The sequence below is a fragment of the Chlorocebus sabaeus genome, chromosome 6 (genome assembly GCF_047675955.1).
Source record: "Chlorocebus sabaeus isolate Y175 chromosome 6, mChlSab1.0.hap1, whole genome shotgun sequence".
NCBI classification, from domain to species: Eukaryota; Metazoa; Chordata; class Mammalia; order Primates; family Cercopithecidae; genus Chlorocebus; species Chlorocebus sabaeus.
In genome coordinates this window covers 12,730,699-13,234,593 of record NC_132909.1, presented here as the reverse complement: position 1 = coordinate 13,234,593, position 503,895 = coordinate 12,730,699, and the positions used below count along the sequence as shown (strand labels likewise).

Sequence of the window (503,895 nt, the reverse complement as noted above, 5' to 3'; positions counted from 1 at the left end):
AGATTTCCAAGAGACCAGCGTCCATGTTTCCATTTAGAAATTCACCTACATACATCCAAGGTGAGAGACCCCAAGCATCAGATGTGTCATACACAAGCATCAGATCCAAGTTAGAGAGGGCACCCGGGGAAAGAAAGCTTCAAGCCAGCCAAAAGCCAAAGGAGAGATTTTACAAAAAGATACAGGAATGTGGGACCGGGCACAGTGGCTTATGCCTGTAATCCCAGCACTTTGGGAGGCCAAGGTGGGACGACCGCTTGAGGCCAGGAATTCAAGATGAGCCTGAGCAACATAGCAAGACCCTGTCTTTACAACAAATTTAAAAACTAGCTGGGCGTGATCGCATATGCCCATGGTCCCAACTACCCAGGAGGCTGAGGGAATTGAGCCCAGGAGGTGGAGGCCGCAATGAGCAATGATGGCGCCACTGCACTCCAGCCTCAGTGAAATAGTGAGACCCTGTCTAAAAAAAAATAAAAATAAAAAGGATGTAAGGATGTCAGAGAACAGGGACAAGAGCTGTTAGTCAGCCTCATGGAGACCCTGGCCAGGTCAGACACCTCTGGGGACCAGGAAGTCTCTTGGGTTCTCTCTCTTAGGGTTTGACTTTCTGAGTCTCTCTGTCACCTCTCATTTCAATCTCATCTCGCTCTGTCTATGCTGTGTCTCTATCTCTTTCAATCTTTCTCTGTCTCTGTCTCCCAGCCCTTATCTCTGAGTGTGTCTCTCTGTTTCTATTTCTCTCTCTCTCTCCCCCTCCCTTCCTCCCACCCTCCTCCCCTCTCCCTACTGCAGGTTGGTCTATAACTCTTATCTCCCCCAGACCTGCTGGAGTTCTGGTATTAATCTGTTTATGGTCTGTTTCCCTCCACCAGAACACGGTCTTCATTAAAGGCAGAGATTTTTGTCTGTCTTATTTTCTGCTGTATCCCCAGCACCTGGGATACTGACTGGCTCAATAAATATATGTTGAGTGAAGAATGAATGAATTACCATTCTCATGAACATTATTATTTGATGGCAACTGTAAAGCAACAATAACAATAATTGTCACTGCCACTGCTGCTATTGTTGGTATATCTGCTTTTTATTTAGTATACACTATATCCCCGAAATTGAGCTAAGCAGTTCCTTGTTTAAGCTTTACAGACCATGCTGTATGCCCTTTTTTCTTTCTTTCTTTCTTTCTTTTTTTTTTTTTTTTTTTTTTTTTTTTTGACAGAGTCTCGCTCTGTCACCCAGGCTGGAGTGCAGAGGCCTGATCTTGGCTCATTGCAACCTCCACCTCCCAGGTTCAAGTGATTTTCCTGTCTCAGCCTCCCTAGTAGCTGGGATTACAGGCATGTGCCACCATGCCAGCTAATTTTTGTATTTTTAGTAAAGATGGGTTTGTGTCATGTTGGCCAGGCTGGCCTTGAACTCCTGACCTCAGCTGATCCTCCTGCCTCGGCCTCCCAAAGTGCTGGGATTAAAGGGGTCAGCCACTGCGCCTGCGCCCCAGCCCTCAACTTTTTTTTTTTTTTTTTTTTTTTGAGACAGGTCTGGCTCTGTCACCCAAGCTGTAGTGCGGTGGCGCGAGGGTGGCTCACCGCAGCCTCTAACTCCTGGGCTCACACAGTCCTTCTGCCTCAGCCTCCCAAATTGCTGAGCCACCGCGCCCTACTATGCCCATTTTTCAGATAAAGAATCTGAGGGCCCTCGAGGAGAAACCACTTCCTTAACATGAGCCCAGGTCTTGTCTGACCCCAAAGCCCATGGGTTTAGGCTGAGGGGAAGGATAGCCTGGCGGGCTCAGGATCTGTCCCATCACGAGTTGAAACCTCAGCTCTGCCACTCGGCAACCGCGAGCCGTTAGTAAGTTGCTGAATCTCTCCGCGTGCCTCCGTTTCCTCACCTGGGATGTGGGCGTCCTCACACGGGAAGCCGCCTCTTCTAGAGCGCACTGAGGGAGCTCGCGCGCGTCTGTAGCGGGACTGAGAGCCGGGAGAGACCTGCGCAGGCGCAGGCGCGCCGGGGCGTAGGGGGGGCGAAGCCTGGGTGACGCCCCCGTGCCTGAGGGGACTGGCCGCCAACTCCCCTCGGCTCACTGGTCTGGAATTTGAAGAAGTGGGTATTCCCCTTCCCACCCCAGGCACTGACGGAGCGGCCCCCCGGGGATTCCAGGACCCGAGCTCCGGGAGCTGGACTCGCAGCGGCCGCGGCAGAGCGAGCTGGCGCCGGGAAGCGAGAAGGAGGCGCCCGCCTGAGGCCCAGCTGTCCGGAGCAACTGGCATGGCCCGAACCATGGCCGCCGCATGGCCTCCGCTGCTACTGACGCTACTGGAGCTGTCTTGGCCACCCCCAGGAACCGGTGAGTGACCTCCGCGCAGTCCGGCGGCCCCTCTCTCTCTCCCAGCTCCGCATCCAAGCCGGGTACTTGGCCCCCTGGGTCCCCGAAGATGACGGCGCCGCCCGGCGCCACCCACCCCCCATCTCTGCCCCGGGGTTTTGAAGGAACACGGGGCGAGGGCAGGACCCTCCTCGTAGCCATCCGGAGAGCGGTCGGAGTTGGGTTTAGAACTTCCTCGAAATTGGCAGCAACATGGGGTAGGCACAAGACCCTCCTCTGGGCCCCTCGGAAAGGGGATGGAGTTGGGTGCGGACATTTCCCAAAAAGGCAAGAGAATCTCGGAAAATCAGCAGATGGTGACTCATGCGGGATTACCTTACCCAGGTCCCTGCTCAGCACACCCAGGCCATAACGGCCGACTGGGTCTGGACGGAGAGGATGGTTCAAGTTGGGGAGGCGGACAGTGGGTGACACTTGACACCATTACCCCTCTGACCCCCAATGTCTGACTCCAAGGGAACTGGCCATTCATTCATTTTTTTTTTTTTTTTTTTTTTTAAATTTTGAAACAGTCTCACTCCATCACCCAGGCTGGAGGGCAGTGTCCTGATCTTGGCTCACTGCAGCCTCCTCCTCCCGGGTTCAAGCGATTCTCCTGCTTCAGCCTCCCGAGTAGCTCGGATTACAGACATGTGCCACCATGCCTGGCTAATATTTTTGTGTTTTTAGCAGAGACAGGATTTCACCATGTTGGCCAGGCTGGTCTCAAACTCCTGATAAATATATATATTATATATTATGTATTATATAAATAATAATATATTACATCATAATGTACAATATATTTCTTTTTTTTTTTTTTTTTTTTTTTGCGACGGAGTCTCGTTCTGTCCTGGCTGGAGGGCAGTGGAGCGATCTCGGCTCACTGCAAGCTCCGCCTCCCGGGTTCCCGCCATTCTCCTGCCTCAGCCTCCCGAGTAGCTGGGACTACAGGCGCCCGCAACCACGCCCAGCTAATTTTTTGTATTTTTAGTACAGACGGAGTTTCACCGTGGTCTGGATCTCCTGACCTTGTGATCCGCCCGCCTCGGCCTCCCAAAGTGCTGGGATTACAGGCGTGAGCCACCGCGCCCGGCCCAATATATTTCTTAGTAAATATTAAATATATTATATTTATAACATACATGTTATCTATATAATAAATAATATATATTTTATTATTCATTTAATGAGTAAATAAATAATATATATTTTATTTTTATATTTTGTGTGTGTATATATATATTTATTGTGTGTGTGCGTGTATGTGTGTGTGTATGAGAGAGGATCCACCCAGAGTAATAATACAGCCTTTCATGAATTTGAAGATCCAGGATTTCTCCCCATTTTCTACATTGGGGGTATTCTAACCCCTAATGGCAATTGTGCTGTAAATAACGACAGTCATGGTATGTGAAAGCTAAGATACCAGTGTGATGAAAAAGTTCTGGACCAGGTGCGGTGGCTCACACCTGTAATCCCAACACTTTGGGAGGCCGAGGCAGGAGGATCACTTGAGGCCAGGAGTTCAAGACCAGCCTGGCCAACATGGGGAAACCCCATCTCTGCTAAAAAAAAAATTTAAAAATTAGCCGGGTGTGGTGGTGGGAGTCTGTCATCCAGCTACGCAGAAAGCTGAGGCAGGAGAACCGCTTGAGCCCCGGAGGCAGAGCTTGCAATGAGCAGAGATCGGGCCACTGCACTCCACCTGGGTGACAGAGCGAGACTCCGTCTCAAAAAAAAGAAAAGAAAAAGTTCTGGAGCTGTATAATGGTGACGGTTGCACAACATCGTGAAATGTACGTAGTGCCACTGAACTGTATGCTTTAAATGGCTTAAATGGTAAATTTAGTTTTTTAACCACAATATTTACCACAATTTTTTAAATCAGTGATATTGAGATTGAGGGAAATACGGTAATAATAGAAGAAATATAGTAATAAATAGCCAAAGTGAAGGAACACGGCCAAGTTGCAGACCATCCCGGATGCCCTTACCCTCCTCACCTGCCTTGACCCCAACTAGTGCCCCAGTCCCCCCTCCCCCCACACCCCACCATCCACCAGGGCTCCAGGGCCCCAGCATGCAATTGCACGCTCAGGTGCCCGGGCTCCCGGACCCCTCACTATCTAGCCCAGGAACACCCCAGGTCTGACACCTTCTCTTCGGTTCTCCGCAGGGGACATCATCGTGCAGGCGCCCACCCAGGTGCCCGGCTTCTTGGGCGACTCCGTGACGCTGCCCTGCTACCTACAGGTGCCCGGCATGGAGGAGACACACGTGTCACAGCTGACTTGGTCACGGCATGGTGAATCCGGCAGCATGGCCGTCTTCCACCAAACGCAGGGCCCCAACTATTCGGAGCCCAAACGGCTGGAATTCGTGGCCGCCAGACTGGGCACGGAGCTGCGGGATGCCTCACTGAGGATGTTCGGGTTGCGCGTCGAGGATGAAGGCAACTACACCTGCCTGTTCGTCACGTTCCCACAGGGCAGCAGGAGCGTGGATATCTGGCTCCGAGTGCTTGGTGAGCAGGGGTTTTGGGGAGGCTGAATGAAAGGTGGAGACTTGGTGGGAGGATCAGGGAAGTCAGCAAAGAAGGGGGAGGCCTGAGAGGGAGGGGGATTCCCTCCACAGCAGATTCCCTGGGGACAAAAGGAGGGGCAGCGCAATGATGGGGGTGGGGTGGGGGGAGGCACATGGGGGGAGGGGCTGCAGGGCAGGAAGGGAACAGAGATCTCCTGGAGTAACGACCCCCAATCTTGGGGTCAGAACGCCCTGAGGGAGAGGGAGGGGTATATTGGAAAGGGAGCTGGGAGGGGACCCAAAAGGAAGGGAGGAGGCCTGGGTGGCCTCTTCTCGGCCCCTCCTTTCCTCATCTGTAAAAGGGTTGGTGACAATAGTATCACCCTTGGAAAGCTGTCCTGAGTGTCCCGGTGCAGACTTAGAGCTTCACCGCTGGCCCATGTGAGCCCCTTAGAGCTATCAGTTACTGTTACTTTATTTGGTGAAAAAGGAGAAAGTTGAAACAGACAGACAGGAAAGCAAGGATCCTGATACCCAAAAGAGGAGAGGATCTGCTTTCATTTTCATGAGCTCCATGAGGCCCTCCTCTTGGAACTTGAGCAAGAAGTCTCTGTGCCTCAGTTTCCTCATCTGTGGGATGGGGATCACCATGAGGATTCAAAAAAACTGACCCTGTTTTTTTTGAGCCAGAGTTTAGCTCTGTCGCCCAGGCTGGAGTGCAGTGGTGTGGTCACAGTAGGTCCTCACTGCAGCCTGGAACTCCTGCGCTCAAGGGATGTTCCTGCCCTCCCTGTGGCTGGAATTACAGGAATGTGCCACCACGCCCAACTTGTTTTTGTTTTGTTTGGTTTGGTTTGGTTTGGTTTTTTTAAGCTTATGTGCCAAGAACTATTCCAGGCCTGTGCATGAGAAATTCATGAAATGTCAAGGGCTTGGAACTGCGCCTGGCACACAACACCCAACCACAGGCAGCTCTTGTCGCTCCAGCAAGCCTGGGATTCCAGGTATCATGGTTTAGGATGAGGGTAAAACAGAAACAGCAAGTCAAGTTAAGGAGAAATCTTCGGTAAATAATACAGGTAATGATGGGGAAGCAAGTTCCAGGTTTGGGAATCACCAGGATGATGATTAAGAGATGGTCAAGGTGGTTTTGAGTCAGACAGACCTTATGTGAAAGCCTAGCTCTGCTGCTTACAGCTGTGTCACCGTGGGCAAGTTACTTCCCTTCTCAACTTCAGGGCTCAGGCTTCCTCTCCTCCACTGAGCCCCAGACTAGGATAACCCCCTTTGGGTTTCCCCTTCCCAGCCTTGCCCTCTCTGAGTCATCACTGCCTAGGAAAGAGTCTGTCTGCCCCCTTGGACTGTACCCATGAGGGCAGAACCAGGGCTATTTTGGTCACTGCTGGGCCCCAGCACTTTCCAGCAAACAGTATTTATGGTGCCATTCTGAGAGCTTCACCTGCATATTCTCATTGCCTATGGTGCCATCACTACCCCTGTCGACAGACAAGGAAACTGAGGCACAGACTTGCCCAAGACCACCCAGCTGCTCAGGGACACAGCAGGGGTTTAAACCATGCCATCCTGTATCCTTTTTTTTTTTTTCTTTTTCTTTTTTTGAGACAGATTCTCGCTCTGTTGCCCAGGCTGGAGAGCAGTGACAATCTCAGCTCACCGCAACCTCCACCTCTCAAGTTCAAGCAGTTCTCCGGCCTCAGCCTCCCAAGTAACTGGGATTACTGGTGTGTGCCACCACACCCTGGCTCATTTTTAGTAGAGACAGTTTCCCCGTGTTGGCCAGGCTGGTCTCGAACTCCTGACCTCAAGTGATCCACCAACCTCAGCCTCCCAAAGTTCTGGGATTATAGGCATGAGCCACCCCGCCCAGCCACCATGCCATCCTGTACCCTTAATGAATGCCTCCTTCTACCACGGAGGGGTTCATTGAATGACCTGTTGCTTTTGTTCCTCTTCCCAGCGAAGCCCCAGAACACAGCTGAGGTTCAGAAGGTCCAGCTCACTGGAAAGCCGGTGCCCGTGGCCCGCTGCGTCTCCACAGGCGGTCGCCCGCCGGCCCACATCACCTGGCACTCAGACCTGGGCGGGATGCCCAATACCAGCCAGGCGCCAGGGTTCCTGTCTGGCACAGTCACTGTCACCAGCCTCTGGATTTTGGTGCCCTCAAGCCAGGTGGACGGCAAGAGTGTGACCTGCAAGGTGGAGCACGAGAGCTTTGAGAAGCCTCAGCTGCTGACTGTGAACCTCACCGTCTACTGTGAGTGTGCCCGAGTCAGTGACGGCAAGATCCCCTGCCAGGCTGCCCCCACCACTGTCTACACTGACTCCCCAAAGCACTGTAGGCATTGCTTCCTTCATCTGCACTGGCTCCCCTGACTCCTGTCTACACGACCCACCCCCATTATCTGCACCAGCTCCCCTGGGCCATAAACAGCACTGTCCCTATTGCCTACACCAGTTTACTCGGGCCATAGTCAATGCTGGTACCCAGATTTTCTGCCCTGGCTCTTCTAGCCACTGTCTGCATGGATACCCCACACTCTTGACTCCCTTGAGCACAGTCTACACTGCCCCCAAACTGCCTACACCTGCTTCCCCAGGCAACTATCCACAATGACTTTCCCCACATTGCTACACTGGTTCTCCTGGCCATGATCAGCACTGCCTCCCTTCTTGTCTACACACCCACTCCCTTGTCCATTTCTTTCTTTCTTTCTTTCTTTCTTTTTTGAAATAAAGTCTCACTCTGTCACCCAGGCTGGAGTACAGTGGCACAGTCTCGGCTCATTGTAACCTCTGCCTCCCAAGTTCAGGTGGTTCTCCTACCTCAGCTTCCCAAATAGCTGGGATTACAGTGCATGCCACCACACCTGTCTAATTTTTGTATTTCTAATACAGACAAGGTTTCACCATGTTGGCCAGGCTGTTCTCAAACTCCTGACCTCAGGTCATCTGCCTGCCTTGGCCTCCCAAAGTGTGCTGGAATTACAGGCATGAGCCACCATGCCCGGCCTTTTTTTTTTTTTTTTTTTTGGACAGGGTCTCACTCTATCACCCAGGCTGGAGTGTAGGGGCATGATCATGGCTCCTACAGCCTCAACCTTCCAGGCTCAAGCGATCCTCCCCCCTCAGTCTCCCAAGTAACTTGGACTAGAGGTACAGCAACCATGCCCAGCTAATTTTACAATTTTTTGTAGAGAGAGTTTTGCTACGTTGCCCAGGCTGGTCTCAAACTCCTAGGCTCAAGTGATCCTCCCACCCCAGTCTCCCGAAGTGCTGAGATTACAGGCGTGAGCCACTGCACCTGGCCTCTTGTCTATTTTCTACACTGCCTTACCATTGTCTACACTGGCTCTTCTGGGCCACAGACAGCGCTATCCCCATTGTCTACACCAGCTATTTCGGCCATCAGCTGTGGGGTGTTTTCACTGTCTCACATGGTGTCTACACTGGCTCCTGTGACCACTGTCTACATAAACACCCCACTTTTTCTACACTGGTTCTCCTGGGCACTCTCTAAAGTGCCCCTCGACACTGTCTACACTGACTCCCTGGAGAACTGTCTGCATTCACCTCCCACATTGTATCGACCAGTTCCCCTGAGCCACGATCGACCATCTCTGCCGGGTGCTGGCTGCATTGATCTTCCCACATTGTTTGTGCTGGCTCCCCTCAGCAGTGTCTGCAGAGTCCTCCAGAGTAGTCTCCATGCTCCTCTGCCCAATGTTGTCTACACTGGCTCACTTACAGGCTATGGAGTCTCGCCCCACATCACCACACTGGCCTCCTTGTGTTCTGTCTGCACGGCCCCTGACAGCATCTGTCCTGGTTCTCCTGCACAGCATTACCTCCAGCAGCTCCCTCACAGCGTCATCAACATTGACACCCACACGTTTATCTCCACTGACAGCCCCAGGGACTCTCTAACCAGTGCTGTCTAACAGAAATAGCACGCAAGCTGCATATAGGATTTTAAATTCTCCAGCAGCCACCCCATTAAAAAAATTAAAAGAAAGAGGCCAGGCACATGGCTCACGCCAGCACTTTGGGAGGCTGAGGCAGGTGGCTCACCTGAGGTCAGGCATTCCAGACCAGCCTGACCTCAAGTGAGCCACCTGCCTCAGCTGATTTTTGTATTTGTAGCAGAGACGGGGTTTCACCATGTTGGCCAGGCTGGTCTCAAAAAATGCAAAAATTAGCCAGGCATGGTGACAGGTGCCTATAACCCCAGCTACTCAGGAGGCTGAGGCAGGAGAATTGCTAGAACCTGGGAGGCTGAGGTTGCAGTGAGCAAGATCGCGCCATTGCACTCCAGCCTGGGCAACAGAGCAAGACTCTGTCTCAAAATCAAAAAAAGAAAAGAAAGAGATGAAATGTATTTGTTTATTTATTTATCTATTTATTTATTTGAGGCGGGGTCTTACTATGTCACACAGACTGTAGTGCGGTGGCACAGCTCACTGCAGCCTCAACCTCTTGGTCTTAATTGATCCTCCCACCTCAACCTCAGTCTCCTGAGTAACTGGGACTACAGGCATGTGACACCATGCCCAGCTAATTTGTGTGTGTGTGTGTGTGTGTGTGTGTGTGTGTGTGTGTGTGACGGAGTCTTCCTCTGTCACCCAGGCTAGAGTGCAGTGGTGCGATCTCGGCTCACTGCAGCCTCCGCCTCTCGGGTTCAAGCGATTCTCCTGCCTCGGCCTCCTGAGTAGCTGAGATTACAAGACCTGGCTACAGTGCCTAGCTAATTCTTGTATTTGTAGCAGAGATGGGGTTTCACCATGTTGGCCAGGCTGGTCTTAAACTCCTGACCTCATGATCCACCCACCTTGGCCTCCCAAAATGCTGGGATTACAGACATGAGTCACCACACCCAGCCTATTTTTATTTTTTATAGAGACAGGATCTCCCTATGTTGCCCAGGTTGGTCTCAAACTCCTAGGCTCAAGCAATCCTCCTGCCTCAACCTCCCAAGGTACTGGGATTATAGGCATGAGCCTGGCCAAAGTTAATTTTAATAATTGCCCAATATACCCAAAATATTATTTCAACTTGTAATTGTTTTTTTTTAATTATTCTTGAGATCTTTCCCATTTATTTTGCCCTAGTAAAGCCTTTGAAATCTGGTGTGTATTTCAGCCTGGTTATATTTCGCATGCTCAATGGTCACATGTGGCCAGTAAGTGCCACATTGGACAGCACAGATCTAGACTAAGCTCCCACATTGTCTACACTGGCTCATCCAAATACTGTCTACACACACACACACACAGGGCTTGTCTTAATTTCACCAGCTCCTGGGGTCACAGTCTATATGTGGGAGTGATCTCACCCCCACCACAACATTTTCAACACTGGCCTGACAATATAGCATCTACTGTAATATTCCAATATCCTGTCTACACTGAGCCCATCAGTAATATCCACACAAGCTCTTCTAGGCATCATTCATACTGTTCCTCCCATCATTGTCTATACTGCCTACTCCCCTGCCAGGCAAGTGGTACACAGATTCCCTCAGGTACTGTCTATCCTGGAGTCCCTCAACACTGTCACTGGGTCTGAGCTAGGAGGAAATCTACACTGACTCCTACCCCTCGCCCCCAAAAAACCCTGTCCCATTGGCCTGCCCCCTGAGGACATTGAAATCACATCTGGGATGGCTGAGCAGCAGCCTAGAGCAGGGTTATCCAGGACTCTTTCCCGCAGGACTTGTCGGAGCCTTGAATACACTGCCGTGTGTTATGAGTGGTCATTGCCTATGAGTGAGAAAAGGAGGAGGCCTTTTCCTGCAGGACACCCAAGACATGCCTGGTCCGGGCTACCCAGGAAAGCTAGTGGAGAAAAGCAGGTCCTCAGAAGCCCTCTCCATGTGCCCATTGACCACAGACTCCCAGGCTTCTGCTCTCTGCGGCACCCCATCTCCCTAGAGTCCTCCTAGGCCTCTCCAGCTCCTGCTGTTTTCCAAATATCCCCAGGCCTTTTCCTGCAGTGACGTGAATCCCACGTAGCCCTTGGCTCCCCAAAGTCTCCCTGTCTCTGAACCTCTGTGTCCATTTCCTGCAGATCCCCCAGAGGTATCCATCTCTGGCTATGATAACAACTGGTACCTCAGCCAGAATGAGGCCACCCTGACCTGCGACGCTCGCAGCAACCCAGAGCCCACAGGCTACAACTGGAGCACGTGAGTCCTGGGTCTCAGGGAGGAGGGGCTGGGGGTGTGGATTTGTGGGTTTGAGGGAGGAGGGGCTGGAGGCCTGGACTCCTGGGACTGAGGGAGGAGGGCTGGGCCTGGACCCCTGGGTCTGAGGGAGGAGAGGCTGGGGGCCTGGAACCCTGGTCTAAGAGAGCAAGGGGACTCAGAAAAGAAAAAAAGAGGAGGTTGACTTCAGGGTCCCCCAATGGGGGGGCATCTCTGTTTCGACATCTCTGTTTTCCAGTTGAGGCGTTTAGCAGGTGGTTTAATCCTGGCTGGTGGATGCACCTGCTCTTGGGGTATGCCTGCTCTGTGCCCTGTACTTCCCCCGAATCCCACGTGACCACATGCTGTGCAGAGTCAGCAGCTGTTGTCATGCCCAGGTTAAAGACCAGCCACAAGAGGGCAGAAGCGGCCCTTGAATCAGCCCTGGCTCCAAAGCTGGTCCTCCGCCTCTTGGCCAAGCTTGTCTAACCTGCAGGCCGCATAATTTGTGAACTTTCTTAAAACATTATGAGATTTCTTTTTTGCAATTTTTTTTTAGCTCATCAGCTATCATTAGTGTTAGTGTATTTTATGTATGGCCCAAGAGAGTTCTTCTTCTTCCAGTGTGGCCCAGGGAAGCCAAAAGATTGGACACCCCAACTCTCGACTGTAACCACCTCACCGTCACCTTATATAACCTACTTGGTTATCTCTGGATGGAGCAAGTACTATCCCCATTGTCTAGATGAGAAAGTTGAGGCTCACAGCAATAAGATTTCTCCAGATTCATACTGAAACTGGGGTCAAGAGCAGGATGAGAAAAAGGCAAAGGGGTAATACAAAATTTTATAATACATAATTTTACTGAACCACCTTTTTTTCTTTTTTTTAAGAAGGGGCTCTGTCACCCAGGCTGGAGTGCAGCAGTGTGATCATAGCTCACTGCAGCCTGGACCTCCCTGGGCTCAGGTGATCCTCCTGGCTCAGCCTCCTGAGTAGCTGGGACTACAGGCACACGCCACCATACTCAGCTAATTTCATTGTATTTTTTTGCAGAGACAGGGTTTCACCACATTACCCAGGCTGGTCTCCAACCCCTGGGCTCAAGCAGTCAACCCACCTCAGCCTCCCAAAGTGCTGGGATTGCAGGTGTGAGCCACCTTGCCCAGCCTTACGTCTTTTTCCTTATTACAAAAGTAACTTGTATCCACTGTAGAAATATCAACCAAATTGTTATGAGAAAAAAGAATAAAGAAGCACCTATAGTCAAGTGTACCCAGCCCCTTCCAGAAATACCCAGTGACCACTTATTATACATCCTTCTGTCTTTCTTCTCTGTTTCTAACAAAGACTGGAATTATGCTATACATATAATTTTGAAACTTTTCCTGTATCTTGTGAATACGTTTCCATGTCAAAGCACAGAGATCCACACTCCATTTTCCCCCACGTTGTATTAGGGAGACTGTCAAACATACAGAAAAATCGTAGGAATTTTCCAGTGAACACTTAAGATACCACCACGTGAATTCCCCCACTAACATTTTACAGTGCTTGCTTTATCATGTTTCTGTGATTCCTTCGGTCCCTCTATTCATCCATCAATCATATTATGCACTTCAGAGTACCCCCAGATCCCCTGTTTTTTGTTTGTTTGTTTTTTGACACAGGGCCTCACTCTGTTGCTCAGGATGGAATGCAGTGGCACAATCATAGCTCACTGCAGCCTTGAACTCCTGGGCTCAAGTGATCCTCCAGCTTCAGCCTCCCAGATAGCTGGGACTATAGGCACACACCACCACGCCTGGCTAACCTGGCCCCTTTTTCAGTGTTGCTGGGATTCCATCACTTTAATAAAAAAAAAAAAAAAAAAAAAAAAAAATTTAAGAATAGAGACAGGATCTCACTCTGTTGCCCAGGCTGGTCTTGAACTCCTGTACTCAGGCAGTCCTCTCGCCTGGGCCTCCCAAAGGGCAGGGAAGGGATTCCAACATATGTGGATGACATCAGTTATTTAACCAGTCCCCAGTAGAGGACACAGATGTCATTTTCCATTTTCAACTCTGCATATGCCATGGTGGTGACCATCCCCAGTGGTCACTTGTCAGCAGTTGTCAGTGGAAGGAATTGCTGGTCAAAGGTTTTCGATTGGTATGACGGTGCCTTTACTGTCCTGCCTCAAAGTGCCACAATTCAGGCTCTTGATCCGGTTGGCTGCGTTTGCATCCCAGCTCTGCAGATGCCCAAAGCCCGATGCTTCCATCTCCTCCACCTCTGTTCATTAAACCAGTGTTCCTTGACTACTTACTGTAGTAAGTAAGCCAGGTGCAACTAACCGACATATGCGAGTCAATAAAACAGACCAAATTTCCTCCCCATATGGAGCTTCCATTCTAATGGTGAAAGAAACAAGAAGCAAGATAAAGTCATAAAGTGTGTAGTGTGTGTGCAATGGTGATAAATGCCATGGAGAAGATAAAGCAGAGAAGGGAATGAGACTGGGTGTCGTGGCTCATGCCTGTAATCCCAGCACCTTGGGAGGCAGAGATGGGAGGATCACTTGAGGCTAGGAGTTCGAGACCAGCCTGGCCAACATGGCACAACCCCATCTCTACCAAAAAACATACAAAAATTGGCCGGGTGTGGTGGCACACACCTGTAGTCCCAGCTACTCAGGAGGCTGAGGTGGGGAGATTCTGTACACCCAGGAGGTGGAGGTTGCAGTGAGCCAAGATGGTGCCACTGCACTCCAGCCTGGGTGACAGAGTGAGACCCTGTCTCAAAAAAATAATAATTAAATAAAAGAGAGAAGGGAATGGGAAGGGTGATTGTCGCAGTTGAAATAGGGTGGCCAAGTGAGGTGTTACTAAGGTGACGTCCCAGCAGAGGCCTGAAGGAGATGAGGGTGAGCTCTGCGGGTACCTGGGGGGAAAGCATTCGGGCAGAGGGAACAGCATGGGCAAACCCATTTCTATCCATCAGTCCCTGCATAAGCAAACACACTGGACACCTAACTGGAGAGTTTGAGGACCAACAAGGAGGCCACTGTGGATGCAGAGGCTGAAGCAAAGGGGAGAGTAATGGAAAACGTGGGCAGAGGTAGCAGGGACCAGATCATGTAGGGCCTGTGACAGGAGAAGACTTCTGTTTAACTCTGAGCCAGGCTGAGCCGCCACAGGGTACTGAGCTAAGGGATGGGAACTGACTTAGGGTTCACAGGCGACCTCTGGTGGCCATGTGGGGAAAAGACGAGGGGGCGAGGGCAGAAACAGAGCCCAGTGTGGAGGCGGCTGCTGGGGGCCCGGATGCACCACGCCAGAGCAGGGAGGTGGCCCTGGAAGCCCTGAGGAGCGGTGGGATTCTGGGTAGATCTTAAGGCGGGGCCGACAGGATTGGCTAATGGGTTGGGTGTGGGCGTGAGAGGGAGGGAAGAGTTGGGGGCCTCCAGAGTTGCTCTCCGCTTATGCCATAGAGGGCGTGAGGGTTTCTGGCACGCAGTGAGTCCTCAATCACTGTCACTCCGGACCTGCAGCAGAGGCCACCTCCTCACCTTTCTGTCGCTCCCAGGACCATGGGTCCCCTGCCACCCTTCGCTGTGGCCCAGGGCGCCCAGCTCCTGATCCGTCCTGTGGATAAACCAATCAACACAACTTTCATCTGCAATGTCACCAATGCCCTAGGAGCTCGCCAGGCAGAACTGACCGTCCAGGTCAAAGGTGAGGAACTCCCTGGGTCGGGAGAACAGGGACCAAAGGAAGAGGTCGAGGCAGGGTTCCCTCTCCAGTGCTCTCTGGCTCCCATCCTTCTCCTAAGCCTTCTCACAAAAGGACCAGTGGGGCCAGTTGTACTCCCCTGTTAACTCCATACCTATACCACTGGTACCGTTGTTCAACTGCCTGTATACACTCCCTCCACACACACAGGTTGGGATAGATGTGGAATCCCTCTCTCTCAGAGACGCAGGCCTTTCCAAATGTATTAGGCAGACCTCTATCAATTGCAATTGACAGAAACACAAAGTAGTCTAAACAAAAAAACAAACAAAACAAGACTGTATTGAAAAATCACCTTCAGGTATGGTTAGATCCAGGGGCTCCAACCATGTAACCCAGAAACTTTTATTTTGTACATCTCTTGTCTCTTTTTGTTATACTGGCTTTATTCCCAGGCAGGCTTTGAAGCAAGATGGCCCTCAGCAGCGACAGGCTTACATCCTACCACAATAGCAACAACAGGAGAAAAAAACACACCACTTTCAATAACTGTAGCCAAAGTCCCAGGGCTGGCTCTCATTGGCCCAGCTTAGGCCACAGCCCACCTATGAACCAATCATAGCAGCCAGGGAGAATGGAATATTCTGATTGGCCAGGCCTGTGTCAAAGTCCCATTCTAGGAACCAGAGGGTGGGATCCAGTCCACCTAAATTAACTAGACTGAGGCAGGTGAAGTGGCGGCTCCCCAAGGAAATTCGAGATGCCATTTCAAGAATGAGGGATAAACCCCAAGAGTTTTCTTACCTAAATACCTGTTTCCTTGTCTTTCAGAGGGACCTCCCAGTGAGCCCTCAGGCATGTCCAGTAACATCATCATCTTCCTGATTCTGGGAATCGTGATTCTTCTGACCCTCCTGGGTATCGGGGTTTATTTCTATCGGTCCAGATGTTCCCGTGAGTTCCTTTGGTGCCATCATCTGTCTCCCTCGAGTGAGCATCACCAGAGCTGCCATAATTGAGCACCTACTATGTGCTGGGCTCTGTGCTGAGTCCTTCCCATGTGCTTCTCACTGAATCATCACCCCACTGCCATGAGGTTTCCCCCATTTGACCAATGACGGTGCAGAGCCAGGGAGTCTCGGAGCCAGGGAGTCTCGTTCACTGGTTCATTTACAAATCTTATTTACAGAGTGGAAGAAGAGCATATAGGGCCTTAAGGCTGTGGTCGGGACTTTGGAATTTAATTCAGGTGATGTGGGAGTCCCTGCCAGATGGATAGAGGGTGAAATAATGCCTAACCCCTCAGCCTTACTCCATCTGCCTTGTTCAGGAGTGACTCCTAGGAGAAGTTGGCAGGAACTGGCACCTCTGATCCTCAGCTCTAAAAGGGTCTGATGCTGTCACACCTCAGGAGATTTGCACAGGCCGTTCCCCTGCCTGGAGCACCCTCCCATGGCTCCTTCTGGAGAAGTGCACCAGCTAATTCTGTAATCAAAGGAGCGATACTTTGCTGAGCACCATCTATGTGCCACTTTGTATGTATAACCCCCTCGATTTTAATTTCTAATTTTTTAAATTATTTATATGTTTGTTTATTTTTGAGATAGGCTCTCTGTCGCCCAGGCTGGAGTGCAGTGGCGTGATCTCGGCTCACTGTAGCCTCCACCTCCCAGGTTCAAGCGATTCTCGTGCCTCAGCCTCCCGAGTAGCTGGGATTACAGGCACACACCACCGTGCCCAGCTAATTTTTGTATTTTTAGGAGAGACAGGGTTTTGCCATGTTGGCCAGGCTGGTCTCGAACTCCTGGCCTCATGTGATCCACCCACCTCAGCCTCCCAAAGTACTGGGATTACAGGCGTGAGCCACCACACCTGGCCTGTACAATCTCATCAGGGAGCACCCAGCAAAGTGGTTCTCCCCATTTTACAGAGGAGGAAATATTTGTTTGACAGATGAAGTTACCTGCTAATGGTCAAACAACTGGGAAGTGGTTGATGGAGAGAAGAAGCCGGATCTTTGACTACCAAGCTTTTCCCTCAACCACTAAACAAAGCTGCTGCCTCACATCCCGGACAGATGCTGCCTCTTCCAGGAAGCCCTCCCTGACCCCCAAGCATGGGCCAAGCATCCACTAGGCTCTCCCACCCCAGCCTTGCCCATTCTGGGTCATCACTGTGGGGGACTTGTTTGTCTTCCCCAGTGGACTGTGAGCCCCAAGAGAGCAGACCTGAGGCTGTCACTGTCATGACTGTGTCCCCAGGACCACCTACCACTGGGCTGGGCATAAAAGAGGCACTCGAGGAAGTGTTTACTGAGTGATTCAATGTGTCAACTCCAGAGCCAGACTGCCTGTATCTGGGCGCTCAAGCTACTGCTTGATTAGTGATGTCACTGTAAGCAAATAGCTTAATCTGTATGACTGAGTTTCCTCATCTGTAAAATGGGGTGACGGTACCTCATAATACAGTAAAACACTTAACACAGCAGGTGGCACATTGTAAGCCACATACCGGGTATGGATTAGCTATGATTGTTATTGTTATTATTACTATTATTGTCACTATTATTATCTTTTTTTTTTTTTTTTTTTTTTTTGAGACAGAGTCTCACTCTGTCCCCTGGGCTAGAGTGCAGTGTCACAATCTCGGCTCACTGCAAGCTCCGCCTCCCGAGTTCACGCCACTCTCCTGCCTCAGCCTCCTGAGTAGCTGGGACTACAGGCGCCCGCCACCGTGCCCGGCTAATTTTTTGTATTTTTAGTAGAGACGGGGTTTCACCGTGGTCTCGATCTCCAGACCTTGTGATCCGCCCGCCTCGGCCTCCCAAAGTGCTGGGATTACAGGCGTGAGCCACTGCGCCCACCCTATTATTGTTTTTATTAACATAAACTGCACAAGAGCAGGTTTTTGTTTTTGGTTTTTGGTTTTTTTTCTTTTTGAGACAAGGTCTCACTCTGTTGCCCGGACTGGAGTAGTGTAGTTGTGTGATCTTGGCTCACTGCAGCCTCAACCTCCCAGGCTCAGGTGATTCTCCCACCTCAGCCTCTCGAGTAGCTGGGATTACAGGCATGCGCTCCCATGCCTGGCTAATTTTTTATATTTTTAGTAGAGATGGAGTTTCACTGTGTTGCCCAAGCTGGTCTCAAACTCCTAGACTCCAGCAGTCTGCCCACCTCAGCCTCCCAGAGTGCTGGAATTACAGGCGTGAGCCACCACGCCTGCCCAAGAACAGGCATTTTTATCTCTTTTGTTCACAGCTATGTCCCCAGCACTTAGAATGTACCTGGCACAAAATAGACATTTACCATTTGCTGAATAATAACTACTATTTGCTAAATACACTCCTGTTGAATAGTCCAGGAAACTGAAACACAGAGAGGTTAAGTCACTTGTCCAAGTTCACACAGCTCCTAAAGGACAGAGATGGAATTTGAACCCATCCGTCTGGTTCTAGAGCCCAGGCTCGATATTTATGGATATTTAATAACCAAGTGAATAACTGGATGACCAGATCCTTACAGAGCACCCCCGCCATCCCTGTCTCACACGTGTATACCATTAAGGGAAATGGCGCCCCCATGTAATAGCAGAGGCAGAACTTGACATTTTCAGGGCCCTGACACGCAGGCATGTCTTCTTCCCATGCTTCCCAGCATTATGCCTTCCTGACGACTTCCCCTCCTATTTCCCCAGGTGAGGAGCATGCCAGCGCCTCGGCTAATGGGGTAAGTGCAGTGTTGGAGCTAAGGAGGGTGTGGGGTCTGTACAGACTACAGACCAGACGTCTCCAGATGCCCGCAGGAGCCTGGGTCTTTTCTCCTGGTGCCCCAAGCAGCATTTCCCAACCCTTCCTGCTGGGCAGAATCCACTGTAGATTTTGCTAAGACGCAGTCCCAGACAGTCTGGTCTGTGATAGGGCCAGGGAATCTGCATTTTAATACCCACCCTCCCCCAACCCCGCCTCAATTCCACCCGTGGCCACACCTTGAGAAGCACCGCCCTGGCTTCCAGGGAGAGGGGAGGGGATGGGCCTGCCGTTCTTTGCACATTGGGCTTCGGTGGGAAGGTGTTTGATTTTGTTCAAAAGAGCCCCGAGGCTAAAGTATGAAAACCCTCTTCTAGTATATCTCCTATTCAGATGTGAGCAGAGAGGCCAGCTCTTCCAAGGATCCACAGACAGAGGGCACAAGGTGACACCGTCGGGACTGAGCAGGGAGAGAGACTGGAGCTGGCAAGGACATGGGCCTCCGGAGTTGGACCCCACCCCAATGGATGAAGACCCCCTCCAAAGAGACCAGCCTCCCTCCCTGTGTCAGACCTCAAAACGAGGCGGGCAGGTGCAAGTTCAGAGGTCTCCAAGACCACCCTCTGTTCATTTGCTAGAAGGACTCACTAGACTCAGGAAAGCTGTTAGGCTCACAGTTACAGCTTGTTACAGTAAAAAGATAGGGATTAAGATGAGCACAGGGAGGAGGTGCACAGCCCATGTTCCAAGAGAGATGAGGCGCCAGCTACCAGCTGCCCTCTCCCAGTGGAGCCATAGAGGCAGCACCTGATTCTCACAGCAACGACATGTGACGACATGCAAGTACTGCCAACCAGAGCAGCTCACTCGAGATCTTCATGTCCAGAGTTTGTTGTTTGTCTTGAGACAGGGTCTGGCTCTGTTGGCACACTGGAGTGCAGCGGTGAGATCACAGCTCATTGCAGCCTTGACTTCTCAACTCCAAGTCATCCTCCCACCTCAGCCTCCTGAGTAGCTACGACTACAGGTATGTGCCACCATGTCTGGCCAATCTTTTTATTATTTGTAGAGATGAGGTCTCCCTGTGTTGCCCAGGCTGGTCTTGAACTCTTGGCTTCAAGTGATACTTCTGCCTTGGCCTCCCAAAGTGCTGAATTAAGCAGCTCACCACCCACATGACTGACCTCATACATCAAGCCAGTACCGTGTGGCCCAAGACCCCCACCATAAATCACATCATTTATGATGTGGCCCAGAGTGGCCCAAGACTCTCAGATCAGCTACCAGCAGGATATTCCAAGGGCTTGGAGATGAATGCCCAGGAGCTGAGGATAAAGGGCCTCATCTTTGTTTGGGCAAGGTTAAGCCTCTACTGCATAGCAGACCACACAGAAGGGTGTAGACCACCAGAGAATTCTGGTAAAAATTTGGCCTCTGGCCTTGAGCTTCCAATTCTCTGTATCCGTCAGACTTCTGTGGTTATAAGAAATAGCCGCTGACCCTGGTCACCAGAGGCTGCAACACAGGCCGCAAGCAGCTGCCTGGGGTGTGTCCAAGGAGCAGAGACAACTACTGGACGTGAACTTGAAGAAGGTAGTCAGCTGCAGCCACTTTCAGCCAGCATCTGCAGCCACTTTCAGCCAGCATCTGCAGCCAGCAAGCTGGGACTGGCAGGAAATAACCCACAAAAGAAGCAAACGCTATTTCCAGCTCCAGGGGGAGGGGATGCAGGGGGAGGCGGCACTGCAGTTGCTCAGGACACGCTCCTGTAGGACCAAGATGGATGCGACCCAAGACCCAGGAGGCCGAGCTGCTCAGATGCAACTGACAAGTTTACTTTAAAAAGGTCTGTGATCTTGAGGGCAGACACCAGAATTCCTCTTATAAAGAAAACTGTTTGGGAAAATACCTTGAGGGAGAAAAGATCTTGGGCCAAGATGCTAAATGAGAATACAAAGCCTGAGCTGCTCTGCAAGAGAAAATAAGCAGGACGGAGGATCTGCTGTGGACAGAGATGGAAGAGTGGGGAACAGAGAAGTGTGGGGAAGAGATAACGAACCAGCAGGATGGCAGTGGCAAAGGGTTCAAGGGGTGATGAGGCCAGTGGGACCCCACAGAGTTGAGGAGACAAAGGAACATTGGTTGCTTTGGTGGCACATAAGCTCCTTGTCTTTCTCCAGCGCCCAAAATATCATTAAAGCTTATTTATTGTACCTCCAGTAGCTGTGTGCAATGGGGTCTCTTGTGGAAATGAAGGAGGAGACGGGTTTCGTGTGTAGCATCACCACATGGGATGGAACCAGAGACATGGAAGCAAGACGCTAAATGAAGAAGGCTGTGAGGGCTGGGGTTCCCAGGCACCTTAGGAACAGCTTGTCTTTTTTTGCTTTTTTTTTTCCTCTCCAAAAAAATTTTTTAAGAGACAGTGTCTACTGTCACCCAGGCTGGAGTGCAGTGGCATGATCATAGCTCATTGTAGCCTCTAACTCCGGGGATCAAGCAATCCTCCCACCTCAGCCTCCCAAGTAGCTGGGACCACAGGTGCCCCTCACCATGCGAAGCTAATTTTTAAAAATTAGATAGTACAGAAACTTCCCAAAACTGGAAGTTATAAAAAGACATGAGGGATCCATTCTAATTTGTGTTTAGAGTGTAATGGCCCAGCTCCATTCTTTTACACGTGGATATCCAGTTTTACACAACACTATGAATGTAATGAATGCCACTGAGTCATACACTCAAAAATAGCTAAAATGGCAAATTTTCTGTTATCTCTTTTTAACCACAAGTTTAGAAAATTAATTGCAAAACCATTGAATAGTACATTTTATTTATTTATTATTTGTTTATTTTAGAAACAGAGTCTCACTTTGTTGCCCAGACTGGAGTGCAGTGGCGTGATCATGGCTCATTTCAGCCTAGACCTGCTGGGCTCACACGATCCTTCCGTCTCAGCCTCCAGAAAGCTGGGACTATAGGTGGGCGCCACCCCACCTGGCTAAATTTTTAAAAAATTTTTGTAGAGATGGGCATCTTACTATGTTGCCTAGGCTGGTCTGGAACTCCCGGGCTCAAGTGCGTCTCATGCCTCGGCCTCCCAAATTGCGGGGATTACAGATGTGAGCCACCGTGCCCGCCCTGGACCTTACTTTTGTTGCTCAGTTTCTGGTAATTCAGAGTTGTTGTTCTTACAACCTTAGTTGTTCTATAGCCACTTCATATTCCATGGGAGGGATTTACAGGGCTTTTTTAACGAGGCCCCTAAGGACAGGCGTTTGTATCATTTCCAGCCTTTTACTGTTACAATGTTGTAGTAAATAACTTTAGACACTGTCATTTATTTTATTTATTTATTTATTTATTTATTTATTTTAGAGACAGGAATCTTGCCATCTTGCCCAGGCTGGTCTCAAACTCCTGGGCTCAAACAGTCCTCCCGCCTCGGCCTCCTAAAATACTGGGATTTATAGGCATAAGCCCCCATGCCTGGCCAATGCACGCTGTCATTTAGCTCATGTCGACACCTGAGTGTAGGACACACTCCTGGAGGTGGAATTGCTGGGCCAAAGAGTTTGTTTCTTGTCATTGTGATAGATATTGACAAATGAACCCTCCCAGAAGTTGTGCTGAGTTCTGTTCCCACCAGCGACGTAGATGATGACCTCTTTCTGGAGGAAGGGGGCATCCTTGGGGTCCACAGAGCCAGGAATGGAGAGTGGGCCCAGAATTTTGGTATAGATATTCTATAAACTTATAGTAAGGTTAAGAAAACCGCAACTATCCGTATCAGAGTCTTGGTGGGGGGCGGGGTATAACGGAGATCATAAAGGGGCTAAAACACTGGACATCCTCCCTCCGCATTGCTCCTGCATGGGAGTCGGGAATCTTTTCAGGTCGATATGATCTCATCTTGAGGAGCTGTGAGGTCCCAGAAGCCTCTGGGTTACTGATTGCTTGTGGTGAAAATGCCTATGCTACTGAAATCTAACTTTTTTAAAAAAATTATGGGCTGGGCGCAGTGTCTCACGCCTGTAATGGGAGGCTGCAGCGGGTGGATCACTTGAGGTAAGGAGTTCAAGACTAGCCCATAGTGAAACCCTGTCTCTCCAAAAAAAATTAGCCAGACGTGGTCATGCATGCTTGTAATCTCAGCTACTCAAGAGGCTGAGGTGGGAGAATCCCTTGAACCCGGGAGGTGGAGGGTGCAGTAAGCCATGATCGAGTCACTGCACTCCAACCTGGGTGACAAGAGTGAGACTCCGTCTTCAAAAAAAAAAAAAAAAAAAAAAAGAACTGGATTGTCTGGCTCAACTCCGGGCACGGCATGCAGGGCTCAGTTCTGCTGTTCTGCTGTTTGTTCTGCTTTCCTCCACATATTGGCATCACCTCTGGTGCCAAGATGGCTGCTGCATTCCAGGCATCACATCCAGACTCAGACCCAGAGAAGCTGCGCATCCCTACCTGGGTGAGCCTTTGTAGGAACGAGAAACCTCACCCAGCAGCAGAAACCTCACCCAGCAGCGTCTCTTCTGGTCTCATTCACCAGCGCTGCCCACCGCTTAACCAATCCCTGGCCAAAAGAATAGGCCCGCCTGGATGGCTGGACCAATCGCGACCTGCCCTCTGGGCCTGGGGAGAGGCCCGGATGAAGGCTCAGGACAGGATGGAAGTCTAGACCTCTGTTACCAGCAGTGACTACTTCTGTCTGGGTTGCTGTAACATGTTTGAATTGTATTCTCTTTTAAGTACTGCCTAAAAGTTCTGCATCAAACCTTGACTCTTCTTTTAATAATACAAAAGGAATCGAAGTCCTTGTTTGAAAGGGTGAAGAAAGAAAGAGAGAGGGAGGGAGGGAGGGAGGGAGGGAGGCAGGGAAGTAGACAGAGGGGGAGTAGAATCCAGCCACCGGAAAATCCAGAATAGCTGGCTTTGCTTAATCCATGCCTGGAAATAACTGCTGGGTTTGCAACAACCTCTCTCCAGGAGACAGACCAAGGAAACTACAAAACTGCAGGAAGGATTGAATGGCCGGGCACGGTGGCTCATGCCTGTTACCGCAACACTTTGGGAGGCCAAGGTGGGTGGATCACCTGAGGTCAGGAGTTCCAGACCAGCCTGGCCAGCATGGTGAAACCTCGTCTCTACTAGAAATACAAAAATAAGCCGGTCGTGGTGGTGCGCGCCTATAGTCCCAGCTATTAGGGAGGCTGAGGCAGGAGAATTGCTTGAACCCGGGAGGCGGAGGTTGCAGTGAGCTGAGATCGTGCCACTGCACTACAGCCTGGGGGAGAGAGTGAGAATTTGTCTCAAAAAAAAAAAAAAAGGATTGAAGGTGGATTCTGAGGGTACTCTGACCCCATGAACCCAGCATGAAATCTTCCTGGCATTAAGGAACATTGAGGCTGTGGAGGATTGGAAATCCCTCCAGGGAAAACACACTTCTCTTGAGCAGGGTCACAAGGGGTGGGGGCAATGTGGGAGATGGGGCAAGTCCAAAGACAAGGTCAACAGCAATAATAATAATAACAATGACAGGCATCTGTTGCTTGTTTGCCGGGCCTCTTGCATCCACTTCTCCCAACATCCCTGTGAGGTGGTGATGCTTATCCCCATTCTCCAGCGGAGGAAGCTGAGGCCCAGAGAGGTGAAGTCATTTGCCACAAAATCCCCCAGCCAAATGCGGGTAGAACCAGGTTTTCAGCCAGACTCACCAGCTCATGGCAGAGCTGCCCTGGAGTCTGCAGCCATTCAGTCTATAGCCGGGCCGCTCCATCCTTCAAGGCAGTTCAACATCAAGATTCCTGATCTGCCTCAACCTGAGGCCTCTAGAAGATACCATCACCCCTGACAAGCTGAAGACGTGTGTCCGGAACACTCAGACACACACAAAGTGCTATGGGTACGCCACACCCCGACCTAGCTGTCTCTTCCTGATGGGCCTCACCGGGTAGAAATGCCTGGCACCGCCTGCCTCGGCTCCCAAGGTCAGCTGTCGCTCCCGAACAGAACTTTCTGAGATGATGATGAAAACGTTCTCCATCTGTGCAGTTCAATGGAGTAGCCACTGATCACATGAGGCTAGTGAGCACTTGAAAGTGGCTAGTTTTAGGAACTGCATTTTTTAATGCAGTTAATTTTAATTACTTTGAATATATAGACACATGTATATACATTTATATATACATATTTATACACATATATACACTTTTACATGTATATTTTTTTTCAATTTTTTTTTTTTTTTGGAGATGGATTCTTGCTCTGTTGCCCAGGCTGGAGTGCAGTGGCACAATCTCAGCTCACTATAACCTCCACCTGTCAGGTTCAAGCGATTCTCTTGCCTCAGCCTCCCAAGTAGCTGGGATTACAGGTGTGCGCCACCACGGCCAGCTAATGTTGGTATTTTTAGTGGAGACAGCGTTTCATCCTGTTGCCCAGACTGGTCTCGAACTCCTGACCTCAAGTGATCTGCCTGCCTCTGCCTCCCAAAGTGCTAGGATTACAGGCATGAGCCACCACACCTGGCCTATTCAGTAATTTTTTTTTGAGACAGGGTCTCACTCTGTCACCCAGGCTGAAGTGCAGTGTCATGATCAAAGTTCACTGCAGCCTCGACCTCCCAGGCTCAGCAATCCTCCTGCCTCAGCCTTCTGAGTAACTGGAACTCAGTTGAAAGCCACCAAGCCTACCTAATTTTTTAAATTATTTTGTCTGTAAAGATGGGGTCCTACTATGTTGCCCAGCCTGGTCTCAAATTCCTGGGCTCAAGCAATCTTCCCACCTCAGCCTCTCAGAGGGGTAGGATTACAAGTGTGAGTCACCTGTGCCTGGCCTAAATTTATATTTAAATATGACTAATAGCTATGATATTAAACAGCATAACACTAGACCCTCCATCACCCAAGCTCTGTTGATCCAACCAACAGAACATAGTTGATCTCTCCCACCTCCCAGCCTTACACACACATGCCCCACGCCCTCCTTCCTGCCTCCACTCACCCAAGATATTGCAACCTCCTCAATATGCCTTGATGACTATCTCAGCCTCCACATCTTTGCATTGCTGTTTATGCTGCCTGGTGCACCTCACGCTGCCTCACCCCATCATCTGCCTCATTTCTACTCTCACTCCAGGTCTCAGCTCAGATGCCCCCTCCCGCAGGAAGCCCTCCCTAGCCCTCAGGTTGAATGAGGTGTGTCTCCTTGGGTTCTCCCAGACTTCTGGGCTCCTCCATCTCAGCCCTGATCACCCTGGATCATAATTGTGTGAGAGGGGTCTGCCCACCACACCCTACAGGACTGTGTGCCCTACTGTGGACGGAGGGCAGAGCAGAGATGGTCTCAATCATCACTGTGTCACCAACATCACCCAGCACCCACGACTGGGCACTGGGAGTGTATGCTGGAATGAACGGAGAATGCTTTTTATAAACTAGGCTAAGCCAGGTGTGGTGGGTCACATCTGTAATCCCAGTACTTTGGGAAGCCAAGGTAGGAGGTTCACTTGAGCCCAGGAGTTCAACACCAGCCTGGGGCAACATAGTGAGATCCCATCTCTACAAAACATAAAAAAATTAGCCAGGGATGTTAGTGTACAACTGTGGTCCCAGCTACTCAGGAGGCTGAGATAGAAGGATTGCTTGAGCCCAGGAGTTGGAGGCTGCAGTGAGCAATGATCATGCCACTATACTCCAGCCTGGGCAACAGAGTGAGACCCTGTCTTAAAAAAACAAAAAACAAAAAAAACAAGAGTAACACACTTGGAATAAACATGATCCAGAAAAGTACAAAACATACACTCTGGGGCTGGGTGAGGTGGCTCATGCCTATACTCCTAGCACTTTGGGAGGCTGAGGCAGGAGGATCATCTGAGATCAGGAGTTTGAGACCAGCCTGGCCAACATGGCAAAACCCTATCTCTATTAAAGATACAAAAATTAGCCGGGCATAGTAACACATGCCTGTAATCCCAGCTACTCAGAAGGCTGAGGCAGAAGAATCACTTGAACCTGGGAAGGTTGCAGTAAACTGAGACTGTGCCACTGTACTCCAGGCTGGGCGACAGAGCGTCTCAAATAAAAAAACACACACTCTTAAAAACTACAAAATAATGTTCATGAATGGAAAGACAGAGCAAGACCCTGACTCAAGAAAAAAAAAAACAGACCGAGCACGGTGGCTCATGCCTGTAATCCCAGCACTTTGGAAGGCCGAGGTGGGCAGATCACCTGAGGTCAGGAGTTCAAGACCAGCCTGACCAACATGGAGAAACCCCGTCTCTACTAAAAATACAAAATTAGCTGGGCGTGGTGGCGCATGCCTGTAATCCCAGGTACTCGGGAGGCTGAGTGGGAGGATCACTTGAACCCTGATGGCAGAGGTTGCGGTGAACCGAGATTACGCCATTGCACTCCAGTCTGGGCAACAAGATGAAACTCCATCTCAAAAAAAAATTAAATTAAATTTAAAAACCACTAGGCTAACAGCTTTTTTTTTTTCTTTTCTTTTTTTTTTTTTTTTTGAGACAATGTCTCGCTCTGTCACCCAGGCTGGTGTGCAGTGGCGCGATCTCGGCTCCCTGCAACCCCTTGCCTCCCAGATTCAAGTGATTCTCCTGCCTCAGCCTACACAGTTGCTGGGATTACAAGCGCCCACCACCAAGCCTGACTAATTTTTGTATTTTTAGTAGAGACAGGGTTTCACCATGTTGGCCAGGCTGGTCTCAAACTCCTCACTTCATGATCTACCCACCTTGGCCTCCCAAAGTGCTGGGATTACAGACGTGAGCCACCATACCCGGCCTGTCTCAGAGCCTTCAAGTGAGTCAGTCACAGTTGAAATCCCACCTCTGTCTATTGGCAGACTTGCTTCTTTTCCTGGGCCTCTGTTTCCACATCTATGCAGTGGGAACAGTTATTTATGGTGGCTGCTGAATGAGGTAGTGTGTGTTTGAACAAACTCAGGGGAATTGTTCAAACAGCAGCTGCTATGACTATTGCTATAGTGACTGCTGTTGTAGTCATGCTGAGTGAGAAAAAGAGGTTGAAGAGGGTCAGGGGAGGAGTCCTGGGAAGTTCCCCAGTCACCCTGAAAAACTGGTTCAACCTCTGTCTGTGCTCCCATCCCAGGGAGTATAGGTGGAGCCTCCAGAGCCCATGGACAGGGCATGCTGGGGCTGGGCCAGCCTCAGCGGTGTCTCTAAGGCACCCCTGGGATCCCCACTGAGCTGGCCTACTTCAGATAGCCAGGGCCCACCACTCTGGCCCCCATAGTGTCCAGCTCGTGGCCCCTTGGCATTTCCACAAGACGCCAAGATGGAGATTCCCATGGGGACCCAGGGCTGCTTCTCAAAGAGCCTCCTGCTCTCAGGTAAGGAGGAAATAGACCCTAAAGGCCGAGGGGAGAAATGGGGACTCAGCCCAGAGACTGAAGTTTCCTCTTAGAAGTAGGGAAAGATTACCTGAGAGGATGAACTGAGAGTACGATGGGGGAGGGGCAAAAGAATCACAGCCTCATTGCCATTTTATCTATGGAATTTTCTATAATGTTAGGACCATGAAGTCAGGAAGTTATTTATGTTTGGTTCCCTGCTATATCTCCAGTGTCTAGAAATTGAAGGAAGTTTAGATGTATTACATATAGTTGGTATTATGGTTTATATATTACATATGCCTATAAGTATTGGTTGAATAAATGAATGAATGAATTCAGAGAGTCCATGTGTTTAGAAGCAGGCCACACAGCATCTCAAGGTAGAAAAACCTCTGGATCAATAGGATGGCAAATCTGTGGTTTCTATGCCTATGATCCCACGCCTGCACCCAGGGCAGACGTCACTAATCAATCCCAGCATTGTTTCCAATGAGCAGCACTCAAAGTCCTTGCTCCCCGCTGAAGATCTCTATCTAGAGAGGAGCATGCCATGGTCCCTGGCAACACCCCTGATCTCAGCCCTTTCCTATAACTTCCCACAGCCTCAATCCTGGTCCTCTGGATGCTCCAAGGCTCCCAGGCAGCCCTCCACATCCAGAAGATTCCAGAACAGCCTCAAAAGAATCAGGACCTTCTCCTGTCAGTCCAGGGTATCCCAGACACCTTCCAGGACTTCAACTGGTACCTGGGTGAGGAGATGTATGGAGGCACCAGGCTATTTACCTACATCCCTGGGATACAACGGCCCCAGAGGGATGGCAGTGCCATGGGACAGCGAGACATCGTGGGCTTCCCCAATGGTTCTATGCTGCTGCGCCGCGCCCAGCCTACAGACAGTGGCACCTACCAAGTAGCCGTTACGATCAACTCTGAATGGACTATGAAGGCCAAGACTGAGGTCCAGGTAGCTGGTAAGTGTTAGGGTCTGGGGATGAGGTGAGGAAGCTAATGAGCCCTGAGCAGCTACCATGCACCAGGTGCTGTGCAAACACCATTTCATTTGGTCCTCTCATTCATTCACTGGACACATATTGAGCGTCTACTGTGTACCAGTCCCCAGAGATAGTCTTTAACCCTCACATGCATTAACTAATAAAATATCTATGAAATGCCTGCCTTGTGCCTGACACTGGAGAATGTACCATCTCGTTTACCTTTCACATGCACGGACATTAACCACATTTTAATTGAGCACTTACTGTATGCCTGGTTGTGAGGAATGCATCCCTCAATCTTTATGTTCATAAGGCGAGTATTTACTGATGAATCCACTCGGGGCAAAGTGTGAGGGACAGGGTGGTGGACAATAATGACAGCTGGCAGTTCTTGGGTGCTTGTGAAGAGTCAGGCACCATCTTAAACCTTTTCTCTAAAGCATAGTTTCTCAGCTTCAGCACTACTGATGTTTTGTATTGGCCAGTTCTTCCCACTAGAGGGTTTGTGCGTTGCAGAGATTTCAGCAGCACCCCTGGCCTCTACTCACTGGGTACCAGTAGCACCTTCCTAGTCATGACAACCAAAAATATCTTCAGATATTACCAAATGTCTCCAGCCTGGGATAAGAATCACCCCTGGTTGAGAACCACTACCCTATATTTACTCATTTTTACCTTAAAACAACTCCATGAGGTGGGTGCCATTATTGTCTCCATTTTACAGATTAAAAAATAGAGGCACACAGTGGTTATGACTTGCTGAGTAAAGAACATGAACCAGAATGATGTGACATGGGAAGGGGGGTCATCAGGAAGACCTCACTCAAGAAGTGACCTTAGAGGAGAGACAAGAGAAGGTGATTGAGGGATGGAGGTGCTGTGGCCCCTTCTCATTTCCACAGGACGCAGATCACCCCAGAATTTGTATGTTGAAATCCTAACCTCCAAGATGATGGTATTAAAAGGTGGGACTTGGGTCCAGCACAGTGGCTCATACCTGCAATCCCAGCATTTTGAAAGGCTGAAGTGGGTGGATCACCTGAGGTCAGGAGTTCGAGATCAGCCTGGCCAACATGGTGAAACCCTGGCTCTACTAAAAAATACAAAGATTAGCTGGGCATGGTGGCAAGTGCCTCTAATGCCAGCCACATGGGAGGCTGAGGCAGGAGAATCACTTGAACCCGGGAGGCAGAGGTTGCAGTGAACCAAGATCATGCCACTGCACTCCAGCCTAGGCAACAGAGCAAGACTCCATCTCAAAAAAAAAAAAAAAAAAAGTGGGGCTTGTGGGAGGTGATTAGATCATGAGGGTAGAGCACTTGTAAACAGATTGTGTGCTTCTTTTAAAAAAATAAATAAATAAATAAGATTGTGGAGACAGGGTCTTACTGGTATTGCTCAGGCTGGTCTCAAACTCCTGGCCTCAAGCAATCCTTCCACCTTGGCCTCCCAGTCCTGGGATTACAAGAGTAAGCCATCATGCCCAGTCTCTGCTCACTGTGACCTCTACCTCCCGGGCTCAGGCAATCCTCCCACCTCAGCTTCCCATGTTTCTGGGACTATAGGCGCGTGCCATCACACATGGCTAATTTTTTTTTATTTATTGGTAGAGACTGGGTTTTGCCATGTTGCCCAGGCTGGTCTCCAACTCCTGAGCTCAGGTGATCCACCCACCTCAGCCTCCCAAAGTGCTGGGATTACAGGCATGAGCCACCACTCCTGGTCCCTAGTTAAATTTTAAAATGGATTTTGGACAGTGGATAGAAAAAATTTTAGAGAAACGGATGAAATAGGCAAAAGTTAATTCAACACAGGCATTCATTTGATTACACAAATCTGCATAAAATGACCCTCTAGTCCGGTTGGAGACAACAGTCCTTACTTCACTCATGGAGCCTGAGGTGGCTTCTCCTCACGTTTCCGGGGCTCCCTGATCACAGGTGCCCCTTTTGGAAGCTGCACAGCATGGTCATTAGGGAGTTCAGGTGGCCTGGGTATGATCCCAGCACTGCACTTATCGTGAGCCATCAGGCAAGGCAATTTACTGTTCCATGCCTCAGTTTCCTTATCTGTAAAATGGCATAGAGTTTCTTTGTTGGATCATTGAGAGAACAGTGTGTGTGTGTGTGTGTGTGTGTGTGTGTGTGTGTGTGTGTATTTCAAGCTTCATAACAACCCTAAGAGCTAGGTATTCGTATTATTCTCATTTCACAGACGAACCAAGTCACAGAGAGATGGAGTAATTTGCCCAAGGTCACACAGCCAGTAGACAGCATTAGGATCTCGTAGTCTATGAGCTTAGCTGCCAAGAAGGGTTGGGATAGAACAGATGTCCAGTTTGAGAGTAAAGCGGGGAGGTCAGAGGGTAAGAGCCAGTTAGGCGTGGTCTTAATTCTGGCAAGTCCAATTTAAGAATCCTCCGAGTCCCCTACATCTCCTGCAAAACACAGCCCAGAACCTCATCCTTCTGCTAAAAGGATTCAGGTATCATCAACTGAGGTGAGAAAAAGCAAAGCAGATTGGCTCTGGGCTCGATGACTCACGTCTGTAATTCCAACACTTTGGGAGGCCAAGGCAGGAGAACTGCTTGAGTCCAGGAATTTGAGACCAGCCTGAGTAATTTACTGACACCTCTTCTTTACAAAAAATTTTAAAATTAGCCAGGAGTGGTGGTGTGTGCCTGTAGTCCCAGCTACTTGGGAGACTGAGGTGGGAGGATGGCTTAAAGCCCAGGAATTCGAGGCTGCAGTGAACCACGATCATGACATTGCACTCCAGTCTGGGCAACAGAGTGAGATGCTGTTTCAAAAAAGAAAAAAAAAATCAGTTTGATGGGGTAGAGTTGGGGAGCTTGTCAGCAAACAGATTTTGGATGTGCTGAGGATCATATGAAACCCTAGGGAACTGGTGACATTGAGATAGGGGAGAGCTGAGGAGTTCCATCTGGGACATGTTGAAAAATTTTTTAATAGAGATAGGGTCTCACTATGTTGCCCAGGCTGGTCTCGAACTCCTGGGCTCAAGTGATCCTCCCACCTCAGCCTCCCAAATTGCTGAGATTATAAGCGTGAGCAACGCGCCCGGCCCACTGGGACATGTTGGATTTTATGTGCCACCCAGATGGTTGGATACTCAAATCTGAAAAGCAGGAGAAAGCTCTGGGCTAGAAATAGGAAACTGCACCTCAGTTCTCCAGGCAGTCACTAATACAGTCGGTGGGGGATTGGGGGAGCCCTCAGGAGACATCGCACAGTCCCCCCTCTCTTTCTTTCTCTCATCCCTCAGAAAAGAATAAGGAACTGCCCAGTACACACCTGCCCACCAACGCTGGGATCCTGGCAGCCACCATCATTGGATCTCTTGCTGCTGGGGCCCTTCTCATCAGCTGCATTGCCTATCTCCTGGTGACAAGGAACTGGAAGGGCCAGAGCCACAGGTACAGGGTCCCCAGGCATCCCTCTCCTGTCTCCTCCCACGGTCTTCTCAAGCCCCGTGGATTCTTCCACAAGTCACATCATCCGGCTCATACACAATCTCATCAAATCTTGGAACTCCTGGGGTGAAAAGGATCTTTCTATCCTGTGTAAAACAGAATTCTGCATTGCAAGGGACAGGAAACCTATTCTTAAACTGACTTACCAAAAACAAGGAATTTTAGACAGGGTCTCGCTCTGTCACCCAGGCTGGAGTGCAGTGGTGCAATCACGACTCACTGCAGCCTCGACCTCCCTGGGCTCAGGTGATTCTTTCACCTCAGCCTCCCAGGTAGCTGAGACTACAGGTGTGCATCACCAGGCCTGGCTAATTTTTTTTTTTTTTTTTTTTTTTTTTTTTTTTTTTTTTTAGAGATGAGGTTTTGCCCAGGCAGGTCTTGAACTCCTGGGCTCAAGTGATCTTCCAGCCTTGGCCTCCCAAAGTGCTGAGAATACAGGCATGTGCCACTGTTCCCTGCCCAAAAACAAGGAATTATTTAATACTACATAACTTATTAACTTCAGGTAGGGCTGCATCCAGGGGCTCAGTGTTCTCAAGTGACTCCTTTATATACTCCTCAACTCTGTATTTTTCTTCGGTGGCTTCATTCTTAGGCAGGCTCTCCCCTGTTGCGACAAGATCACTCCCAAGGGGCAGGCTCATACTCCACCGGTTCAGCCATTCCTAGCAAGGAGATGTTCCTGGTAGTTCCAGCAAAAGCCCCAAGTCTACCTCTCATTGGCTTAACTCAGATCACATGACTTTTCATGACCCAATCACTGTGGCCAGGGGTTGGTGGCCAGGGAAAGCCCTGATTGGCCAAACTTGGGCTATTTGTGCAGCCCCAGAGCCTGGGATAGATCCAACTCCGTTTAATCAAATGAATTGAGAGTGTAGACCAGCCCTCCAAAGGAAAACTGGATGCTATTGTCAAAGAAGGGGAGTGGCCAGCGGCAGGCAAAGCTATCAGATGCCACCTACCTCTTTGTGGGGAGAGAGAGAGAGTTGGGGTCCTGTTTCCCCCGGGGAGAGTCTATTCGTGAAAAATTCCTTTCTTATGACATCAGCGTCTTCAGAACTTTGTCTCTTGAAATTGATTCTGAACTGATTGTAGATAAGATGTCTAATTTTTCTGCCACTCACCAGTTCCCAGAATTTGAAAGCAGCAATTTTGTCTCCTTTCTTAACTCTTCCTTATGTGCCATGGATTCTTTCTTCTTCTTCTTCTTCTTCTTTTTTTTTTTTTTTTTTTTGAGAGAGTCTTGCCGCAGTGCAGTGGAGCAATCTTGGCTCACTGCAATCTCTGCCTCCGGGGCTCAAGCAATTTCGTGCCTCAGCCTCCCAAGTAGCTGGGACTACAGGCATGCACCACAACACCCGGCTAATTTTTTTGTATTTTAGTAGAGATGGGGTTTCACCATGTTGCCCTGAGTGGTCTCAAACTCCTAATCTCAGGCAATCTGCCGGCCTCGGCCTCCCAAAGTACTGGAATTACAGGCGTGAGCCACTGTGCCTGGTCTATTTCTTTTTTCTTTTTTAGAGAGACAGGGTCTTGCTCTATCACCCAGGCTGGAGTGCAGTGGCGTGATCATAGTTTACTACAGCCTCAGACACCTGGGCTCAAGTGATTCTCCCACATCAGCCTCCTGGGTAACTGGGACCACAGGCCTGTGCTACCACACCTGGCTAATTATCTGTATTATTATTTTTTGTAGAGATAGAGTCTTGCTGTGTTGCCCAAGCTGACCTCAAACTCCTGGCCTTAAGCGATCCTTCCACCTCAGCCTCCCAAAATGCTCGAATTACAGGCATGCACCACCATGCCTAGCTTATTTTTTACTTTTTGTAAAAATAAGGTCTTCCTGTGTTGCCCTGGCTGGTCTTGAATTGCTAGGCTCAAGCCATCCTCCCATCTTAGCCCCTGAAGTAGCTGGGACTACAGGAATGCACCATTTCCAAGCTTGCTTGCTTCTTGTTTTGCTCTTGTCGCCCAGGCTGGAATCCAGTGGTGCGATCTCAACTCACTGCAACCTCCCCTTCATGGGTTCAAGCGATTATGCTGCCTCAGCTTCCTGAGTAGCTGGAATTACAGGCACCCACCACATCGCCTGGCTGATTTTTGTATTTTTAGTAGGGACAGGGTTTCACTATGTTGGCCAGGATGGTCTCAAATCCTGACCTCAGGTGATCTGCCCACCTTGGCCTCCCGAAGTGCTGGGATTACAGGTGTGAGCCCCTGCGCCCAGTCAGTTATTATTTTTTGTACTCAAAACCGCACGCACACCTTCCACCCCCTCCCCCCTCTCCATTTTCCTTCATAGGGAAGGAATGTTGCTCTCTGATATTCTACTGTCAATGCTTTACTCCAATTTTCTTCCCCTCTCTTTCCCCCCTAGACTGCCTGCTCCAAGGAGCCAGGGATCTCTGTCCATCTTGTGCTCTGCTGTGTCCCCAGTGCCTTCAGTGATGCCCAGCACATGGTTGGTGCTTGTAAATACTTATTTGGTGAATTAACAAACTCGCTATAGTGGTGTCAAGAGTACTTTTGTTTCAGACTCAAAGTCTCACTCTATTGCCCAGGTTGGGGTGCAGTGGTGCAATCATAGCTCACTGTAGCCTCGACCTCCCTGGTTCAAACTATCCTCCCACCCCGAGTCTCCCAAGTAGCTGGGACCCCAGGTGTGCACCACCACGCCTGGTTAATTTTTGTAGAGACGGAATCTCACTTTGTGGGTCAGGCAGGTCTCAAACTCCTGGCCTCAAAAAATTCTCCTGCCTTGGTCTCCCAGTGTGCTGGGAGTATAGTCATGAGCCACTTCACTTGGTTCCAGTGTACTTTTTAAATTAAGGGTATTCAGGACGGGTGAGTGACTCACACCTGTAATCCCAGTATTTTGGGAGGCCAAGGCGGGTGGATCACTTGAGGTCAGGAGTTCGAGACCAACCTGACGAACATGGTGAAAACCTGTCTCTACTAACAATACAAAATTATCCAAGCATGGGCCGGGTGTGGTGCCTCACGCCTGTAATCCCAGCACTTTGGGAGGCCAAGGCGAGCTGATCACGAGGTCAGGAGATCGAGACCATCCTGGCTAACACGGTGAAACCCCATCTCTACTAAAAATACAAAAAATTAGCTGGGCGTGGTGGCGGGTGCCTGTAGTCCCAGCTACTAGGGAGGCTGAGGCAGGAGAATGTCGTGAACCTGGGAGGCAGAGCTTGCAGTGAGCTGAGATTGCACCACTACACTCCAGCCTGGGCAACAGAGCGAGACTCCGTCTCAAAAAAAAAAAAAAAAAAAATTAGCCGAGCATGGTGGCACACACCTGTAATCCCAGCTACTTGGAAGGCAGAGGCAAGAGAATCCCTTGAACCTAGGAGGTGGAGGTTGCAGTGAGCTGACATCACGCCATTGCACTCCAGCCTGGGTAACAGAGCGAGACTCTGTCTCAAAAAAAAATAAAAATAAAAATAAAAAATAAATAAGGATATTCAAATGAATCAATATAAAGAGAAACATTAAGGAAATCTAAGACAGATGGATGGAGCAGGACCATGTGGGTGATCTCTGTAAATGGTGATGTCTGTGATGTCTGGGGAACGTTGCTCATTGGCATGAGGTGGTGGCTAGGGAAACTGAGGGACTGCGGATGGGGATTATGGAATAAGAGTCTGGGATAGTTCAGGCCTCATCCTAGCTCACTCTGAAGGAGAGACCATGTGGCTTTCAGGGGCCTAGTGGGATTTCCAGCCTCTCTAAGTCTCTCTCCACCCACCCAAGTGTCTCTCTATCCTAATATCAGTTCCCTCCATGTGTCCCCAGGATGGCGACCACAGAGAAGCCAGAATTGGGCCCTGCTCATGATACTGGTAAGGCAAGAGCCCCAGATCTCACTACCTAGCCCTCCTCTCAGCTCCTCCCTTCTCCCCCATAGCCACAAGCCCCCTTATTCTCCCTCACTCAGGGGCCTCCCAGTGCACCTGCCCGAGACCTCCCTGGGACCCCCTGAACTCCACCCACATAATCTGAGCACATCGGCACCACCCCAAACCTGCTTTCTCTCTTCTTCTCAGTGGCTGGCACCCCCATCCCATCATGTGAGTGGATCCTATCCACCCCCACAGGCCACTACCAGCCTCCTAGACCCCCCCACACCCAGCTCCTCACTGGTCTCCCAGCCTCCAGACACCTCCAACCCATCCCGAGACAAGATCTTTCTAAAATTCTGATCCTGTTACTCCTCTGCTCAAAGGCCCTCCATGGCTCCCCTGTGCCCTTGGGAAAAAGTTTAGTCTCCTTAACATGGTTCTCAAGGCCCTTCATAAGACAGATCAAACATCGTTTCTGAAACACAGCTGGCTCTCTCACCAGACCTCTGCATTCACCTTCTCCTGCCTTAGCTTCACTCTTACTTCTCTCTACTCTCTCAGATGCCCCCTCCAGGAAGCCCTCACTGGGTGCTAGGCTGCTTAGGCACCCCCTCTTGGGTTCCCACCCACCCCTAGTCCCCCCACTCCAGCCCTAAACACTCCAGGTTGTCACTCTGGAGATTGGTCTGTGTCCCCCACTGGACTGTGAGTCCCGGAAGGGCAGGCCCGGGATTGACATGGTCGCCACTGTGTCCCCAGCACTGGGTTTGGCTAGAAGAAGAATTTTCACAAATGTTCGTTGAATAAATAAATAAATAAATGAATGTCAACAGGCAGCCAGAGTGGCCTGTGGGACCTATCTGTCAGCTGGTACCTCCCCTGTCCCCTGTTTCAGGTGACAACATCTATGAAGTGATGCCCTCTCCAGTCCTCCTGGTGTCCCCCATCAGTGACACGAGGTCCATAAACCCAGCCCAGGTGAGTCCTATCCCCACCCTCTCCCCTGAAGCCAGTGCTAACAGGCGCCTTCCCTCTGAGCTGGCCATGGTCCTCTGGGCCACCTTGACACCAAGTCTGGGAATCTCAACTCTCTATATATTGTTCCCTGTTTTTAAAAATCCTAAGGAAAAGAGACTGGAAGGAAACAGCACAACAGAAGCAGCATTTGTCTCTGGGGTGTGGAGGCTGGTGGGTGGGTTTTATCTTCTTTTCTTTTATACTTGTCTGTGTTTTCTGCACTGAGCAGCTACTCCCTTTATAATGGGGAGGTTTTATATATATATAACGAAAAGTTTATAAAAATGAGTTACTTAGGCTGTGCGCGGTGGCTCACGCCTATAATTCTAGCACTTTGGGAGGCTGAGGTGGGTGGATCATCTGAGGTCAGGAGTTTGAGACCAGCCTGGCCAACATGGCAAAACCCCATCTCTACTAAAAATGCAAAACTTAGCCAGGTGTGATGGCGCATGCCTGTAATCGCAGCTACTTGAGAGGCTAAGGAAGGAGAATCGCTTGAACCCAGGAGGTGGAGGTTGCAGTGAGCCGAGATCATGCCACTGCACTCCAGCCTACGTGACAGGAGCGAGACTTTGTCCCAAAAAAAAAAAAGAGGTTATTTAGATTAAATAAAAAGAAAAACTTGGCATGACGACTCACGCCTGTAAATCCCAACACTTTGGGAGACCAAGGTGGGAGAATCACTTGAGGCCGGGAATTTGAGACCAGCCTGGGGAACATAGCGAGACCTCATCTCTACAAATATTAGCTAGGCATGGTGGTGTGCACCTATAGTCCCAGCTACCAGGGAGGCTGAGGAGGGAGGATCCCTTGAGCCCAGGAGTTTGAGGCTGCAGTGAGCCATGATTGCACCACTGCACTCTGGCTTGGGTGACAGAGCAAGATCCTGTCTTTTTCTAAAAAAGCGAAAAATAAGAGAAACTTAAAACACTAAGGCTAAGAGCTTAGAACCAGAGGTGTTGACAGGGGTAGACTGAGAGTTAACGGAGTGGTTGACGGGATACCACACAAAGCTGGGGCCCAGTGCCCATTTGTCAGAGGAGAACGCTGAGGTGCAAGGAAGCTAATCCCCTCTGCCCAGGGGCCTCGCGGTCTGGGAGGGATGATGGGGACTTGGAATCTAAGAGTGTCCCAGAACCAAAGGTCAAAGATTAGAGGGTGGGGGTGCCGAACGCCCGCTCACCTGTGGCCTTTCCTTGCAGCCTCTGCCCACGCTCCCACCCCTACAGATGGGGCCAGAGAACCACCAGTACCAGGTATGGAGCTGGGAGCTGGGAGGGGTGGTGGGGATCCCATGGATCCAGGAGCCCCAAAGCCTGGGTGGGGAGGGGTCAAGAAAACTGAACCTGGGGGCTCTCCTCCCCTCGTCCCCACAAGCCTCATGGTCTCAGCTCTCGGAGAAGCCCAAACCGCCTCCCTGAGAGACCCTGGCAAGTCCCTTTTCCTCCCAAGGCTGCGATTTCCTTCTTTGCAAAAGGGATCCAAAACCTTGAATTTGCACAGGAGGAACAAGGCCCAGAGAGGGACAGGGGATTGCCTGGGGTCACACAGCCAGTCGGGTCCCCAGTGAAACCCCACCGCAGGGCTCAGTCCCTCTCCATCCCCTCCTGTCTGCTGTCTGTCCCTGTGGCTCTGTCTCTCTCTGAGTGGCCTACATATGTCTGTGTGTCTGTCTTCCCCTTTCTTAGACTCTCTCTCTCTCTCTCTCTCTCTCTCTCTCATTTTCTCTGGCTGTGTCCTTTTTAATCTCTCTTTCTCTGTTTCCAGTTTGTTCATGCTGCCTTGTCTAAGATGCATCTCTTTACACATCTTTGTTTCTCTGCATCTCTGTCTCTCTCTCCATTCTCTGTCTCTCCTGCCTCTTCGTCTCTGTCACTGTGTCCACCTCATTTCCTGGTTCTTCCAGGACCTCTTTTCTCTGCGTCTCACTCTCTTTCCACCTTTCTCTTCCATTCTTTCTGTGGGTTTCTCCCCATCTCACTCTCTCTCATCCTCTGTCCCTCTCTGTCTCCCCAAGACTCTCACCCTCCACCCAGTCATAATTCTGTTCTCTCTCCCCCCAAAGCAGGACCTGCTAAACCCCGACCCTGCCCCCTACTGCCAGCTGGTGCCAACCTCCTGATGAGTCCTGGCCCAGGCCAGCTGGGGAGAAGACAAGGCCCTAGCCCTCCCTTGGGAGCCTCACACCTGAGACCAGCAGCACAAGGCCATGGGGAGCTGTGGGGCCGATGAGGTGGACTCGGCCAAGGACTCAGCAGCACATGGGGCAGGTGTCCTGGCAGGGGGACAGGAGACTAACAGGCCTGGGTCCCTGTACAGCCCCTGAATGCATGCCCACCTTCGGTCTGTTCCTTCAAGCAAGCTGGCCTGGGCCATGTGCCTGTGAAAATCAGGCTCTGGCCCCTTTCCCTGCCAAAGTCCCCCAAGATCTGGATATCTGGGGACAAGGGGGTGGCCTCAGGCCTGCCTCCCAGGCAGTTGGCTGGGCTCCCAATTGTCTGTCCTCAATGCCCTACCCCAAGTGACCCTTGAGTCACCAGTGACCCTGAGTCTTTTCAGGGTCCACCAGTGACCACCAGTGACCTGAGTCTTTTCCCCTGGGGACAAGGCAGACACCAGTCTCCACCAGTGACCCTGAGTCTTTTCCCCTGGGGACAAGGCAGACACCTCGCCATGCAGGCCTCAGGTGGCAGAGAGGCCCAGCCTCACAGGCCTGTGGCCCCACACACCAGTCCCAGCAAGGTGACCATGGTTGCCGGACCCCTTCCCTGTTCAGGCAGGCCCAGCCCCTCTCAGAAACCGCTGCCAGCTGCTGGCCTTGGCCCCCACCCTGAATCTCACCGAGTCCCTCTGGGCAGCAGCTCCCTTCTCCACCCCACCCCAGCCCCGGTCCCAAATGTGGCCTCACCTTGTCCGCCCCTCCCCCAATCTACGCATTCATTCAGCAATAAATGAGCCTTTGCTGTATGCCAGACCCAGTTCTAGACTCTTGCAGCCTTGATAGAAAGTAAAACAAAAACTCCTGCTTTCCCAGAGGGTCGCTCTGGCAGGGGAGAGACTCAGGAAATAAAATAATGAACATGCGCCGTCTGTCAGATGGGGATAAGTGTATTGGGGAAATGGAGGGGAGTCGAGAGTATCGGGGGACTGATATTTTTAATTAGAGAGGGCAGAGAGGTCCTTGCTGAGAAGGTGACAAATGAGCAAAGACTTGAAGGAGGGGAAGAAGGGAGCCTTGTGGGACTCTGGAGGAAGAGCATTCCAGGCAGAGAGAATAGCAAGTGCAAAGGCCCTGGGGCAGGAGCATGCCTGGCACATTCAAGGAGCAGCAAGGCGGCTGGGCATGGTGGCTCACGCCTGTAATCCCAGCACTTTGGGAAGCCAAGGCAGGCAGATCACTTGAGGTCAAGGGTTCAAGACCAGCCTGGCCAACATGGTGAAATCCCATCTCTATTAAAAATACAAAAATTAGCTGGGCATGGTGGTGGGCGCCTGTAAATAAAGAGAGACTCAGGAAATAAAATAATGAACATGCGCTGTCTGTCAGATGGGGATAAGTGTATTGGGGAAATGGAGCAACTGGGGAGGCTGAGGCAGGAAAATTGCTTAAACTGGAAGGCAGAGTTTGCAGTGGGCCAAGATCACACCATTATACTCCAATCTGGGTGACAGAGCAAGACTCCGCCTCAAGAAAAAAAAAGAGCAGCAAGGAGGCCAGTGTGGTGGAGAGAGTGGGGAAGCAGGAAAGGGTGGGTGGGTGTTGATGTCAGGAGATGGACAGAGGGGCACGTGGCGCAGGGCCAGGTAAGGCACTGCCGAGACTGTGGCTCTGGGAGGCAGGGTGCTGTGAAAGGCTGAATAACGGGCCCCCAGTGACGTCTACATCCTAACCCCTATGAATGTTACGTTATATGACAAAAGAATGCAGCTGTGATTAAGTTCAGCATCCTGCTTTTGGGAGATTATCCTGGATTGCCCAGGCAGGCTCTTCGTGTAATCATACAGGTCCTTATAATCAAGAAGGACACAGGAAGCGTGAGTCAGAGGGGCTATGACAACAAAGGAAGCAAAACCCTTTGAAGATGGGAAAAGGAGCCGAAAGTCAAGGCAGCACTTCAGAGTCAGAACAATTCAGTGTGAGAAAGATTCCGTGGGCCATTGTGAGTGTCAGAGACAGAAGGGGGCCATGAGCTAAGGAATGCAAGAAACTTCTAGAAGCTGGAAGAGGGCCAACCTCGGTGGCTCACGCCTGCAGTCCCAGCACTTTGGGAGGCCAAGGTGGGAGGATCACTTGAGGCCAGGAGTTGGAGACCAGCCTGGGCAACATAACAAGACCCCGTCTCTAAAAAAAAAAAAAAAAAAAAAAAAAAATCAGAGCCAAGGGTGGTGGCTCACGCCTGTAATCACAGCACTTTGGGAGGCCGAGACAGGGGGATCACTTGAGGTCAGGAGTTCAAGAACCAGCCTGGCCAGCAAGGGGAAACCCCGTCTCTACCAAACATACAAAAATTAGCCAGGCATGGTAGCAGGCACCTGTAATCCCAGCTACTGGGGAGGCTGAGGCCGGAGAATCGCTTGAACCCAGGAGGCGGAGGTTGCAGTGAGCCAAGGTCACGCCATTGCACTCCAGCCTGGGTGACAGAGCGAGACTCTGTCTCAAAAAAAAAAAAAAAAAATCAGAATTGGGGAAAGGCAAGAAAATGGATTCTCTTCCTAGAACCTCCAGAAAGCAACAGTCCCACTGAAACCTTGGCTTTAGTACAGCAAGGCCCCTTTTGGATTCTTGACCTCCAGAACTGTAAGATAAAAAAAACTTGTGTTGTTTTAAGCCACTGAACTTGTGGCAATTTTTTACAAGAAACGGGAAACTAATACAGAGGATGAGGAAGAAATCACAGAAGGAGAAGTTGCGTCTCATGCTGACTCAGTATGCAAATACTCCCCGGAAGACTTCTCCATCCCCAGACCACTCCAGACACCCAATGCCTGGGCCTTTGACCGCCTTGCTAAGATGGTCAGCCAGGTCAGCCAGGTAGCCAGGGCCCAGGGCTAGAAGTGTGAGGGACTCCACCTTTTCTCTCTCTCCTTTTTTTTCTTTTTTGAGACAGAGTCTTGCTCTTTCGCCGAGGCTGGAGTGCAGTGGCGCGATCTCAGTTCACTGCAACCTGCGCCTCCCAGGCTCAAGCAATTCTCTTGCCTCAGCCTACCACGTAGCTGAACTGCAGGTGCACACCACCTCACCCAGCTACTTTGTGTGTGTGTGTGTGTTTTCAGTAGAGACGAATTTCACCATGCTGGCCAGGCTGGTCTCGAACTCCTGGCTCTGCAGGCAGGAGGACTGAAATCCATGGTGGCAAATGCCTGTAATCCTAGCACTTTGGGAGACCACGGCCGGCAGATTACTTGAGGTCAAGAGTTCAAGGCCAGCCTGGCCAACATGCTGAAACACTGTCTCTACTAAAAATACAAAAATTAGCCAGGCATGGTGGTAGGTTGAGACAGGAGAATCGCTTGAATCCGGGAGGCAGAGGTTGCATTGAGCCGAGGTCATGCCACTGCACTCCAGCCTGGGCAACAGAGCAACACTCTAGAACAAAACATTGACAGAATTCGGTTCTGGTTTGGATACAGGGGATTGGAGAGAAGAGTGTGCCAATAATTGGTTTGTTCATCATTTCAATGAACATTTATTGAGCATCTGCTGTGGACAGCCCTATTCTAGGCTCTGGGGAGACAGCCATGAACCAGACAGTGATGCCTGCTTTTGGAGAGCTGACCTGCTAGTGGGAGAAAGGCCACAGACAAAGCGCATGGAACACAATGTCAGGGGTGATGAAGCTGTGAAGGAATGGAGCAGATGCTGGAACTGGCATGCTGAAGAGGTGCTGGAAAGGGTCAACTCCTGGGGGACTGCTTCGAGCAATGGGAGGGTGTGGAGCAGGAGTGTTGCACACACTGCGACTGGGCCAGGTTTGCAAGAGAAATCAAAACATGGCCACACAAACACTTCTGTGTAAATGTTCACAGCAGCACTATTCACAATAGCCAGAAAGTAGAAATAACCCAAATGTCCATGAGCAGATGAATGGGTTTTTTGTTTGTTTTGTTTATGTTTTTGTTTTTGTTTTGAGACAGTCTCACTCTGCTGCCCAGACTGGAGTGCAAAGGTGCAATCTTGGCTCACTGCAACCTCCACCTCCTGGGTTCAAGCCATTCTCCTGCTTCAGCCTCCCGAGTAGCTGGGACTTCAGGCGTGCACCACCATGCCCGGGTAATTTTTGTATTTTTAGTGTAGACGCGACTTCATCATGTTGGCCAGGCTGGTCTCAAACTCCTGACCTCAAGTGATCCACCCGCCTCGGCCTCCCAAAGTGCTGATTATAGGCATGAGCCACTGCACTCAGCTGGATATGTATTTTTTTTTTTTTTTTTGAGACGGAGTCTTGCTCTGTCGCCCGGGCTGGAGTGCAGTGGCCGGATCTCAGCTCACTGCAAGCTCCGCCTCCCGGGTTCACGCCATTCTCCTGCCTCAGCCTCCCGAGTAGCCGGGACTACAGGCGCCCGCCACCTCGCCCGGCTAGTTTTTTGTGTTTTTAGTAGAGACGGGGTTTCACCGTGTTAGCCAGGATGGTCTCGATCTCCTGACCTCGTGATCCGCCCGTCTCGGCCTCCCAAAGTGCTGGGATTACAGGCTTGAGCCACCGCGCCTGGCCATGGATATGTATTTTTTAAAAGAGAGATGGGGTCTCACTATATTGCCCAGGCTGGTCTTAAATTTCTGGGTCAAGCAATCCTCCTGCCTCAGCTTCCCAAAGTGCTGGGATTATAAGCATGAGCCATCACTTCCAGTCAGGATAAATGAATAAACATATATGGTACAGTCAGCCTGGCACAGTGGCTCATGCCTATAATGCCAGCACTTTGGGAGGCTGAGGTGGACCGGATCACCTGAGGTCAGGAGTTTGAGACCAGCCTGGCCAACATGGAGAAACCCTGTCTCTACAAAAATGTAAAAATTAGCCGGGTGTGGTGGCAGGTGCCTGTAATCTCAGCTACTCGGGAGGGTGAGGCAGGACAATTGCTTGAACCTGGGAGGTGGAGGTTGCAGTGAGCCAAGATCATGCCACTGCACTCCAGCCTGGGCGAAAAGAGTGAGACTCTGTGAGACTCTGTCAAAAAATATATATATATGGTACAGTCATGCACCACGTAACAGTTCCATCAACCACTGACCACATGTATGACAGTGGTCCCATAAGATTATAATACCGTTTTTTGTTTGTTTGTTGTTTTGTTTTGTTTGTTTGTTTGTTTTAGAGAAGGTCTCACTCTGTTGCCCAGGCTGGGGTGCACTGGCACAATCTCAGCTCGCTGCACCCTCCACCTCCTGGGTTCAAGTGATTTTCCTGCCTCAACTTCCTGAATAGCTGGGATTACAGGTGTGCACCACCATGTCCAGCTAATTTTTGTATTTTTAGTAAAGTCAGGATTTCATCATGTTGGCCAGGTTGGTCTCGAACTCCTGACCTCAAGTGATCCACGTGCCTTGGCCTCCCAAAGTGCTGGGATTACAGGCAGGAGCCAGGACACCTGACTGTCATACCGTATTTTTACTGTATCTTTTCTATGTTTAGATACACGAATATTTATCATTGTGCTACAATTGCCTACAGTTTTCAGCAGACTGTGCAAGTTTGTAACCTAGGAGCAATAGCCTGTACCCTATACCCTAGGTGTGTAGTAGACTCTACCATCTAGGTTTGTATAAACACATTCTATGATGTTCACACAACAATGAAATCGCCTAAGGACTCGTTTCTCAGAACATATCCTCGTCATGAAGCGATGCATGGTTGTATTATCCAGTGGAACATTATTCATTGAATGAAGCCCTGATATATACTGCAGCAAAGAAGACCCAGAAACGCTGTGCTAAGTGCAAGAAGCCAGACGCAAAGGACTCCATATGGTAGGATCCCATTTCTATGAAATGCCCAGGTAATTCATCAAGACAAAAAGTGGATGTAGTAGTTGTTAGGGTTGGGAGGGAGGGCGGAATGAGGAAGTGACTGCTCGTGGATACAAGCTTTCTCTTAGGGGTGATAGGATGTTCTCAATTTTTTTTGTTGTTTGTTTTATTTTGTTTTGTTTTTTGAGATGGAGTCTTGCTCGTTCACCCAGGCTGGCATGATCTCAGCTCACTGCAACCTCCGCCTCCCGGGTTCAAGCGATTCTCCTGCCTCAGCCTCCCGAGTAACTGGGATTACAGGTGTATACCACCATACCTGGCTAATTTTTGTATTTTTAATAGAGACAGGGTTTGTTGGCCAGGCTGATCTCGAACTCCTGAACTCAGGCAATCCACCCACCTCAGTCTCCCAAAATGCTGGGATTACAGGCATGAGCCACTGCATCCAGCCATGTTCTCAAATTGATTGTAACTATGGCTGCACAACTCTGTGAATATACTAAAAGCTGTTGAAGTATACCCTTTATTTTGGTTTTGTTTTCGTTTTAAGAGAGAGGGTCTTGCTCTTTCACCCAGGCTGGAGTGCAGTGGTTGCGATCTGGGCTCATTGCAGCCTCAACCTCCTGGGCTTAAGCAGTCCTCCTTCCTCAGACTCCTGAGTAGCTAGGATTACAGGCATGCGCCACCATGCCCAGCTAATTTTTGTATTTTTAGTAGAGATGGAATTTCGCCACATTGCCCAGGCTGGTCTCGAACTCCTGACCTCAAGTTATCTGCTTGCCTTGGCCTCCCAAAGTGCTGGGATTACAGGTGTGAGCCATGGCACTCAGCCAACATTGTATGCTTTACATGGATGAATTGTGTGGTATATGAATTACACCTCAAAACTGTTTAAAAGAGAAGAAAGGATGGAGACTTTCTGAACCTAATCTGGTTCAGAGGCTGCCAGATTCGCAAAATACTTTTAAAAAGAAAGAAATAAATGGGGTGGGGGAGGGAGGAGGAGTGGGGGGTGGGAAGAGGTGGAGAAAGAAAAGAAAGAGAAAGAAAAAAGAAAGAGAAAGAAAGCGAGGAGGGAAAGAGGGAGGAAGAGTGGAGAGAGAAAGCAGGCGGGTTTGAGAATTCAGTCCTGAGTCTGCAGGAGGGGACAGCTGGAGACCGGGGTCGGGGTGTGGGAGTGGAGACAGTCAACACGAGTGCTCCTTGTAGCACCTGACTCATTGTCGCTCCAGAAATGTCACCTTCTTTCACTGTTTGGGGTTTGTGCTTATTGAGTCGTCACTATTGCCAGACTTGCTGCAAGACAGGGTCAGCCCTGAGCCAGCAGGGGGCAGCAGAGGACCACACAGACCCAAGCACAAGCGCGACAGCTACCTGGAGCCCCCCAGTGCACCCACCCTGTCTCTGCCCTTCTTTATCCCTCTGGGAACCCAGAGAGTCTATCCAGCTGCCCAAGCCCAAACCTGGACACCTCCCTCCCCGCTCTCACTGCAGGCACCAGGCCCTGCCCTCCAGGCCTCTTGAACTTGGCCTTCCCCTGTCCCTGCAGCCCAGCCCTGGGCCAGGCAGCTTCTCTCCTCTCCCTGCCCCAGCCTCCCACCCGGACTCTTCCCCACTCCCATTCTCCTACCACAGAGCAGCCCAAAGGATCTTTCTAAAGCCCAAACTCAACCTAGCCCCTTCCTGCTCAAAACCATCCGTGGCTCCCCAGTGCCCTTAGAGTCCAAGCTCCTCACCACAGCCTCTAACACCTGCAAAGTCCAGGGGACGCTCAGTCTCACCTCTCAGCACCCACCGCCCTCTCACCCTTGCCCGTGGTCTACAGTCCACCGGATTTAACTTCTTTCTGTTTCCCCACACACTGTGTTCCATCTCACTTCCAGGCCCTTGCACACCCCCAGGCACACAGTTCCACTCTTCCTGCCCACCCCATTCACCCTCCAAGTCTCAACTCATCTCCTCCTCCAGGAAGCCCTCCTTGACTTCCAAGCTGGGTCACATCCCTCCTGTGAGCTCACTCACCCCAGCCCTGCCCACTCTGGGCCATCACTGCCTGGGGACGGGTCTGTCCCACTGGACTATGAGCCCTATAAGCACAAGTGCTGTCTCCATCACTGAAGGGCTCCAGCACTGACCAGCACAGGGCAGAGGCCCAAGGAGTGTGGATGCTCGTTAAACACATCCTTCCCTTTCCCAACCTAGCAGTCCCCATTCATTCATTGACAAACATTTATTGAGCAATTACTATCACCAAACTCTGTTACATGAACTTGACTGGCATGAGAGAGGTGAAGATGAACCAGCCCAGCTCCTACCCTCAGGAAGCTTGAGGTCTAGTAGGGGAGATGACCTGGAACTAATGTAATAATAATAATTAACAATAAACATTATTGAGCACTTATTATACGCCATGCACTGTGCTAAGGGCTTTACATTTATTCACTGATACCCTCACAACTGTTCTGGAAGGAAGCTTTGCCATTAAAAGTAATGGCAAGCCAGGTGCAGTGGTTCACGCCTGTAATCCCAGCACTTTGGGACGCCGAGGCGGGCAGATCACCTGTGGTCGGGAGTTGGAGACCAGCCTGACCAACATGGAGAAAACCCATCTCTACTAAAAATTAGCTGGGCATGGTGATGCATGCCTGTAATCCCAGCTACCTGGGAGACTGAGGCAAGAAAATCACTTGAACCCAGGAGGCAGAGGTTGCGGTGAGCTGAGATCATGCCATTACACTCCAGCCTGGGCAACAAGAGTGAAACTCCATCTCAAAAAAAAAAAAAAAAAAGGAATGGCAAATTGGCGGGGTGCAATGGCTCATGCCTGTAATCTCAGCACTTTGGGAGGCTGAGGCAGGCAAATCACAAGGTCAGAAGTTCAAGACCAGCCTGGTCAACATGGTAAAACCCGGTCTCTACTAAAAATACAAAAATTAGCTGGGCGTGGTGGCAGGTGCCTGTAATCCCAGCTACTTGGGAGTCTGAGGCAGAAGAATCGCTTGAACCCGGGAGGTGGAGGTTGCAGTCAGCCAAGATGGTGCCACTGCACTCCAGCCCAGGCGACAGTGCAAGACTCTGTCTCAAAAAAAAAAAAAAAAAAAAAAAAAAAAAACAACTCACACCTATAATCCCAGCACTTTGGGAAGCTGAGGCGAGTGGATCATGAGATCAGGAGATTGAGACCATCCTGGTTAACACAGTGAAACTCCATCTCTACTAAAAATACAAAACTTAGCTGGGTGTGGCAGTGGGCACCTATAGTCTCAGTTACTCGGGAGGCTGAGGCAGGAGAATCGCTTGAACCTGGGAGGTGGAGGTTGCAGTGAGCTGAGATGGTGCCACTGCATTCCAACCTGGGTGACAGAGCAAGACTTTGTCTCAAAAAAAAAAAAAAAAGTAATGGCAAAACCGCAATTACTTTTGCACCAACCTAGCACTATGATTATTCCCATTTTACAGATGAGGAAATTGAGGTTAAGTAAGTGAAGCTGGCCAGGCACAGCGGCTCATGCCTTTAATCCCCTGACTTTAAAAGGCAAAGGCAGAAGGACCTCTTGAGCTCAGGAGTCCAAGATGAACCTGGGTAACATAGTAAGACCCAGTCTGTACACATAAAAAAATTATTTATTTACTTTTATTTATTTATTTATTTTGAGATGGAGCCTCTCTCTGTCACCCTGGCTAGAGTGCAGTGGCATGATCTCGGCTTACTGCAACCTCTGCCTCCTGGGTTCAAATGATTTCCGGCTTATTTTTGTATTTTTAGTAGAGACGGGGGTTTTACCATGTTGGCCCCGCTGGTCTTGAACTCCTGACCTCAAATGATCCACTCACCTCAGTCTCTCAAAGTGCTGGGATTACAGGTGTGAATCACCACACTGGGCCAAAAAAATTTAAAAATTAACCAGACGTGGTGGTGTATGCCTGTGGTCCCAGCTACTTGGGGGACTGAAGTGGAAGGACTACTTAACCCCAGGAGGTCAAGGCTGCGGTGAGCCGTGATTGTGCCACCACACTCCAGCCTGGGCGACAGAGCGAGACCCTGTCTCAAAAAAAAAAAAAAAAAAAAGGTGAGGTCACACAGGGTATCAGTGGACAAGCTGAGAACGAAACCAAAGTCTTTCTAACACCGAAACTTTGTCTTCTGCTCATTCCAACCTGAAAGGAAGGTGAACCAAGATGAAACCAGTGCCCATTCAAGCGGGGTCTGTGTGTCCAAGGAGAGCTGTCTGCCCTCTACAAAGGGCACAGAGGAGAGAATGATGCTTAACCCAAAGGAGGTCTCGCTGATGGTGGAATTTCAGGCACTGTGTGTACGTTTGGCCTAATTAGGTTGAGACCAATGTCCTTGACTGGAACTAAGATGCTCCTCTATGCCCATCCTCAGCTCCCAGGCTCTCCACCCAAGTTCTGCCCACCAGGGGACACTGCTTCCCTCTGCCACCTCTTCTTCCCACGAGCCCTGGTACACCCTACATTCTCAGGGCTGTGGCTCCTTGCTTTACAAATGAGTAAGTTGGTGGCAGGGAAGGAAGTGGGCTGGGCCATGACCAAGAGTCATTATGATTCACGGGGAAAACCCTGCCCTCCCGATTCAATTCTGTGTGCAAAAAGGCTTTGTGCGGGTTCCCAGGGTCACACAGTCAATGTATGTAGATAGACCACTAGAGGTATACACAGCCCCCTCACCACCGTCCACCAACTCCCCCACCCCCGGGTCTGCCTACAGCCCTGGATGGGGATCCTGTACCTGGGGGAGGTGTGGACAGGTATGGGTTGAGGTTTTGTTTATATGTTGAACACACGGGTTCCAGGTAAGTTTCTGTCAGCAAAAAGCACTTCACTACTGAGGCAGAAATTTCAAAATATTGAACCACTTTTGGATCCTGGCAGAAGGGAATTTTCCCAGGGTGATAAAAGTGTTCTAAAATTAGATTTGAGTGATGGCTGCCCAAAAGGAATTATGATATTATTAAAGAAATCATGGCTTTTCTGAACAACTGAAAACTCGAACACTGAGCATTTGAAGACATTAAGGAATTGTTGATTTTTACGTTCACTGTTTTGGTGAAATGATGGCATTGTGAGTGTGTTTTCAAAATGAGTCCTTATCTTTTAAAGATACAGGCGGAAATAGCTATAAAATGATCTGATGGCTGGGATTTGCTTTCAAATAATACAGGAGAGGGCCGTGGGTGAGGAGAGGGAACCAGATTGCTCATGAGCTGAGTGACGGGAATGTGGTTGCTAGAGACACTTCTCTCTGCTTTCAATGGGTGTGTAAAATTTCCCATAATAAAAAAGTGGTTTTTAAATTGTTTTAACCATTGGCCTGGCGGAGTGGCTCAGGCCTGTAATCCCAGCCAGCACTTTGGGAGGCAGAGGTGGGCAGATCACTTGAGGTCAGGAGTTCGAGACCAGCCTGGGCAACCTGGTGAAACCCCATCTCTATTGAAAAAATATAAAAATTACCTGAGTATGGTGGCATGCACCTGTAATCCCAGCTACTCGAGAAGCTGAGGCAGGAGAATCGCTTGAACACGGGAGGCAGAGGTTGCAGTGATCTGAGGTTGTGCCACTGCACTCCAGCCTGGGAGACAGAGTGAAACTCCATCTCAAAAAAAAAAAAAGAAAAAATTATTTTAACCATTCTAATGGAATGAGAAAATAATTCCAAAAAATTCTTTTTTTTTTTTTTTTTTTTTTTGAGACAGAGTCTCACTCTGTCCCCCAGGCTGGAGTGCAGTAGCGCGATCACAACTTACTGCAGCTTCCGTCTCCTGGGTTCAAGTGATCCTCCTGCCTCAGCCTCCAGAGTAGCTGGAATTACAGGTATGTGCCACCACACCTGGCTAATTTTTTTTTTTTTTTTTTTGAGACAGAGTTTCACTCTTGTTGCCCAGGCTGGAGTGCAATGGTGCGATCTCGGCTCACTGCAACCTCCACCTCCTGGGTTCAAGCAACTCTCCTGCCTCAGCCTCCCCAGTCACTGGGATTACAGGCGCACACCACCACGCCCCGCTAATTTTGTATTTTTAGTAGAGACGGGATTTCTCCATGTTGGTCAGGCTGGTCTCAAACTCCTGATCTCAGGTGATCTGCCCGCCTTGGCCTCCCAAAGTGCTGGGATTATAGGTGTGAACCACTGTGCCTGGCCTTTCTTTTTATTTTATTTTTGGTAGAGATGGTACTCACTGTGTTGCCCCAGCTGGTCTGAAACTCCTGAGCTCAAGCAATCCTCACACCTCAGCCTCCCAAAATGCTGGGGTTATAGGAGTGAGGCACCATGCCTGACCCAGGCCTAACCATCATTCTAAATCAAGTCCAACCCCTTCCCACTTTCCTGAAGGGAAAAATGAGGTGGAGAGAGAGGAAGGAACCCCTAACCAGGTCCCTTTAGGGTTCCCAGAGAACCCTGGCACTCTCTGCTGGCCTCTATCCCCCTAACTCTGACCTTCACTCCCTCCCCTCCAGCACCTTCCAGAAAAGCTCTAGGTGGCTGGTCCCCCTCTGACCACCTTCTCCCACTTTCCCCTGCCCCTCACTCAGCTCCGGCCACACCAGGCTCCCTGATGTCCTTATGCTTATCAAAGCCCCTCCTGCCCCAGGGCCCTGAATTCACTTGTACCTTCTACCAAAAACACCGTCCTCCCACACACCCACAGGCTCCTCCTCTGTCACCTCCTTCAGGCCAGAAAGCGCCACCACCACCACCTCCCAAACTAAAACAGCAACCCCCGCTCCTCTCTACCCACTTGCCCTATTTTATTTGATTGTATTTATTTTGAGACACGATCTCGCTCTGTTGCCCAGGCTGGAGTGCAGTGGTGCAATCTCAGTTCACTACAATCTCTGCCCCTTGGGCTCAAGCGATTCTCCCACCTCAGACTCCCAAGTAGCTGGAATTAGTGGTGCACACCACCACGCCTGGCTAATTATTATGTTTTTTGTAGAGATAGGATATCACCATGGTGCCCAGGTTGGTCTCAAACTCCTGGCCTCAAGCGATCCGCCCACCTTGGCCTCCCAAAGTGCTGGGATTACAGGCGTGAGCCACTGCACCTGACCTATTTTACTTTTTATAGCTTTTATCTCTGCCTGGCATTAAATGCCATATCAGGGTTTTTTTTTTTAATTATTATTGCCCATCTCCCTCCAATAGGATTTAGCCCAACAAAGGAAAGGATATGCCTTTGCAAACAGCCTGGTACATAGTCCATGCTTGATAAATATTTGTTAAATGATTGAATGGCTTGGAAAAACCCAAATGAATGAGGTGAGGAGGATGGGGACGGGTATCCAGGCACAGGGAACAGCCTATGGAAAGGTCCGGGGCTTCTCCAATCCACCTGCCTCCTCTCCTGCATGGAAGCCTGGGTGCTCTTTTTTTTTTTTTTTTTTTTGAGACGGCGTCTCACTCTGTCACCCAGGCTGGAGCGCAGTGGTGCGATCTCAGCTCACAGCAACCTCTGACTCCCGGGCTTAAGTGATTCTCCTGCCTCAGCCTCCTGAGTGTCTGAGATTACAGGTGCCAGCCACCATGCCTGCTAATTTTGTATTTTTTTTTTTGGTAGAGATGGGGCTTCTCCATGTTGGTCAGGCTGCTCTCAAACTCCTGACCTCAGGTGATCCACCCGCCTCAGCCTCTCAAAGTGCTAGGATTACAGGTGTGAGCCACCGCACCTGGCCGCCTGGGTGCTCTTTCTAGGGTCAGGAATTAAGGGGACATTTGGTCCTTTCGTCCCAAGAACAACCTCTCCAGGCCCAGACAGAGTCAATTTCAGGCCTTGCCAGGCTGGCACAGGAAGCCACACCCTGAGGTCAGATCCCTGAGCAAATATTATGGCCCCCGCTGCCCCGCCCAAGATAAGGGGAGGCTGAAAGGGGTTCGGAAACCTGCTTCAGCCTAAGAAATTAGCTCCAGCCAAATCCTCCGACTCGAGGCCTCCCCATTCCTGCCTAGGGAGAACGGGACACAGATTGTGCTATGGAGGCCCAAGTCCACCGTTTTCATCTAATACATATTGATGATGTCAATGGTGGGCAGGGTCTTGAAGAGGAGATAAAGGAGTTCCCAGCCTCCCTCCCACTCCCGAGGGAACTAAGTGACTGGTGAGATAGGAGGGCTGGGCGGGCAAGGGGCAACCCTGACCAAACAAGGTCATAGACCGTGTCCCCAGATGACTGTGCAGAGAAGTTAAGACTCACCTGCTCCAACCTCATGAGGCAATGGCCTGGGGCCTCAGTTTACTTCTCTGCAAAATGGGTTTTCTTGGGGGTGGGCAGCAGGGAGCTGGATGAGATAACAGGAAAAGCTGAAACTGTCAAAAAGAATAATGGACCAGGCACAGTGGCTCACACCTGTAATCCCAGCACTTTGAGAGGCCAAGGCAGGTGGATTACTTGAGGGCAGGAGTTTGAGACCAGCTTGGCCAACATGGAGAACCCCATCTCTACTAAAATTACTAAAATTAGCCTGGCATTGTGGCACATGTTTGTAATCCCAGCTACTCGGGAGGCTGAGGTGGGAGAATCGCTTGAACCCGGGAGGTGGAGGTTGCAGTGAGCCGAGATCGCGCCACTGCACTCCAGCCTGGATGACAGATCAAGACTCCATTCCAAAAAAAAAAAGAAGAATGGTATCAGCAGAATACATCTAGAAGCTGACCACTTCTCCCATCCCTGGTTCAGCCACCACTACCTCCTGCCTGGTCCAGCACTGCCCAACAGGAACAAGACTGGTGCCACGAACACAGTTCGACCTTTCCCAGCCTCATCTCATGAAGAAAGGCAAAATGAATGTATTTAACACAACATATGCAAAATGTCATTTCAGCACAGAATCAATGTAAAAAAAACTGATTATCTGTTTTACGTTACTGTGGGTGTGTGCTTTTTTTCCTTAATGAGACAAGGTCTTGCTCTGTCACCCAGGCTGGAGTGCAGTGGGGAGATCACAGTTCACTGCAGCCTCAATCTCCTGGGCTCAAGCAATCCTCCTACCTCAGCCTGCCAAATAGCTGGGACTACAGGCGTGCAACACCACTCCTGGCTAATTTTTAAATGTTTTGTAGATAGGTGTTGCTAAGTTGCCCAGGCTGGTCTCGAACTCCTGGGCTCAAGTCATCCTCCCGCCTCAGCCTCTCAAAGTGCTGGGATTACAGGTGTGAGCCACTGCGCCCGGCCCCTCTTATTGAACCTCTACTCCAATGTCACTCTGACAATGTCACCTTGCTGCCTTGCATAAACCAGTGCCCCGACCACCTCCATCCCTTCCCCTGCTTTATTTTTCTCCATAGCATTGTCCCCACCTGTTCTAATACTGCTGATGTTTGTATCCGTCTATTAACTGTCTCCCCAATCAGCAGGTCAGCTCTATGTCTATTTTATTCATGGTTGTAACCCCACAGCGCCTAGCGCAGTGCCCGGCACATAGTAGGTGCTCCATAAACATTTGCCAAATGGTGGAGGAACAATGGCCGCAGTGCCCCCAGTACGCGCTCTGAGGCAGGCCCAGCACCGAGCGCCCCATGTGCCTATTTTAATCCTCAGAAGAGTCCCAGGGAAGTCGGTGTCATGACCGCCCCCCACCCACTGCACAAGCAGGCAAAAGCCCCTGCCCATGAGAACCCTGTCTGCTTTCTGCCCAGCCGGGCGGCGCACAGCAGGTGCTAAAGAGCCTGCAGCTCTTGCTTGAACCAAGGATCTGGGCTCACAGCCGGAAGCACCAGAGGAAGGGCCGGGGGGTGGAGGATGGGGGCAGACTGGGAAGGGTGGGTGTGACGCTGCAGTGCCTCTAGAGCCCAGCCTGGTCACACTCTGCAGGCAGACAGCAGATCACAAGGAACCTGAGCCTCTCTGAAGACTTCTCTCTCTGTGTCATCCACACCTGGTGTCCAGTTCCACAAACACGCTCAGAGCCCCTGCGCTTGCCAGGCGATTTGCTGGGCAGTGCTGAGGACACGGTGACAGCCCAGCCCTGCCCAGCTGAGGCTCCTAGGCCAGTGGGGGGAAAAGACCCAGCCTCAGACAGCGAGAACCCAAGGCAGTCAGGGCTGGGACAGAGAATTCCAGGCCTTGGAGTCCAGGAGGGCTTCCTGGAGGAGGGGGTTTGGGGAAGGCAGTGGAATACAGCAGAGGGAAGCAGGGATATTCTGGGTAGAGTGCAAGTGAGACAGAAGAACTGAAGCAGAGGGTTCCCAGAAGCAAGAGGTGTTCCATGTAGCTGGTCAGGTGGGCAGGAGTCAGGCTGGGCAGGACCTCCTGGGCCACAGCGAGGAACCTGGGCTTCCTCCCAAGGGCACTGGGGAGCCACAGCAGGTTCTGAGCAGGGAGGGGCAGAGGCAGGTTTTTGTTTTAGAAAGAGCCTCTGTCTGCCATGTGGAGGGGCAATGGGAGAGGGGGAGACCAGGGCCAGAGACTAGGGAGGAGGCTGGTGGGGAGACAGGAGGACCCACGCAAGGTGGGCTGGTGGGGTGGTCACCTAGACCAGGGCGGGGGCTTCAGGGACGGAGAGAAGATATACTTAGAGTCAGCTACCAGAAGGGGTGGCATGTTCGGGGAGTAGGGAGAGGCATCAGGGAGGAGGCCCCAGGTCTCTTTTCCCAGTGATGAGGTGGGTAGTGGCGCCTTCCCTGATAGCGAAACCAGGAGAAGAAACACTTCTGGGGGAAGACTCACAGGTCAATTTGGGACAAGGTGAGTGAGAGGTGCCCAGGGACATCGGGGAGGCATCCTGGTTGATACTGGGATGAGGTCCCAGGGCTCTGGGCCAGGATGGAGAAGGGTGAGGTGAGGTCACAGGTGGGGAGGGGGGAGCAGGAGGTGCCAGGACGCTCTCTGTGCCTCTCACCTGGACTCACCCATGACTCCTCAGGGCCTCCTCCCGCTTGTCAGTACCCTACCCCGTGAGGGCAGCCCAGGACACAGTGCTGGAGGCAAACCAGGACAGGTGAGCACAGATGTGGCCCCCTGCCCAGAAGCAGGCTGTGGAGGCCTCAGAGGAACCAGGACTCAGAAGCCATCAGGATGTGGGTGATAAGAACACAGCTATCAGCAGCTCCAGCACCACAACCCCCTCGGCTCCTGCCCAGCATCATCTCAGAGACACCTTCCCTGGTACCCTCCCTCCACCCCAGTTTAAAGTAGCAAACCAGGCCAGGGGCAGTGGCTCACGCCTGTAATCCCAGCACTCTGGGAGGCCAAGGCAGGAAGATCACTTGAGGCCAAGAGTTTGAGACCAGCCAGGGCAACATAGCGAGACCCCATCTCTACAGAAAATAAAATGGTAAATCCCCTTTCTGACTTTATTTTTCAATCTGGCATGGAAGAAATTTACCTTTCTTTTATTTACTCCCCAAATGTCGGCCCCCCAAGGACACGGATTTCATCTGTCTTGTGCACGGCTACATCCTCAGCACTTAGAACAGCACCTGGCAAACAATAGGTGCTCATTCAATGTTTGTCCAATAAATGAATGAGTGATTTACTGAGCATTTACTCTGTGCCAGTCGTGGCAAGTACCATACTTCACACGTGTATCTACTTAATCCTTACAACAGCCCTGTGATATGAGTACTATTGTTTTCCCCATTTTACAAATAAGGAAACTGAGGCCTGGCAGATTCCATAAATTGCCCAGGGTCCTGGAGGTAGGAAACAGTGGAACTATGTCCAGAGCCTATACTTTTTTTTGATGGAGTTTCACTCTTTTGCCCAGAGTTCAAGCAATTCTCCTGCCTCAGCCTCCCAAGTAGCTGGGATTACAGGTGCTCACCACCACACCCAGCTAATTTATATATTTTTAGTAGAGACAGGGTTTCACCATGTTGGCCAGGCTGGTCTCGAACTCACGCCCAGCCAGAGCCTATACTTTTAATAACAGTTACACCAATCAGATCCACGTCCACCAGGTCCTGGCTTAAATCGCTGACTTGTAGCATCTCACTAACTGCTGTCAACAACCCTGAAGTAAGGTCCATATCATCTCTATTTTTTTGTTTGCTTTTGAAATGGAATCTTGCTCTGTCGACCAGCCTGGAGGGCAGTGGTACGATCTTGGCTCACGGCAACCTCTGCCTCCTGGATTCAAGTGATTCTCCTACTTCAGCCTCCCTAGTAGCTGGGATTACAGGCATGTGCCACCAAGACCAGTTAACTTTTATTTTTTTGTTTTTGTTTTTGTTTTTTGAGATGGAGTCTCACTCTGTTGCCTAGGCTGGAGTGCAGTGGTGAGATCTCAACTCACTGCAACCTCTGCCTCCCAGGTTCAAGAGATTCTCCTGTCTCAGCCTCCTGAGTAGCTGGGACTACAGGCGCATACCACCACGCCCAACTAATTTTTTATATTTTTAGTAGAGACAAGGTTTCACCATATTGGCCAGGCTGATCTCGAACTTCCGACCTCGTGATCCTCCTGCCTCTGCCGCCCAAAGTGCTGGAATTATAGGCATGGGTCACCACACCCTGCTAACTTTTGTATTTTTAATAGATATGGGGTTTTGCCATGTTGGTCAGGCTGGTTGCGAACTCCTCACCTCAGGTGATCTGTCCGTCTCGGCCTCCCAAAGTGCTGGGACTACAGGCACCTGCCACCACGCCTGGCTATTTTTATTATTATTATTTTTAGTAGAGACAGGGTTTTGCCATGTTGGCCAGGCTGGTCTTGAACTCCTGACCTCAAATGATCCGCCCGCCTCGGCCTCCCAAAGTGCTGGGATGACAGGCGTGAGCCACCACACCCGGCCATCATCTCTATTTTTCAGAATAATAAATGGAGTCTCAACAAGGGACTGTCCCCAGCCCCACTTTGGGTAAGTGCAAAGCCGGTGTCAAAACTCAGCTCTCCTAGGCCCCAAAGCCTCCGAATATGCCCATTTGACAGAGAGGGGAAAATAAGGCCTATGAAGAGGGAGAAAGAGAACGTGAATTTCTGAGCACTTTGCAGGAAGCCAACAAGACAGACAGCCCCAAAGAAAACATGTAGCCATACAGCCTCCTGCCCTTCTATCTGGGTCTGCACACAGAACAGGGCTCAAATCCCCTCTCCCTGTGGGAACCTGGACAAGTGGGAGTCCCCACCTGGCACATCTCAGTCTGCAAAGGGGGGAGTCCGAAAAGTGCCCACTTTACAGGGTTGTTTCGCCATCCACTGATATAACACCTACAGGTCCCCTGCACCGAGTGGGGCTGGGAAAGGTGCAGTGACTTTTTACTGATTTTATTCCTTGGTGACTCCCAAGCTCTCTGAGGAGGCCATGGGCCTGGGTGGTCGGTAAGAACTACCAGAAAATCTTCCCCTACTTTTCCTCTCTTCTCGGCGACCTGGTTCCTCTCCCAGTACCAAATCCGGGCCCTCGGCACAAAGAGGGTTAGGCGGCTGCCCCAGGAGGCCTGCCCAGGTCACGGCCTCTGGCCGGTGCCCGCCACACCCACCCTGGTACCCAAACTGGGCCCCAGATCCTTGGTGACTCGATCCCTCCAAATTCAGGTGATCTCCCCTGGCTCCAAATCACCAAACCTTCCCAGGTCCTGCGGCAGACGGAGCCGAGCCCCAACCAGGAAGGGAGTCCGAGCACTGGGACTTCAACGCCACCATCTCCAAGACTCGGTTTGGGGTGAAAGATGGCGCTGACTGGGTACAGCTGGCTGCTCCTCAGTGGTGAGCGAGAATGGCACCCCCCAGCACCTCAGTCCCTTGAGGACCCCAGGGAGGGGAGGGGATCCCCAGTCTGAAAGAGGGAAGGTGTGAGCAGAAGTCCAGCGTGAGAGGGAGGGAGGGCAGCCCTGCTTCACACCGGCACAGTTCACCCTTCCAAGAGGCACCTGCATTGGGCAGGCTGGGGACAGCCACCCAGAGAGGTTTCCAGGGTGGGCTTTGGAGATTTCTAAGCCCAGGGCATGAGCCAGGACAAGGGAGCCGCTGTTGCTCCTTCATTCCTGCGGGTTTCTGTTTTATCAGCTATGGAAGCCTTGACGAGGCTAAACTCTTCCCAGAAGCTGTTTCTCCTGGAAGATGCAGCTTGGGGCAGTTACCTTTCCCTTCTCAGCCTCTGTGTGCCTGTGAAATAGGCCTCACTGACAGAGTCATGTAAAGATCATTATAAGCAGCACAGTACCTGCTGTGTGCCCGGAGCTGTTCTGAGAGCTTCTCATGTGTTTAAAAGCACCTATGAGGGGCCAGGCACGGTGGCTCACGCCAGTAATCTCAGCACTTTGGGAGGCCGAGGTGGGTGGATCACCTGAGGTCAGGAGTTCAAGACCAGCCTGGGGAACATAGTAAAACCCCATCTCTCCTAAAATACAAAAAATTAGCCAGGTGTGGTGGCACATGCCCGTAGTCCCAGCTGCTCGGGAAGCTGAGGCAGGAGAATCACTTGAACCCAGGAGGTGGAGATTGCAGTCAGCCAAGATTACACCACCGCACTCCAGCCTGGGCAACAGAACAAGACTCCATTTCTAAAAAATACCCCAAATCACCTATGAGGGAGGCCCACACATGAACCCCCACTTCATAGGGAGAAAACGAGGCTCAGAAAGGTGAAATCATTGGCTGCTGTCACACAGCCAAAAAGTGGCAGGACTGAGGGCTAGCCCCTCACTCCTAGCCACACTCTAACAGCCTGGAAAGTACCAGAAAGCTGGCCAGGCATGTAAGTCCTTTTTACGTGAGCACTGTCATAGCCGCCAGTTCCAGGCAACCACACGTCATTCAAACCCAAGCAGCCCTGACCATCTCATCAGGCTTGGGGCTGATCTGCTTGGTTGAGAAGGAAAGGGATGGAGTGTGTTCATCTTACCCCTGCTTTCCACTGTAGGCGAGCTTGGAGAGGCAGAGGAAGAGCCCCCGACAGGGAGTCAGGACCCAAGGGGCAGGCCTTGACGTCCTACGTGGGGCCATACAATTAGCTGGGCTGGATATGCAGCCGAATCTCGTGAGACTTGGTTTGGTGACTGTCACGATGGGAAAACCCTTTGGGTCCTGCTTAAAGCCACAGGTCCTGTGGGCTGAGCACTTGCTTTGCACTTGCTGTATGCAAGATGTGATGCTAGATCCTTGGCACAGTCCGTCAAACCCAATCCTCACAACACATCCCTCCCTCCCTGGGACTGAGTCCCTCCCTGGGACTGAGCTCCTGCATCTGACTAACATGTATTGGGCATTTACTGTATACCAGGCGTTGTAAATGTGTTATGTGTACAGGATCCTTACACCCTTGTAAGGCAGGTAGACCTGTCATCCCCATGTGAGAGTTGGAAGAACAGAAACACAGAGAAAGACAGTGTATTCAAAGCCACTCAGGTAAACTCCCAGAAAGATTAGGTGGCTGAGATGTTGAGAGTCAGGGAGTTGCAGGTTCAAATCCTGGTTTTGCCTGTCCTCGTTTACACAGAATTGGGCCGGGGACGTGCCCCGAGCCTGAGTCTCTTCTTCTGTCAAATGGGGCAATTGATCAAACCTGCCTCATCCAACCCCTCTGACTCCTCTTCCTCAGCCACATTCCTGAATGTGGGGGCTGAGATCTCTATCACCCTGGAGCCTGCCCAGCCGACCGAAGGGGACAACGTCACGCTGGTCGTCCATGGGCTTTCGGGGGAACTGCTCGCCTACAACTGGTACGCGGGGCCCACGCTCAGCGTGTCGTACCTGGTGGCCAGCTACATCGTGAGCACAGGCGATGAGACTCCTGGCCCGGCCCACACGGGGCGGGAGGCTGTGCGCCCCGATGGCAGCCTGGACATCCAGGGCGTCCTGCCCCGGCACTCAGGCACCTACATCCTGCAGACGTACAACAGGCAGTTTCAGACTGAGGTGGGCTACGGACACATGCAGGTCTATGGTGAGACACCCCCCAACACCCGCCTCTGCCCCAGCCGGGCCTTCCAACCTTCTTCTCAATCCTTCTTAAAAAAAAAAAAAAAAAAAATTAAAAAAAAAAATCCAACAAATGTTTAAATCATCAGGGAAAAAGTTTCTAAAATAACCTCAAAATGCTCATCTCCTTCAGGATGGCCTCCAGGATTAGACCTGCCTCCTAAACCCATTCTTTGTCCCTCCGGCTGAGGGTGTAGGGGCACAGCCACAATCCGGCCATGCCCCTTGTCTGGGGAAGGGAAGGCCCTCGAAGCAGGCGGTGCCCGGCCCCCTCCCCCTCTGTCTCTTGCCTCCACAGAGATCCTGGCCCAGCCCACAGTCTTGGCCAACAGCACGGCACTGGTGGAGCGTCGAGACACCCTACGCCTTATGTGCAGCAGCCCCAGCACCACAGCTGAGGTCCGCTGGTTCTTCAACGGTGGGGCCCTGCCCGTCGCTCTCCGCCTGGGCCTGTCCCCCGATGGCCGGGTGCTGGCCAGGCATGGCATCCGCCGGGAGGAGGCCGGTGCCTATCAATGTGAGGTGTGGAACCCGGTCAGTGTCAGCCGCAGTGAGCCCATCAACCTGACCGTGTACTGTGAGTCCTCCTGGCCCCACCAGTGATACCCAGTGTCCAAACCTCATGGATGGGGAAACCGAGGCCAGGAGAGGGGACCCAAGGGCACACAGTGAGTCAGCAGGCAAGCTGGGGTTGGGGACCAGGGGCCCCTCTTAAAGTGCACTTGCCCTGGCCAGGCACAGTGGCTCATGCCTGTAATCCCAGCACTCTGGGAGGCCTAGGTAGGAGGATCACTTGAACCCAGAAGTTTGAGACCACCCTGGGCAATATAGCAAGACCCCATCTCTACCAAAAACATAAAAATTAGCCAGGCATGGTGGCACATGCCTGTAGTCCCAGCCACTCAGGAGGCTTGAGCCCCAGAGGCCGAAGTTGCAGGTGCAGTGAGCTATGATTACACCACTGCACTCCAGCCTGGGCGACAGAGCAAGATGCTGTCTCAAAAAAAAAAAAAAAGAAAGAAAGAAAACAAAAAAGAAAGGAAGAAAAAAACATACACTTGCCCCATATCTTAAAGGACTTCTACAGACCACCTTTACTATTGAATAATCCTTCAGTTAGGAGCAATATCTGCAGAGAAACGAAACAGGGCTAGTTGGTTTGAAAAGGGAGCGGGGGAGGAAATAGTGTCATGGGAGGGGACACAAAATTTAACAACATAACCAAAGCACGCAGTCATTCCCAGGGCCAGCAGATGTGCAGTGTGGAATCCTGGGAAAATAAATCACCGAGGTACATGAGGACCCGTGATGTAGAAAAACTTAATGCCTAGAATCCTACAACCAGAGAATTCTGGACTTCAGAAGCACTGAATTCCAGACTCTGAGAATCTTAGAACCTCTAGATGCAGAGTTTCTTAGAATCTTAGAATCTAATCCTGAAATCTTAGAGTCTAGAATCTTGGAAACATAGATTTCTAGAACCTTAGAACCTTACAACCTAGAAGCACCAATTCTTAAAGCCCTAGAATTCTACACTCTTAGAACGGCTTTGTCAGAAAAAAACAAAAAATCATTTAGGCTTTTTTTATTTGTCAATGGAGCCATAGATTTCAAAAATACCTTGAAATGTTATCTGGCCCAACACATTCTTTTTACAGAACAGAAAGCTGAGATCCTCTGAGAGGGAGTGATTCTCAAGATCCCAGAACAAGTTAGAGTTAAGGCCAGAGCTTTTTTCCCCCTCCACTAGGCCAAGATATTCCCAGGGACCTAGCCTGGTGGAGAGAAAACCAGGGGTTCCCACCTCCACTCCTCCTTCCCTATACTGCCCCATCTCTCCCTCCTGCCCTCACAGTTGGCCCAGAACGTGTGGCCATCCTCCAGGATTCCACCACCCGCACAGGCTGCACCATCAAAGTTGACTTCAACACGTCCCTCACCCTGTGGTGTGTGTCCAGGTCCTGCCCAGAGCCCGAGTATGTGTGGGCCTTCAATGGGCAGGCCCTAAAGAACGGTCAAGACCACGTCAACATCAGCAGCATGACAGCTGCCCAGGAGGGGACGTACACATGTATTGCAAAGAACACCAAGACCCTGCTATCTGGATCTGCCTCAGTCGTGGTCAAGCTCTCTGGTGAGTCACCCCCAGCCTGACCACCCCCCAATCCCCATGGAGGCCTCATCAGGCTGTGAGGGTTAAGCCACCATTTGCCCAAAAGAGAATCGGAACATGGTAGATTCACAGTTCATTGATGAGCTGTGACAAAGTGGCATATCAAGTGGATCCCTTTGCATCTGGGTCTAAAGGGAGACAGCCCATGTCCTGTTCACCTGGAGAACAAATGGCAAACCATTGTGGGTTGACAGAGTGGAAAATCACTCAGATGTCACTTCAGGTGGGTGCCACTGTTCTAAATTCAGTCACCAGCTGCTTATGGGCTTGACCCACCCCCACCCACCACACAGACAGCTGAAATTCTGTGCAGCCAACTAGACTACCCAGTTATCTGACCCAGATGACGGGCATACACACACACACACACACACACACACACACACACACACACACACAATTGAAGAATCACAGCCAATTGCTGGCAAATGGAGAAACAGCTGGGGAGGCATTGTCATCTTGCTTCTGTCCTAAAATGACCTGAGGGCTGGGGCAGTGCAGGTGGTTGTCATTTCAGAGCCATTGCGATCCTCAGGCAACATTTTCTCATCTTCCGGGGATGGCAGCTTTGAATATTAAGGCCTCATTAATTCCACCTCGGTTCCTTCCCAAGTGGCCATCATCCCCGGGGGACAGTGGGAAATGGTCCTTCCCTCCCTCCCACTAACAGGCTGGGTCTCATCCAAGGGGTGGATTTTCACCCAAAGCTGAAATGGCATCCCCAGAGGTAAGTGTGCCTCCCACTCCACTCACCTGGGGCTTTGGCAGCTGGTCTTGACGGGAGACAGGGGGATGGACCAGATGACCTCAGGCACTACCCCAAGCCCTGCCTGTGCAGGCCAAGATGGGGGGTGTCCAAGGTATGCAGGTATGTTTAGGGAGTGGATACACTGCTCCCAAGGGCTTCTAGTACTGTCAGCAACTCTGTGGCAGGTGCTGGGAGAGAGACAGAAGAAAAGGAGACTAATCCGATGGAGGAGACATGGCCTCTGTCCTTGGAGAGACGGTCCTGGGACAGGGAAACATGGCTCCCTTATTCAAGGAATTGCTGCTCAAAGAGAACAGGCAATGTCTTATCCTCCATGAGCTTCCAACCAGTAATGAGGGAGATATGACAACTCACCCTCAGTGGGCTCCTAGTCAGATGGAGGAGACACAGTCTGCACTTGGGGAGAATTTTCCTTCTGATGGGGAGACGTGGTCTCCAGGAGACATGGCCCTGTTTTTTTAGCGTTCCTAGTCTGATGGGGTATCCACCTTTGGGGTACTCCTAATCTGATGGAGGAGTACAGGTCCCCACTTTCTAGGAATTTCCAGTCTGATAGAATAGACATTTCCCTCTAATTTCTAAGGTCCCCAACTTGATTGGAAAAACCCAGCAACAATTTAGAATTTCTCAATCTGATGGAGGAAACAGGGCTGCCACCTTGTAGGAATTTTCAATATGATGGAGGAGACATGGCCTCCCACCCTCTAGAGTCTTTCAATCTGATGGAGGAGCTATGGTTTACACATTCTGGGGTCTCTCGGTCTGACAGACGCAAGTCCCAACCATCTCATGGGGAAGACATGGTCCCCATTTTCTGGGATTTCCTCTCTGATAGGGGAGACATGGCCCCTATATTTCGGGAATTTCCATTCTGATGGAGGAGACATGACCTAACCTTCCAGGGTCTTCCAGTTTGTTGGGAGAGACACCTCTCAAAGGCTGGGAATTTGTAGTCTGATAGGGGAGACACAGTCCCCTAGCAGACACTATTGGGACCCAGAATCCACCTCCACCACGACACAAGTCACCTCCTTCCTCAGTCTCCTTCCCAGCACCCTACAAGGGGAGTGCCAACCAGCTGGGGGAGGCCAGCAGGGGATGGGAGGGGGACACGATGCCAGATGCAGGTCAAGCTGACCCAGCCCCTTCGCTCTCTCCCCAGCTGCAGCAGTTGCCATGATGATCGTGCCCGTGCCCACCAAGCCAATGGAGGGCCAGGACGTGACGCTGACCGTGCAGGGCTACCCCAAGGACCTGCTGGTCTACGCCTGGTACCGCGGGCCTGCCTCCGAGCCCAACCGGCTGCTCAGCCAGCTGCCGTCAGGAACCTGGATTGCAGGCCCCGCGCACACAGGCCGGGAGGTGGGCTTCCCCAACTGCTCACTGTTGGTGCAAAAGCTGAACCTCACAGACACTGGCCGCTACACACTCAAGACGGTCACACTGCAGGGCAAGACCGAGACACTGGAAGTGGAGCTGCAGGTGGCCCGTGAGTGTGTGGGAAAGGGCAAGGCATGCCCCTTTTTAGACAAGGGCTCCCAAAAGGAGCCTTTGCTTCCTCCATCAGGCTGGGGGACAGAGACCAAAGATGGATATCCCTCCCCCATCAGACTGAAGGAAGAGGCCTTGTCTCCTCTGTCTAACTTGAGAGTCCCCAAATAGGGCTCTGCCTCTTCTATCAAACTAGTGACCTACACTGTGGGTAGACTGGCCTCCTCCATCAGACTGAGGGTTGATAAAGGGGACCCCCATGCCTTCTTTCTCAAATAAGAGGTACAGCAGATCGAAGGTTTTAAAAGAGAAGGCATAGTCTGACGGTGGAGCATCCTTTTTCCTGCAGACAGGTGGACCCTAAAACATAGGGTCCATATTGGGGAAATGGGTTAATGATGGGAGTTTACCTCTCCTATCAGACTGCAGGCATAGAGTAAGGATGAATCAGACTGGGAGATCCTATGCAATGGGGATCATGTCTCCTCCTTTCTATTATCGTGAGGGCAAAGTTTCTATCATCAGATGGTGGAGTTTCTCTTTCAAACTGAAATAAGGATGATCGACTCCATTAGGATGGAGGCTTCTATGTGTGGAAGTTATGTCTCCTCCATCAGAATGGAAGTTCCCAGATGTTGGGCACTATGTCTCCCCATTGAACTGGGAGCTCTTAGAAGTCAGGAGCAATGTCTCCTCCATCAGACTGGGAGCTCTTAGAAGTCAGGAACAATGTCTCCTCCACTGGATTGGGAATTCCCAAATGTTGAAGACCATGTCACCTCCCTCAGACTGGGAGCTCTCAGATGTTGGGAACCGTGTCTCCCCATCAACTGGGAGCTTCTAAAGTCAGAAACTATGTCTCCTCCATCAGACTAGGAGCTCCCAGAGTCAAGATCCATGTCTCCTCCATCAGACTGGGAGCTCCCAGAATCAGGATCTATGTCTCCTCCATCAGACTGGGAGCTCCCAGAGTTATAGACTATGTCTCCTCCATCAGACTGGGAGCTCCAGGAGTGAGGGTCCCTGTCTCCTCCATCAGACTGGGAGCTCCCAGAGGCAGGGTCCATGTCTCCTCCATCAGACCGGGAGCTCCCAGAGGCAGGGTCCATGTCTCCTCCATCAGACCGGGAGCTCCCAGAGGCAGGGACCATGTCTCCTCCATCAGACTGGGAGCTCCCAGAATCAGGGACCATGTCTCCTCCATCAGACTGGGAGTGCCCAGAGGCAGGGACCATGTCTTCTCCATCAGACTGGGAGCTCCCAGAGTCAGGGACCATGTCTCCTCCATCAGACTGGGAGCTCCCAGAGGCAAGAACTATGTCTCCTCCTTCAGACCGGGAGCTTTCAGAGTCGGGGTCCATGTCTCCTCCATCAGACTGGGAGCTCCCAGAGGCACAGTTCATGTCTCCCCCATCAGACTGGGAGCTCCCAGAGGCACAGTCCATGTCTCCTCCATCAGACTGGGAGCTCCCAGAGGCAAGAACCATGTCTCCTCCATCAGACTGGGAGCTCCCAGAGTCAGGGACCATGTCTCCTCCATCAGACTGGGAGCTTCCAGAGCCAGGGACCATGTCTCCTCCATCAGACTGGGAGCTTCCAGAGCCAGGGACCATGTCTCCTCCATCAGACTGGGAGCTTCCAGAGCCAGGGACCATGTCTCCTCCATCAGACTGGGAGCTTCCAGAGCCAGGGTCCATGTCTCCTCCATCAGACTGAGCATCCCCAGAGGTCTATGAGTCCATGTCCCTACAGTAGGGCCAGGTTTCCCCCATTAGCTCTCAGACACTGGGGATGAGATCATTCCCCAAGTCTGGAATCTTGCCTCCCCCAGCAGCCAGAGCACTCTCAGAAGCCATGTCCCTGAGTTCGGGATGGTGCCTCCCCTATCACTGGAAATTTCCAGGATCAAGGACTCAACCACTGCCAGTCACCCACTTTCATCCATTCACTGATCAAACCCTGGTTTTCTGGGTCAGTGTTAGGGGAGAATGCTGTTCAGTGGCAGCAGGCCACCCCAACAAAGCCTCGGGATTCCTTTTCACCCATTCTTTCTTCTCACAGTCAACCTCCCTCCCTCGCACAAGGACCAACGCTACCTTCCTGAACCTGAACCTGGCACAGGCTGAGCGTGGGGTGGATTGGGTCACCGGGTGACCCGGGCTGGGCAGGGGAGCAGAAGGGGTGGGGGCACTGGGGACCTGGTCCTCCATCTCTCTGACAGCCTCCTTCGTCCCCTCGCCCCATCTGCCCCCACAGCCCTGGGGTAGCAGCGTGACCCTGGAGACGTCCAGAGAGAAGAGCTCTTCGCACCATCCTCTGGTCCTCGCCCTCTGAGTGAGAACCGCTCCCCCCACAGCAAGGATGCCAGGCTGTGGTCCTGCTGTTCTCCTGCCTCCACCCTAGAGCTAGAGCCACAGGCCCCTCTCCCTCGCTGAGCTGTTGGGGAGCCACCGAGGCCATAAAAGTCCTGGTTAATGCACATGTGTGTCAGCCTCTCCTTCCACCACCGCTAGCCCCGCCATTTCCTGGCGGCCACACTCATTTCCTTTCCCGCCCAAGACTTTTCTCAGTCTGGGTGTGCACATGCAGGAGGATGGGCCCAGATCACCGTGCTCCACACCCCACTGCTGGATGCCAGGGCCTTGTGCCCCTCCTGCAGTGCCCCAGGTTTTATGTGAGAGTCCTGCTCCCCAGCTGGCCAAGGACTGCCCCTCTTGAGGCACCAGCATTCTGTGGGACATGGCTCTCCCCTACACTGCACCTCACTTTGTCACCTGGGCCCCAAAACAGGGCTGCTTGTGCTTAGGAAATGACTATATTTCACAAGAAGACTTCCAGCACCTTCTGGTAGTCCTCACCCATTTAATCAAAGACACAACTTTGTCCTGGGATTCCCCGCACGTCTCTCAAACATTACCTGCACAACCCTGAAGATATCTCCATCCTTCTCTAGCCACAGAAAAGACCCTGTGGGTGGATGAATACAAGCGGGGAAGAGGTAGAGGCCAGGAGTGAAGAGCTGGGAAGTGGGAGCCAGAATGAGTGTGTTTTCTAACTCTTCTCATTAATGGGAGCCACAGGCCCCACCCAGCCGCAATGCCCCACTGGAAAGAGGCTCTTGGCATTGGTCAGGAGTGGTGATGGCCGAATCCAGGCTTAGAATAGAAAGACAGGTTTGGGCAGGGACGAGAAAGGCCCTTTTGGGGATGATTGTGTTGAGTTGGGGTGATGGGTGGTGAAAGACCTCCAGAATGTGGGTTACAAAATCTGGATCATAATCCTGCATTTGCCACGGATTCACTGGAGCCTCAGTTTGCCCATCAGTATAAAGGTGTGGACTTGAGGTAGACCAGATTTTTCCGAACCATTTTTAAAAGACTCAGAGCCCTTTCTTCAAATGCAAGTTTACACAGCAGGTCAATTTATTATTAATATTTAAAATAGCAATGCAACAAATACAGCCCCAGCACAGTGGCCCATGCCTGTAATCCTAACACTTTAGGAGGCTAAGGTGAGAGAATCGCTTGAGCCCGGAAAGTTGAGACCAGCCTGGGCAACATGGCAAAATCCTGTCTCTGTTTTTAAAAATAAATAAATAAATGAAACCAACTATAGATACCAATTCAATAGCTACACTCATCTCCCCCAAAGTTTCTATAGAGTTGAAAAAGAATTCCTTAAATTTAAATAACATTGGGATTAGCCAGACATGGTGGTGCATGCCTATAGATCACTGGAGCACAGGAATTCGAGGCTGCAGTGAGCCATGACCGCGCCACTGCACTCCAGCCTGAGCAACAGAGTGAGACTACGTCTCATACAAAATGTTACATTTTACAAATAAAAGGTAGCACTTGAGGCCGGGCACAGTGGCTCAACCCTGTAATCCCAGCACTTTGGGAGGCTGAGGTGGGCTGATCATCTGAGGTCAGGAGTTCGAGACCAGCCTGGCCAATATGGTGAAGCCCCATCTCTACTAAAAATACAAAAAAATTAGCCAGGTGTGATATGATCAAGAAAAACAAAAACAAACAAGCAAACAAAAAAAACAGAAGTATAAATAAGGAACACAAATAATAAAGAGCCAAGGAGATTAACATATAAGATAAAAGGGTGGCCTGTAATCCCAGCTACTTGGGAGGCTAAGGCAGGAGAATTGCTTGAACCCAGAGGGCAGTGAGCCGAGATCACACCATTGCACTCCAGCCTGGTAACAAGAGTGAAACTCCATCCCAAAAAGAAAAGAAAAGAAAAGAAATTCTTTTCAGTGGCTAGTAAGAGATATTGGAACTAACATAAACAATTAGACGAAATAGATATACAGGGATTCGTTTATATGGCTAGAAGATTATTTTTCTCACACGTAAAAAATCTCCAGAAGCAGATTGTTCAGAGCTGGAATGGAGGCCCTGTAGTGTCATCAGGGACACAGCTCTTTCTATTTTTCTGTTCCATTTTCCTTACCTTGGGGCTTCCCTCCTCTCCATCACCTCATGGCCCAAGATGGCTGCTGGAGTCACAGCTGCCTTATCCATATTCCAGGCAAGAAGCAGAAAGAAGGGGACAAAGGGAAACAAACAAACAAAAATTCCTCCTAGCCAGTTTATGAACTGTGCTCCTTTTAAGGGAACTTTACTTAAGGCCCGTCCAACAACCCCTGCTTAGATCTGATTGGCCAGCTCATAGTACCATGGCCACCCTAGCTGCAAGGGAGGCAGGGAATTTCAGTCACTGCCTTGGGTATGTTGCTGCCCCAATTAACATCAAGGTTCTTGTATTAAGAAAGACTGAGAGAATGTCCCGGGTGGGCAGCTGGCAGGCTTGGCCACTCCAAGCCTTGGAACTTCTACCTCCCTAGCTAGGCAAAATGGCCTTCCTCACCTGAGCCCAAGGAGTAAGAGTCACAGCCCCAGTAGCAGGGGTTTGGGAAAGATGGGAGCTGCTTCTCTGAGCTGTAATTGTGTGCAGTTGATGCAGAATGAGGCCAGCAGGAGGGGTAGAGGGAGGGAAGGAGAAGCAGCTCAGGTTTCTAGGTCAAGCCAGATCCCATAGCCTCAGGGTGTGGTGGAGGCTCAGATGTCCCCAAGTCCAGGTCCTCTGTCCCTCTGGGCATCTCTGTGCTCTTTTACTGAATTATCCCAAGTAGTACAATCCCCTTCATCAAGAGTCTAGGAAAGAATAATAACAATAACCACAAAATAATAATCACTCCTATATCTCCAGCATCAGTGTATTAGTCCATTCTCACATTGCTATAAAGACATACCTGAGACTGGGTAATTTATAAAGAAAAGAGGTTTAATCAGCTCATGATTCTGTGGGTTATACAGGCTTCTGCTTCTGGGGAGACCTCAGGAAACTTACAATCATGGCAGAAGGTGAAAGAGAAGCAAGCACGTCTTCACATGGCCAGCAGGAGAAGGTGGGGTGCCACACACTTTTAAACAAGCAGCACTAGGGGAATGGTGCTAAAACATTAGAAACTGCCCCCATGGTCCAATCACCTCCCACGAGGTCCCTCCTCCTACACTGAGGATCATAACTGGACATGAGATTTGGGTGGGAACGAACAGCTAAACCATATCAACTGGTTTTGTCCTTTTTCATGCAAGATCTCAATTCCTACAGCAGCTCTTAAGAGAAGTTACTATCATTCCCCCAACTTACAGGTGAGGAAACTAAGGCACAGAGACTTGAAAACTTTGCTCCAAGTCCCACAGTTCCATGGGTCCTAGGTGGAGGTGCTGGTGGGGGAGTCCTCTCCATTGTTCAGCAGAGCAGGGGGTTTCAGGGCACAGCTCTGAGTTCAGACAGAACTCTTTTTAGCTGTGGGATCTTGGGTACATTGCTTGATTTTCCCCCTTGTAAAATGGAGATGATAATACTGCCCCTGCCTCCTAGGATTGTTGAAAAGATTACATTAGTTAATACAAGTAAAGAGCCTGGAACATGGATGCTCAATAAGTGCCTATGACCCGGACTAAGGTGTTAGCTTTTAACAACAGGCAGATGGAAAAACCAAAGATAACATTTTTCTTTTTCTTTTTCTTTTTCTTTTTTTTCAGATGGAGTTTTGCTCTTGTTGCCCAGGCTGGAGTGCAGTGCACAATCTTGGCTCACTGCAACCTCTGCCTCCTGGGTTCAAGCAATTCTCCTGCCTCAGCCTCCCCAGTAGCTGGGACTACAGACATGCACCACCACGCCCAGCTAATTTTTTTTTTTTTTTTTTGGCATTTTTAGTAGAGGCCGGGTTTCTCCATTTTGGTCAGGCTGGTCTAGAACTCCTGACCCCAGGTGATCCGCCTGCCTTGGCCTCCCAAAGTGCTGGGATTACAGGCGTGAGTCATGGTGCCCAGCCTCTTTTTTTTCTGTTTTTGTTTTTTTTTTTCAGACAGGGTCTCAGTATTATCCACACTGGAGTACAGTGATGTGATCATGGCTCACTGCAGCCTCTCAAGCAGCTGGAACTACAGGCATGAGCCACCATGCCTGGCAATTTTTGTATTTTTTGTGGAGTCAGGGTCTTGCTATGTTGTCCAGTCTGGTCTCAAACTCCTGGGCTCAAGCAATCCTTTCACCTCAGCCTCCTAAAGTGCTGGGATTACAGGTGTGAGCCACCACACCCCGCCTCAAAGATAACATTTGTCCTGGCAAACTTAATCCTACTAAGCAGGTTTGCCTCGATTTATGTAATATATGATGTTCTTTACATTGTAATCACTGAGATTTGCTTACAAAAAGTAATAATAGGCCGGAAGCGGTGCCTCATGCCTGTAATCCCAGCTACTTGAGAGGCTGAGGCATGAAAATCACTTGAACCCAGGAGACAGAGTTTGCTGTGAGTGGAGATCGCACTGCTGTACTCCAGCCTGGACAACAAAGTGAGACTCCATCTCAAAAAAAAAAAAAAATGCCGGGCGCGGTGGCTCAAGCCTGTAATCCCAGCACTTTGGGAGGCCGAGACGGGCAGATCACGAGGTCAGGAGATCGAGACCATCCTGGCTAACATGGTGAAACCCTGTCGCTACTAAAAAATACAAAAATCTAGCCAGGCGAGGTGGTGGGCGCCTGTAGTCCCAGCTACTCGGCAGGCTGTGGCAGGAGAATGGCGTAAACCCGGGAGGTGGAGCTTACAGTGAGCTGAGATCCGGCCACTGCGCTCCAGCCTGGGCGACAGAGCGAGACTCCATCTCAAAAAAAACAAAACAAAACAAAAAAAAAGTAGTAGGTGGATCATGAGGTCAAGAGATTGAGACAATCCTGGCCAACATGGTGAAACCCCATCTCTACTAAAAAATACAAACATTAGTTGGTTGTGGTGGCGCACACCTGTAGTCCCAGCTACTTGGGAGGCTGAGGCAGGAGAATTCACTCGAACCCAGGAGGCGGAGGTTGCAGTGAGCCAAGATTGCGCCACTGCACTCCAGCCAGCCTGGAGACAGAGTGAGACTCTGTCTCAAAAAAAAAAAAGTAATAAAAGTAATAATAATAAATGCATATGAGGTTTTAGAAACACAATGCTCATCATCACAGGTTCCAGGGTTAGGTGCCATCAGCACAGATTCTCTGACTTGCTCCTCAAAGCTTCCTTTGATATGGAACTATCAATACATTTCCCAAATCTCCTAGATGTTTATTAACATAAACGTCCTTGTGAGGAACACTGGCTAACGCCTATTATCCCAGCACTTTGGGAAGCTGAGGCAGGAGGATCACTTGAGGCCAGGAGTTCAAGAACAGCCTGGGAAACATTGCAAGATCCTGTCTCTACAAAAACAAAAAACAAACAACAGAATGAGCCGGACATGGCAGCACTTGTCTGTCGTCCTAGCTACCTGGGAGGCTGAGATGGGAGCGTTGCTTTCACCTAGGATTTTGAGGCTGTAGTGAGCTGCGAATGGTGCCATTGCACTCCAGCCTGTTAGACAGAACAAGACCCTGTCTCAAAAAATAAAATACAATAAAATAAAATAAAATAAAAAATTATATATCCCAGGCCCCTGCCTTGGCCCAGAAAACCTGTTTCTCCAGGGCGGGGACTTAAAAGCGGAATTTGTTTTGTTTTATTTTGTTTTGTTTTGAGACGGAGTCTTGCTCTGTCGCCCAGGCTGGAGTGCAGTGACGCAGTCTCAGCTCACTTCAACTTCTGCCTTCCAGGTTCAAGCTATTCTTGTGCCTCAGCCTCCCGAGTAGCTGAGATTACAGGTGCTGGCCACCATGCCCAGAAAGCAGAATTTTTAACAAAGGGTCTAGGGAATTTTTGTCAGCTGGAAAGTTGGGGGACTCAGATGCAGAGACTGCTTGACAATAAAAAAAAGGAAAGTGAGATACCACAAAGAAAAGGAGGTGACTTGCCCAAAGTTACTCAACCAGAAAGGAGCGGGGGCCAGGATTTGGCCCAGAGAGGAGCAGGAACTAGTCCAGGGTCACACAGCAGATTTCAGACAAGGGCTGAGACTGGCGCCCTTCACTGTCCTGAGCAGGTCCACAGTGGCTCCTCACCTCCCCCATAAAGCCACGAAGCTCTGGTGGCACCGGGGACCCTCAGATTCCACCAGACAAGGGCGGGGAGGCAGATCACACCCCTCTCAGCCCCAATCCCTTCCCCCTTACCCAAGCTGCCTTTTCTCAAATAACCGCACTGGGGAGGGCAGGGAGTCGGGGTGACCTTGAGGCCAGAATACACAATGGCCCAGTCCCTCTCTGGAGCCCTGCCAGGGAGAGGAAGGAAGCCTGCCCTGTTTTTTTCCACGGACTGGAATGTTGATTCAGGATGGAGAGCAGGGAGGAGGGAAGGGGGAGGAGGGAGAGAGAGAAAAAAAGGAGGAAAGAGAAGGGAGTAGGAAGAGGGTGGAAGAGGGAGAAAAGGGGAACAGGGAAAAAGGGAGAAGAAGGAGGTGGAGGAGGTGGAGGAGGAGGAGGGATGGGGGAGGAAGAGGAGAAGAAAGAGGAAGGAGACAGACAAGGAGGACAGAGGAGGGGGTGCCAAGGCAGGCCAGAATTTGGGAACCAAGGAGTGAACCCCATCAGCTTCAGCCCATCCTGACACACAGTGTGGAGAATGCCGAGTCCAGAGAGGGCACCCCAAATCTGCAAGGTTGCACAGGACCAGTGCAGCCAAAGGGCCTCACCTGTGCGGCTGTCTCTTGCCGGTGGAGGCAGGAGCTCCCTGAGTCCCCACGTGACCTTCAGACGCAGGTGTCATGTTGCACGTTTCTCAGAAGAGAAGACTGAGGTGCCCAGAGGTAGAGTCACATTTCCTGGAGCATCTCCCCTTTGGATCGGACTCCAGGGCCCTTACAACGGTCTGCAGGCCTGCCCGCCCCTCATTCCCTTCATCCTCTCCTCTCTTTCACTCACTACAGCCACCCTGGCCTCCTGGCTATTGTTTGAACAAATCAAGCAACTCCTTCCTCAGGGCCTTTGCACTGGCTGTTCCCGCTGCCAGGAATGTCCTTCCCTCAGACACCTGCATCACTCCAGTCAGGTCTCTGCTCAAATGTCACCTCCTCAGAGGGGTCCCCTGTACACCCAAAGTTGTCTGGCTTTATTCTTCACAGTGTTTATCGCTTACACAACGAACCTAACTTTACATTTTATATTTCTTCTTTTTCTTCTTTTCTGAGACAGAGTCTTGCTCTGTTGCCCAGGCTGGAGTACCATGGCACAATCACAGCCCACTGCAGCCTCAAACTCCTGGGCTCAAGTAATCCTCCTGCCTCAGTCTCCTAAGTAGCTGGGACTACAAGTGCTCACCACCATGACCATGATCTGCTAATTATGTGTGTGTGTGTGTATATATATATGCGTGTGTGTGTGTGTATGTGTGTGTGTGTGTGTGTGTGTATATATATATATACATATATATATTTTTTTTCTTCCTGAGATGGAGTCTTACACTCTCATCCAGGCTACTAGAGTGCAGTGGTGCAATCTTGGCTCACTGCAACCTCCACCTCCCAGGTCCAAGTGATTCTCCAGCCTCAGCCTCCTGAGTAACCAGGATTACAGGTGCCTGTCACCACGCCTAACTAATGTTTGTATTTGTGTAGAGACGGGTTTCACCATGTTGGCCAAGCTGGTCTTGAACTCTATCTAGAATATACAATATATCAAACATTTCAACAGAAAAAAAAAATCTGACTTTTTTTTGGGTGAGTTGGGGGGAGATGGAATCTCAATCCGTCACCCAGGCTAGAGTGCAGTGGCATGATCTCAGCTCACTCCAACCTCTGCCTTCCAGGTTCAAGTGATTCTTCTGCCTCAGCCTCCTGAGAAGTTGGAACTACAGGCTTGCACTGCCTTGCCCAGCTAATTTTTGTATTTTTAGTGGAGTTGGGGTTTCACCGTATTGGCCAGGCTGGTTTCAAATTCCTGACCTCAAGTGATCAGCCTGCATCGGTCTCCCAAAGTGCTGGGATTATAGGATTGAGCCATCACGACTGGCCATTTTTTTGTCTTTTTGATGACAGCATCTTGCTCTGTCATCCAGGCTGGAGTGCAGTGGCACAACTACAGCTCACTGCAGCCTCCAATTCCCGGGTTCAAGCAATCCTCCCACATCAGCCTCCCAAGTGAGTAGCTGGGACCACCCTGTGCACCATCACACCTGGCTATTTTTAACTTTTTGTGCAGACAAGGTCTCACTGTGTTACTCAGGCTGGTCTCGAACTCACGGCTTCAAGCTGCCCTCCTACCTCTGCCTCCTAAAGTGCTAGGATTATGGGCGTAAGCCGCCATGGCTGGCCAACAATATAATTTTTTAAATGGGCAAATTATTTTAACAGACATTTCTCAAAAGAAGACATACAATGGCCAATAAATATATGAAAACATACTTAACATCATACTCATCAGTGAAACACAAATCAAAATCACAATGAGGTATTATTTCACCTGAGTTAGGATGGCTGTCATCAAAAAGACAAAAAATGGCCTGTTGTGATGGCTCACGCCTGTAATCCCAGCACTTAGGGAGGCCGCTGTGGGCGGATCACTTGAGGTCAGGAATTCGAAACCAGCCTGGCCAATATGGTGAAACCTCGACTCTATTTTTGTAAAAATACAAAAATTAGCCAGGTGTAGTGTTGCAAGCCTGTAATCCCAGCTACTTGGGAGCCTGAGGCAGGAGAACCACTTGAACCTAGGAGGCAGAGGATGCAGCGAGCTGAGATGGCGCCATTGCACTCCAGCCTGGGCAACAGAGAGAGGTTGGTTCCCTCTCAAGAAAAAAAAAAAAAAAAAAGGAACAAGGATTCAACAGCTTTGAGGGCCATGGTGAGGATTTTGGCCATCATCCCGAGTGAGGTAGGAGCCACAGAGGCTGGATGGGTTCAGATTCAGGTTCTTCGGATTCAGGTTCTTTTTTTTTTTTTTTTTAAGATGGAGCCTTGCTCTGTCACCCAGGCTGCAGTGCAGTGGCTCACTACAACACCCTGCCTCCGGGGTTTAAGTGATTCTCCTGCCTCAGCCTCCCCAGTAGCTGGGATTATAGGCATGTGCCAACACACCCAGCTAATTTTGTGGTTGTTTTGTTTTGTTTTTTGAGACAGAGTTTCGCTCTTGTCTCCCAGGCTGGAGTGCAATGGCACCATCTTAGCTCGCTGCAACCTCTGCCTCCTGGGTTCAAGTGATTCTCCGGCCTCAGGCTCCTGAGTAGCTGGAATTGTAGGTGCACACTACCACGCCAAGCTAATTTTTGTATTTTTAGTAGAGACGGGGTTTTGCCGTGTTGGCCAGGCTGGTCTCGAACTCCTGACCTCAGGTGATCCACTCGCCTCGGCCTCCCAGAGTGCTAGGATTACAGGTGTGAGCCATCATACCTGGCCCTGATTCAGATTCTAACAGGATCCCTCTGGCCATCAGGTAGAAAGAGACTGTTGGGGGCAGAATTGTGCTGCAAGGGATGAGAAGAGTTAGGGGTCTCCAGGCTTTGAGCCTGAGCCACTGCAAAGATGAAGCTGCCATTTCTGAGGCCAGAGCCTGCAGGCAGGGCTGGGTTGGAGGTCGGAATGAAGATATGCCTTGTTTAAGGCCAATGAGCAGGGAGCCTCACCCGAGGCACACAGGCTCCAGGCGGGAAGTTGGCGACAAGTTGTGGACTGTGGTTTTCACCCGCCTCGTGGGGCCCCCTCATCCTCTCCCCGAACTTCCCCTCACGCCCTGGTGGAGCCAGCTTTGTTTGTTTCCCTCCCATCATCCGTTTCATGATGGGGAAGGCTGGTTTTCCCCTAACCCAGCAGACACCTCTTCCCTCAGCCTGTCCCTGACCCTCCCACCTCGGGAAGCCCCAGGCGGGCCTCCCAGAATGTCCCGGCAGGATGGGGCTACTGCTACCATTCATCCAGCCAGATGAACCCCAAAAGGGGAAGTGGGTCACCCATAGTCACCCGGCCATGGTCAGCTGGGGACTTCAGGATCTCATCTCTTCACTGCCCCACCGCAGCGCTGGGAGGCTTTCCATGCACGCTTCTCATCCTCCCCACATTTCACACGAGAAAACAGGGGCTCCAAGAGAAGCCCACACTCACCTAAGGAGCTCCAAAGATGGGGGCGTCTGGATCTGAACTTAGGTCCTGGCAGATGTTGTAAGCTCAGAGGAGAAGGCAGAGAGGGTGAACAGAACCCAGCCCTGCCCTCCCAGATCCAGTGGGAAGGCAGATTTGTCCCCAGGTAATAATGACCCAGTAGAATTCACAGCTTGGGATGGAGGAGCCCAGGAGGCTGCAGGAGCTCAGAGCGGGTGCCTGACCCAGACTGGGGTCAAGGAGGGCTTCCTGGAGGAAGGGACAGCTCATCTGATACCTAGAGGATGAATGGGGGTTACTAGGTGTAAATAGTGCAGGGAGAGGGAAGAGTATGTGCAAAAGTCCAGGGTTGAGAGGGAACCTAGGGGCTTCCAGCAAGGCGCAGCGGCTCACGCCTGTAATCCCAGCACTCTGGGAGGCTGAGGTGGGCGAATCATCTGAGGTCAGGAGTTCAAGGCCAGCCTGGCCAACATGGTGAAACCCTGTCTCTACTAAAATACAAAAATTAGCCAGGCGTGGTGGCCTGCACCCACAATCCCAGCTACTCGGGAGGCTGAGGCACGAGAATTGCCTGAACTTGGGAGGTGGAGGTTGCAGTGAGCCGAGATCACACCACTGCACTCCAGCCTGGGCAATGAAGTGAGATTCCATCTTTCTCTCAAAAAAAAAAAAAAGTGGGAACCCAGGGGCTTCTAAATCCAACCATGTCCTGGCCCTGATTAAAATCTCCTACGACTGCCCTGGCAAACTCTTTAGTTTGGCATTCATTCATTCATTCAATAAACATTCCCTGGAGTGCATTGTCAGTGTCAGGCCCCAGGGGAACACAGCAGTGACCACGACAGCCCCACCAGACCGTGACCCTGACCAGGGAGCTCACGAGTGCAGAGACATCTACTCCAAGACCTGAAGGAGGAGTAGGAGAGATGCTGGGGAAGAGGCAGGGAAGGGTGTTCCTGGCAGAGGGAACAGCCTGTGCGAAGGCCTGAAGGTAAGTTTTGCATATGACACCTTTGAGAAACTACTCATTGTTCAACTGAAGCAAAGGCTTGTTCAGAAGAAGTCAGCCTTGTGGCCAGGTGTAGACTTCCAGGGCACCGCGGAGCCACTGTGGAGTTGTGAGCAAGGGAGAGACAGGGGTAGGCTTGTACTTCGCAGAGACTCCCCCAGCTGCCATGTGCAGGGTGAATGGAGTGACGCATAGAACCCAGTTTCAGGGGTTAGTTTGGGACTTGGACTCAGGTCCCAGGGAGAGAGTCCAAGGAGCCCGTCTCTGGTCTTCCAAGACGCCGCTCTCCCCAAGTTCCAGATGGAAGGCGTGCCCATGGCAACCGCTAGGTGGTGCCCGTACGCCACCAGCCAGGTCTTTGTTTGCCAAAAGTAGAACAGGCCCAGAGCTGGACAGAACTGCCCCTAGGTCAGGAGAGCAAATCCTCTCTGTCTTTAGGTCCTGGCTCCCTGGCCAGGCATCCTGGGCCCATTTGACTCCCAGGCTCAGGAAGGAGCTGGCTGAGCTGCAGCGAGTATGTTCTTTGTCTCTTTCCTTACCTTGGAATCTCAGACGGAAGCCAGGTCTCTTTCCTCACTTTGGAATCTCAGACTGGAGCACCCTGGCTCCCACTTCAGACAGGGGGATTCTTACCTCCTTCACTAGACTAGCAGGCTCCTTGTCTCCCCACCAGTTTGAGGAGTTCCCCATTTCTATCATTCATTTGGAAGCTCATCAGCTCTTCCAGAAGGCATGGGAGCCCTTCAACACCCCCATCAGACTAGGACTACCCGTCTCCCCCATCAGATTAGAAATGCATTGTCTCACACATCATAATGTTGCTCCTTACCTTCCCTGACAGACTGGAAATACAGACTGGACACTCGTTCTTGCTGCAGGGGGCTGGAGCTTCTTATCTTCTTCACTGGATTTGGACAATCCTGTCTCCCTCATGGGATTTGGTGAGAGCTCCTTAGTTTCCTTATTTTTCTCACTGTGCTGGGCCACCTTGTCCCCCATCATCAGATTGGGGAACACCTTGTCTCCCAGTCAGACCAGAGGGTTGGACTCCTCCGCCCTTGCAAAGGTTCCTGAGTCCGTCTTACATCCATAGAAGGAACCATGCCTATTTTACCAAGAGGGAAACTGAGGCACAGAGAAGCAAATACCACTTCTCTGTTGAGCCACAGATGCCACCCCCTCCTCCTCCGCCCGCTGCTCTGCCCCCACCCTCTCCCGCCCCCACCCCTGCCCTGGGTAACTCCCCTGGCACCGGGAGTAGGGGAATTTTGCCCTGCTGGCCTCTGCACCAACCACCTCCCCTTATCGGCAGCGTTGCCAGCCACCGGTGGCAGCCCAGGGTTAAAGTCCGGAGACAGCTCGGGCGCAAAGCGGATAGGGAGGGAGGAGTGGCGCCCAACCCAGAACGGGGACTCCCCGGAGGTCGAGCTCTCACGCTGCTGGGAGCACAGGGGATGGGCAGGGCCGTGTCCCATGGTAAGGTGTGGGTTCAATTCTTCTTTTCTAGTGTGGTCTTGAACGTGGAACTTCACCCCCACTGGGAGCCTCAGCTTCTCCAGCTTTAAGGAGTCAGGGGTGTGAAAACGCCCCAGCTCTGGAGTCAGACTCCAGGCGTTTGAATGCTGGCTCCTATAACCTGCTGTGTGAGATCTGGGGCCATCGAGCGCGTCTCTCTCAGCCTCAGTTTCCCCAGTTGTGCAATGAGGATCCCTACTGGGTGGTGGTGAAGGCTCCATGAGTTCACGCACAAGAAAACCTTGGGACAGTGGCTGATAGTGGCGTCAGCAAGCCAGCATGCACCCCACCCTTTCCTTCCAAGAAAATTGCCTCCTAAATCTATGGTTGGTAACCTTCACCCCTCCCTCTTTGACCCACCTCCTAACCCAGGCCACCTGGTGTCTTGCCACACAGCTGGTCTCCCTGCCCGCACCACAGTCAGAGGCATCTTTGGAAACCCAATCCTGACCCCTGCTCAGAATCTGCCATGGCTCTCCAGTGCCCCCAGGAGAAAAGCAAGTGCTGTACCACAGCCACAGCCTGACCACTCGCTGCCTGTATTTTCTTTCTTTTTCTTTCTCTCTTTTTTTTTTTTTAAAGACAGGGTCTTGCTCTGGCCCCAGGCTGGAGTGCAGTGGCGCCATCATAGCTCACTGCAGCCTCGACCTCCTGGGCTCAAGTGATCCTCCCACCTCAGCCTCCTGAGTAGCTGAGACTACAGGCACAGGCCACCACACCTGGGTAAATTTTTAAATTTTTTTTTTAGAGATAGGGTCTCACTCATTGCCCAGGCTGGTCTTAAACTCCTGGGCTCAAGCGATCCTCTCACCTCAGCTTCCCGAAATGCTGGGACTACAGGTATGCACCACCGCACCCAGCCTCCTTTCTGGTTTCCTAATAAAGCCTTTTGTTCGCCTCCTTCAAACACTTCCCCACACTCTTCAGGTCTCAGCTCAAACAGGCCAGGCCCAGTCCCCTTGGTCCTCTCTGTCCTCCCTCTCCTGGTTCCCTGTACCTCTCCAAAACCCCCCATCACCGAAAGAAGTAAAGATGTGGGGCCGGGCGTGGTGGCCCACACCTGTAATTCCCAGGACTCTGGGAGGCTGAGGTAAGTGGATCACCTGAGGTCACAAGAATTGATTGAACCCCAGAGGCAGACGTTGCAGTGAGCTGAGATTGCGCCACTGTACTCCAGCCTGGGCGACGGACAGACTCTACCTCAAAAAACAAAAAAAAATTGGCCGGGAAAGGTGGCTTATGCTTGTAATCCCAGCACTCTGGGAGGCCAAGGCAGGCAGATCGCTTGAGCCCAGGAGTTCGACACAGCCTGGGCAACATGGTGAAAACCCCATCTCTGCAAAAAATACACAAATTAGCTGGGCATGGTGGTGTCTCTACTAAAGAATACAAAAATTAGCTGGGTGTGGTGGAATGCACCTGTAATCCCAGCTACTCAGGAGGCTGAGGCATGAGAATCGCTTGAATCCAGGAGGTGGAGGCTGCAGTGAGTCTAGATCATTCGACTACACTCCAGCCTGTGTGACAATGCAAGATTCTCTCCCCCCAAAAAAAAAAAAAAAAAAAAGTCCCCACTCTGGTCCAGCCACCATCACAGACGGCCTGGACCATGCAGTCACCTCCTCACGGGTCTCCCTGCCTGGGTCCTTGCCGCGTGCCCGAAAGGACCTGTCTTTCCCCTACATGCAGCCACAGGGATCCTGTTAACACCTAAGTCATCAGGAGGCTGAGGCGGGAGGATTGCTTGAGCCCAGGAGGTCGAGGCTGCAGTGAGCCAAGATGGCACCACTGTACTCCAGGCTGGGCAACAGAGTAAGACCCTGTCTCTAAACAATAATAATAATAACAAATTAAATTAAATTGAAACCTGGCCTGGGCGTGGTGGCTCATGCCTGTAATTCCAGCACTTTGGGAGGCCGACGCAGGTAGATCACCTGAGGTCAGGAGTTGGCCAACATGGTACGTGGCCAACATGGCGAAACCCTGTCTCTACTTTAAAAATATAAAAATTAGCTGGGCGTGGTGGTGCATGCCTGTAATTCCAGCTACTCAGGAGGCTGAGGCAGGAGAATTGCTTGAACCTGGGAGGCGGAGGTTGCAGTGAACCGAGATGGCGTCACTGCACTCCAGTCTGGGCAACAGAGTGAGACTCCATCTTAACAACAAAAAAAAAAAGTCAGATTATCCCCTGCCCAGAACCCTCCATGGCTCCCATCTCCCTCTGAGTAAAAGCCTGCGTCCCTACAGTGGCTCATAAGATGCTGATCCATCTCCTTGCCACCATCCCCCCGTCCCCATCCTCCCTTCCACTCTCCCCCAGCTCATTCTGCTCCAGCTACACTGGCCTCAAAGAGCCGTTCCGACCCACCTCTGGGCCTTGGCACTTGCTGTTCCCTCTGCCTAGAACGCTCTTCCCCCAGATGTCCACATGGTTCATTCCCTCCCCTCCCTCAAGTCTTAGCCCCAAACATCATTCCTTGGAGGGCCTCCCTTGGCCGCTAGATTTAAATAACAGCTTCGACTTCCTACCCTCCATCTCCCTCATTCCCTCACCAGCTTTATTTTTCTCCATACCAAATACCTGCCATTGGCTGTATTTTCCTTGTCTTGTTGACTGTCTCCTGGATGGATGGAAGAGTCTGTGACTCCCCAAGGGCAGGAATCTTATTTGGTCAACACCGGGGCATGGCCTGAAAAACCTGTTAGCAGAGTGAATGAATCGTATGTGTTTGTTTTGAAAAGGTAAGGCGTTCACAAGTTCCAAAATTCAAAAAGGACCAAACGGCAGTAAGCAGTCGCTTCCCTACCACGACTCTGCCCGTCCCCTCCCCAGTCCTGTTCTCACCTCCCAGTTTCCGTTCTTTTTCTTTTTCTTTCTTTCTTTTTCTTTTTTTTTTTTCTTTTTTTTTTTTTTTGAGACAGGGTCTCACTCTGTCACCCAGGCTGGAGTGCAGTGGTGCCAGCATAGCTCACTGCAGCCTCAACCTTCTGGACTCAAATGACCCTCCCACCTCAGCGGCCCTAGTAGCTGGGACCACAAGCACGCACCACCATGCCCAACTAATTTTTGTATTTTTGGTAGAGATGGGGTTTCACCATGTTGCCCTGGCTGATCTTGAACTCCTGGGCTCAAGTGATCCATCCATCTTGCCCTCGCAAAGTGCTGGGATTACAGGTGGGAGCCACTTCGCCTGTAATCCATGTGTCTTTCCCTCTTTATGCAAATTGTGCACGGTTTTGCTGTGGCCTGCATCTTCCCCTAGCAATACAGCAATACATCTGGAAGATTACACCACATCAGCACCAGAAAAGCTTCCTCCTTTTTTTTTTAATAGTTGCATGCACAGTGTCGACTGGTGGACAGAAGAGAGCTCTTGCTGCAATTGTTATTATATTTCGGGACTGGTGTGGCTTGATGCCTAGGAGCTCAGCATCATCTCTCAGACCCGGACTCACGTCGTCACTCTACAGCCAGAACTCCCACAGGCTGCTGGTGGCATGCAAGCCCCAAGCAGCCACTTTGGAAAATGGTTTGCCAACTTCCCGCAAGATTAAATATACACTTCCCATAGGACCCAACAATTTTATTCCTTGGTATTGACCCGAGATAAATGAAAACTTATTTTCACACACACAAAAAACTGTATGCACACACTCACAGCAGCTCTGTTCATAATTGCCAACAACTGTAAACAACCCAAATGTCCTTCAGCTTGTACGTGCGTAAGTGAGCTGTGGTCCATCCACAGAGGGGAATATCACTCGGCAATGAAGAGGAACTGCTATCGATACACACAACATGGATGAACCTCAACTGCGTTATGCTGAGTGAAAGAAGCTAGGCTCAAAAATTACAGTATTTAACCGGGTGCGGTGGTTCACGCCTGTAATCCCAGCACTTTGGGAGGCCGAGGTGGGAGAATTGCTTGAGCCCAGGAGTTTGAGACCAGCCTGGGCAACATGGTGAGACCTCATCTTTATAAAAATAATGATGATGATGATGATGATGACGAAGATTATAATGATAATAACTACATTACTCCATTTACAAGACATTCTGGAAAAAGCAAAACTATAGGGACAGAAAACAGACCTGTGGTTGCCAGGGGTGGGGTGGGGAATGGGCATGACCCCAAAAGGGCAGATGAGGAGTTTTAGGAGTGGTTGGACATATCCATATTTTGATTCTGTTGGTGACTACACAACCACATGAGCCTGTCAAAGCTTAAATAACTGCATGCCCCACAGGCACTTCGGGAGGCCAAAGCAAGAGGCCAGGAGTTGAAGACCAGCCTGGACAACACAGTGAGACCCCATCTCCACCAAAAATACAAAAATTAGCTGGGCGTGGTGGCATGCACTTGTAGTTCCAGCTAATGAGGAAACTGAGGCAGGAGAATCGCTAGAGCCTGAGAGGTCGAGGCTGCAGTGAGTGGTGATAGCACCACTGCACTCCAGCCTGGGTGACAGAGTGAGACCCTTCTTCAAAAAAAAAAAAAAAAAAAAAAAATGCACATTGAAAAGAGCGAATTTTACTGTAGGTAAATTTGTTAATGATTTTTTATTTTTAAAGGACTACGTATTCTGTAATCCCATTTACATGTCATCCTGGAAAAGCAAAGTTATAGGGATAAAAAGCAGCCAGGTGTGGCGGCTCATGCCTGTAATCCCAGTACTTTGGGAGGCTAAGGCAGGATCACTTGAGGTCAGGAGTTCGAGACCAGCCTGGTCAACATGGTGAAACCCCATCTCTACCAAAAATACAAAAATTAGCCGGGCGTGGTGGCCGGCACCTGTAATACCAACTACTCAGGAGGCTGAGGCAGGAGAATCGCTGGAACCCAGGAGGTGGAGGTTGCATTAAGCCGAGATCGTGCCATTGCACTCCAGCCTGGGTGACAGAGCAAGACTCCATCACAAAAAAACAAAAAAGGCAGATGTAGCTGGGCATGGTGGCTCATGCCTATAATCCCAGAACTTTGGGAGGCTCAGGCAGGTAGATCACTTAAGGTCAGGAATTCGAGACTAGCCTGGCCAACATGGTGAAACCCCGTCTCTACTAAAAATACAAAAATTAACCAGACATGGTGGCGTCCGCCTGTAATCCCAGCTACTGGGTAGGCTGAGGCAGGAAAATCACTTGAACCTGGGAGGCAGAGGCTGCAGCAAGCCAAGATTGCGCCCCTGCACTCCAGCCTGGGTGACAGAGCAAAACTCTGTCTCAAAAAAAAAAAAAAGAAAAAAGAAAAAGAAAAAGAAAAAAGAAAAGAAAAGAGGCCGGGCGCAGTGGCTCATGCCTGTAATCCCAGCACTTTGGGAGGCCGAGGGGGGCAGATCACAAGGTCAAGAGACTGATACCATCCTGGCTAACACGGTGAAACCCCATCTCTACAAAAAATTCAAAAATTATCCAGGCATGGTGGTGGGCACCTGTAGTCCCAGCTACTTGGGAGGCTGAGGCAGGAGAATCGCTTGAACCCAGGAGGCAGAGGTTGCAGTGAGCAGAGATCACGCCACTGCCCTCCAGCCTGGCAATAGAGGGAGACTCCATCTCAAAAAAAAAAGGAAGAAAAGAAAAGAAAAAAAAGGAAAAGCAGATTGGTGGCTGCCAGGGTCTGGGGACAACGGGAGGAGATGACTGCAGGGACGGCACAAGGGACCTTTTCTGGGCGCTAGAAGTGTTCTACATCTTGATCAGCATATGATTAAATGATTGTACATGTTTATCAGAACTCATCTAACATACTTCTTCTTTAATTTGATTTTAATTAATTTAATTGATTTATTTTTGAGAGAGTCTCACTCTGTCACCCAGGCTGGAGTGCAGTGGCAAGATCACAGCTCACTACGATCTCCACCTCCTGGGTTCAAGAGATTCTTGTGCCTCAGCCTCCCAAGCAGCTGGGATTATAGGCATGCGCCACCACGCCCAGCTAATTTTTTTATTTTTTGTAGAGATGGGGTCTCGCCACGTTGCCCAGGCTGGTCTCAAACTCTTGGGCTCAAGTGATCTTGGCCTCCAAAGTGCTGGGATTACAGGCATGAGCCACCACGCCCAGCCAAACACACACAGTTGAAACAGGTGTATTTTATTGTATGTAAATTATACCTCAATACAGTTGATTTTCAAAATCTAAATTACTGCCCAGGTGCAGTGGCTCAGGACCGTAATCCCAGCACTTTGGGAGGCTGAGGCAGGAGGATCACTGGAGCCCAGGAGTTCAAGACCAGTATGGGCTGCCTGGCAAGGCCCTGTCTCTACAAAGAAAAAAAAGCAAAAACTAGCAGGGCATGGTGGCACATGCCTATAGTCCCAGCCACTCAGGAGACTGAAGTGGAAGGATCACCTGATCCCCAGGAAGTGGAGGCTGCAGTGAGTCGTGATTGCACCAGTGCACTCCAGCTTGGGTGACAGAGTGAGACCCTGTCTCAAAAAACAAACAAACGCCGGGCGCGGTGGCTCACGCCTGTAATCCCAGGACTTTGGGAGGCCGAGGCGCGCGGATCACGAGGTCAGGAGATCGAGACCATCCTGGTTAACATGGTGAAACCCCGTCTCTACTAAAAATATAAAAAATTAGCCGGGTGTGGTGGCAGGCGCTTGTAGTCCCAGCTACTCGGGAGGCTGAGGCAGGAGAATGGTCTGAACCCAGGAAGCGGAGCTTGCAGTGAGCCGAGATCGCGCCACTGCACTCCAGCCTGGGGGACAGAGCCAGACACTGTCTCAAAAAACACACACACACACTTAGCTCCTCTTCCCCCCTAAGGCTGTGTGACCTTAGACAAAGCTCCTAACTTCTCTGTGCCTGGGTAAAGGATGAGGGAGTTGGGGAGGAGGGAATGATCACTGAGGGCAGGTGCTGAGGTCTCAGGTCTCACTGTGGATTCACGATGCAAGAAACGTTTGCAGTTGAAACAGAGGGGCTTTATGAGCTTTTAGAGTGGAACTAGAGACAAAGACCTGAGCAGCTGACAATGGCTTCTGTGTCTCAGGAGGGCAGGCGATGGGCTGAGCACTGTCAGGACCTCACCTGCATCCCTTTGAACCATCGGGCACTCCTTTGCTGACCTGGAAAAGTGAGTAGAGCCATCCTGGGGTCCCAGAGGAATGGCATCGAGGGCACACAATTAACAGTAGCCTTGTGAACAGTCAGACAGGCTTCACAGCCCGTGCCCAGAGGCCTCTGCTGTTTGGGGCAGTGCTGGATACACACAGCAGTGACAGCCCCAGGCCTGCCCTCACAGGCTCACACATGGGGAAGACTGGTCCGTCCCTCCGCAGACAGTCGCATCCCAGAATGTTGGGGCTGGCAGGGTCAGGGGGCTCCTGACTCAGACTGGAAAGAAAAATCAGGGAGGGCTTCCTGGAGGAAAGGCTGTCAGAGCTGGAGCCTGATGTGTTTATTGAGCACTTACCGTGTGACCTGGTTTGGATCTCCAAGAAAGAGGCATAGTTTTGAGGTTGAAGTGAAAGGGGTATGTATGGAAGGAGGATGGCGGGGGAGAGGCCTTGGCTAAGAGGCAGAAAGGGCTGTGAGTGGGACAGAGCCAGAGGGATAAGGCTGAAGGGACACGGTACCTGGCGTGGGTCCTCTGCGGCAGGATCTTGGACTTTCTCCCAATGATGGGGCTCAGGAAGGAGCAGTTTCCTCAAGTTTCATCCTGTGCAAAGGGAGGACCAGACAGGAGGAGGTGGGGAGGCCAAGGAAAGGCCATGGAAATGAGAAGGGGCTCTAAGAGACACCTGGGGTAGGGGACACAGGGAGGGTGAGAAGATCTGGGCCTGCACTCCTTTCTCTTCTCTGTTCTCACTCTGAGCCAGACGGCATTGGCCGGACAGCTTCCTCATTTCTAAAAGTTTAAGATAGAGGGCTGGCGAGGTGGTGTATGCCTGTAGTGCCGGTGCTTTGGGAGGCCCAGGCAGGTGGATCACTTGAGCCTCCTGTTTGGAGCTGTAGTGAGCTATGATCACATCACTGCGCTCCAGCCTGGGTGACAGAGCAAGACCCCATATCTAAAACTAATAATAATAATGAATAATAAATATAAATTTAAGATCGTGAATCTGGCCATGCGCAGTGGCTCATGCCTGTAATCCCAGCACTTTGGGAGGCTGAGGTGGGCAGATCACCTGAGGTCAAGAGTTCGAGAGCAGCCTGACCCACATGACAAAACCCTGTCTCTACTAAAAAACACAAAAAAATTAGCCGGGCGTGCTAGCGCGCACCTGCAGTCCCAGCTACTCAGGAGGCTGAGGCATGAGAAGCACTTGAACCTGGGGGACAGAGGTTGGCATGAGCCAAGACCACACCACTGCACTCCAGCCTGGGTGACAGAGTGAGACTCCATCTCAATAAAAATAAATAAATAAATAAATAAATAAATAAATAAATAAATAAATAGTGAATCTTAAGTTTGCCAAGGATGCATTACCTTTCTTTAGTTCTTAAGACTCTGATCATTCTTTTTTTTTTTTTTTTTTAAGTTCCAGGGTATATGTGCAGGATGTGCGGGTTTGTTACACAGGTAAAGGTGTGCCACGGTGGTCTGCTGCACCTATCAACCCATCACCTAGGTATGAAGCCCGGCATGCATTAGCTATTCTTCCTGATATTCTCCCTCCCCCCTCTCCGTCCCAACAGGCCTCAGTGTGTGTTGTTCCCCTCCCTGTGTCCATGTGTTCTCATCATTCAGCTCCCACTTACAAGTGAGAACATGTGGTGTTTGGTTTTCTATTCCTGAATTAGTTTGCTGAGGATAAATGGCTTCCAGCTCCATCTGTATCCCTGCAAAGCACATGATCTCATTCCTTTTTATGGCTGCATAGTATTCCATGGTGTATACGTACCACATTTTTCTTTATCCAATACTCTGATCATTCTTAATTTTTATTTTTATTTTATTTATTTATTTATTTATTTTGAGACAGAATTTAGCTCTTGTTGCCCACGCTGGAGTGCAATGGTGCAATCTCAGCCCACTGCAACCTCCTCCTCCTGGGTTCAAGTGATTCTCCTGCCTCAGCCTCCTGAGTAGCTAGGATCACAGGCATGTACCACCACACCCGGCTAATGTTGTATTTTTAGTAGAGATGGAGTTTCTCCACTTTGGTCAGGCTGGTCTCGAACTCCTGACCTCAGGTGATCTGCCTGCCTCAGCCTCCCAAAGTGCTGGGATTATAGGTGTGAGCCACCGCGCCTGGCCTAATTTCTTAAATCCTACTCATTTTTGCTCCTAAAGTTCTGTAATTGCAGGTTTATTTGATCCTTTGATACTAAGATTCATTCAGTAAATACTTACTGGGCCTCTATTCTGCCCTAGGTCCCAAGGATTCAAGGGAGAACAAAATGTATAAAATTCTTGCCATGACAGAAATCACATTTACTGAGCACTCACTATGGGCCAAGTTTCATGCCAGGTGTACACATATAACATTACCTACATGATGAGTTAGAGACTTCTATTATCCCCATTATCCAAATGGGGAAACTGAGGCATAGGGTTCTGGAATCCCTTGTTCCTAAAAGTCTAGGATTCTAGAATTCTTCCTTTTCCTCTTCTTCTTCTTCTTCTTTTTGAGACAGGGGCTCACTATGTTGCCCAGGCTAGAGTGCAGTGGCATGATCATAGCTCACTACAGCCTCAATCTCCCAAGCTCAAGAGATTCTCCCACCTCAGCCTCCTAAGTAGCTGGGACCACAGGTAGGGTCTCACTTTGTTGCCCAGGCTGGTCCCAAACTCCTGGGCTCAAGTGATCCTCCTGTTTCAGCCTCCCAAAGTGCTGGGATTACAGGCATGAGTCACTGTGCCCAGCCTAGAATTCTTTGCCCCTAAGATTGTAGGGGTCTAGAATTCTTTGTCCTTAAGATTCACTTATGCTTGAATTCAGCTGAACAGTGGATATAGGAAAAAGTGCTGAATCTCATTATTGATCCAGGAAATGCAAATTAGAACCACCCTGAGATTCCAATCCACACATACACATACCAGGATGACTCATATTTTTAAATCTGGTAGATCCAGTACTGGAAAAGATGTGGGGCAAGGATAACTCACAACAGACATTGAAGATAGGAGTGAGAATTGGCATGACCATGTGGGAAAAGCGTCTGGCCATGTCTTCTACATGGGGAAATCCTGTAGCCTAACAATTCTAGTGCTGGAGAATGCAGAAAAACACACACTCACGAGCATGAGCAATGTCGGTCAAAACAGTCAGAAAGTGGAAACCAACCTTCTGCCCATCAACAAATTCATAAATTGTGCTATATAGGCGGGCGCAGTGGCTCAAGCCTGTAATCCCAAAACTTTGGGAGGCTGAGGCAGGTGGATCACTTGAGGCCAGGAGTTCAGGACCAGCCTGGCCAACATGGAGAAAGAAGCCCCTGCCTCTACTAAAAATACAAAATTAGCCTGGTGTGGTGGCGCATGCCTATAGTCCCAGCTACTCAGGAGGCTGAGGCAAGAGAATCACTTGAACCCAGGAGGCAGAGGTTGTGGTGAGCTGAGATCGTGTCATTGCACTCCAGCCTGAGCAGCAAGAGTAAAACTGTGTCTCAAAAAAAAAAAAAAAGAGGTTCCCTTTATTGGCCTGACATGGTGGCTCACACCTGTAATCCCAGCACTGTGGGAAGCCAAGGCAGGAGGATCGCTTGAGGCCAGGACTTAGAGACCAGACTGGGCAACTAGCGAGAATCCATCTCTATAAAAAGTTTCGTTAAAAATTAGCCAAGCAGCCCGGTACGTTGGCTCCTGCCTGTAATCCCAGCACTTTGGGAGGCTGAGGCAGGTGGATCACCTGAAGTCAGGAGTTCAAGACCAGCCTGGCCAACATGGTGAAACTTCATCTCAACTAAATATACCAAAAAAAAAAAAATTAGCTGGGCATAATGGCGGGTACCTGTAATCCCAGCTACTTCAGGAGGCTGAGGCAGGAGAGTCGCTTGAACCCGGGAGGTGGAGGTTGCAGTGAGCTGAGATAGTGCCATTGCACTCCAGTCTGGGCGGCAATAGGAAAACTCTGTCTCAAAAAAATAAAAATAAAAAAATAATTAGCCAAGCATGGTGGCATGCACCTGGGGTCCCGGCTACTTGGGAGGCTGAGGCGGGAAGATTGGCTGAGGCCAGGAGTTCGAGTCTCCAGTGAGTTATATCACACCCACTGTACTCTAGCCTGGATGACAAAGTGAGACCCCATCTAAAAAAAAGATTTCCTTTATTAAAAATTCAAAACCGTAGTGGTCGTAGGTAGCAAAAATATAAAGAAAAGCAAGGAAATTATACCATAAAAGTCAGAATACAGGTTACCTTTACAGGAGGGAGGGAGCTGTGAGGCATGAAGGGGCATGAAGAAACGTCTGAGGAACTAGTGACACTATTTCTGGTTTTTGTTTTTTTGGTTTTTTGTTTTTTGTTTTTTGTTTTTTTGAGACAGAGTCCTACTCTGTCACCCAGGCTCGAGTGCATTGGTGCAATCTCGGCTCACTGCAACCTCCGCCTCCTCAGTTCAAGCGATTCTCCCGCCTCAACCTCCAGAGTGCCTGGAACCACAGGGCAAGCACCACCACACCCCGCTAATTTTTGTATTTTTAGTAAAGATGGGGTTTTGTCGTGTTGCCCAGGCTCCTCTCGAACTCCTAACCTCAGGTGATCCGCCCACCTCGGCCTCCCAAAGTGCTAGGATTAGAGGCATGAGCCACCACGCCTGGCCCAGCAACACTATTTCTTAACCTAACTGCTTCCTTTACAAAAGTCTCTGAAACAGAACAGTGTATTTTAATTGTACGCAATTCTCCCCATGTTATATTTCATAATTTTCAGGGATTTTTTTTTTTTTTAATCACACGATTCCAAATCTCTGTTCCTCAAATGACGTGGCTTTCCAGGGGGCAGTGGGCAAAAGTTCTGAGCCCTGGCACAGAGACCCGAGGGTACACCGGGAACCCACGGGAGAATCTGGGATTCAAAACACCAAATATAATCTGATTTTCCCAGAAGTGAGCAAATGTGCTATGACTCTGTGTGACCACAGTGGGCTGAAGTGGCAAGTTCAGGGGTAAGTGATGTTCAAAGTAGAGGCCACAAGCCAGCACCTCCCCGCCCCCACCCCACCTCCTGCCGAGCATGACGTCAGTAAGAGTGGTCATCTATTTCTCTTCCCACCAGCCACCACAGAGCCTGGCTGTCCCTGGGAGGAGGTGCAACCTCAACAATCCTGGGCCAGTCCCGTTCTTTTTGGATGTGGAAATTGAGCCTGCCCAGGATCGCTTGGCTGACAGGCTGCCGTGTAGGCATTTGCTCCTGGCTTGTGACCACCTGACTCCGCAGGGATGAGGCAGTAGAGACAGCCCCGCCCCATCCTCAGTATCCTGGAAATGTGTTGGAGGGTAGGGTGCCCCAGACCGGGACACTGGGATGACGGTTGGGAACAAGGGAGGTGAGCATGCCATGTCCCCGGCTCAAATGAGGAAGGGCCCAGTGTCACTCAGCTTTCCCAGGAGCCTGAGGGACTTTTGCATCTGTATTTTTAAACCCTGGTGGCCACAGGGCAGGTTGTGGCCTTGAGTAGGGGAGGCACCGACTTCCAGGGAAAAGGCTGGAGTTTCAGGAAAGGGACTGTCCCTTCCTCCTGGATGGGCACCATGCTCCACCCTGGCGGGGTGGGCTTAAGAAGAGGGGCTGCTAATTCAATGGGAGGGCTTGCCCCTACTCAGGGAGTGGCTAGGCTGATAGAGGAGGCATAATTTCCCCCAACTCAAGTCAAGAAGGAACCACAAATCTGATGGAGGAGGCACATACCAACTCCCTCCTGGGGAAATTTATATTTCCTAGTCTAGTTTGAGGGACAAAACTTAATTTTACTCGGACAGTACTCCTAGTCCCAGGAAGGATTCAAGCTTTACAGCGTAGTGAGCTCTAGTCTGATGGAGGAGGCAGGACCCAAACCCACCCTCAGGGAGGTTTCCTATGAGGGTGGAGGCCTGTCCATTATCTTCAGGAAACTCTAGTCTAGTCTGACATTCATCCAAATGTCCTCAGGGGAGGAGGGGCAAAATTGCTCCCCTCAATTGAGAATCTAGGCAGAGGAGGGAGGCATGCTGCCCCACCTTATTTTATTATATTTTTCCTTTTAGATCTAGTCCTGAACCCAGATGCCCCATGCATCTTCAGGGAACTGATGGGAGAGGCAAAATCCACTTTTAGAGCTATCTAATCTGTGAAGAAGTCACACTTTCATTCTCGGGGAGATTCTGATCTGATGGAGGAGGAAGAATGCAATCCAAACCCTCAAGGAACTCTTACACTAACGGGAAACAGGTCCCCACCTTGGGGTCCTCCAAGTCTGGTGGCAGAGGTCTTCCTCCCATCCTTGGGAAGCTCTAGTCCAATGGGGGAGGCACTCCCCCACCATGTCAGCGCTTTCTTTCCCTTACCTTCTCCCTGCCCTCTGGCTGCCTGAATGAGCACGGCAGGGGGCTTCCCCTCCCCATCTCCCTGGTGAATCCTAGAATCAGGGAACTTCTGCAGGAGGACACCATGGTTCCCCAGCCCTGGGACTTCCCTTTATCCGTCAGCCCAAGCCCAGGGCCTCACTGGGGGGCCAGACATGCCTGCCCTGCAGATCACGGCTCACCTATCACCCAGCCCCCATGACACCCTGGTTATTGCATGTCCACAGCATCCCAGGCCCCGCTGGGGCTTTCCATGCCTGACCTCGCCAGTGCCCTACCCTGAGAAGGAGGAGTCTGTCCTCACTTTACAAACAAAGCTTAGAGGGCATGGCACTTGCCAGAGGCCACACAGCCAGAAACTGGCAGAGTGGGGAACAGACCCAAGTGGGTCTGACTCCAGAGCCCCGGCTCTTTAGGAACAAGGATGAGGATGATGTATGTGTACAGTCCTCACTTTCTGCCAGGCAACCCTGCCAAGGGCTGTATTGCTGACTCACTAGATCTTCTCAGCCATGGTGTTGTCATTCTCATTGTCATTATTCTGTGACTCAGACAGGGAAACTGAGGCCCAAAGAGATTAGATGAGTATGTAGCAGAGCCAGTACTCACAGTCAGGTTGTCTGACTCCAGTGCCATTGTCACAGCTCAGCTCCCCCAGCAGACAGATGTTTATAGGGAATTGGGCATGCAAAAGATTTATGGACCAGCCTGGGCAACATAGCAAGATCCCATTTCTGCAGAAATTTTAGAAATTAGCCAGGCGTGGCTGGGCACGGTGGCTCACACCCATAATCCCAGCACTTTGGGAGGCCAAGGCGGGCAGATCACTTGAGGTCTGGAGTTTGAGACTAGCCTGACCAACATGGAGAAACTCCGTCTCTACTAAAAATACAAAATTAGCCAGGCATGGTGGCACATGCCTGTAATCCCAGCTACTCGGGAGGCTGAGGCAGGAGAATCACTTAACCCAGGAGGCAGAGGTTGCAGTGAGCTGAGATCCTGCCATTGCACTCCAGCCTGGGCAACAAGAGAAAAACCCCATCTCAAAAAAAAAAAAAAAAAAAAGAAAAAGAAATTAGCCAGGCTAATTTCTACTACACACTTGTAGTCCCAGCTACTCAGGAGACTGAGGTGGCAGCATTGCACCTGTGGCCCTAGCTATTCGGGAGACTGAGGTGGGAGAATCGCTTGAGCCAGGAGGTTACGGCTGCAATGAGCTATGATTGCACCACTGTACCTCAGCCTGGGCAGCAGAGTGAGATCCTGTCTCTTACATACATATATATCTCTTAAATACATATCTATATAGACGCACACATATATATATATTAAATATATCTATATGTGCAGGGCACAACACCTCAGAAAGGAAAGGGGGAAGCAAGAGGAGTGAGCAAGGGGGACCATCAAGTTGTAATGCCCCCCCACAGAAAGACTTTTTCATTAGAGAAGTCCCACACTGGTCAGAAATGACTAGCACCTCTGAAACCCACCTGTCATTGGCTGGAGACTGCCCAGGAGACCATGCCCCAGCTGGTAAGCTGAGGCAGACCTCAAAGAAGCCAATTGCCAACGTCAGAGGCTGTCTGCTATCTCCGCATGCCTGGCAGCAAGATCAAAAGTCCGTTTGTTTTTTTTAATTTCTGAGACAGGGTCTCGCTCTGTTACCCGGGGTGGAGTGCAGTGGCATGATCATAGCTCACTGCAGCCTCAGCCTCCCCAGGCTCAGGTGATCCTCCCACCTCAGCCTCCCAAGTAGCTAGGACCACAGGCACACCACCACCATGCCGGGTTAATTTTTGTATTTTTTTGTAGAGGCCAGGAATGGTGGCTCATGCCTGTAATCCCAGCACTTTGGGGGACCGAGGCAGAATGATCACTTAAGATCAAGAGTTTGAAACCAGCCTGGCCAACATGGCGAAACCCCATCTCTACCAAAAATACAAAAATTATCCAGGATTGGTGGCACCTGCCTGTAGTCCCAGCTACTTGGGAGGCTGAGGCAGGAGAAATCACTTGAACCCAGGAGTCAGAGGTTGCCACGCCCGCCACTGCACTCCAGCCTGGATGACAAAGTGAAACTTTGTCTCAAAAACGAAAACAATTTTTTTGCTGGGCATGGTCGTGTGTGCCTGTAGTCCCAGCTACTTGGAAGGCTGAGCCAGGAGAAACTCTTGAGCCTGGGAGGCGGAGGTTGCAGTGAGCCGAGATCGCACCACTGCACTCCAGCCTGGGCAACAGAGCAAGACTCTGTCTCAAAAAAAAAAAAAAAGTATTTTTTTTTTTTTAGAGATGGGGTCTTGCTCTGTTGCCCAGGCTGGCCTCGAACTCCTGGGCCCTGGAGATTCTCCCATCCTGGCCTCCCAAAGAACTGGGATTAGAGGGATGCGCCGCCACACCCAGCCAACAGGTTTTTTCTTGAAGGGGGATGTGAGTTGCCTGTCTCTGTGGCTGCCACTCCCATCCTATATGAATAATAGCAATCATTTTAAAATAATATCTTCCATTTACTGAGACTTTCCTCTGTGCCAGGACTGTGCTGACGTGTGTGAATTCATTTGACTCTCACAACACTGCCGGAAGGCATGCACTGTTTTTACCCTCATTTTATAGATGAGGAAACTGGGGCTCCGAGAGGGTAAATAAATCACTTGCCCAGGATCACACAGCTGGTAAGTGACAGAACTGGGATTCGAACCCAAACAATTAGACAGGACCCCATTCACGGATGAGGACACTAGCCCACTAGTACCCGATTGTCTACTGTCACTTCGCTGGGACCACTGGGACCTTCCTTCCTACACCCCATCTTCCCAGACCCCCATCCACCCACCCAGGGCAGATACTGATCTCCACACTCCCCCCACCGAATCACCCCGCTGTGATCAAGGCAGCTGGCAGGGGTGGCGGAGGGGTGGGCGAGAGCGCCTGGTCTCCCTGGCCTGCCAAGAGAGGATGTCGCAATCCTCTGACTCAGCGTCGTGCGTGCAGACCCAGCAAGAGGCAGAAAGGGGAAGATTAAGTCTTGGCTTAGGCCCCAGATGGGCTGATTCTGCTCAATGCCAGGAGCTCCCACAGCTGCCAAGGCTCCAGGGTGGGGAGGAACCAGGAGGTGCAGGCCATGCTCCAGGAAGCTGGCCCGCATTCACCCGTGGGGGTGGGGCAGAGCAGCCTCAGGGAGCCGTGTAGACTTCCAGCCCAGGGCCCAGACTGGAGGCAGCCTGACCTTAGGCATGTCCCTCCCCATCTGGGCCTAGAGTCTCTATATCCCTCTGTCTGCAGAACTCACTTGCTCTCCCTGAACCTCCCTAGAGACTCTAGTGGTTGTTCCTCCTCAAGGGACCCCTAAGTCTATCTCTAGTTTTTTTTTTTCTTTTTTGTTTGAGGCAGGGTCTTGCTCTGTTGCCCAGGCTGGAGTGCAGTGGCACGATCTCAGCTCACTGCAACCTCCGCCTCCCAGGTTCAAGTGATTCTCCTGCCTCAGCCTCCCGTGTAGCTGGGATTACACGCGCCCACCACCACACCCGGCTAAGTTTTGTATTTTTAGTAGAGACAGGGTTTAGCCATGTTGGCCAGGCTGGTCTTGAACTCCTGATCTCAGGTGGATCCTCCGGTCTCGGCCTCTCAGAGTGCTGGGATTACAGGCATGAGTCACCATGCCCGGCCCCTTAAGTCTAACTCTATTCCCTCCTGCTGCAATGCCATCCTCTCTCCACCCACGGACCCTCCCCATACCAGGAGGCAGCAGAGAAGAGCTCCAGGGTGTGGATCTCCATGGGTGTCCTCGGGCACGTGACTTTCCCTCTCCATGCCTCAGTTTCCCCATCCAAACCATTTCTTCCCAGGGAGAAGGGGTCTAGAATCAAACTAGAAGGGTGCACCTGCAGTCTCCGAGACTCATGACCACTTCTCCCAGGTCAGAAGTGTGCTGGGGCCACAGGGACCTGGCTTGAAATCTCAGCTCTCCCCAGTTCCTCACCATGTGACCCGGGCAGTGAGTTCACTTCTCTGTGCCTGTTTCCTCCTTAAAATGGGGTTTTTAGCTGAATTTTCTTACAAGGTGTTGAGAGGATTAAGTGGGCCAATTCTTAGTTGCAGCTCAGGCCAGAGTGAATGTTTCTGTCTTGTGTCCTCTGTGTGTAGAAAAGGGTGAGAAGGAGGCCCTGGTCTGCTGGATAGGGTAAGGGTTAAGGCCAGCAGTGTGGAGACAGAAATAAACATTACATTCATTCATTTATTCCACACACTTTTCTTATTTAATCTGCTCAATAAGCCTGTGAAACAGGATCTGTTATCATCCTGTTATTATTACTATTACCATTATTTTGAGACAGTCTCACTCTGTCGACCAGGCTGGAGTTCAGTGGCATGATCATAGCTCACTGCGGCCTTACACCTCAAGCGATCCTTCTGTCTCACCCTCCCAAGTAGCTAGGACTACAGGTGCCCCCTGAGCCCAGCTAATTTTTAAAAATTTTTTGTAAGTCTGGCGTGGTGGCTCGCGCCTGTAATCCCAGCACTTTGGGAGACCGAGGTGGGTGGATCATAAAGTCAGGAGTTCGAGCCCAGCCCAGCCAATATGGTAAAACCTCATCTCTACTAAAAATACAAAAATTAGCTGGGCGTAGTGGCATGAGCCTGTAGTCCCAGCTACTCAGGAGGCTAAGGCAGAAGAATCGCTTGAACCCGAGAGGTGGAGGTTGCAGTGAGCCAAGATTGCACCATTGCACTCCAGCCTGGTCAACAAGAGCAAAACTTCATCTCAAAAAAAAAAAAAAAGAAAAAAAAATTGTAGAGACAGGGTGTCACCTTCTTGCCCAGACTGATCTTGAACTCCTGGTTTCAAGGGATTCTTCCTTCTACCTTGGCCTCCCAAAGTACTGGGACTACAGGAGCACACCCCATGCCCAGCCCCATTCCCCATTATTAAAGTCACAAGGGGCTGGGCACGGTGGCTCACACCTGTAATGCCAGCTACTCAGGAAGCTGAGGCAGAATTGCTTGAACCAGGGAGGGGGAGATTGCAGTGAGCCAAGATCACACCACTGCACTCCAGCCTGGGTGACAGAGCGAGACTCTATCTCAAAAAATAAAAATTAAAAAATAATGAAGTCACAAGGAAGGCACACAGAGGGAAAGCCACCTGCCTAAGGTCACACAACTGGCACATGGAAGAGCCAGGGCTCAAAACCATGTCTCTAAGCCCAGCATGTTGAATCCTATTTTCCCCAATGAAGCAGGTCCTGCTATTGAAAACATAGGGCCGGGCGCGGTGGCTCAAGCCTGTAATCCCAGCACTTTGGGAGGCCGAGACGGGCGGATCACGAGGTCAGGAGATCGAGACCATCCTGGCGAACACGGTGAAACCCCGTCTCTACTAAAAAATACAAAAAACTAGCTGGGCGAGGTGGCGGGCCCCTGTAGTCCCAGCTACTCCGGAGGCTGAGCCAGGAGAATGGCGTAAACCCGGGAGGTGGAGCTTGCAGTGAGCTGAGATCCAGCCACTGCACTCCAGCCTGGGTGACAGAGCGAGACTCCGTCTCAAAAAAAAAAAAAAAAAAAGAAAACATAGGATATTTGATGAGGACAATAATAATATATAATGTTATATTATTATTATTATTATAAAACTAATAGCAGCTAAATTGCATTGAAAGCTTTCCATACATCAGGCTCCATAGGACAGAGTCATATTTTCTTGATGTGATCCACTCTGCAGATGAGGAAGCTGAGGCTCCACGAGGTTAAGTAACCACCCGGAAGTCACAAAGCTAAGGATCAGGAGACAGGACTTGCACCCAGGCCTCAATTCAAAACAAAGGAGACCAGATGTGGTGGTCACGCCTGTAATCCCAGCACTTTGGGAGACTGAGGCGGGAGGATCGCTTGAGCCCAGGAGTTCGAGACCAGCCTGGGCAACACAGTGAGACCCCTGACTCTACAATTTTTTTTTTAATTAGCCAGTCATTGTGGCACATGCCTGTAGTCCCAGCTACTTGGGAGGTTGAGGCAGGAGGATCACTTGAGTTCAGGAGTTCAAGGCTACAGTGAGTTATGATCCCACCACTGCACTTCAGCCTGGGAGACAGAGCCAGATCTTGTCTCAAAAAAAAAGCAGGACAAGACCCAATAATTGAGCCAGATGGGAACTTAGGCTCTGACCAGTCCTACTCTCTCCTCTTAGAAAGAGAAATTGAGGCCCCTAAGAGCAAGAAAGCTGCCTCAAACCTACAGACTTCCAGATGGAATTTCGTTTCCCTCTCAGGACTTTGAGCAGGTAAATTCCTGGCGTTTCCTCTCCCAGGATGGGTTGGGGGAAAAGAAGCAGCAGCTGGGCAGGAGATCTGAACAGGTACAAAGGGCGGCCTGCATGAGGGGAAAGTGGTTAGACACCAAGCAGAACTTCCGGGCCTCCTCTGGGAAGTTTCTGAGACTCATCCAGGGGCTGCCCCTGCGGGTGGGGGCCCTCCAGAGGCCAAGGCCCAGAGAAAGGAGACCCTAGTCCTTTCCGTCTGGGGTGCAAGGAGCAGGGGGAACAGTGGGGGCGGCCATCCTGGTTCCGCATCCTCCGTTCCCGACATTGGAGGGAGGCTGCTATGGGAGCTGGGACTTTCCTGAGAGCAGAAGATTCTGGGAAATTAGAGACAGCTGCAGGGCGGGGCTGCCTCCCAGCCTCCCTTCCCTTCCCTCCCCTTGGTCCCCGCTGGCTCCGGAGGCACGCCTCTCTACCCCTCCACCCCATGAGCTCCTCCTCCCCTAGTCCTTGCCTTCCACCCTCAGATCTTTTCCCCCAACCTCTTTCTTCTCCCTCAGATCTGGCCTCTACCCTCAGACTCTCTCCAAATCTTCTTCCCTCAGACTCCTCTTTCCCCTCCAACTCTCTCCTCCTCCCTCAGAGCTGCTTCTCCTCACTTAGAGCTTCTCAGACTCCTCAGACTGTGCGCTCTCCCTCAGATACTCTCCCCTTCCCTCACCTCCTCCCCGAGACCCTTACCTCCTCCTTCAGACCCTCACCTCCTCTCTCAAACGCTCGCCTCCTTCCTCAGATGCTTATCTCCTCCTTCAGACCCTCACCTCCTCCCTCAGACCCCCGCCTCCTCCTTCAGACCCTCACCTCCTCTCTCAAACCCTCGCCTCCTTCCTCAGACTCTTATCTCCTCCTTCAGATCCTCTCCCCCTCCTCCCACTAACCCATCTATTTCTCTCTCAGACCTGTCTTCCTTCTTCAGATCCTCCTCCTTCAGACCCTATTATCCCTCATCCAACCTCAGAGAACTTTCAGCACCCTCTCTCCCAGCAGCACCCTCTCTCCCAGCAGCACCCTCTCTCCCAGCCCTTCGAAGCCCCCACAGGACCCATCACATCTTCTCCCCTCTCCAGTCCTGCTAGGTTGGAACCACTGCACCACCTGCCGCGGGATGCCAGGAGTGGGACAGGCTTGGGTGTCCTTCCGACCTTACCTCTGAGGGTCCCCACCCTAAGCCTCACCCCTCCAAACTTCAGCTTTCCTTTCTGTGCAGTGGGGTAGTGCTCCACACCCCTCTCCTGTGTCTGAAGGTCCCCAGGGGTGGGGTTGGGTGGGCAGGGAACACAAAACTCAGCCTATCCAACCCAATTCCTCCTCTCCCTTTGCTGTGGCCCTCGCAACACCAGCAGGCAGGGGTTGCCATTGGTCCCATTTTCCAGAAGAACAAACTGAGTCTCAGGATGGAATGGCTTGTCTAAGGTCCCACCGGGAGCAAGGGGTAGAGGCAGAATTTGAACACAGGTCTGTGCTCGGGATGTTTCACCATGAAGCGGGGTAGGCAGAAAAGATCAGGGAGGGAAGGGATGAGGCCTCTCCCCACAGCCACTTCTCACATCCTGGGTTAACGATCCACTCGGGTGGGGCCTAAGTCCGGCCAAAGTCCCTTCCCTGGGCCCCAACACCCACTTTCAAGGTCCCAGGGGACAGAGACAGCAACAGAGATGGGGAGACAGAGACAGAGGGCAGGGCGGGAGACAACCAGAGGGAGGTCAGGCAAGTTGCGAAGACAGAAGGAGACCGGGGGAGAGACCCAGAGAGACGCCGCATGCCCCCTGGGCAGGTCTGGGGTGCAGCTACCATGCCCCGCCCTCTGTGTGCCCAAAGCCTCCCTCTCCGCCTCCTGTGACTCAGTGACCCGGACTCAACCCCAGCGGCTGCCCCGCCCCCAGGGAAATCCGGGAAAGCCCCGGACCTTCGGGGCCCCACCCCGGGGCGGGGAGAGGCAGAGAAGGGGAGGAGACCGGGAAGAGTCCCGCCTCCCCCCTCCTTCCCTCCCATCTCCTGCCTGAGTCATGCCCCCAACCCGCCCGGCTTGTTCCCCACCCATCAACCCCTCTTCGCGGTGGGAGGGGAAGTAGGGGGGAAGCCAAACTGCTCCCCTCTCCTGCAGCACCGGCCTCGGTCGCGCTGACTCTGGCCTGGCGTCTGTGTCTCTTGCTATCTCTCTTTCTCTCAAGATCTCTGCGCCTGTCTCCATGTCTCTTTCTCTCTGTGCACCTAGGATTTTCCGAGCACCCACCCCGGTGCCCTGGGGGCCCTGGCTGGGTGCAGGGCCCCCAACGCGGGCAGAGACACAATCAGTGGAGCGCTCCCCACCCTCACCCCACCCCCAGCCCCTTTAGACCCACAGCCGAAGAGGCACGTGGAGTGGCAGAAATGGAAGAGAGGAGGGAGAGGAATCGTTCCTGGCCGCCTGCCGAGTGCCAGTCCTTGCCCCGGGTGCGTCTCTTCACTCCCACTAAGGAGGAAACGGCTCAGAGAGGGGAAGTGTTTGACCAAGGTCACCCAGCGAGGAAGTGGGAACCGAGATTCGAACCTGCGTCCCAGAGATGCCAAGGCCTCCTGAGAGGCAGAGAAGCAGACAGCAACTGAGAGACAGAGAGATGGTGACAGACACAGAGAGACAAAAGAGAGAGACAGAGACCGAACAGAGCACACAGAGACAAACGCGGGGGTGCGGAGAGAAACACCTACTCAGACAGGAGAACCAGAGAGACAGTTACAGACTCAGCGATAGAGAGGCTGAGAGATAGAACCAGAAAGACAAAAACAGAGGCAGAGAGACTGAGAGCGGCCCTTGGCAGCAGGGGTAGGGACACCCCCCCACCCTCCGACCCCGCCTCCTCTCTCCCCACCCCTCCTTTCCTCCCACTCCCCCGCCAAGGCCTGGCTGCCCCGGGCGCCGCGGGCCGGGAGGGGGCAAGCGGGGCGCGGCGCGGGCGGGGCACACAGCAGGCTGCACCACAGAGCGGCGGGAGCAGCGGCGGGTCCAGGAAACCCCTGGGGCGTACGGGTGGCCCCGGGGGGGGGGGGCCGGGGGCGGGGAGGCGGGCGGCCGGCACCGCCCCGGCCGACAAAAGTCCCTTCAGTTCAGCCGGCTGCAGGGGAAGTCCCGGCGCCCGGCGAAACCACCCTCCCGTGCAGCCGAGCCCAGCAGCTCTCCGGCCGCCGTCCCCGGCGGCCCCATGCCCCGATGCCCCGCGGGGGCCATGGACGAGGGGCCCGTGGACCTGCGCACCCGACCCAAGGCCGCCGGACTCCCGGGCGCCGCACTGCCGCTCCGCAAGCGCCCGCTGCGCGCGCCCTCTCCGGAGCCCGCCGCTCCCCGCGGCGCTGCGGGCCTTGTAGTCCCCCTGGACCCCCTGCGCGGCGGCTGCGACCTGCCGGCGGTCCCCGGGCCCCCCCACGGCCTGGCCAGGCCGGAGGCGCTGTACTACCCGGGTGAGTGGCCCCCCGAGGGTCTGGGCCTGGTGGGAGCCACACAGAGCATAGGGTCACCAGAGCCAGGAGACACAGCTGGAGGCACAAACCCGTGTCTCTCCAGAAACCTGGGGGACAAGAGGATATAACCCCAGGTTCCAGGGATACAGATAGGAGATCATCAGGGAGCCAGTAAGCTGTCCCTCGGGACACAGGCATCTGGGGGTTTGGGGACCCTGGGGGGCAGAGCCCAGGGGCTGAGTGACATGGGGGGGCCAGGGACAATGCCCACTGGTACAAATATGGGGGTGTCACAGAATCAGGACACAGAGCCTGGTGTCCTGGGGACAAAAAAGTACAAGCTCTTAAACCAGATGTGTAGGGTTATGAGGAAGCTGAGCTGGGCTGGAGAAACTGGGGTTCCTTGTATCCTGCTATTAGAATCAAAGGAAGTCAGGGTAACAGAGACTGGGGTTCTAAGGAGACAGATACTGAGGATCTCAGGATGTCACAATCTCAGGAACCCAAGATATCTGGAGACATAGGCATTATGAAAACAGAGATGGGGTTCTGAGCACCCCAATACCTGGGATCACAAGGATCCAAGGGAATGAACCAGAGCTCCAGGGACCCAGATACCAGGGGGTCTTGAGGACCCAGGGGAACAGAGACCCGGGGTTCTGGGTACTCAGTTATGTGGGACCACAAGCGATCAGGGTCCTATTTGAGGTCAAGATCAGGTGGGCCGGAGGGGATTGGGGGACTGAGGATCCTAAGATTGGGTAATTCTGAGACTCTGGGTAATTTAGAGGCAGGATGAAAGATTCAGGGGTCTCCAGACAGAAAGCCTCAGGGTCCCAAGGCCTGGTATTGGAGATACGGGGACCTGGAAACTTGGGAGTTCAAGAACAGAGGACCCACAAGGATCAGCAGAGGACAAATACCACACACTTTTCTCTCCAACCCATCTCCATCCCTGATCTCAAGAAGGGGTGTCCCCTAGCACAGCTGTAGCCGTGTCACCATCCCCAATTGACCCCCAAAGCTGCAGAGAGCCCTTCTCCAGAGCCCCAAGACTTTAGGTAGTTTCTGCACCTTCCACCCCATCAGTGTGACAGCTGGAGAGCCTCAAGCTATATGCGTCAGGAGTTCTGCCACGGCCTCCCAGCTTTCCCATTCCAAGAGTAAGAATGCAGGCCTCAGTTTTCCCTGTCAGTGTGATGGGTTGGTATAGATTTGCCTGCTGCTGTGGTCCCCGGCCTTTTGTTTTTGTTTTGCTTTGTTTTGTTTTTTTTGAGACAGAGTTTTGCTCTGTCACCCAGGCTGGAGTGCATTGGCGTGATCTCAGCTCATTGCAACCTCCGCCTCCCAAGTTCAAGCAATTCTTGTGCCTCGGCCTCCCGAGTAGCTGGAATTACAGGCATGCACCACCACACCTGGCTAATTTTTGTATTTTTAGTGGAGACAGGGTTTCACCATGTTGCACAGACTAGTATTGAACTCCTGAGCTCAGGTGATCCACCCGCCTCGGCCTCCCAAAGTATTGGTGTTAGAGGCACCAGCCACTGCCCCCGGCCTGCCATGGCCCCTTTTTTAACAGTTTGATCTAAAATTACCCACACATGGTGGTGAGCATCTGTAATTCCAGCTACCTGGGAGGCTGAGGCAGGAGAATCGTTTGAACCTGGGAGGCGGAGGTTGCAGTGAGGCAAGATCGTGCCGCTGCACTCCAGTCTGGGCAACAGAGCAAGACTCCATCTCAAAAACAGTTTGAACAGGCTTCTGGTGACACCTCCTCTCTCCCTCCATTCTCTCCAAACCCACTCTACATTTATCCCACACCCTGCACCCAGCTCTTCATCAGCCACAAAATCACTCCGCAGACAGTCCCTCGGGTTCCCTGCTAGGTGATGATGGGTGCGCCCTCTGTTCTTAAGGGACCCTTTGTCTGATTGGAGATTGGGGTCAGAAGATAAGTGACAATAAGGGTGACCGGCCCTGGAGGGAGAGGAAGCTGCCGGAGCCCAGAGGAGGGATATGGAAGGGGGTTTGTTTTAGGCCCTGAGGACCCAGTATAGGATGCAAAAGGGACCTGGGAGAAAAGGTAGGTGACACTGCAGGAGCAAAGATCTAGAAGTAGGGAGCGATCTAGAAGTGGGGAGTAGGTTGAGGGTCTGTGAGTGTGGCCTCACCCGTGTCTCTCCTATGTCCTCCATTGCCTAGGAGCCTTACTGCCTTTGTACCCCACTCGGACCATGGGCTCCCCGTTTCCTCTGGTGAACCTGCCTACACCCCTGTACCCCATGATGTGCCCCATGGAACACCCCCTTTCTGCTGACATCGCCATGGCCACCCGAGCAGATGAGGACGGAGACACGTGAGTGATAGTCCCCTATTAAGGGGAGGGGTGGTTGAGAAGACCAGCTGTCCATAACACAGGGCCGCTCAGCTCCCGTGGACCTGAGTCAGAACTCGGTCTCCACCACAGGCTGTGTGACCTTGAATAAGGCCCTTCCCCTCTCTGACCCTCAGTTTCCTCCTCTGAATAATGGGCACCCTGAGAGCATTTACTCCCTAGGACACTATTTTTGTTTGGTTTTTGTTTTTGATTTTTGAGACAGGGTCTCACTCTGTCGCCCAGGCTGGAGTGCAGTGGCACGATCTCGGCATACTGCAACCTCCACCTCCCAGGTTCAAGCAAGTCTCGTGCCTCAACCTCCCCAGTAGCTGAGACTACAGGTGCCCACTGCCACACCCAGCTAAGTTTCGTATTTTTTGATAGAGACAGGGTTTCACCATGTTGGCCAGACTGGTCTCCAGCTCCTGACCTCCAGTGATCCACTCACCTTGGCCTCCCAAAGTGCTGGGATTACAGGCATGAGCCCCAAGCCCACCCCTAGAACACTATTTTTGGAACAGTGGTCTTCAGATTTTTTATCACAACTTAAAAACAAGAAAGACAGTTCATTGATTAACTTGCTATATGAATTATACATGTAAAACTCCTATCACTGGACCTGGCATAAATGTTGAGTGTTTGTTAATATTACTATTACTTTATCTCAAACCCAGCACACACACACACACAAACTTGAAATTAAAATTGCACAAAATGAAACAATACTCACCCTTACTATGTGGGTTCTACTTTGACATTTTCTCTTTTTTTGTTTTTCTATTATTTTTTCTGAGACAGGGTCTCGATCTGTCACCCAGGCTGGAGTGCAGTGGTGCAATCATAGCTCACTGTAGCCTTGATCTCTTGGGCTCAAGTGATCCTCCCGCCTCAGCCTCCTAAGTAACTGGGACCGCAGGCACTCCTCCCACACCTGGCTAATTTTTGTAATTTTTTTTTTTTTTTTTTTTGTAGAGACATAGTGGTCTTGCTATGTTGTCCAGCCTGGTCTCAAACTCCTGGGCTCAAGTCATGTTCCCACCTCAGCCTCCCAAAGTGCTGAGATTACAGGTGCGAGCCACCGAGCCCAGCTTTACAGCTTTACTTTGCCATTTTCTATTCTAGTCGACTTCATTGTTTTGTGGTCACAGCCCACTACATTAATTTGAAGATCCCCTAAATTGATTTCACAACCCCCATGGTTTATCACCTGCAGTTTGAAGAACATGTTTGTGAGGCTGCTGAGAAGTGTTGCACGGGAGGGTTTAGTCTGTGCCTAGCACATAATAAGCACTCACTACAGTTGATCATCATGATTCTTATTATTCTATCGACCTGGGTTTGAATCTCAGCATGGCCACTTTCTCCTCACTCTATGCCTCAGTTTCCCTCTCTGTAAAAACAGGAACCATCACGTGTGAGGGTCTCTGGGAGGAAGAAATGACATGATTTATACAAAGCGCTTATGTGAGAATTAGTCTGGGGCCTGGAAACCACAGGTAGAGATGAACAGGCCTACTTCTGCAGAGAAGTAGCAGGGGGGCTGCTCTGCCACTGGCCCACTGAGTGATTTCATGTCACTGAGTCTCAGTTTCCCTATTTGGAAACTGGATCTCATAATAGCACCTATCACAATTAGGATTCAGTGAGATCTTGTACACATGTTTTAATACAGTGCACAGAACAGGGCTGGGCAAAGAGTAAGTGCTCAATGCATGGAAATGGGTAGTGTGAGCAGAGCTCCCAGGGTGGTTGCAGGCCATCTTGAGAGCCCTAGCAGGAGAAAGTGGCTGAGATTATAAAGAGCTAATAAAACCTAGTTCCCTCCCCTTCTGGGTACCTCTAGGGGGTCATCTATGAAGTGGACTTAATTAGTCTCTGCCCCCGGGGGTGAACTCTCCATGCCGTTGAAAAGCAGTGTGCTTGCTAGAGGCCGCTCGGCCCACCAGTCTCCAGTCCCGGGCCCTCCCCCCACCTTCCCTCCCCGACTCTCCCCCAAGGCAAACACTTCTGCCTCAGCTGCCTGCTGGGGGAAATCCCTTCCCGCAGAACTTGACCGCAACCCAGCTGCTCTGCCTCCCCCACGTCAGCACCCGTCACTCACTCGCAGCCTCCCCCCTCCTGGCGCTTCCTCCAACCTTAACCCCTTCCGCTGGGGCTGAGACTTTACCGGAACGGGCAGCGGCCCGGCCCCAGCCTGCGCCACCGGCTCCACTTCACACCCGCGGGGGCGGGCAGTGGGGGCGAGGAGGGCGGGGGACGCTAAGTCTGGGTCCCCGCAGAAGCCAAAAGGTTGGGAGGCTGGGCTTGCATCTTCTCACAGGCGGGTACGAGCCTTGGGGCATTTGGACCCCCAAGAGGTTAGGGACTGGGCAGCTAGAAACCTGGGGAGGGGGCGGGATGACGGGGGGCGGGGTGGGGGGATGTTCTGAGTCTCAGAAGGCAGAAGTTGGGAAACTGTATTCCTTAATCTCCGAGGGGATGAGGAGCAGCTTGGCAGCTTGGGGACCTGGCACTCAGAGGGACTTTAGGGGCAGGACCAGATACAGAAATTTGCCGAGTCCCCTGCTCAAAACTTAAGAATTTCACGACAGCGGCGGCAGGACATTCTAAGCGCTGGGCGGGTGAAACTGCTCACGCCGAGGGGCCTGAAAGTCAGTGTCCCCAAAGGGGCAGGGATTGAGGCGCTATATTTCTGGGTCTCTGAAGGGACAAGGTCAGGCAAGGTAGTTTGGGATCCTGGAGCTCCGAAGGACGGGGGACGTCCTTATTCTTAAAGAAGAGTTAGGGCTATTTCTGCCTCCCAGAGAGATGTTGGGAGTGGGTGCCGGGATAAGGAGGACTTGCAGCCAGCTGGAGTCTGAACCCTAACGGGTGGAGTTCCAGAGGGTCCCCCAGGCTGGAGGACTCGGGATTATATGCCCCCCCACAACACACACACCTCAAGGGAGCTAGGTCTTCTTTGGCTGGGCTCCCCCTTCCCCCGCCCCATTCGAAGATGGAAGTTGGGGTGCCGGGGGTGGCCAGGGTAGATCCCCGGCGGGACAGGCTTCCCTCCCCCGGGAGCAGGAAGCGGAGCCCCGCCCAGCAGACCTGTTACTGGAAGTCCGAGGGTTGGGTCGCCCCTCCCGTCCCCACTTCCTCCAGCCCCGCCCCACCCCCTGCGGCCCGCGCGTTTATGGGAACTCAGGCCTGGACGGTTTCTCTGAAATCATTCGCTGCGTCTGCCCTCACTTAACCCTGGCCGCCCCGAGAGGGACCTAGGCCAGGCGTCCTGGGAGATGCAGAGAAGCGAGGAGCCTTCCCAGGGACACCGGACCCTCCCTCAACATTTTATGTTTAAATTTGGCTTTCATGAATTAGGAGTCAGGTTCAGCAATTCACCTGCGTGATCGCACCCTGGTATGTGGGCGCTGTACTTCACCTAGCAGAAAACTGAGGCTCCAAAAGGCCGCCATGGCTTTGCCCTAGCACACGGCTAGGCTAGGAGGGGTCGTGGCCCAATTTGCAACTCTGGCCCCAGGATTTCTACATTTCCATCAGAACCACCTGGGAGGCTGGTTTAAACTGGATTCTACAGACACATTCCACAAGAGAGATGAGTGGTGGTGAGAAAGGAATTACTCAGTAAACAGACTTTAAATAAAGATCCTGCCGCCCACTGTGTACACACAGGCCTCCTTAGGTCCTCCACTCTGTCCCCCATCCCATGCAAACATGCACAGGTGTGCACACGCACGCGCGTGCACACACACACACATCAGTCTCCAAATAGCTGTTCCAGGTTGGGGTCTCTGGAAACTGAGCAGGAAGTTCCTTGGAAATGCTCTCCATCAACACCTGTGGGATGAAGGAAGCCCATCTGGGCAGAAGGAGAAGTTGAGCTGCAGTGTCGCCTCTGCGCGGCCTCAGCCATCCCACAGAGAGTATTGAAGCTGGAATGGCCTTCAGCATTGGGGTCAGGAGGCTAGGCCTTCTACGCTGGCATTAACCAGTGACTGGATGCCATTGAAGGGCAACTGCTCTTGATTCACATGGGGCGTGACCTTGGGCAAGCAGCTCTCTTCAGCTGAAGGTAATTCCCAAATGGTCTGAAAGCTGATGATCTTCCCAGAAGCTGAGGGAGTAAGTCCTTCAGTCTGGAAGGGGGTTCTGGGCTGTACAGCCTCCAGAACAATGGCCCCATCCCAGTTTGTCCTTATCTCCCTTTTAGTCAAAACTTTTGTTGCAGACTGGGCATGGTGGCTCATGCCTGTAATCCCAGCACTTCGGGAGGCTGAAACAGGAGGATCACTTGAACCCAGCAGTTAGAGACCAGCCTGGCCAACATAGTGAAACCCTGTCTCTACTAAAAATACAAAAATTAGCTGGGTGTGATGGCGCACGCCTGTAATCCCAGCTACTCGGGAGGCTGAGGTTGGATGATCGCTTGAACCCGGGAGGCAGAGATTGCAGTGAGCGTGAGATAGCACCACTGCACTCCAGCCTAGGCGACAGAGCAAGACTCCATCTCAAACAAATAAAATAAAACAAAAGGGTCCCTCTGGCTGTTGTGTGGGGGACAGACAGTAGAGCATAGGTGGAATCAGGAAAACCATGAGGATGGAACTGTGCTAGACCAGCAGGGAGCCAGTGGTGGCTAAAGCAGGATGGAAGGAGTGGGTGGTAAATCAGGATGGAAGGAGTGGGTGGGGAGAAGTGTTTGGATACTGGGGACATTTCCAAAGCACTCAACACATTGGAGTTATCATTGCCAACAGCATGAGGGTGAGAGGTGAACAGCTCCTAATGCCTGTGATTCTTTCATTCCCCCACCCCCAGGCCTCTCCATATTGCTGTGGTGCAGGGTAACCTGCCAGCTGTGCACCGGCTGGTCAACCTCTTCCAGCAAGGGGGCCGGGAGCTCGACATCTACAACAACCTACGGCAGGTGAGGCTGGGTCTGAGGGAGGAGGGCTGGGGCCTGGACTCCTAGGTCTGAGGGAGGAGGGTCTGGGGACCTGGACTCCTGGGTCTGAAGGAGGAGGGGTGGGGGGCCTGGACTCCTGGGTCTGAGGGAGGAGGGGCTGGGGCCTGGACCCCTGGGTCTGAGGGAGGAGGGACTGGTGTCTGGACTCCTGGGTCTGATGGAGGAGGGCTGCAGGCCTGGGCTTCTGGGTCTGAGGAAAGAGAGCTGGGGCCTGGGCTCCTGAGTCTGAGGAAGGAGGGCTGGGGGCTTGGGCTCCTGGGTCTGAGGGAGGAGGGCTGGGGGCTTGGGCTCCTGAGTCTGAGGGAGGAGGGCTGGGGGCTTGGGCTCCTGGGTCTGAGGGAGGAGGGCTAGGGGTCTGGAATCTAAGTAGGGGTCTGGAATCTAAGGTGCTCCAGGCTCCTGGTTCCTGGGGAAGAAGGGCTCTGGGGCCTTGGACTCCTTGTTCCTGAGAGGGAGGGAGCCTAAAGACCTCCTAGATGAGGACGGAGGGGGCTGGGGAACCAGAATCCCGGTACTAGGGAAAGAGGAGGTTGGAGGCCCAGTCTTCTGGGTCCTGGGGAAGGAGGAACATGGGTCCCCCACTCTTGAATCTGAGACAGGAGGTGTCTCAGGTTTCTGTTCCTGGGGAAGACTGCAGGATGAGGAGTAAGGGTTCAGAAAACCTGAGGGAGGCAGGACTAGAGAGCAGGGCTGGACACAGGTCCCTCACAGTCACTGTTCCCCAGACACCGCTCCACCTGGCTGTGATCACCACATTACCGTCTGTGGTCCGGCTCCTGGTGACAGCTGGTGCCAGCCCCATGGCGCTGGACCGCCATGGCCAGACGGCCGCCCACCTGGCGTGCGAGCACCGCAGCCCAACCTGCCTGCGAGCCCTGCTGGACAGCGCAGCTCCTGGCACGTTGGACCTGGAGGCCCGCAATTACGACGGTAAGTATCTACCGCGGGGCACGGCTGGGCTATCCAGCGGACCTGGAGTCCATCAGCGTCCGCAAAGCCCCAGGCCTAGGTTTCACCAAGCCTTCCCCTCCCTCAGGGCTCACCGCCCTGCACGTGGCAGTGAACACCGAGTGCCAAGAAACCGTGCAGCTCTTACTGGAGCGCGGGTGCCGACATCGACGCAGTGGTGAGCGCTCACTAGGAGCTGTGAGGGAGCCGGGCCTTAGCAGGGGCGGGGTCTTGTCGGGGGCGGGGCCAGTGTCGGGCTGGCGTGGGAGAGCGCCCGCGTGGGGCGGGGCTTGGAGTGTCCGACCCAAGAGAGAGGCTGGACCCCACGAATGGGATGCGGTCGGGATGCGGGTCGCCAGCTGCTGGAGCAGAGCTTGGAAAAACTCAAAGACCTTCCCTCCCCGCTGCAGGACATTAAGAGCGGCCGCTCCCCGCTCATCCACGCCGTGGAAAACAACAGCCTTAGCATGGTGCAGCTGCTGCTGCAGGTGCGTACAGCGCCCCCTGAGCCTCGCGCCCACCCTGTCCTCTGACCCCAACCCGCTCTGGCCCCAGCCTCTACCTCTGACCCCGCCTTCCAGTTCTGGCTCTTGCTCCTGCTCCGCGTCCAGCTCTCACCCTTCCTTTAAGGCCTAGTTCTCTCAACCCTCGGACTCCACGCCCCTGGCTACGAACATGTCCCATTCCTCCCCTGCCCCCTCAACGGCCTAGGCCCCGCCCTGCATTGGCCTGGCTGACCCCACCTTCCAGCTAGGCCCTGTCCACACATTGTCCTTCCACCCTCCAGCCCCCCCCCCGACTCCTTGGGGCGCGGGCCTCGGTGTCCAGCTCCGGTTCATTCAGCGCCGCCAGCACAGTCCCGCTTGGCCCGCCCTTGGCTGTCGCTCCTACCTTCCTGTGACCCCACCCCATCCGGTGCCGCCCAACGTGCCGGCCACCTACCCGGGCCTCCAGCCTCTGTTCCCTTGCCCCGGGTGACCCGCGCGCCCTCCTGACCCGGCCCTCCCGCCCCGCAGCACGGCGCCAACGTGAACGCACAAATGTATTCCGGCAGCTCCGCGCTGCACTCAGCGTCCGGCCGCGGGCTCCTCCCGCTGGTGCGCACACTGGTCCGCAGCGGCGCTGACAGCAGCCTCAAGAACTGCCACAACGACACGCCGCTGATGGTGGCGCGCAGCCGCAGGGTGAGCCGGGGCGGCTGTGGGTATGCCCCTTGCACACGTGTGTCCGCGGCCTGGTGGCAGGAGAGTGTGCCAGAGCGCAGCGGTGTGAGGGTGTCTGTGCCGCCGCGTGGTGGGGAGTGGGTGAGTCTCTGAGAGCGAGGGTGTGAGTTCCAGAAATGAGGAGAGACTGGCACCAAGAAAAGAAGTGCCTTGCCCATCTTTTCCTACTGAGAGATGGAGAGGCCACCATCTGGATCCCGTGAGCTAGGAGGGATAGAAGGAGAGAGGGCTGTGAGGCAGGGGTGGCTCCATGGTGACGCCCATCTTCCTGAAGGTCATCGACATCCTGAGGGGGAAGGCCGCCCGGCCTGCTTCCACCTCCCAGCCAGACCCCTCCCCTGACCGGAGCGCCAACACCTCCCCCGAGAGCAGCAGCCGCCTCAGCTCCAATGGTGAGAAACTGCTCCCAACCTCCAGCCCTGGCACCTCCTCCCTCAGACCCAGGAATCCCAACCCACGGCCCCTCCTCCCTCAGATCCAGGAGTCCAGGCCCCTAGCCTCCTCTCTCAGACACAGGAATCCCAAACCACACCCCCTCCTTCCTCAGCCCCAGGATTCCAGGCCCCTAGCCTCCTCCCTCAGACCCAGGAGTCCAGACCCCTGGCCCCTCCTCCTTCAGACCGCAACCCCTCCTCCACCAGACCCCCCCAGCCCCTCCTCCCTCAGACTTCAGCCCCTCCTCCCTCACACCCCCTGTCCCTCTTCTCTCAAACCTCAGCCCCTCCTCCCTCAGACCCAGGAATCCAGATTCCCAGCCCCTCCTCCCTCAGACCCCCAGCCCCTCCTCCCTCAGACCCAGGAGTCCACACCCCTGGCCTCTTCTCCTTCAGACCCCAGCTCCTCCTCCTTCAGACCCCCAGCCCCTCTTCCTTCAGACCCAGGAGTCTAGGTCCCCAATGCCTCATTCCTCAGACCCAGGACTTTAGACCCCTAGCCCCTTCTCCCTCAGACTTCCTGCACCTCCTTTCTCAGATCCAAGAGTCCAGACCCCCAGCCCCTCCTCCTTCAGACCCCCAGTCCCTCCTCCCTTAGACCCAGATCTCAGGCCCCAGCCCCTGCTCTCTGGGTCTAGCCTCTCACCACCCTCCCCCTCTGTCTCTCTTCCTTCCTCAGGTCTTCTCTCTGCATCACCGTCCTCCTCACCCTCCCAGTCTCCCCCCAAGGACCACCCTGGATTCCCCATGGCTCCTCCCAATTTCTTCCTTCCTTCCCCATCTCCACCTGCCTTCCTGCCCTTTGCCGGGGTCCTCCGAGGCCCTGGCCGGCCGGTGCCCTCCTCCCCAGCTCCAGGAGGCAGCTGAGGGGGATGGGGGGGCAGATCTTGGACTCATGAGGAGGGGCCCCCTGCCCTGTGGGGTCAACCCTTCTGGAAACTGTGAAGATCTCACTCTGCCCCCCCCCATCTTCGGGACCAGGATTTGCACAGAAGCACATGCACCTACCCATACAGCCCCTCTTCTGAGCACAGTTCCCCCATCTCGCTCCCTGCCCAGAGCTCTGACCCCAGTATTCTCAGGCACCAGTCCCTGTCCGGAATGCTACCCACATCCTCCATTTCCGTGTCCCCTCCCAGAGCTGGTGGACCCAGGGAACAGCCACTCCCCTCCACACTCTACCAGACAACTGAGGAGGGGAGAGGGGCTGTGACGGACCTGGATCACGATGTAAATTATTAAGCATTTTGGTTGGATTTCTTTTGTAATAAACTATTTTTGTACCATATCCCTTGGGTGCATGGGCCTCTTTCATGAGATGGACCTGGTGGAAGTGCCTTCGTGTGTGTGCACACCCGTGCACTGAATCCAGTTGACTCCCAGAGTGATGTTGTGAGTCTCAGACAGACAATCTCCTGTGTATCACTCTGGGACTTCTGGTGTGTTTGATTGTGAATGTTGCCATCATTGTCACTGTGCCATTGTTTCTAAGGAGAACATGGTGTGTGATATCTTTTTTTTTCTTCCCCAAGACAGAGTCTTGCTCTGTCACCCAAGCTGGAGCGCAGTGGCACAATCTTGGCTCACTGCAACCTCCGCCTCCCAAGTTCAAGCGATTCTCCTGCCTCAGCCTCCCGAGTAGCTAGGATTACAGGCGTGCACCACCACGCCCGGCTAATTTTTGTATTTTTAGTAGAGATGGGGTTTCACCATGTTGGTCAGGCTGGTCTCGAACTCCTGACCTCATGATCCTCCCATGTCAGCCTCCCAAAGTGCTGGGATTACAGGCATGAACCACCGCACCTGGCCAGTGTGTGATATCTTTCCAGGGCACCCTGTTGGATTTCGTAGTGAGCCCGGGCATATGTGTTTCTGTAGTGTGGGGGTCCCGGTGATAACCCACAGCTGACTTCAGCCCCAGTCGTCTTTGGCTGGCCGCGTGTGTGGCGTTTGGGAGTGTTCCTAACATTGAATCTGGGGTGATGCTGTGATTGTTGCGGTGTGACTGCCTCACATGGCGTGAGGCACTTTTACTCAGTGGTTCCACGGGGCCTCTCTAATGGACCACATCTGTGGTTTTTTTGTTGTTTTTTTGTTTTGAGACGTAGTCTCACTCTGTTGCCCAGGCTAGAGTGCAATGGCACGATCTCGGCTCACTGCAACCTCCACCTCCTGGGTTCAAGAGATTCTCCTGCCCCAGCCCCCCGAGTAACTGGGATTACAGGCACGCACCAGTACACCTGGCTAATTTTTGTATTTTTAGTAGAGACGGGGTTTTGCCACATTGGCCAGGCTGGTCTCAAACTCCTGACCTCAGGCGATCCGCCTGCCTTCGCTTCCCAAGGTGCTGGGATTACAGGCGTGAGTCACCATGCCCAGCCACACATCTGTACTCTGGGGTATGTCTGTGTGTCAGTTGGGGTTTGTAATGGTTTCCTGTTGCCACTATAACAAATCACAAATTCAGTGACTTGAAATGATGCTAATTTTTTTTTCTTTCTTTCTTTTTTTTTTTTTTTTTTTTTTTGAGACAGAGTCTCACTCTGTCGCCCAGGCTGGAGTGCAGTGGCACAATCTCAGCTCACGACAAACTCCACTTCCCTGGTTCAAGCCATTCTCCTACCTCAGCCTCCCAAGTAGATGGGACTACAGGCCTGCACCACCACACCCGGTTAGTTTTTCGTATTTTTAGTAGACACAGGTTTTCGACAGTTTGGCCAGGCTGATCTGGAACTCCTGACCTCAGGTGATCCACCCACCTCAGCCTCCCAAAGTGCTGGGATTACAAAAGGTGTGAGCCACCGTGACAGTCAAACAATGCTAATTTATTCTCTTACAGTTCTGGGCATAAGAAGTCCAAAATCGAGGCCAAGCATGGAGGTTCACACCTGTAATCCCAGCACTTTGGGAGACTGAGGCAGGAGGATCCCTTGAGACCAGGAGTTTGAGACTAGCCTGGGCAATATAGTGAGACCCTGTCTGTACAAAAAAAAAAAAAAGTCAGGCAAGGTGGCAGGCACCTGTAGTCCCACCTACTCGGAAGACTGAGGTGGAAGGATTGCTTGAGTCTGTGAGTTCGAGGCTGCAGTGAGCTATGATCGCACCACTGACTCCAACCTGGGCAACAGAGTGAGACCCTGTCTCAAAAAATAAATAAATCAAAGAACCATGGTGTCAGCATCTGCTTCTTGTGGTGAAGGCTTCAGGCTGCTTCTACTCATGGCAGAAGGCCAAGGGAACCACACGTGTGCAGGGATCACGTGGCAGGAGGGGAAGCGAGAGAGAGAGAGAGAGAGAGAGAGAGAAAAGTGCCAGGCTCCTTTTAACATACATCTGTCATGGACGTTAACGGGGAGAACTCATTCACCTGCCAGGGAGGGCATTAATCTGTTCATGAGGGATCTGCCCCCGTGACCCAAACACATCTCACATTAGGCCCACCTCCAATCTTGGGAATAAAAGTTTTTTGTTTTATTTTTTTGAGACGGAGTCTCGCTCTGTCGCCCAGGCTGGAGTGCAGAGGCCTAATCTCGGCTCACTGCAGCCTTTGCTTCCAAGGTTCAAGCAATTATCCAGCCTCAGTCTCCCGAGTAGCTGGAATTACAAGCACGCACCACCATGCCCAATTAATTTTTGTATTTTTAGTGGAGATGAGGTTTCACCATGTTGGCCAGGCTGGTCTCGAACTCCCGACCTCAAATGATCCGCCCGCCTCAGCCTCCCAAAGTGCTGGGATTACAGGTGTGAGCCACTGCACCTGGTCCAAATTTCTTCATTTTTTTTTTGATACAGAGTCTCACTCTATCAGTTAGGCTGGGGTGCAGCGGGAGATCCTAGCTCACTGCAACGTCAACCTGGGCTCCAGTGAGGGGATCAAATTTCAACATGAGGTTTTGAAGGAAAAAATATTCAAACCACAGCACGGAGGTGTTTTTTGTTTGTTTTTTTGTGGTTTTTTGTTTGTTTGTTTGCTTGTTTGTTTAATCTGTGGGAGTTCTCTGGGTCGTCAGGTGAATTGCTGATAGTGAACATTTAATCACCATCACTCTGTAATGTAGTTGCATCTGTGGGGCCAACTGCCTTAACAACTTCCTGGATGTCGTCGCTGGGATCCGTGAATGGCTGTGTGTGTGCACACAAACACTCGTGCACACGCACTTCTGGATGGCCTGTGTGAGCACTGACTGGGTGACTTGTGTGTGCCTGGCCCTCCTGACCGGGATGTCCATGCATCTTTCTGTTTGCAACCGTGTTTCAGTGTTTCTGACCCAGACCCTGGGCTCCGGTGTCTCTGAAGCTGCCAGGCTTGAAGTGTACGTGAACATCCTTTGCTGGCCAGGCACGATGACTCACGCCTGTAATCCCAGCACTTTGGGGAAGGCAAAGTGGGAGGATCACTTGAGGCCAGGAGTTCAAGACCAGCCCAGGCAACATAGTAACACCCTGGCTCAAAGGGAAGGGAAGGGGAGGGGAGGAAAGAGAGAGTGGAAGGAAGGAAGGAAGGAGGGAGGGAGGGAGGGAAGGAAGGAAGGACGGAGGGAGGGAGGGAGGGAAGGAAGGAAGGAAGGAAGGAAGGAAGGAAGGAAGGAAGGAAGGAAGGGAGGGAAGGGAAGGGAAGGAAGGAGAGAGAGAGAGAGAGAGAGAAAGAAAGATTCTTTCTATGTTTCCTGGTCACCATAGTGAGACGCTGTCTCTACAAAAGATGAAAAAATGTATTGGCTGAGCATGGTGGTGTGTGCCTGCAGTCCCAGCTACTTAGGAGGCTGAGGTTCAAGCATCACTTGAGCCCGGCATGTCAAGGCTGCAGTGAACTATGATCACGCCACTGCATTCCAGCCTGATGCCAGAGGGAGATCCTGTCTCTCTTTTTTGTTTTGTTTTGTTTTGTTTTGTTTTGTTTTGTTGTTACCAAGTCTCCCTCTGTTGCACAGGCTGGAGGAGTGCAGTGGTGCAATCTCGGCTCACCACAACCTCTGTCTCCCAGGTTCAAGCGATTCTCCTGCCTCAGCCTCCCAAGTAGCTGGAATTACAGGCATGCATCATCACGCCCAGCTAATTTTTTTGTATTTTTAGTAGAGACAGGGTTTCACTATGTTGATCAGACTGGTCTCAAACTCCCGACCCCAGGTGATCCGCCCGCCTCGGCCTCCCAAAGTGCAGGGATTACAGATATGAGCCACCGCACTCAGCCAATACTTATGTTTAATCCTTAGAACAACTTGCAGGTTTGTTCCAAGGTTTAAACATGAATATCAGTCAAGCTAATTGTGCTCCCCTCCTCGTATGCAGTGGCCGCAAACAGAAGTGCCCTCCGTAGTATACACAGCCTGCTGCATGTAGGGATGGCCTTAACGGACCTTGGAGATAGCCCTTTCCAATGTATGTTCATGTTTCCGACTTTGACCTCACCCCAGTCTAGACTCCAGACAGGTATGCAAGGCGCCTTTGGAAAGCCCCAGGGTGTGGTGACCAGGGTTCACATTGGCTAAGGCATCACGTCCATCTGCACCAAGCTGCAGAACATGGAACATGTGATTGAGGCCCTACCCAGGGCCAAGTTCAAGTTCCCTGGCCACCAGAAGACCCGTATCTCAAGGAGGTGGGACTTTACCAAGTTTAGTGCAGATCAATTTGAAGACACGGTGGCTGAAAAGCAGCTCATCCCGGATGGCTGTGGCATCAGGTACACCCCCAATCATGGGCCCCTGGAATAGTGGCAAGCCCTGCTTACTCACACCCACCAATAAATCCTGCTTCCTGTCCAAACCGATTAAAAAAAAAAAAATGAACGGGGCACAGTGGCTCACGCCTGTAATCCTAGCACTTTGGGAGCTGGAGGTGGGCAGATTGATTGACCCCAGGAGTTGAAGACTAGCATGGGCAATATGGTGAAACCCTGTCTCTCCAGAAAAAAAAAAAAAAAAAAAAGATCAAAGGAAAACAAAAATTAGCCGGTGTGGTGGTGCACGCCTGTAGTCCCACCCACTCAGGAGGCTGAGGTGGGAGGATCACTTGCGCTCAAGAGGTCAAGGCTGCGGTGAACCAAGATTGAGCCACTGCATTCCAGCCTGGGTGACAGAGAGAGAGACCTTGTCTCAAAAAAAAAAAAGTGGGGCCGGGCGCGGTGGCTCAAGCCTGTAATCCCAGCACTTTGGGAGGCCGAGACGGGCGGATCACAAGGTCAGGAGATCGAGACCATCCTGGCGAACACGGTGAAACCCCGTCTCTACTAAAAAATACAAAAATCTAGCCAGGCGTGGTGGCGGCGCCTGTAGTCCCAGCTACTCGGGAGGCTGAGGCAGGAGAATGGCGTAAACCCGGGAGGCGGAGCTTGCAGTGAGCTGAGATCCGGCCACTGCACTCCAGCCTGGGCGACAGAGCCAGACTCCGTCTCAAAAAAAAAAAAAAAAAAAAAAAAAAAAGTGGGCCGGGCGCGGTGGCTCAAGCCTGTAATCCCAGCACTTTGGGAGGCCGAGACGGGCGGATCACGAGGTCAGGAGATCGAGACCATCCTGGCTAACATGGTGAAACCCCGTCTCTACTAAAAATACAAGAAAATTAGCCGGGCGAGGTGGCGGGCGCCTGTAGTCCCAGCTACTCAGGAGGCTGAGGCAGGAGAATGGCGTGAATCCGGGGGGGCGGAGCTTGCAGTGAGCCGAGATCGCGCCACTGCACTCCAGCCTGGGGCACAGAGCAAGACTCCGTCTCAAAAAAAAAAAAAAAAAAAAAAGTGGGGGGGAGGGAGAATAAATTATCTGCAGTACTTATTACAGGCCATGGCGCTGAGTAAAAGCTTCATAAATGGGAATTGCTGTTGCCATCATCTAATAATTTTTGATAGTTTTGATGTCAGAGGAAAAAAAGTAGAGATGATGAGACCTATTATTTGTCCTGGTGGAAAAAACAGAACAATGAGGTCATAGCCTAAATGTGTGTTTTAGCTACATTTTTTTTATTCTATAGTTGTAACCAAATTAAAGAATATAGCTAGGCATGGTGGCACACACCTGTAGTCATAGCTACTCGGGAGGCTGTGGCATGAGGATCACTTGAGCCCAAGGGTTTTAGACCAGCCTGGGCAACATAGTGAGACCCCATTTCTTAAAAGACTGAAGTGGCTTACATCTGTAATTCCAGCACTTTTGGAGGCCAAGGCAGGAGAACTTATTGAGCTCAGGAGTTTGAGATCAGCCTGGGCAACATAGCAAGATCCTGTCTCTACAAAAAAAAAAAAATTATATTAGGTACCTGTGGTCCTAACTATTCAAAGGCTGAGGCAGGGCACAGTGGCTCACGCCTGTAATCCCAGCAGTTTGGGAGGCCGAGGAGGGTAGATCACAAGGTCAGGAGATCAAGACCATCCTGACTAACAGGATGAAACCCCATCTCTACTAAAAATACAAAAGCAAAATTAGCCAGGTGTAGTGGCAGGCGCCTGTAGTCCCAGCTACTCGGGAGGCTGAGGCGGGAGAATGGGGTGAACCCGGGAGGCGGAGCTTGCAGTCAGCCGAGATCACGCCACTGCACTCCAGCCTGGGCGACACAGCAAGACTCTGTCTCAAAAAAAAAAAAAAAAAAAAAAGCTGAGAGGAGTTTAAAGCTGCAATGAGCTATGATTACACCACTGCACTCCAGCCTAGACAACAGTGACAGACTCTGTCTTTAAAAAACATATAAAATAAAGGGCTTGATTAACATGGCCAAAGCCTGGGTAACATGACAAAACCCTATCTCTACAAAAAAAAAACACACACACACACAAAATTAACCAGGCATGGGAGCGTGCATCTATAGTCCCAGCTACTCAGGAGGCTGAGGTGGGAGGACCACTTGACACTGAGATATCAGGGTTACAGTGACCTATGATTGCACCACTATGCTCCAGCCTGGGTGACAGAGTGAGACCCTGTCTTAAAAAATATAATTAATAAAAGAAGAAATATAGTAGCTTTTTTATTTTTATTTTTATTTTACTTTATTTATTTTTTTGAGACAGAGTCTTGCTCTGTCACCCAGGCTGGAGTTCAGTGGCACAATCTCAGTTCACTGCAAACTCTGCCTCCCAGGTTCAAGTGATTCTCCTGCCTGAGCCTGCCGAGGAGCTGGGATTACAGGTGCGTGCCACCACGCCAGGCTAATTTTTGTATTTTTAGTAGTGATGGGGTTTCGCCATGTTGGTCAGGCTGTCTTGAACTCCCGACCTCAGGTGATCCAACCACCTCGGCCTCCCAAAGTGCTGGGATTACAGGCATGAGCCACCACGTCCAGCCTATAGTAGCTTAAATAAGATGAGTGTCTATTTTTCTCTCATGTAAAGGCCCAGTGAAAACCTATATCTAGAATAGTAGCCAAGGATATCAGAAATCGAGGCTCTTCCACCTTGTTGTTCTGCTGCCCTTACCTCACACTTCCATTGTGTGGTCCAAAATGGCTGCTCCAGCTCCTACTATCACATCCACAGTCCAACCATTGGGAAGAAGAAACAAAAATCAATTGTACGCCCCTACCCTTTAAAGCGACATCCCAGAAGTCATACACATCATACACATCACATCCTATTTGGCCAGAATTCAGTCACATGACCACAGCTATCACAACAGAAGCTGGGAAATATGATTTTATCTGGGTGGCATGTACCCAGCCAAAATTCAGGGGTTATGTTACAAAAGGAAGAGGAGAGAATGGTTATTGAGGGACCACACGTGTATCTGTCACAACCAGGGCTCTGCCACCAAATGACTAAATGACTCAAGGTGAAGTGACTTCACCACACTGAGCCTCAGTTTCCTCGCCTGTAAAATGGGAGTCCCCTCCACCCCTCGGGGTTGATGGGCTGTTGGGCATTTAATGAGAGCGTGGGTGTCAGGCACTTGGCACAGGACCTGGCCCATCAACAGCCTGGAGTGTATTGGAAGTCGTCTTGTGCTTGTGGGTCTAGGCTGTGGGTGATGTGGCTTTTTGTGTATGAGAAACCGTCCCCGGGCCTGAGAGCTGAACCTAGCACTGAACTTTGTAAGTAACTTCTCTAAAACAAGGGATCTGGCCTGTGTACACATGGAAATCCCCTCTCAGCCTCCTAGACCTTGGGACTGGGCATGTGTCCTTCCACACTCTTCCCCCTTCCGCTGGAGAAAGGCAGACTCCAAAGATGGGGGAAGGGTCCTGCCTGGGGCCTCCAGCCTCCCAGCCTTCACAGAATTAAGCACTTATAGGCTGGCCAACATGGTGAAACCCCGTCTGTACTAAAAATACAAAAATGTGCTGGATATGGTGGCACACATCTGTAGTCCCAGCTACTAGGGAGGCTGAAGTGGGAGGATTGCTTGAACCCAGGAGGCGGAGGTTTCAGTGAGCCAAGATCATGCCACTGCACTTCCGCCTGGGTGACAGAAAAAAAAAAGAAAAATTTAAGCACTCACCCCTCAACTTCCAAAGTTCCTCATGGGTTACAGTCCTAGCATTCCGGGGACAGCTCTAACGCCAGAAGTCATACCTTCAATGTATCTCTCAGAGCCCCCAGTCGCTTGTTCTCACATCGAGTAAACCCAGGAAGGCAGAGGACATGTGTGCATGAAATCTGCCAAATTCTAAATGCCTGTGACATTCCAAAAAATGACTTTAAGAGCATTGGCCGGGCGTAGTGGCTCACACCTGTAATCCCAACCCCTTGGGAGGCTGAGGTGGGAGGACAGATTGAGCCCTGGAGTTCAAGACCATCCTGGACAACATAGGTAGACCCCGGCTCTAACCCCAAACATGGTGGCACGTGCCTGCAGTCCCAGATACTCAGAAGGCTGAGGTGGGAGGATTGCTTGAGCCCAGGAGCTCGAGGCTGCAGTGAGCTGTGACCATGCCACTGCACTCCAGCCTGAGTGACAGCGTGAGAGTTTGCCTCACACACACACACACACACACACACACACACACACAGAGTCAGGGCATCGTGGCTCACACCTGTAATCCCAGCACTTTGGAAGGCCAAGGTGGGTGGATTGGCCAGGAAGCATCACACAAAACCAAATCAAGGAGAACTTCTCCAAAAGAACTAGCCTATAATCTTCAAAAATGTCAATTCCGGCCGGGTGCGGTGGCTCACACCTGTAATCCCAGCACTTTGGGAGGCCAAGGCGGGCGGATCACAAGGTCAGGAGATCGAGACCATCCTGGCTAACACGGTGAAACCCCGTCTCTACTAAAAATACAAAAAAATTAGCCGGGCATGGTGGTGGGCACCTGTAGTCCCAGCTACTCAGGAGGCTGAGGCAGGAGAATGGCATGATCCCGGGCCAGCCAGGGGGACAGAGGGAGACTCCATCTAAAAAAAAAAAAAGTCAATTCCATGAAAAACAAAGAAAGGCTAAGGAACTGTGCCAGACTGAAGGCTACTGAAGAGATGAAAACTTTTTGCTATGACAGTTTGGGGGTAGCTGGCAATTTACATACAGGCTGCACTGTTAGATACTAGTGTCACTGAGAAATGGACACTGCTCCTCTGTACTGTGGTGGTGTAAGAGAATGTCCTTACACTTGGAAATACAACTGAAGCATTTAGAGGCAAAGGGACATAATGTCTGAAACTATTCTTGCAACTTCTCTGTAACTTTAAAATGATTTCAAAAGAAAAGCAAATGATTTCAAAGTAAAAGTCATTGTTTAAGAATCTGTGGGTTTGACCGAGCGTGGAGGCTCTCGCCTGTAATCCCAGCACTTCGGGAGGCCAAAGCAGGCAGATCACTTGAGGTCAGGAGTTCGAGACCAGCCTGGCCAACATGGTGAAACCCCGTTTCTACTGAAAATACAAAAAATTAGCCGGGTGTGGTGAGATGAGCCTGTAATCCCAGCTACTTGGGAGCGTGAGGCACGAGAACCGATTGAACCTGGGAGACGGAGGTTGCGGTGAGCAGAGTTGGCGCCACTGCACTCCAGCCTGGGCGACACAGCGGAATTCCGTCTCAAAAAAAAAAGAGAGAGAGAAAGAAAGAAAGTCTATGGTTTAAGGTTCTCTGTTTCTGAGGATCTCTAAGTCTGTGCATGCATTTGTGGTCAGAGTCTGGGGAGTTGGGGGCGTGAATGAACTGCTTCAGACACTGCTTTGAGGGTGTGACCCGGGCCTTAGGGTGTGGTTAAGGTCTAGGGGTGGGGCTAGGACCTTGGGGGTGTGACCACAGTCCAAGAGGCGAGGCCAGGGCCTCAAAGGTGTGGCCATAGTTTGAGGCGTGGCCGAGAAACTCCGTTCCCAAGGGAGGCGGTAACCCTGTGCTCAGAGCGCCCTCTTGTGGCTATACTCAGGTCTCCACTTTTTATTTAATAGCTTTATTTAGTTTTATTTTTTTCAACTTTCATTTTAGATTCAGGGGGTACATGTGCAGGTTTGTCACCTGGGTATACTGCATGATGCTGAGGTTTGGGGTACGATTGATCCCATCACCCAGGTAGTAAGCATAGTACCCAACAGTTTTTCAGCCCTTTCCCCCTCCCTTCTTCCCTTCCCCCTTTAGAAGTCCCCAGTTTCTATTGTTGCCGTCTTTATGTCCCTGAGTACTCAACGTTTAGCTCCCACTTACAAGTGAAAATGAGCAGTATTTGCCTTTCTGATCCAGCCTAACTGTTTTATTGAGATATAATGTGTATACCATACAATTTACCTCTTTAATGTGTACAATTCTGGCTGGGCACGGTGGCTCACGCCTGTAATCTCACCACTTTGGGAGGGCGAGGCAGGAGAATTACTTGAACTCAGGAGTTCAAGATCAGCCTGGGCAACACAGTGAGATCTCGTCTCTAAGAAAATTAAAATGAAATTGTAAAAAGTGTACAATTCAGCGACTTGGTATATTCACAGAATTGTGCAATTATCACCAGATTCTTTTTTCTTTTTTTTGAGATGGAGTCTATGTCACCCAAGTTGGAGTGCCATGGCACTATCTCAGCTCACTGCAACCTCCACTTCCTCGGTTCAAGAGATTCTCCTGCTTCAGCCTCCCGAGTAGCTGGGATTATAGGCGCATCTCACCACGGCTGGCTAATTTTTGTTTTTTAGTAGAGAGGGGGGTTTCACCATGTTGCCCAGGCTAGTCTCAAACTCCTGACCTCAGGTGATCTGCCTGCCTTGGCCTCCCAAAGTGCTGGGATTACAGCTGTGATCTGCCCAGGCTGGCCAGTGACTGGCTTCTTTCACTTAGTATTATGTTTTCAAGGTTCATCCACATTGCAGTATGTATCAATACTTCATTCCTATTAGCGGGGGCTGACGTGCACCTGTGGTCCCCGCTACTCGGGAGGCTGAGGCAGGAGGATTGCTTGAGCCCGGAAGATCGAGGCTGCAGTGAGTTGAGATCGTGCCGCTGCGCTCCACTCTGGGAGACAGCGCAAGACCCTATCTCAAAACAAACAAACAAAAAATCATTCCTTTTAATGGCCGAAGAATTTTCCGTTGTATGAGTAGACTACATTTTGTTTATCCATTCTTCAACTGATGGACTTTGAGGTTGTTTCCACAAGTCTTTGGGTAGATATATGCTTCCAATTCTCTGGGATATATATATACACGTAGGAATGCTCTAGCCCTATGTTTAACATTTTGAGGAACTGCCAAACTATTTTCCAAAGCAGCTGCACTATTTTACATTCCCACCATCAGTGGAGAGGGTTCCAATTTCTCCATATCCTTGCCAACACTTGTGATTGTCTGTCTTGTTTATGACAGTCATCGTAGTGGGTGTGAAGCCGCATTCACTGTGATTTTCATGTTCATTTCCCTAATGGATCATATTGTGGAGCGTCTTTTCATGTCATTCACTTCATCTGTATCCACTTTGAGGTAAATCTGGAAAAAGAGTTCATATAGTTACAAAGTGGATACAAAAAACCTGTCAAATCTGGGAAAAGAGTTCATATAGTTGCAGATTTTTTTTTTTCTTTTTTAGACAAGATACTGGGTCATCCAAGCTGGAGTACAGCAACACAATCATAGCTCACTGAAGCCTCAAACTCCCGGGGTCCAGCAATCCTCCCACCTCAGCCTCCCCAGTAGCTGGGACCACAGGCAGCATCCCACCACGCCCAGTTTTTTTTTTTTTTTTTTTTTTTTTTTTTTGAGACGGAGTCTCACTCTGTCACCCAGGCTGGAGTGCAGTGGCCGGATCTCAGCTCACTGCAAGCTCCGCCTCCCGGGTTCACATCATTCTCCTGCCTCAGCCTCCCGTGTAGCTGGGACTACAGGCGCCCGCAACCTCACCCGGCTAATTTTTTGTATTTTTTAGTAGAGATGGGGTTTCACCATGTTAGCCAGCATGGTCTCGATCTCCTGACCGCGTGATCCGCCCATCTCGGCCTCCCAAAGTGCTGGGATTACAGGCTTGAGCCACCGCGCCCGGCCCACGCCCAGTTTTTTGTTGTTGTTTTGTTTTTGGTTTTTTTTTTTGAGACGGAGTCTCGCCGTGTCGCCCAGCCTGGAGTACAGTGGCATGATCTTGGCTCACTGCAGCCTCCGACTCCTGGGTTCAAGCGATTCTCCTGCCTCAGCTTCCTGAGTAGCTGCGATTACAGGTGCGTGCCACCACACCTGGCTACTTTTTGTATTTTTAGTAGAGACGGGGTTTCACCATGTTGGTCAGGCTGGTCTCGAACCCTAAACTTGTGATCCGCCTGCCATGGCCTCCCAAAGTGCTGGGATTACAGGCGTGAGCCACTGCGCCCAACCTGTTGGTCTCAAACTCCTGGCTTCAACCAATCCTCCCACATCAGCCTCCCAAAGTGACAGGCTTACAGCCGTGAGCAGCGTACCTCTTCCAGCTTGTGGTGTTCACTGGTAATCTTTGGTGTTATTTGACTTATAGATGCATCACTCCAATCTCTCCGCCACCATCATCATATGTTGTGTGTGTGTGTGTGTACCTGCAACTGTATCCAAATTTCCTTTTCATAAGGACATCAGTCAGATCTAGGACCCACCCTGATCCAATAGAACCTTATCCTAATCTGATTACATTTGCAAAGACCTTATTTCCATATAGGGTCACATTCGTAAGTTCCAGTGAACATGAACTTGGTGGGGAAGGAAATGATTCAACCCAGGCCACTCATCATTATGTGTTTATGACATACACTGCTGGTATTTGTGTTCAGTTTATTCACCTTAAATGCTGCACAAGAGTTTATTGTGAGAATACACCACAATTTATGTCGGGCTGCTGGTGGTAAATACCCACCTTGTTGCTACTTTCCTCCACTTCCGACAAGAATGCAATTAACATCCCTGAACATGTCTCTTGGAGTTTCTTAGGGCAGTATTTTTCAAACAGCCAAACAAGATCCATTAGTGGGTTGTGAAATCAATTTAGTGGGTTATACACAATTTTTCCTTTAATGAAATGGAATTAAATAGAAGCTATTAGAGTGCATGCTCATAGTCCGAGTGAGAGCTCGTCTGTGAAACTTTTGCTTCAGGTGTCTATAGCTGTATTAATGTCCAGCAAAAGTGTTTACAAGCCACAGCTCCGAAGGAGGTAGCTGGACAAATGACCTGTCCATTTGTCCAAAGGTCTCGTGGATGCTGCTAAATTGCTCTCCAATATAGTTTGTCCATCTGCACTCATAGCAGCTCCTTGCCAACACTTGCATAGTCAACACTTTGAACTTTTGTCAGGCTAATGGGTTTTCAACCTGTTTTGTTTTGTTTTGTTTTGTTTTGTTTTTTGAGACAGAGTCTCACTCTGTCGCCCAGGCTGGAGTGCAGTAGCATGATCTCAGCTCCCTGCAACCTCTGCCTCCCAGGTTCAAGCAATTTTCCTGCCTCCGCCTCCCAAGTAACTGGGATTATAGTCATACCAGCATGCCCAGCTAATTTTTGTATTTTTATTTTTATTATTTATTTATTATTTATTACTTATTTTTATTTTTATTTTGAGACGGAGTCTCGCGCTGTCACCCAGGCTGGAGTGCCGTCCCATAGTCTTGGCTCACTGCAACCTCTGCCTCCTGGGTTCAAGTAATTCTCCTGCCTCAGCCTCCTGAGTAGCTGGGACTATAGTCTCGCAACACCACACCCAGCTAATTTTTGTATTTTGATAGAGAAGGGGTTTTGCCATGTTGGCCAGGCTAGTCTCGAACTCCTGATCTCAAGTGATCCACCTACTTTGGCCTCCGAAAGTGCTGGGATTACAGGCATGAGCGACTGCGCCCAGCCTAATTTTTGTATTTTTAGCAGAGACGGAGTTTCACCATGTTGGCCAGGCTGGTCTCAAACTTCTGACCTCAAGTGATCCGCCCGCCTTGGCCTCCTAAAGTGCCGGGATTATAGGTATGAGCCACCGCAACCGGCCTGATCTTTTCTTTTTTTTTTTTTTTTTGGTCGTTTTTTAATTTAAAGAAAAATTTTAAGATTTTCAATTCCTACAAGATAGTGGTGGGGCTAAAGAGGGGCTCAGGGTGCATTGGGAGGTTTGACTCTCATCCTAAGCCCTCCACCCAATGACCTCAAAGGGCTCTTGAGAATTCAGTGTGCAAATGTTTGCGAAGCATTACACACAGGGCCTGATAGACAGCAGGTATTCAATAAATGCTAGCTATGGCTGGGTGTAGTGGCTCACACCTGTAATCCCAGCATTGTGGGAGGCCCAGGCTGGAGGATCGACTGAGCTCAGGAGTTCGAGACCAGCCTGTGCAACATAGTGAGACATTGTCTCTACTAAAAATAAAAATTAAAAAAAATAGCTAACGTGGCAGTGTATGCCTGTAGTCCTAGTTACTAGGGAGGCTGAGACAGGAGGATCACTTGAACCCCAGAGGTCAAGGCTGCAATGAGTGGTGATCAAACCACTGCACTCCAGCCTAGGAGATAGAGCAAAACCCTGTCTCAAAAAAATAAAATAAAGTAAAATTTAGTTATTACCATTATTCTCTGATTCGAAGTTCTCTAGATACGTGCACATTTGTGATCAGAAGTTGGCCTGTTCTGACCAGGCATGGCGGCTCACGCCTGTAATCCCAGCTCTTTGGGAGGCTGAGCAGGCAGGATTGATTGAGCTCAGGAGATCCAGGCTGCAGTGAGCTATGATCAGTCCACTATCACTGCACTCCAGCCTGAGTAACAGAGCAAGATCGAGCAAGACCCTGTATCACAGGAAAAAAAAAAAAAAAAGAAACAGAACTTGGCTTGGCCTGGGGTGGGGCGTGGCCAGAATGCCTTGCTTAGGTGGGAGGCCCACAGCGCCGGCCCTGATGGCTGCCCAGGGAAGGCTGATGTTACAGGTTCTACAGGTTGGGTGAAAGCCACGCCCAGCCACCCCTACACAAACAAGTTGCTCCCCGCCCCCACAGTCTTGAACCCCATCCTCCCATCAAGCTTCTTCGGGACTCAGGAGTATCTTAACTCTGACCTGATTTCTCCCATGCCACACCATTATTAGGACCCAGAAATCTTGTTGCCAAATTCCTGCCCCCTCAGACACCCACTTGCCAACCCTTGCTTCTAGGGAACCCACGGGCCTCGTGGCTCTGTGCCTCCTTCCTCGGAGACAGAGAGATAGCAATGCCTCCCTGACCGGTTCCCCCTTGAAATCTCAGTTATCTGACCTTTAACCCCATGCCATGACCAAAGACCCAGACCTTCAACAAGGTGCTGTGTCCAAGTCCCACCTCCCGGGAGCTCCCAGCCCTTCCCATCCCCTCTCCAAGAAGAGTCCTGTGGCAGGGCAAAGTGGCTCACACCTGTAATCCCAGCACTTTAGGAGGCTGACGTGGACGGATCGCTTGAGCTCAGAAGTTCAAGACCAGCCTGGGCAACATGGTGAGACCCTGTCTCTACTAAAAATACAAAAAATAAAATAAAATAGGGAGGACTGGGGATGAGTACCTGTGGCCCCAGCTACTCGGGAGGGTGAGGTGGGAGGATCACTTGAGCCTGGGAGACAGAGGTTGCAGTGAGCTAAAATCTCACCACTGCACTCCAGCCTGGGCGACAAAGCAAGACTGTTTTAAAAATAAAATAAAATAAAATAAAAAGTCCCAGGCCTCCCCTAGCCCCTTGCCCCCCTCTGAAGGAACCCAGACATCCTACCTGCACTTCCCACCCACCCATTGAGAAGCCCCCTCCTATCGCAACCCACCAAAGCCACCCCACCCTGCTCCTTTTTGAGAATCAAACTCAAACCGCATCAGCTAATTTTTTTTTCTTTTTTGTATTTTTAGTGGAGACAGGGTTTCACTATGTTGGCCAGGCTGGTCTGGAACTCCTGACCTCAGGTGATCCGCCTGCCTAATCGCCTGCCTCAGCCTCCCAAAGTGCTGGGATTACAGATGTGAGCCATCGCGGCTGGTCAAATTTTACTTTATTTTTAATAAATTTTTTAGAGATGGAGCCTCATTATGTTGCCCAGGCTGGTCTTAAACTCCTGGGCTCAGGTAATCCTCCCACCTCGGCCACCCAAAATGCTAGGATTACAAGCATAAGCCACCGCTCCCGGCCTCCAAATCCCGCCTCTTGAAGACGCACATGCCAGATCCTCCAGCCCCCGCCCGCTTTGGAGACACTGGTACCTGCAGGCCCCTCCCCGGTTCTCTAGGGCCCGCCCTCTCCTTTCACTCTGGGCGAGGCGGCGCCTACTCCGGCCGCACCGGTCCCTGCCGGCGTACGCGAGGCTCCCATGGCTGTGGCGGTGGCCCCGTGGGGGCGACAGTGGGAAGAGGCCCGCGCCCTGGGCCGGGCAGTGAGGATGCTGCAGCGCCTAGAAGAGCAATGCAGCGACCCTCGGCTGTCCCTCAGTCCCCCTTCGCTGCGGGACCTGCTGCCCCGCACAGCGCAGCTGCTTCGAGAGGTGGCCCGTGCTCAGCGGGCGGCCGGCAGAGGCGGCCCCGGGGGTCCCGGCGGCTCCAGGGACTTTCTCCTCGTCTACCTGGCCAATCTGGAGGCCAAGAGCAGGCAGGTGGGCGCGCTGCTGCCGCCCCGGGGCCGAAGGAGTGCCAACGACGAGCTCTTCCGGGCGGGCTCCAGTCTCAGGTGAGCCTTCGCCCCAGAACAAAGTCCTCAGGGGTGAAGCCCAGGTCTTGCTCCCAGCCCCCTCCTCCCTCAGACCCAGGAATCCAGGCCCCCAGCCCCTCCTTCCTCAGACCTAGTAACTCAGGCCCCATCCTCTCCTCCCTCAGACCCAGGGGTCCAGCCACCAACCCCTCCTTCCTCAGACCCAGGAGCCAGGCCCCCAGCAGCTCCGCCCTCAGGCCCAGGAGTCCAGGCCCCCAGCCCATCCTCCCTCAGACTCAGGGATCCAGGCCCCCAGCCCCTCCTCCCTCAGACCCAGGGGTCCAGACCCAGCCCCTCCTTCCTACTGGAACCTGGAAAATGGGCCACCCAGTTTTCTCCTTCCTTGGGCGCCCACGCTCTCAGCCCCATTTTGCCTTTTCCTCGGTCACCCAGCAGCCCGATTCTGGTTCCCACTATCCCACTATCTCAGAATTCGGGGGCCCTATGGGACTTCCTACGTTGAGGATAAAATAAAAGTTAGCTATTACTATTATTATCTGATTCAAAGTTCTCTAGATGTGTGCACATTTGTGATCAGAACTTGGCCTGGTCTGGCCAGGTACAGTGGCTCACACCTGTAATCCCAGCTCTTTGGGAGGCCCAGCTGGGAGGATCAGGCCTCAGAATGTGGAGACCCCATGGGCTCCTAGGTTGAGGAGAGGTAGATGGACACACCCAAAGAGACTGATCATTAGGTCCCCGTCACGGTTTTTGCCTGGACTACCCACTTGGTCTTTAGTTCCTGAGGAATAGCTGGCTCCAGACCCAAGACCTGCCTGGAGGCCACCTCTCTGCTGTACTGCACAGAGGAAGGAACCTCAGAGTGACAGGGCAGACGAGGTTTGGGGCCCAGAGCCCAGAACAAGGTCTAGTTCAGTGACTCATGCCACTTCTTTATATCAAATATTTTGTAGTGTCTCTATTTTTTTGGTTTTTGGGACACGAGGTCTTGCTCTGTCACCCAGGCTGGAGTGCAGTGGCACCATCATGGCTCACTGTAGCCTCAAACTCGTGGGCTCAAGTGATCCTCCCACCTCAGCCTCCCATGGAGCCGGGACCACAGGCGTGCACCACCATGCCAGGCTAATCTTTTTAATTTTTGGTAGAGAGGAGGTCTTGCTATGTTGTCTAGGCTGGTCTCAAACTCCTGGCCTTATGCGATCTTCCCACCTCAGCCTCCCGCAGTGCTGAGATTACAGGCGAGAGCCACCATGTCCAGCCAAGTGCTTCCTTAATTCATCCTGAAATGATATGCAGAGGTTTAACAACATACCCACCTATAGTTTTTTAATCACTATAATGCCCAAATTATAAGAGAGTGATAAAAGGAATTTTTTTCATAAATGTTATCTATGTTTTAAATGAAAATGCCAAGGCACAATCATTTTTGGAAGGCAGAGTTGACTAGTCAGACACTCGTACCTGTAGGTAGAACCACCATCATACAGAATCAAATAGTCTTCCCTTAATATATAGGAAAGCTGGATTTCTGCAAAATTCAGCATATTTTTTTTTTTTTTTTTAGACATGGTCTCACTCTGTTGCCCAGGCTGGAGTGCAGTGGTGCGATTTTGACTCACTGCAGCCCCCGCCTCCCGGGTTCAAGTGATTCTCCTGCCTCAGCCTCCCGAGTAGCTAGGATTACAGGCACCCACCACCACGCAGTGATAGTTTTTGTAGTTTTTATTACAGACAGGGTTTCACCATGTTAGCCAGGCTATTCTCAAACTCCTGACCTCAAGTGATCCACCCACCTCAGTCTGCCAAAGTGCTGGGATTACAAGCATGAGCCACTATCTCTGGCCACATCTAATAAAAGGCATATATATTTTTTTTACTTTTTTTTTTTTTTTTTTTTTTTTTGAGACAGAGTCTTGCTGTGTCACCCAGGCTGGAGTGCAGTGGCACGATCTCAGCTCACTGCCACCTCCACCTCCTGGGTTCCAGCAATTCTCCTGCCTCAGCCTCTTGAGTAGCTGGGATTACAGGTGGATGCCACCGTGCCAGGCTAGTTTTTGTATTTTCAGTAGAGACAGGGTTTTACCATGTTGGCCAGGCTAGTCATGAACTCCTGACTTCAAGTGATCCACCCACCTCAGCCTCCCAAAGTGCTGGGATTACAGGCGTGAGCCACCACACCCAGCAGGAATGGACTCTTACCTTACACTGATGAGACAGAGTCCAGAGCCTTGTCCCTGCAGGTGTTCCCCATGGCGGGGGAAAGAGGGTGTCAGTGGGAGCCTCAAGGATAGCCAGAGTCCTTGCCCATCCCCACAGGCGACAGCTGGCCAAGCTGGCCATCATCTTCAGCCACATGCACGCAGAGCTGCACGCACTCTTCCCCGGGGGGAAGTACTGCGGACACGTGTACCAGCTCACCAAGGCCCCAGCCCACATCTTCTGGAGGGAGCGTTGTGGAGCCCGGTGAGTAAGCCTCTGTCCTCAGGGACCCTCAGCTCCCGGAGCCCCATCCCGCCCCGGCCCAGGGACCCAGGAGTCCAGGCCCACAGCTGCTTCCCTCCTGCAGAGCCTCCCATCATAGGCTCCGAGAGGCCTCAGCGGTGTCTCCCACACCCCTCTCCCACCCAGGTGCGTGCTGCCCTGGGCTGAGTTTGAGTCCCTCCTGGGCACCTGCCACCCTGTGGAACCAGGCTGCACAGCCCTGGCCTTGCGCACCACCATCGACCTCACCTGCAGCGGGCACGTGTCCATCTTCGAGTTCGACGTCTTCACCAGGCTCTTCCAGGTCAGGGAAGGCCAAGGCTGGGAGCCAGACTTGGGTCCAGGACGAAGAAGAGGGCTGAAACCTGAATTCCTGGGTCTGAGGGAGGAGGGGCTGAAACCTGAATTCCTGGGTCTGAGGGAGGAGGGGCTGGGGCCTGGACTCCAGGGTCTGAGGGAGGAGGGCCTGGGGCCTGGACTCCAGGGTCTGAGGGAGGAGGGCCTGGGGCCTGGACTCCTGGGTCTGAGGGAGGAGGGGGCTGGAGGCCTGGACTCCAGGGTCTGAGGGAGGAGGGCCTGGGGCCTGGACTCCTGGGTCTGAGGGAGGAGGGGGCTGGAGGCCTGGACTCCAGGGTCTGAGGGAGGAGAGGGCTGGGGGCCTGGACTCTTGGGTCTGAGGAAGGAGGAAGCTAGGGTCCCAAACTCTTGAGTCCTGGAGAAAGAAGAGCTTGGGGTCTTGTAAAAGGGATATGCCTGAGGCTCACCATGGGTGTGAAGGAGGTGGCTGGATTCTCAGGCCCCTGGGGACTACTTAGGGATGTGACTGCTTTCCTGGTTTCTCTCTGATCCAAACTCTGCCCCACCCCAGCCATGGCCAACACTCCTCAAGAACTGGCAGCTCCTGGCAGTCAACCACCCAGGCTACATGGCCTTCCTCACCTATGATGAGGTCCAAGAGCGTCTGCAGGCCTGCAGGGACAAGCCAGGAAGGTAAAGGGTCCAGGGCTTGGAGGAACAAGGCTGCAGGGCTCAGGGATCTGGCCTCTGGGCTGGTGCATGGTGGAGCCCAGATGTCCTTCCAAGAGTGGGAACAGAGGTACCCGGGACCCCAGAGAGTTGATAACTCAGAGGCAGGACACTGAGTGCCCCTCCCAGCCCGTCTCTTCTCTCGAGACCTCCTGTACTGTCCCATAATCCTGCAGCTAAGGGACAGTGCCCGCTGTAGCAAGGAGCCCAAAGACCCTGCTTCAGGGTAATGTCCATTTCTGGTAGGTCAGAGCCATGTTGCACCATCTGTTCAATATTTGGAGGGTGACTTTCCCACCTACTGGCATAGGAGACTGAAAAACAAGATGTGTGAGTCCTTAAATTATTTCAAGCCAGGAGTTTTGAGCTCTTGGGTACCCCCCCCCACCCCCGACAATTCTCAGAGGGCTGAGAATTGAGCTGTCTAGAATACCAAGAGAATAGGAGGTCAGGTTTGTGAGTCTCTGCAGGGCTGAGGTGCAGGAGTAGGAAGGTGAGTGCATTAGCATTCTTCCAGTTACACTTCAAACTGATTTAAGGGAAAAGAAAAAGGAAATAATAAATTCCTATAATTGAAAAGGCCAGGCCATGTCACAGTGGCTCACACCTGTAATCCCAGCACTTTGGGATGCTGAGGCGGGCAAATCACTTGAGGTCAGGAGTTCAACACCAGCCTGGCCAACATGGTGAAACCCCATCTCTATTAAAAATACAAAAATTAGGCCTGTCATGGTGGCTCACGCCTGTAATCCCAGCACTTTGGAAGGCTGAGGAGGGTGGATCACCTGAGGTCAAGAGTTCGAGACCAGCCTAGCCAACATGGCGAAACCTCGTCTCTACTAAAAATACAAAAAAATTAGCCAGGCGTGCACCTGTAATCCCAGCTACTCAGGAGGCTGAGGCAGGAGAATTGCTTGAACCCGGGAGGCAGAGGTTACAGTGAGCCAAGATCATGCCATTGCACTCCAGCCTGGGCAATAAGAGCGAGATTCTGTCTCAAAAAAAAAAAAAAAAAAAAATACGGTCAGGCGTGGTGACTCATGTCTGTAATCCCAGCACTTTGGGAGGCCAAAGCAGGCAGATCACACGGTCAGGAGATCAAGACCATACTGGCTAACAGGGTGAAACCTTGTCTCTACTAAAAAAACAAAACGAATTAGCCAGGTGTGGTGGCGGGTGCCTGTAGTCCCAGCTACTCGGGAGGCTGAGGCAGGAGAATGGCATGAACCCGGAAGGCAGAGCTTGCAGTGAGCCAAGATTGCACCACTGTGCTCCAGCCTGGGTAACAGAGCAAGACTCTGTCTCAAAAAATAATAATAATAATACAAAAATTAGCGTGGCATGGTGATGTGTGCCTATAGTCCCATTTACTTGGGAGGTTGAGGCACAAGAATCACTTGAACTCGAAAGGCAGAGGTTGCAGTGAGCCAGGATGCTGCCACTGCACTCCAGCCTGGGCAACAGAGCAAGACTCTGTCTCAAAAAAAAAAAAAAAAAGGGCCGGGCGCGGTGGCTCAAGCCTGTAATCCTAGCACTTTGGGAGGCCGAGACGGGCGGATCACGAGGTCAGGAGATCGAGACCATCCTGGCTAACATGGTGAAACCCCGTCTCTACTAAAAAATACAAAAAACTAGCCGGGCGCGGTGGCGGGCGCCTGTAGTCCCAGCTACTCGGGAGGCTGAGGCAGGAGAATGGCGTAAACCCGGGAGGCGGAGCTTGCAGTGAGCTGAGATCGGCCACTGCACTCCAGCCTGGGCGACAGAGCGAGACTCCGTCTCAAAAAAAAAAAAAAGAAAAAAGGAAGGAAAGAAAAGAAGGCCAGAGTGTGGGTTTCAGGCATGGCTAGATCCAGGTGCTCAATGGCTACTGTCAGGAATCAGTTCCTGTTCATCCCCTTTCTCTGCTTTCCTCTGTTTGCTTCATTCTCAAACATGGTTTCTCCTCATGGTGGCAAATGACTTCTAGAAGTCCCAGCTGTGTACCCTACCTTCTTAGCAACCTCTGTAAGAAAGGGGGCACCTTGCTCTGACGCTTCCAGCAAAAGTCCCAGAACAGACTCCCATCACTGTAGTCAGGGGTCCTGAAATGCACTGATTGGTCAGCCCAGCCTTGTTTAAACTCCAGTGAAGCAGGGAGAGATCTCCAAATACAAACAGGGCTGTTTTTATCATAAAAGAGCCAAGCAGGCAAAAACAGCAGATATCACCTATAGAGGCAGGCAGGGATCTAGCACATGCCGTTGCCTAAAGAATGGGAAACTGGAGGTGAGGACTTAGACACCTGGATTCCCAACAGGGCAGGGGACTAGGAGTTCGCAAAAGGGACTGCGGTAACCACTCCCTCACCCCATCCTACCTACCTCTCCCTCCAGCTACATCTTCCGGCCCAGCTGTACTCGCCTGGGGCAGTGGGCCATCGGCTACGTGAGCTCAGATGGCAGCATCCTGCAGACCATTCCTGCCAACAAACCCCTGTCCCAGGTGCTCCTGGAGGGACAGAAGGATGGCTTGTGAGTGTCTATTCTGGTAGGAGGAGGGTGTCAGCAAAATCTGATTAGAAAGATCTTGCATGTTGAGCATTGCCAGTAGCCACCACGTTTGAGGTTGCAACCATTCACATAGCGGACATCTCAAATCTTGCAGTACTACAAGGTTCCAGCAGGTGGCAGTCAAAGGTCTTGAGGAAGGGGCGCCTCTGAGGTTGGCACAAAGTGGCCATAAAGAGGGCCCAGCCACAGCTCTGAGAAGTGTGGGGGGCGTTGGCCACAACCGCAGGGGCTCCATTCCTTGGAACGGAGCTCAAGAGCATTTGATTCTATTTTCTTTCTCTTTTATTTTAGTTAATTTTTAAAAAATGAGATGGGGTTTCGCCATGTTGCCCAGGCTGGTCTCAAACTCCTGGGCTCAAGCGATCTGCCCGCCTCGGCCTCCCAAAGTGTTGAAATGACAGGTATGAGCCACCGTGCCCGGCCAGCTTTTGCTTCTAGATATCAGACCCTGCTCTAGAATCTAGACTGATGGTGCAGAAACAGAACTGGAGAACTTGCTAGACTGGTGGTTTTCTTTTTTTTTTTTTTTTTTTTTTTTGAGATGGAGTCTCGCTCTGTCACCTGGGCTGGAGTGCAATGGTGTGATCTCGGCTCACTGCAACCTCCACCTCCTGGGTTCAAGCGATTCTCCTGCCTCAGCCTCCTGAGTAACTGGAATTACAGGCGCGCACCACCACGCCTGACTAGTTTTTTTGTTTGTTTGTTTTGTTTTGTATTTTCAGTAGAGACAGGGTTTCACCATGTTGGTTAGGCTGGTCTCGAACTCCTGACCTCGTAATCTACCCACCTCGGCCCCCCAAAGTGCTGAGATTACAGGCATGAGCCACCGCGCCTGGCCCTAATTTTTGGATTTTTAGTGGAGATGGAGTTTCGCCATGTTGGCCAGGCTGGTCTCAAACTGCTGACCTCCAGTGATCCTCCCTCCTCGGACTGCCAAAGTGCTGAGATTACAAGTGTGAGCCACCACGCCCGGCCAAGAAGGCAGGTTTCTTTTCAGAGTTTCACCTTCGGCCAGAAATTTCTTATCAGTCATATCTATATGACTACTAACATACAAGAGAGGAGATAGGAAGGTAGGTAGGTAGCTAGCTAGCTAGATATGCTGTTGATTATTTGCAGTAATTATTAATTTTTTAATATATAATTTTTTCTAACGTTTTTGGTGGGGGCACGGTGGTTCACGCCTGTAATCCCAGCACTTTGGGAGGCCAAGGTGGGCGGATCACCTAAGGTGACCAGGTGATCACCTCAGACCAGCCTGGTCAACATGGCAAAACCCCATCTCTACTAAAAATTTTTTTAAAAATTAGCTGGGCGCTGTGGCGGGCACCTGTAATCCCAACTACTCTGGAGGCTGAGGCAGAATTGCTTGAACCTGGCAGGTGGAGGTTTCAGTGAGCTGAGATCACGCCGCTGCACTCCAGCCTGGGTGACAGAGCGAGACTCCATCTGAAAAAACAAAACAAACAAAGAAAACATTTTTATTGTATTTTTGGTAGAAATGGGGGGGGGGGGGCTCACCATGTTGCCTAGGCTGGTCTCGAACTCCTGAACTCAAGCAATCTGCCCACCTCAGCCTCCCACAGTGCTCAGATTACAGGTGTGAGCCACACGCCTGGCCAATTTGCAGTAATTATCTTCTATAAAATCACCACACACCCTGAATTATTGAATAACAACCCGTTGCTCCCAGGGGAAATATATTCCTGGCTCCTGAGTAGCTAGGACTACAGGTGCACGCCACCACGCCGGGCTGGGTCCCAACATTTTTGTCAATCAATCACAACATAGTAAACTTTATGTATGTTTTTGTTTAAAGACACTTTATTCAAGGCCGGGCGCGGTGGCTCACGCCTGTAATCCCAACACTTTGGAAGGCTGAGGCGGGCAGATCATGAGGTCAGGAGATCGAGACCATCCTGCCTAACATGGTGAAACCCAGTCTCTACTAAAAATACAAAAAAAAAAAAAATTAGCTGGACATGGTGGCAGGCACCTGTAGTCCCAGTTACTCAGGAGGCTGAGGCAGAAGAATGGCATGAACCTGGGAGGCAGAGGTTGCAGTGAGCTGAGATCACACCACTGCACTCCAGCCTGGGCAACAGAGCGAGATTCCATCTCAAAAAAAAAAAAAAAAAAAAAAAAAAAAAGACACTTTATTCAGTACCTATCACTGGTTCATTAACATTGAACTTACAACCAACAGCACTATAACTTGTGTCTCAAGGAAGCTTATACAACACACACGTTTTCTCCATAAGACACATCACAACCTCCTTTCACTTAGGAAGAAGAGACAACACTTCAGCTACTCTTGGGGACCATTTAAAGCAGAAAAATCAGAGGCTGGGCATGGTGGCTCATGCCTGTAATCCCAGCACTTTGGGAGACGGAGGCAGGCAGATCACTTGAGGTCAGGAGTTCAAAACCAGCCTGGCCAACATGGCGAAACCCCATCTCTATAAAAAAAAAAACAAAAACCCCGTCTCTAGCCAGGTGTGGTGCTATGCGCTTATAATCCTAGCTACTCGGGAGGCTGAGACAGCAGAATCGCTTGAACCCGGGAGGTTGAGGCTGCAGAGAGCCGAGATCGTGCCTCTGCATTCCAGCTTGGGTGACAGAGATTCCATCTCAAAAACATAAAAATAAAGTAAATCATAGAAGTCCCTTCTTATTGAGTGTTTTTGCACAGAGGAAGATGCTGCATTAAAATATATATATATATATTTAATTTTAAAAATTTATTCGCGCCGGGGTCAGTGACTCACGCCTGTAATCCTGGCACTTTGGGGAGGCTGAGGCAGGCGGATCACCTGAGGTCAGGAGTTCAAGACCAGCCTGGCCAACGTGGTGAAACCCTGTCTCTACTAAAAATACAAAAAGTAGCCAGGCGTGGTGACAGGTGCCTGTAATTCCAGCTACTTGGGAGGCTGAGGCAAGAGAATCGCTTGAACCTGGGAGGTGGAGGTTGCAGTGAGCTGAGATCGAGCCATTGCACTCCAGTCTGGGGGACAAGAGTGAGACTTCATCTCAAAAAAAAAAAAAAAAAAAAAAAATTCTCCAGGCATGGTGGCTCTTGCCTGAAATCCTAGAACTTTGGGAGGCTGAGGTAGGAGGATCACTGGAGTCCAAGAGTTTGAGACCAACCTGGACAACGTAGTGAGCCCCCTTCTGAATAAAAAGAAAAAAAGAAAAAAAATTAGATAGAGACAAGATATCACTATGGTGTCCAGGCTGGTCTCAAACTGCTGGGCTCAAGTGAGCCTCCCTCCTCGGCCTCCTAAAGTGCTGGGGTTACAGGTGTAAACCACTGCACCTGGCCAGTGCTGCATGTTTTTTTTGATGTTTCTTTTTTTTGTGACAGGTTCTCACTGTCACCCAGGCTGGAGTGCAGTGACATGACCACAGCTCACTGCTGCAGCCTCGACCTCCCAGGCTCAGGTGATTCTCCCACTTCAGCCTCTCCTGAGTAGCTGAGACCACAGGCACATGCCACCCATGCCCAGCTAATCTTTTTAATTATTATTTTTTTTTAGACATAGGGTCTTTCTGTGTTGCCCAGGCTGGTCTCGAACCCCCGGGCTCAAGCAATCCTCCTGCCTCAGCCTGTCACAGTGCTGGGATTCAGGCATGAGCCACTGCTCCCAGCCAGGGCTGCATGTTTTATAAGCACTGTCTTTTTTATTTATTTATTTATTTATTTATTTATTTTAAAGTTTTTTTTTGAGACAGAGTCTTGCTGTGTTGCCCCAGGCTGGAGTGCAGTGGTGCGGTACTCATTCACTACAATCTCTGCCTCCTGGGTTCATGAAATTCTCCTGCCTCAGCCTCCCGAGTAGCTGTGATTACAGACACGCGCCTCCATGCCTGGCTAAAATTTATTAATTTTGCTATTTTCAGTAGAAACGGGGTTTCACCATGTTGACCAGGCTGGTCTCAAACTCCTGGCCTCAAATGATCCGCCTGCCTCGGCCTCCCAAAGTGCTGGGATTACAGGTGTGAGCCACCACGCCCGACAAGCACTGTCTTATTTAATACTTATCACAAATCTTTGCCTCAGGCATGATCATGTCCATGTTACATAAGAGGAAACTGAGGCCAGAAAGGTAGAGTGGCCCCAGCCAGGTCATACAGTGTGTTAGTGGGACAGCCACTGTGGGGCCCAGGTCAGGGATCCTGCACTGCTCCACATGACAGGCCAGGCAGGGCCACTAGCCTCAAGGACTCATGACCCGCTGTGGGTCTGAGGGTTCAGTATTTCATGTGGTATACATGTGGGGATAATTGGAGTAGTGTTGAGGCATGCCAGATAGGCTGAGGAAATGATGCAGTGGGAGACCCAGGGAGTCCAGAGCTTGCTTCTCCGGTGTCCTGGAGCCCAGTGCTGAGATCTTGCCTACGACCCTGGTTCTGAGTCTCTCTGGTCCTTGCTGTGTGACCTTGGGTAGGTGCCTTTCCCACCCTGAGCCTTGGGTCACTGTCTGTGAGGGAAGCAGTGGTACAGGTGTTCTCAGAGGATCTTTCCCATCCTGATATTCTCAGATTCTAGGATTTGGTCACTTTCATGATCTGTGACGCTAAAATCTGTTATGGTTGGGCATGGAGGAGAAGGATGAGGTTCTAGAAGAGCTAAGCCAGAGATTTTTCTTTTTTCTTTTTTTCTTTTTTTTTTTTTTTTGAAACAGAGTCTCACTCTGTCACCCAAGCTGCAGTGCAATGGCATGATCTCGGCTCACTGCAATCTGTGCCTCCTGGGTTCTAGCAATTCTCCTGACTCAGCCTCCTGAGTAGCTAGGATTACAGGCATGCACCACCATGCCCAGCTAATTTTTATATTTTCAGTAGAGACGGGGTTCCACCACGTTGGCCAAGCTAGTCTTGAACTCCCGACCTCAGGTGATCCACCCACCTCGGCCTCCCAAAGTGTTGGGATTACAGGCGTGAGCCACCGCGTCCGCCCTAAGCCAGAAATTTTCATCCCGTTTTCTGGTTCTTATTCTATCTCATCCTTGTTTCTGGAGCTTGAGTCACTGAAGTTTCGTGTGCCCTACCTTGGGAGTCTGAGGGGACATAGCCCTGCCCTGGGGTATCTGAGAAGATGCAGTCCCAATTAGAGGAGGGCAGAGGGAAAATAACTCCAGGTCAGCAATGGATTGGGGACAAATCCTCATCTCAGGGAGATATGGGCGCTGTAGGGGATAAAGGTCCTTGTTCATCTGGGGGTGGGAGATACTGGATGGCCCCCCCGTCACCCTCTCTTCTTTTCCCCCAGCTACCTCTACCCAGATGGAAAGAACCACAACCCAGACCTGACTGAGCTTGACCAGGCAGAAGCCCAGCAGCGCATCCACGTATCAGAGGTGAGACCCGTGCCTGCACCCACAGTCCCGTTCCCTGACCCTGCCACCCCCACGTTGCCTTGGCTCAGAGGCCTGGGGTTAAAGTGTTGGCTTGGTGGCTGTGTGACCTTGGGTAAATCACTTGACCTCTCTGAGGCTCAGTATTCTTCCGGAGTAAGAATAACGGCTCCTCCTGCCTCTTTCCCAGGGGTGATCACGGGGATTAAATAAGGAACTGATGCTGCTGAGATCATCAGGACAGCTAATGCATTTGGGCATTTGCCAGCGATGGCCCTGTGCCAGCTCCTAATCTTCACAGCCACCCCACGAGTGAGAGAAAAACAACAATAATAAATACATAATTTATATTTTATTTATTTTTATATTTAGAGACAGGATCTCTTCTGTCACCCAGGCTGGAGTGCAGTGGTGCGATCATGGCTCACTGCAGCTTCGACCTCTGGGCTCAAGCGATCCTCCCACCTCAGCCTCCTGAGCAGCTGGGAGTACAGGTGTGAGCCACTGCACCCAGCTAATTTTTTTATTTCTCTGTAGAGATGGGGTTTCACCATGTTGCCCAAGCTGGTTTTGAACTCCTGGGCTCCAGCAATCCTCCCACCTCCACCTCCCAAAGTGCTGGGATTATAGGCATGAGCCACTGTACCTGGCCCTACATTTTTTTAGTATAAATATATCCCTTGCAATATTTGGGACATCTTTATACTTCAAACTGTATTCACTGTTTACATGAAATTCAAATTTAGAGGCCAGGTGCCACCGCACCCGTAATCCCAGCACTTTGGTAGGCCGAGGTGGGCAGATCATCTGAGGTCAGGAGTTCAAGACCAGCCTGGCCAACATAATGAACCCCATCTCTACCAAAAATACAAAAATTAGCCGGGTGTGCTGGCTCACACCTGTAGTCCCAGCTGAGGCACTTGAGTTGGGAGGCTGAGGCACAAGAATCACTTGAAGCCGGAGGCGGAGGTTGCAGTGAGCTGAGATCACACCACTGTGCTCCAGCCTGGACAACAGAGTGAGGCTTGGTCTCAAGAAAAAAAAAAAGAAATTCAAATTTAGGTTAGGCGCGATGGTTCATGCCTGTAATCCCAGTATTTTGGGAGGCTGAGGCTGGTGGATCACTTGAGCTCAGGAGTTCAAGATGAACCTGGGCAGCATGACAAAACCCCATCTCTACAAAAAATGCAAAAACTTAGCCCACCTACTTGGGAGGCTGAGGTGGGAGGATCACTTGAGCCTGGGAGTTGGAGGTTGCAGTAGGCCAAGATCGCGACCCTGCACTTCAACCTGGGTAACAGAGTGGGGCCCCGTCTCGCCAAAAAAAAAAAGAAAAGAAAAAAAAGAATGAAATTCAAATTTAGCAGCATCAGGTACTTTTATTTGCTAAATCTGGCACCACTGGGTGTAGACGACTGGGGAGAAGAAATCTCATAACAAGGAGTGAAGACATGGCCGGGCAAGGTGGCTCCCACCTGTAATTCCAACACTTTGGGAGGCCAAGGCAAGCAGATCACTTGAGGTCAGGAGTTCGAGACTAGCCTAGCCAACATGGTGAAACCCCATCTCTACTAAAAATACAAAAATTAGCCACGTATGGTGGCTCATGCCTGTAGTCCCAACTACTCAGGAGGCTGAGGCACAAGAATCGCTTGAACCTGGAGGCAAAGGTTGCAGTGAGCCAAGATCACATCACTGCACTCCAGCCTGGGCAACAGAGCGAGACTCCATCTCAAAAAAAAAAAAAGGAAAAAGAAAAATAAATAAATTTTAAAAACACACAAAAAAAATGAGTGAAGACATGTAGGAGGCCGTTGGACATGCCAACCTTGGACTTAGGAGAGGGTTCAGGTCTGGCACAGAAGTTTTTTTTTTTTTTTTTTTTTTAAATAGAAACAGGGTCTTGCTATGCTTCCCAGGCTGGTCCAGAACTCCTGGGCTCAAGCATTCCACCGGCCTTGGCCGCTCAGAAATGCTGAGATTACAGGCATGAGCCACAGCGCCAAGACAGACGTTTGGGATTTTCTTTCTTTCTTTCTTTTTCTTTTTTGAGAGAGTTTTGCTCTTGTTGCCCAGGCTGGAGTGCAATGGCGCAATCTCAGCTCACTGCAACCTCCATCTCCCAAGTTCAAGCGATTCTCCTGCCTCAGCCTCCCGAGTAGCTGGGACTACAGGCATGCACCACCATGCCCCGGCTAATTTTTTTATTTTTAGTAGAGACAGGGTTTCAACATAGTTGACGAGATTGGTCTCGATCTCCTGACCTCAGACGATCCCCCCGCCTCGGCCTCCAAAGTGCTGGGATTACAGGCGTTAGCCACCACAACCAGCTGAGGTTTGGGATTTACTTCTTGTGGCCCAAGTGGTGTCCTCATGACTGACGCATGCCCCTCGCTGTCTTCTCTATCCTCTCATCTGCCAGGAGCAGCTGCAGCTCTACTGGGCCATGGACTCCACATTTGAGCTCTGCAAGATCTGTGCTGAGAGCAACAAGGATGTGAAGATCGAGCCATGCGGGCACCTGCTCTGCAGCCGCTGCCTGGCTGCCTGGCAGGTGGGTCTGACCCCTACGCTACCTTCCTGGCTGGTCTCCCCCTCTCTACAGGGAAAGCCCCAAGAGGATCTCCTCTATGCCTCATTGATCATATGGGGAAACCGAAGTCCAGAGAGGGCAGAGAGCTGCGGGCGACCACTCAGGAGGCCAGCTGTCTTTCCCCGGGCCTCTGGTTCCACCCCACTCTGCACACGCTGCCTCAGTTTCTCCCTCTCCGGCAATGTTATCGGTGGAAAGCTCTCCTTCCTTCCCTGCCTGGGTGATCCCCCGCTAGTGGCTTCACCTCTCTGAGCCTTAGCCTCGTCCCCTGGAGGACAGGGCTGAGAAAAGTGACTTCCCAAGGGCCACAATGAGGCTGGGCACAGTGGCTCACGTCTGTAATCCCAGCACTTTGGGAGGCCGGGGTGGGTGGATCACTTGAGGTCAGGAGTTTGAGACCAGCCTGGCCAATATGGTGAAACCCCGTGTCTACTTAAAAAAAAAAAAAAAAGGGGCCGGGCGCAGGGACTCAAGCCTGTAATCTCAGCACTTTGGGAGGCCGAGACGGGCGGATCACGAGGTCTGGAGATTGAGACCATCCTGGCTAACCCGGTGAAACCCCGTCTCTAGTAAAAAAATACAAAAAAATAGCCGGGCGAGGTGGCGAGCATCTGTAGTCCCAGCTACTCGGGAGGCTGAGGCAGGAGAATGGCGTAAACCCGGGAGGCGGAGCTTGCAGTGAGCCGAGATCCGGCCACTGCACTCCAGCCTGGGCGACAGAGCAAGACTCCGTCTCAAAAAAAAAAAAAAAAAAAATGCAAAAATTAGATGGCTGTGGTGGTGGGTGCCTATAATCCCAGCTGCTCAGGAGGCTGAGACATGAGAATCGCTTGAACCCGGGAGACAGATGTTGCAGTGAGCAGAGATCGCACCACTGCACTCCTGCCTAGGTGACAGAGCGAGACTCCATTTAAAAAAAAAAAAAAAAAACAAGGGCCACAGTGAGGATCTGAGCCTAGAAAGGCCTGGTCCAGAAGCTGCAGCCAAGGCTCCATGGGGATCCCTGGCCTGTGTGCCCCCTCCTGACCTTGACTCTGGTTCCGTTCCTCTCTCACCTTCCCTCCCAGCGTTTCCCTCCACATTCCCCTGCTCTCCACGACTCCTCTTCTCTCCTTCTGTCTCCCTTCCTCTGTCTTCCCCACATCAATCTTTTGGGCAGGGAACTCCTCGTTGGCCCAAGGGACAGGATGGAGAGCAGCGGGGCACTGACCCTTTCCCTCCCGACCTCCCCCAGCACTCGGACAGCCAGACCTGCCCCTTCTGCCGCTGCAAGATCAAGGGCTGGGAGGCCGTGAGTATCTACGAGTTCCATGGTCAGGCTACTGCTGAGGACTCAGAGGACGGCAGTGACCAGGAAGGCAGAGAGTTGGAGCTGGAGCAGGTGAGTGGGGCCAGCCGGGAGCTGGAATCCACATTCTTGAGGCCTGAGGGAGGAGGGACTGGAGCCTGGACTCCTGGGTTTGAGGGAGGAAGGGCAGGGCCTGGACTCCTGAGTCTGAGGGAGGAAGGGCAGGGTCTGGACTCCTGAGTCTGAGGGAGGAGGGGCTGGGGCCTGGACTCCTGGGTCTGAGGGTGGAAGGGCTGGAGCCTGGACTTCTGGGTCTGAGGGAGGAAGGGCGGGGTCTGGACTCCTGGGTCTGAGGAAGGAAGGGCTGGGTCTGGACTCCTGGGTCTGAGGGAGGAAGGGCCGGGGTCTGGACTCCTGGGTGTGAGGGAGGAGAGACTGGGGGACTGGACTCCTGGGTCTGAGGGAGGAGGGTTTGGAGCCTGTACTCCTGAGTCTAAGGGAGGAGGGCTGGGGGTCCTGGACTCCTGGGTCTGAGGGAGGAGGGGCTGGGGTCTGGACTCCTGAGTCTAAGGGAGGAGGGCTGGGGGTCCTGGACTCCTGGGTCTGAGGGAGGAAGGGCTGGGCCTGGACTCCTGGGTCTGAGGGAGGAAGGGCTGGGGTCTGGACTCCTGGGTCTGAGGGAGGAGAGACTGGGGGACTGGACTCCTGGGTCTGAGGGAGGAGAGGCTGGGGGACTGGACTCCTGGGTCTGAGGGAGGAGGGGCTGGGGGACTGGACTCCTGGGTCTGAGGGAGGAGAGACTGGGGGACTGGACTCCTGGGTCTGAGGGAGGAGGGGCTGGGGTCTGGACTCCTGAGTCTAAGGGAGGAGGGCTGGGGGTCCTGGACTCCTGGGTCTGAGGGAGGGAGGGCTGGGTCTGGACTCCTGGGTCTGAGGGAGGAGGGGCTGGGGGCCTGGACTCCTGGGTCTGAGGGAGGAGAGACTGGGGGACTGGACTCCTGGGTCTGAGGGAGGAGAGACTGGGGGACTGGACTCCTGGGTCTGAGGGAGGAGAGGTTGGAGCCTGTACTCCTGAGTCTAAGGGAGGAGGACTGCGGGTCCTGCACTCCTGGGTCTGAGGGAGGAAGAGCTCAGGGACGTCACTCCTGGGTTCTAGAAGAGGAGGGTGCTGATAACAAGATTCTCAGGTCCTAGGGAACTGGTCTTTTGCTTCCCCAAGGGCTGGGGCTGTGGCTTTCCTTGACTGTAACCCTCCTAAGTGTTGGTACGTTGTCTTGCTCTCCGTTATATCCTGAGTCTAGAACAGTGCCTGAATGCTGGGGCTCAGGCAGGAGAACATGAAAGTGAGAAGAAAATGGCAGCTCACAAGTCCACTCTCCTTCCTCTGTCCCCTCCAGGCGCCCGTTTTGGCTCCTCAGTTGCCCCCACGGCCAGATCTGCCCCCCAGGAAACCCAGAAATGCCCAGCCAAAGGTGGTGAGTCAGGCACTGGTCTGGAGGTTGGGGGCCGGGGTCTCATTCACCTCCAGGGTCCCTGGTTCACCTGCACACTCAGGGGTGCCAGGGAAGGGACTCATCCTTGGCACTCATTTCTAAGGTACCCATCCCCGCTGTGACCTCATCCCTTGTTTTCTTCCTGGCTCATTCCCCCTCAAGGACTTTCTTTTTTTTTTTTTTTTTTTTTTTTTTTTTTTTTGAGACAGAATCTTGCTCTGTCGCCCATGCTGGAGTGCAGTGGTGCAATCTTGGCTCACTGCAACCTCCGCCTCCCGGGTTCAAGCAATTCTCCTGCCTCAGTCTCCTGAGTAGCTGGTATTACAGGCGCCCGCCACCATGCCCCTCTAATTTTTGATTTTTAGTAAAGACAGAATTTCACCATGTTGGTCAGGCTGGTCTCAAACTCCTGACCTCGTGATCTGTCCCCTTCGGCCTCCCAAAGTGCTGGGATTACAGAAGTGAGCCACTGTGCCCGGCCTCAAGGACTTTCCTGCTCTCCTTCCAGCATCCCAGATGTGTCCTACCTCAGGGCCTTCTCACAAGCTGTTCCCTTGGCCTGCACTGCCTTTCCTGAGGCTCGCCTTCCCATCCCTTCTCAGGGAGGCCTTCCCTGACCACTCTGTTCAAGATAGTACCTCCAGCTGGGGTGGTGGCTCATGCCTGCAATCCCAATACTTTTTTTTTTTTTTTTTTTTGAGTAAGAGTCTCGCCCCTGTAGCCCAGGCTGCAGTACAGTGGAATAATCTCAGCTCACTGCAACCTCTGCCTCCCAGGTTCAAGCAATGCTCCTGCCTCAGCCTCTTAAGTAGCTGGGAGTACAGGCACGTGCCACCATGCCCGGATAATTTTTGGATTTTTGGTAGAGACAAGGTTTTGCCATGTTGGCCAGGCTGGTCTTGAACTCCTGCCCTCAGTTGATCCACCCGCCTTGGCCTCCCAAAGTGCTGGGATTACAGGCATGAGCCACCATGCCCGACCTGCAATCCCAACACTTTGGGAGTCCAAGGCAGGAGGATGGTTTGAGCCCAGGCGTTTGAGACCAGCCTGGGCAACACTGTAAGACCCCAACACTACAAAAAATTTTTAAAATTAGCCCAAAGTGGTGGCGCACGCCCGTAGTCCCAGCTGCTCGGGAGGCTGAGGTGGGAGGGTCCCTTGATCCCAGGAGTTGGTAGCTCCAGTGAGGCATGATCACACCACTGCACTCCAGCCTGGGCAACAGAATGAGACCTTGTCTCTAAACCAGTAAAGAAAAAAAAGAGTCTGTAATCCCAGCCCTTAGGGAGGCAGAGGCAGGAGGAAAGCCTGAGCCCAGGATTTCGAGACCTTTCTGGGCAATATAGCGGGACCCCGTTCTCTAAAAAGAAAAAAAAAGGAAAGGGTGAAAATAGCACCGCTGTCCCTCCGGCCCCTGGTCTGCTGTATGTTCAAAGATGTTTCGCCACCCGGCAGAGCTTAGGGTTGGTTTTGTTGGCTTTTATCACTGTCAGGTTGCAACCTTCTTGCAGGTCAGGCCTTTGTTGTCTCCTCCATCGTATCTCCAGAGTCCAGAACAGTGCCTAGCACACACACACACATCATAGGTGCTCAATAAATAGATACCAAATGAATACACTGAAGTGAGTCTTCCCAACAGCACTATGAAGTCAAAAATGTTCCTCTCCCGGCCAGGTGCGGTGGCTCATGCCTGTAATCCCAGCACTTTGGAAGGCTGAGGCAGGTGGATCACTGAGTTCAGGAGTTCGAGACCAGCCTGACCAACATGGTGAAACCCTGTCTCTACTAAAAATACAAAAATTAGCTGGGCGTGGTGGTGCACGCCTGTAATCCCAGCTACTTGGAAGACTGTGGTAGGAGAATCGCTTGAACCCGGGAGCTAGAGGGTGCAGTGAGCCAACATCGTGCCACTGCACTCCAGCCTGGATGACAGAGTGAGACCCTGTCTCAAAAAAACAAACAAACAAATGTTCTTCTCCCCATTTTCTGGAGGCAAAAAGTTCAGAAAGGTGACAGTACCTGCCCAAAACCACACAGCCTGAAAGAGGAGAAGCCAGTGTTGGAGTCTTTAAGGCCCCTAAACCATCTACTTTTTTGTTGTTGTTGTTTTCTTTGTTTGTTTTTCTTTTGAGATGGAGTTTCACTCTTGTTGCCCAGGCTGGAGTGAAATAGTATGATCTCGGCTCACTGCAATCTTCGGCTCACTGCAACCTCTGCCTCTGGGGTTCAAGCGAATTCTCCTGCCTCAGCCTCCTGAGTAGCTGGGATTACGGGCATGTGCCACCACACCTGGCAAATTTTGTATTTTTTAGTAGAGATGGGGTTTCTCCATGTTGGTCAGGCTGGTCTCGAACTCCCAACCTCAGGTGATCCACCTGCCTCAGCTCCCCACAGTGCTGGGATTACAGGCGTGAGCCAACACGCCCAGCCTACTTATTTTTTAATGAGCCCTGTCCTGGCTTTCTTTTCTCCCCATGCCACCACCCCAGGGTTTGTGGGACCCTGGATTGCTGGGGAGAAGCAGATCTGTTAGCATCTCTGGCTGAGTACACACAGGCTTCGATCAATACTGAGCTGTCTTCAAACAAACAGCTCAGGAAGTCCGGGAACATTATTCAACCACAGCAAACAAGAGAGCCAGCAGGAAGCGGGGGGTGGCAGTGAAACCAGCCAGGGAAGCTAAAAACAGATCCAACCTGTCGCCAAAAGCAAATGGAAACATTAGGAGGCACTCAGCCGGCTCCCTGAGGACAGTGATGGGGGACACAGCCAGGATGGCAGGCTGACAGGGACCTCGGGCCTGATGATGACACCTTTGCCTAGGCTGTACCCTCCGCCTTGCCCGCCCTTTCCTCCTCTCCCCAAACCCTGCCTGATTAAAATTCCAGTCCACTCCCACCTACTCTTTCATTCTTCAAAACATACCATGGAAGAGACAGCCTTGGGTTTGCTATTTCTCAGCAAGCCAACTGTCGTAACCTTTTTTTTTTTTTTTTTTTTCTTTTGAGCTTTGTTGCCCAGGCTGGAGTGCAGTGGCACAATCTTGGCTCATTGCAACCTCCGCCTCCCAGGTTCAAGCAATTCTCCTGGCTCAGCCTCCCGAGTAGCTGGGGTTACAGGTGCTCGCCACCACGCCCTGCTAATTGTTGTATTTTTAGTAGAGACGGGGTTTCATCATGTTGGCCAGGCTGGTCTTGAACTCTTTATCTCCGGTTGTCTGCCCGCCTCAGCCTTCTAAAGTGCCGGGATTACAGGCGTGGGCCCCGCCTGTCATAATTTTTGCTATGTGCCTGGCATTGCTTTTTTTTTTTTTTTTTTTTTTTAAGGTGGGGCCTTTGTCTAGCCGGGCATGGTGGCGGGCACCTGTAATCCCAGCTAATCAGGAGGCTGAGGCAGGAAAGTCGCTTGAACCCAGGAGGCAGAGGTTGCAGTGAGCTGAGATAGTGCCATTGCACTCCAGCCTGGACGACAGAGTGAGACTCTGTCTCAAAAAAAAAAAAAAAAAGAAAAGAAAAAAAATGGGGTCTCTGTTACCCAGGCTGGAGTGCCGTGGTGCAATCACAGCTCACTATAGCCTCAATCTCCTGGGCTCAAGTGATCCTCCCTCCTTAGCCCCCAGAGTAGCTGGGACTACAGGTGCATGTCTCCACACCCGGTTCATTTAAAATTTTTTTGCAGAGGTGAGGGTGGGGCTGCTGTGGACACTGGATGTGATGGGACTTGGGACTGTGTCAGTGGTCAGTGTCACTGTGGTTGTGATCTGTGTATGGTGCTGTGGCCCCTGGGGTTGCTCTCTGCACACTGCTGTTCTCCATCTGAGAAACCTACCTTTAGGGGACGACACTGCCATTGAGCTGGATCTCATCGCCCCACTGAACACTGGGGACCTCTCTGACCCTCGGTGTTTTCTTGGGGAAAATGGGGAGCAGCCTGACACAAGCCCCACGGGCTGGGTTTTTTTTTGTTTTGTTTTAATTTTTTAATTTAATTAGAGACACAGTCTCACCGTGTTGCCCAAGTTGGTCTCTAACTCCTGGGCTCAAGTGATCCTCCTGTCTCGGCCTCCCAAAACGCTGGGATTACTGGCATTAGGCACTTCGTCTAGCCTCCCCATGAGTTTTGATGAAGCCAGTAAGCTCAGTCACCTGTAACCTGAGTCATATCCTCTCCCTCACCTCTCAGAAATCTCCACTGGCGGCCGGGCATGGTGGCTCACACCTGTAATCTCAGCACTTTGGGAGGCTGAGGTGGGCAAATCGCTTGAGGTCAGGAGTTCAGGACCAACCTGGCCAACATGGTGAAACCCTGTCTCTACTAAAAAATACAAAAATTAGCCAGGCATGGTGGCGGGCACCCGTAATCCCACCTACGTGGGAGGCTGAGGTGGGAGAATTGCTTGAACTCAGGAGGCGGAAGTTGCAGTGAGCCGAGATCGTGCCACTGCAGTCCAGCCTGAGTGACAGAGCAAAAACTTCTGTCTCAAAAAAAAAAAAAAAAAAAAAAAAAAGGCCGGGCACGGTGGCTGACGCCTGTAATCCCAGCACTTTGGGAGGCTGAGGCGGGCAGATCATGAGGTCAGGAGGTCAGGAGATCGAGACCATCCTGGCTAACAGGATGTAAAAATGTATTTTGTGTATGTAAAAATCCAAAAAATTAGCTGGGTGTGGTGGAGGGCTCCTGTAGTCCCAGCTACTCGGGAGGCTGAAGCAGGAGAATGGTGTGAACCTGGGAGGCGGAGCTTGCAGTGAGCTGAGATGGCGCCACTGCCCTCCAGCCTGGGCAACAGAGCGAGACTCCATCTAAAAAAAAAAAAAAAAAAAAAGTGAGAAAGAAAGAAATCCCCCACTGGCTTCTCAGGGTTCCAAGAACTCAAGCCAAAGTCCTCTCCACTGCCCAAAGACCTGGGGCTGGGGATCTAACCCTTCCCCACCTCTCTGATCTCCCCCACTCCACCTCCTTTCCAGCGACATTGGACCCTTGCTGCTCTTCTAACTTGCCAGCAAGCCCCCACCCACTTGAAGCCTCTGTCTGGATCCTTCCAGTACTCAGGCATCAGCTGGGTCATTCCCATCTCCAAGAGGCCTCCCCGGCATCTTCTCTCTCCCAGGCACTTTGAAGGAGACGGAACATGCTCTGAGACATTTCCTTTTTCAGGAGCTGATCAGTCACTGCAAGCCTCGGGCTCAGTAGAGCATCAGCTCCACCAGGACAGAGATTGTTTTCTGTCTTGTTCACGGCTGTCTTCTCAGAGCGAAAAACAAGGCCTTGGCCTGGCGCAGTGGGTCATGCCTGTAATCCCAGCACTTTGGGAGGCTGAGGCAGGAGGATGGTTTGAGCCCAGGAGGTCAAGGCTGCAGTGAGCTATGGTCATATCACTGCACTCCAGACTAGGCAACAGAGTGAGACCCTGTATTGCTTTGTTTTGCTTTGAGACAGAGTTTCGCTCTTGTTGCCCAGGCTGGAGTGCAGTGGTGCAATCTTGGCTTATGGCAATCCCCACCTCCTGGGTTCAAACGATTCTCCTGCCTCAGCCTCCCAAGTAGCTGGAATTACAGGAATATGTCACCACGATTGGCTAATTTTGTATTTTTCATAGAGACAGGGTTTCACCATGTTGGCCAGCCTGGTCTCAAACTCCTGACCTCACATGATCCACCCACCTCAGCCTCCCAAAGTGCTGGGATTACAGGTGTGAGCCACCACGCCTGGCCTCTGTTGTTTTGTTTTTTTTCTTTTTCTTTTTTTTTTAAGAAAAGGAAAGAGAGAGAGAAAAAAAAAGAAAAGAGAAAGAAAAGAAAGAGAAAGAAAGAGAAAAGAAAGAAAAGAAAGAAAGAAAGAGAAAGAAAGAAAGAAAGAAAGAAAGAAAGAAAGAAAGAAAGAAAGAAAGAAAGAAAGAAAAGAAAGGGAAAGAAAGGGAGAGAGAGGGAGGGAGAGAAGGAGAAAGGAAAGAAATGGAGGGAAGGCAGGAAGGAAGGAACGAAGGAGAGAGAAAGAAAGAAAAGAAAAAAAAGAAAAGAAAAGAAAAAAAAGAAAAGAAAGAAAGGGGCTGACCCACTGGAGAGGCTCGGGAACTGTCTGTGGGACGCATGAGTGCGCAGAAGGGATGGACACATGGATGGACAGGCGGACAGACAAACTAAAACTTCTTCCTACACGAGTTAGAGGTGAGAGGGAAAAGGCGGCATGGACTAGGGACAAGGCCAAAGGTCCTGTCAGACGGTGGCTGCCACCACTGTGTCACCCCTGTCCAGGGCCTGTGAAAGGACGTCCACCCAAGCTGCAGCCTAGCAGAGACATTTCTTAATCTCCTCCTCCCAGGCACTTCTGGCCCTCCCCAGACTTCAGGCCCCTCTTGTCTTGCCAAGAATTAAGGCTGTGGCCTCAACCGGGCAGGAAGCCACCTCCAGCCCCCAGGCGAGGGAGGGGGCCATGGAGTAAGTGGAAGGGACTGGAGGGTGGTCTGGGACTCCCAGGTCTAAGACAAAGGGGACAGGGTAGAGGAGCAGAAGGAAAGGTTGGATGCCGGGAATCAACCACCCTCTCAAAATCTCTCCATTGCAGAGACTCCTAAAGGGGAACTCCCCTCCAGCTGCCCTGGGACCCCAGGACCCTGCCCCGGCCTGAAGGCCAGGTGAGTCCGCTCCCTAACCCTCCCTGGCCCACTCCACCCTTCTCCACCTGGAGGTGACCTCATCTAACCCACCCCTCTCTCCACCTGCAGGGCACCGAGATGTGCTGCTAAAGGGCGCCCCAAGGGCTGGAAGGGGGTTGTGAAACCGAAATAAACTGCCAAGCCTTGTCTGTCCTCCAGGGTGCGAAGGAAGAGTGCAGGGGGCAGCAGGGGGCAGCAGGGGGCAGCGGGCCCAGGGAAAGAGCCGTCCCCAGGCCTGGTCCCCACCTGAACAACAGGAGTCCAGGCCCCAGCCCCTCCTCCCTCAGACCCAGGAGTTCAGACCCCCAACTCTTCCCTCAGACCCAGGAGTCCAGGCCCCAGCCCCTCCTCCCTCAGACCCAGGAGTTCAGACCCCCAACTCTTCCCTCAGACCCAGGAGTCCAGGCCCCAGCCCCTCCTCCCTCAGACCCAGGAGTTCAGACCCACAACTCCTCCCTCAGACCCAGGAGTTCAGACCTGCAACTCCTCCCTCAGACCCAGGAGTCCAGGCCCCAGCCCCTCCTCCCTCAGACCCAGGAGTTCAGACCCCCAACTCCTCCCTCAGACCCAGGAGTCCAGGCCCCAGCCCCTCCTCCCTCAGACCCAGGAGTTCAGACCTGCAACTCCTCCCTCAGACCCAGGAGTCCAGGCCCCAGCCCCTCCTCCCTCAGACCCAGGAGTCCAGGCCCCAGCCCCTCCTCCCTCAGACCCAGGAGTTCAGACCCGCAACTCCTCCCTCAGACCCAGGAGTCCAGGCCCCAGCCCCTCCTCCCTCAGACCCAGGAGTCCAGGCCCCAGCCCCTCCTCCCTCAGACCCAGGAGTTCAGACCTGCAACTCCTCCCTCAGACCCAGGAGTCCAGACCCCCAGTCCCTCCTTCCTTGCACTCAGGAGTCCAGATCCTAGACCCTCCTCCCTTGGACCCAAGAATTCAGACCCCCAACCCCTCCTCCCTCAGACCCAGGAATCCAGGCCCCAGCCCCTCCTCCCTCAGACCCAGGAGTCTAGACCCCCCAGTCCCTCCTCCCTCAGACCCTAGTCCCTCCTCCCTCAGACCCAGGAGTTCAGACCCCAGCCCCTCCTCCCTCAGATCCAGGAGCCCAGGCCCCAGCCCCTCCTCCCTCAGACCCAGGAGTCCAGGCCCCCAGCCCCTCCTCCCTCAGACCCAGGAGTCCAGGCCCCCAGCCCCCTCCACCCTCAGATCTTCAGATGGAATCTGGGACCAGGCACGGTGGTACACGTTTGTAATTCCAAGGCTTTGGGAGGCCAAGTGGGAAAGATTGAGCCTAGGGAGCCGAGGTTGCAGGGAGCTGTGATTCTGCCACAGCAATCCAGCCTGGGTGACAGACAGAGACCCTTTCTTTAAAAAAAAACAATGAAAGAAAAAGAAACTGGGCCCCCAGCCCTGTCTGTGATACCCAGGAGTCCTGCTCTCAGGATTTAGAAGTCCAGAATCTCAGAGAACCAGGCATCCAGCCCTCTCCTTCATCATGGCAAAAAAAATCCCTGCACCCAGACCCAGACATCTAGATTAAGTCCCTGGTCAAAAGACCACACATTTCCCCGATGGTTATCCACCTTGCCTTGCCACGGTCTGTTCTCATCCCTCTCTCTGTCCTTCATTGCTCTCTGACATCTTTCTCCCAGAGTAACTGCTAACTTCCAGTCTAAATCTTGCTGAGGAAGAAGAAATACCACCTCATGATTCATCTTGGATTGACCCAAGCCTCCCTCCACCTTGTTTAAAATGCCCCATTCCCGGAGACCTTGCCCTGTGCCCAGCCCTGGGCTGAGCCATGCTGACCAGGAAGCAGTGATCACTGCCCCACAAGGGCTCACCTTCCGGTAGAGGAAAGAGACCCGTCCCTAGATAGTGATGACCCAGAGTGGGCATGGCTGGGGTAGGGAATCCCAGGGGACTACAGGAACCCAGAGTGGGCACCTCACTCAGCCTGGGAGGTCAGGGACTGCTTCCAGGAGGAGGTGATGTCTGAGCTAAGACTTAAAAGATGATGAGGCCAGATGTGGTGGCTCATGGCTGTAATCCCAGCACTTCGGGAGGCTGAGGCAGGCGGGTTGCTTGAGCTCAGAAGTTCGAGACCAGCCTGAGCAACATGATGAAACTCCATCTCTACAAAAAATTTTGGAAAAATTAGCCAGGCATGATGGCACATGCCTGTAAGTCCTAGTTACTCGGGAGGCTGAGGTGGGAGGATGGCTTGAGCCCGAGAGGTCAGGGCTGCAGTGAGCCAAGATTGCACCACTGCACTCCAGCCTGGGCAACAGGGCAAGACCCCATCTCAAAAAAGAAAAGAAAATTTTTTAAATGATGAAAAAGTATTCTAATGGACAGGAGGCTTGAAAGAATGTATCAGGGCCAGGCGCAGTGGCTCACACCTGTAATCCCAGCACTTTGGGAGGCCGAGACGGGCGGATCATCTGAAGTCAGGAGTTCGAGACCAGCCTGGCTGACATGGTGAAACCCCGTCTCTACTAAAAATACAAAAATTAGCCAGGCGTGGTGACAGGCAGCTGTAATCCCAGCTACTCCAGACACTGAGGCAAGAGAATCACTTGAACCCGGGAGATGAAGGTTGCAGTGAGCTGAGTACATACCACTGCACTCCAGCCTGGGCAACAAGAGCGAAACACTGAAAAAGAAAAAAAAAAAAAAAGAAGGAAGGGAAGGAAAGGAAGGAAGGAAGGGAGGAAAGGAGGGAGAGGGAGGAAGGGGGAGAGAGAGAGAGATTGCGAAAGAGAAAGAGAGAAAGAAAGAAAGAATTATCACAGATTTAGTTCCAAGCAACAGATGCCACCTCAGGGGCAGAAAGGGAATTTATTGAGAGGAGTTGGGGTCACTCACAGAATCCCAGGAGTGAACCGGGGAATCAGGATTGGAAAGTGAGCAGGAAGGATGCTGGCAGCTGGCCAGCAATGGTAACCCAGCCACAGTGACACCACAGAACCGGTCTGATGAGGCCATGCTGGTGATGGCCACTGGACACTGTAGTTGTCTCGCTCCCTCTGCTGCCCCAGAAATAGGATATGGCTGCTCTTCTCATTCGCTGTTGCTGGTAATAAATCACTTAACAACTTAGCCGCAAATGACAGCAATCATTGCATTAAGTCTCATGGTTGTTGTGGGCTGGGATTTGAAGAAAGGTGTGGCTGGTTTGTTTTGGCTCAGGATGCAAACAAACGGTGCAATCAGTGATGCTGGCCGCAGGGTGGCTGGGGGTGCTGGACAGGTGGGCATCTCTCTGTGGTCTTAGGGCCTCCCCCACCATGTGGTCTCTGCACTGGCCAGGTTGGGCTTCCCCACAGCATGGCTGCCTCAAGGTAGTCAGACTTTATATGGCCACTGAAGACCTAGGCAGAACCTGCATGGCCTTTTCTAGCTCATTTTGAGAGTTCCTCAACTTCACTTCAGCTGAATTCTGTTGGTTGCATGCAAGTCACCAGACTACACAGATTTGAGAGGAGGGTGCCATAGACCCCACCTCTTGATGGAAAGAGTATCAAGCTCTGATTGTAGAAACACGTGTGGGATGAAAGAGACTGTTGCAACATGGTGAAACCCCATTTCTACAAAAAAAAAATAATAATAACTAGGAGTGGTGGTGCACACCTGTACTCACAGCTACCCAGGAGGCTGAGGTGAGAGGATCACTTGAGCCCTGGAGGACGAAGCTGCAGTGAGCCATGATCATGCCATTGCACTCCAACCTGGGTGACAGAGCAAGACCCTGTCTCAAAAAGAAAAAAGAGAGTGTTGTAGCTATCTTTGGAAAACAGAATCTGTCCCAGCTGCCATGTGTGGCTGGAAGAGATGGCCAATTCCTGATATTCAAAAGTGTGGAAGTATTTGCCAAGTGTGGAAGGATTTGCCAAGCTTAAGTCACCTTAGCTCCAACAGATGCAGGAAAGCAAACATCCATTCTTGTTGGCTTCAACAGACAGTAGGCCTTCAGACAGTAGGAATTTCCTTAAATGTGGGAAGGGACTGCACATGCTAGGTAATCCTTCCCCAAAAATATCTACTATAGCCTGCTCCTTTGGTTTTTTGTTGTTGTTGTTGTTGTGTTTTGTTTTTGAGACAAGGTCTCACTCTTTCACCCAGGCTAGAGTGCAGTCACACGATCTTGGTTCATTGCAGCCTTGACCTCCCCAATTCAAGCGATCATCCCACCTCAGTCTCCCAAGTAGCTGGGACTACAGGCACACACATCCACACCCTGTTAATATGTATTTTCTGTAGAGACAGGGTTTCACCATGTTGCCCAGGCTGGTCCCAAATTCCTAGATTCAAGCAATCCGCCTGCCTCAGCCTCCCAAAGTGCTGGGATTGCAGGTATGAGCCACTTTACCTGGCTTTGAATGTTCAATATCAATAGACCCTTTGCAGAAGTTCTTATCGAAACTCTCCCTGCACAACCATCTCTCGTTGTACAATCAAAAACGCATTCACGCTGCCACCCAAGACAAAAAATTTCAATAGTTCCATTTTCCAGATCTGAGACTGGAATCAGGGAAGAACCAGTCCCCTCCAAATGTGTCATTCTCCCCACATTCCACAAGCTGTGAGCTAGTTTTAAAGTTAATCGTCACACACTGTGCGAAAAATAATGGGAAAAAGGTCAAGAAAAGATAAGTCAGCCGGGCACTGTGGCTCCCACCTGTAATCCCAACATTTTGGGAGGCTGAGACTGGTGGATCATCTGAGGTAAGGGGTTCGAAACCAGCCTGGCCAACATGGCGGAACCCTGTCTGTACTAAAAATACAAAATTAGCCAGGTGTGGTGGTGTATGCTTGTAATCCCAGCTACTTGGAGGCTGAGGCAGGAGAATCACTTGAACCTGGGAGGTGGAGGTTGCCGTGAGCCGAGATCGTGCCATTGCACTCTAGCCTGGGCAACAAGAGTGAAACTCCGTCTCAAAAACAATGAAAAAGTAAGTCTGGCCAACCGTGGTGGCCCACACCTGTAATCCCAGCACTCTGGGAGGCCAAGGCAGGAGGATTGCTTAAGCCCAGAGTTTCAGAAAACATAAGCCTTGTTACTTAAAATATATGAGGATATACACCTGCGACAGCATGGATGGAATTAGAACTTTTTTTTCTTTTGTTTCTTTTTTTTTTTTTGAGACAGAGTCTCGCTCGTCACCCAGGCTGGAGAGCAGTGGCCTGGGTTCACGCCATTCTCCTGCCTCAGCCTCCCGAGTAGCTGCGACTACAGGCGCCCGCCACCATGCCCGGCCAATTTTTTGTATTTTTATAGAGACAGGGTTTCACCGTGTTAGCCAGGAGGGTCTTGATCTCCTGACCTCGTGATCCACCTGCCTTGGCCTCCCAAAGTGCTGAGATTACAGGCGTGAGCCACCGCGCCTGGCATTTTTTGGTTTTTTTTGAGACCTAGTCTCACTCTGTCACCCAGGCTGGGGTGCAGTAGCGCAATCTAAGCACACTGCAACCTCCACCTCCTAGGTTCAAGCAAATCTCCTGCCTCAGCCTCCTGAGTAGCTGGGATTATAGGTGCGCGCCACCATGTCTGGCTAATTTTTGTATTTTTAGTAGAGACGAGGTTTCACCATGTTAGCCAGGCTGGTCTCAAACTCCTGATCTCGCGATCCGCCCATCTCGGCCCCCCAAAATGCTGGGATTACAGGCATGAGCCACCATGCCCGGCCTTAGAACTTTATTTAATTCAGTCCACAAATATTTACTCATCTCCTCTTCATGCCAAGCACTGTTCTAGACACTGGAGATAACAGTGGTGAACAAAAGAAAGTTACTGTTCTCTTGCACTTTAAATTCTGGACAAGATTAACAATAACAAATAACTAACTATAATTTATCTGACAGCAATAAATGCTACCAAGGAAAATGTAAGATAAGAGAAATAAGGAATGGCTGATATTAAAGGAGTTGCCATTATATCTTATTTTATTTTATTTTATTTTTATTTTTATTTTATTTGAGACAGGGTCTCACTCTGTCACCTAAACTGGAGTGCAGTGGCACAATCACGGCTCACTGCAGCTCTGACCCCCCCTGGCTCAAGCAATCCTCACACCTCAGCGTCCCACTTAACTGGGACTACAGGCATGCCCCACCACGCCCAGTAAATTTTTTGTTGTTGTTGCTTTTTTTAAGACAAAGTCTCGCTCTTGTCCCCCAGGCTGGAGTACAATGGCGCGATCTCGGCTCACTGCAACCTCCGCCTCCCGGGTTCAAGCAATTCTCCTGCCTCAACCTCCCGAGTAACTCGGATTACAGGCACCTGCCACAACAGCTGGTTAATTTTTGTATTTTAGAGAGGGGGGTTTCACCATGTTGGCCAGGCTGATCTCGAACTCCTGACCTCAGGTGATCCACCCACCTCGGCCTCCCAGAGTGCTGGGATTACAGGCGTGAGCCACCATGCCCGGCCATTTTTGTATTTTTTGTAGAGACGGGGTTTCGCTATGTTGCCCAGGCTGGTCTCAAACTCCCGGGCTCAAGTAGTCCTCCCGCCTCAGGCTCCCAAATTGCTGGGATTACAGACATGAGTCCCTGCGGCTGACCTGGACCTCAGCTTTTACCCTAAGTGAGGCAGAAGTCATGGGAGGACCCTGGGGCAGAAGAGTGACATGAGTTGAGTCATATTTAAAAGGAATCCCTCAGGCTGTTTTGTGAGAATAAACTACAGATGACAAAGGCAGATGATGGTACAAGACTAGTTTCTGCAAGTCTCCAGGGGGCCATGGCTGCTGTTTTGGTGTTTCTGACTTTTCTCCTTCATACACGTGCCATAGAGTTCTCCTCCCTCACCTAGAACCTCAGATGGTTAGGTTTTTTTCTTTCTTTCATTCTTTCTTTCTTTCTTTCTTTTTTTTGTGACGGAATTTCACTCTTGTTGCCCCGGCTGGAGTGCAGTGGCAAGAGACCAGCTCACTGCAACCTCCACCTCCCGGATTCAAGTCATTCTCCTGCCTCAGCCTCCCGAGTAGCTGAGATTACAGGCGCACGCCACCACGCCTGGCTAATTTTGTATTTTTAGTAGACATGCTGTTTCACCATGTTGGTCAGGCTGGTCTCGAACTCCTGACCTCAGGTGATCCACCCACCTCGGCCTCCCAAAGTAGTGGGATTACAGGCGTGAGCCACTGCGCCCAACCTCAGCTGGCTGGGTTCTTGAGGGAGGTGGAAGAGGGGGATGGCTGCTGAGAGGGCATGTACCGGGGTCCTGCCCAAACAGAAGGTGCACAGGCCAGGGACAGAAGAGCGAAGGAGTGTGTGTCGGTGCTCACGGTGTGTGAGCTTGACAGCATCTGGGCTGTCTTGGAGTGCTGCTGCATTCCCCATGAGTGAGTTTGTATTATGTATCCTGGGATGCTCCCGTCTGGGTGGAATCTGCACGTGAACTTGTGTGCCTTGCAAACTTTCCCTGAGCACCTTCACTGTGTCTGGTCTTGTGCTGGGCAGGGTACCCAGGGGAGGGGCCCTTAGCTCACCACAGTGATCAAGACATCCCTGGTCCTGCACTCACAGGCTCACAGTCCCCAGCCAGGGACCCTCAGAGTATGCAGGGCTGAGGTTGGGGAGCCTGGAGGGGGAATCTGACCCAGGCAGGGAAGGCAGAGGGGACTTCCTGGAGGAGGGGATGGTACAGCTAATCCTAAAGGTAATCTTTTCCGATGTAACAGTTGCTCCCTAGGATGGACGCAGTGGCTCATGCCTGTAATCCCAGCACTTTAGAAGGTGGGAGGATCACTTGAGCCCAAGAGTTGGAGACCAGCCTGGGCAACATAGTAATACCCTGTTTCTATTACAAAAAAAAAAAAAAATACAAAAATTAGCTGGACATCGTCGTAGCACAAGCCTGTAGTCCCAGCTACTTGGGAGGCTGAAGTGGAAGGATCCCTTGAGCCAAGGCGGTCGAGGTTTCAGTGAGCTATGATTGCGCCACTGCACTCCAGCCTGGGTGACAGAGCGAGACCTTCTCAAAAAAAAAACCAAAAAAACAAAACAAAAAAAAACCACGTTGCTCTCCTGTGTGACCAATACATAAAGTAACCTTGACCAAGCTAGTAACTCCCAGGCTGACCTGTAATCCAAGCCTTCTCTGTGTGTCGGAGCAGGCAAAGCCCAGATCCAGGGCTACCCCAACCCCCAGGCTGATGAGAAGCCTGGGGAACCTCTCCCAGTGTGGCCAGTGACCCCCCCCACCCTCCCACATTCTGACCACTGTCCCGGGCAACTAGTGACATCTAGTGGGGGGTTTTGTCCCAGTCTGACCTGGCCTGTAGGGGCCTTGGGCGGTCGGACCTGGGACCCACCCTTCCTAGCAGTGGCTGGACTCCTCCCCCTTCCCGCAGGTGCCCTGGCTTCTTCCCCTGCCCTCCTCACCTGCTCCGGCCAGCCTGACTCCTCCCCTCCCCACAAGGTTGGGAGGGAATGAAGGAGAGAGCGGGAAGGAGGAAGGGAGGGTGGCATTCCTGGGATTCCCTGGACAGGGGGAAGAGTGGGAGGGCCTTCCATGGGTAAGCAAGCGAGAGAGCACCCCGTACCCCACCCCCAGCCCCATTATCAAAGCGGTCTAGGAGGAACTGGATTTGAAGACCATTGAAGATAAAAGATTAAACTGGTTGATTCCAGGCCACTGGTCAGACGAGGAAAGCAGCCCAGAGCACTGACCACAGGGGAAAACATCTCCGGGCATACTGGGAACAGCTGCTGGGGGCCACTGGTCAGGCTGCGGGGGTCACTGGTTGGACTGGGAGAGGCCAGTGCAGGCCACTCAGACGGCACACTTGAGGCCATTAGTTACACTGGGAGAGGCCATCGCAGGCCACCGGTTGCAGTGGGGTCGGCTGGTTAAAATCGACAATGCCAGCCTAGGCTGCTGGTCACAGTGGGGACGAGTCCCCAGGGCCCCTGGTCAGAATAACAGGGAGAGGGTCCGCGATTGCCTGGTGAGATCCCAGCTCGGGTCACCGGCTACACTGGTCCATCAGGCCTCCCCGCTGCGGGCGCTGGTCAGTAAGCCTGGACAGCCCTGGGCTTGGGGGCGGAGGAGCCCCGAGCCTGGCCCCGTGCACTGGGAGGTCCCCTCCGGGCAGTGGGAGGTCCTGGCCCCGCGCCCGGGCTTGGTGGGGACGAGGGGGGCCTGGAGGGCGGGGCGGGGCGGGGCTGCCGGGGGCGGGGCCTCTAGCTCCCAGCCCCGCTGCGGCCGAGCTGCAGCCGGGGCTCAGTCGCCGCCGCCGCCGTGAACATGGAGCCCCCGGACGCACCGGCCCGGACGTGCGGGGCCTCGCGGCTGCTGTTGCTCGCAGTCCTGCTGGCTGCGCACCCAGGTATGGCTCGGGCTGAGGGCAAGGTAGGACTCGGGGGAGGCCCCTGGGGACCCCGGGAAAGCACGGAGAAAGGGCTTTACCCTGACCCCAGGAAGCAAAATGTGGGGACCCCAAGAAGGAGGGCTATGGGAGTGTTGGAAGGTACACCTTCCAGTGAGAGATCTGGGGACAGCCAGGCAAGAGAGCTGGGGGTACCCAGGCAGTGGATCAGAGACAACTAGAGAAGTCAGCCCCCTTTCCACTCAGCACCCTGGAATCTGCGTCCCACCTGCCTCCTTCCTCAGACCCTGGAATTTGGGCCCCCAGCCCTTCTTTCCTCAGACCCAGAAGTCCAGGCCTCCAGTGGCTAGAATGGCTTCCCCCAGGGCACAGAAGATCAAAACCCCAGGGCTTCCTCCCTCAAAGGTTCTCAAGTTTTAAGAGGTCCAGGGACCCCTTAGAGAAGCGAGGACCATGTTTCCCCACACCAGCGATCCGTACATATTTAGGAGTTTCCAGAGTCCAGTATAAAGAACCCACCTCCCTCAGGAAAGGGCTGGAGCACCAGCCCCGGGCAGTGACAGTGGAACAAAGTGTTTCCAAGTGACAGGCCCCCTTCCTGGGGCCTCAGCTACATTTACACACCTGCATGGGCATGTCGATAGAAGGAGAGGAGGCCCTGGGTCGGGGGCTGGGGACAGAGGGACAGAGAGATGAGAGAGATTGGGGAAGAGAGAGGACCTCTCTGCCTCCACTTGCTGTCTGCAGCTCAGACCCAGCCTTAGGCACCAGCCTGGCCCCCATCACCCCTCCCTGGGGACAAGCTGGGGCCAGAGGTGAGTGTCTGGGAATCCAGGCCCCTGGCACACTCATGGTCAGTAGTGGGTCCCCAGGGGTGGGGCTGGGCCAGATTGAGTGGAGAAGGGAAGGGAGTATCTAAGAAGCACTGAGAGCTGATGCCAGGATGCCAGACCAGAGGGTGAGGGAGGGTGGTGGTTTTTCTACAAGAACTGCTCCACCCAGGCCCCAGCCTCCTCTTCCCTCTGATCCCAGGAGTCCAGGCACTCAGCTTCCCAAGATCCTGGGCCTCAACCTTATCCTGTTTCGAGATGACTCACCTTATATCCCATTTGCTGTTGTATCAAACGGAGAGGGGGGCCAAGAGGCGGTTGGGGGCTCTGGCTCCAGGCCGGGCAGGTCTCAGCCAGCCTGTCCCTCCCACATTCCTGAAACCTGCCCAGCCCTGTCCCCCCTCACCACCCCCACACACCTATCCCGCCTAAGCTCCGGGCCCAGCCTCAGCCCACACCCCAGCCCCTCACTCATGGGAGAGAGGAAGAGACCCAGGGACTGAACGGTGCAGGTGCAGAGAGAGAGGCAGAGACAGGGACAGAGATGAAGACCCAAGAGGAGAGACACACGCAGAGGTGGAGACAAGGATGGAGAGAGACATTTATCCATCATCATGGAGGTGGCCCTGCCCAGGGTGCTGGAGGCAAATGACTGAGCCAGGCCTGGCCCTGCCCTGGGGGGTGGCATGTGCTCTGTTGGGAGAAGCAAGGGCCGGTGCAGTATTACCCCAGGGCCCTGTGCAGCCCAGAGGAGGAGCCCTGAGCTCTGCAAGTGCAGGGAGGGCTGGATTTGAGACCCAGAGATGCAGGGAGAAGGGATGGAGGGCGAAAGGATCTCAGGGAGGAGGGGCTGGGCGCCTGGACTCCTGGGTCTGAGGGAGGAGGGGCTGGGCGCCTGGACTCCTGGGTCTGAGGGAGGAGGAGCTGGGTGCCTGGACTCCTGGGTCTGAGGGAGGAGGGGTGGGAACCTGGACTCCAGGGTCTGAGGGAAGAGGGGCTGGGGGCCTGGACTCCTGGATCTGAGGGAGGAGGAGCTGGGGGACTGGACTCCTGGGTCTGAGGGAGGAGGGGACGGGGGCCCAGACTCCTGGATCTGAGGAAGGAGGAGCTGGAACCTGGACTCCTGGGTCTGAGGGAGGAGGGGCTAGCACCTGGACTGCTGGGTCTGAGGGAGGAGGGGCTAGCACCTGGACTGCTGGGTCTGAGGGAGGAGGGGCTGGGACCTGAACGCTTGGGTCCTGGGGGAGACAGGACCCTGTCTGGAGGGCTCTTCCTGTTGGTGTGGCGGACAATAGCTCAGTTGCCCTCTTGCAGATGCCCAGGCGGAGGTGCGCTTGTCTGTGCCACCGCTGGTGGAGGTGATGCGAGGAAAGTCTGTCATTCTGAACTGCACCCCTACGGGAGCCCATGACCATTATATGCTGGAATGGTTCCTTGTGAGTGCTGGGGGCTGGGGGGCCTGGAGTCAGGGCACAGCAGGGCAGCAAAGGTTCATTCTCTCATCAGTGCCTAAGGTCTGTAGAGATCCACCAAGCCACACCCCTTGTTACAGGTGGGGTCACTGAGTCCCACTGAGGAGAAGGGATTTGCAAGGTGTCCCATGTCTGGGCCCAGCTGAGTCTAGAATGACGTTGACCTGCTCTGGACTGTGGGCTCTTGAGAGAGAGAACAGAGACAGACACCAAGAAAGCAGGAGAGGCTGGGTGCCGTGGCTCATGCCCGTAATCCCAGCACTTTAGGAGGCCCAGGCGGGTGGATCACCTGAGGTCAGGAGTTCGAGACCAGCTTGGCCAACATGGTGAAACCCCGTCTCGACAAAAATACAATAAAAAATACGGTAGTCCCAGCTACCCAGGAGGCTGAGGTAGGAGAATCGCTTGAACTTGGGAGGCGGAGGTTGCAGTGAGCCAAGATCGTGCCACTGCACTCCACCCTGGGCAAAAAGAGCGAAACTCCATCTCAAAAAGAAAAAGAAAGAAAAAAAGAAAGGAGGAGACTTGAGGGGTCAGGGAGGACTAACGAGGAGAGAAGGCTAGGCGTGGTGGCTCACACCTGTAATCCCAGCACTTTGGGAGGTCTTGGTGGGTGGATCACGAGGTCAAGAGATCAAGACCGTCCTAACCAACATGGTGAAACCCTGTCTCTACTAAAAATACAAAAATTAGCCGGGCGTGGTGGTGCGTGCCTGTAGTCCCAGCTACTCGGGAGGCTGAGGCAGGAGAATCGCTTGAACCTGGGAGGTGGAGGTTGCAGTGAGCCGAGATCAAGCCACTGCACTCCAGCCAGGTGACTTGTCTCTCTCTGCTTGAGAGACAAGCGGAGAGGGAGAGACGGGGAGGAAGAGGGATGGGACTGGAATGAGATGGAGAAAAGGAGACAGGAAAAATCAAGAACTGATAGGGAATGGGGGCAGAAGGTGGAGAGGGACGGAGGGACAGAGGGACCAGGGAGACCCATAACAAGAGGAAAAGAGGCAGAGCCAGGAGCTGCAGAGAGAAAGGGCCCGGAGAGAGAGAGAGAGACTGAGGAGCGCTGGGACATCCGGAGCTGAGAGCCTCCCGTGTGCCCGCAGACCGACCGCTCGGGAGCTCGCCCCCGCCTGGCCTCCGCCGAGATGCAGGGCTCTGAGCTCCAGGTCACAATGCACGACACCCGGGGCCGCAGTCCCCCATACCAGCTGGACTCCCAGGGGAGCCTGGTACTGGCTGAAGCCCAGGTGGGCGACGAGCGAGACTACGTGTGCGTGGTGAGGGCAGGGGCGGCAGGCACTGCTGAGGCCACTGCACGGCTCAACGTGTTTGGTAAGTGTCCACAGACATCCCCCGAAGGGAGGCAGGCAGGGAGGGGCACAGGGCAGGGGCTTCTGACGTGAACGTCTTTTTCACAGCAAAGCCAGAGGCCACTGAGGTCTCCCCCAACAAAGGGACACTATCTGTGATGGAGGACTCTGCCCAGGAGGTACCTCTCGGGTGGACCTTGGTCCCGGGGTCTTGGAGGAGGAGAGAACAGGGCCCTGGACTCCTGGGTCTGAGGGAGGAGGGGCTGGGGACCCTTGGGTAATGAAGGATGAGGGGCAAGGCCCGGCGAGGTGGCTCATGCCTCTCATCCCAGCATTTTGGGAGGCAGAGGCAGGCAGATCACCTGAGGTCAGGAGTTCCAGACCAGCCTGGCCAACATAACGAAACCCCGTCTCTACTAAAGATACAAAAGTTAGCCAGGCATGGTGGTGTGCAACTGTAATCCCAGCTACTCGGGAGGCTGAGGCATGAGAATCACTTGAATCTGGAAGGCAGAGGCTACAGTGAGCTAAGATCACACCACTGCACTCCAGCCTGGGCCACAGAGCGAGACTCCGTCTCAAAAAAAAAAAAGAAAAAAAAGAAAAGAAAAGAAAAAAAAAAAGGAGGGGCAGAGGGGGAAGACTCCTGTGTCCTGGGAAGGAGAGAGCTGGGGGACCCAGAATCCTTAGTCCCTGGAGGATGGTGCTGGAGGCCTGGACTCTTTAGCCTGAGGAGTCGGGGACTAGGAATTCAGACTCCTGGGTCCTGGGAGAGTCAGGAGTTAGGAGCCCGGCTCCTGAGTCTGAGTGGCAAGAACTGCTGAGAGAGGAGCCCCGACTTCAGAGTCCCAGCTCCAAACCCAGGGCCATGCTTGTGTCTGCCTCAGATCGCCACTTGCAACAGCCGGAATGGGAACCCGGTCCCCAAGATCACGTGGTATCGCAACGGGCAGCGCCTGGAGGTGCCCGTAGAGATGAACCCAAGTGAGCAGCGCAGGAGCTCGGCGGGATGTGGGCTGGGGTGGGTGGCGGGACTGGGGCCTGGCTGACTGCCACCTCCCCTAATCTCTCCCAGAGGGCTACATGACCAGCCGCACGGTCCGGGAGGCCTCGGGCCTGCTGTCCCTCACCAGCACTCTCTACCTGCGGCTCCACAAGGATGACCGAGATGCCAGCTTCCACTGTGCTGCCCACTACAGCCTGCCCAAGGGCCGCCACGGCCGCCTGGACAGCCCCCCCTTCCACCTCACCCTGCACTGTGAGTCTGTGCTGGCCTTTGACCTCTGACCTCAGGCTCCACACCTCGTGAGGCCTGACCCTCCACCTGGTGGCCTCACACTCCCCTGTGACCCTCCACCTCCCTACTTCATGCTAAAAAAATGTGCTAGTGCTGGCCGCTGACCTCTGACCTCAATTGGTCACACAAGCGCCATCATGACCTCTGACCTCCAACCTCCACTTAGCACCCTGGACCCCGTGGAGTTTATGACTAAATGGTGCTTTACACTCTCTCACACTGAATCAGGTCCCCTTATGACATCTGGCTCCAAGTCTCACACTGACCTGTCGCCCGTACAGACCTCTGACCCTTGACCTATACTCACAGTTTATTTCAACCTCTGAACTCTGGCACTTTGCCTCAGAATAAATGTGAACCTGAGGCTTGAAACCTATGACCCCTAACCTTTGACCCGCCATAGCCCTCTACTGGGATACAGGACTGACCCCTCATCTGTCCTCTAGCCTTGACCCTTCCCCTGATCACGATTCCCATCTCCCTGCCCTTCCCTTAGATCCAACGGAGCACGTGCAGTTCTGGTTGGGCAGCCCATCCACTCCAGCAGGCTGGGTACGCGAGGGTGACACTGTCCAGCTGCTCTGCCGAGGGGACGGCAGCCCCAGCCCGGAGTATACGCTTTTCCGCCTTCAGGTGACCCACCCAAGGGTCCCTCTGGGATCCACCCCCCAGCCCCTGACCTCCATGACCTACTAACCTGCATAACTTCTCATGTGGGACCTGTGAGGCCCCTGGCTTAGTCACCACCTGATCTGGTGGCCCACGAACTAAAAGGACCTCTGACCCCTGATTTGAGAGAGTCAGGACTTAGCAAGCCACCTAACTTGACGAACCCTGACCACTGATTCTGGCTTAGCATGACACTAATCTGGTGGCTTCTGACCTAGCATAAGCCCGCTGAACTGGGGTGGCTTCTGAGCCTGGTTCCTCGTCCCCTGTCTCCCAGGACGAGCAGGAGAAAGTGCTGAATGAGAATTTCGAGGGGAACTTGACCCTGAAGGGAGTGACCAGGGGCCAGAGCGGGACCTACGGCTGCAGAGTGGAGGATTATGACGCAGCAGATGATGTGCAGCTCTCCAAGACGCTGGAGCTGCGTGTGGCCTGTGAGAGCCCTGGGGGAAGGGGCAGGCAGGAGGGGCCCTGGCATCAGTGCCTCTGCACCCTCCTCCCCACAGCCCTGAAGTTGCTCTGTCATCCCAAACAGTCTGCCTTCAACCCTTTCTCTGCATTTCTTGTGTTTTGGGGTTTTGTTTTGTTTTGTTTTTTCAGACGGAGTCTCGCTTTTGCCGCCTAGGCTGGAGTGCAATGGCACAATCTTGGCTCACTGCAACCTCTACTTCCCAGGTTCAAGCAATTCTCCTGATTCAGCCTCCCAAGTAGCTGGGACTACAGGCATGCGCCACCACACCCAGCTAATTTTTTGTACTTAGTAGAGATGGGGTTTCACCATGTTGGTCAGGCTGGTCTTGAACTCCGGGCCTCAGGTGATCCACCTGCCTCAGCCTCCCAAAGTGCTGGGATTACAGGTATGAGCCACTGCACCTGGCCTTTCTCTGCATTTCTGTGGTGTTTGTCCTGGTTCTCCGAGCACCTGCCTCCATCCCCTCTAATCTGTCCTACACGAGGCAGCCAGAGAGACCAGAGAGCTCTCTTTTTTAATTTCTTCTAATATTATTTTTTTAGAAATAGGATCTCGCTCTGTTGTCCAGGCTCGAGTGCAGTGCCATGATCATAGCTCACCACAGCCTTGACCTCCTGGGCTCAAGTGATCCTCCCGCCTCAGCCTCCCAAGTAGCTGAGACCACAGGTGCTCCACCACACCTGGCTAAAGTTTTTTGTTTTTTTTTTTTTCCAGAGACAGGACCTGGCTTGCTGTGTTACCCAGGCTGGTCTCGAACTCCTCATGCGATCCTCCTGCCTTGCTCTCCCAAAGTGCTGGGATTACAGGAGTGAGCCACCGCATCTGGTCAAGAGCTCTTTCCGTAGCACAAACTTGACCCTCCTCTGCTCAGAATCTGCCATGGCTCCCCAGTACCCTTGGGAGAGAGCCCAGGTGTCTCACCACAGCCTTCGAGGCCCACCTGGCCAGCTTCACCATTAGCTGATCCTTCTCCCCAGTCAAGGCTATCTCCTCATCACCCCCCAGGTTCCTCTGGTTCCCACCTTCACTGCCCATCCTCCCCTACCGTCTGTTTCTAACCAATCCCTTGAATCCCAGGCTTCTAAGAACACTTTTCAGTTCACTTTTATCCAGACCCTGGGGAAAGGCTGTATTCTCCCTTAGCACTTCTTGCATATCCCTTCCTGGGGTAGACCCTGCGCCAGACGCTGGGAACACGTCTGCGAACAAGACAGGCCACCGCTGTTATTTCAGTAGGGGAGACAGATGGTAAATGCTAACAGAGCCCTTTCAGTAACAATAGTGTGTCTACAGGTGATACCACCAGTGAGAGAGAGCGGGAGAGGGGATTATTTTAGGTGGTGGGTGTTGCAGTCTGCTTTCCTGGGAAGCACATTATGATTTGGATGTTTTCAGGCAAGAAGTTTATGGGAAGTACCCCGGGATCCACACCTCTTGGATCTAGGGAGGTAAAGGAAGCAAGATTTAGCAAGATTTAGAAGTTGGACTGAAGTCTAAAGAAGGCCTCGGGCTGGGTGCAGTGGTTCATGCCTGTAATTCCAGCACTTTGAGAGGCCGAGGCAGGAGAATTGTTTGAGCCCAGGAGTTCGAGGCCAGCCTGGGCAACAGAGGGAGACCCCATTTGTATAAAAAAAAAAAAAAAAAAATTAAAAATGAGCCAGGCATAGCGGTACACTCCTGTAGTCCCAGCTACTCAGACGCCCAGGTGGGAGGATCGCTTGAGTCTGGGAGGTTGAGATTGCAGTAAGCCAAGATTGTGCCACTGCACTCCAGCCTGAGTGACAGAGAAAGACCCCATCTCTGGAAAAATAAAAACAAAAAAGTAGGCCAGGCGCCGTGACTCATGCCTGTAATCCTGACACTTTGGGAGGCCGAGGTGAGTGGATCACCTGAGGTCAGGAGTTAGAAACCAGCCTGGCCAACATGGTGAAACCCCCTCTCTACCAAAAGTTAGCCGGGTGTGGTGGCAGGCGCCTGTAATCCCAGCTTCTCAGGAGCCTGAGGCAGGAGAATCACTTGAACCTAGGAGGCGGAGGTTGCAGTGAACCGAGATCATGCCATTGCACTCCAGCCTGGGCGACAATGAGACTCTGTCTCAAAAAAAAAAAGAAAGAAAGAAAGAGGGCCCTCGGTCAGCCCCACGGGGCACTTGGAATCTAGGATGGCCCTTCACAGTTGTCCCCAGTTGGGGTGAGGGGGCTGGGCCTTAATAACCCCTACATCAACCAGTCCTCAGAGGTGTGCTGGCCTTAGGCAAGGGGCTCTCAGCAGCTGAGGCAGTTCCCAGAGAGGGCTGACAGCTGTCATCCTTCTCAGCAGCTGGTGGAATAAGTCTTTCCATGCTGTAGGAAAGATCTGGGTGTCCACAATAGGGTAGGTCAGGGAAGCCTCTGAGAAGAGATATTTGAGTGAGAAACCAGAGTGGATTCAGAAACGCAGAGAGTGGCCAGGCACGGTGGCTCACACCTGTAATCCCAGCACTTTGGGAGGCCGAGTCAGGTGGATCATCTGAGGTCAGGAGTTTGAGACCAGCCTGGCCAACATGGTGAAACCCCATCTCTACTAAAAATACAAAAATTAGCCAGGCGTGGTGGCGCAAGCCTGTAATCCCAGCTACCCAGGAGACTGAGGCAGGAGAATCTGGGAGGCGGAGTTTGAAGTGAGCTGAGATTGTGCCACTGAACTCCAGCCTGGGTGACAGAGCAAGATTCTGTCTCAAAGAAAAAAGAAAAAAAGAAAAAAGAAAAGAAACGCAGAGAGCTACAAGAAGAACACTGCAGACAGAGTGAGCAAGAGCAAAGGCCCTGGGGCAGGCCCCGACTTGGTCTGCTCAAGAAAAACAGCAAGACAACAGGGTAGCTGGGAGCACAGGAGAGAGTGGGGGAGAGTGGGAGATGGTTCAAGAGGTGGGTGAGGCCCAGATCAGGCAGCATCTTTTAGGCACCCTCAAAAAGTTTGGCCTGGATGCCAAGAGTATTGGAGAGCCGCTGCAGAGTTTTATGCAGAGGGGAGGGATGACCAGTGGATTTTTTTTTTTTTTTTTTTTTTTTGAGTCAGAGTCTCACTCTGTCACCCAGGCTGAAGTGCAATGGCACAGTCTCAGCTCACTGCAACCTCCACCTCCCGGGTTCAAGCAATTCTCCTGCCTCAGCCTCCCCAGTAGCTGGGACTGCAGGCACGTGCCACCATGCCCAGCTAACTTTGATTTTTAGTAGAGACGGGGTTTCACCATGTTGACCAGGCTGGTCTCGAACTCCTGACATCAGGTGGTGCACCCATCTCGACCTCCCAAAGTGCTGGGATTACAGGCGTGAGCCACCGTGCCCAGCCTGACCAGTGGGTGTTTTAAAGGGATCCCTCTGGCTGCTCAGTGGAGGATGAACGAGAGGGAGGAGCAGGCTAGTGAAGAGGTGGTCAGGATAGTCAAACCTGGGGCGAGAGATGGAAGGAAGCAAGAGGATCCTTCCTGAGAGCAGACCAGATAAAGACCTGCTGAGGCCAGGAGCAGGGGCTCACACCTGTGATCCCAGCGCTTTGGGAGGTCAAGACAGAGGATCGCTTGAGGCCAGGAGTTTGAGACCAGCCTGGCCAACATAGCAACACCTTGTCTCTATTCAAAAACAGAACAGAACAAAACAAAACTTTGCAGAAAAGATGTTTGAGGGTAACAGGGAGGTGACCCCAAGGGTTGGGGTTTGAGCAAAAGGTTTGGGTGCTAAAGTCACAGAAGGGACACCTTCCACACCTAAGGTTATTCGTTAACCTTGGGCTCAGATGTCAGCTCTGAAGAAAAGTCATTGACTCGGGCATGTATTTTGGGGTTAGACTGCTAGATTTGTGGTCGGAGAGCCTGGATGGGAGAATGGAGATTTCATGGAGATGGGGTAAGCCAGGAGGAATACTTGCTGTTCTCTGCTTCCAACTGTTCATTCATGTTTGCACCCCCAATGGCCCCTGGAGAGCCCCTAATTGAGTGGGTGGGGATCTGGGAAGAGTGACAGACTGTCCCCCACTGCAGATCTGGACCCCCTGGAGCTCAGCGAGGGGAAGGTACTTTCCTTACCTCTAAACAGCAGTGCAGTCGTGAACTGCTCTGTGCACGGCCTGCCCACCCCCGTCCTACGCTGGACCAAGGTGAGAGGGAAAGGAGCCCCCTCGGGCCCCACACTCGCACCCTCCTCTCTCCCCTCGCTCCTCGCCCTCTCACAGAGTCCTCCTCCTCCTCTGCCCTCCCCAGGACTCCACTCCCCTGGGCGATGGCCCCATGCTGTCACTCAGTTCTATCACCTTCGATTCCAATGGCACCTACATATGTGAGGCCTCCCTGCCCACAGTCCCGGTCCTCAGCCGCACCCAGAACTTCACGCTGCTGGTCCAAGGTTCAGGGGGCAGGGAGGGGGTGGGCTTGGATGGGGACAGTGTGGGGTGTGGGACCTGGACAAACAGGACGAGTCCCTGAGTCCTTGGCTGGGGGCTCCATCTTCTGCTCGATTCCTCTCTTCTCTCTCTCCCTCCTCTCCCTTCACTTTCTTCCCATCCCCACCACCCACAGGCTTGCCAGAGCTAAGGGCAGCGGAAATAGAGCCCAAGGCAGATGGCAGCTGGAGGGAAGGAGATGAAGTCACACTCATCTGCTCCACCCGCGGCCATCCAGAGCCCAAACTCAGCTGGAGCCAACTGGGGGGCAGCGTAAGGGACCTTCCTCTCCACCCTGAGCCCCCTCTCACTCATCCAAGTATTGCATCCTCCTTTCCACTTCCTGGGAGACTGGACGTCTTTCACCTCTGCCCTCACCCCCACCCCTTGACCCCACCAGCCGGGGCCTGATCAGAGCCTCCACAGCCCGCAGAGCCAATCCCCGGACGGCAGGGTTGGGTGAGCAGCTCTCTGACCCTGAAAGTGACCAGTGCCCTGAGCCGCGATGGCATCTCCTGTGAAGCCTCCAACCCCCATGGGAACAAGCGCCATGTCTTCCACTTCGGCACCGGTGAGTGACTGAGGTGGTGGCAGAGGAGCCGGGCGTGGGGCAGACAGAGCTCACTGCCTGACCCGTGCCTCTCTCCATCCTGTCCCTGCAGTGAGCCCCCAGACCTCACAGGCTGGAGTGGCCGTCATGGCTGTGGCCGTCAGCGTGGGCCTCCTGCTCCTCGTCGTTGCTGTCTTCTACTGCATGAGACGCAAAGGAGGCCCCGGCTGCCGCCAGCGGCGGGAGAAGGGGGCTCCGTGAGTGGCCTGCTATCTGCAATGACCACCATAGTTTAACCCCATCCCTACCTTCAACCCCAAGCTCAACCCATAACCAACTTCAACCACATCTTATCCTCCACCCTACATCCCACCACATCCACCTGCATCCCCAATCCATGCTCATCCCCAGCTACAACCCAACCCAGACTAATCCACAGCCATCCCCAACCCATCCTTACCCCAACTACAGCCCCAAACCCAACCCAGACTAATCCACAGCCATCCCCAACCCATCCTTACCCCAACTACAGCCCCAAACCCAACCTAGACTAATCCACAGCCATCCCTGACTCCATCCTCATCCCCAACTACAGCCCCAAACCCAACCCAGACTAATCCACAGCCATCCCCAACCCATCCTTACCCCAACTACAGCCCCAAACCCAACCCAGAGCCATTCCCAAACCCATCCCCAAGCCAAAATCAATACCATCCCCTCCCTAATCTCCTCTCCTGCCCCTAGTTCAGTCTCGTCCCCAACTCCATCCCTGTCTCCAATCCCAACCCTACCCCCAATCTCTCCTCAGCTGCAGGCCATGACCTCCTTCAAATCATCCCCATCTAAACTCCTCTCTAGCCCTGGCCACATCCTCATCCTCCCCAACCTCCAGCCCCAACACCCATCATCCCCCTGAGCTCACCCTTAATTCCAGTTTCTCCTCCAATCCCATCTCTCACCATCCAGCCCTCACCTAGCCACTTCCCAACCCTAGTCCCCCACCATCCCGAAGCCAACTTCACCCATGTCCCCATCCCCAATCACCCTTGTCCCCATTCCTGACTCCAAATCCAACCCCTAAGCCTCCCCAAGCCCCTCCTCATCTAACCTTGTCTCCAGCCCCAACCACATGGCCATCCTCACCTCCAATCCGTAACCATCCCAGACTGATGCTAAAACCAACTCCAGCTCCATTCCCATCTCCAACCCCAATAGCATCTGCCTCCCCATGCCCAAGCCTAACCCCAGTGCCATTACCAGCCCCTACCCCATCCCCATGCCACCCCCACCCAGCACACCCCCATCTTCACCTCCATCCCCAGCCGCATCCTAGCCCCACCCACCCCCATCCTCAGTTCTTCCCCCTGCCGTGTGCACCTCCAACACGACGCCTCCGCCCGATGCCTCTTCCCCCCAGGCCACCAGGGGAGCCAGAGCTGAGCCACTCAGGGTCGGAGAGGCCAGAGCAGACCAGCCTTCTCATGGGAGGTGCCTCCGGAGGAGCCAGGGGTGGCAGCGGGGGCTTCAGAGACGAGGTGGGTGAGGGCCTGGGCACCCTGGTGAGAGGGACCTGCTGGGCAGTGGAGCACGCCTGTGGGCACAGGCTGACCTCTCCATCTGCTCCCCAGTGCTGAGCCAAGAACCTCCTAGAGGCTGTCCCTGGACCTGGAGCTGCAGGCATCAGAGAACCAGCCCTGCTCACGCCGCAACCACCCCCACCTTCCCTCTTCCCTCTCTCTGCCCAGCCCTCCCTTCCTGTCTCTGCCGGCAAAGCAGGGACTCACAGTGGCTGCCTGCCTCCGGGAGGGAAGAAGAGGGAGGGGGGTGGGTGGGAGGGGGCCTTCCTTCAGGGAATGTGACTCTCCCAGGCCCCAGAATAGCTCCTGGACCCAAGCCCAGGGCCAGGCCTGGGACAAGGCTCCGAGGGTCGGCTGGCCGGGCTATTTTTACCTCCCGCCTCCCTTGCTGGTCCCCCCACCTGATGTCTTGCTGCAGAGTCTCACACTGGATTCACCCCCCACCCCGCCCCTGGTCCCGCTCCTGCCCCCACCCTACCTCCACCCGACCCCATCATCTGTGGACACTGGAGTCTGGAATAAATGCTGTTTGTCACATCAACACTATCCTGTGGCCAGAGCTTCCTCTGGGAGTAGGGAAGGGAAGGGCGATGCAGGTGATTCCCCCCTCTCAGCTGCCCCCACGTCCACCCCCTTGCAAGACCTTGGAAGAAGTCTGATGTCATGGAGAAAGAAATGAGACAGGGCTGGGCACCATGGTTCATTCTTGTAATCTCAGTAGTGGTGGCTCACATCCGTAATCCCAGTACTTTAAGAGGCTGACATTGGAGGGTGACTTCAGGCCAGGAGTTCAAGACCAGCCTGGGCAACAGATCAAGACCCCATCGCTACAAATAACAATACTAATAATACAAAAATTAGCCAGGTGTGCCTATAGTCCCAGCTATTCAGGAGGCTAAGGTGGGAGGATTCCTTGAGCCCAGGAGTACAAGGCTACAGTGAGCTATGATTACGCCATTGCACTCTAGCCTGGGCGACAAAGTGAGACTTCATCTCTAAAAAAAGAAGAAAAGAAAAACAGGCCAAGCTTGATGGCTCACACCTGTAATCCCAGCACTTTGGGAGACCAAGGTAGACGGATCACTTTAGGTCAGGAGTTTGAGACCAGCCTGGCCAACATGGTGAAACCCCTCTCTATTAAAAATACAAAAAAATTAGCCGGGCATGGTGGCGCCAGCCTGTAATCCCAGCTATTTGAGAAACTGAGGCAGGAGAATCGCTTGAACCCAGGAGGCAGAGGTTGCAGTGAGCTGATATCGCGCCACTGCACTCCAGCCTGGGCAACAGAGCGAAACACTCCGTGAAAAGAAGAGATAAAGAAATGACAGCATGAGAGCGGGTGAGCACGCAAAGCGCAACTTAGCTGGCCAAGGGTGGAGGGAAACATGCCGGGTCCTGAGGGCGCTGGGCTTGGTCCCCGAGGACCATCGCCTGCCTGGAGGTGGGGTGCTATCCCCTTAAGTAAACGTTCCTAGTCTGTTTTGCCAGAGCCCCAGAGGGAATTGAAGCTGGGCGAGGAAAAGCTCCCTCTCAACTGTAGAGTCGGTGGAATGAGGGATGGAGCCACCTCCTCTGGGGAGGAGTCCCTTGGGAAAGAGGGGGGAGCTGGGAGGAATCCAGAGAAAAGGGGGCCTGGGGCAGAGAGGACACAGAAACATTACAAGGCCAAGAAAGAGGGACATGAGAAAGGGATGGAAAGATTTAGGGGGAGGCAGGAGGGATGGGTTGGGAAGCTCCGAGAGAGAGTCCCGGAGTAAGAGACAAAAATAGATTTGGGGAGACAGAGAGACAAAAAGAGTAGTGGGCCAGGTCTGGTGGCTCATACCTATAATCCCAGAACTTTGGGAGGCTGAGGCAGAAGGATCTCTTGAGGCCAGGGGTTTGAGACCAGCCTGAGCAACATAGCAAGACCCCATCTCTACAAAAAAATAAAAAATTAGCCAGGTATGGTGGCACACAGCTGCAGTCCTCAGCACAGGCAAGAGGATCACTTGAGGCCAGCAGCTCAAGACCAGCCTGGGCAACATAGTGAGACCCCATCTCTACAAAAAAATAAAAAATTACCTGGGCATGGTGGCAAACACCTGTGGTCCCCGCACTTTGGGTGACCAAGGCAGGAGGTTCACTTGAGGCCAGCAGTTCAAGACCAGCCTGGGCAACGTAGCAAGACCACATCTCTACATAATTTTTTCTTAAGAGAAATACAGAGAAAGAAGAACTGGGGTTCAGAGAGATCATTGCAGTCGGAAAGGAAGAGAGGAAATGCAAGCAGCAGCCTAGAAGCACAGAGGAGGGTAGCGGGAGGTCAGCACAGGTGACTGGCTGGCGACCTCACCTCTCTGAGCCTTTCTTGTGCATCGAATGGGAATCAATTGCACTTTGGCCACAGCAGGCTGCTGTGAGGTGTGTCAGTGTCATCTTACAGCCATGTGGGGTGATGGGAGCACTGCACTCACACACCACCCAGGGCCTCCTAACATTGCCTCCTCAAATCTCAGGCACGCAACTCCACTCTGCTCTCAGTCGGCTCAGCCACAAAGTGGACAGAGTGGGATCGGTCGCCATGGGAAATTGTTGGGATGCTACAGAAGCCTCCTGCCTGGTAGGTAACCAAGCAGCCTCCCCCAAGCAAAAGAGCTCATGGGCCACATTAAGGCGCTCAGATTCCATGGTTTATTGAATTCGTTTAAAACAAACACAAGGTTATTGTTTGTTTTTCAACTGTGTGGTGGTAGGAAGTGCTCCTGACGGTTTTCCCATGGCAATAATTTACTCTCTGATTTCACCCACCGCTACTATGACAGCTTTCTCTCACTGATTCACCAAAAAATTGGGCTTTTCTTTAGTCATTCTTTTTTTTTTTTTTTTTTTTTTTTTTTTTTTTTTTTTTTTTTGATGGAGTGCAGTGGCAAAATCATAGCTCACTACCTCAAACTCCTGGGCTCAAGTGGTCCTCCTGCCTCAACTTGCTCTGCAGCTAGAATCACAGGTACGTGCCATCACATCCAGCTAAATTTTTATTTTTATTTTTTGTAGAGATGAGGTCTCAAACTCCTAACCTCAAACAATCCTCCTGCACAAAGTGTTAGGTATGAGCGACCGTACCTAGCCTAAAAAAAAATTGTTTTTTAATTTTTTTTGAGACAGGGTCTCACTCTGTCACCCAGGCTGGAGTTCAGTGGCGAGATCTTGGCTCACTGCAACCTCCACTTCCCAGTCTCAAGCGATTCTCCAGCCTCAGCCTCCTGAGTAGCTGGGTCTACAGGCATGAGCCACCAACTCCTGGCTAATTTTTGTGTTTTTTGTTGAGACGGGGTTTCGCCATGTTGCCCAGGCTGGTCTTAAACTCTTGAGCTCAAAATGATCTGCTTGCCTTGGCATCACAAAGTGCTGGGATTACAGGCATGAGCCACTGTGCCCGGCCTAATTTTTGTATTTTTAGTAGAGATGGGGTTTCACCATGTTGGTTAGTCTGGTCTTAAACTCCCGACCTCAGGTGATCCACTCGCCTCAGCCTCCAAAAGTGCTGAGATTACAGGTGTGAGCCACCGTGCCTGGCCAATAATTTGGTGTTGAGGTCTCTTTCATGAGCATGGCCATAGATTCTGGCTTTGCCCTGCCTGGGCTCCAGGGGATTAGATCATAAGTGTTTACAATGTGCTTTTCAGCAGATTTTTGTTTATCCTGGCAGGCAGCCCAATGCCTAAGTGTCTGACTTGTACACAGGTGTCCCTGTCACAGGAAATGTGTTTATACTGGCCAAGATCCTTGTGGCTCTTATCTGACCTGTGTCCAGTTTATTCCTGACCAGGAAAGAGATTAGGTTCAGGTGTGTCAGTCAAGTGAGACAAAAGGAGGCAACTCAACAAAACACATGAAATACCAGAAAGAGGCAGGGTGCAGTGGATCACGCCTATAATCCTAGCTCTTCAGGAGACCAAGGCAGGAGGATCACTTGAGGCCAGGAGTTTGAGGCCAGCCTGGCCAACGTGGTGAAACCCTGTCTCTACTAAAAATATAAAAATTAGCTGGGCATGGTGGTGTGCACCTGTAGTTCCAGCTACTCAGGAGGCTGAGGCAGGAGAACACTTGAACCCAGGAGGTGGAAGTTGCAGTGAGCCAAGATCACGTCACTGCACTCCAGCCTGGGTGACAGACGGAGACTCTGTCTCAAAAAAATAAAAGAAGAAGAAATAATAGAAGCAGAGGCCGGGCATGGTGGCTCACACCTGTAATCCTGGCATTCTGGTAGGCCGAGGCAGGAGAATCAGTTGAACTCAGGAGTTCGAGACCAGCCTGTACAACATAGCGAGACCCTGTCTCTATTTAAAAATAAAAAGAAGAAGAAGGAAAGATATAACAGAAGCAGTTTATTACTTATGGATCCCAGAGAGAAAAGAGCAGCACACTTCCCTGGACCAGTGGGAAGCAGGCAGCTGCCTGAGACATGCAGCCTCAACCAGCAGGTGGAGCGAGATCCCCCAAAGCCTTTATTGGGGTCCAGGGCATGGCAGAGATGGAGTTCCCCAGGAGAGTTCTAACCGATGGGTTTAGAACAAAAGTTCCATAGAGACACGCTGTGACGGAGGTTGTCATATCTGCACAGTCCATTCATCGGAGGTGTGGGGATCAGTAGCGTGGCTCAAGTAGTTTGTATCTATCTAGCTGTCCCATACAGAGATGGTCACCAGGAGGAGGTTAGATAAAGCTGATAACCTTGATCAACTCCAGTAAGAAACTGGGAGGAGAGCTGGGCATGATGGCTCACACCTGTAAACCCTGGGCTTTGAGAGGCTAAGGCAGGAGGATTGCTTGAGGCCAGGATTTTGAGACTAACCTGGACAACATAATGAGACCCTGTCCCTGAAAAAGAAAGAGAGAGAGAGAGAAGAAAGGGAGGTAGGGAGGGAGGGAGGAAGGACTGGGAGGAGGTGTAGGGCTGGAAACTATGTCAAGGATAACTAAGCCCAGATTTTGGCATGAGAAAGTTAAACTTATAATCAGAATGGATGCTAAGAAATATACAATTATACGAATTCACCACAATGGCATATTAATTTTGTTTTCATTTGAATTTTTGTGACCTCTGGCGTGAAAATGGTGTTTCTCCGTATGTTCATTGGCTATTTGCTTTTCTTGTTTGTGAACTGTGGTATACTCTTGTCTACTGTTCTCTGTGGGTTTTTTTACCTTTTCTTATTAATTTGTAGGATCTTTCTACACACCAGGAATATTAACCTCTAATCTTTCTTTTTTTTTTTTTTTGAGACGGAGTCTCGCTCTGTCACCCAGGCTGGAGTGCAGTGGCGCGATCTCAGCTGACTGCAAGCTCTGCCTCCCGGGTTCACGCCATTCTGCCGCCTCAGCCTTCCGAGTAGCTGGGACCACAGGTGCCTGCCACCACGCCCAGCTAATTTTTTGTATTTTTAGTAGAGACGGGGTTTCACCGTGTTAGCCAGGCTGGTCTCGATCTCCTGACCTCGTGATCCACCCGCCTTGGCCTCCCAAAGTGCTGGGATTACAGGCATGAGCCACCGTGCCCGGCCATTAACCACTAATATTACAAAGCCTTTATCTCAGGCTAGGTGCAGTGGCTCACGCCTGTAATCCTACCACTTTGGGAGGACGAGGTGCGTGAATCACTTGAGTCCAGGAGTTCAAGACCAGCCTGGCCAACATAGCAAAAGCCTGTCTCTACTAAAAATACAAAAACATCCAGTCAGGGTGGTGCACACCGGTAATCTTAGCACTTTGAGAGACCAAAGCAGACAGATCGCTTGAGCCCAGGAGTTCCAGACCAGCCTGGCCAACATAGTGAAACCCTATCTCTACTAAAAATACAAAAAATTAGCCGAGCATGGTGGTACACGCCTTTGATCCCAGCTACTCAGGAGGCTGAGGCGGCAGGGTTGATTGAGCCCGGGAGTTCGAGGCTGCAGTGAGCCATGATTGCACCACTGCACTCCAGTCTGGGTGACAGAGTGAGACCCTGTCTTGAGAGAGAGAGAGAGAGAGAGAGAGAGAGAGAGAGAGAGAGAGATCCACATAGATACTTCAAACCTATTATGTCCCAAATTGACCTCCAGTCTTTCCTATTGCATAAATGGTATCCCTGCCCTCCAGCTGGGTGAGCCCAAAACTTAGAATTTATCCTGGATTCCTCCATTTCCTTTACCTCCCACTCACATAACCCAAAGGCACATCCCATGGGTCCCCTCGCATACAGCTCTCTTTCCTGACCACTTATCCCCCAGCTTCCCATATTCGATAAACCTTTTAACTCTACCCTGCCACAGGGCATAGAGCTGCAGCTAGCTCTTTCTACAAATGGTTTCACGGCCATCAGTCAAAACATACATCTTCTTTCACCTGGATCAATGCACTTATAAAAGCAAATGCTCAACAGCAATCTTTGATGGCTCCAATACTCACATCAATTAAAAATTTAAACATTACCTTTCAGTCATCCTTCTCATCCTTTTAAAGTGGAATTCCTAAATCTAAAATGGTAAAAATTAAAAAAAAAATAAAACACCAAGTTCGTATGGCTCCATAAAATACAGAATAACTTTAACATTTATCTTATAGGCAATACTTTCGCTTGTCAATTCCTTTTTTTTTTTTTTTTTTTTTTTTTGAGATGGAGTCTCACTCTGTCACCAGGCTGGCGTGCAGTGGTGAGATCTCGGCTCACTGCAACCTCCACCTCCCAGGTTCAAGCAATTCTCCTGCCTCAGTCTCCTGAATAGCTAGGATTACAGGTGCATGCCACCACGCCTGGCTAATTTTTTGTACTTTAAGTAGAGACTGGGTTTCACCGTGTTAGCCAGAATGGTCTTGATCTCCTGACCTCATGAGCTACCCACCTTGGCCTCCCAAAGTGCTGGGATTACAGGCGTGAGCCACCGCGCCCGGCCCTTTTTTTTTTTTTTTTTTTTAAGATGTAGTCTTGCTCTATTGCCCAGGCTGACCCATTGCTCTCATGTATGTTTGTGTGTTTGTTAGCTTGTTTGTTTTTGAGACAGAGCCTGGCTCTGTCGCCAAGGCTAGAGTACATGACTCACTGCAGCCTCGACCTTGGGCTCAAGTGATCCTCCCATCTCAGATTCCCCAGTAGCTGGTACTACAGATGCGCGCCACCAGGACCAGCTAATTTTTGTACTTTTTGTAGAGACAGGGTTTCACTAAGTTGGCAAGGCTGGTCTCAAACTCCTGGCCTCAGGTGATCTGCCCACCTCAGCCTCTCAAAGTACTGGGATTATGGACATGAGCTACCACGCCCCGCCTATAATTGCTTTTAAACATAGTTTTGTACTTTTCCAGGAGCCTCCTAATGCATACTTGTACTGCGTATTCTCGAAATGGATGCTTTTTTAAAACATAAAGCAGGCTGGGCGCGGTGGCTCATGCCTGTAATCCCAGCACTTTGGGAGGCCGAGGCAGGCGGATCATCTGAGGTCAGGAGTGTGAGACCAGTCTGGCTAACATGGTGAAACCCTGTTTCTACTAAAACTACAAAAAATTAGCCAGGCATGGTGGTGCGCACCTATAATCCCAGCTACTCGGGAGGCTGAGGCAGGAGAATCACTTGAACCCGGGAGATGGAGGTTGCAGTGAGCAGAGATCGCACCATTGTACACCAGCTTGGGCAACAAGAGTGAAACTCCATCTCAAAAATAAATAAATAATAAATAATAATTAATAAATAAAATGCAGATTAGAAGCCCGTCTGTGACTCAGGTTTTCTCATTTCTCTTAGAATAAAATTCAAACTCCTACAAAAGGCTGCATGCATAGTGCTTCTCTCTCTGCCATACCTAGCTTCACTTTCCTTGCCTGCATCCTATCAGACAGTGTCTATCCAGCCCTTGAATATTTTGTTCCTTTTCTACCTCTTTTTTTCTTTTTTTGAGACAGGATCTCATTCTGTTGCTCTGTCACCCAGGCTGGAGTGCAGTGATGTGATCATAGCTCACTGCAGCCTCGAACCTTGGGGCTCAAGCATGTCCTCCCACCTCAGCCTCCTCAGTAGCTACAACTACAGGCATGCACCACTACACCTGGCTAATTAAAAAAAATTTTTTACAGATGGGGTTTCTCTGTGTTGACTAGTCTTGAACTCCTAGCTTCAAGCAATCCCCCTGCCTTGGCCTCCCAAAGTTCTGGGATTATAGGCACGATGCACCGCACCTGGCCAGGACTCTCGAACTTACTCTTCTTCATTTGTCCTGAAATCTTTCACTACAGATCCTCATGTAATTCATTCATTCTCATACTGCAGATTCTGGCTCAAAATAGCACCTAGCCAGAAACGTCTTTCAGACTCTCCTATTTTAAGGAGCCTTTGCCCCAAACCCACCCAAGTTCCATCATCCTAAGTGTTAATACTTTTGCTTGATTTTGTTCTTTTCTAGTTTCTGGGTTCTATGCATAGACCATTTTTACTAATATTCATATTATCTTTTAAATACCTTAGAAAGATATTTTAGGTTTCTTCATTTGAGCCATGCACATTCTTTGAAAATTTATCCTAAAATAGCTGGGCGCCCAGCCCACCCCTTGAATCCAGGAGGCGGAAGTGATAGTGAGCCAAGTTTGTGTTGCTGCACTCCAGCCTGGGACACAGAGTGAGACTCCATCTCAAAAACAAACAAATAAACAAACAAAAATGCTGGGCACAGTAGTTCATGCCTAGTCCCAGCTACTCAGGAGGCTGAGGCAGGAGGATCACTTGAGGTCAGGAGTTTGAGATCAGCCTGGGCAACACAGCAAGACCTCATCTCTAAAAAAAAATTTTAATGCTAATGTGTAACTTTGGTTCTGTTGTGATTGGCATATGGTTTACATTATACTTTCTTTTTTTTTTTTTTTTTTGAGACGAAATCTCACTCTGTCGCCCAGGCTGGAGTTCAGTGGCGCGATCTCGGCTCACTGCAACCTCGACCTATCAGGTTCAAGCGATTCTCCTGCCTCAGCCTCCAGAGTAGCTGGGATTAACTGCTGTGGGTGGCGGGTACTACCCACCACCACGCCCGGCTAAATTTTGTATTTTTAGTAGAGATGGGGTTTCACCATGTTGGCCAGGCTAGTCTCAAACTCCTAACCTCAGGTGATCTGCCCACCTTGACCTCCCAAAGTGCTGGGATTACAGGAGTGAGCCACTGTACCAGACCTACATTATATTTTCTTTTTTTTTTTTTTTGAGACAGAGTCTCAGTCTGTTGCCAGGCTGGAGTGCAGTGGCGAGATCTCGGTTCACTGCTACGTCTGCCTCCCAGGTTCAAGCGATTCCCCTGCCTCAGCCTCCAGAGTAGCAGGGATTACAGGCGTGCGCCATCACGACTAGCTAATTTTTGTATTTTTAGTAGAGACAGAGTTTCATCATGTTGGCCAGGATGGTCTTAATCTCTTGACCTTGTGATCCTCACACCTTAGCCTCCCAAAGTATTGGGATTACAGGCGTGAGCCACCACGCCTGGCCTATACTTTCTAACCTACTAATGACAACAAATAACTAGGTATCAGTATTTCAGAAGCACATATTATAATTTGGAGGCTGGCTGCGGTGGCTCATGCCTGTAATCCCAGCACTTTGGGAGGCAGAAGTGGGCAGATCGCCTGAGCTGAGTTCAGGACCAGCCTGGGCAACATGGCAAAACCCCATCTCTACAAAAAATACAAAAGAATTAGCCAGGTGTGGTGGTACGAGCCTGTAGTCCCAGCTACTCTGGAGGGTGAGATGGGAGGATCACATAGCCCCAGGGAGGTCGAGACTGCAGTGAGCCATGATCTCGTCAGTGCACTCCTGCCTGAGCCACAGAGTAAGACCCTATCTCAAAAATAAGATAAAATAGGAATGAGGGCCAAACATGATGGCTTATGCCTGTAATCCTAGCACTTTGGCAGGCTAAAGCAGGATTGCTTGAAACCAGGTGTTCAAGACCAGCCTGGAGAACACAGTGAAACCCTGTCTCTAAAAGAAACAGTTTTTTGTTTTTTGTTTGTTTGATTGGTTTATTTATTTTTTTATTTTATTTATTTATTTTTGAAACGGAGGGAGTCTTGCTCTGTCGCCCAAGCTGGAGTGCAATGGCACAATCTCAGCTCACTGCAACCTCCGCCTCCCAGGTTCAAGCGATTCTCCTGCCTCAGACTCCTGAGTAGCTGGGATTACAGGCGTGCACCACCACGCCTGGCTAATTTTTGTATTTTTTTTAGTAGAGACAGGGTTATCATCATGTTGGTCAGGCTGGTCTCAAACTCCTGACCTTGTGATCTACCCACCTTGGCCTCCCAAAGTGCTGGAATTACAGGTGTGAGCCACCGTGCCCAGCAAAAAAAAGTGTTTTTAATTAGCTGAGTATAGTGGTGTGAGCCTGTAGTGCTAGCTACTCAGAAGGCTGTGGCGGGAAGATGGAGGTTGCAGTGAGCTCTGTTCTCCAACCTAAGTGACAGCAAGAACTTGTCTCAAAAAAAAACTTGTCTCAAAAAAAAAACTTCAGCCGGGCACGGTGGCTCACACCTGTAATCCCAGCATTTTGGGAGGCCGAGGCAAGTGGATCCCCTGAGATCAGCAGTTCGAGACCAGCCTGGCCAACATGGTGAAACCCCGTCTCTACTAAAAATACAAAAAATTAGCCAGGCATGGTGGCGGGCGCCTGTAGTCCCAGCTACTTGGGAGGCTGTGGCAGGAAGATAGAGGCTGCAGAGAGCTGTGATCGCACCCCTGTACTCCAACCTAGGTGACAGCAAGAACGTGCCTAAAAAAAATAGACAAATACATAAAATAAAATCGGAATGAAGCTACCAATGTAATGTTGAGTGAGTGAAATGGTTCAGAACATATTTCTAGATCCTTGATGTTTAATACAGTATCCCTAGTCACAGGTGGCTATAGAAACGTAAACTACTTAAAACTAAATAAAATGTAGAACCTCATTCTTCAGTGACACTAGCCACAGTTCTACTGCTCAGCAGTCAATTGTGGCTTGTGGTTACTATATTGGACAGCACAGATATAAAACATTTCCATTAGTACAGAAATTTCTACAGGTAATGCAGATCTAGAATATGATTCCATTTTATTTTATTTTATTTTACTTTATTTTGAGACGGAGTCTCACTCTGTCACCCAGGCTGGAGTGCAGTGGCACGATCTCAGCTCACTGCAACCTCCTCCTCCCAGGTTCATGCCATTCTCCTGCCTCAGCCTCCCGAGTATCTGGGACTACAGGTGCCCGCCACCACACCCGGCTAATTTTTTGTATTTTTAGTAGAGACGGGGTTTCACCGTGTTAGCCAGGATGGTCTTGACCTCCTGACCTCGTGATCCACCCGCCTCGGCCTCCCAAAGTGCTGGGATTACAGGCGTGAGCCACCGCGCCCAGCCTTATTTATTTAGAGACAAGGTCTCGCTCTGTCATCCAGGCGGAAGTGCAGTGGTGTGATCACTGCTCACTGCAACCTTAACCTCCCAGAGCTAAGCAGTCCTTCTGCCTCAGCCTCCCGAGTAGCTGGGACCACAGGCATGTGCCACCATGCCAGGCTAATTTTTTATTTTTGTAGAGGTGGGATCTCACTATGTTTCCTGCGCTGGTCTTGAACTCCTGAGCTCAAGCCATCCTTCTGCCTTGGCCTCCCAAAGTGTTAGGATTACAGGCATGAGACACCACGGCCAGCCTCCCACATCTCTTTAATTTTATATATTTATTATACATATATACACATATATTTATAAATATATAGACATTTATATGTGTATATACATACACAAACACACATATAGAAGCTTTTAAAGTTTTGATTATTGCTAAGTTTATTTTCATATCTCAAGATCTGCTTAACCCTGGAGCCAGGCTGGGTCAGTGGGTCTGTGTGGTGCCTCGAGTACCTGTCTTTGCCCCCTGAAGTTCTGTTTACCATCTCCAAAAGGCATAGCCTGCAGTCTCAGCAAAAGGATAGATTCCCAGGAAGAATGTGAGAGAGGTTGGGGGCCTAGATGGGCAGCCCACCCAGCTCACCCCACCAGGCAGGCATGATATCATGATACCAAATACACTAAATTTGTGTCTGTGTGCATCATGTTCTGGCCCCAGGGAAATGAGAGCTTTGCTAGTGAGGTTGGTGCCATTTTGTGTACCATCTATGCCTAAGGAGGAAAGACTGGAGCAAAGAAAGACCTAAGAGGCCAGTTTATACTCACAAACATGGAAGTCAAGCCTGTCCCACCTTTCCAGTGCAATAGAGCACCTACTGGGAAAGCCATGCCCTGGCCTGCCCCTGGCAAAACACAGCTGAGGATTCATTCCTCCATTCACTCAATCATACCTTCAACAAAAGTTTGACTGGGCATGGTGGCTCATGCCTGTAATCCCAACGGTTTGGGAAGCCAAAGCTGGCTGATCACCTGAGGTCAGGAGTTCAAGACCAGCCTAGCTAACATGGTGAAACCCCGTCTCTACTAAAACTACAAAAATTAGCCGGGCATCATGGTGAATGCCTGTAGTCCCAGCTACTCGGGAGGCCGAGGCAGGAGAATCACTTGAACCTGGGAAGCGGAGGTTGCAGTGAGCCGAGATCGAGTCACTGCACTCCAGCCTGGGTAACAGAGTGAGACTCCATCTCAAAAAAAAAAGAAAAAAAAGAAAAAGTGTATTGAGTGTTTACTATGTGCCAGGCACTGGGAAGACATCAATGAACAAAATTCACAACCCACCAGGTGCAATGGTTCACGCCTGTAATCCCAGCACTTTGGGAGCTCAAGGCAGGAGGATCACTTGAGGTCAGGAATTCAAGACCAGCCTGGGCAACACAGCAAGATCCCATCTCTACAAAAAAAAAATTTAAAAATTAACCAGACATGGTGGCACACACTTGCAGTCCCCACTACTCAGAGTGGGAGGATCGCTCAAGTCCAGAAAGTCGAAGCTACAGCGAGCTATGACGGCATTACTGCACTCCAGCCTGGGAGACGGAGCAAGACCCTGTCTCCAAAAAATAATAATAATAATTCACATCCTAATGGTGTTGCTGCACTCCAGTGGGGAAAGCGGCCAGTGGGATTCCTTAGAAGGTCCACAGACCTAGGAAGCGACTTCAGGAGATACAACCAATCCCTGACTCTGTAGGGCCTGAGGAGGAATTGGCTGGGAACACCCTCCACCTCCCAAGAGAAGCAGCTGACTCCTCCACAAGGAAGCACTGGACAGCCAGGAGGCACCTCTCATTAACCAAAGTGGGCTGGTGACCTTGAACTCCAGCTCAGAGATCTTCTCCCTGGTCTTATTCTCAGGACTCGTCAGGTTCTCTTTTTCTCTGGACATGGAATCTAGATCTTCAAATTTGAAGCCAAATCTATGGGAGTAAAACAGAGATTTCATTAAAACAAAGGATGTCGTGCAAAACTAAAAAAATAAAATAAAACAGGCTGGGCGTGGTGGCTCAGGCCTGTAATCCCAGCACTTTGGAAGGCCAAGGCAGGAGGATTACTTGAGCCCAGGAGTTCGAGACCAGCCCTGGCAACAAAAGGAGACCCTGTCTCTACAAAAAATGCAAAAAGTAGCCTGATGTGGTGGTACATGCCTGTAGTCCCAGCTACTCAGGAGGCTGAGGTAGGGGGATCCTCTGAGCCCGGGAGGTTGAGGCTGCAGTGAGCCGTGATCCAGCCACTGCACTCCAGCCAGGGTGACAGAGCGAGATCCTATCTCAAAAAATAAAATAAAACAGCAATCGCAGCACTTTGGGAGGTCGGGGCAAGCAGATCACTTGAAGTCAGGGGTTCTCACCCAGCCTGGCGAACACGGTGAAACCCCGTCTCTACTAAAAATACAAAAATGAGCTGGGGGTGGGGGGCACGCCTGTAATGCTAGCTACTGGGGATGCTGAGACAGGAGAATCACTTGAACCCGGGAGGCAGAGGTTGCAGTGAGCCGAGATCACGCCACTGCACTCCAGCCTGGGCAACAGGGCGAGACTCCGTCTCAAAATAACAACAATAAAAGCAAACATGAGAAGCTAGATGACTGTAGCTGGCCGATCACCTGCTTGGCAGCCACAACTTTTATCTGTGTCTTGGGCTCAGGACTCATGTAGCAGAGTGGGTGTTGCCCACAGGACGCATGAATGCTTGGAGCTTACTGGATCCCTGCATCCCTCCCATCTGTGTTCAGTTCACATTCTTAGTATGTCTAACAGGTCTCATGAGTTACTTCCTTTTTTTTTTTTTTTTTTTTTTTTGAGATAGAGTCTTGCTCAGTTGCCCAGACTGGGGTGTAGTGGAGCAATCTCGGCTCACTGCAATCTCTGCCTCCCAGGTTCAACTGATTCTCCTGCCTCAGCCTCCCGAGCAGCTGGGATTACAGGCAGGTGCCACCACGTCCGGCTGATTTTTTATATCTTTAGTAGAGACGGGGTTTCACCATGTTAGCCAGGATGGTCTTGATCTCCTGACCTCGTGATCCGCCCGCCTTGGCCTCCCAAAGTGCTGGGATTACAGGCGTGAGTCACTGCGCCCGGCTTGAGTTGCCTCTTAATATCCATCCTGCATTTCATCTGTCTATGTCCTTATTTGTAGGGCTCTTGTTCCCTATATAGCAGAATTGAAAATTCCCTTAAAAAAATATACAGCAAACGCACACAGAGGATCAGAGGATGGAGGGGAGAATTTCATGAGATAACGAGGGAAGTATTTAGTACAAAGCCTGGCACAGAGTCCATGTGCAGTCCATGTTAATTATTGTGATTAGCTAAGGAAAGACAAAGAGACACAGAGAAAAGCAAAAAGGTTGCCTTAGGCCAGGTATGGTGGCTCACACCTGTAACCCCAGCACTTTGGGAGGTCGAGACAGGCAGATCACCTGAGGTCAGGAGTTCAAGACCAGCCTGGGCAACATGGCGAAACCCCATCTATAAAAAAAAAAAAAAAGACAAATTAGCCAGGCATGGTGGCATGTGCCTGTAATCCGAGCTACTCAGGAGGCTGAGACACAAGGATTGCTTGAACCCGGGAGGCAGAGGTTGCAGCAAAGCCAAGATCCTGCCACTGCACTCCAGCCTAGGTGACAGGGCGAAACTCTGTCTCAAAAAAAACAAAGATCAGGCACAGTGGCTTACGCCTGTAATTCCAGCACTTTGGGAGGCCGAGGCAGGCAGATCACCTGAGGTGAGGAGTTCGAGACCAGGCTGGCCAACATGGTGAAACCCCGTCTCTACTAAAAATACAAAAATTAGCTGGGTGTGGTGGCAGGCGCCTGTAATCCCAGCTACTCAGGAGGCTCAGGCAGGAGAATTGCTTGAACCTGGGAGGCAGAGGTTGCAGTGAGCCGAGATCGTGCCATTGTATTCTAGCCTGGGGGACAAGAGCGAGACTTTGTCTCAAAAATAAATAAATAAATAGGCTGGGCACAGTGGCTCACGCCTATAATCCCAACACTTTGGGAGGACAAGGCGGGCGGATCACAAGGTCAGGAGATCAAGATCATCCTGGTTAACATGGTGAAACCCTGTCTCTACTAAAAATACAAAAAATTAGCTGGCATGGTGGCGGACGCCTGTAGTTCCAGCTACTCGGGAGGCTGAGGCAGGAGAATGGCGTGAACCCGGGAGGCGGAGGTTGCAGTGAGCAGAGATCGTGCCACTACACTCCAGCCTGGGCAACAGAGCGAGACTCCGTCTCAAAAATAAAATAAAATAAAATAAAATAAAATAAAATAAAATAAAATAAAAGATAAAATACAAACGTTCCCTTAGTCCAGGGCAGGGACCAGATACAGAGATACCACTCTAAAGGCAGACATTAGTGTCGGGGTCTGGGTAGTTGGATAGCGAGTGAACAGATGGTTAGCAGGAAGGGAAAGAGAAGAGGAAAGGGTTCTCCATCCAGCACCAAGTTAATGAGTGGAGGGTCCCAGCCTGCCCCACCAGGAGGGCATACATTTGCATAAGGTCCCTCATCTGCATGGCATCCCAGGGAATTTGCATAGAGATGGCAGCCTGGGCCCACCTCAGTATGACCCCTCTTCCCAAAGGTTGAAACTCCAGCCTACATTACAAAGGCCTAGGGCAATAGGAAAGGGGGAGGAGTGAACCTCAGGATCTGGGGTTCCAGGAAGTAAAGACAAGCAGGTAGTAAACTACCTTTGCTCTTTAATCTTCTGTGGTTCCCAGAGCATGAGCCGCCCTTCAGCTGGCCTTCAGGACCTTCTAAGATCCTGCCCCTCACACATATCCCCCACTCCTGCTTTCACCACCCGCCTACCTGGAATGTCCTTCCCCATATCCTGCGCTGTGACAAAACTTGCCTATTCTTCAAAGCCTGGACATCCTGAAGAATTCTGAAAGCTTTCACCACCAGCCCCTCCTTCCCCTGCCCTTGGAAATTTACAAAGCTCTGTGCATCTCCCAGACATGTACAGATTTTTGGGGGTATAGATTTTATTAATAAGGTTATATTTGATTGCAAATGCCTATATATATAGATAGTCTCATATATATAGTCATATATATATATGTGCCAGGAGTCATGTCTCATGCTTGTAATCCCAGCAGTTTGGGAGGCCAAGGCAGGAAAATTGCTTGAGCCTAGGAGTTCAAGACCAGCCTGGGCAACCTAGTGAGAGCCTGTCTCTACAAAAAAGTCAAAAGATGAGTCTGGGGGGCCGAGTGCGGTGGCTTACGACTGTAATCCCAGCATTTTGGGAGGCTAAGGCAGGCAGACCACTTGAGGTCAGGAGTTCAAGACCAGCCTGGCCAATATGGAGAAACCCCATCTCTAATAAAACTGCAAACATAGCCAGGTGTCGTGGCCCAAACCTGTAGTCCCAGTTACTTGGGAGGCTGAGGCAGGAGAATCACTTGAACCCAGGAGGTGGAGGTTTCAATGAGCCGAAATCACACCACTGCATTCCAGCCTGCCTGGGCAACAGATCGACATTCCGTATCAGATAAAAATAAAATAAAATAAAAATAAAGATTATTCTGGCACAGTGGCGAATGCCTATAGTCTCAGCCACTTGGGAGGCTGAAGTGGGAGGATCACTTGAGCCTGGGAGGTGGAAGCTTCAACGAGCCATGATTGCACCACTGCACTGCAGTCTGGCCAACAGAGCGTGACCCTATCTCAGAATAAGACCCGGGTAAGGTAGCTCATGTTTGTAATTCCAGCACTCTGGGAGGCCGAGACGGGCAAATTGCTTGAGGCCAAGAGTTTAAGACCAGCCTGGGCAACAAGGCAAAAACCCATCTCTACAAAAAAATAGAAAAATTAGCCAGGCATAGTGGCACATGCCTGTAGTCCCAGCTGCTCGGGAAGTTGACATGGAAGGATCCCGAGCCAGGGAGGTCATGGCTGCAGTGAGCCGTGGTAATGTTACTGCACTGCAGCCTGAGCGACAGAGACCCTGTCTTAATTAAAAAAAAAAAAAAAAAAGACCAAGGGGAAGAAGTGGTTACGGGGGCCGCTGCTGCTAAAAGAAAGGAGAGGTTGCCATGCAGGTAAAATACTTGACATCAGCTCCATAGCTCCATCAGGAAGCATTTGCTCCTACCTATGCCCCTACCTCCTAGTGGTTACGGCTCTTCAGTGAAGTGCCACCTCTGGGACTCCTTGACCCTAAAAGTCAACTCCCCAGGCGGGCGTGGAACCCACCTAGTCATTTGTCAACAAACTTGGTGCTCAGCCTCATGCTTGTGACCTAAGGGTGTGAAACTCCACCCTACACCTCTGGGACTTTTTTTTTATTTTTTGGCAGAGCCTTGCTCTGTCGCCCAGGCTGGGGTGCAGTGGCGCGGTCTTGGCTCACTGCAACCTCTGCCTCCCGGGTTCAAGCGATTCTCTGGCTTCAGCCTCCCAAATAGCTGGGATTATAGGCGCCCGCCACCACATTCCGCTATTTTTTGTATTTTTAGTAGAGACGGGGTTTCACCATGTTGGCCAAGCTGGTCTCAAACTCCTGACCTCAGGTGATCCATCTGTCTCAGCCTCCCAAAGTGCTGGGATTACAGGCTTGAGCCACCATGCCCAGCCTCCTGGGGCTTTCTTCCTGGGCTCACCCCTGCTCACAAAGAACAGCCAGGAGAGAGCTAAGCCAACTCATTGGTAGGCCAGGAGAAAGGACATGCTGGAGAGACTTCTTAGAAGAAGACTCACTGGGGACTGGTTATTTTGTTCAATGGAGAAACAGGGGTCCCAGGATTCTGAAAGCAAGTTAGTACCAAGGCTGGCACTAAAACCCAGAGGTCTTGGCCCACTAACCTGGCCTCAGATTGGCGAGAGAAGTTCAGAGAGATCTAAAGCACATTTATTGCCAGGCACGATGGCTCACACCTATAATCCCAGCACTTTGGGAGGCTGAGAGGACCACTTGAGGGCAGGAGTTCAAGACCAGCCTGGGCAACAAAGCGAGAATCAAATTCTATAAAACATTTAAAAATGCACCGAGCAGCCAGGCGCGGTGGCTCACACCTGTAATCCCAGCACTTTGGGAGGCCGAGGCGGGTGGATCACGAGGTCAGGAGATTGAGACCATCCTGGCTAAGATGGTGAAACCTCATCTCTACTAAAAATACAAAGAATTAGCTGGGTGTGGTGGCGGGCACCTGTAGTCCTAGCTACTAGGGAGGCTGAGGCAGGAGAATGGCGTGAACCCGGGAGGCAGAGCTTGCAGTGAGCTGAGATCGCACCACTGCATTCCAGTATGGGCAACAGAGCAGAGACTCCGTCTCAAAAAAAAAAAAAAAAAAAAATGCACCAAGCATGGTGGCACATGCCTGTAGTCCCAGGTACTCAGGAAGCTGAGGCAGAGGATCCCTTGAGTTGGGAAGTTTGAGGTTACAGGGAGCCAAGATCTGCACTCCAACCTGGGTGACAAAGCACAACCCTGTCTCAAAATTAAATACATAAATTAAGCACGCTTATTTATTTTACTGTTTTATTTTATTATTTTATATATATATTTGAGATGTAGTTTTACCATGCTACCAGGCTTGTCTCGAACCCCTAAGCTCAAGTGATCTGCCAGCCTTGGCCTCCCAAAGTGCTGGGATTGCAGACATGAGCCACTGCGCCAGGCCTATTTGTGTATTTATTTATTTTAGAGACAAACTCCCTCTCTGTCTCCCAGGCTGGAGTGCAGTGGCTCAATCACAGCTCACTGCAGCCTCAACTGCCCTGGGCTCAGGTGATCCTCCCACCTCAGCCTCCCGAGTAGGAGTAGCTGCTATGCATTTACTATGTGTGCACTTATTTGTCCAGCCATCCTCACACCCAGCTTGTGCCAAGCCTGAGACACAAGCTATCTGGAGCTCACATGGCATGGAGGTTAAGAGCACAGACTGGCCGGGTGCAGTAGCTCATGCCTGTAATCCCAGCACTTTGGGAGGTCAATGCGGGCAGATCACAAGGTCAGGAGTTCGAGACCAGCCTGACCAACATGGAGAAACCCCTTATCTACTAAAAATACAAAAGTTAGCCGGGCGTGGTGGTGCGCACCTGTAATCCCAGCTACTTAGGAGGCTGAGGCAGGAGACTCACTTGAACTTGGGGGACGGAGGTTGCAGTGAGCGAAGACTGACTGTGCCACTGCCCTCCAGCCTGGGCGACAGAGCGAGACTCCGTCTCAAATAAATAAATAAATAAATAAATAGTATCATAACTAAGACTTGAACGCGGAGAGATAACAGCCTCTTATACTTGAAACCTAGTCCTTCTGGGGAGGAAAGCCCAGGTGTGGCAGGTAGAAGGGAGGGCGAGCCCAGGTGGTCCTCTTGCTAGGGCAAGAAGCCCCGAAGCACCTGCCTCCAGCTGAGCAGCTCGGCGCCTACTGGCCTGGAAGGAACTTGGGCTCAGGCTGGCGCTCAGTGGCACCCCCTCCCCCAGGCCTCCCGCTTCCCGCCCTCACCCCGCCCAGCGGCGCGGCCTCACCAGCTCCCCCTGGGCAGCCCAAAGAATGCGAAGAGGTAGGTGGGGGCAGGGAGGAGGGCGAGCCGCCGGGGAGAGACAAAGGGCCCGAGTCTGAGCGAGAGACACAAAGACGCGAGGAGGCTGGGGAGATAGGGGAAGTGGGACAAGGACGCGGGGAGGGACCAGGTCCGAAGGCCTGACTGGAGCCCAGCCCCACCCAGCCCGGCCGGGCCACCGCAGCGCGGGTGGCTGCGGTGAGAAGGCGGTGCGGAGCAGGGGTGGGAGGGGAGGACCAGGGCGCGCAGGGAGGTAGGGAGGGAAGGACGCAGAGAACAGAGCAGGGACGGAGACAGCGAGAGAGACTCGCACGCAGAGATAAGAGACGCCGAGAGGGAGACACAGATAGAGACAGAGAGAGACACACAGACAGAGCCAGAGAAGCACAGAGATAGAGAGGAGCAGAGATAGAGACGGAGAGAGAAACACAAGAGATAGAGAGGCACAGAGACAGAGTCAAAGGACAGAAGGAGACATAGGGACCAAGTGACCCAGAAACAATGACAGGCCGGTGCGGTGGCTCATGCCTGTAATTCCAGCATCTTGGGAGACCGAGACGGGAGGATCGCTTGAGGCCAGCCTCAGCAACACAGTGAGACCCACCCGCCGCCCCCCGCCCCGTCTCTTTTATTTAAAAAAAGGAAGAGAAAGAAAGAAAGAAGGAAAGAAAGAAAGAAAGAAAAGAAAGAAAGCGTGACAGATAAAGGAAGACCAGAAACAGAGCGATACCGAAGCATGAGGACCGAAAGACCCAGAGAGGCAAAAATAAGGGGACAGAGAGGAAGACCCAAAGAGAGTGACAGACACAAAGACACCTAAGAGAGACAGAGAAATCCAGAAAGAAACGAGTGCAGCGACACCTAGAGTCCAGGGCAAAGATTAGAAACGCACGAGGGTACGGGAGACAGGCTCAGAGCGATGGGCGCGACCTGCGGGGAGGTCGCACAACCAGGACGTGCTGGGGGCAGGACCGTAAGGCCCCACGTGCGTCAGGCAACTGTGGTGAGAGGACCCGAGCAGGCAAGAAAGGGCAGGATTCGAACTGTGGGCAGAACTGAGGCCAGGACGGACTGAGCTAAGAGACCGGGCGAACTAAGGCTAGGGCGAGGGGCGGGGCTGGTGGGGGCGGGGCTTCGCGGGGGCGGAGTCGACTGGAAGGTCCTAAGGGGGCGTGGCAAGACCTCGGCGAGGCGGCCTGCAGGCTGGGGGCAGGGGGCGGGGCGCGGGATCTACTCCGGAGCAGAGGGGGCGTGGCTAGACCTTAGGGGGCGTGGCTTAGCGCTGGGAGCAGACAGACAGAGAATTCTGTGGCAGGGGCGACCTTAGAATCCTGGGGAGGAGCGAGAATGGAATCCCGGGGAGGAACAGGCGTGGAATCCAGGGGGCGGGGCAGAACGCCAGGAGGGGGCGGGGCCGGAGCCGGGGTCGACTCGGCTCGGGGGAGCAGCGGGTGGATCCTGTGACGTCAGCGGGTTCGAACCGCCGGAGCTGAGCGAGGGGCCGGGGGTGCAGAGCCGGGCGGGAGAGCTGGGCCGGGAGAGCAGAACAGGGAGGCTAGAGCGCGGCGGGAACCAGCCCGGAGCCGGAGCCGGAGCCCCACAGGCACCTACTCGCCCGCCCAGCCTATCGGCCCCCACAGAGTGGCCCGCGGGCCTCCGGCCGGGCCCAGTCCCCTCCCGGGCCCTCCATGGCCCGGGCCGTTGCCCTCCTGCCGTCGAGATCGCCGCCGACGCCGCTGCTGTGGCCGCTGCTGCTGCTGCTGCTCCGGAAAACCGGTGAGATGAGCGGACGGCCCCCTGCCCCCGCGCGGACCCCCTCCTCCCTTACCTTCCGAATTGGGGAAGCCGAGCACCTTCCCCGCCCACCACCGGCTCCCCGAGCCCCCTCTCCCGTGTCCCCTTCCTGGCTGGCCCCCCCGACTCCGACCCTCTACATGTCCGATTCTCTCGAGGAGACTCTGACCCCTCCTCTCTGCATCTCTCTCACCACCACCCCCATCCTTCTTAATCCAACTGCCCATCCTACGCCGGCTTGTCTGTCCCCCTCCCCCTTTCTCGGATTCCCGCGCCGAAAGGGTTAAATCCGAGGAAGGCCTGGCGCCCCCTCCCCACCCCGCGCGGAGCAGTTCACCCGGATCTGGGTCTCTATCTCCTCTACCCGTCTCAGGAATGTGGGGAATGTTCCCCCCACCTCCCGCAGTAGGGTCTGGAGGAAGAGGCGAGACCACCCCCCCTCCCCCATTTTTCCTTCTTCCCGGCTTGGGTGTCTGAGGCCCGGAGAGAACTGAGGACAAGGGGACCTGATTCGGGTCCCTTGGAGGGCGAAGGATAAGAGTTCTGGCGACTTAGTGGGAAGGGCCTGAGCTCGGAGCTCCAACCCCGAACCTCAGGGAGTTGGGGGCTCTGACACCGTGGACTCCAGAAAAATTAGGGGCCAGGGGCTCCGTCTTCTGGGTCCCTGGTAGAATGGAGGCTAAGCGCTACGTCTAACTGGGATATAGGTAAAACTGGGGGCGAGAGAGGATCAAACTTGTAGATTCTGGATTTAATTGTGGGCAGGGGGCTTCGTTTTCTGGGTTCCCGGCAGAACTGGGGGGACAGGAGACTCGATCTCGTCAGCTTCAGACTTAATTGTGGGCAGAGGAATGTCTTCTGAGATCCAAATAGAAGTGCGAGCTGCGGGCCCCGTCTCTTGGGCTCCAGATATGATCAAGGGTCGAAGGCTCTGTCTTGAGGCTGGAGTCTCAGTCGCCTGAGCCCCGGATAGAACGGGAGGCCCCGAGTCCCAGAGGCTTTCCCTGTGAATGGTCGGGGGCGACGGAGACGTCGCCGGGGAAGTTTTCCTGGTTTCACTCTCGCCGAGCCAGGGAGGGGCGGGGCGGGCGCTCCTGACTCCGTGTTCCGGACTCCCCGGTTTCGGGACCTTATCTATCTTCTGGTGGCGCCTTTGTCCTCAGAGCCGTAGCAGGAGGTGGACGAGTGGAGCCGCCGCCCTTATCCCTCCCCCCCATCCCTCCCACTGGGATGCCTTGGACCCCCTGGCGTCCTTCCATCCACCCCATTAGGGGAGGAGAGCGGCTCCCCTGGGGAGGGAGGGGCTGGGAGGGAACCCTTGAAAGAGGCACTGGCCCCGCCCCTTGCAGGTGACCCGGCTGTGTATTCCCAGCGACAAACTCTGGGATGCTAGAGTTTCCCGAGGGTTTGCGCAGAAAAGAGCTCAGGGGGATCTTGGGGGAACCCCAGCCCACCTCTCTGGCCTCATTTCCCCCAGGATGGCTCTCACTGGCCTCCCAGCTTTGACCCAGAGCTAGGGACTCCCCGTCAATCCCCTGCCTCTCCCTTCAGGCAGAAATAGAGAGGTAAGATCAGAACTGGCACCTCTGGGTGAATTCTCCAAAACCACCAGACCCTGAACCTACTGTTGGCTTGGTGCATGATCTCACGGAAGGCTCCAGCTTGCCCTGGGAGACAGGTCCTGTTTCTGTTTCCATCTTACAGATGAGGAAACAGGCTCAGCAAAGGCAAGCTGGCTTCTCAAGGTCTCACAGCAGTTCCTGGGGAAGCCCGGCTGCGGTTCTTCAGAGCCCCTCACTGGGTGGGCTCCAGGAAGTGCCTCTGAGTTTCCATTTCCTCCCTCGTAAAAAAACTGAGATAACAATCCGTTCCCTGCGGACCATCTGGAAGGCTCCAAGGCCCCACTGATTCCCTATGAAAGCTCTTAGCACCTGGGGAAGGAGCTATCGACCCTTTTCCTGACCGCCCCCCCCCCAATCCTTCGCCTCTGTGGTCCGCTGGCTGGCTGACTGGCACGTGCTCACTCCAAATCTCTTTCTCCCCTCCTCCTCGATGTTTTCCTCATTCCCTCACTTTCTTTCCCCCTCTTCATCTCTCTTCGTTTCTCACCCTCTCTTTCTCCATCCCTCTCCAAGCTCTTTCTTCCCCTCTCTCCATCTCTCTCTCTCCTCCCCATCCTTCTCTGTATACCTCTCTAGCTGCACTGCCTTCACCGCTTGGCCTCCTCAGGGAATGCGGGTGCACCACCTGGGCCCCCAGCTGGGCCGGCTCCCCTCCCCCAGCTTCCTTCCCTGCCCATCCATGTGTCCATGTCCGCCAGGCAGCCCCATGTAGTGGAGGGGGAGGGGAGCAGAGGGACGGCAGCCTTGCTGTCTCCTCTCATTAGGGAAGGGGGACTGGGCAGAGAAGTGGGGGGGTGGGTATATAGAGAGGCTGGAGCTACAAGGATGGTGATAGAGGCCAACAGAGGGAAGCGGTCAGACACAGATTTAGGAATGGGGTCAGAGACACATCTAGGAATGGAACCAGAGGATGGAGGGGAGGTGAAATACCATCACAGGATGAGGCGGAAAGACACTGGAGTGGGACTGGGACAGAGGAGGGTGGGGGAAGGGAGATAGATACCAGATGAAGGCAGGGACAGAAAAAGGAAAGGGGTTTGGTGACAGGCAGGGAGCCCCAAAGACTCCAGCTGTGGAAGAGCGGAGGTGCCGTGACCCAGGGAGGTCAGTGTACAGGGGGCCTCAAGGCCAGCGATATGTGGGGGCCACAGGGAGTGATGAACACAGGAGGGACAGGGAGCTGGGGACAAGAAGCTGGGCACATGGGCCAGCTCCCCCGCCCCTGCCTGGGACGCTGTTACATTTTTAATGTCCCAGCAATGCTGACAAATGGAGCAGGAAGAGGAGGAGAAGTGGGGGCCCAGCGAGATGGGCCAGGCTGTGAGAAGGTGTGGGAAGACAGGGCACTGGAGACCCCGGAGGCAGGGAGACCCCACGGTCAGAGACAGAAACAGACACTCTTAGAGACGTAGACCAGAAGTCTTGGGAGAGGAGAGCCCCAGGAATCAAGGCAGAGAGCCAAGTTCCAGAGATAGGGAGACCCAGACAGAGAAAGAGACCAGAAATGTCAGACATACAGAGGAAAGAGGAAGAGAGTGACTAAGGAGGACGGGGTATCTTCTTGGGCTAATGAAAATGTTCTATAATTGCTCGGGTGTTGGATGGCCAACTCTGAATATACAAAGCCACTGAACTGTACACTTTAAATGGGTAGATTGTATGGTATGGGAATAATGTCTTAATAAAGCCATTACAAAGAGACAGAGAATATGAGAGGCACAGAGCGGAGACCAGAGACTCTGGGAGACACGGATAAGAGTGACAGAGGCCAGGCACAGTGGCTCATACCAGTAATTCCAGCACTTTGGGAGGCTGACGCAGGAGAATCCCTGAACCGAGTTCAAGGCTGCAGTGAGCCCTGATTGCACCACTGCATTCCAGCCTGGGCCACAGAGCAAGATGCTGTCTCAAAAGAGAAAACAGTAACAGAGATCCCAAGAGAGACCCTGGGAATTCGAGACACAGAGGGACAGGGACCCTAAGAACTACACACAGAGAGAGATAGAAGAGACCCTGAAAGACACAGATAAGAGACGCTAAGAGACAGCAGGGAGACCATTAAAAGACTTTCAAGAAGCCGGGCACGGTGGCTCGCGCCTGTAATCCCAGCACTCTGGGAAGCCCAGGCAGGTGGATCACTTGAGCTCAGGAGTTCAAGACCAGCCTGGGCAACATGGCGAAACTCTGTCTCTGCAAAAAGTTTAAAAATTAGCCAAAGGTGATGGTGTGCGCCTATAGTCCCAGCTACTTGGAAGGCTGAAGTGGGAGGATCCGCATGAGCCAGGAAGGTTGAAGCTGCAGTGAGCTGAGATCACACCACTGTACTCCACCCTGGGCAACAAAGCAAGATCCTATCTCAAAAAACAAAACAAAACACACAGATTAGAGGCCAGGGGGCAGCTGCAGAAATCCAGGCGCAGACAGCTCTACATCCTGGCTGCTACAGCCACTGCTCACCCCCCAAACCAGCTCCCGGATTTCCACTGTGGGGGGTGGGCACTGTGATTAATGCAATTAATTAACTAACAAGGTGGCTGAGGCAGCAGCTGAGGCCAGTACTCAAAGCCTCTGGCCTTCAAGGGCCTGCTCTAGTCCCGACGCGCCTTGCCATAGGAAGGTGGGTCACTGTGCTTTATAGATCTGTGGGGGAAGCCAGGCCCTGGGGAGCCAGCCAGGCAGGAGTCCAAGAGCCCAACTTCTCCTCCCATAGACCCAGGTGTCCAGCCTCAGGCCCCGCCTCCCTCAGACCCAGGAGCCCAGCTCCCAGCCCCTCCTCCCTCAGACCCAGGAGTCCAGGCCCCCATCCCTCCTCCCTCAGACCCAGGAGTCCAGGCCCCCAGCCCCTCCTCCCTCAGACCCAGGAGTCTAGGCCCCAGCCCCTCCTCCCTGAGACCCAGGAGTCCAGGCCACCATCTCTCCTCCCTCAGACCCAGGGGTCCAGCTTCAGTCCCCTCCTCCCTCAGACCCAGGAGTCTAGGCCTCTAGCTCCTCCTCCCTCAGACCCAGGAATCCAGGCGCCCAGCCCCCTCCTTTCTCAGACCCAGGAGTCCAAGCCCCCAGCCTCTCCTCCAGGGTTCCATAAGTCACTCTGCACCCTCCTCGCTGCCTTGGCCTACCCACCTATGGATCTCAGGGTCTCAAGCTGTGTCTGTCCCCATAGTTCTCCCATGGGCTCACACCACGCCCTGGACAGCCTCCACTCTGCCACTACAGGAAGCCTGCAGGTACAGTCCACAGGGAGAGGAAGTATATCTGGGGACCCAGCTCACACCTCATGAAGCTGTCACCAGTCTGGCTTGCCCAGTGACACTGAGGGAGGCTGGTGTTCCCATGGCCACAGTCCCCCAGCTATGGTGCTGGCCATGTCCTGGCCAAGTTCACGGCACAGCCCCTGCCTAGCAGTGTGTTGGATGGTGGGGGCTCACTCCAGGCCGGCCATCCTCCTGGCTGTATCTCCCTTGCCCCCACCTGACATGCAGAGAGTCTGGGCAGCGGCCCTCACCCCTGTCCCCCTTACCTCCACAGCCTGTCAGCCTCCAAGTCCCTACCGTCCCAGCTTCTCCCTGTCACCCTCACCGCCAGTCCCGCTCTCCCATTCCAAGTTCTGAGTGTTTCCAGTCTAGCCCTCCTCCATCCCCATAGCCCCTGCCCTGATCCTGGCGCCTCTTCCCCCAGACCCCTGCCCCACTGAGGGCTCTGTCTCTTTTTTTTTTTTTTCCTTTGAGACAAGAGTCTCACTCTGTTCCCCAAGCTGGCAAGTGTCTCACTGTCTCACTCTGTCATCCAAGCTGGTACAGTGACACCATCTCAGCTCACTGCAACCTCCACCTCCCAGGTTCAAGGGATTCTCGTGCCTCAGCTTCCCAAGTAGTTGGGATTACAGGTTGGTGTCACAGTGCCCAGCTAATTTTTGTATTTTTAGTAGAGACGGGCTTTTACTGTGTTGCCCAGGCTGGTCTCCTGGGCTCAGGTGAGCCACTGCACCCGGCCTGTGAAGGTTTTTTCTTTCTTTCCTTCTTTTTTATTTATTTATTTATTTTTTTTTTTTGAGACATGGTAGCGGGCACCTGTAATCCCAGCTACTCAGGAGGCTGAGGCAGGAGACCCAGACAGAGTGAGACTCTGTCTCAAAAAAAAAAAGAAAGAAAAAACACAGAAAAGACTTGAGCTTGTTTCCTGAGGGCTCTGTGCAGAGGAGGGCGTGTTCTGCTGCAGTTTCTAGCAGGACCCTCTGGCTGTGCTTAGGAACAGACCACAAGGACAACTGCAGTCCTCCAGGTGGGAAGTGGCAGTGGATTAGACCAGGGCAGGGACTGGGGAGGCGTCAGAGGTGTTCTAAATAGATAAATTTCAAAAAAAGGAGGTGTCAGGGTTTCCTGATAGATTGCTTGTGATCTATCACAAGCCCATTTTGTGTGAGAGAGAAAGAGGTGAAAATGCCTTAAAAATGGACTGTAGGCAGGACGCGGTGGCTCACGCCTGTAATCCAAGCACTTTGGGAGGCCAAGGCAAGAGGAATTGCTTGAGTCCAGGAGTCCAGGAGTTTGAGAACAGCCTGGGCAACAAACAGTGAAACCCCCTTTCTACAAAATAGATTTTTGTTTAATTAGTCAAGTATGGTGGTGCCCGCCTGTATTCCCAACTACTCAGAAGGCTGACGTGGGAGGATTGCTTGAGTCCAGGAGGTTGAGGCTGCAGCACGCTGAGATCACACCACTGCACTCCACCCTGAGCAACGGAGTGAGATCCTATCTCAAAAAAAAAAAAAAAAAAAAGGACTGTTAACCCCACAGGGCCTGAACTATCCTGTTCATTCATTTGGAATTAGAAACTCAGAATGGGGAACTTACAGCAATAGGATTTTTTTTTTTTTTTTTTGAGACGGAGTCTCGCTCTGTCGCCTAGGTTGGAGTACAGTGGCGCGATCTCGGCTCACTGCAAGCTCTGCCTCCCGGGTTCACACCATTCTCCTGCCTCAGCCTCCCGAGTAGCTGGGACTATAGGTGCCCGCCACCTTGCCCGGCTAATTTTTGTATTTTTAATAGAGATGGGGTTGCACCGTGTTAGCCCTCCTGACCTTGTGATCCGCCCGCCTAGACCTCCCAAAGTGCTGGGATTACAGGCATGAGTCACTGCGCCCAGCCCTTTTTTTTTTTTTTTTTTTTTTTTTTGTTTGAGACGGAATCTCCCTCTGTCCCCCAGGCTGGAGTGCAGTGCCATAATGTAATCTCAGCTCAATACAGCCTCCGCCTGCTAGGTTCAAGTGATTCTCCTGCCTCAGCCTCCCGAATAGCTGGGATTATGGGTACCCGCCACCACACCCGGCTAAGTTTTGTATTTTTAGTAGATTTTTTGTATTTTCGTTTCACCGTGTTGGTCAGGCTGTTCTCAAACTCCTGACCTCAGGTGATCCACCCGCCTCGGCCTCCCAAAGTGCTGGGATTACAGGCGTGAGCCATTGCACCTGGCAGCAATGGGATTTTAGAGCCTCATTCATTCATTCATTCAGCAAATATTGAACATCTACTAGGTACCAATCTCTCTTGTAGATGCTGAGGGTACAGGTGTGAGCAAAACAGACGGAAGATCCCTGCCCTCATGGCACTGGCAGTCAGTTTCCAGGAGGATGTGACATATCTAGTGTGTGAGATGGTGAGAAGCACTATGCAGACAGAGAACATAACAGGGCGAAAGGGCGGAAGAGCAGCCAGCCAGGGAGGGGAGAGGAGGTGGCAGCTGAGGTGGAGTATCTGGGGTAAAAGACCCCTCCAAGGAGTGTGCCCCACAAGACGCTAAAAGTGGTGGGTTTGTTTGAGACAGGGTCCTCACTCTGTCACCCAGGCTGGAGTGCAGTGGTCCATTCTCGGCTCACTGCAACCTCCACCTCCTGAGTTCAAGTGACTCTCCCTAAAATAGCTGGAATTACAGGCATGCAGCTAATTTTTGTATATTTAGTAGAGACAGGGTTTCACCATGTCGGCCAGGCTGGTCTTGAACTCCTGGCCTCAAGTGATCCACCCACCTTGATTTCCCAAAGTTCTGGGATTACAGGCATGAGCCACCGCCCCCAGCCTAAAGTGGTTTTTTTGTTTTAATCCTCCAAAGCCAGTAGTGCTCAGATGCCATTCATTCACTTGGCAGTGTTTATTGAGCACCTACTATGTGCTAGGCCCTGTTGTAGGTGCTGGGGATACAGTAGGGGAATAACACAGACAAACCTCGGGGCTGGAGAGGGCAGACCCTCTAGCACCCAGGACCTGTTTGTTGAGTAACTATTTGTTTTTTGGATTTGACCTATAAGATGTGAAAGAATGGCCAGTTTCTTCCAGGTTCTGCCTTTTCCTGATCCCTCCCTCTCTCCCTACTACCAAATCCCTTCCATTTTAAACTTTTAAATCCTGGTGAGGCACAGTGGCTCACGCCTGTAATCGCAGCACTTTGGGAGGCTAAGGTGGGCGGATCACCTGAGGTCAGGAGTTCAAGGCCAGCCTGGCTAAGATGGTGAAACCCTGTCTCTACTCAAAATACAAAAATTAACCGAGTGTGGTGACACACGCCTGTAATCCCAGCTACTCAGGAGGTTGAGGCAGAATTGCTTGAACCCGGGAGGCAGAGGTTGCAGTGAGCCAAGATGGCGCCACTGCACTCTGGCCTGGGTGATACAGCGAGAAAGACTCTGTCTCAAAAAAATAAAATCCTAAGACCTGTTATCTTCCTCCCCAACACTCAGTCTCAGTCTCAACCTCTTGTTCTTTTCACTGCCACCTTTTTTGTGTCATTTTGCTGTCTGGTCATCTATTTCTGCTCAGCCCACCACCTTCCCCTCGACGTCTTTGGAAGAAGTGAAGTCATTCTCCATTTGAAGAATCCTCAACGGCTCCCACTTACCGCAAAGAGGAAGCTAACCTCCTAGGCCCCAGCCTACTTTGCTGTCTCTGCAGTTCACACAGGCCCAAATGGCTTTCCTTGACCCTCACTGAGTGGCCTTCCCTGCTTGCCCAGCTAGGAAGGGGCCGGAGCCCTTAACCACCCTGATTCTAACCTCGGTGTCTTTGGGGGCCAGGCGGGTGATAAGTCGCAGCACCTGGGTGATAACTCTGCCTCAACCTTCCCGAGTAGCTGGGATTACAGGTGTGTGTCACCACACCCGGTTAATTTTTGTATTTTGAGTAGAGCCGGAAGGGAGTGCCCTGTGGGAGGGAGGTTGTGCTTCCTCAGCCCCAGTCAGCTGTTGCTCCCAGGAGCCACGTATCCGGACTTCTGTCTGGAGCTTTAGACAGCAATCTCCAGGCCTTCTGTGTGGGCCGCTACTTCCCATCTGAAATAACACTCTGTGGGCCAAAGCAAACATGCGCCACAGCCAGATCTGGCCTGCAACAGGAGGCTGACCGCCACTGCTCTGCTCACCGCCACTGCTCTGCTCACCTGGGCCAAGCCCCGTGAAGATCCCCCATGAGCAAGTCCTTCCATGGAACTGTCACAGGGACCCTGGAGGGAGGCTGAAACATCCCCATTTTATAGATGGAGGAAGCTGGGCTTGGAAACAAGGTTGCCAGCTGGAAAGGGTGTCAGCCTTAAATAATGAGATTCAGAAAATATGATTAAGTACAGAGTTTATTGAAGCCTAAAGCTTGAGGATGGCCACCCGGGAGTGTGGATTCGAGTTGCTCCAAATAAACCCTTTGACTAGCTGTAATTACAAGTGGACTTTTTTCTTTGTGAGACAGGGTCTCACTCTGTCACTCAGTCTGGAGTACAGTGTGTGATCATGGCTCACTGCAGCATCAGTTTCTCAGGCTCCCGGCCTCGAGTGATCCTCCTGCCACAGCCTCCCTAATAGCTGGGACTACAGGCCCTAGCCACCTTGCCCAGCTATTTTTTTTTTGAGATGGAGTCTCGCTCTGTTGCCCAGACTAGAGTGCAGTGGCATAATCTCTGCTCACTGCAACCTTCGCCTCCCAAGTTCAAGCGATCCTTCTGCCTCAGCCCCCCAATAGCTGGTATTACAGGCACGTGCCACCATGCCTGGCTAATGTTTATATTTTTAGTAGAGACGGGATTTCGCCATGTTGGCCAGGCTGGTCTCAAACCCCTGACCTCAGGCAATCTGCCTGCCTCGGCCTCCCAAAGTGCTGGGATTACAGGCGTGAGCCACCACATCCAGCCTGCAAGTGGATTTTTAAGGACCAAAGAAGAGAGAGTTCCTAAATTGTTAACCAAGAATTTACATTAAAATAGCATAAGGTATCTGCAGGTCTGGAACTGGAAAAAAAGATAACAGGAGGTATTGATTGGCTGTTGTATCACAAATTCCAGGAACAAGAAGCTAATGGGGAGGGCAGCTGGGCAGGAACCACTGCCCCGGGCATGGGTGGAGGAAGTGTGTGACCAAAGTCCCCTATTCACTGTACAGTCTCCCTGGGCCTGATACATTTCGCATAGTTCAGACTGATCTGAGCTATTTTTTTTTTCTCAAGGTGGGTGGGGGTGGCCCCTCTGGACTGGAAAAGCCTCATTTTTCCCCCAAGTGACATACCTGAGTGAGTTTGAGTTGTGGGACTTGTGTGGAGATGATGTATTTCATCTCAAAGACTTCAGTCTTTGCTGATGGCTTTTTCTTTTTTAATTATCTTTTTTTTAATTTAAATTTTTTCTTTTAAGGTAGGCAGGGTCTCATTCTATCGCCCACGCTGGAGTGCAGTGGTGAAGTCTCTGGGTTCAAGCGATTCCCCTTCCTCAGCCTTCTGAGTAGCTGGGAATACAGGGGCCCGCCACCACGTCCAGCTAATTTTTGTATTTTTGGTATAGACGGGGCTTCACCATGTTGGCCAGGCTGGTCTCGAACTCCTGACCTCAGGTGATCCGCTCGCCTCGGCCTCCCAAAGTGCTGGGATTACAGACATGAGCCACAGTGCCCGGACTTTTTTTTTCTTTCTTTCTTTTTTCTTTTTCGAGACCGAGTCTCGCTCTGTTGCCCAGGCTGGAGTGCAGTGGCATGATCTCAGCTCACTGCAACCTCCACCTCCCGGGTTCAAGCGATTCTCCCACCTTAGCCTCCTGAGTAACTGGCATTACAGGTGCCTGCCACCACGCCCAGCTAATTTTTGTATTTTTAGTAGAGATGGGGTTTTGCCATGTTGGCTAGTCTGGTCTCGAACTCCTGGCCCCAAGTGAGCCTCCTGCCTCGGCCTCCCAAAGTGCTGGGATTACAGGTGTGAGCCACCGCACCTGGCCTTATTTTATTTTTAATTTCCTTTCTTGTATTGCTATAATTCACTGATGACTTCTTACCCAAAGATCCTCAGCCTATCCCCACCCAAGGGGACTGCCTTCCACCAGCGACCGCTCATTAGGGCTACTCATTAGGTTGGTCTTCCCTGGGGTTCCTGTGTGTGTGACGCCAGGGCCTTTGCACCACCTCCATGGCCCATCTTCCTCAGACAGAGCTGGGCAGTGGCGCTGGCCCTCGAAATGAGTCTTGTGCCCTGGGCCTTTCCTGGCCTGGAGGCTGAGTGCCAAGGCCACCTGTAATTAAACTGAGCTCTCTATGTTTACTCAGCAAGCACTGACCTCTCATTTCCTGGGGCCCTATGCTGAGTGTTCCACAGCTATTCTTTAATCTTTATAACAGCCCTTGGGACGCAGGCACTATTATTAACCTCATTTTACAGCTGTGGAAACTGAGGCACAGAGACGTTAAGTGACCTGCACAAGATCGCAGAGCCAGGATTCAAACCCATGAACTGTGGGCCACTCAGTCGCCATGTTGTACCGCCGTGCAGAGCAGAGGAAGATTTGTTCTTGTTCTTGTTTATATTAAAAGTGAGAAAACATGGGCCGCGCGCAGTGGCTCACGCCTGTAATCCCAGCACTTTGGGAGGCTGAGGCAGATGGATCACCTGAGGTCAGGAGTTTGAGAGCAGCCTGACCAACATGGTGAAATCTGGTCTCCACTAAAAATACAAAGATTAGCCAGACGTGGTAGCTCGCACCTGTAATCCCAGCTACTCAGGAGACTGAGGCAGGAGAATCGCTTGAACCCAAGAGGCGGAGGTTGCAGTGAGCTGAGATTGGGCCAACCTAGGCAACAGAGCAAGACTCCATCTCCAGAAAAATAAAAAGGTGACCAGAAACACTTAGGCTGGCTGAGAAATGAAAGGACAGGGTGAGAATTGCAAACATGCATCCACATAAAAACTTGAACTGGCGGCCGGGCGCGGTGACTCACGCCTGTAATCCCAGCATTTTGCGAGGCCGAGGCGGGCGGATCACAAGGTCAGGAGATAGAGCCCATCCTGGCTAACAGGGTGAAACCCCGTCTCTACTAAAAATTCAAAAACTTAGCTGGGCGTGGTGGCCAACACCTGTACTCCCAGCTACTCGGGAGGCTGAGGCAGGAGAATGGCGCGAACCCGGGAGGTGGAGCTTGCAGTGAGCCGAGATGGCGCCACTGCACTGCAGCCTGGGAGACAGAGCGAGACTCCGTCTCAAAAAAGAAAAAAAAAAAAAATTGGCCGGGCGCGGTGGCTCAAGTCTGTAATCCCAGCACTTTGGGAGGCCGAGACGGGCGGATCACGAGGTCCGGAGATCGAGACCCATCCTGGCTAACACGTTGAAACCCCGTCTCTACTAAAAAATACAAAAAACTAGCCGGGCGAGGTGGCGGGCGCCTGTAGTCCCAGCTACTCGGGAGGCTGAGGCAGGAGAATGGCGTGAACCCAGCAGGCGGAGCTTGCTCAGCTCACTGCACTCCAGCCTGGGCGACAGAGCGAGACTCCGTCTAAAAAAATAAAAATAAAAAAAAACTTGAACTCGCAGGATCCCAGTAGCTTTATTCATCAGAGCCAAAAAGTCGAAACAACCTAAATGCCCATCGGCAGCTGAATGGATAAACAAAATGTGGTCCGTCCCTGCAGTGGAATATTATTAAGCCTTAAAGAAGAGTGAAGCACCAACACGTGTTACGGATGGATGAACCTGGAAAACAGGATGCCAAGTGAAAGAAGCCAGACACAAAGGCGACATAGTCTATTACATGAAATGTCCAGAACAGACACATCTACAGAGTCAGAAAGTCAATTCGTGGCTGGGGGAATGGGAAGTGATTGCTTAATGGGTAAAGGGGTTACTTATGGGAATTATAAAAATGCCCAGGCCAGGTGCAGTGGCTCATGCTCATAATCCTAACAATTTGGGAGGCTGAGGCAAGTGGATCGCTTGAGCTCAGGAGTTTAAGACCAGCCTAAGCAATATGATGAATCCCCATCTCTACAAAAAATACAAAATTAGCCAGGTTTTGTGGCTCGCACCTGTAGTCTCAGCTACTTGGGGGGCTGAGGTGGGGGGATCACTTCAGCTCCAGAGACAGAGTTTGCAGTGAGCAGAAATTGCACCATTGCCCGCCAGCCTGGACAGAGTGAGATCTTGTCTCAAAAAATCATACCCTAAAACTGATTATAGTAACAGATGTAAAACTCCAAATATACTTAAAGCCACTGAATTGTAATGTATTTTTTTTTATTTAAAAAATTATATCTTTTTTTCTTTTTTTGAGACAGAGTCTCCCTTTGTCACCCAAGCTGGAGTGCAGTGGCGCAATCTCGGCTCACTGCAACCTCTGCCTCCTGGGTTCAAGTGAACACATCTGGCTAATTTTTATATTTTTAGTAGGGACAGGGTTTCACCATGTTGGCCAGGCTGGTCTTGAACTCCTGACCTCAAGTGGCCCACCCGCTTCAGTCTCCCAAAGTGCTGGAATTACAGATGTGAACCACTGCACCCAGCCTTAATTGTATACTTTAAATGGGTGAATTGTGTAGTGTAAGGAAAAAAAAAAAACCTACGTAAAAAATGAGCAAAGGACCTGAAGAGACATTTTTCTAAAGAAGACATACAGGCAGCCAACAAACATATGAAAAAATGCTCAACATCACTAATCATCAGAGAAATGCAAATTTAAACTACAATGAGGTGCCATCTCACCCCAGTCAGAATGTCTGTTACTAAAAAGTCTAAAAATAACAGATGCTGGCGAGGATTCGGAGTAAAGGGACCACTTACCCACTGTTGATGGGAATGTAAATTAGTACAGCCTGTATGGAAAACAGCATGGAGATTTCTCAAAGAACTAAAAATAGAACTACCATTCGGTCCAGGATTCCACTGAGTATCCTCCCAAAGGAAAAGGCATCATTATATCCATTATATCCACCTGCACTTGTATATTTATTGCAGCACTGTTCACAATAGCAAAGATATGGAGTCAACCTAAGTGTCCATCGATGAATGGAGGATAAAGAAAATGTGGTCTATATCTACAAAGATTTCATGATGAAATTGCCAAAAGCAATGCAGCAAAAGCAAACATTGACAAATGGGATCTAATTAAACCAAAGAGCTTCTGCACAGCCAAAGAAACTATCCTCAGAGTGAACAGACAACCTACAGAGTGGGAGAACATTTTTGCAATCTATCAATCTGACAAAGGTCTAACATCCAGAAGCTACAAGGAACTTAAACAAATTTACAAGAAAAAAAAACCTTAAAAAGTGGATAAAGGACATGAACAGACACTTCTCAAAAGAAGACATTCGTGTAACCAACAAATATACGAAAAAAAAGCTCAACATCACTGATCATTGAGAAATGCATATCGAAACAACAGTGAGATACCATCTCACACCAGTCAGAATGGCCATTATTAGAAAGTCAAGAAACAGCCAGACGCGGTGGCTCACTCTTTTAATCCCAGCACTTTGGGAGGCCGAGGCAGGTGGATCACAAGGTCAGGAGTTCGAGACCAGCCTGGCCAACACAGTGAAACCCTGTCTCTACAATAAATACAAAAATTAGCTGGGTGTGGTGGCAGGCACATGTAATCCCAGCTACTCTGTCGGCTGAGGCAGGAGAATCACTTGAACCCAGGAGGTAGAGGTTGCAGTGAGCTGAGATCATGCCACTGCACTCCAGCCCGGGCAACAGAGTTAGACTCTGTCTCAAAGAAAGTCAAAAGGCCGGGCGCAGTGGCTCACGCCTGTAATACCAGCACTTTGGGAGGCCAAGGGGGGCAGATCACAAGGTCAGGAGATCAAGACCATCCTGGCTAACAAGGTGAAACCCTGTCTCTACTAAAAATACAAAAAATTAGCCGGACATAGTGGCGAGCACCTGTAGTCCCAGCTACTGAGAAGGCTGAGGCAGGAGAGTGGCGTGAACCCAGGAGGCGGAGCTTGCAGTGAGCCAAGATCGTGCCACTGCACTCCATCCAGCCTGGGCGACAGAGTGAGACTCTGTCTCAAAAAAAAAATAAAAAAGTCAAGAAACAACTGATGCAGGCAAGGCCGTGGAGAAATAGGAATACTTTTACACTGCTAGTGGGAATGTAAATTAGTTGAACCGTTATGAAGACGGTATGACGATTCCTCAAAGATCTAGAACCAGAAATACCATTTGACCTAGCAATCCCTTACTGGGTATATACCCAAAAGAATGTAAGTTGTTCTATTACAAAGATACATGCATGTGTATGTTCATTGCAGGACTATTCATAATAGCAAAGACATGGACTCAATCCAAATGCCCATCATGGATAGACTGGATAAAGAACATGTACATATACACCGCGGAATACTACACAGCCATAAAAAGGAACAGGATCATGTCCTTTGCAGGGACATGGATGGTGCTGGAAGCCATTATCCTTAGCAAACTAACACAGGAACAGAAAACCAACCACCACATGTTCTCACTTATAAGTGGGAGCTGCACAATGAGAACACATGGACACGGGGAGGGGAACAGCACACACTGGGCCTGTTGCGGCGGGGTTGTGGGGGTGGGTAGGGAAAGGGAGACCATTAGGAGAAATAGCAAACGCATGTTCGGCTTACTACCTAGGTGATGGGTTGATAGGTGCAGCAAACCACCATGGCACATGTTTACCTATGTAAGAAACCTGCACATCCTGCACATGTACCCTGGAACTTACAATAAAAAAAAAGAAAGAAAATGTGGTACATATCTACCATGGAATAGTACACAGCCATAAAAAAGGATGGAATAATGTCTTTTGCACCAACACGGATGGAACTGGAGGCCATTATCCTAAGTGAAATAGAAAGTCAAATACCACATGTTCTCACTTATAAGTGGAAACTAAACAGCAGATATACATGGACACAAAGATTGGACTAATGGACAGTGGAGACTACAAAAGGTGGGAGGGAGGGAAAGGGGTGAGGGTTGAAAAATTAACTGTTGGAGGCCGGGCACGGTGGCACACGCCTATAATCCCAGCACTTTGGGAGGCTGAGGCAAGTGGATCATGAGGTCAGGCGTTCGAGGCCAGCCTGGCCAACATAGTGAAACCCCATCTCTATTAAAAATATTAAAAAATTAGCCGGACATGGTAGCATGTGACTGTAATCCCAGCTACTCAGGAGGCTGAGACAGGAGAATCGCTTGAAGTTGGAAGGTGGAGGTTGCAGTGAGCCGAGATCACACCACTGCACTCCAGCCCAGGCAACAGTGCAAGACTCCATCTCAAAAAAAAGAAAAATTAACTGTTGGAGGTCAGGTGCGTTGGTGCATGCCTATAATCCCAGCACTGTGGGAGGATCAGGCAGGCTGCTCGCTTTGAGTTCAGGAGTTTGAGACCAGCCTGGGCAACATGGCAAAACCCTGTCTCTACAAAATCAAAAATTAGCCGGGCATTGGTGGCGCACACCTGCAGTCCCAGCCACTCCAGTTGCAGTGAGCCAGGATCGTGCCACTGTACTTCAGCCTGGGAGACAGAGTGAGACCCTGTAAAAAGAAAAAGAAAAATTAACTGTTGGGTACAATGTTTGCTCTTCAGGTGATGGATACGCTAAAAGCCCAGACTTCACCTCAACGCAATATATGTATGTAAGAAACCGGCACTCGCACCTGCTAAAAATATACTTTTAAAATTTTTATTTTCATAAAAAATAGAAACTTAGGGCCAAGGGGGGCGGATCACCTGAGGTCAGGAGTTCAAGACCAGTCTGGCCAACATGGTGAAACCCTGTCTACTAAAAATACAAAAATTAGCTGGGCATGGTGGCAGGCGCCTGTAATCCCAGCTACTCGGGAGGCTGAGGCACAAGAATCCCTTGAACCGGGGTGGAGATTACAGTGACCAAGATTGCACGACTGCACTCCAGGCTGGGCAACACAGTGAGACTCGGTCTCAAAAAAAAAAGGAACTTGGGAAAAAATACTACGTAGGGAGGGCTATAGGTTTCATAGGAAGGTGAGAGAAAGTATATTACTGAGGGGGGTGATGAAGATTATACTCAGCCTTTAAATGTTTTAAAATGTATTGTATGAAAATTTTTAAATTGATTTATTTTCAGAGGATTTCCCCCCCACTCAAAAAAAAAACATTTTATGAAAATTTTGGGGTGGGCCAGGTGCAGTGGCTCACGCCTATAATCCCAGCACTCTGGGAGGCTGAGGTGGGAGGATCATTTGAGTCCAGGAGTTCAAGACCACCCTGGGCAACATAGCGAGACATTGTCTCTACCAAAAAAAAAAAAAATTACAAATTAGCCAGGTGTGGTGGTGCACGCCTGTAGTCCCAGCCTGAACCTGGGAGGTCGAGGCTGCAGTGAGCTGAGTTGCCCATTGCATTCCAGCCTGGGTGAAAGTGAGACCCTGTCTGAGGAAAACAAAATTTAGTTTAAAGAAAATAAAATTTTATTGATTTATTTTGTTTTTTAATTTTAAAGGCAGGGTCTCACTCTATTGCCCAGGCCGATCTTGAACTCTTAGGCTCAAGCATTCCTCCCACCTTGGCCTCCCAAAGTGCTGAGATTAAAGTCTTGAGCCACCACCCTAGCCATCGTGTCAACTTTTAAACATACAAGTGTGGGTAAGAAGAATGGCCTGGTGGCTGGGCACGGTGGCTCACGCCTGTAATCCCAGCATTTTGGGAGGCTGAGGCAAGCAGATCACAAGGTCAGGAGATTGAGACCATCCTGGCTAACACAGTGAAACCCCATCTCTACTAAAAATACAAAAAAGAAAAAAACTAGCCAGGCATGGTGGCAGGTGCCTGTAGTCCCAGCTACTCGAGAGGCTGAGACAGGAGAATGGTGTGAACCCGGGAGGCAGAGCTTGCAGTAAGCTGAGATCACGCCACTGCACTCCAGCCTGGGCGACAGAGCAAGACTCTGTCTCAAAAACAAAAAAAGAATGGCCTGGAGCCTCCCTCACCCTCCCCACCTAGACCCCCTTGACAATGGGTGACATATTTTGTTTTTTGCTGAACCATTTACGAGTAACTTGAAATCATGACATTGTGACTTCATATCTTGTGGGAAAAATAATGTGCATAGCCACAGTTTAATTATCACACCTAGGAATATGAACAGCAATTCCAAAATCACATAATATGACTTCATAGTACGTGTTGTAGTCATAGAATAGAATAGTCATTTTAGTCTTCCCTAAAATGTCTTTTCCAGGTGACTTTTTCGGAATCAGGATGCTGCAAAGCTGCCTGCATTACATATGGAGCCTGCATTTCCCGTGGGGCCCCCTTTGTGGTGGCCCTGCCTGGAGGTGTCTGGGTCCCTCCCCCACCCGACTTCTTCACTCTCTGTCCTCTCTGCCCAGGAGCCCAGGATGTGCGAGTTCAAGTACTACCCGAGGTGCGAGGCCAGCTCGGGGGCACCGTGGAGCTGCCGTGCCACCTGCTGCCACCTGTTCCTGGACTGTACATCTCCCTGGTGACCTGGCAGCGCCCAGATGCACCTCCAAACCACCAGAATGTGGCCGCCTTCCACCCTAAGATGGGTCCCAGCTTCCCCAGCCCGAAGCCCGGCAGCGAGCGGCTGTCCTTTGTCTCTGCCAAGCAGAGCACTGGGCAAGACACAGAGGCGGAGCTCCAGGATGCCACACTGGCCCTCCGCGGGCTCACGGTGGAGGACGAAGGCAACTACACCTGCGAGTTTGCCACTTTCCCCAAGGGGTCCGTCCGAGGGATGACCTGGCTCAGAGTCATAGGTGAGCAGGGTAAGGGCGGGAGGCAAGGAGGTAGGCGGGAGGCAAGGAGGTGGGAGGGCCGCGGTGTGGAAGCATCCGCTTGCGGGTCAGTTTCTCTCTTGGCTTCAGCCGTGAAGTTCACTTTCTCTGTGGGTTTCCATCCATCAGCAAATGTTCATTAAGCACCTACCATGTGCCAGATGCTCTAATGTGTGCTGAGGATGCAGCAGGCAACCAGGCATTCTTAGAAAAAAAACAAAAAAATAAGTATTGGCTGGGCGCGGTGGCCCACCCCTCTAATCCCAGCACTTTGGAAGGCCGAGATGGGCAGATCGCCTGAGGTCAGGAGTTCAAGACCAGCCTGGCCAACATGGTGAAACCCTGTCTCTATGGAAAATACAAAAATTAGCGGGGTGTGGTGGCCCGCGCCTATAATCCCAGCTACTCAGGAGGCTGAGTCAGGAGAATCGCTTGAACCCAGGAGGCAGAAGTCGCAGTGAGCCGAGAGTGTACCACTGCACTCCAGTCTGGGTGACAGAGCAAGACTCAATCTAAAAAAAAAGTATTGAGGTTGGGCGTGGTGGCTCATGCCTATAATCCAAGCACTTTGGGAGGCCAAGGCAGGTAGATTGAGCCCATGGTGGTATGCAGATGTGGCCCCAGCTACTTGGGAAGCTGAGGTGGGAGGATCACTTGAGACCAGGAATTTGAGGCTGAGGTGAGCTGTGATCATGCCACTATACTCCAGCCTGGGTGACAGAGTGCGACCCTATCTCTAATAAATAAATAAAAGAGTAAAGCAGTTCAAGGGGCTGTGGAAGTTGGAGGGGGCCAAGTTGGAATTCTAGCTAAGGAGGTCTGGGAATATTTAGGCAGAAACTAGGAGAGGAGGAGCCCTGCGGGTATCTAAGGGAAGAGCGTTCCAGGCAGAGGGAATGGCAAGTACAAAGGCCCTGAGACAGGAATACCTGGAGTGTTTGAGGACCAAGAAGGAAGTCAGTGTGACTGGAGGCATATGAATGGGGGAAAGCAGGAAGCAACAAAGTCAAGGAAAGGATAGGGATAGGTTGGCAAAAGCCTTGTGGACTGTGAGAAGGCTTTGGCTTTTGCCCACGGAGGACAAGAGCTGTAGTAAGCTGTAGATAAGCTCTGTTCTTAGCAGCAGAGAAGTTTGATCTGGCTTGAGTTCTCACCAGCTCTTCCTGGCTGTGTTGGGAGGGGAAAGGATGGGAGCTGCAAAACCACAGGGTAAGGCAACTGCAAAAGTCCAGGCCGGGCCGGGTGCTGTGGCTCACGCCCATAACCCCAGCACTCAGGGAGGCCGAGGTGGGAGGATCCCTTGAGCCTAGTAATTTGAGACCATCCTAGGCAACATAGTAAGACTCTTGTCTCAACGACAAAAAAAATTTTTTTTTTTTTTTTTTTTTTTTTGAGGTTTGCTCTTGTTGCCCAGGCTGGAGTGGAGTGGCACGATCTCGGCTCACAGCAACCTTCACCTCCCAGGTTCAAGCAATTCTCCTGCCTCAGCCTCCTGAGTAGCTGGGATTACAGGCTCCCACCACCACGCCTGGCTAATTTTTTGTGTGTTTTTAGTAGAGATGGGGTTTCGCCTTGTTGACCAGGCTGGTCTTGAACTCCTGACCTCAGGTGATCCGTCTGCCTGGGCCTCTCAAAGTGCTGGGATTACAGGCGTGAGCCACTGCTCCCGGCCAGGAAAAAAAAAAATTTGTTTTAATTAACCAGCCTCAGTGACTCACATCTGTAATTTCAGTTACTCAAGAGGCTGAGGTGGGAGGATCACCTGACTCATACCTGTAATTTCAGCTACTCGAGAGGCTGAGGTGGGAGGATCACCTGAGCCCAGGAGGATGAGGCTGCAGGGAACTGATTGTGCTACTGCACTTCATCCTGGACAACAGAATGAGACCCTATCTTAAAACAAGTCCAGTCCAGGAGGGAAGTAATGGTTTAGAAGTAGGGGACACCTTGGCCTCATTGAGATAGGATGTGCAGGGAAGGCGTCTTAGTCAAGTCTGGAGTCTGAGAAGGAGCCCACCTTCGGGCACAGCAGAGGGGCACGGGCACAAAAAGCTGGGAGGTAGACGTGAGCTGGGAGCTGGGCATGTTCCAGGAATGGAAAGGAGGCTGGGGAGGATAGGCAAGGGCTTGAGTGACCCTCAGCGGGGCCACATTACACGGGCTTCACAGGTGGAGGCGAGGAGGCTGGACTACGCTTCGCCCTCAGTATGGTTAAGAGCCATGGGAGGTGTCAAGCCACAGGAGAGATCTGGTCAGACGTTTGAGATTGGAAAAAATGACGGGCATCTGTGTGAGGAGCGATTGGAGGAGTGAACGGAGGTAGAAGGGAGCTGGGAAGAGAGGCAAGAGGAGGCATTGCTGGGAAGACGGATGAGGCAGTGGGGGCAGAGTGAAGCGGGTGGCACAGAAAGGTGTTTTTAGGAGATAGTAGGTGCTGGGCTCGCCCATGGATTGAGGGGGAAGCAGGATCAGAGAAGAGTCCCAGGCCCAACTCAGTGGCTCACGCCTGTAATCCTGGGCTCAAGGGATCCTCCTACCTCCGCCTCCTGCGTAGCTGGGACTACAGGCATGAGTCACCACATCCAGCTACAAATGCTGTTTCTTTAAATCTTGGAAGTCCCCTGGGAGCCCACCTTCCCTAGGCAACTTCCCAGAAGCCACATCACTCTAGATGTCCTTTTCTTCCCCCTTCTCAACCCAGAGCGTCTGAAAGGTCACCCTGTGCTGTCCTTGAGTAAACACTTCCCTTTCCAGTGACACGTGAGACCACAGTTGTTTTCCATAACACAAAGGACAGCTGTCTCCTCTCCACCCTCACCAGTGCGTCTCTTCTTATGCAATCATTTGTTCTCTTCCAGAGATAACTTTAGGGCGAGGCACGGTGGCTCACACCTGTAATCCCAGCACTTTGGGAGGCTGAGAGGCAACAAGAGCAAAACTCCAAATCAAAATAAATAAATAAATAAAGAGACTCAGAAGATATGAGGAAGTGTAGGGTTTAATCAAGGGCAAGGCTTGAGGATGACCACCTGGGAGCATAGATTGAAGTTGTCCTGAATATACACTTCAAGCAGGGGCCAAGGCAAGGAGCTTTTGCAAGTGAGCTTTTGTTTGTTTGTTTGTTTCTTTTTTTTTTTTTTTTTTTTTTTTTTTTTGAGACGGAGTCTTGCTCTGTAGCCCGGGCTGGAGTGCAGTGGCCGGATCTCAGCTCACTGCAAGCTCCGCCTCCCGGGTTCACGCCATTCTCCTGCCTCAGCCTCCGGAGTAGCTGGGACTACAGGCGCCCGCCACCTCGCCCGGCTAGTTTTTTGTATTTTTAGTAGAGACGGGGTTTCACCGTGTTAGCCAGGATGGTCTCGATCTCCTGACCTCGTGATCCGCCCGTCTCGGCCTCCCTAAGTGCTGGGATTACAGGCTTGAGCCACCGCGCCCGGCCCTGTTTGTTTGTTTCTTGGAGACAGGGTCTCCAAAAATAAAAGTAAAAATTAGCCAGGGATGGTGACGCACATCTGTAATCCCAGCTACTCAGGAGGCTAAGGTGGGCGAATCACTGAAACCAGGAAGAGGAGGTTGCAGTAAGCTGAGATTGAACCACTGCACTCCAGCCTGGGTGACAGAGCAAGACTCCATCTCAAATTAAAAAGAGAGAGAGAGAGAGAACTTCAAAAGCTTACACACTGGGGCAGAAGTAAGGAACAAAACAGCCAAAGCCTCTGTCTTCATAATGTGTGAGCCACTGAGAGATGGATGGTTGGCCAGAGTCAGCGGTCAGCAAAGTGCCCTTGAGGAAGAGGGGCTTGGAGTGGGGTCTGGAGAAGGAAGCCAAAGCAATCCAGGCACAAAATCACCAACCAAAACCCCAAAGTGGGTGGGGGCAGAGACTGAGGAGGGCGTGGGTGAGGAGCACATGGAGCGGCCAGGGGAGGTGGTCATGGGGAAGTGCTGGGCTTGGGCCCTGAGTCACTATTCTAACAGCTTGGAGGGCAGCCAGGAGGACGTGGGGAGGCTTGTTGGATGCTCCACGATGGTCAGGGGAGAAGGCGGTGGGAAGGGAGAGCTGGGAAGAAGGGGAGAGTCAGACTGTGTTGAGAAGTTCAGAGGTGGATACCCAGGTCCAGAAAGCAACGGAAGATGTGAGTCTGGGTGGGGGACACACATCATAAGCATGAGCTGCTATTCTTCCTGGAGGTTTGTTTTTGTGATTTTTTTCTTCCCATGTTTTCCAAGAGGATAAGGTGGAAAGGGTATTAAAAAAAAGGACCGACTTTGAAAATTTTCTGCCTTTATCACACTTCCGGTCATACAATCCTCTAATGATGACTACAGGAAAAGGAACAGGAGGCCTTTTCAGCTGGACCTTTGAACCACATTACTCGGTTACTCAGCCTTGGCTTTTTTGTTTTGTTTTGTTTTGTTTTTTGAGACAGTCTCGCTCTGTCACCCAGGCTGGAGTGCAGTGGCATGATCTCCGCCCACTGCAACCTCCGCCTCCCGGGTTCAAGCAATTCTCATGCCTCAGCCTCCTGAGTAGCTGGGATTACAGATGCATGCCACCACCCCTGGCTAATTTTTGCATTTTTAGTAGAGACGAGGTTTCACCATGTTGGCCAGGCTGGTGTCGAACTCCTGGCCTCAAGTGATCCACCCTCCTCAGCCTCCTAAAGTGCTGGGATTGCAGGTGTGAACCACCATGCCTGACCAGCTTTTTTTAAAAAATCTCAGCCTCCTCCAGGCTTTTGGATCCTGTCTCTGCATCTCTGGCAGGGCGAAGAGACAGTATAACGAAATGGCCAGACCAGGCGCCTGTAACCTCAGAGCTTTGGGGGGCCGAGGTGGGAAGATGGCTTGTGCTCAGAAGTTTGAGATCCGCCTGGGCAACATAGCAAGAACTCATCTCTACAAAAAAAAAAATAAATAAATAAAATTAGCTGGGCATGGCGGTGCATGCCTGTGGTCCTGGCTACTCTGGAGGCCAAGAAGGGAGGATCACTTGAGCCTAGGGGGTGGAGGCTGCAGCAAGCTATGATCACGCCACTGCACGCAAGCCCAGGTGACAGAGTGAGCCCCTGTCTCTAAAAAATAAAGTAAAATAAAATGGGCAATGCTTGGATAGGGCAGTGCGGGCCAGACAGTACCCTAAGCCATTTACCTATCAGTGTAGTATTTAATTCACACAACAATCCTCAGGCCAGGCGCGGTGGCTCAAGCCTGTAATCCCAGCACTTTGGGAGGCCGAGATGGGTGGATCACGAGGTCAGGAGATCGAGACCATCCTGGCTAACATGTTGAAACCCCGTCTCTACTAAAAAAAAAAATACAAAACACTAGCCGGGCAACGTGGTGGGCGCCTATAGTCCCAGCTACTCGGGAGGCTGAGGCAGGAGAATGGCGGGAACCCGGGAGGTGGAGCTTGCAGTGAGCTGAGATCCGGCCACTGCACTCCAGCCTGGGCGACAGAGCCAGACTCCGTCTCAAAAAAAAAAAAAACAATCCTGGGGTGGGTACTTTCATTATCCCCATTTTACCAAAGAAGAGACAGCTACAGAGTTGCAAAACCACTTACCCCAAGCCAGGCCACTGATAAGCAGCAGAGCTGGGATTGGAACCCAGCGGTTAGGGCCTAGCACCCTGCTCCTCTGCTGAGTGTTGGTTGAATGACTGCAGGTGAGGAGTGATGCACCCCTTCTCATCCTCTCCCCAGCCAAGCCCCAGAACCACGCTGAGGCGCAGGAGGTCACGTTCAGCCAGGACCCTGTGCCAGTGGCCCGCTGCATCTCCAAAGAGGGCCGCCCACCTGCCCGGATCTCCTGGCTCTCGTCCCTCGACTGGGAAGCCAAAGAGACCCAGGTGTCAGGGACCCTGGCTGGCACTGTCACCGTCACCAGCCGCTTCACCTTGGTCCCCTCGGGCCGAGCAGATGGTGTCACGGTCACCTGCAAAGTGGAGCATGAGAGCTTCGAGGAGCCAGCCCTGATACCTGTGACCCTCTCTGTACGCTGTGAGTGCATGGGGGTGACCCCTCCCCGATCAAAACTGCCTACACTGGCTTCTCTAAAGCACTGTCTACATTGTCGCTGAATGTTGTCTACATGGGTTCCCTGAAGCCAAATTCTGCACAACCTTCCTGCCATTGTCTACACTGGTTCCCATGGGCAAATCTACATACTTCCCCCTCATTGTCTACACTGACTTTACTGGGTTCATGCTATGCCATGCCTAGTCTGTGGTAAACTGGGATGGGCTTGCAAGAGCCAGTTTGATACATTTCTTTCCAATTCCACATCCAATGAAGCCTTCTCGATAGCTTGAAATCAACCTTGGGGAATATTTACACCAAGGAAATTGGCAAACCCTAAAAATGGGGGCTTCCTTTATTCCCTAGAGAGTTGGTTTACCAGCAAAGAGCTGCCTCCAACAGTATCTTTTCTGGCTCCCATGGACCCTGGTCGATACTGCCCCCGGACCATCCGGGTCAATCATGCTGGACCATGTCTACACTGCCCAACCTAACATCATCTCCACACCTTCCCATACTTCTGCCTTGACTTCCCTAGGCGCCGTCTATACTGTGTCTCCCAGAGTCTCTACACTGACCTCTGATCCCTGATATTATTTACATTGCCCCCACGCCCCGGGCCCTGTTGATCCTGACCCCTCCCACTGGGATTTTTGCTAGCTCTTCCAGAAACTGCCTATACTCACACCTCGTAATATTACCCAGAGAGGCCACCCTGGCACTCTTCACACAGAATCCCTCAAATACTGGCTTAACCACCTCTTCCACCACTGTCCAAAATGACCACATACCCCAACCCAACGTTGTCTACACTAGCTCCCCAGGCAATGCCTCCACTTACACAGATTCCCTAAGCCAAGTCTACACCAGTTCCCCCAGACAACATGCATCACGTGCACCCATAAGTGCACCAGCTCCCCTGAGCCTCGTCTGTGCCAGTTTCTTCCCGGGACTTACACTGGTTGCCCAAACCCTGTTTTGACATCCTCCTTCCATGTCAGAAACACACACACAGGCCGGATACGGTGGCTCACACCTGTAATCCCAGCACTTTGGGAGGCCAAGGCAGGCGGATCACTTGAGGTCAGGAGTTTGGGACCAGCCTGGGCAACATAGTGAAACCCTGTCTCTGCTAAAAATACCAAAATTAGCTGGAAGTGTTGGTACATACCTGTAATCCCAACCACTTGGGAGGCGAGGCGGGAGGATGGCTTGAGCCCAGGACGCGGAAGTTGCAACAAGCCAAGATCACCCCACTGCTCTCCACCCTGGGCAACAGAGCAACGTCCTGTCAAACACACACACACACACACACATTATTTGTAGTGGCTCCCACAGGCACTGCCAGCACTGAACAATAACTCCCACAAAATTATCCACAGTGGTTTCCCCGAATGGTGTCTACACCGACATCAGCATACACAGCCTGGACTGATTTGCCCCAGATGGTTTTGACTGCTGTACCTCCTGCCAACCTGCCCTGTTTCTTTAGCATTCCTGTCCATCTGCTAACCTGTCCACCCACTCTGGGATTCTCCTCCTTGCTGATCCAGTCCCCCCATTTCCTGCAGACCCTCCTGAAGTGTCCATCTCCGGCTATGATGACAACTGGTACCTCGGCCGTACTGATGCCACCCTGAGCTGTGACGTCCACAGCAACCCAGAGCCCACGGGCTATGATTGGAGCACGTGAGTCACATGGCCCCGGAACCCTGGGTCTGAGGGAGGCAGGGCTGGGGCCTGGACTCCTGGGTCTGAGGGAGGAGAGGCTGGGGCCTGGACTCCTGGGTCCGAGGGAGCAGGGGCTGGGGGCTTGGACTCCAGTGTCTGAGAGAGGAAGGGCTGGGGTCCTGGACTCCTGGGTCTGAGGGAGGAGGGGCTGGGCCTAAACTCCTAAGTCCTCCAGGATGAAGGGAGCTTGCATTTTGGCAATTTGGGGTCTCCAGGAGTACTTAGGTCCCTGCAGCTTGGCTCCTGGTGGGTGTATCTTCAGGGATGAGACCTGTGCTCCCCTCTCAACCTTGGTATCCCTCTCACCTGACCCCACACCCCTCCAGGACCTCAGGCATCTTCCCGACCTCTGCAGTAGCCCAGGGCTCCCAGCTGGTCATCCACGCGGTGGACAGTCTGTTCAATACCACCTTCGTCTGCACAGTCACCAATGCCGTGGGCATGGGCCGCGCTGAGCAGGTCATCTTTGTCCGAGGTGAGTGGGTCTTGGGGGCCGTGTGTGGAGACCTGGGTCTGCTGCCCCTGAGTTCCACCCTTCAGCATTTGGGGACTGCACTGGGGGAGGCTGTGCCGGCGGCCTGGGAGGGATGTAGACCCGCCTGGCTGAGGAGGGGTGAGGGTTGGCCTTCCCCTCGTGGCCTCAGACTGGGGTCTGAATTTGGGGTATCAGGGTAAGTGAAGGCAGCAGAGTTGGGGGGTTGAGGACTTTGCTCGGGGTTCCTAGAAAGTAGAGGCCTGGCTAGGGTCCTCACAAAGAGACCTGAGGAAGCTGCCCTGGGCTCCAGCTCCTGAGAAAGATGCACACCTAGAATCAGGCACGCAAACCTCAAAGAGACAGAAACCAAGAGCTCCCACCCCTAGAAACACGATCCAGCCCCAAGGCACGGAGCCAAAGAGGAAAAGCGCAAAGCCCGACCATCACCCAGTGATGGAAACTGGGTCAAACTCACAGCTGCAGAGCCACACACCTAGAGGGAGGCCGGGACTGTTAACAGAGCCATGCTCCCTGGGACAGAGAGACCCATGGGCCCCAGAGCTGGGGCCAGAGACGCCTCCTGTCAAAGCCACAGCTGGCAGGACCCACAGCCACAGACACTCCCTGTGCTGGGAAATTCTGTTGCAGAGATGCCTCAGAATCCAGACACTCACCTGGATAGTAACCCTGCACACCCAAACCCATTGTCACCAAGACACACTCCCAGGAGGACAGTGGCACCGGCCAAGACAGACTGAACGAAGCCAGATGACAACTGTGACAACTGGAAAGAGACTTTTTTGTTTGTTTTTTGAGATGGAGTCTTGCTCTGTCGCCCAGGCTGAAGTGCAGTGGCATAATCTCAGCTCACCGCAACCTCTGCCTCCCGGGTTCAAACAATACCGTTTTAGCCTCCTGAGTAGCTGGGACTACATGCGCTCACCATCAAACCCACCTAAGTTTTGTATTTCTGGTAGACACAGGGTTTCACCATATTGGTCAGGCTGGTCTCGAACTGCTGACCTCAGGTGATCCACCCTCCTTGGCCTCTGGAAGTGCTGGGATTACAGGCATGAGCCGCTGCGCCTGGCCAGAAAGAGACACGCTTAGAAACACCCAAGGGCAATGGTCCATGCAGCACCTGTGCAAACACGCAATGTGCAGGCCCCCCAGAAACGTGACTGAAGGTGTAGGGGCAAACTCCCAGACGGGGACTGTCCCTGTCATGCAGACAGAGTAGCCACAGAGGGACGGAAGCAGATTCCCTCACTGGGTCATAATCTTAGAATGCACATACAACCTTGCAGGGACACCCAAGGGAAAACAGACCCCTCTTCAGGAATCCAGATACAGCCAGGGAGATAGGACACCCCTATGGGAAACACTGTCACAGACAGCAAACCCAGAGAGACAGCTGTCCCGCTCTGGGCTCGCCTGACGCGCGAGGATGCGCACGAGTCCCCGGAGGGAGACATCACACAGACGCGCCGGGGGCAAAACTAATGCGGGACAGCAACGGTTGCCCACAGAGGAATGTCATCCCTCACTCAGACGGAGAAACCTGTGCCCGGGAACTCTCCCGAAACTCCCCGAAACTCCTCCGAAACTCTCCAGAAGGTCCGTTAGGGAGATTCTCATTCAACAAATATGTGTTTCCTGTTTGCTTGGCACTCTCGCTGAGGTTAGGAATACAATGGTGAATGAGCCACAGTCCGTGCCCTCAGCAGCACACCCAGGGGAGGGTCAGCTCCACCCACCCAGACACCCGACTGGAAATACACCCCTAACCTCTACCCCAGATACACCTGAGAAGCTGATGCCCTGCCCACACACCCAGCAGGTGGCTCCAAGGTTGGAGCCTGCAGAACAGACGCAGTAGAGAAAGACTCAGCGCTGTGGAAAGATACCCCCACCTCCCCACAACGGTGGCCACGGAGCCACCCCCAGCCGACAACACCATTACAAAGACACGTGCCTACAGATAATGCCTGCAGAAACGTGCGTGCTCCAAGCACCCTAGAAATCGCGTCGCAAGCAGTGAGTGCCCCGACAGCCACAGCCAGAGGAGACACACTCAAAGCTCCTGGGGTCACTCTCAGAGGGTCTCTGAGCCACGAACCCACATCCAGGCACACACAGAGTCGTCACAGAAACACAGTATGGAGTCCACAGCAGCACGAACATAGGTACACATGCCACACTGCAGGACAGATCTATCTTTGGGGAGACTCAGAGAACGTTTTATTTTTAATAGAGACAGGGTCTCTTTATGTTGACCAGACTGGTCTTGAACTCCTGGCCTCAAAGCATTCCTTTTGCCTCGGCCTCCCAAAGTCCTGGGATTACAGACATGAGCCACCACATGAGCCTGATTCAGAACTTTCAACCCTAGACATGAACAGACTCAGCTTCAAGTTCCAAAACACCAATGCCACCTCCAGAAACAGAGACAGACCTCCCGAGATAGGCTCAACCTGATCCAGTTAGTGACCAGCACTTCCATTATGGAGAAAAATCTGTTTCACTCCTCAACCCAGTGTATAGCTAGAGACGTATATACCACCCTACCCCCCGCCGAAAAAGATTTTATCCTCCTTTTTTTTTAAATGCTATTTGTGAGTCACTAAGCTGATTTGACAGCCCACTGGGTCATGACCCCCTATCTGAAAACAACAGAAACAGATGTCCTTCCTGGGTCTCAGCTCCTCCTGTGAGTAGAGGTGTAGAGGTGCGGTCAGGTGTGGGTGAACCCCCACCCCCGTCTGTCCCAGTTAGGCCTTGCATGCAGGGATGGGGGAAGGGCAGTGGGTAGGTTCTGGTTACACTGATATCTGTCCCTGGCTTGGGGCCCAGGAGCCCCATCCCTCCCTGCTCACACTTCCCTCCTCAGCACTTCATGGCTTCCTCTCTCTCCGCCTGCACTGAGGAAGTCCTACTGTCCCGGTCTATGAGAATCCCATTTTACACGCTGGGGAAGAGTGGCCCAGAGAGGAGGCAGCCATGGCACTTGGAATAAATGCTCCCAGCCACTCGACAGGGCAGAATTATCAGGAGTCTGTGGCCCTCTGCAGAGAGCTTTGGGATCAGACAGCCTCCCACTGAAATCCAACTGTCCTCCCCCGAGGGGGTGTGCCCCCAAGCCTGTAGCTGTGTGAGGACCCCACAGCACATTCAGGGAGGGCTGCGAAGTCAGGTGGCGCCAGGGTCCCAGCCAGTGACCGGGCGGCCAGATCTACTGCATCCGAATAACCAGCTTCCACTCAGCTACAGCGATGGCCAGACATGGGAGTCTGGTGTTGCCAGATCTGATCTTTTCCCCCCTAAGAGAAACCTGGATTTTTAAGTGAAATCGCCTGATTTTTGAAAGGTTGGCTAGCAATTTAAATTTTGCAAAACATGAACACCTGGGGACCACTGGTTGGCATCCCCTCCTTGTACAAAGTGGTGCTCAGGCTGTAGTGAAGGGCGGAGGGGCTTCCCCTACCCCCCACTCCTCTTCCTCCTCCATTCTTCTGCTTAGAGTCACCCCCTAATTATGGTCACTCCCGCTTCTTTCCTCCCTGCCTATCCTGCGTCTCCCCCACGCCCTCACCAGAGCTATCCTCATGACCTTGTGTTTCCCTTTCTCTCTCTCTCTCTCACTCCTCCTTCTCTCTCTCCTCAGAAACCCCCAGGGCCTCACCCCGAGACATGGGCCCACTGGTGTGGGGGGCCGTGGGGGGGACACTGCTGGTGCTGCTACTTCTGGCTGGGGGGTCCTTGGCCTTCATCCTGCTGAGGGTGAGGAGGAGGAGGAAGAGCCCTGGAGGAACAGGAGGAGGAGCCAGCGGCGACGGGGGATTCTACGATCCGAAAACTCAGGTGTTGGGAAATGGGGACCCTGTCTTCTGGACACCAGTAGTCCCTGGTCCCATGGAACCAGATGGCAAGGAGGAGGAGGAGGAGGAGGAGGAGGAAGAGAAGGCAGAGAAAGGCCTCATGTTGCCTCCACCCCCAGCACTCGAGGATGACATGGAGTCCCAGCTGGACGGCTCCCTCATCTCACGGCGGGCAGTTTATGTGTGACCTGGACACAGACAGAGACAGAGCTGGGCCCAGCCCTCCCGCCCCCAACTGGGCCACGCCGGCCTAGGGTTCCAGACTGGTTGGACTTGTTCGTCTGGACAACACTGGAGTGGAACACTGCCTCCCACTTTCCTGGGACTTGGAGGGAGGTGGAACGGCACACTGGACTTCTCCCGTCTCTAGGGCTGCATGGGGAGCCCGGGGAGCTGAGTTGTGGGGATCCAGAGAGGACCCCCGCCCCCAGAGACTTGGTTTTGGCTCCAGCCTGCCCCTGGCCCCGTGACACTCAGGAGTTAATAAATGCCTTGGAGGAAAACACTGGGGGTGTCTTGTAATACATCAGACCCCCTCCTTGGGTGGTGGGGAAAGAGGGGGTGGGACAGGGACTCCTAGGTCCCAGGGCTGGGAAGAGCCGATCCACGTCCCCGGGGAATGAGAGCCTGGAAGGGGTTAGACTGGGGAAGGCTGTGGGGCTCGGACCACTTGGATCCTTGAAAGACTCATTGGACGGCCGAGAACCGCGAGGCTCGTGGAACTAAGATTCAGGTCACTGGACTGTGGGCTCAGAGGCCTGGACATTTGGACTTCTGAGTCCCAGGACAGAGGCTGCCTTTCTGGATGGTGTGGCCAGACCGGTCGGAGGCCGGAGTTCTTTGGACTCCTGGACCCTCAGGTGCAGGTGGGGGTGGGGACAGCAGGGGCTCAATCAGGTTCCCTGCGTCCTGAGAGAATGAGAGGCCAGAGGGCTGTGATCCAACGGAGCCTCAGACCTCAACTCCCCCAGGTTGCTGGGGGTCTCGGGAGGGGAGGGCTGCTCCCCACTCCCATTCTTAGGGGCCCTAAGGGCATGGGGCAGGTGGGGGGTGCTGGAGAAGTCCCACCTCTGGCCACCCCCACTGTGGCTTCCCCCACCTGCTTCTCCATCCTTGCCCCCAGGGATCACCCCAAGGGACTTTTCAGTGACTCCCTGGGAGTGGTGGCAGCTCCCTCCAGCTCCTCTCAACTGGAAAAGCAAAGATAAGAGGGGGTCCTTGAACTCCCAGGCTCAGTAAGGGGCAGGTTTTTACCCGTGTCACCTCTGCTCTCCCGAGCCTCCGTACCTCCTCTGTAACACGGGGCGGGTGTTCACATCGGCCTCACAAGGCTGTCATGGGACCCAGTAAGGACGTGCCCGTGATGCCCTCATGCAGCCTCATCGACCTCCACAGACCCCACCAAGCCCTGTGCCAGACAGTGCCGGGGCTGCAGCAATGACCTGCACAGACCCAGTCCCGTCCTCCGGGGCGCATTGCCATGATGACCACAGGAATAACAGCAGTATGTTTAGGATGAAGGTGTGTGTGCAGACCGAGGGGCAGTCTCTCTCTCACTCCGCCACCCGCTGAAGCCCTCCAGAGGATGTCAGGCTGTGGAACAGGAGCAGGGAAGATCCAATAGTCCATCGTCCTCTGGAAGCCTCCTCCTCATCTGCAGAGTGAGGCTGATGCGTGCGTGACCCCCATGGGCTCTTCCATACGTGTTATTGTCTGTACTTGCCCGGTTGTTTATTGTCTGTACTCGCCCACCCACCCCACCTGGGCAACAGGAGGGCAGGGGCGGGGAATTCTGTCCGCCTGGCACACAGTGGATCCTTCAGTGCCATGCTGGGTCGTCCTTACACACCCACCGAACACCTACTGTGTGCCAGACCTCGGGCGCATGGTCTAGTGTGAAAAATGGCAAGTAAACAGGTAGCTGCTCCAAAAACTCTTCCATTAGGGAAGACGTGAGATACGGAAACAGGAAGTGCTAGGAAGGAAGGAGAGGGCCAGGAGCACACAGGCTTCTCAACCCCTTTTCCTGCCTTGTGTTTCTTTTTTGTTTTGTTTTGTTGTTTTGTTTTGTTTTTGAGACGGTATCTTGCTCTGTTACCCAGGCTGGAGTGCAGTGGTGCGATCTCGGCTCACCGCACCCTCCACCTCCCAAGTTCAGGCAATTCTCCTGTTTCAGCCTCCTGAGTAACGCGCCCAGCCATTCTTTTTTTTTTTTTTTTTTTTTTTTTTTTAAGAAGCAGGGTGGTCTCCCTATATTACCCAGACTGGGCTCAAACTCCCGGGCTCAAATGATCAATCCTCCCACTTCAGCCTCCAAAAGTGCTGTGATGACAGGTGTGAGCCACTGTGCCTGGCGCCCAGCTAATTTTTTTTTGAGACGGAGTTTCGCTCTTGTTGTCCAGGCTGGAGTGCAATGGCGCAATCTTGGCTCACGGCAACCTCCGCTTCCTGGATTCAAGTGATTCTCCTGCCTCAGCCTCCTGAGTAGCTGGGATTTACAGGCACGCACCAGCACGCCCAGCTAATATTTTGTATTTTTAGTAGACACAGGGTTTCTCCATGTTGATCAGGCTGGTCTCAAACTCCCGACCTCCGGTGATCCACCCACCTCGGCCTCCCAAAGGGCTGGGATTACAGGTGTGAGCCACCGCGCCCGGCCGGCCCTGGCTAATTTTTAAAATTTTTTCTAAAGATGAGGTCTTGTGCTCATCACCCTGGCTGATCTTGAACAATCCGCGCGCCTCGGCCTCCCAAAGCACTGGGATTCCAGGCGTCAGTCACTGCCCCCGGCTCTAACCCCTTTCCTGATAAGTGGAAGGAGATTCTAGACCCCAGAGGTGATTCTGGATCCCAGAATTCTGCCCCCGCATTCTCCGCCTTCTGGCCGCCCCGGTCCTGTCTCTTCTCATCTCCCCACTCCTCCGCCTCATTCTGCCCCAGCTACATGGTCTACTTGCTGTTCTTTAAAAACAACACAAGCCAGGCCGAGCACGGCATAATCCCAGCACATTGGGAGGCCAAGGCGGGAGGATCACTTGAGCCCAGCAGTTCAACACCAGCCTGGGCAACACGGCAAAACCCCATCTCTACAAAAAATTAACAAACAAACAAAAAAGCTGGGCCTGGTGGCACATACCTGTAGTTCCAGCCACTCCGGAGGGTGAGGTGGGAGGATCACTTGAGCCCAGGAGATGGAGGCTACAGTTGGCAGTGATCATGCCACTGCACTCTAGCCTGGGTGACAAAGCAAGACCGTCTCAAAAAAAGCCATGAAGCCCCACAAGCCTCCCGCAGGGCCTCTGGCTGTGTGCACTGCCTGTGATGCCCCCAGACACTCTCATGACTCATCCCCGGCATCTCTTTCAGGTCCTTGCTCAGTTGTCACCTTACAGTAAGGTAGAGGCCCTCCCACTACCTTTGGGGACCCCACCTTGCACCTCCTATCACTTCCGCACTCTGTATTTTTGTATCCCCCGTGACTTACTCCCGTCTGGCATGTGAACTATTGTACTGGTTTGCTTACTGTTGGCCTCCCTGCCCAACCAGAATCAAAGTTCCTTGAAGGTAGACACTTTGTATGTATGTTTTGTTCTCCAGTCATCTCCCATGCGGGGCACACGTCCTCGCTCCTTCCTCATGCTCAGCAGTTTGAGTTGAATGAAAGAATGTCCCCCGCCCGTGGGAGAGGACATAGACAGGCAGGCGATGACTTGGGGTGGGGGATGGTAGCTTGGAATACGGAGCTGTGGCTTCCTCCTGGAGACCCCCTCACGCTGTCCCTCTCCTTGCAGAGACCCCCAACACAGCAGGCGCAGGGGCCACAGGTGGCATCATCGGGGGCATCATCGCCGCCATCATTGCGACTGCTGTGGCCGCCACGGGCATCCTTATCTGCCGGCAGCAGCGGAAGGAGCAGACACTGCAGGGGGCAGAGGAGGACGAAGAGTAAGTGATGGGCCCTGAGACGGGGAAAGGGAGAGGGGTGGAAGAACTGAGGAGTATGGGGTAGGGGTTAGGGTGGCAGAAAATTCTCCATAATGACTGTGTGAAACAGACAGACCTAAAGGAACTGGGATCTAAATGGAGTAGGGAGGTATGGGTTTCTCTCTGCCATAAAGTGTGGCATTTATTTTAAAAATTAGCCAGGGGCCAGGCACAGTGGCTCACACCTGTCATCCCGGCACTTTTGGATGCTGGAGTGGGGGCATCCATCGCTTGAGCCCAGGAATTGGAACCCAGTCTGGGTAACATAGGAAGACCACCCCCGTCTACCAAAAAAAAAAAAAAACAGCCACGCATGGTGGCTCTGACTGCTCTGTTCTGTGAAGATTCATCAGAGCCCAGGCTCCTACTACATTTTTGGGGCTTTTTTGTTTGTTTGTTTTTTGGTTTTGGGTTTTTTTTGAGATGGAGTCTTGCTCTGTCGCCGAGGCTGGAGTGCAGTGACGTCTCGGCTCACTGCAAGCTCCGCCTCCCGGGTTCAAGCCATTATCCTGCCTCAGCCTCCAGAGTAGCTGGGATTACAGGTGCCGGCCACCACGCCTGGCTAATTTTTTGGATTTTTAGTAGAGACAGGATTTCACTGTGTTAGCCAGGATGGTCTTGATCTCTTGACCTCAGGATCCGCCCTCAGCCTCCCAAAGTGCTGGGATTACAGGCAAAAGAAGAAAGTGCAGTTCCTAAATTGTTATGGAGAATTTACATTAACATAACATAAACTATTGATTGGCTATCCATTGCTCTTTGTATCACAAATTCCAGAAACCTGAAGATAAAGAGTAACACTGGTCAGGCAGGGTGGCTCACACCTATAATCCCAGCACTTTGCTTTGTTTTTGTTTTTGTCTGAGATGGAGTCTCACTCTGTCACCCAGGCTGGAGTGCTGTGGCTCCATCTCAGCTCACTGCAACCTCCACCTCCCAGGTTCCAGTGATTCTCCTACCTCAGCCTCCTGAGTAGCTAGAACTACAGGCTCCCGCCACCACGCCCAGCTAATTTTTGTATTTTTAGTAGACACGGGGTTTCACCATGTTGGCCAGGCTGGTCTCGAATTCCTAACCTCAGGTGATCCGCCCACCTCAGCCTCCCAAAGTGCTGGGATTATGGGTGTGAGGAGCATGTCTGGCCCACAATTATTTTAATAAAAAAGACAAGAGGCAGATCCTAAATTGTTATCGAAAATTTACATTAAAATAACATAAGCTATTGATTGGCTATATATTGCTCCTTTTATCACAAATTCCAGAAACCTGAAGATAACCCAGCAGTTTGTTTTGTTTTTGTTTTTGTTTAAGATGGAGTCTCACTCTGTCGCCCAGGCTGGAGTGCCAAGGCGCAATCTCGGCTCACTGCAACCTCTGCCTCCCAGGTTCAAGGGATTCTCCAGCCTCAGCCTCTCCAGTAGCTGGGATTACAGGTACACGCCACCACTCCCGGCTAATTTTTGTATTTTTAGTAGAGACGGAGTTTCACCATGTTGACCAGGCTGGTCTCAAACTCCTCACCTCAAGTGATCCGCCCACCTCGGCCTCCCAAAGTACTAAGATCACAAGCATGAGCCACCGAGCTGGCCAATCCCAGCACTTTGGAAGGCCAAGGCTCTTGTTGCTGGTGGTTCGAGACCAGACTGAGCATCAAAGTGAGACACCATCTCTAAAAAAAAAACCTAAATTAGCCAGGCATAGTGGTACATGCCTGTGGTCCCAGCTCCTCAGGAGGCTGGGGTGGGAGGTCACTTGACCCAGGAGCTGAAGCCTGCAATGAGTTATGATCATGTCACTGCACTCTAGCCTGGGTGATAGAGCAAGACCCTGTATCTTAAAAAATAAAAGACTGAAAGGCCAGGCGCAGTGGCTCACGCCTGTAATCCCAGCACTTTGGGAGGCCGAGGCGGGCGGATCATGAGGTCAGGAAATCAAGACCATCCTGGCTAACACGGTGAAACCCCGTCTCTACTAAAAACACACACACAAAATTAGCCGGGCATGGTGGCAGGTGCCTGTAGTCCCAGCTACTCGGGAGGCTGAGGCAGGAGAATGGCGTGAACCCAGGAAGCGGAGTTTGCAATGAGCCGAGATCGCGCCACTGCACTCCAGCCTGGGCAACACAGCGAAACTCCGTCTCAAAAAAAAAAAAAAAAGTCTGGGCATGGTGCCTCACACCTGTAATCCCAGCACTTTGGGAAGTCAACGCAGGTAGATGACTTGAGCCCAGGAATTTGAGACCAGCCTGGGCAACATGGCGAAACCTGTCTCTACAAAAAAAATACAAAAATTGCCCAGACGTGGTGGCCTGGGCCTGAAGTTATCTACTTGGGTGGGCTGAGGTGGGGGTGGGGGCATGTGGAGGCTGCAGTGAGCTATGATCACACTATTGTACTCCAGTCTAGCCAACAGAGTAAGACCTTGTAAAAAAGAAAAAAAAAGAAGAAAAGAAAAAGAAAAACAGCTCAGAGCAGTCTGAGGTATGTGAGGTATGCAAAATTTGTTTTTTTGAGACGGGGTCTCACTCTGTCCCTCAGGCTGGAGTTCACTGGTACAATCTGAGCTCACTGCAACCTTCGCCTCCCAGACTCAACCAATCTTCCTACTACAGCCTCCCAAGTAAATGGGACCACAGACACACACCACCGCACCTAGCTAGTTTTTGTATTTTTGTAGGGACAGGGTTTTGCCATGCTGCCCAGGCTGGTCTTGAACTCCTGACCTCAGGTGATCCGCCCGCCTCGGCCTCCCAAAGTGCTGGGATTACAGGCATAAGCCACCACGCCCGGCCCAACACAGATCTTTTCTCCCTCCCAGAGCTCACAGTGAGGCATGATAATTATAAATAACATTTCAAGTACAAATTCAGTGAGTGCCCTGAGGGGGAAGTACACGTAGGTCTGTCCTTGTAACAGAATTCCTGATCCGCCGGGGAAACCTGAAGGCTTCCAGGAAAAAAAGGAATTCATGGAATGAATAAAAACTCTTACTCCAGGCAAGAAAAGGGGGCGGGGGAAAGGGAGACCCAGGCAAAAGGAACAGCATGTGCCGTAATGCTGGAGTCTGAGGGGTTCTCAGGTCTTAGTCTCCGCTTGACCTACTTCCTACCCCACAGCCTAGAGGGACCTCCCTCCTACAAGCCGCCGACCCCAAAAGCGAAGCTGGAGGAGCAGGAGATGGTAAGCACTTTCCCTGGAGCCCAAGCTATCCCCACCTCCACACCCACCCCAGGGCTGGGAGGGGCCTTGCAGGGAGAGGCTGGCTGGGTGGTGGGGTCAGTTCCTGACCTCCCCGCCCCTCTCTGCTGCAGCCCTCCCAGCTCTTCACTCTGGGGGCCTCGGAGCACAGCCCACTCAAGACCCCCTACTTTGACGCTGGCGCCTCATGCACTGAGCAGGTAGGAGCTCATGGGAAGACAAAGGTGGGCTGGGGGTCTGGGTTGAAGGGCCAGGGTTCAGGCCTGGCAGAAGAGGTCAAAGACTAAAGGTCATAACTCAAGGTCAAGGGTGTGTCCCTGGTGTGTTCAGGATTCCGTGGGGGGAGGTCAGGGGCGAGAAAGCCCAAGGTCACAAGGTTAGAATTTAAAGTCACTTGGGCGCGGTGGCCTATAATCCCAGCACTTTGGGAGCCTGAGGCAGGAGGATCACTTGGGGTCAGGAGTTTCAGACCAGCCTAGACAACATGGTGAAACCCGTCTCTACTCAAAATACACAAAATTAGTCAGGTGTGGTGGTACAAGCCTGTAATCTTAGCTACTCAGGAGGCTGAAGCGGAAGAATCACGTGAACCCAGGAGGCTGAGGTTACAGTGAGCTAAGATCACACCACTGCACTCCAGCGTGGGCAACAGAGCAAGAGTCCATCTCAAAAAAATAAATAAAAACAAAAAAATAAAATCACCTGGGCCGGGCGTAGTGGCTCTGGTCTATAATTCCAGCACTTTGGGAGGCCAAGGCAGCTGGACCCCGTGAGCCTAGGCCCTCGAGACCAGCGTGGGCAACATGGGCTGCCCAGCAACATTGTGTATCTACAAAAATACAGAACTTACCTGGGTGTGGTGGCAAATGCCTGTAGGCCGAGGTAGGCAGATTGCTTAAGCCCAGGTGGTTGGGGCTGTGCCACTACATTCCAGCCTGGGCATCAGGGTGAGACCCTGTCTCAAAAACAAAAGAAAAGGAAAAGTCACTAGGTCAACAAAGATTGATTATCTGGCCGGGTGTGGTGGCTCACACCTGTAATCCCAGCTACTCAGGAGGCTGAAGCAGGAGAATCATTTGAACCCGGGAGGCAGAAGTTGCAATGAGCTGAGACCATGACACTGCACTCTAGCCTGGGCAACAAAGCGAGACTCCGTCTCAAAAAATAAAAAAGAAAAAAGAAAAGAAAAAGGCCAGGCGCAATCGCTCATGCCTGTAATCCCAGCCAAGGCAGGTGAATCACCTGAGGTCAGGAGTTCAAGACCATCCTGGCCAACATGGTGAAACCCCGTCTCTACTAAAATTACAAAAATTAGCTGGGCGTGGTGGCAGGCACCTGTAATCCCAGCTACTCAGGAGGCTGAGGCAGGAGAACCGCTTGGACCTGGGAGGTGGAGGTTGCAATGAGCCGAGATTGCACCATTGCACTCCAGCCTGGGAGAGAGGAGCGAAACTCCGTCTCAAAAAAATAATAATAAAAAAATAGAATGAAAGCAAATTGATTATCTACATTTACTGGATACCATCCCTGAAGCTGGGACAAGACAAATCAAGTCACTCCCCTCAGTGGTCTACTGGAGGTCAGGGGTCACTGAGGTTGCGCTCAAGGTTCAAAGGGCCGTTTAGAGCCCAAGGTTAAGTACTTGAGGCTGAGACTGAGGTGAAAGTTCATGGGGAAAGATCTGCAGAGATTGAGGGACAAAGGTGAGTCCCAGGATTAACAGGGTGAGTTGCGTGCGCTGGGCTTTGGGTTAGGGAAGGGCCGAATGAATGTCCCAGTGCAATATGACCTCATGGACAAGGAGTGAGGTGGCATCTTGTTGGCATGGGGAGAGAGTGGTCAGGATTTTGGGGTTAAGAGCAGATTGGTTATCTGTGTCATGCGTAGGAAGTGATCTTGAGTTCCTGTCCCCTCTCCACCTCCAGGAAATGCCTCGATACCATGAATTGCCCACTTTGGAAGAGCGGTCAGGACCCCTGCACCCTGGAGCCACAAGCCTGGGGTCCCCCATCCCGGTGCCTCCAGGGCCACCTGTTGTGGAAGATGTTTCCCTGGATCTAGAGGATGAGGAGGGGGAGGAGGAGGAAGAGTATCTGGATAAGATCAACCCCATCTACGATGCTCTGTCCTACAGCAGCCCCTCTGATTCCTACCAGGGCAAAGGCTTTGTCATGTCCCGGGCCATGTACGTGTGAGCTGCCACGCGCCTGGCGTCTCACATCTCACCTGTTGATCCCTTAGCTTTCTTGCCAAGGATCTAGTGCCCCCTGACCTCTGGTCAGGCCACTGTCAGTTAACACAAGTGCATCCCATTTGTGATTTCTACCTTGGTGGCTCCACTATGACCCCTAATCCATGAGCCCAGAGAAACTCACCGTGATAATGGAATCCTGGCAACCTTATCTCATGAGGCGGGAGGTGGGGAAGGTGCTTCTGCATAACCTCTGATCCCAAGGACTCCTCTCCCAGACTGTGACCTTAGATCATACCTCTCACCCCCCACCAATGCCTCGACTCCCCCAAAATCACAAAGAAGACCCTAGACCTATAATTTGTCTTCAGGTAGTAAATTCCCAATAGGTCTGCCGGAGTGGGCGCTGAGGGCTCCCTGCTGCTCAGACCTGAGCCCTCCAGGCAGCAGGGTCCCACTTACCCCCTCCCCACCCTGTTCCCCAAAGATGGCAGAGAGGGGATTCCCCAGCCCAATGCAGAGTTTTCCCAGCACCCTCCTGTAAGCAGAAGTCTCAGGGTCCAGACCCTTCCCTGAGCCCCCATCCCCACCCCAATTCCTGCCTACCAAGCAAGCAGCCCAGCCTAGGACCAGACAGGGTGAGCCTCATACAGACTGTGCCTTGACGCCCCCAGCCTTGGGAGAAGAATTTACTGTTAACCTGGAAGACTACTGAATCATTTTACCCCTGCCCAGTGAAATAGGACCTAAACGTCTCCCTTCGGGGGAAAGTGGGTCACCTGGATTGGGGGTAGCGATTGATACTGTTTTGTAAACTACATTTCCTACAAAATATGAATTTATACTTTGACCAGAACTTGCATTTTCTGTGGGATGTGAAAGGGATGGGGTGAGACATGAAGGGGAATGAAGAAGGAGGCTAAGGGCTTGAGAGAATCAGTGAACTAGGCGTTAAGAGAGTTAAAGACAAAAAGTGACCAAAGATACAAAATAAGAATTGAGAGAGTAATGAGCAAAAACCTATCAATAAAAAAATGTTGAGTAATGGAATGGGGAGGGGTCCAGGGCATCCTGTTTAATGAATATAATTGCAACAGCAGTATGATGAATGGAACAAAGATAAAAACAGCAATTGGCCAGGTGCAGTGGCTCATGCCTGTAATTCCACACTTTGGGAGACTGAGGCGGGAAGATCGATTGAGTCCAGGAGTTAAGAGACCAGTCTGGGAAACACAGTGAGACTCCGCCTCTACAAAAGTTAGCCGGGCGTGATGGCACGCACCTGTGGTCTCAGCTACTCTGGAGGCTGAGGTGGGAGGATCGACTGAGGCCAGAAGTTCAAGGCTGCAGTGATCTATAATGGCGCCACTGCACTCCAGCCTAGGCGACAGAGTCCAACCCTGTGTCTAAAAAAATAAAAATTAAAAAAGCAGTATCAAAACTATGAGAGGCTCAAGTTTAAAGGATAAATGGCAAGCAAAAATAGATCAAAGGCAAAATCATGAATAATGTTGTAATAGGAGCCCAAGGCATGACGGGTAATAAACCTGAATGAAGGAGCCAGAGGCAGAGTGATGAATAATGAAAAAATAGGGACCGGAGGCAAGGGAGGTAACGGACAGGAGTTCATGGATCCAAAACATGATGGCTAATTAGAGAAGGGCCGGAAGAACGACGAAAGTGAGCAAGCTGCTGGAGCTAAAAGTAGTCCGGGCAATGAAGCTCAAATGAATGGGGCAGAGGCACGATGGGTAATGGGAGAGGAATGAATGGGCCAAAGATAGAAGCCGCAGTGACGCGAGGAACAAGAGGCATGATGGGTAACGAAAGGGGTGGGTCTAAGAGGTGATGAGGGCATTGTGGGTAACGAGGGGCAGCGCAGGGTTCTCAGAACAGATTACAATTCTCCCGAAGCACTCTGGGAAGGGCCAGCACTTCCGGTTTTAGGTCAGCTACTCCGGACCAGAGGTGGGGTGCGTGCCCCGCTGCCGCGGTGCCTGGTGGGACGCGAGGCCTGACCTTGCTGCCTAGCCGCCTCTGCCGCGCAACCCACCTTTACCTGTCCTTCGACCCTGGAACGTTAGCCAATGAGAGTACCAAGCTGATACGCCACCAAGGTCGTCCCCCGTACACATTGGAGCCAATCAAAATGCTGCAAGGGTCAAAGCCGACCAATTATCACAGCAACTTCGCCGCGGGGCGGAATCAAAAGAGGGCCTCCTCCAGGAGATAGGCGGGGCGATGCCTCAGCGGGCGGGGCAAAATGCGCAGCACACACCAATGGTGGGCTAGCACCGGAACCCGCGACGACGCGAGCCAATAGGTGTAAGCGCGGCGAGCCAATGAGAAGGGCGGGAGGTGCGCCGTGACCTGCCTGCAAGTGAGAACCAATACAAAAGGACAGTTAGGAAAAGTGGGCGGGACTTTATTCACAAGTCCAATGGGAAGACCGAGTCTTGACGCTGGTGGGCGGGCCTCAGGGCACACTAAACCAATGGGCTAGGCGGGGCGGGGAGACGGTGGTGGCGGCGGCGGCAGCGGGTTCGGTTGCGCGTGGCGCACGGGGTGGGAGCCGAGCCCAGGCCGGGAGCAGGCGCCGCCGCCAGTGAGAACCGGGGCCCGGAGCCGGGTGAGGATTTGCTGGGGCTGAGTCTCGGGCGCACGGGCCCTGACCTCCGCCCTCTGACCTCTCCCCTCGCAGGCGACCATGGGGAATGTGTTGGCCGCCAGCTCGCCGCCCGCAGGGCCGCCACCGCCGCCTGCGCCGGCCCTCGTGGGGCTGCCGCCACCTCCGCCCTCGCCGCCGGGCTTCACGCTGCCACCGCTGGGAGGCGGCCTAGGCGCCGGCACCAGTACGAGTCGAGGTTCGGAACGGACCCCCGGGGCTGCAACCGCCAGCGCCGCAGGGGCCGCCGAGGATGGGGCCTGCGGCTGCCTGCCCAACCCGGGCACATTCGAGGAGTGCCACCGGAAGTGCAAGGGTGAGGGGCGACGGGCCCCCGCGGGGCTGCGATGGCCCGGATCTCGGGGGAAAGGGGAGGACACAGGGGACTTTGGGATTTGGCGCGCACCATTGGAATTATTCAACAGCACTAGGAGGTGACGTTGGGATCGAATGGTGGAACGTTGGACTTGGGGCTTAGAATGATGGAATCAAATGGTGGAAACGGGGTGGAATGTCATAGCAGTAGAGAAAAGCCTTAGGGACCTCAGGAGCCCCGGGATCAGCCAAGCCAGACTTCTCTTGTTATCGGGAACGCAACTGAGGCCCAAGGTCACGGTGTCAGCAAGGTTCCGTGGGGCTGGAACCCAAAGCCCCCGGATCCCAGCCTGGAGCACTCAGAGTAGTAATAGTGGTAGAGGTTTATGGAGTTCGGTTTTGGTGTTCATTATATGTTAACTCATTGGATCCTTGGGCCAATTCTGTGTGGTGAGGGTCCCATCTTAGAGATGATGAGTTTGACCTAAAGTTGCTCAGCTTGGTGGCAGTGAGATTTGAGCAGGCAAAGGCCCTGGCCCTGTCTAACTAGGCTGCACTGCCTCTTTACAGGTGGAAGCCTTTGTGAGATGTTCTGCTATGGGTCTCTGGAGAGAGCTGGGGACAGCAGGGAAGGAAGAGATGAGAGTTGGTGTGGGGTTGGGGTGGAGTGTGACAGCGTTTCTCTTCTCCAGAGCTGTTTCCCATTCAGATGGAGGGTGTCAAGCTCACAGTCAACAAAGGGTTGAGTAACCATTTCCAGGTGAGCCTTCCTGGTGTCCTTACCCACCAGAGATCGTCCCCACCATCCCCCTGCCTGCATCTGCACACTTGCCCCCTTACTCCTCCCTCAAGAACTGGGCTCCCTGATACTTGAAAAGACTCGGAGATACAGTGCCAGACTACTCAGTTTGGGGACCTAGAATCCAGAGGTACTGTCTCCCATAGCAGCTAGGCTGGAGTCAAGGAACAGGTATGTGGGCCTGTTGGCAGCACCTCCTTTCTCTGAGTCTCTTAGTCAGGCTGTGCCTCCCAGTCTTCATCCCCTGCCCAGCCCAGAGACCTTCTCGTTGCCCTCTTCACTGGGCAAGCCCATCTGTCCAGCATCCTCACAGCCCTCGCTCTCCTCCCAGGTGAACCACACAGTAGCCCTCAGCACAATCGGGGAGTCCAACTACCACTTCGGGGTCACGTATGTGGGGACAAAGCAGCTGAGTCCCACAGAGGTGAGCTTCCTTTCTCATCCATTCATTGTATCTTTCGAATAACAAATCTGTGGCCAAATGCCAAGCTAAGACTGGCATCATCAGGAAAAGGTCACAGCTGCTGAGAGCTTGGAGATGGGGACTGCATCTCTCCGAGGTGTAGTGGAACACGAGTAATTCCTTCATCCAGCAAACATCCGCCGAACCCCTGCTCTCTGCCTGGCCCCATGCTGAGCAATGCTGGGGGTGTGACCACAGCCTCTCTTCTGCTAGACTGCGATGACCCAGGGTGGAAAGAGCTGAGCTGTAGATCATGCAGAACTTTGAATGCCGAACTAGGCTTTGGACTTTCTCTAGGCGATTGTGGAGAGTTATGGCATGGTTTGGTCAAGGGAGAGACGTGGTCCACAGGTTCCCGCTGTAGAAATCTCTCTTTAGAAGCATGTCTGGGGCGGCCACGTGGGGGCTAGTTATTAGGAAGGCCAAAACTGGAGGCCTGGACAGGGTGTGGGGGACTGAATGAGGTCTCTGCTTCTATCGTTTCCCTTCAGTAAATGAGTTTATTCTGCAAACCTTCATTGCACAACATATTATGTGCCCAGCGCTGTGTTGGCACACATGACTGAAAGCCATGGGACTCACCAGTGGGGCAGAGGACAGACCTGTTCCCACAGAGTAACAAGCCAGGATGGGCAGGGCTGACATGGGGGAACCCAAAGGCAGGGGAGCCTAACTCAACCTAGGTGGTCAGAGAGGACTTCATGAAGGAGGGGACCCCATGCGAGGCTTTCTCACCGTAGGCTTCTCACCCTGGCCCACCTCATCTACTTCCACAGTGTGCAACCTCTGACCCCTGCCCTTCTCTCTGCCTCACAGGCGTTCCCTGTACTGGTGGGTGACATGGACAACAGCGGCAGCCTCAACGCTCAGGTCATTCACCAGCTGGGCCCCGGCCTCAGATCCAAGATGGCCATCCAGGTGAGTGGGGCACGGAGGCTGCTGCTCCCCTCGGCCACTGTGAGCAAGGAGCCGCCCTCACACCCCCTCCTCCCCACAGACCCAGCAGTCGAAGTTTGTGAACTGGCAGGTGGACGGGGAGTATCGGGGCTCTGACTTCACAGCAGCCGTCACCCTGGGGAACCCAGATGTCCTCGTGGGTTCAGGTAAGAGGCGGAGGGCTTGGAGAGTGGTCACAAAACTGCAGTTCGGGCTTTCCCAGCAAATCTACCCTTTCTGTGAACCTCCTTTTCTGCCATTGGAGAAGTGGTTGAGCAGGAGTGATTTTGAAACATCAGGCAATATACTATAGTGGGTGAGACAGTTCAGAGTCAGCGCAGTCTCTTTTTTTTTTTTTTTTTTTTTTTTTTGAGATGGAGTCTTGCTTTGTCACCCAGGTTGGAGTGCAGTGGCACGATCTTGGCTCACTGCAGGCTCTATCTCCTGGGTTCATGTAATTCTCCTACCTCAGCCTCCCGAGTACTGGGATTACAGGCATGCGCCACCACGCCTAGCTAATTTTTATATTTTTAGTAGAGACAGCATTTCACCATATTGGTCAGGCTGGTCTTGAACTCCTGACCTCAAGTCAGGATCCACCCACCTCGGCCTCCCAAAGTGCTGGGATTACAGGCGTGAGCCACCACGCCCGGCCAGTCAGCGTAGTCTTAACTGAGATTTTCTTCTGTATTAAAAAAATTTTTTAAGATGGAGTCTTGCTGTATTGGCCAGGCTGGTCTTGGAACTCCTGGTTTCAAGCAGTCCTCCCACCTTCCCCTCCCAAAGTGCTGGGATTACAGGTGTGAGCCACGTCGCCTGGCCAGGGAAAGAGCTTTTCAGCCTGCAGCAAGTGCAGTCAGGACTCATGAAAGGAACCTCAGGGAGAGTGGTCACCTGATTCCATAAGGCTTTGCAGCTCCTTGGCCTTCGCTCTGAGTGAGTCTGAGGCTTTCGGAAACCAAGGCATAGCTTCTCACAGGACCCTGAAGCTGGCGTAGAGAGCAGACTCCAAAGGGTACCACTGGGAGGCAGTGGACGGGGAGGGGAGGTTGGATTCTGGATGTTGTTTGAAGGCAGAGCTGCCAGGATTTGCTGAGACACTGGATGGAGGCGATGACTCCGTAGTTTTTGGCTGGAACTGGAAGGATGGAGTTTCTGATTGCCAGCTTTGTGTCTTTGCACACCCATCCACTGTGTCATGGAGAGCAGGCTCTTGGGCGCTGAGTCCTGAGTGTATGACTCGTGCAGGCAGGGAGAGGAGCTAGGGTTGGCCTCGGACCCCTGGGAGTGCCTAGGGACAGTCACCACTTCTCCCTGTAGGAGCCCAGGGAGACTCAGAGAAGTGTTCACATTTGAGCTGCCAGAGGAGAAGGGGCTACTCCAGCTGGGGGACAGGAGCAAGAAGATTGCAGGCAGGGAGCAGTAGGAACAGGGATGAGGGAAGGGAAGCGCCATGGCGGAAAACCCAGGAGACAGGGAAGCTGGAGATGCAGCAGGTACAGAGAGGCCTCCGAGGTGAGGCCGATCTGTAGGCCCCATGAGGAAGAAACCTTTCATGTCCCAGCTCACCTGGTGACATCACCCCATCTTCTCATACACTACAGCTGAGCCACATGAGCCTTTTTTTTTTTTTTTTTTTTTTTTTGAGACAAAGTCTTGCTGTGTTGCCCAGGCTGGAGTGCAGTGTTGCCATCTCGGCTCACTGCAACCTCCTCCTACCTGGTTCAAGCGATTCTCCTGCCTCAGGCTCCCTAGTAGCTTGGACTACAGGCATGCACCACCACGCCTGGCTAATGTTTGTGTTTTTTGTAGAGACAGGTTTTTGCCATGTTGGCCAGGCTGGTTTCAAACTCCTGACCTCAAGTGATCTACCCGCCCAGGCCTCCCGAAGTGCTGGGATGACAGGCATGAGCCATCTCGCCCGGCCAACTGTGCAAGTTTTTCTGACAGTTCCTGAAAGCACCGAGTTGGTTCTACCCCAAGACCGATGCATGCTCTGGTCCTGCTGCGTGGAATTCTTCCCTCTGGTCTTGACGCAGCTGGGAAGGTTTGTGGGTGCACGTCGCCCTCTGAGCAGGCCTGCAGTGCTGAACGCAGTAGCTGTCTTTGCACTGCATCACCTCTTCCTAGCCCCTAGTCCTGGTCCACACTTCCTTCTGAAACGGTCCCGCTCACTGTCTCCAGTCGCCCACACAACAGTGTCAGCTGTTGGGGTTCCTGGACTTGCCTGTCTTCTCCACTGTCTGCTCAATGCCAGGAACCATGCTGGGAACAGTGTGAGGGCTCAGGAAATACTGAAGGAAGGAGCGTGCAGGAGTCATGGACATCCCACTTCTGCCTTTCCCTAGGCCTGTTGTGTGCGTCCTCTCCCTCGCTCAGGCTGGGCACTGGGGTAGAGCTAGCTGGGAGGAAAGCCCTCTCTGCTAGGTAGAGGCCACCATCGTCCCCATCTTGCAAGGCCAAGAGGAGGTTCTCCACTAAGGGCACATGGCCAGTGGGATTCCAGTGTCCCAGCTCTTCACGGTGCCTGTAACCCTGTTCCCTGTGCCTCCTTGGCAGACTGGTCCTTTCATGCTCCCCAGCACTGGCCTCCTGGAGCCCAGGGCCACCAGTGACGCTTTGGTCTCTAGTTCTTTCGAGTGCCTCTTCCCCCAGACACCAGTGAGAACAGGGCCTGCCGTGTGCCCTGTCAGGGCGGGGCTCTTGAGTCTCTTGCCACCAACAGCTCCGACTTGACCCAGGGCGTCTCCACCTCCAGGCGGCTCTGTGACCTCCGGCAAGTGGTTCCAGCCCCTCTGGGTCTCAGTCTCCTCATCTGTCACTTGGACACAATAGGAGCAACTACCTCCCAGTGAAGGAGGCCATGAGAGGGCCTGACTTCTCAGCCTCAGCACTGGGCCATATGCACAGTCACCACTTGCTCCACGCTGGCATCTCCATGGCGCCGGAGCCCACAGGCACCCCCATTTCACAGATAAGGAAAGCAAGGCCCAGGGGTGAAAGCAGTTGCCCAGGGTGACACGGCCGGGAAGCAGAGGAGCTGGGATTTGAATGGAAGCCTAATTCAGGAGCCTATAAGCCTCCCCAGCCCCTCCCCATAGCGACAGCTCCTTTTCTGCTTCACTCTGAGCACCTCATGTGTGCCCAGCCCTGGGCTGGGACACAGCAGTGACCGAGACAGCCCATTCCTGCCCTCGTGGGGGTCCCAGGTCAGGCACAGTGGCTCACACCCGTAATCCCAGCACTTTGGGCGGCTGAGGTGGGTGGATCGCTGGAGGTCAGGAGTTCAAGATCAGTCTGGGCAACATAGCAATACCCCATCTCTACAAAAAATTAGAAATTTGGCATAGTGGTACATGCCTGTAGTCTCAGCCACTAGGGAGGCTGAGCTGGGAGGGCACACGCCTGTAGTCCCGGCTACTTGGGAGCCTGGGAAGGGGAAGTGGTTCTATTCTGAAGCTGGGGCCAAGCCATCCAAGGCCTTGCAGCTGGGCTGAGGAACCCATATCTTCTCAGGGCACAAGGGAGCCATGGCAGGTTCTGGGCAGGGGGTCAAAGGGTCAAGTTTGTGCTTTAACATGACCCCTCTGTCTGCTGTTTGTGAGGTCACTTGAAGGTGGGGCAGGAGACTAGAGAGGAGGCTGTGGGTAGAGAAACTGGGTGGGTGGCCCGGGAGATGGGAAAGGATGGTTAGAAAGATACTTGAGGGCCTCATGGCCTCAGTTCCAACAGTTCCTGGAGCTCAGAGGCCAGAGATCCTAAGTCACTCACTCTAGATGGCTGCTTTTCCCTCTGTGGGCCTCAGTCTCCCCCTTGATTGAATGAGGGCATGACACTGACCAGAGTGGTAATGGTGGTAGTGATTGTTTTTTCTTCCCCTGCCCTTGCTCACATACCCCTGCCCGGAGACGCAGTCTCGTTGCCTAGGCTAGAGTGCAGTGGCACAGTCTCAGCTCACCTCAACCTCCACCTTCTGGGTTCAGGCGATCTCCTGCCTCAGCCTCCCAAGTAACTGGGATTACAGGCACACACCGCCACGCCCGGCTAATTTTTGTATATTTGCGTTGTGGCACATACCTGTAATCCCAGCTACTCGGGAGGCTGAGGCAGGAGAATTGCTTGAACCCAGGAGGCAGAGGTTGCAGTGAGCTGAGATGGCACCATCACACTCCAGCCTGGGCAACAAGAGCAAAACGCCATCTCAAAAAAAAAAAGAGAGGGAGAGATGGGGGTCTCACCATGTTGCCCCATCTGGTCTCAGACTCCTGGGATCAAATGACCCTCCTGCCTCAGCCTCCCAAAGTGCTAGGATGGCAGGCATGAGCTACTGTGCCCCTCCCATGTGATGGTGATTTAACAACAAGTGGTGGGTTCAGGGGTTCATTTGCTTCATCTCATCTGGGAAGGGGAGTCACACAGTCACTTGCCCAAGCCCATAGGGACCAGCTCCAGCCCACTTCTGATCTCAGCCTCCCCAGAAGATGCCACCAGGGCACTGGCCATGAACTCATGGCCTCCCTCACACCCACCAGGCTCATCTTGGGGGGTGCCACCTCACACTCAGCCCCTCTGAGAGCTTCACCCAGCCATGCCTGCAGGTATGAAAGGCCCCTATTCCTGCAGCTCCAGAGAGCTGGCTCCAGGCCAGCTCCAGGCTAGCAGGCCAGCCTGCTCCCCCTGGGGGGCCCCAAGTCTGCCACTCTGGTCATCTTGGTCTGGGAAGCATCTTCACACCTGATTTGCTGTGTGCTGTCTCAGCTTTTCTGTGTGCCCTCAATCTCGTGGCCCCCAACCTCCCTTCCCTTCTCCACGTGTCTTCCTCTCCAGGGCCGCAACCTAGGAGATTGCTCGATCGTGGTGGATTTCTCAACTGTGAATCTTCAGTCCCTCTTCTCCCTTCATTTCCGTCTCTGCAGACGTGTCGTTTCCTTTTTTTTTTTTTTTCCCTGTCTTTTTGAGATGGAGTCTTGCAGTGTCTCCCAGGCTGGAGTGCAGTGGCACAATCTCAGCTCACTGCAACTTCCATCTCCTGGGTTCAAGTGATTCTCCTGCCTCAGCCTCCTGAGTAGCTGGGACTACAAGTGCCCGCCACCACACCCGGCTAATTTTTTGTATTTTTAGTAGAGACAGAGTTTCACCATGTTGGCCAGGCTGGTCTCGAACCTCCGACTTCAGGCGATCCACCCACCTCAGCCTCCCAAAGTGCTGGGATTACAGGTGTGAGCCACTGTGCCCAGCCTCTTTTTTTCTTTAAAAAATTTTTAAATTTCTTATTTTTTGAGACAGGATCTCTGTTGCCGAGTTTGGAGTGCAGTGGCGTGATCATAGTTCAGTGTAACCTTGACCTTCCGAGGTCAAGCGATCCTCCCGCCTCAGCCTCCCAAGTAGCTGGGATTACAGGCCCGTGACACCATGCCAGGCTTGTTTTCTTTCCCTGTCCCTCCCTCTCTGTTCCCCACTCTCTTCCTCCCCAATTCTTTTGCCCCTATAAAACCACATTTGTGGCGTGTACCCTGCTAGGCTCAAAAGAAACCAGAGTGAATCTATCTCCATCCTGAGGCTTGAGAAGGCAGCCCAGAGGTGGCAGTTTTCTTGTTCAGCAAGCACTCCCTACGGTGGAGGGACAGAGGAACGCAGACTTGGACCTCAGTGTAGCGAGTCCAAGCCACAGCTGAGCGTTCGATTCCTCACGACCCCAAGAGGCAGTTAGGTTCACAGAGAGATGATGCCAGCGTCCACAGTCACCAGCCAGCCTATGGCAGGGCTGGGATTCGAACCCAGGCTGTGCGTTCTTACTCACACTCTACTCAACGGCCTCTCAGCAGCAGAGCGGCTCAGAGCCTGGGTTTGGGAGGTGTGGAGGCTTGGATTCTGCCCCTGACACATTTCGTGAGCATGAGTGAGTGACTTACCCTGTAAGCTTCTGTAAGTGGTGGTGACCACCTCTGTAAGTGGGGGTGGATAAATGCTGACCACATGGGCTTGTGTCGACCAGATGAGGTCCTTCAGGTAATGCAGTCATAGCAGGGCCTGGGACGCTGAGCTCAGCGGTGGGAACCCCTGGGTGATGGGTTAGGAAAAAGGAACCTGTGAGGGAGGCCTGAGAGCAAGCCCAAGCCTCCAGCAGGGGTGAACCTAGAGGGCTTCCTGGAGGTGGAGTCTGGCCTGGCACCCAGGGTGGGTGGAAACTGCTCGTCATTTTGCCCACAGGAATCCTCGTAGCCCACTACCTCCAGAGCATCACACCTTGCCTGGCCCTGGGCGGAGAGCTGGTCTACCACCGGCGGCCTGGGGAGGAGGGCACCGTCATGTCTCTAGCTGGGAAATACACATGTGAGCTTGGGGCCTGGACTCCTGGGTCTGAGGGTGGAGGGGCCGGGCCCCTGGACTTCTCCAGGGTCTGAGGGAGGACGGGCTGGAGCCCTGGACACTTAGGTCTGAGGGAGGAGGCCTGGGTTCCCAGATGCCCAAATCCCCTTGGTAATGAGCCCTCACCTCCACCCCACTCTCTTGACAGTGAACAACTGGTTGGCAACGGTAACGTTGGGCCAGGCGGGCATGCACGCAACATACTACCACAAAGCCAGTGACCAGGTGAGTGGTGCAGGGACTAGCTGGCGCTGCCAGGGGCTGCCGGGCCTGGAAGTCCAGGCGGGGCCACTCCCTAACTCTCGTGTGTTGCTCCGGCCCCTCCAGCTGCAGGTAGGTGTGGAGTTTGAGGCCAGCACAAGGATGCAGGACACCAGTGTCTCCTTCGGGTACCAGCTGGACCTGCCCAAGGCCAACCTCCTCTTCAAAGGTAAAGGTCTCAGTTTCCCTATGCGGGAAACAGGCGAGAGGTGACTCAACTCTGGGTGTGTGGGCCACCACAGGTGCTGGAGGATGGTGTGCTGCGACCCTGTGGGCCTGCACATTACCAGGGAACACTTGTTAAAAAGTAGGTGGGGCCGGGCGCGGTGGCTCACACCTGTAATCCCAGCACTTTTGGAGGCCGAGGCGGATCACAAGGTCAGGAGATTGAGACCATCCTGGCTAACACAGTGAAACCCCGTCTCTACTAAAAATACAAAAAAAAATTAGCCGGGCGTGGTGGCGGGCATCTGTGGTCCCAGAAGCAGAGGCTGAGGCCAGGAGAATAGCAAGAACCCAGGAGGCGGAGGTTGCAGTGAGCTGAGATCGCACCACTGCACTCCAGCCTGGGTGACAGAGCCAGACTCTGTCTCAAAAAAAAAAATTAGCCGGGCATGGTGGCGGGTGCTTGTAGTCCCAACTACTCAGGAGGCTGAGGTGGGAGAATGGCATGAACCCAGGAGGCAGAGCTTGCAGTGAGCCGAGATGGCGCTACCGCACTCTGGGCAACAGAGCAAGACTCCGTCTCAAAAAAAAAAAAAAAAAGTAGGTGGACGACCCTCTACTATGTTTTATGCTTTGAAAAAAAAGTGGCTGGAGTGGCCAGACATGGTGGCTCACACCTGTAATCCCAGCATTTTGGGAGGCCAAGCCAGGTAGAATACTTGAGGTCAGGAGTTGGAGACCAGCCTGGCCAACATAGTGAAACCCCCCTCTCTACTAAAAGTACAAAGATTAGGTAGTGTGCTGCAGCTGTAGTCCCAGCTATTCAGGAGGCTGAGGCACAAGAATCACTTGAATCTGGGAGATGGAGGTTGCAGAGAGACAAGATTGCACCACTGCACTCCAGCCTGGGCGACAGAGCGAGACCCAAAAAAAATAAAATGAAATGAAAAAATAAAAAGATAAAATAATAATAATAAAATGAAATAAATGTTTAAAAAAATTTTGGTGGAGCATCTGATGAGTGTTTGGGCCGAGCTGGAGCTTTGCCCATCCCCTCTTATTTTTCTGCACTTGACCCTCTTATTTTTCTGAGACTGATCTCCCTCTGTCACCCAAGCTAGAGTGTAGCAGTGCAATTGCAGGTCACTGCAGCCGCCACCTCCCGGGCTCAAGCAGTCTTCCCACCTCAGTCTCCTGAATAGCTAGGAACACAGGTGCATGCCACCAGGCCTGGCTAATTTTTTTGAATTTTTTGGGAGAGACGGGGTTTCACCATGTTGCCCAGGCTGGTCTCAAACTCCTGGACTCAAGCCTTGGCCTCCCAAAGTGCTGGGATTATAGGTGTGAGTCACCACACCCAGCCAGGGTAGAAGGCACTTTGGAAGCATCCAGCCTTCCCCCATTCATCTTACATTAGTGGAAATGGAGGCTTCCAGAGGTTTCAAGGTCACAGCCAAATCCAGAACCTCATCTCAGGCTCACTGGCCATAGTCCCAATGTCCAGTCTTCAGTCGTCTTGGATATCTGTGGCTCACAGACTTTTGGGTGTTTGAGCCTCCTGCTGAGCACTGCTGGGTACACAGCGGTGACCAGCCCTGTCTTCACGGAACTCAGTGGGAGGAACAGATCCATCCCGAGTGGGCAGGACTAGATTGGGGGAACCCAGGGGTCTGGAGGGCTTTTCAGAGGGCAGGGGTCACTGAGCGGAGAGCAGAGGAGGAGTGAGCCATTTGCTCCAGCGTGAAGTTGCTGGGGGTGCGGTGGGGTTTCTGGGTGGCAGGAGCAGTCTGGTTGGAGGTCTGGAAGCTGTCAGCCTGTGACTGGTATCTAGGGTGGCCAGGAGCTCTGCATGGATATGGTGGGAAGCTGGCATGCCTCTCACCTCAGCTCTTCCCTGCAGGCTCTGTGGACAGCAACTGGATCGTGGGTGCCACGCTGGAGAAGAAGCTCCCGCCCCTGCCCCTGACACTGGCCCTCGGGGCCTTCCTGAATCACCGCAAGAACAAGTTCCAGTGTGGCTTTGGCCTCACCATCGGCTGAGCTCTCCTGGCCCCCGCCTTCCACGCCCTTCCAATTCCACCTCCACCTCCACCTCCCCCTGCCACAGAGGGGAGACCTGAGCCCCCCTCCCTTCCCTCCCCCCTTGGGGGTCGGGGGGGACATCGGAAAGGAGGGACCCCGCCACCCCAGCAGCTGAGGAGGGGATTCTGGAACCGAATGGCGCTTCGGGATTCTGAGTACTAGGGGCAGCGTGCCCAGTGGGCCTGGGGTCCCGGGAAGGATTCCGGAATTTAGGGGCACGCAGGATTCTGAGCACCAGGGGCAGAGGCGGCCAGACAACCTCAGGGAGGAGTGTCCTGGCGTCCCCATCCTCCAAAGGGCCTGGGCCCGCCCCGAGGGGGCAGCGAGAGGAGCTTCCCCATCCCCTGTCAGTCCACCCTGCCCTGTCCACTTTCCCATCTACTCCTCGGTATAAATCATGTTTATAAGTTATGGAAGAACCGGGACATTTTACAGAAAAAAACAAAAAACAACAAAAAATATACGTGGGAAAAAAAGATGGGAGGCCTCTGTTTTCTCAAATGTGCCTGGCCTGTTTGGAGCATTTCATCCGGAGTCCGGCCGCCCTGACCTTCCCCCGGCCGCCTGCAGGGGGCGCCAGAGGGCCGGAGCACGGAAAGCAGCGGAGCCGCACCACTGCCTGGCTTGACGCTGCATTGAGTCCGGCTCAGAGGGGCGCAGCGTGGCCCGGGATCGCAGTCTCCCCATCCGGAACATCTGCCCTGCCGGGGAACACTTCGGGCCTTCTGTCGTCCGAGCGTAGGGTCTCAAGGTCACTGGCTTGACCTGGCTGGAGTGGCTATAGAAGACTTTGTCCCTGCAAACTGCAGCAGCAGAGATGACACTCTGAGTGCAGACATGGGGGGCAGGGAGCTGGGAGAAGGTTCAAGCTACTGGAACAGCTTCAGAACAACTAGGGTACTAGGAACTGCTGTGTCGGGAAGAAGGGGCTCAAGGACTTGCAGGCATGAGAGGAGGGGCCTAGGCCAGACTAGGCTCCTTATGCAGCCATGGGGGTTGGGTCACCTATGTCTGAAGATGTGATGCTGTCTGGATTTTGCTAGCCTAGGGCTGGTGTCAGCTGACACCCAACACCACCAGCACCACTCCCGAGCCTCCGGGAACTGAAACCCTGTCTGCCCCCAGGGTCTAGGGAGGGAGGCTGCTGAGTAGAGCTGACCCCAAGTTACCCACAGAAGCCACCTCAGCACCCCCTGCCAGCCAAAGCAAACAGGCCCGGCCCGGCACTGGGGGTTCCTTCCCGGGACCAGGCGTCCAGCCTCCCCTGACTCGCAGAATCCTCTGATCCCACCCACTCCAGTTCTCGCTGTGTGACTTTGCCATTCATCTCGCTGCTGAGCCGCGGGTTTCTCCTCTGAAACATCTGGGATTTATAACAGGGCTGTTAGGAAAGTGACAGCATCTGAGCACTCACTGTGGCCTGTCCATTGCTAGCCCTAACAGGACCACTGTGCCAAGGCTGTCCTCCGTGCTTGATACACATTAGCTTGTCACCAAACATATCTGTGCCACTGCTTTCCCAGTCTGATGAGCAAAGGAACCCGATGCTCAGAGAGGACAAATCATTTGCCCAAGGTCACACAGCTGGCAACTGGCAGAGTCAGGATTCAAACCCTGGCAGTTTGACTCCAAAATCCTAACCTTAACCCAGAAGCACAGCTTCAAGACCCTGGAAACCAGGGGGAGGTGCTGGAATCTCATTTCACACGTGGGGAGGGGTGGGTCCCCTGTGCTCAAGGTCACAACCAAAGAGGAAGCTATGATTAAAACCCAGGTCCCACTCGCAAAGCCTAGACTTTTAGCAGATGCACCACACTGTTCCCACCCCCCTCCCATCCCACTTCTGTCCAGTCGCCTAGCCCCACTTTCTTTTTTCTTTTTCTTTTTTTGTTTTTCTTTTTAGAAAGCATCACTCTTGCTCAGGCTGGAGTGCAGTGGCGAGACTTCGGCTCACTGTAACTTCCACCTCCCGGGTTCAAGTGATTCTCCTGCCTCAGCCTCCCAAGTAGCTAGGATTACATGCGCCTGCCACCACGCCTGGCTAATTTTTGTATTTTTAGTAGTGATGGGGTTTCACCATGTTGGCCAGGCCGGTCTCAAACTCCTGACCTTAAGTGTTCCGCCCACCGTGGCCTCCCAAAGTGCTGGGATTACAGGCGTGAGCTACCACGCCCAGCCCCTCCCATCCCACTTCTGTCCAGCCCCCTAGCCCTACTTTCTTTCTGGGATCCAGGAGTCCAGATCCCCAGCCCCCTCTCCAGATTGCATTCATCCAGGCACAGGAAAGGACAGGGTCAGGGAAGGAGGACTCTGGGCGGCAGCCTGCACATTCCCCTTCCACGCTTGGCCCCCAGAATGGAGGAGGGTGTCTGGATTACTGGGCGAGGTGTCCTCACTTCCTGGGGACTGGGGGGGTGGTCAAAAGGCCTCTATGCCCCACCTCCTCCCTCTGCTCTGCTGTGCCTGGGGCAGGGGGAGAACAGCCCACCTCGTGACTGGGGGCTGGCCCAGCCTGCCCTATCCCTGGAGGAGGGGGCGGAACAGGGGGAGCCCTATAATTGGACAAGTCTGGGATCCTTGAGTCCTACTCAGCCCCAGCGGAGGTGAAGGACGTCCTTCCCCAGGAGCCGGTGAGAAGCGCAGTCGGGGGCACGGGGATGAGCTCAGGGGCCTCTAGAAAGATGTAGCTGGGACCTCGGGAAGCCCTGGCCTCCAGGTAGTCTCAGGAGAGCTACTCGAGGTCGGGCTTGGGGAGAGGAGGAGCGGGGGTGAGGCCAGCAGCAGGAGACTGGACCTGGGAAGGGCTGGGCAGCAGAGACGACCCGACCCGCTAGAAGATGGGGTGGGGAGAGCATGTGGACTAGGAGCTAAGCCACAGCAGGACCCCCACGAGTTGTCACTGTCATTTATCGAGCACCTACTGGGTGTCCCCAGTGTCCTCAGATCTCCATAACTGGGGAGCCAGGGGCAGCGACACGGTAGCTAGCCGTCGATTGGAGAACTTTAAAATGAGGACTGAATTAGCTCATAAATGGAAAACGGCGCTTAAATGTGAGGTTAGAGCTTAGAATGTGAAGGGACAATGAGGAATGCAAGACTGGGACTGAGATGGAACCGGCGGTGGGGAGGGGGAGGGGGTGTGGAATTTGAACCCCGGGAAAGAAAGATGGAATTTTGACTATGGAGGCCGACCTGGGGATGGGGAAATAAGAGAAGACCAGGAGGGAGTTAAATAGGGAATGGGTTGGGGGCGGCTTGGTAAGTGTTTGTGCTGGGATTAGGCTGTTGTAGATAATGGAGCAAGGCTTGGAAGGCTAACCTGGGGTGGGACCGGGTTGGGGTCGGGCTGGGGGTGGGAGGAGTCCTCACTGGCGGTTGATTGACAGTTTCTCCCTCCCCAGACTGGCCAATCACAGGCAGGACGATGAAGGTTCTGTGGGCTGCGTTGCTGGTCACATTCCTGGCAGGTATGGGGGCGGGGCTTGCTCGGTTTCCCCGCTCCTCCCCCTCTCATCCTCACCTCAACCTCCTGGCCCCATTCAGGCAGACCCTGGGCCCCCTCTTCTTCTGCTGGTCTGTCTTCCCCTTGAGGGGAAAGCCCAGGTCTGAGGCTTCTATGCTGCTTTCTGGCTCAGAACAGCGATTTGACGCTCTGTGAGCCTCGGTTTCCTCCCCCCGCTTTTTTTTTTGAGCCAGAGTCTCACTCTGTCGCCCAGTCTGGAGTGCAGTGGCGCAATCTCAGCTCACTGCAAGCTCCGCCTCCCGGGTTCACGCTATTCTCCCGCCTCAGCCTCCCGAGCAGCTGGGACTACAGGCGCCCACCACCATGCCCGGCTAATTTTTTGTACTTTGAATAGAGAAGGGGTTTCACTGTATTATCCAGGATGGTCTCTATCTCCTGACCTCGTGATCTGCCCGCCTTGGCCTCCCAAAGTGCTGGAATTACAGGCGTGAGCCACCGCGCCCGGCCTCCCCATCCTTAATATAGGAGTTAGAAGTTTTTGTTTGTTTGTTTTTGTTTTGTTTTGTTTTGAGATGAAGTCCCTCTGTCGCCCAGGCTGGAGTGCGGTGGCTCCCAGGCTGGAGTTCAGTGGCTGGATCTCAGCTCACTGCAAGCTCCGCCTCCCAGGTTCACGCCATTCTCCTGCCTCAGCCTCCGGAGTAGCTGGGACTACAGGAACATGCCACCACACCCGACTAACTTTTTGTATTTTTAGTAGAGACGGGGTTTCACCATGTTGGCCAGGCTGGTCTGGAACTCCTGACCTCAGGTGATCTGCCTGCTTCAACCTCCCAAAGTGCTGGGATTACAGGCGTGGGCCACCGCACCCGGCTGGGAGTTAAGAAGCTTCTAATGCATTGCATTGGAATACCAGACACGGGACAGCTGTGATCTTTATTCTCCATCACCCCACACAGCCCTGCCTGGGGCACACAAGGACACTCAATACACGCTTTTCCGCTGGGCACGGTGGCTCACCCCTGTAATCCCAGCATTTTGGGAGGCCAAGGTGGGAGGATCCCTTGAGCCCAGGAGTTCAACACCAGACTCGGCAACCTAGTGAGACTCTGTCTCTACTAAAAATACAAAAATTAGCCAGGCCTGGTGCCACACACCTGTGGTCCCAGCTACTCAGGAGGCTGAGGCAGGAGGATCTCTTGAGCCCAGAAGGTCAAGGTTGCAGTGAACCATGTTCCGGCCACTGCAATCCAGCCTGGGTGACAGAGCAAGACCCTGTCTGTAAATAAATAACGCTTTTCAAGTGATTAAACAGACTCCCCCCTCACCCTGCCCACCATGGCTCCAAAGCAGCATTTGTGGAGCACCTTCTGTGTGCCCCTAGGTACTAGGTGCCTGGACGGGGTCAGAAGGAACCTGAACCACCTTCAACTTGTTCCACACAGGATGCCAGGCCAAGGTGGAGCAACCGGTGGAGCCAGAGACGGAACCCGAGCTGCGCCCGCAGACTGAGTGGCAGAGCGGCCAGCCCTGGGAGCTGGCACTGGGTCGCTTTTGGGATTACCTGCGCTGGGTGCAGACACTGTCTGAGCAGGTGCAGGAGGAGCTGCTCAGCCCCCAGGTCACCCAGGAACTGACGTGAGTGTCCCCATCCCGGCCCTTGACCCTCCTGGTGGGCGGCTATACCTCCCCAGGTCCAGGTTTCATTCTGCCCCTACCACTAAGTCTTGGGGGTCCTGGGTCTCTGCTGGTTCTAGCTTCCTCTTCCCATTTCTGACTCCTGGCTTTAGCTCTCTGGAATTCTCTCTCTCAGTTCTGTTTCTCCCTTTTCCCTTCTGACTCAGCCTCTCACACTCGTCCTGGCTCTGTCTCTGTCCTTCACTAGCTCTTTTATATAGAGACAGAGAGATGGGGTCTCACTGTGTTGCCCAGGCTGGTCTTGAACTTCTGGGCTCAAGCGATCCTCCCACCTCGCCTCCCAAAGTGCTGGGAATAGAGACATGAGCCACCTTGCCCGGCCTCCTAGCTCTTTCTTCGTCTCTGCCTCCGCTCTCTGCGTCTGTCTTTGTCTCCTCTCTGCCTCTGTCCCGTTCCTTCTCTCTTGGTTCACTGCCCTTCTGTCTCTCCCTGTTCTCCTTAGGAGACTCTCCTCTCTTCCTTCTCGGGTCTCTCTGGCTGATCCCCATCTCACCCACACCTATCCCAGCCCTTCTCCTCGCCTCCCCCTGTGCGCACACCCTCCCGCTCTTTCGGCTGCAGGACGCTGATGGACGAGACCATGAAGGAGTTGAAGGCCTACAAATCGGAACTGGAGGAACAGCTGAGCCCGGTGGCGGAGGAGACGCGGGCACGGCTGTCCAAGGAGCTGCAGGCGGCGCAGGCCCGGCTGGGTGCCGACATGGAGGACGTGCGCAGCCGCCTGGTGCAGTACCGCAGCGAGGTGCAGGCCATGCTGGGCCAGAGTACCGAGGAGCTGCGGGCGCGCCTCGCCTCCCACCTGCGCAAGCTGCGCAAGCGGCTCCTCCGCGATGCTGATGACCTGCAGAAGCGCCTGGCAGTGTATCAGGCCGGGGCCCGCGAGGGCGCCGAGCGCGGGGTCAGTGCCATCCGTGAGCGCCTGGGACCCCTGGTGGAGCAGGGCCGCGTGCGGGCCGCCACTGTGGGCTCCCTGGCCAGCCAGCCGCTTCAGGAGCGGGCCCAGGCCTTGGGTGAGCGGCTGCGCGCACGGATGGAGGAGATGGGCAGCCGGACCCGAGACCGCCTGGACGAGGTGAAGGAGCAGGTGGCGGAGGTGCGCGCCAAGCTGGAGGAACAGGCCCAGCAGATAAGCCTGCAGGCCGAGGCCTTCCAGGCCCGCCTCAAGAGCTGGTTCGAGCCCCTGGTGGAAGACATGCAGCGCCAGTGGGCCGGGCTGGTGGAGAAGGTGCAGGCTGCCGTGGGCGCCAGCACCGCCCCTGTGCCCAGCGACAATCACTGAACGCCCAGGCCTACAGCCATGCTACCCGACTCCGACCCGACTCCACCCCATGCCTCCTGCCTCCGCTCAGCCTGCAGCGGGAGACCCTGTCCCTGCCCCAGCCCTCCTCCTGGGGTGGGCCCTAGTTTAATAAAGATTCGCCAAGTTTCACCGCATCTGCTGGCCTCCCCGTGTGATTTCCTCTAAGCCCCAGCCTCAGTTTCTGTTTCTGCCCGCACACTGGCCACACAGTTCTCAGCCCCCTCCTCTCTGTCTGTGTTTGCGTGTCTGTATCTTTCTCTCTGCCTTTTTTTTTGTTTGTTTTAAGATGGAGTCTGGCTCTGTCACCCAGGCTGGAGTGCAGTGGTGTGATCTTGGCTCACTGCAACCTCTGCCTCTTGGGTTCAAGCGATTCTCCTGCCTCAATAGCTAGGATTACAGGCTCATGCCACCACATCCAGCTAATTTTTGTATTTTTAGTAGAGACAAGCTTTCACCATGTTGGCCAGGCTGGTCTCAAACTCCTGACCAAGTGACCCACCCACTGGCCTCCCAAAGGGCTGAGATTACAGGCCTGAGCCACTGTGCCTGGCCTCTGCCCCTCTTTCTTTTTTTTGGGGGGGACAAGGTCTCACCCTGTCACCCGCCATCACAGCTCACTGTAGCCTCCACCTCCTGGACTCAAGTGATAAGTGATCCTCCCACCTCAGCCTCTCCAGTAGCTGAGACTACAGGCGCACACCACCAGGATTAATTTGTGGGGTGTGTGTGTGTGTGTTTGTGGAGATGGGGTCTGGCTTTGTTGCCCAGGCTGATGTGGAACTCCTGGGCTCAAGTGATACTCCCACCGTGGCCTCCTGAGTAGCTGAGACTACTGGCTAGCACCATTACACCCCGCTTATTATTATTATTATTATTTATAGAGACAAGGTCTTACTATGTTGCCCAGGCTGATCTCAAACTCCTGGACTCAATCGATCCTCCCCCACTGGCTTCCCAAAGTGCTAGGATTCCAGGCGTGAGGCACCGTGCCCGGCCTGCCCAACCTAATACCTGTTCCTCAGAGTTGCAACTCCAAATGACCTGAGATTGGTGCCTTTATTATGAAGCCATTTTTCTTTTTTTCTGCTGTCATGGTTCTCCCTCCTCTCCTCCAGTCTTATCTGATATCTGCCTCCTTCCCACCCCTCACCCAGCCCCGCCCCTCTGTCTCCCTGTTCTCCTTAGGAGACTCTGGCTTCCTGTTTTCCTCCACCTCTATCTTTTATCTCTTCCTCCTACAGTTTCTCTCTCCCTGGCCTGCTTGTTTCTACCCCCAACTCCCTTCATCTGGGTTTCTCGCTCCAACGCTCGGTTTGGTTTGAGCCCTCTCCTTCTCCAGTTTCCTCTGAGCTAGCTGTCCCTTCACCCGCTGTGAACTGGGCTTCCCTGCCCAAACCTCATTCCCTTTTTTTTTTTTTTTTTTTTTTTTTTTTGAGACAGAGTCTCGCTCTGTTGCCCAGCCTGCAATGCAGTGGTGTGATCTTGGTTCACCGCAACCTCCACTTCCCGGATTCAAGAGATCCTCCTGCCTCAGCCTCCAGAGTAGCTGGGATTTTGGTAGAGACAAAGCTTCACCACGTTGGCCAGGCAGGTCTCGAACTCCTGACCTCAAGTAATCTGCCTGCATCACCCTCCCAAAGTGCTGAGGTTACAGGCATGAACCACCTCACCCGGACCATCCCTCATTCTCTATCCTTTCCTCCAGTTGTGATGTCCACCCCTTGTGTTTCCCAACAAGCCTACTGGGTACTGAGTCCAGGCTGGGAAGAGAAGGGAGCGGCTCCTTTGTCGAAGTCTGCACCAGGCCCATGCTGAGATGAGAGCTGGCGCTCAGAGAGGGGAAGCTTGGATGGAAGCCTAGGAGCCGCCGGCACTCTCCTCCCCTCCCACCCCCTCAGTTCTCAGAGACGGGGAGGAGGGTTCCCACCAACGGGGGACAGGCCAGGACTTGAGCTTGTATCTCCTGGGCCAGCTGCAATGTCTGCATGTCCCTCTGCCCGCCTTGGCTCCTGCACGCCCTGAACTCGGTGCTTTCCCTGGTGCTGCTCTGATCACCCACGAGGAGGGAGTTCCCCTCCCCTGGAGATGACTCACCAGGGCTGAGTGAGGAGGGAAAGGGTCAGTGTGCTCACAGGCAGGGGTCCTGGTCCACTGAGCCTGCTGCTGATTCACTATATGTCCAGGGGCTGGAGCAGCAGCCTCTCAGAGCCTCGGTTTCCCCAGATGTCAATGAGGGGATCAGTGTCAGTCATATCTGCCACCTGAAGAGTCGAACCTTGAGTTCTCACCTATAAGAATTTTTTTTTTTTTTTTTGAGACAGTGCCTTGCTCAGTCGGCCATGCTGGAGTGCAGTAGCACGATCATAGATCAGTGCAGCCTCCAACTCAAGTGACCCTCCTGCCTCAACCTCCTGAGTAGCTGGGGCCACAGGCACCCACCACCATACCTGGCTAATTTTTTCTTTTTTTTTTTTTTTTTTTTTTTGAGACAGAGTCTTGCTCTGTCGCCCAGGCTGGAGTGCAGTGGCATCATCTCGACTGACCACAACCTCCAACACCCAGGTTCAAGAAATTCTCCTGCCTCAGCCTCCCGAGTAGCTGGAATTACAGGCGCACACCACCACACGAGGCTAATTTTTGTATTTTTACTGGAGACGGGCTTTCACCATGTTGGTCGGATTGATCTCCAACTCCTGACCTCAGGTGATCCACCCGCCTCGGCCTCCCAAAGCACTGGGATTACAGGCGTGAGCCACCACGCCCGGCTATATTTTAACATTTTTTGTAGAGATGGGGTCTTACTATGTTGCCCAGGCTGGTCTCAAACTCCTGGGCTCAAGCAGACACTCCTGCCTCAGCTTTCCAAAGTGGTCGGATTACAGGTGTGAGCCACCACGACCAGCCGACCTATGAAGACGTCTAAGCAGACAGGGCGCCCTATCTCACCACATCCCCAGTCAGATCCAGAGGTGATACAAGGATGGGAAGGAGGTTCCAGAACAAAGGCTGGCAGGGAGTCATATGGGACAGGAGCTGATCCAGCAACAATCCAGAGAGACATCTTGGAGCCTGGGAAGGAGAAGGACAAAGAGCCCCTTTTTTTATTTTTTATGTTTTTGAGACAGAGTCTCACTCTGTCACCCAAGCTAGAGTGCAGTGGCACAATCTCGGCTCACTGGGACCTCCACCTCATGGGTTCAAGCGACTCTCCTGCCTCAGCCTCCTGAGTAGCTGGGACCACAAGTGCACACCACCATGCCTGAATAACTTTTGAATTTTTGGTAGAGACGGAGTTTCACCATGTTGGCCAGGCGGGTCTCCAACTCCTGACCTCAAGTGTTCCGCCCACCTCGGCCTCCCAAAGTTCTGGGATTACAGGCATGAACCCACTGCAACCAGCCAGTAGCCCCCATCTTTGCCCCTCGCTGAGCCCTACTGGATGTTCTTGGTTGGGTGACAGTTTCCCCATCTATACAACAGAAACTCCTATAGCAGAGGAGAGGATGAGGTTGGAAAACAGGAGCACTGTTATTCCATTCTTGTGGGGTCAGGGAAGCAGACATCTGGGTGGATGTTTGGGGAATGTTGGGCTCAGTTGTGGAAGTAGGGGGGCCCCTGGGGCTGACAGGGACTGGAAGCTCTGAACCGGCCAGAGGGATGTTGCAATCCTGCCAGGGTCTTGTCTATGCCGTCCTTTTCACAACCATCCCCCTACCGCCAGGCTGACACGTGGTTGTGGGGGCACAAGGCCAGCCAACCTAGAGTCTGAGGCTGGGCCGAGGACACCCTCCCCACCAGCTGCCAGGGTCACTGGCGGTCAAAGGCAGCTGGTGGGGAAGGAATTGGACTCCAGCCTTGGGGGACGGATGTGGTGATGGGGGGAAGCAGGCTTGGTGCCAGGAGGGGCCTTGGAGGGTGAATAAGAGCAGATGCAGTGTTGGGGGGAGGTAGTCAGACAAAGGGGGTGAGTCCCGGTGGAAGGGAGGAAGGGGCGTACACTCAGAACTTTTCAGCTGAGGGTTTTAATTTTTTGAGATGGGGTCTCACTCTGGCCCACCAGGCTGGAGTGCAGTGGCACAATCACAGCTCACTGCAGCCTCCAACTCCTGGGCTCAAGCAATCTTCCTACCTCAGCCTCTTGAGTAGCTGGGACTACAGGCATGCGCCACCACACCCAGCTAATTTTTGAATTTTTTTGTAGAGATGAGGTTTCCCTATATTGCCCAGGCTGGTCTCGAACTCCTGGGCTCAAGTGATCCTCCCTCAGCTTCCCAGAGCGCTGGGATTACAGGCATGAGCCACCACACCTGGCTAATGCAGGTGAGGTTTTTACAGTGTCCTCCAGCTAAGGTGACCCCCTCACAAAAAAGGGAGACTGAGAACCATCAACTTAAGAGTCCAGAGAGTATCAGGGTGGTCTGAGGTGCTTCAAGGGCTGGTCTGAAAGAAATTGGAGGTGGCACGCAGGGTAGGAGTGCAGGGCCAACTGAGACCCCAGCAACATAAAGGAAAACTTGATGGGGCTGAGGAGGCTTGCTAAGAGAGGGGAAGTGTGGGAAAGAGGTAGTCTAGGGACATGGTGTGAATGAGGGGCGGATGAGATTACAGGGTTATTACTAGAAGGCCCCTGAGGGCAGATGTCCACAGGGACAGAACGAGGCTGTCCTCTGAGTAGGGAAAGGGACGATAGTAATCTGAGGACCCCCCCAGAGTCAGGAAGATTGGGAGGTGAGAGTTCTGAACCGTAAGGGGCTTTGGGGCTAAGGGAAGTGCCCGGGACCCCACCTGACCCTAACGCCCACGGGCCAGGGACAGAGGAGAAAAACGTGGGTGGACACAGGGAGGCAGGCTCAGGAGGAGGGAGATCAACATCAACCTGCCCCGCCCCCTCCCCAGCCTGATAAAGGTCCTGCGGGCCGGGACCTCCCACACCAGCCCTCCAGGAAGGATTCAGGTTGGTGCTTAGTGCTTGGGAGGGACACCAGCCTCCACTCTGCAAGAACTCAAAAAAAGGAGATGAGGGGATCGTGGGAAGGAGGGAGGGAAGACGGTGCCACTGATCCCCTGCACCCCTCCCTCTGCCTCCAGAGTGCCCCTCCGGCCCCGCCATGAGGCTCTTCCTGTCGCTCCCGGTCCTGGTGGTGGTTCTGTCGATGGTCTTGGAAGGTAAAAGTGGGATGGGAGAATTGCGGAGTTGGACTTTTGGAAGAGTGAAGGTGGCTACAGGCCGGGGGTCCCGGCTTAGAGGACTTCTGAGAGCTCTGGGGCCCCTTCTGCGTCGTGGTTGCCCCATTGTGGTCGGGTGGGTCTCCAGGTTCGCCCAGGCTCAGTTCGGCAGGCGCCAAATCTGCCCAGGAGAGCCCTAGCAACCGATGACGTATTGACGCCCACACCTCTGGGATTGGCTGTCCTGTTTCTACAGCCTTGAAAGTGGGTAAGCGGGATGGGGGGCTCCGGGAGGGGTCGGTGCTGAGTAAGGCAACTCCCAGCGGCTTGAGCCCCACTAGGTCACTCCAGTATCCTCCCCATTCTAACCACATGATCCCCAAAGATCTCCTTATCCATCCCGGGATCCCATCCTAAGGGGGTTCCAATAACAAATTTTTGGCAGGGCAGGGTGGCTCACGCCTGTAACCCCAGCACTTTGGAAGGCCGAGGCGGGCAGATCACTTGAGGTCAGGAGTTCGAAACCAGCCTGGCCCACATGGTGAAACTCCGTCTGTACTAAAAATACAAAAAATTAGCCGGGTATGGATGCACTCACCTGTAATCCCAGCTACTTGGGAGGCTGAGGCAGGAGAACTGCTTGAACCCAGAAGGTGGTGGTTGCAGTGAGCCGAGATTATACCACTGCACTCTAGCTTGGGCTACAGAGCAAGACTCCGTCTCAGAAAAAAAAAAAAAAAAAAAAAAGGAAAAATGTTGAACCCCTGCCCATATTCCTGGCAGGCCCAGCCCCAGCCCAGGGGGCCCCGGATGTCTCCAGCGCCTTGGATAAGCTGAAGGAGTTTGGAAATACCCTGGAGGACAAGGCTTGGGAAGTGATCAACCGCATCAAACAGAGTGAACTTCCTGCCAAGACACGGTTAGAACCCTTCCCAGGGCACAGGAGGGCTGGGGTGTGTTTTTGGGTGGAGCCCTGGAGGATGGTCCAAGATGAACAGATTGAGAAAAAAAAACAAGTCCCAGAGAGGCTCACAACGTCCCTCTGGTCACACAGCTAGATCTCAGGGTGCTTAGACTTCAGGGACAGTTTCCCTGACTCTCATCCAGGCCACATTTTAAAAGATGGTCTTGGGCTGGGCACCGTGGCTCATGCTTGTAATCCCAGCACTTTGGGAGGCCGAGGTGGGTGGATTGCCTGAGGTCAGGAGTTCGAGACCAGTCTGGCCAATATGGTGAAACCCTGTCTCTACTAAGAATACAAAAAAATTAGCCAGGCGTGGTGGCGTGCGACTGTAATCCCAGCTAGTCAGGAGGCTGAGTCAGGGGAACTGCTTGAACCAGGAAGGCGGGGGTTACAGTGAGCTGACATTGCGCCACTGAACTCGGGCCTGGGTGACAGAATGAGACTCTGTCTCAAAAAAAAAAGATGGTCTTGCCCAGGTACAGTGGCTCACACCTGTAATCCTAGCACTATGGGAGGCCGAGATGGGAGGATTGCTTGAGCCCAGAGGTTCGAGACCAGCCTGACCAACGTGGTAAGATCCTGTCTCTATTAGAAAAAAAAAAAAGGCCGGGCGCGGTGGCTCAAGCCTGTAATCCCAGCACTTTGGGAGGCCGAGATGGGCGGATCACGAGGTCAGGAGATCGAGACCATCCTGGCTAACACGGTGAAACCCCGTCTCTACTAAAAACACAAAAAACTAGCCGGGCGAGGTGGCGGGCGCCTGTAGTCCCCGCTACTCGGGAGGCTGAGGCAGGAGAATGGCGTAAACCCGGGAGGCAGAGCTTGCAGTGAGCTGAGATCCGGCCACTGCACTCCAGCCCGGGCGACAGAGCAAGACTCCGTCTCAAAAAAAAAAAAAGAAAAAAAAAAAAAAAGAAAAAAAAAAAAAGATGGTGTTGTGAGATAATGAAAATGAAGGATCCAAGCTTGGCCAGACCTGCGTCCCCAGGCTGACGTAGCACCCCTTACTTCCTGTATGATCTTGACAGAGGGTCATTACTGTCAGCCTCAGTTTCCTCTCCTATAAACTGGTGGTTCTGCGGGGAAGTAAAGGAGAGGGCCTACAGGGTGTCTGGTACATGTAGATGCTCAGTACATCATCAAACCCACCCTTGCTCCCTTTGGCAAGTTAGAGAGTCATTCATTCCTTAAAAAATATTTATTGAGCATCTGCTAAGTGTTGGAAACTGTTTCAGCGTGGGGAATAAAACAGTGAAGAATGTGCGGAGCACGGTGACTCACACCTGTAATCCCAGCACTTTGGAAGGCCGAGGTGGGTGGATCACTTGAGGTCAGGAGTGCGAGAACCTCGTCTCTACTAGAAATACAAAAAAAATTAGCTGGGCATGGTGGCCCACGCCTGTAGTCCCAGCTACTTGGGAGGCTGAGGCAAGAGGAACCCTTGAGCCCAGAAGATTGAGGCTGCAGTGCGCCATGTTTGTGCCACTGCATTCCAGCCTGGGTAACAGAATGTGACCCTGTCTCAACAACAACAACAACAACAACAACAACAAAAAAAAAAAAAAAAAGAAAGAAGGAAATAAAAGAAAAGAAAAGAAAAGAAAAAGGAAGGAATCAAAACATCCAGCCAGGCCTAAACTTAGAAAGATTGTTTGGAGGCCAGGCACAGTGCCTCACCCCTGTAATCCCAGCACTTTGGGAGGCCAAGGCAAACAGATCACCTGAGGTCGGGAGTTCAAGACCATCCTGACTATCATGGAGAAACCCCGTCTCTACTAAAAATACAAAATTAGCCAGGCGTGGTGGTGCGTGCCTGTAGTCCTAGCTACTCGGGAGTCGAAGGCAGGAGAATCACTTGAACCCGGGAGGCGGAGGTTGCAGTGAGCTGAGATCGTGCCACTGCACTCCAGCCTGGGTGACAAGGCGAGACTCTGTCTCAAAAAAAAAAAAACAAAACTCCTGGCACAGTGGCTCACGCTAGTAATCCTAGCACTATGGGAGGCCGAGCAGGCGGATCTTGAGGTCAGGAGTTCGAGACTAGCCTGCTCAATATAATGAAACCCTTTCTGTACTAAAAATACAAAAATTAGCTGGGTGTGATGCCAAGGCACCTATAGTCCTAGCTACTCAGGAGTCTGAGGCAGGAGAATCGCTTGAACCTGGGAGGCAGAGGTTGCAGTGAGCCAAGACAGCGCCATTGCACTCTAGTCTGCGAAACTGTATCTCAAAAAAAAAAGAAGGGGTTGGTAGCGAGAGATGACAGGCCTTGAAAGCCAGGCCAGGGTGAAGCATTTCTTATTTTTATTTTATTTTATTTTATTTTAAATTTTTTTTTTTTTTTGAGATGGAGTCTTGCTTTGTTGCCCAGGCTGGAGTGCAGTGGCGCGATCTCGGCTCACTGTAAGCTCCGCCTCCTGGGTTCATGCCATTCTCCTGCCTCAGCCTCCCAAGTAGCTGGGACTACAGGCGTCCGCCACCATGCCGGCTAATTTTTTGTATTTTTAGTAGAGATGGGGTTTCGCCATGTTAGCCAGGATGGTCTCAATCTCCTGACCTCTTGATCTGCCCACCTCAGCCTCCCAAAGTGCTGGAATTACAGGTGTGAGCCACGTGCCCGGTCTTATCTTTTATTTTTCGAGATGGAGTCTTGCTCTGTTGCCCAGGCTGGAGTACAGTGGTGCGATCTGGTCTCACTGCAACCTCCACCTCCCGGGTTCAGGCAATTCTCCTACCTCAGCCTCATAAGTACCTGGAACTACAGGTGTGCAACACCACGCATGGTATTTTTTGTATTTTTAGTAAAGACGAGATTTCACCATGTTGCCCAGGCTGGTCTCGAACTCCTGACCTCAAGTGATCTGCCTGCCTTGGCCTCCCAAAGTGCTGGGATTACAGGCGTGAGCCATGATGCCCAACTAAGGGTAAAGTGTTTAGACTTCATCGTGCTCCGGTCCATCTGCAAAACTGAAGCACAGAAGTTGGCCCACCCAGCCCAGTGGACCTCCTAATCCCATATACAGTGAGGATGGAGATTCAGGAAGGGGAAGAGGTGGGAGTCAGGTAGCAGGTAGAATTTGGACAGCCTGGGAGGGAGCTGCACACAGTGACCCCCTTCCTTATCCCTCCCCACAGGGACTGGTTTTCAGAGACATTTCGGAAAGTGAAGGAGAAACTCAAGATTAACTCATGAGCACCTGAAGGGTGACATCCCAGGAGGGGGCTCTGAAATTTCCCGCACCCCAGCACCTGTGCTGAGGACGCCCTCCATGTGGCCCCAGGTGCCACCAATAAAAAGCCTATAGAAAATTCTCTCCTGAGTGCTTCTTTACTCTGGGGAAGGGGCTGCGGGAGAGGGTAGGGGCTTCCAGAGAGGGTAGGGGCTGCGGGAGAGGGCAGGAGCTGAACCTTAGGGACTCCTGACAAGTCCTCCAATGCCCCATCTCCTTGCCCTGTGCTGAGGATGTTTTAACTCCGTGGTCTCGAAAGAATCTTCCTAAGAACCTTGCAAACTGGGCCTTATTAATCCCATAAGGGCATTGAGGCCCAGAGAGGTGAGGCTACTTGTATAAGGTCACACAGCCAGGAAGTGGAGAACTGGAACTTGATTGAACCCTCAGCCTGACAATGTCACTATGCTACACTTTCCTGGTGTGGTCTACCCGAGATGAGGGGCTGAGGGTTTTTTTGTTTTTGTTTTTGTTTTGAGGCAGACTCTCACTCTGTCCCCCAGGATGGAGTACGGTGCCTCCACCTCCCAGGTTCAAGGAATTCTCCTGCCTCAGCCTCCCAAGTAGCTGGGATTACAGGCGTGTGCCACCACACCCAGCTAATTTTTGTATTTTTAGTAGAGACAGGGTTTCATCAGGTTGGCCAGGCTGGTCTCCAACTCCTGGGCTTAAGCAATCCTCCTGTCTTGGCCTCCCAAAGTATTAGGATTACAGGCGTGAGCCACTGTGCCCAGCTCTTATGGCAAATTAAACCACATACACATGAGAAACAACCCTATGAACCCTTTGTAATTTATATATATATATATATATATATATTTTTTTTTTTTTTTTTTGAGACGAAGTCTGGCCCTGTCACCCAGGCTTGAGTGCACTTGCATGATCTCCACTCACTGCAGCCTTGCAAACTCCACCACCTGAGTTCAAGGGATTCTCCTGCCTCAGCCTCCTGAGTAGCTGGGATTATAGGCATATGCCACCATGCCCAGCTAATTTTTTTGTATTTTTAGTAGAAACGGAATTTTGCCATGTTAGCCAGGCTGGTCTCAAACTCCTGGCCTTAAGTGATCCACCCGCCTTGGCTTCTCAAAGTGCCAGGAATACAGGTGTGAGCCACCGCGCCCAACTTAAGATTTCATAAGAAAAATATTTGTAAGCCACATATCTAATAAGGGATTAATATTCAGGCCAGGCGAAGTGGCTCACACCTGTAATCCCAACACTTTGGGAGGCTGAGGCAGGCCGATCTCCTGAAGTCAAGAGTTCGAGACCTGCCTGGCTAACATGGTGAAACCCTGTCTCTACTAAAAATACAAAAATATTAGCCAGGTGGGGTAGTACATGCCTGTAATCATAGCTGCTCGGGAGGCTGAGGCAAGAGAATCCCTTGAACCCAGAAGTCGAAGGTTGCAGTGAGCCAAGATTGCACCACTACCCTCCAGCCTGGACGACAGAGTGGGACTCCATCTCAAAAAAAAAAAAAAAAAAAAAAATCAAAATATATAAGGAACTCCTACAATCCTGGTTGGAACATCAAACACCGCAGCCACTGTGGAAAACAGTATGGGGTTTCCTCAAAACATTAAAGATAGAACTCCCAAACGATCCAGCAATCCCACTTCCGGGTATTTATTCAAAAGAATTAAAATCAGGACCTTGAAGAGATACCCACCCTCCTATGTCCACTGCAGCTCTGCTCAGTACCCAAGATATGGAAACAACCTAAATGTTTATCAACAGATGAACGGGTCAAGGAAATGTGGTCTATACATGCAATGGAATGTAACGCAGCCTTAAAAAGGAAACCCTGAGGCTGGGCTCGGTGGCTCATGCTTGTAATCCCAGCACTTTGGGAGGCCGAGGCGGGCAGATCACTTGAGGCCAGGAGTTGGAGACCATCCTGGCCAACATGATGAAACTCCGTCTCTACTAAAAGTACAAAAAAAATTAGCCAGGCGTGGTGGCGGGTGCCTGTAAACCCAGCTACTCGAGAGGCTGAGGTAGGAGAATCACTTGAACCCAGGAGGCAGAGGTTGCAGTGAGTGGAGATTGCACTGTTGCACTCCAGCCTGGGCAACAACAGGAAAACTCCAACTCAAAAAAAAAAAAAAAAAAAAAGGAACTCCTGAAGCCAGGCTCGGTGGCTCACACCTGTAATCCCAGCACTTTGGGATCCCAAGGCGGGAGGATCACTCGAGGCCAGGAGTTGGAGACCATTCTGGCCAACATGGTGAAACCCCGTCTCTGCTAAAAATACAAAAATTAGCAAGGTTTAGTGGCCGGCGCCTGTAATCCCAGCTACTCGGTAGGCTGAGGCATGAGAATTGCATGAACACAGGAGGTGGAGGCTGCAGTAAGCAGAGATCATGCCACTGCACTTCAGCCTGGACATCAGAGCAAGACTCCATCTCAAAACATAAAAGGAAATCCTGAAGCTGGGCATGGTGGCTTATGCCTGTAATCCCAGCGCTTTGGAAGGCTGAGGTGGGAGGATCACTTGAGGCCAGGAGTTCGAGACCAGCCTGGGTAACATGGTGAGACACCGTCTCTACCAAAAAGAGAAGAAAGATAATAAATAAATGTATAAATATTACTCTCTGGGGTTAATGCATCCCCTTCTCCCCCAAAATCAACTCTCCAAACTCCTATACTCTCCTCTCTTCTCTCTCAGCAGCCTGTTAGAACTCAAGTCAGATTTTTTGTTTTTTGAGACAGAGTCTCACTCTGTTGCCCAGGCTGGAGTGCAGTGGCACCATCTCAGCCCACTGCAACCTCTGCCTCCCAGGTTCAAGCCTGCCTGGCTCCCTCCTCACTTCCTCCAGTTCTCTTCCAAAATCATCCGCTGCCAGATGTGGTGGCACACGCCTGTAATCCTAACACTTTGAGAGGCCAAGGTGGGAGGATTGCTTCAGCTCAGGAGTTCAAGACCAGCCTGGGCAATAGCAAGACCCCATCCGTCCTTAAAAAAAAAAAAAAAGAAAAAAAAAAAAATTTGCTGGGCATGGTGGTGGACACCTTGGGGTTCCAGCCATGCGGGAGGCTGAGGTAGGAGGATGGCTTTGAATCAGGGAGGTTGAGGCTGCAGTGAGCCATGTTCTGAATTAGATACTGGTGATGACTGTGCAACCTTTCCAATATAGGAAAAACCATTGAACTGTACATTTTCAAAGGGTAAATGTAGCCGGACACGGTGGCTCATGTCTGTAACCCCAGCACTTTTGGAGGCTGAATTGGGGAGATCACCTGAGGCTAGGAGTTTGAGACCAGCCTGACCAACATGGAGAAACCCCATCTCTATTAAAAATACAAAAAATTATACAGGCATGGTGGCACACACCTGTAATCCCAGCTACTCCAAAGGCTGACGCAGGAGAATTGCTTGAACCCAGGAGGCAGAGGTTGCGGTGAGTCGAGATCACACCATGGTACTCCAGCCTGGGCAACAAGAGCGAAACTCCATCTCAAAAAAAAAAAAAAAAAATTAATTAAGAAATTAGCCAGGCGTGGTGGCAGTTGCCTGGAGTCTCAGCTACTTGGGAGGCTGAGGCACGAGAATTTCTTGAACCTGTGGGGTGGAGGCTACAGTGAGCCTAGATTCCCCCACTGCACTCCAGCCTGGGCAACAGAGTGAGACTCCATCTCAAAAAAATAAATAAATAAAAGGATAAATTTTATGGAATGTGAATTATAATTCAATTTTTCAACATGCATTAGGAGGGACATTTCAAACTCTTTTTTACCCCAGCCTTCCCTACCATCACCCAGAGTATCCAGCCAGGAGGGGAGTGGCTAGTGACACCAGAAGATTAGCAGGGAGGAGGGTGCAGGGATTTGGGGGATGAGGGAATGGGATTCAGACCAGGGCCAGGACCCAAGGATGGAGAGAAAGAGATGAGAGTGGTTTGGGGGTTTGGTGACTTAGAGAACAGAGCTGCAGGCTCAGAGGCACACAGGAGTTTCTGGGCTCACCCTGCCCCCTTCCAACCCCTCAGTTCCCATAGCAGCTGTTTGTGTGCTGCCTCTGAAGTCCAGCCTGAACAACCTTCAGCCTGTTCCCATCCCTAAAATGGGCAAACATTGCAAGCAGCAAACAGCAAACACACAGCCCTCCCTGCATGCTGACCTTGTTGCTGGGGCAGAGGTCAGAGACTTCCCTGGGCCCACGCCACCTCCAACATCCACTTGACCTCTTGGATTTTGGTGGAGAGGGGCAGAGGTTGTCCTGGTGTGGTTTAGGTAGTGTGAGAGGGTCTGGGTTCAAAACCACTTGCTTAGGCCGGGCACGGTGGCTCAAGCCTGTAATCCCAGCACTTTGGGAGGCCGAGATGGGCGGATCACAAGGTCAGGAGATCGAGACGATCCTGGCTAACCCAGTGAAACCCCATCTCTACTAAAAAATACAAAAAACTAGCCGGGCGAGGTGGTGGGCGCCTGTAGTCCCAGCTACTCGGGAGGCTGAGGCAGGAGAATGGCGTAAACCCGGGAGGCGGAGCTTGCAGTGAGCTGAGATCCGGCCACTGCACTCCAGCCTGGGCGACAGAGCGAGACTCTGTCTCAAAAAAAAAAAAAAAAAAAAAGAAACACTTGCTGGTAGGGAAGTAAGTGGCTACGCCCCCACCCCGAAGCCTGTTTCCCCATCTGTACAATGGAAATGATAAAGATGCTCACCTGATAGCGTTTTTGTGGCAAATAAGTAAGTTTTTTTGTTTTGTTTTGTTTTGAGACAGAGTCTCGCTCTGTCGCCCAGGCTGGAGTGCGGTGGCATGATCTCAGCTCATTGCAAGATCCACCTCCCGGGTTCACACCATTCTCCTGCCTCAGCCTCTCGAGTAGCTGGGACTACAGGCGCCCGCCACCATGCCCAGCTAATTTTTTGTATTTTTAGTAGAGACGGGGTTTCACCGTGTTAGCCAGGATGGTCTCAATCTCCTGAAACTCGTGATCTACCCACCTCGGCCTCCCAAAGTGGTGGGATTACAGGTATAAGCCACTGCGCCCGGCTTGTTTTGTTTTTTGAGACGGAGTTTCGCTCTTGTTGCCCAGGCTGGAGTGCAGTGGCACCATCTCGGCTCACTGCAACCTCTGCCTCCCCATTTCAAGCGATTCTTGCGCCTCAGCCTCCCAAGTAGCTGGGATTACAGGCCTGTGCCACCACACCTGACTAATTTTTTCTATTTTTAACAGGGACAGGGTTTCACCAGTTGGTCAGGCTGGTCTCGAACTCCTGACCTCAAATGATCCACCCGCCTAGGCCTCCCAAAGTGCTGGGATTACAGGCGTGGGATACCACGCCTGACCAAATTTTTATTTTTTTTCTAGAGATGGGGTCTTATTATGTTGCCCAGGCTGGTCTGAAACTCCTGGGCTCAAGCAGATCCTCCCGCCTCAGCTTCCCAAAGTGGTGGGATTACAGGTGTGAGCCATTGCGCCCAGTCAGTAGCCCCCCCTTTGCCCCTCACCGAGCCCTACTGGATGTTCTTGGTTGGGTGACAGTTTCCCCATCTATACAACAGAAACTCCTATAGCAGAGGAGAGGATGAGGTTGGAAAAGCAGGAGCACTGTTTTCTATTCTTGTGGGGTCAGGGAAGCAGACATCTGGGTAGATGTTTAGGGAATGTTGGGCTCAGTTGGGGAAGTAGGGGGCCCCATGGGGCTGACAGGGACTGGAAGCTCTGAACCGGCCAGAGGGATGTTGCAATCCTGCCAGGGTCTTGTCTATGCCGTCCCTTTCACAACCACCCCCCTACCGCCAGGCTGACACGTGGCTGTGGGGGCACAAGGCCAGCCAACCTAGAGTCTGAGGCTGGGCCGAGGACACCCTCCCCACCAGCTGCCAGGGTCACTGGCGGTCAAAGGCAGCTGGTGGGGAAGGAATTGGACTCCAGCCTTGGGGGACGGATGTGGTGATGGGGGGAAGCAGGCTTGGTGCCAGGAGGGGCCTTGGAGGGTGAATAAGAGCAGATGCAGTGTTGGGGGGAGGTAGTCAGACAAAGGGGGTGAGTCCCGGTGGAAGGGAGGAAGGGGCGTACACTCAGAACTTTTCAGCTGAGGGTTTTAATTTTTTGAGATGGGGTCTCACTCTGGCCCACCAGGCTGGAGTGCAGTGGCGCAATCACAGCTCACTGCAGCCTCCAACTCCTGGGCTCAAGCAATCTTCCTACCTCAGCCTCTTGAGTAGCTGGGACTACAGGCATGCGCCACCACACCCAGCTAATTTTTGAATTTTTTTGTAGAGATGAGGTCTCCCTATGTTGCCCAGGCTGGTCTCGAACTCCTGGGCTCAAGTGATCCTCCCTCAGCTTCCCAGAGCGCTGGGATTACAAGCATGAGCCACCACACCTGGCTAATGCAGGTGAGGTTTTTAGTGTCCTCCAGCTAAGGTGACCCCCTCGCAAAAAAGGGAGATTGAGAACCATCAAGTTAAGAGCCCAGAGAATATCAGGGTGGTCTGAGGTGCTTCAAGGGCTGGTCTGAAAGAAATTGGAGGTGGCACGCAGGGTAGGAGTGCGGGGCCTCTGAGAGACCCCAGCAACATAAAGGAAAAGCTGTTGGGGATGAGGAGGCTTGCCAAGAGAGAAGTAGGGGAAAGAGGTGGTCTAGGGATACAGTGTGAATAAGGGGCAGATGAGATCCCAGGATTATTACTGAAAGGCCCCTGAGGGCAGATGTCCACAGGGACAGGCCGAGGCTGTCCTGTGAGTTGAGGAAAGGGGCTATGGTAGTCTGAGGACCCCCTAGAGTCAGGGAGATTGGGAGGTGAGGGTGCTGAATGGTAAAGGGCTTTGGGGCTAAGGGAAGTGCCCGGGACCCCACCTGACCCCAACGCCCACGGGCCAGGGACAGAGGAGAAAAACCTGGGTGGGCAGAAGGAGGCAGGCTCAGGAGGAGAGAGATCAACATCAACCTGCCCCGCCCCCTCCCCAGCCTGATAAAGGTCCTGCTGGTGGTACAGGACCTCCCAACCGAGCCCTCCAGCAAGGAGTCAGGTTGGTGCTGAGTGCTTGGGAGGGACACCAGCCTCCACTCTGCAAGAACTCAAAAAAAGGAGATGAGGGGATCCAGGGAGGGAGAAAGGGAGGCACGGAGGAGGGTGCTACTGATCCCCTGCACCCCTCCCTCTGCCTTCAGAGTGCCCCTCCGGCCCCGCCATGAGGCTCTTCCTGTCGCTCCTGGTGGTGGTTCTGTCGATGGTCTTGGAAGGTAAAAGTGGGATGGGAGAATTGCGGAGTTGGACTTTTGGAAGAGTGAAGGTGGCTACAGGCCTGGGTTCCGGCTTAGAGGACCTCTGAGAGCTCTGGGGCCCCCTCTGGGTCGTGGTTGCCCCATCGTGGTCGGGTGGGTCTCCAGGTTCTCCCAGGCTCAGTCCGGCAGGCGCCAAATCTGCCCAGGAGAGCCCTAGCATCTGATGACGTATTGACGCCTACGCCTCTGGGATTGGCTGTCCTCCTTCCACAGCCTTGAAAGTGGGTGATCAGGGCGAGGGGCTGTGGAGGGGGTCAGTGCTGAGTAAGGCAATTCTCAGCGGCTTGAGCCCCACGTGGTCACTCCAATAGCCTCCCCATTCTAACCACATGATCCCCAAGGATCTCCTTATCCATCCCGGGATCCCATCCCAAGGGGGTTCCAATAACAAATTTTTGGCCGGGCAGGGTGGCTCATGCCTGTAATATCAGCACTTTGGGAGGCCGAGGCGGGCAGATCACTTGAGGTCAGGAGTTCGAAACCAGCCTGGCCCACATGGTGAAACCCCATCTCTACTAAAAATACAAAACAATTAGCCAGTTGTGGTGGTGTGCGCTTGTAATCCCAGCTACTTGGGGGGCTGAGGCAGGAGAACTGCTTGAACTCAGGAAGTGGAGGTTACAGTGAGCCGAGATTATACCACTTGACACGGCAAGTCTGTCTCAAAAAGAAAAAAAAAATTTTTGCACCGCTGCCCATCTTCCTGGCAGGCCCAACCCCAGCCCAGGGGGTTCCAAATGTCTCCAACCCCTTTGATGTCCTGGAGGAGTTTGGAAAGACCCTGGAGAACAATGTTCGGGAATTCATCAACCTCATCACACAGAGTGAACTTCCTGCCAAGATGCGGTTAGAACCCTTCCCAGGGCACAGGAGGGCTGGAGTGTGTTTTTGGGTGGAGCCCTGGAGGATGGTCCAAGATGGACAAATTGAAAAAAAAACAAGTCCCAGAGAGGCTGACAACGTCCTTCTGGTCACACAGCTAGATCTCAAGGATCTCAGACTTCAGGGGCAGTTTCCTGGACTCCCATCCAGGCCACATTTTAAAAGATGGTCTTGGGCTGGGCGCCGTGGCTCACGCCTGTAATCCCAACACTTTGGGAGGCCTAGGTGGGCAGATTGCCTGAGATCAGGAGTTCGAGACCAGCCTGGCCAACATGTTGAAACCCTGTCTCTACTAAAAATACAAAAAAATTCGCCTGACATGGTGGCATGAACCTGTAATCCCAACTACTCGGGAGGCTGAGTCAGGAGAATTGCTTGCACCAGGAAGGTGAGGGTTGCAATGAGCCAAGATGGTGCCACTGCACTCCAGCCTGGGCAACAAAGCAACATTCCGTCTAAAAAAAGAAAAAGAAAAGATGGTCTTGCTCAAGTACAGTGGCTCACGCCTGTAATCCCAGGACTGTGGGAGGATTGCTGGGGCCTAGGAGTTTGAGACCTGCCTGGCTAACGTGGCGAGATCCTGTCTCTATTTTTATTTTATTTATTTATTTATTTTTTTTTAGACAGAGTCTTGCTCTGTCTCCCAGGCTGGAGTGCAGTGGTCCCATCTCAGCTCACTGCAACCTCTACCTCCCCAGTTCAAGCAATTCTCTGCCTCAGTCTCCTGACTAGCTGGGATTACAGGCGCCTGCCACCACGTCTGGCTAATTTTTTTTGTATTTTTATTAGAGACAGGGTTTCACATCTTGGCCAGGCTGGTCTTGAACTCCTGACCTTGTGATCCGCCTGCCTCGACCTCCCAAAGTGCTGGGATTACAGGTGTGAGCCACCACACCCGGCGATCCTGTCTCTAAAAAAACAAAAAGCCTGGGCGCAATAGCTCACGCCTGTAAACCAGCACTTTGGGAGGCCGAGTCGGGCAGATCACCTGAGGTTGGGAGTTCAAGACCAGCCTGACCAACATGGAAAAACCCCATCTCTATTAAAAATACAAAATTAGTCGGGCATGGAGGTACATGCCTCTATTCCTAGCTACTTGGGAGGCTGAGGCAGGAGAATCACTTGAACCTGGGAGGCAGAGGTTGCAATGAGCGGAGATCATGCCACTGCACTCCAGCCTGGGCAACAAGAGCGAAACTCCGTCTCAAAAACAAACAAAAAAAAGATGGTCTTGTGGGGTAATGGAGGACCCAAACTTGGCCAGACTGTGTCCCCAGGCTGGCATAGAGCCCCTTACTCCCTGTGTGATCTTAAGAGAGAGGCATTACTGTGAGCCTCAGTTTCCTTCCTGTAAAATGGTGGTTCTGAGGGGAAGTAAAGGAGAGGGTCTACAGGGTGTCTGACACATTGTAGATGCTCACTACATCTTTAAATCCACCCTTGCTCCCTGTGGCAAGTTAGAGAATCATTCCTTAATACATATTTATTGAGCATCTGTTAAGTGCTGGAAACTGTTTCATTGTGGGCAATAAAACAGTGAAGAACATGCCGAGCACGGTGGCTCACACCTGTAATCCCAGCACTTTGGAAGGTTTGGAAGGCTGAGGTGAGTGGGTCACTTGAGGTCAGGAGTTTGAGAACCCTATCTCTACTAGAAATACAAAAAATTACCCAGGCATGATGGCATGTACCTGTAGTCCCAGCTACTCGGGAGGCTGAGGCAAGAGGATCCCCTGAGCCCAGGAGGTTAAGGCTGCAGTGAGCTATGTTTGTGCCACTTCACTCCAGCCTGGGCAACAGAATGAGACCCTGTCTCAACAAGAAAGAAAAGGAAGGAGGGAAGGAAGGAAGGAAGGAAGGAAGGAAGGAAGGAAGGAAGGAAGGAAGGAAGGAAGGAAGGAGAGAGAGAGGAAGGGGGGGAGGGAGGGGGAAGGAAGGAAGGAAGGGAGGGAGGGAGGGAAAGGGAGGGAGGCAGGAAGGGAGGGAGGGAGGGAAAATCTAGCCAGGACTAAACTTAGAAAGATTGGAAGCCAGGTGTAGTGCCTCATGCTTGTAATTCCAGCACCTTGGGAGGCCAAGGCAGGCGGATCACCTGAGGTCGGGAGTTCAAGACCAGCCTGACCAACACGGAGAAACCGTCATCTCCACTAAAAATACAAAATTAGGCCAGGCACAATGGCTCATGCCTGTTGGCTCATGCCTGTAATCCCAGCACTTTGGGAGGCCGAGGTGGGTGGGTCGCCTGAGGTCGGGAGTTTGAGACCAGCCTGACCAACAAGGAGAAAACCTGTCTCTTCTAAAAAAAATACAAAAAATTAGCCGGGCATGGTGGCACATGCCTGTAATCCCAGCTACTCGGGATGATGGGGCAGGAGAATCGCTTGAACCTGGGAGCCGGAGGTTGCGGTGAACTGAGATCGCGCCATTGCAATCCAGCCTGGGCAACAAAGGCGAAACTCTGTCAAAAAAAAAAAAAGGAAGGAGGGAAGGGAAGGGAAGGGAAGGAATGGGAGGGGAGGGGAGGGGAGGAGGGAGGGAGGGAGGGAGGAAGGAAGGAAGGAAGGAAGGAAGGAAGGAAGGAAGGAAGGAAGGAAGGAAGGAAGGAAGGAAGATTGGAGGGAGAGGCAAAGGTCCTAAGCCAAGAAGGTTGATCGATAATCATAATCAAGAGCGGGTGGCATTCCAGGCATGTGAACAGCCTGGGCATAGGCAGGGAGACTGGAAAGTACCTTTGAATGAGAACAGCTGAGGCAAGGGCAGATTGGAAGAAAGAGTTGGTAGCAAGAGATGGCAGGTCTTGAAAGCCAGGCCAGGGTTTTTTTTTTTTTTTTTTTTTTCTGAGATGGAGTCGTCACGCTCTGTTGCCTAGGCTGGAATGCGGTGGCGTGATCTCGACTCATTGCGATCTCCACCTCCCAGGTTCAAGCAATTCTGCCTCAGCCTCCTGAGTAGCTGGCGTGCACCACCATGCGTGGCTTATTTTTGTAATTTAGTAGAGACAGGGATATGCCATGTTGGCCAGGCTGGTCCTGAGCTCCTGACCTCAAGTGATCTGCCTGTCTCAGCCTTCCAAAGTGCTGGGATTACAGGCTTGAGCCACCATGCCCAGTCAAGGGTAAAGTGTTTAGACTTCATCGTGCTCCGGTCCATCTGCGAAACTGAAGCACAGAAGTTGGCCCACCCAGCCCAGCGGACCTCCTAATCCCATATACAGTGAGGATGGAGATTCAGGAAGGGGAAGAGGTGGGAGTCACGTAGCAGGTAGAATTTGGACAGCCTGGGAGGGAGCTGCACACAGTGACCCCCTTCCTTATCCCTCCCCACAGGGATTGGTTTTCAGAGACATTTCGGAAAGTGAAGGAGAAACTCAAGATTAACTCATGAGCACCTGAAGGGTGACATCCCAGGAGGGGGCTCTGAAATTTCCCGCACCCCAGCACCTGTGCTGAGGACTGCCTCCATGTGGCCCCAGGTGCCACCAGTAAAAATCCTATACAAAATTCTCTCCTGAGTGCTTCTTCACTGTGGGCCAGGGGTGCCAGAGAGGGTAGGGGCTGCGGGAGAGGGCAGAGGCTGTACCTTAGGGACTCCTCACAAGCCCTCCAATGCCCCATCTACTTGCCCTGTGCTAAGGATGTTTTAACTCCGTGGTCTCAAAAGGATCTTCCTAAGAACCTTGCAAACTGGGCCTTATTAATCCCATAAGGGCATTGAGGCCCAGAGAGGTGAGGCTACTTGTATAAGGTCACACAGCCAGGAAGTGGAGAACTGGGACTAGATTGAACCCTCAACCTGGCAAAGTCACTATGCTACTCTTTTCCTGGTGTGGTCTACCCGAGATGAGGGGTTGAGGTTTTTTTTAATGTTTTGTTTTTTTTTTTTTTTTTTTTTTTGAGACGGAGTCTCGCTCTGTCGCCCAGGCTGGAGTGCAGTGGCGCAATCTCGGCTCACTGCAAGCTCCGCCTCCCGGGTTCACGCCATTCTCCTACCTCAGCCTCCCGAGTAGCTGGGACTACAGGCGCCCGCCACTGCGCCCGGCTAATTTTTTTCTATTTTTTAGTAGAGACGGGGTTTCACCATGGTCTCGATCTCCTGACCTTGTGATCCGCCCGCCTCGGCCTCCCAAAGTGCTGGGATTACAGGCGTGAGCCACCGCGCCCGGCCTATGTTTTGTTGTTTTGAAACGGAGTTTCGCTCCTCTTCCCCAGGCTGGAGTACAATGGCATAATCTCAGTTCACTGTGACCTCTGCCTCCCAGGTTCAAGTGATTCTCCTGCCTCAACACCCCAAGTAGCTGGGATTACAGGCGTGTGCCACCGCACCTAGCTAATTTTTGTATTTTTAGTAGAGATGAGGTTTCTCCATGTTGATCAGGCTGGTCTTGAACTCCTGACTTCACATGATCCACCTGCCTTGGCCTCCCAAAGTGCTGGGATTATAGGCATGAGCCACCATGCCTGGCCTTTTTTTTTTTTTCTTGACACAGAGTCTCACTCTGTCCCCCAGGCTGGAGTGCAATGGCGTGATCTCAGCTCACGGCAACCTCTGCCTCCTGGTTTCAATGGATTCTCCTGCCTTAGCCTCCCTAGTAGCTGGTATTACAGGCATGTGCCACCACACCCAGCTAATTTTTTTGTATTTTTAGTAGAGAAGGAGTTTTGCTATGTTGGCCAGGCTGGTCTCAAACTCCCGACCTCAAGTGATCCACCCGCCTTGGCATCCCAAAGTGCTGGGACTACAGGTGTGAGCCACCTCACCCAGCTTAAGATTTCATAAGAACAATATTTGTAAGCCATATAACTAATAAGGGGTTAATATTCAAAATATATAAGGGACTCCTACAATGCTAGTGGGAACACCAAACACCGCAGCCACTGTGGAAAACAGTATGGGGGTTCCTCAAAACGTTAAAAACAGAACTACCAAATGATGCTGTAATCTCATTTCTGGGTATTTATTCCAAAGAATTGAAATCAGGACCTTGAAGAGATACCTGCCCTCCCTTGTTCACTGCAGCTCTGCTCAATACCCAAGATATGGAAACAACCTAAATGTTTATCAACAGATGAATGGGTCAAGGAAATGTGGTCTGTAAATGCAATGGAATGTAACACAGCCTTAAAATGAAAATCCTAGCTGGGCTCAGTGGCTCACCCTTGTAATCCCAGCACTTTGGGAGGCCGAGGCGGGCGGATTACTTGAGGCCAGGAATTTGAGACCAACTGGGCCAACATGGCGAAACCCCGCCTCTACTAAAAGTACAAAAAAATTAGCTGAGCATGGTGATGGGTGCCTGTAAACTCAGCTACTCGAGAGGCTGAGGCAGGAGAATCACTTGAACCCGGGAGGCGGAGGTTGCAGTGAGCGAAGATCGCGCCATTGCACTCCAGCCGGTAACAAGAGCAAAACTCAGTCTTGGCCGGGCGCGGTGGCTCAAGCCTGTAATCCCAGCACTTTGGGAGGCCGAGACGGGCGGATCACGAGGTCAGGAGATCGAGACCATCCTGGCTAACACGGTGAAACCCCGTCTCTACTAAAAAATACAAAAAAAACTAGCCGGGTGAGATGGCGGGCGCCTGTAGTCCCAGCTACTCGGGAGGCTGAGGCAGGAGAATGGCGTAAACCCGGGAGGCGGAGCTTGCAGTGAGCTGAGATCCGGCCACTGCACTCCAGCCTGGGCGACAGAGCAAGACTCCGTCTCAAAAAAAAAAAAAAAAAAAAAAAAAAAAAAACTCAGTCTCAAAAAAAAAAAAAAAGAAAAGGAAATCCTGAAGCTGGGCATGATGGCTCACGCCTGTAATCCCAGCACTTTGGGATGCCAAGGCAGGAGGGTCACTCGAGGCCAGGAGTTGGAGACCATCCTGGCCAACATGGTGAAACCCCATCTCTACTAAAAATACTAACATTAGCCAGGCGTGGTGTTGTGCACGTGTAATCCCAGCTACTTGGGAGGCTGAGGTGTGAGAATCGCTTGAACCCAGGAGGTGGAGACTGCACTGAGCCAAGATCATGCCACTGCACTTCAGCCTGGGTGTCAGAGCAAGGCTCCATCTCAAAACATGAAAGGAAATCCTCGGCCGGGCGCAGTGGTTCACGCCTGTAATCCCAGCACTTTGGGAGGCCAAGGCAGGCGGATCACAAGATCAGGAGTTTGAGACCAGCCTGGCCAATATGGTGAAACCCTGTCTCTACTACAAATACAAAAATTAGCTGGGTGTGGTGGTGGGCGCGTGTAGTCCCAGCTACTCAGGAGGCTGAGGCAGGAGAATTGCCTGAACCCGGGAGGCAGAGGTTGCAGTGAGCCAAGATCGTGCCACTGCACTCCAGCCTGGGCAACAGAGCGAGACTGTGTCTCAAAAAAAAAACAAAAGAAAAAAAGAAAAAAGGAAATCCTGGGCTGGGTACAGTGGCTCACGCCTATAATCCCAGCACTTTGGGAGGCCAAGGCAGGTGCATTACAAGGTCAGGAGATTGAGACCATCCTGGCTAACATGGTGAAACCCCATTTCTACTAAAAATACAAAAAAATTAGCCAGGCGTAAGGGCATGGGGGCGGGCGCCTGTAGTCCCAGCTACTCGGGAGGCTGAGGCAGGAGAATAGTGTGAACCCAGGAGGCGGAGCTTGCAGTGAACCAAGATTGGGCCACTGCACTCCAGCCTGGAGGACAGAGCAAGACTCTGTCTCAAAAAAAAAAAAAAGAAAAGAAAAAGGAAATCCTGAAGGTGGGCACAGTGTCTTATGCCTGTAATCCCACCGCTTTGGAGGGCTGAGGTGGGAGGATCACTTGAGGCCAGGAGTTCAAGACTAGCCGGGGTAACATGGTGAGACACTGTTTCTACCAAAAAAAAAAAGAAGATATAAAGAGAATAAATAAATGTATAAATATTACTCTCTGGGGTTAATGCATTCCCTTCTCCCCGAAAATCAATTCTCCAAACTCCTATACTCTCCTCTCTTCTCACTCAGCAGTCTGTTAGAACTCAAGTCAGACTTTTTGTTTGTTTGTTTTTTGAGGCAGAGTCTCACTCTGTTGCCTAGGCTGGAGTGCAGCGGCACCATCTCAGCCCACTGCAACCTCTGCCTCCCAGGTTCAAGCGATTCTCCTGCTCAGCCTCCCGAGTAGCTGGGACTACAGGCATGTGTGAGCCACCACACCCAGGTAATTTTTGTATTTGTAGTAGAGACAGGGTTTCACCATGTTGCCCAGGCTGGTCTCGAACTCCTGAGCTCTAGCGATCAACCCTCCTCGGCCTCCTAAAGTGCTGGGGTTACAGGCATGAACCATTGTGCCCGGCCTCAAGTCAGACTATGCTCTTCCTCTGCTCAGAACTCTCCTGACTCTCTCAGAGTCAACCCAGAAGAACTTACCAAAGGCCTGTAAACGGAACACTACCCTGTCCACGATCGCCTCATCTCTGTCTCTCTGTCCATCACTCACAAGCAACTCCTCACTATTCCTCCAATGTACTGGGCACGCTCCCACCACAGGGCCCTTGCAGATCCTGTTCCTCTTCCTGGAATGCTCTTCCCAGGGGTCCAGATATCTGCCTGGCTCCCTCCTCACTTCCTCCAGTTCTCTTCCAAAATCATCCCCTGCCAGACGTGGTGGCACACGCCTGTAATCCTAACACTTTGAGAGGCCAAGGTGGGAGGATTGCTTCAGCTCAGGAGTTCAAGACCAGCCTGGGCAACATAGCAAGACCCCATCCCTCCTAAAAAAAAAAAAGAAAGAAAAATTAGCTGGGCATGGTGGTGCACACCTGTGGGCCCAGCCACTCGGGAGGCTGAGGTAGGAGGATGGCTTTGAATCAGGGAGGTTGAGGCTGCAGTGAGCCATATTCTGAATTAGATACTGGTGATGATTGTGCAACCTTGCCAGTATAGGAAAAACCATTGAACTGTACACTCTAAAAGGGTAAATTTAGCCGGACGCAGTGGCTCACGCCTGTAATCCCAGCAGTTTGGGATTCTGAGGCGGGCAGATCACTTGAGCTTAACAGTTCGAAACCAGCCTGACCAACATGGTGAAACCCCATCTCTACTAAAAATTTAAAAATTAGCCAGGCAGGGTGGCAGGTGCCTGTAGTCTACTTGGGAGGCTGAGGCATGAGAATTTCTTGAACCTGGAGGGCAGAGGCTACAGTGAGCTGAGATTGCCCCATTGCTCTCCAGCCTGGGCAACAGAGTGAGACTCCATCTCAAAAAAAAAAAAAGGTAAATTTTATAGAATGTGAATTATAACTCAATCTTTCAACATGCATTAGGAGGGACATTTCAAACTGTTTTTCACCCCAGCCTTCCCTGCCATCACCCAGGGTATCCAGCCAGGAGGGGAGCGGCTAGCGACACCAGAAGATTAGCAGGGAGGAGGGTGCAGGGATTTGAGGGATGAGGGGGTGGGATTCAGACCAGGGACAGGATCCAGGGATAGAGAGAAGGAGATGAGAGTGGTTTGGGGGCTTGGTGACTTAGAGAACAGAATTGCAGGCTCTGTTTTTGGGTTTTGGGGCCCACCTCGCCCCCTTCTGACCTCTTAGTTCCCATCCTCCAGCAGCTGTTTGTGTGCTGCCTCTGAAGTCCAGCCTAAATGACCTTCAGCCTGTTCCCGTCCCTGAGATGGGCAAACATTGCAAGCAGCAAACAGCAAACACACAGCCCTCCCTGTGTGCTGACCTTGGAACTGGGGCAGAGGTCAGAGACCTCCCTGAGCCCATGCCACCTCCAACATCCACTTGACCTCTTGGATTTTGGTGGAGAGGGGCAGAGGTTGTCCTGGCCTTGTTAGGTAGTGTGAGAGGGTCCCAGTTCAAAACCACCACCTGCTGGTTGGGGAGTTGTCAGTAAGTGGCTACGCCCCCACCCCGAAGCCTGTTTCCCCATCTGTACAATGGAAATGATAAAGATGCTCATCTGATAGGGTTTTTGTGGCAAATAAGTGTTTTTTGTTTTTGTTTTTGTTTTTTTTTGAGACGGAGTCTTGCTTTGTCACCCAGGCTGGAATGCAATGGCGCAATCTCAGCTCACTGCAACCTCCGCCTCCCGGGTTCAAGCGATTCTCTTGCCTCAGCCTCCCGAGTAGCTGGGATTACAGGCATGCACCACCACACCCACCTAATTTTTTGTATTTAGTAGAGACGGGGTTTCATCATGTTGGTCAGGCTGGTCTTGAACTCCTGACCTCAGGTGATCCACCTGCTTCAGTCTCCCGAAGTGTTGGGATTACAGGCGTGAGCCACTGTGCTCGGCCTTGGTTTTTTTTTTTTTTTTGAAATGGAGTCTTGCTCTGTCACCCAGGCTGGAGCACAGCGGTGCAATCTCGGTTCACTGCCAACTCCATCTCCCAGGTTCAAGTGATTCTCCTGCCTCAGCCTCCCGAGTAGCTGGGACTACAGGTGTGTGCCACCGCACCCAGCTAATTTTTGTATTTTTAGTAGAGATGGGGTTTCACTATGTTGGTGGTCTCAATCTCTTGACCTTGTGATCCACCTGCCTCGGCCTCCCAAAGTGTTGGTATTACAGGTGTGAGCCACCACGCCCCGCCCCTCCACTTTTTTTTTTTTTTTTTTTTTTGAGATGGAATCTGGCTCTGTCACCCAGGCTAGAGTGCATTGCGCCATCTTGACTCACTGCAACTTCTGCCTCCTGGGTTCAAGCGATTCTCCTGCCTCAAGCTCCCAAGTAGCTGGGATTATAGGCGCCCACCACCACGCATGGCTAATTTTTGTATTTTTAGTGGAGACAGGGTTTCACTATATTGGCCAGGCTGATCTCAAACTCCTGACCTCAAGTGATCTGCCCGTGTCAGCCTCCCAAAGTACTGGGATTACAGGCATGAGCCACTATGCCCCACTGCTATTAAGTACATTCATCATCTAAAAGCCCTGCCGTGGTTCCTGCCACACAGTGTGTGCTGGGGAAGCACACACTAATGAAACAGCAGCTGGCGTTGACGGAGCACCTATGCAGCATTTTCTGTGCACGATCTTTACTCTCCCGGGCAACCCTATGGGGGTAGGTAGTCCATGACTGCCATTCATGGATGAAGAAACAGGCCCAGACAGGTAAAGCAACTTGTACCAGGTCATACCGCTAGAAAGAGGTAGAATCGGCCAGGCCTAGTGGCTAACACCTATAATCCCAGCACTTTGGGAGGCCGAGGCAGGCGGATCACTTGAGGTCAGGAGTTCAAAACCAGCCTGGCCAACATGGTGAAACTGCATCTCTACTAAAAATACAAAAATTAGCCGGGCGTGGTGGCGGATGCCTGTAATCCCAGCTACTCAAGAGGCTGAGGCAGAAGAATTGCTTGAACCCAGGAAGTGGAGGTTGCAGTAAGCCAAGATCATATCACTGCACTCCAACCTGGGCGACTGAGCAAGACTCCATCTCAAAAAAAAAAAAAAAAAAAAAAAAGAGGCTGGGCGCAGTGCCTCACATCTGTAATCCCAGCACTTTGGGAGGCCTTGGCGTGTGGATCACCTGAGGTCAGGAGTTCAAGACCAGCCTGGCCAATGTGGTGAAACCCTGTCTATACTAAAAATGCAAAAATTAGCTAGGCGTGGTGGCAAGCGCCTGTAGTCCCAGCTACTCAAGAAGCTGAGGTAGGAGAATTGCTTGAACCCAGGAGATGGAAGTTGCAGTGAGCTGTGATCGCGCCACTGCACTACAGCATGGGCGATAGAGCAAGACTCCATCTCAAAAAAGAAAGAAAGGAAGAAAGAAAGAGAGAGGGAGGGAGGGAGGAAGAAAGAAAAGGAAAGGAAAGGAAAGGAAAAGAAAAGAAAACAAAAGAAAACAAAAGAAAAGAGAAAAGAAAAGAAAAGGAAAGGAAGAAAAAGGTAGAGTCAGGCTCTGAACCCCACACCAAGCTGGTTTTCATAACACAACACATAGTGGGTTTGTTTTTGTTTTTTATTTTGAGTTTTTGTTTGCTTGTTGTGGAGACAGGGTCACCCAGGCTGTAGTGCAATGGTACAATCATAGCTCACTGTAGCCTTGAACTCCTAGACTCAAGCAATCCTCCCACCTCGGCCTCCTAAGTAGCTGGGACTACAGGTGCATGCCACCACGCCTGGCTAATTTTTTTTATTTTTAGTAGAGACAAGGTCTCCCTATGTTGCCCAGACAAGTGTCTAACTCCTGGGCTTAGGTGATCCTCCCACCAGGGATTACAAGGGATTACAGGCATAAGCCATCATGCTGGCCCCAATTTTTTTTTTTTTTTTTTTTTTTTTTGAGATGGAGTCTTTGCTCTGTCGCCCAGGCTGGAGTGCAGTGGCGCAAACTCGGCTCACTACAAGCTCCGCCTCCCGGGTTTATGCCATTCTCCTGCCTTAGCCTCCCGAGTAGCTGGAACTACAGGCGCCCGCCACCTCACCCGGCTAGTTTTTTGTACTTTTAGTAGAGACGGGGTTTCACCGTGTTAGCCAGGATGGTCTCGATCTCCTGACCTTGTGATCCGCCCGTCTCGGCCTCCCAAAGTGCTGGGATTATAGGCATGAGCCACCGCGCCCGGCCTTTTTTTTTTTTTTGAGACGGAGTCTCTTACTGTCACCCAAGCTGGAGTGTAATGACGCGATCTCGGCTCACTGCAACCTCTGCCTCCCGGGTTCAAGCAATTCTCCTGCCTCAGCCTCCTGAGTAGCTGAGATTACAGGTGCCCACCACCACACCCAGCTAACTTTTTTTTTTTTTTTGGTATTTTTAGTAGAGACAGGGTTTCACCATGTTGGTCAGGCTGGTCTCGAACTCCTGACCTTGTAATCCACCTGCCTTGGCCTACCAAAGTGATGGAATTAGAGGCGTGAATCACTGCACCCGGCTTTTTTTTTTTTTTTTTTTTTTTAAGAGATGGGGGTCTTACTATGTTGCCCAGGCTGGGCTCTCAAACTCCTGGGCTCAAGGAATCCTCCTACCACAGCTTCCTGAGTAGCTGGGGCTACAGTACCTGGCTGTTTTTGGTTTTTATAATTGTGATAAAATATAAACAACATGGCTGGGCGCAGTGGCTCAGGCCTGTAATCCCAACGCTTTGGGAGGTCGAGGTGGGAGGATTACTTGAGCCTAGGAGTTCAAGACCAGCCTGGGCAACTTGGCAAAACCCTGTCTCTAAAAAAAATTTAAAAATTAGCTGGGCGGCCAGGCGCGGTGGCTCATGCCTGCAATCCCAGCACTTTGGGAGCCTGAGGTGGGTGGATCACTTGAGAGGTCAGCAGTTCGAGACCATCCTGGCCAACATGGTGAAAACGCGTCTCTTTAAAAATACAAAAAATTGAGCCGGGCATGGTGGCTCATGCCTGTAATCCCAGCACTTTGGGAGGCCGAGGCAGGTGGATCACCTGAAGTCAGGAGTTCGAGCCCAACCTGGCCAACATTGTGAAACCCCATCTCTACTAAAAATACAAAAAATTAGCTGGGCATGGTGGCAGGTGCCTATAATTCCAGCTACTAAGGAGGCTGAGGCCGGAGAATTGCTTGAACCTGGGAGGCGGAGGTTGCAGCGAGTTGAGATCACACCTTTGCACTCCAGCCGGGGCAACAAGAGCGAAACTCTGTCTCAAATAAATAAATGCATACATACATACACACATACATACATACAAAAAATTTGCCGGGCGTGGTTGCTGCGCACCTGTAATCCCAGCTACTCAGGAGGCTGAAGCAGGAGAATCACTTGAACCAGGGAGGCAGAGGTTGCAGTGAGCCAAGATCGTGCCATTGCCCTCTAGCCTGGGTGACAGAGTGAGACTCCACCTCAAAAACAAAAACAAAACTTACCATTGCAGCCATTTTTAGGTGTACAGTTCAGTGGCATTAAGTACATTCACCTTGTTGTACAACCATCACCACTATTTCCAGGATATCTTCGTCATCCCAAACAGAAACTCTGGGTGTTTTCAATCTGCTGATGATTGCTACCGAGGAACTGCAGGGGACATCTGCTGTGCTCATGCTGGGCCTCTGGGATGGACAGGATTCTGCCAAGGCAGACATCTGGGTCAAGATAGTCCTGCACAGTTGTTCAGGTTGTGGCCAAGATTGGGTTTGCAGATTTGTTATGTAAAAATGCAGGATGCTCAGTTACATTTGAATTTCAGATTAATAGCAAAAAAAACTTTTTGGTACAATTCCCAAATATTGCATGGGACATATTTATACTAAAACATCATGCACTGTTGATTTGAAATTCAAATATAATTGGGCCTCCTCTACTTCATCTGGCAAGCCTAGACAAAAGAGTCCAGTCCACAGTCCCCTGACTGAGCCATGTGCCCTGGGGTGCAGCTGGGTCCATCAAGAGAAAAATGTTCTATTTCTGGCACTATTTCTGGCCTGATGTGGGTTTTTTTTTTTTTTTTTTTTTAAGACAGACTCACTCTATCGCCCAGGCTGGAGTGCAGTGGCACGATCTCGGCTCATTGCAATCTTCGCCTCCCAGGTTGAAGCGATTCTCCTGCCTCAGCCTCCTGAGTAGCTGGAACTACAGGCACATGCCGCCATACCCAGCTAATTTTTGTATTTTTAGTAGAAACAGGGTTTCACTATGTTGGCCATGATGGTCTCGATCTCCTAACCTCATGATCCACCCGCCTCGGCCTTCCAGAGTGCTGGGATTACAGGTGTGAGTCACCACACCTGGCCTTTGTTGGTTTTTGTTGTTGTTAATGTTGTTTTGTTTTTGAGACAAGGTCTCGCTCCATTGCCCCCCACTGAGTAGCTGGGATTACAGGCATGCACCACCACACCTGGCTAATTTTTGTATTTTTAGTAGAGACCAGGTTTCACTATGTTTCCCAGGCCGGTCTTGAACTCCTGGCCTCAAGTGATCCGCCTGCCTCAGCCTCCCAAAGTGCTGGGATTTCAGGTGGGAGCCAACGCCCTGGCCCGAGACCTGATGTTGATGACCTCCTACTATGTGCACCTGCAACTCTCCTGCATAGGCCTCAGCCCTCCTGCATGAGGACGCTGGGAGGCAGGTGCTCCCTATCAACCCCATGTTACAGTTGAACAAATTGAGCCCCGGAAAAGAAAACGTATTTGCCCAGGTCATGCGGTGAAGGAGTAGGGGATTCGAAGCCCAGGTCTGTCTGAAGCCAGAGTCACCCGGAGGAGAAAGAGCTGGAATTGAGAACTCAAGGAATGCGTGGAGGTGATCGGGTTCCACCCTACCCGGAAAGAAACAGAGGCCGGAGACATGAGACTGTGTTGCTATTTCCTGCCATCATCCCTTGGGCCCTGTTGAGGCTCTACCACAAGCCTGGCCCTGCAGCCCAGTGGCTAGGAGAAATTAGACACAAAATAATAATAACAGCCATGATCTTTGAGCACCTATAATGCCAGGCTCCACGGTAAGAGCTTTCTTTGTTTTTGTTTTGTTTTGTTTTGAGACAGAGTCTCTTTGTCACCCAGGCTGAAGTGCAATGGCGTGATCGTGGCTCACTGTAGCCTTTACCTCCCGGGTTCAAGCGATTCTCCTGCCTCAGTCTCCCGAGTAGCTGGGATTACAGGCGCGTGTCACTATGTCTGGCTAATTTTTGTATTTTTAGTAGAGACAGGGTTTCACCGTGTTGGCCAGGTTGGTCTCAAACTTCTGGCCTCATATGATCTGCCCACCTCGGCCTCCCAAAGTGCTGGGATTACAGGCATGAGCCACTGTGCCTTTCTTTGTATTTGTTCAAGTAATATCCTGAAATATGTACTATGTCTCACACTTTATAGAGGAGGAAACTGAGGCCAGCAAATGGGGCTGTCATGGGAGGTGGAGACAGGATTTGAACCTGCTTCAGTGCAGGAGGCTCAAGAGCCTCTGTCTTCTCTCAGGGCACGGTGTGGGAGGGTGGGAAGGAGGGAGGCCCACAGAGGCATGACCTCTGATTGCCACTGTCACCTGGGCCTGGCTCTTTGAAGTCTCTGCCAAGTGGGGACGTGGCCGGAGGAGGGCTCTGCTCTGTGCAGCCTCCCCTCCCCCGGCCCGCAGAGTTGAGCACAGAGGGACAGAGGCACGGAACCCCCAGAAATGTCCCTCCTCAGAAACAGGCTCCAGGACCTGCCTGCCCTGTGCCTCTGTGTGCTGGTCCTGGCCTGCATTGGGGGTGAGAAGAAGAGGGTGGAGGGATGTGGGGCCCACACCTGGTGGGTGTGAGTGTGGCTGTGTGTCCTGTGGCTCTGTAGCCATGTGAGACTGAGTACGGAGCGTGTGCGTGTCGGGGAGTGTGTGTGTCAGTGGTTGAGAGTAAAGTGTGAATATAACATTGGTACAAACTGGGATCATCTGTGCATGTGTGTGTGTGCGTGCGTGGAACTGGGAGTGCACAGTCGCGGTAAAAGTGCATGTCTGTGTGCGTGTATTTGTGTGCACCTGTCTCTCTGTGGGGTACATGTGTGCAAAATATTTGAGTGTGTGGACACATGCGAGGGGGTCTGTGAGTGTGTGCTGGTGTGTACGTCTGTGTTTTGCATATGCATTTAATTTTTTTTTTTTTTTTTGAGACGGAGTCTCTGTCACCCAGTGCGTGACAGTGCAATGGTGCGATCTCGGCTCACTGCATCATCCACCTCCCCAGTTCAAGTGATTCTCCTGCCTCAGCCTTCAGAGTATTTGGGACTACAGACGCACGCCACCACGCCTGGCTAATTTTTTATATTTTTGATAGAGACAGGGTTTTGCCATGTTGCCCAGGCTGGTCTTGAACTCCTGACTTCAGGTGATCCGCCCACCTTGGCCTCCCAAAGTGCTGGGATTACAGGCATGAGCCACCATGCCCGGCGATGTACTTTATTTTAAAATGGGATCATATTCTAGATCAGTGTCATCCAGTAGAAATCTAAATTTTTAACACAGAGCTGGGCATGTTGGCTCATGCCTGTAATCCCAGCATTTTGGGAGGCCGAGGCGGGCAGATCACAAGGTCAGGAGATTGAGACCATCCTGGCTAACGGACGGGTAAAAACCTGTCTCTACTAAAAATACAAAAAATTAGCCACACATAGTGGCACACACCTGTAGTCCTAGCTACTTGGGAGGCTGAGGCCAAAGAATCACTTGAACCCAGGAAGCGGAGCTTGCAGTGAGCCAAGATCGCGCCACTGCACTCCAGCCTGGGCGACAGAGCAAGACTCAGTCTCAAAAAAAAAAAAAAAAAAATTAAGACGTATATAGCGCCTACAATGTGCAAGGCACCATTCTATGTGCATCGTATGTATTAACTCTTAATTTTCACAATAACCCTGTGGTAGGTACTATTATCCCATTCTACAGAAGGGGAAACTGAGTCATGGGGAGAGAGGAAAAGTCACCGGCCAAGGCACACAGCCGGCCACATGTGGCCCCCGCGTGACGGTTGGTCTCTGTAGGCGAGGCTTTGTCCAGACTCGTGGGTAGAAGGTCTGGCCTGGAAAGAGGAACTGACAGCAAGGCTGAGCCAATGTCTGCCCCTGGGGGCAGAAAGTCACCTCCTGCTTTCCCTCCACTGTCCATAGAGGTAGCTTAGACAGGGTGGGGGTCACAGGAGAACTAAGGGGGAAAGGGATAGTTCCTGGGCAGCAAAATCAGGTGGTGAAGGGAGGCATCAGAGGATGGCAATTAGAGAGGCCATTAGAGGGAAACCATAGGCAGACAGGGTGACAGGAGAGACTACTGACACAAGGTGAAGAGATGGCCTGGCCGGACGGGGTGGCTCACATCTGTAATCCCAGCATTTTGGGAGGCTGAGGTGGGTGGATCACTTGAGGTCAGGAGTTTAAGGCCCCAACATGGCGAAACCCCATCTCTACTTAAAATACAAAAATTAGCCAGGCATGGTGGCACATGCCTGTAATCCTAGCTACTCAGGAGGCTGAGGCAGGAGAATTGCTTGAATCCAGGAGGTGGAGGTTATAATGAGACAAGATCACGCCACTGCACTCCACCCTGGGCAACAGAGCAAGAGACTGACTCTGTCTCAAAAAAAAAAAAAAAACTAAAAACAAAAAACGGGGAGAGAGAGATTACTGATGGTTGAAGGAGGGGTAAGCGGTCAGGGGACATATACGGGTAAAGGCAGGAGGCAAGAGGACTGGCAGGGGGCTGCCCCTGGGCCACCAGGAGTGACACAGGATGAGCATGGCGGGAAAGGGAGAAGGGGGGATTGTAGGGTCCCAGCCCGCCCAAGTTGCCCTCTGGTTCCACCTAGCATGCCAGTCAGAAGCCTATGAAGGAACCCCCAGCCCCCCACCAAAGCTAAAGATGAGTCACTGGAGCCTGGTGACGGGCAGGATGAAGGAGCTGCTGGAGCCAGTGGTGAACAGGACCAGAGACAGGTGGCAGTGGTTCTGGTGAGTGTGTGCTAGACTGGGTGGCAGGAGGGGACTCCTGGGTCTGAGGGAGGAGGGGCTGGGACCCTGTATCTCTGGGTCTGAGGGAGGAGGGGCTGGGGCCCTGTATCTCTGGGTCTGAGGGAGGAGGGGCTGGGGGCCTGGGCTCCTGGGTCTGAGGGAGGAGGGGCTGGGGGCCTGGGCTCCTGGGTCTGAGGGAGGAGGGGCTGGGGGCCTGGGCTCCTGGGTCTGAAGGAGAAGGAGGGGCTGGGGACCTGGACTCCTGGGTCTGAGGGAGAAGGAGGGGCTGGGGGCCTGGACTCCTGGGTCTGAGGGAGAAGGAGGGGCTGGGGGCCTGGACTCCTGGGTCTGAGGGAGAAGGAGGGGCTGGGGGCCTGGACTCCTGGGTCTGAGGGAGAAGGAGGGGCTGGGGGCCTGGACTCCTGGGTCTGAGGGAGGAGGGCCTGGGGACCTGGACTCCTGGGTCTGAGGGAGAAGGAGGGGCTGGGGCCTGGACTCCTGGGTCTGAGGGAGGAGGGGCTGGGGCCGGAACCCCTGGGTTTCAGGGAGGAGGAAAGGGCGGCAGTGGGGCTGTGACCCCTAGGTCTGGGAGGAGCAGAGGGTTAGAGCTGAGAGAAGGAACTGGGTCAGAGAAAGCAGCAGATAAATGGGGCAGAGAACACCTGGGGAGAGCTGGGGCCTCCACTGTGATGTCCTTTCTCCCTCAGGAGCCCCAGCACCTTCCGGGGCTTCATGCAGACGTACTATGACGACCACCTCAGGGACCTGGGTCCGCGCACCAAGGCCTGGCTCCTCAAATCCAAAGAAAGCCTCTTGAACAAGACCCACAGCCTGTGCCCCAGGATTGTCTGTGGGGACAAGGACCAGGGTTAAAATATTCATAAAAGCCAGGTGTGGTTGTGGCGGGTGCCTGTAGTCCCAGCGACTCAGGAGGCTGAGGTGGAAGGATGGCTTGAGCCCAGGAGTCCGAGACCAGCCTGGGCAACACAGCGAGATCCCTTGGGGGGAAACAAAAAGAAATAATAAAAGTTCATACTTCTCCAATAAATAAAGTCTCACCTGTGTCCCTGTCTGGATCCTTCCCCAGTGTGGCCAGAAGAAAACCCACCCCACCCCCTCCCAGGAATTAATGAGTAGAAGAGGTGACACCTGATGGGGAAGGGAGAGTTGGGGGATAGGGAAGGGTATCAAGGGATAACACCCTATTGTGGGTTTGTGGAGAATGGGGGACTTCGAGGCGCACCAGTTTCAGGAGGGTGAGGGCAGGAGTGCAGGTGGAGTCAGCAGGTCCCCATGATGGCCCTCATTGAGAACTTCGCCCTTGTCTCCCACAAGCTCTGACTCCATTCCCAGTGGGCACCCAGCATCTCCAACCCCTCCACAGCCCCCAAGCCAGCCTCTGTCAGAGGCAAATTCTCAGAGTGAGGGTTCCCTGTCACTTGAGTGAAGATTCCCTGTGGTGTGACCTTGGGGGACGTCATTGCCCTTTCTGTCCCCATCCACCCCCTCAGCGGTTCTGTTGGCCAGGACTTTGGCCTAGACAAAGGATGGGGGTGGTGGCTGTGGAGCGGAAGTGGGTCTCAAACGCTATAAAGCCTCTCTATGCCTGTCCGGAGCTGGTGAGGACAGCCTGCGAGTCTGGTAAGAGAGGCACCCAGGGTGCGGGGGCAGGGGGCATCAGCAGGGAGAGGGCAAAGATCGATAAAGTAGGAATTGTAAGAGGCACAATGTTAGAAGCCCGTGTTGGAACCGTGACTCTGTGTGTGTGTGTGTGTGTGCGCGCGCGTGATGCAGTCTTGCTATATTGCCCAGGCTAGACTCAAACTCCTAGACTCAAGTAATCCTCCTGCCTCAGCCTCCGCAGTAGCTGGGACTATAGGTGCACCACCACACTCCATAAATCACAGAATTTAGAAATGTAGACTATTTGAGCTTCTGCTGAGAGTTGGGGTGGCTGAGGAGGGGAGGATCCCTTGAGCCCAGGAGTTTGAGGCTGCAGTGAGCTATGATCTTGCCACTGTGTTCCAGCCTGGGTGATAGAGAAGCCCCATTTCTAAAAAAGAAAAAGAAAAAGGGCTAGGCACATTGTCTCTCTCGCCTGTAATCCTAGCACTTTGGGAGGCCGAGGCGGGTGGATCACCTGAGGTCAGGAGTTCAAGACCAGCCTTACCAGCATGGTGAAACCCCATCTCTACTAAAATACAAAAATTAGCCGGGTGTGGTGGCGCATGCCTGTAATCCCAGCTACTCCGGAGGCTGAGGTAGGAAAATTGCTTGAACCTGGGAGGTGGAGGTTGCAGTGAGCCCAGATCATGCCACTGCACTCCAGCCTGGGTGACAGAGCAAGACTCAGTCTTGGGGGAAAAAAAAGAATGAAAGAATTTAAAAATCTAAAAAAGAATTGTAGGCTGGGCACGGTGGCTTATACCTGTAATCCAAACGCTTTGGGAGGCTGAGGCGGATGGATCACTTGATGTTAGGAGTTAGAGACCAGCCTGGCCAACATGGTGAAACCCTGTCTCTACTAAAAATACAAAAATTAGACAGATGTGGTGGTGCATGCTTGTATTCCCAGTTACTCAGGAGGCTGAGGCAGGAGGCTGAGGAGACAGAGGTTGCAGTGAGCCAAAATTGTGCCATTGCACTCCAGCCTGGGCAACAGAGCAAGACCCTGTCTCAAAAAAAAAAAAAAAAAAAAAAGGAATTGTAGACCGTTTGCTTGAGCCGTTCTTTCTCCAGGGATCAGATCTCAACCTCTTTCTGATGTAGCTTCCTCATCTCCTATATATGGATGATGATATTGTGCCCTGTGCATGTTCTTCGTAACCAAAAGTGCCTCCCTCATAGGGTGGGTAAGAACTCAGTGAGCAGATGCAGGGACATGAGGTCTGACTTAGGGCTTTTGATCTAGTGTCGGTCCTTAATGGTGTCTGCAGAGCACCTCCCTGCACTGACTCAGGCTTAGCAAAGGGCAGGGGCTTTGCTGTGTTCCTGCTGGGCCCAGAACTGTTTAGGTGCTCAAGAAAGCCTTCTAGGCTGGGCTCAGTGGCTCACGCCTGTACTCCCAGCACCTTGGGGAGGCCAAGATGGGAGGATCGCTTGAGCCCAGGAGTTCCAGACCAGCCTGGGCAACAAAGCAAGTCCCCCATCTCTACAAAAGAATAAAAATTAGCAGCCAGGCATGGTGGCTTATGCCTGTAATCCCAGCACTTGGGGAGGCCAAGGCAGGCAAATCACTTGAGGTTAGGAGTTCAAGACCCGCCTGGACAGCATAGTGAAACCCCATCTCTACTAAAAATACAAAATTTAGGTGGGGCACAGTGGCTCACGCCTGTAATCCCAGCACTTTGGGAGGCCGAGGCAGGTGGATCATGAGGTCAGGAGTTCAAGACCAGCCTGGCCAGCATGGTGGAACCCCATCTCTATTAAAAATACAAAAAATTAGCCAGGCATGGTGGCAGACACCTGTAATCCCAGCTCCTTGGGAGGCTGAGGCAGGAGAATTGCTTGAAACCCAGAGGCGGAGGTTGCAGTGAGCTGAGAACACGCCACTGCACTCTGGCCTGGATGACAGAGCAAGCCTCCATCTCAAAAAAATAAAAACAAAAACAAAAAGCAGCCAGGCGTGGTGGCGGATGCCTGTAATCCCAGCTACTGGGGAGGCTGAGGCAGGAGAATTTCTTGAACCTGGGAGGTATGGGTTGTGGTGAGCCCAGATCGTACCACTATACTCCAACCTGGGTGACAGTGAGATTCCGTTTCAAAAAAGGAAAAAAAAAAAAAGAAATAAAATGTCAAAATCAGGAGTAGAATCACAGGATGTTGGAAAGTGAGGCCCAAGAAGGGGGCTGTGTCCAAGTCCATGCATGGGAAACTTGACTTGGACACCGAGTACGCACAGAGCAGGATCTCAGTCCCCCCACCAGAGTGGGGCGTGACCACAGGAACAGCCGCCTCCAGTCGGCCTGCCATACGACCCCTGCTCAATGTTCCAGGTCTCCCGACACCATGGGCACACGATTCCTCCTGGCTCTGTGTCTCGTCCTCCTGGTACTGGGATTCGGTGAGTGTGAGCTTCCGGGGATGGAGGCCGTGGGGAGGCGAATGAGCTCCAAGCATCTTCTCAGCCCAGGCCCTTCTTACCCCTGCCTCTGCCCTCTCCTCTCATTCCTGCCTCCTTTCCCCCTGCTGCAGCCCCATGGGCTCCCGACACACTCTCCCCCTGCAGAGGTCCAGGGGACCCAACTCCCCAAGCAAGATGAGCCGCCCAGCCCGGCCTTGCTCAGCCAGGTGCAGGAATCTCTCTCCAGTTACTGGGAGTCAGCAAAGGCAGCCGCCCAGAAGCTGTACGAGAAGACATACCTGCCTGCTGTAGACGAGAAACTCAGGTAGCACCTGCCCCTGGAGAAATGGGGTCTGGCCCATACCACCGACTGTATCCGGGACCCAGAAGTTCAGGCCCCAGTCCCTCCTCCCTCAGACCTAGCGGTCCAGACCTCAGCCCCTCCTCCCTTAGACCCAGGAGTCCGGGCCCCCAGCCTCTCCACCCGCAGACCCAGGCCCCCAGCCCCTCCTCCCTCAGACCCAGGAGTCCGGGCCCCCAGCCCCCTCCTCCCTCAGACCCAGGAGTCCGGGCCCCCAGTCCCCTCCTCCCTCAGACCCAGGAGTCCAGGCCCCCAGCCCCCTCCTCCCTCAGACCCAGGAGTCCGGGCCCCCAGCCCCGTCCTCCCTCAGACCCAGGAGTCCGGGCCCCCAGCCTCTCCACCCTCAGACCCAGGCCCCCAGCCCCTCTTTCTCCCTCAGACCCAGGAGTCCAGGCCCCCATCCCTCCTCCCTCAGACCCAGGAGTCCAGGCCCCCATCCCTCCTCCCTCAGACCCAGGAGTCCAGGCCCCCAGCCCCTCCTCCCTCAGACCCAGGAGTCCAGACCCCCATCCCTCTTCCCTCAGACCCAGGAGTCCAGTCCCCCATCCCTCCTCCCTCAGACCCAGGAGTCCAGGCCCCCAGCCCCTCCTCCCTCAGACCCAGGAGTCCAGGCCCCCAGCCCCTCCTCCCTCAGACCCAGGAGTCCAGGCCCCCAGCCCCTCCTTCTCCCTCAGACCCAGGAGTCCAGGCCCCCAGCCCCTCCTTCTCCCTCAGACCCAGGAGTCCAGGCCCCCAGCCCCTCCTTCTCCCTCAGACCCAGGAGTCCAGGCCCCCAGCCCCTCCTTCTCCCTCAGACCCAGGAGTCCAGGCCCCCACCCCCTCCTCCCTCAGACCCAGGAGTCCAGGCCCCCAGCCCCTCCTTCTCCCTCAGACCCAGGAATCCAGGCCCCCAGCCCCTCCTTCTCCCTCAGACCCAAGAGTCCAGGCCCCCAGCCCCTCCTTCTCCCTCAGACCCAGGAGTCCAGGCCCCCACCCCTCCTCCCTCAGACCCAGGAGTCCAGGGCCCCACCCCCTCCTCCCTCAGACCCAGGAGTCCAGGCCCCAGCCCCTCCTCCCTCAGACCCAGGAGTCCAGGCCCCAGCCCCTCCTCCCTCAGACCCAGGAGTCCAGGCCCCAGCCCCTCCTCCCTCTAACCCTCTGTGCTTTCTCCCCAGGGACTTGTACAGCAAAAGCACAGCAGCCATGAGCACTTACACAGGCATTTTTACTGACCAAGTTCTTTCTGTGCTGAAGGGAGAGGAATAACAGCCAGACCCTCCATCTGTGGACAAGGGGAGAGTCCCCCGCTCCCCTGATCCCCCAGGTTCGGACTGAGCTCCCCCTTCCCAGTAGCTCTTGCATCCTGCTCCCAACTCTAGCCTGAGTGCTTTTCAATAAAAAATACAATTCAAGTTGCTTCTCATGGATGGCACTGCTTTTGACTCAGGGGCCAAGATGGAGGGGCTGACTCAGTCCAGCCAACATTTAATCAGCACCTACTGCTGTGTATGAAGCCCTAACCCATGGGTCCGTGGGAATAAAACAGTGAATAGTAACAATAAATAATCGAAACAGCAATTAGAACTACTCTTTATTGAAGTCCAGCTGTCTCTCTCTCTCTCTCTCTTTTTTTTTTTTGAGGTTGGGTTTCACTCTGTCACCCAGGCTGGACTGCAGTGGTGCAATCTCAGCTCACTGCACCCTCCGCCTCCAAGGCTGCAGCGATTCTCTGTGCCCCAGCGTCTGGAGTAGTTGGGATTACAGGCATGTGCCACTGTGCACGGTTAATGTTTGTATTTTTAGTAGACACAGGGTTTCGCCATGATGGCTAGGCTGGTCTCAAGCTCCTGACCTTAAGTGATCCACCTGCCTCTCTCCCAAAGTGCTGGGGTGACAGGCATGAGCCACCACGCCAGGCCAAAATCCGGCTTTCTCATTTGTAAAATGACAAATGATAGACACAGCTAGTCCACAGTGGCCTCTGACAGTCTCCAGTTGTTAACGGTGGATGATGTCCAGGTTCTTGGCGTCTTGAACAAAGAACTGAACAAAACAGACAAACAAAGCAAGGAAGAAATGAAGGGATTTATTGAAAATGAACGTACACTCCACGGTGTGGGAGCGGGCCCAAGCATATGGGTTCAAAAGTCCTGTTACAGAATTTTTGGGAGTTTAAACTCCCTCCCTAGAGGATTCCCCTTCCACTGGTTACTTCCGGTATACGGTATGTAAATGAAGAGGATGAAGAAAAGTTACAAAGTCATTTACTGCCTACCAGAGAGGATGTTTCCTGTTATAGCTGAAGTGAATTGGCCTCATGTTCCCTGCCTCCAGACCCTATTTTCCTGCCTCACAGTTGCTGGACTGACTCATTTTTTATTTTATTTATTTTGTTTTGAGATAAGGTCTTGCTCTGTCGACCAGGCTGAAGTGCAGGGGTGAGATCTCGGCTTACTGTAGCCTTGACCTCTTGAGCTCAAGAGATCCTCCCATCCCAGCCTCCCAAGTAGTTGGGACTAGAGATGCACCTGGCTCATTTTTTTGTATTTTTAGTAGAGACGGGGTTTTGCCATGTTGCCTAGGCTAGTCTCCGATTCCCAGGCTCAAGCGATCTGCCCACATTGCCCTCCCAAAGTGCTGGGATTACCGGTGTGAACCACTGCACCAGGCCTGGGCTGACGCTTTCAATGTGCCACTGCAATCAGGTATAAAGGTCCCGTGGCAGAGGGGAGAATGGTGCCCAAGTCAGTGCTGCATTGCCGGGACCCAAGACGACAGACCTCTAGGGCTGGCGCGGTGGCTCACGCCTGTAATCCGAGAGCTTTGCTTGGCCAAGGTGGGCAGATCATCTGAGGTCAGGAGTTCAAGACCAGCCTGGCCAACATGGTGAAAACAAACAAAAAAAACACAAAAATTTCTCTAATAAAAACACAAAAATTAGCCAGGGTGGCCTGCGCCTATAATCCCAGTTACCTGGAGGCTGAGGCAGGAGAACTGCTTGTACCCAGGAGGCAGAGATCGGGCCACTGCACTCTAGCCTGGGCAGCAGAGTAAGACTCTGTCTCAAAAAAAAAAAAAAAGAAAAAGAAAAACTTATTTAAAAAAAAATGCAAGTAAAAAGCACAGAAGGCAGAAGGTGCAAATAAGCAGAGGCTCCATGGTCTGAAGGAGGCCACTGTTGGGACCATGAATGAAGGGGGCTGGGGGCCGAGATTCCTGTATCCTGAGGGAGTCCAGGGTGGTCCTGCTCCCCAAGTCCCATGGGTGGGGCTATTGGTCTCTGGAGATCCACGGCTTGTGTTTCTCCTAATCTGCTTGGCATTAACCTCCAGCCAGGCTTTCAACACCCTTGGGGCAGTTTTCCCAGGTCCTGGGGCTGGGCAGCTGAGTCCAGTAAAAAACAGGGGCCCTGGAGAGGGACTGTGGGCAATGCCCCCGAGTCCCCGGGGCCTGGGAAGAATGGAGGCTGCCAAGCGCAGGAGGTGGTGGGGAGGGGGAGACCCTGGAGTAACAATCCCTGCTCTGTCCACTTGGTTCCCACGGACTCGAGCCAAACCAAAGCACTGCCCGGACCAGTTCGGCTTCCAACCAATACTGGTGCTGGCCTCAGACTCCTCCTTCCTTTCTCAGAACCCCATTCCCCTCAGGGCCCCCAGAGTCCAGGCCCCTAGATTCTTCTTCCCCTAGGACTCAGGAGTCTGGGACCCCCTAATCCCTTCTCTTCAGGACCTAGAAGGTTGGATCCCCAGTCCCCTTCTCCCTTAGAACCTGAAATCACAGCCCTTGATCAGTATTTTGCGCCCCCTAGTGGAGAGAACAGTGGATCTATCATGTGACTTACAGTAGGAATGGCAGAATTTTTTACTTACTATGATTCTTAATTTTTTTAGAGACAGGGTCTCACTCTGTCGCCCAGGATGGAGTGCAGTAGTGTGATCACAGCTAATTGCAACCTCGAACGAACTCCTGGGCTTCGGCATCCCTCCCACCTCAGCCTCGGAGTAGCTGGACCACAGATGGATGCCACCACACTGCCTAATTTTTTAAATATTTAGTAGAGCTAGGATCTCGCTATGTAGCCAAGGCTGGTCTTAAACTCCTAGGCTCAAGCGATCCTTCTGCCTCAGCCTCCCAGAGTGCTAGGATTACAGGCATGAGCCACCAGGCCTGGACAGAATGGCAGAATTTATTTGGTCACCCAACAGAGCGCAGGAAGGCTCTGCAGGGAACCTGGCTCCACAGGAGCCCTGTCCAAGATCACACTTTTCATGAGAAGCTGAGACCTCGTCATGCTCCAGCACATTGGCCCTTGCAGTGTATGAGACTTGGAAGGCACATTGGGGCAGTTTGTATTTACAGCCTAGAGCACAGTTGGGGTTGCAGTGAGGCTGGTGAAAGTTTCAAAGCCCCTCACTTGGCCGGGCCCAGTGGCTCACGACTGTCATCCCAGCACTTTGGGAGGCCGAGGCAGGCAGATCACGAAGTCAGGAGATGGAGACCATCCTGGCTAACACAGTGAAACCCTGTCTCTACTAAAAAAAAAAAAAAAAAAAATTAGCCGGGTGTGGTGGCCAGCGCCTGTAGTCCCAGCTACTCAGGAGGCTGAGGCCGTGAGGCTGGAGAATGGTGTGAACCTGGGAGGCAGAGCTTGCAGTGAGCCGAGATGGCGCCACTGCACTCTAACCTGGGGCGACAGCGCAAGACTCTGTCCAAAAAAAAAAAAAAAAGGTCCCTCACTTGCCTGGGCTTTCCATGGTCCTCTACCTAAATTTGTACAAGTAATTTTGTACTTTTTTTTTTTTTGAGACAGAGTTTCCCTCTTGTTGCCCAGGCTGGGAGTGCAATGGATGATCTCGGCTCACCACAACCTCCGCTTCCCGGGATCAAGTGATTCTTCTGCCTCGGGCTCCCGAGTAGCTGGGATTACAGGCATGTGCCACCACGCCCAGCTAATTTTGTACTTTTAGTAGAGATGGGGTTTCTCCGTGTTGGTCAGGCTGCTCTCAAACTCCTGACCTCAGGTGATCCGCCAGCCTCGGCCTCCCAAAGTGCTGGGATTACAGGTGTGAGCCACCATGCCTGGCCAATTTTGTACTTTTTAAAAGAGGGCAGGCTGGGCACGGTGGCTCACGCCTGTAATCCCAAAACTTTGGGAGGCCAAGGCAGGCGGATCACAAGGTCAGGAGATCAAGACCATCCTGGCTAACACAGTGAAACCCCATCTCTACTAAAAATACAAAAATTAGCTGGGCCTGGTGGCGGGCGCCTGTAGTCCCAGCTACTTGGGAGGCTGAGGCAGGAGAATGGCATGAACCTGGGAGGCAGAGCTTGCATTAAGCTGAGATCGCACCACTGCACTCCAGCCTAGGTGACAGAGTAAGACGCTATCTCAAAAAAAAAAAAAAAAAAAAAAAGGCCCACAAAACACATAAGCCTCAGATCCCACAAAGTCTCCTCAATCCCTGTCTTAGTCTATTCACTTCATCCCTGGGCTTAAAGACTGGGCCGACACGTTCAAAAAATCGTTATTAACACCATTATTATCTGTAACAGAGGGGATGAGCCACGAAGTTTTCTTTTTGTTTTGTTTTCTTTTTTTTGTTTTGTGGAGGCAGAGTCTTGCTCTGTTGCCTAGGCCGGAGTGCAGTGGCATGATCTTGGCTCACTGCAACCTCTGCCTCCCGGGTTCAAGCAATTCTCCTGCCTCAACCTCCTGAATAGCTGGGATTACAGGCGACCGCCGCCATGCCCAGCTAATTTTTGTATTTTTAGTAGAGACGGGGTTTCACCAAGTTGGCGAGGCTGGTCTCAAACTCCTGACCTCAGGTGATCTGCCTGCCTCGGCCTCCCAAAGTGCTGGGATTACAGGCGTGAGCCACCGCGGCCGGCTGAGGCATGAAGTTTTCTAAGGTTCCTTCTTGCCCTGTGTTAGCCCTCAGAGAGGTAAGTCAAGTCACTCACCTTCTGCACTTAGAGAGCGTCATACTTTCTTTCAGCAATAATCCCCAGGGCAGTGCTGGAGATACAGCAGTGACCACAACAGTCCAGGGTCAGCCTGCCCAGTTGGGGAGACACACCCATCCCTGACAGTGATGACACAAAGTGAGCAGGGGTGGGGTGGAGGAGCTGAGGAGGCAAGGGAGGATGGGAAAGCAACTCAGAGAGAGCTTCCTAGAGCGAGAGCTAGTATTACAGAGCTGAGACCTAGAGGAAAGTGGAGGAAACCGATAATAAAATGATAATTAAATATTTAGAATATCCCAATGCAAAGCTTACTCTCTTTCCAGGTAATATATAGAGTTCATAATCACAGCGCCCCGAATATTGACCACTTAAGCATGAGGCCCAGGGCCTGATGTTTTACATTCGCGATCTAACTACGTCTTCCCAATAACACAGGGGGGCAAAACGGGAAGACGAATAACGAGTACGATTAGAATCCCTAGTTTATAAAAGGGGAGAAACTGAGGCTCAGAGATGTCACTTGTCACCAGCCTGGCCAACACGGTGAAACTCCGTCTCTACTTACAAAAAAAAACAAAAACAAAAAAATTAGCCAGGCGTGGTGGCGCGCTCCTGTAATCCCAGCTACTCGGGAGGATGAGGCAGGAGAATCACTTGAACCCAGGAGGCCGAGGTTGCAGTGAGCCCAGATCACGCCATTGCACTCCAGCCTGGTGGACAGAGTGAGGCTTCATCTAAAAAAAAACAAAAAAGAGAGAGAGAGAGAGAGAGGTCACTTGTCCAGGATCTCTTATCCGGTCAGTAGCACCACATGGATTTGAACCCTGGCCAGACGTCCACCCAATTTCACGTGTGAAGAGTTAACAGCCTCCTAGAGTCTTGTCCTCTCTGGGCCTCCGTAACACCCTCTCCAAGCCAGGGGTCTCCCAGCACATGGCCGGGTTTAGAGCTGTACGAAGACACACAGCTAATGAAAAACTGTGGAATTCTCAGAGCCTGTGAAGCCTAGTCCAGGGATGCGAGGTTTGGACCACTAAGGGAACGCGCATGCGTGCTAGGCAGGGCCGACCGAAGGCTTCGGGGTGTATCATAGGGTCTTATCGCAGGGGTGTTGGCCGTAAGACCCCTGGAATTGGAAATCTAAATACACAGAAAGGCTATGAGCTCAGGAGACTTGGACGAAAGAGTTGTGTTATGAAGAGGGGTCAGAAGACAAGGGTGCTGGGCAAAAGGCTTGCTCTTCGACTCCGAATACGGTGCCCAGAAAGGTTTCTCTGACGAAAGAGGGGCGTGGTTCGAAGCCGTACTGTGGCCGGTAAAGCTCAAGAAACATGGAACGAAAAGGACGAAAAAAATCGGCAGGGAGAGGCGGACAGGATGGCCCGAAAGGCTCATATAACCGAAAACGTGGGTTAATGTGAAGGGGCGGAAGAGACAGAACTTATGGGAGGTGCATGCTGGCAGAGAAAGTCCTGGAGTTCGGAACATACAGTGTTTCTATTAGGTGGAAACAGCCTGCGGGAAAGAAATACGGTGGCCAGGTTGGTCCTTTCACAGCCGAAAGCGGCCTTTCTGAGAGGCGTGGCTGCGGCACTCTTGCCGGATACGGTGGCCCGGCGGGGCTAGAAAGTATGAAATCTCGCGCGATTACGCTGCGCGTCGGGGACGGGGCGGAGCTGGCGGCGGGGGCGGGGACCCGGAGCGGGAAGATGGCGGCGGCGCAGGAGGCGGACGGGGCCCGCAGCGCCGTGGTGGCGGCCGGGGGAGGCGGCTCCGGTCAGGTACGGAGGCCGAGAGGGGACTGAGGGGGTTCTTCCCCAGTCGGGGGGCCTCCCACGGGGCGTGTCCTGCTCTTTGTTGTGGAATCCAGTGCACTGGGGGCCCCTTGCCCAGAGGGACCTTGAATACCCGGCCCAGGGAGGGCCGGACCGCCCAGGAGGCCGGACGGTGCCGCAAACGGGGCCCTGTTGCGTGTTGGGTCCCCTGCGCGCTCGCGCCGGGCTGCCACCAGCCTTATCGCTCGAGCCGGGGAGACAGTGGCTCGGAGGGGCGCAGGCTTGTGCCTTGGCGCGCTGGCTTCTCGACTCCGCGATTCCAGGCTCTGAGGCCGTTCCTAGAGTGATCTGGCGTTCAGGTTTCGTTGTAGTGCTGGAGGTGTGCGCAGTGATTAATTGAGAGTTTTCTAGCTCTTGGGAAGTCTGGATAAGCAGGGCATGGCCGACAGACCCATTTTACAGACGGGAATCCAAGGAACAGTGAGACTAAGGCGCTTCCAGAAGGTCATCCCAGTTAGGTTTGTAACTTTATGTAGAAGTTACAAGACATTGCTGACACAGGGACTAGTATGGATGTGCTTTTAACATGAACTAGTCCTATGGGTTAATTAGTCCATGTATGGATGACTTCTGACCCACTGCTGCCTTAACACACTGCAGAGCATACCATTTCAGGCAGCTACCGTTCAGGCATTTGGGGAATAGATGGAGACATCAAGGTGATGTCGACCCACCCACTGGGATGTCACTGACATGTAGGAGGCAGCTCAGGGGAAAGGAGTGCGGGTTGAGAGGGGAGAATGAAGCTGACTCTCTGTATGACCTTGGGCAAGTTCCTTTCCCTCTTTAGGCCTTTATTTCTCCCCTGTTAACTGCAGAGGTTGGACAGGAGGGCCAGCCATATCCCTGCTTTCATGGGACGGGGAGAGGGGACTGACATGTAAACAAACAGTTATAATCCTGAATGATTAGGTTGGTGACAGAAGTCTGTGTCCAGGGACTGGGGGAGCCCAGAGAAGGAGCAAGTGGTATTACCTGGGGAGGACACCTGGATGAAGTTAGTGTGATAGAGCCCACTATATCTGCTCTGAATCTGTTCAGCATTCTCAGCCAGGGCCTGGCCTCAGGGACAGCTCAGGAAATGTGTGTTGAGTTAGTGCTGGAATGAAGGCTCAGTTCCTGTCTTCAGGGGTTTTCTAGTCTTGCTGAAAGGAGGTCGTTCCCCCTCTGGGTTTCTGTTGATTATTGGGTTGGTGGTGGATTGAGAGACCAGGGCCCAGGTTGTGCTGATTGCCCTGAGCTTCCAGATGGCACTCTGATCTTCTCTTGTACCAACTCTGCTTAAAAACAATCAAGACTTACCCCTTTGCCTTTAGAACAAAGTACAAATTCTTTTATAAATCACAGCCTTGCGTGATCCACCTCTTTTCTTCAGACTAGAATTTCTCGAGCTCGGCACTGTCAACATTTTGAATTGGATAATGCTTTGTTTGGGGGACTGCCCTGTGCATTTTAGGATGTTTAGCAGCATCCCTGGCCTCTACACACTAGATGTCAGTAGCTCAGCAGCATCCACGCCCCTCCCCAGTTGTGACAACCATAAATGTCTCCAGACATTGCTAAATGTTCCAGGAGGAGGGGGGCAAAGTTATCCCTGCATGAGAACCACTGCGCTAAAGGGGATCCACTGCTCTGAAACCTATTTTATTTCTAAACCTCTTTTATTGCCTCTCAGTCTCTTTCCTTGCAGTCTACGCACAGATCTCTCCCCTCTTTAGTTAGCTGATGTATCTTAGTCCTACAGATTTCAGATGTTCCCTCCTGCAGAAAGCCCTCTTTGACTGTCTGGGATCCCCTGTCCCAGGCCTGCACCAGCTGGGTTTCACTGTCTGGGGACTGGTCTCCTCCACTGGACTGGGAGCCCCAGGAGGGCAGAACCGGGACTGCCTTGATCACCACTACTTCCTTAGCACCACTCAGCTCAGGGTTGGGCACAGAGGAGGTGCTCAGTGTTTGTAGAATGAGTGGATCTTGAAACAGAGGCTGGGCTGAGGTGAAATTCCCTGATGCGCAGTGGTGGATTCAGGTAATCAGTGAAGACATGCGGTAAAATGTAGCTTCCTCCCGCTCTTGCCTAGCCCTGGTGGTCTCAGCTGCTTCTTGGGCCCCTTAGCAGATGTTGCTGGGCATTGTGTGTGTGCGTCGATGTGCAGATCCAAGAGCAGGAACTAACTGTGTCTTAGTCACTGATGTGTCCACAGCCACTGCCACCCTTCTCCCATGCCCAGGGCCTAGTGCACAGCAGGCAGACCCTCGGCCCAGTCTCCTGCTTTAGCCAGCGTGCTCCTATAGCCAGGAACTCAGCTTTGCCATTCATTCCTTCAGCGAATACAAATTGAGTCTACTACATGCTAGGCCGTGTGCTGATGCTGGGGATACAGCTGTGAACAAAATAGGTGCTGCCCTCTTGAAGGCCCTTACCCTTGTGTTCTAGTTGGAGCTGAATTTGTAGGGGAAGCACAGACAGGGACACACAGTGAACAAGATAAATAAGGAAAACAGCAGTTCAGATGACTCTGTGTGCCATGGACAGAAATAAAGCTGGGATGGGAATAGGAAGTGAGGGGTGGGTAGAAGAGTTGCAATTAAATAGGGTAGTCTAGGAAGGCCTCTCTGAAGAGGTGATGCTTGAACAAAGACCTGAAGGAAGTGAGAGGGGGAGTCCCAAAGATACGAGGGAAAAGCCTTTCAGGCAAAGGAACAACCAGTGCAAAGGCCCTGAGGTGGGAGGTGCCTAGTGTGATGCAGGAATGTCAAGGAGGTTGGAGCGGGTGAGGGGAGAGGAGTGGCTGGGGACAGATGCAGATTATGCCAAGCTTTGGAGGCCTTGGGGAGGACTTGGCCTTTACTCAGGGAAATAGGAGCTGAAAACTCTGTCACCACCATCTCAGCTCACTGCAACCTCTGTCTCCTGGGTTCAGGCAATTCTCCTACCTCAGCCTCCCAAGTAGCTGGGATTATAAGCATCTGCCACCACACCCAGCTAATTTTTGTATTTTTAGTAGAGACAGGGTTTCACCAGCTTGGCCAGGCTGGTCTTAAACTCCTGACCTCAGGCAATCTGCCTGCCTCAGCCTCCCAAAGTGCTGAGATTTCAGGCATAAGCCACCATGCCCAGCCTTGTAGTATAATTTAGATGGTATAACGTTAGTTAACCTGTTGTCAGGGTAGAGTTCATTGACTCCTGGTCCATTTATGCAGTTGTGTGGTGCAGCCATCACCACAGTCTGGTCTGAGAAAGCTTCTGTCTCCTCAAAAAGTTCCCTTTTGCAGTCTCTGCTGCTCCCAGCCCTAGGCAGCCACGGAGGTGTTATCTCTGTAATTTTCTACAAATTTCTTAAACAAGGACCTAAACAACATCCAGTCTTTTCTGTCCAGCTTCTTTCATTGGGCATAATGGGTTTGAGGTTCATGTTGTTACACAGATCTGCAGTTGTTCCTTTTTATTTTATTTTTTACAACCCAGGATCAGGGAAATTTGGCCTTTGGGGAAATCCTAAAGTACACGCTCTCACTTGTTCCTTTTCACTGCTGAGTAGCAGTCCACAGACGTGACACAGTTTATTCTTTCATACCTTGAAGGATATTTGGGTTGTTTATAGTTTTTGGCTATTGCCAATAATGCTGCTATGAACATTCATGTACAAGCTTTTCTGTGGCAGTATTTCTTTTCCTTTTTTTTCTAAGTAAAGAAAGACAGGGTCTCCCTGTGTTGCCCAGGCTGGTCTCCAACTCCTGGGCTCAAGGGATCCTCCTGCCTTGGCCTCCCAAAGTGCTAGGATTATAGGCATGAGCCACCACACACGGCCATTGTTTTTGAGGCAGAGTCATGCTCTGTCGCCTAGGCTGTAGTGCAGTGGTGCGATCCTGGCTCACTGTAGCCTCATCCTCCAAGGCTCAATTGATCTTTCCGCCCCAGCCTCCTGAGTAGCTGGGACCACAGGCATGCACCACCACACCTGGCTAATTTTGATATTTTTTATAGAGATGAGGTTTTGCTGTGTTGCCCAGGTTGGTCTTGAACTCCAGGGCTCAAGCAGTCTTCCTGCCTTGGCCTCCTGAAGTGCTGGGATTATAGGCGTGAGCCACTGCGCCCAGCCACGTTTTCTGCCTCCTGGGTAGCCATTCAGGATGGGTTTGCTGGATTGTGTAGTAGGTGCACATATGACTGCCATATTTTCCGAAGTGGCTGCACTTTTCCTTTCCCCGTAGCAGTGTGTGAGGGTTCCTGTTTTTCCACATCCCCGCCAGCACTTGTGATTGTCTGTCTCTCTGCTGATAGCCATCCTAATAGGTGTGAAGTGACATCTCATGGTGGTTTTAACTTGCCGTTCCGTGGGAAGGTTCCCAGCTAAATTGCCCATCACTAACAGGTAAGAGAAGAGACCTGGGAGTCAGCCAGACGTAGCTTCAAATCCTGGCCTGGCATCAAATGTCCATTCCTGACCCCAAATCAGCTCAGACCCGTTGAAACCCATACTTGGGCCCCTAAATTTCCCAGGAGCTAGGCTGGCCGTGAGGAGAGGCCTTGTGCCTGTCTGTTGTAGCTTCCCCAGCCGACCCCCGCTCCATAGATCTCATCAGAATGTGGCTTCCTCTGTCTCAGCCCAAGGGTCTCACCCAATGACCCAGACGCCAAAGGGAGCGCCTCTCTGACCACCCGCTCCAGAGTGGATCCATGTCCCCAACTCAGTTGCTGTCACTACCCCCTGCTTGTTTTCCATGTACCTTTTTTTTTTTTTTAGACGGAGTCTCGCTCTGTCACCCAGGCTGGAGTGCAGTGGCGCAATCTCAGCTCACTGCAAGCTCCGCCTCCCGGGTTCACACCATTCTCCTGCCTCAGCCTCCCGAGTAGCTGGGACTACAGGTGCCCACCACCTCGCCCAGCTAGTTTTTTATATTTTTTAGTAGAGACGGGGTTTCACCGTGTTAGCCAGAATGGTCTTGATCTCCTGACCTCGTGATCCGCCCGTCTCGGCCTCCCAAAGTGCTGGGATTACAGGCTTGAGCCACCGTGCCCGGCCTCATGTACCATTTTTAATTATCCTGCTTACCGTTCTAGTGTGTTTCCCTCTAGATCCTCAGCTCTGGGCAAGCAGGGCCCACATTTCTGTCTTAAATGTACCAGTATTTTCACAATCTGGTCCACAGGTCAGAGAGGTGAAGTGATGTTCCCAAAGTGTCACAGCAAGAACGGTGGGACCAGGACAATAACTGAGGCCCGTTTGACCCTGGAGCCCCTACAGTGCTGTCCTGTACTTTGGGAGATTACAGGACAGAGCTCTTGCTGGTGAAGGGGACAGGAGGTGACAAGTGACACATTTAACAAATGTGGCCCCTCTGACCATGCCCCTGGGGCATTTGCTATCTGGTGGGTGAGGTGAATGGAGAAAACATTGCAGAGGAGTGGACTGGGGGCTGTGGAGGGGAAGGCCAGACACTGGAGCCTCAGAGAGAAGTGGGTTTGGGTGACCTGAGTGTCCAGGGTGAGCCCTTCAGGCAGCAGTGGCTACACAGGTGTGTATCACACCCCTACTCTGTGCCGCTGCTGCTTCTGAGCTGACCATGACCATGGCAGCCCTGGTCCTGCCTCTTGAAGGCTGACGGCTGAGGGGACAGCTGGGAGGAGGGGTGAATGAGAACAGGACTGGGGAGCTAGCAGGGTGCACGAAGGGTGAGCAGGACATCCCCTTCCAAACCTGGCATTCTGAGAGTCTCTGTGACCTTCTGTGTCTGAGGGAAGAGCCCTCCTCTGGGAAGCCGTGCCTGGCTCTCTCGCCCGCCCCCCTTCCCTTCTGTCATTCTGCTTCTGTGGTTGTCCTTCCTGAGTGACCAGACAAGTGGCTTCACCTCTCTGAGCCTCCCTTTGCTCAGCAGCCAGATGGAGCTGGTCATAGTTTTGGCCTCAGGGTTAGTGTGCTGTGTGCTGTCACAGACATGTCCTGTGGCCGTGGCTTATGGTAGTGGCTGATAGTCTGTGTTTTTCTGTGTCTGTCTCACCTGCTGGACCAGGGGCCCTTGGAGGGCAGGGCTGGGCACAGAGGGGGTCTCAGGAATGGTTTGCCCAGGCAAGGCCCTTTCAGCTAAGCCCCAGCCTTGAAGAATCTGGCACCTGCCATGAGACTCCTTCTGTTGCTGTCCCCAATAGCCACCTCCTTGCATCCTGGCTCCAGCCCCAGGGAGCAGTGGACAGTCATCAGGATCAGACTGTGTCTCTTTTTTTTTTTTTTTTTTTTTTTGAGACGGAGTCTCGCTCTGTCGCCCAGGCTGGAGTGCAGTGGCCGGATCTCGGCTCACTGCAAGCTCCGCCTCCCGGGTTTACGCCATTCTCCTGCCTCAGCCTCCCGAGTAGCTGGGACTACAGACGCTCGCCACCTCGCCCAGCTATTTTTTTGTATTTTTTACTAGAGACGGGGTTTCACCGGGTTAGCCAGGATGGTCTTGATCTTCTGACCTCGTGATCCGCCCGTCTCGGCCTCCCAAAGCGCTGGGATTACAGGCTTGAGCCACCGCGCCCGGCCCAGACTGTGTCTCTAATCTTCTGTTTCTGCACCTGCTGCTTCTCTCACTTCCTCCTTTGCGCCACCAGCTTGCTATGTTTTAGGTCACAGCTCCAATGCCCTCTCCTCCAGGAAGTTGCCCCGACTTCTAGGCTGGACCAGGTACCTCTCGGGGCTCCTGCATTCCAGCCCCGTTCTGGACAGTCACTGTCTAGAGATGAGTTTGTCTCCCCACCGGGCTGTTGAACCCCAGGAGGACAGCAAAGGACTCTCTAGGTCACCACTGGGTCCCCAGCGCAGCGGAGGTGCTCTGGGAGTGTTTTCCTCCTAAAACAAGAGGGCCCCACCTTCCCAGGTGCTTTCACTGATTCATTCTCCAATTATTGATAAGCAGCCACTCTTTGCCCAGCCTGTGTCTGGCCTTCATGTGTGATGGTGTCTAAGATAGCCCCCGTGTCCATTCTCCCTCCTTACCCTGGCCTCTGTCCCCCACAGGTGACCAGCAATGGCAGCATCGGGAGGGACCCGCCAGCAGAGACCCAGCCTCAGAACCCACCGGCCCAGCCGGCACCCAATGCCTGGCAGGTCATCAAAGGTGTGCTGTTCAGGTGAGCAGACGGGACTTGGGTTTGTTCACCGAAAACATTCAAATAAAAGTAAGGAAGAAAGGAAAAATCAGCTGATCAGCTGAGGATGGTGATCATTACTGTATTGGTAGAGATACTTTTTTTTTTTTTGTATGATGGAATATTTTCTAAACCTTTGTTTTACTCTGGTAAAACATATTGAAGTAGGGAGTCTCCCTGAACCTGTTCTGGTTTGGTGGGGGCTACCTGATTTGTAACAAAATAAAAACACAAAAAATACTGAAGTGGTTTGCTAGGACCCTTGTAACAAGTAATACAGACTGAGTAGTTTAAACAACTGAAATGTGGAAATTGACTGTCTTGCAGTTCTGAAGGCTGGAAGTCCAGGATCCAGCTGTGGGCAGGGGCAGTTTCTTCTGTGGCTTCTCTCCTTGGCTTGTAGAAGGCCATCTTCTCCCTGTGTCTTCATGTGGTCTTTCCTCTGTGTGTGTCTGTGTTCTAAGCTCCTCTTATGGGGACACTAGTCATGCTGGCTTAGTGCGCACCATAGTGACCTCACTGAACCTTACTTTTAAAAGACCCTATCTGGACCGGGCACAATGACTCACCCCCATAATCCCAGCACTTTGGGAGGCCAGGATGGGAGGATCGCTTAAGCCCAGGAGTTTGAGACTAGCCTGGGCAACATAGTGAGACCCTGTCTCTACCAAAAATAAAAAAATCTGGCCGGGCGCGGTGGCTCACGCCTATAATCCCAGCACTTTGGGAGGCCGAGGCGGGCAGATCATGAGGTGAAGAGATCGAGACCATCCTGGCCAACATGGTAACACCTGTCTCTACTAAAAATACAAAAATTAGCTGGGCGTGGTGGCACGTGCCTGTAGTCCCAGCTACTCGGGAGGCTAAGGCAGGAGAATTGTTTGAACCCGGGAGGCAGAGGTTGCGTGCGCCACTGCACTCCAGCTTGGGTACAGAGCGAGACTCCATCTCAAAAAAAAAAAAAAAAAAAAAAAAAGCCAGGTACGGTGACACGTACCTGTAGTCTCAGCTACTCGAGAGGCTGAGGTAGGAGGATCACTTGAGCCTTGGAAGATTTTTTATTTTTATTTTTGTAATGGAGTCTTGCTCTGTTGCCCAGGCTGGAGTGCAGTGACGCGATCTCAGTTCACTGCAACCTCCGCCTCCTGGGTTCAAGCGATTCTCCTGCCTCAGCCCCCTAAGCAGCTGGGATTACAGGGATGTGCCACCATGCCCAGCTATTTCTGTATTTTTAGTAGAGAGGGGATTTCCCCATGTTGGTCAGGCTGGTCTCGAACTCCCAACCTCAGGCAATCCACCCGCCTTGGCCTCCCAAAGTGTCGGGATTACCGGCGTGAGCCACTGCACCCAGCACCTGGCTAATTTTTTTTTTTTTTAGTAGAAATAGGGTTTCACTATGTTGACCAGGCTGGTCTCGAACTCCTGACCTCATGATCTATCCACCTTGGCCTCCCAAAGTGCTGGGATTACAGGCGTAAGCCACTGCGCCTGGCCTGACCCTCGGAAGTTGAAGCTGCAGTGAGCTGAGATCACACCACTGTACTCCAGTCTGGGCAACAGAGTGAGACCTTATCTCAAAAAAAAGTTAGGGGACCCCGTCTCTAAATCCAGTCATGGTGGTGCTGAAGGTTAAGACTTCAACATACGAATTTCAGGAGACATGGTTCAGCCCACATCTGCACATAACATCAGATTTACAATTTTAACCTATGTTTTCATTTTAACCTTTTTTTTTTTTGAGACAATCTCACTCTGTCACCTAGGCTGGAGTGCAATAGTGTAATCTCGGCTCACTGCAGTCTCTCTGCCTCCTGGTTTCAAGCGATTCTCCTGCCTCAGCCACCTGAGTAGCTGGGACTACAGGCATCCGCCACCATGCCTGGCTAATTTTTGTATTTTTAGTAGAGATGGGATTTTGCCAAGTTGGCCAGGCTGGTCTTGACCTCCTGACCTCAGGTGATCCACCCGCCTCAGCCTCCTAAAGTCCTGGGATTACAGGCGTGAGCCACCGCGCTTGGCTCATTTTAACCATTTTTAAGTATATAGTCCTGTGGCTTTAAGTACATCTTAATGTACTGTTGTGCCCCCATCACCATTATCCATCCTGAAAATTTCCTCTTCCCAAACTGAAATTCCACACCCGTCAGACACCAGCTCCCCATTTCTTCCTCCTTGCAACACCTGGCAGCCACCTTTCTGTTTCCTGTCTCTCTTTCACTACTCTAGTTAGCTCCTGTGTGTGGAATCAGCATTTGTCCTTCTGTGACTGCCTGGTGGTGACCCTTTTACCTGTGGGTTCACATGCTGTTCCTGGGCAGTGGAACCCCAAGGCCTGCTTTTCAAAGCCCAGCTTCTCTCCAAGGCCCTGGGGAGATGCTGGGTGGTAGCGGGAAGATATGCTTGGCACTGGGTTCTGTCCTTCCTGCCTAGACCTGGTGACAGCCACCTTCTTTGCTCTGAGCCCTTGTTTACTCCTCTGCAAAATAGATACTCCTTTTTTTTTTTTTCTTTTTGGAGATGTATTTTAGCAAAATAAGAGACCACACCATGCAATTAGGCAATCAGCTCCCCTTCTTATCAGATAGAAGGAATTGCACAGCAGAGATGTTTAAAACAATCATCCCGCCGGGTGCAGTGACTCACGCCTGTAATCCCAGCACTTTGGGAGGCTGAGGCAGGCGGATCACGAGGTCAAGAGATCGAGACCATCCTGGCCAACGTGGTGAAACTCCATCTCTACTAAAAATATAAAAATTAACTGGGTGTGGTGGCGCATGCCTGTAGTCCCAGCTACTTGGGAGGCTAAGGCAGGAGAATTGCTTGAACCTGGGAGATGGAAGTTGCAGTGAGCTGAGATTGTGCCTCTGCACTCAGGCCTGGCGACAGAGCTAGACTCTGTCTCAAAAAAAAGAAAAAGAAAATAAAACAATCATTCCCTTGGCTAGAATGTCTTCACATGGCCATGGCCAGCTGCACAGGAGGCTGGGAAATGTAGTCTTTAATCTGGGAAACTGAGCACCCTGCTGGAAAGCAGGACTTCTATTACTGAGGAAGAAGAGGAGAGTGGTTTTGCGGGGGCAGCTACTTATCTCTTCCGTAAAATCTTATTACTTGTTTCCCTTAACTTATAATTAATGTGTGTTTACTTTACAAAATTAAGTAGTTCAAACAATACAGAAGAGTGACAAGAAAAAAGCAATGAAAAAGTGTAATGTGGGCTGAGTGCTGTGGCTCATGCCTGTAATCCCAGCACTTTGGGAGGCCAAGGCAGGCGGATCACCAGGTTAGGAGATCGAGACCATCCTGGCTAACATAGTGAAACCCCATCTCTATGAAAAAGGAAAAAAAAAAAATTAGCCAGGCATGGTGGCGGGCTACTGTAGTCACAGCCACTGGGGAGGCTGAGGCAGGAGAATCACTTGAACCCGGGAGGCAGAGCTTGCAGTGAGCCAGGCACTTCAGCCTGGGTGACAGAGTGAGACTCCATCTCAAAACAAAAAAAGAAAGAAGAAAAAGTGTAATGTATCGGTGGCCATCCCATAAGCACACACTTTTGTAATTGACCCTAAATGGCATTATATATAGAGGCTCACAGATAAGAGTTGTTTAAAATAGAGAAAAATTAGGAGGCGGGGAGCAGGTAGTGTCAGACAGCGTGTAAGAGCACAGCCCTGCTGACATATCAGCCCTGCCACCTCTGAACTCTGTGGCCTGGTCCAGGTGATCACCCTTCTTGAGCCTCACTTTCCACTTCACAGACAGGAATCTTGACAATTAAGGTGCATCAAAAGGATTCCAAGAGAATTCGTGTCAACTGAGAGGTGCGGGACCTGTCACACACTCAGACGATGTTGGCCATGATTCCTTTTGTTGTTCAACGTGGAAAAAAAAAAAAAAACCTTAGGATCAGCCTGAGCAACACAGCAAGACCCCATCTCTTAAAAAAACTAAAAAATTAGCTGGGTGTGATGGTGCGCACCTGTAGTCCCAGGTATTAGGGAGGCCGAAGAGGGAGGATTGCTTGAGCCCAGGAGGTCAAGGCTGCAATAAACCATGATCATACCACTGTACTCCAGCCTGGGCAACAGAATGAGACCTTGCCTCAAACAAACAAAAACCTTAGGAAATATATAGTGAAACAGTTAAAAGAAATAGCTCATGAGGCCGGGTGCAGTGGCTCATGCCTGTAATCCCAGAACTTTGGGAGGCCAAGGCACGTGGATCACCTGAGGTCGGGAGTTCCAGACCAGCCTGAGCAACAGGGAGAAACCAGTGTCTGCTAAAAATACAAAATTAACTGGGCGTGGTGCCTCGTGCTTGTAATGCCAGCTACTCAGGAGGCTGAGGCAGGAGAATCACTTGAACCCGGGAGGCGGAGGTTGCAGTGAGCCGAGATCGTGCCATTGTACTCTAGCCTGGGCAACAAGAGCGAAACTCCGTCTCAAAAAAAAAAAAAAAACAACTCATGATCCCTGATGTAGTCACTGATCACATTCTAGACTAGAGCAGAACCGCCTGCCTGGTGTCCTCCAAGAGTGTCACACAGGACACTGAGAAACTGCGCAGGAAAGAAACTTCCCCACTCTGATAAGTTGCAAAACTAACATGTGTGCCTCAAAAATTCCTGCCATGTCCCCTAACCTTCTGTCATGGGCCCCTGTCCCTTATCGTCTTCACTTCACCTCCCCTCCCCATGGCCACGTAAAGACTTCAGATTTTCTTATATATCACCTTCTTTTTTTTGCATGCTGCAAGCTGCTCTGCATGAAAATTATTTTTATCTTTCCCTTCGTTTTTACATAAGTGATAGCCTGTTTTACACACTGTTCTGCTCCTTGATTTTTTTCATTAACAATATATCTTCGAAATCTTTCCACGTCAGTGCATAGGGAGCTTCCTTCAGAGAGACGTTTTTAATACAAGTCACACTGTAGGCTAATTTCCTTTCTTAGAACGAGGCAGCATCAAACATCAGTTTGGGTGGGTGCTCAGAGACCGTCTTGGCTGCAGTTCTTAAAATGGGATTCAGGGTTTGTTTTCAGGGGCCCATGAACTCCTTGTAGCTTGAAGCTGATTATGCAGGAATAGCCTTTCTGGATAGCGGGTGGTGTCTGTGGTGTTTGTGGTTTTGAGCACATGTGGTTACCTGGAGTGGGAGGTGGAGCAGGAACTGGGTATATAAAGGAACGGGGTGGGAGGGAGAGTTTTGATTCTACGTCTTTTCATATATTTAAAAATGTTCTGAACCTGTGAATGTAGAATACCTATTTGGGTGGGAGAGAGGATTTAATGTCTGTGTTCTTTGCTTACTCAAGTGTATCAGGAAGCATTAGAAAGGTCCAGTCTCCTGCAGGCCTGGGCGCATGGATGAGGGGCTGTGGCCATGAGCCCTCTGAGAGGGTCCACAGAACTGTGGGCGTGTGGATACACACAGATGTTCTTCAGGTGACTAGGGGTTTGGAATCCAAAAAGGCCTGGCCTTGTTTTGTACATGGGAACCTAGAAGCCCAGAGGGGTTAGGACCCCCACAGGCCACACACTAAGCCAGGGGCAGAGCTGCCTGGAGGCATCACTGCTTCCACACTCTCCCCAGGTGTGTTTACTAAAATGAGAGCCTCTGCTGGAGGCATTGGTACCCCAGAGATTGCCAGGTCCAGGCCTTCCCCAGCCATGCGTATCAGGGGCTTCATAGGGAGGTAGCAGATGGCTCATCTGGGCCATGGCCCCTGAGACCCTGGACCCCAAGGCCTCGTGGCTTCTATAGGCAGAGGCAAGTCCGTGTGCCTGATCCTGCCCCTGATCAGGGCTCAGCAGGGAGGCACCCCACCCACAGTAGAATTCATTCATAGTGTTTTTCCACTCCAAAGTTTTTTGTATGCCTTTTTCCTATGATTAAAATAACAGTAATAGCTAACACTTCTAAATCACGTATTGGGTATGTCTAGGTTCCATTCTGAGGTACGTGTGTGTGTGTGTATTTCAGATATATATACACACTATATAAACATATATATATGTAATTTAATGCGTGTAATGCTTATAAACTACTCTATGAGAGTAGGCGCTGTTATTATCTCCATTTCAACCATTGAAGTTGACCACTGAGGTCACAGTAAGCTGGGCTTGTAACCTCTTCTGCTATATGGTTGTCATACTGGTAATTAATAAGTACTTGAATCATTTAATAATCACATGGCTGCATGCAGCTGAGAAACCTCCATTAACACGGTAGAGGTTAATTTCTCTCTGATATACCAGTCTGGATGGAGGCAGACTAGGATTCAGCAGTCTTCAGTGATCCAGACTCCTCCTTGCTGTTTGTTCCACCATTGCTAGGTTTTTCCCTTTATCCTCATAGCCCAAGACAGCTACTGAAGATCCAGCCATCACATCCACACTCCAGGCAAGAGGAGGGAAGAAGAAATCAATAAGGAATATTCCTTCTCTTTAAGGACTTTTTTTTTTTTTTTTGAGATGGAGTCTTACTCTGTCACCCAGACTGGCATCCAGTGGTGTGATCTCGGCTCACTGTGACCTCCGCCTCCCAGGTTCAAGCGATTCCCCTGCCTCTGCCTCCTGAGTAGCTGGGATTACAGGTGCCTGCCACCACTCCCGGCTAATTTTTGTATTTTTAGTAGAGATGAGGTTTCACCATGTTGGCCAGGCTGGTCTCAAACTCCTGACCTCAAGTGTTGGCTTCCCAAAGTGCTGGGATTATAGGTGTGAGCCACTACGCCCAGCCTCGTTTTGTTTTTGGTATCTGTTGTTGCTGCTGATTCTCACTCATAATGTCTTGTTTGCTTTTGTGCCTGGCTTATCTCTGTCTGTGTCCTGATCATTATACTTGAAAAGTTATTTATAGGAATTTCAGGGCTAGGATGAGCATATTTTTCTACAGAGAGGATTACCTTTGCTTCTGCCTGGGGACATTACCAAGTCCCAGGTTTCCTTGCACCAGGTTCAGGTCTTGAGCTGCCCTGCGTGACTCCTTGTCCCAAGTATGGCCTTGCATACTTGGCCCTGCATACCTGGTGTGTAACTCCTGGAAATGAGTAGGTCGCCTGGTTCCCTCCTTCCTAGGGGTGGAGCCTTGCGCCTTGCAGGGTCTTAGTTTCCTGTAGGGTAGGTCTCTGGTTACCTCATACGTCATATGTGCCCTGGGCTAGCATTTCTTTTTTTTGAGACAGGGTCTCGCTTTGTCACCCAGACCAGAGTGCAGTGATACGATCATGGTTCACTGTAGCCTCAACCTCCTGGACTCAGGTGATTTTCCCACCTCAGCCTCCTGAGTAGCTGGGACTATAGGCATGGTACGCGCTGCCATGCCTGGCTAATTTTTGTATTTTTTGTAGAAACTATGTTGCCCAGGCTGTTCTTAAACTCCTGGGCTCAAGCGATCCACCTACCTCTGCCTCCCAGCATGCTGGGGTTACAGGTGCGAGCCACCGCACCCAGCCTAGACCAGCATTTTTGTCACCTATCAAAACACCTAGCAGATGTCCTCAGACACATGAAGAAGCTTATAGGGCTCCTTTACTTATTTTTTTTTTTTCCTAGACCTGCAAATCCAGGATCCTTTACTTCCTTTTCTTTTTTTTTTGAGAGACGGACTTTTTGCTCTTGTCGCTCAGGCTGGAGTGCGATGGTACAATCTCGGTTCACTGCAGCCTCCTTCTCCTGGGTTCAAGCGATTCTCCTGCCCCAACCTCCTGAGTAGCTGGGATTACAGGCACCTGCCACCACTCCTGGCTAATTTTTGTATTCTTAGTAGAGACGGGGTTTCACCATGTTGGCCAGGCTGGTCTCGAACTCCCGACCTTAGGTGATCCACCCGCCTCTGCCTCCCAAAGTGCTGGGATTACAGGCGTGAGCCACCGCGCACGGCCCATCCTTTACTACTTTAGGATTCCTACTTTCCCTTCAGTCTTTGCCTGAAGGTTTGGTAGCCTACAGTCTTGTCCATTCTTCAGAGCTATTTGTATATATTCATATGTAAACTTGATAAAAATTATATGCACGAGAACAAATATGAGAATACGTGAGCAGCATATATTCTCATCCTATCAATATGTATAATTATAAATATAAAATACATTGATGTCTTCGTAGTGTATTAATTTTTTCAAGCTTTTTCAGTTCTTTCCAATGAGAGGGTTGGTCTGAATAATTTAGCCCACTGTTACTAAAATTGAAACTAACCTATCGCTTACTATCTGCTTCTCCAAAAATTCCGCTGAAGTTCAGAAATGTTGCTCTTTCTAAGCTTCTGTGCCTTCGGGCTCATTGCAACCTCTGCCTCCCAGGTTCAAGTGATTCTCCTGCCTCAGCCTCCCAAGTAGCTGGGACTACAGGCGTGTGCCACCAGGACCAGCTAATTTTTGTATTTTTAGTAGAGACGGGATTTCACTATGTTGGCCATGATGATCTCGATCTCTGACCTCGCAATTTGCCCGCCTTGGCCTCCCAAAATGCTGGGATTACAGGCGTGAGCCACCATGCCCAGCCTCTATACTTTTTAGGTTATTTTAAAATGTGTAATTAAATTATTATTGACTATAGTTGCCCTGTTTTGCTACCAGATACTAGATCTCGTTCATTCTGTTTTTTGTAGCCATTAACCATCCCCAGTTCTGTGCTTTTGAAGTGCTGGGATTCCAGATTCTTTCTTTCAGAAATGTCATGTTTATTATTATGTTTTCTTTATTTCGTTTTTCTTTTAATTCACCGATCTGCACACTGAAGGGGTTCCAGAGTCTTAGTATCCTCTCTGGGGGGTCCCAAGGGGCTGGACGGCAGGTTTCCCAGACTGAGGTTTCAAGAGTCAGCTCCTGCAGCCCTGTGGTCACCAGGAGCTCCTGGAGGACTTAGAGTCAAGGGTCTGCATGCAGACCAGGGCAGTGCCAGCCCCCCTGCACTGGCAAACGGTGGCATCTGGGCTCCCTCCCCAGATGTGGTCTTTGGGGACATCTTGTCTTCTTGCCAGCCCTGTGACTACCTTCTCAGGGCCTCCCTGACTTGGTCACTAGCCCCAGGTCAGGTGCCAGCATGTGCCAAGTCAGAAAGAAGTCAGGCAGGTCTGTTGCGGAGAGCCAAGGCTTGGGGACTCACCACCTTGCTGCTTCTCTCCTCAGGATCTTCATCATCTGGGCCATCAGCAGCTGGTTCCGCCGAGGGCCGGCCCCTCAGGACCAGACGGGCCCCGGAGGAGCCCCACGTGTCGCCAGCCGCAACCTGTTCCCCAAAGACACTTTAATGGTAACTGCCGGCGGTAGGGCAGACTTGGAGATGATGGGGCAAGGAGGGGTGGAATGTGGAGGAGTGATGTCAGCAGTCGGGACAGACCAGGTCCCTGCCCACTGGCAGGTCTAGGAAAACAGGTCCAGGGTTGAGGAACTCTAGGCCCATCCCCAGTACATGAGACCTGTGTCACCTGGGTCCATCCCCAGCACAGGAAACCTGTGTCACCCAAAAGAAAAAGCAAATTCATTTGGTTAAAATATCTAACCAGGGTCTTTGGATGTTATATTTCAAAATATATTCAGCCTTCTAAGGTTGCAGCGGGATATGTGCAAGGGAGGTAGTGTGAGAGGTGGGGAGGGCAGGGAGCCAGCAGAGGCTGGTGGGAGGTAGGCACAGAAGGAGAGGAGACCTGCACTTCCACAGTGGGCTTGGGCGTGGGCAGGGCAGGGCTTCAGGAGCGTCCAGAGCAAAAGTGTTTAGACCTGTCAGTCTAGGCTTTTCTGAGCAAATATGGCCATGGGGGCTTGAGAAAGGAGGAAGTTCTTGTTGGGTCACAATGGTTTTGTTGTGTTTTTTTTTTTAGATAGAGTCTCACTCTGTCACCCAGGCTAGAGTGCAGTGGCATAGTCTTAGCTCACTGCAACCTCCTCCTCCCGGGCTCCAGTGATCCTGCTACCTCAGCCTCCCGAGTAGCTGGGATTACAGACATGTGCCACCACTAATTTTTTGTATTTTTAGTAGGGATGGGGTTTCACCTTTTTAGGCAGGCTGGTCTCGAACTCCTGACCTTAAGTGATCTACCTGCCTCGGCCTCCAAACATGTGGGGATTACAGGCGTGGACCACCACGCCCAGCAGCTGACAGTGCTTTTGTAGCTCTGGACTGCTTTGTCCATAGCCTGCAGAGCTCTGACCAGGAAGGCCCAGCAGCCACTAGGGCAGGAGATCATTCAGGGAGCTTCTGCCCCTTCCTACCCCTAAATTCTAATTGGCAGACTGGCCAGTCTCCAAGTGTTCTTTGTTCGTTGACTTCACAGGCTCAGACCAGGACAGACATGGTGGTATGAGAAAAGAGAAAATATGTTCTCTCTGCTGCTCTTCCTCTCTCCTCTCCCCTGCCCTGTGTAATTACTGTTCCTCTACGTGTGCTGACCGCTGCCATAGCTCTTCATCTACTCTTTAGCCAGCCTGCAAAGGCTCTCAAGAGCGGGCCTGAGCTCTGTCGCCTTCTGTCCCAACAGAACCTGCATGTGTACATCTCAGAGCACGAGCACTTTACAGACTTCAACGCCACGTCGGCACTCTTCTGGGAGCAGCACGATCTTGTGTATGGCGACTGGACTAGCGGCGAGAACTCAGACGGCTGCTATGAGCACTTTGCTGAGCTTGACATCCCACAGGTGGGGGCAGCTCTTGGTTTCTGGCCCCATGGCTGCTTGACTGGCACTGAAGGACCTTTCCTCCAGTCCGCTCCTTGCTGAGACAGTGTGGAATTTGGGCTCCAGGCTTGGCCCTTCCCTGGGCTCACACGCTCTGTGACCACAGGCTGGTCCCTGAGGTCTCTGGGCTTCACTTTCCCCTATGAAAAAGGTAGATATGGGTGGAATTGGCCTGGGACCCTGCCGGCTACCTCTAAGGTTGTGCAGTCCTTGACTTGAAACCGGTGAAAGATTAGTAATTGTCCTTGGGGATGTTTGCCTATCACCAGTTTATCAGGCAGCCCCATTTCAAAATAACATTAGTTAATGTTGATTGAGCTAAGTGCAGGGTACTAAGCTAGGCTGACTCATGGAAACCTACCAGCAACCCTCTGAAGCAGGAACTGTTATTCTCATTTGACATATGAGGAAACTGAGACAGAGAGAGGGAAGGTCATTTACCCAAGGCCACATTGCATGAGAGATTCAGACTCAGGCTCTATGGCTGTGGACTCTCGCAGCCCTAGGCTCAAATCCTGCCTCCTCCTGGAAGCCCTCCCTGACCCACAGAGCACTCAGACTTGGTTAAGCACCCTCTCTGGGTTCTCACACCTGCTGGACTTCCCCATCCCAGCCCACTCTGGGGCCTCACTGGGACTCCTGCATGGGACTGTGAGCCTTGTGATAATAAGGCTGGGCTGCCTAGATCACTTCCACATCCCCAGCACTGCCCAATGTGGGGCTGGGGACAGAATCAACAAGTACCGAACAAGTGAAAGGGACATCTCTTTGGGGCCTTCTTTGACTGAGTCCAAGACAGCTGCCCTCATTCCTTTCTCCCCAGCAGGCCTTCTCAGCTTTGGGGTGGAGGGCACATTTCTGTTCTATTTCTGTCTGGGTGGCTAGAAGCAGAATTTGAACACAGTCTTTTTTTTTTTTTTTTTTTTTTTTTTTTGTGAGACAGCGTCTCACTCTGTTACCCAGTCTGGAGTGCAGCGGCGCGACCTTGGCTCACTGCAGCTTCCACCTCCTAGGTTCAAGTGGTTCTCGTGTCAGCCTCCTGAGTAGCTGGGATTATAGGCACACATGATCACACCCAGCTAATTTTTGTATTTTTTTAGTAGAGACAGGGTTTCACTATGTTGGCCAGGCTGGTCTTGAACTCCTGACCTTAAGTGATCCGCCTGCCTCAGCCTCCCAAAGTGCTGGGATTACAGGTGTGAGACACCATGCCCAGCCATCATTCTTTTCTTTTTGAGATGGGGTCTTGCTCTGTTGCCTAGGCTAGAGTGCAATGGCACAGTTATAGCTCACTGCAGCCTCAACCTCATGGGTTCAAGCCATCCTTTCACCTCAGCCTCCCAAGTAGCTGGGACAACAGGCATGCACCACCATGCCCAGCTAATTTTTTGTGTTTTTCGTAGAGATGGGGTCTCAACATGTTGCCCAGGCTGGTCTCAAACTCCTGAGCTCAAGTGATCCTCTCACCTTAGCCTCCCGAAGTGCTGGGATTACAGGCATGAACCACCCCACCCAGCTGGACTTTCTGACCTGCACTGAGAGGTGGCTCCCACAGAGACCCCAAGCCCAGCCCCCAGGCCTTGCCCCAAGATCCAAGGAAGGACCAGGGCCTGGCAGGCCCAGCAGGGGGATCTGCTTCCAAGGGCTTAGATCTAAGTCGAAGCTTCAAGGTGGGGTCTGAGTGGACTTAAAAGGCGGGAATGCTGGGCACAGTGACACGTGCCTGTAAGCACAACTACTTAGGAGGCTGAGGTGGCAGAATGGCTAGAGCCAGGAGTGTAGAACTGTAGTGTGCCACGATCACAACTGCAAATAGCCAGTGCACTCCAGCCTGGGCAACACAGCAAGACCCCATCTCTAAAAAAGACAGGAGAGTGAGGAGAACACAATGGGACCAAGTGAATCCGAGCTCTGCTCAAAGATCAGAGAGGTTCAGTGCTCGCCTTTGTCTCCACTCAGTGTCCCTGGACAACTTGCCTCCCTTCTCGAAGCCTCAGTTTCCTCATCTGTATCAAGTGAGAATAGTCCCCCTTCCCTGGGAGGCAAGGAGATTTGATGAGATAATGAGGAAGACTTGGGCAGAGAGGGGCCAGCTGGAGGTAGCAGGGAGTAGCACCCAGGAGCCCACAGACTGGGTTTCCATCTGCATACTTGCCACACACTGTATGACCCCTTGGCATGAGCCCCATTTGCCTCATCTACAAAATGGGATGGTAACATGACCCATTGCATACGGTTGACATGTTACATGTGTGTTAACTCATTAGATTAGGGAGCTATTGTCTGAAGTGCCCAGGGCAAGGTCTGGCCCGTAGTAGGAGCTCCATGTCGGTCAGCTGCTTCTTCCTGTTGAGTGAGCTTAACGAGAGCTTGTTGACTGAGCTGTGTGCCAGTGCTCCAGGTAGTCCCTGCAGTAGTACCCTCAGGTCAGTGCTGTGGGGACCTTGCATCCTCTAGGTGGGGCCCTGAGGCTTAGAGAGAAGCTGAGCTCACATGGCCATGGCGGGTAGAGTGGGCGTCTGAGTCTGACTCCAGCATTTCCCCTCATTTACTGCCACCCAACTACATGCCTCACCCTGAGTACTCAGTAAATGGCCAGAGAATTGACGGGGAGGAAACTGCTAGGGACGGGTGCCAGGCAGGGCTTTAACGTTTCCTTCACCCCAGTTGCCCAGCCTGCCCACCTGACCTTCCCTCTTTTGCAGAGCGTCCAGCAGAACGGCTCCATCTACATCCACGTTTACTTCACCAAGAGTGGCTTCCACCCAGACCCCCGGCAGAAGGCACTGTACCGCCGCCTTGCCACAGTCCACATGTCCCGGAGTAAGTCACTTCCCTGCAGCCAGGACCCACTGTCCAGGGGGCCAGCATCCTGGGAGCCCCCAGGCTGGTGTGGCAGACAATGAATCCCAGGTCCAGGAGGGCGGGCAGGAAGCCTGCACTCAAAGAGGATGGGATTGGCAGGGCAGGCTCAAGCCCCACCCAGCCTTAATGAGCCCTATAGACACTAAGGAGGGAGACCCACGGAGGAAGGGCTCAGGGACCAGAGAGGAATTGGCCAGAAAAAGCAGCTGGAGATGGGGACTCTTGGAGAGGAGGAGACATCCTTCACCAAGGGGGAAGGGCCAGGGTTGACTTGTGCACAGTAGGGGCCTGATAGAAATAGACACTCAAAAATAATTTGTGGGCTGGGTGCAGTGGTTCATGCCTGTAATCCTAGCACTTTGGGAGATGAGGTGGGCAGGATTGTTTGAGCCCAGGAGTTTGAGACCAGCCTGAGAAACATGGCGAAACCCTGTCTCTACCAAAAGATACAAAAATTAGCTGGGCGTGTGCCTGTAGTCCCAGCTGCTCAGGAGGCTGAGGTGGGAGGATCGCTTGAGCCCAGGAGGTGGAGGTTGCAGTGAGCCAGGATCACACCACTGCACTCCAGCCTAGGTGACAGACTGAGAACCTCTCAAAAAGATAGATAGAGGCCGGGCACAGTGGCTCACTCCTGTAATCCCAGCACTTTGGGAGGCTGAGGCAGGCGGATCACCTGAGGTCAGGGATTCGAGGCCAGCCTGACCAACATGGAGGAACCCGGTCTCTACTAAAAATACAAAATTAGCCAGGAGTGGTGGTGCATGCCTGTAATCCCAGCTACTCGGGAAACTGGGGCAGGAGAATCGCTTGAACCTGGGAGGTAGAGGTTGTGGTGAGCTGTGATTGCGCTATTGCATTCCAGCCTGGGCAACAAGAGCGAAACTCAGTCTCATAAACAAAAAAGAAGATAGCCGGGCGTGGTGGCTCATGCCTGTAATCCCAACACTTTGGGAGGCTGAGGTGGGTGGATCACGAGGTCAAGAGATAGAGACCATCCTGGCCAACATGGTGAAACCCTGTCTCTACTAAAAATACAAAAATTAGCTGGGCGTGGTAGCATGCGCCTGTAATCCCAGCTACTTGGGAGGCTGAGGCAGGAGAATTGCTTGAATCCAGGAGGCAGAGATTGCAGTGAGCCGAGATCGCGCCATTGCACTCCAGCCTGGTGACAGAACAAGACTCTGTCTCAAAAAAAAAAGATAGATAACATTCAAAGAACAGTGTGGGCAACATGGTGAGACTTCGTCGCTACAAAAAATAATAGCCAGGTATGGTGGTGAGCACCTGTGGTTCCAGCTACATGGGATGCTGAGGGGGAGGATTGATTGAGTATGGGAGGTCGAGGATGCAATGAGCTGTGATTGCACTATGGCATTCCAGCCTGGGTGACAGAGCAAGTCCACGTCTCTGGAAAAACAATAGTAATAAAAAATAAGACTACCACGTCTACTCCCATGATGACTCATTAATCCATTAATCCACTAATCCATGAATGGGTTAATCAGTTCCTGAGGGGAGGGCCCTCATGACCCAGTCACCTCTTAAAAGCCCCGTCTCTCAGTACTGGCACACTGGGGGTTAAATTTCAGTGGGAGTGGGGAGTACTAGAGTACGTCAGTAGTCCCAGCTACTTGGGAGACTGGAGTGAGAGAATCAGCATGACTTTTGACCAGGACAAATATTCAAACCATAGCATTGTCCATCCTCTTGTTTTCGGGACAATAATTATTGTCATCTTTCTGCTTGCCTGACTCTTTTTTTTTTTTTTTTTTTCTTTTTTTTTTGAGACGGAGTCTCGCTCTGTCTCCCAGGCTGGACTGCAGTGGCCCGATCTCAACTCACTGCAAGCTCCGCCTCCCGGGTTCCTGCCATTCTCCTGCCTCAGCCTCCCGAGTAGCTGGGACTACAGGCGCCTGCCACCTCGCCCGGCTAGTTTTTTTTGTATTTTTTAGTAGAGACGGGGTTTCACCGTGTTAGCCAGGATGGTCTCGATCTCCTGACCTCGGGATCCGCCCGTCTCGGCCTCCCAAAGTGCTGGGATTACAGGCTTGAGCCACCGCGCCCGGCCTTTTTTTTTTTTTTTTTAAGACAAGATCTCACTCTGTCACCCAGGCTGGAGTGCAGTGGACTATCTCAGCTCACCACAGTTTACACCTCCCAAGTTCAAGTGATTCTTCCACCTTAGCCTCCCAAATAGCTGGGACTGCAGGCACACGCCACTACGCCTGGCTAGTTTTTGTATTTTTAGTAGAGACGGAGTCTCACCATGTTGGCCAGGCTGGTCTCAAACTCCTGACTTCAAGTGATCTGTCCACATCAGCCTCCCAAAGTGCTGGAATTACAGGTATAAGCCACCACACCCAGCCTTTCCTGGTTCTTCGTGACCTTTTTCCTTGAGTACTGTCTCCTGATGGGCAGCCTTAGAAATCTCTCACTGTACCTGTTTGAGCAGATCTGGAGAATGGCTTCCTCAGCCCCCCATTCTCCTAACGGGAGTTCTGTGTACTCCACCTAGCTTTCATTTTATTGAGGACTATTCCAGACATTCCCTGTGGATTTGGTTAAGATCCATCTGGCTGGTTTTGGGTGGCGCAGCAACAGACGGAATTCTATTTGTATGAGTTAGGTCTTACCTACTTCTTTTAGTATAAAAATATCCTAAAGGATGATAATTTTTTTTATCACCTATACTGGATGGAATGAAAAGTTGATGACTCTATGTGGGTCCCCAGAAATGACTTGGAAAGGTCTTCTGGAGTTAGTTGAGTGCCATTCTGAGTGAGTGTATCTGCAGAATGTGCTGCGTTGGTGTGTCCCACCCGGCTGAGATGTAGTGAGATCTTTGGAGAACCGGGCAGAAGTGGCTTGAAGGGTGTGACCTAAAGGGTTGTTCTCACAGATGCTTCCCTGCAGAGAGGGATACATCAGGGGTCTGGGTTAAAATGCCCCGTGCTTCAGAGGTCACTCTGAAGGTGACCCAGGTGGTTAACTCTTCATCGTATTCTTGTACCCCCATTTGACGATCACCTAATCATTCCATTAACCTAAATTGATACCAGTATTTTCTATGGTTTTGTCTTTAGTGAATGTGTGATCCATGTCACTGTGTGGTGAGGTTTATTCACAGTCAGTCTGGTCTGTAAAATAGAATCTGCAGACAGTGAACCTGAAAAGCATACTAGGATCATGCAGGCCTCCCTCCCCAGCCTTGGAGCTGGGATCCTCAGAGCAGGGACACAGAAGGACTTGGAGTGAGCCACCCACCAACTCTAGGGTGAAGGAGAGTGTGAGTTCAGAAAAGCCCCCTTTGGGCTGGCTGTGGTGGCTCACACTTGGAAACCCAGCACTTTGGGAGGCCAAGGCGGGCAGGTCTCTTAAGGTCAGGAGTTCAAGAACAGCCTGACCAACATGGTGAAACCCTGTCTCTACTAAAAATACAAAACTTAGTTGGGCATGGTAGCACATGCCTGTAATCCCAGCTACTCGGGAGGCTGAGGTGGGAGAATCGCTTGGACCCCGGAGGCAGAGATTGCAGTGAGCCGAGATCGCGCCACTGCACTCCAGCCTGGGTGACAGAGCAAGACTCCATCTCAAAATAAAAAAGAAAAGAAGGCCGGGCGCGGTGGCTCAAGCCTGTAATCCTAGCACTTTGGGAGGCCGAGACGGGCGGATCACGAGGTCAGGAGATCGAGACCATCCTGGCTATCACGGTGAAACCCCGTCTCTACTAAAAATACAAAAAATTAGCCGGGCGCGGTGGCGGGCGCCTGTAGTCCCAGCTACTCGGGAGGCTGAGGCAGAAGAATGGCGTAACCCGGGAGGCGGAGCTTGCAGTGAGCTGAGATCCGGCCACTGTACTCCAGCCTGGGCAGCAGAGTGAGACTCCGTCTCAAAAAAAAAAAAAAAAAAAAAAGAAAAGAAAAGCCTCTTTTCTTCCCAAAAGGCCAGTAATCAGTATTCTAGAGCAGCTCCATCTCATGGAGATAGGATGTGAGCCAGAGAAGGCATTAAAATATTTCCAGTAGAAAAAGACTGAAGAGTAAAAAGGTAAAGACAGACCAGGCACGGTGGCTCATGTCTGCAATCCCAGTACTTTGGGAGGCCAAAGTGAGAGGATCGCTTGAGCCCGGGAGTTCAAGGCCAGCCCTGACAACATAGGGAGACCTCATCTCTACAAAAAGAAATTTTATTTTTTATTTTTAAATTTTATTTATTTTATTATTTATTTTTATTTTTTTGGAGATGGAGTTTCGCTCTGTTGCCTAGGCTGGAATGCAGTGGCGCAATCTTGGCTCATTGCAACCACTGCCTCCCGGGTTCACCCCATTCTCCTGCCTCAGCCTCCTGAGTAGCTGGGACTACAGGCTCCCGCCACCATGCCTGGCTAATTTTTTTGTATTTTTAGTAGAGACTGGGTTTCACCGTGTTAGCCAGGATGGTCTTGATCTCCTGACCTCATGATCCGCCCGCCTTGGCCTCCCAAAGTACTGGGATTACAGGCATGAGCCACTATGCCCGGCCTATTTGATTTTTTTTTTTTTTTTTTGAGACGGAGTCTCGCTCTGTCGCCTAGGCTGGAGTGCACTGCAGATATGGCTGGTCCAAACCAAGAAGTGCTGTGATATAAAACACACACTGGACCCCCTGTTTTATTTTTTATTTATTTTTTTGAGATGGAGTCTCGCTCTGTTGCCCAGGCTGGAGTGCAGTGGCGTGATCTCCACTCACTGCAAGCTCCGCCTCCTGGGTTCACAACATTCTCTTGCCTCAGCCTCCCGTGTAGCTGGGACTACAGGCGCCTGCTACCACGCCCGGCTAATTTTTGTATTTTTAGTAGAGACAGGGTTTCGCTGTGTTAGCCAGGATGGTCTCGATCTCCTGACCTCGTGATCCACCCATCTCGGCCTCCCAAAGGGCTGGGATTACAGGTGTGAGCCACCGCGCCTGGCCTGATTTTTTTTGAGACAGAGTTTCACTCTTGTTGCCCAGGCTGGAGTGCAGTGGCACGATCTTGGCTCACCGCAGCCTCCATCTCCCAGGTTCAAGCAATTCTGCCTCAGCCTCCCGAGTAGCTGGGGTTACAGGCATGTGCCACCACGCCCAGCTAATTTTGTATTTATAGTAGAAAGGGGGTTTCTCCATGTTGGTCAGGCTGGTCTTGAACTCCCGACCTGAGGTGACCCACCCGCTTTGGCCTCCCAAAGTGTTTGGATTACAGGCGTGAGCCAAAAAAATTTTTAAAAATTAGCCAGATATGGTGGTGTGCACCTGTAGTGTCCTCCAACTCAGGAGGCTTAGGTAGGAGGATCATTTGAGCCCAGGAGGTGAAGGCTGCAGGGAGCTGTGATCAGGCCACTGCACTTCAGCCTGAGCAACAAAGCGAGACCCTGTCTCAAAAAGAAATATAAATAAAATAATAAAAAGGTAAGGCCAGGGCCGTGTTGGATCACACCTGTAATCCCAGCGCTTTGGGAAGCCGAGGCTAGAGGATCGCTTGAGCCTAGGAGTTCGAGACCAGCCTGGGCAACATGGCAAAACCCCCCTAATAAAAATACAAAAATTAGCCAGGCATGGTGGGGGATGCCTGTAATCCCAACTACTTGGGAGCCTGAGGTGGGAGGATCACCCGAGCCCAGGAGGTTGAGGCTGCAGTGATCACACCCCTACACTCTAGCCTGGGTAACAAAGGGAGACCCTGTCTCACAAATAAAAAGGTAAAGAGAAACCACGAGATTAATAGTAATAGTTTAGGCCGGGCGCGGTGGCTCAAGCCTGTAATCCCAGCACTTTGGGAGGCCGAGACGGGCGGATCACGAGGTCAGGAGATCGAGACCATCCTGGCTAACACGGTGAAACCCCGTCTCTACTAAAAAATACAAAAAAAAAAAAACTAGCCGGGCGAGGTGGCGGGCGCCTGTAGTCCCAGCTACTCCGGAGGCTGAGGCAGGAGAATGGCATAAACCCGGGAGGCGGAGCTTGCAGTGAGCTGAGATCCGGCCACTGCAGTCCAGCCCGGGCTACAGAGCAAGACTCCGTCTCAAACAAAAAAAAAAAAAAAAAAAAAAAAAAAAATAGTAATAGTTTAATTGAGCTCAGTGTATTCTCATTTCAACATATAATCAGTATAAAAAGTGAGATATTTTACATTTTTTTCCCTCTTGCGCCAGTTTTCAGAATCTAGTGTGTGTGGCTGGGCACAGTGGCTCACGTCTGTAGTCCCAGCACTTTAGGAGGTTGAGGCAGGTGGATCACTTGAGGCCAGGAGTTTGAGACCAGCCTGGCCAACATAATGAAACCCCAGAGATACTAAAAATACAAAAATTAGGCGGGCATGGTGGCTAACACTTGTAGTTCCATCTACTTGGGAGGCTGAGGCAGGAGAATCACTTGAACCCAGAAGGCAGAAGTTGCAGTGAGCTGAAATCGTGCCACTGCACTCCAGTCTGGGTGACAGAGCAAGACTATGTCTTTAAAAAAAAAAAAAACAAACAGAGGGGGTCCAGTGTGTGTTTTATATCACAGCACTTCTTGGTTTGGACCAGACATATTTGCAGTGCCCAGTAGCTGCATGTGGCCAGCAACCCCCATACTGGATGATGCAGCTCTAGATTTCCCTCCAAGAAAGGGGGGCTTTTTCCTCCCCACGGGAGCCAGGTCCCTCGGTCTGGATGCCTCTAAGCTGCAGTATGTGTTCTCTGCCTGAGCCAAAGCCTCTCTCCCCTGTGCCTCCCCCTCCACCAGCCAGCACTGCTCTCTGGGGCCCTCCCTTTTCTGGACAGTCTCTGTCAGGTGTGGACAGGATTGGGGCATGTCCCCTTGGAATTTTCTCCAAGTCAGCCCTTGAATGTTGGCTTCTCCCCCCGGACACAGGAGGAAGATCCCCAATGATTTAATAATCATAGAAATTATGAGGATTGGCCAGGGTGGTGGTTCAAGCCTGTAGTCCCAGCAATTTGGGAGGCTGAGGCAGGTGGATCACTTGAGGTTAGAATTTGAGACCAGCCTGGCCAACATGGTGAAACTCTGTCTCTAATAAAAATACAAAAATTGCTGGTCGTGGTGGTGGATGCCTGTAATCCCAGCTACTCGGGAGGCTGAGGCAGGAGAATTGCTTGAACTTGGGAGGTGGAGTTTACAGTGAACTGAAATTGCGCCACTGCTCTCCAGCCTGGGCAACAGAGTGAGACTCCATCTCAAAAAAAAAAAAAAAAAGGATGACGTTTGTGCTAATAAGCAGCAGGCCCTGGGCCAAGAAGAAGCGAGGCTTTTCTTCTTTAGGGAAGTGACGTCACTCATCAGTGTCCCTTAGATTGTAGGATTCAGAGGCAAGATTGCCTCCAAGCCCCCGCTGTTGGCCAGGTCTCTTTCCCCTTTCCCTGTCTTTCCCTGGCCCCAGGGGGCAGGATGGAGAGTTGAGGGAGGGCAGACTGAGTTATCCTTCCCAGCATAAGGAAGAGCTGAAAAGTCCCCGGGCACGGTGGCTCACGCCTGTCATCCCAGCACTTTGGGAGACTGAGGTGGGCAGATCACGAGGCCAGGAGATTGAGACCAGCCTGGGCAACATGGTGACACCCTGTCTCTACTAAAACTACAAAATTAGCCAGGCATGGTGGCACACGCCTATAGTCCCAACTACCCAGGAGGCTGAGGTGGGAGAATAGCTGGAACCTGAGAGTCAGAGGTTGCAGTGAGCCGAGATCACACCACTGCACTACAGCTTGGATGACAGCAAGACTCTGTCTCAAAAAAAAAAGAAAAAGAAATGCTTAGCTTCTTTTTGGGCTGGGCACGGTGACTCACACCTGTAATCCCAGCACTTTGGGAGGCCAAGGCGGGCGGATCATGAGGTCAGGAGATTGAGCCCATCCTGGCTAACACGCTGAAACCCCGTCTCTACTAAAAATACAAAAAATTAGCAGAGTGTGGTGGCGGGTGCCTGTAGTCCCAGCTTCTTGGGAGGCTGAGGCAGGAGAATCGCTTGAACCTGGAGGCGGAGCTTGCAGTGAGCCAAGATTGTGCCACTGCACTCCAGCCTGGGTGACAGAGCGAGACTCTGTCTCCAGAAAAAAACAGAAACATCCCCAGGCTAGGGCAGAGGGTGGGGGATGCAGCGTGGGCACGCACAAGCCCCTTCCTCCCCGGCAGCGTTTGGGACAACGTGGCAGGGAGCCTGTGGCCAACCTGGCCTCTGCGAGAGGAAGTGAGGCCATCTCCTGGCTAGGGATTCACAACCCCGAAGTGTTTCTCATCTTGGTTTCTCATGTTGGTGGCTTCAGGCCTTCTCTGAAGCTATCTGCCGCTCTTTATAGTCATGTATTCAACTGGTCATCGCTGAGCCTGTGCAGGCGCTCCATGTGTGTTCAAACAGGCCCTGCCCCTACCCGCATTTCCGCACGGGGTTTGCACACTGGTTGCAGGGATAGACAGCAGGCAGGTAAACCACCGGCTAAGTTTTGGATAGTGGTGAAATGTTGTGAAGGAAACAAGCTGGCAGGAGAATGACTGCGTAACCTCATTCAGTGGGGTGGCCAGGGAAGCCCTGTGGAAGAAGGATATTCTGCCAGGCACTTGAACGCCACGGAGGAGCCAGGCCACGAAGATTGTGTCAGGGCATGCCTTCCTGGGACACAGGGCAGCACACCCGGAGGCCCTGGGTTGGCGTATTTGAGGAGAAGTGGAAAGTGTTGAGGGTTGAGAGGTCACCGGGGCTATGGTGAGTGTCTGGGGTTCCAAAGCTGCAGGATGCCATGATTAGTCACTTGATTTTATTTATTTATTTGTTTTTTTCTTTTTTCTTTTTTTTTTTCTTTTGAGACGGAGTTTCGCTCTTGTTGCCGAGGCTGAAGTGCAACAGTGCGATCTCAGCTTACTGTAACCTCCACCTCCCTTGTTCAAGCGATTCTCCTGCCTCAGCCTCCCGAGTAGCTGGGATTACAGGCACCTGCCACCACACCTGGCTGATTTTTGTATTTTTATTAGAGACGGGGATTTCACCATGTTGGCCAGGCTGGTCGCAAACTCCTGACCTCAGGTGATCTGCCTTCCCCGGCCTCCCAAAGTGCCAGCATTACAGTGCCCTGCTGAGCTGGGGTTTCTGCCTGGGGCATTTGGTGATGGTAGTGTCCCCGTGATCATGAGGAACTGTGATTGGTTGAGATTTGGGGAGGCAGTTCTGGCATTCCAGGTCACGTTGATCTCAGCAGGTGAGTGCTAGGTGGATGCCAGGAGACCGTGAGCCGTTGCTGGTGGGCAGGGGTCCGGGCTCTGGAGGCTGCAGGTCCCGGCAGGTCTCACGTCCCCTCCTTTCCCCACCTCCCAACCACAGTGATCAACAAATACAAGCGCAGGCGATTTCAGAAAACCAAGAACCTGCTGACAGGAGAGACAGAAGCGGACCCAGAAATGATCAAGGTAAACGGGCAGGGTTGTCAGGGCCTATAGGGACCGAGCCAGGCCATTCACAGCTCATACCAGACCACTGGGGCTGTCATCTGTCACCACCACTGAGCCACCATGCCAGCTCAGTCACGCCACCTCCCCTCCCTGAGCACTGGGCTCCTCCTCTGGGAAATGGGGTCAGGAGGCAGCTGCCTCTCAGGGAGTAGGGGGGATCCCAGGCAGGGTTACCCGGGCCTCTCGCCAGCCTGGGAGGGGGCTGCATCACAGTCCCATTCTCACATGAGGACACTTGTTGAATCTTACAGCCAGGAAGTGGCAGGCCAGGGACTCTCACCCACATAGTCAGGCCCCAGAGCCCAAGCTCAGCCCAGCATCAAGCAGGCACACGAGAATATGACTTTAGTAGGAACTGCAGAATTAATAGTTGCTGTCACTCCTGGTGGGCTGGGGAGCCAGGCAGTTAATCTGTGGTTAACCTGCAGTGGGCACTAAGAGACTTCCTCTCTCCGCGGGTGGTCCTGTGTGGGAGGGGTGGTCCCTGCTCATGGAGGTGAGGCCACCGTGCAAGAGTGTGTGGAGCCTGCTGTCATGAGGCTGGGCTTCACAGCCTGGCCTAGGATGCCAGCCCTGCCCCTACCTCCGCAGGCCTCGGTTTTCTGCATGTGGCGGGGAAGGATCCTGTCGGTGGCCCGAAGGGTCCTGGGTAGCGTAATCTCTAAGCTGAGGGAGGAGAGCCCTCTGCCAGCACTTGCTGTGGTGGGTGATACTCTGCTGCCAAGATTGTCAGGGGAGGTGGCTCATGCCTGTAATCCCAGCGCTTTGGGAGGCTGAAGTAGAAGGATCACTTGAGCCCGGGAGTTCAAGATCAGCCCAGGCAGCATAGTGAGACCCCATCTCTCCCAAAAAAGAGAGAAAAGAAAGAAAGAAAATGGCCGGGCGCAGTGGCTCAAGCCTGTAATCCCAGCACTTTGGGAGGCCGAGACGGGCGGATCACGAGGTCAGGAGATCGAGACCATCCTGGCGAACACGGTGAAACCCCGTCTCTACTAAAAAATACAAAAAACTAGCCGGGCGAGGCGGCGGGCGCCTGTAGTCCCAGCTACTCGGGAGGCTGAGGCAGGAGAATGGCGGGAACCCGGGAGGCGGAGCTTGCAGTGAGCTGCGATCCGGCCACTGCACTCCAGCCTGGGCGACAGAGCGAGACTCCGTCTCAAAAAAAAAAAAAAAAAAAGAAAGAAAGAAAGAAAAAAGAGGCTGTCCATGGTGGCTCACGCCTCTAATCCCAGCACTTTGGGAGGCTGAGGTGGGAGGATCGTGCTTGAGCCCAGGAATTCAAGACCAGCTTGGGCAGCATGGCAAGACTCCATCTCAAAAACTAAAAAGCAAAGATTAAGATTTTCATGGGAACCCTTGGGAGGAAGTGTGCAGAGGCTGATGGTCCCTGGGCACCTCCACCTGCCTCTGAGGCCTTTCTCCACATGTTGCCTCAGAGGGCTGAGGACTATGGGCCCGTGGAGGTGATCTCCCATTGGCACCCCAACATCACCATCAACATCGTGGACGACCACACGCCGTGGGTGAAGGGCAGTGTGCCCCCTCCCCTGGATCAATGTAAGCTCCCCAGCCCTGCCAGCTGCTTGCAGAGGCCTCTGGGAGGGTGCTCGGGGCCCATCTCTTTGTCTTCTCCTGGCCCCATCCACCTAAGAGAGCTTTCTAGGGCTCCACTCTCCCAAGCTCCCCACCCTGTCCTATCCCCTTCCCATGTCCTCTCCCTCTCCCACACCCCCACCCCTGGGGTCACCAGGACTGACTCCCGTATGCCAGCATCAGTCCACAGTCAAGTCCCATCGAGCCCACAAACTGTTTTCAAAAAATGTCTATCACTTGCCAACTTTTGAAATTGAGGCAGTACCACTTAAAAGCCATATTTTCTGGCTTTATAAAACTGGGTTACATGGTCACCCATGGGGCAGCCGTGGACTGGAGCTGAGCCACAGCTGCCTCCTTAAGCGGGGACCTGCCTGCTCTTTGCATCTGGTTCCCTCTGCTGAGGTCAAGGAGCCCTTTAGCTCCTCGTGGCGTGGCCTAGAAATGTCCCCTGTCCTCCAGTCTTTGTAGAGGGGCCCTGTTGGGTCCCTGCAGACATCTGAGGCCTGTGGGTACCCTGGCCTCCTGCCTGGGCCAAATGGTGTCCCCTGCCCCATGTGCTGCAGATGTGAAGTTCGACGCCGTGAGCGGTGACTACTACCCCATTATCTACTTCAATGACTACTGGAACCTGCAGAAGGACTACTACCCCATCAACGAGAGCCTGGCCAGCCTGCCGCTCCGTGTCTCCTTCTGCCCGCTCTCGCTTTGGCGCTGGCAGCTCTATGCCGCCCAGAGCACCAAGTCGCCCTGGAACTTCCTGGGCGACGAGTTGTACGAGCAGTCAGATGAGGAGCAGGACTCGGTGAAGGTGAGTGTGGCCGGGGCGGGCGGGACTTCCCAGTGCCTTCCTGGGCGCAGGAGGCCAAGAGGAAGTGCGCCAGGCCTGGGCTGTGGGACCTCCCGCCTGGTGCTCCTCTGCCCACAGTTTCACAACCTCCCAGGTCCCTTCTCCGCAGTGAAAGGAAGTGGGCACCCAGCCCTCCAGGCCTAGATGACTGGGGGTCCTCTCCCCAGGCTGTTCTGTTGGCTTGGCCGGGCCCTTTTGGTCCAGACCTGTCCCTTAGTCCTTCTGTCCCAGACCTTGTCTCCCTGGCCCTGGGCTCCGACTCTGTGTCTCTACCATCTCACTGGGTCCTGAAATGTCAGCCCGTTTCTGTGGTGTGAAGCTCGGCTTTGCCTCCTGGGCTGTCGTCACTGTTGGGTCTCTGCTCTTGGCTCCCAGTGTCCCTTCACGCACTCCCTCGGCCTCTGCCTCTTCCCCTAGTGCCATCTCCCCGTCTTTTCTGTCTCCGTGAGTCACCCTCCTCTCTGTCCCCATCTGCCCATCTCTGACCCAGTCTCCTCCCGGCTGGCCCACCCTCACCCTGCCTCTACAGGCGGCCCCAGGGACAGGTCTTAGGGGACAAAAGCTAGTGAAGTTGCTCCTGGGTGGGGGCGGGCTGTGCTCACAAGTGTCCCCTGCAGGTGGCCCTGCTGGAGACCAACCCCTACCTGCTGGCACTCACCATCATCGTGTCTATCGTCCACAGTGTCTTCGAGTTCCTGGCCTTCAAGAATGGTAGGAACGGGACCCCAGGGCTAATGAGAGGCTGTGCAGGGCTGGGGACAGGGCCTGCCCCCTTCATCCTCCCCTCCCTCCCCACATATCCTCCCCCTGCCTGGGGTCTCTCAGCCTCACTCTACAGAGGCCTAGTGAGCTGGGGAGGGGCAGTGGCCCCAAAACTCCCAACCCAGAAATTCCCACCCACCGGGTGTGGAGCTAAGGGAGGGGCTGGCCCGCTGCTGGGGCAGAGGCCAGGCCAGTACTGCCAGGAAGCAGGGCTGGGGAACTCCAGAGCCAAGAGCAGGGAAGCCCCGGAGCTGCTCCCGCCACCCTGCCCGGCAGGCTGCCTGCTGCAGGAGGCCGCTTAGGACTGAGTGGATGGGGACTGCCCGAATGGGAAGGAGGAGCACTGTCCCCCGAAGGTCCCTAGGTTCTAAGGCTGACCATGCTGATGGCCAGCATTTAAGGAGAAGCAGCCACATGCCAGGCACTGTCCTGGGTACCCTCCCCAGGTAACTCCTTGAGCCATACGGGAACCAGAGGCTCAGGGATGTCACTTGCCCAGTCACACAGTTCCTAAGGAGTAGATAGTTCCAGCCCCAACTCTCATCTTCTAGGCCCTGCAGGCCACTTCTTCCTTGCCCAGAGTACCCCAGTCTAAAGGAGGCAGCCTGCTGCCCTATAGCTGCCGGAGGCGGCAGGAGGAATGACTAGTAGTATTCCTGGTATTAAGACGCTATTACCAGCCTGGCGGTGGCTCTCGCCTGTAATCCCAGCACTTTGGGAGGCCAAGGTGGGAGGATCGCCTGAGCCCAGGAGTTTGAGACTAGCCTGGGCAACAAAGCGAGAATCATTTCTACACAACTTTTTTTTTTTTTTTTGAAGTGGAGTCTTGCTCTGCCGCCCAGGCTAGAGTGCAATGGCCGGATCTCAGCTCACTGCCAGCTCCACCTCCTGGGTTCATGCCATTCTCCTGCCTCAGCCTCCCGAGTAGCTGGGACTACAGGCGCCCGCCACCACGCCCAGCTAATTTTTTGTGTTTTTAGTAGACAAGGTTTCACCGTGTTAGCCAGGATGGTCTCGATCTCCTGACCTCGTGATCCGCCAGCCTCGGCCTTCCAAAGTGCTGGGATTAAAGGCGTGAGCCACCGCGCCCAGCCTTTACACAAATTTTTTTTAGAATTAGCTGGGCATGGCAGTATGTGCCTGTGGTCTCAGCTACTCGGGAGGCTTGGGCCTGAAAGGTCAAGGCTGCCATGAGCCATGATGACACCGCTGAACTCCAGCCTAAGTAACAGAGTGAGACCCTGTTCCAAAAAAAGGGACGCTCTTGCCATCGAGAGCTACCATCTGGAAGAATGTAGTGTCATACGGGCACAGGAGCTGGTGCCGACCCCAGCTGGCCATCTGCCAGCTGTTGCTGGGAGACAGGACCCTTTTGCCCGGGAGCTGGCTTGGCTAGGGTCCAGTGAGAAATGAGGCACAAGAAGGCTGTGTCCTCACCCAGTGTCATGCAGCAGGGGGTGTGGGCCCCACTTGACACCAGTGCTGTGTGGCCTCCCTGGTCTAAGGAGGGGCTTGGGCCCACCAACCCCCCCCCCCACACCCCCCGAACCTTGTCTCCAGACCCATTCTTCTCAGTTGGGATGAGGGTCAGTCTGATGGGCAGGGGTGGGTGGGGTGAGCCTGTGGAGTATGGCAGAGCTCTGAGATGGGGTGGGGCACAGAGTTCCCACAGCCCTCACTCCCTGAGTGCAGAGCTGGCCCTGACCCTGCATGACTGCAGACCTGGCTCCACCACTCTGCTACAGATGTGGTGGCTTGACCTCCTGTGGCTGCGGTTAGACGCTCAGTCGGGCAGGGTCAGAGAGGGGTGTCCATAGTGAGACCAGGGCTCAGAGTTAGGAGTACACTGACATGGATCCTTGGCAGCATCCAGGCGGAGCACTGGAAGGAGCTCCAGACTGGAGCCCAGGGCCCTTGTCTTGTTTCCTGAGGATGTCTGTGAGCCAGTTCCTTCATGGTGTCAGCGCGGGGGCCTGGAGGAGGTGGTCTTGAAGTGCATACCACAGATCTTCCTTCCCGGGGGGGTGGGCAGGCACCACGGTGCTGCACAGACCCAGCGTCCCTCCAGATTCTGCCACGCCAGGCTGTTCGGCCTCAGGGAAGCAGCTTCCTGACCAGCCTTTAGTACCTGGCACATGGTGAGCCCCGTCCATGGCACCAGTCACTGTCACCATCAGTCAAGGGACTGCACCCTGGGGTGCTGGGTGCTGACATCCTATGGGAGGGCTCCAGGGGTGCTGCCTGTCTGGTGCTCTGGGGGCCACCTGATGAATGAGAGAGCCTTCCTGGGAGAGAGGGGTCTCATTCGGCACCCCTCCTGAGGACCCAGCACCACCCCAGGGTGTGAGGATGTAGGCCAAGGCGGCCTGAGGGAGCTGCAGGAGGGTCTTAGTACCTCCTCAGTCTCCTGGTTCCCCCTACCCCCTGCGCACAGATATCCAATTCTGGAACAGCCGGCAGTCCCTGGAGGGCCTGTCTGTGCGCTCCGTCTTCTTCGGCGTTTTTCAGTCATTCGTGGTCCTTCTCTACATCCTGGACAACGAGACCAACTTCGTGGTCCAGGTCAGCGTCTTCATCGGGGTCCTCATCGACCTCTGGAAGATCACCAAGGTCATGGACGTCCGGGTAAGGCCAGGGCGCCTTGCTGTCTCGGGAGCTGCAGGGGCTGTGAGGGGCAGTGTGGCCCAGCTGGACCCTGGAGCTGGCCCCCGGGGGATTCCCAGCAAGTGCCTCGCTCCCAGGACCAAGGGGATTTTCTCACCAGGGGATTTTTCGGGTCACACATGGGGCAGGGGAACTGGGAACGGTGGGGAAGGGCAGGGGCTGGTTCTGGCTTGTGGGGCGAGAACCAGCATGGCAACTGACCATGGCGCCCACCTCATCCACAGCTGGACCGGGAGCACAGGGTGGCAGGAATCTTCCCCCGCCTATCCTTCAAGGACAAGTCCACGTATATCGAGTCCTCGACCAAAGTGTATGACGATGTGAGTGTCCCGCACACTGGGCCCCTGGGGGTGGTCTCCAAGCACCCACGTACCCCGAGGGACCCGGGGCCGACCATCTGCTTGCTGGACCCACGCTTTATGGCCTGTATCACATCCTCTGTGTCCCCCACCTGTCATAACTGCTTCCTGGTCGAGTCCAGAGTCCCCAGGGCTACCTGGAAATTCCCCCTGCCCGTCCTGCCAGACCAGGTGTGGTGGCTGAGGGTGGGGAGCAGGGCTGCCAGGCAGGGCCGAGGAGCTGGCTCACAGCCCCACCCTGTTGGCCCCACAGATGGCGTTCCGGTACCTGTCCTGGATCCTCTTCCCACTCCTGGGCTGCTATGCCGTCTACAGTCTTCTATACCTGGAGCACAAGGGCTGGTACTCCTGGGTGCTCAGCATGCTCTATGGCTTCCTGCTGACCTTCGGTGAGCGGCCCAGCTGCCCCAGGAGAGAGCAGGCCCCATGCTAGGCAGGGCTGACAGCCCAGCGTGGGAGACAGACCCATCCCCAGGCAGGGACAACCCAGGGTGGGCAGAGCCGGGATGTAGGGAGGCCCAAGGGCACACGTGGCTCCATCTGGGGTCAGAGAGGGCTTTGGGGAGGACATGAACAGTACACTTCAGTCCCCATTTTCAGGGGGCCTTTATGTCTTGGGAACAAGTAAACAAGTAGGGCCAGGTGCGGTGGCTCACGCCTGTTATCCCAATGCTTTGGGAGGCTGAGGCAGGAGGATCACTTGAGCCCAGGAATTAGTGACCAGTCTGGGCAATGTGGCAAGATCCAATCTCTACAAAAAACACAAAAATTATTGGGGAGTGGTAGTGCGTGCCTGTAGTCCCAGCTACCTGGGAGGCTGAGGTGGGAGGATCCCTTGAGTCCAGGAGGTTGAAGCTGCAGTGAGCCATGATTATGCCATTGCACTCCTGCCTGGGTGACAGAGTGAGACCCTGTCTCAAAAAACAAAAGACCGGGTGAATCACAGCCAGTAACGAGTACTGTGAAGGGCAGAGTGGTGGGGGGATGCACATAAATAGGGGTTGGGGGGCCCCTCTGAGGACAGGACATTTAAACCCAGGCCTCAGATATCCAGGGAGGGAGCTGTGTGGATGTGACAGAAGGCCCCACCAGTGCAGAGGCTGCTGGTAGAGTGTGCCCAGGTGTAGGAAGTGGTGAGGGGGCTGGTATGGCCGGTGCAGAGCGTGCAGGGGAGAGGTGGGAGAGGCCATTCCTCCGCTCATGGGTGCCCTCACTGCAGGCTTCATCACCATGACGCCCCAGCTCTTCATCAACTACAAGCTCAAGTCCGTGGCCCATCTGCCATGGCGCATGCTCACCTACAAGGCCCTCAACACATTCATCGACGACCTGTTCGCCTTTGTCATCAAGATGCCCGTTATGTACCGGATCGGCTGCCTGCGGGACGGTGAGGCCTGGCGGGCAGGTCGGGGCTCCCACCGGAACAGGGCCCCAAGGCAGTCTTCAGGGCTCAGGTCTAAGGGGGTGCCAAGGCCCCAGATGGGGTGTTCAGTCTGAGGGGGCTCGGCCCCACCGTTGCATCACGCCCTCTCCACCCAGGGCCACCTGGCTGTGGACGGGCCAGCCCGACCTCACACTGCCTCCCACCCCTCTCCAGATGTGGTTTTCTTCATCTACCTCTACCAACGGTGGATCTACCGCGTCGACCCCACCCGGGTCAACGAGTTTGGCATGAGTGGAGAAGACCCCACAGCTGCCGCCCCCGTGGCCAAGGTTCCCACAGCAGCAGGGGCCCTCACGCCCACACCTGCACCCACCACGACCACCGCCACCAGGGAGGAGGCCTCCACGTCCCTGCCCACCAAGCCCACCCAGGGGGCCAGCTCTGCCACCGAGCCCCAGGAAGCCCCTCCAAAGCCAGCAGAGGACAAGAAAAAGGATTAGTCGGGACTGGTCCTTGCCTGCTCCGGCTCCTGGCGACTACTACCCCTGCGCCCCGGCCCCCTCCCCTCCCTGTCGCCCTTTCCCTGGACAGATCAGGCCGGGGCGGCGGGAGGCCCGCCCCAGGCCAGGGCCCAGCGTGTGACATAGGGGCCAGGGCAGGCCAGGGTTTGTGTGTGGAGGCGCTGTCTGTCCCTCTGTCCCTCTGTGTTTCCAGCCATCTCGCCCTACCAGCCCAGCACCACTGGGAATCATGGTGAAGCCAACGCGGCGTTGCCGAGGGGGTGGGTTGGGCGGGGGTGGGGCCGGGCCCCCCTACGGGATGCCCATGGCCATTCATCATCTTGTCCCTCGTCCCCCTACCACACTCCCCCTCCTAGACCGCCGCCCTTTAACACAGTCTGGATTTAATAAATTCATATGGGTGTTTAACTTAAACTCAGCACTGCCCTCCTCCTCGTGCCTTCCTTCCTCTGGCGCCTTGGAGAGCAGCTTCAGGCGGGGATGAGGTGGCTCTCCTGGGTCCAGGAGGGTGACCTGCAGGGTACAGGACGTGTAAAGGTGGGGATTGTGACCTTATGTCAAGAGCCATACCTGGCCGGGCACAGTGACTCACACCTGTAATCTCAACACTTTGGGAGGCCAAGGTGGATGGATCACTTGAGGTCAGGAGTTTGGGACCAGCCTGGCCAACACTATATTTTCAACATAGTGAAACCTTGTCTCTACTAAAAATTAATTGAGCGTGGTAGCGGGCACCTGTAATCACAGTTACTCGAGAGGCTGAGGCAGGAGAATCATTTAAACCTGGGAGGCAGAGGTTGTGGTGAGCCCAGATCACACACTGCACTCCAGCCTGGGTGACAGAGCAAGATTCCATCTCAAAAGAAAAAAAAAAAAGCCATACCTGCCAGGCCAGGCCTCTTCCTCATTTGTTGCCCTCCCACCAGCCCTCTGAGATTTCATTAACTGGCCCCGTTTCAGATTCCTGGGGAAGCTGCTTGCAGAGAGCTCGCTGCCCCTGCTGGGCGCAGGCTAGAGCGTCCTGTGTGCCTGCTGAATGTCTCCTAACCCGACACCACCAGGCACGGCCAAGTACAGCTTTCAGCCGGGTCGCCATGAGCAAAGGCACCTGCCACCCTGAGACCTCAGCACAGCAGTTGGGGCACACTAGATGTGTGCCCTTGGCTTTTTGTGCTGACACCTGCTCACCCCCAATTTGGGGGAGCATGGGGGTGAAGGCTCAGCCAGCCTGAGTGGCACCTGGCTGTAGCACTCCATGAGTATTGGGGTGTAACTTCATATCCCCGGGGCTGCCTGTGCCAATGACCAGCTAAGCTCTCCAGAGGTGGCACGAGTTGGACTTGCCAGCCCAGCCCCTGGTGCTGGGACCTTTTGCCCACTGGATAGGTGAGCTGAGTGAGGCCTCTGTGTTCTGAGGGGTGGGGACCCTGCATTCCCAGGTTTACTGTTTTGTGGTGTGGTCTCAGCAACACTTCAGTATAGGGGGCCCAGCGCTGAGGACCACGCCAGGTTCCTTCAGGCTCCAGCTGCCACCCCACGTTGCAGAGCCAGTCAGGGGATCCATGAGGTCCCAGGGAGATGGTGGTGCCCTTGGAGCCCCACACCACAGGTCCACAGACAGGCCACGGCAGTCTCGCATCCCTCAGGGCAGCCACGGGTCTCCATTAGCTGCCCCCCAACTCTATACCATTCCATGGATCCCCGGTGCCCTTGGAGGAACCCCAGGCTCTGCACCATGGGAAACCCAGGAAAGCCTGACCGATGGGCTTCTAGGAGCCCTGGAGTACAGGACTCAGCAGACCCTCGAGAGTTGTGGGCTCTCCAGCCACCTGGACTCCCTGGCCTCATCACCCCTGGCTCTTCTTCCACAGCTCCACGCCCAAGCCTTTGACAAGGCCCATCAGCTATCCCCACAACTCCCTGGGAGTCTCACCTCTTCATTTGGGACCACCTGCTCCATGCCCTTCGTTACCCTGTGGTGGTCTTGCTCAGTGTTCTGTCTGGTCCCCTGTCCCAGTCCTGCCCTCCCCACTTCCCATTCACACTCTAGCTAGCAGCTAGAGGAAACTTTTTTAATTTGAGAAACTTTTTAAATTTAATTTTAATTTGAGAGCATCTCGCTCTGTTGCCCAGGCTGTAGTGCAGTCATACAATCTCAGCTCACTGCAGCCTCTACCTCCTGGGTTCAAGTGATTCTCCCGTCTCAGCCTCCTGAGTTGCTAGGATTATAGGCATGCACCACCACACTTGGCTAATTTTTTGTATTTTTAGTAGAGACAGGGTTTCACCATGTTGGCCAGGCTGGTCTCTACCTCAAGCAATCCGCCCACCTCAGCCTCTCAAAGTGCTGAGATTATAGACATGAGCCACAACGCCCATCCCAGCTAGAGGAAACTTTCTAGTTTCTTCTACTAAAGCACAAACATGATCCTGCCCAGCCCTTGCTCAGAACCTACTGTGGCTGCCCAGTGACCTCAGGAGAAAGCCCAGGCTCCTTACTGGGGAGTGAGACCTTGGTGATGGGGACACTTATTAACCCCTGCATCCAGCCTGATCTTCCCCTTACCTGGATCCTGTCCCCAGGCACACAACCCCTGTCCACTTTTTTTTTTAATCCTTTGAGACAAAGTCGCATTGTCGTCCAGGCTGGAGTGCAGTCGCACGATCACAGCTCTGCAGCCTTGAACTGCTGGCTCAAGCAATCCTCCTGCCTCAGCCTCCCAACTACCTAGGACCACAGGCAAGTGCCAATACGCCTGCGTAATTTTTTATTTATTTATTATTTTTATTTATTTATTTATTTTGAGATGGAATCTCCCTCCTGTTGCCCAGGCTGGAGTGCAGTGGCACGATCTTGGCTCACTGCAACCTCCACCTCCTGGGTTCAAGCAATTCTCCTGCCTCAGCCTCCTGAGTAGCTGGGATTACAGGGACATACCACCACGCCCGGCTGATTTTTGTATTTTTAGTAGAGACGGGATTTCACCATCTTGGCCAGTCTGGTCTTGAACTCCTGACCCCGTGATCCACCTGCCTTGGCCTCCCAAAGTGCTGGGATTACAAGTGTGAGCCACCGTGCCTGGCTGCCTGCATAATTTTTATTTTTGTAGAAATGGGGTCTCTCGATGTTGCCAAAGCTGGTTTCAAACTCCTGACCTCAAGCAGTCCTCCCATCTGGGTCTCCCAAAGTGCTGGGATTACAGGCCTGAGCCATCACAGCTGGCTCATCCCTTCTTTACCTTACTCATGTGTCCTCCAAGTTGTGGCTCCAGTGCTTCCTCCTCTAGGAAGCTCTCCCTGACTGCCAAGTTCTCTGGGGTCTCTCATGGCAGCCCTGCGCACTGTGAGTCATCACTGGACACAAGTTGGTCTCTTCCACTGGATGGAGCCCTGTGAGGACATAGCCAGACCTGTCTTGATCACTGCTGTGTCCCCAGCATAGTGCCAAACACAGAGAAGGCACTCCAGGAATATTTAATGAGTGCATGTTGAACAACCCCAACAATCATTTTCCCAGACACATGGAAACATCCAGAAGTGTGGACCTCGGTGGGGCTCATATCCAGACACCGGAGACTGTGACAAGCAGTCAGTCAACAAAAGTAATAGCTGAACCCTGCCCCTGGGTAGTGCCATGTGCTGGGACGTATTGTGTATACAGCCAAGCCCAAGACAGACCCAGACCTGCCCTCATGGGGCTCACAGCCCAGCAGAAATCCTGAACACTGAGGATATCTGACATGTCCTTTTTATTTTTCATTTTTATTTATTTACTTTTTTTTTTTTCCAGACAGAGTCTCACTCTGTTGTCCAGGCTGGAGTGTAGTGGCGTGATCTCAGCTCACTGCAACCTTCACCTCTCGAGTTCAAACAATTCTCCTGCCTCAGCCTCCTGAGTAGCTGGGACTACAGGCACCCACTGCCAAGCCCGGCTAACTTTTGTATTTTTAGTAGAGACAGTTTCACGTTTCACCGTATTGGTCAGGCTGGTCTCAAACTCCTGACCTCAAGTGATCTGCCTGCCTCGGCCTCCCACAGTGCTGGGATTACAGGCGTGAGCCACAGCACCCAGCTATCCTATTTATTTATCTATTTATTTATTGAGACAAAGTCTTGCTCTGTCGCCCAGGCTGGAGTGCAGTGGCGTGATCTCGGCTCACTATAAGCTCTACCTCCCAGGTTCAAGCAATTCTACCTCGGCCTCCTGAGTAGCTGGGATTACAGGTGTGCACCACCACGTCTGGCTAATTTTTGTATTTTTAGTACAGATGGTGTTTCACGATGTTGGTCAGGCTGGTCTCAAACTCCTGACCTTGTGATCCGCCTGCCTCAGCCTCACAAAGTGCTAGGATTACAGACGTGAGCCACTGCACCTGGCCCCCTTTTTATTTATTTATTTTTGAGATGGAGTCACTGTCACCCAGGCTGGAGTGAGTGCAGTGGCACGATCTCAGTTCACTGCAGCCTCCGCCTCCTGGGTTCAAGTGATTCTCCTGCCTCAGCCTCCTGAGTAGCTGGGATTATAGGTGCCTGCCACCACACCAGCTAATTTTTGCATTTTTAGTAGACATGGAGTTTTACCATGTTGGCCAGGCTGGTCTTGAACTCCTGACCTCAGGTGATCTGCCTGCCTCAGCCTCCCAAATTGCTGGGATTATAGACGTGAGCCACCGTGCCTGGCCCTGACATGTCCTTTTAGTTACTCAGCAAATTTTTGTTTGTTTGTTTTTTTGAGACAGTCTCACTCTGTCACCCAGGCTGGAGTGCAGTGGCATGATCTTGACTCACTGCAGCCTCTGCTTCCTGGGTTCAAACGACTGTCCTGCCTCAGCCTCCCTAGTAGCTGGGACTACAGGCGCATTACACCATGCCCGGCTAGTTTTGTGTTTTTAGTAGAGACGGGTTTTTACCACGTTGGCCAGGCTGGTCTTGAACTCTTGACCGCAGGTGATCCGCCTGCCTTGGCCTCCCAAAGTGCTGGGATTACAGGCATGAGCCACTGCACCCAGTCTCAACAAACATTTTTGAGGCCTGGCATTGGCAAGGGGCAGAGAGGAATCAGGAGAGCTTCTGGTCCTGTAACAATGGGAGCTGCTATTTGTCATCCTTATCATAAGCCAAGCCCTAGTGTAAGTGCTGCCTGTGGTCGGCTTCATCGATTACATTTAATATTATTCAATGTCCGTCACCTTACTGGTCCATCACTCTGCCCTCATCTCTACCCCTTTCCTGTCAGTCACGTTGCACCAGCCTTCTTGCTATTCCTTAAGCATGTCATGCATGTTCCTACCACAGGGCCTTTGCACGTGCTAGCCCCTGTGCTTTGTACACTCTCCCCTAGCTATCCACATGAATCCCTCACCTCCTTTGACTTCCTGTTCAAATGGCACCTCTCAGACCCTGATCTTCCTAACTCAAACTATCCTCCAAATTCATTCTGTTTATCCTGCTCTATCCTGTAATACTGCCATCACCATCAGACATATATTTGCTTATCTGTTTTCCATCTGTGTCCTCACTTGGATTTCCTTGATGGCAAGGGCTTTTTGTCTGCTGTGTGCCTTGCTATGTCCCTAGCTTTTAGAGCAGTGCCTGACACTGTTACTCTGTGTGTAATAACTCTGTAAATCGAAGAGCTGGGCATGGTGCCTCATGCCTGTAATCCCAGCACTTTGGGAGGCCGAGGTGGGCAGATTGCCTGAGGTCGGGAGTTCGAGACCAGTCTGGCCAGCATGGTGAAACCCCGTCTCTACTAAAAATACAAAAATTAGCCGGGTGTGGTGGTGCGCACCTGTAATACCAGCTACTTGGGAAGCTGAGGCAGGAGAATCGCTTGAACCTGGGAGGTGGATGAACCAAGATCGCACCATTGCACTCCAGCCTGGGCAACAGAGCAGGAATGCGTCTCAAAAAAAAAAAAAAAAAAAAAAGATAGGGCTAGGCACAGTGGCTCGTGCCTGTAATCCCAGCACTTTGGGAGGCAGAGGCAGGTGGATCATGAGGTCAGGAGATTGAAACTATCCTGGCTAACACAGTGAAACCCCGTCTCTACTAAAAATACAAAAAGTTAGTCAGGCGTGGTGGCGGGCATCTGTAGTCCCAGCTACTCGGGAGGCTGAGGCGGCAGAATGGCATGAACCCGGGAGTAGGAGCTTGCAGTGAGCCGAGATCGTACCACTGGACTCCAGCCTGGGCGACAGAGCAAGATTCCATCTCAAGAAAAAAAGAAAGAAAGAAAGAAATAGGGCTGGGCACAGTGGCTCATGACTGTAATCCCAGCACTTTGGGAGACCGAGACAGGCGGATCACCTGAGGTCAGGAGTTCAAGACCAGCCTGGCCAACATGGTGAAACCCCACTCTTCTGAAAAAAGAAAGAAAGAAAGAAATGTAGTCCCACCACTTTGGGAGGCTGAGGTGGGCAGATCGCTTGAGCCCAGGAGTTTGAGACCAGCTTCCGCAACATGGTGAAACCTCATCTCTGCTAAAAACACAAAAATTAGGCTAGGCATGGTGGCACACATCTGTGGTCCCAGCCCACCAGCTGTGTGACCTCTGGCAACTGACTTCATCTCTCTGAGCTTCGGTTTCCCATCTGTAAAGTGGGTCTAATAACAGGATGGTCATGAGGATTAAATAAGATGATGTTAATAGTTGCCCTTTGGCCAGGTGCACTGGCTCAGCCTGAGCAACAGATCCTGTCTCTACAAAAATAGAAAACAGACTGGTCACAGTGGCTTATGCCTGTAGTCCCAGCTACTTGGGAAGCTGAGGCAGGAGAATCACCTGAACCCGGGAGGCAGAGATTGCAGTGAGCTGAGATCGTGCCACTGCACTGCAGCCTGGGCGACACAGCGAGACTCCATCTCTCGAAAAAGAGGGGAGAGGGAAAGGGAGGAGAGGGAGGAGAGGGAGGAGAGGGAGAGGGAGAGGGAGATGGAGAGGGAGAGGATATTAGCTAGATGTGTTGGTGTGTGCCTGTAGTCCCAGCTACTCTGGAGACTGAGGTGAGAGGATCCCCTTAGTCCAGGAGGTTGAGGCTGTGGTGAGCCATGTTCCTGCCACTGCACTCCAGCCTGGGTGACAGACTGACACCCTGCCTCAAAAAAAAAAAAAAAAAAAAAAAAAAAAGGTTCATATTTGTATATAGCACTCACATGTGCCAGACCCTGTCCCAAGAATTTTATATTTTAAACATTTGTATCATATTAATTTGTGTGGCCTTCAAGAAATTAATTTCACTGGGTCTCAGTTTTCTCATCTGCTATGTGGGGATAAATAACAACATATACTTCACATAATTGTTGTGAACATTCAACTTACAGAGTTATTTCTTTTTCTTTTTGAGACAAGGTCTCACTCTGTCACCCAGGCTGGAGTACAATAGCATGATCACAGCTCGCTGCAGCCTCAACCTCCCAGGCTCAAGCAATCCTCCTGCCTCGGCCTCCCAAAGTATTGGGGTTGCAGGTGTGAGCCACTGTGCCCAGCCAGAACACCCAGATTTTATACAAGCAAAGGAAAGACAACAAACCCTGCATCTGTGGTCCGAGAGTGCCTCGTATCCAAGCTAGAAACTAATAGATCACCTAGTCGTTCTCAGGTATGTGGAAGTCTTAGGAATGTGGGAGTCTAGCCAAATGGCTGCCCCTCTTCCAGCCTGAGTCTCTTCTGCAATAATCCTATCATATGCTTCTGGTGCTGGTGCGAGGGATGAGCTCAGGGTTTGGGCACACAGCTCAGGATGTATATGGAGGCTACACTGCTGCAATTCGCAGACTACATTACTGAGCTTTTGAGCTCAAAGTGGTCTGGGCTATTTATGGTAACTTTCAGGGGTTGGGGGGAGGAACAAACCAATAAATAAAACATCCATGCATTCATCCAGTAAACTTTTTTTTTTTTTTTTTTTTTTTTTGAGATGGGAGTCTCACTCTGTTGCCCAGGCTGGAGTGCAATGGCATGATCTCAGCTCACTGCAACCTCTGCCTCCCAGGTTCAAGCGATTCTCCTGCCTCAGCCTCCAGAGTAGCTGGCATTACAGGTGCACACCAACACGCCCAGCTAATTTTTGTATTTTTAGTAGAGACGGGATTTCACCATGTTGCTCAGGCTGGTCTCAAACTCCTGACCTTGTGATATGCCCACCTCGGTCTCCCAAAGTGCTGAGATTATAAGCATGAATCACCGCGCCCGGCCTCCAATAAACATTTATTGGGCACCTACGGTGTTCCAGGCGCTGGTCTAGGCATTGGGGTTACAACAATGCACAAAACAGAAACTCTGAAGCTGACACGCTAGCTTCAAACGTTCCTTAAATATCTTTATCCCCAATTTACGGTTGAGGAAACTGAAGTGTAGACAGACCTTGGAGGTTTCCGAAATATTATTATGATGGCAGGTGCAGAGCCCTGGCAATCTCTTGATCCTGAAGCTCCCCTTCCAGCCTTAGAAACGGCAGGTTCAAGTCCCACTGGGAGACCAAAGCAGGGAGCGGCTCAGTTTCCCGGCTTGCTCAATTGGTAAGGCGTGATGGCCCTAAGCAGGCCTCAGTTGTCTCGTCCAGAGCAATGGGCAGCGACTCCTGCCCAACCCCTCCTGAGCGCCCAGCCTCCCTTTCCCGGCCGGCCCCGCCCCCGCGATCACGTGACGCGTGGGGGTTTTCCCGTTCCCCAGGCGTGACGTCACGGCGGGGTGCAGACCAATGGGCGTGCAGGCCGGCGGCGCCGGGGAATTCCGCCGCCCCGCCCCCGCCCGCCGCCCGCCTGGCCCGGCCCCGCGCCCCGCGCAGCCCCGGGCGCCGCGCGTCCTGCCCGGCCTGCGGCCCCAGCCCTTGCGCCGCTCGCCCGACCCGCGATCGTCCACCAGACTGTGCCTCCCGGCCGCCCGGCCTGCCCGCGTGCATGCTTCGGTCTGGGCCAGCCTCTGGGCCGTCCGTCCCCACTGGCCGGGCCATGCCGAGTCGCCGCGTCGCCAGACCGCCGGCTGCGCCGGAGCTGGGGGCCCTGGGTAAGCGGGGCTGGGGGTTCAGGAGAGGGGTCTGGGGCGGGGCTGGAGATGCGGGGATTCTGGCGGTCCCGGAGTAGTCTAGGGGTTCCTATGAGAGTCTAAGGGTTTCGCGGGGGCAGAGTGAGGGTTCCTAAGACACTGTATTAGGGCGTAGGAAGGAGGCAGAGGGTGATGAGGGGGTACGGCCCGAGGTTCGAGCGAGGCGTCCCGCTGTAGAGTGAGAGGGGGCGGGGCCTGACCCTGAGGCAAAGAAGGGGGCGTGGCCTGACTCTGAGAAGGAGGAGCGAAAGCTGCTCTTGGGGGGCATAGGGGCGGGGCCCGGCCCAGAGAGGGAGAAGAGGGGCGGGATCCGACCGGGACTATGAGAAGAGGGCCGGGCCTGACTCAAAAAAGGAAGCAGGGCCCTGCGTGGAGTGGTGAGGGGGCGGGGCCTGGCCGTGAGGGCAGGAAGGGGGCGGGGCCTGAGTTGGCCAAAAGAAGGGGAAGGGGCGGGGCCTGACTCTGGCCGAGTGGAGGGGAAGGGCCTGTTACCCGAAAAAGCAGGGCGAGGCCTGACACAGAGAATGGGGAGGGGGTGGTGCTTGCCTCCAGACGGAGAAGGGGGGCCTTGACATTGAAAAAATAAAAAGTGGTCTCACCCTGACAGGAGGCTGTTTTTGTTTTTTTGTTTTTTGGTTTTTTCTTTTGAGATGGAGTCTCGCTCTGCTGCCCAGGCTGGAGTGCAGTGGCGCGATCTCGGCTCACTGCAACCTCTGCCTCTCGGGTTCAAGCGATCCTCCTGCTTCAACCCCCCGAGTAGCTGGAATTACAGGTGCCCGCCGCCACACCTGGCTAGTTTTTGTATTTTTAGTAGAGACGGGATTTCACCATGCTGGTCAGGCTGGCCTCGAACTTCTGACCTCAGGTGATCCGCATGCCTCAGCCTCCCAAAGTGCTGGGATTACAAGCGTGAGCCCTTGCGTCCAGCGGGATGGGGACTTTTAAAACTGAGATTGAGATGGGGTACCCTCCAGGCCCAACTTTAAGGGAGAAAAGGACCGGGCTCTGAGTGTGATGAAGGGTAGGGCGAACCACAGAAACTAAAGGCCAGGACCTGTCCATGATTTAGCCAGTAAGCCTGGCTAGACGCAGGGGGCAATCAGGGCAAGGGGCCTGATCCAGAGAAGAAGGGCTAAGAGAGGAAGGGGCGGGGCTTGCTATGGAGATTCTCTGGTCCCCTGGCTGCCCTCTATCTCCTCCTGAGATGTTCCTCCTTCTCTGCAGGGTCCCCCGACCTCTCTTCGCTCTCGCTCACCGTTTCCAGGAGCACAGGTGAGCAGCCCTCCACAGTTCCTGCCCACTTGCTCATGCAGGATGGGGTTGTTTGGGGCTTCACGTGGTTCACCTCAGCTTTCCCCTGACAGACTGCATCCCTCCCTGCCAGTTGAGATGGGCCCTCTAGGTTTTCTTACCTCTTAGACTGTTAAGAGCGTGACAGGTGGCCAGGCGCGGTGGCTCACGCCTGTAATCCCAGCACTTTGGGAGGCCGAGACGGGCGGATCACGAGGTCAGGAGGTCGAGACCATCCTGGCTAACACGGTGAAACCCTGTCTCTACTAACAAATACATTAAAAAATTAGCCGGGCGTCGTGGCGGGCACCTGTAGTCCCAGCTACTCGGGAGGCTGAGGCAGGAGAATGGCGTGAACCCGGGAGGCGGAGCTTGCAGTGAGCCGAGATTGTGCCACTGCACTCCAGCCTGGGCGACAGAGCGAGACTCCGTCTCAAAAAAAAAAAAAAAGACAAAGAGCGTGACAGGTAAAACTAACCACCTATCCATGCTCGAAGCCTTCTTTAGAGATTCGCTGTGGCTTAGCAGAAGGTAATCACTGCCATCCTGGGCTTTAGTTTACATACTGCTGTCACTGCCCCTCCCTGTGTGAATGTCTGCAAGTCAATTCCCCAGTCCAGGCCTCAGTTTTCCTCATCTGTAAGATGGACAGAATAACAGTGCTTCTCTTTCAGGGAGATTGAGAGTATTCAGTGAATTGATACAGATACACTTTCCAAGCAGTTTCTGGCACACAGTAAGGGCTCAATAAGTGTTAACTGTTCGTGGTATAATAATAATAACGATAATAATTATTATTAGTAAACAGTTTATAACAGTGGTTCATTTTTAGTGTGTGGTTTTTTTGTGTGTTTTGTTTTTGTTTTTTGAGACAGAGTCTTGCTGTGTCACCTGGGCTGGAGTGCAGTGATGTGATTTTGATTCGCTGCAATCTCCACCTCCCGGGTTTAGCAATTCCCCTGCCTCAGACTCCTGAGTAGCTGGGATTACAGGCATCCACCACCACACCCCACTAATTTTTTGTTTTTCAGTAGAGACAGGGTTTCACCATGTTGGCCAGGCTGGTCTTGAACTCCTGACCTCAGGTAATCCGCCCGCCTCAGCCTCCCAAAGTGCTGGGATTACAGGTGTGAGCCACTGCACCTGGCCAGACAGTGGTTTTTTTTTTTTTTTTTTTTGAGAAGGAGTTTTGCTTTTGTTGCCCAGGCTGGAGTACAGTGGTGCAATCTTGGCTCACTGCAACCTCCATCTCCCAGGTTCAAGTGATTCTCCTGCCTCATCCTCCCAAGTAGCTGGGATTACAGGAATGAGCCACCATGGCCAGCTAACTTTTTTTTTTTTTTTTTTTTTTTTTTTTTAGTAGAGATGGGGTTCCTCTATATTGATCAGGCTGGTCTCAAACTCCTGACCTCAGGTGATCTGCCCGCCTTGGCCTCCCAAAGTGTTGGGATTACAGGCGTGAGCCACTGCCCTCAGCCTCAGACAGTGGTTCTTAAACCATGTGCATCCAGAGCACTGGTTAAAACATAATGTCGCCTGGTGTGGTGGCTCACACCTGTAATCCCAGCACTTTGGGAGGCCAAGGTAGGCGAATCACCTGAGGTCTGGAGTTTGAGACCAGGCTGACCAACATGGAGAAACACAATTTCTACTAAAAATACAAAATTAGCTGGGCGTGGTGGCACATGCCTGTAATCCCAACTATTCGGGAGGCTGAGGCAGGAGAATTGCTTGAACCTGGGAGGCGGAAGTTGCGGTGAGCCAAGATCACGGCATTGCACTCCATCCTGGGCAACAAGAGCGAAACTCCGTCTCAAACAAACAAACAAACAAACAAACAACAGCCAGGTGTGGTGGCTCATTCCTGTAATCCCAGCGCTTTGGGAGGCCGAGACAGGCAGATCACAAGGTCAGGAGTTTGAGACCAGCCTGGCCAATATGTTGAAACCCCATCTCTACTAAAAATAATTTTTAAAAAATTAGCTGGGCGTGGTGGTGGGCACCTGTAATCCCAGCTATTCGGGAGGATGAGGCAGGAGAATTGCTTGAACCCGAGAGGTGGAGGTTGGAGTGAGCCAGGATCGCGCCACTGCATTCCAGCCTGGGTGATAGAGCAAGAGACTCCGTCTCAGAAAAAACAACAAAAAAACACATAATGTCAGGCCCCACCTCTCAAGTTTCTGATTCAGTAGGTTTGGGATGAGAAATTATTTGCATTTGTTTTTTTTTGTTTTTTTTTTTTTTTTTCCGAGACAGAGTCTCGCTCTGTTGCTCTGTTGCCCAGGCTGGAGTGCAGTGGCGCAATCTCAGCTTACTGCAAGCTCCGCCTCACGGGTTCACGCCATTCTCCTGCATCAGCTTCCGGAGCAGCTGGGACTGCAGGCACCCACCACCACGCCCGGCTAAGTTTTTAGTAGAGACAGGGTTTCACTGTGTTAGCCAGGAGAGTCTCGATCCCCTGACCTCATGATCTGCCCCCCTCGGCCTCCCAAAGTGCTGGGATTACAGGCGTGAGCCACTGCGCCCGGCCGATTATTTGCATTTTTAGCAAGCTCCCAAGAGATGCCGAGAGCTACTAGTCTGTAAAGTTCCCCAGCCAAAATTCGTTGCTGCCCAAGGAAATGCAGAATCTCAACCAAATTACGACATTTTTTCTTATATACATTTGCTGGGATTTGGAGGGCAGGGATAGTCCTATTGTTGTGAATACTCAGTGGCTCCAGTTAGCCGGGTCTGGGCCTTTCTCTGGAGGTATAATCTTGGGATGGACCCCAGTTCTGGCTTGGCCATGGAAGAAGTGAGGCCGGTTCCCCAACAGGTCTGCAAGTTTAGGGAGGATGGCATCAAGGACAGACACTGCCCAAGCAGTGGTCCTGGGCAGGAATGAGGCTGACACCTTTTTTTTTTTGAGACAGAGTCTCACTCTGTCACCCAGCCTGGAGTGCAGTGTCACAACCTCTGCTCACTGCAATCTCCGCCTCCCAGGTTCAAGCGATTTTCCTGCCTCAGCCTCCCGAGTAGCTGAGATTATAGGCACATGCCACCATGTCCAACTAATTTTTGTATTTTTAGTAGAGACAGGGTTTTGCCATGTTGGCCAGGCTGGTCTGGAACTCCTGGCCTCAAGCAATCTGCCTGCCTTGGCCTCCCAAAGTGCTGGGATTACAGGCGTGAGCCACCGCGCCTGGCCAAGGCCAAGACTTTTCTGGTCGAAGACCTAGATCTTTGGTTTCAAATGAGAGTTATTTCTGATGTCATCCAGTCAATATATATTTATTGTGTGCCTGTTCTGTACCTGGCCTTGTGCTGAGCAGTGCTGAGAACAGCCCTAGCCCTGGGGTTCCCTACCTAGATCGGGAGGCAGACACATAAACAGTAAGTTAAATACGGGATTATAAAATGTGATAAGGGCTATGAAGAAAGCTTGGGGTCAATGATATTTAACAGCAGGGTGGGGATACGAGAACTAGTGAGATAGAATGGGGAGGAAAATTCTCCCCTTTTTTTGGAGGCAGAGTCTCATTCTGTCACCTACACTGGAGTGTAGTGGCGTGATCTAGGCTCACTGCAACCTCTGACTCCCAGGTGCAAGCAATCCTCCTGCCTCAGCCTCTCAAACAGCTGGAATTCCAGGCGTGTGCCACCACACCCAGCTGATTTTTGTACTTTCAGAGAGACAGGGTTTCACCATGTTGGCCAGGCTGGTCTCAAAATCCTGACCTCCACTGATCCAGCCACCTCGGCCTCCCAAAGTGCTGAGATTACAGGCATGAGCCACTGTACCCGGCCAGAAAATCCCCTTCATTTTGAAGGGCCAGACATATGCTGGACCCTGGGGATACAACGAGGAGAGACAGACATTATTCCCACTCTTCAATGCTCCCAGTCTATAGGAGACAGGTATGAGTCAGTATAATGTGAGGTCATGTGACATCCTCATCAGAGCCATGAAAACGATAAAACAGGCCGGGCGTGATGGCTTATGTCTGTAATCCCAGCACTTCAGGGGGCCAAGGTGGGTGGGTCACCTGAGGTCAGGAGTTTGAGACCAGCCTGATCAACATGGCAAAACCTCATCTCTACTAAAAATACAAAAATTAGGCCGGGCGCGGTGGCTCAAGCCTGTAATCCCAGCACTTTGGGAGGCCGAGACGGGCGGATCACGAGGTCAGGAGATCGAGACCATCCTGGCGAACATGGTGAAACCCCGTCTCTACTAAAAAATACAAAAAAAAAAACAAAACTAGCCGGGCGAGGTGGCGGGCGCCTGTAGTCCCAGCTACTCGGGAGGCTGAGGCAGGAGAATGGCATGAACCCGGGAGGCGGAGCTTGCAGTGAGCTGAGATCCGGCCACTGTACCCCAGCCCGGGCGACAGAGCGAGACTCCGTCAAAAAAAAAAAAAAAAAAATTAGCTGGGTGTGGTGGCGCAAGCCTGTAATCCCAGCTACTCGGGAGGCTGAGGCAGGAGAATCACTTGAATCCACGAGACAGAGGTTGTGGTGAGCCGAGATTGCGTCATTGCACTTCAGCCTGGGTGACAAGAGCAAAGTTCCATCTTTAAAAAAAAAAAAAAAGAAAGAAAGAAAGAAATAAAATGATAAAAATAAAGGCACCTAACTTTGAGGGACTGGAATGGGGGATAAGGGGACTCTCTTGGATAAAATGGTCAGGGAAGAGCTGTCTAGGATGTGACATTTGACCAAGGACCTGAAGATGGAGGAGGAGGAAGTCATGCCATGCAAGGAACTGGGGGAAGATCATTCAGGCAGAGACCAGCCTGTGCAAAGGCTAAGGCAGCACATACATAGTCAATTTCGTGCTCTCACATCTGCTCTCACATGGCCCATCCTGGCTGCCCCTGAATGATGGCAAGTCCATGTCAGGGGTAAGGGAGGAACTGCTATTTGAGTAGAAACTTGAATAATTTCCTGGCTAATAGAGGACTTGAGATAATATTAACCAAGCTTTCTGGAAGGTGTCGCATGGTCAGAACCTGTACTAAGCAGTTTACCTGTGTGATTCTGAATCCTCATGTTAGTTCCTGAGGTAGGAGCTCAGATCTCATTTTGTAGAGGAAGCTCAGAGATGGTAAGTGACTTGCCCAAGGCTGCACAGCCAGTGAGTAACAGCTGAGATTCAAATCAACTCTATGTGACTCTACACTCCATGCTCTAAAATCATTCCCATGGCCGGGCATGGTGGCTCACACCTGTAATCCCAGCACTCTGGGAGGCTGAGGTGGGTAGATCCCTTGAGGCCGGGAGTTTGAAACCAGCCTGGCCAATATGGTGAACGTCCGTCTCTACTAAAAGTACAAAAATTAGCCAGGCATGGTGGTGCGAGACTCTATTCCCAGCTACTCAGGAGGCTGAGGCAGGAGAATCTCTTGAACCTGGGAGGCAGAGGTTGCAGTGAGCCGAGATCCTGTCACTGCACTCCAGCCTGGGCGACAGAGCAACAGTCCGTCTCAAAAAAAAAATAAAGAGAAGAGAAGAGAGGAAAAGAAAAGAAAACCATGCTATCCAACTTCTCCATTTTACAGACAGATAAACTCGGACCCTAGAAAGGAGGATTCTCTAGGACTTAGGTCCATACAACAGCATCTTACAAACCCTCTCCAGTAACAGCCAGCATTTGCATAGTGCTTACTATGTGGCAGTTCTAAATGCTTCCGATGTGCTCTTTAATTTTTAAAATTTTAGGGCTGGGCACAGTGGCTCATGCCTGTAATCCCAGCACTTTGGGAGGCCAAGGTGGGTGAGTCACTTGAGATCAGGAATTCAAGACCAGCCTGGCCAATATGGTGAAACCCTGTCTCTACTAAAAATACAAAAAAAATTAGTCGGGCACGGTGGCGTGCACCTGTAATCCCAGCTACTCAGGAGGCTGAGACACAAGAATCGCTTGAACCCGGGAGGCAGAGGTTGCAGTGAGCCAAGATTGCACCACTGTACTCCAACCTGGGTGACAGATCAAGACTCCATCTCAAAAAATAAAAAATAGGCCAGGCGTGGTGGCTTACGCCTGTAATCCCAGCACTTTAGGAGGCCAAGGTGTGCAAATCACGAGGTCAGGATATCGAGACCAGCCTGACCAACATGGTGAGACACGTCTCTACTAAAAATACAAAAAAATTTTTTTTTTAAATAGCCAGGTGTGGTGGTTTGCGCCTGTAATCCCAGCTACTCGGGAGGCTGAGGCAGGAGAATCACTTGAACCCGGGAGGCGGAGGTTGCAGTGAGCCGCGATCGTGCCACTGCACTGCAGCCTGGGTGACGGAGCGAGAGTCCATCTCAAAAAAATAAAAATAAAATAAAATAAAATTTTAAATAAAAGTATCTTAGCCCAACAACATAGGCATTATTATTGTGCCCATTTTACAGATGAAGAAACCAAGGCACAAAAAGGTGAAGTAATAGGTGTGTGGCTTATGGCCACACAACTAGAAAGTTGCAGAGCCAGGATTTGAACAGAGGCAGTGAACCCAGAGCTCCAGCCACAGCCGCCCAGGACTCAGTCTCCCACTACAGCCCGGGAGCCAAAGTCTAACTCTGTCTTTGGGTCCGCAGGTTCATCCAGCACAGATGCCTAAGAAGGATTTTCCCAGTTCAAGTGACTTGAGTTTGGCTCTGCCAGTGATCTAGAGTGTGTCCCTTCCTCTCTGCCAGCCTTAGTATCCCCATCTGCCAAGTGGGGGGGACCTTGGCACCCTACTGGCTTCACAGATCTCATGAGATAAGGGGTGCAGGAAAACTGCCTTTTAAGGGGCAAAGGTCTGGCTGCCAGGAGCCACTCCCTGAGAACAGAGGACAGATCTAGCAGCTGAGCAGGTTCACGTCTATAAATCCTCAGCCAGAGACCAGCGCAGGCAGCCCTGGGTAGGACACCTGGCTGCAGCTGCCTTCCTCTGCTGTGTGATTCTAAGGTTCACTGGTGGCCTCTGGGCTTCCCCTTGTCCTGTCTGTGGAATGATGGGAGGTTGGTTTCGATTCCTCCACGATTCTGTCAAGGGCTGAGCTTTCCTGGGGAGGTGAAAAGGGCCTTCCCTGAGGACCCAGCATTACTGTACCTCCTCCCTCAGGAAGCAGGGGTGAATCTGGGATTTTGGGTGGGCACTGCAGGAGGACAGGGCTGAGGTACAGAGCAAGAGGCTGCCTGGGTTCAGATCAGCCTCTTTGCATCTTTTTCATTGTTGTTTGTTTCTGAGACAGTCTCACTCTGTCGTCCAGGCTGGAGCGCAGTGACGCGATCTCAGCTCACTGCAAACTCTGCCTCCTGAGTTCAGTCGATTCTCCTGCCTCAGCCTCCCAAGTAGCTAGGATTACAGGCACCCACCACGATGCCCAGCTAATTTTTGTATTTTTAGTAGAGACCAGGTTTCACCATGTTGGCCAGGCTGGTCTCGAACTCCTGATCTCAAGTGATCTGCACACCTCAGCCTCCCAAAGTGCTGGGATTACAGGCATGAGCCACTGGGCCCGGCCACCTCTTTGTATCTTTAAACACCAGCCAGTGACCTCCAGGACCCTGGGGTGCACTTCAGGGAGGGAGCATACCCCAATTTGTTGGGAAATTTGGCCATCCACTTTTTCCTGGTGACAAGACCCTTTTCTAGTGGGTTCCCAAAAAGACTTCATAATCCCTGGTCTAAATGTTTTTTGGGAGGTATTTGACTTAGTTTGAGGATGCTGGGACCCCAACATTAGAGGTTGAAAGGATGGTAGCCCAGAGGGGAAGATGAGGTTTGGGGTTTAGTGCCCCAGCAAGTCAGAGCCCAGGGTTTCCCAGGACGGAGGAAGATGGAAGGGTCACAGGAGGGACAGGGTTGGGGAATCTGTCTTAAAAGCTGAAAAGTTGTGAGCACTTTCTGGACCTTACCTTTCTCTTTCTCTTTCTCTTCCTTCCACAGATGAATTGGGTGAGTATCACAGGGCAGGTTTGCGGGGAGGCTGAGGGACCCAGGTGCCTGCAGAAGGGGGTCTTGGCCTTCCTTGTTCAATGGCGGTGGGGGAGAGGTGTCACTGTGGGACTTCCAGGACTATGGAGGGATTTGAACGAAGTCATGCTCCTAAGGTACTTAGCAGTGCTTGACACTTGGAAAACACTCAGCAGGCCAGGGGCCGTGGCTCGTGCCTGTAATCCTGGCACTTTGGGAGGCAGAGGCAGGAAGACTGCTTGAGGCCAGAAGTTCAGGACTAGCCTGGGTAACATAGTGAGACCCCATCTCTACACGAAATTTTAAAAAATTAGCCGGGCATGATGGTGCACACCTGTAGTCCCCGCTGCTGGGGAGACTGAAGTAGGAGGATCACCTGAGCCTAGGAGGTCACCTGGGAGGCCGAGGCTGCAGTGAGCTATGATTGCACCACTGCACTGCAGCCTGGGCAGCAGAGCAAGACCTCGTCTCAAAAAGAAAACCAATTAAAATAATGCTATTAATCCCCTCGGGAGTACAGACAGACACTGTTCTAGGCCCTGGGGATTCAGCCATGAACAAAACTAAGTCCCTGCCCTCACACAGCTGATAACCCAGTCAGGGAGACAGAGAAAAATGAATAGATGAGCAAGATCATGTTAGCCTGGGTTGAGAGCTGTGAAGAAAATAAACAGGACGAGGGAGAGCTGGCCTGGGGAAGACACATTAGGTCAGGCCTTTCTGAAGAGATAACATACGAGCTGAGACCAGGAGAAGCAGCCAGCATGGGTTGAATGGGGGGACCGTGTGGAACAGGCACTTGGAGGAGCAAGTTCTTTCTTATTTATTTAAGTTATTTTTTCAGACAGAGTCTTGCTCTGTCGCCCAGGCTGGAGTGCAGTGGTGCTATCTCAGCTCACTGCAACCTCCACTTCCTAGGTTCAAGCAATTCTCCGGCCTCCTGTCTTCCGAGTAGCTGGGATTACAGGCATGCGCCACCACGCCCAGCTAATTTTTGTATTTATTGATCTATTTATTTAGAGATGGAATTTCGCTCTTGTTGCCCAGGCTGGAGTGCAGTGGCATGATCTTGGCTCACTGCAACCTCCACCTTCCAGGTTCAAGTGATTCTCCTGCCTCTGCCTCCCAAGTAGCTGGGACTACAGGCACACATCACCATGCCCAATTTGTGTATATATATATTTTTTGTTTGTTTTGTTTTGTTTTGTTTTTTGAGACAGAGTCTTGCTGTGTCGCCCAGGCTGGAGTGCAGTGGCATGATCTCGGCTCACTGCAAGCTCCACCTCCCAGGTTCACGCCATTCTCTTGCCTCAGCCTCCTGAGTAGCTGGGACTACAGGTGTGTGCTACCACGCCTGGCTAATTTTTTTTATTTTTAGTAGAGACAGGGTTTCACTGTGTTAGCCAGGATGGTCTGAATCTCCTGACCTCGTGATCCACCCACCTTGGCCTCCCAAAGTGCTGGGATTACAGGCATGAGCCCCTGTGCCTGGCCTATTATTTATTTATTTAGAGACGGAATCTCGCTCTGTTGCCCAGGTTGGAGTGCAGTGGCGTGATCTTGGCTCACTGCAATGTCCGCCTCCTGGGTTCAAGCTGTTCTCCTGCCTCAGCCTCCCGAGTAGCTGGGATTACAGACGTGGGAGACCATGCAGGCTAATTTTCATAGAGACGGGGTTTCACTATGTTGGCCAGGCTGGTCTCGAACTCCTGACCTCTATTGATTCACCCACCTCGGCCTTCCAAGGTGCTGGGATTACAGGCATGAGCCACCGCACCTGGCCTCCCTGACTGTGTGTGTGTGTGTGTGTGTGAGATAAATGGGATGGAAAATATCTCGGGGGTAATCAAGCCTTTTTTTTTTTTTTTTTTAATTTTTAAAGAATCGGAGTCACCACCCGTTTTTTCTTCTCCCGCAGAGATAATCGACGAGTATATCAAGGAGAACGGCTTCGGCCTGGACGGGGGGCAACCGGGCCCGGGCGAGGGGCTGCCGCGCCTGGTGTCTCGCGGGGCGGCCTCGCTGAGCACGGTCACCCTTGGCCCTGTGGCGCCCCCAGCCACGCCGCCGCCCTGGGGCTGCCCCCTGGGCAGGCTGGTGCCGCCCGCGCAGGGCCCAGGCCCGCAGCCGCACCTGGTCATCACCGAGCAACCCAAGCAGCGCGGAATGCGCTTCCGCTACGAGTGCGAGGGCCGCTCGGCCGGCAGCATCCTTGGGGAGAGCAGCACCGAGGCCAGCAAGACGCTGCCCGCCATAGAGGTGGGCCCGGCGAGCGGCCCCAGGCGGGTGGGACTGGGGCTTCCCCTGCACCCCGGAGCCATCCGCATGCATTTATACGTTTATCTGATAGTGGCTAATATTACTGTTGTTATTGGTGGACCAGATATTAATTATACTATCACCTGGCCTGGAATCCAAAAGGTTCCGGAAAAAGGAGGGGTCGGACATTTGGCTGGGCACAGTGGCTCACGCCTGTAATCCCAGTACTTTGGGAGGCCGAGGCGGGCGGATCCCCTGACGTCAGGAGTTCGAGACCAGCCTGGCCAACATGGTGAAACCCCATCTGTACTGAAAGTACACAAATTAGCCGGGTGTGGTGGCACAATCCCAGCTATTTAGGAGGCCGAGGTGGGAGGATCACCTGAGCCCAGGGAGGTGCAGGCCGCTGTGAGCTAAGATTGCACCACTGTACAGCAGTCTGGGTAACAGAGTGAGACCTTGTCTCAAAAAAAAAAAAGAAAAAGAAAAAGAAAAAATGAAGGCAGTGCACGGTGCGGTGGCTCAGGCTTGTAATTCTAGCACTTTGGGAGGTTGAGGCAAGCGGATCACTTGAGATCAGGAGTTCTAGGTGAGCCTGGGCAAAATGGCAAAACCCCATTTCTAGAAAAAATACAAAAATTAGCCAGGCATAGTGGCACATGGCTGTAGTCCTAGCTACATGGTAGGGCTGAGGTAGGAGGATCGATTGAGCCTAGGATGTCAAGGCTACAGTGAGCCAAGATTGCACCACTGCATTCCAGCCTGGGCAACAGAGCAAGACCCTGCCTCAATTAAAAAACAAATATATATATATACACACACACACACACACACACACACACACACACACACACTGGAAGTAAAAAACGCAAAGGTGATTACTTTTGGCAGGGTATTAATATGTTAATAAGGTATAGGTAAGTTTTTTTTGTTTGTTTTTTTGAGATGGAGTCTTGCTCTGTTGCCCAGGCTGGAGTGCAGTGGTGTGATCTCGGCTCACTGCAACCTCCATCTTCTGGGTGCAAGCGATTCTCCTGCCTCAGCCTCCCGAGTAGCTGAGATTACAGGTCCACCACCGCACCTGGCTAATTTTTGTATTTCTTAGTAGAGATGCAGTTTTGCCGTGTTGGCCAGGCTGGTCTTGAACTCCTGACCTCAAGTGATCCACATGCCTTGGCCTTCCAGAGTGCTGGGATTACAGGTGTGAGCCACCATGCCTGGCCTCTTTGGTGTCTGTTAATCTGGATCTGTTCTTCAATCTGTCTTTGTGTTTCGTGACATGAACATTTGTGGAGAACAGGATGGATGTTTTGTAGAATGTCCCACATTCTGAGGCCGGGTGTTGTGGCTCATGTCTGTAATCCTAGCACTTTGGGAGGCCGAGGCAGGCGGATCACCTGAGGTCGAGAGTTCGAGACCACTCTGGCCAACATGGAGAAACCCCGTCTCTACTGAAAATACGAAATACAGGGCATGGTGGCACATGCCTGTAATCCCAGCTACTGATGCAGGAGAATCACTTGAATCCGGGAGGCAGAGGTTGTGATGAGCCAAGATCGTGCCATTGCTCTTCAGCCTGAGCGACAAGAGTGAAACTCCTTCTAAAAAAGAAAAATAACGCCTGTAATCCCAGCACTTTGGGAGGCTGAGGCGGGCGGATCACGAGGTCAGGAGATCGAGACCATCCTGGCTAACACGGTGAAACCCCGCCTCTACTAAAAATACAAAAAATTAGCCGGGTGTGGTGGTAGGCGCCTATAGTCCCAGCTACTCCGGAGACTGAGGCAGGAGAATGGCGTGAACCCAGGAGGCAGAGATTGCAGTGAGCTGAGATCTGGCCACTGCACTCCAGCCTGGGCAACAGAGCGAGACTCTATCTCAAAAACAAAACAAAAAACAAACAAAAAAGAATGTCCCACATTCTGGGTTTGTTGCCTGTTTCCAGATTTGGTCAGGTTATGCATTTTTGGCAGAAACACTCCAGCAGTGATGCTGTGGCCTTCTCAGTGTCTCACATCAAGGGACGTGGGATGTTGTTAGTCCCAATATTGGTGATGCTGAGTTGGATCCTGCAGCTAATGTGGTGATGATCAGGTCTCTCCATGATAAAGATACAACTTTCCCTTTGTAATGAATTAGTAAGTTATCTATGAGATGATATTCTGAGACTGTATTATCCCATGTTTTTTTTTTTTTTTTTTTGAGACAGAGTCTCGCTCTGTGCCCCAGGCTGGAGTGCAGTGGCGCGATCTTGGCTCACTGCAACCTCTGCCTGCCAGGTTAAAGCAATTCTCCTGCCTCAGCCTCCCGGGTAGCTGGGACTACAGGCGCCCGCCACCTCGCCCGGCTAGTTTTCTTGTATTTTTAGTAGAGACGGGGTTTCACTGTGTTAGCCAGGATGGTCTCGATCTCCTGACCTCGTGATCCGCCCGCCTCGGCCTCCCAAAGTGCTGGGATTACAGGCTTGAGCCACCGCGCCCGGCCTATCCCATGTTTAACTGTATTCCCCAACTTTTAATTTCTAAGGCGTTTTCTTGGAGACAGGGTCTCTCTCTGTCACACAGTCTGGAGTAAAGTGGCACAAGCACAGCTCACTGCTGCGTCCACCTCCCAGGCAAGAGATCCTCCCACCTCAGCCTCCTGAGTAGCTGGGACTACAGGTGCGTGCCACTGTGCCTGGCTAATTTTTGTATTTTTTTGAAGAGTTGGCATCTCGCCATATTGTCCAGTCTGGTCTTGAACTTCTGGCCTCAAGCAATCCTCCCACTTTGGCCTCCCAAAGTACTGAACTACATGTGTGAACCACCACACCGGCCTAATTTCTAAGTCTTCCCAGGTAGTTATTCTGGCTGGCTCAGAGTTGGTTTTTTTTTTTTTTTTTTTTTTTTTTTTTAATGAAATCTTGCTCTGTCACCTAGGCTGGAGTGCAATGGCGCAATCTCAGCTCACTGCAACCTCTGCCTCCTGAGTTCAAGTGATTCTCCCTTCTCAGCCTCCCAAGTAGCTGGGATTACAGGCATATGCCATGAGGCCTGGCTAATTTTTTGTACTTTTAGTAGAGATGCGGTTTCACCATGTTGGCCAGGCTGGTCTTGAACTTCTGACCCCAAGAAATCTGTCTGCCTCAGCCTCCCAAAGTGCTGGGATTATAGGTGTGAGCCACCGTGCTCGGTCCCCAGAGTTGGTTTTTATTTCCAAGATTTAGAATGGTAAATGCCTAACCATAGGGAATGACCTGTCTCCAAATCTGGATTCAGGATTTTTTTTTTTTTTCTGAGACAGAGTCTTGCTCTGTTGCCCAGGCTGGAGTGCAGTGGTGCGATCTCAGCTCACTGCAACTTCCACCTCCCGGGTTCAAGCGATTCTCCTGTCTTAGCCTCCCAAGTAGCTGGGATTACAGGTGTGCGCCACCATGCCCAGCTAATTTTTTTATTTTTAGTAGAGACAGCGTTTCACCATGTTGGCCAGGCTGATGTCAAACTCCTGCCCTCAGGTGATCCACCTGCCTTGGCCTCCCAAAGTGCTGGGATTACAGGTGTGAGCCACCACGGGGTGGCCTGGATTCAGGATTTTTATCCCCATCCTCAGAGTAGGAAACTGAGGTTAAAAAAGGAGCAGTTACCTGCACAGGGCACACAGCAAGTTTACTCTAGTAATTAGCGCTGTTTAGTAATTACCGCCATTTGCTGAGTGCTTCCATGTACCAGGTACTTTGCATACTGTGGATACCTATTTTACACATAAAGACAGTAAGACCCTAGAGGTTTATCTTGTAGATGGCCAGTGGTAGAGCCTGGATTTGGTGCCAGGTCTGACTTATTCTAAAGCCTAATGGGCCAGGCATGGTGGCTCATGCCTGTGATCCCAGCACCTTGGGAGGCTAAGGCAGGAGGATCACTTCAGGCAAGGAGTTCAAGACAAGCCCAGGTGACATGGCAAGATGCCCATCTCTATAAAAATAAAAAAAGTTAGCCAGGTGTGGTGGCTTGTGCCTGGGGTTCCAGCACCGTGGGAGGCTGAACGGGGAGGATTGCTTGAGCCTGGGAAGTGGAGGCTGCAGTGAGCCATGATCACACCACTGCACTCTAGTCTGGGTGATAGAGCAAGATGCTGTTTCAAAAAACAAAAACAAACAAACAAAAAAACTAAAGTCTAATGTCCTTTCCACAGTCCCAACTGACATCTCAAGGATGAAAAGCTTTCAGTCCTGGAGTCTGCGTAAGTCCTGAGACTGTTGACTCTAAGCTTTTCAGAATTTCCTAATATTACAGCAGGGAGCTGGTTAAATGAATGGTTTGTTTTTTTTTTTTTTTTTGAGACGGAGTCTCGCTGTGTCTCCCAGGCTGGAGTGCAGTGGTGCGATCTTGGCTCACTGTAAGCTCCGCCTCCCGGGTTCACGCCATTTTCCCGCCTCAGCCTCCCAAGTAGCTGGGACTACAGGCGCCCGCCACCACGCCCGGCTAGGTTTTTTTGTATTTTTAGTAGAGACGGGGTTTCACCATGGTAGCCAGGATAGTCTCAATCTCCTGACCTCGTGATCCACCCGCCTCGGCCTCCCAAAGTGCTGGGATTACAGGCTTGAGCCACCAAGCCCCGCCTAAATGAATGGTTTTAACACTATCTGACCCACTGAGCTTTGTAGACAATATTACCTACCTCTCCTCATAGTCACTCCCAAAGTCCATATTTTATTATTATTATTATTATTATTATTATTATTTTGAGAGGGAGTCTCGCTCTGTCGCCCAGGCTAGAGTGCAGGGGTATGCAACCTCCGCCTACTGAGTTCAAGCGATTCTCCTGTCTCAGCCTCCCAGGTAGCTGAGATTACAGGCGCCTGCCACTAGGCCCAGCTAATTTTTGTATTTCTAGTAGAGATGGGGTTTCACCATGTTGGCTAAGCTGGTCTCGAGCTCCTGACCTCAAGTGATCTTCCTGCCGGGGCCCACCACAGCACTGGGATTACAGGCATGAGCCGCCGCACTTGGCCAAAACTCCGTATTTTATACCAAACTGTAGTATAAAAAAGAAAAAGAAAAGGAAATCAGTACAGCCTATATAATCACATTTATTTCAATATGTAAATGCCCCACAGGATATATGAGGAAGGTGGCAGTTGTTTGTGACTATATATAGGCTCCTTGTTAATGCCGTGGCCACAAATGCAACCTGACCCAGCTGCGCAGACTTGGTGACTTAAATGTCACACGTGCAGGGTTGCGGTTGGTGAGGGGATTTTCCAAAGTGGCGAACAACTCTTGGTCTAAACAATTAGGGTGCTGGTTGCAATCCTTGAAAATTCGGTGGGTATTACAGTTATAGGAAACTCAAGGCTGGGTGACAAAGTTAGACTTCATCTCAAAAAAAAAAAAAAAAAATTATGGGAAAGAATATTATTTGTGTCAAACAGAACAAGGGCCAGGTGTGATGCATGTCTGTAAGCCCAGCAGTTTGGGAGGCTAAGGTGGAAGGCTTGCTTGAGTCTGGGAGGCGGAGGTTGCAGTGAGCTGAGATCGTGCCATTGCACTCCAGCCTGGGCGAGATCCTGTCTCAAAAAACAACCAACCAACCAACTCAACAGCAATAGAGTACGTTTCTGGGATCTGATAATTTTAAACAGGTTTCTTACTGACTTGAATCATTGACGGGATATACAGAAGCCTTGCTGGATGTGGGATGGCTGTGCGGGACTGTCCCCGGTATTATAAACTGTCCAGTGTATCTGGTCCTGTCTACTTGCCGTGGGGTCCACATCACAGTGTCAACCAGCCACCCCCAAAATCCCATTTTTCCCCTAGGGGGCAGCACTCCCCCACTAAGACCAATGGTTAATGGTATTTTAGAGGCTTGGGCTTTAGAAGTTCAGAGAGTCTTTGATGCCAGCAGGGCTGAGCCGGTGACTCAGAGATGCCAAGTGGGACTGGCCCTGTCTAACGGGGCTGGTTTTTATTTGCTGCTGCCTGCGGCTGCTGAGCAAAAATTCTGGCTTCATTTGCTAAAACCTCATTAAAAAAAAAAAAAAAAAATCTGGGGAGGCTGAGGTGGGCGGAGCACCTGAGATCAGGAGTTTGAGGGCCCGGAGGCTGAGATCACACCACCGCACTCTAGCCTGGACAACAGAGGGAGAATCTGTCTCAAAACAAAACAAAACAAAACAAAACTCTGGAAATCTGAAATAACGTGATGTCTTATAATTTTAATTGTGGGCTCCAAGTTTTTCCTAATCTTTTAGTTGGAAAAAAAAGTTTTAGTTTTTTTCCTGTCTAGTTTTTGTTTTATTTTATTGAGGTATAATTGATGTAAGAATAATTGCACATACTTAATTTATACATTTTGATAAGTTTGTTATTATTCCTTTTTTTCTTTCTTTTTTTTTTTTTTTTGAGATGAAGTTTCGCTCTTGTTGCCCAGGCTGGAGTGCAATGGGCCAATCTCAGTTCACTGCAACCTCTGCCTCCCGGGTTCAAGCGATTCTCCTGCCTCAGCCTCCCAAGTAGCTGGGATTACAGGCATATACCACCATGCCCTGCTAATTTTGTATTTTTAGTAGAGACAGGGTTTCTCCATGTTGGTCAGGCTGGTCTTGAATTCCCGACCTCAGGTGATCCGCCCACCTCAGCCTCCCAAAGTGCTGGGATTATAGGTGTGAGCCACCACGCTCGGCTGAAAGGTGAGTGCCTTTCATCTATATTTACCAGCTGACATTTTGCCACCTTTGCTGTGTCTCTTGTTTTGTCTCTGCACAGGCAAATATACACACACAGATAGATACATTTTTATTTTGTTTTGAGACATGGTCTTGCTCTGTTGCCCAGGCTGGAATGCAGTGACGCAATCACAGCTCACTGAAGCCTGGTCCTTCAGGGTTCAAGCATTCCCACCTTAGCCTCCTGAGTACCTGGGACCACAGGTGCATTCCACCACACTTGGCTAATTTTTGTATTTTGTGTAGAGATGGGGTCTGACCACGTTGCCCAGGCTGGTCTTGAACTCCTGTGCTGAAGCAACCTGCCTTCCTTAGCCTCCGAAAAGTGCTGGGATTACAGGTGTGAGCCACCATGCCTGGCCCACACATTGTTTTTTGTTTTTTGTTTTTTTGAGACAGAGTCTCGTTCTGTCGCCCAGGCTGGAGTGCAGTGGTCGGATCTCAACTCACTGCAAGCTCCGCCTCCCAGGTTCACGCTGTTCTCCTGCCTCAGCCTCCCGAGTAGCTGGGACTACAGGTGCCCGCCACCTCGCCCGGCTATTTTTTTGTATTTTTTAGTAGAGACGGGGTTTCACCATGTTAGCCAGGATGGTCTCGATCTCCTGACCTCGTGATCCGCCCGTCTCGACCTCCCAAAGTGCTGGGATTACAGGCTTGAGCCACCACGCCGGCCACATTGTTTTTTTGATGAATCATTTACAAATGAATGGTAGCCATCATGCTACTTCACCCCTAAATCGTTCAGTATGCATCTCCTAATAATAAGCTCCTCTGTAGCTACAATCTCATTAATCACCCCTAGGAAAATTAGTAATCCTGTCAAATCATGTAATATACAGTCCATATTTCAATTTCCCATTTGTTCCCAAAATGTGTTTTATTGTTATTTCTTCCTCCTCAATCCAGGATCTAACCAAGGATCATGTTACATTTGGTTGTCCTATCTCATTAGTCTCTTTCTTTCTCCCTTTATTTGTGTATTTATTTATTTTTTGAGAAAGAGTCTTGCTTTGTCACCCAGGCTGGAGTGCAATGGCATGATCTGGGCCCACTGCAACCTCCGTCTCCAGGGTTCAAGCGATTCTCCTGCCTCAGCCTCCCGAGTAGCTGAGACTATAGGCATGCGCCACCACTCCCAGCTAATTTTGTATTTTTAGTAGAGGCAGTGTTTCTCCATGTTGGTCAGGCTGGTCTCAAACTCCCGACCTCAGGTGATCCACCCACCTCAGCCTCCCAACGTGCCGGGATTACAGGTGTGAGCCACTGCGTCCAGCCCTTCTCTCCTTTTTTAAAAAAATTAAGCTATAATTGATCATATGTAGTCAAGATTAAAGCTCTGAATTTTTACATTTAATGTATACATATGTAGTTTACACAGTGTAATTACCTACCACCCAGGCACCCAGGTCACAATACATAATTTATTATTTCTCTCTCTCTCTCTTTTTTTTTCTTTTTGAGACAGGGTCTTTGTCACCCAGGCTGGAATGCAGGGACATGATCTGGGCTCATTGCAACCTCCACGTCCCAGGTTCAAGCGATCCTCCCGCCTCAGCTTCCAGAGTAGCTGGTGTTATAGATGCCTGTCACCACATCTGGCTAATTTTTGTACTTTTTATAGAGATGGAGTTTCACTATGTTGCCCAGGCTGGTCTTGAACTCCTGGGCTCAAGCAGTCCTCCCACCTCAACCTCCTAAAGTACTGGGATTACAGGTGTGAGCCACTGTGCCTGGTCCATCATTTGTTGTCTTTTAACCCCAAATGTGGCATCCATCTTTTTTTTTTTTTTTTGAGATGGAATCTTGCTCTGTCACCTAGGCTGGAGTGCAGGGGCGCCATCTCGGCTCACTACAAGCTCCGCCTCCTGGGTTCACACCATTCTCCTGCCTCAGCCTCCCAAGTAGCTGGGACTACAGGCACCCACCACCACGCCCAGCTAATTTTTTGTATTTTTAGTAGAGACAGGGTTTCACCGTGTTAGCCAGGATGGTCTCGATCTCCTGACCTCGTGATCTGCCCGCCTCGGCCTCCCAAAGTGCTAGGATGACAGGTGTGAGCCCCTGCGCCTAGCCATGCCACCCATCTTTATAGTCTTCTATGACACTGAAATTTTCACGTGGTGGCTCATGCCTGTCATCCCAGCGCTTTGGGAGGCCAAGGCAGGCAGATTGCTTGAGTTCAGTAGTTTGAAACCAGCTTGGACAATGTAGCAAAACCCCGTCTCTACTGAAAACACAAAAATATATAGCCGAGCATGGTGGTGTGCACCTGTAGTCCCAGCTACTCAGTGAGGCAGAAGAATCCCTTGAGCCTGGAGGCAGAGGTTGCAGTGAGCCGAGATCTCCTGCCACTGCCCTGTAGCTTGGGTGACAGAGCGAGACCCTGTCTGGAAAAAAAAAAAAAAAGCCTGGGTGGCCTTAAAAAGCAGCCTGTAGGGCAGATATTATATGAGGCCCCCCAGTTCATCAGTTGGAAGCTTCTGGTTTAGGATATCAAAGTGGCTTTTTTTTTTTTTTTGGACAAACTCTGTCACCCAGGCTGGAGTGCACTGTCAAGATCTCGGCTCACGGCATCCTCTGCCTCACAGGTTCAGGCGATTCTCCTGCCTCAGCCTCTCGAGCAGGTGGGATTACAGGAATGCACCACCATGCCCGGCTAATTTTTGTATTTTTAGTACAGATGGGGTTTCACCATGTTAGCCGGGCTGGTCTGGAACTCCCGACCTCAGGTGATCTGCCCGCCTCAGCCTTCCACTGTGCCGGGATTACAGGCATGAGCCACCTCGCCCGGCCCAAAGTGTTCTTAAGCAAACACATTCCATCATCCTGGTTGGGGTAGAAGGTTGGAGAGCTCCCGACAGATGACCCAGTGGGGAGAGGGTTGGGGAGCTGCCAAGGGAGGCAGGCCCCAAGGAGTTTGGATGGGCGCAGGCATCTGTGATGGGAGCTCCAAAGAGCACTTCTCTTCCTGCAGCTCCGGGATTGTGGAGGGCTGCGGGAGGTGGAGGTGACTGCCTGCCTGGTGTGGAAGGACTGGCCTCACCGAGTCCACCCCCACAGCCTCGTGGGGAAAGACTGCACTGACGGCGTCTGCAGAGTGCGGCTCCGGCCTCACGTCAGCCCCCGGCACAGGTACCCACCCGCTGATCTCCAGCCTCTCGTCCTTGATTATGGAGATTCTGAGTGGCTGGAGATCACACATAAAACCTTAGAGCAGAGGGCAGCTTGGGTACACCCTCCCCACTGCCTCTCCTAGGTGGGGAAACAGGCCTGGGGACAGTACAGAGCCTCACCTAGGCTGGGAGCCCTGCCACACACAGATTCACATACATTTTATCCTTATTTTGTAGAGGAAGAAACTGAGGCTCAGAGAGGGTAAGGAGCACAGATAATTGATGGCAGAGCTGGGATTTGACTGCAGACCTGACTTAACTGCAAGGCCTGCTCTTTCTCTTACTGTACAATTTATCTTTTTTTTTTTTTTTTTTTTTTTTGAGATGGAGTTTTGCTCTTGTTGCCCAAGCTAGGGTTCAATTGCGTGATCTCAGCTCACTGCAACCTCTGCTTCCCAGATTCAAGTGACTCTCCTTCCTCAGACTCCTGAGTAGCTGGGATTACAGGTGCACGGCACTATGCCCAGCTAATTTTTTGTATTTTTAGTAGAAACGGGGTTTCACCTTGTTGGCCAGACTGGTCTTGAACTCCTGACCTCAGGTGATCCTCCCAGCTCGGCCTCCCAAAGTGCTGGGATTACAGGCATGAGCCACCGTGCCGGCCTTTTCTTTCATTTTAAAGCAGAAGCACTGTATAACTTTTATTTTGCATATGTCCACAAATGCTTACACAACATACAGTGGCTACATCTAAAACTTTTGAGTATTTTTTCTTTCTTTCTTTTTCTTTTTTTTTTTTTTTTTTTTTTTTTTGAGACGGAGTCTCGCTCTGTGCCCAGGCTAGAGTACAGTGGATCTGGATCTCAGCTCACTGCAAGCTCCACCTCCCGGTTTTACGCCATTCTCCTGCCTCAGCCTCCCGAGTAGCTGGGACTATAGGCGCCCGCCACCTCGCCCGGCTAGTTTTTTGTATTTTTTTTCAGTAGAGACGGGGTTTCACCATGTTAGCCAGGATGGTCTCGATCTCCTGACCTCGTGATCCGCCCGTCTTAGCCTCCCAAAGGGCTGGGATTACAGGCTTGAGCCACCGCGCCCGGCCAGCATTTTTTCATAGTGCAAAGAGACAGAAAGATAGTGACACACTTCACTGTGTTGCGCTGACTTTGGGCAGAGCCCTAAAGGCATCACACACTTCAGAGGTAGGGCTGAGTATTGCTCACACTCAAGTCCTGAAGATTTAATTTTAGTGATTTTTAGACTTAGTGAAAATGTCAGTTCTGAGAGCAGAGATCTTGTATCTTACGTTCCCTGCTGTATTACCAGTGTCCGGCAAAGAAACTGGCACATAGTAGGTGCTCAGGAAATATTTGTGGAATGAATGAATACTGCCATGTTATGCAATTTACACTCCCATCAGTAATGGGTGAGAGCACCTGATTCTCCACAACCTCACCGGCACAAGGTATTATGAAACATTTTGATTTTTGCTATTTTGATGAGTGCTCCAAAACAAAGGCATCTCATTGGTGTTTAATTTGCAGGGTTTTTTTCTTTCTTTCCTTCCTTCCTTCTTTCTTTCCTTCTTCTTTTTTTTTTTTTTTTTTTTTTTTTTTTGACAGAGTCTCACTCTGTTCCCCAGGCTGGAGTGCAATGGCGTGATCTCGGTTCATTGCAATCTCTGCCTCCTGGGTTCAAGCGGTTCTCCTGCCTCAGCCTCCCAAATAGCTGGGATTACAGGCGCCAGCCGCCACACCTGGCTAATTTTTGTATTTTTAGTTTCACCATGTTGGTCAGGCTGGTTTGGAACTCCTGACCTCGTGATCCGCCTCGGCCTCCGAAGGTGCTGAGATGACAGGCGTGAGCCACCACACCTGGCCCCACAGTTTTCTTATTAAAGATGAAGTCGGCCAGTGTTCTCATGTGGTAAAGATGAGGCATGTTCCGGGTCTTCTCAAGAATCCTTGACATACTTATTTTAATTTTTTGAGACAGATTCTTGCTCTGTCACCAGGCTGGAGTGCAGTGGCATGATCTCAGCTCATTGCAACCTCCACCTCCAGGGTTCAAGCGATTCTCCTGCTTCAGCGTCCTGAGTAGCTGGGATTTCAGGCACGCGCCACCACACTGAGCTAATTTTTGTATTTTTAGTAGAGACAGGGTTTCACCAAGTTGGCCAGGATGGTGTCGGTCTCTTGACCTGATTTGCCCATCTCAGCCTCCCAAAGTGCTGGGATTACAGACGTGAGCCACAGTGTCTGGCCAAAAGGTTTATTCTATTTATTTTTTTATTGTTTGAGATGGAGTCTATCTCTGTTGCCCAGGCTGGAGTGCAGTGGTGCGATCTCAGCTCACTGCAACCTCTGCCTCCCGGGTTCAAGTGATTCTTCTGCCTCAGCCTCCCGAGTAGTTGGGATTACAGGCATGCACTACTGTGCCAGCTAATTTTTGTATTTTTAGTAGAGACAGGTTTTCACCATGTTGGCCATGCTGGTCTTGAACTACTGACCACGTGATCCTCCTGCCTCGGCCTCCCAAAGTGCTGGGATTACAGGCATGAGCCACCGCGCTGGCCTTCTAAGAGGTTTAAACCCCAGACCCTTTCTAATGCTGGGACCCCTGGGCTTGGGATGTCAGCCTGAGAGCCCGAGCCCCACAGCAGCATCTGCCGGAGCCTCCTGCAGGTTAGGGCCACACCTGCCTGCTCAGGAGCACGCCTCTCCCTCCCCCGTCATCCCCTCAGTTTTAATAACCTGGGCATCCAGTGTGTGAGGAAGAAGGAGATTGAGGCTGCCATTGAGCGGAAGATTCAACTGGGCATTGACCCGTACAATGGTGAGCCCCCTGCCTGACCTGACCATCATGCGTCCTCCCAAAGCCCTTGCCTTCTGTGCTCACCCTAGTCCCCTCACCACTCCAGGCCCCACCGTCTCCTCCAGCCCCATCCCTTCCCCATTCCCCTGCACCCCAAAGAGGGTCTCCACTTCCCACCCTCAGCCTCCCCATATCTCCCCCGACAGCTGGGTCCCTGAAGAACCATCAGGAAGTAGACATGAATGTCGTGAGAATCTGCTTCCAGGCCTCATATCGGGACCAGCAGGGACAGATGCGCCGCATGGACCCTGTGCTTTCCGAGCCCGTCTACGACAAGAGTGAGTTGAGAGTGCTGTGGCCATTAGGATTGCCCTTGGCTGCAGGTGTCAGAATGTCCCGCTTACAGAGGCACGAGTGGCTCAGGTGCTGTGGCTCATGTCTGTAATCCCAACACTTTGGGAGGTCAAGGTGGGAAGACTGCTTGAGCCCAGGAGTTCAAGACTAGCCTGGGCAACTTGGCAAAACCCTGTCTCTATAAAAGAATTTAAAATTAGCTGCCAGGTGCGGTGGCTCACGCCTGTAATTCCAGCACTTTGGGAGGCCGAGGTGGGCAGATCATGAGGTCAGGAGATCGAGGCCACCCTGGCTAACACGGTGAAACCCCGTCTCTACTAAAAAATACAAAAAACTAGCCTGGCATGGTGGCAGGTGTCTGTAGTCCCAGCTACCCAGGAGACTGAGGCAGGAGGATGGCGTGAACCCAGGAGGCGGAGCTTGCAGTGAGCCCAGATAGCACCACTGCACTCCAGCCTGGGTGACAGGGCGAGACTCCGTCTCAAAAAAAAAAAAAAAAAAAAATTAGCTGGGTGGTCAGGCGCGGTGGCTCATGCCAGTAATCCCAGCACTTTGGGAGGCCGAAGCAGGCAGGTTACCTGAGAAGTCAGGAGTTTGAGACCAGCCTGGCCAACATGCCAAAATCCTGTCTCTACTAAAAATACAAAAATTAGCTGGGCGCAGTGGCAGGCAACTATAATCCCAGCTACTCAGGAGGCTGAGGCAGGAGAATTGCTTGAACTCGGGAGGCGGAGGTTGCAGTGAGCTGAGATCGTGTCACTGCGCTCCAGCCTGAGCAACAGAGTGAGATTCCGTCTCGAGGGGAAAAAAAAAAAAAGTTGGGCATGGCGGCATGCACCTATAGTCCCAGCTACTTGGGAGGCTGAGGTGGGAAGACTGCTTGAGCCTAGGAGGTTGAGGCTGCAGTGAGCTGTGATCATGCCACTGCAGTCCAGCCTAGGCACCAGAGCAAGACTGTAATCCCAACACTTTGGGAGGCTGAGGTGGGTGGATCACTTGAGGTCAGGAGACCAGCCTGGCCTATGTGGTAAAATTCTGTCTCTACTAAAAATGCAAAAATTAGCTGGGCATGGTGACACACGCCTATAATCCCAGCTACCCAGGAGGCGGAGGTTGCAGTGAGCTTAGATTGCACCACTGCACTCCAGCCTGGGCAACAGAGTGAGACTCTATCTCAAAAAAAAAAAAGAAAAGAAAAGAAAAAAATGGGGGCTGGGTGTGGTGACTCATGCCTGTAATCCCAGCACTTTGGGAGGCCGAGGCAGGAGGATCATCTGGGATCAGGAGTTTGAGACCAGCCTGGCCAACATGGCGAAACCCCATCTCTACTAAAAATGCAAAAATTCTTGGCCGGGTGCAGTGGATCATGCCTGTAATCCCAGCACTTTGGGAGGCCGAGGCCGGCAGATCACGAGGTCAGGAGATGGAGACCATTCTGGCTAACACAGTGAAACCCCACCTCCATTAAACATACAAAAAATTGGCCGGGCGCGGTGGCTCAAGCCTGTAATCCCAGCACTTTGGGAGGCCGAGCTGGGCGGATCACGAGGTCAGGAGATCGAGACCATCCTGGCTAACACGGTGAAACCCCCGTCTCTACTAAAAAATACAAAAAAAAGAAAAAAATAAAAACAAAAAACTAGCCGGGCGAGGTGGCAGGCGCCTGTAGTCCCAGCTACTCGGGAGGCTGAGGCAGGAGAATGGCGTAAACCCGGGAGGCGGAGCTTGCAGTGAGCCGAGATCGCAGCACTGCACTCCATCCTGGGCGACAGAGCGAAACTACGTCTCAAAAAAAAAAAAAAAGAAATTTAAAAAAATGCATAACATTAGCTGGGCATGGTAGCGGGCGCCTGTAGTCCCAGCTACTCGGGAGGCTGAGGCAGGAGAATGGCGTGAACCCGGGAGGCAGAGCTTGCAGTGAGCCGAGATCGCACCACTGCACTCCAGCTTGGGTGAAAGAGCGAGACTACGTCTCGGGGGGGGCGGGGAAAGGGGGTCTTCTAGTATTGTAGAATGAACAACCTGTACAACTATACCAGGCAGCCCAAGGGAAGAGGCAGCATAAGTAATAGTCTCTCTCCCTTTCTGAAAGAGTGCATTATATTCCACAGAATCACCCTGGTAGACTTCTGCTTATTTCTCAGTGGCCAGAGCTTGGTCCCATGGCCACTCCTAGTTGCAGGGTGATCTGGGAAAGCAAGTGCTTAGATTTTTCAACCTCTATAGAGGGGTACAGGCATAGAAGAGGGGATTGGGAATAACTGGTAGGTTTTAGCCAACCCGTAGTGGCTGCTGTAATCATCAAAATGGGATATTAATTCAGGGCATTTATGGATGCAAGTGATAGAATCCCAACTTAAATAGGCTTACCGGATAAAAAAAGAGAATAATTTGTTCTATTAACGAGAAAAATGCAGATGTAGCATAGTGCTTCAGGTCTGGCTGCATCCAGGACCTCAGTGATGTCATTAGAGATCTGTCTTTCAGCTGTTCTTCCTCCATGTTAGAATCCAGGCTTATATCCTACCTGCCCAGCACCTCTACCCAACTCCCAAGGCTGCTTTTAGCTTCTTTTACCTAATAGCTTTGCTTCAAGCCTCAGGTCTATCTCTCACTGGCCTGGTTTTGGTCATTTCCTCCTTTTTGACCAATCAGCTTTGGCCAGAGGGATGCCCTGCTCTGATTGGCCAGGTCTGGGGCACGTGATCAATTACTGCTGAGCTAGGAAGTGGGCTCAGCCCTGCCCAATCCCAATTACGAAGATGAGGGGTGGTCCCTTGAGGGAAAATTGGAGGCTGTTAAAAGAAGAGGGTCCAGGACTACTAGATTAGATGGGGAAAACAACAGGTGTCCACTACAAGATTACAGTCTATCAAACTCTCCTCAAGGAACCTTCTCTGACCTGGGACCCCATCAACTTTCTCTGAGGTCTGAGGGTCCCCCTTAAACATTTTTTTAAAATTATTTTTGTTGGCCGGGCGCGGTGGCTCAAGCCTGTAATCCCAGCACTTTGGGAGGCCGAAACGGGCGGATCACGAGGTCAGGAGATCGAGACCATCCTGGCTAACATGGTGAAACCCCGTCTCTACTAAAAAATACAAAAAACTAGCCGGGCGAGGTGGTGGGCGCCTGTAGTCCCAGCTACTCGGGAGGCTGAGGCAGGAGAATGGCGTAAACCCGGGAGGCGGAGCTTGCAGTGAGCTGAGATCCGGCCACTGCGCTCCAGCCTGGGCGACAGAGCGAGACTCCGTCTCAAAACAAAACAAAACAAAACAAAAATATTTTTGTTTATTATTATTATTTTTTAGAGATAGGGTCTCACTCTGTTGCCTAGGCAGTCATGCAGTGGTGCAGTCATAGCTTACTGCAGCCTGAACTCCTGGGCTTAAGTGATCCTCCCAGTTCAACCTGACAAGTAGCTGAGACTACAGGCATGTGCTACCACACCTGGCTAAGTTTTATTTTTAAAACGTTTTGTAGAGCTAGAGTCTCACCATGTTACCCAGGCTGGTCTGGAACTCCTGGGCTCAAACCATCCTCCCTCCTCGGCCCCTCGGTGACTGAATTCTCGGGTTTTTTTTTTTTTTTTTTTAATACACTTCTTCCTCTCTCTCCTTCCCAGAATCCACAAACACGTCAGAGCTGCGGATTTGTCGAATTAACAAGGAAAGCGGGCCGTGCACGGGTGGCGAGGAGCTCTACTTGCTGTGCGACAAGGTGCAGAAAGGTGAGGGGCCTGGGGCAGCAAGCTCGGGTAGCGCGGGGTCTGGCAACTTGGAGGCGTAGCCAGGGAGCCCGGGTGAATGGATGAGAAAGAGCTGGTTAACCAGGGCACCAGAGTGCAAGGGTCCAGAATGCTGTCTTTGCAGTCAGATACAGCTGATGGGTTCATTAACTCCCTGAGTCGCCTGCTCACCCGTCTGCGTAGGAAGACGGAGGCTCATCTGTGGTGACCCATGCTGCGTGCTAGGCGGTGCCATCACAGAGCTCACGACATGTCCAGAGGACTCTGATGTTAAGGGTGGAATTGCATAAATGAACGGTTTATGGTGGTTGTGATAAGGGCTATGGGTAAAGCAAACAGAGGACAGAAGAAGTAACTCCACTTCATTCACGTCTATTCAAATGGCCCTTCCTCAAACAGGCTTTTTTTTAAAAAAAGATAGCTGGGGCCGGGCGCGGTGGCTCAAGCCTGTAATCCCAGCACTTTGGGAGGCCGAGATGGGTGGATCACGAGGTCAGGAGATCGAGACCATCCTGGCTAACACGGTGAAACCCTGTCTCTACTAAAAAAAATACAAAAAACTAGCCGGGCGAGGTGGCAGGCGCCTGTAGTCCCAGCTACTCAGGAGGCTGAGGCAGGAGAATGGCGTAAACCCGGGAGGCGGAGCTTGCAGTGAGCTGAGATCCGGCGACTGCACTCCAGCCTGGGCGACAGAGCCAGACTCCGTCTCAAAAAAAAAAAAAAAAAAAAGATATCTGATCACTGTGGCTCAAGCCTGTAATCCCAGCACTTTGGGAGGCTGAGGCAGGCGGATCACTTGAGCTCTGGAGTTCGAGACCAGCCTGGGCAACATGCTGAAAACCCGTATCTACTAAAAATACAGAAATTAGAGCTGGGCACAGTGGGTCATGCATGCAGTCCCAGCACTTTGGGAGGCCAAGGTGGGCGGATGACCTGAGGTCAGGAGTTCGAGACCAACCTGGCCAACATGGTGAAACCCCATCTCTACTAAAAAACACAAAAATGAGCTAGGCGTGGTGGCTCACACCTGTAATCCCAGCTACTTAGGAGGCTGAGACGGGAGAATCGCATGAACCTGGGATGCATAGGTTGCAGTGAGTCAAGATCATGCCGCTGCACTCCAGCCTGGGTGACAGAGCAAAGTTCCATCTCAAAACAAACAAACAAAAAAGAAAACAGCTGGGCACAGCAGCTCATGCCTGTAATCCTAGCACACTTTTGGAGGCTGAGGCGGGCAGATCACTTGAGCTCAGGAGTTCGAGACCAGCCTGGGCAACATGGTGAAACCCCGTCTCTACAAAAAATAAAAAATTTAGCAGGTGTGGTGGTGTGCACCTGTAGTCCCAGCTACTTGGGAGGCTGAGGTGGGAGGATTACTTGAGCCTGGGAGGCAGAGGCTGCAGTGAGCCAAGACTGCACCACTGCTCTCCAACCAGGGTGACAGAGACAGACCCTGTCTCAAAAAATCAAAATCAAAAACAAACTGGCTGGGCATGTCTCTCATGCCTGTAATCCTAGCACTTTGGGAGGCTGAGCAGGGAGGATCACTTGAGGCCAAGAGTTTGAGTCCAGTCTGGGCAACATAGCAAGCCCCTGTCTCTACAAAAAAAAAAAAAAAAGAAAAGAAAAATTCTTTTTATTTTAATTAAAAAATAGGCATTAGGCCGGGCATGGTGGCTCACACCTGTAATCCCAATACTTTGGGAGGCCAAGGTGGGTGGCCTACTTATGGTCAGGAGTTCAAAACCAGCATGACCAACATGGTGAAACCCTGTCTCTACTAAAAATATAAAAATTAGCTAGGTGTGGTGGCACACACCTGTAATTCCAGCTACTTGGGAGGCTGAGGCACGACAATCACTTGAACCTGGGAGACAGAGGTTGCAGTGAGCCGAGATCATGCCATTGCACTCCAGCCTGGGCAACACAGTGAGATTCTGTCTCAAAAAATAAAATAAAATAAAATAAAGTAAAATAAAATAGCCAGGCATGTTGGGGCTTGTGCTTATAGTCCCAGCTACCTGGGAGGCTGAGGTAGGAGGATTGCTTAAGTGCAGGAGTTGGAGGTTACAGTGAGCTATGATGGTGCCACTGCACTGCAGCCTGGGCAATGGAGCGAGACTCTGTCTCAAAATAAAATAAAATAAAGTGAAGAAACTGGTTCCAGAGTTATCTAGTAACTTCCCCAAGTTATAACAGAGTTGGTAGTGAAGCATTCTAGCCTTCCTGGGTTCCCATCTTGGCTCTAACACTTGCTGGCTGTGTGACCTTGGACAAGTGACTTTACCTCTCTGTGCCTTCATTTTCTTCTTTATATAATAAGGTACCTAATAGTACCTTCTTCATAGAGTTGTTGTGTGACTTAGAGGCAATCTATATATACCTGACACATATAAAGCCTCAGTACATGGAGTTACTGTGATGACAGGCAATGCAGTAAGACAAGAAAAATAAATAGCAGGCAGAATACCATCATGAATCCTGACTCTTCCACTACCAGTTGTGTGACATCTCAACACTTTCAAGCCTCAGTTTCCTTTTTTTTTTAGAACCAGGCTCTCCATCTGTCACCCAGGCTGGAGTACAGTGGTGCGATCATGGCTCACTGCAGCCTCGACCTCCCAGGCTCAAGTGATTCTCCCACCTCAGCCTTTTGAATAGCTGGGACCACAGGCGTGCGCCACGGTGCTCGGCTAATTTTTTAATTTTCTTGTTGAGACAAGGTCTTGCTGTGTTGGCCAGTCTGGTCTTGAACTCCTGGCCTCAAGTGATCTGCCAGCCTCAGCCTCCCAAAAGGCTGGGATTACAGGTGTGGGCCACTACGCCTGGCCAGGCACCTTTTTTCTCTGCTGACTGTGCCTGGTATCCTTTTGCCATAACAGATCATAGCTGTGAGTACGACTGTATGCTGTCCTCTGAGTCCTCTTACTGAACAACCTGAGGGTGACCTTGAGGATCCCTGGACTTGAGGGGGATAGTAATTCTACCTACCTCTTAAGTTATTATAAGGATTAAATGAGATAATACATATAAAAATACATAAAACAAGGCCAGGTGCGGTGGCTTACACCTGTAATCCCAGCACTTTGGGAGATCGAGGTGGGCAAATCATGAGGTCAGGAGATTGAGACCATCCTGGCCAACGTGGCGAAACCCTGTCTCTATTAAAAATACAAACATTAGCTGGGCATGGTTGTGCATGCCTATAATCCCAGCTACTCGGGAGACTGAGGCAGGAGAATTGCTTGAACCAGGGAGTCGGAGGTTGCAGTGAGCCGAGATCAAGCCACTGCACTCCAGCCTGGAGACAGAGTAAGACTCTGTCTCAAAAACACACAAACAAAAAAACAAAAATAGTCAAGCGTGGTGGCATATGCCTATAATCCCAGCTACTTGGAAGGCTGAGGCAGGATAATTGCTTGAACTCGGGAGGTGAGATCGTGCCACTGCACTCCAGCTTGGGCAACAAGAGCAAAACTCCATATCAAAAAAAAAAAAAACCGGGCACAGTGGCTCACGCCTGTAATCCCAGCACTTTGAGAGGCCGAGGCGGGCGGATCATGAGGTCAGGAGATCGGCCCATTCTGGCTAACACGGTGAAACCCCGTCTCTACTAAAAATACAAAACATTAGCCAGGCGTGGTGGCGGGCGCCTGTAGTCCCAGCTACTTGGGAGGCTGAGGCAAGAGAATGGTGTGAACCCAGGAAACAGAGCTTGCAGTGAGCTGAAGAATCGCGCCACTGCACTCCAGCCTGGGTGACAGAGTGAGACTCCGTCTCAAAAACAAGCAAATAAACAAACAAACAAACATATATATATGTAAAACACTTAGTGACTGGCACATAATAGGTGCTCAGTAGAAAGTTAGCTGCCACTATGATTTGTTTTTTTTTTTTTTTTTTTTGAGATGGAGTTTTGCTCTTGTTGCCCACGCTGGAGTGCAATGAAGAAATCTCAGCTCACTGCAACCTCTCCCTCCTTGATTGAAGTGATTCTCCTGCCTCAGCTTCCCAAGTAGCTGGGACTACAGGTGTGTGCTACCACACCTGGCTAATTTTTTTTTTTTTTTGAGACAGAGTCTCACTCTGTCACCCAGGCTGGAGTACAGTGGTGTGATCTCGGCTCACTGAAACCTCTGCCTCCTGGGTTCAATTGATTCTCCTGCCTCAGCCTCCTGAGTAGCTGGTATTACAGGTGCACACCACCACACTCGGCTAATTTTTGTATTTTTAGGAGACACAGGGTTTCAACATGTTGGTCAGCCTGGCCTTGAACTCCTGACCTCAGGTGATCCACCCTCCTAGGCCTCTCAATGTGCTGGGATTACAGGTGTGAACCACCACGTCCAGCTTAATTTTGTATTTTTAGTAGAGATGGGGTTTTACCACATTGATCAGGCTAGTCTCGAACTCCTGACCTCAAGTGATCCACCGCCTTGGCCTTCCAAAGCGCTGGGATTATAGGCATGAGCCACCGTGCCTGGTGATTAGTTTTATTTTTAGGAATATTAGAGGCCAGGCATGGTGGCTCACTCCTGTTATCCTAGCACTTTGGGAGGCCAAAGTGGGAGGATTGCTTGTATCCAGGAGTTTGAGACCAGCCTGGGCAACATGGCAAAACCCCTTTTCTACAAAAAATGCAAAAAAACAATCAGCCGGGTGTGGTGGTGCATGCCTGTAATCCTAGCTACTTGGGAGGCTGAGGTAGGAAGATCTCAAGGCCCAGAGGCAGAGGTTCCAGTGAACCAAGATCATGCCATTGCACTCCTGCCTGGGTAACAGAGCAATACCCTGTCTCAGAAAAACAAAAACAAAAACCAAAAAAAAACAAGGCTGGTCCCGGTGGCTCACGCCTATAATCCCAGAACTTTGGGAGGCCGAGGTGGGTGGATCACCTAAGGTCAGGAGTTCGAGACCAGCCTGGCCAACATGGTGAAACCCCGTTTCTACTAAAAATACAAACAATTAGTGGGGTGTGGTGGCTCACACCTGTAATCCCAGCACTTTGGAGCGCCAAGGCAGGTGGATCACGAGGTCAGGAGATAGCGACCATCCTGGCTAACATGGTGAAACCCTGTCTCTACTAAAAATACAAAAAATTAGCCAGGCATGGTGGCAGGCACCTGTAGTCCCAGCTACTCAGGAGGCTGAGGCAGGAGAATCTCTTGAACCTGGGAGGCAGAGGTTGCAGTGAGCCGAGATCACGCCATTGCACTCCAGCCTGGGCGACAGAGCAAGACTCTCAAAAAAAAAAAAAAAAAAAAAAAAAAGAATATTAGTCTTGATTTTGGGGGAGGCTGGGCAAGTTGGGAGCGCAGTGGCCCAGATGTCCTGGCTTAGCTGATGTCCCCCGTTTCCTGCCAGAGGACATATCAGTGGTGTTCAGCAGGGCCTCCTGGGAAGGTCGGGCTGACTTCTCCCAGGCGGACGTGCACCGCCAGATTGCCATTGTGTTCAAGACGCCGCCCTACGAGGACCTGGAGATTGTAGAGCCTGTGACAGTCAACGTCTTCCTGCAGCGGCTCACCGATGGGGTCTGCAGCGAGCCATTGCCTTTCACGTACCTGCCTCGCGACCATGGTAACTACAGCAACCCAGGGTGACCCAACACCTTGGAGACTAGGTCTTCGGCCTTGGGGAGACCCCACTGGGGAGGGGAAAGAGGCGGAACTAGAATGCAGGCTCAGAGCTACAAAGACAGTGCTCAGATCCCGGCTCTGCTGCTTACTGGCTGTGTGACTTTGGCCTCTCTGAGCCTCACTCTTCTGCGCAAAATGGAAATAATAGTAGCTGTCCTGTGACATTTGGAGAGTATTTAATCTTTCCTCCCCTCAGCATCCTGCACATGCCTGGGCCTGTGCTCGGTATTGCTAGAGACACAGCAGTGACCAACACAGCCCCTAGCTGTGTCCCCATGAGGCTTATAGTCCTGAGGATGGGGGACAGCCTGTCCCCACACAGTGATGACCAGAGTGGGCAGGACTGGAATAAAGTGCTCAAGGGCTCGCATTGCCCAAAGGGGGCACCTAACCTAGCTGTGGGCATCAGGGAAGGCTTCTTGGAGGAGGGGACAGCTGAGATGATGACAGGAGGATGATTAAGCGGGAAGTTTTCTAGGGAAGTAGTGAGAGTCGAGGAAGTGTTTTAAACAGCTGGAACAGCAGGTGCAAAGGTCCTGAGACCGGATTGTGCCTGGGGTGCTCCAGGAACAACAAAGAGGCCAGTGTGTAGGCTGAGGCAGGTGGATCTCCTGAGGTTAGGAGTTCGAGACCACCCTGACCAACATGGCGAAACCCCATCTCTACTAAAAATACAAAATTAGCCGGGCGTGGTGGTGGGCGCCTGTGGTCCCAGCTACTCAGGAGGCTGAGGCAGGAGAATTGCTTGAACCCGAGAGGCACAGGTTGTAGTGAGCCAAGATTGTGCCATTGCACTCCAGCCTGGGCGACAGAGCGAGACTCACTACAGGCACCTGCCACCATGCCCGGCCAAGATTCCATCTTAAAAAAAAAAAAAAAAAAAATAGAGGCCAGGCACAGCGGCTCACACCTGTAATCCCCAACACTTCAGGAGGCCAAGGCAGGCGGATCACTTGAGGTCAGCAGTTCAAGACCAGACTGGCCAACATATAGTGAAATCCCATCTCTACTAAAAAAATACAAAAATTAGCTGGGTGTGGTGGCACACACCGGTAATCCCAGCTACTTGGGAAGCTGAGGCAGGAGAATTGCTTGAACCTGGCAGGCAGAGGTTGCAGTGAGCCGAGATCGTGCCACTGCACTCCAGCCTGGTCAACAGAGCAAGACTGTCTCTAAAAATAAATAAATAAATAAATAAAGGAATTAATTATTATTGATGAATTACTTCTTGTATGTCCCTGGTGTCTCCTCAACAGACAGCTACGGCGTGGACAAGAAGCGGAAACGGGGGATGCCGGACGTCCTTGGGGAGCTGAACAGCTCTGGTGTGTGCCCTCTGCCCTTTTCTACCTCTATCCCCAGGTTCTGGGGCGGGGACAGCTGACCCCACTGCCCTGTCCACCCCCCAGGCTGGGGAGGAAGGGCTGTCGGGGAACAGGGGTCCTCATCTCTGCCTTCCCTCAGACCCCCATGGCATCGAGAGCAAACGGCGGAAGAAAAAGCCAGCCATCCTGGACCACTTCCTGCCCAGCCACGGCTCAGGTGGGTTCCGGCTACACATAAGCCCCCGTCCCCTGGGTGGGCAGAGGGTAAGTGGCAGCCCTGCTTTTCTGGCCTCTTCACGCCCTCCAAGAGCAGCCACAAGGCGAGTCACTCAGCACTTAGCCAGCAACATCCAGTGGAAAGAATGAGGGCTCTGGAGACAGAATGGAAGTTCTGATCTCTTCTGGACCATTTCCTTGCTATGTGACCTTCGTTAAGTTGCTCTACCTCTCAGAGCCTCAGGGACTCCTTTGAAAAGGCCCAGTACATACTTAAGTCAGTGGTGTTTTAAAATTTAATCTATTTCTTTTTTTTTTGGATACGGAGTCTCGCTCTGTTGCCCAGACTGCAGTACAGTGGCATGATCTCAGCTCACTGCAACCTCTGCCTCCCAAGTTCAAGTGATTTTCCTGCTTCAGGCTCCCGAGTAGCTGGGACTACAGGCATGCACCACCACGCCCGGCTAATTTTTGCATTTTTTATTAGAGATGGGTTTCACCATATTGGCCAGGCTGGTCTTGAACTCCTGACCTCAAGTGATCTGTCCTCTTTGGCTTCCCAAAGTGCTGAGATTACAGGCATGAGTCACCACACCTGGCCTTTTTTCTTTTTCTTTTTTTTGAGACAGTCTCTGTCTGTCACCCAGACTGGAGTGTAGTGGTACAACCATGGCTCACTGCAGCTTCAACCTGCTGGACTTAAGCGATCCTCCCACCTCAGCCTCCTGAGTAGCTGGGACTACAGGCATGCATCACCATGCTTGACTAATTTTTGTATTTTTTGTAGAGACAGGGTATTGCCATGTTGCCCAGGCTGGTCTTGAACTCCTGAGCCCAAGCCATTCTCCTGCCTTAGCCTCCCAAAGTGTTGGGATTATAGGCATGAGCCACAGCGCCTGACTCTTAATACATTTATTCTTCTTCTTCTTTTTTTTTTCTCTTCAGACAGAATCTCTGTTGCCCAGGTTAGAGTGCAGTAGTGTGATCTTGGCTCACTGCAACTGCTGCCTCCCAGGTTTGAGAGATTCTCCTGCCTCAGTCTCCCAATTAGCTGGGACTATAGGCACCCACCGCCATGCCTGGCTAATTTTTGTATTTTTAGTAGAGATGGGGTTTTGCCACATTGGCCAGGCTGGTTTCGAACTCCTGACCTCAGGTGATCTTCCCACCTTAGTCTCCTAAAGTGCTGGGATTACAGGCATGAGCCGCTGCGCCTGGTTCTTAATATATTTCTTCTCATGGGTACTGTATGACAGGCACTTAAGTGCTTTCTGTGAGTTTATTCACTTAACCTGTGAGGTATGTGCTGTCATTCCCCTGTTTTACAGGTGAGGAAACTGAAGCCCAGAGAGGTGAAGTCTCTTGCCTGAGGCCACACAGTAGCAGATCTCTGGTGGAACAGGGAGGTGGCCCCTGGGCCTCTGTGTAGATGAGGGGTGATATATATGGCATAGGTAGCAGGGAGTTGATGATGGACGAATGGGGGTGGTGGTTGAAGCCAGCCAACCTCAGATTCAGAGCCTGTCTCTGGCCTGTTCTACCCTTGCCTTCATCTCAACTCACATGCCAGCTTCCAGCTCCCATGAACCCCAATCCTATCTGGCTGCCCTCAGAAAAAAAATCTCTAGCCAGGAGTTCGAGACCAGCCTGGCCATCATGGTGAAACCCTGTCTCTACTAAAAATGCAAAAATTAGCTGGGCGTGGTGACCCATGCCTGTGGTCCCAGCTGCTCGGGAGGCTGAGGCAGGAGAATTGCTTGAATCCAGAAGGTAGAGGTTGTGGTGAGCTGAGATTGTGCCACTGAGCTCCAGCCTGGGCAACAAAGAAAGACTCCGTCTCAAAAAGAGAAAAGAAGAGAAGAGAAAAGAAACAAGAAAAGAAAAGATGCCTGGGTGCGGTGGCTCACGTCTGTAATCCCAGCACTTTGGGAGGCTGAGGGGGTGGATCATCTGAAGTCAGGAGTTCGAGACCAGCCTGGCCAACATGGTGAAACCCCCATCTCTACTAAAAATACAGAAATTAGTTGAGTGTGGTGGCGCACACCTGTAGTACCAGCTACTCGGGAGGCTGAGGCACGAGAATCACTTGAACTCAGGAGATGGAGGCTGCAGTGAGCCAAGATGGACCCACTGCACTCCAGCCTGGACAACAGAGTGAGACTCTGTCTCAAAAAAAAAAAAAAAAAAAAAAAAAGAAACAAAAGAAAAGAAAAGAGAAAAAGTCTCCACCCACTGACCACCAACTCTAAAAACATAGCCCCCAGCACCCAGCTAAGGTACCCAGCTCCTAGCCAGCTACTAACCACTCAGACTGCTGAGCCTGGACCACCTGACCTAGTCCCACCCTGGAGATTTGAAGCTCCACCTGTTCTTCCCCCTCCCCTGCAACTGATAACCAATGCCTAATAGCTCTGCCCCTAGCAACCACCAATCCTAGCCCACTTCACCAATCTTTGCTCTCCCGTTTCCTAAACCCCCTTCCCTATTCATCCACCTTCCCCAGCATCCCAGTTTCCCAAGGTCTAAAGCACCCCTCCCTTGTGGAAGCAGTACCACCAAGGCACTGCAGTGTAATGGTTAGGAGTATGGCCTCTGGGATCAGACTGGGTTTGAAATCTGAGCCCACAGTTTAGCTGCTGTGTGACCTCTGTGAGCCTTACTTTACTCATCTGTCAGATGGAGACCCTGTCTCTTACAGTCCTTTCCCGAATGTAGTGAGATGATGTCATACAGTTATTTATCATGGTGGTTGGCGCAGTTAGTGCCCAGGAGATATTAGGAACTTGCTTTTTTTGTTGTTTGTTTCCTTTTTTGACACAGAGTCTCGCTCTGTCGCCCAGGCTGTAGTGCAGTGGTGTGATCTCGGCTCACTGCAACCTCTGCCTCCCGGGTTCACGCCATTCTTCTGCCTCAGCCTCCTGAGTAGCTGGGATTACAGGCGTGAGCCACCACGCCTGGCTAATTTTTTGTATTTTTAGTAGAGACGGGGTTTCACTGTATTAGGCAGGATGGTCTCCATCTCCTGACCTCGTGATCCGCCTGCCTTGGCCTCCCAAAGTGCTGGGATTACAGGCATGAGCCACCGTGCCCAGCCTAGGAACTTGCATTTTTTTTTTTTTTTTTTTTTTTTTGAGATGGAGTTTCACTCTTATTGCTCGGGTTGGAGTGCAATAGTGTGATCTCGGCTCACTGCAACCTCTGCCTCCTGGGTTCAAGCGATTCTCCTGCCTCAGCCTCCTGAGTAGCTGAGATTACAGGCACATGGTGCTGTGCCCAGCTAATTTTTGTATTTTTAGTAGAGACGTGGTTTCACCACGTAGGCCAGGCTGGTCCCGAACTCCTGACCTCAAGTGATCTGCTTGTCTCAGCCTCCCAAAGTGCTGGGATTACAGGCATGAGCCACTGCACCCAACCTGTGATCACATTTAACTGCATTTACAGCAAAACCCAAAATAACAGGGGCTTCAATAGGATGGAACGTTATTTCTTGTCTCACATAAATAGTCCATAGGGACTGAAAGTGGCTCATGCCTATAATCTCAGCACTTTGGGAGGATGAGGTGGGTGGACTGCTTCATGCCAGGAGTTTGAGACCAGCCTGGCCAATATGGTAAAACCCTGTTTCTACTAAAAATACAAAAATTAGCCAAATGTGGTGGTGCACATCTGTAGTCCCAGCTACTCAGAGGCTGAGGCAGGAGAATCACTTGAACCCAGGAGGTGGAGGTTGCAGGGAGCCAAGATTGCATGACTGCACTTTAGCCTGAGTGACAGAACGGGACCCTTCTCAAAACAACAACAACAAAAAACATGCCTGGCACTGTGGCTTACACCTGTAATCCCAGCATATTGGGACGCCAAGGCAGGTAGATCACGAAGTCAAGGAGAGAGACCATCCTGGCCAACATGGTGAAACTCCATCTCTACTAAAAACACAAAAGTTAGCTGGGTGTGGTGGCATATGCCTGTAGTCCCAGCTACTCAGGAGGCTGAGGCAGGAGAATCATTTGAACCCAAAAAGTGGAGGTTGCAGTGAGGCAAGATGGTGCCACTGTGCTCCAGCCTGGTAACAAGGCAAAAACAAGAAACAAAAAACAGTCTGTAGGTGTGTTCCAGGGATGGTCTGGTAACTGCATGATCATCGAGAGACCCAGGCTTCTGTCATTTTCAGTTTGCCATCTCATGGTGCAAGATGGCTGTTGTAGCTCCAGCCATTATGCCCACATTCCAGTTAGCAGAACTTAGTCACATGATCGCATCAGGCTGCAAGGAAGGCTAGCAAAGAGTCCCAGTAGCCTTGTGTCTCTAAGGTTTGTCTTGTTCCAAAAAGAGAGTCCCTCTTTTTTTTTTTTTTTTTTTTTTTTTGAGACAGTCTTGTGCTGTTGCGTACGCTGGAGTGCAGTGGCGCGATCTCGGCTCACTGCAACATCCGCCTCCCAGGTTCAAGTGATTCTCCTTCCTCAGTCTCCCGAGTAGCTGGGATTACAGGCGCCTACCACCACACCCAACTAATTTTTGTATTTTTGGGAGAGACGGGATTTTGCCATGTTGGCCAGGCTGATCTTGAACTTCTGACCTCAGGTAATCTGCCTGCCTCAGCCCGCCAAAGTGCTGGGATTACAGGTGTGAGCCACCATGCCTGGCCAGAGAATCCCTCTTATAATGAAACTTTTTGATTTGTTATTTTTTCTTAAGTCCCCATTATGCCTAAGAATGACATTTATTTTTTTCTGACAATTTTGGGACTGGTGACTTCCCAACTTGTGTCTCCCATGGTCTGGAGATGTCACTTTTTGGGTTGTCTCTGTATGTTGGGGGGCTTTGGAACCTCTTCTCCTTCCTCACTCTCAGGGAAAACTCTCCACAGCTGTGTCGGAGCATGGTTTCACATGCTAGTTCCACAACAGTTGTGTGAGCCTTCCACTGACTTTCCCTCAGTGCCCTCAGTGCTTTAGTTTACTTCTTATTATCACTACTTTTAGAGACAAGGTCTTGCTGTGTTGCCCAGGCTGGAGTGTAGTGATGTGATCATACTTCCCTGCAGCCTCAAACTGGGCTCAAGCAATCCTTCTGCCTCAGCCTGCCAAGTAGCTGGGACTACAGGCGTGCACCACCACATCCAGCTAACTTTTAAATAATTTTTTCGTAGAGACAGGGTCTTGCTATGTTGTGTTGGGATTACAGGTGTGAACCACCATGCCAGAAGGCTACATTCTTGGCCTTCAATTTAGTTATTATCTGAGAATGGTGATAGTCCCACATGGATTCTCCTTGGGATTAAGATGGCACCTTAAGGCCAGGCTTGGTGGCTCATACCTGTAATCTCAGCACTTTGGGAGGCTGAGGCAGGTGGATCACCTGAGGTCAGGAGTTCGAGACCAGCCTGGCAAACATGATGAAACCCCATCTCTACTAAAAAGAATAATTAGCTGGGCGTGGCACGTGCCTGTAGTTCCAGCTACTCGGGAGACTGAAGCAGGGGAATCGACTTGAACTGGGGAGGAAGAGGTTGCAGTGAGCCAAGAGTACACGACTGCATTCCAGCCTGGGCGACAGAATGAGACTCCATCTCAAAAATAAAAAAAAAAGGCCACCTTGATATCACATTTTGCAGGAAGTAGGGCATTTGAATTAGGGCCTGGTCAGAAGTTGGCCCTAAATCACACTACACTTCTCTGTCTTCATCCCCGTAGGCCCGTTCCTCCCGCCGTCAGCCCTGCTGCCAGACCCTGACTTCTTCTCTGGCACCGTGTCCCTGCCTGGCCTGGAGCCCCCTGGTGGGCCTGACCTCCTGGACGATGGCTTTGCCTACGACCCCACGGCCCCCACACTCTTCACCATGCTGGACCTGCTGCCCCCGGCACCGCCACATGCTAGCGCTGTTGTGTGCAGTGCGGGGGCCGTGGTTGGGGAGACCCCTGGCCCTGAACCGCTGACGCTGGACTCGTACCAGGCCCTGGGCCCCGGGGATGGAGGCACCGCCAGCCTCGTGGGCAGCAACATGTTCCCCAATCAGTACCGCGAGGCGGCATTTGGGGGCGGCCTCCTATCCCCGGGGCCTGAAGCCACGTAGCCCCGCGATGCCAGAGGAGCACTGGGTGGGGAGGGAGGTGGAGGAGCCGTACAATCCCAACCAGGATGTCTAGCACCCCCATCCCCTTGGCCCTTCCTCATGCTTCTGAAATGGACATATTCAAGCCTTGGTGAGAAGCTCCGTTGCACGGGTTTCCCCTTGAGCCCATTTTGCAGATGAGGAAACTGAGTCCGGAGAGGAAAAGGGACATGGCTCCCGTGCACTAGCTTGTTAAAGCTGCCTCTGTCACCACATGTGGGGGAACCTTCTCCAGTAGGATTCGGAAAAGATTGTACATATGGGAGGAGGGGGCAGATGCCCGGCCCTTCCTCCCCAGACTTGAAGGTGGGGGGTAGGTTGGTTGTTCAGAGTCTTCCCAATAAAGATGAGTTTTTGAGCCTCGGGGGTTTTGTCTGTTCTGCGCTTGGGAAACGCCCTAGTTCCTTACGTAGCAAATAAAGCCTCCTGGCTGGGGGCTCAGGCCTGTCATCCCAGCACTTTGGGAGGCCAAGGCGGGAGGATCGCTTGAGCTCATGAGTTTGAGATCAGCCTGGGCAACATGACGAAACCTAGTCTCTACAAAAAATACAAAAATCAGCCGGGCGTGGTGGCGCATGCCTGTAGTCCCAGCTACTCGGGAGGCTGAGGTGGGAGAATCGCTTGAACCCAGGAGGCAAAGGTTGCAGTGAGCCTAGATCGCGCCACTCTAGCCTGGGCGACAAAGACAGGCTCCGTCTCAGAAAATAAATAAATAAATAAATAAAATAAAAAAGATAAAAATATGGCTGTAACATTCTAGTTTATGCCCTGAAAAGGGGAATATAGTCATTCTATAGTGTTTGGAGATTTTGGGTTACCCTTAATTGTATGCAAGTTGTCTTACTGTGTATTGTCCCTTAATTTCAGGACTCAGATTTCATGCTTGAAGAAATGCAGGTTAGTTTAAACTTTCAAGGAAATTTTTAAGGTGGCAAAAGGTTTTAGTGGCATATACATCTTAATCTGTAGATGGGAGTGATTAGCTGTTTAAAAGTTGAAATGTGACTGAAAAGGAAATGGAGTAGGGCAAATTTTAAATGAGATTATTTTTCATCTTCAAACAGGCAGACCTGTTATCCTAAACTAGGGTTTTTAATGACCACAGCAAGCAAGCATGCAGCTTACCGCTTGAAAGACAGGGTCTTGCCTCACCCAAGCTGGAGTGCAGTGGCCCTTTGAAGTTTACTACAGCCTCAGACTTCTGGGCTCAAGTGATCCTCAGCCTCCCAGTGGTCTTTGTAGACAGCCTGATGGAGTCTCATGGCACAAGAAGATTAAAACAGTGTCTCCAACTTTAATAAATTTTTGCAATCCAAAAAAAAATAAATAAATAAATAAATAAAATAAAAAAGATAAAAAGATAAAGCATCCAAGCTCTTTCCCTTCTCGGCTCTACCGCTTCTTCCTCTGGACCCCGCCCCTCTCAACCCTAGGACCCGCCCCTCACGTCGGCGGAACTGCGCTGTGCAGAGCTCCACCACGCTCCGCCCCCTCCCCCTAGCGCGGCCTTTCATTTCCGCTTCCGGTGCGGGCAGCGCGCGAGCGCAGCTTTGGGAGGCGGAGACCAGCCGGTGAGTGCAGGCGGCGGGCTCGACCTCCCGGTTTTCGGGCAGGCGTCAGCCCAGCTTCTCCCTTTCCTTAGGCTTTTCCCATACTGCTGTAGGCTTCTGCTGCGTCCCGGCCCCGAGGATCGCTCGTCCCTCACCCCATTCGGCCTGACGGGCCTCAGGCCGCGCCCGTGCCCCGGCTGTGGGCCAGAAGTTGCCGCGTCGGACTCGGCCTTCGGCCCAACAGCTTATCACAGTCCCTGCCCCCATGTCAAAAAAAAAAAAAAAAAAAAAAATCCAGCCCAATCCTCAGGCCGCGACGCGATCCACAAGCCCTGTCCAAACCTTCGGTCTCCTCCCTTTCCCACAAGCCCTGCCCCCAAGCTCAGCCCACGCCCTCCCGTCAGCCAACTCCGCCTCTTCTCAAGCTCTACCCTCTTTTTCCTTGGGTACTCTCCACACCCTGCCATCTAGATCCCATCTTTAGACCTCAACTTCACTCTGGTCTCCTTGCAACACTCCCTTCCCGTGTTCCCACTCCCTCTAGCATCTTCATCTTCCGCCACGCCCTTCACCTGTCCTCAACCTCCACCTTCATGCAACTGCACTGTTCCCTTAAAGGCTTTCTCCTATTTCCTCCACCTGCCTTAATCCTTACCTTCCTTATCCCTCTAGCACCCAGACTCATACCCACGCATGGCCCCTAGTGGGAGCCTTTTCAGCTCTTCTCTTTCCCTTGAGCTCCAGCCTTAGGTGCTCAGGGTTTGCCGTCTGACCCTACTTCAAACTACTGACCCTACTGATGTTTCAAAACTTTCATCCCCGACTCCAGCGCATGGAATGTAGGACACCCCTTTCCCAGGGATGCTCACCTGAGAATCACCTAAGGGTTTTTTAGAATGCCCAAGTTGCCAGATCGAAGTTGTTAGGGATGGACTTGAACATCTGGCATACCGTTCTGCAGCTTCACTTCTGCTCCCTGAAGCTAAGCGATGTGTTGTTTGGGATTGACTCTGTCACCAGCTTGTTAGATGACTTTGATTCTGCCCATATGGTTTTCACAGCCCATCTGACTTTCCTGGTCCCTTCATCCCTCAGGTTGAGGCCCCAGGCTTGGCCTCACCACAATGTGGCACGAGGCTCGGAAGCATGAGCGGAAACTTCGAGGCATGATGGTCGACTACAAGAAGAGGGCGGAGCGGAGACGGGAGTATTATGAAAAGATCGTGAGTAACTGGCCTTTCGTCTGGGGTGGGGAACCCTAGTTTGGGGGACACAGGTCATCCTGGTAAAATCTGGGCTTGGAAGTATGTCAAGACAAGAGGCTTATTTCCTCAGGAGTATATTCATTAATCTTTTCTTGAGCATAATCATTGTTAGGATCCCAAGAGCTTCTGTTTGTTGTAACATACTGTGTCGTTTGGTGTGGCCTCCCAGTGCCGATCTGGTGTTAGCAAGAAAAAGGGAAGTCTCTATAATCCTCAGAGCAGTCCTGACGTTAGACTGGCCACCTCCAGAACGTTGTCTGTTTTGCTTGTTACTGGGTTCCCCATTCCCAGAAGAGCTCAGCCACTCTTGAGGTTTGGCTTGGCACACAATAGGAGTGAGTATTAAGTTGGCTGGGCACGGTGGCTCACACCTGTAATCCCAGCACTTTGGGAGGCCGAGGTGGGCGGATCACCTGAGGTCGCGAGTTCAAGACCAGCCTGGCCAAAATGGTGAAATCGCGTCTCTACTAAAGATACATAAATTAGTCAGGCTTAGTGGTGTGTACATGTAGTCCCAGCTACTCGGGAGGCTGAGGCACAAGAATTGCTTAGCCTGGGAGGGGGAGGCTGCAGTGCACGGAGATGGCACCACTGCACTCCAGCCTGGGTGACAGAGCTAGATTCTATCTCAAAAAAAAAGGAAAAAAAAAAAAGGAGTGAATATTAAGTGAAACCTGACCACTTCCCTCTCCTGTTTGATGCTTCAGTTGTTTTGGGGGGAAGACCAAACTATCCCTGGCCTAAAAGACCCTTGTGGTCTGACCACTGAGCTTCATCCTTGGACAGCTCCACTGGCCTATTTCTGCCACCACGGGCCTTTGGCCTGTATTACCCCCTCCTCACCTGTTTAACTCCTCTGTCTCCTTGGGATCCCAGCTTGAAATGGCACCTGTTTACTAGGTTCAGTTTTCCTGTCAGATGACATTTATATAGACATTTTCCATTTGCTCCTATATTACTGCCCCAGCCTCCTCTCTGGTCCGCTGGCCTCCAGTCCTGGCTCCTCCAGTCTATCCTCCCTAGAAGAGTCCAAGAGGCCTTTCTAAAGCGCAAAAGTGACCCTGTCCCTTTCTTTCTCACAGCACCTCTATGGCTTCTAAGTACCCTTGAGAGAAAGCCTGGGCTCCTCACTGTGGCCTTTAGGGTCCTGCATGGCCTGGTCTTTGCCCCTCTTCCAGACTCATACCACCCCACACTCTCCCTTGTTCCTTTGCACAAGTCATTTTGACCTCCTTGCTATTCCTCCACTGACCCAAGCGCTCCCCAGCCACAGGACCTTTGTATGAGCTCTTCCCATACCTGGTTAACTACTGCTCATCTGTCAGATCTCAGTCCTCAGAGCAGTCTTGTTTCCCGAGCTCAGTCAGGTGTCCTCTAAAAATGCCGTAATCATGGCTCCCTTTCCTTCCCCTTTGTGGAATTTAACACACTTAAGATACACATACATGGGTCTGGTGTGGAGGCTCATGCTTGTAATCGCAGCATTTTGGAAGGCCAAGGTGGGTGGATCACCTCAGGTCAAGAGTTTGAGACCAGCCTGGGCTGACATGATGAAACCTCGTCTCTACTAAAGAGACAAAAATTAGTTGGGTGTGGTGGTGGGCACCTGTAATCCCAGCTACTTGGGAGGCTGAGGCAGGAGAATTGCTTGAACCTGGGAGGCAGAGGTTGCATTGCTCTCCAGCCTGGGCAACAGTGAGACTCCACCTCAAAAAAAATACACACACACACTCACACACTCGCACACACGCATACACAGGTTGAACATCCCTAATTCAAAATCCGAAATGCTCCAAGTTTTCTTTTTTTTTTTTTTCGAGACAGAATCTTGCTCAGTTGCCCAGGCTGGAGTGCAGTGGTGTGATCTCAACTCGCTGCAACCTCCACCCCCCAGGTTCACGCTATTCTCCTGCCTCAGTCAACCCTCCTGAGTAGCTGGAATTACAGGCGTGTGCCACTATGCCTGGCTAATTTTTGTACTTTTGGTAGAGACAGCGTTTCACCATGTTGGTCAGGCTGGTCTTGAACTCTCGACCACAGGTAATTTGCTTGCCTCGGCCTCCCAAAGTGCTGGGATTACAGGCGTGAGCCACTGCGCCCGGCTAGCTCCAAAATCTGAAACTGTCTGAGTACTGACACGATGCCGCACTACAAGTGGAAAGTTTCATATATAAGTACTTAACACAAACTTCGTTTCATGCACAAAATTATTTAAAATATTGTATACAGTTACCTTCAGGCTGTGCTTATAAAGTATAAATGAATTCGGTCTTTGTACTTGGGTGCCATCCCTAAGATATCTCATGATGAATAGGCAAATATTCCAAAATCTGAAAAAGTCCAAAACATTTCTGATCCCAACCACTTCAGATAAGGAATACTTAACAGTGTGTGTGCGTGTGTGTATAAAATATGCTTATCTATTCATACGTATATGCACATACCCAGCTCTGTGAGCCTGGGGCTAGTTGTGTTTGGGTCACATTTGTACCCTAGGGTTGGGTCCGTCAAATACGGTTTGAAAGAATAGATGAATAAAACAATATTAACAATAGTAATTAACCATTTAATTGATCCTTCACAGAAACCCTGAGGCCATGTGAGAGGGCTTTAGATGCAGGATTTTTTTTTAATCCCCCGCAGTCACCTGTGAGACAGAGACCGCTCTTAACCTCCACTCAGCAGAGAAGAGGAAGCTCTAAGAGCTCCTCGCTTGCCTCTGCCACCCAGGAAGGAACCAGAGGGCTAAAGGGAGAGCTCATCTTTGATAGCGTCAGAATGATGTGGCCATGAGAGCAAGGCCTGGGTCTCTGTGGGTCATAGCTGAGGCCCCAGCACTGGCCTAGGAACACAGCACTCAGGAATGAATAGCTGCCTTTTTTTTTTTTTTGAGATGGAGTCTTGCTCTGTCACCCAGGCTGGAGTGCAGTGGCATGATCTCAGCTCAGTGCAACCTTCGCATCCTGGGTTCAAGCAATTCTCCTGCCTTAGCCTCCCAAGCAGCTGGGACTATAGGTTCCCGCCCCCACGCCTGGCTAATTTTTGTATTTTTAGTAGAGACGGGGTTTCACCATGTTGGCCAGGCTGGTCTCAAACTCCTGACCTCAAGTGATCCGCCCACCTTGGCCTCCCAAAGTGCTGGGATTACAGACGTGAGCCACCACACCTGGCCTAGCTGCCGTTTTTTAAGGGCCCATGGTGTGCCAGACCCAGTGCCCACCAACTTGGCATAGTAGTCCTTTTAACAGGCCTGGGAGGTGGGTATTAATCATGCCTGTGTTAAAGGTGATGCCACGATAACAGCTAACGCTGTTGAGCAGTTCTCTGGTAACCACTGTGCTAACTACTTGGCTTGTATCTCCGCTTCATCAAAGCCACACCCCAGACTAGGAGGTGGTTCTTATTATTTCCATTTTACAGAGGACAAAACTGGAGCACAGAGATGCGTGGCTTACAGTCACACAGCACGAGGGCAGAGCTGGCACTGTAACCCAGTCTCTGACACTTAAGCTCTCTAAGCTTTTCACCTGTGCCTTATCATGCAGAAATAGAGGTTCAAAAAGGTGAGGCATAGCAAGACCCCATCTCTGCAAAAAATAATTTTAAAAAATTAGCCAGGTTTGGTGGCATATGCCTGTGGTCCCAGCTACTCGGGAGGCAGAGGCAAGATGAGACCTGGGAGGGTAGGGCTACAGTAAGCTGTGATTGCACCACTGCACTGGAACCTGGGTGACAGTGAGACCCTGTCTCAAAAAGGAAAGGTGAGGCGACTTGCCCAAGGCGACACAGCCAGGAGGCGAGATACCATCATGGTTAGTCCTTAGAATTTGGGAGTCATGGGGCTCTGGGTTCAAATTCTAACGAACCCACTTACCTATAGTGTAACGTGGGCAAGTGACTGTCTCCCTGAACCCATTTCCTCTTCCACATGTGAAATGATGTCACATGGACAATCAGCTTTGGCTCTAACAAACCTAGAACATCCATCAGTGGCTTAAACAAGAGAGACGTTTATTAGTCACAGAAAAGCCAAAAGGTAGCCAGTTAGCTGAGGGACCTAAGCTGCTTCTGTTTTGTTCTCCTGGGCACAGCTTCCCTTCCCATTGTTGCGTCAAGGTCTAAGAGGCTGTGGCCATCATGTCTTCGTTCTCTCCAGCAGTGAGGGAGAAGGGAGGAAAAGGGGCAAAGCGCTCATGCCATTCGTTGAGAAAGTTTCTAAGCCAGGTGCGGTGGCTCACGCCTGTAATCCCAGCACTTTGGGAGGCCAAGGCAGGAGGATTGCTTGAGCCCAGGAGTTCGAGACCAGCCTGGACAACATGGTGAAACCCCGTCAATACCAAAATATACAAAAATTAGCCAGGCATGGTGGCGTGCATCTGCAGTCCCAGCTCCTCAAGAGGCTGAGGTGAGAGGATCTCTTGAGCCCAGGAGGTGGAGGCTGCAGTGAGCTGTGATTGTACCACTGCACTCCAGCCTGAGTGGGAGAGTAAGACCCTGTCTTTAAAAAAAAAAAAGTTTCTGGATGTTTTCCTGTAACATTTCCACTCCTCCCCTGCTGATCAGGAAGTAGTCTTGTGAAAAGCTGTAAGGGGCCGAGTGCGGTGGCTCAAGCCTGTAATCCCAGCACTTTGGGAGGCCGAGACGGGCGGATCACAAGGTCAGGAGTTCGAGACCATCCTGGCTAACATGGTGAAACCCCATCTCTACTAAAAAATACAAAAAAGCTAGCCAGGCGAGGTGGCTGGTGCCTGTAGTTCCAGCTACTCGGGAGGCTGAGGCAGGAGAATGGCGTAAACCCGGGAGGCGGAGCTTGCAGTGAGCTGAGATCCGGCCACTGCACTCCAGCTCGGGCGACAGAGCAAGACTCCGTCTCAAAAAAAAAAAAAAAAAAAAAAAAGAAAAGCTGTAAGGAAGGCTAAGAGGTATAGACTTTATTTTGGGTCGCCCTGACCAGATATATTTGGAGTTCTATTACTGTTGTAGGAAAGGGAATAGATGTTGGTTGCCAATTAATGGTTTGCCACAAACAGCGGAGGCAAGAGCATGTCCCTCGATGTTGCTGGAGTGTTGGATGTACAGACCGCTGAGAGAGGCCTGGCCAGTGTCGCTATTGCTCAGTAAATATTAGTTCTTGTTATTGATGTTACTGTTCCTGGTAGAGCTGGAGTTTGGATCCAGGTGGAGGGATGGTACAAAGGAAGGAAGGGTGGAGCTGGGACTCCAGGCCCCCTCCCTGTTAGCAAGGGAGCTTGCTGCATTGTATACCCTTTCAGGACAGTGGTGACGATCAGCCCCTCTCACTGGATAACGGGAAAGAGCTCAAAGAACCAATGTCTGTGGGTGCTTTGTGGTGCAGGCCTGTACAAGCAGCCATTGTCCCTGTATGTGAACGTGACCTGCATTCCGATCCGGGCTGCCAAGCTGTGGGGTATGGCTGGGCCACGGCTGATGGCTGCTTTGAGGAGGGGGCTCTCATACTCAGTCTTGGGCCGAGAGCGGAGGCTGTGGAGCGAGTGTCAGTGAAGCTGCGGTAGATTGTGGCAGGCTGAATGAGTGTGTCCAGATGCAGTTGGTTTCTCTTCCTGATTTGTCTTTGGTGCCTGCTTTCTCTCCCTGTCTTCAGTCCCAAGCAGACTCCGGTTCTGTCATTGCTTCTGTCCTTGTCTACTTTCCATTTTAATCAGTGGTTTGGATAAAGAAACAGAATCCTGGCCGGGCGCGGTGGCTCAAGCCTGTAATCCCAGCACTTTGGGAGGCCAAGACGGGCGGATCACGAGGTCAGGAGATCGAGACCATCCTGGCTAACACGGTGAAACCCCGTCTGTACTAAAAATACAAAAAACTAGCCAGGCGAGGTGGCGGGCGCCTGTAGTCCCAGCTACTCCGGAGGCTGAGGCAGGAGAATGGCGTAAACCCGGGAGGCGGAGCTTGCAGTGAGCTGAGATCCGGCCACTGCAGTTCAGCCCGGGCTACAGAGCAAGACTCCGTCTCAAAAAAAAAAAAAAAAAAAAAAAAAAAAGAAAGAAACAGAATCCTTTGTTGATATGGAAATGAGAAGTAAACGGGTCGCAGCTCAGGTGTGGTCTCCTCCAGGAAGCCCCAGACTGACCCCCAAAGTCTGGGTCAGGTGTTCCCACTGTGGGCCCCCATCTCAGCGCTGTCCACTCTAGGTGTCCTGGTGTGGGGACAAGTCTGTCTCCCATACTGGACTGTGAGCCCATGCGGGCAGGGCCAGGGGTATCTCAGTTACTGCCATACCCTAGCACAAGGCCTGCTTAACAGTTGAATGAATGAATGAGCAACTTCATGAACTCCTTTGACCCAATCTGATCCTAGAGACAGGATAATCCAGTGGTTAAGAGTTGGTTTTGGGCAGGGCGCGGTGACTCACGCCTGTAATACCAACACTTTGGGAGGCTGAGGCGGGCAGATCACCTGAGGTCAGGAGTTCGAGACCAGCCTCACCAACATGGAGACCCCTCATCTCTACTAAAAATACAGAATTAGCCGGACATTGTGGTGCATGCCTGTAATCCCAGCTACTCGGAAGGTTGGGGCAGGAGAACCCGGGAGGCAGAGATTGCGATGAGCCGAGATCGTGCCATTGCAGCTCAGCCTGGGCAGCAAGAGCGAAACTCTGCTCCAAAAAAAAAAAAAAAAAAGTGGATTTTGGATCTTGAAAACACTTACGCACTTACGTTCATTATAGCATTATTCGCAATAGCCAAGAGGTAGATGCAAGCTAAATGTCCATTGAGGGATACATCGAGAAAGAAAATATGGTCTTTACACATAATGCAATATTATTCAGAGCCCCATGGCTCTGAGCCTCAGTTTGCTCATCTGTAACATGGGCATAAGAATAGTATCAGCTGGGCGTGGTGGCTCATGCCTGTAATCCCAGCACTTTGGGAGGCTGAGACAGGCAGATCATGAGGTCAGGAGTTCGAGACCAGCCTGGCCAATATGGTGAAACCCCATCTCTACTAAAAATACTAAAATTAGCCAAGTGTAGTGGTGGCCATCTGGAGTCCCAGCCACTCGGGAGGCTGAGGCAGGAGAATCGCTTGAACCTGGGAGGTGGAGGTGGAAGTGAGCTGAGATCATGCTACTTGCACTTCAGTCTGGGCAACAGAGCGAGACTCTGTCTCAAAAAAAAAAAACAAAAAGAATAATACCTTCTGGCCAGGTGTGGTGGCTCACACCTGTAGTGTCAGCACTTTGGGAGGCCGAAGCGGGCAGATCACGAGGTCAGTAGTTCAAGACCAGCCTAGCCAACATGGTAAAACCCCGTCTCTACTAAAAATACCAAAATTAATGAAGTGCGGTGGCGGGCACCTGTAATCCCAGCCACTCAGGAGGCTGAGGCAGGAGAATCACTTGAACTTGGGAGGCGGAGGTTCCGGTGAGCCGCGATCGTACCAGTGCACTCCAGCCTGGGTGACATAGAAAGACTCTGTCTCAAAAAAAAAAAAAAGGCTGGGGGGTTGGGCGTGGTGGCTCACGCCTGTAATCCCAGCACTTTGGGAGGCTGAGGCGGGTGGATCACAAGGTCAGGAGATCGAGACCATCCTAACTAACACGGTGAAACCCTGTCTCTACTAAAAATACAAAAAAAAAAAAAAAAATTAGCCGGGTGTGGTGACAGGCGCCTGTAGTCCCAGCTACTTGGGAGGCTGACGTGGGAGGATGGCGTGAACCCGGGAGGCGGAACTTGCAGTGAGCCAAGATTGCACCACTACACTCCAGCCTGGGCAACTGAGCAAGACTCGGTCTCAAAAAAAAAAAAAAAAAAGGATAGTATGTTTCTCCCATGGTTGTGACATTCGAGTGAGCCAGTACAAATAAAACAGTGCCTGGTTTTTTGTAGGGTTCATTGACTTTTCCAGAATCTCCCAACAGAACCAGGCCCTGGACTCCAGGTGTTTACTCCCAGCTCAGTGCTTTTTCCTTTCTGTGAAGCTGACCCTGCCAGTAGCTTCCTTGTACCTGCCAAATTCTGTCCTGCAAACAGTGTCTTATGAGTCCTGGCTGTGGGAACAGGGCATTTGGCCTGGAACAGCCTCAGGAGTATGATGGGATCTTGACCTTGGACTTGGCTGGCCTGTCCCAGGGCAGAGGGAGTGGGGTGCGCTGTGTGGCCCCAGCTGAGGAATCAGCTAAGGGATCAAGGGAGGCAGGCGAGGTGCAGCGTGAGGAGGTGGACTCTAGCAGCGCCACCTCGCTGGGCCTGTGGTTTTGAGCGTTCCTTAGAGTCAATTTTCTTTAGGTGTGAAATGAGAGTTACAGCAGCCCAGCACCTGGTGCGTCGTGAGTGCGGGGTTGAAACTAGCCGGGTATTAGCCGTGGTCCCTGGTGAGTGACTCAACTCCTTCCAGCCCGGACTGCACCTGCTCATCTGCCAGCTGAGGGCTGGGGTAGGAGATAGAGACAGAGTGAGGAGGTACAGGAGCTTGGAAACTTGGAGCTGGCATTTTTTTCCTGACGGGGCTCAGAGTCTTCATCTGTTAGTAAGGATTATTCCTCTCTTTCCTTCATTGGGTGTTCTTGAGCGCCTGCTGTGGGCCAGGCCCTGTTCTAGGCTCTAGGGTTATAGCAGCCAAAACAGAGCCCTGCCTCCTGGGAGTTGCGTTCTAGCATGGGAGAAAGGTGATGAATGAATATTAGGCCTAGAGGCAGGTGGTAGCAGGTGCTCAAAAGAACACAAGTGGAGTTCAGTGAGTGAATTGTGTGGTATGTGAATTACATCTCAATAAAGCCACAGAGTGAAGGAGCTTGCATAGATAAGTGAGGAGCTATTTAGATAGGGTCACTGAGGACGGCTTTTAGGAGGAGATCTGAAATAAACGGGGGAGCAGCAAGCGCAGAGGTCCTGAGCAGAAGTGCGGGGCGTGTCTGGAATGCCCAAGGAATGGCATGAGGGCCAGTGTGCCTGGAGCAGAGTAGGGGAGGGGAGAAGTCAGAGAGGGACAGGCCAGCACCTGTGAGGGCTGAGCTGTCAGGGGGTAGGGGGTGGGGGGTGGGGGGTGGAGTGCGGCCCAACAAGTGTCAGCGAATGCCCTGGAGGCAGAGCCCAGGGACAAGGTGGTCCAGGTGAGAGGGGATGTTGGATGGGGCTGGGGGTGAGGGGGTGAGAAGTGACTGGACTCTGGGTGTATGTCACTGGGAGCTGGGTCAGGATTTCATGGACAGCACAGCAGCTGCTCCTACGGCTCTGGTAGGCTCCTCTGGGAGCATCCAGCGAGAGGTCATCCAGGGCCCAGCTCTCTGGAAGCTCAGTCGTTGCCAGATTTTCTTCTGATCATGACGCTCTTACGATGACTTGGACTTGTGACCCCTGCACGAAGGCAAAGACTTGAGGGCCATCGACTCGGGACAGTCTTCCCTGTCTTACTAGCTGTTTTTTTTTTTTTTTTTTTGGCTCATGCATAACAGTGGTAGGGACTTAGTGCCCTTTGGACTTTTTTCTTTTCTTTTCTTTTTGGTTGTTTTTACAAACAGCTCATTGAGATAAAGTTCACAGTTCGCTCATTGAAGGATGTAATTCAGTGCTTTTCAGCATGGATTGTGCAGCTATCACCGCAATCAAATGTTAGAACATTTTTGTTACCCCAAAAAGAAGCCCCGACTGGCACGGTGGCTCACGCCTGTAATCCCAGCCCTGTAATCCAGAGGCCAAGGCAAATGGATCTCTTGAGGTCAGGAGTTTGAGACCAGCCTGGCCAACATGGTGAAACCAAGGCTCTCCTAAAATTAGAAAAAATGAGCTGGGCGTGGTGGCGGGCACCTGCAGTTCTAGCTACTCGGGAGGCAGAGGCAGGAGAATCGCCTGAACCTGGGAGGCAGAGGTTACAATGATCTGAGATAGTGCCACTGCATGCCAGCCTGGGTGACAGAGCAGAGAGCAAGACTCTGTCTCAAAAAAAAAAAAGGAAACCCTGTACCCATTTGCAGTGAGTCCCATTCCCCGAACTCCTCAGCACTGATATCCTCTCGGCCTCTGTGGATTTGCCTATTCTGGACATTGCATAGAAATGGGATTGCACAATGGGTGGCCTTTTGTGACTGGCTTCGGTCGCTTAGCAGAATGTTTTTGAGGCTTGTCCATGTTGTAGCAGATAGCAGAACTTTATTCCTTTTCATTGCTGAATAATATTCCACTGTATGGATGGTCCACATTTTGTTGATCTGTTCATCCATTAAGGACCTTTGGGTTGTTCCCACCTTCTGGCTATTGTGAATAATGCTGCTAGGAATGTTTGTGTACAAGTATTTGAGTACCTGTTTCCAATTCTTTTGGGTATATACCCAGGAGTGGAATTGGTAATTCATTGGCCATGTAGTAATTATTTAAAACTTTGAGGCCGGGCGCGGTGGCTCAAGCCTGTAATCCCAGCACTTTGGGAGGCCGAGACGGGCGGATCACGAGGTCAGGAGATCGAGACCATCCTGGCTAACACGGTGAAACCCTGTCTCTACTAAAAAATACAAAAAACTAGCTGGGCGAGGTGGCGGGCGCCTGTAGTCCCAGCTACTCAGGAGGCTGAGGCAGGAGAATGGCGTAAACCCGGGAGGCGGAGCTTGCAGTGAGCTGAGATCCAGCCACTGCCCTCCAGCCTGGGCGACAGAGCAAGACTCCGTCTCAAAAAAATAAAATAAAATAAAATAAAAAATAAAACTTTGAGGCCGGGCACAGTGGCTCATGCCTGTAATCCCAGCACTTTGGGAGACTGAGGCGGGTGGATCACCTGAGGTTGAGAGTTTGAGACCAGCCTGACCAACGTGGAGAACCCCATCTCTATTAAAAATACAAAATTGGGCCGGGCGCGGTGGCTCAAGCCTGTAATCCCAGCACTTTGGGAGGCCGAGACGGGCGGATCACGAGGTCAGGAGATCGAGACCATCCTGGCTAACACAGTGAAACCCCGTCTCTACTAAAAAATACAAAAAACTAGCTGGGCGCAGTGGCGGGCGCCTGTAGTCCCAGCTACTCGGGAGGCTGAGGCAGGAGAATGGCGTAAACCCGGGAGGCGGAGCTTGCAGTGAGCCGAGATCTGGCCACTGCACTCCAGCCTGGGCGACAGAGCGAGACTCCGCCTCAAAAAAAATAAATAAATAAAAAAAATAAAAAAAATAAAAATACAAAATTGGCCAGGTGTGGTGGCTCAAGCCTGTAATCCCAGCACTTTGGGAGGCTGAGACGGGAGGATCATGCGAGGTCAGGAGATCGAGACCATCCTGGCTAACACGGTGAAACCCCGTCTCTACTAAAAAATACAAAAAACTACCCGGGCGAGGTGGCGGGCGCCTGTAGTCCCAGCTACTCGGGGGACTGAGGCAGGAAAATGGCATAAACCTGGGAGGCGGAGCTTGCAGTGAGCTGAGATCTGGCCACTGCACTCCAGCCTGGGCAACAGAGCGAGACTCCATCTCAAAAAAACCCAAAAAAAACCAAAAAAACAAACTTAACTGGATGTGGTGGCGCATGCTTGTTAATCCCAGCTGCTCGGGAGGCTGAGGCAGGAGAATCGCTCTGGGAGGTGGAGGTTGCAGTGAGCTGAGATCGCGCCATTGTACTCCAGTTGAAGAACCTGATTTCTCTACATTCTTGTCACTACTTGTTTTTTGGTTTTTTTTTTTTTTTTTTTGAGATGGAGTCTCGCTCTCGTCCCCCAGGCTGGAGTGCAATGGCGTGATCTCGGTTTACTGCAACCTACCTCTGCCTCCCAGGTTGAAGCGATTCTCTTGCCTCAGCCTCCCAAGTAGCTGGGATTACAGGCGCCTGCCACCACGGCTAGCTAATTTTTTTGTATTTTTAGTAGAGATGGGGTTTCACCATGTTGGCCAGGCTGGTCTCAGACTCCTGACCTCAGGTGATCTGCCTGCCTCGGCCTCCCAAAGGGCTGGGATTACAGGGGTGAGCCACTACGCCTGGCCTACTACTTGTTGTAGTCTGTCCTTTCCGTGTCAGCCAGCCTAGTGTGGGTGAAGTGGTATCTGGTGGTTCTGATTGGCATTTCCCTGATGGCTAATGATGTTGGTCATCTTTCCACGTGCGGATGCAGTCTGGTCCAGGCTGGAGTGCCCACACCCGTCTCTAAATGATTGGCCCTGAGGATGAGGAAGAGTTGGGGGCACTGATATTTTAGAGAGCGAGGTCTTCGTACTGGCCACCACCTCGAGAGGAACAAATTCCTTATTTACTTTCTTTTTTTTTCTTCTTTTTTTGAGATGGAGTCTTGCTCTGTCACCCAGGCTAGAGTGCGGTGACACAATTTCAGCTCACTGCAACTTCTGCCTCCCAGGTTCAAGCGATTCCTTTTGCCTCAGGCTCCCAAGTAGCTGGGACTACAGGCATGTGTCACCACGCCCGGCTAATTTTTTGTATTTTTAGTAGAGCCTGGGTTTCGCCATGTTGGTCTGGAACTCCTGACTTTAGGTGACCCACCTGCCTTGGCCTCCCAACGTGTTGAGATTACAGGCGTGAGCCTCCGTGCCTAGCCAATTCCCTTATTTCTAAAGGTTAGCAGCTTGGTTCACCTCTGAGGTATGGCCCACTTGACCTTAGAAGTGAGCTCGCTGCTAAGATGGGTTGTGTTTGAGGGGGTGGGGTTTGGAGCTCTGTTGGGTGGTGACCTCAGTCCTGTTTACCCCTGCAGAAGAAAGACCCAGCCCAGTTCCTGCAGGTACATGGCCGAGCTTGCAAGGTGCACCTGGATTCTGCAGTCGCCCTGGCCGCTGAGAGCCCTGTTAATATGTAAGACTCATACGGGAGGCAGGGGAGTGTCTGTGACTGAAGACTGGGAGTCAGAACCCACCTGGGGTGGTGTAGAGTCTGGAGCAGAGACTGAAGTATGGACAGATGTTTGGGGACTCAGAGACAGGGAAGGCGTGACCCACATGTGAAGGTGATAGTCACAGGGTGTAAGAACAATGAGCGGGGGTTGGGGTGGAGGCCCCAGAGTAGCGGTCCTGGTTGGAGGACTTAGAAATGGGTGGAGCCAGGGCCAGAGGCCCCGAGGAAGCAGAGAGTAGGTTGCCAGACCAGGGCTGTCTCAGGGTGCCTGAGGCCCGCCCCTGAAATACTCACTAGGACCTGGTTCAAGTTCCCCACTATTGCTTGGTTCTGAGAAATGGGGTCCTGGTGTCCCCAGGGGCAGTCAGATGACTGGCCCGTTTCAGGTCCCAGGAGCCTGAATGTGGATTCAGGGAGGCTTGCAGCAGAAGGGACTGAGAGCTGGGGGTTGAGGTGAGGGCCATGGCATGGGGACCAAAGTGGGCTGAGGGCCAGGCTTCCAAGCCTCGGCTGGCAGGGAGCAGGCGCTTTGTGTCCTGGGCAGTGTGGACGCTGAGGTTCTTGCTTTCCTGCTCCCCTCCCACTTCAGGATGCCCTGGCAGGGGGACACCAACAACATGATCGACCGATTCGATGTCCGTGCCCACCTGGACCACATCCCCGACTACACCCCCCCACTGCTCACCACCATGTAAGCCGCCTCCCAGAGGGCTGCCAGGCACAGTGTCATACCCAGGGGCCCCTGTTACTTTCCCAGCTTGCCTGTCATCTTCCTAGGAGCCCCTCCTATTTGGTAGTACCCTGAGCCTGAGGGGGATGCCTCATTTCCCTTCCTGCTGGCTTGGGGTGGGATCCACCCCTTCCCTCTGATTTCAAGGTCTCGCCCTCCCCTAAAGCTCCCCAGAACAGGAGTCGGACGAACGGAAGTGTAACTACGAGCGCTACCGAGGCCTGGTGCAGAACGACTTTGCCGGCAGTGAGTGATCTGCAGGGGGACGAGGGGTGTGGGATTTGGGGGCCCTGGAGCCTGGAAGACATAAATAAGTTTGGGAAGAAAAGTTTTATCCACATACTTTCTACTAAAGGGTCTTGGGTTCTGGCTCCAGCTCTACGATAGACTCACTTTGCCTGCATCTCTTTCCCCTTCAGGGCCTCCGTCTCTGGATTTGGTGTAGGGGATGTCTGCCGAATTGGTTGTTCCCAGCAGGGTCACGTCCATATACCATGCCTTCTGACTCTGTGGTCCTTTTTTCTTTAAAGAATAGAAAAAATAGCAAGAATATGTTTTTATTTTTATTTTTAAATTTTTTAAATATTTATTTATTTATTTATTTATTAGAGGCGGAGTTTCGTTCTTATTGCCCGGGCTAGAGTGCAGTGGTACAATCTCGGCTCACTGCAACCTCTGCCTCCTGGGTTCAAGTGATTCTCCTGCCTCAGCCTCTTAAGTAACTGGGATCACAAGTGCCTGCCACCACCCCCAGCTAATTTTTTGTAGTTTTAGTAGTGACAGGGTTTCAGCATCTTGGCCAGGCTGGTCTTGAACTCCTGACCTTGTGATCCACTTACCATGGCCTCCCAAAGTGCTGGGATTACAGGCGTGAGCCACCGCGCCCGGCCGTCACCCCGTTTTACAGACAAGGATGTCGAGGGGGAACACCCTGTCCAAGGACCTGGGATTCTCCACGTGTCCTTAACTGCTGCTCTCTGCTGATGGAAAGCTCCTAACTCACCTACCAAGAACTAGAGGTTCCCTTTCTTGGGGTTCCCTGTGGAGTTAAAGGAAGGATGGAGTTCTCTGCTGGGTTTGTGCCTTACTACCTGGTGGGTCTCGGTTTCCTCTTCGAGAAGCGTGGTGGTGATGATTTTGTTGCATGGGGTGGTTGTGAGAGTTGAGTGAGGTGATGTGTATAAAACCCCAGCACTGAACCTGGCACAGTCAGCCCTCCATGTGGGTCTGCTAGTCCGGTATTTGTTTATTTCTAAGATAGATGCTTTTTTGATTTTCTAAAATCAGAGACTGCCAAAATTCTAGTGATCACCGAGGCCTTAGAATCAGGGACATGTAGTATAATGGATACTGTTTTTGCCATCATTCCAGGCCACATAGATTCCTGGTGGTAGAGCCAGGGTTCCCTTAGTTTTGCCTCACTCTGCATTTATTCATTCACTTCCACAAACAGTCATTGAGCACATGCGGTGTGGCAGGTGCTGCTCTGGGATCAGTGGCGTGGTAGGGGAGAGGGCAGCAGCTCCATACTCATGTCAGTGACACCAATTGCAAACCAAGATAATGTGACAGACAGTGCACCATTCTCTGAGAAAAATAGGACAGAAGTCCTGGACCAAGGCTGGGGTCAGTGATGTATGGATAGAAGCTCCCTGGGAGGCATGGGTAGGCCACAGGATTCCAGGCCGACAGCAGCCTGTGCAAAACCCTGTGTCAGCCAGGACTATGGGCACACTGGAGGGGCAAAGAGAAGGCCCGTGTGACCGGAGCAGGGAGAGCGAGGGAGCTTGTGCAAGGCAGGGTCAGCAGGGCCCCTCCTGGGCTTTGGAGACAACAAGTAGAAATGGAGTATCTGCTAGAGCAAGGAAGGGCCGTGCTACATCCCCTTCTGGCCCACCAGCCCACCCACCTCTTGTTCCAGATAGAAAAACTCAGGCCAGCCGGGCACAGTGACTCATACCTCTAATTCCAGCACTTTGGGAGGTCGAGGTGGTGGATCACCTGAGGTTGGGAGTTCGAGACCAGCCTGACCAACATGGAGAAACCCTATCTATACTAAAAATACAAAATTTGCTGGGTGTGGTGGCACATGCCTGTAATCCCAGCTACTTGGGAGGCTGAGGCAGGAGAATCACTTGAACCCGGAAGGCGGAGGTTGCGGTGAGCCAAGATCGCACCATTGCACTCCAGCCTGGGCTACAAGAACGAAACTCCTTCTCAAAAAAAATACAGACAAAGAAAAACTGAGGCCCAGGGAGGGAAGGAAGGAAGGGGACTCACCACCCACGGTCCCACAGCAAGTCAGGGACACGTGTCTCACTGCAGGGAAGATCAGGAAGGCTCTGGTACATTGTTGAGTCCTCTAAGCTGGGTGTTAAAACGAGTCACGGAGAGGCTTGCAGTGGAGTGACCTGTGCAGTCAGTGGCATGTGGCGCTCAGGAGCAGGTTTTGGTTCTGAAGGGTCCAGCCAGAGGCCTCCAGAAACAGAATGGTGGTAGAGTGTCCAAGTACCAGGCTAGGCACTCACTCTGCCTGTGGTCCCATTTTACAGAAAAGGAAACCGAGGCACAGATGTGCTGTCACTTGACTAAGGTCGTGTGTCCAGTGAGTGGTGTGTCCAAGGCTCTGCTGCAGTTGCTTGTGTCCCACCAGACACAGTTTGATTATCTGGAAGTGGCGATTGCCCCAAGGTGCACTGGGGTTGCACCTGTCTTCCTGCTTCACCGCACTCTGATGTTCTCCCACTGAATTCCTAGTGTCCCCAACCCACTCTGACCTGGGGTCTCTTGTTTGCTGCAGTCTCAGAGGAGCAGTGCCTGTACCAGATCTACATTGACGAGTTGTACGGAGGCCTCCAGAGACCCAGTGAAGATGAGAAGAAGAAGTGAGTTGGGGTCTGGGGTGCAGGGGGTTGAGGAGGCAGGAGGGCTGGGAGCCCCAGGCAGGCATGGCCTCTTCCATCCTGTCCACCAGGGTCTCCCCAGAACCAAGGATGGTGTTCAGCACACAGTCAGTGCTCACTTAATAACTGTGTAGAGGAAGAAGCCCCGTCAGGGTGCCAGGGCTTGCCGACGGCTCTGCATTGCATTTTCAGCTTGGGGAGTGGTGGGAGGTGCAGTCCCTGTGGTCAGACAGCCCTGGGTTTGAGTCCTGGCTGTGAGAACCTGAGTGGGAATTCTCTGAGCCTTGCTGTGCTTCCCTGTAAAATGGGGCTGGCAGGAGGCCCCGCTGCCTGGAGTTGGGAGGCATGCAGGAGACAGAGCTTGTGAAGTACCTGTCCTAGCACCTGCCGTGTAGTGAGCTTGCAATCAGCCCTCGCTGATGTCACTCTGGAGAGAGGCTTCTCAAAGCTGCGTCCCTCAAGGAGTGACTGGGGAGACCCGGGCCTTAACCTGGAGCAGCTGCCTCTGAGGAGCAGCAGCCAGGCAGTCTCACTCCTCTCTTCTCCACCTTGGTCTGATGAGCGCAGGCCCCTACCCTCACACATGCCGTTCCCTCTGCAGGGCTTAGCTCTCCTCCAGGCCAGCTGCTGTTGCCCCGGTGCACGGTAGACTGGAGCCCTGGCTTGGGACTGGGCGGCTCCCTCAGTGACACCTTCCCTCCTGCTCCCCCTGACTGCTTGCCGCCTTCCTCCACTGGGAGGGGTCCCATGGGACTGTCCTGGATGCTTCTTGGAGACTTCAACCCTCGTCCATGGCCCCAGCCTCAGGGTCCTGCTCAGGCCTCTCAGGCACTGCTCTGTTCAGGGCAAAGCTGGGGCACCTGACTGCTCAGGAAGACTCTGGGCTGTGCCCTCGTGGGACTTACGGTCTAGGCGGGAGACAGACCTTCCCCAACAGAGATGACCCAAGGAAGGCAGGGCTGGGGAGCTCAGGACAGTGCCGACCCACCCTAGGGTGCCAGTCAAGGACTTCTTGGCAGTGGGGCCCTGGAGCTGAGATGTGGAGGTAGAGGGAGGAGCTGGGTGTGGGCAGGAGCAGAGGGACCTAGGCCGAGGGACAGCCTGAGGGGAGGGGGCCATGGCACTCGAGAAGCTGGTGTGTGGGGCCAGTCTGGGGCCCTCCTCTCTGCCAGGCGCGGCCCTGGCTCAACGGCTCCCCTTTCCCAGGCTGGCAGAGAAGAAGGCTTCCATCGGTTATACCTACGAGGACAGCACGGTGGCTGAGGTGGAGAAGGCGGCAGAAAAGCCAGAGGAGGAGGAGTCAGCAGCCGAGGAGGAGAGCAACTCGGATGAAGATGAGGTCATCCCCGACATCGGTGGGGTCCCCTCTCTGCCCTCCCCACCCACAGTCCCTGGGCATCGTTTCTGTGTCTCGTCCCTCACCCTCTGTGGGGCACCCCGTGCTTACGAGCTGTGTCGCTCTCCCTCCCCCGCCCCAGGGCACGCCAGCCTCCTGCCACCCCTGTCTCACTCATCTCTCATTTCTAGGGTGCTGTTTCTATGATCTTTTCCCCTCCTAGGTGTTGGCTCCATTCTTCTCCACTTGGGCCGGCCTCTCTGTGCCTCTGCCCCTCTCTCCTGCTCTCTTCCCTCCTCTGGAAGACAAGTGTTCATCCTCTTACGGAGCCAGCCCCCATCCTCCAGGCATCTGTTCACCCTCCCCCTCTCTGCCATTCACCTCCCCTCTGGATTCCCACTGATCACGCCACCCCCGAGTCTCTGCGCTTTACTCATCCTGGCTCTCACTCCAGCAGCCGGCTCTTTTTATTTTTTTATTTATTATTTATTTTTTTGAGATGGAGTTCTGCTCTGTCACCCTGGCTGGAGTGCAGTGGTGTGTTCTTGGCTCACTGTGACCTCCACCTCCTGGGTTCAAGCGATTCTCCTGCCTCAGCTTCCCAAGTAGTTGGGACCACAGGCACATGCCACCATGCCCAGCTAATTTTTGTACTTTTGGTAGAGACAGGGTTTCGCTACATTGGTCAGGCTGGTCTTGAACTCCTGACCTCATGATCCACTTGCCTCGGCCACCCAAAGTGCTGGGATTACAGGCATGAGCCACTGCGCTCAGACCAGCAGCTGGCTCTTTATTCACACTCTGTAGAGCCATACACTGACCTCCGCCCAGCCCTCCTTCCGCTGGCTCATCACACTCCCTGCTTCCAAACACCTGTGACCCGTACCCTGCCTGCCGCCCACCATGATCTTCAGCCGCCATCTGTCTGACCCTATTCAGTCCTCCCTCCCACGTCAACCCCGCCACACGTCTCATCCATTCCTCCCTCCCTCTATCCACCCATCCCTCCTTCCTTCCTTCCCTGCCTCTATTCCATTCATCTCTCCATCCCTCCTGCCCTCCATCCGTCCCTGCATCCCTTCATCCGTCCCTCCACCCATTCATCCATCTCTCCCTTCTTCTTTCCCTCCCTCCGTTCATCTGCCCCTTCCAAGCCCCGTCCTCCAGCTGCCTCTGTCCACCGTGTGTTGTGCTCACCTCTGGCCAAGCCCTGTGCGAGCCTAGGGGATGCCAAGATGAGCCATACTTGATGCCATCCCTTCCTGAAGAGTGCTTCAGTCCGGCAGGCGCCCCATCACCCCCACTTCCTGGAGCACTGCCCCTTCTCCCCCGTCCTCTCGCTCGGCCGTGGCTCCTGACAGCCTTTCTCTTGGTGCAGACGTGGAGGTGGACGTGGATGAACTGAACCAGGAGCAGGTGGCAGATCTCAACAAACAGGCTACGACTTATGGCATGGCCGACGGCGACTTCGTCAGGTGAGGCCTGCCTGCTGACACTCCTTCCCATTCTGTGGGCCCCACCCTGGCATCTCACTGTTACTCCCGATACTGACAGTCATCCTGTTTGTGAGCATTTGTGTGCCTGACCCTGGGCCCAGGACTTTACACATGCAGGTCCCTGAGCCTATGGTGGTCGTGGCCCCACTTCATCTGTGCAGGAACAGGCTGCACCCAAATCACCCAGCCTGCCCTACTTAGTGTGACCTGGGGCGAATCTGACTCTTTGAAGCTCAGGGGATTCCTAGGCTGGGGGACAGCACCCTCTGGTGGAGAGGCTTCATTCCCTGGTCATTTATCCTGGCAGTTGCTGGTTGTACCTCTACCCTGAGCCGTACACCCTGCTGAGCTCATAAGACCACACAGAATGGTCCCAGCTCACTGGGCAGTGAACTGGAAGCGGAGCCTGAGCACGGCACCCTCTGCCCAGAGCCCTTTGTGGCTCCCACCTCCCTCAGGCACATCCAGTGTCCTCACCATGGCTGAAAGGTCTTACTCATCTGGTCCTCTTGACTGCCCCCATCCCCCCTGCCCAGCCTCCATGGCCTCCTTGCTCCTCAAGTGCAGAGGCCTGGCCCAGCACCTGGGCCAGTCTGTCTGCTGTTCGCTTCGGGCGTCTGCAGCTTGCTCCCCCAGGTTTCTCTCTAGATACCCCGTTCTGTGTGGCTTCCCTGAGCTTCCTCTTGAAAAATGCAGCTTCCTCTGCCTTTGCTCTAACATCTAATGGACCATGCGTTTTATTCCCTTGCTCATTATCTTCTCCCCTAGAATGTAAGCCTGTGCAGGTGAGGATTTCTGGTTTTTTCAGTGCTGAGTTCTTGATGCCTAAGATAGCACCTGGCACACAGAGGGTGCTTAATAAGTGGCACTGAATGAAAGACACCTCAGGCTGGTGTGGGGTGACTCGGGTCCCTCACTTTCTCTGATGACTCAGGCTGTGTCCTCCTTGTCCTGTGGCGTGCCCCCTCCTCCACCCTAATTCTCACCCTCCTCTATAGGATGCTCCGGAAAGATAAGGAGGAGGCAGAGGCCATCAAACACGCCAAGGCCCTTGAAGAGGAGAAGGCCATGTACTCGGTGAGGTCTGGGCTAGAGTGGAAGGCGACAGGGTTGTGTCACAGGGAGGGCACCCCGTCACCAGTCTGGCACCCATCCTACTCCAGGGACGCCGCTCTCGACGCCAGCGGAGAGAGTTTCGGGAGAAGCGGCTGAGGGGTCGCAAGATCAGCCCACCCAGGTAGGGCTTCTTCCTGAACCCCCACCCTGCTGGCATCTGGGGGAGGGGAGCGGGGGCTTAGGGCCTGAGAAGGCTCTTTGGAGGCAGGCATTTGACTTGAGGAAAGAGTCTTTCTAGTGGGGTGATGCATGGCCTGCGTGAAGGTTTAGAGGTAGGAACGGCCTTGAGGGCCATGTGGACTCCTTTCCTTGCCAGCCGCTCCCCTCACCCTGCTGGACTGGGGGCCCTTGCCAGACTCCCAGGAGCCCATGCACAGGCGGCATGAGGCTGTCACCAGGGCGGTGGAGGAATAGAGGGCACAGGCTTTGCCCTGGACTCTCACTCAGTTCTGCTGCTTGGCTGTTTCCTGTGTTGGAGTTTGGACAAGTGACTTCCTGAACCCTCTGAGCTTCAGTTTCTTCCTTTGGAAAATGAAGCATTATCACCTACCATGAGAGAGGGCTGGGGCAGTCCCCACAGGGAGGTCTTGGGACAGGTTTGGATGAGGCAGTCTGGCTTGGAGCAGAGAGCCCAGCCTGGTTCAGGAGGCCTTGAGGAGAGGCCCGGTGCAAACCCATGCCTCTTTTTGCCACATCTCTTAAAGGAGAGTGATTGAGAGTTCCTGTAAGGCTTAAACGACTTGTAGGTTCAGGGGTTGGTGTGCGAAACATTCCTTAAAGAATAGCACCAGTTGTCACTGCTGTCAGCGGTGGCACAGGGGCACATAGAGGGTAGTGCAGGAAAGCCCAGGCTGGGTGGCTGTAGGGCCTGGGTGTGGATCCCCGTTTCCTCTTTTGTGAGCTGCATGATGCTGGACAAGTGACTTCACCTCTCTGGGCTTCAGTTTCCTCAGCTGTGATAGTCTTTCTCTTCTTTTTTTTCAGAGACAGGGTCTTGTTCCGTCACCCAGGCTGGAGTGCAGTGGTGCAATCACGACTTCCTGCAGCCTCAAATTCCTAGGCTCAGGCGAGCCTCCTACCTCAGTCTCCTTAGTAGCTGAGATTACTGGCATGCATCACCACTCCCAGCTAATTAAAATAAAATATGCTTTGTAGAGATGGGGTCTTGCTATGTTGCCCAGGCTGGTCTCAAACTCCTGGGTTCAAGTGATCCTCCCACTTCAGCCTCCCAAAGTGCTGGGATTACAGGTGTGAGCCACCGCACCCAGCCTATTTTTATCTTATCATCATCATCATCATCATCATTAGTAAACCCAGACCCAGTGAGAGCCAGAGACGAGGATTGGGAGGAGGGATGCTTTCATTCTAGGGTCAGGAGGCCAAGCAGAACCAGGGTTGCTGAAGTCCAAGTTCCTCAGAGTCATCATGGGTCTAGGACATTGTGGGGTGGGGCCTAAGTTCATGCTTTGGACAGATCTGAGGGGGGTGGGTGGAGGAATCAAGGGAAGGCCCCCAACCTGGTCAGCAGCCCCCTCACTGTGCCAGGTGCCTAGCTTTGGGTCCTCAGGTTGGGGGACTTATCCCAAATTCATGCCCACTGAGATCTTAAGCCCCAACTTGTCCCACCCCATTTTTCTCTCTAGCTATGCCCGCCGAGACAGCCCCACCTATGACCCCTATAAGCGGTAAGTTCCTCCGGAGGACCAGGGAGTAGCAGACAGGGAGCTCCCTGATGGGGACAGGGGCGCTGAGGAGGGGATGGGAGGTTCACCCTACTAGGCCACCCCAAGACCACAGACTGCATGATATGTTCTGGGTCTAAATCATTTTTGTGTTTTCCAGATCACTGTCTTGTTTTCCCAGTTTTAAATAAAATTTTGCTTTTTTTTTTTTTTTTTTTTGAGATGGAGTCTTGCTCTGTCACCCAGGCTGGAGTGCAGTGGCCCGATCTCGACTCACTGCAAGCTCCGCCTCCCGGCTTCACACCATTCTCTGGGACTACAGGTGCCCGCCACCAGGCCCGGCTAATTTTTTGTACTTTTAGTAGAGATGGGGTTTCACCGTGTTAGCCAGGATGGTCTCGGTCTCCTGACCTCGTGATCTGCCCGCCTCGGCCTCCCAAAGTACTGGGATTACAGGCGTGAGCCCCGCGCCCGGCCAGTAAAATTTTCTTTATATTTTGAAGCTTTTTTATTTTATTTTTCTGATTTATTTATTTATTTATTTTTTAATTTAATTTAATTTTTTTTATTTTTTATTTTTTATTTTTTTTTTGTTGAGACAGAGTCTCGCTTTGTTGCCCAGACTGGAGTGCAGTGGCCAGATCTCAGCTCACTGCAAGCTCCACCTCCTGGGTTCACGCCATTCTCCTGCCTCAGCCTCCTGAGTAGGTGGGACTACAGATGCCCGCCACCTCGCCCGGCTAGGTTTTTGTATTTTTTAGTAGAGACGGGGTTTCACCGTGTTAGCCAGGATGGTCTCGATCTCCTGACCTTGTGATCCGCCCGTCTCAGCCTCCCAAAGTGCTGGGATTACAGGCTTGAGCCACCGCGCCCGGCCAATTTTATTTTTTTTTTGAGACGGAGTCTTGCTCTGTCACCCAGGCTAGAGTGCAGTGGCGCGAACTCAGCTCACTGCAAGCTCCGCCTCCTGGGTTTACGCCATTCTGCCTCAGCCTCCCGAGTAGCTGGGACTACAGGCGCCTGCCACCTCACCCGGCTAGTTTTTTTTGTATTTTTAGTAGAGACGGGGTTTCACCGTGTTAGCCAGGATGGTCTCGATCTTCTGACCTCGTGATCCGCCTGTCTTGGCCTCCCAAAGTGCTGGGATTACAGGCTTGAGCCACCGTGCCCGGCCCTATTTTTCTGATTTAAATACAACGCAGTCTTATGGTAAAAAATGATCAAATATGGCAAAACAGTGTGACTGAGAAATCAAGTCACTTTAATCTCAATTTCCAGAAGTGGCCAGTGGGAAATAACGGGCACTCAGTAGCACCGCTGGGCACAGGTGCTTGTCTCGTGGGTGAAAGAGTGATTGGAGCAGGGATTTTGAGAGGGACGAAGCTCAGTGTGATCCCAGTCCCCCTCATCCAAGCTCTATAGCTCTCTGAAATCCAGTTCCCTCTTTGGAATGAGGGTGGGAATGGGATCTTCCTCATGGGGCTGTGGGTCGAGATTAGATAAGGTGTGAATGGCTTTTGGGGAAATAAAAGGTGTAGGTTAGTGCTCCATACATGGGAGTGTTGGATATCAGGTACCTTCTTTTTATTTTTAAAATTTTATGGATTAAAAAACTTTTTTTTTTTTTTTTTTTCTTAAAAAAAATTGAGATAGGGTCTGACCAGGCTGGTTTTGAACTCCTGGTCTCAAGCAGTCCTCCCACCTGGGCTTCCCAAAGTGCTGGGATTACAGGCGTGAGCCACCACACCTGGCCACTTTTTTTATTTTACTAAAATGGAATTGCACCACACTCAGTGTTTTAGAACTCGCTTTTTCCTCCCAGATTATCCATGTTTCTTTTTTTTTTTTTTTTTTTTTTGAGACGGAGTCTTGCTCTGTAGCCCGGGCTGGACTGTAGCGGCCGGATCTCAGCTCACTGCAAGCTCCGCCTCCCGGGTTTACGCCATTCTCCTGCCTCAGCCTCCGGAGTAGCTGGGACTACAGGCGCCCGCCACCTCGCCCGGCTAGTTTTTTGTATTTTTAGTAGAGACGGGGTTTCACCGTGTTAGCCAGGATGGTCTCGATCTCCTGACCTCGTGATCCGCCCGTCTCGGCCTCCCAAAGTGCTGGGATTACAGGCTTGAGCCACCGCGCCCGGCCCATGTTTCTTTTGAGTAAAACTTTTCTGTGTTTTGTGCAGAGATCTGCTTATCTTTTTTTGGGGGGGGGACAGAGTCTCGCTGTGTTGCCCAGGCTGGTGGGCAGTAGTGTGATCTGGACTCACTGCAACCTCTGCCTCCCAGGTTCAAGTAGTTATCGTGCCCTCAGCCTCCTGAGTAGCTGGAATTACAGGTGCATGCCACCATGCCCGGCTAATTTTTTTGTGTTTTTTGTAGAGACGGGGTTTCACCTTGTTGGCCAGGCTGGTCTCAAACTCCTGGTCTCAAGTGATCGGCCTGCCTGGGCCTCCCAGAGTGCTGGGATTACAGGTGTGAGCCACCACGCCCGGCCTGCTCATCCATTTTTCATAGCCACATAAAATCAGAGCAGTTGTCTGTCATTGTCCTTCCTGGTTATTTAGCAAAGGCTGCATGGTTGTGAGTCAAGTCCTTGTCCAGAGCTGGGTCTTCAGGGCCCTCCAGGCTCCATCCACCCGCCTGGCTTCCCAGGTCGCTCTGGCCCGCGCTGGCGCTGCTGTTGCTCTGCTGTGTGTGCTGTTCCCGGAGAGGCTCCGGGAACCTGGGCTAGTGAGCCTCCTCCTCCCTACCCGTAGGTCACCCTCAGAGTCCAGCTCGGAGTCCCGCTCCCGCTCCCGCTCCCCAACCCCGGGCCGCGAGGAGAAGATCACGTTCATCACCAGTTTTGGAGGCAGCGATGAGGAGGCAGCCGCAGCTGCTGCTGCCGCAGCCGCATCAGGGGTCGCCACAGGGAAGCCCCCCGCACCTCCCCAGCCTGGCGGCCCCGCCCCAGGACGTAATGCCAGCGCCCGGTCGGTAACGCTCACGCCGCCCGCCCTACGCCCCGGTCACCATGGGGGGGACCCGGGGCAGAGGGGGGCCGTGGCTCAGGCCTGCGCTGACCGGCCCTCCGTGCCCCGCCTGCAGCCGCCGCTCCTCCTCCTCCTCCTCCTCCTCTTCCGCCTTGAGGACCTCCAGCTCCCGCTCCAGCTCTCGCTCCAGCTCCCGCTCCCGCCGTGGCGGGGGCTACTACCGTTCCGGCCGCCACGCGCGCTCCCGGTCCCGCTCCTGGTCCCGCTCCCGCTCCCGCTCCCGGCGCTACTCCCGGTCCCGTAGCCGTGGCCGCCGGCACTCAGGTGGGGGCTCCCGAGACGGACACCGCTACTCTCGCTCGCCCCGCCCGGCGTGGTGGTTACGGGCCCCGGCGCAGAAGCAGGTGTGTGCGGCTGTGCGTGGGCGGAAGAGGCTGGGGGGCGCGGGCTTCGAACTTGGGGAGAAGGTGCTCAGAGGGAGGAAACCTGGCCACCTGGCTCAGAGAACACCCCATCTGAGGTGACAGGCACAGGCCACTGCTCTTCGGCAGGAAGCCCTTGGTTGGAAAGGGCAAGGCATGGGTGTTTGTGTACGCATGGTGGTGGCAGTGGAGGTGGGGCCCAGCCCATTTTCCACAGCAGGGTGTGGAGAGGAGACTGCATATCTCTCTCTCCTCAGGAGACTGTCTTTGCTGTCAGGGGCTCCAGGTAGAGGGGAATAGAAGCGCATGGACGCTCCAGGGTATTCTGTAGCTTGAAGGGACGGGTCCGGGTCTTGAGGGCTGGGAAGCCCCTTGGTGGGGGTGCGTTCCTGTGTGGCCAGGAGCGGATGGGGAAGCGGGTGGAAAAACTCAAGACAGCTCATTGGCCTGGCGTGGTGGCTCACACCTGTAATCCCAGCACTTTGGGAGGCTGAGGCAGACAGATCTCCTGAGGTCAGGAGTTCGAGACCACCCTGGGCAACATGGTGAAAACCCGTCTCTACTAAAATACAAAAAATTAGGCCAGGCGCGGTGTTTCACGCCTGTAATCCCAGAACTTTGAACCCGGGAAGCAGAGGTTGCAGTGAGCTGAGATCGTGCTGCTGCACTTCAGCCTGGTGACAGAGCGAGACTCCGTCTCAAAAAAAAAAAAAAAAAAAAGATAGCTGGGCATGGTGGCGTGCGCCTGTAGTCCCAGCTATGTAGGAGGCTGAGGCACAAGAATTGCTTGATCCCCGAAAGCGGAGGTTGCAGTGAGCTAAGATTGTGCCACTGCACCCCAACTTGGGCTGCAGAATGAGACTGCATCTCAAGGCAAAAAAAAAGACATTTCATTTTGGAGAACACACGATGAGAGGCCAGCTCTAGGGATGGTTTAGAAAATAAAAGTCACCTGGAGACTGGTCCACCCCCTTCCGGTCTCCTTGCCTGTTGGGGTCAGGACTGCTCTTGGAAGGGCAGCGACGCTGGGTTGGTGGGAGCATAGCCTGCAGGGCACCTGCCCAAGTGTAGAGTCCCTGGGCCTCTGCTTCTGTAAAATTGCAATAATAGCATCCGCTTCTCTGGGCTGTTAGAGGTGTAACAGGTAAACCCATGTAAGGTGTTTAGGACAGGGCTGGTGCTGTCTAAGTACCGTTAATATCGTCAGCATCATTACCTGCGTTATTGTAGCACTGATCACCATGTCAGCTGCCTGTAGGGTCTGGCAGGTAAAGTAGAGGGGCCAGGTAGAGATCCTGTTGACCTGGCAAGCACGTGTTCCCTCCAGTGGGGGCGTTGACCGCTCAGCAGCAGGTCTAGTGTCACCTAGTCTTTCTAGTTCTCAGGAGAAGTTGAGGGTCTGGATTTTTAGAGGATAGCTCTTGTTTTCTTTCCTTTGTTTTGAGACAGAGTCTCGCTGTGTCACCCAGGCTGGAGTGCAGTGGCGCGATCTTGGCTCACTGCAACCTCCACCTCTTGGGTTCACGTGATTCTCCTGCCGCAGCCTCCCAAGTAACTGGGATTATAGGCGCACACCACCATGCCCGGCTAATTTTTGTATTTCTAGTAGAGACTGGGTTTCACTATGTTGGCCGGGCTGGTCTTGAACTCCTGACCTTGTGATCCACCCACCCTGGCCTCCCAAAGTGCTGGGATTACAGGCGTGAGCCACCGCGCCTGGCCCTTGTTTTCTTTTTTTTTTTTTTTTTTGAGACGGAGTCTCGCTCTGTCGCCCGGGCTGGTGTGCAGTGGCCGGATCTCAGCTCACTGCAAGCTCCGCCTCCCGGGTTCACGCCATTCTCCTGCCTCAGCCTCCCGAGTAGCTGGGACTACAGGCGCCCGCCACCTCGCCCGGCTAGTTTTTTGTATTTTTTAGTAGAGACGGGGTTTCACCATGTTCGCCAGGATGGTCTCGATCTCCTGACCTCGTGATCCGCCCGTCTCGGCCTCCCAAAGTGCTGGGATTACAGGCTTGAGCCACCGCGCCCGGCCCCTGGCCCTTGTTTTCTTAATAATGACAACAAATTTTAATTTTATAAAAATTTCATTCAAAAATTAGCCAGGCATGGTGGTGTACGTCTGTAATCTCAGCTACTCGAGAGGCTGAGGCAGTAGAATTGCTTGAACCCAGGAAGCGGAAGTTGCGGTGAGCCGAGCTGTTGCACCACTGCATTCTAGCCTGGGTGACAGACTCTGTCTCAAAAAAACAAAAAAAAAGAGCCCAAGCAGAGTTAGTGTGTGGCCCAGAATTGGCTTCCGGGTCATATATTCCTTGTAGTTTACCCAGAGCAATGACAGGAGAAAGACTTGGAGGGCAGGTGGGACCTGGGCACATCTTGCATGCCACCCTGAGAGTGACCGGAGCAGGGAGAGGATGGGGTTCTACATCCCCAGATTGGAACTTGTGGGTCTGTGCTGAGAATGGTGGAGGACAAGGGATGGTCCCCACTGCTGTCAAGACCCTGGACACAAGCAGGATGAGGAGGTGGGTGAGGGTGTAGGTGAGGTCGCCATGGAACACCATTGTGCCTGAGCTGGACACGGCTCATAAAGGGGGAGCCAACCATCCCTCCCAGAGCTCCCCTCCCGAGAAGTTGGCAAGTGGGTGTCTAGTGAGGGAGAGGTGACACGGGCCAGGCAGGGCTCATGATGGCAGGACTGCCCTTAGGCTGAGTGTATCTAGAACGCCATCTCTGTAGCCAGAGGGAGGCCGGAGTGCCGCTTCGGGACATTTCAGACAGAGAGTAGCAGGAGAGGAGAGTCAAGCCCGTCACCCCGGGCCTTGCAGGAAGGAGGACTGTGGATCTGAAGCCAGGGTGGGGTGCGGTTGGGGTCCCTGGAGCCTCACAGTCCTCCTCCCGCCCTGCTGCATCCCCAGGAGCCGCTCCCACTCAGGGGACCGCTACAGGCGGGGTGGCCGGGGCCTCAGGCACCACAGCAGTAGCCGCAGCCGCAGCAGCTGGTCCCTCAGTCCGTCCCGCAGTCGCAGCCTGACTCACAGCCGCAGCCACAGCCCCAGCCCCAGCCAGAGCCGTAGCCGCAGCCGCAGCCGCAGCCGCAGCCAGAGCCCCTCACCGTCACCCGCAAGAGAGAAGCTGACCAGGCCGGCCGCGTCCCCTGCTGTGGGCGAGAAGCTGAAAAAGTGAGCAGGGCGGGTCTGGAGGAAGAGGGCTGCCAACCTCAGGTGGAGAGGGCGAACGTCACTGTTTTCTTTTTGGGGAAACAGTCCTACCCCAGGAGGTCTGGGGGCCGGGGTATGGCCCTGGCCTGGGAGGGTGGATTTCAGGGGGACACAGCCCTGGCCTGGGGGGTCTGAGGGGGACACACCAAATCCTGGAGGATCTGCACAGTCAGAACCTTGTCCTTGATGAGGGTCAGAAGGGAACAGGGCCCAGTCTTACAGGTTCTGTGGGGTCTGAGAGGGACATGGTTGCACCCTGGGGCCTCAGAAGGCCCATACCTTGGCCACCTGATCTGAGGGCAGTGCTGAGGCTGGGGTCAGAGGTGGCAGCTGTCCTCTCCCCCTCCCAACCATGTCCTCTGGCCCTGCCCCCACCCAGGACCGAACCTGCCGCTGGTAAAGAGACAGGAGCTGCCAAAGTCAGTAAGAATTTGGAACTCGCCCGTCTAATTCCCGTCAGCAGCAGTGCCCAAGAGCTGGGCCTGGTGGGCCTGCAGGGGGGCCCGGGTGGGCTGGGAGATCCAGCCCCAGGGACTGGGAGGGGAGCGGGGGAAGGGTCTGCCCCCATGAGAACCATATCCCTCTTCCCTCCTCACTGTACACTGGGGCTCCATCTGTCACTGAGCCTCTGGGAGCTTCAGGGCTGTCCACAGCCTGCCCCTCCTCCCCACGTTGTTCCCCCCCGCCCCAAAAGCCCCAGGCTCTTGGCTGAGGTGGGTTGTGGGAGCTCTGGGACACCCACCCCCTCTCCCACCTCTTCTCCCCCCTCCCCAGCCCAAGCTGACGCCTCAGGAGAAGCTGAAACTGAGGATGCAGAAGGCGCTGAACAGGCAGTGTATGTTCTGCCCCGTCCCTCCAGGGTTTCACAGCTCTTCCCCTTGGCAGTGGGAGCAAGGAGACCCAGCACCACCTCGGGAGGCCTGGCCCTTCCCTGGAGAGTCTGCGCAGGCGCGGAGGTGCTCTGGGGGAGGATTGGGTTTACATCAGTTCCGCTGCCGCCATGCTGAGGCCTTTGCAGTCAGGTTGACCTGTCTGAGCTCAGCTTCCTCGTTTTAGAGAGTGGGGCTCTTGCCGGGCGCGGTGGGCTCACGCCTGTAATCCCAGTACTTTGGGAGGCCAAGGTGGGTGGATCACGAAGTCAGGAGATCGAGACCATCCTGGCTAACACGGTGAAACCCCGTGTCTACTAAAAATACAAAAAATTAGCCAGGCATGGTGGCGGGCTCCTGTAATCCCAGCTACTGGGGAGGCTGAGGCAGGAAAATGGTGTGAACCCGGGAGGCGGAGCTTGCAGTGAGCTGAGATCACAGCCTGGGTGACAGAGGGAGACTCCATCTCAAAAAAATAAAGAGAGCAGGGCTCTTAAGGGCACCCCTCAGCCACCGTGTATCTTCCTCCCTACAGTCAAGGCGGATAAGAAGGCGGCACAGGAGAAGATGATCCAGCAGGAGCATGAGCGGCAGGTGAAGTGGGGAAGGGAGGGCTGGGGTGGTGGGTGGGTGCTGGCCTGGCCACGTCCTCATGGCCCTGTCTGCTGCAGGAGCGGGAAGACGAGCTTCGAGCCATGGCCCGCAAGATCCGGATGAAGTAAGACCTTGCCCCTCCCTGTCCCATAGCCACACCTCCTGCTCCTGGGCTTCCTGGCCTTCCCACCACGGGCTCTTGGCTCGAGCCCTGCCCAGCTCCCTGTGGGTGGATGAAAGGCAGAGCCCTGCCTGGCCCTCAGGGCTGTGCCCCACCGCCTCTCTCCTCCTGAATTTCCTCCCTCCATTTCGGCCTGCCTCCCGCCACTGCAACCTCATCCCAGCTCTTCCAGCCTCCAAGTGCCAGTCACCTTTGCTGTTCTGTTGTCCTGGCAAGCTGTTCCTGATACCCCTTACCCACCCACCCACTGCCATGGGTCTTTCTCCTGTCCCAGCCTGTTTGTTCATCTCCTAAGTGGAGACAGAGTCATTGTCCCACCTCACAGGCTGTTGGGGGGATTTGACAAGATCAAGGCCAGGCACGGAGAAGGCACCCAGTAGATGTAGCCATTGGGTTGCCAAGCCTGGCCACTGTGACGGAGACCATTTCAACACTCAGTGTGTGCAGGTGCCCCAGTGCGGCAGGAAATGATGGGACTATCGTGCCTCCCTCTGTTCACAAGGCTTTCCTAGGAAGGGGGCTGGGATTCCAGTCAGCTCCGCCAGCTGGGGTCCCTCTGAACTTCGGGCCCCCTTTCCAAGCAGGGATTGGTGGCAGTACCGGCCCCCTTGGTTTATTGTCTTTCTCAGAGTAGGGTGTCGGAAGCACCTGCCCTCCCTGAGTTCAGTGTGTCCAGTGTTCTCTGCCAGATGCTAACGCCATGCCTTTGCAGGGAGCGGGAACGCCGAGAGAAGGAGAGAGAAGAGTGGGAACGCCAGTACAGCCGGCAGAGTCGCTCACCCTCCCCCCGATACAGTGAGTGTCCCCACCTGGCTGGAGGGCTCTGGGGCTTTAAAGAAAAGTGTCAAGCAGGGTTACAAAAAAAAATAGTATGTGTTCCACATTAGCCTTCCAGAAATGAAAGCTCTTAAGATACACACACGTACACACACATTGCTTTAGTCACAAGGTGATTGCAGAAATTAGAAGTGCTCATTCCGGCATGGGCTGGTGAGGGGCACAAGTCGCAGCCACTGGACTCTCTGGAAATGTCCCCTCATTTGGAGACAACCCCTGAAGTTCAGTTTTGAGGACCTCACCCCAGGTCAAGGAAGAGGCCCTGACCCTGGATGTTTGCTCGCTCTTCATCTGCTCTTTTCTTTCCAGGTCGAGAATACAGCTCTTCTCGAAGGTAAGGAAGCCCATGACCCTCCATTTTCTGGGAAGTGACACTTGTCCTTTGATGGGAGGTCCTGGCTCTCATTCCTCCAGCCTCACCCTGTACCCACCTCCAGTTGGAGGGGCTGGTCTCATCCCTTGGGGAACATCCCTTCCTCTACAGACAAGTGCCCCGATCACTGAAGCCTCCATGGTCCCAGCTGTGTTGATGTGTGTACACCCCATTCTCACGGCCCCTCCCTTTCTCTTTCCAGGCGCTCAAGGTCCCGATCCCGAAGCCCCCATTACCGACATTAGGCAGAAGAGGGAGGGGTGGGGAGGACAAGGGGGTGGGGTAAGGGGCTTAAGCTGTGATGCTGCTGGTTTTATCTCTAGTGAAATAAAGTCAAGTTATTTAATTCCCGTCACCTGCCTCAGTGTCATCTGTGGTTGGTGCAGGGCTCTCCCACCCCAGGGCCCACTGGCCAGCAGAGCCAGCTGGGAGGACACTTGGGTTTACAGGCCAGGTGCCAGTGCTGCCTGTGTGGCACATCTTGCCCACATCTGATGGCTAAGTGGCAGGCCCCTGTTCATCAGAACCTGCCATGGCTCAGTGAGGCCTGCTCAGGCCAGGGCACAGTCCCAAGGGAGAGGGCCCAGACCTGCCCGCAGGTGTGGACACAGGGTGTCGGCCCAGCATGTCCCACATGGGCCCCTTTGCCTGGGGCCTCTGGCGACAGGTCCAGGCCTCTCCCCGCCCTCGCCTTGGCCCCTGCCCTGGCCTCGCCCGCACCAGGAACTGGGAGCGCGGCTTTCTGTGCCAATCCTGCGGCGCCGCAGGCACTGGGGGCTGGCCGTTCCCTCACCCCCTCACTCCAAACCGGTCTGTCCAGCTGTCCACCCCAAGGAGGGGAAGCCTCCTGCCCCACCTCAGCACCCCAAGAAAGCCAGAGTCCAAACGGGTGTAAATAAAAGGGGAAATTTACTTGGAAAAGGGGGCAAAAACGAGGAGGTCAACAGGTGTTGGTGGCGGTGCCAGGGACAGTGGCGGCCTTTCCTGGGCTCAGGCCTCCCCGGCTGCCTCAGGGTGCTTCTGCCGAAGGTGTTTGTCCAGGGTGGCTCGCAGGCCGAAGGGCACATGGCAGTGAGGGCACTCGAAGCGGGTGCTGCCAGGTGTCATGCCGTGCATGCGGCGGTGGCGGTTGAGCTTGCTGCTCTGGGCGCAGGCGTAGTTGCAGAGCTCACAGGTGTAGGGGCGCTCCCCAGTGTGCGAGCGCCGATGCACTGTCAGGTTGCTGCTGTTGGTAAAATGCTTCCCACAGAACTCGCAGCTGCCCCCGGGCCCACGGCTCTTGCCCCCTGACTTGGGCATCTTTTTGGGTGATGCCTTCTGGCTGTTTGCAGGGTCAGTTCTCTGTTCTGCGGTGATGGCTCCCCAAGTGTCTCCACCAGGGCCAGCTTGAGCCCCACTGCCAGGAGCCCCGGGTTCTTGGACACCTGCTGTGGCGGCGGCTCCAGCCCCCTCACCACTGCTGCATGGGAGGGTGCTGGCGGGGGCAGCGGCATGGGCAGCCGGCTCCGGAGGGGCCGCAGAGGCCTGCTCCTGGCTGGTGTCCGCCATGATGGGACTCTGGGGCGGCACCTGCCGGTGGGTCTTCTTGTGGCGGTTGAGCTTGCTGCTTTGGGCGCAGGCATAGGGACACTGGTCGCATGCATAGGGCCGCTCCCCTGTGTGCGAGCGCATGTGCACCTTGAGGTTGCTGAAGGAGCTGAGGGTCTTCTTGCACACGGGACAGGTGGGGCTCCGCCGGGTGAGGCCACTGCCACTTGCACGGGGGCTCTTGGCCTCAGCTGCTGGCCCCACCACTGCCGACACGGCTGCAGCCACCTCAGCCAGGCCCAGGAGCGGGGCCTCTGGGGCCTCTGATTCTGTCTGGTAGATGGACAGTCCATGGTCCCACTGGGCGTGACGCAGCAGCTTCCAGGCCACTGTGAACTGTCTGCCACAGCGCAGGCAGCTCAAGGCCTTTAGCTCCTCTCGTTCTGGTAAGAAAAAGAGGCAGAGTGTTAGTGCGGAGAGGAAGGAGTCATGGGGTTTGCAGTTCACAGCTGCCAGCTGGACACCTTCTGTGGGACAGGCACTCCTGCAGGGCCAAGGACTTGGCAGTAACAAGACACACACACACCAGAAGGACCAGGAAGCTGATGCTCAGAGGAGGAGTGGACATGAAAAATCTGTGGAGTGGGTGCTGAGTACCTGAGGCTTTGTGTTTGAAAACCAATTTTTTTTTTTTGGAGACAGTCTCGCTCTGTCACCTGGGCTGGAGTGCAATGGCTCAATGCAAGCTCTGCCTCCTGGGTTCACGTCATTCTCCCGCCTCGGCCTCCTGAGTAGCTGGGATTACAGGCACCCGCCACCATGCCCGGCTAATTTTTGTATTTTTATTAGAGACGGTTTCAACATGTTAGCCAGGATGGGAAAACCATTTTTTTGAAGAGTCTCACTCTGTCACCCAGGCTGGGGTGCAGTAGTGCAATCTCAGCTCTGCAACCTCCACCTCCCGGATTCAAACTATTCTCATGCCTCAGCCTCCCGAGTAGTTGGGATTACAGGCGCCCGCCACCACGCCTGGTTAATTTTTGTATTTTTAGTAGAGATGAGGTTTCACCATATTGGCCAGGCTGGTCTCAAACTCTCCACCTCAAGTGATCCTCCCACCTTGGCCTCCCAAAGTGCTGGGACTACAGGCCTGAGCCACTGCGCTAGGCCATGTGTTTGAAAACCTTTTGAAAAGTTAGGTTGGCTGGGCACGGTGGTCAAGCCTGTAATTGGGAGGCCGAGGCAAGCGGATCACGAGGTCAGGAGATCAAGACCATCCTGGCTAACATGGTGAAACCCCGTCTCTACTAAAAGTACAAAAAATGAGCTGGGCCTGTAGTCCCAGCTACTTGGGAGGCTGATGCAGGAGAATGGCGTGAACCCAGGAGGCGGAGCTTGCAGTGAGGTGAGATAGCACCACTGCACTCCAGCCCAGGTGACAGAGTGAGACTCCGTCCCAAAAAAAAAAAGTTACGTTAATTCAGTGAGCGCTTCCTACATGCTAGGTGCTGAGCCATAGCTCATAGCCCAGCTTTCCCTCAGGACAGGAAAATAAGATCACCATTTTCCAGACAGGAAAACTGAGGCACAGAGAGGCATTTTCCCAGGGCGGCACAGCTTGGAAGGGGTAAAGCTGGGATTTCAATCCAGACTGCTGGGGGAGGGGGAGAGGGCAGAACAGAGGCTTGCTTTTATTTTGCTTTAAATTTTTAATTTAGTATTTTTTAAAGAGATGGGGCTCTGCTACGTTGCCCAGGCTATTCTTGAACTTATGGCCTGAAGTAATCCTTTCACCCCAGCCCCTCAAAGTGCTGGGATTACAGGCATGAGCCACCATGTCCGGCTGGGAACAGAGGTTTTTGAATAAGATTTTTGGTTTAGGCTGGGCGCAGTGGCTCACATCTGTAATCCCAGCACTTTGGGAGGCTGAAGCGGGTGGATCTCTTGAGGTCAGGGGTTTGAAACTAGCCTGGCCAACACGACGAAACCCTCTCTCCACTAAAAATACAAAATAGCCAGGCATGGTGACAGGCACCTGTAATCCCAGCCACTTGGGAGGTTAAGGCAGGAGAATCGCTTGAACCCAAGAGGCAGAGGTTGCAGTGAGCCAAGATCCTACCACTGCACTCCAGCCTAGGTGACAAAAGCAAGATTCTGTCTCAAAAAAAAAAAAAAAAAAAAAAGGAATTTTGGTTTAATAAAAATAATTTTTAAAGTAATTGAGATATCTGGGCGTGGTGGCTCATGCCTGTAATTCCAGCACTTCAGGAGGCCGAGACAGGCGGATCACCTGAGGTCAGGAGTTTGACACACTAAGCCTGGTCAACATGGTGAAACCGTGTCTCTACCAAAAATACAAAAACTCGCCAGCCATGGTGGTGCACACCTGTAGTCCCAGCTACCTGGAGGGCTGAGGCCGAATCACTTGAACCTGGGAGGCGGAGGTTGCAGTGAGCTAAGATTGTGCCACAGCCTCCAGCATGGGTGACAGAGTAAGACTGCCTCAAAATAATAATAATAATAATAATAATGGGGATAGCTACAGAGAAAGCTTAGCGGCCACATAGTAAACAGGTGGTAGTGACCTGGGTTCCCCACCCTCTACATGGATCTCAAATTGAGAGCCCCCAAACCTGAACTTGGATTTTTATCTGGACCTTCGGGGTACTCTCAGAGGACACTTCCTAACTGAACTAGCCTTTCCATTTTTCAAATTCTAGTCTTGGATGAGACAACCTTTGTGATACAACCAGTCCCGGGTCAAGAACACAGGCCTGGCCTGCACTCAAATTCAGACTTCTCTGCTCCCTAGTTGTGTGACCTTGGGCAAGACATAGTCCTCTGTGTGCCTCAGTTGCTAGAATTCAGGGACCCTAGAGATCCCCTCCCTTTCAAGGGTAGTTGTGACCTCGCTTGGGGGATGGTTGAGAGCTTAGGTCCACATAAGCGCTCAAACTGCAGAGCCTGTGAAACAGTGTTTTGTTCCAGCAATTCTATCACAGACCCTCGCTCCCTCGCTCGCTCACTCGCCAGGCCACTCTCCATGCTCCAACTCTAAAGCCGATTCAATCAGTCACAAGCCCCTCCTCTTTCCCACCACCAGACCCTCCCTGGCCCAACCCTAAATAATTCCACTTCTCAAAAGTCTCAGGAGGGCAAGGGGTGGGGGCTGGAAATTAGGTTTGGATTAAGCCCTGCAGCCAACACTGACTAAAAGCTCACCGAGGGTCAAGTGCCATGTGAAGGATTTTAATTCCCTCCCAAGAGGAGGAACCCTGGTGTCCAGCACCGGGGAGCTCGCTCAAACCAGGGGATTCCCACCACGCAGTGCTGGGAGATTCCATCACCAAGGGAAGCCAGAAGCCCCTTCCCTGGCTCAGAGCAGTTAGCTGTACTAGCACCTCAATCAGAATTGACAGACAGGAGGAGGTGGCAACCTCCCCATTCCAGCTGGCCTCCACTCCCCCTCCCCCCGGGCCACTGCCCTCCCCAGAGGTCCCCCCCTACTGCCACCCTGGTCCAGCCACCTGGCCAGTTATTTCTGGCCAAGGGGAAGGAGAAGTGAAACCAGGTTGGGGTGTGTGTGTGGGGGGCAAAATCCCGGGCTAGTCTTCTGGGGCTGGCCACACCCTGTAGGCGGCCCTCCTTCCCTGCCCAACCCCCCTTGCCCCCCCTTCCCACCACCACCACTAGTCCCTGCCCCAGGACGGGCAGGCCCTGGCCACGCCTAGGCTGCACCCGATGGGAAGCGAGAAAGGGGAAGTAGTGCTCAGTGCCCTGCCGTCCAGCCCAGTCCCTCTCCAGCAGGAAGCCCAGCCCTTGAACTTGAGAGGGGGACTGCACCCGGCTTTACTCACCTGAGCCCTGGCCGCGGCTGGGGCCTCTGAAGAGCTGACAGCCCAGCTTCTTGTGGTCCATGAAGGCAGTGATGGCCTCCAACGGGAAGGTCTGCAGGCAGCGGCCGCAGGTCAACAGATCTGGGTGTTTGTCGGTCCAGGGCTGGCGGTCTGCAGGGAGGAAGCGGGTGGTGAGCGTGGGGTGGGGCCAGGATGGGGGCTGAGGGTGCCGAAGGAGAGGGGAAACCGAAGGTCAGAAGGGAGCCTGGGGGGCAGGACGGGGCGAAAGAGATAAGGCAGGGCGAGGGGCCCATGCCCAAAGGGAGGGGTCCCACCCGAGGGTCAAAGGTAAGGGAGGCTGGGCCCAGGGCCCGGGGCGCTCACCGGGAAGGTTCGGGGTCAGTGGTGTCCGCAGAGTCCACGGGTTCCGCGCGCCGAGGGCGAGAAGGGCGGCCCCGGCGAGCATGGGGCCAGAGGAGTGGTGGGGTTCGCCGCCGAACCGCCCCTCCGAGGACACCTCCTTCGGGGAGAAGGACCCCAGTCTTGGGGCCTGTTGGGGCCGCGCGTCTGGCTCGGGCTTGAGTTCGATGACGAGGTCCTGCATTTCCATCTCGTCGTCTGGGTTGGCTGCGGGCGCGGGCTCTACTCGGCGGGGCGCGCTGCCGGCCTTGCGGCGGGACATGAGTCGCGGGCCGGGCGAGCGGGCGAGCGGGCGAGCGGGCGGGCGGGCGGAGGACGCACGAGCGGAGGACGCGCGGACCGTGCGCGCTCAGGTGAGTGACTGCGGCGACCCGCTGCGAACTCTTACACGTGCTGGCCGGGCCCGTGGCTCCGCCTACCAGGGCGGGGCCTGATGGGAGGGGACCGAGCCGCGCTGCTGGGGCCCTGCCGGCGGCCTAACTCAATCTAGGCAGTGCCCCCTGCGCTTGGCTTAGTGACCAAATTTAATCACACCGAATTCCCACAAGTCATTGAAACAGCTATCCCTGATCCCATTTTAGGGCGGGTGAAACTGAGGCACGGGATGCCCACACACACCCCCAAGCGAGAAAATAGTCGGTCACGTTTGTTATTAGGTGCTTAATAGTAATCTGGGCTATTTCATTAAATGCATTACAATAAAAATTCATTTTGCAAGCATTCACTGAGTGCCTCCTGTGCGCCAGACTGTTTGAAGCACTGGGAATACAGGAGGGAACAAACAGACGATAATGTTTGCCTGCACGGAGTTTAGACGGTGGGGGAAGACACTATAAACATAATTATGTAAAATATAGATGGCCTTTGATGATGACCAGTGCCATGGAGCAAAAGAAAGCTGGAAAGGCGGAGAGGGTTACTGGGGTTGAGGGATTCAATTTTCTCCCCTGTGCTGGAAAGGGCATGGTGGATCTGAGGTTGGAGGGAAGGAAGCCAGCCAGTGGACCTGGGCATTGAGGAATTACAAGGAAAGGGAGAGGCAATACGGGTTGGGTATTGAGTTCAGTGAAAACATGGGGGCAGATCCAAGCAATCTTTTGATCGCTTTAAAGTCTTTTGGTTTTCCTAAGACTGGAGCCTTGGGAGGGTTTTGAGCAGAGGAGAACTGTAATCATACACATCAACTCTGTTCCTAGACCAGAAGTCGCTATTAAAACCAAATAGCCAAGCAGTTCACCTGCCTCCACTCCGCCTCCTTGAACTTCCCTCCCCCAAGCAGTTCTCTCTGCTCACTGTTTGAAGTGGCATCGACACCCTGCCCCACCCTCAATCCCTGATGAGTATTCTTTCCTTCCTGGCACCAACCGCATGGCAGTATAGAACTGCTTGTGGACTGTCCTCTCCCCCACCCAGTGCAAGCCCCCTGAGGTCAGGGCCAGAATCTGTTCTCCCCCAGCTGTCCCCAGCCCAGATGCTGATTTCAGATGCTGATCTCTTGGAATTCTGCATTGTTATTCAGGTCCGGGCTCCATTGTCCTCCTGAGAGCAGAGGGCCCTGACCAACAGTATCTAAAGTAGCCCCACCCTGCTGGAGGCCTTGCAAATTACACTCCATGACCTCCATCTGTCCCCAGTCCCCTCTTGGATCTCACTTCTCCATCTGTCGAAGGAGGTAGGGCAGGTTGGAACTAGAGGGTTATCTGAGGTGGTTTCTTCTTCAATCCTGCCTTCTCTGATCACCCTTTTTTTTAAAAAAAGAAAGTAATTTTTAAATTTTCAAAAAAATTTTGTTTTTAATAGAGACAGGGACTTGCTTTATTGCCCTGGTTGGTCTGAAACTCATGGCTTGAAGTGATCCTCCTGCTTCAGCGTCCCAAAGTGCTGAGATTACAGATGTGAGACGCTGTACTCAGCCTCAGATCACTCAATTTTAAGTTCCATGGAACCCAGCCACCCACTATCCCATTGCCCTTATTTTACTCTTTTTTTTTTTTTTGAGATGGAGTTTTACTCTTGTTGCCCAGGCTGGAGTGCAATGGCACGATCTCAGCTCACTGCAACCTCCACCTCCGGGTTCAAGCGATTCTCCTGCCTGAGCCTCTGGAGTAGCTGGGATTACAGGCACCCGGCTAATTTTTGTATTTTTAGTAGAGACAGGTTTTCACCATGTTGGCCAGGCTGGTCTCGAACTCCTGACCTCAGGTGATCCACCCGCCTCAGCCTCCCAAAGTGCTGGAATTACAGGCGTGAACCACCGTGCCCGGCCTATTTTATTCTTTATACATCACTTTGATCAAACACTTTGATCTTGTTTACGTATTTGCTCGTTTTACCCTATTCTGTCCCTTCTACCCCCACTAGAACATGGGTTCTAGAAGGCAGGATGGGAGTCTGTCTTGTTCATACATACAGCCCCTACTCGTTCATAGTTAAGTCAACAAATATTTATTGAGTACCTACTATGTGCCTGATATTCTTTCAACAGATATTTGCAAAGCACCAAATTGTGTACCTGGCACTAGGCCTTGGTGATCTAGTGGAAAGCAAACGCCCACAGGATCCCTGCGTAAATAGGACCCCGCATGGAGAAAGTGAATTCTGACTGGGCCTGGAATAGGGAGATTCATATTCCCCACTCAAGGCCTCAGTTTCCCCCTTTGTAAAATGATACTGCAGGGAGAGCTGGAGGACAAAATGACCGCCTCTGATCCAGCCCAGCTACTTTCTTCGTATGCGGCATCTGAAACCATGATCTCCAGGTTTCCTGTAGAGGAGCGGGGGTTCCCACTGGAAGCGAGGGGTAGGAGTGCCTACGTGTAGGGGGATGGGGATGCAAAGACCGAGCTCTGCCCTTAACCCAACAGGGAGGAAGTCTTCCTCTCTCTGAGCCTCAGTTTCTTCCTGCCGCAAATGGGCATCCCAGACGCCCCCAACTCGCAGGCAGGAAGATCGGACCAAAGTGCTCCGCAAAGCCGCGAGCCAGCCCGCGACCACGTGGGGCAGTAGCGGCGGCGCGGGCGGAACCCAGGCTCCGCGGCTCGCGGCCTGCCCGGGCCTCTGCAGCTGGGACGCCGGCGGAAGTGGGGGCGCCAGTAGCCGCGGACCTCGGTGAGTACAGAGTGGTGGGGGGTCGCCGGCAGGTTCCCTCTCCCCGGCCCCAGCTCTGGACGCCTACCCCCGTGCAACGCCCGGAGTAACGGAAAGAGGCAGGACCGCGCCTGCAGCGCCGGCTGGAGGGACGTTCTGGTCCCCAGACGCTAGTATCAGGGACTGTTTGGCGATCGCCCGCTGCGGGAATGCCCCACGCGGGTGGGGTGAGAAGGGAGAAGGCGGAAAACTCCCCCTCCGGAAAATAATAAATGGCCACAATAACAGCAGCATCGGTGGCAGTCATCCCGCTTTACCTGGAGCGGAATCGCTCGGTCTGAGCCAGGAGGTGGGAAGAACGTCCAGTCCGAACGCCCAGGGCGGTGTGGGGAGTGGACGCCTGGGGGCCGGGAGGACCTGCTTAGTATAATAAAAGGAGAGCAATGGGTGGTCAGGGCAGAATTGAAAGGAAACTGACCGGCCCCAGGGGAGAAGGGGAGGGGAGAGATTCTGTGCTTGGGGTTCTGACCTTCTCGGGTGGCCCCATTTAACTAATTTGCATCAAGATTCAGCAGCCGACGGTGTGTGTATGTGTGTGTGTGTCTGTGGACACGTCAGCACCTTGGTTAATTAATTAGGTCTGGTGGCTTCTCAGTTGACAACTCAGCTGGTTCCCCACCCTGGCAATTGTGAAGAGTTGGCCAAATGTTTGTCCACTGAGCTGATCTCTTCTCTGGAGCACCAAGGCTACCAGGAGAGACGTCTGTGAAACCCTTGCCCCTGCCATTGACCTAAGTGTTGGGCTCTTGAATGTAAAAGACTAGTTTTGCAAGTCGTGGGGGATGGGCTTGGGCATTTTTCCCTGAAATCTTCGGAAATCCTTGCCTTGGAGACTGAAAGGATAAAGGCCTCTGGGGCCAGGTCACCAGGGAGAATGGATAATGCTTGCCTCTGCCCTCCTGGGCACACCCTCTGTGACCTTTCTTTAACCAGTTTCTTATCAGGTTACACCTTGTCTCCACGGTCTGTCTTTCTGCATGGGGCACAGGGGAGGGCCTGAGTTTGCTCCCTCTTCCTCCACCCTCCAGCTCGCACCAAGGAAATTATTATTATTTTTTTTTGAAACAGAGTCTCTCTGTTGCCCAGGCTGGACTGCAGAGGGGCGGTCTCCGCTCACTGCAACCTCCGTCTCCCTGGTTCAAGCGATCCTCCTGCCTCAGCCTCCCTCGTAGCTTGGATTACAGGCATGTGCCACCACACCCAGCTATTTTTTTTGTATTTTTAGTAGAGACAGGGTCTTGCCATGTTGGTCAGGCTGGTCTCGAACTCCTGACCTTAGGTGATCCGCCCCCCACCCCCAGCCTCCCAAAGTGCTGAGATTACAGGTGTGAACCACCGCACCCAGCCCAAGGAAAGATTAGACCTGCCAGCTTCACGGGCCACTTTACGAAAATGGGGATTGCATCAGTATGACCAAATCTCTCTTGGGTTTTTTTCCTAATGGAGAATACAAGGCCCCATACTGACCCTCCCTTAATTTCATTTTATCCAGGGATTTAACAGAATTCTTTGGCCACTCTAATCCTCATCTAATTCATTTAGTAAGTACTCACCCTGGAGACTAGGGTGTTCCTCTTGAAACTCAAGTGTTAACCTAGGCTCAGGAAAGACCCTGGGGGCTGGTAAGGCCTGACTAAATTGGAGTGACAGTGGTCAGAAAAATTAAAAAATGCAAGCAGGGCGTGGTGGCGTGGGACTGTAATCCCAGCTTCTCGGAAGGCTGAGGTGGGAGGATATCTTGAGTCCAGGAGTTGGAGATTAGTGTGGGCAATATAGCGAGACCTCACCTCAAAGTAAATAAGTAAGTAAATGTGCTTTTTAAAAAATTAGAAAATGCAAGGCCGGGCACGGTGGCTCATGCCTGTAATTCCAGCACTTTGGGAGGACGAAGCAGGCGGATCAGGAGTTCGAGACCAGCCTGGCCAACATGGCCAAACCCTGTCTCTACTAAACATACAAAATTAGCCGGGTATGGTGGTACGCGCCTATAGTCCTAGTTACTCGGGAGGCTGAGGCAGGAGAATTGCTTGAACCTGGGAGGCGGAGGTTGCAGTGAGCCGAGATCATGCCACTGCACTCCAGCCTGGGTAACAAGAGCGAGACTCTTAAAAAAGAAAAAAATTAGAAAATGCAAATATCCCTTAATTCCATTCATGTGGTCTTACCTGTCAGGGAAAAAACAAAACAAAACAAAAAACCCTTGGAGTCTCCTTTGGCTGCTCTTTCCTCAAATTATATATCCCTCATCCTGTCCATCAGCGAGGGCTCTTGACCTTTTTGTTGTTTTTGTTTTTTTGGAGACGGAGTCTCACTCTGACACCCAGGCTGGAGTACAGTGGCACGATCTCTGCTCACTTCAACCTCCACCCCCTGGTTGAAGCGATTCTTCTGCCTCAGCCTCCCAAGTAGCTGGGATTACAGGAATGCGCCACCATGCCTGGCTAACTTTTGTATTTTTAGTAGAGGCAGGTTTCACCATGTTGACCAGGCTGGTCTCATCCTGACCTCAGGTGATCCACCCACCTCAGCCTCCAGAAGTGCTGGGATTACTGACATGACCCACTGAGCCCAGCCTCGACCTTTCAAACATAGCCCAATCTGACCACTTCTCCCCATTCCCACTGTCCCCAGCCCATCCTAGACACCATCTTCTTCCACCTGGACCCCTACAGTGACCTCCTCATTGCACTCCTAGTGTCTCCCTTCAGTCTCCTTGTTTATTGTCCATGCAGCAGGCAGAGGATCCTGAGGACTCTAAGCCAGATCCTGTCCGTCCTTCACTCAGAACTGTCCAGCGGCTTCAGTCTCAGAGTAGAGACCCGAATTGTCATCACAGCCCACAAGGCGTTCTCTCTGTTCCTGTCGCCACCTCCTCCACACTGGCCGCCTTGCTACGCCCCAAAGCCACCCTTTCCATGATCTTTGCATTTTGCTTTTCGCTCTGATTGGAATCTCCACATGGCTCCATTCCTAATTTCTTTCAGGTCTATGCTCAAATGTAATCTCATCCTAGGGATCTTTCCTGGGCTCCCTTGAAACTACCCCCTGTCCCCCAGGCTGGTCAGATGTCTCCTCTGGACTCCTTTATTCCAGCCCTGCTCACTCTGGGTCATCACTGCCTGAGGACAGGTCTGTGTCCCCATTGGACTGTGAGCTCACAAGGGCGGAACTGCACTGTGTCAGTCGTAGATGTGTTTCCAAGACCGCCCAACGTGGGTCATGCACACAGCAGGCACTCACATGATGTGCTGATAATGCTGGATAATGTGGATGAGTGAATTTTTTTTTTTTTTTTTTTTTGAGACAGGGTCTCACACTCTGTCACTCAGGCTGGAGTGCAGTGGCACAGTTACGGCTCACTACAGCCTCCACCTACTGGGCTCAAGCGATCCCCTCACCTTGGTCTCCTTAGTAGCTGGGACTCCAGTCACACACCCCCCGTGCCCAGCTAATTTTTTTTTTTTTTTTTTTTTGTAGAGATGGGGTTTTGCTTCATTGCCCAGACTGGTCTTGAACTCCTGTGCTAAAGCAGTTCTCCAGCCTCAGCCTCCCAAAGTGCTGGGATTATAGTTGTGAGCCACCGCACCTGGCTAGAAAACTTTCCTTTGGTGCATAAAAATGATAGAAAATTCAAATTTCAGTGTCCCAGTAAGTAAGGTTTTGTTGGAGAACAGCCATGTTCATTTGTTTCCATATTCTCTGTGGGTGCTATTGTGCTACTTAGCAGAGCTGAGCAGTGACAGTAAAATACTTTACCGAGAAGGTTCACAGACCTCTGCTATATATTTTGCCAAGAAGAAAAATAAAATAAAGTGAAAATAAAAACAATTTTGCCGGCTGGGCGCAGCAGCTTACACTTGTAATCCCAGCACTTTGGGAGGCCGAGCGGGGTGGGCGGGGCGGGTCCCCTGAGACCAGGAGATGGAGACCAGCCTGGCCAACATGGTGAAGCCCCATCTCTACTAAAATACAAAAATTAGCCAGGCATGGTGGCGCGTGCCTGTAACCCCAGCTACTCAGAAGGCGGAGGCAGGAGAATCGCTTGAACCCGGGAGGCAGAGGTTGCAGTGAGCCAAGATCGCCCCACTGCACTCCAGTTTCAGTGATAGAGTGAGACTCTGTCTCAAAAAAAATTTTGCCAAGGAAGATTCTATTTGGGCCACCTGTGGGCATGTGAGATCAGTAAGATATGGCAGCTAATTATGCAGAGTGGGTGATGAGGTTTAGATGCCTCACAGGGAGCGCTCTTTTTAACATTTTCTTTTTTTTTTTGTGAGACAGGGTCTCACTCTTCTCAGGCTGGAGTACAGTGGTGCAATCATATCTCACTGCAGCCTCAGCCTCCTTGGGCGCACTAGATCCTCCCATCTCAGCCTCCTGAGTAGCTAGGACTACAGGAGCGTACCCTTTGCCCGGCTAATTTTTCTATTTTTTCTAGAGATGGGATTTTGCTATGTTGCCCAGGCTGGTCTCAAACTCCTGGGCTAAAGTGATCCACCTGCCTTAGCCTCCCAAAGTGCTGGAATTACAGGCATGAGCCACCTCGTGCCCAGCTGCCTCTTCCTTTCTAAAATTAAAATTTAGTGGCCGGGTGTGGTGGCTCAGGGCCTGTAATCCCAGCACTTTGGGAGGTCGAGGCAAGAGGATCGCTTGAGCCCAGACTGGAGACCAGCCTGGGCAATATAGTGAGACTTCATCTCTATAAAATAAAGTTAATTAAAATTTTTATTTATTTGTTTATTTATTTATTTGAGACAGAGTCTTGCTCTGCTGTCCAGGCTGGAGTGCAGTGGCATGACCTTGACTGCAGCCTCTGGCTCGCAGGTTCAAGTGATTCTTGTGCCTCAGCCTCCTGAGTAACTGGGATTACAGGCATGTGCCACCATGCCTGGCTATTTTTGGGGCATTTGTTTGTTTTTGAGATGAGGTTCCGGTCTGTTGCCCAGACTGGAGTGCAGTGGCGCAATATCTCAGCTCACTGCAACCTCTGCCTCCCAGGTTCAAGCGAGTCTCCTGCCTCAGCCTCCTGAGTAGGCGGGATTACAGGAGCCCACCACCATGCCCGGCCCAGCTAATTTTATTTATTTAATTATTTTTTGAGACAGCATTTCACTCTTGTTGCCTAGGCTGGAGTGCAATGGCGCAATCTCAGCTCACCGCAACCTCTGCTTCCCAAGTTCTAAGTGATTCTCCTGCTTCAGCCTCCCAAGTAGCTGGGATTACAGGCATGCACCACCAGGCTAATTTTGTATTTTTAGTAGAGTTGGGGTTTCTCCATGTTGGTCAGGCTAGTCTCGACCTCAGGTGATCTACCCACCTTGGCCTCCCAAAGTGCTGGGCTTACCGGGCGGGAGCCACTGCGCCCAGCCTATGTTCATGTCTTCTATAGCCATCTTTATTCCTTCCTCCCTCTTTGTGACCTGTTGTCTGCATCAGTGTTTCATCTGGGGCTATCAGGAGACGTCTGACAATTCATGGAGATGTTTTTTAAAAAAACATTGTATTGAGATGCAATTCACATTCACCAGTTCACTGTTCACCAGTGGTGACATTTTTGGCTGTCATAACTTGAAGAGGGGATGCTACTGGTATCTATTAATAGGGGGCAGAGGCCAGGATGCTGCTCAAACCCTACACCTATGCGTTGGACAGGCCCCACAACACAGCAGATAATTATCTAGCCCCAAATGTCAATAGTGTCCAGATTGAGTAGCCCTGGTTCACATCCTTGGCCTATCTGCAGGGTCCTGTCTTGCAAGGAGCTCATAGTTCATGTGCAGAGACAGGAAGAGCCTAATAAGAAAAAGGACAATTTAGGCCAGGCACAGTGACTCACGCCTGTAATCCCACCACTTTGGGAGGCTGAGGTGGGCGGATCACTTGAGGTCAGGAGTTGGAGACCAGCCTGACCAACATGGTGAAACCCTGTCTCTACTAAAAATACAAAAAGTAGCTAGACATGGTAGAGTGTGTCTGTAGTCCCAGCTTCTCGGGAGACTGAGGCACAAGAATCTCTTGAACCCGGGAGACAGAGGTTGCAGTTAGCCAAGGTGGCGCCACTGCATTCCAGCCTGGGCGACAGAGTGAGACTGTCTCCAAAAAAGAAAGAAAAAGGACAATTTCAGTCACCTCCCTTCTGTGCCTGGCCCCAGGGTCCTGGGTACCCAACGCTTGTCACTCAGCTCAGTTAGTCCTCACTAGGCTTTAGAGAGGAGAGTACCACCACAGGGAGTGGTGAGGAGAGCCACAGGGAGTGGTACAGCTGCTGAAACGTAGGTCCTCCTCTCTCAGGTCTGTACCCACAAGGCTGGCATTTCCCTATACGTGTTTGACATCATAGCATAGTGCTTCCTATGTCGCAGACATGTGCCAGACATCATAGGTTAGTTAGGTCATTGAGTCCCCATGCCAGCCCTGTGAGTTAGGGCTCTGTTTTACAGAAGGGGAAACAGAGCACAGATTAGTCAAGCTGTTTAACCCCAGGTCACACAGCAATACTAACAATAAGAGCACCTAGTATGTGCCAGGCCCTGTCTAGCAGGAGCCTGTTGAATCCTAATAACAGCATAGGCAGCAATTGGGGCTATTTTTCCATGCAGTGGAAGAGAAAGCTGTCTCTTACTGAGGTCTCACAGCCAAACCAGCCTGGGATCTCCACTCTTCATTTATTTTGTTGTTTGTTTGTTTTTTTTGAGAGGAGTCTTGCTCTGTCACCCAGGTTGGAGTGCACTGGTGAGATCTCGGCTCACTGCAACCCCTGCCTCCCGGGTTCAAGCAATTCTCCTGCCTCAGCCTCCTGAGTAGCTGGGATTACAGGCATGTGCCACCATGCCTAGCTAAGTTTCGTATTCTTAGTAGGGACGGGGTTTCACCATGTTGACCAGGCTGGTCTCGAACTCTTGACCTTGTGATCCACCTGCTTTAGCCTCTCAAAGTACTGGGATTACAAGCGTGAGCCATCGCGCCCGGCCAATGTTTGTTTGTTTTTGAGACAGAGTATTGCTCTCTTGCCCAGGCTGGAGTACAGCGGCACGACCTCTGATCACTGCAACCTCTGCCTCCCGGGTTCAAGTGATTCTCCTGCCTCAGGCTCCCCAAGTGGCTGGGATTACAGGCATGTGCCACCACGTCTGGCTAATTTTTGTATTTTAGTAGAGACAGGGTTTTACTATGTTGGCCAGGCTGCTCTCGAACTCCTGACCTCTAGTGATCCTCTAGCCTCAGCCCCTAAAGTGCTGGGATTACAGGCGTGAACCACCATGCCCGGCCCATTCATGAATTCTCATTGGTCTCTATGGCAGGCGGTTTTCTGGGGGCTGGAGATCCAGCAGTGGGAAAAGCAAGGAGGCCACCTTGAAGCTTACGGAGGGAAAGGCAATGCAGGCAGATACAGGGAACTGAAAGTGCAAGGGCCCAAGAAGGGGCTGCCAGGCATCGCGCCTGAGAATCAGCGAGGAGGCCTGTGTGGCTGGGGTGGGGAGAGCAAGCGTGGTACACCACGAGGGTGCCGGCAGGATCCAGAGCTCACAGGGTCAGCAGGACTGTGGTGAGGACTTTGACTTTGTCTCTGAGCAAGACAGAAGCCACAAGAGGGCTCTGAGCAGAGAAGACATGTGATCTGACTTGGGCATTGACAAACAGGGTGTGGGTTGTAGACTGGGGGTGGTGAAGGTGGAAGCCAGGGTCCCAGAGGGGAGTTCACTACAGTACTCTAGGCAGGAAGCATCTGTGACGGCAGCAGAATGCTGGCACTGGAAGAGGTGAGAAGTGTTAGGTTGTGAATAAATAAATGTGTGTGTGTGTGTGTGTATATATATATATATTTTTTTCTTTCTTTCTTTTTTTTTTTTTGAGACAAAGTCTTGCTCTGTCGCCCAGGCTGGAGTACAATGGCACCATCTGGGCTCACTGCAACATCCGCCTCCCAGGTTCAAGCGATTCTCCTGCCTCAGCCTCCTGAATAGCTGGGATTACAGGTGCCTGCCACCATGCTTCACTAATTTTTGTAGTTTTAGTAGAGATGGGGTTTTGCCATGTTGGCCAGGCTGGTCTTGAACTCTTGACTTCAAGTGATCTGCCCACCTCTGCCTCCCAAAGTGCTGGGATTACAGGTGTGAGACACTCCTTCCAGCCTTATACATTTTTTTCCTCAGCCTTTCTTTGTCTTTTATGACTTTAAAATATATATATATATATATATTTTTTCGAGACAGAGTCTTGCTTTGTTGCCCAGGCTGGAGTGCTGTGGTGCAATTTTGGCTCACTGCAAGCTCCACCTCCCGGGTTCACGCCATTCTCCTGCCTTAGCCTCCTGAGTAGCTGGGATTACAGGCCCCGCCACCGCACCCGTCTAATTTTTTGTATTTTTGGTAGAGACGGGGTTTCACCTTGTTAGCCAGGATGGTCTTGATCTCCTGACCTCATGATCCACCCGCCTTGGCCTCCCAAAGTGCTGGGATTACAGGCGTGAGCCACCGTGCCTGGCCATGACTTTAATATTTTTGAAGAGCCCAGGTTAGTTGGGCTGTTTTTTTTTTTTCTAAGACAAAGTCTCACTCTTGCCCAGGCTGGAGTGCAGTGGCGCGATCATAGCTCACTGCAGCTTCAACCTTCCAGGGCTCCAGTGATTCTCTTACCTCAGTCTTCTGAGTAGCTGGGACTCACATGAGTACATAGTCATGCCTGGCTAATAGTTTTTATTTTTAGTAGAGACAAGGTCTTACCATGTTGCCCAGGCTGGTCTTGAACTCCTGAACGCAAGCAATCCTCTCACCTCGGCCTCCCGAAGTGCTGGGATTATAGGTGTGAGCCACCATGCCTGTCCCCGTTGTCCTTGTTTGGCCCAGAGGCTGGAAGATCACTTGAGGCCAGGAGTTGGAGAACAGCCTCGGCAACATAGTCAGACCCTGTCTCTTTAAGAAGAAAAAAAGGAATAACACAGAAGTGGTGCGCAGTCCTTCTTAGTGTCCCATTCCTGGAGATGTTGGCTTTGATCACTAAGTTAAGGGGGTGCGTACCAGGTTCCTCCACTATAAATTTGTGTTTGCCCTTTACAGTGAATGAATATCTTATGAGTCTGTTAATACTATGTAGCTACCTTTTACTTCATCTAACTCCCATCCATGTTTTTTTTTTTTTTTTTTTTTTTGACACAGAGTCTCACTCTGTCACCCAGGCTGGAGTGCTGTGGTGCGATCTCCGCCCACTGCAGCCTCTGCCTTTTGGGTTCAAATGATTCTCCTGCCTTAACCTCCCAAGTAGCTGGGACTACAGGCACATGCCACCACACCCAGCTAATTTTTGTATTTTGGTAGAGGCGGGGGGGTTTCGCCATGTTGGCCAGGCTGGTCTGGAATTCCTGACCTCAAGTGATTCGCCCACCTTGGCCTCCCAAAGTTCTGGGATTACAGGTGTGAGCCACTGCACCCGGCCCTATCCACACATTTTTACATCTATTCCTTTTATATTTATTTACTTGCCAGTCTACAGTAAGGATTATATTTTTCTTCTTTTCCTTATTCATTTATTTATTATCAGTATGGATTATGGATTTCTGTTTTACCCAGTGGGTTATAATCTGTCACTATCATTATTGTATTCAAATAATTCCAGATTTGGCCACTTGGAGACCTTTCAAGCTAGCTCCTGTGTGAGTGGGAGTCTATCTAGAATATAGAATTTCCTGATGGATTGGATGGGTTGTGTGTGAGAGAAAGGTGGGGTTTGTTCTTTTTTTTAAGAGACAGCGTCTCACTCTGTCACCCAAACTGGAGTGCAGTTGCATGATTACGGCTCACTTCAGCCTCCATCTCCTGGGCTCAACTAATCCTTCTCCCTCAGCCTCCTGAGTAGCCCAACTAATGTAAAATAATTTTTTTTTTTTGTAGAAATGTGATTTCACTATATTGCCCAGGCTGGTCTCAAACTCCCAGCTTCAAAGTGATCCTCCTGCCTTGGCCTCCCAAAGTGCTGGGATTACAGGCATGAGCCACCATGCCTGGCCGGGTTCATCTTTTGGCAAATATTTATTGCCTGGAAGTTGAGATAAAGCTGTTTTAAAAGCAGACAAAGGTCTTTACCTTCATGGGGCTCATGTTTTTGTGCATGTGACACTTTGTTTCTGATCCAAGCCACTGGGGAATGATGGCACAAATTTTAGCAGGGTGGATCGGTTTGGGGCAGGTGAAGTGGAGCTGCCTAGGTAGACCAGCCTCGGCTTCCACTCCTCCCTCCTCCATTAGCCTCATGCTTACCATGTAATGACTTCCTGCCCTTTTTCTTCACTCAACAGCCAAGACAATGCAAACTCCAGTGACCATTCCTGTGCCTGTGCTCCGGCTGCCCCGGGGCCCTGATGGCTTCAGCCGTGGCTTTGCCCCTGATGGACGCAGAGCCCCCCTGAGGCCAGAGGTTCCTGAAATCCAGGCGCGTCCCATAGCTCAAGAATCCCCGGAATTCCAGGAGCAGCGGGCCCGAGCCGCCCTTCGGGAGCGTTACCTCCGCAGCCTGCTGGCCATGGTGGGTCGTCAGGTGAGCTTCACGTTGCACGAGGGTGTGCGTGTGGCCGCCCACTTCGGAGCCACCGACCTGGATGTGGCCAACTTCTACGTGTCACAGCTGCAAACTCCCATAGGTGTGCAAGCAGAGGCGCTGCTCCGATGCAGTGACATTATTTCATATACCTTCAAGCCATAGAGACATTGTGTTCACTTTTCTGCTTGAGGCTGAGCCACTGTATCCCAGGCCTCCCAATGTTCCCGAGCCAGGAACTCTGGGCCGCATGGAGTTATGAGCTCCCTTGGAATTTTCAGCCAAGCTTTAAGCAAGTCTGGACTCCTGAGACCTCCTGGGTCTAGTCAGTAAAATTCTGCAACTCTAGGAATTCTAAGATCCCACTGGAAGGAGTGCTCTACCTCACAGAACTCTGAACCCTACAGAAAGATGGGCCTGCTGCCATTTCTTGAAGACCAGGGCATCGGGGTGGGGTGATAAAGGAGACAACTTGCACAGGGGGACGTTATTAAAGAGGCTGCAAAGTTCAGCCACCCTGAAGATACTCCCCAGTGCTCCCCTCCTGCTAAAGAACCAGTTACCCCAGGAAAATTCGACTCCTGTTTTTCTTTCTTTAATTAAGTATACCCACGGGGATGGAATAATCTTTAGGAGCTGGTAGGGTGGTTGTCCCAGGGCTGAATCCAGTGGAGCTGGGCCAAGTAGGACAGGAGCCCAGATAAAGGTGTAGGGGCTGCAGGGCCGCAAGTCTCCTGGAAATGCTGGAGTGACCGGAATGCTGGGATTGGGAGATTAGGATTTGATTTCATTTTGTGGCGGGCGGTGGCTCGTGTTGGGTCACGTGGTCGTGCCCAAGCGCTCCTCCTGTTGCCCCACCTGTGGTTGCTGTGGACTGCACACGACAGCAGATTCGCTGTCCCCTCGTTGGAGGCGAATGGTTGGATCCCGAGTGGCGGCGCCCCTGATAAAAGGCCGAGGATTCGCGGTCAGGGTGCAACATCATCCCCCTCCTCTTTTCTCTCCAGCCTTGTAGCTTGGCCGTTCACATCACGCGCTTCACTAAGCCCCCTGTCACTAGTAACCTTTCAGGGCATTGTTTAAAAAGAAAGCAGTTTCTGTCCCCTTCTGTAGTTCCCTTAAATTCAGGATGTAAGCGAAGCCTTCCATTAAGTAAAGGTGAGCGTCATTTTGTCTCAGTCGCGAAAGTGCGGCGGCCGATGATGAACGCGCCAGGAGCAACCTCAGCTGCCTTCAGTCGGTTCGCGACGCCTACCTCTTGAGTTGCCTTGGCGACGACGCGGCTCGCTCCGCCCAGTCCCCTTTTATGGTTTCAGCCCCGCCTCCTTCGGTTCGCCGGGTGCGCTTGGGAAAGCGTGGCGAAAGTGCGGCGGCGAATGTCAAGCCTTGGGTCTGAGCCTAGGGGTGTGGCTTGAGCTCGCGCTGGTTTGTTCTTGCCTCGGTGACCCACCAGCCTTGTCACCCAGGATTTGGGTTGGCAGATTCGTCTCTCGCCTTTGGAATTTCTATCTTCTCCTAGGTTTTGTTTTTTAAAATCAGGCCTATGATACCGTTCATAGGCTCGTATTTATTTTAGCATTGCTCATGGGCTCATATTTGTTTTAGTATTGTGATTTAAGTTGCATTTTATGCAACTACCCCTATACAGAGAGCTATTGATGTAACTGCAGCGAGCAAATGGAAGACTGGAGACTACCGAAGAGGCCGAGGCTTCGTCTCCAGAGGAACCCTCTCTGTCAGCATCCATCAGCTGTACTCATATATTGAATGCAGCTCCTATCCGCCTTTCTTTTCGACTTCTTTATGCCGTTACCACTCTTCATCAGTTAGTCTAACCTCAGTGTTTTCATTCTTTCCTTTTTTTTTTTTTTTTTTTTTTTTTTGAGACGGCGTCTTGCTCTGTCGCCCAGACCGGAGTGCAGTGGCACAATCTCGGCTCACTGCAAGCTCCATCGTCTCCCGGGTTCACGCCATTCTGCTGCTTCAGTCTCCCGAGTAGCTGGGACTACAGGCGACCGCCACCACGCCTGGCTAATTTTTTGTAATTTTAGTAGAGACGGGGTTTCACCGTGTTAGCCAGGATGGTCTCGATCTTCTGACCTCGTGTTCCGCCCGCCTTGGCCTCCCGAAGTGCTGGGATTACAGGCGTGAGCCCCCGCGCCCGGCCCATTTCTTTCCTTTCGTTGAGACAGGGTCTCGCTATGTCTACCAGGTCGTAGTGCAGGGGCGCGATCAGTGCAGCGTCAACCTGCCGGGCTCAAGTGATCTTCCCACCTCCCAAGTAGCTGGAACTACAGTCTCCCGTAACCAGACCCTGCTAATTTTTAAATTTTTTGTAGAGACGGGGCCTTGCTATGTTGCCCAGGCTGGTCTCGAACTCCGGACTCACGCGATCTTCCTGCCTCAGCCTCCCAAAGTGCTGGGATTATAGGCGTGAGCCGCCGCGCCCCGCCAGGTGTTTTCATTTCTATGCACTCCATTTCCCTGGGCTCTTGACGAATGTGCGGGAGCTGAATATTTGTTATCTGGACTCAGGCGGGGAGGCGTGGGCTCAGCTTCGCGCTTGCGCGCTGCTCTTGGAGACGGCGTCTACCTCGCCCCGCCCCTCATAGTCTGCAGTTCCGGCTCTGCAGATTCGCTGCTCACGTTTCTTTTTTCCGTGGCCCTTCCTGCCCTTTGTTTCTCTCTTCATGTCACCCGCGGGACAACTCTACCTGCAAGTCGCTGAAATCGATTTTCTGCTTCTTATAGTAAGCGGCGGGCTCGCCAGCCTAGAGCGAAAGTGTGACTGCGAACGGGCAGGCGCGCGCGGGACTCGGCGGAGGCGCGCTTGGGCTCCAGGCGGCGACGATTACGACGACTAGGAGAGCGGACGGAGGCGGCGCCTGAAGCAGTGGCGGAGCCCATGCCCCGGGACGGCGGGCGGGCCCGGAGAGACAAATCCGGGGCCCGGGGCATGTCCCCGGGGCCCCCGTGAGGAGGCGGCGGCGGCTATGGAGATCCCGCCGCAGGAGGCGCCGCCCGTGCCGGGCGCGGACGGCGACGTTGAAGAGGCCCCCGCCGAAGCCGGGTCTCCCAGCCCCGCATCGCCCCCCGCGGATGGGCGCCTCAAGGCTGCAGCCAAGCGCGTCACGTTCCCGTCCGACGAGGATATCGTGTCTGGAGCAGTGGAGCCCAAAGACCCCTGGAGACATGGTAGCTACCGCGGGTGAAGCGGGGGCGGGCTCGAGGGAGACCCGGGAGTCGGGAGGGATCGGTGCAGGGCCCGGCTCAGAGGTGGCGTTCAATAGATTGCACCTAATGGTGAATAAGGGGACAGTCGTCAGTTTAGAACCGGAGTCTATTAGAGAGGGGGTGACTATGGAGTTGGGAAGGTGAAAAGTATGTGCTTTCTGCCGCACCCCACCCACCCGAGACAAAGATGGTGATCGTTTTAGGGTTTAAAACGATGAGCAATTAAAGAAAGTTTGGTGATTTGTCAAATGTAGAGTGTGGCAGCCTTTGCGTTCGTAGTTCCACCAGAGAAGGAGAGAAAGAGCAGTCGGGAGGAGGAGCGGGTCAACGCTGGCCCCAAAAGGGCAATTGAAAGAGTTTGATGGGTCTATGGGGGTAAAAAAAAGTTCAGTAGCTGGTCTGCAAGTCTCGGGTCAAGGAGTGGTCGTGTTGGCCACTTTCTTGGCTGGAAAGAGGGAGAAATATAAACTTGGACTGTGGCTATAGAAGACTTGGTAAAAAGGGAGTCAAGGTAAGGTCCCAGAAGAGGAGCACAGGTGGTGGTCCATTTGTGGTTGGTTGAGTCAGAGGCAGTGTGGTTTTTATGTTTTCATTTTTATTGAGAGGAGGTCTTACTACATTGCCCAGGCTGGTCTCGAACTTCTGGGTTCAAGCTGTCCTCCCTCCTTGGCCTCCCAGAGTATTGGGATTACAGGCATGAGCCACCGCCCCCGGCTGCAGTGTGGTATTAAGAAGAAAAGCCAACGCCTACCGCCACCGCCTCCTCCAGCAAAAAGAGAAGCAGAAGAAAGGTTCTCAGTCATTCAGGAGCAGAGGATGTTTGGGGCATGGCTACGGAAGGGTCCTCTTGTTCCTTCCTGAGAAAGAATTGGGGGATGGCCGGGTGTATTGGCTCACGCATGTAATCCCAGCACTTTGGGAGGCCAAGGTGGGTGGATCACCTGAGGTCAGGAGTTTAAAACCAGCCTGGCCAACAAGGGGAAACCCCGTCTCTACTAAAAATACAAAAACCGGCCGGGCATGGTGGTGCTCGCCTGTCATCCCATCTACTCAGGAGACTGAGGCAGGGAGAATCGCTTGAACTCAGGAGGTGGAGATTGCAGTGAGCTAAGATCATGACCTTGTACAGCCTGGGTGACAAGAGCAAAACTCTGTCTCAAAGAAAGAAAAAAAAAGAATTGGGGGATGTTATCAAGTCAGGAATTGGAGTTGCTGACCAGTAGCAGGTGAGAGAACTGAGGAAGTTTGGCGGCTTGAAGTGTTGGGAGAGGGGGCCGTCCCATTGGAGAGGGTCAGGTGAGTGTTGGAGCTGAAAGGAATGTGTTGGAGTCATAGGGCTGGGAAGGTGGAAAGTCGCTTGGGACATGCAGGGCAGTGTTGAGTCCATTTCATGCTGGAGAAGTCTATCAGTCCTCCTGGGGTGGAGCCCATGAAGTGAGGGATCAGACTGGTCATGGTTCTGTAGAAGCTGATCTGCCAGCCCTGCCTAAGGGGAGAAGCTGTTGCCAGTCTATGGACAGTGGAGGAATTGGTGGCTTTGATGTGAGGGTGGGAAACATGGTAACTGGAAACCGAACACACAGTGAGTCCATCATGAATGACAGTTTGGCTACTTACTACTACTTATTATTTTTTAGACAGAGTCTCCCTCTGTCGCTTAGGCTGATTCTCCTGCCTCAGCGTCCTGAGTATCCGGGATTACAGGCACCTGTCATCACACCTGGCTAAAAATGTCTGTATTTTTAGTAGAGATGGGGTTTCACCAATTTAGCTAGGCTGGTCTCGAACTCTTGACCTCAGGTGATCTGCCCACTTCAGCCTTCCAAAGTGCTGGGATTACAGGCATGAGCCACTGTGTCCAGCTGGCTAGTTACTCTTAAAGAGACAGTGGTTAAAGTAAGACTTTTGGGCCGTCTTACATGCCTGTAACCCCAGCCCTTTGTCAGGCCAAGGTAGGCGGATCACCTGAGCCCAGGAGTTCAAGACCAGCTTGGGCAACAAGGTGAAACCGTGTCTCTACAAAATATACAAAAATTAGCCAGGTGTGGTGGTACATGCCTGTAGTCCCAGCTACTCAGGAGGCTGAAGTGGGAGGATCACTTGAGCCCGGGAGGTCAACAGTGCAGTAAACTGTGATTGCATCACTGAACTGCAGCCTGGGTGACAAAGACCCTGTCTTAAAAAAAAAAAAAAAAAGACTTTTGTCACTGGGAGCCAGCCAACTCCTTGGGCTCTAGGCCCCAGGCATAGGTGGTTAGTTTGGGACCGGGCCACAGTCAGAATGGCCCCTGGCTATAGCGTGGTATCCAGTCAGAGCAGGAACCAGGAAGACCTGGAGAGGCAGAGCAGGGTGTTTCAAGAGCAGAGGCTCCAGGTCAGATCCTTCGAGACCTCGGACTGGTTACCTAACTTCTGAGCCTCAGTCTTCCCGTCTGTGAAGTAGGTGGCAATACTCTTGCCACGGAATTTAGGCAAGGACTGGATGAGGTCACATATGGAAAGGAATCAGATAGGGTGAGCGTTCTTGATGGCAGTCATTGTTATTAAGACAGTGTTGGTCATCTTAGGCTGGTGTAGAGGAGTTCATGCATAGGGTGGGGCCTGGATGTGGCTGCTTCAGAGGCTTCCAGGAGAGAAGAGAGCCGGCAGTCAGTGCATGGGCCTGGAGTGAGGGGTGAGGAGGAAGATGGTCAGTTTGTGGGCTGAAGGGTCAGGGGTGAGGGCAGCAAGAGAGTCTGGCACAGATTGGGCATTGGGGGGTAAAGTTCCTGGTCCGCAGTTTCCCAGAAAAGGTTTGGCTTTCATTCAGTAAACCACTTTTCCTCTCCAAGGCTCTGTTTCTTTCTTTGCAAATGGAGGTGCTAATTTTTACCATGGGGTAATTGTGAGGATGAAGTAAGATAGTCCTCATAAATTTCTGCCACATAAATAGCAGCTATCATCCAGGCAGATTTGTTTTTTGTTTGTCTGTTTTCACGTGCAGTCTCGAAGAGACAGTGAAAGAATTGGAGAGTCAGAAGGCTGTCTGTCAAGAAAAGAGGGGCAATTGGAGCCTGGCTGAGAGGAGTTTAGAGGAGGGGTGCCGGTTGGTCTATCCTGGGTAAGGGGTAGAGCAGGTAACACTCTCCAGGCGGGGGGAGTCTCTCATTCCAGCGGTTGATAAGAGGGGCAGTAAGGCCTGGTCGGGACTCACACTCCGGAGGAGTCCGTGCATCTGAGCTGCAGAGGTGATGACATGAACTGGACTGGAAGAATTGGTCCATCCTGGTTGGGAGGAGGGCTTGAGGAGTTGCCCTGGCAGTAAGGATTTGGGTGATCTTGGGCCTGGGCAGAGGAGGGGTCACTGGTGAAGTTGGTGAGTTTGGACAATGGGATTTGCAGAACAGAAAACCCAAGGGCCTGGGAACAGCAAGGAACACGGGATAGGCTCTGTGCTGGGGAGGATAGTGGAGTGGTTCACTGGCCATGAGGCTGTGGGAGGTGGAGGGTTCGCCAGGGTGTAGAAGAGGAATTGTGGTACAGAAAGTGGGTGTAAGGGGAGACCCAAGTGAGAGGCCAGAGGGTCTGGGGCTGGGGGACTGCAGGGAGGAGTTACTTGGTCTTGGAACAAAGGTGGGAGATTCGTTGGCATCAATCTCGTAAACTGGGGAGGGATGGGGGGTGTCATTTGAGCTGTGAACCTAGTGCAAGGGTGGCGTAACCCCAAGGCCAAGGGGTGACAGAAGAGCTGACGGGTCTGAATTGGGGAGACTCAGTCATCCGGAAGCTGTTGTGCCGTGCTAGTGATGGAGTGCTGCCCAGGCCAGGGGTGGAGGAGCGCCCCTGGGTGAGCAGAAGGCAGCACTGGGGGCGCCCCAGTGCAGGGGTCTCCTCCAGCAGAGCCTCACCCCTGGGGCTAGAGTGATGACCCACCCGGGTGGGAGTTGTTGGGGGTGTCTACCTGAGGGTGAGAGCTCCCTCAGGCCCTTCAGGGGCCCAGGGTTTGGGGATTCCGGGAGATGAGGTGATCTGGAGGAGGGGGATTGTGAGGGAGGGTCTCGAGCCTGCGCAGGCTCATCCTTTCCGGATTCCCATCTCCCGCAGTGAGGTTCCACCTGCTGGGGCTGCTGTTTCCTCATTACATGAACACATCTATTGTTCTGTTGCCTGCTTGTTTTCTTGGTGGTGGTCTCTCTTCCACGCGGGAATGGGAGAGCAGAGGCCGAGTCCATCCCCTTCTCCGCTTTCCTCAAGGACACTCAGTTGTTGAATGAGCGCCTGTGGGCCTGTGAGGCCTGGTGGTATCTGGGAGCCACCTAGCAGAGTGACATGTAGCCGTATGTCAGGGGCCCGAGCAGCCTGGCATGGGGACACCAGCGGGGCGGCAACGTGCTCTGTGGCCTCTGGCAAGCATGGGTTCTTGCAGAGCATTGCGTTTCCTCACCTGTAAAACAGGGCCAGTGGTCCTGCCCTGCAGACCACCTGGATGTCAGAGGATAGGGTGAACCTGCACCCTCAGCAAGCCACAGCCAGGTGTGTGGAGATGGGCAGGGAAGCTCCAGGACAAGGCAGGCTGGGAATCGTGAGTGAAAGAGGCTGCTTCAGCACTGTCAGGCTGGGCGCTTGGGTGCTGGTGGGGAGCAGAGCTAGCTAGCTGCACTGCACCCCGTCATGTTGTGGCAGACCCTTCAGCAGTTCTGAAGGCCAAGGCCAGACTTACACAAGGAACCCATTAGGCCAAACTGCAGGAATGACCTGAGGCTCGGCTGGTCTCCCCAGCCCCAGCCGAACTCCGTGGGGTTGGAAAGATAGGCATGTGAGAGGGACTTGTGATGAGAGCACATGACACCAGCCACAGTCTGGGAGACTCATCTCCCCTCCTCCAGTCCTGCCGGTGACTCACTCCCTGCTCCCTGACCATCAGTCCTCCAGTGTGTGTGCATTGGGGGTTTGCCCACCAGGAAGCTCGTCGCGTGAAGTCAAAGTGTCTGCAGGGCAGGTTGAGGGGGTGCAGGCATGCTACCATGTCTGGCCACCTGAGCTTTGGAGGGCAGAGGTAGCGGTGGGGGCAGGGTGTTCTTAAATGCGGATCCGAGGGCATGGAAATGCCATAGTGTTTGCTATTGAAATCCGTGCTGCAGATTTAGCCCTAGAAACAGGCTGGACAGGTAGACACGCATCTGTCAGTGGTGGAAAGAGGCCCTGGGTTAGGGAACCGGCTCGCTTTAACATTCGTGGTGGAGCTGCTGGGGAGCAGGGAATGGGGTCGAGGGGGGTTGATGCATCTGCTCAGATTTCCATCTGGGCCCAGCTCCACCTCCTGCTGCTGGAGTTGGCAAGTAGACCCTGCCACTGAACAGCCATGTGACTTTGGCGATTGTTCTCTCTGCCTCGATTTTTCTGTGTCTAAAATGCAGCTGACAGAAGTATGTCCTCATAGGGTGATTGGGAGGATTAAGTGAGAGAACACAGTGCCTGATCCATAGTAAATGCTCAGCAAATGCCTCCCTTGTTATTCCTGTCATCACCGCTCCTCTGCCCGCACCTATAGCCCTAACCTTTCGTTTCTGTTTCCTGCCTGTGTTGTGTGTTTGTACTCCTCTTTCTCTTACAGTCTCCCGCCTCAGCATCCCTGCTTTCTCTCAGGGGCCCTCTCCTCCACGCTGGGTGCCCCAGCAGTCCCTGACCTCCAGGCCTGACTCTGTGTCTGCCAAGCTGTGTGACCATGGACAAGTTGCCCAGCCTCTCTGAGCTAAAACTAAATCAGCATGTTTCAGCTCACTAGCAGGAGAGGCAGCAGGGGTACCAAGATTCCACACTGGCCATTTTAGTCCCAGCCTCTGCCTACATTGGCTGATGACTTTGGACAAGTTGCAGCTCCTCCCTAAGCCTGAGTCTCCTCTGGAGTGGGGGCTCCACCACCCCAGCCCCCGCCCTGTTGGAACACGATCGGGTTAGTGGTACTGTTGTGCTGGTGCCTGTCCTCTGCCCTCCCAGGCTCTTTGCACACTGTGACTCGCCGCTTGTTGTGCCTGCCCATGCAGGTGGGCTGCCTGATTCCTTGTGCCTGTGCTCGCATCTGTTTCCCTCTTCGAGGGCAAAGGCTGTGTGTGAGTCACCTCTGTGACCCTAGTCTAGCACACAGGAGGCTCGGGCACGGGACACATGTCCAAAGGAATGGGGTGCTCTCCTCTGATCACACACCCTATGGTGGGATTTACAGGAAACTTTTTTGTGGTAGTTAATCGAGTTGGTGCCAGGACGAGGGCTCTTCCTCAGGGACCTATAGACAGGCTTTAGCGCCCATTCTGACTCCTGGAAGAGTACGCGAAGCTGGCCCCCAGCTGGCACTCAGTAACCAGCATTGAGTGCGTCAGCGGGAGTGCCTGTGCATGTGTTTCTGGGAGCCAGTACTGGGGCTCTGCGAACCTTCATAGGCATCCGGCTCCAAGAGGATTAAGAACCGTGGGGCCAAATGCCCTGTGTTGGATGGGCTGCAGCTGGAGCAGTCACTGGGCATGAAGGCCAGAAACCTGTTTTTACAAAAAGCTCCCCGGGTGGTTCTGACAACCTCGCTTGGCTGTCTGTGTGCTTTGCTCCGCCATCCATCACTCAGTCCCAAGCCTGCCTTCAGACCTCAGTTCAGGGGTGGCTGGCATTGACCTCAAAGACCTGTTTTGGAGCAAATTAATAGGTGAGCATTGAAATGCTTGCCTTAAGGTAACTGCAGAAATTCAAGCTGGGCAGGCGGCCTGCTGCAGTGGGGCATGGGGGCAGGGCAGGTTAAATCCCTGCCCTCTGGCTGATCTTAGTCGTCATCAGTCCTTGCCTTCCATGTGCCTGTACCAGGCACTGGTCTAAGTGCCTTTCCTGTATTATCGCGGCAGGTGCTGTTTGCCCCAATTTATAGATGAGGAAATGGGGCCCATAGAGGTAAAGTAATTTTCCTGAGGTCACACAGCCGGTAAGTGGTGGAGCTGGGATTCAAACCCAGGCAGCCAGCCTGGCGCCGAAGCCTGCGCAGTAACCCCTGTGTGGCGGCTGAGTGCTTGGAGGCAAGTGGCCGCGTTCAGTGCAGGGTGCATAGTCTCTTCATCTATAACCCAGAATTGTTTATAAGATAGAGGTGACAGTGCTGGCTTTGTGGTGTTGTGGCAGGGATAAGAAATAGAAACAGGTGGGGTAAGGGCCCAGCCTGGTGGGCATGCAGGAGGGGGTCCCTGTGGTTCGTGGACAGCTTGAGTCCCTGGAGATTTGTGCTGCTCCTCTGTCCTCGGCATTGCCCGCTGTTCTGACCCTTGGCCTCTGGGACGTGTTCTTCCTGTGCTACACAGTGTCTGGTATGTAGTAGGCGCTCAATATATTCTTGCTGCATGAGTGACTTGGTGACCCCGTAACCAGTCATGCATTCAGCATGGTGTGGCCGTGACACGTGTTACGAGTCAGGGCGGAAGACAGGCCCCCGTCCGTGCTTCTGTGGGGGTCACGCTCAAGTGAGGGAGACACAGAGTAAAGAATTCTCAGCAAACCCGGCTGCCGAGGACTCAGATTAGGGAGGGTTCACAGGGTGTGCAGGAGGGCAGGGCAGAGGCAACTCCCTAGAAGGGACATCAACAAGGCAATCCAGCAGTTAGCCAGATGAGGAGCAGCGGGAGGTGTGCACCAGGGGTGGAAGGCAGAGAGAACCAGCCTGGTACGTCTGAAGAACAGAAAAAAGCCAGACTTAGTTGAGGTGGATGCAGGCGGGTCAAAGGTGAGGTTGGAGGAGGCAGGAGAGACTGTTGTGTGGGGCCTTATGGGCTGTGCTAGCAGGGAGCCCCAGAGGGCTTAAGAAGGGGCCTGGGCTGGGTGTGGGGGGCTCATGCCTGTCATCCTAGCCCTTTGGGAGGCCCAGGCGGGACGATTGCTGAAGCCCAGGAGTTAAAGACCCGCCTGGGCAATATGGCGAGACCTTGTCTCTATAAAAAAGACAAAAATTAGCCGGGCATGGTGGTGTGTGCCTATAGTCCCAGCTACTCAGGAGGCTGAGGTGGGAGGATCACTTGAGCCCAGGAGGTTGAGGCTTTAGTGAGCTGTGGTCACACCACTCCCCTCCAGCCTATGTGACAGAGCGAGACCCTGTCTCAAAAGAAAAAAGGAGGGGCATAGTGAGTGTTTTTAACAGAACTCTGGGTGGGGGTGACATGAATGGGGTGAGACTGAGACAGGGAGACCAGGGAGGGGCCGTGAGCCAGGAGCCCAGAGGCTGTAGGCTTAGCGTAGCCTCATGTTGGCTAATAGCTGACACTTGACTTCACTGATTCTTCTTCAGATTGCTCTGAGCCCTCCCTCCACCAACAGGCTTGCCGTTGCCGCTGTTTCCTATAGCACCTCTGAGACGACTGTTTTTCCCTTCCCTTCTCTCCTTGGATCTCTGAGTCCCTTCCCTCGTGCTCCCCAAGTCAGTTTGTCCTTGGCCTGCTTGGGACATCCTGCCCCTGCATGGACTGTGGGAGGCGTGTGGGCTGTGAAGTCCAGTGACCTCCTCCAGTGACTTCACTTTCACAGTCCCTTCAGGTCTCACAGTACCCAGATCCAGAAAGCTCTACAGACCATCCCAGACCCCTGTGGTGGCTTAGTGCAATATCAGTATCCTGTCAGTCTTACAAAATCCAGAAAATTCTGATTCTAAATCACGTCTGGCCCAAGGGTTCCAGGAGGAGACTGGAGCCTGCAGCGGGCCTCGTTCCGTGTCTGAAATGGCAGTGACCCAGGAGGAAGCGCGGGAGCCCCCTGGGTGCCAGTCCCAGCTCTGCCCTTGGGCGAATCACCCAGCTTCCTTGCCTCAGTGTCCCCATTTGTATGGGGATTGATGATTAAATTAGCCTCTACTTGGAAAGCAGCTGGAACAGTAGCTGGCTGTTGCAGGCGTTCATGAGGACATGGGGAAGTTGAATGAGGTGGCCGCTGCCCTGAACTTGACTGGTCCCTGCCTCCCCGGGCTGTAAGCGTTAGGCAGGTGGGGCCAGCCTGCCTCATCTGGGTAGGATCATCTGCCTGAGTATGATTTCGGCTCCTCCACGCTTGGGCTGTGTGGCCTTGGGCAAGTCCCTTGACCTCCCTGGACCACTTTCCCCATTTGTGAAGCCATTTTGCCAGATGAGGACTCTCTTTCAAAGGTTTTAGACTCTCTGGGAAGACCAGAGAGCCAGGCCTGGGGCCCACGCCAGCAGGAGCACACCGTGCATCCAGTGTCTAGCTGATGCCGCTCCTGTTACATCAGCTGCTCTGGGGCTGCGCCCACGTTAACTCCTGGACTGGAGCCACACAGGAGGCTGGGGTCTGCTGTTTCAGCTTAGAGGAGGTGGGAGATGTGGAGGGGGTTCCCTAATTGCAGGAAGGGGGTTCAGAGGCTGGGTGCCAAAAGGAATGCGAGGGATCCATCATGCTAGGCTCTTTCCTGCATTGAGTAGGAAGGTCCGTGAAGGCAGGACCCATCTTTGTCTTGGCTCACCTGTGTCTCCAGCACCCTCTATGGTGCCTGGTCCTCCGCAGGCTCTCACACTGGATGAATTGGTGGTGGATGGAGGTACACAGTAGGCACTCAAAAGTTGTTCTCACCCCTTCCCTTCCTCTAGGCAGCTGGCACTGAGCGGTTGCCTCAAGGTGGGGGTGGAGGTTTGGAAGTGTCTGCTGACAGCCGCACGGCTCATGTGACTTGCCGAGCCCCCATCTCCCTTCGCAGCGGAAGCCTGGGTCGGGAGCCCTGCAGTCAGATGCTCCCCTCAGGGCTGGTTGGGTTCCAGCTGGGAATGTGTTCCCTGGTTAGGTGGGCGGGCTCCTCTAGCAAGCTGGCGCTTGAGACCCACCGGGGTCGGACTCGTGTGCCACCTTCACACCCACCCCTCCCTCTCTCCATGGTCTCCGAGGCTTTCACCAGCTGCCGTCAGTGATGTAGTGGAGAACTGCTCGCGTCCTGTGCAGCCTTCCCTTTTGCAAAGCAAAGGACTGTCACAGCTGAACTCGCTTGGTTCCCCAGGACAACAGGGAGGGAGGGTGGGAGAGTGGGGCTGCCAAAAGGTGAAAGCACACTGCAGGGAAGTGACTCTCTGCAGGGGTCGTGCCTCCTGGTGGTGGTGATGGAGGTGTTGGTACTCACAGCTCCCATTTATGGAGCACTTACCAGGGCTAAGCTCTTTAAATGCATCGTTAATCTTGGAGGAGGAAACAAGCTCACAGAGGTGCCAAGGCCACACAGGTAGTAGAGGAGGAGCTGGGTTCTAGCCTGGCAGCTTGAATGGTTCTGATCCTCTGTCCTGTTTCAAAAAGCCCCCAGGGCTCCACCGTAACTACAGGACAAAGTTCACACCCCTGGGCCTGGTGTGGGAGGCCTTTCCCAAAGAATATCCAGCCTCCTAGCTCAGGCGCCAGGCCCCTCGCTAGTCCCCTGCCCTTCCTGACCAACTCCTGTTACCCTCCCACGCCTAGACACAGGCTCCTCTGCCTAGCATGCCCCTCGCTAGTCCCCTGCCCTTTCTGACCAACTCCCGTTACCCGTCCCGCGCTGCCTCCTGGGCAAGCCCTTCTCTAATCCCCTGACAAAGCTCTGCTCTGCTCTCTGGGTTCCCATGGTGCCTCCTTGCTCTGTTGTTACTTGTTCGAGCCCATCTCCCCTCCCTGGACCAGCGCTGCAGAGGGCTGCATCCTGTCCATCTGGCTCCTGGGAGGAGTGGAGCCACTGAACGCCTCCAGGAACCTTAGGGACTCCGGGCAAAGTGGGGCTGCTGTTGGGCACCCAGGCCGGATGCCGCAAAGCCCTTGTAACCCAGGCACGGGGCTCAGGACAGTCGGGGAGCATAGGGTGTGGGGAAGGAAGATTTTGTTCACTGAGTCACTTTTTCCTGCTTTCATTTCTTCATTCCTTGCCAGCCAGCATCTATTTTGCCTCCACTTTGCTGTCCCCGCCATGCCAGGTGGAGGGGCCTCCCGACGGCTCTCCTGCTGCCTCTCCAGCCGGCTTCCCACCTAGCAGCCACAGCATTCTTGAAAAAGCAGACTTTGCTCTTCCTGTTTCACATCACACTTTGTGACCTCCCTGCTGCCTTTCCCTCTGATCCAACGTCCCTGCAGCAGGTTAGGAAGCTCAGGTATAACCTGGCTCCTGCCACCATCGCCAGCCATGACCAAGATCACCTTGCCATGCACTCACTGGGTTCAAGCCATCGTGGATTCCTTTCAGTCCTAGAATGTGCAGGCAGCTCCCCACATCCTCTCCTGGAAGGCCGGCCCCACCCACACAGCTGGCTCTGGCTAATCTTTCAGGTGCCAGCAAACCCTTCCTTCCTGGCCCTCCTAATGGGCTCTCCATCAGGCGGCCAGCGATCTGCTTATCTGTGGGCCTGCCGAAACTCTCGGCCCCGGACTGGAAGCATCACCAGGCAGTGGTGGGTTGGGTTTGGTGCCAGTGTATTCCCCAGTGCCCAGACCACGTGGCACTGGGCTTGGCTCTGGGCAGCCACACAATATGGCAGGTGGAGAAGGAAGTGGCATACAATGCTGGGTCTTAGTCCTTGCCATGAGCAGCTCGGAGAGTCCCTGGTCGAGAAAAGGAGGTGGGCAGAGAGGAGGAGGAGCTTTATGGAGGGGAGTACCAAGCCTGCCTCTGGTGTCCCCCCTGCCAGCCTGGTGGGAATGGCAGCGCAGGACTGGCAAACAGGCCTGTCTTTTCTGCTGACTTGCTGGGGGTCATAGGCCAGGACACTTGCCTTCGTAGGACGCCGCACCATTTAGGAAGTGATTGGATCCCAGGACCTCCTCCCGGTCATGGGATGGCAGGCAAGGTTCTGGTAACTGATCTGCCTTCTACCTTTGGCAGGTGACCTACTTCGCCATTCCCTGTGACCCACGTGTCCCAGGTGTCAGGCAACTGGCCACCCAGCCAAGCCTCCATGACTCCGTTCTCACTCCCCTTCTGTCTCAGGCTTGGGATCCTTGCTTCCTGGCCTGGTTCTGTCTGCTGTGATCACAGTGAACAGCCCAGTGCTCCATTTCCCTGGAGGGCCACCTTTCTTGCTGTGCCTGGACCTGTGTTCCCCACTGGACTACAAGTCCCCGGGGGTCAGGGCCGGGGCTGTCTCGGTCCTTGCTGTGTCCCCTGCACAGCTCCAGGCACAGAGCAGTTCAGTGAATGTTGTTCCATTAAAATGGAGTTGGGGCTGGTCCTGGCACAGCCGAGGGATGACGCCCTCATGGAGCCCAGCTTAGAGTGCCCAAGTCTGACAGTGGCCCGATCCTGTCTAGTCCTGAGGTGGAGCAGGCACCGGCAGGCGGGGCCATCTGACTGAATGTCCTACCACCAGCTCTTAGGTCCAGGTGCTTGTGCTTACTGCCTTCCGGCGCAGTCAAAAGAATCCAGGGCTGGCACCGGCCCTTTCCTCATCTCAGGGGTGAAAGGGTAACCAGAGAGGGGTGGCACTTACCCAAGGATGCCCTGACACTGGGATCCAGGCTCCTGCTGCTCTCCTCGGCCACCTCTCCAGCTGTTTTTTTGTTTTGTTTTGGTTTTGGTTTTTTGGTTTTTTTTTGAGACGGAGTTTCGCTCTTGTTGCCCAGACTGGAGTACAGTGGCAGGATCTTGGCTTACTGAAACCTCTGCCTCCCAAGTTCAAGCGATTCTCATGCCTCAGCCTCCCAAATAGCTGGGATTACAGGCATGCGCTGCCACACCCAGCTAAATTTTTGTATCTTTAGTAGAGACAGGGTTTCACCATGTTGGCCAGGCTGGTCTTGAACTCCTGACCTCAAATGATCCACCCACCTCAGCTTCCCAAAGCGTTGGGATTCCAGGCGTGAGCGCTCAGCCTGTTTGTTTTGAGATGAGGTGTTGCTCTTTCGCCCTGGCTGGAGTGCAGTAATGCAATCCTAGCTCACTGCAGCCTCCACCTCCCAGGCTCAAGTGATCCTCTTGCCTCAGCCTCCAAATTAGCTAGAACCACAGGCACAAACCACTACACCTGGCTGATTTTGTTACTTTTAATTGTTTTGTAGAGATGGGGTTGCACTGTATTGCTGAGGCTTTGTTGTGCTTTTGATTTGCATTTCCTTATGGCTGACGATGTTGAGCATCTTTTTATATGCCTACTGAACACTTGTGTATCTTCTTTGGATAAATGTCTTTTTAGTTCTTTTGCCCATTTTTAAATTGAGCCAGCCGGGCACAGTGATTCATGCCTGTAATCCCAGCACTTTGGGAGGCCAAAGAGTTCGAGACCAGCCTGGGCAACATAGCAAGACCTGGTCTCTGTTAAAAAAGGGGGGGCCAGGCACAGTGGCTCACAATTGTAATCCCAGCACTTTGGGAGGTCAAGGTGTACAGATCATTTGAGCCCAGGAATTCAAGACCAGCCTGGACAACATGGTGAGACCCCCATCTCTATAAAAAAAAAATTTAAAAATTAGCCAGGCCTGGTGGCTCATGCCAGTAGTCCCAGCTACCTTGGAGTCTAATGTGGGAGGATTGCTTGAGCCCTGGAGGTTGAGGCTGCAGTGAGCTGTTATCTTGCCACTGGACTCCAGCCTAGGTGACAGAGGGAGACCCTGCCTCAAAAATAAATAAATAAGTAAATAAATAAATAGTTTGTCCCTTTATTATTGAGTTGTGAGAGTTCTATATATATGTATCCCGGATGCAGGACTTCTTAGCTGAGTGATTTGCACCACCTGGGATGTTTTCAGTGTGTAATGCCAGTGCATTTCCTTCCCGTCTCTTCTCTCTGGCTACATTCACAGCCACAGCTAGATAAAAATAAAGCTGTGAGGATACTGTAGATACAGTTGAATATCCTGCTTTTGCACTTCATTTTTCTGTTTTTTTAGAAAGCATGATTTAAAGTACATCATTGGGCTGTTGTAATTCATTCTAGCCATTTCTGCATTGCTGAGCATTTAGGTCTTTTCCAGTTTTCAGTTGCATCAGTAATGCAATGATGTTCATCCTTGTCCATAAATCTTCACGTTCATCACATGGGTAGCCTTCTCAGAAAAAATTCTTAGAAGGTGATTTTACCAGGTCAAAGGGAAGGAACATTGGAAATCTCAGATACCGACTGTGCCCACGTTGGATAGTGAGTGTTGAGGGCTAGGGTTCTGTCGTTATAGTCACCACTGTAGCTTTAGATTTTTTTATGAGAGAGGGTCTCTCTCTTTTTTTCTGCTTCTTGGTTTAAACCATGGCCAGAGACAGGGTCTCAATCTGTCGCTCAGGCTGGAGTGCAGTGGCGTGATCTTGGCTCACTGCATCCCCCAATTCCCAGGCTCAAGCCATTCTCCTGCCTCAGCCTCCCAAGTAGCTAGGATTATAGGCGTGCACCACCACACCCGGCTAATTGTTGTAGTTTTAGTAGAGACAGGGTTTCACTGTTGGCCAGGTTGGACTCAAAACTCCTGACCTCAGGTGATCTGCCTGCCTCAGCCTCCCAAAGTGCCGGGATTACAGGCGTGAGTCACTGCACCTGGCCAGATTTTTTTTTTTAATGATTGAATGAATACTATTTGCATGTGGGTGCCTTGATGTTAAGATGGTGTCTTGTTTTAGTGAGCGTTCTTTTGACTATCAGTTAACTTCGGTTTTGTTTTGTATTTTTTTTTTTTTAGTGGAGTTTCACTCCTGTGGCCCAGGCTGGAGTGCAGTGTCACGATCTCCGCTCATCACAACCTCAGCCTCCCGGGTTCAAGCAATTCTCCTGCCTCAGCCTCCTGAGTAGCTAGGATGACAGGCATGCACCACCACACCCAGCTAATTTTGCATTTTTTGTAGAGACAGGGTTTCTCCATGTTGGTCAGGCTGGTCTCAAACTCCTGACCTCAGGTGATCCACCCGCCTTGGCCTCCCAAAGTCTAGGATGACAGGTGTGTGCCACCGCGCCCAGCCTTTTTGTGTTTTTTGTAGAGATGAGGTCTCGCTATGTTGCCCAGGATGGTCTCGAACTCCTGGCCTCAAGTGATCCTCCTGTCTCGGCCTCCCAAAGTGCTGGGATTGCAGGCATGAGCCACTGTGCCTGACCTAACCTGTTTATTGTTAACATGTTACATGGTTTTGGGAATTGGTTCTTCATGACCTTTGCCTATTTTTGTTTTCGGACCTTTTATGAGGACTCCTCTATTGAAGATAGATGTAATTGTATTGTGCACATATATTTGTCCTCATCATTTGTCTTGCAGGAAATGTGGGGGCCAGGGGGGCAGGACACTAAAAAGAAGCACTTTTTCTTCTCTGCTATTTCACTGAGTCTTCATAGCAAAGCCCTATCTCAGTGTGAACAGCTTGGGATGGAGGAACACAGGGCTGGGGGCCTCAGAGAGGGCAGAGGAGGCAGTGGCAGCATAGGCCTTGGAAGCCCTGCAGTGTAGGAGAGAGGGTGCTTTAGTGGAGGCCCAGCCTGGGAAAAGGGTTAGCAGGTTAGTGGGTCCACTGTAACCACAACTCCAGCCCCATTTGCTGAGCACCAGACCGAGCAACCGGGTGAACCTGTTGGTGCCCCACATTTTTGTAGATAAGAAAACTGCTACTTGGGGTCATTGGTCACTTGCTGAGGTCATACTCCTTTGCAGAAGATGGCAGAAGCCAGAGCAGTCCTGCCTGGGTCCCTGGACACATCCAGCCCACCATAGCTATGGAGGCTCAGCACGTCCCAGGAGCCTCAAGTTTCAGCAGGAGCCCAGACTCCCTCATCTCCCACGGCCATGGCCACCACATCGTCAGTACCCTCTGTATGAGGGTCCCATGAGTCATGTACTGTTTCCTTCCAGTAGCTTCCTGACCCTTCAGTAATACCATTCTTTGCCCTGAGGATCTGTCGCCCACTTGCAGCCTCAGCTCTGCTGCCCCTCTGCCCCATTGGAGGGTCCTCAGAGCTGACTCTTCCCTCTGTCTGGAAGGGTGGCCTGGACTTTTGTGTGACTCCTGTTGGCTTATGACCTCGTGTCCCCCTCCAGTGTAAGCTTCTTGAGATGGGATGTCTGGCTGTTTTGTTCACTTGTGTAGCCTGGCACCTGGAATAGAGCCTGGCCTAGAATAGACACTAGATAAATATTTGAAGGAAATAATGAATTCCTTTTTTTTTTTTTTTTTTTTTGGGGGGGGGACAGTCTTGCTCTGTCTCCCAGGTTGCGGTGCAGTGGCGCAGTCATGGCTCACTGCAGCCTAGATCTCCTGGGCCCAAGTGATCCTCCTGCCTCAGCCTTTTTAGTAGCTGGGACCACAGGCACATACCAGCACACCTGGCTAATTTTTGGATTTTTTGTAGAGACAGGGTTTCCCTGTGTTGCCTAGGCTGGTCTCAAACTCCTGGGCTCAAGTGATCTTCCTGCCTTGGCTTCCCAGAGTGCTGGAATTACAGCCGTGAGCCATCGCATCTGGCCACATTTCTTTCCTTTACTCAGCTTTTAGGTCTCAGTTGAAATGTTCCTTCCTCTTATGGGTCTTTTCTAACCATTCCTCCAAATCTGAATTTGTATCCCCTCTGTTTTTCCCTGTAATACACGCTTTCTTCTTATAACTGGTAAATTTTTGTGTGATTTGTTTGCCTTCCTCACAGTCAGTCCTTGAGGGCAGGGACCAGCCCTGTTCTGTTCACAGCTGTCTGCCTAGCCCAGGTTGTTGCGTAAAGAATGAATGAATGTGTTCATTAGTTCCCAAAGAGACCTCTGAGGGTTGGTGGCATTACCCTCTTGTTATGGATGAGGAAGGTGAGGATGGGCAGTAAGAAATCCCAAGCACCTGATTTCCATCACTGGAGGCTTTGCTGGACCAGTAAACAGCTTACAGTTTCTAAAATTCCAAACTAAAGCACTCCCAAAGCCTCTGAATTCAGATGGCCATCTGGTACCCATGACCAGAAGCCTGAGGCAGGTGGCCTGAAATAGCCTGCTTGGTTCTGGCAGGACTGAATGTCTCCCGATGAGCACTGGGCTTTCCTCAGAGGCCCCCTTTCCCCAGCCTGGCCCTGTCGCCTATTGAGGACTTGGGTGGGTGGCAGTGCTAGGAAGCGTTGATCCACTAAATGACTCAGCACACCCTTGTCAAGCACCTTGATGCCCCCAGCTCTGCTGAGTCCTCTGCTGGATTGTCGTGCCTGCTTCATTTGACCCTGACAGTGATCTTCAGTTCTCCAAGGCTCCGAGGGCTCTTTCTCCTCTGAACCTTTGCACATGCTGTTCTCTCTGTTGCAACACTCTTCTCCCTCCCTTTTGCTTTTTAATTATTATTGGTTTTTTTTTTTTTTTTAAATTGAGATAGAGTCTCACTCTGTCATCCAGACTGGAGTACAGTGGTGCAATCTCAGCTCACCACAACTTCTGCCTCCCAGGTTCAAGTGATTCTCCTGCCACAGCCTCCTGAGTAGCTGGGATTACAGGCTCCTGCCACGAGGCCTGGCTAATTTTTTTGTATTTTTAGTAGAGACGGGTTTCACCATGTCGGTCAGGCTGGTTGCGAACTCCTAATCTTAAGTGATCCACCCGCCTCGGCCTCCCAAAGTGCTGGGATTACAGGCATGGATTCCATCTGATACATTTTACCTGGGGTGCTGGGATTACAGGCCTGGCATTACCTTCTGATACATTTCACCTGGGGCGTGAGCAAGACTTTGGCTAGAGTCTGGAGCTAGAAGCAGAATTGCCGGTCATAATTGATGAGTATGTTTGGCTTCTCAAGGTAATGCCAGTCTTTCTGAAATGGCTCTCACCTCCTTTTGCCTGACTGATTACTGCTCACTCTCCAAGAGTCTCCTTCCTGGCTGTCTTTCAGCACCTGCTTAGGGGAGTGCCTGCTGTGTGCCTGGTGTAGTTATGTTCTAGGGGACAATGCAAACAAGACTCACAGTCCCTGCCCTCCAGTGGCCAGTGGTGTTAGATGGTCCCTCTTTCAGGAAGCCCCCAACCCCTAGTCTGGGTTAGGGGTTTCCTTTGCCCCAGCTCTGCCTACTCTGGCTTGTCACTGTCTGGGGATGAGTCTGCCTTCCCGACTGGACTAGGACCCCTGTGTGGACAGAGACCAGGGTTAGGGTTATCTTGGACGCTGTTTCCAGCGTGACCCTGCCCGGGGCACAGAGCAGGTGCTGGGTGAAGCAGGTACTGTTGAGCTTGAGGCAGTTGGGATCAAGAGGAAGAAATGGATTCCAGTATCCAGGATCTGAACCCCAAGGCCATGTGAGCCCAAAGCCTCATACTTTCCCTAATGCCTGAGTGTCCAAGATTCCTTTACCTGTGCTGGGCTCTGTGGCAGAGGGAGGGGTCACGGCTCCTGCCCTCGACAGCTTAGAGAAGAGTCAGTGCCTAACTACACACCCCTTCCATAGTGTGCAGGGCTGATGTGAGGCCCACCCGGCCCTCTGGGAGCTCGAGTGTTGGCGTGTTTTTTCTGAAGCGGGTAAGGGCAGGAAGATGTGCATTACCCTTACAAAAAAGTAGAAAAGGCCAGCCTTCTCCTGCAGTCCCAGAGCACTTAGGGCTGTATGGGGGCCACCGTGGGCCCGTAGATCCATAACAGGAATCATAATAGCTAGCGTTGGTGGAACGCCCTCTGGGTGTCACGCATGGCGTTGAGCCCTCCGTGCATCAGCTAGTTTTATCCCATCCATATCCCACGAGGTAGATGGAATTGCTGCCCCATTTTACCAATGAAGGAGAGATCCAGCTCCCCACAGCTAGTCAGTGGCAAATCTGAACTTCACTCCTAGGCAGCCAGAGCCCAGCCCCTGCCCTGCACGATGGTACAGAGCCTGTCTGCAGGCACCGTGCCTCCAGAGAGCTTTGCCTCTTGTCCTCTTGACTCTTCATGGCAAAGCTGGAAATGGGTAGATGGAGGAACACAGTTACTTGGCCCCAGTGCCGCCTCTGATTTGAGGAGGCAGGGTCAGCCCTGGGCCGTCGCTCCCTTTGTCCCTGAGTCTGCATTCCCCTCCACCCTGCGAGCTCCCTCAGAGAGTTCTCTCCGCCTCCTCGCCACTCTTGGTGCTTATTTATCCCCAGGTCTTCACTTCGGCACCCTGAGGTGCCCAGCCCTGGGTAAATATTTGTCTCAGGGCAGACAGGAGTGGGTGTGGCCACTGTTTCTGAGCCCAGGGGCAGGTGGAGGTAGCAGGTGGGGTGGTGATTGGCGGGCCCCTGGCTGGAACTGGCTCTGCTTGCTCTTTGCTCATCCAGCACCTGCTCTCCCGGGCGCTGCTGAGGCATTGGGCCCTGCAATAACAGGGACTTCCGTTTGCCACGCGCCAGCCTCTTGTAAAGCACTAGACGCTTTACACGAGAGCTCAGTGGCTGCTTTTAGAGAAGGCTTTGTGTGTCAGTCTCAGTCTCATTGGCTCCATTTTGCAGATGAGGAGACTCAGCCATGAAGGGTCGAGAGCCATTGCTCGTGACAGTTGGAGTCTGTTCAGTTATCAGGGCCAGAATCTACTTGGGGCCACAGGAGGTGAATGAGGGTGTTCATTGGATGGAGGCCAGGCCTCTGCCTGTTCCCAGGGATCCTGAAAGCCGGCAGGAAGCAGGTCTGCCACCTGCTCTCTGGACCACATGCACTCCTTGTTCCTCTTTCTCTCTTCAGAACTTCTTCCACTGGGCTGGCCATGGGCCACACAAGCCCAGCCCTCCTGGTGTCTGGAACAGGATCCCCCAGTCCAGCCCCCTGACCCGGGCAGCTCATGCAAGCTTAGCTAGGACCCCACATCCTCCCTGTCAAATGGGCGGTAGAGGGTCAGCCCACACTTGTTGGGGTGGAGGGCAGTTTTTAGAGAAGGAGGCTCTGCAGACACCCCCAAATAGGCACCCCCAAGTACAAGGTCTGACTGCAAAGGCCATGCCCTCACTAGGTTGCTGTTTCATGTATTTAGAAGGTGCATTCACAGGCTGGGCATAGTGGCTCACACCTATAATTCCAGCACTTTGGGAGGTCGAGGCAGGAGGATCGCTTGAGGCCAGGAGTTCAAGACCACCCTGGGCAACAAGTGAGACCTTTCGTCTCCACAAAAAATAAAAAATTAAATTTTCAAAAGGTGCATTCACACGGCAAGGCAGAAAGTCACCAGTGTCCTCAGATGTATACATACCTTTGGGAAGCTGCTTCCAGTTGGGGGCTTGTGGAGGCCACAGAGGAACCCCCCTAATTCCCCCTATACATCCCAGCAGAAAGTCCTGGGCTAGGGGACACTCTTGGGCACTTGTGTTCTGGGGGTGTTATTAGTCTCCACCACAGGATTGGTTGTGTTTTCTTACTGGTTCAGGCACGCATTCAGCCAGTATTGAGCTCAGTGCCCAGTCCTATACTGGGGACACAGCGGTGGCAAGACAAACCTAGCCCTGCCTTCCAGGCTTACTGTCCAGAGAGAGGGAGGTGTGGGAGACAAGTTGGCCAACCAGTAAACAGTGCCACTGCAGATCAAGAGAAGGGTCTGGATGGAAGGAAATAAACCAAGGCTGGAACAGAGGAGACAGTGGTGAGGCTGGTGGGTAGGTACCTGGCTTGGGTCAGGATATTGGATGCCTTAAACTATTGGGTGAGGCACGGGGCCCATCAGCCAGATGAAGTGGACTTTGAAGTCGGGCCTGCCTGTGCTATGTGTCCTTGGCATGTGCTCCATCTCCCTGCGCTTCAGTTTCCTCCTTTGGAAAGGGTGGGGGAGGGATAGCTGTACCCCAAACCATGGCCTGAACGGAAAGGTCAAGGGTTTGGCTAAGAGTAAGGATTGTGGAGCCATAGACTGCTCAGGCTCAAATCTCAGCTCTGACTTTTACTGGTTCTGTGGCCTTAGGTAGGTTCCTCAGTTTCCTCATTTGGAATGGGGATAATAAACTCTACCTGTCTTAGGGTTGTTGAAGAGAGTAAATGAGGTAGTATATATAAGTGCTTGCCATTGCTCATAATAATTATTTATTGTTAAAAGTTGCGGCTACGCGCGGTGGCTCACGCCTGTAATCCCAGCACTTCGGGAGGCTGAGGCAGGTGGATCACTTGAGGTCAGGAGTTCGAGACCAGCCTGACCAACATGGTGAAACCCCACTAAAAGTACAAAATTAGCCTGGCGTGGTGGTGGGCACCTATAATCCCAGCTACTCGGGAGGCTGAGGGAGGAGAATCGCATGAATCCAGGAAGCGGAAGTTGCAGTGAGCTGAGATTGTGCCACCTCACTCCAGCCTGGGTGACAAGAGTGAGACTCCGTCTCAAAAAAAAGTTGCGTGTCACACGGGGGACTCGAGTGCTTAGCACACTGTTTGACTGGGGACCCAGGGATTAAGGCCTTGACTTTCCCTTTCATCCAAGCCTACCATTGGCCTTACCATGCACCTGCTGTGTGTGAGGCACTGTGGCATGAGGGAAGTTGCGCCCAATCTGCCTTGTTCCTTCCATCCCAAGAGACTTGGAAAGCTGTGGGTGTGTTCTGGCCACATCTGTTTCTGTAACAGGATCTTCAGCTGGGGCAGGCAGCTGGGAAGGTCAGGATGAGGGGAAGGGAAGACAGGCCTGTGGCACCTGCCATCTGCACCCTTCACTCGAGTGGGCAGGCCCTGCCCACATCCCTGCCTGAGGCTTGGGGTCTAGAGGCCTGGCTCCTTGTTGTGTAAGCCCAGCCCGCCCCCTGCAGCTGGCCGTCCTGCAGCACGTGGCTGTGGCACCCGCCGGCTGGATGGTGGTGCCTCCCTGCCAGGAAGGGCAGAGAACAACTCCTCTTACCCAGGAAACTGCAGGACTCACGACCCCTCAGCAGGCCTGAGGAGGGCATGGGGGTCTGAGAGGAAAGGACCAGCCATCCCAGCCTCTCCTGAGCAGGCTGACTTTCCAGGACGCATTGTGGGCTCCCTTCCTTCCGGCCCGTGGTTCTCTGGGGGGAAGGGAAGGGTGGACATTGTCTTCATTTCCCAGAGTGAGTCAGTGCATTCATTCATTCACAGACTCACAGCGACAGACACCACGGTGATGTCCCTAGACTCAGGGAGCCCTTGGTCTAGGACAGAAAACCAGCAAGTAGATCCGTAGAGATTGGGATGTGTCCAGTGAGGAGGCAGAGCGTTGCCTGGGTGTGTGGGGGGGAGGGGGGTGGGGGTGCTGCTACAGAAAGGGGTCAGGAGAGGCTACTCAGAGGTGACTTTTTTTTTTTTTTTTTTTTTTTGAGGCGGAGTTTTGCTCTTTTTGCCCAGACAGGAGTGTAGTGGCACGATCTCGGCTCACTGCAACCTCCATCTCCCAGCTCAAGCAATTCTCCTGTCTCAGCCTCCTGAGTACCTGGGACTACAGGCACATGGCACCACACCCGGCTAATTTTTGTATTTTTAGTAGAGATGGGGTTTCCCCATGTTGGTCAGGCTGTTTCTCGAACTCCTGACCTCAAGTGATGCACCCGCCTCAGCCTCCCAAAGTGCTGGGATTACAGGCGTGAGCCATCACGCCCGGCCAGGAGGTGACTATTGAGTTGAGACCTGAATGGCAAGTCAGCTGCAGGTTAAGCTGCAGGAGGGAGGGAAGCGCTCAGAGGGAGGGAAGAACAGTTGCAGACAGGAGGCAGGAACAAGTCACAGAGCCTGCAGAGGGGCTGAGGAGGTGTGCACGAGCCGAGGGTGAGCCCAGGCGGAGGGCTGGCGTCAGGGGGCCTTGTCCGGGGCTGAGGAGTTGAGGTTTTACTCTCAGTGCAGGGACAGGCGGTGCCGAGTGAAAACCCGTGGCAGCCATCGGCCCGCTGCTCGGCACGGTCTCCTAAGCTGATTGTGCGCCTGCTTTTGTCTGAATGGCAGGGAAGGCACAGGATGTGGGTTTTCCTTCCATGGTGGGAGGTGATCTCAGGGAGTCTCCCTGCAGGTCTCCACCAGGTCTCCTGTGTGCCTGCCATGGGCATGCAGTTCTGAAGGACTGACTGGTGGTGGGAAACCCAGCCTGGAGATTGTCCCAGCCATCCCGCCCGAGGCAGGGACAGGCCAGTGGGGCCACCTGAGCAAAGGCTTAGGGCAGCTGGTAGACCGGGCTGCAAGAGTGAGGCCGTGGAGTTAGTCCTAGAGCAGCACCTGGCAGGAGCCTGGCTTTGTAAGCCAGTGCTTGTCCTTGGCATTGTTGACTCAGTGGCTCAGCTGATGAGCCTGAGGCTGCTGGGGAAGGTGCCCTCCTCAGCCTTACAGCTCCAGCCCCCACGTGATCCGCATTTCACAGGCCTCTGGGTTACTGAGAGGCTGGTGGGGGTGGAGGTGCCTGACGGTTGTTCACTGGGAAGAAGAACTCACCACCAGTGTCCCTTCATTTTTCTCAAGGAGTCGCAGGCAGAGGTTTTTCCGAACAGGCTCAGCAGTCAGAAGTCACTGCCTGGGCTTCCAACTGCCTACACAGGCAGCTGCAGCCCTCCCCTCAGGCTGGCCGGTGTCACTGCCCCATTCTATGTCCAGGCCTCCCGGCACCCAGCCGCTGTCCCCACGAGTGCCCGGAGGAACTCCCAGTTTAGCAGGGGAGAGGGTTCCCCAGTGCAGAGTGGGCGAGGAGCCCGGGACCTGTGACCTGTGTCACAGGGCATCTGAGGACGTTGCTCCTGGAAGGTAGGTGCGTGGCCACAGAGGTGACTTCGGGGTCTTGTTTAGGAGGCTGACTCGGAAGGTCCTAGTGGCTCGGCAGTGCAAGAGGAGGATCCCCACAGTGTGTGGCCTGTGTGGTCACCCAGGGCTGTGGCCTCTCTGACTCTCCTCTTCTTTGTCTTGGGTTGGGGGTCCCGGCCGTGTCCCCTTCCCAGGGATGCACTAAGGTTTCAGTGAGCTCAGGCATGTCAAGGGGTTGCCTGAGGTAACTGCGTAGTAAATGACAGCTGTTGGGGGGCTCCCCGGCGAACGTTGGGACACCACAGTTACGGACTTGTGCCAGGAGCCCCAGCTTCCTGCCACCCCTCACCATGTGCCTCAGAGTTCTCCTTTGACAAGCCTTCATCTGGCTGTCCTGTCCCTCAGGGGTGGGCATGAGGCCCAAGTTCCTTCCTTCCTTTAGCCCACGTTCACTGAGCACCTGCCGGCCGGGCCCCAGGGAGCCACCCAGGTGGCTGCCCCACAGCCGGGCTGGGCTTTATAACTGATGCTGTCATGAGAGACTGGCCTTGGTACCAGACCTCCCTCCCGGCCCAGCTGCCGCCTCTGGGCTTCTTGTGGGCCACCACCTCTGAGCAGCTGCTGCCTTTTTTTTTTTTTCTCATTTAACTTTTTGTTTTGTTTTTTGGGTTTTTGAGATGGAGTCTCATTCTGTCACCCAGGCTGGAGTGCAGTGGTGTGATCTCACTCACCGCAGCCTCCACCTCCTGGGTTCAAGTGATTCTCCCGCCCCAGCCTCCCGAGAAGCTGGGATTACAGGCACATGCCAGAATGCCTGGCTAATTTTTTTTTTCTTTTTTTTTTTTTTTTTTTTGAGACAGAGAATTGCTCTCTGTCACCAAGGCTGGAGTGCAGTGGCGTGATCTCGGCTCACTGCAGCCTCTGCTTCCCAGGTTCAAGCGATTCTCCTGCCTCAGCCTCCTGAGTGGCTGGGACTACAGGCATGCGCCACCACACCTGGCTAATTTTTGTGTTTTGTAGAGATGGGGTTTTGCCCTGCTGGCCAGGCTGGTCTCCAACTCCTGACCTCAAGTGATCCACCTACCTTGGCCTCCCAAAGTGCTGGGATCACAGGCATGAGCCATCGTGCCTGGCCCATTTAACTGTTTTTTGATGGACGTTTTCAGACACAAGAAAGTAGGAGTATAATGAGCCTGATGGACGACCCACTTTCCGGCTTCAGAATTGATGACTATGTGGTCAGTCTGTTCCCATCTATCCCCATGCCACTCTCACCCGCATTATTTTGCAGCAGCTCTAACATAACTATCATTTTACCTATACATTGCTTCTGGAACAGTGGGAACACTCCACCCCAAGCCAGCACTCTCTGTCCTCCACTGTCATCTGCCCAGGCCCAGGATCAGACCACTGGAAAAGTGGCCAGATGGGGCTGGGCTCTCTGTGGCTCTGCACACATGAGAGGTAGCTGGGTGGGGTGCTCAGAGAAGAGCCAGCTCCACCCACCAGCCCCCGGCACAGCCTTTCTGTTTGAGGGAGGCTGCCGCCCCAGGAGGGGCTTTAGGGACTGCCAGTAAGCCCAGAGAAGGGACTGGGGTCCTCTTTGTTCCTGCTTCCCAGATGCTTCACTGGCTGCTCCATCTCTGTGTTCATTAGCTTTTAAATGATGTGCGCAGATTTTTTATTCCCCCCCATTTCTTGCGTAAAGGGTAGCATTCATGAGCGTACCATTCTGCGCCTTACTTTTTTCGTTTGTGTCTTGAAAACTGTTCCCTGTTGGCTGAGAGAGCGCACACTCATTCTCGGTGGCGGCAGGGTGAACTGCCTGGATGAACTCTGGGGAACTGGCCGGCTCCTGCTGGTGGATGTTGTGGTTGGTTCCAGTTCTGCATTCTCAAGCTGCTGCAGTGACTGTCCTTACATGTATGATTTTCCATCTTTGCAAGTATGTCTGTAGGATTAATCTCCAGGTGTGGAATTGCTAATTAAAAGGTATATGCATAGCATCTGTACTTTTTTTTTTTTTTTTTTTGAGCTGGAGTCTTGCTGTGTTGCCCAGGCTGGAGTGCAGTGGCACTATCTCATTGCAACATCCTCCTCCCAGGTTCAAGCGATTCTCCTCCCAAGTAGCTGGGATTATAGGCAGGGATTACCTGGCTAATTTTTGTATTCTTAGTAGAGACAAGGTTTCACCATGTTGGCCAGGCTGGTCTCCAACTCCTGACCTCAGGTGATCTGCCTGCCTCAGCCTTGGCCTCTCAAAGTGTTGGGATTACAGGCGTGACCCACCGCGCCCCACACATTTGTACTTTTGACTGGTCTTGCCAAATTGCCTTTGAGAGGGAACCATGTCCTTGGTCAGGTCCTTTCTCATCTCTGAGCCTCCTCTGGAAAGTTGGGGAGATAATTTCTATTTCTCAGGGCTGTTAGGAAGTGGAAACGAGATCAAGTTTGTCAGTCGCTTAGTTTTGGGAGTAGGCGCAAAGTTACGGCTCCAGTGGTAAAGCGCGGTAGAAGGGCCCTACGCAGTGTTCTTTTCCCACATCCCTCTCTGCTGAGTGCCACCAGGGGTTGTGGGGGGCGTGGAAGAGGGTAGAGATGATCACTGTTGGGAAATGCGGGGCAGTGGCTGGAAGGAGGGGGTCAGAAGCACAGACCTGCATTCACACTCACACTCTGGGATGAGGGACTTTCCTTCTTGCAGCGTCTGTCTCCCTGCCATGGGAGGCAGTGCGTGTGTCAGCCGTGGCTCTCGGCTGTAAGCCCAGAAACAGACCCTTGCAGGATTCATAGCAAGGGAATGTGTGGGGAGGATGTCACCAGGCAGGACGACACCTGGGCCCTTGGATGGGCGGGAGTGAGGCCACTGGATTCCCTAGGTAGGGAGCTCACCAAATACAGGAAGAGCCTTCTCCACCCAGGAAATCTGACCAGTGCCACACAGTGAATATACAGTGTCCTTACGCAAGGACCCGAGAGGTGTGTAGGCAGCTGTGTGCAGTCTATACAGGGAGTCCAGAGGCTGGTGTGAGCCCTGCTCTTGAGGGACCTCTGGATGCCTGCAGTGGGGTGCCGGGGCCTCCACGGGCGTCATTCTGTGGTTGCTCCAGGATTGGACTTAGAGATCTGGGTTTGAGCACATCAGCCTGCCCTGGGGCCCCCTTCGGTAAAGATACTCCCCTGAGAAATGCCTGCCCTTGGGAAGCCCGCTGCATTGGGCTTACATGACTGATCAGACTGATTCTGGGTGGAGCAGCCTGGGGAAGGGCTTGGAGGCGGGAGTGAGGATGGTCTCCACGTGGGCAGCGTAGATGTGTGGTTTTGCAGGGACAGAGACTGTGCAGCAGCGCATCCGCAGAGGTAGCGAGGCCTTGAGGGTGTGGGGCTCCCACAGAAAGCTCTGTGGGTGCTTTTCTGCCTCCTCCTCCCTATTTCAGGCCCCAGGAGGCCTTGTATGGTTCTGTCCCTCCCCTGCTCCCCAACTGAGGCTGTGGCATTGTGGGAGCGCAGGAAGCAACTGGACACCCAGTGAAGGTGTGTAGGAGGCATTTGCCCCAGGCTGGCTCTGGGCTGAGCACATCGGTTGATGACCTCGTCACATGCATCCCTTCACTTCCTCAGTGCGGGGTACCCAGCAGCCTGCCATAGACAAGAAGGGACCTTCCCTGAGTTCACCCAGCTGGCCCTGTCTGAGTTGGGGACTCACACCTGCGCTGACTCCAGAGACCCACCCCAGCCCCACCTTTGTGTTGCTTTAGTCAACATATATTTATTGATCACTTACTGTGTGCCCAGTGAAGACCTTTCTGGGGATATTTCAGTGAACAAAGCGGGTAAGAGTTCTCCCCTCATTATAGCATAAATGCACAGATTAGTACGCTTCCTGCTAGGTCATAAGAAGTGCCACCTAGAGAAGGAAGCAGGGATTCACAGTGATAAAGGGGCTGACTTTTTGGAGGGTGACCAGGGAAGGCCTTTGAGGAGGTGACTTGGGAGTGTAGACCTGCAGGCAAGGAGGGAAGGAGCCATTGGGATGTGAGGAAGAGGGGTGGTCAGGGGCAGGGGGTAACAGGTGCAAAGGCCCTGGGGCACTGTGTTCAGATGGTTCTGCCACTGGCAAGGATCAGGACCTCAATGACTACAGCAGCCCCTCCCCAGCTCCCCCAAGTGAGGTCTGGCCATGCAGCTCTCCCACGTGTACGCTTTGCCTGCCGTGCTCCATAAGCAGGACCCCGACCCCTGCAGTCTCCTTGCTGACCCCTCTCATCTCACACTCCAGGTCCTGATCTGTGCAACTCACTGCCAGATGCATCAGGCAGCCTCCTGCACCTGCACTTTCTTCACAAAGTGCTCTCTGCCAGGGACGCCCTTTGCATCTTTGCCATCTCTGAGACTTTTCCAGATGGAGGCAGCTGATCCCAGCCTGGCCATCCTCCCTGCTTCCATGTCCGCTCCCTCCCTCCCTCCCTCCCTCCATCATAGCCTTGATGCTGTTCTGCCTCTGCCCCTGGATTTGTCTCGCTGATTGTGCAGAAGGCTTTGGGACAGAGCTGGCTTGTGGGGGATTGGGCCACTGCCTATTGGAGGCATTTGGGGGGCTGTCCCAGGGGTGAGTGCACCCCAGGCTGGGCCAGGTGTCCATACCTCTCCCACCCAGCACTGGCACCTGTGAAGGGCCTCTGGCGGCTGGGTCTTCCTATAGGCACCAGGAAGAAACCTATGAGGGCATCTCTACTGAAGGTAGGACCCGCTCTCCACATCCTGGAAACCCAACAGAGAAAGACAGTCTCTGGCAGCCTCCTTGTCTTGAAGTTCTTGAGAAGGCTACATTTCTAGGCCCCCACAACCTGTCTGTCCGGTTTGAAGCCAGGGGCCTGAGAGCTTCAGGGTGCTGATGCAGGCAGAGACGGCTCTGGTTCAAGCCTCCCTCTGTCCGCTCCCAGAGGTGTGACCTCAGAAGACCATCGCATCTGTAGCGTGGTAGAGGCTGGAAATTCTGTTCTTCAGGATTATGATGCGGATTAAATGCAGTAATCGGGTGTTTGGCAGAGTGCCTGGTAGGGAAGGGGTTCAGTAAAGAGCTGCTCGCACCATTCTGTGCAGGGATTGCTGTAGGGCATGTTTTAGAATTTTAGAGTGTATTTCACTACATGAGTAGCTTCTTGCAGTTTCGAGGCCCTGGCATCCCTCTCCCCTGCCTGCAGGCTTCCTTGTTCACTGGGCCAAGTCCCTGCAGTAATCTTCCTAAGCATGGAGCAGACCGGGCCCTTCCTGGCTAGAACATCCCCATCTACCTTCAGGGTCTGCTGCAGCGGCCAGATGTGAGCTTTTCCCCTGTCTGCTCACTCACCTTCTCTGTGCCTGGCCCCATGTGGGGCAATGTTGGGGAAACAGTGTGGACCACAGACTACCCCATACTATCTTCCTAGGGCTCATAGTCCAGTGGGGGAGACACACAAGTCTCCAGATGGTGACAACTCAGAGGGGATGGGGCTGAGGTGGGGAGGCCAGAGGGTGGGGCCTGTCCTACCGTGGGGGTCAGGGAAGGCTTCCTGGAGAAGGCACCCCTAAGCTGAGAATTGAAGTAGTAAGCAATGAGAGCATGTACCATGTAATATGTAAAGGGGAGGGAGAATGTGAGGTGCTGGGAAGCACTAGGCCCTCTGGGGAAGGGAAGAATTTGGGATGTGGCCAGAGCACAATGCCCCGTGAGTGGAGAGGTCCAGATTTTTCTATTTTTCTTTTCTTTTTTTTCCCCCAGTGATCCTAGATATCCTCCCAAGAGAGGTCCAGATTTTTGACAAGGCTGAAGGGCGGCCCCTGAGACCTGACTCTACCTGTCTGCCTGGCCTTTGCGCAGTCTAGTGCGCGCACAGCCCCCTCCTCGCTCTCACGCATCATCTGTGTGCTCCTTCCCCGCCAGACAAGAACCCCTGGAGGGCAGGAACCAGTTCAGAGCCATCCCTGTCTCCCCAGTGCCAGCACAGAGCTTGGCCTGAGTAGGTTTTGGGTGCTGGGCTTGGTGACTCACACCTGTAATCCCAACATTTTGGGAGGCTGGGGCAGGAGGAACACCTGAGCCCAGGAGTTCCAGACCAACCTGTACAACATAGTGAGACCCGGTCTTTACATAGAAAAAGGAAAACTAGCCAAGCATGGTAGGGTGTGCCTGTAGTCCCAGCTACTTTGGAGGTTGAAGTGGGAAGACCACTTGAGCCCAGGAGTGCAAGGCTGCAGTGAGCTATGATTGAGCCGCTGAACTCCCACCTGGGCGACAGATGGGGACCCCAAAAAATATAGGTTTTGGGAAATGTTTACCAGATGAGAGGCAAGACGGAATTCTCCTAAATTGGAAGCCTGGAATTCTCCTAAATTCGAAGCCTGACGCAGAATGGTTGAAGCAAAAAGCAAAGATCTGTTGTCTTATGGATCTGAAGGGTCCTGAATAGTGTGGCGTCAGGCACAGTATCTCTTTATCAGACGATATCTCTTTAATCTCTGAGCTTGGCCAGGCACAGTGGCTCACGCCTGTAATCCCAGCACTTTGGGAGGCTGAGGTGGGTGGATGATGAGGTCAAGAGATGGAGACCATCCTGGCTAACATGGTGAAACCCCATCTCTACTAAAAATATAAAAATTAGCTGGGCGTGGTAGCACGCGCCTATAGTCCCAGCTACTCAGGAGGCTAAGGCAGGAGAATTGCTTGAACCCAGGAGGCAGAGGTTGCAGTGAGCCAAGATCGCACCACTGCACTCCAGCCTGGCAACAGAGCAAGACTCCATCTAAAAAAAAATATCTGAACTTGGCTTTTCTCTGAGCTGGCTTCATTCTCGGGAGGCTGTTCCCTCCTGACGGGTGCAGGAATGGCTGCCAGTAGCTCTAGAAATGGGATGCAGTCTTAACCACCCTAGTGGGAAGAGAGCTCCTCTCTCCTGAGAGTTCCATCTCAGGCCTTAGGACCGGCTGCGGCTGACTCTGTAACCTTCCTGTCCCTGACCAATCACTGTAACAGAGGTTGGGGACAGGGCACCTATCCACTCGTATCCACTCGTAGAACCTTTGGGGAGGACAGCGGGGAGTCAAGGTAATGTGAAGAGGCCTACCCAGAGTCCTGGGGTGAGAGAGATTGGGTGACCAAAGCTGGCCCACCCAGGGGAAGATAGGAAGAGAAGTGGGCCATTCTGGCCTCAGACCACTTCGTCCTTTCTACCCCACGCCAAGGCAGAGCTCCCTGTAGGATGAGTTTCTCACTTGACCTGAAATCTGTCCCTGTGGGGCTGCCGCAAGTGTGCAGGCTTCAGGGCAGGTGGCCCACACCCCCCGTGCCCCAGCCTCCTGCCCGCGGGTGTGCAGCCCAACCACCCGGATAGGGGAGGATGGTGCTCAAGTTATGGGGACTCAGACAAGCATGGAGAGTCCTGCAGAGAGGCCCAGCACCAGGTTCCCAGGCTGCTCCTGGAGATGCTGTCCCACATGGGCCGGTCACCCACCTGCCGTGAGACTCCCAGCTGGGACCTTCCCTGCAGAGCCTGTGAGGTGGAACGATGGTGATGGTGCCCCCTTGTGGGGTAGGTGCATGTGGCCGGCACAGAGTGGTGGCAGCAACTGTAACACACGGTTCGGGGGGGTCCAGGACAGGGGCCCTTCCTGTGCGCCCTGTGGTGCTGAGTGCCAGACTGGGTGAGCTCACCAAGCCCTCCTTGGGAAGGTGCTGTTGATGCAGCAGGGAGGCCCAGGGCAGTCACCTCTCTCTGCTGTTGGCGATGGAGCAGGGATCGGAACCTAGGCACCTGGCTTCAAGTCCCCTGCGCTGTGGTGGAATGAGGCTCTGCCATGTTGGTGGTTATTTAGTGTGAACAAGAGCTCAGGCCTGGTTTCCAGGTGTGACTTTACTGCACCCTTGCCCTACCTCCGTGGCTTGAGAATTCTGGAAAATTCTGGAAGAAGTGTTTCTTCTCTCTTGAAATTTTGTAAATAACATTTGCCTGCATGCTGTCAGAAGAAAATAACATCTCTGTCTATTTCCACGTGTTGCGGTATTTCCTGGCTTGAGACCCCACCAGCTTCCCAGTCACCCAGGCTTGAAGCCACGTTCTTCCTAGCTTCTCTCCCCACCCTGCCTATCCCTGTGCATGTAGCGGTGACCACGTCCTGTTGATTATCTGATTATCTGCTGGAAGCCTCAGGAATGGCAGCCTTCTGAGTTAGTACAGGCACCAGGAGCACAGCCTGTGGCCAGGCTGCGCAGGGGCTGGTGATGTTGGTTTCTCTCACCTTAACATGTGAGTTGTGTAGTAATACGGTCCTATATCACTTAATGACGACGCATTCCGAGAACTGCGTCATTAGGCGATTGCATGGTTGTGTGAACATCCTAGTGGACTTACACAAACCTAGGTGGCATAGGCCAGGCCCGGTGGCTCACGCCTGTGATCCCAGCACATTGGGAGGCCGAGGCGGGCGGAATCACCTGAGGTCGGGAGTTCAAGACCAGCCTGACCAACATGATGAAACCCCATCTCTACTAAAAATACAAAGTTAGCCAGGTGTGGTGGTGGGCATCTGTAATCTTAGCTACTCGGGAGGCTGAGGCAGAAGGAGAATCATTTGAAACGGGGAGGCGGAGGTTGCATTGAGCCAAAATCATGCTATTATACTCCAGCCTGGGCAAGAAGAGCGAAACTACGTCTCAAAAAACAAACAAAAAACTTAGGTGGCATAGCCTACTGCACACCTGGGCTACCTGGAATAGCCTAGTGCTCCTGGGCTCCACACCTGCATAGCGCGTGGCTGTGGTGAGTACCCTCGGCAACTGTAACACAGTGTAGGTATTTGTGTGTATGAACATAGACAACGGACGGTAAACATATAGTGGGAAATCGTATGGGACCACCGCCTGCATACGCAGTCCATCATTGACTGAAATGGCTTTATGCGGCTTGTGACTAGACGTGTATGTGCCTCAGTATTCAAAAGATGTGAAAAGGTGGACAGAGATTCAACGTAAAGAAATGATAAATGTTTGGGCCGGGTGTGGTGGCTCATGCCTGTAATCCCAACACTGTGGGAGGCCGAGGCGAACGGGTCATGAGGTCAGGAGATTGAGACCATCCTGGCTAACACGGCGAAACCCTGTCTCTATTAAAAGTACAAAAATTAGCCGGGTGTGGTGGTGTGCGCCTGTAGTCCCAGCTACTAGGGAGGCTGAGGCAGGAGAATCCCTTGAACCCGGGAGGCGGAGGTTGCAGTGAGCCAAGATCGTGCCACTACCCTCCAGTCTGGGCAACAGAGAGAGACTCCATCTCAAAAAAAAAAACAAAAGATAAATGTTTGAGGTGATATGATAATTACCCTGACTCAATCCTTGTATGCATTTATCAAAATACCACATGTACCCCATAAATATATATAATAATTATGTGTCAATAAAATTAAACATTTTTAAAAAGGTATATAGAGAGAAGTAAGTTTCTCTCCCTGTCCTCCTTCAGCTTTGCCTTCCTAAAAGCATCCACCTAGTTTATTGTATGTCCTTCCAGAAGGATCTCTGATGGAGCTTAGCTAACGACAGTCCACAGCAGCCACAGCCTAGGCCAGCCGACAGAGTTTGTAAATAAAGTTTTATTTGCACATGTCCAGGCTATTTGTTTATATACTGTCTGTTACTCTTTTCATGCTACAAGGCAGAGTTGATAGTTGCTGCAGAGCCTAGTCTGATCATTTAAGCAAGATAGTGTGATGCCTGCAGCTGTGTTTAAAATCAAGGCAAGGTGGTAGAGGCAGCGGCAGCAGAAGGCCCAGAGGCAGCAAGAAGACAGGGTTGAGTCAGTGTGTTTGCGAGAGTTGGAATTGAAGCCTCTTAAAATGGCAGATGATTTGGACTTTGAGACAAGGGAGGCAGGGGCCTCGGCCTCCTTCCCAGTGCGGTGCTCAGCATTATGTAACAATGGCTTCGTGGTGCTCAAAGGCTGGCCTTACTTGTAAGATGGTTGAGATGTCTACTTGTAAGACTGGCAAGCACAGCCATGCCAAGGTCCAGCTGGTTGGCACTGATATCTTTACTAGGAAGAAATATAAAGATAATTGCCTATCAACTTAGAATGTGGATGTCCCCAACATCAAAAGGAATGACTTCCAGCTGATTGACATCCAGGGTGGGTACCCCTCACTGCTCCAGGACATCAGGGAGGTGCGAGAGGACCTTGGTCTGCCTGAGGAGACCTTGGCAAGGAGATCGAGCAAAAGTACAACTGTGGAGAAGGGCCCCTGATCACCGTGCTGTCTGCCATGACATAGGAGGCAGCTGTTGCAGTCAAGGCCATGGCAAAAGAACTGGCTCCCAGGGTGACTGGCGGCCATGGCAGCAGTGATCCTCTGAGCCTGCAGAGGCCCCTCCCCTGGCCTTCCCTAGGCTGGACTCCTCCTACACAATGTGTTTGACGTTTTAGTTTGGTTTTTCCCACCCCCTCAATCTGTCAGGGAGCCCCTGCCCTTCATCTAGCTCCCTTGGCCAGGTGCTAGCAAAGCCATGGCCTTGGTGAAGCTGCCATCCTTTTCCCTGCTTGCACTACAGCCCTGGTCAGGGGAGAAGGTGGGTGATGCTTGTGGTCTATTTATTTATTTTGAAACAGAGTCTCACTCTGTTGCCCAAGCTAGAGTGCAGTGACACCATCTCAGCTCACTGCAACCTCCACCTCCCGGGTTCAAGCGATTCTCCTGCCTCAGCCTCCTGAGTAGCTAGGATTACAGGCACGCGCCATCATGCCAGGCTAATTTTTATATTTTTAGTAGAGACAGGGTTTCACCACATTGGCCAGGCTGGTCTTGAACTCCTAACCTCAGGTGATCTGCCCGCCTCGGCCTTCCAAAGTACTGAGATTACAGGTGTGAGCCACCGCACCCAGCCTTACTTATTTTTTTTAATTCAACCTGGAGTCAGAAAGCGGTGGATTCTGGCACATGGTCCTTGTGCCCTCCCCACTCATCCCTGGTCTGGTCCCCGTTCGCCATGGCCCTTTACCCTAAGCACCACCCCCACAGACTGGGGCCAGCCCCCTGCCCTACCTAAGATGGGGAGGGAAGAGGAGGAGAGGGGAGGGGTCCTGCCCCCATGGGCTTTACCCTTCCCTGCAGTCTCTCTCCCCAACACATTTGTTAAAATCAAACCTGAATAAAACTACAAGTTTAATATGGAGAAAAACAATAATAAAGTTGAGACAGACCTGGGCCTTTTAGTCTGTACTCCTGCCTCTGTGAGCCTTGACTCTGAAAAGGGGATGGTAAAAGGATGTCTCTTGGGGTGGCTCGGGGGCTTCTGTGGAGTCCGGGCAGCACAGGACCTAACCAGCAGGGTGTCAGTGCCTGGGCTGCGGGCATTGACTCGCCTGTGTCCCACAACCCCTCTTGGAACTGGAGCACTAGCAGGGGCTCAGCCGCCAAAATCCAGGGACAGATGAGGCTGTCACCATCCAAGATGGAAGAGCACTTACAGGAAATCTGGTGTGTCATTCCTGGCTGCCCACCTGCACGACCAGGCCCCTCCCCGTGAGTACTGCAGGGTACCCTACTCCTGCAGAAAACAAGCCTCCCATGAGCCTGAATCCATCCTGTCGCTGCTCTGCCCCCCGCCCCCAGTGGCTCCGGTCTCCCGCAGAATGAGTGAAGTCCTCACCGGGGTCCACTGGGTCGCCATCCCATGTCATCCCCAGTGCTCCCCTCCCAGTGTGCACTGGTGCCGGGCCTGCTCCCACTGCCACACTTAAGCCCGCCCCAGTGGTTGCTGCCTGCTGCGGGGTTTGCACAGGGACTCCTGAATGAAGACCCAGACCTGAGCCCGGTTGAGCCTCTGGGAACACTCCTTTCAAGGCCATCTCACCCTTGGCTCCTTTCTGTTCATTCCAAAATAGCAAAGTAACACCTGCATTGCTATGTTTATTCTGAGGCTGATTGCCATCACAGTCATATGGGGGCCTGTTAAAATCTGGGCCCCTGGGCCCTAGCTAGGACCTCCTGACTCTGGTGCTCTGTGCACCCGGCTCACAGACATCCCGATTTCATGTGGTAGACATGAAAGGGAAGGTCATCTCCAGCCAGAGGTTAGCATGGTCGTTAGGGAGCAGCCCTAAATACTCCTCCTTCAGGCTTGTCTGGACATCCTCCCTCCCCATCCCTCCTCTGAGAGCTGACGCCCTCCCACCGTGTCTCCGGCCCTGCACGGCGTTTCTTCCTGGTGTTTTGACTCCCACTTGGATGACTGTGTCTGTTTCCCCCGCCCTGCTCCAGGCTGGCACGGATGGTGTGAGTCATCACCGCCACCGCCCCCTGATACCCAACCTGTCCTTGCATCTCGTGGGTACCATTGCACCTGTGTGCAAATGCCAGACAGACATCTCTCTGCCTGTCACCTGATGCCTGGCATCAGGTTTCTCCTTGTCCCTTTGTGAGGGCCACAGCCAGCGGCGGGAGAGGGAGACAAGCTCTGTTTGACCTTCACCCTCTCCCTGGGGAGCTGGCTACCACCTGCTGGGCGAGCGGCAGAGCCCCATCCCTGCAGCAGCAAGGCCCTGCCCACCAGCTGCTGCACACCAGTGTCTCTCCCTGGAGCTCATGCCTTTCACCGTCCCACCCAGGGCTCCCCACACCCCGCCTCCGCTCCGGCCCTTCCTCCTCCTCAGGCCAGACAAGCGAGCCGAGAGTTAAGCTGTGCTCTGGTTTCAGAGCAAGACAGTCCTGGGGTGTGTTCCAGTCCTGCCTCCTCCAGGCTCCATGACGGGCAGGTGTCTTTTCTTCTCCCAGATTGCTTCCCTGATAAGATAGAGGTCTAGTTACGCCAGCATCATAGGGGTGCTGCGCTGGCCAAGTGAAATTGTGCATGGGAAGTACTTAGGAGCTAGGTGAGGCAGCTCACGCCTGTAATTCCAGCACTTTGGGAGGCTGAGGCGGGAGGATTGCTGGAGGCTGGGAGTTCAAGACCAGCGTGGGCAACATAGCAAGACCTTGACTGTTTAAAAAGAAAAAGAGGCCAGGCACGGTGGCTCACACCTGTAATCCCAGCACTATGGGAGGCCAAGACGGGCGGATCACGAGGTCAGGAGATCAAGACCATCCTGGCTAACACGTTGAAACCCCATCTCTACTAAAAGTACAAAAAGATTAGCCGGGCGTGGTGGCGGGCGCCTGTAGTCCCAGCTACTCGGGAGACTGAGGCAGGAGAATGGCGTAAACCTGGGAGGTGGAGCTTGCAGTGAGCCGAGATCGCACCACTGCACTCCAGCCTGGGCGACAGAGCAAGACTCCGTCTCAGAAAAAAAAAAAAAAAGAAAATACACACACACCCAAACACATGTGTTCTGAACATACCTCTCCTCCTCTCTGACATCCACTTGAATTCTGGTCCCTGTTTAACAGGCCTTCAGAGCCTTGGACTTGAGCAAATGCGTCTGAGCCCTGACCTTGAGACCCACACTCACATACATGCCCACCCCACATACACGTGTGCACGTGGTGGATTTCCTGCATGCTGGAGAAACAACAGGAATGTAAAAGCTAAAGAGCACTTACATGTTTTTTCTTTTCTTTTTTTTTTTTTTAAGAGACAGAGTCTCGCTGTATTGCCCAGGCTGGAGTACAGCGACACAGTTGCAACTCACTGCAGCCTCAAACTCCCAGGCTCAAGCTATCCTCGCACCTCAGCCTCCCAAGTCACTGCGACCACAGGCACGTGCTAATTTTTGTATTTTTTTGTTTGTTTTGTAGAGACAGGGACTCACTTTGTTGCTCAGGCTGGTCTCAAACTCCTGGTTTCAAGTGATCCTCTCGCTTCAGCCTCCCGAGTAGCTGGGGTTATAGGCATGCGCCACGACACCCAGCTAATTTTTGTATTTTTAGTAGAGACGGGGTTTCACCATGTTGGCCCGGCTTGTCTTGACCTCCTGGCCTCAGATGATCTGCCCTCCTTGGCCTCCCAGAGTGCTGGGATTACAGGTGTGAGCCACTGCACCCGGCCTAGAACTCATGTTCTTAACCATATTGCAAGACACTATATCTCAGGTGGGACCTGTGAGATGCTGTGAAGCCTGCCTAAGGTCACTGAGTGTGTGAGAGAGACAGCAAAGATCCCAGCCCCATCCCTGAGGGCCACAGCTGTGCCCTAACCACTGTGCAGCCCTTCCCTTTGGAACCTGGCTCTGAGTTCCAGCCTGGGCCTTTGCAAGAACTGCAGTCCTGCCATGGCTGTTTGGCCCTGCCCGTGGAATGGGGGTCCTGTGGCTGTGCTCCCCCAGATCCTGGGGACCCACCCCTTTATGAGACTTCAGTCACTTTGCCTGGAGACCGTGACTGACAATGATCACCTGCTTCCTGGTGCCTTAATTGAGACAATGGGCATTGCATGACCTTTTCCATGCCCATCATGGGGTCATGTGGGCTGTGACATGGCGTAGTCTGGTGGGTCCAAGCTGGCCCTGTGGTCAGACCTGGTGGGCCTATCACCTCCCCTCTTGAGTCCGCATCGAGTGCAGATACTGACGAACTGGGTGTGAAATGCCCCGGATAGCACGTCTCATGTGGTTAGTGCTCAGTACGCCAGAGTCAGTTATTTTGACCCACACCTGCTCGTGAAGTGTCTCACGCTGCCGCTTTCTTTTCAGCCACCTCCTCACACCATTTTAAATGGACAGGTGTGTGTGGGGCTCGTCCTGGGCCAGCCAGCCGCTCTCCATGCAGCCTTGAACAAGTCATCACACTCTGCCCATGCCGCAGTTTTCTCCTCTCGTTTCTTTTTTTTTTTTTTTCCTGAAATTATTTGGTAGAGACTGGCTTTGTTGGCAAGGCTGGTCTCAAACTCTTGGCTTCAAGCAATCCTCCTGTCTGGGCCTCACATCATGCTGGGATTGCAGGCATGAGCCACATGCCCTGTCTCCTCTCTAAAGTGGGAGGGCACTGATACTCCCGTCATGGCGCTGATCAGGGAATTGAAGCTGTGTTTATTGGCATTGGAAGTGCTGGGGATGGGCCTGGCGGGTGTGAGTACCGTGTCGGTGTGACATTCTGATCTGCCCATGCTGCTCTTTCTTTTTTCTTATTAATAGATTGGTTTCTTTTTTATTTGAATATATTTAGCCTTATTTCTAAGCAATGGTATTTGTAAAATCTTAGTTTTGGTGTGTTCATTCCTTTTTTTTTTTAGACAGAGTCACTGTGTCGCCCAGGCTGGAGTACAGCGGCACGATCTTGGCTCACTGCATCCTTCACCTCCCAGGCTCAAGCGGTTCTACTTGAGAGTGCCTCAGCCTCCTGAGTAGGTGGAACTACAGGAGCTCGCCACCACACCCGGCTAATTTTTGTATTTTTAGTAGAAGTGCATTTCTACTGCACTTCTGTAAGCACTTGGGCGGATGTAACCTCCTCAGGCTCTGGCTCTGGTGGTGACTCCTACAAGGCCGGGCCTGGTTCCAGACCCTGTAGGTGCCCAGCTGAAGGTGTGGTCTGATTGCTGTGTGGGGAGTGAAGGTTGCCAGCCTAGAAACTGGGCCTCAGGCTCACCCAGAGGCTCTCGGAACAAAGAACAGGCGCCATCTCGGCTGGCTGCAGTGGCTCACACCTGTAATCCCAGCACTTTGGGAGACCGAAGGGGGTGGATCACGAGGTCAGGAGTTCAAGACCAGCCTGACCAACATGAGGAAACCCCATCTCTACTAAAATTACAAAAATTAACCGGGCGTGGTGGCACGTGCCTGTAATCCCAGCTACTCGGGAGGCTAAGGCAGGAGAATCGCTTGAACCCGGGAGGCAGAGGTTGCAGTGGATTGAGATCATGCCACTGCACTCCAGCCTGGGTGACAGCAAAACTCAGTCTCAAAAAAAAAAGAAGAGGTGCCATCTCAAGCACTTTATGTGCATGAGACTGGCTGCCATTGTGTCAGGGGTTATGGTGGTATCCAGCCTGATGCCACAGCCAGCTCTGGGCCAGCCTCCTCGCCCCAGCAGTGCCCACCCCCAGCCTGACCCTGGACGCTGGCAATGCTGTGACATGAGCCACTACTAAGCATTTGCAATGCTAGGTCGGTCCGGACTTTCTCCACAAATGATTTAGTTCTGTTAGTCCACCCCTGCTGTAAAACAGCTACTCTCCCTTCCCCATTTAAAGCTTGAGGAAGCTGAAATGTGGAGAGTTGAGAGAGTGTATCCAGAGCTCCCGAGCCAGGGGCTAGGACTTGAAGCCTGGCTTCAGCCGCCACACAGGACAGCTTAGGGTGGGCCTGGCATGACTCCCTGCTTCACAGAGTCGATGCTCTCACTCCTGGATGAAGCGCCTGGCAGAGTCCGTGGGCAGCAGTGCTGTGTGTGTCATGCGAATTCTTCTTATGCTTCTGATGATTCCTCCAATTTGCATTTCCTTTTTTTTTTTTTTTTTTTTTTGAGACGGAGTTTGGCTCTTGTCACCCAGGCTAGAGTGCAATGGCGTGATCTTGGCTCACAGCAACCTCCGTCTCCCAGGTTCAAGCGATTCTTCTGCCTCAGCCACCTGAGTAACTGAGACTACAGGAGCGTGCTACCACACCCAGCTAATGTTTGTATTTTTAGTAGAGGCCAGGTTTTGCCGTGTTTCCCGGCTGGTCTTGAAATCCTGACCTCAGGTGATCCGTCCACCTCAGCCTTCCAGAGTGCTGGGATTACAGGCGTGAGCCACCATGCCCGGCCCAGGATGATGATTTTGAAGGCGGAACATTAAATAGGATTGCAAAGGATGCCAGGCTGAATGCTTTTCCTCGCTGACACGTGAAGTGAGAGGATGTAGCAGCAGCTGTCATAGGCCTTCAGTCTCAGAGCAGTGATAGGCATTCAGAATCTACTGTAACTTGATGCAATGGGAAAAGATCTGTTGTTTCTTTTCATGGCAGCCTCAAGGTCTGCTAAACACTGTTTCTTTTCTCTGTCTCTTTTTTGGCCTCTGTTAATAAGAAGGAAATGCTAAATTTCAGTTCCGTTCATGAAAATAAAGAGATAATAAGTTTCTCCCCTCAAGTTCATGGACCCTTTGGGGGTCAGTGGACCCCGACTGGTTAAGCCCGGGGCATGCTTGGGCTTGTCCATGACTTGGGGTAGCTGCTGGAGTCCTGGGGGCTGCCTTCCCAGGCAGGGCCAGCTCCGGTCCCCACTAGAGCTCCAGGGTCAGCAAGCACATGGGCCTTTGTCAGACAGCTCCTTCTCTGTCTGCAGGAGGGACACCTGCCGTCTGCTGACCACCTGCAGCTCCTCCCAGGCCTCCACCCCCAAGGAGGAGGAAGTGCCCAGGCAGGAACCGGGCCTGACCTCTGGGGAGGCCAGGGACTGACCTCTGTCGGCTTCTTTCCTCCAGCACCGCAGTTCAGCAACCCATCGCCACCCAGCACAGTGGCCAGAGAGGAGTCCCGGGGTCTGATGTTAGACTCTGCCCGGGAACAGCCACCTGGTCCCAGGGAGACACCATACTTTACCTGGACCTCAGTTTCTTCCCCTAGAAAATGGGGCAGTGCTTGATGAGACCAGGGGTGCAGAGCCCCTGGCCTAGCAGGGTGGCAGGAGGAGGAGTCCACACGGAGATATTACTGGACTGGAAGCTCTCGGGGACTCCCACTGCCTCCAGCAGCAGGGGAATGGCAGCAGGGCGGGGGGGGGCCCCCGAGAAGCTGCCAGCAAGCCCTCTTCCTGGCCCCCTTCCCTGCCTGTCGTGTCGTCTCCATTCCCAGGATCTGCTGGCCCAAAGAAGGGCTTTCTAATGGTCAGGCCTGACCTCTCCCTCTTCTGCTCCTAGCCTTTCCTTCCTGCTCCCCTGGTCACTCTGGGGTAAAATCCAAGCTCTAATAGCCAAAAACTGGAAACAGTACAAATTCTTGTCAGCTGGTGAATGGGCAAATAAAACGCAGCACATCCTATAATTACTCTTCAGCAGTATAAAGGGACTGAAACTCGGGCTCATTATGCTCAGTAAGGGAAGCCAACCGCAGAAGGCCACACAGCTTCAATTCCATTTTAATCAAATGTCCAGAAAAGGCAAATCTGTGCAGATGGAAAGCCCAGCCCTCCCTTCTGCGTGGTGGCGGCTGTGGGCCTCTCAGGAACGGGGGCTGCAGCTGTTGGGTTTGGGCTACGTCCCTTCATTCATGCTGGGAGCCACTGCCTGTTAGCCTGGGAACACCCGGGACCAGGCCTGTCCCTTCCACCTGCTTCTGTGTCCTGGGTCAGGGAGCCGGGCCCTGAATAGCTGTACAGGTCTGTGTAGCTATTGAGAGTATTTTGGGAGTGGGGATTCTGAGAGGCACATGGCATTGTAGTTGAGAGCTGAGTTCAAAGCCCGGCTCCCATGTATACCAGCTGTGTGATCTTGGGCAAAGCTGTTTGAGCTTGGTTTCCTAATAGGGTTAAAGTGAGGATTCGCTCTTTCACCCAAATAAAGCACAAAAAAAAAAAAACCCCAAAAACCAAGGACCAAGTACAGTGGCTCATACCTGTAATCCCAGCACTTTGGGAGGCTGAGGCAGAAGGATTGCTGGAGCCCAGGAGTTTGAGACCAGCCTGGGCAACATAGTGAGACCCCATCTCCACCAGAAATAAAAATGACCTGGGTGTGACAGTGCACGCCTTTGGTCTCTGCTATTCAGGAGGATGCTTGAGCTTGGGAGGTCAAGGCTGCAGTGAGCTGTGTTTTTACCACTTTACTCCAGCCTGAGCAACAGTGTGAGACCCCATCTCAAAAACAAACAAAACACCGAGACAGTGTTGAAGACGTGGTGGTGACCAAGACAGCCCCAGTCCTGTCCTCCTGGGCTCCCAGTCTAGTAGGGGAGGTGGCTGATGTGTAGAAAGATTGTGTGCTCTTCATTGTGTATTTGTGTGAAGGTGCTTAGAGCCAAGGTGAGGCGTGGAGGGCAGTGCTGACTTGGGGTGGGGGTGCCCAAGGGCACCTTACCTCGGGCAGTGGCCAGCGAGGGGCCTGAAAGGGAGTACAGAGCTCAGGCAGCCTATTGGGGGAGGGCTGAAGAGGGCAGTATGGGCAGAGGCTTTGGGGCAGGAGTGGGTGGAGCCCCAAGAGGGACTTGGGGTGTGGACAGTCACAGGCCTGGGTCCCCTGTCCCTGCAGCCCAGAACGTGACCGTGGACGAGGTCATCGGCGCCTACAAGCAGGCTTGCCAGAAGCTGAACTGCAGGCAGATCCCCAAGCTCCTCAGGCAGCTGCAGGTACGGGAGGGGCGGGGTGGGTGCGTCCAGTGTGGGTGTCGGGGGGCCCTAGGGTGAAGCCACCCCAGCAGGAGAGGGCCTCCCACTCCCCAGCCCCAGGCGATCATGAATACATCTTTGAAAGCCTGCTGCTCAGCTAGAGAAATCAGTTTCTTCATACATATGAAGAGCACAGAATTCTATAAAGTAAGACATTCAGGTATCCGTCAGCCCCAAAAGAAACACTGTTTCCTGGGGAAGAGACATATAGGATTCTTGTTAAGTCTGAATTACAAAATTTCTTTCTTTCTTTCTTTCTTTTTTTGAGACGGAGTCTTGCTTTTGTTGTCCAGGCTGGAGTGCAGTGGCACGATCTCGGCTCACTGCAACTTCTGCCTCCTGGGTTCAAGCAATTCTCCTGCCTCAGCCTCCCAAGTAGCTGGGATTAAAGTGTGCGCCACCACGCCCAGCTAATTTTTTTTGTATTTTTAATAGAGGTGGGGTTTTGCCATGTTGGCCAGGCTGGTCTCAAACTCCTGACCTCAGGTGATCTGCCCACCTCGGCCTCCTAAAATGCTGGGATTACAGGCATGAGTCACCATGCCCAGCATATTCATAAAAGTCAGGATTACAGAAATAACATATATCCTCAGGTTAAAAAAAAATTAAAATACTACAGATCTGAAAAACCAAATCCACCTCTTATCTCCCGCCCCAAGGCCCCTCCTCAGGAACCCCCGTTGTTGGCCACTCTGCATTTCCTGGCCTTTTCTGTGCGTTGGTAAGGTGGCTATTGAGAGCTACCTGCTGGTGTTCCATTTCCACAGAGGTGGCTCTCCCACCCTGCCACTCCCCCAGCCCCCTCCCTCAGTGCCTCTCCTGTGGGTCCCCGCCTGGCGCCTAGTCAGTGAAGCACCACTGGTCCCGAGGGTTCCAGGGTTGCCTGTCCTCGGGCTGTTGACCCTCAGCTGTGCTGGAAGCAACCACGCTCCTTGTCCATCACTGTTCACTGGGGTTAGGGTAGGTTCTCTGGAACATTCCAGAAGAGGGGCTTGCCAGGTCCCAGGAAGGGTGGCTGCTCAGTGTGGCAGCTGAGAGGGTGGGTCCTTGGAGCCCATCGGCCTGGTTCAGACCAGCCGTGCAGCATCCACCCTACAGGTGATGTGTGTAAGCCCAGAGGGCGGGAGCTTGGGTCTGCAGGGCGGTGGGCTCTGACTGGGTGCTGGGCCCCAGGCCCTGCCTTCACCAAGAGGCCTCCTGAGCCCAGCCCTGCCAGCTTCCCAGGCTCATTTCCTGCCTCACAGCACAGACTCCCTCTGTCGGGACATCCCCCAGCGATGCTGGGCCCACTCCCTCGCTTGGTCCCACTGGGGCAGAGGCGCTTTGCCGAGGCCTGCCTGGCTGCAGGGCTGGCTGGTCCTCAGTCGTGTGGGTGCAGAGTTCTCTCGCTATCTAAGGCCCTGTACCCCAGGTTCCAGCTGGTGGGCGACGTCTGAGCCTCTGTTCAGTGCCTTCGCCCAAACCCCACCCCGGAACCTTGGAACCCTGCCTGACCTCTGGCATAGCAGCCATTTGGGGTCTCGACTGCCCTCCCATTCAAGTGTCGTTCTACCTTAACCCCCATCCACTCTGCTTTCTCAGGAATTCACAGACCTCGGGCACCGCCTCGACTGTCTGGACCTGAAAGGTGTGTGTCTGGCCAGGGACTGGGAGCCCTTGGGTCGTGGGCAGGTCGGGGGCTCCCTAGAGGTGAGTCTGAGGACCTGCCTGGGGTCAGTGGCCTCTGGAGCTGAGCTGAGCCAGGGCAGGGGCTGGGCCTGGTGTGGGGTGGGAGGCGGGGGCAGAGGGCCCTTCCAGCCTCCCTTGGCCATGTTCCCGCCATGCAGAGGTGCGCTGTCTCAGACATGCACACGGCTGCTGACTCCCCCCAGGTGAGAAGCTTGACTACAAGACCTGCGAGGCCCTGGAAGAGGTCTTCAAGAGGCTGCAGTTCAAGGTCGTGGACCTGGAGCAGACAAACCTGGATGAAGATGTGAGCTGCCCTGCCACCGCCCACTCGGCTCCCTGAGCTCCTGGGCCCCTTCGAGGTTTGGGTGGGGAGAGGACACTGCAGGAGGAGGGGGTCCCCTAGACGAAGGCTGAGGGGTGGCGCAAGGGCGAGACCTCTGGCAGGGCAAGAGGGAGACATCCAATGTGACCAGAGTGGATGTGGAGGGTGTGTTGGGGCCCCTATGGCCCACCCTCATAAGCAAGGAGAGCCTTGGGGAGCTGGGCTGAGGGGCAGGCGTGTGGCCCCCAGGAGCCCTTTCAGGAACCACGCTGGAGGGTCCAGCTCCTATGGGGTGGGCTTGGAAAGCATTCTGAGAGCAGCCTCCCATCAAGGCCCAAGGGCCCTCCCCTCCCCCGCCTTGGAAGTCCCCAGCCACCCCTGATGTCTGGATCCTGAGGCCCAGGCTCAGGAACACCAAGGCCTGTCCTAGTCACTCAGCACATCAGTCAAGGACTCTGGAGGGCAAGTGACAAAAAACAGACTGGCTACAGCAGAGAAGGAAAGGGTTTGTCCCCGTGGCCCACAGGGCCCTGTCTGTGCTTGTCCTCCTCTCCCGTGAGGCTCTCTCCAGACCCTGGACCCCTCATCTCTCAGTGGGCCCAGTGTCAGGGCCCACGCCTCTCCCCCAGGGCAGCCCAGAGCTGAGGCTGAGCCCCCGAATCTCTACCTGCAGGGTGCCTCGGCCCTCTTCGACATGATCGAGTACTACGAGTCGGCCACCCACCTCAACATCTCCTTCAACAAGCACATAGGCACCCGGGGCTGGCAGGCGGCCGCCCACATGATGCGCAAGGTGGGTGCCTCTTGGCTTCCAGGAAGAGGCAGCTCAGGCTCCCGGCACGGGGAGGCACTTTCTCAGGGCACGGCCCGTAGGCTCTGACTGCATGAGCTCTTTAGTGTGGGCTGTTGTGGGGGTGCTGGGCCTGGCCCTCAGGCCAGGAGGAGAACAGGGCTGAGAGGTGTCCTGGCCTCAAGGACCCTAGCCCCTTCTCTCTTTGCGAGGCATTTCGTGACCTCCACTTTCTCCCATCCACAATGTCATCCCTCCGTGAAGTCATTCCCTTGGAGGTGGCCATGGTCGCCATTCCCCCGTCACTCCTGTGTGAAGGCTGGGTGCAGGGAGGGGTTGGGGCTATCTGGGAACCTCCCAGCCACACAGGAGTTGGGGATCCTGGCTGCCACCAGCCCTGCCTCGCTCACCCACGAGACCCCAGACTGAGCCTTCCCTCCCCAGCCACAGTTTCCCCCATTGTAAAACCAGGCGACATAGCCAGATGACAGCTGTGGCTTCGTTGCTCGTTGAGATGTGGGGCCGCAGGTTCTGGGGCCAGGAGTGCTGGGGCAGGCCTGAGCCAGTGCCTCACCCCTGTTCCCTCGCCCCCTGCAGACAAGCTGCCTGCAGTACCTGGACGCCCGCAACACGCCCCTGCTGGACCACTCGGCGCCCTTTGTGGCCCGTGCCCTGCGCATCCGCAGCAGCCTGGCAGTGCTGCACCTGGAGAACGCCAGCCTGTCGGGGCGGCCCCTCATGCTGCTCGGTGAGCCCCAAGCCCAGGAGGGTGAGTGGGACGTGCGGCCTGCTGGGGGCAGGGGTCGTGTACCAGATCTGGGCAGGGCCTGCCCAGTCACTGTGCCCCCCGTCCCCAGCCACGGCCCTGAAGATGAACATGAACCTGCGGGAGCTGTACCTGGCGGACAACAAGCTCAATGGCCTGCAGGACTCGGCCCAGCTGGGTAACCTGCTCAAGTTCAACTGCTCCCTGCAGATCCTGGACCTCCGGAACAACCACGTGCTGGACTCGGGTGGGTGCAGGGGCCCACCCTACCCCACACCTGTCACCCAGCACCCATCTGCCCGGCCCTGCGCTGGGTGGCCCTGCGCTGGGTGGTGCTGGGGACACAGATGTGGCCAAGACTAGACCCAGTGACAACCTAGACTGGGCAGGACTGGGCTGATAGAGCCCAGAGGCAGGGTCTGATCAGTCTGGGGGCCAGGGAGGGCTTCCTGGAGGAGGAGACACCTCAGCTGACAGCCGCAGGATGAGGTGAAGTGAATAATTACAATCTGAAAAGAAAGCAGTGTTGCTGCGATAACAGGCTCAGCTGGAAGCTGCTTTCAGATGGTGGAGGAGGGAAGACCACCGTGGGTCGGGGCCTCTGGGTTTCCATCTGCAGGCTGGGAGCAGAACCAGCCTTGTGAGAAGCCTGGGAAAGGGTCCAGACTGAGGGAGCCACGAGTGCAGTGGGAGGAGCTCTGGTGTTTGATGTTGGGGGGTTGAGCAAAGAATGGGGATCCGTCAAAGGAGGCATTCCTGTTGCATCCTGGAGGGGGTTGGGGGAGGGTCACTGTGTCCCCAGGTGGCAGGCCCAGACCCCACTCTGCTGAGCACCTGTCCAGGACCATGGCTGTAGGCCTCTGGGCTCAGCCCGGAGGGGGACACAGGACTCTGCCCTCGGGAGCCTGTACTCCAGTCTAGAGACAAAGAGAAGATGAGTGAAACCTCCAGCCCGTCAGATGGTGGGATCTGCATTGGAGGGAGACAGTGCTGACTGTGGGTGGGAGTGAGCCGGCTGCGAGGTGAGGGGGGCTGGAGGTGGTCACATTTGAGCAAAGAACAGAAGCATCTGGGGGAGGCTGTCATCCGGGCACCCAGGCCCAGGGGTCACAGATGTGTGCCCAAGGGTGCCAGGCCGAGGCAGGGCTGCAGGGCAGGGCCTGGGCCTGTGGGACCTCCATGGAGGTCCTAAGCAGAAGGGGTTGCTTCTACCCCGCAGCCCCCTCCCGGGGAAGCACCCGGGCCCCAGAAAGGGCTCTGACTGCCGGCCTTCCGCAGGTCTGGCCTACATCTGCGAGGGCCTCAAGGAGCAGAGGAAGGGGCTGGTGACCCTGGTGCTGTGGAACAACCAGCTAACGCACACAGGCATGGCCTTCCTGGGCATGACACTGGTGAGTCAGGCTGGCAGGGGAGGGAGGCACCTCGGTCCTCGCTGCCACCTCCCATCCCAGCTCTCAGCACAGTTGTCTACAGCTGACGGCTCCTGTCCTGCCCATCCTGCAGGTTCAAGACGATTTAAATTCAGCCCCACCTGCTTCCTCATTCAACTTCTGTGCCTGTTTTCCCTGAGGAGCAGCCCTTCTTTATCTTTTTTTTTTTTTGAGACTGTCTCATCCTGTCACCCAGGCTGGAGTGCACTGGCGCCATCTAGGCTCACTGCAGCCACTTCAGCCTCCGCCTCCCGGGTTCGAGCGATTCTCCAGCCTCAGCCTCCCAAGTAGCTGGGACTACCGGTGCCCACCACCACACCTAGCTAATTTTTGTATGTTTAGTAGACATGGGGTTTCACCATGTTGGCCAGGCCGGTCTTGAAGTCCTGACCTCCAGTGATTCCCCCTGCCTTGGCCTCGGAAAGTATTGGGATTATGAGTGTAAGTCACCGCGCCTGGGTTTCAGTTTTTACGCGGTGCTTAAAGCAAGCCACGCAGACACAGACTCTCAGGGTGAGCACTGGTGTGCCCAAACCCTGGGTAAGAGTCGCCCGCCTTAGGGGCTTCAGGGCGCTCAAGGTCCAGGCCCTGGCCAGGGGCTCAGGCTGTAGGGGGTAGGGACTGACTGGGTGCCTGGGAGTGGACAGAGGACCTGGCATTTGGGAAGACTTCAGGCACAGAAGGGACTTCAGGCCAGGCCTGAGGCAGGGCAGGACGACGCCGGTGCTCAGCGCCCGGCGCACCAAGGAAAAGGAACGCCCTACTCTGGCTCTCTCCACGCTTTTCCTGACTCGGCGTCCTGGGCCCTCCTCCGCCGTCACGGCTCCCTCCTCACCCTTACGCCCCCTCCCTCCAGCCGCACACTCAGAGCCTGGAGACGCTGAACCTGGGCCACAACCCCATCGGGAACGAGGGTGTGCGGCACCTCAAGAACGGGCTCATCAGCAACCGCAGCGTGCTGCGCCTGGGGCTGGCCTCCACCAAGCTCACGTGCGAGGGTAGGGTACGGGGCTGGCCCGGGTGCGGGCTGTTGGGCTCAGCGGGGCGGCCAGCCGGGTGTGGGGCCCGTGGCCAGCCCCTGCGGTGCCCCCCCAGGCGCGGTGGCGGTGGCAGAGTTCATCGCTGAGAGCCCCCGCCTCCTGAGACTGGACCTTCGGGAGAACGAGATCAAGACAGGCGGGCTCATGGCACTGTCGTTGGCCCTCAAGGTGAACCACTCACTGCTGCGCCTGGACCTCGACCGTGAGCCCAAGAAAGAGGCGGTAAGCAGGGGACGGCCCTGCAGCCCTGGGGCGGGCGGGCAGGTGGAAGGCCGGGTGGTGGGGCCGGCCTGAGAGCCCTAGCCAGGCGCTCCCGCCACAGGTGAAGAGCTTCATCGAGACGCAGAAGGCGTTGTTGGCCGAGATCCAGAACGGCTGCAAGCGCAACTTGGTGCTGGCGCGGGAGCGGGAGGAGAAGGAGCAGCCGCCGCAGCTGTTGGCCTCCATGCCTGAGACCACCACCACCGAGCCCCAGCCCGACGACGAGCCCGCTGCTGGGGTGCAGAACGGGGCCCCCAGCCCCGCACCCAGCCCGGACTCAGACTCAGACTCGGACTCGGATGGGGAGGATGAGGAGGAAGAGGAAGGGGAGAGGGATGAGACCCCCTGTCCTGCCCTGGTGCCCCCCACGGACTCCCTGGGCCCTGGGGACAGGAGTCCCCCAGGCAGCCCCTCCACACCCACTGAGCAGCGGATTTCCGTGTCCAGCCCAGGCCGGGGCCACAAGGTGTTTGTGGTGACCCGGGTGGAGAGCCCACCCGAGAGGGCAGAGCCCCCTTCGTCCCCCATCCCTCCTTCTCCCCCGCCCCCTCCCTCCCCACCCGCCTCACCTTCCCTACCACCCGCCGGGGCCATTGTCATCCGGGACACAGGGTCCTCTGAGTCTCAGCAACCACCGGAGCCGCCTCAGTCAGGGCCATCGCTGCCCAACGGCCTGAAGCCCGAGTTCGCCCTGGCACTGCCCCCTGAGCCGCCCCCAGGGCCTGAGGTCAAGGGGGGCAGCTGCGGCCTGGAGCACGGTGAGAGGGGCCCTAGGGCAAGTGATGAGGGGCCCTGGGTGCTGTGTGTGACCTCAGGCAAGCCCCTGCCTGTTGTGGGCCTCAGTTTCCCCTCTTTAAAATGGTTCTCGCAGGGGCCAGCACAAGTGGGGCTTGGTTTTCGTGTACACCGCGCTTCCCTTGGGTCCTGGGAGCTCTTCCTGGGATGGGGCATGTAAGGTGTGTTGCCTTGAGCCTGACCATCTCAGCGGTCTCTGGGCTCTCTGCAGGCCCCGAGGGTCTGGCTGGGGACAGGCTGGGGACAGGTTGTATTTGCCCCACCCGCCTGACGGGGCTGCTGGCCCATCCTCCCCCACAGAACTGAGCTGCTCCAAGAACGAGAAGGAGCTTGAGGAGCTGCTTCTGGAAGCCAGTCAGGAATCCGGGCAGGAGACACTGTGACACTTTAGGTGAGGCCAGGCCCGGGGCCCAGGGCACTGGGGAGGAGCTGAGAGCGCCCCCAGCTCTGACAGTCTCTCCCGCAATCTCTCCTCCCCAAGTTCCCTTTTTCCGGTCGGTCTGCGATGAGCTGAGGCCAGAGCCATGAGAATCTGCTCACCTTCCCCCCAGCCTTCCTGAGGCCCAGGATGCCAGGGGTGGGGGCCATTCTGGGGCCCCCCTCCCCCCACAGCAACACTACAAGGGGTGCAGGAGCTACAGGGAGCGGCCCTCCCCGTGCGACTCAGGCACTTCTGCTTATGAACCCACCACTGGAAGACACTGGGGGTGAATGGGAGGAGGGGGAGCAGGAGCAGGAGGAGTTCTTCAAGGACATCAGGCGCCTGTTCTGGAGAGGCCAGGCTTGCCCTGCAGAGGGCAGGGGTCCTGGGTGGTGGTGGGATGGTCCCCTGTGGCCCTGGGCACAGGGCCGAGCAGGCAGCCTGGTGCTGGAGGAGTGGTGCGTGCTGGTGGTGGTGGACACACGCAGAACAGCCCCAGACAGTGCAGGCCGGGCAGGGTGGGGGGATGGGAGCAGAGGATCAGAGCTTTCTTTCTCAAGTGCAATAAATCTATCAGGGAGCTGGGGCGGGAGCAGCCGGCACTCCGGGACCCTGCTGTCCAGGCCACTGGAGGCTGCGCCCTGAGAGGCACTACAACCCGTTGGGGGTGGGTGGCGTGGGTGTGGGTGTGGGTGAGGGTGGGCAGAGGGCTGGGGCTACTCCTGTCGGTGCAACTCTGTTCACACCTTTTCTAATAAACTGGGGCTGGGTTCACTTTGCCGGATGTCTGCTTCATGCGGATCCTGGGGGTGGTTGCTGGGAGGGGCAGCTGGGCGGAGGCCATCACAGCTCCTGGTTACAGAGCGTCTGCCAGGGCCCAGGAGGCTGGCCTGGCGTTACTGCATCTTCCCCCACAGTCCCGTCTTCTCTGTGTCCATGCTCCGGTGTCATACAGCCACCTCCCAGCCAGGCCAGTTTATACCCATCCTTTCTGCAGGGAGAGACGGGCCCCAGATACCTCCTGGCTTCAGGTCTAGGGTCTCAGGATGCTAGATACGGAGTGACTGCCTAGTTGCCCGTCGCTCAACGGGAGCAGATCCCAGCCTGTCCCCGGCAGCCCCGGGTGTCATGCAGGTGGGAGTGTGCCCGGGGCCCAGCCAGTGCCGCAGGAGGCTGTTAATAGGGCAGCTTGTTCCCCTTTGCCAGCAGGGGCCATGGTGGGCCGTGGCCTGTTTCCGAGAGGTCTGTTTTTCCCTTCAGGAAATGAGGGAGCAGGCCAGGCGTGGTGG

General features: G+C 52.7%; 18 protein-coding genes and 2 pseudogenes across 44 annotated transcripts; 19 read left to right on the top strand and 1 right to left on the bottom strand.

Annotated features, from left to right (window-relative positions):
• The first annotated feature begins 2,048 nt into the window (after positions 1–2,048).
• Positions 2,049–23,322, top strand: PVR (PVR cell adhesion molecule). Of its 8 annotated transcripts, none has more exons than XR_012093143.1 (8): positions 2,050–2,350; positions 4,548–4,895; positions 6,873–7,169; positions 10,979–11,096; positions 14,566–14,809; positions 15,638–15,760; positions 18,500–18,531; positions 18,929–23,322. XR_012093143.1 is itself a non-coding variant. In XM_073016295.1 (8 exons), exons 1-8 carry the CDS (start codon positions 2,272–2,274, stop codon positions 18,998–19,000), a joined length of 1,182 nt encoding a protein of 393 aa, XP_072872396.1. In that variant the 5' UTR covers positions 2,050–2,271; the 3' UTR covers positions 19,001–22,844. The 8 variants fall into 8 exon arrangements, 5 of the variants coding, with proteins under 5 accessions (XP_072872398.1, XP_072872396.1, XP_072872395.1 ...); XR_012093142.1 differs by having other exon boundaries at positions 15,638–15,796; XM_073016295.1 differs by having other exon boundaries at positions 14,661–14,809; positions 15,638–15,724; positions 18,929–22,844.
• An 89-nt stretch (positions 23,323–23,411) lies between these two features.
• Positions 23,412–39,505, top strand: CEACAM19 (CEA cell adhesion molecule 19). 9 transcript variants are annotated; one of them, XM_073016300.1, is made up of 9 exons: positions 23,412–27,370; positions 27,680–27,920; positions 28,526–28,894; positions 32,204–32,354; positions 34,789–34,872; positions 36,216–36,262; positions 37,158–37,240; positions 38,482–38,535; positions 39,345–39,505. In XM_073016300.1, the coding sequence occupies exons 2-9, from the start codon at positions 27,866–27,868 to the stop codon at positions 39,399–39,401; spliced, it is 900 nt and encodes a 299-aa protein (XP_072872401.1). In that variant the 5' UTR covers positions 23,412–27,370; positions 27,680–27,865; the 3' UTR covers positions 39,402–39,505. The 9 variants fall into 9 exon arrangements, with proteins under 9 accessions (XP_072872401.1, XP_007995326.3, XP_072872400.1 ...); XM_007997135.3 differs by lacking the exon at positions 27,680–27,920 and having other exon boundaries at positions 23,412–24,535; XM_073016299.1 differs by lacking the exon at positions 27,680–27,920 and having other exon boundaries at positions 39,348–39,505.
• A 17,148-nt stretch (positions 39,506–56,653) lies between these two features.
• CEACAM16 (CEA cell adhesion molecule 16, tectorial membrane component) lies at positions 56,654–68,031 on the top strand. Its single transcript, XM_007997139.3, has 7 exons — positions 56,654–56,763; positions 58,776–58,908; positions 60,743–61,087; positions 61,421–61,699; positions 62,978–63,256; positions 65,227–65,553; positions 67,812–68,031. The coding sequence occupies exons 2-7, from the start codon at positions 58,872–58,874 to the stop codon at positions 67,820–67,822; spliced, it is 1,278 nt and encodes a 425-aa protein (XP_007995330.1). The 5' UTR covers positions 56,654–56,763; positions 58,776–58,871; the 3' UTR covers positions 67,823–68,031.
• A 35,371-nt stretch (positions 68,032–103,402) lies between these two features.
• Positions 103,403–115,041, top strand: BCL3 (BCL3 transcription coactivator). Its single transcript, XM_037991811.2, is given in 10 exon segments — positions 103,403–103,805; positions 106,008–106,161; positions 111,001–111,109; positions 111,874–112,078; positions 112,185–112,252; positions 112,254–112,274; positions 112,507–112,584; positions 113,113–113,280; positions 113,594–113,711; positions 114,433–115,041. Coding segments are annotated over 10 exon segments (1,365 nt in total). The 5' UTR covers positions 103,403–103,549; the 3' UTR covers positions 114,621–115,041.
• A 3,957-nt stretch (positions 115,042–118,998) lies between these two features.
• LOC119621815 (small nucleolar RNA SNORA70) lies at positions 118,999–119,123 on the top strand (annotated as a pseudogene).
• A 12,212-nt stretch (positions 119,124–131,335) lies between these two features.
• On the top strand, positions 131,336–163,202 carry CBLC (Cbl proto-oncogene C). 6 transcript variants are annotated; one of them, XR_497714.3, is made up of 12 exons: positions 131,354–131,751; positions 134,050–134,196; positions 134,362–134,518; positions 135,083–135,204; positions 137,613–137,750; positions 143,062–143,149; positions 145,569–145,700; positions 146,974–147,120; positions 148,425–148,502; positions 154,839–154,954; positions 155,082–155,151; positions 161,348–163,202. XR_497714.3 is itself a non-coding variant. In XM_007997144.3 (11 exons), exons 1-10 carry the CDS (start codon positions 131,399–131,401, stop codon positions 155,142–155,144), a joined length of 1,425 nt encoding a protein of 474 aa, XP_007995335.3. In that variant the 5' UTR covers positions 131,354–131,398; the 3' UTR covers positions 155,145–155,151; positions 161,348–163,202. The 6 variants fall into 6 exon arrangements, 3 of the variants coding, with proteins under 3 accessions (XP_007995339.3, XP_007995335.3, XP_007995334.3); XR_497713.3 differs by lacking the exon at positions 161,348–163,202 and adding an exon at positions 155,242–155,325; XR_005238318.2 differs by lacking the exons at positions 137,613–137,750; positions 161,348–163,202 and adding an exon at positions 155,242–155,325.
• A 1,163-nt stretch (positions 163,203–164,365) lies between these two features.
• On the top strand, positions 164,366–177,640 carry BCAM (basal cell adhesion molecule (Lutheran blood group)). Its single transcript, XM_007997149.3, has 15 exons — positions 164,366–164,504; positions 166,649–166,770; positions 167,907–168,135; positions 168,222–168,292; positions 169,001–169,097; positions 169,189–169,371; positions 169,907–170,043; positions 170,357–170,513; positions 174,570–174,685; positions 174,789–174,930; positions 175,104–175,240; positions 175,394–175,538; positions 175,630–175,774; positions 176,935–177,052; positions 177,146–177,640. Exons 1-15 carry the CDS (start codon positions 164,423–164,425, stop codon positions 177,149–177,151), a joined length of 1,887 nt encoding a protein of 628 aa, XP_007995340.2. The 5' UTR covers positions 164,366–164,422; the 3' UTR covers positions 177,152–177,640.
• Positions 177,641–198,507: 20,867 nt separating this feature from the next.
• On the top strand, positions 198,508–239,837 carry NECTIN2 (nectin cell adhesion molecule 2). 2 transcript variants are annotated; one of them, XM_007997151.3, is made up of 9 exons: positions 198,508–198,823; positions 217,102–217,491; positions 223,211–223,507; positions 225,097–225,214; positions 225,583–225,731; positions 233,401–233,554; positions 236,709–236,772; positions 236,904–236,990; positions 238,716–239,837. In XM_007997151.3, the coding sequence occupies exons 1-9, from the start codon at positions 198,736–198,738 to the stop codon at positions 238,983–238,985; spliced, it is 1,617 nt and encodes a 538-aa protein (XP_007995342.1). In that variant the 5' UTR covers positions 198,508–198,735; the 3' UTR covers positions 238,986–239,837. The 2 variants fall into 2 exon arrangements, with proteins under 2 accessions (XP_007995342.1, XP_007995343.2); XM_007997152.3 differs by lacking the exons at positions 233,401–233,554; positions 236,709–236,772; positions 236,904–236,990; positions 238,716–239,837 and adding an exon at positions 229,396–230,114.
• Positions 239,838–241,486: 1,649 nt separating this feature from the next.
• Positions 241,487–253,514, top strand: TOMM40 (translocase of outer mitochondrial membrane 40). Its single transcript, XM_007997154.3, has 10 exons — positions 241,487–241,586; positions 241,683–241,962; positions 242,654–242,721; positions 243,092–243,184; positions 244,040–244,141; positions 244,221–244,326; positions 250,370–250,492; positions 250,677–250,753; positions 250,856–250,958; positions 252,855–253,514. Exons 2-10 carry the CDS (start codon positions 241,689–241,691, stop codon positions 252,992–252,994), a joined length of 1,086 nt encoding a protein of 361 aa, XP_007995345.1. The 5' UTR covers positions 241,487–241,586; positions 241,683–241,688; the 3' UTR covers positions 252,995–253,514.
• Positions 253,515–255,693: 2,179 nt separating this feature from the next.
• On the top strand, positions 255,694–259,628 carry APOE (apolipoprotein E). The gene is given in 5 exon segments (XM_007997156.3): positions 255,694–255,720; positions 255,722–255,752; positions 256,438–256,503; positions 257,942–258,134; positions 258,756–259,628. Coding segments are annotated over 5 exon segments (1,035 nt in total). The 3' UTR covers positions 259,474–259,628.
• A 4,709-nt stretch (positions 259,629–264,337) lies between these two features.
• APOC1 (apolipoprotein C1) lies at positions 264,338–268,933 on the top strand. Its single transcript, XM_037996214.2, has 4 exons — positions 264,338–264,448; positions 264,583–264,660; positions 265,444–265,579; positions 268,757–268,933. The coding sequence occupies exons 2-4, from the start codon at positions 264,603–264,605 to the stop codon at positions 268,812–268,814; spliced, it is 252 nt and encodes an 83-aa protein (XP_037852142.1). The 5' UTR covers positions 264,338–264,448; positions 264,583–264,602; the 3' UTR covers positions 268,815–268,933.
• A 6,284-nt stretch (positions 268,934–275,217) lies between these two features.
• APOC4 (apolipoprotein C4) lies at positions 275,218–295,368 on the top strand. Of its 2 annotated transcripts, none has more exons than XM_007997158.3 (3): positions 275,218–276,052; positions 294,149–294,290; positions 294,998–295,367. In XM_007997158.3, exons 1-3 carry the CDS (start codon positions 276,001–276,003, stop codon positions 295,161–295,163), a joined length of 360 nt encoding a protein of 119 aa, XP_007995349.1. In that variant the 5' UTR covers positions 275,218–276,000; the 3' UTR covers positions 295,164–295,367. The 2 variants fall into 2 exon arrangements, with proteins under 2 accessions (XP_007995349.1, XP_007995348.1); XM_007997157.3 differs by lacking the exon at positions 275,218–276,052 and adding an exon at positions 291,332–292,069 and having other exon boundaries at positions 294,998–295,368.
• A 438-nt stretch (positions 295,369–295,806) lies between these two features.
• APOC2 (apolipoprotein C2) lies at positions 295,807–300,111 on the top strand. The gene is made up of 4 exons (XM_007997159.3): positions 295,807–295,931; positions 298,286–298,353; positions 298,519–298,678; positions 299,869–300,111. The coding sequence occupies exons 2-4, from the start codon at positions 298,299–298,301 to the stop codon at positions 299,957–299,959; spliced, it is 306 nt and encodes a 101-aa protein (XP_007995350.3). The 5' UTR covers positions 295,807–295,931; positions 298,286–298,298; the 3' UTR covers positions 299,960–300,111.
• A 6,232-nt stretch (positions 300,112–306,343) lies between these two features.
• Positions 306,344–345,165, top strand: CLPTM1 (CLPTM1 regulator of GABA type A receptor forward trafficking). Its single transcript, XM_007997160.3, has 14 exons — positions 306,344–306,438; positions 313,488–313,600; positions 322,750–322,873; positions 324,099–324,257; positions 327,002–327,119; positions 336,487–336,572; positions 338,051–338,171; positions 338,774–339,018; positions 339,675–339,768; positions 342,254–342,444; positions 342,708–342,803; positions 343,096–343,231; positions 344,062–344,229; positions 344,440–345,165. Exons 1-14 carry the CDS (start codon positions 306,367–306,369, stop codon positions 344,724–344,726), a joined length of 2,010 nt encoding a protein of 669 aa, XP_007995351.3. The 5' UTR covers positions 306,344–306,366; the 3' UTR covers positions 344,727–345,165.
• Positions 345,166–353,515: 8,350 nt separating this feature from the next.
• On the top strand, positions 353,516–395,663 carry RELB (RELB proto-oncogene, NF-kB subunit). The gene is made up of 11 exons (XM_007997163.3): positions 353,516–353,754; positions 355,018–355,065; positions 364,939–365,279; positions 374,960–375,117; positions 377,839–377,930; positions 378,116–378,247; positions 381,886–381,990; positions 387,373–387,588; positions 388,904–388,972; positions 389,112–389,189; positions 394,882–395,663. Exons 1-11 carry the CDS (start codon positions 353,649–353,651, stop codon positions 395,259–395,261), a joined length of 1,725 nt encoding a protein of 574 aa, XP_007995354.1. The 5' UTR covers positions 353,516–353,648; the 3' UTR covers positions 395,262–395,663.
• Positions 395,664–396,808: 1,145 nt separating this feature from the next.
• Positions 396,809–429,990, top strand: CLASRP (CLK4 associating serine/arginine rich protein). Its single transcript, XM_007997165.3, is given in 22 exon segments — positions 396,809–396,871; positions 397,946–398,073; positions 410,775–410,872; positions 411,501–411,602; positions 411,808–411,887; positions 414,442–414,526; positions 415,751–415,899; positions 417,259–417,355; positions 418,375–418,453; positions 418,540–418,613; positions 420,136–420,177; positions 422,927–423,142; positions 423,258–423,504; positions 423,506–423,546; positions 426,482–426,745; positions 427,164–427,203; positions 427,559–427,619; positions 428,189–428,247; positions 428,325–428,371; positions 429,141–429,223; positions 429,575–429,599; positions 429,841–429,990. Coding segments are annotated over 21 exon segments (2,031 nt in total). The 5' UTR covers positions 396,809–396,871; positions 397,946–397,974; the 3' UTR covers positions 429,884–429,990.
• Positions 429,991–430,528: 538 nt separating this feature from the next.
• ZNF296 (zinc finger protein 296) lies at positions 430,529–438,372 on the bottom strand. Its single transcript, XM_007997171.3, has 3 exons — positions 435,386–438,372; positions 435,023–435,172; positions 430,529–431,608 (listed from the first exon to the last, which is right to left on the bottom strand). Exons 1-3 carry the CDS (start codon positions 435,681–435,683, stop codon positions 430,629–430,631), a joined length of 1,428 nt encoding a protein of 475 aa, XP_007995362.1. The 5' UTR covers positions 435,684–438,372; the 3' UTR covers positions 430,529–430,628.
• Positions 435,033–449,671, top strand: GEMIN7 (gem nuclear organelle associated protein 7). Of its 4 annotated transcripts, none has more exons than XM_007997170.3 (2): positions 435,033–435,132; positions 448,860–449,671. In XM_007997170.3, the coding sequence occupies exon 2, from the start codon at positions 448,868–448,870 to the stop codon at positions 449,261–449,263; it is 396 nt and encodes a 131-aa protein (XP_007995361.1). In that variant the 5' UTR covers positions 435,033–435,132; positions 448,860–448,867; the 3' UTR covers positions 449,264–449,671. The 4 variants fall into 4 exon arrangements, with proteins under 4 accessions (XP_007995361.1, XP_007995359.1, XP_007995360.1 ...); XM_007997168.3 differs by lacking the exon at positions 435,033–435,132 and adding an exon at positions 438,392–438,529; XM_007997169.3 differs by lacking the exon at positions 435,033–435,132 and adding an exon at positions 438,536–438,857.
• A 2,070-nt stretch (positions 449,672–451,741) lies between these two features.
• Positions 451,742–503,386, top strand: PPP1R37 (protein phosphatase 1 regulatory subunit 37). 2 transcript variants are annotated; one of them, XM_007997172.3, is made up of 13 exons: positions 451,742–452,293; positions 494,977–495,074; positions 496,695–496,740; positions 496,985–497,085; positions 497,777–497,896; positions 498,491–498,662; positions 498,751–498,906; positions 499,938–500,050; positions 500,946–501,087; positions 501,185–501,351; positions 501,452–502,148; positions 502,486–502,576; positions 502,667–503,378. In XM_007997172.3, the coding sequence occupies exons 1-12, from the start codon at positions 452,092–452,094 to the stop codon at positions 502,566–502,568; spliced, it is 2,097 nt and encodes a 698-aa protein (XP_007995363.3). In that variant the 5' UTR covers positions 451,742–452,091; the 3' UTR covers positions 502,569–502,576; positions 502,667–503,378. The 2 variants fall into 2 exon arrangements, with proteins under 2 accessions (XP_007995363.3, XP_007995364.3); XM_007997173.3 differs by having other exon boundaries at positions 451,745–452,293; positions 498,491–498,641; positions 502,667–503,386.
• LOC140711833 (eukaryotic translation initiation factor 5A-1-like) lies at positions 481,429–494,954 on the top strand (annotated as a pseudogene).
• Positions 503,387–503,895: the final 509 nt, after the last annotated feature.

Coding starts and splice junctions, on each gene's coding strand:
- TOMM40 (XM_007997154.3), top strand. CDS start 241,689: ATGGGGAATGTGTTGGCCGCCAGCTCGCCGCCCGCAGGGCCGCCACCG. Junction 243,185..244,039: donor AGCAGCTGAGTCCCACAGAG/GTGAGCTTCCTT, acceptor TCTGCCTCACAG/GCGTTCCCTGTACTGGTGGG. Junction 250,959..252,854: donor GGCCAACCTCCTCTTCAAAG/GTAAAGGTCTCA, acceptor TCTTCCCTGCAG/GCTCTGTGGACAGCAACTGG.
- PVR (XM_073016293.1), top strand. CDS start 2,272: ATGGCCCGAACCATGGCCGCCGCATGGCCTCCGCTGCTACTGACGCTA. Junction 7,170..10,978: donor TGTGAACCTCACCGTCTACT/GTGAGTGTGCCC, acceptor CATTTCCTGCAG/ATCCCCCAGAGGTATCCATC. Junction 18,532..18,928: donor CCAGCGCCTCGGCTAATGGG/GTAAGTGCAGTG, acceptor ACCCTCTTCTAG/TATATCTCCTATTCAGATGT.
- ZNF296 (XM_007997171.3), bottom strand. CDS start 435,683: ATGTCCCGCCGCAAGGCCGGCAGCGCGCCCCGCCGAGTAGAGCCCGCG. Junction 435,173..435,385: donor ACTGACCCCGAACCTTCCCG/GTGAGCGCCCCG, acceptor TCCTCCCTGCAG/ACCGCCAGCCCTGGACCGAC. Junction 431,609..435,022: donor CAGCCGCGGCCAGGGCTCAG/GTGAGTAAAGCC, acceptor TTTTCTTACCAG/AACGAGAGGAGCTAAAGGCC.
- CEACAM19 (XM_073016298.1), top strand. CDS start 27,256: ATGTTGGCCAGGCTGGTCTCAAACTCCTCACTTCATGATCTACCCACC. Junction 28,895..32,203: donor GACTGAGGTCCAGGTAGCTG/GTAAGTGTTAGG, acceptor CTCATCCCTCAG/AAAAGAATAAGGAACTGCCC. Junction 32,355..34,788: donor TGGAAGGGCCAGAGCCACAG/GTACAGGGTCCC, acceptor TTTCCCCCCTAG/ACTGCCTGCTCCAAGGAGCC.
- CBLC (XM_007997144.3), top strand. CDS start 131,399: ATGGCTGTGGCGGTGGCCCCGTGGGGGCGACAGTGGGAAGAGGCCCGC. Junction 131,752..134,049: donor CGGGCGGGCTCCAGTCTCAG/GTGAGCCTTCGC, acceptor CCATCCCCACAG/GCGACAGCTGGCCAAGCTGG. Junction 135,205..137,612: donor TGCAGGGACAAGCCAGGAAG/GTAAAGGGTCCA, acceptor CTCTCCCTCCAG/CTACATCTTCCGGCCCAGCT.
- BCAM (XM_007997149.3), top strand. CDS start 164,423: ATGGAGCCCCCGGACGCACCGGCCCGGACGTGCGGGGCCTCGCGGCTG. Junction 164,505..166,648: donor CCTGCTGGCTGCGCACCCAG/GTATGGCTCGGG, acceptor GCCCTCTTGCAG/ATGCCCAGGCGGAGGTGCGC. Junction 175,775..176,934: donor CGGCGGGAGAAGGGGGCTCC/GTGAGTGGCCTG, acceptor TCTTCCCCCCAG/GCCACCAGGGGAGCCAGAGC.
- APOC4 (XM_007997157.3), top strand. CDS start 291,994: ATGTCCCTCCTCAGAAACAGGCTCCAGGACCTGCCTGCCCTGTGCCTC. Junction 292,070..294,148: donor GGTCCTGGCCTGCATTGGGG/GTGAGAAGAAGA, acceptor GGTTCCACCTAG/CATGCCAGTCAGAAGCCTAT. Junction 294,291..294,997: donor GACAGGTGGCAGTGGTTCTG/GTGAGTGTGTGC, acceptor TTTCTCCCTCAG/GAGCCCCAGCACCTTCCGGG.
- PPP1R37 (XM_007997172.3), top strand. CDS start 452,092: ATGGAGATCCCGCCGCAGGAGGCGCCGCCCGTGCCGGGCGCGGACGGC. Junction 500,051..500,945: donor CCTTCCTGGGCATGACACTG/GTGAGTCAGGCT, acceptor CCCTCCCTCCAG/CCGCACACTCAGAGCCTGGA. Junction 501,352..501,451: donor GTGAGCCCAAGAAAGAGGCG/GTAAGCAGGGGA, acceptor CTCCCGCCACAG/GTGAAGAGCTTCATCGAGAC.
- APOC2 (XM_007997159.3), top strand. CDS start 298,299: ATGGGCACACGATTCCTCCTGGCTCTGTGTCTCGTCCTCCTGGTACTG. Junction 298,354..298,518: donor CCTCCTGGTACTGGGATTCG/GTGAGTGTGAGC, acceptor CTCCCCCTGCAG/AGGTCCAGGGGACCCAACTC. Junction 298,679..299,868: donor GCTGTAGACGAGAAACTCAG/GTAGCACCTGCC, acceptor CTTTCTCCCCAG/GGACTTGTACAGCAAAAGCA.
- RELB (XM_007997163.3), top strand. CDS start 353,649: ATGCTTCGGTCTGGGCCAGCCTCTGGGCCGTCCGTCCCCACTGGCCGG. Junction 387,589..388,903: donor GTACCTGCCTCGCGACCATG/GTAACTACAGCA, acceptor TCTCCTCAACAG/ACAGCTACGGCGTGGACAAG. Junction 388,973..389,111: donor TGGGGAGCTGAACAGCTCTG/GTGTGTGCCCTC, acceptor GCCTTCCCTCAG/ACCCCCATGGCATCGAGAGC.
- CEACAM16 (XM_007997139.3), top strand. CDS start 58,872: ATGGCGCTGACTGGGTACAGCTGGCTGCTCCTCAGTG. Junction 61,088..61,420: donor CGGACACATGCAGGTCTATG/GTGAGACACCCC, acceptor TTGCCTCCACAG/AGATCCTGGCCCAGCCCACA. Junction 61,700..62,977: donor CATCAACCTGACCGTGTACT/GTGAGTCCTCCT, acceptor CTGCCCTCACAG/TTGGCCCAGAACGTGTGGCC.
- CLPTM1 (XM_007997160.3), top strand. CDS start 306,367: ATGGCGGCGGCGCAGGAGGCGGACGGGGCCCGCAGCGCCGTGGTGGCG. Junction 324,258..327,001: donor CTGAGCTTGACATCCCACAG/GTGGGGGCAGCT, acceptor CCTCTTTTGCAG/AGCGTCCAGCAGAACGGCTC. Junction 344,230..344,439: donor GATCGGCTGCCTGCGGGACG/GTGAGGCCTGGC, acceptor ACCCCTCTCCAG/ATGTGGTTTTCTTCATCTAC.
- GEMIN7 (XM_007997170.3), top strand. CDS start 448,868: ATGCAAACTCCAGTGACCATTCCTGTGCCTGTGCTCCGGCTGCCCCGG.
- APOC1 (XM_037996214.2), top strand. CDS start 264,603: ATGAGGCTCTTCCTGTCGCTCCCGGTCCTGGTGGTGGTTCTGTCGATG. Junction 264,661..265,443: donor TCTGTCGATGGTCTTGGAAG/GTAAAAGTGGGA, acceptor TATTCCTGGCAG/GCCCAGCCCCAGCCCAGGGG. Junction 265,580..268,756: donor GAACTTCCTGCCAAGACACG/GTTAGAACCCTT, acceptor CCCTCCCCACAG/GGACTGGTTTTCAGAGACAT.
- NECTIN2 (XM_007997151.3), top strand. CDS start 198,736: ATGGCCCGGGCCGTTGCCCTCCTGCCGTCGAGATCGCCGCCGACGCCG. Junction 198,824..217,101: donor GCTGCTGCTCCGGAAAACCG/GTGAGATGAGCG, acceptor CTCTCTGCCCAG/GAGCCCAGGATGTGCGAGTT. Junction 233,555..236,708: donor GGGGCAGAGGAGGACGAAGA/GTAAGTGATGGG, acceptor CCTACCCCACAG/CCTAGAGGGACCTCCCTCCT.